Source organism: Enhydra lutris, unplaced genomic scaffold (genome assembly GCF_002288905.1).
Source record: "Enhydra lutris kenyoni isolate GAN:26980312 unplaced genomic scaffold, ASM228890v2 scaffoldscaffold4, whole genome shotgun sequence".
Classification (NCBI taxonomy): Eukaryota; Metazoa; Chordata; class Mammalia; order Carnivora; family Mustelidae; genus Enhydra; species Enhydra lutris.
In genome coordinates, this window is record NW_019154088.1 from 23,988,386 (window position 1) to 24,565,101 (window position 576,716).

A 576,716-nucleotide genomic window follows, 5' to 3' on the forward strand; every position below is an offset into this window, starting at 1 on the left:
ATACAGAACAAACCTATTAAATTATCATTTGTAGATATCTGTAATCAAAAGCAGACTTTAGGTGATTAAGTATTTGGTGACATAGAACATATTAGCGGAAATAAGGAGTATTATGGGTTTGATGGTTGCTTCTAGGTGCACTAAAGAACCTAAGAAAAATAAATGATGAGCTTTGGGCTTTCACTTCCAGCTTATGGTCTAAGTAAGGGTCCAGAAATCTTCTCTGCCATAAAAGAAACCCTTCTCTCATGTAACCTCCGGTGTAAGTTTCCTAAAAATCAAACCAATGTCTTATCCTGTGGGTGGTTTGAACATACCTTGACTGACCAAACTGGCAGGGTCTCTCAGATGAAGTTAAAGATTTTTTATTTTTTATTTATTTTTTAATTTAATTGACAGAGATGACAAGTAGGCAGATAGGCAGGCAGAGAGAGAGGAGCAAGCAGGCTCCCTGCTGAACAGAGAGCCAGATTCGGGGCTCGATCCTAGGACCCTGCGATCATGACCTGAGCCAAAGGCAGAGGCTTTAACCCACTGAGCTAGCCAGGCACCCCTCCCCCCTTAGATGAAGTAAAAGCATTAATTGAGACTCTGAAAATTGGAATGGGAATATATGTAGGTATATTCTGATGAAACTGGAATCTTGAACCCCTAAATTCCTCCAATTCCTCCTTTGTCTATAACAGCAGCCCATCTTTTCCAGTATGAGGAGGTTAGTCTTCCCTTGCTTGAAGAATCTGTAATGAGATTCCCTGAGGTAGTTACTTTGCAGCAGACTGCTGGCTGCCCCCTCACCTTTATTGCTTCTGGATTTATAGCCAGATTCAACTCCCAGTAGATACCAGATATTTGACCCATAAGGAATTGTAGTATACACCAAAACAAGATTTTTGCTAATTTATATCAAGAGAAACATGAATGGAATAGGTCTTAAAGCATTGGTGCAGGTGTTGGGCCAGGCTGACTTTGTTGATGGGATGAACTAAAAACAGATGCCAATATCGGCATATTAGATCAAGCATGTCCATGTGGCTCTAACTATTTGGCTAGTTGGTTGGATTGAAATATGGATCCAAAGGTGGCCTACACTAAGTGAAGTTGAGATGCCAGACTTCTTTGATATAGAGAAAGGTATTCTAAGCTTTGGGGAAATCAGAGGATAGAGAAAATTTATTATTGTGAGACTGGTTTACTCACCCCCTTTAAGTGTGTCCTAGGAGAGCACAGAGAACATTCTTTCCACCAAAGCTGTGAAAGATAGATTAGGGAGGGGGAGCACTGGCATTTTTAGGGAGTGCTATAGTGGCTATTTTCTATGGTGCGGAATGACTATGGGAACTCCTGCTGCTGGATCTGGATCTGAGTTCCAAGGTGGTGATGGCATTTCAGGGTGGGAGAAGCCAGGCTACCAGAGGTGTAGTGGGCTTGGTTACTCTAATGAGTATCACAGTTGAGGCAGATGTCAAATAGAGATCCGTCACTTTGGCTAGTTGATCATGGGGTCCCTGAACTGAAATAGACAGATTACAAAGATCTTAGGTGATTTGTATAAGTAGAAACATTGGGTCTGGTGAACAGAGGTCTTAAATATCACAAGGCACATCAACTATTTCCCAGCCTTGAGCCAGCTCACTGACCCAGAGCTCCTTGAATGAAAAGGGTGAAGTGCCTTTGAGGAAGGCCCTTGCTATGTAGCCAAAAATTTGTGCTATACATCTTCCTCTTTGCCTCCTTCAAAGGTACCCATGGCCATTTACTGAGTGACTATGAATTAGAGAAAAAATCTGAGACATAATCATGCCTTAGTTTGTTTTTTTATTATGAGGCCCTGGCTCTAAACTGATATGAACTCCCAAAGACCCAAAATGCCCATGTGACTCACCAGTCAAGAGGAGGGGCTTATGGACTGATCCACAAAGTTTTGGCAAGCATCCATCTCACTGACGGCCCAGTGGTTCCCAAATCAACCTTTGACCATTTCCCAAACTCCAGAATGCGGAGGTAGAATGGATATCCTAAAAAGTAGCAGAATCTCCATAATGGTTGCTTGACTCATGGCGTGAGGGCTGTTATGGTAGAGAAGACCAAGTGGAGCCACCAGAACTGCCTCTACATACAAAAATAGTAAACTAAGAGCAATGTGATATTCATAGAGACATTCAGGTATTAGTGTAGTCACCAAATTACAGAAGGATGCAGGAGTGATGATTCCTACCACATCTCCATTCAGATCACCTGTTTGGTCCATTTAGTCTTTAGTTATAGGACTTCTGGGCTCTCTGTCTTATGCCTGAAGAACTCTTGCTTTTTTTTTTTTTTTTTTAATTGTGCTGTTGCTTGAAGGTGTTAGAGGGCAAAGCGGTCAGGGAGGCAAAGGTTGAGGGGGAGGTGGATTCTAAGGTCTCAGGGGGAGAACTCCCTCTAGGGTGAGAGATGGCAGGAGAGCCTCTTGTTTTACTTTCTCACTTCTGTTGTAGGCTCACTGCAGACCTGAGAACAGTTGGCTTTGTGTTGCTTTCTGCTCTGTCTCATCTCCTTTCCATACCCTCTAAATTTATCCAGTAGTCATGCTAGGCAGTCCTTGAGCCTTCCCCTTCCTAAGGATTTAGGTAGTCCCTTAAATCTGGGATGCTTCTTTCATAAACCTTGCGATGCTGCCAGTCTATCAGCAATCAGCACTGGCCAGGCTGGCAAGAGATAGTGCTCTGCATCTTAGAATCAGATCTATCAGCTGTGATCTTTTCTTATCTGGTGGGCTGTTGGAGGAGGCCTGTTTGTACCAACTGTCCTTTTCACGTGCCTACTTGAAGTTTGTTTGATTTGTGGTTGTTGCCAAGAATGGGGTAGGGCAACTGCTCTGAGCCAGCACAGCAACCAGGGACAGAGGCATAGCCTCAAGGTATCTTTTATGCCTTCCCATCCGTGGGTTCGATTAACTGAAGGGGTGCTTCTCAGGACTCTTTTTTAAAATTTTTTTAAAAAGATTTTATTTAGTTATTTATTTGACAGAGATCACAACTAGGCAGAGAGGCAGGCAGAGAGAGAGAGAGAGAGGAGGAAGCAGGCTCCCCGCCGAGCAGAGAGCCCGATGTGGGGCTCGATCCCAGGACCCTGGGATCATGACCTGAGCCGAAGGCAGAGGCTTTAACCCACTGAGCCACCCAGGCGCCCCTCAGGACTCTTGATTTAACCTTCCAGGGTGTTTTTCTATGCAATCATTCTTCTTTTCGGTTGCTCCTTCTTGCATTTCCTTATCTCTTTACAGAACCATCCAGGAATAGCTTTGTTCCTCCCTTAGGTGCCCTCTGTGATTGATATAATTTTGAACATTTGGCTGGTATATTGATACTGTCATGGTGGGTGGACCTAAGCACCAACATCTCCGGTGAAGGACTGAGTTTTTGGTGCCCACTCAGCCAGGATTGTCATAAGGAGAAGAAAGGAGTGCATTTCCTAGGGTAAATGTCTCTCATTTAAATGCAAGATCACACTGTGAAGACCATATTTCTGCGGATTCTTGAAGTTGCTCAACTCCTTCCTGAATTGGGCAGATGTTGTGAAGGAGTACAAACTTGCAACTAAAAGATGAATAAGTTCTAGAGATCTAATGCATAGCACAGTGACTACAGTTAATAACATTATATTATATACTTCAAAATTGCTAAGACACTAAATCTTAAATGTTCTTACCATAAAAAAAGATAATTATGTGATGTGATAGAGATTTTATCCAAAGCTATAATGGTAATTGTATTCAGTATGTAAATATATCAAAACAATACCTTATACACTTTAAAGTCACACAATGTTACATGTAAATTATATCTCAGCAAAAAAAACCCCTCACAAAACCCCATAAAGTACACAAATCTTAAATATACCCCCAATAAACAGCCTGCAGAGCAAAATGCTCAAATTTTATTGTGACTACTGTGACCATACTTCACCCTTGAGTCTTCATCTGTGAGATGGACACACTGCAGTGGTAGGAAACACAAAGAGAATGTGAAAGATATTTATCATAAATGGTTGGAAAAGGGGCGCCTGGGTGGCTCAGTGGGTTAAGTCTCTGCCTTCAGCTCAGGTTATGATCTCAGGGTCCTAGGATCGAGCCCTGCATTGGGCTCTCTGCTCAGCAGGGAGACTGCTTCCCTCCCCTCCCCGGCCTACTTGTGATCTCTATCAAATAAATAAATAAAATCTTAAAAAAAAAAAAAAGAAATGGTTGGAAAAGCAGGCTCAGAGCCTGGTCGACAGAATAACCGCTCCATTTTGACAAAGAAAGATACCTCCTACTCCATTCTTTGCTCCTCCTCTTGCAGGGGCAATGATCCCACCTCCTCCTTGTCTCCCAGGTCCTCCTCGCCCTGGTATGATTGCCAGCACCCCATATGTGGGGGGCTTTCCTCCTCCTGGGACGATGCCAGCAGGAGCTGTTCCTGGAATGAGGGTGCCTGTGGAAGGCCACATGCCAGTGCTGTCTGGGTCCCCAGTGGTGATGTCTCCCGCCTGCCCCATGATGGTGCCCACTCAGCCAGGAATGACCCCACCAGACAAATAAGAAGAGAGGGGAGCTTCTTTATATCCATTTTATTTCATTTTTTTAAGATTCTATTTGTTTATTTGAGAGAGAGAGAGTGAGTGCAAGCATGGTGGGCAATCAGGGGGAGCAAAGGAGGGTTGAAGCAGACTCTGTACTGAGCGCTGAGGCTGAGGCAGGGCTCTGTCCCATGATCATAACATGATCATGACCTGAGCCAAAATCAAGAGTCACTTTCTCAGCACTCTGAGCCACCCGGGTGCCACTCTTTACGTCCATTTTATATTACTTGTAGTACTTCCCCAGGAGATCATGGGGCTGTGATGTGATTCTGGGTGTTTTCTAATAGCAGGACAAGGAAGATTTGCTTCCCCTTCCTATCAAGAATAGTTTTGGCGGGGATGTAGTGGGATGAAAAAAAATCCATTTTTATTTGTATTGTGAAATGTGAAAATAAAATGTCAACTATTTTAGTTAAAAATCCCAATTAACTGTCGTAAAGTGATGTACTCATGAACCTACAACCTAGATCCGATCCAAGTTTAGTATATGTGCTGCCAAAGCGAGCACTACAACCTAGATCTGAAAAGAGACCATTGCCAGCAGCCCAGAAGCTCGTCTCTGCTCTTCCCAGTCACTGTTTTTCTTTTCCCTAAACGTAACCTCTATCCTGACTTTCATCACCTTAGATTAATTTTGCCTATATGTTTTTAAACTTTATGTAATTAGAATCGACCAGTATGTATTCTTTTGTGTGTGGCTTCTTTTATTCAGTGTTATGTTTTTGAAGACTCATCCATATGGGTTTTTTGGAATGGTGTTCCTTCATTCTCCTGTATGATTTGTGTTCTATTATGATTATTCTACAATTTGTATATCCATTCTGCGGGATATTGGAATTTCCAGGGTTTGTGCTATTGGCAATAGATCTGCCATGAACAGTATGTATCAGTATCTTATTGCAGTTCTTAATTTATATTTCTCTGAAGATTAATACTGCTGAAAAATTTTTTTTAACATACTTATTGGCCACTTTGAGACTTTGATTTGCAAAATGTGTGATATTTTGCTCATTTAAAAAATTACATTGCTGGGATGCCTGGGTGGCTCATCGGTTAAGTGCCTTCCTTGAGCTCAGGTCACGCCCCCGGGCTCCTGGGATCAAGTCCCCCATCGGGCTCCCTGCTCAGCGGGGAGCCTGCTTCCCCCTCTGCCTGCTGCTCCCTCTGCTTGTGTTCTCTCTCTCTCTCTGTGTCTGTCTCTGTCTCTGTCAAATAAATCTTTAAAAAAAATTACATTGTCCAGGGGTGCCTGGCTGGCTGGCTGGCTCAGTAGGAGGAGTATGCAACTCATGATCTTGGGGTTGTGAGTTTGAGCCCCGTGGTGTAGAGATTACTTAAAAATAAAATCTTAAAAAAAATTACATTGCCTGTATTTATTTCAGTGATTTGTGGAAGTTATGTGTCCTTATAGGTTCTGGATACGAGTCCTTTGTCAAATATATGCATCACAAATATTTTCTTCCACTTTGTGGTTTGCCTTTTCACCCCCTCATCTTTTCATGAACAAAATTCTTTTTAAAGATCTTTTCCTTTATGATTAGTGTTTTTCATGCCTTAAGAAAATTCTTACCCACCTGGAGGTTGTGAAGGTAGTCTTCTATATTAACTTCTGAAGTTTCCTTTGGGAGACGATTTTATTTTATTTTACTTTTAAAAGATTTTATTTGTTGGGGCGCCTGGGTGGCTCAGTGGGTTAAAGCCTCTGCCTTCGGCTCAGGTCATGATCCCAGTGTCCTGGGATGGAGCCCCGCATCAGGCTCTCTGCTCAGCGGGGAGCCTGCTTCCCTTCCTCTCTCTCTGCCTGCCTCTCTGCCTGCTTGTGATCTCTGGCTGTCAAATAAATAAAATCTTTAAAAAAAATAAAAGATTTTATTTGTTTATTTGACAGTGAGAGAGAGAAAGCTAATAAGAGCACCAGAATGAGTTGAGGGGAAGGGGCTGAGGGAGAGGGAGAAGTAGACTCTTTGCTGAGCAGGGAGCCTGACGCAGGCTCCATCCCAGGACCCGGGGATCATGACCTGAGCCAAAGGCAGACGCTTAATGCCTGAGCCACCCAGGAGCCCCTATTTTCAAATTTTGGTGGGTTATGTTTTTCTAAGAATCAGTTAGTTTTCTAATCAAGATTTTCAAATTAATTGTCATGAAGTTATTATAATTAAAAATATTTTTAATGTCTGCAAAATGTGGAGTAATGTCAAACTTAGGAAGAAACTGAAATACCATTAGGGTGGGAAAGACAGGGTAAGACAGTAGAGATACAGCAAGGTTTTAGAAACCAGGCCCTGGTGCTCTAAAAGAGTGTTCAGAATCTGTTAGAGAAGGTGGACAGATGACAATATGCTAAGAAAGAGGCAGGGGTCCTATCCTTCAGGGGCCCTGAGCATACCAGGACTCAGGAAAAAGAGGTCTTCTCAACCTAAGTCAAGTTGGATGGGGGATAATTTAACTTCTTTCCTCCTTCTCCCTCTCTTTCTCTCTCTCTCTCTTTTTTGCTTTTGGGCCCTCAGCAGGAAAATGAAATGTCCTTTAAGACTTTTCTGCTGGGGAGAGTAGCCCGGGAAGAGGAGTGAGTGTGTGAGCATTTTTATTTATTGCAAAGTTTTGTGGGAATTGCTGGAAGTCCTAACCAGTGTCACGATTTGCCTTTAACAAATTGCAGGGTGGAGTGACCAGCTTTCCCCAGACTGCTTCTTTGAATTGGGGAGAATCCTGGGAGTAACAGAATGAAATGAAAGCCAGGTTAAGATGTTGGTGTTCTCAAGTTCATCACTTTCTCATCATGAGCCTCATCAAGATCATGGGAAATTCTGACTTGCATGAAGGCATTTATTTCTCTATCCTATCTACCGCTTTTCAGGAAGCCGATAAAGGAAGTCACATTTTTTTCCCCAAAGGAAACATTAAGCAGTCTTAAGATAAGGGTGATACCCTAGGCCTGTGACTCTTTCATCTACCTTTTTTTCCCAAGGTTACAGCTTATGGAAAATGGTGACTGCTTTAGGAAAATGCTCACTCAGGGGCCTGGGACTTAACTTAAGCTTCCCTCTGGGAGAGAGGATGGGCCCTTCTCCCATTGAGCTTCTTTGCTTTGCCTGTCAAGGATATCTTAGTATCCGCTGGATGGAATTCAAGAGAACTTGGTCCTGGGAACATCCCAGCCCTAGGCTTTGAGATATTTTAGAGAGAGGGTCTTGTGTGGTTAATGCAATCCTGCCATCTCTTGGGGAACAAATGAAGAACTGATGGGGTTATAGGGTGAGGGTATTTAACTCAGAACGGAGTGGACTTGCCTGGGTTGGGGTGGGGCATGTGTGTGGGGCAGGTGTCTGGAAGCATTATACGGACTGTCATATGGTATGTGTTTTGTTTGTACCTATGCTTTCATACATAGGATGGAACAGGGTAGAGTTTGAATTCCAGATACTTTCTGACCAGGTTGTTGTCTGTCTGAGTAGGCAGATGGGGGAGGCTGGGATGCAGGCTGGTGAGGAAGGAGGTGACTAGGAGAGCTAAAGCCCTCTTGCTGCTCAAAGTGGTTACATCTTGGGGAGTACTGGCCTGGCAGTTGAGACACCAAGCTTCCCATCCTGGCTCTGGTGATAAATCCCTGAATGGCCTCAGGTAGTCACTTCCCTTTCTGTGCCTCAGTTTCTTCATATTCCATAGGAGGAAGTTGTTCTACATTGGTGGGTTTCAAAAATTTTATTTTATTTTATTTTTTAAAAGATTTTATTTATTTATTTCACAGAGAGAGAGAATGAGAGAGAGAGAGAACATGAGAAGGGGGAGGGTCAGAGAGAGAAGCAGACTCTCTGCCAAGCAGGGAGCCTGATACGGGACTCGATCCCTGGACTCCAGCATCATGACCTGAGCCAAAGGCAGACACTCAACCCACTGAGCCACCCAGGAGCCCCCCAAATTTTAATTTTTTAAGGCCAGGTATATCTTTTATGAAGGAAAATTTTATACTATGTCTGTAACCAAAAGAGTTTTGGAGATATGTTCTTCTGATTAAAGTCAGGGACTGGGGACCTGAGATTGTTTCATAGATTACCTTCCTTTCCATATCCAGGGGCTTCGCAGAGCAGTTTAAAAGCCATGGAACAAGACGATAAATACACAGACAGCCTTCCATTCTAGTGTCAGTAGAATGCATTTCTAGGACCAATGAGCTAAAGAACTGAAATTGTGGGGGCGCCTGGGTGGCTCAGTGGGTTAAGCCGCTGCCTTCGGCTCAGGTCATGATCTCAGGGTCCTGGGATCGAGTCCCACATCGGGCTCTCTGCTCAGCAGGGATCCTGCTTCCCTCTCTCTCTCTCTCTCTGCCTGCCTCTCTGTCTACTTGTGATCTCTGTCAAATAAATAAATAAAATCTTAAAAAAAAAAAAAAGAACTGAAATTGTGATAATTTTGAGTCTTTCTATCCATGAACATGGAATACCTCTTCATTTGTTTAGTTTTTCTTTGCTGTCACTCATCACCTTTGTAGGTTTATTTATTTAGATCATACACATATTTTGCCAAGTTTATACTTAAGTATTTCGTTTTTCGGGTGCTAATGTAAATGATGCTGTGTTTTTAATTTCAAATTCCATTTGTTCATTGCTGGTATATAGAAAAGTGATTGATTTTTGTTTCCTAAACCTGTGGCCTGAAACCTTAGTTTCAAATGGGGCTCTTTTTGTTATTGTTCAGTCTTTTTAGATTTTCTATATAGGCAATCACATCATCTGCAAATAAACACAGATTTTTTTTTCTTTCTTCTCAAGCCATATACATTTTCCCTGCCCTTTCTTATAGCATTTCATCCCCTAGATCTTCCAGTATGATGTTGAAAAGGAGTGGTGAGACATTGTTGCCTTGTTCCTGATCTTAATTGGAAGAGTTCTAGTTTTGCACCATTAGATATGATAATAACTGTAGGTTTTTTTTAAGCTGTAGATTTTTTTGTAGATATTCTTTATCAAGTTGAGGAAGTTCCTCCTGTGTTTCTAGTTTCCTGGTGTTAGAGTTTATCAGATGCTCTTTCTACATCTATTGATAGATCGTGTGATTTTTATTTTTTAGCTTGTTGGTGTGATGGATTACATTAAGTGACTTTCAATGGTTGAACCAGCTTTGCACACCTGGGTAAATCCCACTTGGTTGGGGTGTATAATTCTTTTTAAAACATTATTGCATTTGATCTGATGATGTTTTGTTGAGGATTTTTGCATCTTTGTTCATGAGAGTTACTGGTCTGTAGTTTCTCTTCTTGTCCTGTCTTTGTCTGGTTTTGGTGTTTGGGTATAGCTGGCCCCATAGAATGAGTTAGGAAGTATTCTGCTTCTATCCTCGGAAAGAGATTGCAGAGAATTGACGTAATTTCTTCCTTAAAATGTTTAGTAGAATTTATTAGCAAACCCGTCTGGGCTTGGTGCTTGCTATTTCAGAAGATTATTTATTTATTGGTAATTTCTCTACTAGATACAGACCAATTCAGCTTATCTATTTCTTCTTGTGTTGGGTTTGGCAAATTGTGTCTTTCAAGGAGTTGGTCCATTTCATCTAGGTTGTCAAATTTGTGGGCACAGAATTACTCAAAGAATTCCTTTTTTATTTTTATTTATTTATTTATTTATTTAAAAGATTTTATTTATTTATTTGTTTATTTATTTGACAGAGAGAGAGAGAGAGAGAGAGAGAGAGAGAGAATAGACAGTGAGTGAGGGAACACAAGCAGAGGAGTGGGAGAGGGAGAAACAGGCTTCCCACTGATCAGGGAGCCCAATGCGGGGCTCTGTCCCAGGACCCTGGGATCATGACCTGAGCTGAAGGGAGTCACTTAACCAACTGAGCCACCCAGGTGCCCCAAAGAATTCCTTTTTAAAAATAAAGATTTTAGGGGCGCCTGGGTGGCTCAGTGGGTTAAGCCACTGCCTTTGGCTTAGGTCATGATCTCAAGGTCCTGGGATCAAGCCTGCATCGGGCTCTCTGCTCAGCGGGGAGCCTGCTTCTCCCTCTCTCTCTGCCTGCCTCTCTGCCTACTTGTGATCTCTGTCTGTTAAATGAATAAATAAAAAATCTAAAAAAAATATTTTATTTATTTAATTAGAGAGAGTGTGGGGAGGGGAGTAGGGGGAGGAACAAAAGGAGACAGAGAGAGAGAATCTTAAGCAGACTCCAAGTTGAGTGTGGAGCCTGCCAAGGGGCTCAGTTTTACAACCCTGAGATGAAATCAGGAGCCAGCCACTGAGTCACCCAAATGTCTCTCAAAGAATTTCTTGATTATTCTTTTAATGTCCATGAGATTTGTAGTGATGCCCCTCTTTTAATTTTGGTATTCATGACCTATGTCCTCTTTTCTTTCCCTAGTTAGCTGGATGCTTATTAATTTTATTGATATTTTCAAAGAGACAGCTTTTGGTTTAATTGACTTTTCTCTATTGATTTCCTGTTTTCAATTTCCTCTCTTTGCTCTAATTCTATTATTTCTTTTCCTCTGCTTACTTTGGATTAAATTTTTCTTCTTTTCCTAGTTTCCTAAGTTGGGAACTTAGATGATTGATTTTAGAAATAGCTTCTTTTCTAATAATACAGGCATTGACTGCTATAAACTTCCCTTTAAGCACTGCTTTTGTTGCATCTCACTAATTTTAGATAAGTCATGTTTTTATTTAGTTCAAAATATTTTAAAAATTTTCTCAAGATTTCTTCTTTGACCCATGTATTAATTAATCTCCATATATTTTATAATTTTTTCATTTACTTTGTATTATTGATTTCTAGTTGTATTCTATTGTGGTGCAACAGCAGATACTGTGTGATTCCTATTCTTCCAAATTTGCTAAGGTGTGTTTTATGCCCAGAATGTGGTTTATGTTGGTGAATGTTCCATGTGATCAGGAGAAGAATATGCATTCTGCTGCTGTTGAATGAAGGAGACTAAAGATTTTATTGTATCAAGTTGACTGATGGTGTTGCTTAGTTCAGCTGTGTCCTTACTGATTTTCTACCTCTGGATCTGTCCATTTCTGAGAGGTATTGAGGTGAACAGCTATGATGGTGGATTCACCTCTTTCTTTTTGCAATTCTATTAGTTTTTGCCTCATAAGTGTGATGCTTCCATGGACAGGCACATGCATCTTAAGGACTATTGTATCTTCGTGAAGAATTAACCCGTTTATCATTTTGTAATCCCCTTCATTATCCCTGATAACTTTCCTTGCTTTGCAGTCTGGTCTCCTGAAATTAATATAAGATTAGTATTTCTTTTGATTAGTATTACTGTAGTATATTTTCCTCCATCTGTTTACTTTTATTATTTATTTTTTAAGATTTTATTTATTTATTTGAGACAGAGAGAGAGCAAGCGAGCAAGCACACAAGCAGGGGGAGGGGCAGAGGAAGAGGGAGAAGCAGACTCCCCTCTGAGCAGGGAGCCCAAAATGCGGACTTGATCCCAGGACTCTGAGATCAAGCTCTGAGCGAAAGGCAGATGCTTAACAGACTGAGCTGCCCAGGCATCCTCACAGAGAGCAGACCTTCTTAAGAAGAACAGAGTGGGGGCGCCTGGGTGGCTCAGTGGGTTAAAGCCTCTGCCTTCGGCTCAGGTCATGATCCCAGGGTCCTGGGATCGAGCTCCACAATCGGCTCTCTGCTCGGTGGTGAGCCTGCTTCCCCTTCTCTCTCTGCCTACTTGTGATTTCTCTCTCTGTCAAATAAAGAAAGAAATTAAAAAAAAAAATCCCATCTCCTAATACCATCACATTTAGGGGTAGGGTTAAAAAAAAAAAAAAGAAAAGAGGAACAGAGTGTTCTGTTTTTTTTTTTTTTTTTAAAGATTTTATTTATTTATTTGACAGACAAAGATCACAAGTAGGCAGAGAGGCAGGCAGAAAGAGAGAGGGGGGAAGCAGGCTCCCTGCTGAGCAGAGAGCCTGATGCGGGGCTCAATCCCAGAACCCTGAGATCACGACCTGAGCCAAAGGCAGAGGATTTAACCCACTGAGCCACCCAGGCACCCCCAGAGTGTTCTGTTTTATTTCAGAATGGGTCCTTTTCCTCCTCTCTCTGCCAGAAGCATGAGGAGATTTTTCTTCAGTATTTACTGTGAAAACTTGGTTAAGCTCTAGAAAATAAATCTCACAAAAGTGTGGGGTGCCCCTATGACCAGTCTTCTGGAGTTTTAAATTCTCAGACTGTCTACACTGAGCCTCCAGCAATTTGTCAATTATAGCTCGGGTTTACCTACACCAGCACTGGTTCCCACAGTGGTTTCTGTTCTGTTCCAGGAAGTCATGACTCCCTGTATTTGTCTGTCAGTCTCCCCAGTCATGGGGTAGTGGTTTGCCCTGTGTCCCTCTGTCTCTTATGGTCCCAAGAAGAGTTGATTTTTTTAGTCTGTTCAGCTTTTTACTTGTCTTTTGGATGGTTTGTCAGCTTCCACGCTCCTTACATGCAGGACTGGCAGCTGGAAGTCCCAATATGGGGAGTTTTATAAGCTTCTCAGGTAGTTACGATGTGTCTCACTCTGGGAGGATCTTCTCAGGGACTCTTAACTTTAGGCTCGTTGTGATTAGTTCGATTAGATGTTGCCAGATCAATGCTGGTAGACCCTAGGGTTTTGTGGCCCCATATCCAAATGATCTTTATTTGACCACTTTCATATTGCCAAAACCATTTTTGTTTCCAAGATTTTATGATGTTTTTGGGTTATTTATTTCCAATTCAAGGGCTTTCTGATAATTCTGGGATAGATAACCACTTTCAGCTTTGGAGAATGGGAAGTCCAGCCCTAATTTTCAGCTTTCTCTGCCACCAGGATCCTGTGGCAGCCTTATAATAAGTCACTTTTTGGTGACAGGGTGTGCTCCATGGGAAGGAGAGGACCCATCAGGTCACTTTGGGAGCACTTTTCTGCTCTGTAATTTCTGTACTCTGTATATCCAGCAATGCATCTGGGGTTTGGCGTGTTTTGGGGGGTAGACTGAGGCAAAGAAGAATCATACAAGATAGCCTCACTGGGACGCTGTGGAAATGTCAGTGCTGGAATAAGCCAGGCCTCTGAGGATGTTTGTTACATAATATTCAGCTGAATACATTTTAAAGATCTAATTGGCTTGACTAAATGATTCATGAATCAGGCAGCATCCCATCTAGAAAACAGAGGGTCACTCTGAGGAAGTGCACAAAATGGAGGGTTTTTTTAGAAGGAGAATAGGGCAAGAAAGCAAAAGAAGAGGATTGTTTCAGGCAGTGTGGCTTTTTCTTACAGAAAGAGCAAAGGGTCTTATCATCCAGGTTACCTCGTCTTCCTTAGGGGCATGGAGAGGGCCCACGTAGCAGATTAATTGGCACTGACTAAAAAATTCCTGACTGACTATTTAAGACTACTTTTTTTTGGGTAAGTTTGAAATTACAGTTAGATTAGGTATCAAGCCCTGGTTTGGGGACTTGATCTAGGTGAAGACATTTTGAGCTTATGGTTTTCTTTTCTTTTTAAAGATTTTATTTATTTATTTGACAGACAGAGATCACAAGTAGGCAGAGAGGCAGGCAGAGAGAGAGCGGAGGAAGCGGGCTCCCGGCTGAGCAGAGAGCCGAATGTGGGGTTCAGTGTGGGGCTTGATGTGGGGCTCAATGTGGGGCTCGATCCCAGGACCCTGGGATCATGACCCAAGCTGAAGGCAGAGGCTTTAACCCACTGAGCCACCCAGGTGCCCCTATGGTTTTCTTTTTAACAGGATGGTCACTTACCTCTTAGAGGGTTACGAGAACAGGATCGGCCAACAAGAGCAGGAGCAGCAGCATCTTCTCAAAAGGCTGAGTGGCTCTGAAATGGTGTGTGTTTTCTCTTTCCAGGTTTTTCAATCCTAGAAGTGAAGTAGAAGGGGCAGGCTCAGTGATCAACGATTTCCTCCTGGTTCTATTGATTCTCTAGAGATGAACCTTTACAGAAAGGTCTTTGTGGTGAGGTTTTTGCAGGAACCACATTTTCTGTTGATAGCATGGCCACATTCACCAGGAGACTCTGAGTGGAGGAGGGGGCTTTGTTATTAGCCAGAAATGGTATCCCTTTCCCCTAAGTCAGATCCTTTAAGAGGGAGGATCAGTTTGACGTCTCATGCCTTGGATTTGTGAGTAGGTAGGTGTATACTTCCCAACATAGCATACATCTACCCAAACCTACTCTTTGTAGAACTTTATTTTTTGAAAGTTGGAGTTGTTTTTGTTTGTTTGTTTTTTGGTATAAATGCAAGAGTACCAAGCACCAGTCTCTCTCTCCTAAAACATACTAGGCAAGAGCCTAGTTGTCCATCAACTTCTGGGTAGTTTCAGGCAAAACTGCTAAGTGTTGGGGCTGGGGCTGAGGATGGGGATGAAGTGGAGATGGGGTGTTGACAAGAGTAGGGAGAAGATAAGGTAATGACAGAGAAGGAGAGTTTGAGAGGAGGGTTTTGACAGACCAGCACACCTGAGTTCTTGGTCTGGTCCCAGGTTGTCCTGATAAAGCTAACATTGTTCTCTTCCTGACATCTCAAAGATTTAAGAGAACTCACCCCAGGGCTGTGCCGGCCCCTTTCCTTTCTAGGTCTCCTATTTTAATAGAGCTGGTTAATACCTATCAGTGTACTTTGAGACTGTGACTTTCTTAAGACATGAATATTTTCCCTAAGTAAAATTTGCACCCATGCTTAGTATTCAAATGTTTAAAACCAATGAGCAGGGATGCCTGAGTGGCTGTCAGTTAAGCATCTGCCTTCAGCTCAGGTCACAATTTCACATCCTGGGATCAGCCCTGTGCGGGACTCCCTGCTCACGGGGAGTCTGCTTCTTGTTCTTCCTCTCCCTCTGCCCCCTCCCCAGCCACACTCATGTTCTCTCTCTCTCTCTCTCCCTCTCTCTCTCAAACAAATAAAATAAAATCTTAAAAAAAAATGAACACACCAATGAGTAGCTCTGATTAAGTGTTGTGGGGCAGGGCCTGGTCCCTTTCTTCTCCTCCCCTTTCATACAGGAGGGTACTTTGAACATCATGTGACATGATGGACTCTGATTGACTGGCAGGTTGTCCACCAGAGCAATCCTGCAGATGCAGTGGTTGAGCTCTATTGGGAGAACTGGAAACTCACTCCTGCAAGTCAAGTTGCCTGTTGTTGCTAAGAAGTAAACTCCTCAGGACTGCATGCTCAAGTGTGTTTGTTGAGAGGATGTTTAGGTTGATGAGACTGGGAATCAGTGTAATGTGGACTTGGTAAGAGCAGAGCTCCAAGTCAAAGTGAATATGATGTTTGAATGTAGCTCATTCTGTTCCTATCCAAAAGAGAGAAGGGTGTTCTCTAGAGGCGAGCAGATCACCTAATATCATTTTAAGAGGAAAAAAGAAATGCAACAACATTTTACTCTGTCATAAGGCAGAGATAACATGGCATTGCTATATTAATTTTATGTGGACACTGTCTACTTAAACTTCATGTATTTGATATTGTCCTTTGAAATAATAATGTACATAATGACATACAGTTTTTTGTATACTAAAACAACACAGTAAGATAGCCAACAAAATGTAACTCTCTAAAAAAAGATGAAAAAAATTGCTGTTTAAGTGGCAGAAACATAAGATAGTATACTCTTTCCATACATGTTAATTGTTTAATTAGTCTTACAGTTAGTTACTAATGACCACCGTAAATAATCTTATTGTGGGATAGTTTAAAAATAGCATACAATAAGATAAAATTAAATAATAAAGAATAAAATAAATTTTCAAAACACCTAACAGTCTTAAAGAAAAACTTAGAGGGACGCCTGGGTGGCTCAGTTGGTTGAGCAGCTGCCTTCGGCTCAGGTCGTGATCCCAGCGTCCTGGGATCGAGTCCCACATCGGGCTCCTTGCTCATCAGGGAGCCTGCTTCTCCCTCTGCCTCTGCCTGCCATTCTGTCTGCCTGTGCTCGCTCTCTCTCCCTCTCTCTCTCTGACAAATAAATAAATAAAATATTTAAAAAAAAAAAAAAAAAAAAAGAAAAACTTAGATATGTGTGATTATTTGTTACACATTATATTATCATGTTTTACCTTTTGTAATCTATTTTTGCTAAGTACCCAGGTAGCATTCTACAAATTAGTGTCCTGGTACAGGAGAAATACACTGGGGTGAATTTTGACCTTCTGAACTTGTTTGCAGGGGCAGCATAGTGTTTCTCCCAAGATTGTGTTGACAGGGATGGATGCAGAGCTCATTGTCCTGGGAGGGAAGAAGTGTAAGTGCAAATAGTGTGGTTTAGGTGGACAGAGATGGGGTGACCGTAGTGCCCACATCTTCAGTGTCCTCTCTCTCTCAGCACCCGTGCTCTTTGGACCAGCTGTCTGGAGGCGAGTTGCACTTTCTCTCCAGGCTGGGAGGTCCCAGGTTCTTTGCATTCTGATCCCGTTTCTTCAACATCCCTGTCGACTGCAGCGGTGAGAGAAGTTGCTTCTCGAAGAACCCCAGCTCTCAACATCCCTATTCTCTGTCTAACTTTCTGTACCTGTCCAACTTACTCTTGGGGCATCCTCCTTTCCCCAAATGCACTCAGACGTCATTATCAAAGTCACCAGCCCTCACCTCTGCAACTCTGCTGTAGTTAGTGTCCAGTTATAGTTAGTGAATTGCCAGGGTCTAGTTTCTCCTGACTGATGTTCTGCCTCGGGAGTGGAGGCAACAGTTCTCTGTAGGCAGCAAGTCTGCAGGAGCTATTGGTTTGGGAGAGAAGTTTCTGGTGAGGTTTCTGTATGAGCTCCTCATCATTTTATGGCTTTTTGGTTAAGTCAGGAGGGCCTGTAATACTGAGTCTGCACCTGGAGAAGGAAAATGGGAGGAACTGGGTCCTTTTGCACTAGTGAAAAATACTTTCTTACCAAAGTTCTGCTGCTGAGGTTTACTTAATAGGGAAGAGTATGGACATATGGAGGTGTGGGGGATGGGCTTGGCTTCTGGGATGATCATGGGAATTGTCTTCTGGAGGTGAACACTGTGAGGTCTGTAGAAATCTTCCCAGCAGGGCAGATGGAGGCAAAGTGAAGGGCTACCTTGGAAGTGCTGACTGGTGAAAAAGACCTGGAGGTGAGATGGGTCTGCCCTGATGTTTCCTTGGCACTGAGTCCAGAGTGGTGCTGTGGGGCTCTAAGTAAATGTCACAGAGAGGAAGGGCTGAATGGACTCTTCCATCGCTCTCCCCTCCCCCTTCTCCACCACCAAGTATTCTTCCTATTTGCCAACTCAAACACTTAATAATAAGACTGTTATCCCCAGAGCAGGCAAATAATAGGTAATTCCTATGGGTAGATGGTAGCAAGTGTAGGGAGTGCCTCAGTATTGTCAAAGACGTAACATTGATTAAAAGTTTGTTGATACACGGCTTACATGGAATATCATAGGCAAATGACTTTCTGATAAAAAAATAGCCATACAATAATGATTAAATTTACCAAAGTGTTTTTATATATAGCCAGTTAGATTTGGTAAAATATGTGTTCAGTGATTATTCCATTTAAGATTATGGAAACTGCAAAAGTTTCAGATGGTATACATCACACTATAAGAAGTAATTAGCATTTTGATGGACGTAAAAAAACCTCCCAGCTGATTCTGTACAGTTATCTTAAGAAGGTGTTTAAAGTAAATTTTGTGACTTTAGTATAATCTTTTATTTGAGTATAATATTGATATAATAGTCATGGGCTAATTTTTAGGGTACAAGTCATTTTAGTCAACATTTTGTGTGGAGTTTTATATAACTTTAGAGTCTAATCAAAAAATAAGAAAATGAGAGCAGTGGTCTGTACGCTGGTGGGGGTTGGTGTGGCTTCAGGGTTTAAGAGAAGAACACTGGCTATGGATAAGAGCTTGGCTTGCCTGCATCTCTTGGCCATTGTAAATAGTGATGCCATGAATGTGAGTGTTTGGTAGCTATTTTTAAGCAAGCAAATCTTAATTTTTTTACATGTATAGTTTCATTTTTTGTATTTATTTATTTATTTATAAAAAGATTTTATTTATTTGAGAGGGAGAGAGAGAGATGGAACAGGGGGATGGCCAGAGGGAGAGGGAGAAGCAGATTCCCCGCTGAGCAGGAACGCAGGGGTTCAGGGCCAGGGGCTCTATCCTAACACTTCGAGATCATGACCCAAGCTGAAGGCAGCCATTTAACCACCGACTGAGCCACCAAGGTGCCCATTTTTTTGAATGTAGGTATCTTATGTATTTGAGGTTTGTTTTGGCTTTTAGTGTGAGGCATAGGTCCAATTTTATCTCTAACCGCACCCCCCCCGCCCTGTAACTATCTAGTTGGTCTAATACCATCTATTAAAAGTTCGTTGTTTCCCAGCGAATCGCCACCTTTATCAAATATTAAGTTGAGATTTGTATGCAACTTCAATTCTGTCCCTTTGGTCTGCCTGTCCTGTACATAGCACCGGGATATGATTTCAGAGTCTGTTTTAATATCTAGTAGGGGACTCTTCGTTAGGGTGGAGGGTAGAGAGTTTTGCCCAGGGCAGAGAGATGTCTTTCCATCCTTCTCCAAGGCAGTGGGGGGAGGAGAAATGGGGGACTGGATGGCTTGGAGAAGGGAAGAAGCTCCTTGGGTCCCCATGATGTTGTGGAAGGGGTTAATTGGTCCTGGGGAAGAACCTCATTTTCCTGGAGCAGCTCAGACTCTGTTCTGGCATGTGTTTTTTGTGCTCTGAAGGATGCTCAATGAACACAAGAGAAATCAGTTCTTTCCACTCTAGACATGGACATTTATTAAGGCTCTGACACCCTCCCTGGAGCCGCCCCAGGGCAGAGTCACTCAAAGCGTTGGGGGCTGGTCTGAGGGGCTGGTCTGGCACGGCTGTTTGAAGCGTTTCATTGTTCTGTTAACCCAGGGCATGAAGCTTCCAATCCTGGTGAAGACAGCTGGAGGAGACCCCCTCCTATCTCCATAGGAGACAATGCCCTGGGCCACACCGTTACACACCAGGGGGCCTCCGGAGTCCCCCTGTGGGCACAGAGAGAAAGAGACCCTAAGCAGGGCCTCCCTGCCGCTCCCCCTGGCTCTCAGAGGGAGGGCAGTGGAGGTATGGAAGTATCCTCCTGGATCATTCCATGGCTGGGCTTCAGGCCTGGCTGCAGTTACTGCCTCTCACTCAGCCCATGTCAACATACCTTCCCTTCTGCAGGAAAACCCTGCACATACATATGTTGTGTACCCGGTGCTCCTCCCGTCGCCACCCCGCCCCCCACCTGATTGATGGGACAAGCCCCTGCCTCACTCTGCTCTGACCCCACCAGATGGGGCAGGGGGTGTGGGGTTAGTGGGGCTGTAGCTTGTTCCTACTGCCCAGCCTGCCCAGACCCCCGTGTCAGGCAGTGTTGGCACATGCCCATGGCCTTACCAGGAAGGCGGACTTCCTCTGCCTTGGGTTGCCCACACAAATTTGTGTTTGGCTGTCGTAGAAAGTGAAGCGATTGGAGCACCTCGAATCGCTCTGCACGGCTAGCTGCACCTCGTGAAGTCTGTTTGTTCTCATGTTCAGGCCCAGCAGGCCCCAGCCTGCCACAGTGCACCTGGCCCCGGGTCTCACCCTGGCCCTCGCACGAGGCAGAGTCACTGACCGCACAGCAGACGTCTGTCTCATTCTCTTTGCCAGCTGCGGGGAGGAGGGAAGCCGCTCAGGGACTGTCTGTGCCCCTAGGCCCACAGTCTATCCCCATCCTGGGACTCCGCCCCTGCTTCCTCCCCAGAATCCCAGGATGGCGAAGCTCCCAGCACTGGGTGCGGACTGGCTGGGCAGGAGAACCAGAGGATGGGGTGGGCGGTACCTGCAGTAACATGATGTCATTCCTGTTGGTCTGGGGATCATAGTTAGGGTGGCGGATGGCTCTGAGAGTCCTGGTGTGCTGCTGGGTCCGTTCCTGTCTCTGGATGTTGTGGGCCCCCAGGGTGACAGTGATAGTTCTGCAAAGGAGAGGTAGCCTAGAGGTAGGTGTGAGCCTCAGGAGCTCTGGACCCCAGGCTCTGCATGGCAGGTAGACCGCCCAAGGTGGTAAAACTGCAGCTGAGGGAGTTGAGTGGACGGGGATTGGGGGGGCAGTTTTCAGGGCCCCAGCCCTCTGTGCTTCTCCTCAGCCCTGAGCTTGGGGTGGTGAGAGCACCCAGTGACTGCATTTTGCTTCCCCTGGAATAAGTTGAGAAATAGCCGAAATAACTATTTTGAACCCCAGCATGTGCCTTTATCTCCTCCTGGTCTTTTTGATCATGTCCCCCTTTTCTCCCCATTCGCCCTGGCCTGTTCTCTGCCCCCAAAGTCCCACTGGTCTCTTTTTCACTCCTTCATGGCTGGAGCCCTGCTTTCCCATGGCTGGTCTGCGGCTCCCATGGGTCCATAGTCCTGGCTGTCTGCCCCCCCGGCCCCCCCGCCCCAGCCCCCAGCTGCTCACCTTCCCCAGCAGTGAGCTGCTGTCAGCACGAAGTCATTTCTCACCAGGAAACCCCCGCAAGCTTTGAACTCATCGATTTGGAGATATGCCATGTAGGGGTGGGAATGAGGCCTGGCCTCTCGGCCTCCAATGATCTCCCCTGGAAGGAAGCATTTGGCACTTACCTCTGCACTTGCGGAACCCATATTGTGGGCACCAGGGTGGTGGCTGCAGAAAGGCTGGCTGATGGGAAGGGGGAGAGATGATGCAGGGGAAGGAGGAGCTGGGGGTGAGAGCTGGGTCTCCAGGGCACCACACTTTGGAGAAGCCTCTTGCATTCTGCAGGAAGCACTGCTGGCTTCCCATCCCAGACCTTAGCGCCCTCCCAGCTCCCCAGAGAGCAGTACCACTCTCTTCCAAAGTTCCCTGAGACTTTTTTCCTCAGGAAGAGTCTCAGGTCCTTCCGAGGCCTGCTCAGGGCACCCTCATGACCAGCATGGGTCTGTTTTTCCAGAATCTAGACAAGAGCTGATGGTAGTTCCTGCGCTATTGGCTAGGCTCGGAGTGGTGGGCAGCAGGATGAATTTAGAGAGCACGTTGATTTCACATGTACTATGTGCTGGGGCAATTCCAAGAGTTTTATTTATTTATATATTTTTAAGAACTTTTTAAAAAATGATTTTATTTATTTATTTGACAGACAGATATTGCAAGTAGGCAGAGAGGCAGGCAGAGAGAGAGAGGGGGAAGCAGTATCCCCGCTGAGCAGAGAGCCAGATGTAGGACTCGATTCCAGGACCCTGAGATCATAACCTGTAGAGGCTTTAACCCACTGAGCCACCCAGGCGCCCCCAAGAGTTTTAGAAAGTATACTAACTTAAGTCTTGTAGAACTCTAGGAGGTATGCATTGGTATCATTCCTAATTTATAAATGAGGAATCTGGGCAGCTGTGAATTCAAATAACTTGCCCAACGATACAGAGTGAGGAGGTGTCTAGGCGGTCTGGCTCCAGGGTCCTAGGAAAGGGGACAGTCACTCACCTGCCCCAGCCCCGGGGGGTAGGAGAAAGGCCATCAGGAGCAGGAGTAGTGGCATCTTCTTGGGAAGGCTGCCCCAGGTAGGTGCTGTGGGTGCTCCCTCCTGCCTGACTTGTAGCCCCCAAGAGAGGAAGGAAGTCTGGGGGGCGGGAGGAGGGCTCGAGAACAGTTCCATGCTTCTGCTGGCGTGATAGGTTTCATCACCCAAGACTGCCCAGGAGGCTTGCCCACCAACTGCCAGTGATCTGGGGGGAAGAGAGTAGTCTGAGCCAATGCCGCAGTCTCCCGCACAGCAGCTGAGTCGGTGCTGGCAGCCTAAGTGGGAACCTGGGGCAATTGGGAAGGGGGCTTGTGGTGCCCAGTCCCAGAACCCTAAACCCACCAAATTCGATAATACCCCAACAATGCGTGAAAGCTGGTAGCTGCCTGTCTCCCCCATTTCCAACTTCTCCAGGGTAGAGCCTCAGTCCTTTGGAACTTCAGAGTTCCTCTAAATAAAGGCACGTTTCCTAGATTGCTTATTTAATTTATACCTTAGTGAGGTATGGACATGGGTGAATGAAAGACAGGTGTGCGGTGAGGGTGGGATGTGTTGAGGACACCAGGAATACGTCGGAGGAGGCAAAAGAGGGAGGAAGAAACCTGCCTGTCTTGACCCTCTGGCCCCTGGACCCCCTGCTGATACCTTAGCTGCTCCCAGTTCTTTCTAGAAGTTGTGAAGGCAGATTGAGTAGCTCTTCTGAGTGAGTGCAGGGCATTGCCAGGGAAGGAAAAGGGAAGAACAAGATTCTGCTGCTGATAATTACTTTCACAGGACAGTTGAGCCCCCAACAAACACTCAGTGAAAATTATGACACAGTTGAAGATTTCTATTTTCCTGCTTCTTTTTTTTTAATTTAAAAGATTTTATTTATTTATTTGACAGAGAGAGACACAGTGAGAGGGAACACAAGCAGGGGGAGTGGGAGAGGGAGAAGCAGGCTTCCCGCTGAGCGGGGAGCCCTATATGGGGCTCCATCCCGGGACCCTAGGATCATGACCTGTCTTGGGATCATGACTGGATCCGAAGGTAGGCGCTTAATGACTGAGCCACCCAGGTGGCCCTATTTTCCTGCTTGCTACTCAAGATGAGGGCTTTTGTGTCCCATAAGGTTCCCTGTGCACAGAAAAGACCGTGGCTAAAAGAAAAGCAGCTAAGATCCTTTTTATCCATGATATGAGTCCAATCCCCATTCTCTGCCCCAGGGGCTTCTGAGAAGGAAATGCACGCTTGCTGGGCTGTCTATAATCCATAAAGAACCACCTATAATACATAAAGGACATGCACACCACGTGGAGAATAAGGCATCACAGATCACTGTAGAGTAACACAGACACCCTCAGAAATACTTAGAAGACTCTGTGGGTGCACAGAAAAAACATTGTAATATGGTATAATTTTTTTCAAGAACGTCAGAATTAAAAAGTAATACAATTCTTAAACTTTTATGGCTGTGAGAGCCCCACTTGAAAATCTTATGGAAATGAAGGCCCCTCTCCTTGTATAGAGAGATACATGATTTTCACAGCTGCAAAGAACTTAATCCCTTCTCTGATACATGTTTAATGATGGCAACCTCATGAAATTTCTTTATGCGTCTGAAAGGTAATATGTAGAAAAAAGAAAATAATATAATGATTTTACTAGTGCCTTAGCATTGGGGTAATTTTAATTTATTGTTACTTAACTTTTTCAACACTTTGTTTTAAAACCATTAGTCTAACTTTTTTTTTTTAAGATTTTATTTATTTATTTGACAGAGAGAGATCACAAGTAGGCAGAGAGGCAGGCAGAGAGAGAGAGAGAGAGGGAAGCAGGCTTCCTGCTGAGCAGAGAGCCCGATGCAGGACTCGATCCCAGGACCCTGAGATCATGACCTGAGCCGAAGGCAGTGGCTTAACCCACTGAGCCACCCAGGCGCCCCCTAACTTTTTTTTTTTTTAAGATTTTATTTATTTGAGAGACAGTGTAAGTAGGGGTGGGGGGAGGGCGGGATGGAGGGGCTCAGTACAGAGTCTGCTAAAATTTTTCTCTCCCTCTCTCTGTCTCTCCCTGCAGCACCTGTATAGGCTTTCTCTCTCAAAAATAAATAAAACTTAAAAAAAAAAAAAGTCACAGTGGTAAGTTAATTCTGGGGTTGGAGGGCAGAGAGGGCATTTTTACAGGGAAGAGACACATGTGGGGTTTCTGAAATTTGGCCTTGTTGTTTAAGTTTTGAGTACTTTTCATGTGTGTCTATTTTGCAATAAAAATTTTTTAAAAGTCTGTTTGCCAGGGCTGGGGATTAGAGAGAGCACTTGGACAGTCTCTGTGGGAGATGGGAATGGAATGTGGGAGAACAAACAGGGGCACATATGTTTTTATTTCCTATTTTAATAAAAATTGTGATATTGGAACAAGGAAGACTGCGATACATTTCACAATATTCATAGCTGGTTACATCTACTTTTGACTGTTTTATTACATTTCCGTCAGTTACAATAGTCTTCTCCTCTGGGATGTTGGGACATTAAAGTAAGATGTTTCCCACCTCCTCCCAGGCCCCGTATTCCACCCAAATGCAAAACCTCTGGGCCAGCAGTTGCCCGCTGAGACCAGGCCACTTCCCTCTCCATCCCTTTGATGCCGCTCTGGTCAGAAACCAATCTGGTTGCTCTTGGCATTGTCGGAGACTATTGTATTACTGAGGCATTCTGGATGTTCTCAGGGCCCCCTTAGTATCTTGTGGAGAAGGACAGAGTGGAAGCTCCTTGGGAAGTTTCCGCTGATGAACTTGTAATTGTTTTATGGAGTGCCAGTGTGAGGGGAAGTGATGTCTGCATTGTTGTCTTCCCACGTGCACATGTCTGCTGGGAGTGAGACCCTTTCTTGCCAAGAATTGGCCTGTCCGCGCTCCAGCAGGAAAGAACAAGTGACAAAGGAAATTCTAGGTGGACATGTCCCCTGAGACTCTCTTCCCCTAATGCTCAGACCCTCCAACTCTTCAACAACAGGAGATCAGTAATGCTGATTCTGATATATTCACGGGGTGAGATGCTATCCAGACATTAAATAGCATCCTGTTTTAAAGACTGCTTGGTGGCACGGAGCACTTTACATCATCTGATATTAAGTGGAAAAAGTAGTATATGTGCTGCCGAAGTGAGCACTAAGTGGAAAAAGTAGAACGTGAAATTGTGTATACAGTTTGATACTGATTCTGTTAAAAAGGAGCAACAGCCATAGCAATCATTTTATGACTCTTATATTCCCTTTTATTTTTTAAATTTTTTATTTTCTTAAAGATTTCATTTATCCATTTGACACAGACAGAGATCACAAGTAGGCAGAGAGGCAGGCAGAGAGAGGGGGAAGCAGGCTCCCTGCTGAGCAGAGAGCCTGATGGGGGGCTTGATCCCAGGACCTCAAGACCATGACCTGAGCGGACGGCAGAGGCTTAACCCTCTGAGCCTCCCAGGAGCCCCTTATTTTCCCTTTTATATTAGCCATTTTTTTTTCTACAATGGCCTTGCATTAGTTTTATACGCAGAACAAAATTTTGGGTCTGTGATCTGTACAAACAGCAAACACTGTAAGGAATTGTGGTAGAGGCAAGCTAGCGGTTTAGCAAAAGAATTTCCTTTTCTTCCGGAGGACCTGGGAGCACACCGTTGTGAAGGCTTACTTGATGGTAGGTGTGACTATGTGACTGTTGTAGCAAACGGGATATGAGTAGAGATGTTGTGGGTACTTTCCAGACATGGCCTATCACGTGCTCCCATGTCTGACCATTCAGGTTCTTCCCCTACCTAGATTTGACGCAGATAAATGCAGGGAGCTTGGAAGCCATCTTTAGGAGCCTGAGTCTGGACTCCTCAATTATGGGCACACATTTAATTTATTGTCCCATCTGGGACACTTGAGAGTAAAAGGAGGCACTACTCACCAGGAACATCCATTTTGGACTATTTGTGAGCAAGAAATAGGTTTCTGTTGTTTGTTAGTCACTGAACTGCTAGTTTATGTGGTGGAACAGTTAAGGTTATCTTAACTAACACATGTACCAACTTGCTTAAGCCTACCTTTTCCTGACATTTGAGAGAGAGAGTATGTGAGAGAGAGAGAGCATGAGAGAAGGGAGGGTCAGAGGGAGAAGTAGACACCCCGCTGAGCAGGGAGCCCAACATGGGGCTCCATCCTGGGACTCCGGGATCATGACTTGCTTAATCGACTGAGCCACCCAGGTACCCCAAAATTATTTTATTAATTATAAAATTTAATAATTGAATACATTACAAAATAGGAAGGAAAAAAAGTCAGCTTTAATCCTACCACCCAATTGACCACTGTTTTTTAAAAATTTTTATTTATTTCTTAAATTTCTTTTCAGTGTTCCAGAATTCATTATTTATGCACCACACCAGTGCTCCATGCAATAAGTGCCCTCCATAATACCCACCACCAGGCTCACCCAGCTCCCCCCCTCCCCCAAGTTGACCACTGTTAACAGATGTAGTTCCACCTGTATTTTTTCAATATTTATGGAGGTGTGATTATAATATATTTAGTTTTGAATCCTGTAGTTTTTATCCAACATAGACATCTCCCTCTGTTAGTGAATATCTGTTAATGAATTAATTAAATATCTGTTAATGAATATTGTTTTAAAATCTCATTTGTATTTAATAAACAGGTTTTTAAGTGATTTTTAAAAAAGATTTTATTTATTTATTTGACAGAGATTACAAGTAGGTAGAGAGGCAGGCAGAGAGAGAGGAGGAAGCAGGCCTCCCGCCAAGCAGAGAGCCCGATGCAGGGCCAGATCCCAGGACCCTGGGATCATGACCTGAGCCGAAGGCCGAGGCTTTAACCCACTGAGCCACCCAGGTGCCCCTAAGTTATTTAAATAATATAAAAGTTGCAGAAAAATTAGGAAAATGGATATATAGGAAGAACAATTAAAGCCTAAAAGGAAAATATATGTGTAAGCAAAAATTTGATTTTTTTTTTTTTTTTTTTTTTGAGAATAACATATACTGCTCTTGTGCTTCTGATTTAGGTATACCTGGGAACATTCTTCCATGGGGTGAAATATAATTCTATTTCATAACTTTCAAGTTTCCATAGTGTACAGTAGTACATAATTTAAAAAAAACGAATCCCTGGGAGGGTATGGGCTATGGTGAGTGCTGTGAAATGTGTAAGCCTGATGATTCACAGACCTATACCTCTGGGGCAAGTAATACATTATATGTTAATAAAAATAATTAAAAAAATGACAAATACCCACATTAGTCCTGGACACTGGTGTTGTTTCTAAGATTTGACTTGTAATATATCTATAAGGATTGACCTTGCCCAGTTTTCTCCATGCAGTTGATGGGTAGGTCAAGGACTCCTTTGTTCTTTTTTTTTGTTTTTTTTCAAGAAACTTTGTGTATAAGGTGTGAAAATACCATCTTCTCCATGTCCATACAGAATCTCAGTTGTTGTGAATTTTTCTCATAGAAGCAAAAAATTATTCTTTTGATTTGTACTAATTAGTGAGCTTTTACTTTTTTCCAAATATTTATTATTTTTTTATAACTTGCCTATTAATGTTCTAAGCTTAGTTTGCTTTCTTTCATCTCCTTAGCCTAGTTTTCTAGAGCAGTGGATAATGTAGATGTCAACAGTTGCATAGCACATTCATGTAAATGTGCCATACTTTACCATTTCCCTCGTTTTTTATTTTATTAAAAAATTTTTTTTCTTTTTATATTTTTAAATTTTTTTAAAGATTTATTTATTTGACAGAGAGAGAGAGAGAGAGAGAGAGAAAGATCAAAAGTAGGCAGAGAGGCAGGCGGTTGGGGGGGAAGCAGGCTCCCTGCCAAGCAGAGAGCCCGATGTGGGGCTCGATCCCAGAATCCTGAGACCATGACCTGAGCTGAAGGCAGAGGCTTAACCCACTGAGACACCCAGGTGCCCCTCCTTCATTTTTTAAAGATTTTATTTATTTATTTGTCAGAGAGAGAGAGGGAGAGGCAGAGAGAGTGTAAGCAAGGGGAGCAACAGGCAGAGAGAAGCAGGCTCCCTGCTCAGCAGTGGGACTCGAGCCTGCTGTGGGACTTGATTCCAGGACCCTGGGATCACGACCTGAGCTGAAGGCAGATGCTTAACCACTGAACCACCCAGGCATCCCTCACAATTTTCCTATTTTGGCCATTCATACCGATTCCAGTCGGAGGTTTATTGTAAAGAATGGTGTGATGAATGAACACCTTTTGAATAACTTCCCTGCACACACACACACACACACACACACACACGCACACACGCACACACACTTTAAACCTTATATAGGATGAAATTCTGGAAATAAAACTCACAAAATCAAGAGACAGAAACAGGTGTGAACTGACTTGGAAATCATTTTGAGGAAATATCCACAGCAGCCCAGTCTTCATGACGCTCCTACGGTCATTGTAAGGTGGTAGTTTTTCTTCCTAGTGTGTATTATACTCCATCAAGTGCATGTATCAGGTGTGAGGCAAACACTGACTCATTAGGCTCTGTCCTTCAAGGCTACACACCTCTGCCTCTGGTGTGGATGTCCTTGGTCACTCTGCCACTGGCTTAGGCACATACCCTGGAGCTCCATGGAGCTCTTCAAGGTGCCTTTTGGAGGTCTCTACAATTCTTTGGTGTGCTGGGTTCTCCTAAGGGTGCTGTTTTTACTGCTGGGCCCGAAGTTGTCCCCTGGCTCATGCTTCCCCAACTCTTCACTTGCTCACCTCCACACGTGCATTCAGTCTTAATCTCCCCTGTGCTACTGTTGGTGCTCTGAGCTCCAGGAAAGACTTGGCAGATGGATGGACACACAGTCATGTGAGAAAAATTGGCTTTTATGTGCTTTTCACCTTATTTTTCAAGGGACTGGATTTTGCTTTTTCACATCCATGTGATTTATTTGTTATCCTTTTCAGTGAAATTCTTTCCCTTTTTGATGGTGGTCCCACTTGAATCAGTGTTTGACCGGTTGTCCAGCTATTGTGAATTTACTGTGTTCTGTCACGTCCAACTCACTACTGGTGTCGTTTGAAGGATATAGGACTCCAGGTGCCTGGGGGCCTCAGTCATTTAAGCATCTGACTCCTGATTTTGGCTCAGGTCATAATCCCAGGGTCAGGCTCTGAGCTCCACAGGGAGTCTGCTTGAGATTCTCTCCTTCTCTCTCTCTCTGTCCTCCCGGCCCCACCACTGCCCCACTCATAATTATTTAAAAAAAAAAAAGGATACAGGACCCTCAAATAAGTTTATCTGGTGACAGTTAACTATGTTGCCCCTGAAATGTGGCATTTCATGGGTTTGTGGACTGCAGTTCATATCTTCTACATGGGAAATAAAAATAAGGCTGTCCCTCCCTTCCTCACCTCAGGATGTGGCCTCTACCATGCATAGATTAGAAACTTCTTCCCATTTAAGATTGCCCTTCTGGAACCAAAGTCATGCATGTGAAAGTGTAATGTGCATTACAGATAAAATTCAGGGATTTCAGTTATTTTTAAGACTGGCTTTCTCATGGATACTTCCGTTCCCTTCTTTTCCTTGCTTTCCCTTCCTTCCCTTCCCTTCCATTCCCTCTTCTTCCCTTCCCTTTCCTCCCCTCCCCTTCCCTTCCCTTCTATTATGTTCAGTTAGCCAACATATAGTACATCTAACTAATTCTAAATACAGATCCATTTGTGCCAAAACTGAACTGCTTGGTGGAAGGAGGTGGAAGGGTAATTTAGGAGACATTTCTCACTATGTTTCCCCATGGCAGGGACAGAGCCCGTCAAGTGCCTGGCACAAACAGAGAGATCAACTTTTTATTTTATTTTATTTTTATTTATTTTTATTTTCAGCATAACAGTATTCCTTGTTTTTGCACCACACCCAGTACTCCATGCAATCCGTGCCCTCTCTAATACCCACCACCTGGTTCCCCCAACCTCCCACCCCCCGCCCCTTCAAAACCCTCAGATTGTTTTTCAGAGTCCATAGTCTCTCATGGTTCACCTCCCCTTCCAATTTCCCCCAACTCCCTTCTCCTCTCTAACTCCCCTTGTCCTCCATACTATTTGTTATGCTCCACAAATAAGTGAAACCATATGATAATTGACTCTCTCTGCTTGACTTATTTTACTTAGCATAATCTCTTCCAGTCCCGTCCATGTTGCTACAAAAGTTGGGTATTCATCCTTTCTGATGGAGGCATAATACTCCATAGTGTATATGGACCACATCTTCCTTATCCATTCGTCCGTTGAAGGGCATCTTGGTTCTTTCCACAGTTTGGCGACCGTGGCCATTGCTGCTATAAACATTGGGGTACAGATGGCCCTTCTTTTCACTACATCTGTGTCTTTGGGGTAAATACCTAGTAGTGCAATTGCAGGGTCATAGGGAAGCTCTATTTTTAATTTCTTGAGGAATCTCCACACTGTTCTCCAAAGTGGCTGCACCAACTTGCATTCCCACCAACAGTGTAAGAGGGTTCCCCTTTCTCCACATCCCCTCCAACACATGTTGTTTCCTGTCTTGCTAATTTTGGCCATTCTAACTGGTGTAAGGTGATATCTCAGTGTGGTTTTAATTTGAATTTCCCTGATGGCTAGTGATGATGAACATTTTTTTATGTGTCTGATAGCCATTTATATGTCTTCATTGAGATCAACTTTTGATCTACTGATGGTCTGCAGCCTGGAGTCCTCTGGCTCACAAAGCTGCCATAACCCAGGTTGCCAGTAGGGGGAGCTGGGGTTCTGAGACCAGGCCAGGCTGAAAGGGGCTGAGGTTGTAGAGTGACTCCATTGGCCAGAGAGGCTAAGCCCCTAGGGGATAGGATGCTGGTTTGGAAGGAGGGACTCAGCCGGTCCTACCATTTGAAAGGTGGGTACTGGTCCCTCTGATGGGCATCCAGTGGGCTGGCAACTCAGGTGCCAGGATGGAAAACAGAGGCTGTGTGGGATGGGCAACCAGGGAGGAAGGTTGACTAAATTCAGTGCTGGGCAAGGCATGGAAGGGAACCCGGGTGAGGCTGGGGGAGCTGCACCAGGAGCAGGAGAAACCTGCTTTCCTGTCCCCCATTTCCCTCCCCCACAGAGAGAGAGAGAGAGAGAGAGAGAGAGAGAGATCGAGAGAGAGCCCCTTGAAACAGGAAACAGGGTGCCCATGGCATGGCCCCCTGGCCTCCTGGGTCCCCGGAGTTACTCTCTTTCTACTGACCAAATTGTTGGGTTGGTGATGGTGGTTGGCTTAGAGAATTTAAGAAATTTCTAAGGCCCAGAGAGGATACTTTTCGGGGACAGAAATTTTTCTATAATAGAGTTTAGGCTGAACCTTCGCAGAGGGCTTAGCACCAAAGAGGTCTTATTGGGAAATTGATGAGAAACTAAGCAGCATAGGGGTTAGGGAGGGTGGGGGTTGGGGGAGAAAGGAGGCAGCAAAGCCTGGAGTTGGCAGCAGAAGATAGCCTGGGCAGTGTTGCTTTGTACCCGAAGTGGTTCAGTGAATAAGTAAGACCTCAGTCGTATTCGCTCTAGAGATCCATTTATTATGGGCCTGCCATCCCTCCTTCCCCTCTCCCCCAGTCGCAAGGGATTCTTTCCTCTGCCCCAGAAAAGATGGCCGAGCACAGAGGGGAGTCAATCTCATGCTTGCTGTTAGAGGCGCTTCATTGTTCTCTTTATCCAAGGCAGGAAGTGGGAGACCTTCATGAAGACCCCTGGAGGGGTCCCGTTGTGTTTTCCATAGGAGAAAATCCCCTGGACCATGTTGTTACACACGAGGGGTCCCCCGGAGTCCCCCTGTGGGCAGAGAGAGGAAGGACTGAGCTGGCCTCCCAGTGGTCCTGTCCTCCTTGATGCCCTGGGGATGGGGGGGTCTGTGTTAGGGGCTGCATGGGATATTGGGCCCAGGGCAGGCCTTGTCCCCTCTCTCAGTTCTTGGGCTCTAGCCTGGTACTGACTGTTCTTTCCAGGGCCAAACTTTTCTCTCTAATCCTAAGGGAACCTTGAATGTGTGTGTGTGGGGGGGGGGGGTAATTCTACTGTTGGATGATGAACCCTTCCTCCCCTCCATCCTGACCCACTTAGGGGGGAACCGAAGACTGGATTTGTGGATCCTGCTGCCCGTGCTCTCAGGCTGAGGCAGGAAGATAGGGCCACTCCCACACCCCAGTCTGCCCCAAATTCCTCTCTCCTGGGGCTTGTCTAGGTAGATGCTGGAAGCCTAACCTTGAAGGCAGTCTTCATCTCCTCCGGGTCTCCTACACAAATCTGGGTGGCCCCACTGTAATAGTGAGGGAAGAGGGATGCACATGTCGCATCCTTCTGCACTTCCAGTGACACCTCCTGCAGAGTGGTTGCTAGGGTGGTCATTGAGACCCGCCCCCAGCCGGACACACTGCACACCTGTCCAGGCCTCACCGGGTTCTTGCTCTCGGGCAGGCGGAGGGGCTTCACAGCTGCAGTCTGCTTGGCCTTTCTCTCCAGCTGATGGGAAGAGGTGAGACAGTCCAGCTTAGAAAATGGCCTTGGGGTCTGGATGCCCTGATGAGGCTGCACTGTCTTCTCTCTGCCCTGAGCCACAGGGACTGGTCAGGTGGCCAGGATAGAAGGAGGGAGGGGACAGGTCCCAGTGAGAGGAGGAACCAGTGGACCCAGGAGAGCAAGGGCAGCAGGGAGGTTTCCTTACTTTCAGTAACATGATGTCATTGGAGAAGTTCTGCTTATAGTCTGGGTGGGGGATGGCTGTTTTCACGGGGATGACCTGCTGGGTCCTCTCCTGTTTCTTGATGTTGTGGGCCCCCAGAATGACCCTCATGGAGCTGCACAGACAGCAGAGTGGGGTGTGCGGGTGTGGAGTCATAGGATACAGACCAGGGGCTGTGAAGGGCAGGTGGCATCCAGGGCAAGGCAGGGCTGGAGCCAAGGGGGAAATCGAGGTGACAAATGGGTCCTGGATCCACTTTTTTTCAACGACACTGAAGGTAGGGCTTCTTCGAGGTTTCTTTTGCCTTCAGGCAATATCATGAAATTACACTGAGTTTGCATTTTGGCTCTAATGGGTATTTCCATCCCCCACGGCTGCTTTTTTTACCTGGTGTGGTCCCTCTCTTCTCAGCTGTGCCACTTACTCTCACATTGGACCCTCTGACCCCAAAGCTTACCTGTCCTACTTCTCAGGCTTTTATCACCCCAGCCATGCTTTCAGCCGGCTCCTCTGATGAGCTCTCATGGGCTTGAGTTACCAGGAGCCCCGGTGCTTCCCTGGGCTGCAACCACTGGGGATAGGACAGGGGTCCCTGTTGGGGTCTCAGATGTGTAGGCTGGCTGCTGCCCCTCACCTTCCCCGGCAGTGAGCAGCCGTTAGAACAAAGTACTTGTGCACGAGGACACTGCCACACCTCTTCATCTTGCCATTATCCAGAAACTGAAGAAATGCCATGTAGGGCTGGGAGTGGGGCTTAACCTCATGGCCCCCGATGATCTCCTCTGATAGAAAAGGCTGAAAGATGCAGTGTCTGGGGGTGGCTGTGGTCAGGAGGGAAGGTTTAGGAAGGTAGTGATCGAGGGTGGGGTCTACAGCACCCTGTGGACCCAGGATGGGCAGTCCTCCCAGGTTCATGTAACAGGATGTTCTTTCTTGAACCTCGAGCCTCAGAACACCCCTGAAAAGGGAGCATTACTTGTTCTCCACATTCCACTTCCGACACATGTATGGAGGAGATAAGATCTATCTTCAAGGGGCACCTGGGTGGCTCAGTTGGTTAAGCGACTGCCTTCGGCTCAGGTCATGATCCTGGAGTCCCAGGATGGAGTCCGGCCTCGGGCTCCCTGCTCAGCAGGGAGTCTTTTTCTCCCTCTGACCTTCTCCCCTCTCATGCTCTCTCTCTGTCTCTCTGTCAAATAAATAAATAAAATCTTAAAAAAAATCTGTCTTCAAGATGATGGAGTCCCAAAAGATCATGGACAGGATTCCCCTGATACCTTGCTTCTCAGTGAATCTCCTGGGTCCTTCTGAGCCTCTGCTAATATCCCAGGGTGTCATTTTCTAATAAACTACCTATGAGTTTGTGGAGTTGGATTTTCTAAAATCCTCATGTCCTAGGGGCTAGCACATGGTCTCAGTAGACATTTTTAAGTTGCACAAGGGAATGGCTATCAGTGAGTTTTTGGCTGAAGTTGGGTGGAGTTAGTGCTGGTGGAACTCGAGACCACAGGAGTCAGGGAGGGCACTGCCAAAGACAGTGAAGTAGCCGAGGGCCCTGCACAGGCAGGGGGAGGTGGTGCTGACAGTGGGCTCCACAGGCCTGGGATAGAGCTTTGTGTATAGTCATCTAGCTGCTGCTGAGATCGACTGTACCCGGGCCCTTGTCCCAGGCAGGAGTGAGAGGGTGGAGAGCACTGGGAAATTTAACTGGTTCTTTAAGCTGGGTCCAGTGACACCTCCCACTACTGCAGCTGGTTTGTCTGAGCTTACATTTCCTGGCTTGGATTCAGGGCTCTTAATTGCCTATCTTTTGTAGCTTCATATCTTCTGCCAAATGCCTTTCTCTAAACAATTCACTTTCCAAGTGATAAGAAGGAGGCTAACCCCTACTAACCCTTTTAGTGAGCACCCTTCCTGCCGGCCATCTTTGTTGAGCGTCTGTCTAGCATCGGACCTGTAGGTCTGAGTTCGGGGTAGGAGCTGGGGTTCAGAAAGGCTCAAATTGAGGACAATCCCTGACTGTGCTGGGCAGAAGGGTCAAGAGTACAAGGGGTTTTGTGGGATGGGCTCAGGTCTCTGGAATGGGTATGGTCACTCACCTGTCCCAGCCCCAAGGGGCAGAAGAAGGGCCAACAAAAGCAGGAGAGGCTGCATCTTCCCTGAAGGTCTGCCCACCTCAGAGCTGTTGATCTTTCTTCCTTCCAGATACAGAGCCCTTAGGGGAGTGATAGAAGGGTGGCTCACCGATTTAGGCCTCTTCAACCTCTGTGTCTCTACGGCTGGGTGTCATCATTTAAGGTGGTTTGTCGAAGTTCTCTGGCTTGGGTTAGGTGAGAATGGTGCAGCTATCACACTTGCACTGCCACTGCTGAGTTATAAGGTGAAAGCAAGAAGAACGAACAAGAAAGTGAAGGCTGTGGCTCCTGCCAGCAGGAGGGCTGGTACCTCAGAAGCCCCTCAGTGACTGACTCAAGAATGTCTCCATTTCTCGTCTCTTGGCCCTTTTTCCATTTCTGAGGAAATCAGGAATAATTACTGAGCTAGCTAGGTCCGGGGATACCAGAGAGCTTGAGATATTGATGGTTGTTTGGAGCAGACTAAGAATCTGTGGTAAGTGTACATTTTCCCACAGTTGAAACACACTCATCAATGGCAGGCATTCAGCCAACCACTTTTTCTTTTCAGCCTGCCTTTTCTGAGGTGGATGTTTTAGAAAAATAAGATTATTTTTTCTGAATACATTCTTATGGAAGAGACTTAGAGATTGTTGAAAAATGGAAGAAAAATTACTCAATTAACTATAGGCTATAGGATACCTTTGAAACCATAAGATACCTTTTAAACACAACTTTTTATTGTAATGAACACACTCATTCACACACACACACACACACACACACACACACACACACACACAGAAAGAGCATGGGGTGGGAAGAGGCTGGATCAGACCAAGATGGAAGAGTACTTTCAATGTCGTTTGGGACTCTGGGAAGATGGGCGTCAGGACACCAGATGCTGTGCTGGACTCTGGGACCACGGCAAGGCTGTGACTGGCACTTGGGCTAGGCTTGGGAGTACCCTCCCAAAACTCTTCCAAGCTCCCAAGCTGCCACTCTGATTGGGGGAGGGAGTGCTGCATGGGGTGAGTTACAGCTTTCCAGAATCTTCCCACCCATTTCTATTAGGATGAAGTGGCCCCCTATCCCAGAACTTCTTAGGTGGTCCTTCCAGATGTGGATTCCTTTATGTTGCCATATTGGGGTAGGATGGGGTGGGGGTGTAGGTGTGGGATAAGGTAGGAAGGCAATATGGATGAGATAAGAGCATCCTCTAGGAGAGGGTCATTTTTCTTGGGGCAGTGTCTCCTTTTTCCTGATGGAGCTTACATTCAGCCTGGCAGGAGGAGGTGGTGCTGGGAGGTATATTTGGAAGGAGCTGGGTACCAAAGCAACATGACTTTTTGTTCTAGAGAAATGTGAACAGATGGTGGCTGGACACGCAGTAGGTAACTAACAAATGTTATGGTGAATAAAAGAAGAGGATCTAATTTCCACTCAAGAGATGGAAGTTTATGAAGCCTTGGCAACCTCCTCTCCACCCCCTTTCCCAGTGCAGTTCTGGCCTCTGTCCCAGAGAAGATGGACGGATTGATCCTGGGGGCATCTCAGTCTGGTCCCTGCAGGCTGAAGCATCTCATTGTTCTTTCTATCCAGTGAAAAAAGCTTGAGATCCTGGTGTAGACACGTGGAGGTTCCCCATCTGTTTTTCTAAAGGAGACAATGCCCTGGGCCATGTTACACAAGAGGGGGCCCCCAGAGTCTCCCTGCAGGGAGAGGGAGGAAGGACTGAGTTGGACTTTCTCTAGGTCCTGTCCTCCTTGCCACCCCTGGAGGTAGGTGGTTTCTGTTAGGGGACAGTGGGTGAGATCAGGGCCAGGGGAGGCCTTGTGGCCTCCCTTGGTCCTTGGGCTCCAGCCTGGCCCCGATACTCCCCTCCCTTTTCTCCCTCAGAAAGCCTCTGCTCATCAGTAGCTGTGGGACTATCTCCCACCACCTCCCTACCCCCCCAGGGAGATAGGACCAGAGACTGGATTGGATAGAAATGCTGAGGACATAGAAATAAGGCTAGTTCTCACTGTGCCTTCTCAAAACTTGGCTGTCCCAGGGCTGGGCATGAATAGTGCTGGGGATCTCACCTTAAAAGAAGACTTCTTCTTTTTCGGGTTCCCCACACACATTTGGGTTGTGCCGTTGTAGAGTTTTTATAGCATGAGATGCATTGCTTGTTCCTCTGGACTTCAAGCTCTACCTCATGCAGTTTCCAGGCCCCAGAGGTGCTGTTCATGCTGAGGCATCCCCAGCCAGCCACACTGCACACCATCCCTGGCCACACCTGTGCACTCCTCTTGGGCAGCCTGAGGGGGCTAACATGGGCAGTCAGGTGGGCCTTTTCCAGCTGAATGCAGAGGAAAGGAATTCTAATCTACCAATGGCTCACAAAGACTCCAGGGACAGTCATGGGGTAGCCCTCCTCATAGCCCCAGGACAAGTAAAAATGTCATACTAGGAATGAGGGACAGGAATGACATCACAGGGGATGCAAAATCCCCAGGAATAAAGTGTGCAAGAACCAGCGGATCAAGGGCCCTACCTGCAGTAACATGATGTTGTTGAAGACATATTTAGGATTATAGTCTGAGTGGTGGATGGCTTTTCTCACTGGAATGACCTGCTGGGTCCTCTCCTGCTCCTTGATGTTGTGGGTCCCCAGGATGACCCTGATGGAGTTGTACAGAGAGTGAGTGGGAGGTGGGGGGTCACAGGAGGTATAGCCCAAAGGCCATGGATGAAACGGGACAGCTCAGGGCAGGGCAAGACTGGGATGGAGAGGAATTCTAGGGGATGGGGTCCCAGGGCTGAGCATCTGTGAACCCCCTGCTTCTTGACAGTCTAGGCTGGGTGGCAGTCTTGGAAGAGGGATCCTTATAAGGAGTTAACAAAAGGGTGGGCTTCCAGGCGCTGCTTCTTACCTCCCCTTGCAGTGAACTGCTGTTAGCACAAAGTCCTTATGTTCTAGGAACCCCCCACAGGTTTTATTTGGATTCTGAATCTGGAGAAATGCCATGAAGGGACGAGAATGAGGTTTGGCTTCATGGCCTCTGATTATTTTCCCTGAAAGAAATCGTTTACTCTGCCCACTGTGCTCATGGAGCCAAAGGCTGGAGAAGGAGAGATGGGGATGAACTAAAACAGGTGGGAAGGAGTTGGGGTGGCAGAGAGTAGGGTCTGTAGTAGGCAACAGCAACCGAGAAGGGTTCCTCAGGCAGCATTCCTGGCTTACCAAATGACCCACAAGACTCAGATTCTCCCTCTAACAAAGAGAAGAGCAGTTCTTGTTTCTTAATTCCTACAGTGGACACATATGGTGGCAGAAGTAATTTGCATTTGGAAGAAACAGTGAAGTCCCCACAGATCCCGGAAAATCCTTTCCCTGATATCTGGGTCCACTATCCCCTTTTGTTTCCCAGACTTTACTGAGCTGTTCCTTATTTGTATTGATTGGAACATGAACTCAAAATGCTCATGTTTATGTTTTGAGTTGTGTTTGATCTTCTTGAGAGCCTGACAAATATTAGCTGCCCAGGAAGTGTCTTAGCTGCATGAAGGAATGGCTCCCAATCAACCTCTGAGGGAGTGCTGGTTGTGGTTCCAAGTACCAGTAAATATGGGGCCTGCCAAAGCCATTGTACTCACTGTGGCTGAAAAATTACCAAACCTAAGTATTAAGGGGACCAGGATGCCACCACCTCTGAGACCAGCTGGGTCCTTGGCTCCTTCCTTGGGCAGCATAAGAATGACAAAACTTGGGGAACTGGGTGGAGATTGAGGATAGATTTTAAGACATTGAGTTAGAAAGTTAGTGGGCCTACTTAAGCAAAGGACTCTTGGTTTGGACCCTTGGTTTCAGCTCAGGTCACGATCTCAGGGTGGTGACATCAAGGCCCATATGGGGCCCTGTGCTCAGTGTGGAGTCTGATTAAGTTTCTCTCTCCTCTGCCCCTCGCTCTCATGAACATGCTCTCTCTCTCAAAAACAAAACAAAACAAAACAAAACAAAAAAGAAAGTTAGTGGGCCTAGCTTTGATTACAGAAGCCAGCCCCTTTCTCCAAACTACCTATTCCTGGGGGATTAATTATTTCTCATTCCTACCTTCCAACTCTTCTAGATGCCTTTGTATAAGAACCCAATTTCCAGATGATAAGGGTAGGACCTACAGCTCCCCTGCCCCCACCCTCCGGGGAATAGACTTCTGCCCTGTCATTCATGCTGAGTGTTTATCCTGCTTCAGATTTGCCCATCTTGGAGGGAGGTTGGCAGATCTGATGTGGGATCAAAACTCAGCAAGACCAGGATGTGCCTGAGTGGAGCATCTGAGCAGGGCTGTACCACAGTTGGATGAGGCTGGGCCTCTGTTGAGGGGGGAGGGGGGCAGACAGTCACTCACCTGCCTCAACCTTGGGAGCCAGAAGAAAGGCCACAAGGAGTAGGAGCAGCTGCATTTTCCCAGGAAGGCTGCCCAGGTTGGAGCTGCAGTACTTCCTCCTAGTCCTCTAACCACTGTGTTCCTCTCTGATGTTGTAGTCTTTATCACATAAGGCTCTGTCTGAGTGCCTCCTATCGCTGTCTGATCAAGTCCAGGCCCAAGTGAAATAATTTATCAGTCACCACATCAGCACTGGCAGCTTTTGACCACACCAGCAGAGAATAGGAACCACAGACTATGGGTGGGGTGGTTAAAGATGTTGCATCTGTGAGTAGTAGGGCCCTGAGTTGCAGTAATCTGAGCCTCTTGATGATACATCCAAGAACATTTTCTATTCCTGGGCTCTCTTTAGACTATCAGGATGATCCTTCATTGAGCTGCCTTTTCTTGAGACTCGGGGATATTGGAGGTGAGATCCTTTGCTTCTGGTGGAGGAGTCAAAATCACCAGTGATCTGATAAGGATGGTGAGGGCCACAGTTAGAGGGATGGATTGAATGAATGGTGTGGGAGTAATATTGAAGAGGGCTTGCTTCACTTACTGAAGAATTGAGTGGTTTAAAACAACATCAATGATACCACCACCACCACCACCAACACCACCACCACCACCATTTATCTTTCCCACGAATCTGCAAGTTGTGGATAGCTCTCCTCTGCTCCCCTTGGTGTCAGGGAAGACTTGAAGCCTGGAGACTGGAATCACCTGAGTCTCACTCACCCATGCCCAGTGGTTGGTGCTCATCTTCTGGGCCCATCAGTTCTTCTCTGTGAGGTCCTCTCATGCAGTCCCTGCATGGGATTGTTCAATCTTCCTCATAAAATGATGGTTGGCTTCCGCAGAGTGAGTGTCTCCCCCAAATCGAGCCAGACAGAAGCTGTGTTCTTTTTATTACCTAGACTTTGAAGTCATATGGCATTGCATTCTATTATATTCCCCTGCTTGGAGCAATCAGAAACCTCCATCCAGGTTAAAAAGGAAGGGGCCTTGACCCCACTTCTGAGTGGGAGGAGTGTTTCAGTCATGTGAGAAGAGCCTGTGGGATGGGAGACATACAGTGGCAACCACAGCAGAGGACAATCTGTCATACTGCTTTAGCTGTAGGTAGAGTTGGTCAGAGGACTTGAAACCAGTGACTGGTTTAAACTGAGGTCATAGCCTGTGGATAGGGTGAGATGTGCTCTGTTATGACCAAACATGTTGAGAATGGAAGAGGTTTAACTGTCTCTCAAAAGTTACTCTCATTAATGAGCTACAGATACCATGTGAAGTGGGAATGGAGGCCAGGGAGCTAGAACAATATCCTCACACCACTGTCTGGGGAACTATATTTCTTATATCCCTGTACCATTTGCTAAATAAGTTATTCTGATAGTCTCCCCATAATGGATAAAGATGGGAGTCATGTGAAAATATCATCACTTCTGAACATCTTGATCCCCACTGTCTTAAGAAACAATGAAGCCAGTATCAACTCTGGCAGGGTGGGGAGTCACAGTGAACTGGAGGGTGGCGACGCAAACCTGTGTGAGGTGAGGAAGGTGCCCACAGCAGGCCTCCTATGTGGACACTCTCCTTATCCGACATGGGCTTGGATGCCCTGCACTGGGCAACCCAGTTTAGGATGGCAGAATAAATGTGAGGTGAGGAGGGCAGCCCAGTTCAGGAAGCAGACACCCAAGTGGTGTGAGGAGGATGTTCATATCGGGGCTGGGCTAGTAGCTGGTATTGGAGCTCAAGCAGGGAGATAGGGCCTCCACTGAGATGGAAGTCTGGTGCAATTCATCAGAGCAGGTTGAGGAGAATGAGGTAGACATTGGCACAAAAAGACTGCTTTTAAATTTAAGCAGAATTCTCCATGGGCAAGGCTTTTTTTTTTTTTTTTTTTGATTGGTGTTGCAGGATATATTTATTTTCCATTATAATTTACATCTTATCTATGTCTTTACTTACATCTTATCTATGTCTTTAAATTTAAGATGTCTCTCTTGTAAACAGCACAAAATTCAGTCTTGCATTTCTTAACTAGACTAATAATCTCTGCCCTTTAATTAGAGTGTTTAATCTGTTTACATTTAATGGAGCTGCTGATAGGATTGATTGAAGAATGTCTTATTGGGATTTGATTTGTATTAGTGTGATTTCTTCTTTGTTCCTTTGTCCTTCTTTTCCTGCCCTATTTTGTTGTGTTCCATTTTGTCTTTAAAAAAATATTTCATTTATATACTTAACAGAGACACAGTGAGACAGGGAACACAAGCAGGGGGAGTGGGAGAGGGAGAAATAGGCTTCCTGCTGAGCAGGGAGCTGGACACAGGATTTGATCCCAGGATCCTGGCATCATGACCTGAGCTGAAGGCAGACACTCAGTGACTGAACCCCCCAGGCACCCATTTTGTCTCTTTATTGGCTTTTTATTTATACCTGTATATATTATCTTAGCATTTACTCTAGGATTGCAGTATGATTCTTCACATATTGCAGTGTACTTTGAATTAATGTTATACCACTTCCCATAGGAAATTTGTCATGATGTCTTTCCATATAACTTCCCCCCCACCTTTTGAATTATTTTTGTCATACATTTCACTGTATGCCATTATTCCTAAAGCATTTTTTTGCCCTAAATAATCAGTAATCTTTGAACAAAATTTACATATAAAATTTTTTATATTTAGTCACATTTTATACATTTATTTCTCTTTTTCCCTTCCTGCTTTCAACAGGGATCATTTCTCTTTAGACTAAAGAACTGCATTTAGTATTTTTTGCAATGCAGTTCTTTTTTTTTTTTTTAAAGATTTTATTTATTTATTTGACAGAGATCACAAGTAGGCAGAGAAGCAGTCAGAGAGAGAGGAAGGGAAGCAGGCTCCCTGCTGAGCAGAGAGCCTGATGCGGGACTCGATCCCAGGACTCTGAGATCATGACCTGAGCCGAAGGCAGCGGCTTAACCCACTGAGCCACCCAGGCGCCCTGCAATGCAGTTCTGATGGCAACAATTCTCTTATCTTGGTTTTTCTGAAAATGTCTTCATTTTGCCTTCCTTTTAAACAATATTTTCACTGGATAGAGAGTTCTAGGCTGAATACCAGAAATAGGTTGCCTATTCCTGTTTTTCTTTCAACTGTTTAAAAATGTCATTTAAGGGGCACTTGGCTGGCTCAGTCAGTTAAGGGCTCAGGTCATGATCTCTGGGTCCTGGGATTGAGCACTGCATGGGGCTTTGTGCTCATCAGGGAGTCTGCTTGAAGATTCTCTCTCTCCCTCTGCTCCTCCCCTTTCTTGTGTGCTCTCTCTCTCTAAAATAAATAAACATATCTTTAAAAAAAATGAAAATGTCATTTGACTGTCTTCTGAATTTTGTTGTTTCTGGTGGGAAGCTTGTTGTTATTATTATTTTTTTAATAGTCAAACACTTTCCCCCCCATTGTTATTCTTTGTTGTTGTTGTTGTTGTTACTCTTTTTGCTGTTTCCCCTAAAGTAATGTCTCTTCTTTTCCTTCTACTTTCACCTTTTTGTCTTTATCAAATACCAGTTTGACTCTTATGTGTTTAGGTGTGGCTTTCCTTGTCCTACCCGAGGCTCACTCACTGGGGATAAGAAACGTCATCTAGCAATAAGCCTATGAAAAAAAGGAACGTAGAGCTGTACATCTTTCATGGTCAAAGCAGTGTCATGTGGGATACAGATAGGTAATAAACCCTGACAGTTCTCTAAGTCCATGAAGTTTGGTACTGGAAGGCAGAGCCATCCCAAAACATGTTCCTGAAACAAATGAGGAAGATGTGGACTTCCTTCAGGTCTATCCCCACCAGAAGCTGGCTTTGCATTTCTCTCTCCAGTCACACTGTGACCTGACTCTTCCAGTGAGTCTGTGGGGAAGGAGGTATCGTGGCAGCAGATCTTGGGAGGAGGAGAGAACCATTTCCTTGAGGTCACTACTGAACTATTTTATTTTGTTTCATTTCTTAATTTTCATGACAGAAGTTGTTAAGCAAGAGAAGAATTGTTTCCTCAAAGTTCGGCATAGGGGGATATTTCCCCAGACAATGGAGATTTGAAGAAATTGGCATGTTTGAGGTGCTCCCTATCCCCATCCAGTTGTGCCCATGAGTAGATTTCAGCTCAACAAGGAAGATATTTTGAATACTTGTCACAGAAGCACTGTCACAGGAGCCTAGAGGCTTTCCCTCCAGGGAGGTGTCTGAGCAGAAGCTCATCACAGAGTGGCGTTAGAAAATATGTAAGGATTCTTGCTGGCCTGGCTGTCAAAGAGATCTGGTCTCAGTCCAGGCTCTATCCTGACTCTGGTACCTTAAGTCAGTTTCTATGCTTTCCTGGGACTTTGTCTATCTCCCATCTCTCCAAGGAGGATAAGAGACTGTGGCGAGTGCTCTCAAACTTGTTTTAAACCACAGAACCATTTCCTTGAAGTAAAGGTTATATGTAAACTAAATATGAGTGTGGCTGGGTAACTTTATTTATTTATTTTTTTAATAATTTTTTTAAATTTATTTTCAGCATAACAGTATTCATTGTTTTTGTACCACACCCAGTGCTCCATGCAATCCGTGCCCTCTCTAATACCCACCACCTGGTTCCCCCAACCTCCCACCTCCCACCTCTTCAAACCCTTCATATTGTTTTTCAGAGTCCATAGTCTCTCATTGTTCACCTCCCCTTCCAATTTCCCCCAACTCCCTTCTCCTAACTCCCCATGTCCTCCATGCTATTTGTTATGCTCCACAAATAAGTGAAACCATATGATAATTGACTCTCTCTGCTTGACTTATTTCACTCAGCATAATCTCTTCCAGTCCCGTCCATGTTGCTACAAAAGTTGGGTATTCATCCTTTCTGATGGAGGCATAATACTCCATAGTGTATATGGACCACATCTTCCTTATCCAGCACATTAAAAAGATTATCCACCATGACCAGGTGGGATTCATTCCTGGGCTACAAGGATGGTTCAAAATTTGCAAATCAATCAGTGTGATAGAACAAATTAATAAGAAAAGAGAGAAGAACCACATGGTCCTCTCAATTGATGCAGAAAAAGCATTTGACAAAATCCAGCATCCGTTCCTGATTAAAACGCTTCAAAGTATAGGGATATAGGGAACATTCCTGAACTTCATCAAATCTATCTATGAGAAACCCACAGCAAATATCATCCTCAATGGGAAAAAGCTTGCAGCCTTCCCGTTGAGATCAGGAACACGACAAGGATGCCCACTCTCACCACTCTTGTTCAACATAGTATTAGAAGTCCTAGCAACAGCAATCAGACAACAAAGAGAGATAAAAGGTATCCAAATTGGCAATGAAGAAGTCAAACTCTCTCTCTTCGCAGATGGCATGATTCTTTATATGGGAAACCCAAAAGACTCCACCCCCAAACTACTAGAACTCATACAGCAATTCAGTAACGTGGCAGGATACAAAGTCAATGTACAGAAATCAGTGGCTTTCTTATACACTAACAATGAAAATACAGAAAGGGAAATTAGAGCATCGATTCCATTTACTATAGCACCAAGAACCATAAGATACCTGGGAATAAACCTAACCAAAGAGGTAAAGGATCTGTACTCGAGGAACTACAGAACACTCATGAAAGAAATTGAAGAAGACACAAAAAGATGGAAGACCATTCCATGCTCTTGGATCGGAAGAATAAACATTGTTAAAATGTCTATATTGCCTAGAGCAATCTATACTTTTAATGCCATTCCAATCAAAATTCCACCAGTATTCTTCAAAGAGCTGGAGCAAATAATCCAAAAATTTGTATGGAACCAGAAGAGTCCCCGAATCGCTAAGGAAATGTTGAAAAACAAAAATAAAACTGGGGGCATCACGTTACCTGATTTCAAGCTTTATTATAAAGCTGTGATCACCAAGACAGCATGGTACTAGCATAAAAACAGACACATAGACCAGTGGAACAGAGTAGAGAGCCCAGATATGGACCCTCAACTCTATGGTCAGTTAATCTTCGACAAAACAGGAAAAAATATACAGTGGAAAAAAGACAGTCTCTTCAATAAATGATGCTGGGAAAACTGGGCAGCTATATGTAGAAGAATGAAATTCGACCATTCTCTTACACTGTACACAAAGATAAACTCAAAATGGATAAAAGACCTCAACGTGAGACAGGAATCCATCAGAATCCATCAGAGGAGAACATAGGCAGTAATCCCTTTGATATCAGCCACAGCAACTTCTTTCAAGATATGTCTCCAAAGGCAAAGGAAACAAAAGCCAAAATAAACTTTTGGGACTTCATCAAAATCAAAAGCTTCTGCACAGCAAAGGAAACAGTCAAGAAAACAAAGAGGCAACCCACAGAATGGGGGAAGATATTTGCAAATGACAGTACAGACAAAAGATTGATATCCAGGATCTATAAAGAACTCCTCAAATTCAACACACACAAAACAGGTAATCATATCAAAAAATGGGCAGAAGATATGAATAGACACTTCTCCAATGAAGACATACAAATGGCTATCAGACACACGAAAAAATGTTCATCATCACTAGCCATCAGTGAGATTCAAATTAAAACCACATTGAGATATCACCTTACACCAGTTAGAATGGCCAAAATTAGCAAGACAGGAAACAACATGTGTTGGAGGGGATGTGGAGAAAGGGGAACCCTCTTACACTGTTGGTGGGAATGCAAGTTGGTGCAGCCTCTTTGGAGAACAGTGTGGAGTTTCCTCAAGAAATTAAAAATAGAACTTCCCTATGACCCTGCAATTGCACTACTGGGCATTTACCCCAAAGATACAGATGTAGTGAAAAGAAGGGCCATCTGTACCCCAATGCTTATAGCAGCAATGGCCACGGTTGCCAAACTGTGGAAAGAACCAAGATGCCCTTCAACGGATGAATGGATAAGGCTGGGTAACTTTAAAAAATAGTATTTTAAATTTTGTTTTCTGCATTTTCCTTTTTGCCTTTTTTGATCAAGAAAACTTTTAATCAAGGGAAAAAGAACTTTTTTAACTAAGGAATTTAGTATGCCTTCAATACCCAGATTTTGTTTTTTCAGCTCCAGCTCAGAAGTTAGGGGACCTCATTGCTCTTCCCTTGTAAAAGTGCCCAAGGCCTTTAAGAGATGGTGTTTCTTCAGGGTTTGCTCACAATATGTGAAGGGGCATGGCTTTGAGGGTTACATGACCGCGGAGTATTTACCCCATGTCACAGAAGGGGGTGGTGGTGTGTGTATTTGGTGCAGTGGGGCATTAGTCCAGGGCTGGAACTTAGGCTCAGCTTTCAGGCAGTGCCCACGCTAATGGCAAAACCTTGGAGGTATGGCTGCTGGAAGCATCTTGTGAGGCAAGCTCAACACAAGGAAATCCTTGTTTAGCAAGAAATCACATCTTCTATGTGTGGCCTCCAAGCCAGCAACTTCTGAATGTTGAAGAGTCTAGAAAGTCTTGGGCTTTGTGGATGCAGCAGGAACCATGGTGGCCTGAAGAGAAGAGGTGATTCTCCATTTTTCCAGACGATGTGAGCCTCTCTGGTTCTACTTTGAGTCTGCATAGGTGGGAGCTTGCAGTCATGACAGAGATTGTCTCTGGCTTGTAGAACTGGGTGTGTGTTTAGAGTCACCCATTGCATTTGGGCAATTGAATATTGTGGTTATTCATACCATTAGAATCTGTGCAATGACATTCTGATCTGCTACTTCTTAAAATATGTTCTATTTATTTATTTATTTGTTTAAAAAATTTAAAATATTAACATATAATGTATTATTTGCCCCAGAGGTGCAGTTGTGAATCATCAGGCTCACACATAGCACAGCACTCACCATAGCACATACCCTCCCCATTGTCCATAACCCAGCCACCCTATCCCTACCCCCAACCCACCAGCAACCCTCAGTTTGTTTCATGTGATTAAGAGTCTCTCATGGTTTGTCTCCCTCCTGGTCCCATTTTGTTTCATTTTTTCCCTCCCTACCTCCCATGACCCCCTACCCTGCCTCTCAAATTCCTTATATCAGAGAGATCATATGATAATTGTCTTTCTCTGATTGTCTTATTTTGCTTAGCATGATACCCTTTAGTTCCATCCATGTCATTGCAAACAGCAAGATTTTGGTTTTTTTGATGGCTGCATAGTATCCCATATATATATGCACATACATATACATATCCCATATATATATATATATATATATATACATATATATATATATAGAGAGAGAGAGAGAGAGAGACATATATATGTCTATATATCTATATCTATATGTATATCTATATATATGTCTATATATCACATCTTCTTTATCCATTCATCTGTTGATGAACATCTAGGTTCTTTCCATAGATTGGGTATTGTAGACATTGCTGCTATAAACATTGGGGTGCATGTGCCCCTTCGGATCATTAGATTTGTATCTTTAGGGTAAATACCCAGGAGTGTGACTGCTGGGTCATAGGGTAACTCTGTTTTCAACTTTTTGAGGAATCTCCATGCTGTTTTCCAGAGTGGCTGCACCTGCTTGCATTCCTACCAACAGTGTAGGAGGGTTCCTCTTTCTCCACATCCTTGCCAATATCTGTCATTTCCTGACTTGTTAATTTTAGCCATTCTGACTGGTGTGAGGTGGTATCTCACTGTGGTCTTGATTTGTATTTTCCTGATGCCGAGTGATGTTGAGCACTTTTTCCTGTGTCTGTTGGACATTTGGATGTCTTCCTTGTAGAAATATCTGTTCATGTCTTCTTCCCATTTCTTGATAGGATTGTTTTTTGTTTGGGTGTTGAGTTTGATAAGTTCTTTATAGATTTTGGGTACTAGCCTTTCATCTGGTATGTCATTTGCAAATATCTTCTCCCATTCTTGTGGGTGTCTTTTGGTTTTGTTTACTGTTTCCTTTGCTGTGCAGAAGCTTTTGATCTTGATGAAATCCCAACAGTACATTTTTGCCCTTGATTTCCTTGCTTTTGGCAATATTTGTAGGAAGAAGTTGCTGCAGCTGAGGTTGAAGAGGTTGCTGCCTGTGTTCCCCTCAAGGATTTTGATGGATTCCTGTCTCACAGTGAGGTATTTCATCCACTTTGAGTCTATTTTTATGTGTGGTGTAAGGAAATGGTCCAGTTTCATTCTTCTGCATGAGGCTGTCCAATTTTCCCAACACCATTTATTGAAGAGACTTTTACCAACTGGACATTCTTTCCTGCTTTGTCGAAGATTAGTTGACCATAGAATTGGGGGTCCATTTCCGGACTTTGTATTTTGTTCCATTTATCTACGTGTCTGTTTTTGTGCCAGTACTGCACTGTTTTGATGATTACAGCTTTGTAATAGAGCTTGAAGTCTGGAATTTTGGTGCCTCCAACTTTGTTTTTCTTTTTCAACATTCCTCTGGCTATTCAGGGTCTTTCCTGGTTCCATATAAATTTTAGGATTATTTGTTCATTTCTTTGGAAAAAATGGATGGTATTTTGATAGAGATTGTGTTAAGTGGATAGATTGCTTTAGGTAGCGTAGACATTTTCACAGTGTTTGTTCTTCCAATCCATGAGCATGGAACGTTTTTTTCCATTTCTTTGTGTCTTCCTCAATTTCTTTCATGACTACTTTGTAGTTTTCTGAGTACAGATTCTTTGCCTCTTTGGTTAGGTTTATTCCTAGGTATCTTATGGTTTTGGCTGCAATTGTAAATGGGATAAACTCCTTAATTTCTCTTTCTTCTGTCTTGCTGTTGGTGTATATAAATGCAACTGATTTCTGTGCATTGATTTTATATCCTGACCCTTTATTGAATTCCTATATGAGTTCTAGGAGTTTTGGGGTGGAGTCTTTTGGGTTTTCCACATAAAGTATCACATCATCTGCAAAGAGTCAGATTTGACTTCTTTGCTGATTCAGATGCTTTTAATTTTTTTTTGTAGTCTGATTGCTGAGGCTAGGATTTATAGTACTATGTTGAATAGCAGTGGTGACAGTGGACAGGCCTGGTGTGTTCCTGACCTTAGGGGAAAAGCTGTCAGTTTTTCCCCTTTGAGGATGATATTCGCTGTGGGCTTTTCATAGATGGCTTTGATGATATTGAGATATGTTTCCTCAATGCCTACACTGTGAAGAGTTTTGATCAAGAAAGATGCTGTGCTTTGTCAAATGCTTTTTCAGCATTCAGTATCATATGGTTCTTGTTCTTTCCTTTATTAATGTATTGTATCACATTGATTGATTTGCCAATGTTGAACCAAACTTGCAGCCCGGGAATAAATCTTTCTTGGTCGCGGTGAATAATCCTTTTAATGACTGTTGGATCCTATTGGCTAATATTTGGTGAGAATTTTTGCATCCGTGTTCATCAAGAATATTGGTCTGTAATTCTCCTTTTGATGGGGTCTTTGTCTGGTTTTGGGATCAAGGTAATGCTGGCCTCATAAAATGAGTTTGGAAGTTTTCCTTCCATTTCTATTTTTTGGAACAGTTTCAGGAGAATAGGTATTAATTCCTCTTAAATATTGGTAGAATTCCCCTGGGAAGCTGTCTAGCCCTGGGCTGTTGTTTGTTGGGAGATTCTGATGACTGCTTCAATCTCCTTACTGGTTATGGGTCTGTTCAGGTTTTGTATTTCTTCCTGGTTCAGTTGTGGTAGTTTATATGTCTCTAGGAGTGCATCCATTTCTTCCAGATTGGCAAATTTTCTGGTGTATAGTTGCTCATAATATGTTCTTATAATTGTTTGTATTTCTTTGGTGTTGATTGTTATTGCTTTTTCATTCATGATTTTATTAATTTGGGTCCTTTCTCTTTTCTTAAGTCTGGCCAGGGATTTCTCAATCTTTTAATTCTTTCAATGAACCAGCTCCCAGTTTCGTTGATTTGTTCTGCTGTTCTTTTGGTTTCTGTATCATTGATTTCTGCTCTGATCTTTATTATTTCTCTTCTCCTTCTGGGTTTAGGTTTTCTTTGCATTTTTTTCTCCAGCTCCTTTAGGTATAGGGTTGGGTTATGTACTTGTGACCTTTCTTGTTTCTTGAGAAAGGCTTTCATTGCTATATACTTTCCTCTCAGGACTGCCTTTATTATGTCCCAAAGATTTTGAACAGTTGTGTTTTCATTATCATTTGTTTCCATGAATTTTTTAAATTCTTCTTTAATTTCCTGGTTGACCCACTCATTCTTTTTTTTTTTTTTTAAAGATTTTATTTATTTATTTGACAGAGAGATCACAAGCAGGCAGAGAGGCAGGCAGAGAGAGAGGAGGAAGCAGGCTCCCCTAGAGAGCAGAGAGCCCGATGCGGGGCTCGATCCCAGGACTCCGAGATCATGACCTGAGCCGAAGGCAGTGGCCTAACCCACTGAGCCACCCAGGCGCCCTGACCCACTCATTCTTTAGTAGGATGCTCTTTAGCCTCCATGTATTTGAGTTCTTTCCAACTTTCTACTTGTGGTTGAGTTCTAGTTTTAAAGCACTGTGGTCTGAAAATATGCAGGGAATGATCCCAATCTTTTGGGACCAGTTGAGACCTGTTTTGTGACCCAGGATGTGATCTATTTTGGAGAATGTTCCACGTGCACTAGAGAAGAATGTGTATTCTGTTGTTTGGGGATGGAGTGTTCTAAATATATCTGTGATGTCCATCTGGTCCAGTATGTCATTTAAAGCCTTTATTTCCTTTTTGATCTTTTGGTTAGATGATCTGTCCATTTCATTGAGTGGGATGTTAAAGTTCCCTACTATTATTGTATTATTTTTGATGTGTTTCTTTGATTTTTTTTATTAATTGGTTTATATAATTGGCTGCTCCTGTATTAGGGGCATAGATATTTAAAATTGTTAGATCTTGTTGGATAGACCCTTTAATTCTGACACAGTGTCCTTCCTCATCTCTTATGGTCTTTTGCTTAAAATACAATTTATCTGGTATAAGGATTCCCACCATAGCTTTCTTTTGATGTCTATTAACAGGATAAATTGTTTTTCATCCCCTTACTTTGAATCTGGAGGTGTTTTTGGGTCTAAAATCAGTTTCTTGTAGACAGCATATCATTGGGTCTTGTTTTGTTGTTGTTTTTTTTTTTAATCCATTCTGATACCCTGTGTCTTTTGATTGGGGCACTTAACCCATTTACATTCAGGGTAGCTATTGAAAGATATGAATTTAGTGCCATCAGATTGCCTATAAGGTGACTATTATTGTATATTGTCTCTGTTCCTTTCTGGTCTGTTCCTTTTAGGCTCTCTCTTTTCTTAGAGGACCCCTTTTAATATTTCCTGTAGGGCTGGTTAAGTGTTTGCAATTCTTTTACTTTTTGTTTGTCTTGGAAGCTTTTTATCTCTTCTTCTATTTTCTTTTTTTTAAAGATTTTATTTATTTATTTGACAGACAGAGATCACAAGTAGGCAGAGAGGCAGGCAGAGAGAGAGGAGGAAGCAGGCTCCCTGCTGAGCAGAGAGCCCAATGCGGGGCTCGATCCTGGGACCCTGGGATCATGACCTGAGCCAAAGTCAGAGGCTTTAACCCACTGAACCTCCCAGGCCCCTCTCTCCTTCTATTTTCAATGACAGTGTAGTTGGATATAGTATTCTTGGCTGCATATTTTTCTTGTTTAGTGATCTGAGTATATCATACCAGTCCTTTCTAGCCTGCAAGGTCTCTGTGGCTATGTCTGCTGCCAGTCTAATATTTCTACTGTTGTATGTTACAGACCTCTTGTCCTGAGCTGCTTTCAGGATTTTCTCTTTGTCACTGAGACTTGTATGTTTTACTATTAGAGGATGGGGTGTGGACCTATTTTTATTGATTTTGAGAATGGGTTCTCTGTGCCTCCTGGATTTTGATGCTTGTTCCCCTTGCCAAGTTAGGGAAATTCTTGGCTATAATTTGCTCCAATATACCTTCTGCCCCCTCTCTTTCTTCTTCTTCTTCCAGGATCCCAGTTAATCTATATTGTTTTGTCTTATGCTATCACTTATCTCTCGAATTCTCCCCTTGTGGTCCAATAGTTGTTTGTTTCTCCTTTGCTCAGCTTCTTTATTCTCCATCATTTGATCTTCTATATCACTAATTTTCTCTTCTGCCTCATTTATGCTAGCAGTAAGAGCCTCCATTTTTTATTGCACCTCATTAATAGCTTTTATTTATTTCAACTTGATTAGATTTTAGTTCTTTTATTTCCCCAGAAAGGGATTTTTATTTCTCCAGAAAGTGATTCTCTAGTATCTTCCATGCATTTTTCAAGCCCAGCTAGCACCTTGATAATCATCATTCTGAACTCTAGTTCTGACATATAACTAATGTACATATTGATTGGGTCCCTAGCTATCGGTACTGCTTCTTGTTCTTCTTCTTCTTCTTTTTTTTTTTTTTGTGGTGAATTTTTCTGCCTTGTTATTTTATCCAGATAGGAATAGATGAATGAGAGAGCAAAATACTTAAAGGGTAGCAGTGACCCCAGAAAAATATACACTAACTAAATCAGAAAAGACCTGAAACCAAAGGGACAAGAAAGGGGGGAAAGAGAAAAATATATATGTATATTAGAGTGGTGTATAGAACAGAGATACACACTCGATTTTATGTATATTTTGGTGTGTTAGAAGAAACTACCTCCCAAAATTTTAAAGAAAGAAAAACTTATATGTACAAAAATAAAGGTAAACATGATGAAGGGATTGAATATGACTGTAAAGATGAAACTTAAATAAGATTCTAAAAAGGGAATTGATAAGTTGTTTGAAAAAAGAAAAGAAAAACAAAAAGGACTATGACAGTGAAAATTTAAAAAGATTTTAAAAAAGTATTGATAAGATAAAATAGTTTAAAAATGTTATAATAAGGGAGTGCCTGGGTGGCTCAGTGGGTTAAAGGCTCTGCCTTCAGCTCGGGTCATGACCCAGGGTCCTGGGATTGAGCCCCACATTGGGCTCTCTTCTCGGCAGGGTGCCTGCTTCCTCCTCTCTCTCTGACTGCCTCTCTGCCTACTGGTGATCTCTGTCTGTCAAATAAATAAAAAATCTTAAAAAAATGTTATAATAGGAAAGAGGAAAATAAAAAAATAAGAAAAAAATTAAAAAGATTTAATTTTGCAAGACTAAAGGATCATGGGGAAAAAGCCATGAATTCTATGCATTGCTTTCCCCTAGCTGTGGAGTTTCACAGTTCTCATTGATCGGTGAAGTTGGTCTTGACTTGATGTTGTTGCTGATCTCCTTGGGGAGAGGCCTGTTGCAGTGACTTTTAAATGTATTTGCCTGAGGCGGAATTGCACCACCCTTGCCAGGGGTCAGGCTAAGCAGTCTGCTTGGTTTTGTGCTCGGGAGCTTTTGTTCCCTGAATTCTTTCTGTAGAACTCTGGAGAATGGGGATGAAAATGGAAGCCTCCCAGTCTCCAGCCCAGAGGAGACAAGAACTTGGGGCCCCACTCCTTAGAGAAAAGAGGTCAATCACTCCCAGTCTCCCTGGTCTCCAGCTGTGCTCCGAGCTCACCTGGCCTGTGACCAATTGTTTCTATTTCTGGTGCACAGCCCCGTTTGGAGTCTCCAAACCTAGCAGATTCCTGCCTCGCTCCTGTGCTGCTCCTCCCTGGGGTGGAAGATGAGTCTCCCAGGTTCTTCCACTCATGGGGTCCTTGTTTGAAGAGCAGTGGCCTGGCTGTGACTTGGATCATGGTGTAAGGTAACCCGGAGCTGATAGCTCACTCCTTAGCTCTGTCTTTGCAGCCGGCTTCCCCACTCTGATACCTGGGAGCTCTGCTACTCAGACACCCCTGGTCTTTTTGTGACCCTGCAGGTCCTGAAACCACACTGTCTCCACGAGGGCTCCACATCCTGCTTAGCCTCTGGAGTGACATCCCGCAGTGGAGCAGACTTCTAAAAGTTCCAATTTTGTGCTCCACTGCTCTCTTACTTCCCTGGAGCTGGCCCCTCCCCTGTGGTCTATCTTTCTGTTGCTTTGGATTCACTTCTCTGTGCATCCCACTTTCCGGAAAGTGATCAATTTTTTGTTCCTAGAATTGCTGCTCTTCCTCTCTTCTCTTTCCTCTTTGGTTTGTAGCTGTTCAAAAATGTTTTGGTAACTATCTAGATGAGCTCCTGGGACATGATGATATTTAGGCCTCCTACTGTCCGCCATCTTGCTCCTTTCTCTATTTTATTAAAAAAAGTTTTATGTATTTATTTGTGTGTGAGAGAGTCACACTTGTGAGTGAACGGGGGTGGGGGAATAGGGGCAGAGGGAGAGGGAGAACTAGACTCCCCACTGGCTTGATCCCAGCATCTGGAGATCAAGACTTAAGCAGAAGGCAGATGCTTAACAGACTGAACCACCTAGGTGCCCCTTATACCTGTTACTTTTGAAGCAAATGAAAATAAGGCTGCCCTTATTATATATATTATTATATATCATATATATATATATATATATATATATATAATTATATATATATGTATTATTATAAATAAGGTGAAGAGCATGCCCCAGGAAACCAAGTTTAGTAACTTCACATCTAGGAACTAAATGACTAAAGTCCCATACACTGCTATTTCCAAATCCCATACATTGCTGTTCTAGAGTCATATGCGATAACATTCATGCAGCCTGTAACTAGTAATAAAAAGAACTATAAATACTTGATTCCTGTGCATTTCCCACAGAGACGTATGTCACATGGACTTGTGTGGAGGAGGGAGAAGGGTTTAGTTGGTTTAGGTGAAATTCAACAGTGTCAGGTTCACCTGGACTCAGGTGATAGAGCCTGCATTCTGTCCACTCAATACCTGGCACTTAGCAGGTGCTTAGTTAGCATTTGCTGGTTGGTTGATGGAAAAAATTTGTCCTTTTCAGTCCTACTGAACAGAGGAGCCCTTTTTCAGTCAAAGGCTGATTTAGCCCAAGGTGACCAACAGGGAGTCTCAGCCTAGAGGTTGGCAGTGACAAGAGGGACAGGTTGAGAGGGACTCAAGCTACTGAGTGACCCGACAGCTAGTGGAGCCTGACACATGGAAGGGGTTGAGCTGGCCTGGCCAGGTGATAGATGGGGCCAAGAGTTCTGTAGAGCCACCCGACCAGCCCTGTTCTCCATGGATGCTGTCTGGTGCTCTCAGGCCTTGTGACTGTAATACCCCTCTCTGTTGGATCATGAACTGGGCTGGCATCTCAGAGGTGAGATGCTCAAACTTGGATCTTGTAGGTGGAAAGGATAGGAGGTAGGTCCAGGTCAGAAGAGTGTTGTCTGGAAGACACAGGTGTTGGTGGGCACTGAACACTCTCAGTGGTAAGCAGGGATGCAGGAGACTCAAGGCCAAGTTGGTCCCTGAGCTCAGAAGAGGTCAGCAAAAGGAACTCAACTCAGTTGAGGTGAGATTCCAGAGCTACTCAAGAGACTCAGCTCCAATCCATGCCAGCTTCCTTGGACGGATGTCCAGCTTGAGAAGGTCCCTGTCACTTCCCAGTGGGGTAGGGCTACATCCTTGAGCTGTTGCCCTAGACTGGGCCAGCTTGGTGTCCAAGGCCCACAGTGTTTCCTTCCTCCTTGCCAGAGAACACAGTGAGAGGATGTAAGAAGTTCACCCTGAGCCCCAGGCACAGAGAGGTTCATGGTTTCTCCTGGTGGTACTCAGCTTTGGCCCTGGCAGAAGGGCAGGGTCTGAGAGACAGGTGTAGGTAAGCGGGAGCTGGAAAGAACTTTGCATGGGGTTGGGGGAAAGGGGTGGAGGACGAAGAAGAGGAAGCAGAAAATAGCAGAATTGTGTCATTGGCCTTGTAAGAACAGATTTGATGCTAGGGAATGAAGGCCAATGAATAAACAAGAAACCAGCCCTTCACATTCAGTTAAGAGACATTTATTTGATGGCTGACATTCAGGTAAGACACATTTATTCGATTACTGTTGCCTTCCCTGCCACCCTTTCCAGTGTGATTCTGGATCAGCTCTAGAGCAAATAGTCTGGCTTCTGTAAGTAGAGGCTTTTCATGGTTTTCTTTATCCAAGGCAGGAAAGGTGAGATTTTGGTGTAGACCCGGGGAGGTGTCCCATCATTTTGTCCATAGGACACAATGCCCTGGGCCACATTGTTACACACGAGAGGGCCTCCAGAGTCCCCCTGTGGACAGAGATAGGGAAGGAGTGAATCAGTTCTCCTGCTGCCCGCATCCTCCCCAGCCCCTCTGAGAAGACTGCCTTGTGTGACCACCATGGGAGATGGGAGGACAGGACAGGGCCGGACCTTGTCAGTGCTTCACTTCACCCCAGGTGGCAGCTCCCTCTCCTTCCCTGGGTCCCAGGTCCTGTGCTGAAGGACTGCAGGCTCCACTCCCCTGTTTAGGTACCCAGAAGTGGGTGGGCAGGGCTGACACTCAGCATAGAGGCCAAGCCCGGTAACCCAGGTGGGGACCAGCTCTGAGGTGCCACCTGGTTTTCACTCCTACATGCCCAGGGAGCAGAGATTTCTAGCATCGGTGGCCCGGCACGGGGCAGAGTGCGGCAAATTCATCCTGTAGGAGCACCTCATTTGAATACATCCTACACCCTCAGCAGGCTCGCAGAGGGTCTGGGTGCCCCCATCTCTGGCTGTTCCCCCTCCTTTCCTCACGAGAAAGATCACTGCTTGGGTCTCCAGATCCCAGGTCTTCCCCAAACACCCCTGTCCCCAGACCCATGCTAAGCAGACACCCAATCTCACCTGAAAGGAAGACTTCTTTTCCTCTGGGTTCCCCACGCACAGCTCAATGGTGCGGTTGTAATGCTTGGGATAGCGGGATTTGCACTTGCCATCGTCCTGCACTTCCAGCCTCACCTCCTGCAGAGTGTCTGGGTACCTGCTTATCTTGGCCATCTTCCCCCAGCCGGCCACAGTGCACACCTGTCTTGGCCTTACCCGGTTCTTGTCCCTGGGCAGGCGGAGGGGCTTCACAGCTGCAGTCTGCTTGGCCTCTCTCTCCAGCTGTTGGGAAGAGGCAAGAGAGTCTAGCTCAGCCAGTGGCCTCGGGGCCTGGACACCCCGATGAGGCTGCACTGTCTTCTCTCTGTCCTGAGCTTGAGCTAGGGACACTGGCCAGGAAGCCAGGATGGAAGGAGGGAGGGGACAGGTCCCAGTGGGAGGAAGAACCAGTGTGGACCCAGGAAAACAAGGGCAGCAAGGAGGTTTCCTTACCATCAGTAACATGATGTCGTTGGAGTAGTTATTGGGATCATAGTCTGGGTGAGGGATGGATGTTTTCACGGGGATGACCTGCTGGGTTGTCTCTGGTTTCATGATGTTGTGGGCCCCCAGGGTGACCTGGATGGAGCTACACAGAGGGCAGAGTGGGGTGTGGGGGTGTGGAATCATAGGATACAGCCCACGGTCTGTGAAGGGCAGGTGGCAATTGGGGTGGGCAGGGCTGGAGTTGATGGGGAAACTGAGGCAACAGGAGATTCCCAGGTTTGAGCTGTCTGTGCCTTCTGCTTCTCAGTGGCTGAGGTAGGTTTCTGGAGCCATAGGTGACTGGGGTCATTTACCCAGAGAAACATATGAATGAGATGAGATTGCATTCTGATGCCAAAGCAGGTCCCAGCTCTTCTCTTACTCCAGCAATGCACCTGGTTCCGGCCTCCCCTCTCCCCACCACCTACCTGACCTCCCTCACCCCCTTTCAGGAGTCTCCCGGCTCATGCGTTCCTCAGAGCACCCAGGGCAGAAGGCAGGGCTCTGTGCCAGGGTTTTCAGGGCGGTGTAGGCTCATGGTCACTCCTTACCTCCCATAGCAGTGAGCGGCCGTCAGCACGAACTTCTTGTGTACCAGGAACCCACCACACTTCTTGCCATTATTCTGATTCCTGATACTAAGATATGCCATGTAAGGCCGGGAGTGGGGCTTGGCCTCATGTCCCCCGATGATCTCTCCTAAGGGAAAATTCTGTTCTGTTCCTGTGTACCCACTGAATGCACTGGACAGGCACAGCCTGAATTTGGGAGGGCGTGGGAGGGGCCTCCACTCCCTCCCCTGGGAGTTGGAAAAAGACAGTGTCTCGGTCTGTGAATCTTTCTTCTACACATGACCAGAGGGGAGCATACCTGTTGTAGGGACAGAGACATCCTAGGGGATCCTGAGCAGTCCCTCTCTTGACTTTGCTTTGTTTCTAGCAAGTTTCTAAGGCCCCTATCATCCTGTGAAGTCTTCTCCAGTGTTTAGGGCCTAAGTTTAGTTATATAGGTATTGTCTCACAAGGCCTGTTTCCATGGGTCATGTAGTAAATACCTAGGTAACTATTGTTTGGCTGCGTGAGGGCAAGCCTCCCCAGGGAGCCTCCAGATGAAGGCTGATAGAGCCAGTGCTGCTAGGATTCTGGAAAGCAGAGTTTAGGTCTGCCAAGGTCCTGTTTGAAAAAGGGGAGCTGCTAACAGCCTGGGAAGAAAAACAGAGTTGGAGAGAGGGATGAGGAGCCTTGGGATAGAGCCAAGGTAACAGCAGTCTCCTGGGGACCATGGTCCATCTCCCAGTGGGGTCTGCTGAGCCTGGGCTTCTCTCCCAAGCAGATGCTGAGGGAAGCACCTGGCTCACCCCACAGGGAAGCCTGGTCTGCTCTGTCCTCTGCAGGGGGATTTATGATGTTCTCTTTTCCAGTTTCTCACCCTCTGCTATGTACTTCTAGGAAAGCTCCATTTCCAGATGTCAAAGGCAGAGCCTGGGGAGGGGACAGTACCCACTGGCTCTTCTAGGGACCAGCCTTCTGCTCTGCCATTTCTGCTGGTGGCTTACCCAGCACCCCACTTGAGAGTGGGAGGCAGATGACAACAGGGTGCAGAATGTTCCTGGTGGATAGGTGGATCAGGGGTGTGCAGAAGGGCCAGGAGGGCTGTGCCCACTGTGGGATGGGGTCGGGCCTTGGAGGGTGGGGTGGTCACTTACCTGCCTGGGCCCCGGAAGGCAGGCGAAAGGCCAGCAGAAGGAGCAGGAGTGGCTGCATCTTTCCCAGGAGGCTGCCCAGGTTGGGGCTACTGGCGCTTCGTCTGTGCTTTTAGCTCCCAGGAAAGGAAGGGGGTGCAGATGGGCTCACTGACATTGAACTCCTCTCTGGTTTGTGGTGCTTTATCCTAGAAGGCTTTCTATGAAAGCTTCCCTGCCCCCACCCCTCTGTCTGATGACGTTCTTGGGGTGGTTGTGTGAGAATTGTGCTGTGACCACATCAGAACCCACACAAGTTGACTCAGAGCAGACCACTTGTTCCAGCCCAGAACAGGACAGCGAGTGTACAAGGTGGGGACTGGAGGATGTGGTATCAGCCTGGAGGGTTTCTAGAGCCCAGAAACCTGAGTCTCCAATGATAGGGCCCCCACTGCCTCAGCTCCGTGCTGAGTCCATCAGGATGATTTCTTTAGCAGCTGTGTATTTAGGCTCCTTATCTGAATGATCCAACATACCAGAGATGTGTCTCCGTCCCTCAGAGAGCATGTCCGGTGGAGGAGACAGAAATAGCAACAACCAGGGTCCAGCATGGTCAGGGCCATGGTAGAGGGAGGCACAAGACAGTAAGAGAGCGTGACCACTATTTACTAAATCCATAGGGCAACCCCTTCATCACCCTGGCTTCTTTTCTAGGGATTTTAACATCTGTTTTTAAATTACAAATGCTCAGAGTCATAGAGTCCACGTCTTTTGTCAATGCTTTTAACAAATGCCTTGTATTTGACACTTAGCTTATGTTAATGAACCATCTTGACCCTAGACATCGAATCCACTGGTTGACTGAAGCCTAGGTCATTCCTCCTTTGGGTAGACTGGGCTCAGTCCTGTCTAAACCACCTAAAACACATGAACTATGACTGGGGAAGGGTTGGTTTCCAAAAGAAGTTTGAATTACTAGATTGTCAATACCATGTGAAGTGGGAAAGTACACTGGGCAAGCAAAGACCAAGAATTGTCCTTTTAGCATTCTCTGGCCTCTGCCCAGAGAGCCACACTTCTGAGATAGCAGGTTTGTCACATAATAGACTCAACTTTTACTAAGCAAACTGCTGTTGATCTCACTACCATTGGATGTGAGGGGCCATTGTTTCTAAACAGCTAAGCTCAGTTCTGTTTAAAGAACGACTAAGTATCTCTAAGTAGGTAGAGTCTGGTGATACAAGTTTCCATCTCTACATTTTCTGTCCTTTACAATTTTTCTATGAGGAATATTATCTATCAGAATATATAATTCTGGTGTAAATATCCTCCTTCTCAAATCAGGTATATTTATCAAACCTTTAATTTTTTGAAACTAGCTTGCCCAGTTGTGGACATTTAAAAAATAAGGTATCTTTCTGATTATAGTGGTAATATATGTCCATTGAGAAAATTTGGAAAGTAGGAAGGAAAAATGTCATTTATTTGCCTATCTCCTACAAACTGTTACCTAAGCAATGTATTTATTTTTAAAAAGATTTATTTATTTATGAGACAGAGAGAGAGAGAGAAAGGGAGAGAGAGCACCCAAGCAGGGGGAGGAGCAGATGGGGAGGGAGAAAGAATCCCAAGCAGTCTCCAAGCTGAGCATGGAGCCCATGGTGGGTCTTGATCCTAAGACCCCAAGGTTACAACTTGAGCTGAAACTAAGAGTTCAGTGCTCAGCCAACTGAGCCATCCATGAGTCCCAGCAATGCATTTTAAACGTTTTTTGTTTGTTTGTTTGTTTTTTAATTTGACAGAGAGAGATCACAAGTAGACAGAGAGGCAGGCAGAGAGAAGGGGGGAGGCAGGCTCCCTGCTGAGCAGGGAGCCCGATGTGGGGCTCGATCCCAGGACCCTGAGACCATGACCTGAGCTGAAGGTGGAGACTTAACCCACTGAGCCACCCAGGCACCTCCAGCAATGCATTTTAAATACCTGGAATCATACTGTACATACAACATAGTTTTGTTTTATCCTCACTTCATCCCATAACTGAAGTATTTTTGTCATGCCATTAATGACTATTAGTTTCTCTTTCCTAGTTATTAAAAAATTTAGCAAGCAATTATTTTCTAAAATTGTTGGGACATTCGAAAAACAATTTAAGCAAAGAGAAAATTAAAATTACCTGATTTCTCTTTTTTAAAAGATTTATTTCATTTTTATTTTAGAGAGAGAGCAGAGGGGAGGGGCAGAGGGAGAGGGAAAGAGACTCCATGCTGTGTGCGAGCTGTATGGGGCTTGATCTCACAACCCTCAGGTCACTACCTGAGCCAAAACCAAGAATCCAATGCTTAACTGACTGTGCCACCCAAGTGCCCCTACAATTATCTGATTTCTGGGGCACCTGGGTGGCTCAATTAGTTAAGGTGGCTTAATGTCAGCTAAGGTCTTGATCTCAAAGTTGTGAGTTTAAGCCCCACATTGGCCTCCACTCTGGGTGTGGAACCTACTAAAAAAAAAAATGATTTATCATCATTCATTGATAGTCATCTTTAATGACTTGAAGTGTGATCTAAAATATTTTTCTCTCACATATAACTGCATTTATTAAAATTAAAAGAGGATTATGTTAAACATAAGCCTATGACCCACATAACAATTGAGGCGAATTTCACATAACTCAAAATTCATTAAAGTGTACAGCCCAGTGGCATTTTGTACATTCCAAATGTTGTGGGACTACCCCCTCTTTCTAGTTACAAATCTTTTTCATTACACCAGGACATCCATCCATTCCATCCACAACTTAATGTGTACTTAATAACTTTCACTTCTCCATTCCCCAACCCTGCCCAGTCCACTGGCAACCAGTAATCTTATTTCTATCTCCATGGATTTGCATTCTGAATATTTTATATAAAAGGATCATGAGATATGTGACCTGTTGTGTCTGGCTTCTATACAAGGGTTCCTATTTCTGTACATCCTTGTTTTTTTTTTTTTAAGAGTTTATTTATTTATTTGACAGACAGAGATCACAAGTAGGCAGAGAAGCAGGCAGAGAGAGAGAGGGAGAAGCAGGCTCCCTGCTCAGCAGAGAGCCCGATGTGGGGCTTGATCCCAGGACCCTGAGATCATGACCTGAGCTGAAGGCAGAGACTTTAACCCACTGAGCCACCCAGGCGCCCATGCACATCCTTGTTAATACTTGTTATTTTTCATTTTTTTATTATAGCCATTCTAGTGTGTGGAGAGGTATCTTATGGTTTTGATTTATATTTCTTTAATGACTAATTATGTTTAACTTCTTTTTAAAAATTTTTTAAAGATTTTATTTATTTGACAGACAGAGATCACAAGTAGGCAGAGAGGCAGGCAGAGAGAGAGGAAGGGAAGCAGGCTCCTGGCTGAGCAAAGAGCCCAATGTGAGGCTCGATCCCAGGACCCTGGGATCATGACCTGAGCAGAAGACAGAGGCTCTAACCCACTGAGCCACCCAGGCACCCCTATGTTTAACATCTTTACTATGTTTGCTGGTCATTTGTATCTCTTCCTTGGAGGAATGTCAATTCAAGTCCTTTGCCCATTTCTTGATTGAGTTGTTTGTCTTTTTTTTTTTTTTTTTAAGATTTTATGCTTCCTACTGAGAAGGGAGCCCAATGTGGGACTTGATTACAGGACTCTGGGATCATGACCTGAGCTGAAGGCAGATGCTTAACCAACAGAGCTACCCCCGTGCCCTAGTTGTTTGTCTTTTTGTTGTTGAGTTATAAGAGTTCTTTGTCTATCCCAGATACTATACTTCTACCAGATACATAATTTACAAATACTTTCTCCCATTCTGTAGATTGTATTTTCACTTTCTTGATACTATTCTTTAGTGTATGAATTTTAAAATTTTTATGAAATCCAATTTATCTATTTTATCTTTTGTTGTTGGTGTTTTTGGTGTCAAATGTAAGAATCCAGTGTCAGATCAGAGGTCATGAAGATTTGCCATCTGTTTTCTTCTAAGAGTTTTATGGTTTAGCTCTTATATTTAGGCTGTTGATCCATTTTGTATATATATGGAATGAGGTAGGGGTTTAACTACATGCTTTTTATGTCATTATCTGGTTGTCCCAGCAACATTCATTGAAAATATCATTCTTTCTCCACCGAGTGGTCTTGGCACCCTTGTCAAAAATCAATTGGCCATGGATGGCTGGGTTTATTTCTGGGCTCTCAGTTCTATTCCATTCATCTATATGTCTGTCCTTAAGCTGGAACCACACTAGTTTTGATTGCTGTAGCTTCATAATATGTCCTGAAACCAAGAAGTCTGATCCTCCCACTTAGTTTTTCTTTTTTAATGTTGTTTTAGCTATATGGGACCCCTTGCAATTCCATGTGAATTCTAGAATTGGCTCTTCCATTTCAGCAGAAAATGTCACTGGGATTTGGACAAAGATTGCTTTGACTCTGTAGATAACTCTGGGGAGTATTGCTATCTTAACAATATAGGCCTTCCAATCCAGAAACATAGGATGTCTTTCCATTAAGTAGTTCTTCTTTAACTACTTTCAATGGCACTTTGTAGTTTTCAGTGTATAATTTGTTCACCTCCTTGGTTAAATTCAGTGTAGTCCTAGGTATTTTATTCTTTTGGATTCTATTGTAAGTGGAACTGTTTTTAGAATTTCCTTATTGAATATTCATTGCTGGTGTATAGAAACAATTTTTTCTTCTTTCTCAAGTTTTCTTAGGCTATGTCTCAATGAACATGTTGGCACTGAAGTTTAAAATACAATACCACTGGGGCACCTGAGTGGCTCAGTTGATTAAGTGTCTAACTTTTGATTTTGGCTCAGGTCATGATCTCAGGGTCCTGAGATTGAGCCCCATGCCAGGCTCTGTGTTCAGTCGGGAATCTGCTTGAGACTCCCTCTCCCTCTTCCTCTGCCTCTGTGCCCCGACTCTCTCTCTTTCTCTTAAATAAGTCAATCTTTGAAAAATATATATAATGCCACTTATAACTGCTCAAGAAAAGAGAAATACTGTGATATAAATCTCTCAAAACCTGTATGGACTTACTTTCTGTTTAAGATGAACATAACTGAATTGTTTTGGCATTCTTGAAATATCAATATTATCGTGATGGAGAACATTTTAGTGGTTGCTCTTTGTCAGGGATGTGAGGGTGAGGAGGGAGGTGGGTGTAGCTATAAAAATACAACTGGAGGAATCCTTGTGATGATAGAACTGTTCTGTGCTTTGCCTGCATTAGTGTTACATATTAGTAACCCAGTTAAGATATTGTACCATAGTTGTGCAAGATATTACCCTTGGCTTAACCAGATCAAGTGTCTATGAAATATTGCTGTATTATTTTTTCCATGTGAATTACATGTGAATCCACAATTACCTCAAAGTAAAAAGATTGTTTTTTACAAAATTTGAAAATACAAAAAAGAGACAACTGATCTTATACCCTGCAATTTGTTGAATTCATTTTATTAACTTCTATTCAGCTCAACACCCACCCCATGTTGTTACTGTCACAAATTACACCTCTATACATGTGTGCTCATTAACATAGCTGGGATCTGATTCCAAAGTCTGTGATCTTATCCAGAGTTCTATAAATGTCATCATATATGTATATGTATGGACATAAGCATTTATGTATGCTTACATTTCCCTGGTGGTCTAGTGCTTAGGATATATTTATATGTGCCTGTGTATACATTTGTGTATATATATATATATATATATATATATATATATATATAGTGTATGTTTTTGTTTCATTTTTTTCTTTCTGGGCATGATTTTGGTACATATTTGTTTCAGGAGGAAGGATCTTCAGCATTCAAACAGAAACTGTTTGAAGTCAGCTATTTTCCCCTCATTATGAAAGTGGTCAAGATCATTAAGATATTCTGTTACAGAGATCTTTGTGGGCAAGCAGATATGAAAAGACATGACTCTGAGGGTGATGGGAACCCAGAGGAGATATTTCCTCTATGTGAAAATGAGTATGGTATTAGTGGTATGTGTTATTTGGTTGAAAAATAGTCACCCACGGTTGTGACTAAAGTTAACCCCAAAGCAGCATCTCCAATTGGCATCAAGACCTGGGAAGGGATGGCTGCTGGGCATGCCTGGCTAGACTGACCCAGCACACGGTCATAAAAGAGTCTCATACCACATGTGTGGTCTCCAAGCTAAGAGCTAAATGACTTTGAAGGGTCACTGTGAGCTTGGAAACTCAGTGAGTTGCAGTGACCATGATGGTCTGAGGTTTGGAAGCTGTTCTCCATTTTTCTGGCCCCATGTGTGCCTCTCTAATCTGATTTAAAGAAGTTAAGGGAAGTGTGGTATCTCTTCCATGGCAGAGTTTATATTGAACTTTGTACCCCATAGGTACAAAGTTCAATATATGTATGTAAACCATTTATGTAAACCTTATATGTAAACCATGAAGAAATGGCTGACTTGGTTATATTTTTTCCTTCCTACATCTCTCCTTCATCTGGAAGTAGGTCTCCATTGACAACAGAATTGTAAACTTCACTTCCAGGGTCAAATGTGATAACATACACAAAACTGCAAGTTGTAAGATAAATGAATATCTTGAACAAGATGATTTTTCATTTGGATGGATTTCCCACACAGATTCAGACCAATCTGACCAATCTGAACAAGGAAGGAGACTTGGGGAAATTCTGGTGAATGTCCTATGACCTTAAGTTTCATGGGCGCCTGGACAGAGCCTGCCATGCTCACTTCTGAGCCTCCAGTGTCTGGCACATAACAGGTATTCAGTATCTGTTATTTGCTGATTGATAGCAAAAGTAGTGCTGTCCATTTCTACTGAGGAGACTCTCTCATTTGTTCAATAGGTAGGCAGCCAGGGTCTTAGACCAGAAGCCAGGTTACCATGGGTGACCAATAGACATCTGAAAGGGTCCAAAGCTGGGAGTGAATGGCCTATGAGTGAACTCTGACCCCTTGGAGGATGGGACTGGATGTGAGGGGCTCAGCCACACAAGAGGTGTGGAAAAGAGACAAGCAGGTCATAATTTGGCAAGGCTTTGCAAGGAGGTGGTACGGAGTTGAAGAGAGAAAGATGCAGGAGATGAGAGAGATGTGAGCAGAGGCTGGGCTATAGCTCCTACTCAGTGATCGTTGAATAAATAAAGGACAAATCAATCATTGCATTTGAGAAATGGATGTTTATGAAAGCCTCCATACAGGGAGGTCTGGACTCTTCCCTAGGGACAATGGTCAGTCATAGAGAGGCCTTTGTTGAGTCCCAGCTTTCAGTTGAGACTCTTTTTTTCAGCGGGGACCCAGCTGATCTCTTCTTCCAGTGCAGGAAGCTCAGGATCTTGAAGACCTGGAGATGGTCCATTTTTCATCCAAAGGAGACAATGTCCTGGGCTGCGTTGTTATATGGAGGGGCCTCTGGAGCCTCTTGTGGGCAGAGAGAGGAAGGATTGAGCTGGCTTTCTCCTAGTCCTGCCCTCCCAGCTACCCTGTGGTGGGTTGTCTCTGTTAGGGGGCTGTGTGGGGGATCAGGACCAGCCCTGGGGCCCAGCCCTGGCCTTGTATGTTCTCCCAGCTTGATCCGGGCCTAACCTCTGCCCACAGAGCTTTTTCTGTGGCAAAAACTCCAGAACAGTTGCCTAGGCTTTCGTGGGTTGTGCTCTCCCAGAGCCCGAAATTGGCTCTCCTGGCTGGGGGTTGCAAAGCCCTGGAGAAATGGCACACCAGTGTAGCCACACTAGTTACAATCCTACTAAGGTGTCTGTATCTATTTACTCCTCTCAGAGGAGCTGGCTTTTCCTGATGCATCTAGCTCAGGGCATGTGGTTTTTAAATGTACACTTCCAGATAAGGTGCTGTATTATTTTCCTATGGCACTGCAACAAATGATCACCAATTTTATGGCTTAAAACAACAGAAACATATTCTCTCACAGTTATGGAGGCCATGACCCCAGAAACATCAATTTTGTGGGGCTGATGTCAAGGTGTCAGCAGGGTTGTGTCCCCTCTGGAGGGCCCAGGGGAATCTATTTCTTCCTTCTTCCAGTTTCAAGAGTATATTCCTTTATTCATGACCCTTTTCTTCATCTTCAAAACGTGTAGAAATATAATTAAAAGAGCTATAAATAAGTCAAGTTAGGAAAAAAATACCACATGACATTCACCCCCTAGTTATAACCACCAATGATTTGGTGTATATTTTAATAGTTTTTTTCCTATGCAAATAGGTATACTTAGCAAAATGAAAAAGGGATAATGTTACACATAAGATTTCCCTCCAGTTTTATTGAGGTATAATTGACATACTGCACTATATAAGTTTAAGGTGAATAGCATAATGACTTGACTTACATATATTGTGAAATGATTACCAAAAATAAGTTTAGCTAATGTACATTATCCTTCTGATGCAATCTGTCTTGGTCTCTATAGTACAGAGAGGTGCTTTGTGTTCTAGGATTTTCTCACTGGTGTCTTGGCCATGAATAGTTATTGATTGTTCTTCTTGTGAGGGGAAGCCAAGTCAGGAACAACCTCTGTCACCATCTTGGTGACATCATTCTCCTACACATAAGATTTTGTAATCTGTTTTTGTTACTTAGTCATATGTAACTATCAGGAAATATTAGTCATCATTTTATTTTATTTTGTCATTTGTATGTGACATACGAACTTACAACAATTTACTTAATATTTTTCCTTTTGTTCTGTGGTAAGATTTCTCTCATTTTCATTTTTTCTTATTTGCTAGTATATAGAACACAGTAATGAACAACCTTTATGTACATGTCCCATTTTCCAAGGATGGATTTGCTTGTTCAAAGTTTAGTCATATTTTTAAACTTTTAAAAAAAAGATGTTATTTATTTATTTGACAGAGATCACAAGTAGGCAGAGAGGCAGGCAGGGGTGGGGGGGAAGCAGACTCCCTGCTGAATAGAGAGCCTGATGGGGGTCTCGATCCCAGGATCCTGGGATCATGACCCAAGCCGAAGGCAGAGGCTTTAACCCACTGAGCCACCCAGGTGCCTCTTTTTAACTTTTTGTACACGTTAGCAATTGCTATCTAAAAAGATTGTGCCAGTTTATTTTACTTAAAAAAAGATTTTATTTATTTATTTGAGAGAGATACAGAGAGAGAGAGAGAGAGTGGGAGTGCACAAGCAGAGGGGAAGGGGCAAAGGGAGAAGGAGAAGCAGGTTCCCCACTGAGCAGGGAGCCTGATGCAGGGCTCAATCCCAAAACCCTGAAATCATGACCTGAGCCAAAGGCAGATGCTTAACACACTGAATCATCCAGGTCCTCCAGATTGTGGTGATTTATATACTCAATATCAAGAAATCTCTATGGCAGTTCTCTAAACTTATGCCTATACTGCATATTATCATCAGTCTTCTAAATCCCTGCCAGTCAAAAAGACTAGAGTGTTATCTTGACATTTTAATGCTTTTCTTTTTGAGAGTGAGAGCATGCAAATAGCCACTCAATATTTTTAGCCTAGTTTTCTATAGGGTTCTTAAAAATCCTATTTATGTTTATATCATACTCCATTATGTGGATATACCCATAGTTAATGCTTCCCCACTTAGTTTTTTAGGCCATTTCTAATTTCTGGCAATAGTAAATAAAACTGAGATGAACATCTTTATGCTGAAAGTTTATTGTTTACTGCAGCCTGTGTGAGTGTGTGTGTGTGTGTGTGTGTGTGTGTATTTTGCGTTCTGTTTTTTAGGATATATTCCCAGTGGTAGAATGATTATGTCATAGAACATAAACATTCTAAAAAATGATACAAAAATGCTGAACAGTTTCTCTTTGTTGCTGGGAAACCTACTAAGAAAGATGACATCCAGGAACCTGGCTCGTCAAGCACTCCCTGGTTCTTTTTTTTTTTTTTTACTTTTTTAAAAAGATTTTATTTATTTTATTTATTTGACAGAGAAAGAGAGATCACAAGTAGACAGAGAGGCAGGCAGAGAGAGAGGAGGAAGCAGGCTCCCTACCGAGCAGAGAGCCAGATGCAGGGCTTGACCCCAGGACCCCGGGATCATGACCTGAGCCGAAGGCAGAGGTTTAACCCACTGAGCCACCCAGGTGCCCCAAGCACTCCCTGCTTCTTGTCTTGCCATAGTCGTTACCAGTGCAGTACAGTTTCATCATTGTGTCTCTCATTTCTAGGGTCTTAACCTTTACACAACTAAATAAGACCAGGGTACCCATTAAGTGCTTTCTATATGTTATTAGAGTACAATACAGAAAAACCCCAAACTAATCTAGTTACTAGAAACTCTTAAAGGAAAATGAACATTGTTTATGTAAAATGATAATTACAATTTCTAATAATGCTGAAAAAATAGGGTAGAATGGGGGTGCCTGGGTGACTCAGTTAGGAGTCTGCCTTGGGCTCAGGTCATGATCTCAGGATCCTGGGATTGAGTCCTGCATCAGGCTCTCTGTTCAGTGGGGGATCTGCTTCTCCCTCTCCTGCTGCTGCTCCCCCTGCTTGTGCACACACACACTCTCTCTGTCAAGTAAATAAATAAAATCCTTAAAAAAAAAGAAATAGGGTAGAATAAAAATGCAGAAATGTTGGGAGAAGGTAAATGAGATTAAAGGTCCTGAATTTCTTTTATTTTCAGGGAGGAGGGTTGACCTGATTAAGCTTGTCTTTGATAAATTAAGGAACCATGCTGTACTGTTGTGTAACCACTAAAATGATATAAACAATGTCTTTCAAATCAGTAGAAGGGAAAAAGGAAGGGTAAAAAGTAATCCATCCTAGAAAAGGTAAGAAAGACGAGGGAAAAAAAAAATCATAGAATAATTGGGGACAAATAAAAAGCATAAGTAAGAGTATATTTAAAAGCAATATATCAGTAACTATATTAAATGTAAACATATGGAATGCTTCAGTGAAGTCAAAAGAACATTGGATCAACTATGAAAATGAAACATAAATAGTATTCTGTGCAACAGACAGGTTTTAAAAGTTGAAAGGAAAAGAAAGGAAATAGATACACCATTTACAGTTAACCATAGGAAACCATTATAGGTGTATTTGTACCCGAAAAAACCGACTTTAAGTCAAAAGCATCTGTAAAAGTAAACAGGGCCATTTTATGAACAAGTTCATCAATTAAAAGGTTAAATTCATCAGAAAGATAAAATGATTTAAAATTTTAATGCACCCCATTCTATGACTAGAAAATATGTAAAACAAAAATTGAAAGAACTCCAAGGAGAAAAAAAAATCTCAAGAATTGGTACCGTAAGTAGATCCCCCCCACCAAAAAAAAAAATCAGTAAGGATGATTTAAACAAAACAATGACCAAATTGTTCACGACAGACACATTTATAGCACTGCACCCATTCAGTGCAGAATACATATATATATATTTTTTTAAATTTATTTATTTATTTTTATTTTATTTTTTATAAACATATAATATATTTTTATCCCCAAGGGTACAGGTCTGTGAATCGCCAGTATATATATATATTTTTTTTTTTTTAAAGGTATTTTTTATTTATTTGACAGACAGAAATCACAAGCAGGCAGAGGCAGGCAGAGAGAGGAGGAAGCAGACTTACCGCCGAGCAGAGAGCCCGATGCGGGGCTCGATTCCAGGACCCCAGGATCATGACCTGAGCCGAAGTCAGAGGCCCCAACCCACTGAGCTACCCAGGCACCCCCAGAATATATATATATATATATATTTTTTTTTTTTTAAGATTTTATTTATTTATTTGACAGAGAGAGAGAGATCACAAGTAGGTAGAGAGGCAGGCAGAGAGAGAGAGAGATCACAAGTAGGCAAAGAGGCAGGCAGAGAGAGAGGAAGGGAAGCAGGCTCCCTGCTGAGCAGAGAGTCCGATGTGGGGCTCCATCCCAGGACTCTGGGATCATGACCTGAGCTGAAGGCAGAGGCTTTAACCCACTGAGCCACCCAGGTGCCCCAGAATATATATTTTTATAAGTGCAGAACGCATTTGTCAAAATTGATCCTATACTGGCCACAAAGAATATCTTGAGAAATTCCCAATATATAGATCTTTGGACTGTTTACTGGCTGTAACATAATTAAGCTAAAAATCAATAAAATGGTAACTAGAAAAATCCTTACAATATTAGAAAAAAAGAAACATTCTTTGAAATAACCCACAAGTCAAAATGAAGTTTAAAAAGAAACAGAAAATATTTTGAATTGAATAACACCAGTACTGTTCTTATTATAAATGGTGGAATTCAGCTAAAGCAAGTGGAGGAAAATTTATAGTCTTAAACCTCACATATTACAAAAAACTGAAATTATATATCTCAAGAAGTTAGAAATTAATAAGTGAGTAAATTCAGTGAAGTAGGAGGAAGAAGTAGGGGTTAGCAGAAGTTAATGAAATAATAGGGAAACATATAATAGAGATGTCTAATAAAGCACAGATGGATTATTTGAAGAAGCTAATAAAATTGACAAACCTCTGGAGAAACTAGTCAAGGATAAAAGAGAGAAGGAGCAAATATTTAATATTATGAACTAAAAAGGGAGGATTTTTACAAAAGCTGCAGGCCATTAAAAGATAAGCCAAGAATATTATAGAACAAGTTGATGCTAACAAATTTTAAATTTCAAACAAAATATAACTATCACTGCCTCACCCCTATTGAAGAAGCAATTGCAAACTTAGATGATCCTGGAACAAGCAAAGAAATTGCATTAGCAATCAGCAATTTTCCACATAGAGAATGGCCTAGATGGCTTTACTATTAATTTCTATTAAAATTCAAGGAAGGAAAATTTTCATCTGCAAAGTCTTCTAGGAAAGAGATAAAGAAGGAATATTATCCATTTCACTTTATAAGGCTGACATAGCCCTGATATAAATAACTGAATAAGGAATTTTATAGGTCAATCTCATGCATGATTCATAGATGCAAAAACTCTGCACAAAGTATCAATTCTTGAAATTAGTCCAACAAATTAGGTTTACACTGAGAATGCAGATCTCACTGAATCTTAGGAAGATCAGTTGATGTAATTTGCCACACAAACAGATCTAAGAGAAAAATCATATCAGTGTCTTAATAAACAGAAAAGCAGTTAATAAAATTCAACATCCACTCGTGATAACAAAGATACCCTTTTAGCAGACCAAAGTGGGAAGAAACTTCCTTAGTCTAATAAACAGTATGTGTAAAACCCTCAGAAACCATTTAACCAACTCCTCATCTAGTAAGAAAATTCATGCTTCAGTCTTTCCCACAAGAATGCAAGAAAGCCCTTCTCTCTAGGCTGTACTGCACACAGTGTGTGATCCTGGTGTTCTCCTCCCAGCTCTTTCCCTTGGGAGGCCCGAATTTGGAAAAGAACCCAAGTGGGATCCTTACAGGGTAATCAATAGAGATTGGAGGGGGAGAATGTGAAAGTAGATCTGAGAGAGAAAACAAGGCTGGACCAGAGAAGAGGAGGGTTTGCAGCCGTATGGACTCTGTTTTTAGCTTTTCATTCCAGTTCTCTGGACCTGGTGCTCTGACGCTGATGTATGCTCCCATGTTTGGGGTCTGGGGGTTCTCTTGTTCAGGGGAGATCATCAGGGCACAGAGGCCAAGCTCCACTCCTGCCAGGCAGGGTGCACCTGCAAATCACTACTAGGTAGTAGGTCCAGGTGTGATAAGTGCCAATGAACAGGGTTGTTGTGACAGTCCATCACGGGGCTGGACAGAGAAAAAGCTTTGGCTTCTTCTCCATGTTTTGGACAACCAGAATAAATAAGTTATTGGGACAGCATAATAATATAATAATATATATTCTATATATTATAATAATATCTGGGATATTATTCCCTGTGAATAACTTCTTCTTGAACCTCTCTTCTGGAAAAGTTCGTGTCTTAGTCCTTACTGTCCAGGGCCAGACTCTCTGAGACACTCCTTGCAGTTGTTCTGGAGAAACCCCTGACACTGAGTGTCTGAGCTTGCTGAGCCACTTGCCTTAGAAACTTGGGAAATATGGCCAACTGTGGTAATATCACAGGTCACATAGCTTTGCGTCTTTCCTTGACTCCATTCTTTTTTCTCACTCTGATTGACCTAGGCTTGCACCTCCCAAATAAATCCTTACCACCATAATCCTTGCTTCAGGCTCTGTTTCCTATAGGAGTCAGGATAGGACAAAGTGGGAAAGCCCAATTTTTGGCATTTCTTCTTTATATTTCAGGTCAGAAGTTGAAGCTCAAAGGGAATCTTCTCATAAATTACAAACAAGATAATCTCTTGGAATATCCTTCCATTAACGTCTTGCCTCCTTATGGCATCTCCTCCTGGCAGACTGGATATTTCTCCCCTCTTTATACCCAAAGTTTAGGAAGGAAGGTCTTTACTTATCCCCTTTCACAATAAGTTTCTGGGGAGCAGGAATGTCACCTAAATACTTTCTCTTGGTAGAGTAAAGAGGCAGTGTTGTAGCCTTATAAAGAGCATCCCGAGAGTCTCAGCTCCACTGAAGGAAGGAAGTTTATCCTGTGCCTTCCGAAGGCAAAACATCTCATTGGGAAATGAGATGTCTGTATTGGTAAATACTTTATTAATTGAGAAAGAGCTGGGGCTCAGTCTCACAAAGTCACCAAAAACCCCTGATGGTCTCAAAATTGGTTGTATTTTCCCTTACTCTTCCAATACTTTATTCTTCCTGTTTTACAGCTGTGTGATTATCCAACCAGAGGATGAAAAAAAAAACAGCCAAAAAATAACTGAATGTGCATTATGAGGACAATGCACATGTGGATATTTATTTAATGCTGTCAGTATTGATGGGGATGATAAGAAATGATGCAAAATACAAAGCTGTGGACTTTAAGGCAGGGGATGAATGTGGAGTAATAAGGAAAAGAGTAATGAGAAATAAACTGAGAGTTGATAAATTACTTAGGAGATCATCAAAAGATTGCTGAGCAATCAGTGGTAGAAAAGAGAATGCCTTTCCTAGTGGTAGAAAAAAGAAATCCCAGGAGCTTCTTGGGATTTCCAGGAAATCAGGCAGGAAGGATCTTTTAGAACTGATAGTTGTCTTCAATTGCATTTTTGCATTTTTCTTAACCCATGAGACAAAGACTTCATCTTTTACTTTCTCTGTCTTTCTACAGATGATTTCATTTCTGTCATTTGATCTGGTCCTCTAAAATTTTGGGGTTACTTTCATGTGGGGTGACATGTAGCCCTCTTCCTGCATGCCATTACCTTCTACTATGAAGTTTCCTTTCTAGGAACATGACATTCGAAAAGTGGAGGCCAATTGTGTAACTTCGGTCTTGCCTTTTTATATGAAGAATAGATTGAAAGAATTTAAGTTTTTATTTAAATTCCAGTTAGTTTTGTACAGTGTAATACTAGTTTCAGGAGTATAATATAGTCACCATAATATAGTGATTTGACACTTCCATACAATACCTGGAGCTCATCACAACAAGGGCACTCTGTAATCCCCTTCACCTATTTCACCCATTCCCCTACCCACGTCCTCTCTGGTAACCATGTTTGTTCTGTATAGTTAAGAGTCTGTTTCTTAGTTTGGCTTTTTTCCCTTTTTGCTTATTTGTTTTGTTGCTTAAATTCCACATATGAGTGAAATCCTATGGTATTTGTCTTTCTCTGACTAACATATTTCACTTAGCTTAATACTCTCTAGCTCCATCCATGTCCTTGCAAATGGCAAGATTTCATTCTTTTTTATGGCCGAGTAATATTCCATTGTGTATATATACCACATCTTCTTTATCCATTTATCAAGTGATGGACACTTGGGCTGTTTCCATAATTTGGCCAGTGAAGGTAATGCTACTGTAAACATCAGGGTGCATGTAGCCCTTTTAATTAGTATTTTTACAATTTTTGAATAAATACCTAGTAGTGTGATTGCTGGGTCATAGGTAGTTCTATTTGTTACTTTTTGAGGAACGTCCATACTGCTTTCCACAGTGGCTGCACCAGTTTGCATTCCCACCAACAGTGCAAGAGGGTTCCTTTTTCTCTACATCCTTGCCAACACTGGTTGTTTCTTGTGTTGTTGATTTTAGCTCTTTGAGTTTTATAAGGTTTTTATATATTTTGGATACTGACCCTTTATCAGACATGCCATTTGCAAATATCTTTTCCCATTCAGTAGTTTGTCTTTTAGTTTTGTTGATTGTTTTCCTTTGCTGTGAAGAAGCTTTTTATTTTGATGTAGTCCTAATAGTTTATTTTTACTTTTGTTTCCCTTGCCCCAGGAGACATATATAGAAAAAAGTTCCTATGGCCGGTGTCAAAGAAGTTACTGCCTGTGTTCTCTTTCAGGACTTTTGTGGTTTCAGATCTCACATTTAGGTTTTTAAACCATTTTAAATTTATTTTTGTGTATGGTGTAAAAAAGTGGTCCAGTTTTCATTCTTTTGCACGGTGCTGTCCGGTTTTCCCAGCACCATTTGTTGAAGAGAGAGTCTTTTTCCCATTGGGTATTCTTCCCTGTGTTGTCAAAGTTTAATTGACCATATACCTATGGGTTTTTTCCTGTGTCTCCTATTCTGGTCTGTTTATCTATGTGTCTGTTTCTGTGCCAGTACCATACTGTTTTGGTTATGACAGGTTTGTAATATAGCTTAAAGTCTGGAATCGTGATGCCTCCAGCTCTGTTTTTCTTTTTCAAGATTGGTTTGGTTATTTGGCATATCTTGTGCTTCCATACAAATTTTAAAATTATTTGTTATAGCTCTGTGAAAAATGCTATTTTTATTCTGATAGGGATTACAATAAACATGTAAATTGCTTTGGGTAGTGTTGCTATTTTAATGATATTTGTTCTTTCAATCCATGAGTATGGAATGTCTTTTTATTTCTTTGTGTCATTGAAGAATAAATTTTCATCTTTAGGAACTCCACTGGACTCCCTCTTTCATATGTGATTTTCACCCTCCTTTTCCCTTCATTTTATAAAATGGCTGTATACCACATACTGATACACCATGTTAGTGTTTTCATCTGTCATCTTGCTTCCAACCCAAACTCTAGCCAGGATGAGGAGAGGAGAGTACAGATGATATACTCAGGAAACCTGTTACAGGCAGACAGTGGCAGCATTATGGCTGATGTCTGTATGTCATAAACCTGTGCTATGGCATCCAGATGGAAGGCAGACATTCCAAAATTGCCTAATTGCTCATAGTATAACCTTGATACTCCTTTCATTGCCCCAGACTTAATAAAAATAAAGTAATCCCTTGAAAATGTGTCATAGAAAAAGTGCTAAATGCCTTGGAGCTGAGTTAAGGCTGAGAGCTCATTTTGATTAGTCAATAACCACAAAATTGCAATTAACTGCTGTCACCACAGATCAGTCTTTTAGGGTTTACTGTGTTGCAAGAGCCGTTGAGTCTTTAAGGTCATTGTAGCCACAGTGGGAACCTCATAAAGAGATCACTGTGGGCTTTAGATCAAAGATAAAGATGCTGTAAAAAAAAAATGCTGCCTCCCGCAAATTTTGAGACTTTCTATCACTTGAGTTGATATGGGGAAGCCAAATCTCAGAACACGTGAGAAAGCAGTAAGCCTACTTCTCCCTCTCCCTCTACTGCTCCCCCTGCTTATGCTCTCGCTCTCACTGTCAAACAAATAAATAAAATCTTAAAAAAATTAATTCTTCTATTTTCTAGAAAATGCATAGAATTCAAAGACAATAGGCAGAAATTAATGAATTGGAGTCTTTGAAAACCTAAATCTTCTGTTTTAATCAAAGGTATCATGATAGTATAGAAAACAACTCTAGACTGGGCGATGATACTCAAATTATCTGTTGAAAAAGGCATCTAGAACATACAAATAAATTTTTAAAATTCTTAAGGAAAGCAACTCAAATATAAATGTGCAAAGGATATGTATGACACAATTCATAGAAGAGCTAACTGAGATGGCTAGTAAATATTTGAAAGATAATGAGGCTCACTAATAATCAGGGAAGTGTAATAAAAACTATCATGGTTTCCCATTTCACACCGAATAGAATGATAAAAATTATTAAGCTTTACAATACTAAGTATTGTTGTATTAACTGGAACAATAACTTTGTGAAGCGATTGGGCAATACTAAAGACAAGTGAAGGTACATATATTCTATGACCCAGCCAAATACACAGGGTATATCCCTGAGTGGATATACCCTGGAGAAAGTCTTGCACATGTGAATATAGATGCATCTTAATGGTGTTCACTGAGAACTTCTTATTTTTTATTTTTTATTTGACAGACAGAGATCACGATTAGGCCGAGAGAAAGGAAGGGAAGCAGGCTCCCTGTTGAGCAGAGAGACCAATGCAGGGCTCGATCCCAGAACCCTGGGATCATGACCTGAGCTGAAGGCAGATGCTTTAATCCACTGAGCCACCCAGGCACCCCTGAGAACTTTTTTTAAAGCAAAAATTGGAAGCAACCTAAATTTCCTAGGAATGCATAAATAAACTGCATTACTGTGAATCCATTGTTATGAATGGCCTATATTTACATGTATCAACATGGATAAATCCCAAAAATATATCATTGATTGTTTCTTTCAGGAAGGGATACAGGATGACTAGCAGTGAGGTGAGAGGAGTGTTTTCATTCTTTTGGAACCTAGATTTTGCGCCAGGTAAACACATTTCTTTAAAAAATACAATTAATTTTTTTTAAAGATTTACTTTTTTAAAGAGAGAGAGCATAAGCAGGAGGGGCAGAGGGAGAGGGAGAGAGAATCCCAAGCAGACTCCCTGCTGAGTGTGTATCCTGACACAGGGCTTGATCTCAAGATCTTCAGCTGGATGCCGGACTTGATCCCATGACCATGAGATTATGACCTAAGCCAAAACCAAGAGCTGGACGCTTAGCTGATTGTGCCACCAAGGTGCCCCTAAAATACAGTTAATTTTTAGGGGCACCTGGGTGGCTCATTTGATTAAGCGTCTACCTTCAGCTCAGGTCATGATCTCAGAGTCCTGTGATCGAGCCCTGAGTCGGAGGGGGTTCCTTCTTCAGCAGGGAGTCTGCTTCTCCCTCTCCCTTTGCTCCTCCCCCTGCTCATGCTCTCTCTCTCTCTCTCAAATAAATAAATAAATAAAAATATTTAAAAAATACGATTAGTTTCTTAAAAATGTTGAATAATTTTAAGGTTGCGGAGACTGGTATAGATAGGATCAACCATCTTTAAGAGGTTAAAAAACAGACAAAATGAAGAATAGCCAGCTCACTTCTGTTTCCCACATGGTTTCAACAGCTCAGACTGCTCACAGTTTAACTCAGATGAGTCCAGACTTCCCCTATGATTTCCAAACCTGAGCCACTGCATTGGCTGGGAACCAAAACTCTTGATTTTCTTCCATTATTTGCTTCTGACAGTTGGAGACACCAGGGGAAGAAAAGTATGTCAAGAACCAGTAAAATATTGGAATCTACACAAGGGAGAGGCTGGGGCCGCTGAGTGCTCATGCTCCTTCCAACTCTGAGGGCAAGCAGCTGGTATGCAGAGTGAACCCTGCCCTGGGCAGCCTTTTTGGAAAGCCCAGCTTCTCTGGATGATCATCTTGGTAGCTGTTCTCCTTCCTCTCTGAAGATTGTTTACTTCCTTCAGAAACTTATCACAATGTGCTGGCTGAGTTAGAGCAAGGCATTTTGCTGAAATCTGTTGTATACATTGTCATGATAAGTATATGAACTAGCTGATGTCTACAGTGTAGACAGATCTCTCTCTAATCAGATTCTTTTCCTTTCTTTTCCATTTTCCTTTCATTTCTATTTTCCTTCCCTTCCCTTTCCTTTCCCTTCTTTCCCCATTCCCTTTTTCCTTCCTTCCCTTCCTTCCTTCCTTCCTCTTTCTTTCTTTCTTTCTTTCTTTCTTTTTCTTTCTTTCTTTCTTTCTTTCTTTTTCTTTCTTTCTTTCTTTCTTTCTTTTTCTTTCTTTCTTTCTTTTTCTTTCTTTCTTTCTTTTTCTTCTTTCTTTCTTTTTCTTTCTTTCTTAATTCATTCCTTCCTTCTTTCCTTCCTTCCTTCCTTCCTAGACCCACTCAGATTTCTAAGTCCTGGTGTGTCTGCATTCCACTCTTGTTAGGGAGAACTGACTCTTCCCTTGGGCCCTTCCAACTAGAAGAGAAGGCCTAAGTTTTTTTTTTTTTTTTTTTTAATTAACATATAATGTATTATTAGCCCCAGGGGTACAGATCTGTGAATCATCAGGCTTACACACTTCCCAGCACTCACCATAGCACATACCCTCCCCAATGTCCCTACACCCTCTCCATACCCCCCTCCCCCTAGCAACCCTCAGTTTGTTTTGTGAGATTAAGAGTCTCTTATAGTTTGTAAGAAGGCCTAAGCTTTAATGCTTAGTTGACAGGGTCTTGGATCACTAGCTCAGCCTCTTCTTTCATTAAGTCCCTCTTCTTTGCACTGATTCTCGGTGCTTTGTACAATGTCACATGCAGAGAAGTACTTAATACATTCTCTTTGAGGGGCGCCTGGGTGGCTCAGTGGGTTAAGCCTCTGCCTTTGGCTCAGGTCATGATCTCAGGGTCCTGGGATTGAGCCCGGAATCGGGCTCTCTGCTTAGCAGGGAGCCTGCTTCCCATCCTCTCTCTCTCTGCCTGCCTCTATTCCTACTTGTGATCTCTCTCTCTCTCTCTCTCTCTGTCAGATAAATAAATAAATAAATAAAATCTTAAAAAAAAAAAAAATTCTCTTTGAGTGAAAGAATCGCCCAGACCTGGCCATTACACCTCCATCTGTATTAAATAAAAATCCTTCCTGCGGGGACCGTTTCTCTTGTGTTCTGAGATTTGGCTTCATCAGCTCAGGCAATAGAAAAGTCTCAAAATTTGCACCACTCCTAGGACTGGTGGTGAGGGGGAGGAGTCTTTTTTTTTTTTTTTTAAAGATTTTATTTATTTGTCAGAGAGGAAGAGAGAGACACACACACACACAAGCAGGCAGAGAGGCAGAAAGAGAAGCAGGCTCCCTGCTGAGCAAGGAGCCTGATGCGGGACTCGATCCCAGACCCTGGGATCAATGCCTGAGCCGAAGGCAGCAGCTTAACCCACTGAGCCACCCAGGTGTCCCGAGTGGGAGTAGTCTTAGGTGATTTTGCAGTGTTAGGAGTATCCTTGAACAACTTTCTGAGTTAAATTGGGAGAGAAAAGTCTCCAAAAGAAAGGTTTGTATTTCACCTGGACCCCCGCAGGTGGCCAGGCCAGCCTAGGAAGGAGAAGCATCAGGTGAGGGAGTAAAGGAGGAAGTGCTGAGGGTGGTGGGTCATGGAAGTCTGCTGTTGCTTGAACCTGTGTCCTGAGATGCTCGGACAGAATCCTCCTGCTGTGGTCCAAGCTCAGACAACTCTGCCTAGGTGGGTTGTCCAGGGAGACCTCTGCCCCACGCCCTTAACCGAATAAAAATAAAACCCATGCCCTTAACCGAATAAAACAAATCCTGACGGTCCCAGAGCAGGCTCCCTGTCACTGGCTGGGGAGACCCTGTAAGACCATAGATGTTCACAATGTTAAGGTGAAGTAAAAGGATGGGCTTGTGGCTTTTCCCACTAACTCTTAAGCTGCTACCACCTGAGGACTTGGTGGGGTGAGGTGGGTAGATTTCTTCCTGTGCACAAGCTCAGCTCTAGTTGCGGGAGTCTCCTCCCCGGAGACAAAGCAACACCATCAAAATAAACGTCTCTTAGAGCTCCACGTTCTAGCCGTGTCCCGTTATATACAGGGGGCAAATCTGAGGTACACGGTGTCACTACGGAGTCCACACTCGTCTGCCTTAGCTGATGAATTTTATTAAGATCTCTTCAAACAGCCCCCGACATTTCCTGGCTCACCTTTGTGAAGAAGGCTCAAAAGCCTAGTGTCCTCCTTCTTAAAATGGAGGCTGACATTGCTAGTCACTTGTCCAGGGGCTGTCTCCTCTTCTTCCTCACTAAAGAACCCCCGTTTTGCTCAGGGTGATGATGGCACTCAGTTAAATATACCCACCTTCCCAGACTCCTTTGCACACAGAGGTTTACGTGGGATACGGTTCCAGCCCACGGAAGTCACTGAGCAGGATTTCTAGGAGAGGTTTTAGATTTTATTTATTTGAGAGACAGCAAGCAAGAGAGCACTAGCAGGGAGCAGGGGAAGGGGCAGAGGGAGAAGCAGGGAGCCCTATGCAGGGGTGGATCCTGGGACCCTGGGATCATGACCTGAGCTGAAGGCAGACGCTTAACTGACTGAGCCACCCAGGTGTCCCTTCTAAGAGAGGTTTTAAAGGGGCGTCTTCTCTGTATTCCTTGTCCCCTCTTTTCATGCCTGGAGAGGGAGTATCATTTAGGTCTTAACAACGGTGAGATGGTGTGAATGAAGACTTCTCTTCCCTGCCTACCCACTTCCCTTTTACTGGTGTGCTCTCTCCTTTTCTCTCCAGCATGGTGGCTTTTTTCCAGTGTGCCTTTTCTGCCCGGGAGATAACTGCTGATGCTCCGATGAAGCATTTGCTTGGATTCACCCTCCTGTTTGGCCTTCCAGAGGGAATCCCCTCACAAGCGCGAATGCCTCAGAGAGCTGCAGGATGGGAGCTGCAGACAGAACCAGTGAGGCTGTTGTAAACCAACTACACTGATGGCACGTGACAAGAGAAGGTGTGCCCTAGCCCCTAATTATTGCAAAATAATTTTAAAAATGTGACTTCTGTTTGACACATTGCCAGAACAACCAGGAGCCACAGGTCCCTCTTTCTCAGCGTCTTGCTGTCCATACCCAGCCAAGTGTGAGCGTCCTCCCTTGCCCTTCCCAGCATGTGGGATGGGGGAATGGGTGAAGCAGGAGATGGGGAGTAAGGAGTGCACTCGATGGGGCGCCTGGGTGGCTCAGTCGGTTAAGTGTCTGCCTTCGGCTCAGGTCATGATCCCAGGGTCCTGGGATGGAGCCCCATGTTTGGCTCCCTGCTCCTTGGGAAGCCTGCTTCTCCCTCTCCCACTGCTGCTCCTGCCCCCACTCATGTGTTCTCTTGCATGCGCGCTCTCTCTCTCAAATAAATAAATAAAATCTTAAAAAAAAAGAGTGCACTTGTCATGATGAGCACAGGGTAATTGAATTTGTTCCAATTCAAACACAAGAAAAGACTTGGAAGAAAGTATAACCTTGCTTTTCCAGTCACAGTAACATGTCTCTACTTGTGACCCATCAGTGGGTTCCCCATAAGCCCACCACAAACACCTGGGACCACATGCTGCGAAGGGCTAGGGAGGGCTCTCACACTTGGCTGGGTACAGACAGAAAGAAGCTGAGAAGGAGGGGCCTGTGGTCGCTTGTTCTGGTAATGTGTCAAACAGAGGTCACATTTTAAAAATTATTTTGGCATATCAGAGAAATCCACCCCCATCAGAGCCAAGGCTTTTCTGCATGGTGAAAGTTTACATACGACCCTCCACCTTCATTAAAAGCAATGAATGAATACAAAGCCCACAGCAATGAGGAAACCTTCAAAGAACCATCCAGGGATAAGGATGGAATTTCTTCCTGGGAGCCTATACTCCACACCATTCACGCAAGGGGCCCTGAGGAGAACCCACATGTATAGATTCAACTTCTACCTCCAGCCTAGACTTCTCTCCCCAGCTTGAGACTGGTAATCCTAACTGATTTCTAGAACTTTCCTATGGACACATCAAACTGAGGGGTCCAAAACTGGACTAATTATTTCCAAGTCCTCTCCAGAATCTTTTTGAAAACCCCAGTACTCTCAGGTCTTGTCTCTTAGGTTTAACTTCACAAACTACTCCTAAATGACCCTGAAATTCCCTGTTTTTTTTTTTTGTTTTTTGTTTTTTTGTTTTTTTTTTAAATTGGGGCAAAATTCACTTAACAGTAACCATGAACTATTTTAAAGTGTACTACTTAATAGTACTTAGTACATTCACAGTGTTGTGTGACCATCACTTCTGTCTAGTTCCAAGACATTTCCATCACCCGCAAAAAGAAATACACCCATTAAGCCGTCGCTTTCCATCTCTCCTCCCCGCAGGCCTTGGAAAATACTTGTCTCCTTTTTTTCTCTCTGGATTAGCCTATTCCGTATGTTGAATGTAAATGGAGTCCTGCAGTCTGTGTCTGGCTTCTTTATTTCAACAGAACGTTTTCAGGGTTCACCCATGTTGTAGCATCAGTGCCTTTTTGTGGCTGAATAATGTTCCACTGTATGGATTGACCACATTTTGTTTATCCATTCATCAGTTGATGGGCATTTGGGTTGCTTCCAATTTTTGACTATTGTGTGTAGTGCTGCCGTGAACATTCATGTACCAGTATTTATTTGAATTCTTGTTTTCAACTTCCTGATACATACCTAGTACTGGGATTGCTGGGCCAAAGAGTCATTCTCTATGACTTGTTGAGCAACTGCAAAATGGTTTCCTGCAGGGGGCCATGCCATATTTACACTTTATCCTTTGGATTCCCATAGCAACGTACAAAGTTTTGATCTCACTATATCCTTACCGACGCTCCCCCTGCCCACCTTTTAAAAAATGGTAGCCATCTTAGTGGGTGTGAAGTAGTATCTCAGTGTGGTTTTGGTTTGAGTTTCCCTCATGACTCATGATGTGAAACATCTTTTCAGGTGCTTGCTTGCCATTTGTACATCCTCTTTGGAGACATGTTTATTCTCCTTCTCTGTTCATTTTTTATAATGTCCCTGACTTTTTACCGAGACTGGGGTTTGAATCTCAGGCTGCAAGCCTGGTGTGTGGGGCAGTCTCTCTGTTGGGTGCCCAGTAACTGGAGCAGGGGGAAGCTGTCTCTTCCATACTTGTTTTCTTCCAGTGGGGAGTTATACAGAAAACGGATCAGGGCTCTCGTGAACCTTTTGTCTTGGTTAAGGGCTCTATAATCCACACAGTCATCCAAGTTAAAACTTCGCTGTGGGGGCATGTGGGTGGCTCAGTGGGTTAAGCTTCTGCCTTCAGCTCAGGTCATGATTTCAGGGTCCTGGGATCGAGCCCTGCATCGGGATCTCTGCTCAGAGGGGAGCCTGCTTCCTCCTCTCTCTCTCTCTGCCTGCCTCTCTGCCTACTTGTGATCTCTGTCTGTCAAATAAATAAAAAAAACTTAAAAAAACAAAACAAAACAAAAAACTTCACTGTGATCCTTCCCTCCTCCCCTACCCTGGCTTCAGTGACTGTGGCTCTTCCATTATCAGCAACAGCCAAATGCACAGCTCAACTTTGGAAACAATACTGAAGTTTATGGCCACGTAGTCTTGGAAACTGACCTTAATCCTGGCTTCATTTTACACTAATACCTGTATTTCCCCTTTATTTCTAGTTCTTCATTTAAGAATTTTGTCATGTGGCACAGAATTTTGCGATCTGCCTCTCATTGGCTTTCTTGAATCCAAGGTGAAAGTAAAAGTTAAAACAAGTCTTAACGCAGTCTAACTCCTGTATTATTCTGTAAAAACAACCCAACTTTTATAATTTGCTAAGCACTCATGAAATACGTGCTTATGGAAATGTAACAATGGCTCACATCAAGCAAACATGTAAAGAGTAAAATAAAAATAGCTTATAAACTTACCAGTCTTGTTAATATTTTGTCAAGTATCTTTTCAGTTTTATCTATCTGTCTGCACTATTTGCTTTAAAAAATGGGATTATACTGTAAATCTTTTCTATAACCTATAATTTTCATCTAACAATATATCATGGCCATTTTCTTTCACAGTCAACTAGACTTCCATGGATGTAAGTTTTTAAATATTATGTGCATTATGGGTCACTGGAGTAGCCTGCTAAAATAAAGATTCCAAGTACTATTCCCAGAGATTCTGATTCTGTAATCTGGACCTGTGCCCAGAAATCTGTATTTTTAACAAGCTCCTGGCTAATTCTGATGCAGGCTGTTCCTTGACAGTTTGAGAATCACCTTCCTATACCAATGACTGTAACTCTTGCCTAATTTTCCATTGTGGGAATATACCATTAGTTATTCAACCAATTATTTATTTTGCATTTTTTTCCAGTTTTATTAACACCTGCTATAAATATCCTTATCCTTACAGTTTTGCCCTCATGCATGACTGAGTGTTTCTTGATTGTACTCAAACTGGGTGGTATAAAAGTGATGTTGCTTGATAAAAGCTCTTAGAATGGAAGACTGAAAGCATAGAGAGGGCCTCTCAAGAAGCCATACTGGGGCCCGAGAGAGACGGTTGAGGGGAGGTAGGGTCTCCTACTCAGGCAGCTGAGAGTGTGAGGGAGTGAGATTCAGCTTCCATCTACTGGAGGCTAGAAGCCAAACAGGGTCATACACCTGGGCCCAGCCAAGAAGGTGTTCTACTTCTCTAGAAACCAAAAGAGGAACGAAAGTCATCCCTCCTAGTGAATGCTTCAAGTGACCCATCAGTCTTGGGTCAAAGGAGAAGGGGTAATGCAAGGAGAGAGACGACAGGGAGACAGCACAGTGTGCCTGCCCCAGTTCACCTTGTGGAAGAGAGAGGTCAAGAGCACAGAATGAAAGCATTCTTTTCCCTAAAACTCTCGGAGAGACACTGAGGCACAGGCAGAACTGCCGTGCTGCTGGGATGTCAAATCCTAAGACTAGTACCGAGGAAAGAGAGAAGAGGCATTGGCGCCACTGAGGTGTGTGACATGGTCAGGTTGGGTGTTCTTGGAACTTCAAAGGAAACAGTGTCCTTTGGTCTCAGTGGCCTGCATTCATTCATGGGATGTTAGGTGATGGCTCAGAGGTAACCCTACGGAAGGTGCTGTGTTGTCTTGGTGTAGTTTCGTAGGCTGTGTCAGCGCCACAGGGAAGAGGAGGTCAACGCCAGGAAAGAGGACCATCGGAGTGCCGCGGATTGGCAAAGGACTTGTTTGTGAACATTTGTGACACACTTCCTTTTAGGGGCTTCCTCAGAATTATGTGGCAGGAGGGGAAGGGTGAGGATGTGAGCCAGGTACCTGGAACCTGAAAGTTCTATGTCAGAAGCCAGCCAGACACAGGTAACTCATGGGCCAGAGCTACATGGGCCGGGCCCAGCTCTGAGGCTGGGGAGTAGAGCCTGTGCGTGGAAAGGATTGCTCATCTCTGTGTGGTGTGTGTGACCACGGAAGTGGGTGGGGGAGAGGGCACCTGCCAAATCACTTATCAGAAGCCCCCATAAGTGACCAGAATATGGAAGTTATTTTTAGGAAGAGGCAGTCTCTTATCTCATTTTGAGGTGAAGGAAGCTGATTTCCCCCTTCATCACCATTCCCACTGCTCCCCACACTGGGCACACTGAAGGTGGATTCTTGCCCCTGCTTTTGAGTCAGTTCTAGTGAAGCCCACTCACTAGAGCTTCTGCTTCAGGTCAGAGTGTGAAAGTGGGGGAGTGGAGGGGAATCGGAGGCTGAGGGCAGTGCTGAGGGGGTGGGTGTCCCTGTAGTACAAAGAAATGTAAAAAGGGCTTATGAGCATATAGAGTGACTTGGGGTGGAAGGAGGGGGACAGGTGCAATGAGGAAAGCGAACAGCTTCTAAGCATCTGGGTTGGTCCCAGAAAAAGCCCAAGAGAGTCCAGAACCGGATATGGTGGCTTCCTGTTTGACATCTCACACAGCTCTGCAAAGAGCAGCTCTGTTTACCAGCCAGGTTAAGACCGCCACAAGTATCGGCTGTTCATTAATTTGTAAATCAACTGGGGGAGTACCGCCATCTTCAAACACTGGGTTCCGAGCTGCAACCTTGAGCAGTATTTTTGTGTTCAAGGAAGAGAAAACTGACTTAGAGCAGTGCAGACAGTGAAGGCTTCTGTTTCCCTGTACTGAGAGGTCTGGAGGGGAGCGGTCCAGGGCTGCTGTGGTGACTGCCCAGTGCATCTCATTAAATGAGTGTCTTTGACTTCTGTCTGTAGGCGTCGAGCTTTCAGCCTTATGCTTATTGCTTCCTTGTTACAAAACAGCTGTAGCTACTCCTGGCATCACATCTGTTTTCCTTCAGGAAGAAAGAAAATGAAGAGGGGAAAGCCAAACAAACAACTATCCCAAACACTTGTTTACCTCTTGTTGGCCAGAACTTCCTCAAAATTAGGCCTTTCTGAGATGCCAAAGTGGCTCAGTTGGTTAAGTGTCTGCTTTTGGCTCCAGTCATGATTCTGGGTTCCTGGGATGGAGCTCCACATCTGGCTCCCTGCTCCGCAGAAAGCCTGCTTTTCTCTCTCTCCCTGTGCCTGCTGCTTCTCCTGCTTGTGCTCTCTCACTCTGTGTCAAATAAATAAATGAAATAAATAATTAAATAAATACAACATTAAAAAAAAAAGAGAGAAAGAAAATTTTGCCTTTCTGCAAGAAAACTTAGCAAAACACATTTCCATCCTCTCTGCAAATTTTTTTGTTTTGTTTTGTTTTGTTTTGTTAGCAAAACAAGAAGGTGGCAAATAGATTTCATAAAGGTAACTCATAGATCTGCTACACCATCCATCAACATTATTTCTTGAATTTATTCAGTCTTCCTTTATGTTCCTCATAAACTTTTATTATGTTCATGTGCACATATTTAACATGTTAGATTTGCTCCTAGGAACCCTATACTTTTCTTGCTGTTATCACTTTAAAAATACAATTCTGATTTGCTGTATAGGAATTGATTTTTTGTGTATTGATCTTATTGAGTCTCATGAGTTATAATACTTTGTAGATTCTCTTGAGTCGTCTGTATTGACAGAGATAGTCACATCATCTGTGAGAATTGACTATTTCATCTGCTTCTCCAATCCTTATAACATTTATTCCTTTTTCCTAACTTATTGCTAGGTTAGGACTGGCAACATACATACAATGTTGATTTTAAATAGACACTGGAGAGGTAAGATTGTACCAGTAAGATATTTGCTGTTTTCTTCTTAGCTGTTGGTGCACACCAGAGGGATGCTTCATATTAGGATAGTGGCTGTAGAGAGGAACACAACTGACTAGACGATGTTTAAGAAATAGCGTCAAAAGCACCTGCCGATTGACTGCTCTTGTAGGCTGAGAAAGGGGAAGGAGCCAATTTCAAAAAGAAATATTTTATTTTGACATCATTTCAAGATTTCAGAAAAGTTGAAAGAATGATACAAAGAGGGGCACCTGGGTGGCGCAGTCGTTAAGCATCTGCCTTCAGCTCAGGTCATGATCCCTGGGACTGAGCCACACATCGGACTCCCTGCTCAGCGGGAAGCCTGCTTCTCCCTCTCCCACTCCCCCTGCTTGTGTTCCCTCTGTTGCTGTCTCTCTATCTGTCAAATAAATAAATAAAATCTTAAAAAAAAAAAGAATGATACAAAGAATTACTGAATAGCCTTCACCAAGTTTCCACATGTCAACATGTTACTGTATTTTCTTCTCTCTGCCCCTCTCATTTAAGGGAAACTTGCAGATATATTGCCTTTTTACACCTAAATGTTTCAGTGTGTTTTCCCAAAGGAAGACATTCTCTTTTAAGGACACGGTACCATTATTAAAACCAAAAGTTAATATGACTATGATGCTGTTATATAATCTACAGAACTTATTTATATTTCTTGTTTATAGCTAACCAAGATCATGTGTAGCATTTTCTCTTGTCACTCTTTTTTTTTTTAAGATTTTATTTATTTATTTGTCAGAGAGAGAGAGACAGAGTACACACAAACAGGCAGAGTGGCAGGCAGAGGCAGTGAGAGAAGCAAGCTCCCTGCCGAGCAAGGAGCCTGATGCGGGACTCGATCTCAGGACACTGGGATCATGACCTGAGCCAAAGGCAGCAGCTTAACAACTGAGCCACCCAGGCGTCCCTGTCCTGTCACTCTTTAATTCCCTTTATTTATTTATTTATTTAAGTAGGCTCCACACCCAACATGGAGCCCAATGCAGGGCTTGAACTCAGGATCCTAAGATCAAGACCTGAGCTGAGACCAAATCAGATTCTTAACCAACCGAACCACCCAGGTGCCCGCCCCTAATTTCCTTTAATCCGGAATAACTTTTGAGTCTTTCTTTATATTTCATGACCTTGACATTTTTAAGAGTATAGGCCAGTTAATTGGTATATTGTTCCCCAATTTGGGTTTGATGATTCATCATGATCGGATCCATGTGATGAACTTTGGACAGGGAGATCACAGAAGAGATGCTGATTTCTATGTCACGTCAGGAGGCACTTGCTGTCAATCAGTCCCATTACTGGTAATGTCACATTGATCTTTTGGTTAAAGTCATACCTGCCAAAATAAAATAGTAACTTTACTATTTTAATTAATAAGTAATTCTACTGTAATTAATAAGTATCTGTGGAGAGACCCTTTGAAAGTACATAATATTCTGTTCCTCCTTAAATGTTCACCTACTAGTAGGGAGAGTTCTTACCTATCAGCGTTATTGTGAGGATGAACCTAACAGGAAATACCAATGAATTGGAAGTAAAACGTGGGGAAGGGAGGGGTCAAGAGTGATTCCCAGGCTTTGGATCTGAGTGGTGGTGCTGAAGGGGGAGAGTGGAGGAAGGAACAAGTACAGCGGGGAGAAGATGAATCAAAAGTTCTGTTTTGCACACAGTCGCATGTGTTATGTCTATTGGACATATATGGAGAGTTTGGGTGGGCAGGTTGGAACACTGAGAAAGGGTCAGGGCTCAAGATGGCCATCTCCAGCTATTTGGGGCTGAAATGAGATAAGACACACGAACTTCACTTGGGGCTTTCTAAAGGGCTGTGTGTGCACAAGGGGTAAATGACTAGATGCTTCCTCTTGGTTGCTGTACCAAATATGCTTGTTAAAATTTTAGTAACTAAAACTCTCTTCCCATATTCTAATTGATCTTCTGTTCAATAAGTTGCATAATCCAAGTTTTAAGAATTTACATCCCTAAAATTGAAATTCAGTAAAACTATTATTTTAAAACAAAATTATGTCTTCTTTTTAATTGTAAAGATTTTATTTATTTATTTGACAGAGAGAGATCACAAGTAGGCAGAGAGGCAGACAGACGGAGAGGAGGAAGCTGGCTCCCCATCAGAGAGCCCCATGCGGGGCTCAATCCCAGTACTCTGGGATCATGACCTGAGCCGAAGGCAGAGGCTTTAACCCACTGAGCCACCCAGGTGCCCCCCAAATGATGTCTTCTACTAGTAATTTTATTTTCCCTGTATTGCTCCCTCCTGTGGGGGAAGAATAAAATTGCTCTGGACAGCTTTTCAGGGACATTAAGAGAACCCAGTCAGGACACCAGAGGGCGCCATACAGACAGTATGTGCCTGCAGGAAAACAAAAAGGTAACAATAGAGAGTTCCCAAATTTCCTTGCCTTTCTCTCTCCCTTAATTCATAAATCAGGGATCCTGGGATCTGATCCGCACAGTACTTCTACTCTTAATGAACTGTGCATGAACTGGAAGGGCATCTGGATGTGGGGAAGGGAGCAGGCTGTCCTGCATCTTGACAGCAAAGTATGATTGGCACTAGGGGTCAGAGCTGATGAAATGTGTTCAGAGCTGATGAAATCTGTGTGAAACTCTCCTCCCCCAGACTGCTAGCCCTCTGAGTCACCCTGTCACCCTAAGAGTGTTCGATAGAACAGGAGAGGGAGATGAAAAAGCTACATCATCACCTCTTCCTCGTAGCACTTTCCCAAGCTCTTTTAAAAATTTCAGCTTCTCTCCTTGGCTGTTCTTCCTCTCTAATGTTTTGTTTCAGAACTAGCTGGAAGACTCTTTTTTTTCCTCTTTAACTAGCATTTTGCTTATCTTATAGTTTTTTGTGCCCTGGAGAATTTATGCCCTATAAATAAATAAAAGTATTATTATTATGTAGCTCTATTCAGAGCATTAGTTGAAGGGGAGAAGTGACATTTTTCTTTATTTGCTTTGAAATGCATTACAGTCACCATAGCTCTCCTCCAGCCTTGGATTAATGGCATAATTATTCACACTGGGCAACTGAGATGGAATGAGTTTAAACTTGGCATGAATTAATATACTAAAATATGCCTCCTGTTCTCTCTCATTGCCTAATTAATTCTGAATTATGAAATTCCCTTTGAGCTTCCCAAAAAGCATGGTCACTGGATTTCAGTGCAATTATTCTTTCTTTGCAATAAAAATCAAGCGATTTGATAATTATAGGCTGTTTGAAAAGAGAATGTTCATTTGAGCATCCTGGGAAGGGAGAGTGCCAATATAAGAGGGCTTTCTGGAGGTTTTATAGTGAAGAACCTGCACATGATGCACGTGTAAGAGTCCTAAAGGAGACTGAACTTGGTGTGAGCCAGCTTTACCATGAGGGAAGATGGAAGGCTTAAGAGCATTACCCCAAGTCTTCCTGCCAGTCTTGTACCTCAGTGTCTGAAATGTCCACTCCAAAGGGCATGCCTTTTGATTAAGACACCATCTTCAGAGGTTCCCAGTTAAATATGAATGAGCTGCCCTTGGAGAAAATATGGTGATCCACTGGTGCAATGGAAGAGAACTTGCCATTCTATGACCGGCCTGCTGCACCCTTGCTAGCTGCCCCTTTAAGGGAGGAAGAGTCACTATTGTGAACTATTGGAACTGGAGACACTAACTGGAACTTAATAGGTAATCGTTGGAACATAGCAACATAAGAGGCACAAACAGAGCCCCTTCAACCCTCTCTCTCTCTCTCTTCCATTCTGTGGGGATGTGTAAGTGGATTCAAGACCACTCTCTTCAGCTGACTTTCTTCCTAAAGTTTTCTAGAGAAGTTAAGATCCTAAGAATTGGATTCAAGACTTGAAGGAGAAGCCCGAGCCCTAGAGTCTTAGTCAACCATTATTAGGACTTCAAACTGGAGCATTAAGCACTCAAACAACCATTAGTAGCATTTGATTATTTCTTACTCTTTATCTGTGGCTCCCTTAGGATCCTCAGGGAATTGGGGGGAAGAGAATAATTGGCATTGTAGGATTTTAATATTTTTCTTTGGATTCCTGGTGATAGTGCGGTTAAACAATATCAATAGAAAAACTCCGATAGAAAATCTGGCAATATGCATCACTTATCTAGCATCAGTTGGTTTATCATATTACCTTGAAATGACCTCTTTGTACTGGGGTTTTCTCATCAACATGTATGCATTCTGTATTAGCCCTCGTCTGGAAAACAGAACAGAATTTCCCACACCCCTCAACTTGCTCCATGCCTCTGCTCCCCTTTATGGAACATTTATTTAAAAGTGTCATTTCTACGTTTTGCCTCCCCACTCTCACCTAAGATACTATCTAACTTTTGCCATTTTTTGCCCACCAATTCATTGAGATCATTTTTTTCAAGGTCATCAATGTTCTCTCTCTTGGTAAGTTTGATGTCACTTCTATGTCTTACCCTCACCCCTCCCTCTTACCCCCCCACCTCCACCCTGTATTCTCAGGTGTATTTGGCATCATGGACTATGTTCTTTTTCATGGAGCACTATACAAACAAACAAACAAACTTGACTTCTAGGCTAGCTCTCTCCTGATTTTCCTCTGATATCTTTTTTTTTTTTTTAAAGATTTTATTTATTTGACAGAGAGAGATCACAAGTAGGCAGAAAGGCAGGTGGCGGGGCGGGGTGGGGGGAAGCAGGCTCCCTGCTGAGCAGAGAGCCTGATGCAGGGCTAGATCCTAGGACCCTGAGATCATGACCTGAGCCGAAGGCAGAGGCTTAACCCACTGAGCCACCCAGGCATCCCTCCTCTGATATCTTTGCCCATGGATTTTCAGTCTGTTTTCCTGGACTCTCCTCTTCCCAGTACTCTTTTTCTTTATCTATGGTTATTCCCTAAGTGATGTCATTGTGTACTATGGTCTTAAATACACTGCCTGCATACTGATGACCCTTGTACTATCAATTCCTGCTGCAGTAGCAAATTACTCCAATTTCCCAATGCCTTACAATAAACATCTGTTTCTTGTTAATGGTATATAAATGCCACGAGTCAGCTGTGGCTCTGCCTAACTTGGTGGGATTAGTGTGACTTCTCATTCTAGACTCAGTAGCCCTTTTCTTGACATGTTGTGCTCATGGCGGAGGGCAGAGCAAGAGGGCGAAACACAAAACATGAAATCCCATTTAAGGCTTTTGCTAAGCCACGCACTTGCCCTCCCATCTCATTGACCAAATCCTATCCTTATGTAAATATGTGAAATGGACACATATTTTCCCTTCAAAGGGTGCACAGATGACTCATATGACAGAAAATTAGTGAACTGTCTGGTCAACATTGCCATAGAGATATCCACTAAGCATGTCAGATTTATTATATCTCAAACAATATTCCTGGGTCTTCCAGTCACCCCAGCCTGGATGTGTTGTCCTCTCAGTAAACACCATCACTATTCTCTCAGGTGATCAGATCCTAACCTACAAGTTTGCTTTGATTCCTGCCCCCCACTCCGCATAAGATATGCAAGAGCAGGTTCTGCTGGTTCTACCTTCAATATATCCCAACTTATAATTGCCACCATCACTATCATCCCAGCAGTCTCCCAGCTGGTTTCCCTGCTTCTTCTTGCCTTCCTACAGTAAACTCCTCACACAGCCGGCAGAGAGATCTTTGAAGAATACAAATTATATCTTGTTAGTCCCCTACCCCAAACCCTCCAGGGCCCTGGTTTCTACACAGTTACCAGCTTTCTACATGGCCAAGTCAATAGTCAGCTCAGATTGATAGGAAGATCAATCTCAGATACTTAGACACATGTGTAAATTAAACAACATTTACTTATCTAAAAAAGTTACAGGAAAGCAGTCCTTACACTCAGGCTATATGGCAAAAGTATCAGCAGTATTTTCCTGGACAGGTGGCAATTGCAAGCTTTTAGACCCCAAAGTGCCTCATCAACCAGCCAACATTTGTGGCAAGCAATGTCTGAGTGAGTGGTGGTCACATCAGAGTTTTTGGAAGCTCCTCTCTTTCCAGATCTACCCTACAAGGCTGGAAGAGTATCTGCTGGTCTAGATTGTGGGCGAGCCCAACCAGGTACACTCAAGGTCATTTAGTATACAAGATCACCGCAAAGAGCAGTAAATACCATACATTCAGGCATAAATACAGTGCTCACATAGAACCACCAACCTCCCCGCAGTTAACACAGCCTGATCCAAGTGACTCCTGAACTTCATGGCCTTCAATGTGGTTCTGAGTCCTCTCCTGCAGTCCCCCATAATCCTCCAAATAAAATGCAAAGTTCTGAAAGTGGTCTCAAGACTCAACATGCTCTGGCCCTGATTAAGTGGTCTCTCCTACTCAGGTCACACTGGCTCCTTCCTGGTCCTAGAACGCTCCGAGCTCATGTCTGTCTCAGAACCTGTAGTGTATCATCCCTCTGACTGGATGCTCTTTTCCTAATTCCTCAGATACTCTCATTTCATTTGGGTACCCTTCCAAATGTCACTCCTTAGTGAGGATGTTTTAGCATCCAATCTAAAATAGCCTCTACTCCAATTCACATCATTTTATATTGCCTTTTAATATTTTTTTAGAAGTTTATTTAAGTAATCTCTATACCCAACATGGGACTTGAACTCACGACCCCAAGATAAAGAGTTGCGCTATCCCCTGACCGAGTCAGTAGAATGAATCATTTAATGCACGAGGGATTGAATGAGACACACAACAAATAAGCTATGAGAGGGATAAGGAGAGTGTCTAGATGATAATAATTATGATAATAGCACAAAGAAATATGTTATCATTTTACAGACAAGGAAACTGAGGTGTAGAGAGTTTAGGTATAGTGTCTATAGTTGATAGGGGTCAGAGTCAAGGCTCAGACTCAAAGAAGTCCATGTCAAGGCCACCCATTAAAGCCTGGTCATGTTGCCTCCAGTATACTAAAGCAGTGGTTTCTGAAATGGGGGTCTGTGTCTCCCAGGGGAGGATGAGATGAAACTTTGGGGTCTGGCAGGAACACTTAAATGCTTATTTCTGCTCTTTTATAAACTTATGTGATTTTAAGTTGTTTTGTGTTGGTTTTGTAATGTATTCAGTTATGAGGGTACCGCTGGTTCCACACATATTTTGTTACTAAATAAATATTCACAGATATGGCATGCATGCTCCAAAAATGTTTGGAAGCCTCTTAACTAAGTTGCTGTCCATTTTGGGAAGGTGCTGATCAGGATAGGGCACTGGGTGTCAGCAGTGGTGAGGAACATGGAAGGAAGGGGAAGGGCATTAGCTCTTGGCACCTGCAGCTGGAGTCTGGGGTTGGGGCTCACATGGAGAGTCAGTTTCTTCAGCTATGTGCCTGGCGAGACAGCCCCACTCGCCATCGCCACAGCAAATATGACTTTCTGAATTAGCTTCTGAACGGCATTGGACACATAACCGATGGAAACAAAAACCTCTAAGGAAGTGCTTCTCCTCCAAATTCAGGAGAGGGCCAGTCTGGGAATGACTTCCTAGTTCCTCCCTCTTACCCTTGATCGAAAGATCATGCACACTTGCACACGTGGGAGTACACACACACCCGCACAGACACACACTGCCACACTTTCAGAATGTGAGAGATTAAAGAAATGATTTAGCCTAGTTCTTCCATTCTGTAGGTTAGAGCTGGGAAACACAGCTCGTTTGTGGCAGGACGGGGACTAGGTCCTCCTGATCTGATTTCTAGCCCCTGGACTTCCCAGCCTTCCGGGGAAGCCTCACTTATGTGCCTTTTCTTATAGGACAGCTTTTACCTTGAAGGCTGGTCCCATTCTCACAATACTGGGTCTTTGGAAGGTTGGAACCCCCGAGACCCTCAGTAGGCAGGGTCCCTGTGGTTACATTGCCCACTTTCCTTCATTTCAATATGATGCGATCCTCCGATGCGTGCAGTATGTCCCGAAGTGCGAGTGGCTCTGTGGCCTTTACTTTGATACATTCTCGTCAGTTCTCCCTGCCCAGCCCTCCAGACGACAGCTCCTTGCTGCCTTCCAGAGCAGGAACCCAAGCAAGTACTAGAAGCTTAATTGATCTGGATGTTTGGAATCAAACTTCATTAGCTCAAATTACTTCAGTTTGCCTAATTTCTTTCTCTATGTGAGCTCTGATAAGCTTGGTTTAACATCTTCTAAACTGTGGTGTTTATCATCATCAATGCCTACTCAAATTACTCCTGCAGAGTAATGGACCAGGAGAAAAATGGTTTAAAAGGTGTAGCTATTTTGCATTTTTATACAAACGCAGAGAATGTGGAGTCCAAGTCACTAGATTAGCGCATTTATTTCCGTAGGACGATTCTACTTTTTAAAAATGGAACTCAGTCCGAAAAATCCCTTCAATTATTAATACTCAAGCATAACTTGTTTAAGTGTTTTAAGTCCCATAAACTTTGAGATTTTTTTTTCTATTTATAAACAGGGATATATCCACTGTTTTTGTTTTTCTTCCAATCCGTTAGAGACTTTTGACTAACCCGTGTGTGTTTATGTGTTTGGAAATATACATATTTGTGTTTGGGGACAAAATACCCATCTGGAAAGAGGTGTGTCTCCCTGTGGATGGTTATTGATCCATGTCCAGTGCCGAGAGACCTTTAGCATTATTCAAAGTCCTATTGAGTCTCCGGAAGGAACAGATAGCAGTGGTTGCTGTCAAGGCAGGGCACTGAGAGGGAGACTTCTTTCTAGAATATCCACTTACATGTGTTTAACTGCATTTATAATCTTTTCCAAAAATTAAAAACAAAAACACTTGTCAGTAACCATAATCCCAAATAACCAGTTTCCCCCAATACAGAAGCCTGTTAGATGTGCTGCGTAGAGAGCTTCTATTTTTATGTAAATCCAAACAGCTAATTCCAATGCTTTGCCACAGGAGCCACACAGGGTTTCAGACTTGGGATGACTGTCTGTCCATTGATCATTACTTTAACATGGGAATTTGATGTGAGAGAGCATGGCCAACACCGAGAATTTGGAAATCTATGTTAACATTGTCACACTTACCTCAATCATTTTGCGTCCTCCTCCTAGAATCTGAACATAGGAATGTTGTCATTTGCTGCAAATGATGAGAGAGCGATGGGCTCACAGATTGGTAAGGGGGGGGGTCTGTCTTTTAGCCTGTCCAGATACCTCTCTGCATTGATAAAAATCAGCTTGTTTCCCACATTTCTTTGCACTCCATAGGTGTAACCACTTACACTGGAAATGGCAAAGTCAGATGATAACACATATACTCCAGAGCCTCAACACCATACACACAAAGATAGGAAATTCAGATAAATCAGACAGGATTGTCTTTCTTGTTTTATAAGTTATCTGAATAGTTATATCAATTCCCAACTTTGCTTATATACCGAGTATCCTTGGACTAACTGCGCGGGTACCATGGTGTAATTATTGTCCCATCAATATGCATCTTATACTGGTAATTGTGGTCCCATCAACAAAGACAGCTCACTAGTGCCGACCAGTGGGATCTGAAACGGCTGTCTCTCTGCCCCCTTGCAAGCTTCCACCTACATCTCCTGGTTAAGGAGCCTCAGAGGGGTCACTGTTCACTTAGGAACCAGTCCAGGAGACTGCAGAGTGCTCATTCACTTCCAAGCCTCTGCCCAGAACCTCCCCCAGGCTGTCACAGGTACTGCTGGTGCTGCCCATCTGACTCGGGTAACATAGCCTGCCCGGTGCGTGGGTCCTTGCTGCTCTGTCACACGGTCAATGGAGGGGGAAAGAGCCACCCTCTTGCTTGCATTTGCCTCCCTTCCTCGGGTCCCATAGCAGAGTGGGATAGACCCAGAGCTACCACTGTGCTTTTACTTTATGGAGATATAACCCAGAGACCATATGGTTCACCCATTTAAAGTGTACGATTTTTTTTTTTTTTTGGTATGTTACATCATTAATTTTTTAAATAATAAAATATATATAACAGTTTTCACTTCAATTTTCATGTATACTATTTTTAAATTTGTGGGGTTTGTCAGTGGGCTACTTATATTCTATTTTCCCTTGATACTGTTAATAATACCTTTCTATGTTGTCACATATTCTTTTTTTTTTTTAAGATTTTATTTGATACAGAGAGAGAGATCACAAGTAGGCGGAGAGGCAGGCAGAGAGAGAGAGAGAGAGAGGAGGAAGCAGGCTCCCCACTGAGTAGAGAGCCCGATGCGGGGCTTGATCCCAGGACCCTGGGATCACGACCTGAGCTGAAGGCAGAGGCTTTAACCCACTGAGCCACCTAGGCGCCCCTGTTGTCACATATTCTTACTCATTTTTAAATAATGTAATTACCCATCTTATTAATATACTAAACCATATTTCTAATATTTGGTTATTTAGTTGGATTCCCTGGCCTGGCTACTTGAATCACCCTGTAAAGAAAATTTTCAAGTGGCCTGCTAGAAACATTCTTGCTCAAAACAGTGAATAAAAATGGGGGGAGAGAGGCAGGCACACTGAGCCTCTCCTGATACCCTGGCGGTGAAGGGGGAGAGAGAACCGTTGCATGAAGCAGGTCTGGCGATGAGGAGTCTGGCTGCCAGAGCTCTTCCTGGTGGGGACTCTGAGCAGCTGTCACTTCTGAACTCAGATGGTCAGACTGATGGAAACCGTAATAAGCAACACTTCAGATAGTTCTGTTTTGTTTTGTTTTGTTTTTGTGTTTTTTTAAATTAACGTATTTATTTGAGAGAGAGAGTGTGAGGGGCAGAGAGAGAGAGGGAGAGAGAATCTCAAGAAGTTTTTTTGCTGAACGTGGAGCCTGATGTGGGGCTTGATCTCATGACCCTGAGATCACAACCTGAACGGAAGCCAAGACTTGGGCACTTCACCACCCTTAGCACTGCAGGGACTTCTAAACAGAGAGTTGCTCTCCCCATAAACTAGTCAGAGGCTGTCTGGATCCTGCATACATTGGTGCTGGCACATTTCCTTGCAGTCACCACAGTGGCTGCTGGCTTAGTAGAGTACTGACAGGACGTTGGTGGGGGTTACCCTGGCCCATGTCTTTTGTCAACATTCCCTTTCTTCAAGTTCGATGGTTTCCTCTTTGACACTCAGCGGTTAGTTCTTGTCCACATTTACTGTCTGTAGGTTTTGGAGAATGTGACGGTTACCTAGGTAACCAACGTATAGTGCTTGTCTGGTGAATTTTCATGCTTGTTCTGTTTTCTGGACAGCCGCACATGGAGATGATGGAGGGTTCCTTACTCCTTTGGCCCAGACAGCTTTGTTGAGCCTGTTGTCAGTGCGCCTGTCTGGAGTTCCTGTCTCCTTCACGACAGATTTCCAGGTCCCTCAGAGGGCCCAAGGGGCACACTTCTTGAAACCCACTCCATGGATGCGCTTGTGAATGTCGATGGTGTGTTCTCTGGACGCTACCTCGTTGATGGCAGAACAGCCCTTCTTCCCACCACTCTTCCTTGCAGGAGCCATTCTGCTGGGCTCTGGCTGGAAATCTCACTTCAGCGATTTTAAAACATATGACTCAGTGGCACAGTTCCCCACAGGCTGCGCCATGGGACATTCCCATTAACAATGCATGAATGCCAATGTTTTAACTTTCATACAGAGAGTAAATCCCTGTTGCTCTCCCCATAAACCAGGCAAACACTGATAAGCCTGTCTGGAGAAGGCAACTTCAGATGACAGTCTCTAGTCCACAGGGGCTTGCTTGCTTCTCGGGTGGCTGCCTGGAGGAGCCCAGAGCACCATTCTAATCTGGCTTCTGTTTAGCCTTCGTGTCTGGTCTGCTGGTTGTGCCTATTTTTGCCTGACCCCCAGTCACTGATACTGTTTGAGTTCTGGTCCCAGACATCTCATAAACCTTCATGCAAATGATTGATCAACACAGACTCTTGAAAAGGAGACCCATTGCTAGCTCAGCACACAAATCTCTCCCTGGGTTCAGCTGGGAAAACCTTTTAAAAACATTTTCATGCAGATTGGCCTGATGGCTCTAACTGAATAGGCAGAACAATTCAGTGAGAAACAGTCAATCACTCCTTCAGCTAGTTAGGAGATGGTCTCTAGTGGTGTTAGTCGTGGCCCTCCAAGAAGCGGACACAGAGATGGGATGAAATGAGCATGATTTGTTAGGGGTCTGGCCGAGGGAAGGTGGGAAGGGAGCGAGGGGAGGCTGTGAGAGTCAGCGAGAGGCGCAGTTCTTGCCCCAGGGAGGGAGGGGAAAGGAAAATCGAGTAGAAGTGTTCTAGAACCCTGCGCTGTGGAAGGAGGTCTGGTAAGGCTGTTGGGAGTTCTCGGTCAAAGTTGGCTGTCAGAGGGGTCTGCATCTCCCTGGAACTGGCCTGCCTCAGCGTCCCTGCACCGTCCTTGGCCGTGGGCAGCCCGGGGCAGGTATGGCTTCAGCACAGTGAAGGGTCACGGAGCTGCAGCTGGGCTGTGGTTGGAGCTCTGAGAGGCACAGTTCCAGTGAAAGGATCGAGCGGGTTTCTGTGTGCTCACACGTAGAATGATTCCTTGGAGATTTGTGAGAAACACACTTCGCTAGGAGGGTCTATTGTCGTTTCCTGTTACAGGTCCTCTCCCCTGGACGTTCATGCTGGGGAGCACAGACTTATCATAGCTGGCTTGGCTGCTGCCCATCTTCTAAGGTGCCTGGGGTCTGGGGGCAGCTGTGTGGGAAACTTCTTGATCAGGATGGGAAGTTGCAACCACACCAGCCTTTGCAGAAGATCCCTTGCATCATTTCTACCAAGTGCCTAATATGTTGAGAGTGTTGTGAGAACTATGAAATCACTTCATTCTGATCGTGTCATTTACCCAAGTGCTCAAGGGGCAGGGTCAGACTAGAAAGCAGAGCTCCTGCCTCCCAATGCAGGTGTCATTCCGTATCTCTGGACGATATTTCATCCTCATTGTTTGGGGGTGATTTGCTCCCCTGAAGACTTCAACCTGCCTTGCGACTTCACCGCAGGACACGTGGGTGACCGATGTGGTGGGAGGACTCTGTCTACACCACATGTCATCTCATCTCGATCCCTTTTTGCTCCTTGTTAGACTCCTCACCTGTTTCTCCTTGGCCCCAGCATCCTTTCTCCATTCCAACCATGAACCTTGGCCGCATCGCTGCTTTTCTACTGGGCGGTCCTCCCTGGCTCCAGAACCCCACTGGGCAGATCAACCAGGAGCCACCCCTGGTTGGCACAGCCGGGGGCCTGCCCTTCCTTGTGCTCAGGGACCCATCCAGGAAGGTTGGGGCCTGCAGCAGGGCCATGCCTCAAGGAGAAAATCATGGATGTTCTCAGAACAGGCTTTGGGGTTCGGTGGTCCTCAGATGCTTTCCACCCTCAGAAGCCATCTACCTCTGGAACTCTATTCATAGTAGGAATATACACTGCCATGTGGCACTGAGCTAAGTCAGAGAAAATGCACTGACTCTGCACAGGGTTGGGAGTAGCTTGATTCACCAGAGCCTGGCTCACACCCCGTGGCCTACTTCACAGCTTCTCCTTAGCAGTCAGCTGGGGTGAGCTTTAAATAGTACCCAGTCCCCTGAAGGGAAACTTCAAGGTCTGTTGATTCACGAAGGGCTAATATTTTCTGCAGGGAATGAAGAGCTAGACTGTGAGCCCCCAGACCTGGGGAGCCTGTGTTTACACATGACAAGCCTAGGGAGGTTCCCGTGCCCCTGCCTTCCCTGTGTCCCACAGGGAGATGTCTTGCGCTCCCAAAGCTGTCTCTCTTTGGTGGGAATGGAGGTGAGATGGGCATGGCTTTCCTGGGGAAAATTTTTTATGTGGAAGACAAGGGGAAATCCATCTCTCCTTCAACCTTACTCTTGTTAAAAAAAAAAAAAAAATCAGGTCACTGAGATTTTTTTTGGTTAAGCAAGATAAGGCTTAAGACTGGAAAGTGTATATGGCAGTGGCTGGACTGGACACGTGCTGAGCTGAACACAAGTGAAAAGGCCTTTTGGCACTCAGTCCTTCACTTCATCGCGAATCCATCCTGAGCGGTTGGCAGGACAAATGCTGTTATCCCCATTTGATAAGAAAAACCTCATTCTCTCAGCAAACAAGTTTTGGGTACTTATTAAGTTTTTCTTCTTACCATTTACTGAGTGCTCGCTATATGCCAGGCACAGGCTACCTGCTGTCTAATTTACCTGCTGTCCAAAGCCCCCTTGTGACACAGCGGCTGTCACTAACCCTATCTGGCAGATGCCGCAGTGGAAGCCCAGAGAGGCAATGTGACTTCCCCAGGGCATTAGCGAACGGCAGAGCTAAGGTCTGAGTTATGCAGTGTGCCTCCAGAACCCAGGCCCTGGGCTGTTCAGCTGCATTGATGAGCAGTCTGTTCAGTACACGAGCAAACCATCACTCAGTCACAGTTGAGAAAGGCCATGAGGGAGAACTACCAGGGGCCACGAGAACATAAAATAGAGCTCCCGATTTGGTGTGGGGAGTAAGGAAGGCTTCCTTCCTTCCTTATGTAAGTAAGGAAGGAAGGCCCAAAGCAGGAGTAGGGGCAAGGTGGGGGTGGGGTGAGGGTGGGAGAGAGGCCAGATGAAGAGAACCTGCAGGCAAAGGCCCAGGGGAGGCCAGGACCTGCTTCTGAGGACTGGGCAGAGCCTGTTTTCTTTTTTGGAGTAAGGAGCGCGAGGCAGCGGAGAGAGATGGGGTGGAAGAGATTGGCAGAGGGAGGACTTTGTAGTCCACAGTGAGGACTGGACTTGGTCCAAGAGCACTGGGAACGAGTGGAAGTGGGGAGATGGGCTTATCAGAACAGACCGGGGCTGGGCGCGGGAGGATGGAGGGAGAACGCAGCGTGGGGACCGTGCGTCGGAGACTATTACAGTCCTGTGGGGGAAGGAGTGGAGAGGGGGAGAAATGGGTGGGCCAGGTGACCTTTAGGAGACAGAGTTTGTGCTGATGTACACTCAGACTCTCTCTGAATGTCAGCAAGAAGGACAGATTTCACTGGAACATTTATACAAAGCACTCCTTCAACAATGAATCCAGTTCTCAAGTCATTCATTTTTTATTTGAGAACAATATTAAATTATGATGGAATGAGAGTAGAATGGGGTGAGATATTGCCCATGGGATGCTCCTTTCTAGTTGCTGTCATTTATTCCAAAGGAAGGAGACAAATTCTTCCACGCTTGTCGAGGCCTTATAAATGTCCCTCCTGAGGGGCCAGGGGATCCTGTAGGTGTTTGCAGGGTGCAGCAGAAAAGTGAGAGATGTCTAACTGTGTGTTGGTGTGTGCATTTCCAAGTGTGTGTTTGAAGCCACTTTGCAAAACCGGATTGCAAAACTCGTGTGGGAGGAAGTCCCAGACAGGGTTTCTAGGATGAATAGTCCATATGAAAGGGAAAAAAAAATGTTTCCTTGAACTCAAGGGATGAGCTTTAAAAAATTTACCTGAATTTACTAGATGTGTTGCCATTGGGTGGCTAAAACCTGGTCTAAATTTTGTCCCAACCTGGCACCCACAGATGCTCTGCCCTCCAGCTGTAATTATATCCTGGCTAATGATAAAGGGGGTCATTATGTTGAATTTTCCCATGGCTTCATGTTTGTGGTGTTTTTGAGCATTTCCTTCTGAGGGGTAAAAGATGATTGGTTGTAGATCCTAGAACTCTCCCTCCCCTCTTCCTTGTCCCTGCAGCAGCAGTAACAGCTGTAGAATAAGCCCGAAGTAGTACACTCTGCTAGGAGATGCCACCATGTTCGACAAAACCCACCCAAGTTTGAGGCCTTTGATTCTGGAAAGTAACTACTTACTTGACAAACCAGAAATTGAGGCAAGTTGTTTGACTTAAAAGACAGGAACAATGGGTATCAGGGTCTTTGTCACCAACCTCTTCCCTTTTGAATGACATTGTTCCCATACCTGAGAGCAACTAACCCATGAGATAGCTGAAGGTTGCCTTGACCTTCACTGCATTATAACATCAGATAGAACCCAGTGAGGCCCAAAGATGAGCAAATACAGCGTGAAGCCTGTAGAACCCACCTGATGCCCTGAAAACACTTTTTAAGCAGGGAGGGGCAGAGAGAGAGAGAGAGAGAGAGACAGAGAATCTCAAGCAGATTCCATGCCCAGTGCAGAGACTGACACGAGGCTCTATCCCAGGACTTCGAGATCATGACCTGAGCTGAAACCAAGAGTCAAACACTTAACCAGACCGAGCCACCCAGGTGCCCCCTGAAAACACTTTTTTGAAAGAATCCTTCATTGTGAAGCTTCTTCAAGAAATTTCATCTGCTCCATTTCTTAATAAATCACCCTGTACTTTTTCAGTGGACAATGTAGACAATATTTACTTGATTTGGATAAATGACTAGCAGCATGCATAAGGAAGCTTCTCTTCAAAGTGCATCAGTTGATTAATGACTTGGGCAAGAATCACTTCACGGCTCTTTGCTGCATTATTAGTCATTTTGTAATAATGGCTTTTTGTCACTTTAAAATGCAATTTTCTTTATAACTCAGTTATGGTCATTTGTGTTTGGAAAGGTTAGCTGGTGAGTATGTGACTCACCATTTGGTGACTTTGGCTTTGCAGGAAAAATTTACAAAACTTTCTGATGGTGTGCCCTTGAAGAGCAGTACCCAGGGATAGGGAGAACTATAGAGTGGAGGGAGACCTTAGATCTTTTCCTGCCTAAGCCCCTGATGTTGTAGAGGAGGACCTGAGGTACGGAGGTGGTATTAGGGCTGCCCTTCCCAAATCAGCCCAAGTTTCTCAGACGTCTCTGCTGTGCCTTGTACTGGGCCAAGTGCTGGGGAAATATGTGGCTTTGGTTTCAGGCTTATCCTCTAGCTGCGGAGTGAAAGCTGGCAGGTGTAAACATTTAAAGATAACATATGGTAATATATCAAATGTGAGCAAGTGTGGCCCAGACTAAAGTAACAGGCTGTGCTTTACCGCCTGTAGGTCAGGTTGGAAATGGAGGAGGGGTGAGGCAGAGCAGAATGGTGAGAGCATCATCCTGGCCATACACAGCTTTAGTCTAGGTCGTATATGGCAGAACTGGTGCAGGATCTGAGGACAGGTCATCCAGCTTAGAACCATGGGGACAGTAATGTCGGGAAAGCCTGAGGCTCCTTTCGCTCAGGGCTTCCTTCCTCCTCACTCCCTCAGTGTCTTTCTGACGGGGGTGGGGGTCGCCCTGCCCTGCCACCTTGTTGTGGTATGACTTTGAGCAAATTATCTCACTTGTAAATTTCATTTCTTTATCTGTAAAATAAAAATAATAATTAGTAACTGCTTCATATAATTTTGTGAAGATCAGTTGAGATAATGCATGAAAGTAAAGCACACGGCACAGTGTCTGACATAGAGCTATGCTTATTATAAAAGCACAGTTGCCGATAGCAACGACAGAGAGAGAGAGAACGTGTGTGTGTGTGTGTTTCCATATACTGTGCTCTGCTATTTTAGCCACCAAGGAAAGAGCAGGATTATGGAATCCAGTTGGTTGTACGATGAATAGTTCTTTAAGTGGCCATACAACAAATGACTTTAATGTGGAAACACAAGAAACAACTCATTTGTAAGTGGTCCTGTAAGTCGTTAGGGGTTTCCCGGTTGTTCTCTCTAGGCACAAAGGAAGACTACATTTCCCAGACTCCCTCACAGGGAGGTCCAGATCATGTGACAGGTTTCTGGCCAATAAGATGTGGGAAGGAGGATGTACTCCACTTCCAGGCTGAACTAAAAGTTGGTTGAGTGATTCGCTTCTCTCTCCACTTTATTCTTTTTTCATGGTCACATGTTCCAGATGGCAAAACTATTAAATGGAAAGAACACGTATCCCTGAGTCACTGCTTGTAATAGAGCCAAGGAAGGGAGTTGCCTAAACTTTACTGAATGTTGCATGAGCAAGAATAAGTTTTCATTATGTTGAGTAGAGATTTGGGGAATATTGTAAAAATTAGCTTTAATTATGTTTACTTACAAACTGGTCAACTGGAACCATTTGAATGCAAAAGATGTAAAGATAACAAACATGTTCACACCCAAATCATTCAAAAGCCTTGTTTAATAACAATAAATTTTATTAACAAAATGTACAAGCCATACTTGACAAAAAATTATTATATTGCTGCGTTGTTTCTTTTTTTAAGATTTTATTTATTTATTTGAGAGAGATAGAGAGAGAGAAAGCACACAGAGGCAGAGTGAGAGGAAGGAGACTCTAAGCTGAGTGGAGAGCCCAACATGGGACTCAATCCCAGGACCCTGAGACCAGGACCCTGAGATCATGACCTGACAAAAGGCAGACACTTAACTGACTGAGCCACCCAGGCACCCCTGGGTTGTCTCTTTTAGAATTGTCTGCTATGCAAAAAGAATAAAAAAAAAAAGTGCCCCTAAAGGTGGCATTCTGACTCAGGTCTGAGAGCAAGATACACATTTAGTTTTGCCAGAGAATATGCTTCATCATATGCAGTTGAGTGGAAAAAAAATTATGTTCCCAAAGAGTACAGATTGAAAAAAATCACAGTGTCAATAGTGTTGTCTCTCATGGTCGTGGGGTTGATGGTCAAGCAATTCTTTTCCATATGCTTTATTATATTTTCTAAATCTTCTACAATAAGCATGTATAACTTGTAAACAAAAAGATAGAAACCACTTAAAAAGTATTCCTTAAAGTTTGTTTTATTCTTTTAAGCCCTTCATCCTTTTACACATCAATAACCCCTGAAATTACTAGAAAAGGAAGAACAAAACAGGAACAAAACAGATTATCCACATAATAGATTTTGGCAGCCAAACACTTGAAATACAGAGATTTGAAGGATAAGCGCTAGTGAGCTAACCATGTCGCTACTGCAAGTTTTGGGGAGAAAGCACACACATGAGCTAGTGGTGCTGGGGAAATGTTCAAAAGGATCTTAAACTGGAACAAAAGAAAAACCAGAACCTTGGCTGGAAGTGCCCATGTTTGCTTTGGAGACATGACAGTGAGAAAAGGGTCACAATAAGAAAGACACTTCTAGGACGCCTGGGTGGCTCATTTAGTTAAGCTGCTGCCTTTGGATCAGGTCTTGATCCCAGGGTCTTAGGATTGAGTCCTGCATCAGGCTCCTTGTTCAGTGGAGAGTCTGCTTCTCCCTCTCCCTCTCCCTCTGCCTGCTGCTTCCCTTCTTATGCTCTTCCTATGCCAAATAAATAAATAAAAATCTTAAAAGAAAAGAAAGACACTTCTGGGGTCATTACTCTAAGAACCCTGTGGTGGGTGTCTTTTGAAGGGTCAGCCCACTTTTCCTGTCCACCACCCCATCTCTTCACTTGGTCTGCCCCTGTGTTTGTGTTGTGGAAGATAGTCAGTGAGGTGGGGGCTCCTCCATCTTCCTTAGGTTCTGTTAAAATTAAGATGGGAGATCAGAAGGCATCAGAGACTTTATTCAGCATTCTTCAGTACTTTACCTTTCCACATTCAGTTTCATGAGTCCTTCTAATATTGCCCCCTTGGATTATAGAAATCCTAGAAGTAAGATTAGAAAGAACACCTGTAGTCAGGAAAAACCTAGATTCTCTCTCCTGCTTTTGGTGTGACTTTAGTCAAGATTTTTTTTAAAGATTTTTATTTATTTATTTGACAGATCACAAGTAGGCAGAGAGGCAGGCAGAGAGAGAGAGAGAGGAGGAAGCAGGCTCCCTGCTGAGCAGAGAGCCCGATGCAGGGCTTGATCCCAGGACCCTGGGATCGTGACCTGAGCTGAAGGCAGAGGCTTTAACCCACTGAGCCACCCAGGCCCCCCTAGTCAAGATTTTTAATCTTTCACTTAAAAAGATGACAACATCAAATTTGTCAACCAGGCATTGGTCCATGAGAATGAAGACACAGGTGTGTCTTTTATTTCAAATGGAGAAGCATGACTGACATTCACTTGGAATTTAGGCCAAACTGAAACTGAAAAGTTTGGAAACCTGGAGTCTACTTAATTTTCTTAGAGGATGGATACAACTGAAGGGTCCCTAGAGAACATTCAGTCCAACACCATCCTCCTCCTTCATCTCCAGCTGCACTGTTAGAGGTGTGGGAAATGAGGCCCAAAGAGGTAGCAGGAATGTGATGCAGGTAGGTAGGTGATGTCAGAGCCGGGCTCCATGTCCCTTCCGTGGTGTCTAGTCCCCTCCCATGTGACTAAGTCCTTGTGGGGGAACCCAAGATTCTCCTAATGTGCTGCCTTGTCCCAGAGCCAGCAAAGGTCCATTATTGCCCCATGGGGCCTCAGGGCCATATAAGCTGGCAGTAGGAGTGGACAGTCGGAAGTTGGGCAGTCAGAGCAACCCTAAGAGATTGGTGTTTCTCCAGCAGACCTGACTCTGGGCAGTGACACTAGTTCCTTAATAGCTTGACTCTCTAGACTCAGCTTAGGTTTGGCTTTCTCTCACCCCATTTTTATCTAACTGAAGTTGGGTCACACAGAGCCATCCGAAAAAGTGTGGAACTTCAGCACATGGTTGCAAAACCATCGTTGAGCATTTGCTTATGGGCTAGGTACTGGGTTAAGCCTGATGACCTAATGATGTGCTTTCTCATGTGAGCTTTATCAAAATCTCTGCAGGTCACTCACTTTCGAGAAAACTCCAGCTCAGGTGGCCCTCTAGACATTCCTTCTTAGATGAAACTTAGGATGCCATAGTCAATCCTTTCAACAGATTGGAGATTGGGGCTGTCCTCTCCCACTGACATGATTTCGGTGCTCAGGTAATAGAAGAAGTGGTGGGGGATTCTGACAGGTAAACCTCCAGCTACCCTGCCCATTGTAGATCCCTCTGTTGTTTGGTGTCCAAAGCCAATACAGACAGAGCAAAAGAAGCAGGTGTCCATATACCATCCACAAAACACGAGCTTTATCTTCTGTGACTTCCGGATGAAAGGAGAAGAGTAGAATATTCCTGGGAAGTTTCTTTCTCTGATATCTGCATTTAATATGGCTTTTCCCAAGGTACATGGTGACAGGTGCAATGTGTGATGTCATTTGTGGGAGTTTATACTTCATAGGCCAGAATATGTCTCTTGCTGTGCCTGACACTGAACATCAAATCCTCCTATAGTTCCTTCCTTGTCTTAGATATTGGAAAAAAATGCTGTTAGAATGAGTCTCATCTCCAAAACCATCTTTAAAAAAAAAAAAGATTTTATTTATTTGAGAGAGAGAGAGAGAAAGAGGAAGATTCTGAGAGAGAGCCTAAGCAGGGAGTAGGGGCAAAGGGAGAGGGAGAAGCAGACTTCCTGCTCAGCCGCAGCAGGAAGTCTGACATGGGGCTCCATCCAGGCCCCAGGATCAGGACCTGAGCTGAAGGCAGATCCTTAACCAACTGAGCCACCCAAGCACCCACCTCCGAAACCATCTTAACATTCAGTGAACTATCGCATTCCTGAAGGAACTCAATCTATTTCCTAGACTATTTATTTGCAATGAACCATGGATGATCAGCCATCCATTCTGAATATTTTTGCTAACTTTTTAACCTATTTGTGCCTGCCAATGAACATTCAAACTCTTTTCTTTTGTAGTGACCCAGAATTGTCCAAGATAGATGCTAAGTAAATATTTTTAGTGGGGTTCAATAGTGATCTTTTGTGTCTATCCATTTACTCCTTAATGCAGATTAGACCTAGGAACATTAGAATAGATGCTGAAGATAGTTTTATCTCCTCTCCCAAACCCACTCCCCAGTATTGTGTAAATGAGAAAACAGCAATAGTTGTGAGTTGCCTAGGGTAACCAAGCTCATGGGTGGGGGTGCGTTGGATGGTGACTCTTCAGTCCAGTGCTCTCTCAGCTCCAGGCCTCCAGGCATCTCATGGTGTAGTGTCCACTTTGCTTTCTGGAGGAAACCAACTTCCATAAAAGAAGTCCAACTACCCTAGGATGGCCATGGATTGAGCAGCTCAACCTTGTCATCTGGAGAGGCCACATGGAGGACAACTCAAGTCCCTGGTTGACGGTACCAGCTGAGTCCCAGCTGCCCACTGAGACCAACTTGCCAACTACATGAATAAGGCCATCTTGGGAGTGGACACTCCAGATCCAGCCAAGCTACCCCCAACTGGCTCCCCATGGAATGGAGGTGAGCTCTGCCTGTACAATCTGCTCAAATTGCAGAATCTTGAACAAAGAAATGGTAGTGCTGTCTTAGGCCATGGAGTTTTGAAGTGGCATGTTATGTGGAGATAAGTAAACAAAATAGTAGGGGAAAGGCAAAGGGCCAGCCTGTGGCTTGAAGATGTGGAGCAAGGAGGTCTAAAAGCAAGTTCCAGGGCAAAGGCTTAGGAATTCAGGGATAGAATTCAAAAGGGGGTGGCCAAGAGACACAAATCAGATCCTGAATGGAGAGTCTGCATCAGAAATTAGGCAAAGTGGGGGGCACCTAGGTGGCTCAGTTGGTTAAGCAACCGACTCTTGGGATTTCAGCTCAGGTCATGATCTCTTAGGGTCCTGAGACTGAACTCTGCTTGAGGCTCTGGACTCAGCAAGGAAGTCTGTTTTAGAATTCTCTCTCTCTCCCTCTGCCTCTCCCCCTCCCCCTCCAATAAATAAGTAAATCTTAAAAAAAAAAAAAAAAGAAAGAAATTAGACAAAATGGAAGAACAGAGGGTACCCAAGGAAAGGATGCCTGAGAATGGGGAATGAAGCAAGTCTGGGTTTTTTTTTTTTTTTAAAGACTAAGAATTTTTAAGGGCGTTTTTTTTTTTTTTTTGACCCTCTCATACAAATTGTTCAAAGAATACAACTAAAGCAAGTACAAAAGCAAACATTTCTGAAATATCTGTGATTCTACCAGAGCCTTGAAGCAAGTGTACCTCTCCAGCCTCAGTGGTGGGGGCAAGAGCAGTCTGAGCTACAACAAAGAAAGGTCAGTGTCTGTACAGCTTTGCCCATGCTGGGTAGGGTTCCCAAGAAGTCGTAATGAAAGAGGTAGAACGGATGATCAGGACACACTGTAGTGAGCTGTTTATACAGTAAATTATAAGTGGGTCAAATTTCTTGCAAGGGCCCAGATATTCTCATGCAATCTTTGTGTTCTCTTCCTAAAGATCTAACTTAAAGGCCACCTCGAGTTACTATTACATAAATACATACCCAGGAGGCACCCTGCTCAGGTGGTTTCTAATACTCAAAATTTGTAAAAAGCCAGGTAGGCTTTTTCAGAAGTTTATCTTAATTGTGTTTATTTCCAGCTGTGTGTGTTATGTGGTACATTAGCCTAGCTAATACTTAAAGCAGTTGGATTTCTTATTCTACCCACCTCTTGCTGCAATCACACAGTTATCCATGTTTAAATATCACCTGTTGGGCATTGCTGTATTCCTTAGGAATGTGGTACATTTCTAGTGTCTTGGCAAAGGCTATGCTGAGGATGTCTGCCTCATTCCTTCACAGAGCCAAGCCTGAGCTAAATGGTGGAATGTTCCAAGGGCATTTCCTGTATCTGCACCCCTTTTGATAATGTGTTGCTCCTTTCCCCAAAGGAAACAGGAACATCACAGCCCATGAGAACTAGTACCAGCCCTCCTGTGCCCAATGAGGCAAGCTCCCTCTCAGATCCTTCACGCTCCCGATGCAACCCCTTCCTCACAAACACTGACTCATCCTCATGGTGACAAGGGATGTGGGATATACATTTTTGAGGAATTTTTATTAGCATGGGGAAATGCTCACAACATCATTGACTTTAAAAAGACTACAAAACCATACAGCAGCCACAGTATTTTAAAAATGTAATAGGGGTGGACATTTCGTTATTTTAATGACTGGCCCTCATGTTTCTCTTTGGGGGACAAATTATTCTTGCTTCAGAAAATAACTTGATGTAAGCCCTTGATTTAGAAGGGAAGGCCCAAGCATAGGAGAGCAGGCAGGAGCCTGAACAAGAGCAGGAAGCGGCTTTGGTGCCCTGCATGAGGCTAGCCAGGATCAGGGAAAGAATATACCAGACCAAGGACAGCAGAGTGAATAGTGGCTGGTGGAAATCCTCTGGCTGAGGGAATGGCCAAAGGACATTGTAAGAAAGGCCTGGAAAATATCTTATTCGGACTTGCTTGCCACAGCACATATCTCCATTCCCAGTCTTCAGCTTATCATAGGCATGAATGTTTTATGGGTGTGGTGTTGTGTGTGTGCATGTGTATGTTAGGGGTAGGGGGTAGATCTGGTAAAGAGCGGACAAAGCCTTTATGGAGGTACAATCTGGAACTAAGGACTGACTCTGAACAAGTAGACTCCTCATCTGTCTGCAGAAATTTGGGGGACTTCTTCAAGTCATGGAATGGGATTTACCCCCTTTTATCTAGATCTTGAGATCTATAGTGATTTAGCTGGAAAGGAGAATCTCATGCTGGGCATAATTTTCCTCTTTAGAGTTTTCTACAATGAGCATTTATGATTTTTAAAATCAGAAAATAGTATTTTGAAAAGTGTACTCATTCTGAGCCTCCCTGGCTGTAGCCATCAAGTTGGGAAGCATATAACAAATCAATCTCTCATTGTGACTATTAATGACTAATAATGAATGAGGCGACATGTGCAGGGATGTGTGGATTTTAACACAGGGCTCCTGGAGACTCTAATTCTATAAGACAGAGGAATATAATTTCAACCAGAGTGAGAAAAACACCATTCAAACCAAGCAGCTCCATATTCTACCGACCTGAAGATAATTTTCTCTTTAGCTAAAAATGTGGATAAGCATTGGAATTGGAAGGAGGGGAGTTATATTTCATGGAGCTGTTTGAGAAAAGAAAAAGAGCTCCCTCCCCAAAGCATCCAGACACTCACCTGTAAAAATTCGGGCTCTGTTTGAGAGAAAATGGCGCTAATAATTCCTAGTGGGTCCTGAGCAATCAGGAATTGTTTTGTTTTGGAATTTTTTATTAGACATTGGCAACATTACTCTTTTTTTTGCTCTCCGGTGTGGCTAAAACCCTAAATAACTGAAGCCCAGAATTTGTGGATGTACCCTTCATGGGGGCAGGAGCCAATTTTTTGTTCCCCAGCTGCATTCCTAGAACTTTGGGCAAAGCCTGAGACTTAGAAAAAGAAATAATGACTAAGCATAGCTACTGCTATTAAGGGTTTACAATGTCACAACTCTTGTTCTAAATAGTTTGTTTTTGGGGGTGCCTGGGTGACTGAGTTGGTTGAGCATCTGACTCTTGATCTCAACTCAGGTCTTGATCTAGCGTTGTGAGTTCAAGCCCCTGGCTTGAGTGAGTTCGCCCATCGTGGAGTTCACTTAAAAAAAAAAAAAAAAAAAAAGCAAACAAACAAACAAACAAAAAACCCAAAACGAAAACCACAACAACTTTGTTTTCTTACCCTTTTTCTTTTGGGTGAGAACCTTAAGGTTCTACTGTTTTAGAAGCCACTCAGTAAATGGAAGGGAGGTATGAAACAAGAGGAGGAAAGAGGCGGAGAGGGAGGAAAACAGGGAGGTCCTGGGTGGAGTTCGGTCGGCTCTGTATTTTTTTCTCCCTTGTTAAAATGATGTAGTAGAGGTCGGTAATTCCCCTCAGAATTCGTTTGGGGACCCCTTGAACATGAACGGCAGACATTCTCCATTACGTGGAGAAGGATCTGGACTCCTGGCACCCCATTCCTACCCCGCGCATTAACCGGCTCATTTGCGGGTCTGCCTTGAGTTTAGCTTTGGCCGGGACGCTCCCCGCTGAGAGGCTGGCGGGCTGAGCGGGCTCCTGAAGACGCGGTTCCTATCCCGCGACACAAGAGGGCAGTATTTCAACAGGCCTGAGCTTTCCCGCGCCTCGCGAGGTGTGCTTGCGTTATCTCCAGCAAAAAGCCTGTTGGACTGATTATTTCAGCTCAAGAATTTGCGAGTCCAGGGGAGGATGCATTTTAATGACTCCAGGGAACGGATCAAATTAAACACATTATCCCGGATTTTCTTCCCTCGCTTGCTCTCACCCGCCTTCTGTGCGGCGTCTGTTTGCGCTGCGTGGGCCCCAGCCCCGGGCCCTAGATCAGCCCCTCTGCAGAGCAGCAGCCCTGGCTAAAAAAACCGAGGGCCAGAAAAGGCCTCCGCCGCTTGCCTTGGCACAGATCCTCCAAGGTCACCTTCCAGCAAGATCAATTTAGGACCCTCTGAAAGTTGCGAGCCCAGCCCCCCGGGTCTGCAGCTGGACGAAATATATAAGCTCAGAGTCCGCAGCTGGCACAGGTTGCCGAGGACGACTCACTGTTCTAGGAGCTTTACATAGATTATCTGTGATTCCCAACAGCCTTGCATGAGAAACTGTATTGTCATGTGGTAGATGAGGAAACAGGGAGGTTAAAAAACCTGCCCAAGGTCATGAAACTAGGAGGTGCTGAGTTGGGACTCACACCAGAATGTCTGGTCCCAAAGCCTGGAGTATGTACATAGCATCTCCCCAAAGCAAAGCCCCATTTCTTTTATCCCTGTAAGAATCTCATGACACTTGGCCAGAACATGAAGTGGACACATTAGAAGACTTCTGAGGGGTTTGGGGGGATGAGGGGAGGATAGGGGGGCAAGGAGGAGCAGAGGGTCAGGTTCCTCTGGGCACCTGGAGGGTGAACTTGAAGTTCTATTTATCCTCTATCCTGCACAGCCCCTGGAATAACCTGGCATTTAATGGGTGCTCATTGCTGCACAGGACAACTTAATTGGATTTAATTAAATTCGTGGCCCCTCGGGTTATTTGACAGATTTGACAGATTTACTCATGATTTTAAAGAAGTTTGTTTCTGTCTCACGTTTATCTAGGAGTTATTTCTGTGGAGCTTCTTGTTAAATCAATCTTAGAAACCTGCTAGTAAGTCTTGTAATTGCTTTCTCAGCTTTATTCTCACTGATAAGGTATGAGTGATTTTTTATTTTTTTAGAGGCAGCACTAACTAATCAATCAAAACAAACATCTGTAATCTGATTTTAGAGCAATCTGCATGATACGAGTTGGCCAAGGAGAAATAATTTCCTATCACAGTGGGATAACATGCAAATGAAATTTTGACTCCAGGCTCCCTCACCTCACGAATGTCAGAGAAGTAAGTACCAAGCAGAACATGTTTATGAATGGGAAAGCCAATGGTGTTATATTTTCTGTTAGGTTATTCTCAATCTCATTTTCCTAAGGAGCAAAATAGCTCTAAACATTTCTAAATATTTCACTCCATATGGCCCAAATCCCAAACTTAAAAATATCTACCAACTGCCCATAGAAAAGAATTTTAAAAGAAAAATTATCGATTTTATTGGGAAATTTCCTCGGAAAAGTTTTGCGGGGTGAAACATGGGCTGCCTGCTCCGTGATGTAGCTGACTGTTAACACAAAGGTTGGACAATTATTTTAGCCATGTCACGGAAGGTGTTGCATTTGGTGGAAAGTTGGACCAGAGGACCCCCTGGGGAAGGCTCCACAGACTCCTTACAAAATCCTTGTAAATGAAGCACACACATGGTGATTGCCTTTAATCTTAACAAAGTTCCCCATATTGTCTTGCAAAGAGCCAGGACCAGTGACCAGTGGGTGACCTCCTCCGCTGTGTCAGTGGGGGGCTCAGCAACCTTCCCCAGACCTGTTTTGCAACTCCTGCAAACCAGAACAGGCCACAGGCCGTGCATAAATACTTCAAAGAAAATAGAGAGAAAACTACAATCATCCAAAATGGGGCACTGCTGAGAGAAATGGGTTAGGACACAGTAGCTATTCCTAAAACTAGAAAGCTCTATGGCTTTTTTTACTATCTTGAAAACCAGCTGGTACATGACAGATGCCATTTTATCAGCTCAAATCCTATAATTCTTTCTTTCCACCGTGAGCCCAAATGCCATCCCTGTAGCAAGGGCATGGGGAGGATGACACACAGCGACACACTCCCCGGAGGCCTGCAGACCCCTGCCAGTTGGTGGTCGTTTCTGGATGAGGGGAGCAACTGGCCCCACATACAGCAGTATCATCACCCTCTCCTTCACCAGTTTAACTAGTCTTTCTTAAGTGTCTGCTAGGTGCCAGGCAAGGAGCTTGGGATGAATACATTAAAAAATACCAGTCATAATGGCTGTGAAGAAAATAAAACACGAAGGTGGGAAAGTGAGGTTCTGTACTTCTTTAGAATCGCTGTTGAGGGAGGCCTCCTGGCCTGAGCGATGCCAAGAAGCCAGCCAGGCACAAGTCTGGGCAAGAACGTTCCAGGCCTGGGAAATAGCAGGTTCCGAGATTGAAAGGAGAAAAGCTTGGTGTGCTTGAGAAACATGAAGAAGACTGGTGGGGCTGTTGAGTGGTGTGTGCGGAAGATTGTGGTGTGAGTCGAGGTCAGAGGGACAGTGGTTGAATCTTGACTCCTTGTGGCTTGTGTAGACCCAGCCCCAGTCCTATGGGGGAAGGGCATTTCTGGACAGCCACAGCTGCTTAACCTACTGCTTAATGTCAACCTTTCAGGGCACCGTGAGGATCCAGCCATAATTACTGTTGGCAGGAATCTCCATGTTCCCTCAGAAGGATCCCTCCCATGGTAATCTTGAATCTGAAAAGTCAGTTGGCGGGAGGGGGGTGCCGCGGGGGGGCACTCTAGTCCTTCATTAGCTTCAAAGACCCCTCAAGGATTGTAATGCAAGGCCACCACGGATTTTTCCCATTATATCTCTGAAACCCATATAAAGGTTTTTCTCAGAGTCTCATCAGAACAGCACTCTTTGCTGATCTGAACAATTTAATTTTTTTATGTTTTGAAAGATTATTTATTTATTTGACAGAGAGCAAGAGCGAGAGAGTGAGAAATGGAATACAAGTAGGGGGAGTGGGAGAGGAAGAAGAGGGCTCTCCGCTGAGCAGGGAGCCTGATGCGGGGCTTGATCCCAGGACTCTGGGATCATGACTGGAGCCGAAGGCAGACCCTTAACCACTGAGCCACCAGGCACCCCTATCTGAACAATTTTAAAGCATCATGTTATTACGTGCATAATGATATTACATGTATAACTCAAGAAGAGTGCAGAAGGGGAATGATATCGATGCGTGGGATGTTAGTACCTGGAATAGGCTCAAACTCCACCACACACAGCTACGCCCCCCGCTCCCCCCGCTCCCCCTCTCGCCCAGGAAAATTCTGAGTTTTGGGAGCTAGCTGTGAATGGAAACAATCAGAAGACATCTAAGGAGAGTCCCACTGGGGCTGGTGCTTCAAAAGAAGGGTCTCCAGACAGCAGTGGCCAGCTCACCTGTATGTGTAGCAAAATCAGCCCCAGACTACTCCTGCCCTTCCTCTCCCATCTTCCATGGTGGCAGTTTATATTTTATTTTATTTTTCTTTCTTTCTTTTTCTCTTTTTTAATGTATATTATTTGCCCCAGAGGTACAGGTCTGTGATTCATCAGTCTTACACAATTCATAGCACTCACCATAGCACATACCCTCCCCAATGTCCAACCACCCTATCCCTCCCCCCACCAACCCTCAGTTTGTTTTGTGAGATTAAGAGTCTCTTATGTTTTGTCTCCCTCCCTGGTCCCATCTTGTTTCATTTTTTCCTTCCTTACACCCTTACACCCTACCTCTCAAATTCCTCATATCAGAGAGATCATATGATAATTGTTTTTCTCTGATTGACTTATTTTGCTTAGCATAATACCCTCTAGTTCCAGCCACATCATTGCAAATGGCAAGATTTTGCTTTTTTTTTTTTTTTTTAAGATGGCTGCAGAGTATCCCATTGTATATATATATACCACATCTTTATTCACATCTTTATTCATCTGTTGATGGATGTCTAGGTTCTTTCCATAGTTTGGCTATTGTGGACATTGCTGCTATAAACATTGGGGTGCACATGCCCCTTCAGGTCACTACATTTGTATCTTTAGGGTAAACACCCAGTAGTGTGATTGCTGGGTCATAGAGTAGCTCTATTTTCAACTCTTTGAGGAATCTCCATGCTATTTTCCAGAGTGGCTGCACCAGCTTGCATTTCCATCAACAGTGTAGGAGGGTTCCCCTTTCTCTGCATCCTCGTCAGCATCTGTCATTTCGTGACTGGTTAATTTTAGCTATTCTGACTGGTGTGAGGTGGTATCTCACTGTGGTTTTGATTTGTATTTCCCTGATGGCGAGTGATGTAGTACTTTTTCATGTGTCTGTTGGCCATTTGGATGTCTTCTTTGCAGAAGTGTTTGTTCCTATCTTCTTCCCATTTCTTGATTGGATTCTTTGTTTTTTGGGTGTTGAGTTTGATAAGTTCTTTATAGATTTTGGATACTAGTCCTTTATCTGATATGCCATTTGCAAATATCTTCTCCCATTCTTTTGGGTACTTTTGGTTTTATTGACCATTTCCTCTGCTATGCAAAAGCTTTTGATCTTGATGAAGTCCCAGTAGTTCATTTTTGACCTTGCTTCCCTTGCTTTGGTGATATTGGTAGAAGAAGTTGCTGCAGCTGAGGTCGAAGAGGTTGATGCCTTTGTTCTCCTTAAGAATTTTGATGGATTCCTGTCTCATAGTGAGGTCTTTCATCCATTCTGGGTCTATTTTTATGTGTTGTGTAAGGAAATGGTCCAGTTTCATTCTTCTGCTTGGGGCTGTCCAATTTTCCCAACACCATTTGTTGAAGAGACTGTCTTTCTTCCACTGGACATTCTTTCCTTCTTTGTTGAAGATTAGTTGACCATAGAGTTGAAGGTCCATTTCTGGGCTTTCTATTCTGTTCCATTGATCTATGTGTCTGTTTTTGCTCCAGTACCATACTGTTTTGATGATTACAGCTTTGTAATAGAGCTTGAAGTCTGGAATTGTGATGCCGCCAACTTTGATTTTCTTTTTCAACATTCCTCTGGCTTTGGGGTCTTTTCTGGTTCCTTATGAATATTAGGATTATTTGTTCCATTTTTTGGGAAAAAACTGATGGTATTTTGATAGGGATTGTGTTAAATGTGTAGATTGCTTTAGGTGCATAGACATTTTCACAATATTTGTTCTTCCAATCCATGAGCATGGAACGTTTTTCCATTTCTTTGTGTCTTCCTCAATTTCTTTCTTGAGTACTTTATAGTTTTCTGAGTACAGATTTTTTGCCTCTTTGGTTAGGTTTATTCCTAGGAATCTTACAGTTTTGGGTGCAATTCTAAATGGGATCAACTCCTTAATTTCTCTTTCTCCTGTCTTGCTGTTGGTGTATAGAAACGCAACTGATTTTGGTGCATTGGTTTTATATCCTGAGCCTTTACTGAATTCCTGTATGAATTCTAGGAGTTTTGGGGTGGAGTCTTTTGGGTTTTCCACATAAAGTATTGTACCATCTGCAAAGAACCAGAGTTTGACTTCTCCTTGCTGATTCAGATGCTTTTAATTTCTTTTTGTTGTCTGATTGCTGAGGCTAGGACTTCTAGTACTATGTTGAATAGCAGTGGTGATAGTGGACAGCCCTGGTGTGTTCCTGACCTTAGGGGAAAAGCTCTCAGTTTTTCCCCTTTGAGAATGATATTCGCTGTGGGTTTTTCATAGATGGCTTTGATGATATTGAGGTATGTACCCTCTATATCAATATCAATATCAATATCAATATCAATATCAATATCAATATTGAAGAGTTTTGATCAAGAAAGGATGCTGTACTTTGTCAAATACTTTTCCAGCATCTATTGAGAGTATCATATGGTTCTTGTTCTTTCTTTTATTCATGTAGTATCACATTGATTGATGTGCAGATGTTGAACCAAACTTGGAGCCCAGGAATAAATCCCACGTGGTCATGGGGTAAATAATCCTTTTAATGTACTGTTGGATCCTATTGGCTAGTGTTTTGGTGAGAATTTTTGCATCCGTGTTCACCAAGGACATTGGTCTGTAATTCTCCTTTTTGATGGAGTCTTTGTCTGGTTTTGGGATGCAGGTAATTCTGGCCTCATAAAATGAGTTTGGAAGTTTTCCTTCCATTTCTATTTTTTGGAACAGTTTCAGGAGAATAGGTATTAATTCTTCTTTAAATGTTTGGTAGAATACCCCTGGGAAGCTGTCTGGCCCTGGGCTCTTGTTTGTTGGGAGATTTTGATGACTGCTTCAATCTCCTTACTGGTTATGGGTCTGTTCAGGTTTTATATTTCTTCCTGGTTCCATTTTGGTAGTATATATGTCTCTAGGAATGCATCCATTTCTTCCAGATTGTCAAATTTGTTGGTGTATAGTTGCTCGTAATATGTTCTTATAATTATTCATATTTCTTTGGTGTTGGTTGTGATCTCTCCTCTTTCATTCATGATTTTATTAGTTTGGGTCCTTTCTCTTTTTTTCTGGATAAGTCTGGCCAGGGGTTTATCAATCTTAATTCCTTCAAAGAACCAACTCCTAGTTTCGCTGATTTGTTCTACTGTTCTTTTGGTTTCTATTTCATTGATTTCTGCTCTGATTTTTATTATGTTTCTTCTTCTGATGGGTTTAGGCTTTCTTTGTTGTTCTTTGTCCAGATCCTTTAGGTGTAGGGTTAGGTTGTGTGCTTGAGACCTTTCCTGTTTCTTGAGAAAGGCTTGCATTGCTGTATACTTTCCTCTCAGGACCGCCTTTGCTGTGTCCCAAGGATTTTGAACAGTTGTGTTTTCATTTTCATTTGTTTCCATGAATTTTTTAAATTCTTCTTTAATTTCCTGGTTGACTCAATCATTCTTTAGTAGGATGCTCTTTAGCCTCCGTGTATTTGAGGTCTTTCCATCTATCCTCTTGTGATTGAGTTCTAGTTTCAGAGCATTTGGTCTGAAAATATGCAGGGAATAATCCCAATCTTTTGGTACCAGTTGAGACCTGATTTGTGACCCAGGATGTGATCTCTTCTGGAGAATGTTCCATGTGCACTAGAGAAGAATGTGTATTCTGTTGTTTGGAGATGGAATGTTCTAAATATATCTGTGGATGTCCATCTGGTCCAGTGTGTCACTTAAAGCCTTTATTTCCTTGTTGATCTTTTGCTTAGATGATCTATCCATTTTAGTGAGGGGGTATTAAAGACTTCTACTATTTTTGTATTATTGTTGATGTGTTTCTTTGATTTTGTTATTAATTGGTTGATATAATTGGCTGTTCCCATGTTAGGGGCATAGATATTTAAAATTATTAGATATTCTTGTTGGACAGGCCCTTTAAATATGTTGTAGTATCCTTTGTCATCTCTTATTATGGTCTTTGGCTTAAAATCTAATTTATCTGGTATAAAGATTGCCACCCCAGCTTTCTTTTGTTATCCATTAGCATGGTAAATTGTTTCCCACCCCCTCACTTTAAATCTGGAAGTGTCGCACGTGCACCTGAATGTTTATAGCAGAAATGTCCACAATAGCCAAACTATGGAAAGAACCTAGATGTCCATCAACAGATGAACGGATAAAGAAGATGTGGTAGACACACACACACACACACACACACACACACACTGGAATACTATGCAGCCATCAAAAGAAATGAAATCTTGCCATTTGTGATGATGTGGATAGAACTAGAGGGTATTATGCTTAGCAAAATAAGTCAATCAGAGAAAGACCTATGATCTCCCTGATATGAGGAAGTGGAGATGCAACGTGGGGGGCTTGGGGGGTAGGAAAAGAATAAATGAAACAAGGTGGGATCGGGAGGGAGACAAACTGTAAGAGACTCTTAATCTCACAAAACAAGTGAGGGTTGCTGGGGGGAGGGGGGTCGGGAGAGGGTGGTGGGGTTATGGACATTGGGGAGGGTATGTGCTATGGTGAGTGCTGTGAAGTGTGTAAATCTGATGATTCACAGACCTATACCCCTGGGGCTAATAATACATTATATGTTTATAAAAAAATTAAAAAAATTAAAAAAAAATCTGGAAGTGTCTGGGTCTAAAATGAGTTTCTTGTAGACATCATATCGATGGGTCTTATTTTTTTAATCCATTCGGATACCCTAGGTCTTTTGATTGGAGCATTTAAACCATTTACATTCAGGGTAACTACTGAGAGATATGAATTTAGTGCCATTGTATTGCCTGTAAGGTGACTGTTATGGTATATTGTCTCTGTTCCTTTCTGGTCTATTACTTTTAGGGTGTCTCTTTGCCTAGAAGACCCTTTTCAATATTTCCTGTAGGGCTGGTTTGGTGTTTGCAAATTCTTTTTGTTTTTGTTTGTCCTGGAAGATTTTTATCTCTCCTTCTATTTTCAATGACAGCCTAGGTGGATATAGTATTCTTGGCTGTATATTTTTCTTGTTTAGTGCTCTGACTAAATCATGCCAGTCCTTTCTGGCCTGCCAGGTCTCTGTGGATAGGTCTGTTGCCAATATAACATTTCTACCATTGTATATTATAGACCCCTTGTCCTGAAATGCTTTCAGGATTTTCTCTTTATCACTGAGACTTGTGTGTTTTACTATTAGATGACAAGGTGTGGACCTATTTTTATTGATTTTGAGGGAAGTTCTCTGCCTCCTGGATTTTGATGCTTGTTCCCTTCACCAAATTAGGGAAATTCTCTGCTATAATTTGCTCCAATAAACCTTCTGCCACCCACCTCTTTCTTCTTCTTCTGGGATCCCAATTATTCTAATATTGTTGCATCTCATGGTGTCACTTATCTCTCAAATTCTCCCCTTGTGGTCCTGTTGTTGTTTGTCTCTCTTTTGCTTCGCTTCTTTATTCTCCATCATTTGGTCTTCTATATCACTTATTCTCTCTTCTTCCTTGTTTATCCTAGCAGTAAGCCTCTGTCTTTGATTGCACCTCATTAATAGCTTTTTTGATTTCAACTTGGTTAGATTTTAGTTCTTTTATTTATCCAGAAAGGGATTTTATTTCTCCAAAAAGGGATTCTCTAGTATCTTCCATGCTTTTTTTGAGCCCAGCTAGCACCTATCATCATTCTGAACTCTAGTTCTGAGATATTACTAATATCCATGGTCCCAGCATGCTTCCACTGCACCACCCTGCTCATATTACTAATTTCCATATGTATTAGGTCCCTAGCCATTGGCACTGCCTCTTGTTCTTCTTATTTTTTTTTCCCCCCTGTGGTGAGTTTTTCTACCTTGTCATTTTATCCAGATAAGAATAGATGAATGAGAGAACAAAATACCAAAAGAGTAGCAACGACCCCAGGAAGATATACACTAAACAAATCAGAAAAGACCCAAAACCAGAGGGAGAAGAATGGAGGAAAAAAAGAAAAGAAATTATATATAGATAGATTGTTGAATAGAACAAAGCCACACACTTGATTTTGGGTGTATTTTGGTCTGTTAAAAGAAACTACCTCCCAAAATTTTAAGGAAAGAAAAACTTATATATATACAAAAATAAGGGTAAACACGATGAAGGGATGGAATATGACTGTAAAGATGAAAATTAAAAAAGATTCTAAAAAAGGAATTGATAAGATAATTTGGTTGAAAAAAGAAAAAAAAAAAGAGGAAAGAATGTGATCAGGTTGGAGACTAGAACAAAGCCATGTACTAGATTTTGATCTGTTAGAAGAAATTGTATCCCAAAATTTTAAAGAAAGAAAAACCTGTGTGTATACAAAAAATAAGGTTAAATATAATGAAGGGAGAGAACATGCCTATAACAATGAAAATTTAAAAAGATTTTTATAAAGGTATTGATAAGATAAAATAGTTAAAAATGTTAAAATAGGAAAGGAAAAATTTTAAAAATAGTATAAGAAAAAAATAAAATTAAAAAAATTTAACTTTGAAAGACTAAAGGATTATCAGAAAAATCCATGAATTCTGTGTTGCTTTCCCCTAGCTCTGGAGTTCTGCAGTTCTCAATGATAGTTGACTTGGTCTTGGATGGATGTTCTTCCTGATCTTCTGGGGGAGAGGCCTGTTCCAGTGACTGTCAAATGTCTGTGCCCAAGGTGGAATTGCACTGAACTTGCCAGGGGCCAGGGTAAGTAATCTGTGTGGTTTTGGTCTCAGGAGCTTTTCTCCCCCAAATGCTTTCCGTACAGCTTTGGAGGACAAGAATGAAGATGGCAGCCTCCCAGTCTGCAGCCTGGAGGAGCTGAGAGCTCAGGGTCCCACTCCTCAGTGCGCCCTCAGAGAAATGTGGTCAATCCCTCCCATCTCCTTGGTCTCCGGCCACACTCCATGCTCACCTGGCCTGTGACCAGGTGTTTCTATCTCTGGTGCACAACCCTTTTGGAGTCTTCAAATCCAGCAGATGCCTGCAGCGCTCCCGTGTTGCTCCTCCCAGAGGTGGAAGGTGAGTCTCCCTGGATCTGCCAGTTGTGGGGTCTGTGCTCAAAGAGCAGTGGCCCAGCTATGCCACCAATCATGGTTTAAGGTTACCCCAAGCTGAGAGCTCACTCCTTGGCCTGGTCTCTGCAGCCAGCTTCCCCACTCCAATACCTGGGAGCTCTGCCACACTCAGGCCCCCCTGGTCTTTTATGACCCTGTGGGTCCTGAGATCATACTGTCCCCATGAGGGCTCTACCCCCGCTTAGCCTCTGGAGTGATGTCCCTAGTTGAGGAGACCTCTAAAAGTTCTGATTTTGTGCTTCACTGCTGTCTCACTTGCTGGGAGCTGGCCCTTACCTCCATGGTGTATCTTCCCATTGCTTCAGATTCACTTCTCCACATGTCCTACCTTCTGGAAAGTGGTCAATTTTCTGTTCCTAGAATTGCTGCTCTTCTTCTCTTCAATCTCCTGTTGAGTTTGTAGGTTCAGGATGGTTTGATAACTAGCTGAACTCCTGGGACCTGATGATATTTAGGTCTCCACTTCTCCGCTATCTTGTTCCTCCTGCAGTTTCATTTTAGACATAAGTGTCCCCCTTGCTTTTGCCTTTGCCCTGTGTCCCCATGTTGCTCTGAGCTGGTTGCCCACCAGTCCTTCCAGGTGGCCCCCAAGGTGGTGGGGGCAGCGGGTTCAGCAGCCTGGAGTTGAGTCCCAGCCATGCTTCTGACAAGCAGTGTGTCTTGGACCTGCAGCTTAACCTCTTCCAGCCATAGGGCATTCACTTGTAAAACCTCCTGACTTAGTTAACTACCAGCACTGTCATTGGACTAGATGCAGATGGCTAATGGTCCTCCTCATGTGTGAGTGCTGTCCCGGGATTGGTGTTTGGAAGGATTGTGAGACCTCTCTTGTGCAGTGTGGGCAAACCTGGGTGCTGAACTTGAGTTCTGAATCTTAATCTCTGTGCTCTTCCTACTCCTTTATATATCTGCGCTCTTCTCCCTGGTTGTCAGAACATCCAGATGGAAAGAGAAAGAAATGGTTAATATTTGTTTTTGTTTTCTATTGTCTGATTTCCAAACTAGGTAATTAGGAATTAAAAAGGAAGACCCTGAGGGGAGCAAAACATAGTATGTGGCATCATAAAGATAAATAAGAACTGGGGTAGAAGTGGACACCATGCCTTCCTTCACAGGAATGAGTAGGAGGGTCATCTGGGGTGGGGGGATATGGGAAGCAGAAGGTGATCCTGGACACAATTGTGGAGGCAGCCAGAAGCTACATGAAAAAGAGACTGACTTGGCTGGGGGTGGGGCATGAATGAGAGTAGTGATGACAGAGGCAGAGCACCACCCCAAGAAAACCCCACTCAAAACTGAGACCAGTGTGTTTTTGGACAGTGAGGAAGAAGGAATCTTATTACATACTTTATGTAACCAGTTATGATTAACATCAGCACGGGAGGGTGATTGCATTGGAGGGAGTCCAATACAGAGCATCCTTTCCCCCAGCATTTGGAGCACAATTCAGGAACTGTGAGAGACAGAGAAGCAGTACAAATTTGGGGAGCCTAAAACATGAAGCTTTGACTGAGTGACTTCAGGGTGTTGGTGGGATAAACGCTGGTCATGTGATTTTTTTTTCTTTAACTTGGGGGATTCACAGGGCTTTGGTGCACTGCACCAAAGTTACGCAATTGTCCTCTGCTGGGTGGGGTTGGGCTGGCAGTTTTAGGCCTTCAATTTTCAGGAAGCATAGTCCAAGGGGATTTCAACCTAGCAGCTAATGGCAGCTTTATCTACTGGCAAGCAGCTGGTTTTCCACAGGCAAGGCACCAAGTTCTGCCCTTACAAACATGCAAGCATTGCATTAGGTTCAATGAACGTAAGGAGTGGAGGCAAGCTTTTGATTAGAAGGATAAGAGACTGTTTTCTTATGTCAGTTTTTAGATATGGGGAATGGAATGATTTCTTTATTGCTTGGCTGCAAATCTACAGTACAAGACTTTAGAAAGAAGAAGAAGCTCATTTCATGTGCTTTAAAGATCATTTATGCGTGAGGTTCTAGCTTTAAGATGATGTGCCAGGCATAATCAGGGAGTGTTAGATCAACCACACAACCTCAGGTCCTCTCTTACACTATTTTGACAACTCAACGAGGACCATTTCCTGGGAGAGAGAGGGACATTATACAATCATAAAGTGGCCAGTTCACCAAGAGGATGTATCTGTTCTAAATGGATAGGAACCTAACAACAGAGATTCAAAATCCATGAAGCACACACACGCAGCTAAAAGAAGATACAAATTCACAATTATAGTTGCAGATTTCAACACACTTTTTCCACTAATAGAAAAATAGACAGAAAATGAGTGAAGATGTAGAAATCTTAAACATTATCAGTCAAGTTGACCTAATTGATGTTTATAGACTACATCATTCCAAAACAGCAGAATACACTCACCCTTTTCAAAACACATGTTTTCAAACATGAAATAGTCATCAAGATTCTGAGTCATAAGTCTCCATAAATTTAAAGGCTCAGATTTACACAAGAGAAGTAAATTAGCAGATAAATTTCTAATTAGGAATTAATTAGAAATCAATGAGAGAAGGAGAAAAAAAGAAATCAACAAGAGAAATATATCTTAAAAATTCCAAGTTAAAAGCATATTTTTAAAAATAACATATGGGCTAAAGAAGATGTCACAGAAAATGAATGTTTTTGAAGCGAATGAAATTGAAAGGACAACATGTGAAAAATTTGGGGGTGAATTTAAAGCAGTATTTTGAGGGAACTTTATGGCATTAAATATAATAAACCTTTTAATATAAAAGAAGAAATATTTCAAATAAATCTAAACTTCTACCTTAAGGAACTAGAAAAAGAGAGCAAAATAAACCTGCATAAAGAAGGAAGAAACCCTAGAGAGAACACTGGAAATCTATAAAATAGGAAATGAACAAACAATAGGGGAAAACAATGAAAAAAACAATGAAATTGAATTTTGCTGCAGTAGGTTGAGTACTGGTTGTCCAAAGATGCCCATGACCTGGGAATCTGTTATTATACAGGGCAAGAGGGACTTCACAGGTGTGACTTTTTAAGGCTCTTGAACTGGAGAGATTATCTTGGAATATTGGGGTGAGCCCATTGTAATCACAAGCATCCTAAGTAGAGGGGACAGAAGGGTCAGGGTTAGACTAATGATGGTAGAAACAAGATGGTGCAACATGCAGGGAGGAGTCATGGGCCAAAGAATGCAGGCAGCTTCTGGAAACTGAAAAATCTCACAGCCTCTTTAAAAAACAGTCAGGCAGTTTCTTCAATAGTTAAATATATCCTTACAATATGGGCAAGAAATTCCACTTCTAGGTGTTTATCCAAGAGAATTAAAAAAAATGTGTTCATAGGAAGACTTATATGTGTATATTTAAAATTGTCCCAGTCTTGAAACTACTACCCAAATAGCCATTAACTACTGGTAGTTGGACAAATTTTGGTTCATTCATACAATAATATTACTGAGGTATAAAAATAAGCTGCTATGTGCCACAACCTAGATGAATCTCAAAAGCCAGACCTGCTTGTGTTCTCTCCCACTATCTCAAGTAAATGAATGAAATCTTAAAACAAAGCAAAGCAAAACACCTTTCCCTTGTGTGTCTTTGAAATCCTCTCCACCCACAGTCCACAGGACTCACGGATATGCTCTCTGTCTTCTAGAGTTGATATAAATGGATCATAGGATAGGTGGTCTTCTAGGTTCGGCCAATAAATTATTTCTGAGGTTCTGCTGTCTGGATGTTGTCACCGTGTTCCTATACGGCTCCACTGCCATGAATTCATTTGTTGAAATAGAGTCAAGGAAAAGAATATTATTCACGTTATAAGCTGGAGGCTCTCCATCAGAAATGAGTCAAGAACAAGAAGCGACAAAGATTCAGGTTAGTTCCTGACAATGTCTGTTACAACCAAATGTGCTTCCAAAAGTAGTGGCTCATATCAACGTTTGGATTCTCTATGGCAAATATATGGACTATCCTACTACCCATTCATGATCACAGATAATCAAGAGTCAGCCTCGCTTGGGAGAGATCTCAAATGGAAGGCATTTTCCCAACTTGATAGAAGCAAACATCTAGAAAGCATCTTCAACCTGATTTCTAAGTTTTGTGATTGCAAAGATGTACATCTCCCCTTCTATGACCATATTTTTGTGATTAACTACAAAATTTCTTTTCTTTTTATAGCCTTTGGGTCTCTAAGATTAAATTCTCTACATGTCAATAAATTCTTTATTCTCACTATTTCAGCCAAACCGTGCCACTTCCTGAGATTAATTGTTGGAGTTCAGATGAGGACACAGCCCTAGGGAAGAAGGTAAAATACAAGGGTAGTTAAGTGCAGGCTTTTGTGTATCATTGAATCTTTTTCCAGTGGATTGGTCCCCTAACTTTTCCCCTAACATAAGACTGGGTCAGAGTCAGGCATTATAGTCATTAGCATGGACAACCTAGAAACAGAAGTCATCTAGCAGGACTGCCCACAGGATTCTGTGTGAGCTGGCCCAGCACTGAGGCCCACATTCAAGATGGATGAAGCTAAGTAAGGAGGCCAAAAGTCATGGCAAGATTCATCAAGGTTGACACCTAGAAAGAAATCCAGATCAGAAATTTTTTACAGTCCCCCCCCAAAAAAAGAAACTTTTTACAGTCTATTGTTAATTTATAAACACGTTACACTGATAGATTTCCAAAACTTCCTTTATTCTCAGTTGTTGAGAACTTAAAAATCTTGAAAGTCATTTTTTTCTTTTTTTTAATTTGTAGATGATACAATTTTGAACCACAAATCATAATATAACAGAGAAATTATTGAAAACGAAGAGCATTCAGTGAGGTGGTTATTTTCACAAACAGATAATTAAAAATAACTTTCCTGTGGAAGAGCAATAACCACCTAGAAAAATACAATGAGAAAACTATTTACAATAGCAAAATTGTATAGAACTTACATGAGGAAAATCAGAAAAACTTACTCAGGAATAGAATACTTTAATGAATGAAAAGGCATGTTTCTGGATGAGAAACAAAATTTGTAAAGTTAACACGTTTTCCCAAGCTGTTTCCAGAATTGATCTATTTCAATCAAAATACCAATGTAAAGCTTCAGAAAACCTGAAAAGAGCAAAACTGATCAAGAATCTTTAATACAATACACCCCAGCATCAGTCCTGGGAAGGCACCGCTGGCCTTGCCTCTGGGCAGACAAGTTGGGCAAGTCTGAAAGAAGAAGCCCGGGAAAGCAAGTTTCCACTACAGTGAAGACACTGGAGTCCTGTCTCTTGGGGTGGCTGGGGGGCGTTGTGAGCTAGCCGCTGGAGACCATGTCTAAAAATAAAACAGAAAGTCATCTTATCTACAGAGATTGGGCCTCCACGTAGTCCACAGGGGCATTTAATCCATATTTTGTCTGTACGTTTACAACGAAATACTATATATATGCAATTGCAGTGGAAGTATTAGTATTGCTGCACTTGTAATTCAGCCAAACACAAGAAAGAACGAGGGGTAGAAAGGGAAAGATAAAATCCTGGACAGGATTTCTAGGCTGTTTCCAGTGTTCTAGAATTTGATGACACTGATGCCTTCAGGGTAGTTTTCTTTTCTTTACAGTTTCAAGGGAATTTTAGGTAATTGATTCTTCCCCCCCACTCCATCCAGAGAAAGTGCTTTTTAAAAGGGGGAAAATGATTCCCCAAGGTAACCAGGCTCTGGTTGAAGGAGAGAGCAGAAGGAGGGATTAGGATAAAGTGTGTGTATGTGTGTGTGTGTGTGTGTGTGTGTTGATGTGACAAATGGAGTTGTGTAGATACAAGTAACTGAGTTTGAAAGCTGGGAATTAGGGAGAGTGGCAAGGGCAAACGCCAGAAGAAATTTACAAAAGAAGAGAAAGAAAAACTGGTTGAGTGAAATAGATAATAAATGCTTTTTTCAAAAAGACTATTTATGGCGCACCTGGGTGGCTCAGTGGGTTAAAGCCTCTGCCTTCAGCTCAGGTCATGATCCTGGGGTCCTGGGATCAAGTCCCACATCAGGGTCCCTGCTTGGCAGGGAGTCTGCTTCTCCCTCTGACCTCTGTCCTCTCATGCTCTCTCTCTCATTCTCTTTCTCTTTCCCAAATAAATAAACAAAATCTTTTAAAAGGACTTATTTATTTGAGAGCAAGAGAGAGCGAGAGCGAGCAAGCACACACAAGCAGGGGGAGGGGCAGAGGGAGAGGGAGAATCAGACTCCCCGCTGAGCAGGGAGCCCGACACAGGACTTGGTCCCAGAACCCCAGGTCCATGATCCAAGCTGAAGGCAGATGCCTAACCAACTGAGCCACCCAGTTACCTCTAGATACATAATTTCTTAAATTGCCCCTAGATGGTGTTTACTTAGAACCGTGTCACTTCTTGATTAGGGGGACAACTCTAGAAGTTTCCAAGGGGCAGGGTAGAAGGTGCTTTGCAAATGCCCATTCATGCATATGACAGTCCATAAGGTGAATGTTCATAACTAAGAGGATGCAAACAAATTGATTTAGGTATCAGTTAGACCAGCTTAGTTTTAGCAATGCCATTTCTTTGTGCCCTTGGGTATTATTTGGAGGCTAATCAGAAGCTTCTAGATCCTCATGGTGCCTTGCAGCCACTACTGAAATTTTGGCCTGAATTGATTTCCCCTCTTTGTATGGGCTCAGCCAGCATCTCAGTGGCGGGGCAGTTAAAGCGCTGGGGAGAGAACTCCTGCCTTTTTACAAATTGTTCATGAACTTTCAAGTGTGCCTGTTGGCCACTGATAGTGGCAGCTTCCTTAGACCTCCTACTGGATAATACTCTTGGACATGGTTGCTGGAGAGGCAGTAAAGGAACTGAACTCCTTGTCCAGCAGTCAGATCAAAAGGAAACAGGCAGGGCTGTGCCAAGTTTAATCCACAAAATAGCCCCAAGGAAATGAATGCAAGTGTAAACCTGACTGCTCTTTGCGAGGACAGGCAGTCCCTATCTGCTCTATGACAACATCCGCTGTGGAGCAAATCGTCCTGGAGCTGAAAATCAGTTTGAGAGAAGGTGGGTATGGAGGGGTCAGCGCTCAGGTGGGAACTGTCTGTCATCACAAGGTGCCAGAGAGAACCTCAGCTGGCAAGAGACCAGAACTACCATAGGATTCATTTCTGAATTGCAAAAAGAGAAATATGAAATTCATAGAGCTTATAGGAATTCATAATTAGCAATCAAATTCCTTTTGTAAATAGAACATTACATTCCTCTTTGCAATGCTGTGCCTTTTGCTAGCCAAGTCTCACAGACTGGGTTGGTTCTGAGTCACTCAACTGAGCTTCCTGAGACTTTCAGAGGAAAGCCCCAAATCCAGCTGAAAGAGGGACAAACACATTTAAGTGGAAAATTGGATCCTCCTATCTGATAGCATCTTGCATTTCTACTTCGGCTTATTACTTGCAAATAAAACTTTCTACAAAAATCTTCTGGAAAAACTCAACAGTAAGGTTTTATATTTATTCCTGTGAATATAAGCAAAGGTGAGAGGTCTTATCCCTAAATTAATAAAGAGGAACTGTCCTGATTAATAACCTTATGTACTTAAAAAGCCCCAAGCAAGTTCAGGAAATTTTGTGATAAACACAAATGTATAATCTAGAGCAAATTTTGCTGCATTTTGGGTCCAATCTGCCCTATCAGAGTCAGAGCTTTGGGGCACTACAGTGTCATTTTTATGAAGGTAAAAATCATTAGCAGTGCCTTGGCATTCAGGGTGAGCATCCATTCTGAACTTGATCTTTTTCCTTTTCTTCTTTTCCTCTACCTTTTGTATTATTATTCTGCCTTCTTTCTCATTCTGGGGAAGCAGGCTTCCAGTCACTCTGATGATGAGCTGATGACTGATGGGGACTGTCCTTTCAAGGATTATTTTGTCTTCTTCCTTCCCACCAAGTCCCTTTAGGTTTCAAATAATAGGCCTAGGGATAATCTCCCTGCTCCTCATCCTTTCTCCCCTCTGAACATCCCTGGCATCTAGCTTTGTACAAGAACTAACACAAAATCAGCACACTTTGTGAAACTCTTTGGAAGTACCTGCAAAAGCTAGTCATACACACACCTCGTGACCCAGCAGGTCTACCACGCATGTGCGCCCAAGCGAAACGCGTGTGCGTGCACAGAGGAAACTCATGTAAGACCTCGTGTCCACTGTCTTCAGAGTAGTAAAAACCCGGAAGTAACCCGTCATAAGTAGTCAATTAAAAATGGTAGCATATTTATAAATAAAATACAGCAATGAGAATGAACAGACTGCTGCTAAGAAGGTGAATTAACTTCACAAAAATAATGTTGAGCCAAAGAATCCGCACATGAGAGGATAGCTACCATCAAAAATAGGCAAAACTAATTTATGGTGTTAGAAGTCAGGACGAGGAATGGGGGCCAGATAGGAGGAGTGGGGTCAGATGCTGACAGGAAGGAGACAGCACCAGGGCGTCTAAGACACCAAGATGGTCCATTTCTTGATCTAAGTGCTGGTTATAAAGTTGTGTTCATTTTGTATACTTTTCTATTTGTGTGTTATATTACAATAAAATACCTTTTACTTTAAAAGAAAAAATCAAACACTGAAAATCATTCCGAGATACACTCATGTTTTTTTAAAGATGCAATCTTTTCTGTACAAAATTTTGCAACAAAACAGCAAGCTCAGTTCTACCACGGAAACAGCTACCCTTGGGTAATTACCTTAGTCACTGGTGGGGCTTTCCACCTAGCTAAAAATATTTCTAGAATTGTTAAGTGTAATACCTACACAAATTCAATATATATTTGAGACCATCTTGTTGGCCAGGCATTGTGTCAGTTATGAGGGTTAAAACAATGGACAAAATCCAGCCCTGCCCTCAAAGTACCCCTTGGCTATTCTACTTCTGGACTTCTCTACTTTCCCGCCTTTCTCCACTCAGGCTGCATTCCACACACCGTGTGGAGTCCACCATGTTTCTCTATCTTCCTCTCTTTTCTCCTGTGAATATACCAGCTTTCTCTACTCATGGACTTCTATTCATCATAGTTTGATGGGGTTGAGATTGCTGGGGTACTGAGACAAGAAGCCAGCTGAGAACTGGATTTCAGATTAAGAATTCAAATTAAGAATTTCTCAGAAATATGCCTATTGTTTAGATGCTGAGGTATTCTAACTCGGTGGTTCCAAGCCTGGGGCCCTTGGATCTCCAGGTAGGAACCAGGTCTCAAGTTATTTGCAGTATGTTAACAAGCCTGCACACTCAGCCTCAATAAGGGTTACAGGTAGGTAAAAGGTGAATGCTTATGTGTGATTAGAAATAAATAACATTTGTGTCGTATACTTAGTGATTGCATATTGACTACAAGTTCTGATTGGCAGTTTCCCATGACTTTGATACATGAAACTTGGTAAACAAATTACTAATTATTAAGCAGGTGGAGTTTTCCTGAAAGATCAGCTTCAAAATTTGTGTGTGTGTAGTGGTGGGGCATCCCTGAGGTTAATAAAATAATAAAAAAACAAAATGTCTTCCTGGTAGTGAGAAATTTGGCAACTACTGATCTAGTTTAAGGTGTCTTGCCCTTCCCCAGGGCCAGCAGAGGGCGCTGGAATTAAATTAGTCCCTGGAGCCGTTCTTGCTTCAAGGGCACAAGCTAACAAAGGAGAGGAAGGCCAGGACCAGGACAGAGGAGGAGGACCTCTGCAGATGGCAGAGTGACCACCTGGGGATGGCAGGTCCATTTCATGGGAGAACTTTTCAGGCATAGGAGATGTAACACGCAAGGAGGAAAGAACAGTATTTTGGAGGCAGTTCTGTTTTTACTATGGTCTACATTTGCCCACAATTGTTAAGAAACAGACCACCCCCAGTGTCTGTCCATCTAGGGCATAGCTCAATGGATAAGCCCACCTCTGCCCTCCTGAACTGTCATTGTCTTCAAAGGGAGCAGAGGTCTGAACATGTTAAAACGGTGAAGTTGTCTTGGCATTTCTGGTCTATGTTCCTCCTCCTTCTCTCCCTATTCTTCCTCCAAGGGTGACACTGAAGGAATTATTTCAGGCACTAATAAGTAGGAAATGGAGTTTCTTTTTGGTTGGGGCTCATACATCTCCCACTACTTCCTGCCCACAACGTAGAAGGGAGGTTCCGCCTACTCTCCCATCCTGAAGGAGACTGCCGCAGAGAATAGTGTGGTCAGGGTAGTCTGGACTCCATTGTTCCATTTCCTTTACGTGACTGATTATCTCTTTCTTGAGGCACTAGAATGGGTCATCTCGTCTCACTGCTTTTTATAACTCCACATTCTACTGATTACTATTCTACATATTCACACTGAGTTTCTTCAGGGCACTTAACCTGCTTAATTATAAGAATTCTCATACTCATCATTTCTTCACATTTTAGATGTTCCTACAGTGTTCGAATTTGTTTACTCCAGCTGGGTACTTGACTTCCAAACTGATATATTTATTTGAACTTTTAAAAAGTGCAACTTTTGGGCTTGCTTTGGCAACACAGATACTAAAATTGGAATGATACAGAGATTAGCGTGGCCCCTGTGCAAGGATGATATGCAAATTTGTGAAGCATTCCATATTTTTATGAGATCCGCCGCCCCTGGGGAGGCAATGTTCTGGGTCCAAGTCAGTGACTTGCATTGCCAAGTTGGAAAAAGCAAAGGCTAAAGAACTGGTCACCAAACTGGGTTGAGTGAGCACTGTTGAAGTTTCTGCACCTAAAAGTAATAAAAAGTTCTTTTTCAGCCAGTGTCCAAAAAAATGTGACTTTTTAAAATAAGTGCTCTGTGACTGGAATAGTAACCCTAGAGTTCTGAGTCAACATAAGAACGAGAGTAGGCGAGCCCCTTGGAGGTAGTCTGTAACTCCTTCTATGGCATCCCTAACCATAGCAATCTTCCTCACATGTGAATACTTCCAATGATGGGCTGGGGGAGGGTGCTGTAACTCCCAGGAAAGAATTTCTGGTCACACAGTATTAAACAGAAATCTGCTCCTTTGAATTGTCCAACAATTCATCATAGATGCAAGTTCTGCCTCTCCATTGTCCAAATATTTGAAAACTACTATCCAGTCTTCCTTCTAATTTTCTTTTTCCTGAAGGCTCAACAGCTCAAGATTTTTAATAATGCCTCCTATGGCATGAAGTTTTTTCCCCTCCTTTATCATCATGAGTGAGTTGTTTGTCAGCAGCTTGTAAAATAAATTCTGTCCATATTCCTCTACTAGAAGAGAAAATGCCCAGTTTCTTGGGGATTCACAAACTTAGTCTGGTATGGAGGTGAGTCTGGAATGATCATGGGGCTGCAGGGTTTGCAGTCAAGAGAAAGCCCGAAGTCAGTGACCTCAGGCATGGCTGGGATCCAAGGCCAAACTATAATTCAAGCACAGCATCTGAATCTAATGTGACTGGGCCAAGAGGTAAGAAACCAGCTCAGAAGTGGGTTCAGGGCAGCCTAAGGGCTCCCTGAGGCTCTGGAACAGCCGCTGTTGCATCACCACAGGGCAAGGCAAGGGCTCTATGCATCTAGTGGTTTCATTTACTGTATCTATGGGGATGTGACCAGCCATTCTTAGCTCCAACTGAGTGCATCTTCTAAAGTAGTTGCTGATGATTCCTTAATGATCGGCAGCTGGTGATAAAGGTTTGCTTTTTATAGTGAGGTATTTGTTGAGCTCAGTAAAGATTTTGTGGCTTTTCTTCTGTCACACAGAGGGGTGTTCATGGTGGTTTTGCTGACGCCACTCCTGATACCAAATGTGTGGGGTTTTCCCATGCCAATTCTCCAGCTCTCTGACACCAGCTGGGTGTCCAACAGTTCAATCCTATTTCAACACTATCCAGAATTAGCACAGACCTCAGAGGTCTAGGGCTCAGCCCAAGACTGCCCCACTTCAGACATCAGCTCTAAGTGGGGTGTCCAGATTACCCACCCTTCTGTCTGGCTAACTACAAATTTAGGGTTGTCATAACTGCTCCCCAGTTTTGCTAATTTGCTATATTGACTCATAGAACTCAGGAACATACCTTACTTGTTGTTTGCCAGTTTATTATGGAGGATATAACTGGAGAACAGCCAAATAGAAGGGCAAAATGTGGTGGGTGGAAGGGTGCTGAGCTTCTAAGCCCTCTCTGGGCACACCTACCTCCCAGCACATTAATGTGTTTGCCAACCCTGAAGCTCTTTGAATCTCTGTTTAAGAGTTGTTATAACCCAGTCTCCATCTTCCTATCACTCCCCAGAGATTGGGGTGGGTTGGGGCTGGAACTGAAAGTTCCCGTGCTCTAATCACTCTGTTTGGGCTTTCTGGTGACCAGTCCCCATCCTGAAACTATCTGCGGGCCCCAGCCCTGAGTCACTGCATTAGTATGAACTCAGGTGTGATGAAAAGGGAGTCATTGTAAATGACAAAAGACACTCATGTATCACTCAGGAAATTCGAAGGGTTTAGGAGTACTGTATCAAGAACCAGGGACAAATACCCAATGTATGTTTTATTACACTGCAGAATGACAGCAAGGTAGCCTGCAATCTTGACGTTAAGTTTTCCTTTGAGAATGAAATTAGGAAAGCTAAGATGCAGTGAATCAGATTGGATCCCAACCTATAAGGAATAGTCTGGGAATGTATGATGGGTAGTTTCCAGGCACTTGAGCTTGAAAAATGTTAACCTGGGTTTGGTCTGTGGAATATATATCAACAATTGCTGGCCTAAAGCTGTAAACTTATCAATATATGTGACCAGATTGAAAAAAAACCAAAAAAGACCCTTGCTTAAAAAGAATGAATATAGTAATCCTATGAGACAAAAGGCATATGTGTGTGTGTGTGGGTGAGTTTGTTCAGTATAGGTACAGGAGAGAAAAAAATCTGGATCTGAAATGAACATTTGAATTACCCTAGAGGTGTTCTCCATTGTGGAGCAGGGACGACTCCTCAGACCTCTGTCTGGTTGGATGAAATCTTTCTCATGAGTCTCCATTTCTCTGTGGTCTGCTTCCATGCTTCCCAAGCAAGGCACTGATTGTGAACCATTGTTTAGATTCCTTAATTCTAAGAAAAAGACACCATGGACCAATGTGGATCATTTGGCCCCTGGAGAAGGAAAGGTCAAATTGGCGAGTTAATGTATTTTCACTCTCCTTCATATGTAGAAAAATGATGGTTTGCATGGCAGCCACACGCATGGCTTCAGTAATTATATGATATATAGTTATATATATAACTATACGGACTATACAGATATAATAATAATAATAACTATACAGACTATACAGATATAATAATATGGACTGCTGCCTCCCTAGTCTATGATGTCTGGCTAGCCCCCTCTTTTTATAGAGACAGCACAGTGCCCAATGCACCATCACTACATCACACACGCAACTTAAACTCAACCTGCCCCAGGGTGAACTTCACAAAAACGTTTCCCCACCCATCGTTAGGAATGTCTCTATTTCAGGGGATTATACCTTGTGGTCACCCAAGCCAGGAGCGTGAGAAGCACCCTATACCTCTGTCATATCTTGCTTCGCCTTTTGGAATTAACCTCCAGCTGCTGCTTATCTCATCTCATCTTCTTTTCTCTAGTCTGCCTCCTTCTTTGTGGAATCACAGCCTTACCTCTGGCCCCATTGGCCCACCTGGGATCACAGCAATAGCTCCCTGACTCAGGGTGGGGGGGTCTCTGTGCTCCATTCTGCCCCCTGCTGCCAGGATAACGTTGCTAAAGTGAGAATTAGCGAAGGTCAATGTTATGCTTAAACTTTCAATAGCTTCTAGGATTCCAGACTGTCAGTTAGCCCCAGGGTCCTCCATGATTGGATGCTTACCTCACCTCAAGACCCTCCCCAGAGGACATCCTGTGTTCATTCATTTCTATATTTCCCTGAATGCATCATGCAGTTTTGCCCATTGGGTCACCTATATGGATCATCAGGTCATCCTAATATGGATCGTTTCCTCTTCCTGCCTGGTGTTGTGTTAGTCTTATCTTCTAAGCTAGCTCCTCCCTTGGTGTGCTAACAACATAATCAATTGTCTTTCTCCAGAGAGCTTCTCTGCAGCCTCCCTTTGATCCAACTCCCTTGATTTTGAGACCCTGGTTTCCCCTTCAGTGACATTAGGGGATTATCTATGCCATATCCAGTGCCATAAGATGCTGTGATCTTGGTCACCCATCTTACAGCCAAGATTTCTTGGGGGATAGGGATCTGGCATGGTTAATTTAAATATGTAATGATTTATCCTTAGACCCCGAGGAAAGAATAAATACTGAGGAACCAAAGTTACAGGGAGACCAATTTTTGGTTATATTTAAGAATTTTGTTTTGTTTTGTTTTTGTTTTTGTTTTTAAAGATTTTATTTATTTATTTGACAAAGATGACAAGCAGGCAGAGAGGCAGGCAGAGAGGGGGTGGGAAGGAGGCTCCCTGCTGAGCAGAGAGCCCAATGCGGGGCTCGACCCCAGGACCCTGAGATCATGACCTGAGCTGAAGGCAGAGGCTTAACCCACTGAGCCACCCAGGTGCCCCAAGAATTTTTGTTTTTAACAAACAGAACTCTCTTCAAATTAAATCAGCTGTTTATGAGATAGGGTGCTTCTGGTTATGGGGGAAGTTAGGTAAAGGCTGTATTGAATCCTATGGGGCTATTACTGGGAGACTCAGCATCAGATGAGGACTGGACTGTGTGGTTGTAGTGCTGACCCCCAGTGTTCCCCCCTCTCATCAGACGCACTGATGTGTGATTGGTTTTGGCCAAAGAAGGGTGAGCAGAAGTGATGTGGGTCACCTCCAAGCCAATTCCCACTGCTTTAGTCATCATAGGAGCAATATTGAGGTGTTGCTTCTGTTAGCCTGAGGCCCTGAGTGACGCCAGGGATCAGGGTCCTCTGCAGACGTGTGTTAGGCATGTTGTGGGAGTGAGAAATTGGTTTTGTTTTGCCAGGCCACAGGGGAACACTTCAGAGAGGAAGGTGAAGACAGATTGAAGGTTCTTGCCATTGGGTCTTGGCCCAGGCCTGTGGGTTGACAAGGAAATTCTGTTACCTCAGGAAAGTTATGGTCAGATATCTCTTTATGAACTTGAGACTACAGACCATGTTCAGCAGGACACCACGTGCCAGAAAAAGGCCATCAACTAGAGATGGATAAGGGTGCAGTTTCTAGCCTGGCCCAGAGTCAGGGAGAGAGGGGTCACCTTCCGAGTATGACTTCAGAATAGTATCAAGAGTCTGGGGGTCCAAACATTCCATTCCAGCTGTGGATGCCAGGTGTGTGACTTTGGGCTAGTCCCTTAGCCTGGCTAAAGCGAGGCTTCCTCATAAATAAAGATTAGAAAATCATCCTTTCTGACTCACTTAAATTTTATGGCAATCAGGAGATAATGTGCCTGGAAGTGCTTTGTAAATTGAAAATCACTAATCAGATATTGGAGGCTATCGCTCTTATTCTTCCATTAATATTCTTGGCTTGTGTTTGCATTGCCTGCCTTTCCTTCTTTCATATGCCTGAGCTGATCTTTAGATACAAGGTAAAGAGAGCATCGGTGAGCTCTTTCATTTAACAGTAATTTCACAGTCCTATACGAAATCCCACCCTGTCTGCCCCGTTACCGATCTCCAAGGAGAAATTTCCCTCCTGGCTCAAATAACCCAAACTTCACAAAACACACGCATTTCTTAAAACATTTTCAGAGGCTTACATTTTAAACATTTATATTACACCCCCACTAAATCAGTACATCATGTTTAATAAAATGTCATGAAGGAGAAGTCTGGAGGTAACATTCCGAATGTAATTGATAGAACACCAGAATTCTGTGTATAGATATTTTGGAGTAGCCTTGTTGTCATCGAGAGGCCAGGCTACCAGCCATATAAAACCACAACTTGTCAGCAACCTTATTAATTGTTTGGTGATGGGGGGTGATGTTTTAAGCATTTTCCATTCTAATGTGAGAGTTTGTTACAATATGGGTGTTTTAGTTCTGCTTAAGGAAAACGAATGGGCATTTTGGTTTCAGATAGACTGCTAGGTTTTCCATTTAAAAATAATAAGGAAGTATTTTCTTGCAGGAAGCTAATAGATTACTGATTGTAAGCATGAGAAATCAAATAACACTGTAAGACAGTGTTACTTGATTTTGAGCCTCACCATTTGTAAGGTGGAAAAGTATAAAGCTCACAAGAGTTTAGAATTTTCCCAATAAATCCTAGCCCCTTGGGACATGTCTGTGCTTACAACTTGGTCTGCTGTCCCTCCAGACCCACCTGAGCTGGGTCTGTGTTCTCCTCTCAAGTGATACAGACGTGACATCCTGCATTGTAGTCAGCTCCAGTCTCTATAACAAAGGACCATAGACTGGCTGGCTTAAACAACAAACATCTATTTTGCACAGTTCTAGAGGCTGGAAATCCAAGGTGAGGGTGCCCACATGGTCAGTTTCTTGCTGAGTTTCTTCTTGGTTTGCAGATGTGTCTTCAAATGAGGAGACCTTTCTCTTTCTCTTCTTATAAGGACACTGGTCCCATCATGGGGACTCCATATTCATGACCTCTTTTAAACCCAGTACCTCCCTAAGGCCCTACCTCCTAATACCATCCTACTGAAAGTGAGGGTTTTAACACATGAATTCTGGTGGGGGTTGGGGATAGTGGAGTAAGACACAAACATACCATAGGTTTTTATTTGCATAGACATCAGCTAAATTCTCTTGAGTAGGATTTTCTCTGGCATTTATCCTGTGTTTAAGCCTGAATTCTCAGATTGATTAGTCATTGGGAGGTAACAGAAATTACTTGAAAATCACATTAGCCAGAAGGTTGAACTATCATATCTTAGAGAATATTTGTGGGGAAAAAACCCCAATCAACTAATTTAAACAAACAAATTAAAAAAAAAAAAACAGGAGGATTGTTGGGAAGATAAAGGGAGAGTTACAGAACCCATGGGTTGGAAGTATAGCCAGGGCTCTCAAAGGATCCAGAGCAGGACCAGCTAGCTGGCCAGTGGCTGTCATCTCTGTTCCTTTGAGCCACCTCAGCTCTCACATCTGCGTGCCTCTGGGCAAATGCTCCTTTCATCCCTTTCTTTGCTACCCGCTTTCTCCATTTCAATTGAACTCAGGCTAAGTCTGGCCCCCAGCCCTAGCTTTAAAAGTCCCCAACAGAGAGTAGTAATGGTCTTTGTGCCCCAATTCCAAATCATCAGGATGCAGGAGCTCACTGCAGATGGTCACCCAGATTTGATCAGTTACACCAAAGAAGGGATTATGGATAACCAAGGACCGCAGGGGTCCATCCCTGTCAGGAGGTAAGAATGGAAACACAGGAATAGATATTTGACTGAACAGATGATCCCCCAAACCAAAAAAAATACAAACTCATTTCAAATTATCCTCTTGGCTCTAGGGGAAAAGGGAGACTAGAGAAAGGAAAGAAAGAAAGGGGGGAGAAAAAGACAGACACAGCTTTCAGTCATACATCTGTGTATGGACAGATGCATGTATAAATGCCCACATGGACACATCTCTCTAGGCCTTCGGGATCATGTTCTTTACAGCCTATATCCTTCTCCCCACCCCCACTTGCCACCTTTCCTTATGCCAGTTTTACTGCCTCAGGTAGAAGGTTTCAGGGTACATGTCAGTTTCTGGAAGTGCCAGTGACCCGGATGAAGAGAGTGCACAGTGTCAAGCTAACGTGGAGTACAGTATAAGGTCTAAAGTACAGCATCTTGTCCTGTCCTCTGCACTGCCTCCTCAGTCCCCAGCACCCGACCTGGACCTGGCAGAGAGTGGGCACTCAGTGGTCTTTAGTGAGTGAATGAATGCAGCCTGAACAGTTCCTCCCAACAAGGAGGATGACCAGAGCTAAAATCAGAACACTGGGCCAGAGGGACCAAGGAGTGACCACAGAAGGTCCCAGGAGCAGCCCTAGCAGTCACCCATGGCCACCTATTTGTTCCCTCCACACCATATTTGAGGGGAAAGTCGGGGCAGAGTGAAGACAGATTGTGTTGACGGGGACAGGGGCAGGGCAGAAATGATGACATCCTCCATCTTATATTAAAGTTGCTCTTATACTTGTTCATCTCCTGTTTCATGTGGAAGCTTCTTTTTATTTATTTATTTATTTATTTATTTATTTATTTATTTGACAGCGTTCACAAGTAGGCAGAGCGGCAGGCAGAGGGAGAGGGGGAAGCCGACTCCTGGTGAGCAGAGAGCCCAATGTGGGGCTCAATCCCAGGACCCTGAGATCATGACCTGAGCCGAAGGCACAGGCTCAACCCACTGAGCCACCCAGGTGCCCCTCATGTGGAAGCTTCTTAAGGGTTAGAATAGTATCTACTTATTTATGTCTTCCCCCCAGCGCCAAATAACTATCTATTCGTATGTACAGCTGGCATTCAACAAATATTGGTTGAATGGATGAATACATTAAAAATTTAGGAAACCAGGAAAAAATAGTTCCCCTATTGATTTAATATAGAATTTTTGGTGCATGAAGTGGACTTTAATACACGCTTTTGTCTTCAAGACCTCAAATACTTGTGAACAGTGTAAAACTGCTGGGGGATAACTGTTAAATTCTTATCCTCTCTTCAGAAAAATTATTATTTCTATAGACAATGGTTTTTCTTGAAGTTAGATTTATAACTGATTTTTAGCACTTCATGTTGAAAGACAGCATCCTCTTAGCTTGTGGTATTTACTGTGTGTTTTGTGTACTCTACATTCAACCAAACAACACAAAGACTATCTAAATGATGTCATTTCTGTCCAAGTTTTGGTCATAGCCATTACACAAAATAAGCTGCATCTAATATTAGCTGGAGTTATTTATTTATTTATTTATTTTTTAAAAGATTATTTATTTATTTATTTGACAGAGAGATCACAAGCAGGCAGAGAGGCAGGCAGAGAGAGAGGAGGAAGCAGGCTCCCTGCTGAGCAGAGAGCGGGACGCAGGGCTCGATCCCAGGACCCTGAGATCATGACCTGAGCCGAAGGCAGCGGCTTAACCCACTGAGCCACCCAGGCGCCCCTGGAGTAATTTATTTTTTATGTAGAATTTGTGTCCTGTAACCTTGTTAGACTTATTTAGTAGTTCTAGTAGTTTTTTCATAGCTTCTATAGTATTTTCTGTAGTGATAGCGTCATCTGTGAATTAAGACAGTTTCATTTAACTGTCTGCCAGAAAAAGGCAAACACTCTTTAAAGGACAGCAGGCAATCCCGTGCTCGATGACATAAATCTTCCCAGTGTTCAGCAGCCAGTGAGAACTTATTTGCTATCCAGGAGTGCCTGGGTGGCCCAGCTGGTTAAGTGTCTGCCTTTGGCTCAGGTCCTGATCCTGGAATCCTGGGATCGAGTCCTGCGTCAGGCTCCCTGCTCAGCGAGGAGTTTGCTTCTTCTCCCTCTACCCCTCATCCTGCTGATGCTTTCTCTTTTCTTGCAAATAAGTAAATAAAATCTTTTTAAAAACAAACAAACAAACAAACAAACAAACTTATTAGCTATCCAAAGAAGCGAGGAAATGTACTGCCTAACCAGTAGAAGAATCAGTCAATTGAAACAGACCCAGAGATAATAAAGGTGATTCAGTAAGCAGACAAGGACTTAGCTATCATAGATCCTCAAGGATTTTTAAAGAAAACCTGAATATAATGAGGAGAAACAGGGAAGTTCTGGGAAAGAAAAGAAAACCAAACGACACTTTTAGAGATGAAAAATATGGCATCTCAAATGTTGAAAAAAATTACTGGATGAGATTAACACAGGTATTCTGTTGGCCTCTGTCCCTCCCAGGACCTTAGTGAGGCCACCTTCCCTCCCCTCCCCCCTTGAATTCCCTCTACCTCCTCTGAACCAAAGCAGGCTCAGGCATAACTCTCTCTCTCCTGGAATTCAGGAGGTAGGTGTGGGTCCCACAACCTGCAGTGTTGTGTGATTATTTATCATTCTGGAATATTCAAGGCCACTCCACACTCTATTTGGGAGGGGGTGGTGGCTTAGGTGATTACTTCTATAACTTGCTTTGATTTGATCCTTTTTCTTGATATAGTTTACATATAGCATTTTCCATTGTGATTGAGCAGCTGCTTCCTGGTCCTCAGACATTTCTGCCCTAGAATAGAGGTGGTAGATTTAAAGACAGGTGCTTCAGGAAGACTCCTGGTCTCTGGCTGGGGATTGCTCAGCCCCTCTTTCCCAACAGATTTTTATGTAAAATATCACCATTAGGCTTCTGCTCTTAGAACTAGGACATTCAGAGTTTTGATTATAGACACAATGGTTGAAAATGACCTTGAAACATCCCACTGTCATAGGCATATACAGAGGGGATGAAAATTAGACCATAAAATCTATTTCCCAATTTACAAAAAAGTTCTTCCAGCATCTCTGTAAAGAGCTTGTGTGACTAATAGGCTATAAATAAATATAACTTTGATGCATTATGCAGCATGTAGTCTGACTGGAACTGAGACAAATGAGGCAACTAGATGCTCTATTCAGAATCATCAGAATCTATAACGATAAAGTGCAACTAACGCACATGTGATTTTTTTCAATCCTGAGCACATGTGAATAAAGTACTTTTAGATAACCCTATGTGCTGATGTTCGAGTTCATGTATTTTTATTTCTCCCTTTTTTAAATATAAGGAAACTCGCAAATTTATAAAAATAGCTAAGAAAATTGGCGAGCATCCCCAAAACAGGGGATGGGTTGCCCTTGAGCTACCCATATTTGTCCCACTTCTTTTTTCATTATTGTTTTAATAGGTAATACATCCACATGGTAAAAATTCATATATAAATGTGTACATGTGTTTCCATGTGTGCCCATGTGTGTGTGTGTGTATGTGTGTGTGTGTATGTGTGTGTGTGTGTGTGTGTGCGCGCGCACGCATATGGTGAAATGTCTCTCTCCAACCTCCGTGCCCCATCTGCTTAGGTCTGTACCAGTAATGGCATCACTATTATTAATTGCTTATTTATCAATCCAGCCTATCTTTCTTTAGATTCAAGCTTATCCCAATATATAGTTTTATTTTTACCCAAAAGCACACACACCAAACACTGGTGGGTACCACAGGCAGGTCAAAAGCAGGGCAGTTGAGGGTCCCCCCTAGATATAACATCAATGTCAGCAATTGTCTAGGACTTAACACCCATATAAGAGTTTGGAGGAAGGAGTATTGGCCTATGCTGTTGAGAATTATTGGCACATGATTATTTAAAAAAAAAAGCAGACCAATTTCTTTCCTTTTTTTTTAAAGCGTTTCCATACCCCCTCCCTTTTTTTTTTTGTTTAAAGATTGTATATATTTATTTGACAGAGACACAGAGAAAGAGGGAACAGAAGCAGAGGGAGTGGGAGAGGAAGAAGCAGGCTTCCAGCGGAGCAGGGAGTCTGAAGTGGGGCTCGATTCCAGGACTCCGGGATCATGACCTGAACCGAAGGCAGATGCCCAATGACTGAGCGACCCAGGTGCCATTTCATTTTTTAAAGTGACATTTCATTCTCCTTCTCTTTCTGTGAACTCTCTGTGCATTTGCTTTGTTCATTTTTCTATCAGCTGCTGCTTCTGCCTTCTCCGTTTCCAGGACTTCTTTCCACATTAGGGAGATCAGCCCTATGTGCTACTTACTGCAGCTACTTATCTGCTTTATCATTTGCATTTTAATCTTGCTTATGGTGCTCTTGGTCATGTGTCTTGTGTCATCAGGTGTGTGTTTCCAGTGGTTGCACACAGTTGAATTCATCAATATTTTCATTATGACTTCTAAAGTTTGAATCCTGCCTTTCTCTTACGAACTCAGGATCCTCAGGGTAACCAAGTGGTTACTGAGGGGAGATTTTATTTGTGGAAGTATTTCATCTAATAAGTAGAAAAGGAATGATAGAATCTGAATATCATCTTCTGCAAGCCCCAGTGGTACAGTGAATCTGGGTACTGATAATCAGTGGCGGCTCACATCACAAAAGAGAGACAAACAGGCATTATTCGCCTCCTCAGTGGAAATAGATAAGGCACTGATGACGTGGTCTTTGCAAAATAATGAATGCGAATTTGATCGAGCATCCAGATCTAACTAGCAATTTATAAGAAGCAGAGATGAGAGTAAAGGATGAGCAAAAACATTCCTTCTTCTCTACGGAAAACGGGTACTTGCTTTAGTTCTGTTTCCTTGCAAACTAGCTTCTCTTCCACGGCAAATCCGAGAGGCCAGATCTTAAGCTACTTCCATCCTGGAAGGCTCAGATTAGCCAACTGTTGGGTTTTCAGAGCATTTTATTTATTCCTGGTTTATAACAAGCCCAGGCCCTATGAGTCCATAGGGAAAAGCAGTATCCATTTCCAGGGACTCGTGGGAAAACAGTGTTTAATGGAATTGCGTGAGCCCTAAAAGCTCAAGTCCTTTTCTGAAATCTTTTCCCCCCTGTGTCCATAAGGTCTGCAGAGTAAATCCTTATTAAACTGATAGCTATTATTCAAAACAGCTCACATTTCAGAGCAATTACTATTCCCCAGCCAACTAAATGCCCAATTAGTCTTTAATAAAAACAGCACCTAGGATAGTGCCCAGCAGAGAAAAGTATTTAACAAATCCTTAACGGCCCCAGTCATTTAACTTGGGTGATCTACATCATATTTATACATTTTTTTCCCCAAAATAAATACCCATGGGTTGACTATAAAGGAATTGTCTTGACTGATTCCCTTGTTCTAGAGAATGCTAATCCACAACCAGGAAGGCATAGGCCTTATTCCTTTTGTCCTCACAATATCGCTGTTAAGAACAGAAGAAGGGGTCATCATTATTCTTTTAACATAGGCCCAAATTAGGGCAAATGTCCTGTAACTCTTCTTCCCTGTCCCACCTCCTAATGGCCTTCCCTCGAGGTGTGTGGGAGTACAGAGGACATCTTTCCTGGCTTGAGCATCAGCCCAGGACCACGCTGGATTGGTAAACTCTCCCAGGATGCGTGTTCACAACACTAACTCCGTTGTGTTGGGCTTCTTAAGATATACTGATAACCCAGAGGGTTTTTCAAGAGTGAAATATTAAAACGGATAATCTTGGGGCTCGTGGGTGGCTCAGTGGGTTAAGCCACTGCCTTCAGCTTAGGTCATGATCTCAGGGTCCTGGGATTGAGCCCTACATTGGGCTCTCGGCTCAGCAGGGAGCCCCCTTCCCCCTTTCTCTCTGCCTGCTGCTCTGCCTACTTGTGATCTCTCTCTCTCTCTCTGTCAAATAAATAAATAAAATCTTAAAAAAACCCACAATGGATAATTTTTTTTTTAAAGATTTTACTTATTTATGTGACAGAGAGAGAGACAGCGAGAGCAGGAACACAAGCGGGGGTTGGGGGTGGGTGGTGGGAGAGGGAGAAGCAGGCTTCCCACTGAGCAGGGAGCCCGATGCGGGGCTTGATCCCAGGACCCTGGGATCATGGCCTGAGCTGAAGGCAGACACTTAATGACTGAGCCACCCAGGTGCCCCCCAAACCGGATAATCTTAAATGGATTTGCTGGACTCCTTAAATCAGCATTTCAACAATTTGGAGCTTAATTTTGACTACCAATTCCTCCCCGCAGAAAGCTGACGGTAGCCCTTTATCAAAAAGTGTCTGGTAAAGGGTCCCTGTCCTACCTCTCTATTGTTATGTGTTAATACATTGTCCTTTTAAAATTTACTTTGCAGGGGACTCAGAAGTTTCCTTCCTCAAAGTATTCATTGTATAACATTCTGGTTAAGGGAGATTTGTTACGCTTGCTACAAATTCTCATAAGGCTATGCCTGCCTCCCAGTCCCCCCACCCACATTGTAATACCCAAGCTGACTTTCCCTCACTTTCACTTTCTGCCTTGAACTTGTGCAGGGTGCTCTGTGTTATGCAGCTCCCCACCCTGACCCCAAGGCTGCTTTTGTGTGTGCCTTTGCAGAAGAACTGTCGCTGTAATCCTGTGGTTCATTTTGAGCTAACTCTCTGCATGGGGGCAAATGTTAACTTGTTTTCAAGAAGGAGCATGCTGCTTTGTAAGGAGCATGGAATTTGGAATTAGGGAAAGAGCCAAGTTCAAATCTCAGTTCTGTTGCTTACCTGACATGACTTTGAATAATCTGATTTATGTTTATGGCCCTTGCTTCTCAAATCTCTTAAATAGGAATATTACCAACCTTGTAGAATTTTGTGATGATTGATAATATGTGATATTGCTAATACAGAGCCCAAGGTTAATACTTTATTTCATTGATTATAAGAGATTGTGGATTATAAATCATAGCATTATGTGGGTGTCTTAGTTGGTTAAACGTCTGCTTTTGGCTCAGGTCATTATCCTGGGGTCCTTGGATAGAACCCTGCATTGGGTTCCTACTCAGCAGGGAGTTTGCTCTCCTCCCTGCCCCCACAACCCCGTTCATGTTTTCTCTTTCTCTCTCTCTGAAATAAATACATAAAATCTTTTAAAAAAACACACACACAGCATTATGGGTTGTTCATATTTTCAGGGAGCAGGATTTAACATCGAAAGAAAATGTTACAGAAGATCCTATGCACCCAAAGAAAGCCGGTGACTTGGAAAAGTAGGTAAAAACAAAAACAAGAGGATAGAGGGTTACAAGGAAAAATTTTACCGAGTTTTGCTTGGCCCAGCCGTAACTTTCAGATAAAAGAGAATTTATGATTCTTTTGAAACATGTTTTGGCTTCCTGCAATTCCTGGCTATTTGGCTACAAGTAAAAGGAAGAAAATCAAGAGCTTTCAAGGATAATTTGTAAAGTCCAAGGTGAAATTAGGTGGCCTAAGACTACTGCCCTGGTCTGGGACACCTGTGTGGGTGGTCTGCTATGGTCTCTGCCTGACACTGGGACAGAAGCTCTGTGCTCTTTCCCTCCTGCCTTTGCTCCTTGTTCGGGGCGGGAGAGGTAGGGTAAAGGGGGCTGAAATCTGGATACAGGCTTTGGGGGAGAGGAAGAGGTAGACCCTTGTACTGCTTTGTTTGGGGCCTTAAGTCTGCCTCAAATCTAGAAAAAGGAATTCTTTGGCCACAGAGGGACAGCTTGGAGGCAGCCCATGGAGCATAGCAGCCTGTATGCTGACTTTTCCCCCTTGTTCCATGTCTTTCCATTTACAACATCTGGTGCACCTGTGTGAAGGAAAAGACAGAAAGGAGTGAATCGAAGTGTCAAATTAGGAATTTCAATGGCTGAAAGGAGCAGAAATGAAGTCTTTTAATTCAGAGGCATCCAGAAAGGGAGATCAATTTGTGCTGTCCCGTTGTTGAAGACACTCTGCCCTGGCTCTCCCTCCTGGCTCCTCCTTTTCCATCACTCTAGCAACACTTCCCTTTATTCTACTTCCTTCATACATCAAAGGAAGTTTCAGGTTGCCTAAGAGAGATCTGAGACATAACTTTCTGACCTCGGTGGAACGAATCATCTTGGGAATTTACCAAGAGAGCCTTTGGGGTTGAATCTCCATCAGACCATTTATAGCCATCAAAAATGCATCAGACTCTTTCCACATCCATCAGACCATTTGCCGTGAAGCAGCCTGTAGCTTCCCTCACAAGGAGGACCTTAGTCAGGAAAATGGAAGAAGGACGAGCATCCAGGTCAAGGGCTATTTTGTCCTCCAGACAGCCGTTCACGAAGGATCGTCAGCTTCTTACCCCATGAGGAAAGATACCTAGTGGCTGCTGGGGCTGCATTCAGGAGGGATGGAAACAGGTGGGCACAGTAAATAAGAAAGACCAGAACACACAGGCTCAGGCCGGGGCAAAGGGTTTTCCATCTTAAAGGCCAGCATGACACCAGAGTGAGGTCTCTGCCTTTATGGGGCTGAGCTCAACTCACTATATCCCAAAGCTAGGGGAATCCCAATGGGCATGAGATTCTTTGGGCAGAAATAAAATGATTTCTCTACCTTTCTGCTCCAAGCTCTGGAAGCTGCCAACTTGCTCACCAAACTGCTGCATTTTGTGTTTGCTGACGCAGAGGGAGAGCACTTCCCTATAGCATACCACCAGATGGTAATTGGATTCTAACAATAGAACAAAACACAGAGAATTCCCACTGCTTGGCTGGGTTTTAACTGATATGACAGCAGAGAGCCAGCCCCCACCCCGCGTGCCCGCGTGGGGAGCTAGTGTGAAGGCTGGCCTGTTAAGCTCCTCTCTGAAACCCACGCTCGGGGATGATCCACAGTTACCGGTTGGCATGGCCATGTGGGCTCCAGCCTTCTTTTCCTGGATGGATGCTAGAGGATGATCTATTCCTTGTAGTTCCAGAAATCCCCATAGGAGGCTGGGCTTCTGTTCTTCTAAAGCCTGATCTCTCTTCTCTGCAGTCCCTCCCCTCTGGGAGGCAGTCTTCTGGAAACCATGATTCGACCTCAGGAAGGAGCCACTTTCTCTCCGCCATCCTCAGACCATATCCTAGCCTACGGTGACTCCCAGGAAGTTCCCTGCCATAAGACATAAGATGTCTTGGGTGGAATTGGGTTTTCCTGTAGGTCTTGACTCCTGTTTCTGGAGTGATGGGGACTGAGTCATTTCAGTATGGGAATAAGCCACCTTTAGCACATCTCAATTTCTCTACGCTACCTAGAGGGCATTTTCCCAGGGCAGTTCCTCAGAATGAGAGTCATAAGAAATTTAGACTGCCCTGAAAATCAGGACCAGCTGATCTGTTTTGCAGAGACCATTTCTGAAAATATGCCCATGATGGCAACCCACTAGCTGAGGGCCTTTTACTAAAGAATTAGGACTACAAAGGCACCTGAGATAATCACTGACTTCTTGATTCATCTGACAATATTATTTTATTTTTTAAAATTTATTAATTATTTTTTATTAACATATAATGTATTATTTGCCCCAGGGGTACAGGTCTGAATCATCAGGCTTACACACTTCACAGCATTCACCATAGCACATAGCACATACCCTCCCCAATGTCATCTGACAATATTAAACATCAATATTTGCTCACAGTGTTGTAGGAGAAAAAAAAGCCATCAGGACCTGAGATCCCCGACCTAGAGTTGAAGACAGCCTGAATCATAGACTGAACCTCAGAAATCATCTAGCCCAGCCTCTTCTTCATGCGGATGAGGAAAATAAGAATCAGATAAGTAAAGTGACTGGTTGACTTTGTTACAAAGTGGTGAACAAGTCAGGAGGCATCTAACATAGGACTCCTATCCGTAATTATATTCACTATGCAAATCAAAACTAGGCGTGCATGCTAGAATCAGCTGGAAAAGGAGGGGGGTTCGATGGTAGGAGGAAGGTCAGGACTCAAATGTCTCGAGCTCTAATCTCTGCAGTTTGCCTTGTGAAGGGCTGTGGACAGTCTGGAGGACCCGAATGCAGACACTCTCAGAAAAGGAGAGTGGGCCCTACACGTGTGTGGTCTTTACAACCTCTTTGCCGTGTAAGTTCAGAGAGATCGCTTTGGGCTGAGCAGGGAGGGCAGGCTTCCTGGAGGTAGAACATTCGAGCTGAACTTTGAAGGATGACTGCTGTGCAGAATTAAGAGCAAGAGTAGGAGCTGCTGGCCTGGCCAGGCCCAAAAGTTGCAGTTCTGAACAGTAGTTGGTATGAACTTTGGTGCCCTGTTCAATGTGGGTGGAGAGAGAGCTCAGGCCTGCATGATTCACGAAAAACATTAGAGGGGCTCAAAGCATCAGGGGTTAAATAATCAGGATCGACAATGAGGAAGTCAGTTATCCGAGGCGGTGATGGAAGGATTCACAAAGGTGGCCTGTTAAGAAGTTCAGTTTTGCCCTGAATCTGAGAGTTTCTAGGTAGGCAACTGTGTATTGAGATGCCTTTCTGCAGGAGACCAAGACATTTTAAAGAATGATATAATAATAGAATTCCTGTGTTGATTTTGGGGGCTGAATATGAGCTGGAAGGAAATACCTGGTAAAGAACAGAGGTTAGCACTCCCAGAGCTAGATTTTCTTTAGGACTTGGGTTAGTGAATAAATGACTTAGGAAATCACATACACAGATGTTTCCTGCCTAACATGACCTAATATGAGATGCTGGCTGCCTCCCGTGAACCAACCCCAAAGATGTCACATAAACAAGTTTGATATGTCTAATAACATGGCAAAAAAAAAAAAAAAAAAAAAGAAAGAAAGAAAAGAAAAAAGAAAAAAAAGGAGATCCTGAGGAGGCAGAATGTGACTGGGTCCTAGGAAGGTGTGGGGAATTGAGTGTGGAGAGAATTTCCACTTCTCCAGAGAGGATCTGGGGCAAACCCAGGAACAGAATACACGAGAGTTTTCTAGTTGTATCCTGCTCATTCACTGACATTGCCAGGGCAGAAATTTGCTTGCCAGGCAGAAAAACAGCCTCGCTGGCCCAGTGCCAGCTAGAAGCATCAGGATGGCATCAGGGAAACACTGGAACCCACCCGGGGCCGAGAACAGACAGTGATTTGCGGCAGAAAGCCTGGTTCCTGGCGCTCCCTCTTTTCCAGGTCTTCCCGGCCCATAGTATGAAAGTTAAGAGTGACGATTCTAAAGCCAAATAGGCCAGATTTTAATTCTGCCTCCACCCCTTACTGCTCTGTTGCTTTGCGAAAGTTATGTGCTTTGTCTCTTGGTTTTCTCATCTCTAAAATGGACATAATATTACCTGACCCTTAGGGTGGGTTAAAATGATGCAATACATGTAAAAGTACTTAAAACTGGGTGGATAGATATTAAGCACTTAAGATATGTTGATTGTTATTTTGAAAACTAGAGGAAGTTGTCTCGAGGGGCAGTGTTGCTGTTTTGGGAGTTGGGTAGTATTTATGGAATGGTATGTTCTAGGAGTGTGTGTGTGTAATTCTGTCCTGTCTAACCCACTATGAGCTTTTTCAGTCTGAGTTATTCAATACTCTATACCGGCTTTCTCTTGCTCCAAAATGGTGTTTAATAGTGGTTTAAGGCCTTCCTTTCTCAACCTGTATTCCACAGGCTGACAATTTGGGAATTGGGGCTGGGTTCTGCTGGTGGTTCCCCTGTAGTCAGCTGCTAATTGCTAAGTGGTTGAGCTTCTGGGTGCTAGCTGGAAGAAAGAGTCAAAACTGGGCCATTTGTCTTTCATCATTCATCTGGCTGGCCTGGCTGTAGCCCAGGCTTCTAAAAGCAACACGGGGTGCCTGAGTGGCTCAGCTGGTCAAGCATCTGCCTTCAGCTCAGGTCTTGAGCCTGCTTCTCCCTCTCCTTCTGCTCCTCCCTGCCCAGCTCATTTTCTCTCTCTCTCTAAGTAAATAAAATCTTTAAAAAGTAAATAAATAAAACAAAAGCAGCATAGGATGGCACTTTTTTTTTTTTAAAGATTTTATTTATTTATTTGACAGAGAGAGATCCCAAGTAGGCAGAGAAGCAGGCAGAGAGAGAGGAGGAAGCAGGCTCCCTGCTGAGCAGAAAGCCCAATGCGGGGCTCGAACCCAGGACCTGGGATCATGACCTGAGCTGAAGGCAACGGCTTAACCCACTGAGCCAGCCAGGCACCCCCAGGATGGCGCTTCTAAAGTCCCTGCTTGTATCAGTCCTTCTCTTGTCCTATTAGCAGACACAAGTCACTTGGCCGAGCCGAGAATCAACGTGGAGGGAGAAGAAACAATTTGGGGGCCATTACCATTAAATCTACCACATTCTCCTTTAATTCTGGAAAATTCCTGATTGCTTTTTTCCAAGCATTTCCTCTCCTTCACTTATTTTTGCTCTTTCCCTCTGAGATTCCTCACATACAGATGTTAACTTCTTTATTTGTCCTCCATCTCTCCTAGCTGTCACTTTTATAGTTCCAATGTTTTCATCTTTCTTGAAATCCTCCCAGAGAGTTCTTGACCTGATCTTTCATTTCATTTGTTCATCTTTGCAGCTATACCCATTCGGCTTCCAAATGACCTGCTGAGTTCTTCGTTTTATCAATTATTTTTTTCACTCCCAGCATCTTTACTCAGTTCTTCTTTGATTGTTACTAGTTCATGTTTCCAAAAGCTCCCCTTATGCTATTGAAGGTTTTTTTTCCAATGCTTTTTTAAAATCTGTCTGGTCTGTTAAGGCTGGATCCTTGGCCATACACATGTCCTTTGCCACTTTTCTTTGAGAGAACAGATACACTGTCACCTTTCCTCTGTAAATCCTTTTACCCTGGGAGTTTCAGTAGCCTTGGCTGATAGTGGACACCTGGAAGAAAGGGTGAAGCTTAGATCCTCCCTGTGCCTCTCCTGGTGAGTTCAGGGAACAGACTGTGTGTGAAAAACATACCCCTGGGGGCGCCTGGGTGGCTCAGTGGGTTAAGCCTCTGCCTTTGGCTCAGGTCATGATCTCAGGGTCCTGGGATTGAACCCTGCATCGGGCTCTCTGCTCAGCGGTGAGTCTGCTTCCACCTCTCTCTTCCTGCCTCTATGCCTACTTGTGATCTCTCTTTCTCTGTCAAATAAATAAATAAAATCTTAAAAAAAAAAAAAAACATACCCCTGGTCTCCCAAGCCCAAGCCAGCCAGCTGAATGATCGAAGGCCCAGCTCACCCACTCTTCCAGCTGGCATCCCGCTAACACCCAGAAGCTCAATGATTTAGCTGGTGAGCAGCTGACTACAGAGGAACCACCAGCAAAACCCAGCCCCAATTCCCAAATTGTCAGCCTGTGGAATACAGGTTGAGAAAGGCAGGTTTTACGCTACTACATTTTGGTGTGTTTATTACACAGCAACAGAAAGCTAATTTGGAGTGTTCAATAACTCAGACTGAAAAGCTCATAGTGGATTAGAAGGACAGATTTACACACACACACACACACACACACACACACACACACACACACACACCTAGAACAGGAACATAAAAGGCAAAGGGAAAATTCTAAAATCTTTTGGAGAGAAAAAAGCAGACCAAAGGAAAAGGAATCAGATAAGGTACCAGAATTCTCAACAATCCTGAATATAACGAAATGGATAGTATTTTTGAAGTATTAGAAAAAAAGAACTTCCCATCCAGAATTTTAGATCTACTCAGTCATTTAAATATGGTGGTTAAAATAAAGATATTCTCCACCATACTGGGCTTCAGAGATTTAACATAACAAGAACTGCCTGAGAAAATCATTAAAAGAATTCTTTCAGCAAGAAGAGAGATTAAAACCAAATGCTATGGATATAAAAGTGAGAAAATAAATCAGTAAATTTAAGTTTTGTCTGAAAGGAAGAAAGAATGGAAGGAAGGAAGGAAAGAAGGAAAGGAGAGATGGAAGAGTAGGCATATTTTTAATAATCCAGAAGTAATAGTGTGGAGGATAGCAACAGGAAAAAAACTGAATGTCATCTGGATTAAGCAGTAGGACTCTTGAGCCAGATTCTTTGGGTCTAAATCCTGCCTTGGCCATTCCAGCTCTGTGACCTTAGATGAGTTCCTTAATCTCCCTGGGCCTCGGTTGTAAACTAGGATTGATAAAACAGAACCCATATGAAAGGATTATTTTGAGAATTAAAGAACTACTTTTGAAACCCTTGGATTTGTACCTGGCTTATAGTAAGTTTTCAATAAGTGTTTGATGTTGTTGTTAATATGGGGAGGAGGCTAAAGGGAAATGGGAAACAGACAACTAAAATAAATGGACCAAATGAAGCACATTAATTAAGACAGCAATAAGCACTTTGAAGAAAATAACTTGAATGATGGGGCGCCTGGGTGGCTCAGTCGGTTAAGCCTCCGCCTTCAGCTCAGGTCATGATTCCTGAGTCCAGGGATCGAGTCTGGCATCAGGCTCCCTGCTCAGCTAGGAATCTGCTTTTCCCTCTCCCTCTGCCCTCCCCCCACACCTTACTCATGAGCTAGTTAAAAAAAAAATAACAAAAAAATAACTCAAATGATATGAGGACCACGATGCAAAGTAGCCGGGGGAGAGCTCCATTCCCACATTCCGAGGAGGGGCGGATCATCGGTGAGTACTGACTCATGTTCTCCAGGGAGGTATAGCCCCAGAAGGAGGATCCAAAGGCGCCAAGATTCCTGAGCCTGTGTGCGGTACAGTCACAGCCGAGCTTGTGATTTTCAAGGAGCCATGTATGAGCCTGAAAGAGGACAATCAGCTGTGACCCGGGGACCAGTTGCCAGAGGGGCTTTCCTGAATAGCCTGCTCTGCAGAGGAACTTCAGGACCTTCACATATCCCTGAGGGGAGCGCAGGAGGAGACCGCACCCCAAGGATGACTTAAATTGAAGTGCCCACCAGGTGAGGGCCATGGGAGCCTCAAAGTCAGCTTCATTAAAGGAAACGTGACGTGTCTCCCGCCTCTAGTCTGTGCAGCAGGATTCAGGTGTTGAATACAAAAGCAATTCTTTAGTGTCCCTGTTCCTTTGACATTCCTTTGTCTTCCTTTAACCCAACCCTGTAGTCGCCATATTTGAAGTCACCTGTGGGGATGAATACTATTTTGACTGGATTCAGGAAATGGTGTTAATTATTCAAAACATCTGTGACTGTAGCTGGACCTTTAAATCCCAGCAGCATCCTCATGGGTCCTGCTCAGCTAGTAACCCGAGGCTCAAGCTAGAAGAGATCTTTCTGAAGCTTAGCCTGGAAGTCGGATAAGAGGATATGTTAAGTCTCAATTCAGTAGAAAAGGGATGCTGATCAGAACTCAAGATCCTCTTACAGAACTTCTTGAACAGGTGACCGTCATTACCACCATCACTGACGCCATTCTTCCGGCTCTGTGTCTGATTCAAAAACCAGCTTTGATTTTTTCACAATGCCCGTCAGCACCAAATATTCTGCTGCATTCCTTATTTCACCAGTCACTAGATCTCTGATGGGTCGAAATCTGACAGTGGATTTTTAGCGTCTTGTTCAGTCACAAGGGCCATGTTATTTGGGCAATACTGACTCACTCTAATATCCCAGTGGACCTTTAAAATGTATTATCATAGAAAAATGCTACCCAGGTGGACACTTTCATAAGGACACTGTGGCTCTGAAAGTCTGGGACTCTGTATATCGTATTGTGTGATCTTGGGCAAATTCCTTAACCCCTTTAAGCCTCAGTTAGTTATCTTGTCTATAAAGTGGAGGAAATAATTGGATTGATTTTGAACGGTTATAATGAGGATTCAATGAGACAATACATGTAAAGCACCTAGCAAAGTGACTGGCTCATGGTAGGTTACAGTAAGGGCTTAATAAATTTTTGTCACACATGACGTTGGTGAAAAGGGAGTGGTTTGTGTCAGACAGGTTCAGACTGGGAAAACAGAAGTCATGCTATATGTTTTGGGAATTTTAAGTCTTAATATAAAGAATTTGGTCCTATACAACCATAAACAGTTGGTCAGAAAAGCCATCCCCCAAATCTCAACCTGAAAAACTCAAGTGGGTGCTTCTCGTGAGCTCACCAGAAATCATAGCAATTCTCAACAATCCTGGGGCATCCCCACTAATGATCTAAGTCTGATCAAAGTGTAACACATCAAGAGCTTCCCCACTAATGATCTAAGTCTGATCAAAGTGTAACACATCAAGAGCTTGCTGCCACACCACGTCTTGTTGCCTGCAGAGAGTCAGACCTCACCTTCTCTCCCACCTGCGGTCTCAGATGAGAGCCTCTCAGGGGTTGACCCCAGCCAGGAATCATAGTGGGAAGAGGATTCTGGGACATGTAGTTCCAGGGCTTTGTGTATGTCCACACCAAAGCATTAACTGGAGTTCCCCTTACATAGCAAACTGAGTGGGTTAGATTTTCTCATCTTATTTCCACTCTGCATAATGATACTAATGAGCAGAGAAAGAGTTCAGAGACAAAAACAAAACAAAATACAAAAACCTAGGTAGCAGCCAAGTAAGGAATCCTGGAATAACAGGTTTTGATGTAATCTGTCTAGACTTTTCCAGAAAGGACTCGGCTCATGACCTGGGGATAGATTTCTTGTGAAAATAATGACTGTATTTCTACAGCAGCTTTCAGGTTATGAAGAACCACCACCATCATTATTTTCATTTTAACCCTCACTACAGCCCTGCGCGGTAGATACAGTTACTCCAAGGTCACAAGTGTAAAAACTCAGGCTCAGAGACTCTCCCAGCCAAGAACTCCTAAACTTGCTCTTCAGAACCTGCCCTCTCACCATATTCCTTAATGTAAATAAAGAAATGAGTAAGTTAAATAACTAAATTGAAGAAAAAAAGCAAGCAAGAAAGCAAGCAGCTGGAGAGCCTATTTGAACCAAAGATTAAAATAATCCAAACACAAAATTTAAAAACTGTTTAAAAAATGTTTCAATGGTACAAATCATAAGTGTCTTCTGTCAAGTTACAATCAGACCCAACAGAATATTAAATGCACATAGGACTTTATAATTTAACCTCCCTACTCCAGGAAAGCCCCACCTCTGGTCTCAGGCATAGAATTGAAACTAATGGATTTGGAACTTAAATTTAAGTGCCTGGACCCACTGATACTTATGGGACCATGAACTTGGTGTATTGCAATGCTAATTTTAGCTCCTGAAATTACCCCTGAAATTTTGTATTGTTCTCTGCCCCCTGCCTGAAGGGATTATGGCTATCACAAGCCTTGATATTAGACAGTAAGTCTTTGATTAAACTTGAAGACTCAAGCGTGAAGTTTTGGCCGACAGTAACGTAATCCAGGGCAGGAAGGAAGCCTGAAATGGGTGCGAAGGCAGAGTTCCAATATGCCTCCAACATGCTGAAAACAGCTGCACCAATTAAAAGGTAATTAAATGTGTAATAAATGGAAATGCTACAAAACTGTTCTGTAGAAAAGTCTAAATGGGAATTGCCGGGCTGCACTCAGTGAGAGAGAAACGTGTGCCAAGATGAAGGTTACCCGTCTTCTAGCGGGTGTGCTGCTCTGTAATGCCAGGGAGGGAGGCATCTTTAGAAAAACAACAGCTCAAAACCAGTTCTTTTCAGAGCATGCCAGAGGGGCGCAGGGGAGAGGAAGGCAGGCAGAGCGCATGCGCTTAGATGGGGCTGGGCTAGGCTGGGCCGGGCTGATGGACGACGGCAGGACAAGTACTGAAGACTGTGGAGGACGGCGGTCTGCTGGGCCTGAACATGCCCTGGTGGGAGGAATGGGACAGAAGCAGTGGCAGATGAAGGTGATGTTTAGAGCCAGTAAAACGAGCCGGCAAGGAGCTGCGCAGACTCTAGAAGGCAATACTCTTCCTTTGGGGGAAGTGCATGCCATCTTTCCCGTCTGATTTCCTCACTCCAGGGTGGAGGATAAAGGTGCTCAGGTGATATCCTGATACATCAAATACTTCTCGCCCCGTTCTGTATTGGGGCCTCTCTTGGACACCAGGTAACAGGGCGAATCAGTCAGGGTTCAAGCGCAGAGACAGAACCACTGTCCGTCCCCAGAGAAAGGGTTTACTATGGAAAGGAGACCTAACTTACTTCCGGGAGGAGCTGAGGGAGGGAAGGTCCAGGAACGAAGCCGGAGGATCAGAGGAGTCCATATCCAGTCTGTATGAGATGCCAAGCACATCTGGCCTTGAAAACGGAGCTTTAGCAAAGGAGGAGATCATGGGAGGTCCGTGGGCAGCTGTGCCTCTGCGGGTCTGTCAGCAAGTACATGGGGAGGGACCTGGACCGATCCTTGGTTGACAGAATCCTCAGTCAGGAGGAAGAGCAGGGTGCAGAGGGCAGGAGAGCCAGTATGAGCTGGAGCCCACTGGTGCCCCATCTGATCCTGATGATCTTCAGCAGATAACAGACGGGGCTTCACTTCCATCTTTCAGATTCCATGCACATTCCTCTTGTGGCCAACTCACAACCAGAACTATCTTAAGAATGGGATTTTTAGGAGATAAAGAAGTGGAGGTGGCATAGAGTAGTGATGACTGGAACGACCTGGTTTGGAGCTGAGATTTTAGGTGAGCGTGCAAGGTGAGAGAGAGTAGGGGGAGAAGGGAGCAGGAAAGGGGGACTGAGAGCCAGGTCAAGATATGGAAGGGGAGGTCGTAGACAGGTTGGGTGATCTGAATAAGTATGTTTCCGGGAATGTAAAACTGGCTTTATTTCACCATGAGGGCTGAAGCAACGCTCATTGGAAGCACTCAGTTGTGTTGGCGTGAAGCAGGGGCATGTGGTTCCTAGTTGTTGGAAGGATTCTCACTTGCTAGGATGTCTTGTAACCTGGTCTGTATAATCAGGACTCCTCCCTGACAAAGTGTCACGACAGGGACCAGCCTACCGAATTGGCCTCTGCCACCCCGAGTCGAGTATCTCTCAATCACAGAAATTTTCTTTACCTCAGGCTTTAAAATGACAATAAGAGAAGGTGCTGTTATATTATGGATACTTTTTGCACAAGCCTGCTTAAGTAAGTAGATAGATCAAGACTCACAGATACATGAGAAAGCTCTCTACAAATAAAATTACAATGTGTTCATCGACTACCATTTCTCTCTAACCCAAGCATTCACCACAAACTCAGGTCATTATACTAACTCGGGTATGAGTATACACTTACTCCAAAACGGATACAGAAATGTTTTTGGAGGGGCTGCCTGGAGCTTGCTGGTAGTAAATTGGGATGCCAAACCCACACGAGGACAGGCTTAAGTTACAAATCTTCACAGGATGCCTTTTGTAAAATTTCTGACCAGAATCCATGTCAGGATGGGCCAGCTTCCTTATTTCCCTTTGCAGGTGAGCTGACTCCCTTTTCTGTTGTTCCTGTTCTCTAGGGGTAGGCCTTTGAGGGACCTGAATATTTATAGAGCCTCCCACTCTCTGCTTTGCGTGGGTCGATGGGGTGGACAGGGTGGTCTCCTGCCCCCAGCATAGCCATTCACACCTGAACCTCTTGGTTCCTGAAACGGGGGTCCTATTTTGGCGTCCAGCTCTGCCGGCAGCATGCTCTTGCTGCTTTCTTCTGAATTTGACCATGCATTTAAAAAATATTTGCTATATTTTATGCTGTATTTTCAGGCGTTTTGTATGATTTGTTCAGTAGTTTTAAAATAGCAGATTTCTGGAGAATGAAATTGCTGAGATGATCAGCTAGAATTCATCCCAGCCAATAGGATGCTACCCACTGCACCACCCTCTGACTGGGATTGTAAGTCCGACCTGGAATCTGAGAAGAACAGGCCTGAGTGAGTGAGGTTTCCTTGTATCTTACCCTCTAGGAGTGTGGGGGTGGAGGGGTATCCTCATCTCATCACTCTACATGCATTCTATTATTGGGGATCTCTGGAATAATGAAAGGCAACTTTTTTTCTTGTGCTTTCATTGTTTAAGTTTACGGATGGTGAGAAACCTAATCATTGCCCATGTCTTTGAAGGCAAAAGACCCAGCAGCTCTTGGTTTAGCTGTCTTAGTGCTTCATTGTGGTTTTGAAGCTCCAGGTTAATGATCTGTTGAGTAACAGAGATGAGCTCTGGGGAATTCCTGGACCTAGCAAGCCATCTGCTCTTCTCTCCGGGTGTGCTGAAGTCAACCCAAGCCCACGAGTCAATGTGCCTTTTTAGCTTAGGAACCAGTCATCACCTAGAATAAGGGAATAAGAATGAAAAATCAGGGACGCCTGGGTGGCTCAGTGGGTTAAGCCGCTGCCTTCGGCTCGGGTCATGATCCCAGCGTCCTGGGATCGAGTCCCACATCGGGCTCCTTGCTCAGCGGGGAGCCTGCTTCTCCCTCTGCCTCTGCCTGCCACTCTATCTGCTTGTGCTCACTCTCGCTCTCTCTCTCTCTGATAAGTAAATAAAATCTTTAAAAAAAAAAAAAAAAAAAAGGAAGAAAAAATAAACCCCCCCCCCCACTCCTAGCTGGGAATATTCAAATGGAGACTTTGAAGTGCTCTTTCTTTTCATTTATTTGAGTGCTCTTTCCATGAAAGTAATAAGCCATCTCTTACGTGAGGAAGAGTATGAAAGTGGAAACAAAATGTGCTCTTTCAATAACTACTTATTGTGCATCTTGTGTGTCTGTGTTAGGCATGGGAGAGAGAGGCCTTGTAAAACAGGTCAGAAGATCCAAGGAAACTGTCAGCTGAGGGGTGGCTCTGGACCTGTGGTGGCTAATTAGAGCAGACGTGGTTCAGATCAGGGACTGACGACCCCCCAGTGAATGTATTCTTGCTTGTGTGTGGCGTCAGAGTTGAAACAGGTGAATGGGGTTGGGGAGAGGGGCAGATATGATGCCCCAGCCCCGGAAGAATGTTCTGCTGAAATCCTGATGCAGCAAAGGTACCTAAAATCAGATGATGTGTGAAATAAAAATCAAGGTTCTATTTATTCTATGACAGTATAAATAAATCACATCTTCATGAAGATAGAAAAGAAATACAAGGAGAAATTATGAGAGCAATTTTGTAGTTTTAAGTTCTAAATGTAACTCATCTTCTGTTCTTTTATCATGTTCTTCTACAATCCACTTGACTGGCATGTAAGCATAGGCTTCTCAGTTTCCCTCATGCTCTGACACTGTGCATATCTCCCTACCATCTCAATGCCACCATCCCTTCTGAACTCCAGCATCTTTGCTTCCACTGGTGTTCGGCCAATGGGAAGAATTATCCCCAAGTTTCGAACATGGCCATTTCAAATCAAAGCTCTCTAGAGGGGCACCTGGGTGGCTCAGAGAGTTAAGCTTCTGCCTTCAGCTCAGGTCATGATCTTAGGATCCTGGGATCGAGCCCAGCATTGGGCTCCCTGCTCAGCGGGGAGTCTCCTTCTCTCTCCCTCTCCTCTCTACTTGTGCTCCTTCTCTCTGTCTCTCTCTCTCAAATAATAAATAATAATCTTAAACAAACCCCAACCTCTCTAGAACACTGCGTTCTCTCTCCTAATCAAGGGGTACTTGTGAATAGGGGGTACCATGAGATGAAGCAAAGTTGGGGTGATCTTCACGAAGCCTGGGCCAATCTTGATCTTATTTGGGCTGCATCTCCAAGACCGTAGTTCCTAGTGCCTGGAGAGTAGTGGCTACTTGATAAATATTTGTTAACTCAGTGACTAGACGTGCGAGTGAGAGAATAGAGAGAGGAGGAGAGCTGCAGGAGAGTCTATGGATGGGAGGTTTATGGGAGTGTCTGCCAGGAGAAATGTCTCCCCACCCCGCAAGCGGGATCTTTCAAGATAAGCAGCTTTCCTTGGGACACTTGGAGGGATGTGGATCTGCTGCCTGCTTAAGACCAATCAAGTGCTCCCAGGTCCCTGACACCTGAGACTAGTTGGAGATAATTGCAGGCCCCGGAAAAGCTGATCGTTAAGAGAGGCAGGGAACTGCATGAAGCCAGCAGGAAGTCCAGCAAGCCTGCAGAAGTGCCTCCTTCAGCCGAGTCCCCCGCACCGTCGGTGGTCGTCTTGGTGGCTGCGGCACTGTCATCAGCAGACTGGCCTCCTGGTTCCCACGCTGAGCCGTCCTGCTGACCACCAGAGAGGAAAGGTGAGTGACGCTGCAGTCTCTGGAGGGGAGAGCTCTTCCGTGATTCCGGTTCATGGGAACCACCAGCTCCCAACCAATAGCTTGTCTGCACTTCCCTTTCCCCTGGAAGACACCACCAGCCCTCCCCCTTTCCAAGATCCTCATTAAGCCACAAGTTGATTATAGACAAAATTAATAACCAACAAATCTGTATGTATGTAAGAACAGTGAATACACAAACTTGAAAATAGACACTCCTGTAAACCCATATGTTTGGATCCAGACAAACCACAGTATTTTCCAGCAGCCCGGGGAGTGGAGTAAGGGGTGATGTGGGCAGAGGGGGAATGGGCAGGAAAGAAACCCAATAGAGAAGGAGTTAGGAAACACGCCAGGGAATAAAACTTGTCCAGTCAGAAGATTTTCCTGAGCTGGGCTCTTTGAAATATCCCCATTAACCAAGATAAAGTGCCCACAGATGCTCGATTAACAGAACATTAAATGTGTTCATTGTGGAGGGAGATACTTTCTCATTCAGAAGCAATAATGAGCTTTCCCCTGGATTCCATTGGGAGGGAGGGTAGGGGACTTCCATAATTTTTTCCCTCTATGATGTTGATGCTGGAGTAAAGTGAAAAGGTGAGTGTTAATGGTAAAAGTGAAAGAGCATCCCGTCCACCTCCATTTACCCACCCTTGGCATAGCTGCGGTCATTTCTGCACCCAACTCCATGAATTCTCCCTCCTGAAAGTTCCTCATTTTACTGCAATCTGACTTAACCTTCTTCAGCCCTGTCACTAAAGGATTTTAAGATATACTAAACTATTTTAAGATCACCATGACCCTAAAATTTACAAAATACAAAACAAACACATAAACCACAGATAAACTATAAAAAAATTTTTCCCCTTACATGAATGGCAGAGATTAGTATGCTCTTAAAGAACTAAAGGACGTGGGGTTAATAGTCCCCATTTAATTTGCCAGTGTGGTCTGGGTGGAAGTCAGGCAGATCTTGATGGATGATAACTGAGCACTGCCAGCCCAACCCAGGGGAGCCTCAGTCACTACCATCATGCTAGATGTGGTACCTTTGCTATCTAAATAGCAGGTTAACACATCTTTAAATACATGTTATGTGGCCATCGGTTTGGCCAATGTGTTGTTTTCTGTTCTAATCGAGGGGAACTAGAAACTGTTCACATTCATGAGATGGACAATAGTATACATTCATGGCCCTTCAGGACCAAGGCACTCCCCCAGCTTTTAAGAGTGTTGAAGGCTGATGGCTCACAGCTGAGTCCCTCCAAGGACTTGCCCTTCCCTGAAGGGAGCTCCTGTGGAAAAGGTTATGCACTCTTCCTTGGGGTCAGGCCATTTCCAGTGACAGGTCAATGCAGTAGTACAAGGCTCATCTCATTTACTTCGATCCAGGACATCTCTGATGGGCCATCCCTGTGGGACTAGCTAGCTCTCTGCTGTACCTGTATTACAGTTCAGCTGCTCCTTTTGCCCAGTCCTGCTTCTTCCACTCCCTTAAAGACGTTGTTCCTGAGAGTGACCACTCCCCAGTGACCCATCTGTATGCATATCTCTGACTGTCTCAGGATCTGATTCCCATGAAATCCTTTCCAAGACAAACTCTGGACTACTCACATGGCACCAACTTGCCCTTCCTTCTTTCCTTCCTTCCTTCCTTCCTTCCTTCCGTCCTCAGTGTCAAAAACGCTTTCCCCCTTGTGGTGGATGCTGTGATCTTCTGCCCAGATCCAACCTGAGAAATGGAAGACTTATTTCCCCAGCACCTGGCATCGCTGCTGGGGACCAGTCCTCTTTGAAAAAAAAAAAAATACTCATCCTGAGCCACACCTTTGTTTAGGGACAGTCTGCAACACCTAGGACGGATTCACCTGATGGTGAAAATGGCCTGGCTTCCTCACTCCTACTTGGAAAAACTCTGAATGGTCCACTTTAGTTCCAGAACTCTTACAGGGTTGGCGGAGGCCTTTGTTTGGATTGTATCATGGCTCAACTCCCTCTTCCCAATCCTGTGTCTTTCCCTTCCCAAAAGCATTCTCTAACAAAAGTCTCATGTGCTAATCCCCATCTTAAAAAAATCTTTCGGGTAAACCCAATCTGCAATTTTCCTCTATTCCGAGGTAATTCTATTCATCCTTTAAGAACTCGGACCAGAGGTCCCCACACCTAGAACCTCCCCAACCATACCCATACCCCCTTCCCAAATGGGAGACTTTCCCTAGAACATCCTGCATCCTCCACTGGTAGAAACCCTCTCTCAATTGATCTGCACTGTGGTTTTCTCCAGCACTGGACCATATGCTTTTTGTGCTGCCCAACTGCTCATCCAAGGGGCAGAGAGAAGAGCACTAAACTATGCCTCAGATCTGAATTCCAGTCTCCGCTCCCTAGTTATCTTCTGTGTGCCTTTACCTCTGTGTCTCAGTTTGCATAGAGTAAAATGGAACTGGTAATCTTCATTGTTCCTCCCTTACCCAAAGGGCTTATTTTATTTTTTTTAAAGATTTTATTTATTTATATGACAGAGACAGCACAAGCAGGGGGAGTGGCAGTGGCAGGCAGAGGGAGAAGCAGGCTCCCTGCTGAGCAAGGAGGCTGCTGTGGGGCTCCATCTAGGACGCTGGGATCATGACCTGAGCTGAAGGGAGATGCTTAACTGACTGAGCCACCCAGGCACCCCTCCCCAAAGTGTTTAAAATTTATCAGTATAGCTATGGTTGGGGAAACTCCAGGCAGGAGTGCTCAGGGGTGATTAAACATACTGTCCTCTTAACAATGTCTATCTGCCCAGGCTTCCGAATTTCTGCAGGAGAGCCGGCTGTCTGCAAGGAGACAGGAGTAGAACACTAGTCTTGGTTCTCAGACCAGGGCTATGCTGATGTCCGCGTGGGCCAGGGATTTGTTGGGGTAGCCCCAGCTTAACTTTTTAATCTAGATGATTAAATATTTAAATACCATTAACCCTGGGACACCTGGGTGGCTCATTTGGTTAAGCATCTGCCTTCAACTCAGGTCATGATATCAGGGTTCTGGGGCAGAGCCCCACACTGGGCTCCCTGTTCAGTGGGAAGCCTGCTTCTCCCTCTGCCTGCTGCTCTCCCTGCTTGTACTCTCTCTCTCTGACAAATAAATAAAATTAAAAAAATATAAGTACCATTAACACTTAGCTTTTGTAGCACTTTATGTATGAACAAATTACTAACCCACAAAAAGAAATTCTTTTTTAGATCCCATGAGCTGGTTTGGGTTTGGAACAATTATTATTCTGTATATGCACTAAATCAAGGTAGTAAATTGGTATTGTGATTTATAAACTGCCCTTTCTACATTTAATTTGTGTGAATTCATTCTCTGGACTCCTGGGTGATGAAATTTACTTGCTAAGTTTTCAAGGCTGAGGCTCCGACTTCTTGGAGTGCTCAGCATTGTGAAGTCACTTCCTTAAGCCCGGCTTAAAATGATGATATATTTTTTGAGCTCCTTGTGTGTGTCAGCCTCTGTTTTGGCCATTACTTTTATCTTTGTAGTGTCCCTGCAAAGTATCTCTCCTTTTGTACAGATGATAAAACGGGGGCTTGTATTGCTTACTGGTGTGCTGGGGTCAGCTCAGACAGGCTAGCAGCCAGAGCCAACAGTGAGAATCTCTTCCTCATTTTACATTCAGTGACAACCCGTTGGTTGCTGAAAATTGGCCATGGTGGGAGTATTTATACCACAAAAATTGGTACATGTTTACAAATCAGGGCCTTATTTAAGAGTCTGTGGTTCAACATTTACCGGCATGCCACAGTTTCAGCTACTAACCAGCTGAGTCATGATTCGAACTCTGATCTGTTAGTCTCCAAACTCCTGCTCTGTTCCCCTTTGATAGAGAAGCTCCAGGCTGATGTCCGTACCTAGCACTTTCCTAAAGCTCAGAAGCTCTCTGTTCTGAAGACCACCCCTCTTCCTGTCCCCAACCAAATTTTGCTAACTCAAGATAGGAAGCAAAGTTCAGGCAGAGGCTAACCAAAGAGGTTATTTATTCTGTTTTAACTCTTGCCAGAGAGGAAAGTCACATGGTGAGACTGCTAGAGAAAAACCAAAGAGACAAAGACAGTTTGGATCCTGTTTGTTCAGTATCCGTGAATAAATGTGAAGGAGGAACTGAATAAACCATTAGTTCCCAAATGCTTTGAGGAGCCCCACTGGAGAGCTCTTTTCCTTGGCAGTGAGGAGAAGGACCCCATGGAAGCCTTAATCAACACCATCTAATTAAGGAGATGGAGTTTAATCTCTGGGCCAAGTGTCCATCTGCTTCCCATTTCTAATCATTTAGCACACATTAGAAGTGAACACAAGATACACTCAGAACAGCCTCAGCAATGCAGTCCATTTCCAAGACAGGAAAAAGACCAGAAACTAACGTCAGAAAAGATAGCACAATGGGCCAAATGTTCTGCTAAAATCTAACATGGACTGGAGTCAGATATTGAGAAAATTACCTTTAATTGATAGCTTTGTTTTTAATGACTTTGGACTCTTCCCCTGGCTGAAATGACCTACCAGTCCCTAGGCAATATTTCATAAACATGCATGTTCATTTTGCATGTATTTTTTTTTAAAGATTTTATTTATTTATTCATTTGACAGAGATCAGAAGTAAGCAGAGAGGCAGGCAGAGAGAGAGGGGGAAGCAGGCTCCCTGAGCCTGATGCGGAACTCGATCCCAGGATTCTGAGATCCTCACCTGAGCCGATGGCAGAGGCTTTAACCCACTGAGCCACCCAGGTGCCCCTTGCATGTATTTTATAATCCTTTTTTTTGGTATGTTATTGCTATCTTTGGCTTTCAGTGGTTAATTCTTTGAGCATAGGGGCCATCTCTATTAAGTCCTTCTAATAATAAATATGTTGAGTGCTTCTTGCATAATGAATTTGTTCTAAGATTGAGTTGCATATACTGGTGACTGTCTCAACCTTGCAGAGTGACCCCTTCAGGACCATCCCTCTATCCTGATGTGACAAATTCTCCATAGTCCCTCTGCTTTGCTCTCGCTTACATTTGCTTCTGAGTAAGGGAATGGGGTTGTAAGGGTGGGATTGTAAGAGCACAAGGCAATGTTCTGCTCATGCCCAACATAGAAACCCTCATATGTGAGCCCTGTGAAATCGGCTGCTTTCTCAGTCAGCAATGAATGTGTGCAATTGCCTGCTTAGGAACAATCCAGGTCAAATGTTGAGTTCTCAAAAACATCAGAGGAAGGTTCTCTTTCCAACAAAGGTAGAAGAGTCTGGTCCAGGAGACGTGCTTACCTTTTGGTAACAGTGAGCACATTAACATTAATGACCACAAACCAGGATTTAAAAAAAAATTTTTTTTTCAGTGTTCCAAAATTCATTTTTTATGTACCACACCCAGTGCTCCATGAAGCATGTGCCCTTCTTAATACCCACCACCAGGCTCACCCATTCCCCCACCACCCTCCTCTCTAAAACCCTCAGTTTGTTTCTCAGAGTCAACAGTCTCTCATGGTTCATCTCCCCATCTGATTTCCCCCAATTCGCTTTTCCTTTCCTTCTCCTAATATCCTCCATGTTATTCCTTATGCTCCACAAGTAAATAAAACCATATGATAATTGACTTTCTCTGCTTGACTTATTTCACTCAGCATAATCTCCTCAGTCTCATCCATGTTGATATGAAAGTTGGGTATTCATCCTTTCTGATGGCTGAGTAATATTCCATTGTATATATGGACCATATCTTCTTTATCCATTTGTCTGTTGAAGGGCATCTTGGCTCTTTCCACAGTTTGGCAATTGTGGACATTGCTGATATGAACATTAGGGTACATATGGCCCTTCTTTTCACTACATCAGTATCTTTGGGGTAAATACCCAGTAGTACAATTGCAGGATCAATTTAATTTTATTAAATTTAATTAAATCAATTTTATTTTAATTTTTTTCAGAAATCTCCACACTGTTTTCCAAAGTGGCTGTACCAACTTGCATTCCTACCAACCATGTAAGAGGGTCCCCCTTTCTCCACATCCTCTCCAACATTTGTTGTTTCCTGTCTTGTTAATATTCGCCATTCTAACTGGTATAAGGTGGTATCTCAATGTGGTTTTGGTTTGAATTTCCATGATGGCTAATGACGATGAACATTTTTTCATGTGTCTGCTAGCCATTTGTATGTTTTCTTTGGAGAAGTGCCTGTTCTTGTCTTCTGTCCATTTTTTGGACGTGATTATCTGTTTTTTGGCTGTTGAGTTTGAGGAGTTCTTTACAGATCTCGGACATCGGCCCTTTGTCTGAATTTGCAAATACAGTGTCATTTGCAAATATCTTCTCCCATTCCATGGGTTGCCTCTTTGTTTTGTTGACGGTTTCCTTTGCTGTGCAGAGCTTTTGATCTTGATGAAGTCCCTAAAATTCATTTTCACTTTTGTTTCCTTTGCCTCTGGAGATGTGTCTTGAAAGAAGTTGCTGTGGCCAATGTCAAAAAGGTTACTGCCTATGTTCTCTAGGATTTTGATGGATTCCTATCTTATGCTGAGGTCTTCCATCCTTTTGAGTTTATCTTTGTGTATGGTGTAAGAGAATGGTCGAATTTCATTCTTCTATATATAGCTGTCCAATTTTCCCAGCACCATTTATTGAAGAGACTGTCTTTATTCCACTGGATTTTTTTTCCTGCTTTGTTGAAGATTATTTGACCATAGAGTTGAGGGCCCATATCTGGGCTCTCTACTCTGTTCCATTGATCTATCCGTCTGCTTTTGTGCCAGTACGATGCTCTCTTGGTGATCACAGCTTTGTAGTAGAGTTTGAAATCAGGCAATGAGATGCCTCAAGCTTTTTCTTTTTCAACATTTCCTTAGCGATTCGGGATCTTTTCTAGTTCCATACAAATTTTCGGATTGTTTGTTCCAGCACTTTGAAAAATGAGGGTGGAATTTTGATCGGGATGATATTGAAAGTATAGATCACTCTGGGTAGTATAGACATTTTTAACAATGTTTGTTCTTCTGATCCATGAGCATGGAATGTTTTTCCATCTTTTTGTGTCTTCAATTTCTTTCATGAGTGTTCTGTAGTTCCTTGAGTGCAGATCCCTTACCTCTTTGATTAGGTTTATTCCAAGGTATCCTATGGTTCTTGGTGCTATAGTAAATGGAATCGATTCTCTAATTTCCCTTTCTATAGTTTCATTGTTAGTGTATAAGAAAGCAACTGATTTATGTGCATTGATTTTTTTTTTTAATCCTCCTACATTACTGAATTGCTATATGAGTTTTAGTAATCTGGGGGTGGAGTCTTTTGGGTTTTCCACATAAACTATCATGTAATCTGCAAAGAGAGAGAGTTTGACTTCTTCTTTGCCAATTTGAATATCTTTTATTTCTTTTTGTTGTCTGATTGCTGTTGTTAGGACTTCTAGTACTATGTTGAACAACAGTGGCAAGAGTGGGCATCCTTGTGTTCCTGATCTCAATGGGAAGGCTCTCAGCTTTTGCCCATTGAGAATGATATTAGCTGTGGGTTTTTCATAGATGGATTTTATGAAGTTGAGGAATGTTCCCTCTATCCCTGTACTCTGAAGAGTTTTAATCAGGAAAGGATGCTGTATTTTGTTAAATGCTTTTTCTGCAACAATTGAGAGGACCATGTGGTTCTTCTCTCTTCTCTTATTGATTTGTTCTATCACATTGATTGATTTGTGAATGTTGAACCACCCTTGCATCCCAGGGATAAATCCCATCTGGTCATTGTGGATAATCTTTTTAATGTATTGTTGGATCCTATTAGGTAGGATCTTGTTGAGAATTTAGGCATCTATATTCATCAGGGCTATTGGTCTAAAATTCTCCTTTTTGGGGGTGCCTGGGTGGTTCAATGGGTTAAGCCTCTGCCTTTGGCTCAGGTCATGATCTCGGGATCCTGGGATTGAGCCCTCCATGGGGCTCTCTGCTCAGCATGGAGCCTGCTTCCTCCTCTCTCTCTTCCTGCCTCTCTGCCTACTTGTGATCTCTCTCTGTCAAATAAATAAATAAATAAAATCTTTAAAAAAAATAAATAAATAAAATTCTCCTTTTTGATGGGGTCTTTGCCTGGTTTGGGCATTAAGGTAATGTTGGCTTCATAGAAAGCTGCTTCAATCTCATTACTAGATATTGGTCTATTCAAGTTGTCAATATCTTCCTGTTTCAGTCTTAGAAGTTTATGGATTTCCAGGAATGCCTCCATTTCTTCTAGGTTGCTTAACTTATTGGCATATAACTGTTGATAATAATTTCTGATGATTGTTTATATTTCCTTGGTGTTAGTAGTGATCTCTCCCCTTTCATTCATAATTTTATTAATTTGGGTCCTCTCTCTTTTCTTTTGGATTAGTTTGGCCAGTTGTTTAGGATCTTATTTATTCTTTTGAAGAACCAGCTTCTAGTTTCATTGATGTGTTCTACTGTATCTCTAGTTTCTAACTCCTTGATCTTTGCTCTAATCTTATTTCCCTTCTTGTGTGTGGAGCTGGCTTAATTTCTTGTTTTTCCAGTTCTTTAAGGTATAAAGAGAGTTGGTGTATCAGGGATTTTTCAATTTTTTTGAGTGAGGCTTGGATGGCTATGTATTTCCCCCTTATGACCACCCCCCCATATCCCATAGGGTTTGGACCAATGTGCCTTCATTCTCATTGGTTTCCATGAATTGTTTAAATTCTTTGATTTCCTGGCTGATACAAACATTCTTGAGCAGGATGGTCTTTAGCTTCCAAGTGTCTGAATTCCTTCCAAACTTTTTCTTGTGGTGAGTTCCAGTTTCAAAGCACTGTGGTCTGAGAATATGCAGGGAGTAATCTGTCTTTTGGTATCGGCTGAGACCTGATTTGTGACCCAGTATGTGGTCTATTCTAGAGAAAGCTCCACGTGTGCTTGAGAAGAATGAGTATTCTGTTGTTCGAGGGTAAAATGTTTTATATGTATCTATGAGGTCTGTGTGGTTCAATGTGTCATTCAAAGCTCTTGTTTCTTTGCTGATTTTCTGCTTAGATGATCTCTTTATTGCTGAGAGTGGTGTGTTAAGCAAACCAGGATTTTTAAAGAGTGTTAATCATTGAATGGAATAGAAAACTCTTTTATTCCCATGCGTACTTGCCGGGATACAGTTTATCCTTATCCCTTAGATGAAATCTGGGGCACACTCTCTGGGTTTCAGGTCATTTGCAAGGAAGGAAAAGTCCTGTGGCCTCTGAATATTACAAAATAACACTCTCTCAGTAACTAAAATTTCCAGTCTGTGTAAGAGTAAAAAATCCAATTCATTAAACAATAATATAAAACGTCTTCCTCTCCCAGCTGGGCATGGCTTCAGTGGAAAGAAACATGGGGTAGGAGAGGGTGGGTGGCTACTTTCTTCTTGATTCTGCCCTCTCCCCACCCACTTTCAGTTTGCTAGGTGTGACTTCTATTCCCCTCCAGTGCTGGAGTGGTGATGAGGGACAGGAGGTAAGGGTGGTTCTTATCTGACAGGTGCTGTCATGAACTGGTACTGTGGTCTGGGTTTGGCAGGCATTCAGCACTCTCTTGCCTTATTGCACTGATGAAAACCTCTACTAAGTACAGTATCAATCATTTCTGATCTCAGGTCTTTTTTTGTTTTGGTTTGTTTTGTTGTAGACGATCAGATTTATCATAGTATGCTAAGAGTTTTTACCATGAATGACTGCTGAATTTCATAAATTTTTTCTGTGTCCATTATGACCATCAAATGATCTTTTTTCTTCTGTTTTTGTGTGAATCACATGGACTAACTTTTCAAATGTTAACATGTGCATCTCTGGATTAAACTGCACTTAGTTATGATATATTATCCTTTCCCAAATCATTGGATTTCAATATTATGTGTAGGATTCTGCATCTATTGTTTTGAGGAACACTGACTTGCCATTTTTATTTTTTACAATGTCTCTATCAGGTTTTACTATCTTGATCATGTTGTCCTCATAAAACGACTTGAAGCACATACTTTTTCTATTCTCTGGAAGAGTTTATGTAAGATTGGTGTTATTTCTTCTTTAAATGCTTGGTAGTCTTGACCAGTGAAAACATTAACACTCGAGATTTCTTTGTGGGGTGAATTTATTTCTTTTGGATTGCACTGTGGGTTCTTTGGAGATCCCTCCATCACTGGGAACAATTCACCTATGAATCTCTACTGTAAGGGATGCACTCTGATTGGCTGCCTAAGACTCCTGAATTACTCTGCTTTGACTGCCATAACAAAACATCATAGACTGACTGGCCTAAATGACAGATAATTATGTTATCACAGTTCTGGAGTCCGGAAGTCCAAGATCAAGATGCCAGCGGGATTGGCTTCTGGTGAGGGCTCTCTTGCTTACAGACAACCACCTTCTCACTCTGTCCTCAAATGGTCTTTCCTCTGTGCATGCAAAGGGGGAAAGAGGGAGGGAGCTCTGGTCTCCTTCCCTTCTTTTTTTTTTTTTTAAAGATTTTATTTATTTATTTGACAGAGAGAGAGATCACAAGTAGGCAGAGAGGCAGGCAGAGAGAGGGGGAAGCAGTTCCCTGCTGAGCAGAGAGCTCTATGCGGGGCTTGATCCTAGGACCCTGAGATCATGACCCGAGCCGAAAGCAGAGGCTTAACCCACTGAGCCACCCAGGCGCCCCTCCTCCCCTTCTTATAAGGATACCAGTCCTATCAGATTGGGGGCCCTGTGCTATGACCTCATTGAACCGTAATTACCTTTTCAAGTCTCTATCTCCAAATATTGTTGTGTTGAGCTTCAACACATGAATTTTAGGAGACATAACACATTTGATTCTCTGTGACCACCTCTATACACAGACCCTCCCTTGTTGTTTTCCTGCTGCTTTGTCAGGTGGCCTCATGAGCAAAGCCCCTCTGAGATGGTTTGCTCTCTCCCCTTCTTTCTGCTTACCTCTGGTGCACAGAAGGTATCTTCATCTTAAATCTAGTAGAGGGAATGAAACCTCTCCCAGACTTGGGCCTCTACATTGTTGTCTCATGATGCTTCAGCTAGCCTCCAGACCCTTCAGATTTCTTGTCTCTGAGCCAAACATCCAAGACTGCTTTCTCAAGGGCTCATCTGAAGCCCTCTGCAGGCCCCCTTGATGTCTTTATCAGTAGGCTTGAGGTAAGACATGTGCCTCCTTTGTGGTTGAGGTAAAGAGGCTCCCTGACCACTTACTTCCAAGGAATATCCTCTCTCCAATTCCCATCTTTGCTTTCGTTCTCCTCAACCTCTTGATAGGCTGGAGATGAGCAATGGTCTGAGTCACAAAACTGGCTTTCATATACCTCCACTTCCAGTTTTGCTTAAGTGGTCTAGCTAGTACCTGTAGTGTGAAAGCCTCTACTGATATTGGGACAATATCCCATTTTAACCTCTTGCTGTATTAGCTAGCATGCCATACAAGTCTCTGTGTTAACAAATTGTATGGATAAGGACTCAGAGATTGAGCAACATTTTGTATGGAGACAATTTCTAAGTCATGCATGACAACTATTTTAAAATGGCACTTTCCATATGATAATTGACTCTCTCTGCTTGACTTATTTCACTCAGCATAATCTCTTCCAGTCCCATCCATGTTGCTACTTATTTGTGGAGCATAACAAATAGCATGGAGGACAAGGGGAGATGGAGAGGAGAAGGGAGCTGAGGGAAATTGGAAGAGGAGGTGAACCATGAGAGACTATGGACTCTGAAAAACAATCTGAGGGTTTTGAAGGGGCGGGGGGTGCGAGGTTGGGGGAACCAGGTGGTGGGTATTAGAGAGGGCACGGATTGCATGGAGCACTGGGTGTGGTACAAAAACAATGAATACTGTTACACTGAAAATAAATAAAAATAAATAAATAAATAAATAAATAAAATGGCACTTGCCAAAATTTAAGAGCCTGTCATCATCTTTCTTTTGGATTATTTCCTGGGCTTATCTCAGAACTTTAAAAAATGCCACCAGCACTCAAAGTAGATGCTTTTCATCTCAAGGTGTCAGACTCAGACTCCATTTTACTCTCCCTTGAGAGTGAGGACTTAGGAGACCTCATTCCTGCTGTGGCATCTCTTATTCCGATCCCAGGTCCACAGCTCCAGTATGGGAAAGAGACCTCACTTTTCCACCAGGCCCTTTATACTCCTGGCTGCCCGAGAGGCTTTGGCCTCTGTGCAGAGGAAGTAGATGGGAGCTGCAAGGAATAAAGGTATCAGAGTCTTAAAAAAAATCACAGAACAGAAGGAAGACTCTAACCTGAGTTTGGAGAGCAGGAGAAAGGCATTGCAGTATTAGGCTGTGGGAAGGGAGGGACCTCCATGGCTGGGCACAGAAGGCGATATCTGGTAGAACACTGAGGACCACTCTAAGGACTTCATTTTGATTACCGCTATAAAGGCCTATCTCTAAATCAGTTCCCCTTCTGAGTTAGTGAGAAGGAGGGTGGTGGTAGGACTTCAAAATATGTATTTTGGTGGGATGGGGTCACAATTCAACTCGTAAATAACAGATGCCATCAGTCAAGTCTGCTGGCTTATCCTTGGGGCTCCAGCCTCAGATCACATGTCTTAATCTGCTCAAAGAAGGGACAGCAGGAGAACATGGGTCAGGGCATTTGGTTCTACTCCTTGCTCTGTTCCCAAAGATCCACACGACCCTGGGCAAGTCTATTCTCCTTCAGCTTCTGCTTTGTCCTACAGAAAATCAAGGAATTGGATTAAAGTTTCTAAAGTTCCGACCTTCTGTGATTCTAAAGAAAGCTGCAGGAGAGAGCCAGCATGGTGGCAGCCGGGACCCCTGGTGATCTGAGACACTCTTGTTGGCGGGAGTGCAGAATCCCTGCTTCTGTCAAGGCAGAGACTAAAAGCCAGTTAACACTGGGTTGGGGTTAGTGTTTTTTTGAGCACTAAGTAGATTTTCAGGTGGTCCAGCTCTCCTGGAATACAATCTATTGTAAAGAAAGACTGCCCTTCTTTCTCTTATAAGCCAATGAGAGGATTAATGCAGCGAAGCTTTAGTTTGGGTCTTTGAGAGGGCAAGGGAAAGTTATTAAACATGAGAACTGGATCAATAGAACATCCTTCTGCTCAGAAGGACTTAGTATCACAGGGCATTAAAGCCGGAGCCCTCAATGTCATCTGGAGCGAGTGCCTTATTTTATACCTAGAAGTACTGAGACCTAGAGAAGTTTAGTTAGTTCATCACTGTCATTCACACTGTTAGAGGGAGCACTGGGATGGGGATCCAGCTGCTTGGGTATAATACCACACTCTCTGGCTACAAACAAGAGTATATACTTGTGTCTGCGGAAATTAAGATTTGAAAAATCATATATGCTTTTTTGGTAAACTTTGGGGAGTGTCTGCCCTGCTCAAGAATCCTTTCCCCTACTTTTCTTGAGAGCAGCAGCAGGATGGTGGCATGGGAGGTGGGGCAGCCACCGAGGCCAACCAGATCATTTCCCCTGGAGATTGGGAATCAGAATGAGCAATTCCAGTCCAGCCTGGTCTCACCTTCAAGCCTAAAGCTTTGCCCATCTCCCACCTGCTGTGTGGGCTAACTGGTACAAGAGGATGATCTTGGGGAAGAAAAGCTGCAGATGGAGAGAGTGCCCTCTCAGGTCCCCAGGGACTTCCATATCTAGTCTAGTCTTGCCAGAGGCTTGGTGGCTCTCCTGTCCCTAGGGATCTATAAAAACACCTGCATCTCAATACAAAGCACCCTCTTCCTTTTACCCCCTAAAACTTGTTTGAATTGAATTAGTGCTGTTAGTTGCCACCAACATTTTTTTTAAAGATTTTATTTATTTGAGAGAGAGACAGAGATAGTGAAAGAGTACAAGCAGGGAGGAGAGGAAGAAGCAGGCTACTTGCTGAGCAAGGAGCCTAACACGGGGCTCGATCCCAGGACCCTGGGATCATGACCCGAGCCGAAGGCAGACGCCTAACTGACTAAGCCACCCAGGTGCCCCATGCCACCAACAATTTTAACTAACACGGTTCCTTCTTATCTTAGGAAAAGTTGGACACATTTCCTTTCCATTTAGTTTAATGAATATGCTATCACAGAGGACCAGTGTACCCTCCAACTCCCTCCAGAAACCAGCAGAATAGCTGTCTCTATCTCTCCCATCCAATCAGTTGCTTAATCAGGACAGTTTTTCTTTCAGCAGGACTCTCAAATCCATTGCTCTTATCTATAAATGATGCCACTAAATTTAGGATCTTCTTTCTTCATGCTGGTCATTTTCAATAGTCTCCCAACTGGTTATCTCTACATTCATTTCTCATTTTTAATTCATTGTCCCTTCAGATGTGGCTCCTGATGCTTTCTTTATGATTCTGCCTAATGTTAAAGTGGCAGGATCTGAACAGCTGAGCAGGAGAGTGTCTGGAAGGGGCTAAAACAGTATAGTACTTTTCTATTCCTATATAACAAATTACTATACATTTAGCAGCTTAAGCAACACCTGTTTATTTTTTAAAATATTTTTTATTTATTGAGGTGGGAGAGAGCGAGAGAGCATAAGCAGTGGGGAGCAGTAGAGGGAGAGAGAGAAGCAGCCTCGTCATTGAACAAGGAGCCTGATGCAGGACTCGATCCCAGGACCCTGGGATCATGGCGTGAGCCAAAGGCAGACGCTTTATCAACTGAACCACCCAGCTGTCCCGCAATAATTGTTTATAATTTCGCTGTTCTGTAGGTAGTAAGGCCAGCTTGCCTGGGTTTTTTGCTCAGTGTCTCTGAAGCCCAAAATCAAGGTGTTGGCTAGACTAGGTTCTTATCTGGAGGCTCTGGAATGAATCTCATATGCCTTCGAGGTTGTGGGCAGACTCCAGCTCCTTGTAGTTTTAGGCCTGCATTCTCCATTTCCTTGCTGGCTGTCAGCTGGAGGTCATTCTGCTCCTAGAGGCCACCCACATCCCCTCTCACATGGCTTCTCCATCTTCCATGCATTACTGGGGCTTTTGAGTCCTTCTCATGCTTTAATCCCTCGCCCTTCTGCCACCAGCTGGAGAAAATTCTGCTTTTAGAGAGCTCAAGTGATCAGGTTAGACCTACCCTTTCTGAGGAGTAACGTTGATCATATCTGCAGGATCCCTTGTGCCCTATAACCTGGCATAATCGTGGGAATGGCATCTCCTCATATTTCCCAGGTTCCACCCACACTCAGGTGGAGAGATTATACAAGGCTGAGCTCACCATGGTCATTTTGCACATTCTGCCTACCACAGACAGGGTCATGGGTGGGATTGCTCCCCTAAGCATTTTGGGAAAGGTCAGATGTGTGAATTTGGACATAGTGCAATGGACCGAAGCGTGGTCAGTGACCTCAGTCTAAGGGAGGTCAAGGCAGCAGCAGAGCCCAAATTAGAGAGGACAGCTGGACTTTTTGTGTTGTGTGTTTGTGGGATGGGAGAGGCAGTGTGAGGAAGGGGGATAGTGGGAGTGAGCTGTGCAATGAGGGGAAGGTGCTGGAAAGTTATTTGTTATGATATAAGCCTTATGAACAGATGGCCCAATGGGTGTAGAAAGAATGTTTCTTTTCTTGGGGCAGCCAGAGCTGCAATAGTCAATCTTCTGACCAATTTTTTCAAAAGCTTCCCCATATTCCTCAGTCTGGCATTCAAAGGCTTCCCTTTACAGGCTCCCGTGTATATTCCAGCCTTATTTCTCACACATCTTCTCATGCTGACATTTCAGTAGAATTGGGATGTAGTGAAATTGGTAACATAGTGGAGGATCGATGCTGGCCAATTGTTCCCAACAGGTGGTGCTGAATTTACAGCAGTGTGTGGTCTATCTCCAGTCTTGAACACCTCGAAAGCAGACCATGCCCGGAGTAGTGCTCAAACAGGCACCAATAATATTTGGCATTTGTGTTTGCCTTGCTGTGTATACTCCTCTTTCCCCCTCCTCCACTGGCTAATCTCTGTTAAATCTGGAGTTTCCAGCCTCTCAGCTTTGGCTCAGGGAGGACTGCTTCCTGAGCCCTTGTGAATGCTTTCCCTTTCCAGCAATTGTAGAAGAACCAGCTGCCAATCCAATCAGAGGGGGCCCCATGCAAATGTGAAAATATGGGGCTCTTGTTCAGATATGATGAATTCCAACATGGCGGCTGCAGAGCATGGAAGCGAGCATGGCCACTGTGTCCTGGCACAGGTCCATGCTCACTAAGCTGCCCTCACTTGAAGGCCCTCCCATTTTTCCTCAGTCCTGCATACATCCACATGGTAGATTCTCAAAAATCGCTGTGAATGACAGCCAAGGATTTCAAATGGGCTGGCATGATATGCCATGCTCGAAAGTTCTCTTCATCTGTAGTCATTGCATTGAAGTAAGTCTTGGGCTTAATGCATGGTATAAAAATGCTAACAGACATGTTTGGTACCTTAAGCAGAAAATGGCAGCTTAGTATAGGAAACATCATCCTGACTCTGAAATATGGAATCCTAATGGGTAAGATCATGGAAGGGTCACACAGTAGGGAAGGTGAGAGACTTCTTTTTTGGAGATGCAATACTTCCTTAGGAAGTTGGGTGGAATGAAAAAGTAGAAATTTGCCACCTAGCAAATATGAGAGCTTCTAGGCTTTTCCCAAGGGTGGAAAGGCATTCTCAAAAGCACCTTGGAGTAGGGCTGGCACAGTGGGGCTGGGGTGGCATAGGACAGGGGCAGGACAGAGGTACTGGCTTTAATACAACAACTCTCTAACAAGCTTTAATAATGAGCAAGGCTGCATTCTGCCTTCCCATCCTGGGTCTGACAGGCCAGTGAGAATTATGAAATGGCCGCCGGCAGATGAATGGGGATTGCCTCCGCCATCTGTCTTCTAAATGATCCTGTAGGTACAGCTATTATTTCAGTCAGACACTGGCAGGCGGGCAATTGTTCACAGCCTCTGTGAAGAATAGCGGCTGTCAAGAGTTTGGTTAGTGTTACGACTTCCCACAGACCTGTTTTTAGCTGATGTGAGACCTTAAAACATGGAGGGGACACAGGACACAGGGGCTGTGGCTGAAGAGGAACTTCTAGTGGGCTTTATTCTCACTGGGGTCACTCTATCCCACTCCCCATATATGTCCCTCCTGCTCCTCCCTCCCTCCCTCCCCAAGCCTCCTCTCCCCACGATGTTTCTCCTCCTTTCTCCTTTTTCCTCTTCCTCTCCAAACTACACAAATATCTGGGGAGAAAAAGCTTTGTTGCCTCTGGGTGGCCCTTCCAGCATGAAGGGATGGAAGTGTTGGGGTAGAATGTGCCAGGGAGACAGGAGTGAAGTCACTGCATTTGCCCCCTGAGGCCAGCTCTGGAATCCCTGGTGACATGACCCCAGGAAAGGAGGGATGCAAAGGGGAGCTTAAAAAACACAGAGCAGAGAAGCCAACAAAAGACATACAGCATTAAATATTGTGTCAATCCTGGCTAATAAGGTGGCTGGAAGATAAGCCAGTCAGAAGACGCGAAATCTCCTCAACAATCCCCCAAAGGCAGGCGTGAACTTGAGCACACTCAATAGCTCCCTGTGATTTGATGATCTCATTTAACAGCATTTGAATTTTTACCCCGTTATGGACCAACTTGAGTGACATGATTCAGCCCATACTGGGATTGACATGACAGATGGATTCAGAGTCCCCACACACCTCGCTCACCTCCGCACTCCAAAGCACGGTCCCTCACAGAGTTGAATAGAGTCCCACTGTCCAACCCCTCCCTGGAGCCCCAGATGTCTTTGAGAGGATAGCACCTTGAGCATCAGGTTCAAGGGCAGAATCAAATGACTGCTCAGTAAGCCTGGTAAATATGGCAAAAGCAGCCCAGAATTTACTGTTTTCCCCGTTCAACCTCACTTACATTCTCCGTTCTCCTCTCCAGCTCCTCCCTCTCTCCCCTCCCTCAGCTCTCCACCCACTACTTCCATCCTGCTCACAAGCAAGGCTGAAAAACAAAACAACAAAACCCTTCTGGGCTGCTCCAGCTGCAGGAGGTGCCATACATTAAAATCGCTGTATCTCATTAGACAATGTAATCTAAGTTTCCTTACTTTGTGCCAGGAAGAGAATCTGGGAACTGTATATCAAGGATTACTGAGATGTCTGTTTTGCTCACAATCAACTGAAGGTGTTCTCTACTGGGATTTTGGTGGCATAAAAAGTTGGCGATCATTTTCTATTTTGTGTTGAGATTCAGGCTCAAAGCTGTTCGTAACATGGTGCAGCATGTCCAGTGGGTTTTCTGGCTGAAGCCCTGCCATTCAAGTGACGGTGTGGTTGTTCACAAATCTGAGTGCTCTGGAATGAGAGGAATCCCGATTTATGGTCAAAGCAGGACAGCAGATATGAACCTGGCTGTCCTGGACAAACTGGGGGTACAGTCCCCTGCCTGTCACAGAAAGGCCAAATAGGAGGGGGAAGTATTTCATTTCAAGCAAGGATGAGGACCTCTTCTGGAGTGTCTAAAGCCCTAGCTGAATTTGTCACCCATTGGGCATCTAGTGGATTCTGCCTTGAAATTTTATATCTCCTTTAATGAATCTGTCTTTGAGATTGGGGTCTGGATTCCTCTTTCCATCCCCCAGGAGAGATCCACAGGCCTCAGTAAATGCTGTTGATCAAGATCAAGTTTGGCATGAGAGGATCTATTGACTGTCCCTGGTTTCAGAGGGACACAGCCACCCCACACCTTGGGGGAGATCCCTCCTCAGAGCTTCAATGCTCACCTTGGGGGTTAAGGACTATTTTGGTTTCCTGTCGCTTCTGTAACAAATGACCACAGACTTAGCAGCTTGAACCAATACAAATTTATTATTTTACAGTTTTAGAGGTCAGAAGTCCTCAAACCAAGGTGTTGGCAAAGCTGCATTCCTTCTGGAAGCTCTAGGGCAGAATCTGTCTCCTTGCTTTTTCTAACTTCTGCGGGCCAGCTGTGTTCCTGGATTTGTGGCCCCTTCCTCTACCTTGGAGGCCAGTAGTCGAACATCTTGCTATCTCTCTGCTTTCCTCTCACCCAGCTTTTCCTGACTCTAACCCGCCTACCTCTTTCTTATAAAGACCCTTACGATTACATTGGGCTCATTGGATAATCCAGGATAATCTCCCCATCAGAATTCTGACTTTAGCAAAGTAGGAAATTAGATCCTTTGCTGGAAGTAAAGGATTTTGCCAAGAGACTTGGGGAGAGTGGCGAAGGTCTGGGAGCCGTGTGCCAAGATGCCTGAGATGATATGTCAGGCAGGGTTCAGGCAGAGGAAGAGACCATGCCAGTTATTGGAATGGGAGAAATTTAACATAGATCATTGTTAATTAGTAAGCAGGAGTGAACTGCTAAGGGATCCAGAAGCAGCGGTGCAATGGTGAGGGTCCAGCTCCAGCGTCACAAAGCAGGGGGTGGGGGGAAAGGGGGGATTTAGAACCAGGCGCAATAAATCCATAATGGCATAGATGAATAAAAGTGTGGCCCAATACGGCAGATAAAGAATTTTGTAGTTTAGAAAACAATGATCCCTTCTTTCCTTTCCAGATTCAGAATCCGTAGAGAAGGAAAGGACCGAAGAGTTCAGGAAAACACACTGCTGCCAGAGCTGGATGGGGCAGTGGGAACGCCCGCCAGTATCAAATGTAAGATAGGCAAAGAAAAGGCAGTGACTGTTTATTGCATTCGTTTGCTTGAGGGAATTTAAGTGGCCCCTGACTACTGTCTGCTGCCTTCCAGAGGCTGGAGAAACTTCCTGTAATTGAACTGCCCTAATGGGGATAGCTAGGAGGGTGTGGAGTGGGTGCTTGAGGCTGGTGGCTACAGAGAGAGGACCTAGGGGGCTCTGTGGGAGGGAAGCACAGCCATTTGAATCTTGATAGATGGGGACAATTTGCCTACAAAAATGTGGTCTCAGTTTATATGCCCATTCAATAGTATTTGCTTATTGACTGTCATCAGCTTTTGAATGCTACTTTTTACAAAATTTGCATTGCTCAAAGATTGAGGCTATCTTTTCATGTTTAGCTACTTGGATTTTTGGATCCTCCCCCCCCCACCCCGTGAGCTCCCTTTGGTGTCTTGCACAGGGATTTTAACCTGAGGAAAGAAAGGTTTACTTATGTAGTGAGAGTGTCCTGTGTGCCTAATAAATCGTGGGTCCTGGTGCAATCTGGTGAACGAAATAGCCATGGTCCAGAGATGAATGTGGGCCAGACAGTAGAGACGGAAACACAGGCCTGAGTACACATTTGGGGGTTGTCCTCTAGAGGCGGTGGTCAGGGAAGGTCTTTCTGAGGAGACATGCAAACGGAGAGTTGATAGAAATTATGCACTATGTGGAGAGCTGGCGAAGGAAGTAATCTGAACCATCAGAGCAGGTGAGGATTTTCAGGTGCACAAGGACCTGGCATGTTGGGGGAACAGGAAGATGCCTGGGCCAATGACAGCGCAGTGAGAAATGAGGTGGGTTTATTCTGGGTCCTGACTAAATTCAGGGGCAGACCTGGGCCCTACATTCAAGGCTTTCTTCTCTTAGTTATAAAGCCTACAATGAAACTTTGGGCCAATGTCTTTTGTGGCCGTGCTTGTGGAATTAGTCTTGTGTGGACTTTGAAAAGCCCTCATCTGTGGCAAAGCAGGACAACTATGGATCATTCCTCCCAACAGCGGACGGGTTTGAATAGTTTGAGCAGATACAGTGCTTTCCCCTAATTGTCCCTTCCTGTCACTCATATTTTGTAAGGGTAATATTCTTTGGAGTTAATGGCTAGCCCTCATGCTGCCACAGTAGCCTCCTTCTGCCTTTTAATTTGCCCTCACTCCACCTCAGGGAGGAGGAAGTGAATAAGGGGGAACACAGAATGGGGTCCCAGTGGGGTCGACCATTCCTCCCAGAATGAGGACCTAGTAGAAAAACAGTGGTGCACACTCCCTTCCTCCTGTGGGTCTTTGAGCTCTCTCCTCCAACATCACTGGGGACTTGTTTGTGCCTGAAGGCTGGCTTCTCTCTCTCTCTCTCTCTCTCTCTCTCTCTCTCTCTCTGTGTGTGTGTGTGTGGTGGCTCACCCACCAAGGAGAATGTGGCTGGTCCAGGGGAACACAAGCTTGAGTAGGTGGCTTAGACCAGCTGAGCATTAGGCTTGAGGAGAGTCAGGTGTGCCTTCTTCCTGGCCTTCCTCCTGCTGTTGCCCAGGAGTGGTACCCTCAGAGGGAAATACTGAGCTCGCTTCCTGGCAACCCCCAGTCAGGATAATAATGCTGCTCCCAGTGAGTGGAGCTGAGGAGTGTCAAGTCTTCCTTGTGTCTAAAAGAATGTCCTCAGTTCACATTCTTCTATCAGATCAGTGTCCTGTCTCTTGAATAACTAATTACCATTCCCTTCACATCTACTCACTGAATTCCCAAGATCTCAACTATTTCTGTGACTTTCTCCATGTTAATCTTATATTAGGACAACCAGACACAGTAGGGACCTGAATGGTTCCTGAAATTTTGTTTTGTTCATTGTCAACAAGACTTCCCAGGTGGATGGAGAACAGGTTGGTCATCAGGATGTCAGAACACTCAGGTGTTAGCTGTGGTCCTGGGGTGAGCGGTTTCCAGGCCAACCTGTCCAACACAGTGTTCTCCCTCAGCCCCTGGAATGCCCTGGGTCTTTCCCCTTGGGGGTTGCTTTGAAGCCCAGGTGTCCCTTGCCCTGAGCAGTCAGGAACTGTCTCTTACCATGGTCTTTGATTTACTTCCCATGATGGCAAGTGGCATCAAACTATCTGGGGGGGATTCCTTTTCCTGGGAGAGCAGGGAGAGGGCATGATAATACCATCTAGCATGCAGAGTCAGATCTATAGGGGAAGAGGAGGTGGTAGAGAAAGCAATCCCTTAGGTGTTGGGTGGGGACAGTTGCAGACCAGAGTGTTAACGAGTGACACATACCTCTTTAGCCTCTGTATTTCACAGAACTCCTTCACATTTCACACCTCACTTCATTCACCAGCACTGTGAGGCAGGCAGGATGTAGATTATTTTCCTTTGAAACATGAAGAACTAGATACAGAAAAATGATGTAATTTGCCTGAGGACGGAGAGCTAATGACAAAGCCAAGAGGCTCTCTGCCAGGAAGGATTCTAATTTACTTTTAAAAAAGAAATTTCTGTGGCTTGCAGTTTGTTAAAAAACAATTCCTAGTGCAGTTGTTACAGGGGTAGAGTTTGGGATTTGGTTGCGGGATTTCCTGGCTGTTGTATCCAGCCAGGTCCTTCTTGTCTGGATGGTCCTTTACCAATGGCTTAGTTCCCAATAGGGTTGGATTTACTTGGACCTCATAAGTAACAGCACTGTGACAACAGTACTCTGACATCAGTTTTTCTGGGTTCTTCTTCTTTCAGCCGAGTGCCTAAAAATGCTTCCCAAAAAGGCATGCTACACTGAGGTATGAATTACTTCCTTTTCTCTCTTAGGGCTATTTTCACTCTAGGCCCAGGTTCCATTTGTGGAGTAAATGGTTCTCTTTAAGATACTCTTAATTTAAGTCATTGAGGAATAGTTTGAGTTCTTTAAGTTTTTTTAAAAAGGAGCATGAATTACTGTTCCAAGGCCACATCCCATAATCTCTGAGGCCACAAAACAATTTCCATTCCTATAGTTGAGGGCATAGACTATAGGGCCAATTTATCTCACTCTTGTCTTTTATGAATTTAGTCTTTTTGGAAATTTTCTCCAGAAAATGGAGTTTGCATTTGGGCCATGAGCCTCAGCTGGGTATATGAAATGTCAAGGGTTCTATGTCCATGGATCATAAAATGGCCAAAGAGTCCTAGAAAATGCGGGCCTGTGTGTCCTGTCAACATAGACTTAAGGAAAACTTATCCATTCTTCTAGCCAGCAGTGCAGTCTCACAGGCATGACAAGCCTGTAAGTTTTACTACTTGATTTTGGATCCATCACAGAGAAGAAGCCTGCCGCCCAGCTGACTGGCACACATGGTGCCCTTATGGGCCAGGTATGGGGCTAAAGGCTTTACATTTGTGATTTCATTTAATCCTTGTAATAACCTGGGAAGTAGACCGTCCCTTCCATTTTAAAGCTAAGAAAACAGGTGCAGAAAGAATCAGTATCTTGCCTGAGACCACCCACGTACTAGGACTGGAGTTGGAATTTGAAACAGGGCAGGCCTTCCTGGGATCGCTTCATAACCACAATGCAATGCTGCCTCTAGGAAACCACCACAAGGGGGCGCCCTGCCCATGTCCGCACCAGTAAAAGCTGTGCTTTCTTTTTCCTCCTTGGGGTGTGGGGTGGATAGGAGTCACGTATTCTTTTCCCCCACAGTTTCTGTCCAAAAGCCGAGACCCCGCCCGATAGTGGACAGTTTCAGGCCAATGTAAATGCGGCGACCAGGACCGGCCACTGTAACTGCAGGTCTGGAACATTCCCTGAAGGTCGCCACTGCACTATGAAAAAAGCATGTTCAAAAGTAGGAACCAGGGTCGCCTGGGCGGCTCAGGGAGTTAAGCCTCTGCCTTCAGCTCAGGTTATGATCCCAGCATTCTGGGATGGAGCCCTGAATGAGGCTCTCTGCTCAGCAGGGAGACTGCTTCCCCCCTTTCTCTCTGCCTGCCTCTCTGCCTGCTTGTGATCTCTTTCTCTCTGTCAAATAAATAAAATCTTAAAAAAAAAAAAAAAAAAAGGTAGGAACCAGATTTGCCTTCCCAGGGTAGTAAAAAAAAAAGGATTAGTTTTAAGGAAAACCAACAGGAAGCTTCAGGCTTTACTCACCGAGGATGTGGTATTACAAGGACACAGAGTATTTGGTGCACATGGTCAGAGCATAGAACAGGAGCTTTCTTTAGAAATTGTGAATTGTTCAAACCATGTTTAAGATCTCTGGATAAAACTGAGAATTTATGGGCCTCATTTTTCTTCTATGTTGTCTGACAAATAATGAGTGGCAAAGCAATTGGGATACAATGTCATAGGACAAAGGCTCATATCTAATGTTGACAAGTGACACCAGGGATTTGCAGGACTGGTGATTCTTGTCCAGCCTCTGACACATCTAAATATGGATGTGTGATGGGGCCAGACTCCATTTAAGTGGCCATCTTTGGGCTGGTTGAACACACAAAGAAAGATAAGGGGAAAAAAATGTTCTTTAAAAAAAAAAATTACTTCACCTGAGAATCATTAGCAGATGAAATGTCTAAGACAACGTGAGAACAATGGTGGTACACAGCAGCCACTGACTCAGAATCCCTTAGTTCTGTCCACTGGTTCCTGTGGAACCAAGGGAGCAAGAGAGTTTTGCCTCCCTAGCCTACATCCACCAGTGCATGGTGAGATGGGCCACAAATGCACCCCCCGCCCCCAGGACCATGACTCATCAGCAAAAAGAAAAAGTATGACATAAAACTTCAGGGGTGGGAAGTGAAAACATGACTCAGGAAATCTTGAGGTTCCAGATGGGGCTCCAGGGAGAAAATATAATGGGGGTCAAGCCTGGAGGTTACATTACAACAGTTATTGAGCTGAAATGCATAGTATATTTAATTTCCTTGACAGCTTTAATTGGCTGGTTTAAACCTAGTAAGCATCTGGGGAAGGCAGATGTCCTACCATCCAGAGCTTGCTGAAGTTAACTTTTTTTCTTTGCAAAAGATAGGATGACCAGGGATACCAAGAAGTTGAGTTTGGGAGAAGAATGTGTGCATTTCTAAGAACTCCCGAATAACTATCATGCAGCCAGGAAGGAGGCTGCTGGAAGCCACTGGGAACCAGCCCTTTGTGGTCTGTAACAATGTAGGAGCCGTTAGCTGAAGCAGGCTTTAAACAGGGTTGGACAGCAAGGTGGAAGGGCACAGAGGGGAGAAAGGTTGGTGGGGAGGTAAAAATGAAGATTAATTTTGCGTCAGGCTGACTCTGGCTATGCAAAATCATTTTATATTTAAGTCCTGGATATTCAAAAAAGTAAATCGAAGAAAAATCTTCTGTACCACCTTGGTACAAGAGGGCTGTTAGTGCATTCCCATTTCTACTTTTTTGATTTGCCCTGTGGGTAGGATGTCTTCTTCTCCCATGTGTCTTAAGTCTTTACATTTCTCATACTCTGATAATGGCCCACCTGAGTCATTTTCTGGTTTTAATGACCCCTGTTAATACTGTGACCTGCCTAGCCATGTCCAGAAAGGCAAGAAGGTGTCATGAAGCGACTTCAGGGGCATCTAGGAGCACAGCTTGGCTCTCTTCCTGCTGCCAGTTGTGTGTATGCGTGTGCGCGGACGTCTGTGCGTGTGTGGACATTTGTCCAGCTGCCACCCAGGCTTACCTGTGCCAGAGGAAGAGGCACACTGAATGGGTATCAACAGAAATAACACTCAAACACTTGCATTTCTGTTTGAATTTATTTCTGGTATTTTCTCTCCACTCTTCTACCTCCCCCACTTCCACCCTCAATCTCTTTGTTTAGGCAAATGATGATTACGATGGGTCAATAGCTTTCCTAAGCACATCCTTGCTGACAGCAAGGGGGGAAGGCACGACTGATTTTTTTTTTTTTAAACACTTAGCATATTAATCCTTCCCCTCAAATTGAGAATTAGTTGTGGTATGATTGCTAACAAATTTGCTAACAAATACAAATTTTTAAGAAAAAAAAAGTCATCTCTGGAAGGCAATGGGTTTATAATTAGTTTGCAAAAACAGGTGCCTTTCCCTACATAATTAACTTCAGGCTGCTTTCTTCCTCTGGCCATCTCTCTGTCCTCTCTTCTCTGAAAACTAGAGACTGCAGTCTTGCCCTTCCACCCAGGAAACACATCAGGGTCCTGCCTGCCTTAAAAGCACATGTTCCCGCCAACCCGGGGCTGCTCTGTACTGTATCACCCAAGTCACTGCCCTTGAAAACAAACGGGCGATGCAGTAGTTACTTCCATAAAAGTAAATCGACATAATTTCATCAAGTCTTCTTTCCAACTTAACAGGGCATGAAACTAGTCTGCTGAATGAGGGCACATGGTGTCATGAGTATTTGAGTTGAGCGCATCAGCAGTATCAGCAGAAAGGGAATTGTTCATCGGCTTAGGTCCTTTACCCATGAGAAGAAGAAAAACCAAAACCAAACAACAAACAAAAAGATCCTTCTTGCTGGATAGCAGCTCATTGTCTAAATGAAGGTTAGCTCATTTGTCTTTTTTATGTTTCAAGTTTTCCCATTAGAACACATATATGGAAATGCTGTCATTAGGCCCTTCGGTCTTCCGGAGGCTCACAAGATCTTCCCACCAGCATCAAAAGCATGAGGACGCCTGCCTTTTGGGTTATGTGTTACAGACTTGACAAATAATTGCAAGAAACAAACTTTCATCACAGAGTTAAAATATTTAATGACAAAATCAGAGTTAACTGTAATCACGAATCATAAAGCAGGTATTACTTGTCTCTGAAAGAAACAAAAATTATATTTGACATCCTAGAGAAACTTCTGAAGAATTAATAACTGTACAACAGACAGCAGCAGTGTTACGATTCTAAAAATGAAAAGCAAAACCTATCTTTATTATCCCTTATTGAGGGCATTCTGTAAATATTTTTACATAAATACACAACCTTTGTTAGCCACAAAAGTAGTAGTATTAAGACAGATTTCACTGTAATTGTAAGTCTAACACAATCTTTATTTTTTCAGAGCTTAAAAAAAGTTAACTACTGATCTTGTTACATTTTACAAATACATTCTTTAATATGAAACATTAACCTGAATAACTGTATACATCCTGTATGCAGATTATCTAATACTAGGTGAGGACTACTACAGCTATGTTCCAGAAAGAAATGGTAATACTGGGAAGCTTCTTTTCTCTATGTGTTGTTGGTACAATTGAGGAAGTCCTTCACAGGGAGAGAGTATCCCAAAAACTCATAATGAAGTGCAGAAGTGAAACAAATAAATTTACTGTCTTCTAGCAGCTTCACCCAACGAATTGGTCCCAAAGAATGTGACATTTTAGCAATTTGCTCTAGGTTAGACTGTATTAATGTTTTGTATCGCAGCACCTTCTATGAAAGGATAGCAAAGAACTTCACATGTGTCATCACGGGGCAGCTCTGCAAGAGGTCAGGAGGTAGAGGAAAGGCAGGGGGGGCTTGCTGTTCTGGCCTTGCTAGGGTGTTGACCCCAGGGAGGTCAAGGGCATTGCTGGGCCCTGGAAGCGAATCAAGAGAAGGAGCTAATAGAGGTGTTCTTCTAAACCAAGCTATTTCCACTAAGACTGAAGTCTAAAAGGATAAACAGAGAGTGAAGCAAGAGGGCATGACGTAGAATGCTTACATTTCATGAAGAGTAGCTATCACAATTCTACCAGGGAGCAAGAAGCTCATATTTCACAGTATGCTTATGACCTCCTCCTCTGCTACTTTAGAAACAGCTCTGCAAACACCCTTGTTAGATAGTTGGCAACAATTTTATTTCTGAGTTTGGCTGATTGTTGGGAGGCTTAAGATTTACCCTTCCAATTATTCATACCAACTATCACTCTCTGAAGCTGGAATCCAATTTCAGAAGATGAATATATCCATGGGCATGTGTGTTTTCTGAATGGAGGTCTACAAACAAAACCCATTTCAAGTGATATTTTGGGATTTTCTTAGAAATTAGAAATGCTTCTAATGGTACTCATCAGATAGCAAGTTCCTTGCTTCTTTGACCTTTTTAGACATTGAAAGAAAAGTTCAAAATATTATAGTAAACTTACATAGTTCACCATATTAATTTCACAGAGTATTTTCTTGAACTGGACCATCTTCCTAAGAGGATTCAGAAATTTGTCTCCAGCAAACTGCATCTCCCTTTTGATAGGTACTAAGATAATTTTTTTCCCTATAGCTCAACTTTGTCTCCCAGGGAATGCTTTATCAGGAGAAATTAAGCTATCTAAATCAGCATAAATAATCCCCAAGTCATCTTGTGCTGCTCTGTAAGAGGCTACAATGCACGGACTCAGTCGGCTCAATGGGTAGGAGGATCAGAAAGCGGTCCTGAAGATTCACGAAGCTTAAAAATCAATGCACTACAGTGGGAGGCTGGGACTGTGTCTGGGATATGCGGCTTGCCTCCTTGTTTCACAAAGACAAAGCACAGCTTTTATGTTTAGCATTTAACCCTCAAAGAAAACTCCCAGACTCCGAACCTGGCATTCTCTGGAATAATGCAGAATCAGGAGGTGTGGGTACCAACTTTATTCAATCTGACTACAGTTATGTAAAGGCTTCACGGCCATGTTTCATGTCAGCCCTTGCAAGTTGCAACGGCCATGAAATATAATTTGTCAAAACACCTGCACTTTAAATTACATTAAATAAATAGACAGCAAGTAACAACATCAGAGCCTCCAAAAATCAGATACCGAGAAACTGAAGGCCATTTCCCAAGGATATGGTGAGGGTGTTTCTAAAATAGGCATGACTTTGCAAATAGAAAAGATTTTAACTGTAGTATCTTTTCACATTATCATTTACACAGACCTTTATCTGGACAAATCAATTCTTGATAAAAATCCAAGCTCTTTTCAATATTGGCTGCCATAATTTGGGGCAATGACAAAAGAAAGAGACATTCATGAATGCACAGAGGTTTTTAAATAGGCTTTTCCTTATGTCTTTGATCTCAAGTTTTTCCCCTTCCAATGATAACTGCAAATAATCAGCACAGAAACAAGTACTGGAAGTATTTAAACTGCAGCTCAGAAAGTAGATTTCTATCTGTCATTCTGATTTTTTTTTTTTTTTTTGGAATGCTGGTGATGGCTCATGCAAAAGATTATGACATAAAAAGCAAAATCTAAGACTGCTGTTTCCCCTGATAAATTCAATTGTTTGCCATAATACAGACTGGTGTTTCAAGATACGGAATCTTAACCTTCAAATTAAGAGTGGCTTGGAGACTGAGAGAAGCAATGACAAAGTGACAAAGTCACTGCTTGATTTCCAACCAGGAACAAGAACATCTGATGTCACCACATGAAAAGGTCTTCTGGCTTAATATCACATTTTTTTTTTTTTCAAAGTAAATCTCTACACCCAAAGTGGGGCTTGAACTCACGACCCCAAGATCAAGAATGGTGTCCTCTACTGACTGAGCCAGCCAGGCGCCTCTCTGGTTTAATATCAAGAAAAAAAGACAACAACATGTTGCCAGTTTAGACCCAGCTCAGCATAACATTTGGTCCAAATTCCATATCCAAACTACTGAAAAAAAAAAAATTAGAGAAGACACATACGAAGACTTATGTCTATACAGTTAAAGAAAATAAAAAAACCAAACGAAGCTGATGCCACTGCAGCATTTCTTAGCACAATCCTTAGTGAAATGTATAAACACTACGTCTTTTCTTTCGTATTAACGTCTGAAAAGGAAAAGCAAAAAAACCTAAATGTCCATATACTGGAGAAAAAAAAAAAAAAAGCAGAGGTCCGGAATTCTTGTAAAAACTGCTGAGCAAACTCTTCCATTTCTCTCGAGAGGGTCATTGCCGCGACAGGGAGTGTCTCAACACTTGTGCTTCATGGCAAGCTAAGGAGAAAGAGGGATGGCAAAGTTAAGCATTGTTAGCACTGGGGAGAACTCACCGCGCTGCTCCCCTCCCCAAATCCATGATGAGAGGCAGCACCGAGGTTTTACTCGCTGTGGCGGATTGCCATATTATTCCCAGTGGCATCTAGTGGATGTGCAACATTTTCTCCAAGAGCCCACAGAGCACTGCCTCTGTTATTCCTCCTTAACAGTGGTTTCCTTGGTGTTCCGTGTCCTGCAGGGGGAGTGCGCTATGCGGCTTTCCCGCCCTCCACTGAAGGGGCAGCCAAGGGCACAGGCAGAAGGAGGGACTGACCTAGGAACAGGTAGGAGTAGAACCCAGGTCTCTGCGCTGCTGGGTTACTAGTTATTCAGAAAGACCAACACTCCTCAAATATAAGTATTTACTGGTATCTTATTAAGTATTAAAAATCAACTGTAGAAAAACAATTGGCATTAATCCACTCATTAATCCAGCCTGGACCTCCAACCAAGTTCAAAAGCTCTTGACGATGAAGCGGTGTTACTGACGAGATGCTGAACAAGAGACCGAAACCAGACCTCCATTTACCACTCCTCCTGCTGGTATTCGAGAAATAGTTGTCTTGCTGAAATGTTTGACCTTTATGATGGGAACGCTAATACCACTGTGTCATTCAGTAACTTCCCAAGCCCAGCTAGAGCCCATGATGATATACTGAAGGCAACACAGGCAGGTATGGAACGTTAAGTTAAATCTGACTTTGCTTTTCTTAGATCCTTTCCAAGGAGCCCATACCCTGAGATGACCCTGAAGGCAGAGCTGAGCCTGAACTGTAATTCCTCACGTGTCCAGCCTCTGGCATTAGGGAGGGGATTGGGACTGGGAGTAGGAGACAGGTTCTGCCACTCAGAATGGTTTGGAGCAAATAGCCGGTGGTTCTCTATGGGCAACAGCTCTGGAGAAAGCCTTGTCTGCTTCACGACCAAGTTCTTGGTCCTTAAAGAATGCTCCAGGGAGCCCTCTGATTCCACACAGTGGCAGTGGCCATCTTCTGGGCAGTGTCAATGACCCATCTCTCCTGTATAACCCAGGGCCTTCGGGTCCACCTTCCCTTTCCTTGATGTCTTCAAGAACAAAGTCAAGGGGCGCCTGGGTGGCTCAGTGGGTTAAGCCGCTGCCTTCGGCTCAGGTCATGATCTCAGAGTTCTGGGATCGAGCCCCGCATCGGGCTCTCTGCTCAGCAGGGAGCCTGCTTCCTCCTCTCTCTCTGCCTGCCTCTCTGCCTGCTTGTGATCTCTCTGTCAAATAAATAAATAAAATCTTTAAAAAAAAAAAAAAAAAAAAAAAAGAACAAAGTCAAACCCGGCGGCTGCCACCTCAGACCACCTGCGAGAGCAGCAGACACTTCCTCTGCAGCTGCGGCACCAAGCCAGGTCAGCACGGGATGGAGGGGGACGTGTGGACCTAACCCTCGGGCTGCTAAACTCAGCTCTCCTGGAAGAGCTCCCCATGCCTCTGCCTGGGGAAGGCAGCCTCAGTGAGACCTCTGCAGACCCTCTGCGGGGCGGACACCAGGACTGTCAGCTGTCGGACGGTGTGTGTGAGCGTGCTCCCTATGCTGCCGGGCTAAGCGCTGTGTATTTTTGCTCAGAAAGGTGGAGTGGCTAAGGACTCCTGACCCCGGAGAGTTTATGGTCCACAGACATGTGGGGTGTCTGACCTGTTCCAGGGCCCTGTCCCCCGCAGTCCCTCCACTGTAGGGACTCCACTTCTTGCTCCGTCTCCAGTTTTAATACATTATTCAGCAATGTGGACCATTCCAATCAACACAGAGCTGTTAAGTGTTGTGCATAATGAATACCCAACATAAATATTTGATCAGCGCTGCTGTCCTGTTATTCACGGAGCTGTTAACCTTCAGCTAATGGGCTCATGCCAATTCACCCACAGTCATTAATTTTCAACAACAACTGTACCACTGCTCGCACCAGGCCCTGGTTACTGCTACCGTGGGTCTTGGATGGCCCTGAACGGAGCCCCTGCCAGGTGGGGCCGTGGCCAGCTCAGCATCGCAGAAATATGATGGGACTGGATCCTTAATATTTAAAGTATCTTTGCAGAAAGTGGCATCATTTCCACGCTACCTAAGGTGTTTTTGTTTTTGCTGTTGTTTTTTAAAATTCTCTGGGAGTGAGAAGTTTTGGAATATGGAAGGCAGGGTGTTGCTGCTCCTCTTCTCCAAATTTGCTGCATGACCTTGAGCCCTAAACTCAGAACTGCTCCATACCTCCATCTTGTCATGTTTATAAATATCCTCTCTAACTCAAATGCTTATGGATCAGGTTAGATGTCAGAGTTCTTACAGAAGAGGAGATAAAAATTTCCTTCGGGTGTATTTTGTTTTCTTACTATCTCATGGAAAGCTTTCTCTTTCAAAGCTGTGTAAATGACTCCCTCTAAACAGTAATAAATTGTTACTCATATGGGGGGAATTTTAAGAGGCCTGGACTCTTGAGGTCCCTTCTGGTTCAGGGACCCACAGGAAGCGGGTGACTATAGTGGGGACAGAGGCAGCCACTCCCTGCTGGTGAGAGAAATGCCACTTACTCCCCTCTCCCCCTGCAAGCACGAGCTTGTACAGAACAGGGCAGCTCAGTGCTCCTTCCTCTGAGAACTGTCATCTGAGGCTGCCTGGGTGTGGGTGCTGCCTTCGCCTGTGGGCTCACTGCCTGGGGCGGGTGTCCGAGCACGGCATACACGGCAGCGTTCAGCTTTCTGGGGCAGTGGAGAGTGAGCAGGCCCATTCTGGGGTTGCGCTGTATTCCCTAAGGGCTGAGACCGGGCCAAGCCCACAGCTCAGGAAGGAACCATGCTTCCTCAAGGAGGCCGAATAGAGCTGGGGGAGAGGGGGTGCAGGAACATTTTCTATCTGCTCTCCTGGAGATGAGCACCCAGGTATCTTGGTGGTGGGGCTGTGTGAAGGTGGTCCACTCACTGATGTACCTGGGTCATTGCAGGAGTCCTGGGAAAAGTCAGAAAGATCCTTTTGACTGCAGTGTAGGAAAGTGTGCCATAGTCAATCGGGGAACACGGAGGAGCCATCCCCTGGTTTTGCTGTGGTCTGCGAAGGGTGCTGGCACATACCCCCTGTCTCAGCCCGGAAACACAGCCCACTATGAATCAACAAAGCTGCTTGTCTGGGGCGGGGGTGGAAAGCTGGCTTCTGCCTCTGAACGCTGTCCTCACCAGCAGGTCTGGTGGAGGCTTGGCTGGGGAAATGACACCTTCACGGTCAGGCCATGCCAGTGGGTTTAGATCTGGAGTCCTATAGTCCCTGGGAAAAAGCCACACCTTAACTAAAGAGGTCACTCTCCTTGTGAGAATGCTGCCAATGCTGGTGCTTCACAAGCATACATCCCAATTTTAGAAAACCACGTCTGGCCAGGACAGTGTCTAGCTCCTGCTCCCTCACATGCACTAATAGACACCAGCAACCCCTTCACCTCCCTCTTAGAACACCCACAGGCAGGGAAGCCAAAACCAGGGCAGACTGCCCCCCTCTACCCTCCATCTCTCCTGGAAATAGGCTGCTGGCTGGCACCAATCCTTCCAGAGGTCAAGGCCAGAGGCCCCTTGCCTCTGGTGGCCTAATCAGTTTCTGCTGACAGGCCCTGTTTCAAGGGTTGTTCTGTGTTTAGAAAGTATTGAATTTAGTAGAAGCCCTGCCCACCCCACTTTGGGGGGCACAAAATCTTCATCTCCAAGCCCTCCCCATCCCTTTGTTGGGGTCCTCAATCACATTTCTCCATCCACCTACAGTGCTCGTTGTAGGATGGTATAAGGCAGGTTCAACAGAATCATTTTCATGGAAATTATTATCGCCAGTATTAATTCAGACTTGTATATGTCGGGTATTGTGATCATAGATTTATAGGTTTGAATTCATTCAATTCTCTCAATGCCCTAGGAGACGCCAACTGTTATTAATTATCCTTATTTTACTGATGAGGAAACTGGGGCTTAGAGAAATTAGGCACTTGCCCAAGGTCACTGGGATGGTAAATCAAACACAAGATGCTAACCACACCAGACTGCCTTCCCACACACCCAGCACACTTGGCCACAACATCAGGGAAACAGGGCAACTGGGGCCAAGAATCATGGCCATCTGGTCAGGTTATCCACCCCAGTGTTTGTACAACCGCCTCCGAGGGGGACGCCCACATGGGTGATCTCCAGGTATTGTCTACTCCGCCTTAGGAAGAACGATTTCACAGACTTCCTTGGTAACCCAGCTCATGATCTCAATCATTCACCTAAAGTCTGGTTTTAGCAGAATCTTATCAGTGCACTGCTGAATGCTCTATTTTGTATGGCAAGGTTCAAACTGCCTGTACTATTACCCACCCCTCCAAGACTTGAAGATAATTAAAAAATAACTCCCTTTAGCCTTCCCTTCCCCAAATCAACACTTTGACTGTTTCTCCAGACTTCCACTACCGCCCCTCTGCCAATCACAACATTTGCTGTGGTTATAAATGAAGCCAGGGTAGGAATTCTAGTGTTCCCATCTCATCCTTATTTCTGTCTCACAAAGGCTGGAGAAGGAACCTTAAATATGTACCTTATGGAAATCTTAAGTCTGAGCTCCCTCTTTCCGTGACATGTGGTGAGCAAGGGTCTGCCCTCGAGCAGGGCCAACTGCGTTTTCAGCCAGATCTGGCCAGGTCTTCTCCAGGGAAGCCCACATGGGCCCTGGAGGCAGGGGTGTGATAAGACCCCAAGAGGACAGAGAGCTGATGACACAAGGAAACAGATCTGGGTAACAGGGGCAGGACAGGAAGGCAGGAAGCATCCCCTGGGGGTTCAGATCCACAGTTTGCCCTGGGAATGAACCCCTGGGAGAGGCCAGCTAGACTCAGCTAGGGGGACCTTTCTTGTCACTTTTCAGGTGGTTCTATTCTCGCTTCTTCAGCAGAGCTGGGATTTTCTGTTGAAGTAAGTTAACTTTTTCCCCAAAGGTCACCTGAAAAGCCTATCTGGAAGGCCGGATTGTGAGTCGGAGATGCCAACAGTTATCAGCAGGGGTTGTTCCTGGAAACCTAAATTCCAATCCCTAGCCAGACAACTGCCCTCTGACCTGAAGCACAAGATCAGTCGTAAATCGTCTTTATCACCTGACTAACAGGGCTGCTCTTTCCTTTGGTTTGCAACTGCCTCAGAGAGCTGGCTGCCAATAAAAACTACCCTTTCCCCTGCTGAAAGGCACATTCTTCGGGAGCGTGTGAAAGTGCACGTGTGTGCCTGTGGTCACGTGGGAAATGCCATGACCCGGATTCAGAGCAGGTAGGAGCCCTGTGGGCAGCTCTGCACGAGTCAGGGCAGCCCTGCACGAGTCAGGGCAGCCTTCGAGATCCAAGCCCTCTTGCAGAGGGGCAAGCAGCCCTGAGGTACCCTGGGTGTGGGGGACTAGAACTTGCTTTTTATACAGCGAAGAGATAAGAACAGGATGCTGGGCTCATGACTGTGACCGGAAAAGGATGGCAAGGAAAAGTACACAACGACAGACCCAAGTCCTTTTTCAAGCATTGGCCACAGGGGGAGGGATATTCGTGGATCTGACTTCTTCCACCCCCATTCTCTTCCCTGAAACTTGAGCCCTAAAATTCTGGGCAGGAACTAAGGATGGCCAGCATTTCCCAAAGATCCAGATCCATGGTCAGAGAGAGACATTAGCAAGGAAAGAAATGAAGAAATGGGTACATGAAGAAATATTTTATGATTCTGGTACTTACTAAGCAGCAGGATGTATTGGGGGGAGGGGAGGGCTTGATTTTATATCTTCCACTATGGGAAATGCACCGAAAAAAGTTTCTTGGAGCCAAAGCTCCCTGAGCTTCCAGAGTGGAGACCTCCGCGCCCCTGTGGGACCCACCTTGTGTGCAGTCTCCGCGAACTGCTGGGCGCTGTTCTTCATGTCTTCTGTCTTCTCCTCTGCTCGGCCTAACCGCTCCCCGCGCTCGTTCAAGGCCTGGCTGGCTTTCTGTACGGCGCTGGTCACGCTGTCGGCCGCCGAATGGAGGATGCTGTTTCCTGAAGAAGCATAGCAAGAGCATGAGGGGCTGCTGGGGCTGACCTCTGGCAACAGAGCCTGTGAGGGCTGGGCACCTGCAAGGGCAAGGGGGTTCCCTCCAGGGAAGCCTCGGGTACCTAGGAATCCGTCAACATTTCTTGGGAGCTTGTTTAACTGCGCATGTGTAGGAAGAGGACCCACAGCCTGCAGGACTCGGGCAAATGCCGATGGCTCTCTCACATCCCTTTCATTAACGTAGCCCTCACGACCATTCTCCTGCCATTGTGTCTGGGGAGGGTCCAAGGGACGGGCTATTTGGATTTAGGACTGGGCTTGCAAAAGCAAATGGAAATCCTGACAAATTTATACAATTAGGCAAGTTCAATGAGATATATTTGGGTCTTACGGACATATCCTCTTCACCTGAGGTTTAAGTGAAATCCCACCAGAAAAGGGGAGCAGAACTTTTTCTGAGAGAATGCTCTGTATTTCTTTTAACTCCTCCCTTCCATTTTACCTTGTCATCCTTAGAAGCATGGCTTCTTATGAGAAGCTGTGAATCGGTCTCAGAGTTCAGAGGAGATGTGCCAGCTCACAACCTTGAATCTTGAGCCATGGCTTGGTTGGCTGGGCCCTCTTGGCTCTGATCTCCAGTTTATGAAATATGGGGCCTCAAAACTGCACTTAGCCAGGAGGTAGAAAATGGTGACAGAAACCAGCCTTAGAAGGAACTGAGCATTTCCAGATTCACGAGAATATTGAAAACCACCACATTTCAAAGGATTGTGTATCCCTGACATCCCATTTGCCAGGATGGAAATACAGAATTCAACAGTGGAGGCATAACCCACTGAGAACAAGCAACTTGCAAAATTATAACCCAAGAAAATTTATAGCTCTATTTTGTTAACATTGAGTGAAAGATAGTTAATAGCATTTTAGGTAATAGCCTTACGTCTTTGAATAAGTTTATTACATCATTTAACTTTGTACTTGAGATGGATGTATCTAGCCATAGACAGCTTTTAATAGAAATGTAATTTCCCTTGGTTTCAGCTTGTAAAGGCTTCTTAATTTCTCCTCTGTGGGAAAAGTCTGTGGTTTGTGGAACAGAATCTCAGGCAAAGAAAGTGCCTGGTGCCTACAAAGGACTTGTAAATTGTTTCCCATTTTTCTTCTTTAGGAATAGATTTTTTTTTTTTAAAGATTTTATTTATTTATCTGACAGAGAAAGATCACAAGCGGGCAGAGAGGCAGGTAGAGAGAGAGGAGGAAGCAGGCTCCCTGCTGAGCAGAGAGCCCGATGCGGGGCTCGATCCCAGGATCCTGAGATCATGACCTGAGCCGAAGGCAGCGGCTTAACCCACTGAGCCACCCAGGCGCCCCTAGGAATAGATTTTAAGGGCTTCTACTATGTGCTAAGGGGAGGAGAATGGGGGTAACTTAGTATTACTCAGTTGTATTAAGCACTGCATGAGCCAAGATAAATCAACACAGATTAATGGGAACTAACAGAGATGAGGCTCTGGAGGAAACTGGTTGAATATAAGGATTGAATGGAAGGTCTAGGTCTTTAGAACAGATGGAGGAGGAGGAGAAATCTTGGCCCCACTCTTTTTTCACATCATATTCATGACTATGATGATAGCCCATGTTAGACCATTCCCTAAGATGTGAATAGCATTTTGCAATCTTAAGCACCTTGACAAATATCTCATTTGACTGTCACACAAATTCTTCTGAGAAGACTGAGACTAGTTAAGGTTAAGTGGCTTGCACAAGATCATATCCCTAAGGAAGTGGCATGGGCAGCACTGGAACCTGATTTTCCAATGACTTTTCTTTATTCTGTAGCTTTCTCTTTGCAGGTATGGTGTAGGTTGTGGGAAGCAAGACAAGAAGACAGAATTGTGAGCAGACTAGTGGAGACAGATTTGACAGGTTGTTTCCCAAGGTAATGTCTGACTATTTCTGTCCTTAAGGTATTCCTCTTGGTCAATGAAGAGTTAGTACCCATGCCATATTGTAAGTCAAGTGGTCTTGGGAAGAAAGAGGCCAGTGGGATGGAATGGGAAGATGGAAAGGACTGGAAGGGGCAAAGGAGTGGTCGGAACACACTAAAATTTTCTCCCTTTCATGCTTCCTTTCACATACCCACAGCTTAGCCACCAGAGGCTAGGGAAAATATGGGGCAGGGAATTTGCGACTTCACAGCCAGGAATAGCTGTATTAAACGAAGGGATTTTAGAATAAGCTACCATAAAATTAGAAGGGTATGTAACTAGGACTTGTCTTTTCCCATCGAAATTAACCCTCATGTCCTCCAAGTTAGACACCTCTGTGTTTTTGGAATAAGCCATATTGTTTCTTGTCATGACTTCCTGAATCTTGTACAAGATATCAGGTAACACTGCATCCAGTTTTATATGATACTGTTTAGCCAATGGGCATTATTACTAAGAGAGAACCAAATGCTGTCTTCAGTATTCGAAGATGACACTGATTACCACAATCAATAGAAAACCCACCTCCAGTTATTTTCAGACATGAGGATGGATTTGAACAAATCCCAGGGCCTTGGTTGAAATGACCTCTCTCTCTTGGTTTCAATTCTAACCAATTTCAGGCTCAGTGAATAAAGTCTTATCACCTTTGTCAAGCTTCAGGTCAACTCCACACCCTCCTTCCCCTCAACTCTGTAAGACCTGTCTATATCCTTCGTAGGCACTTACTCAAGGACATTCATAGGCAACTTTTCTACCTCATTTCTTCACCGGTAGATGATAAATTCCCCAAGGCCACCATTTCATTATATTGGCCATTCCCTAAATCTTGAATCTTCCTCCTCTTTACTCAGGTCTCTTGCTTGCTTACTTCCTTCTCTCTGAGATCTTGCTAAAGCTGCAGTTCCGGGCTTCTATCCTTGACCCTCTTCTCTCTCTCATCTATAGACTCTCCATAGATCAATTTACTCAACTCATGGCATGACTGAATTCCATCTTTCACTAGGTTGTGCTGCTAAGGTCTGGCCCTGTATGTTTTCTTACTTGACAACTCCAGTGACCCAAGGTCACCTGGAATTCATTATGTCTAAACCTGACCCCACTGTCTTTCCCTTCATGCCTGCTTTTCCTTTGGGGTCCCCAGCTCAGTGAACAACCCACACTATCTGCCCAGTTCCTCAATTCAGAAATCTGGTGGTCCAGTCTATATCCTCCCTTTTACCCCGTAGAGCTAAAGCTCTCCTTTTACATAGCTCTCTACTTTGTTCTCTTCACCATCTTCACTGTTTCTGCATTGACCTAGTTCCTCCTACTCTCAGAGTTCTAGCAATAGCCTTTTGTCTAGCTGTCTCCATACCTTTTTTTTGGGTTCATCTTCCACACTTTCATACTAAACTTTTAAAAAGGTGAATCTGTTACCATCTCCCCACTCAAAAGATAAAACTGAGACTTTTTTTTTTTTTAAATTGAGACTTCTGCCTTGCTTTTCTCTCAGCTCATCTTTTATGCCTTGTCAAATTACCTATATTTGTACAGATGTGTCAGGTTTCTTTTACTTATATGCCTTTACATTGTTATCTCTGCCTGGAACCCTGCTTCTCATCTTAGCCTTCCTAAAGTGGCTCCATCAGTACCCTTCAAACTCCCTCTTAGGGAACCTTGTCATGTCTAGCCCACCCTATAGCCTGGCTGCTGCTAACACACACATTATCTTGTGTCTATTTCAAATGGTGCACCTACAGGGCGCCTGGGTGGCACAGTTGGTTAAGCAACTGATTCTTGATTTTGGCCTAGGTCATGAGCTCGGGGTTATGAGATTGAGTCCCTCACTGGGCTCCATGCTCCGTGGGAAATCTGCTTGAGGTCTCTCCCTCCTTCTCCTTCTGCCCCTCCCCATGCACATACACTCTAAAATAAATAAAAATCTAAAAAAAAAAAAATCTTATAATGGTGCATTGACTTCATGCATGTAATGTTGGCTATCTAGGGTAAACTTCTTGAGGGCAGGGACCATGTCTTTTTCATTTCTGTATTCCTGATCCATGGCACAAAGCAGATCATAAATGTTGGTTGAGAGGTAGGAGGTATGTATCATCCTTTCTATGATTTCTTCATGGCTTGGCAGTGGGTTGGACATATAACTGATGCTGTCACAAGATCTGACAAGTTACTAAAATTCTAAACTTGCCAAGTGACTAAGGGATCAGTTTGTGTCTAATGGAGTTAACTATCTCGTTTAGCAATTGTGCCAGGAATTCAGTGGAGTTAAATAAAAAACAAAATGTAGGGGCGCCTGGGTAGCACAGCTGGTTAAGTGACAGGCTCTTAGTTTTGGTTCAGGTCATGATCTCAGGGTTGTGAGACTGGGCCCCATGTCAGGCTCTGTGCTCTGCTTGGAGTCTGCTTCAAATTCTTTCTCCCTCTCCCTCTGCCCCTCCTGCTCGTGCTCTTTCTCTCTCTCTCTCCCTTAAGTAAATAAATAAATCTTAAAAAACAAAAACAAAACAAAAAAACCCCAAAATGTAAAAAGGGGAATGCATTTGCTATAGTAAAAGGCAAGGGGAGAAGTTGGTAAAGAATGTTGTTACTAGCCTTAAAACAAACTGTAAGTTATAAAAATAACTGACATTAAATAGCTTAATAAATAAATCCAATGTAAAAATAACAGTTTCCTGAACAGTTGCTATGTTTTAGGCACTTACTAAGCCTGCCTCTCACAACCACCTTACGTGATGGGCATTACACGGTCCCACTTCTATCAATGGGAGCACCAACATCAAGAGAGAGGCTTAGCAATGTGCCAAGGATCATGCAGTAAAGAAATAGCACAGCTAAATTTTGAACCCAGGAAGCCCACCTCCAGAGCCAGTTCTCTTCCTCATTGTGTTAAATGGGTTCTCCATAGGAATTTTCTTATATGAGATTAATGACACAATCTGTATTAACTGTGTGGAAGAAGACCTCAGGGCAGTAGTTCCTCAGTCATCCCTTAAAAATCACAATACAAAACAAAATATCCTCTCATTAGAAGTTAAAAAAACTTACTGTAGAAAATTTAGAATATACGTTACTATAAAAAAGTGATAAAATCTGCAATAGTCAATTGCTTAGAGATAAGAACAATTGATATTTATGGTACATTTTATTCTAGTAATTTTTCTGTATATGCTTTTCTAAAACATGGCGGAGACCACACCATATACATTTAGTCCACATTGTATTGTGGACACCACACCATGTCATAAAAAAAATTCTTCAAAAATACTATTGTATTCTGTAATTTATTTGACTCTTTCCCTGTGAATACTGGGTGTTTCTGAAAGTTTTGCTTTTTGAAATGAGGTGGCAGTTACCTTATTGCATTTACAGACATACACACATAAAGACACGATCTTTATCCACATCTCTGACAATTCCTAGAAATGAAATTGTTGATTCAAAAAACATACACTTTTTTGAGGCTCTCGATGCATGAGGAAAATTGCTTCCCTGAAAGATTCACTCAACTTTCAACACCATTCACAGAAGAGCACACTATGCACCAGGCACGGTTATATTGACAAAAATGGCAGAATGACTTTGAGGGAGAGATTTAACTTCTCTGATCTTCAGTTTTCTCATCGGTCAAATGAGGGTCATGCCATCCAGCTGATGTGGCTGTTGTGGAAATGAAGGCGAAGAGATATGCCAAGTCCTGTAGGTGGTCAGTGGACGTGAGCCTCTCCACCTCCCTCAGACCACATCTGCCCTCTAGGAACTTTGGAAAAATGGCACAATCCCACCCAATTCTATTGCGTGTCTCTCTCTTGTCTATCCTCTTGTGGGGCTAAGTGTCTTGAGGCTTAAAGAAGACACTTCTTAGATATCTTTGTATACCTGCGGTGCCTAGCTCAGAGTATTGCTCAGAGAGGCAGCTGAGCACAAACTCACTGTATCAAGGCATGCTTTACTCAAAAGTTGGGGCCCATCATGTTGTGTTGAGTTAAATCTGGAAATACAATAGTCTCCCAAGGCAGATAGAACAATAATTCTCTCTAAATAGACAGGAAGTGTATTAATACCCAAATGTATTCAAGTAGTCTGAGAAGAGCCTGTCAACCCCAGCAAAGAAAGTCAACCGCCTTTTGAATTATAGTCTCTGGAGAGTAGAGACCAGTCTTACTTTATTGTTGTTGCATTTACATCAGTTCCACTCGATATGTGCTTTTAAAAAATAGATATATGCTGGCATCTCTCTCTCTCTTTTTTTTATGTTGGCATCTTCTATGTGAAGTGATTGAGTAGACTTTAAAAGCTGTAACTTTGAGATAAAGCAGTAACACTGCATTCAGTCACTGTTTGAAAACATAATTAAAATGAATTTCAGTGTATAGGAAAACAAGGGGAAAAAAATAAGGTGTATTGAAAAGCAACAACAGAAGAGAAAGAGGAGGGGAAAGATTTTCAAAAGCACACAGAACACACCAACAGCTCAAATATCAACCTAATTTCCTAAAATTCATGTTGTATCTTGATAATCAAAATTCCTCATTCAATAGCTAGGAAAGCGGCAACTTCAAGAATTTTCACCAGCTACCTCCTCTACCAAATATCTATATCCATATCTATCTATACTTTATATCTGTATCTGTAAAGATGATATATATAGATATGTATATTTGAAATGTAAAATACTCATCTTATTTGGAAAAAAGCAGGAAAATCACCTAAAAAAACAAGTGATCAATAAATATATGCCAATCTATACTCAGTTCCGAGTAAACTTGTTCATCTCAAAGCACTGTTTCAAAACTGAATTGTTTTGGGGGTGCCTGGGTGGCTCAGTCAGTTGAGCGTCCAACTCTTAGTTTCAGCTCAGGTCATGATCTCAGGATCCTGGGATCAAGCCCCATGTCAGGCTCCCTACTCAGCATGGATTCTGCTTGTCTCCCTCTCTCTCTGCCCCGCCTCCCACTCTCTCTCTAAAATAAAAGTAAATAAAATCTTTTTTTTTTTTTTTTAAAGGAATAGTTTTAATAGTTTTGCTTGGACTACTTCTACTCTATAGTCAATTTACCTAGGGAGGAAGAACTGTACAATAATGCACCATGGATCCAAACTAACTTAAAGGAAAACCAATTATAGAAAAAAAAAAATAACATGGATACAATAAACTCACAAAAATTGTCAGGGAGCTCTATTATATTAAATCTGTTAATAGGCAAGGAACACTGGTTACCCTCATAGTGTCTGTCCACAGTGTTTAGTAATAATTTATTCACTGAGTAGCTTAAATAGTCCCTATTCTATTCTTGCTATGGTATAACTATTTTTTAGCAAAGCTATTTTCATGACTGGACATAAAGAACACTTAAGTCTGGTCCAGTATTAGTGACATTCAAATGAACTCTCATGGTCACAATTCTATGGGATTCACCCAAGACGACTTTTCCTTTCCTTTGTTTTGTTTCCAGTCTTCACAGCTCAGGGTCTTTACCACTAGAGGACGTATCAGCAAAAGAAAAGTCACGTGGAAACTAGGTTGCCAGGTCCCTTCTCAGATCTAAAGCCACCTTGAACTCTCAGGAGAGTCCCTTCCTGAGAGGAGGGTGCACCTCCATCCCCACTTGCAGTAATTGACCTTACCTGACCGTGATGCTTCCTAGGAGCTTCAGTTTAGGATTGTGACTGGCGCTAAACGGTTTAGAAATGAACATAATTTAAATAATAATGATGATACTAACTTCTCCAAACAGAGTAATTAAATGCAAAGGCCTACCCAGTGAAACAAGTTGGTTCTTAATTCACAGACTCCATTAATTATCTGTGAGTTCGGGTAAATTACGAAGCTCCTTCTCTTTACATTGACTAATCAATACTAACCACACTGCTGCATCTCAATGTTGGGCCACCTTCTAGGATCCCCTAATGGAGATTTTTCCAAAGGTTAAATTTCATTTGTATTTTGTGGAAACGACTAATCGACAAGTTCTGTTACAAATTCAGGCTACTTTATGTAAAACCTTGCTAAAAGGAAGAGTCCTTAACCCATGCTGGGCAAAGATGCGAGGGCCTATCAGTCACTCACAGCAACAGCTACCATTCACTGAATGTCTCCTATGTGTGGGTGCTGTGGTTAATTGTCAAGGTCCTCAACAGAATATTTTCTATTTTACAGCTCAGGGAGGTGGAGTAGCTTACCCAAGATCACCCAGATCTCGACCCCAAAACTTGAAAAAAAAATTATTTTAAAGAATTGTATATATATTTCAAGTATACAATATGACAATCTGATATACACAATGAAATGATCACTACAGTCAAGCTAATTAACATATCCATCTCAGATTTTTTTCTTCTTTTTTGGTGATTGCACCTGCAATCCACTTTTAGCAAATTTCTAGTATTCAATACAGCATTATTAACTATGGTCATCATGCTGTGCATTAGCTCTCTAGACTTATCTATCCTATAGAGCTTCACTTTTGTATCCGGGGACCAATATCTCTCTGTTTCCCTCACCTCCCGGCCTGGGCAAGCGAGACACAGAAAGAAACAAACTGCATGAGCTCGCTTATATAGGGAAGCTAAAAAAGTCAAGTACGTAGAAGCTGAGAGTTGATCCCAAAGCTTTTGATGACTATGTCAGCATTTCCCAAAGTGGTTCTGTGGTTTAAAAGAATGCACATAGAAAACTCCACTCTATGGTAAAAATGACTTTATGAAGTGCCGATCTAGCTGGTTCCTTTATTGCAGAACTTTGAAAAACCTTTAATATGCTAATGTAAATTGTGAATCAGGAGGAGGTAGGGAGGGAGCAGAAGAGATCTGCCAGCAGAATTTCTGAAAGATACTTATTCACAGGGTCCTTTTGCATAGATTATTTTAGAAGGGTGGATTTCTGCAGAATCTGCTTTGGGAAATGCAACAATAAACTATATTGACTCCTAAGTTAAAGGAGGAAAAATAAATCCAGGCTGTCTTCATCAATTCCGTAACAGATAGACAAGTCATGTAATTACGTTAAAAAGGCGTGCTTTCTAGAGAGAGCAGAACAGATATAGCACGCTGAATGGCAGTTCCAGAATTATCTTTTGTCTCAAGTTGGTGGCTAATTTCAGGGACCATGAAACTTGTTTGTTGCCTGCAGCTGGATGACAAAGAAAAATGGACTCAGTGCTCAAGAATACTTTGTAAACCCATAAACTCAAAAGCCTACCTGAAGGAGACCTTGGAGTTATCTATTACTGGCATTACTAAAGGAACAAGAATGGATCCTTTTATCAGGTGAATTTCTTCTGTTGGAGATGTAAAGGTCATTTAGTAGAACCCTGGCCTGTGCCCAAGTCACAGTCATGCCCCATAGCTAAGGACCCAGGAGAAAGCCCAATGCCCTCTCCCTGTCCTTTGGAGTGATGGCTAGAAGCTCACAGTCTCCTCCCAGTGCTTTATTCCAACATTCCCAATGGCAAGAGTCAAATACCTAGGGTTTTATTCAAGTTCCTTTTAGCCCTTAAACTCAAGATATGTAGAGAAATTCACCAGTCCTTTAAATATTCATTCAAACGTGGTCCTTATAGGGATTAAGGAGGGCACTTGCTGTGTGTTGTATGTAAGTGATGAATCACTAAATTCTAACACCTGAAACTACTCTTACACTATATGTTAACTAACCAGAATTTAAATAAAAACTTGAAACAACGACAAAATAAATTTGGTCCTTATGAACATGTCCTTATAAGAGTTATAGGGCATCAGGAGAATGATTTTAAGAACAAATTCTTTTGCTTCGGTTTTGTTCAGAGAATATCGGACTCTCAGAAAAGTGGCTGGAACGTAACTTCAAAGAGGGAATCCTTGTTCTGAGGTTAAAAAAAAACCTAAAGTGGCTCTAAATTTGATAAAATGGATTATGTTCATTCTGTCTTTGCTACCTATGGCAATAAACCAGCTAGGATCTATAGCGGACTGCTTTTGTTAGAGTTGGAAGCCAGTGTCTTTTACTTGGATAACTACAATTTCAAGTCCTGATAGACACAATCTGAAAACCCTCTATAGTGCTACTGGTGAAACTAATTCTTTTCAACATGTGGAATCTGCTGCTTACTTCCTGGGTGACCTTGAACTAATAACTTACCCTCTGTGCTTCAGTCTGTTTCCTTACCTGTCATGGGGGTTGGTCTATTATCTACCTTATAGGGTTGCTGTGAGGAATAAATGAGGTCATGTACAAAGGGGGCACTTAGAACTGTGTCTGGCATGTAGTAGACAGCGAACTTTAACCACTACTGAAGAGAGAAACTTCAGGTATCTGGCACTAAAGTGTCTCTAGCTTGCCTTTCTTCCACTATTCGTCCACCATGAACATCCTTGAAGGAACAATCTAGCCTATTGTCAGCCTTGTACTTCCCAATCACCAAGGACTTCCAGAAAAGTAGCTTCCAGCTAACTGTCCTAACACCGCTCACTTGTTCAATAGCCTACCAAGTCCATTGCCTATTTTAAGTTTCCTCCACTTGGCCACTACACCACAAGGTGACTGACTACTTCTTTTTATAAGCTGCTCTTTCTCTGGGCTTCTATACCAGACTATTTCTTAATGCCCCCCAGCCCCCACACCAATTACTCCCTGTGAGTTGTGTTCCTTGCTTGGTTAGGGGTATGAGGGAAGAAGGTACTAGCTCTGTGGCCTCAGGTAAATTACTTAGTCTCAATGGGCCTATCTTTTCTCATTGGCACAGTGGTGATACAAAGAGTGCTTATTTTTCCTAGAGACTGTTGTGAAAATTTAATATATACTTAGCATAGTGTTAGTAATGCAGTATGAGCTTAACACACACTGTTATTGGTAATATCTGATTCACTCAACATATTTAATGTTGAATAAACATGGGCCAGATACTGTCTATACATGCTGCTTCTCAAATTCTACCTTAAATCAGCCCATTCTTTGCCTTCCCACACTCCATCTGACCTTCTCCTCCTGAATTCACTGTATTAGTTCCTGGCCCTTCTGTCCACCCAGTATCCTATGCTCAATCACCTTTAAGTCCAACCTTCTGTCACATCCCACACACAAGTGTCCACGCAGCCCAGGGCGTTTACCTCAGCAAGGGCTCTCCACTCAGCTCTCCACTCTATTCCAGTCCCCACCAGGCCTTATTGGACCATGCAGTAGCCTGGGTGGTTTTGCGACCACTGGTCTGTCAGTTTTCTAACACATCATCCTCTTTGCTTGTTATTGACCTGATCACACCCACTCCTTGCTGTAATGCTTTGTGGGCTCATCCATAGTACAATACTATCAACTCAAGTTGATAGTACAAGATTGATAGTACAACTCATAGTACAATACTATCAACTCAAGAGGGGCCCTCCTGATCCTGTGCCAAGCCATTCACTTGGCATCTGCCACTCCCAGAGTCCAATTTCTATCCACTGCCTCATTGTTTCTTGACAGATTTTAGAAATACATTAAAATTTTATCAGTTTTTTACTATAGGTAAAGTAGAATATATCATAAATGAGTTTGGAAGAAAAAATCAATGTGAATAAAAAGCTTACTAAGGAACATCATGTCTAGCTCTGTCCATAAGGGTGTCCAAACACTAGCATGCAACATTTGTACTCAAATGCAAACCCAGCACTTAGATTTTCGTGTCTAACGCTGTTTTCTTGTAGAAGAAAGCCAAGTTATTTGCAATATAGTGGATTTCATGCCTTGGGGCAAAGAAAACTTGGATAGGCTTGAAGCATTGCCAGATAACAAGGATACCTTCAAAGATGGTAGGGTTAGCGCTAAAAAAAAAAAAAAAAAAAAAGTTCAGAGCAGGTCCTAAAAATATATAAATAAATAAATAAAGCAGGTCCTACTGGACAAGTTGTGACATTTGGAACATCAACAGTAATGAAACTTTTAACAATGAGGATGATATAATACTTTCATATAACTTTGTGGAAACCATAACTTATTAATATTCATATAAAATGTATAAAAATGAAGTTGAAATACAAAAAAATGTTGACTGTAGTTGGATGCTTAATTTATGGTTCTGATTCCAGGAATAGGCATAGGCCTTTGTACCCTCTGGTTACTCAACCTGTGATGCCTTTTTCCTCCCTAACCAACTAGTAATTCATACTCATCAGAGATCACTCCACCTTTCCCAGATTATCTGCTGCTTTGTTTATTCACTGAAATGTTTTCTTGCCACCTATTTTTTTTTGCAACAGGCACAGCAGCAGGCAGGGAACAGAGTAGCAGACATGTTCTGTCCCCCATGCGGCCACCTACCCGATCCTGACCCTATGCCAGGCAAAGAGCTTATCATCTAGAAACAAGAGGCAGATTATGTATAGGTTCTGTATAGGTTCAAACAATATGTATATAAGGTATCTATGTTACGTGCACACACACACAATTTAAAAATTTCTGGGCAGTTACCAAATGATGTGCTATGCTAGTGAAATCAAGGGGAGGGGGACTGACTCAGCATCAGTGGGGAGATCTGTCTAAGGAGGCAATGTTTAAGCTGGGGTGTGAAGAGACAAGCTGGGGCAAAGTCCATGTGCAAAGCCTTCTTTGGAAAGAGGAAAGAGGAAAGGAAAGAGGAAAGAGGAAAAAACTTCTGTCCCTGGGAATCAAATGTGTGACTACAGAAGGGGGAGGGTAGAGTGAGAAGAGACTAGAGGGAGAAGCAGGTGCAACCAGAAGTCACTGAAGCATCTTTTTAAAATTTTTTGACGATTTTATTTACTTATTTGAGAGAGAGCTCTCAAAGAGGAGGGGAGGAGCAGAGGGAGAGGGACAAACAGATTCCATGCTGAATATGGAGCCTAACACGGGGCTCCATCCTAAGACCCTGAGATCATGACCTGAGCCAAACCCAAGAGTTGGATGCTTCACCAACTAGCCAGCCAGATGCCCCACCACTGCAGCATTTTAAAGTAAGAGTCACCTGGACTGAGATCATTTTTGAAATTCTTACTCTGGCTATTGTTTGGGAACAGAAGCAAGAGGGAAAAGAGAATGAGCAGTTGAGAAGCTATTGCAGTAACCCAAGTAAAAGATAATGGTGGCTTTTACTAGAATGATGTCAGCAGAGATGAGAGAAGTGGAAAGATTTAAGATCTATACCGATGCCTGAATATAGGAGATGAAGGAAAAGGAAGAAGAGTGAGCTAATCCCAGGCTTTTGACTTGAGCACAAGGGCAAACAGCGGTGCAATTTACAAGACAGAGAAATCTGTCAGAAGAACAAACTTCGTTTGAGGGTGGGCAGACATGAGAATCAAGTATATCATTTTGGAGAGTGTTATGCTTAAGTGGCCTGTGAGACATCCAAGGGAAGTCAATAAGGCAAACAGGTATTTCAGCATGAAGTTCTGCAGATAAGTCTTGGATGGAGATAAAATTTCTAAGTCATTGGCATAGAAAGAGAATGGCAATGGGTAAGCTTACCTTAGAAGCAATGTTAAAGAGAGAGAGGAAAAGGGTTTGCAGATTCTACCTATAGCCTAAACTAAACATAAAGGTGCCTTACAAAGGACACTGAGGTGAGATGGCCCGAGAGCAGAAAAACCAAGGCGAATTTGGCACAGTGGAAATTAAGTCAGGCCAATACATCAGAAAGGTGGCTCCAAGGATCCCAAGATTATTCACTGGGAAAAGAAGAGTCTTCATCTATGGGGACTGGGAAAACTGGATGTCCACATGTGAAAGAATGACATTAGACCCTACCTCACACCATACAATTTAAATTCAAAATGGATCAAAAACCTAAACACAAGAGCTAAACTATAAATCTCCTAGAGAGGGGTGCCTGGGTGGCTCAGTGGGTTAAAGCCTCTGCCTTCGGCTCAGGTCCTGATCTCAGGGTCCTGGGATCGAGCCCCGCATGGGGCTCTCTGCTCAGCAGGGAGCCTGCTTCTTCCCCCTCTCTCTGCCTGCCTCTCTGCCTACTTGTGATCTCTCTCTATCAAATAAATAAATAAAATATTAAAAAAAAAATCTCCTAGAGAAAACACAGGCATAAATTACGACCTTAGATTAGGCAATGGTTTCTTAGATGTAACACTGAAATCACAAGCAACAAGAGTAGATAAGTTGGACTTCATTAAGATTCAAAAGAAGGTTGTGCTCCCTACTCCATGCTTCCCTAGCACTTTGTTCATGTCTCTATTCCTATATTAACACATTATAATTACTGACTTAACGGTCTGTTTAATCAAGAAGAATTTTAATTTCTTACATATCCTTGACTGTCTCCTCCCCATTTCTATACTTGGTGCTGAGGAGAGTACCAGACCCATATACCATATCTATTATGTGGCTAGATAGAGCTACTGTATGAAAACAAACACATTGTTATAAATAGGAAATAAGAATATAAAAGGTGGAAAATATGGAGAAAACTCATCAAGGAGAAAGAGCGCACCAAGGTTAATTTATTAACATGGGATGGAAAATTAAATGATTTTGAGTTAAGACAATAAAAGAATGTTTTGAGGCTCTAAGAGTAAAGAATGAGGTCTGAGTTTGAATATCCTTCACAGTTAGCAAAAATCAATTTATAGTGCTCTTTAAGAAAATATATATGCTACATTAGTGTGTGTCCAGCCCAAATTGGTCCTTAGAGATGTTTTACTTCTAATTCAAACTGCGTCTCAAACCTATTGTTAAGTGATTAGGCTCTTTGGGAATTTAGCATAACCTCCTCACATAAAACATGCAAATATCCCACTGCCTTATATTGGAAAACAACTTAGGGATCATCTAATTCCCTGGAAAGAAAAGTGTGGTCGGAGGGTCAAGTGAAAGGAATTGCCTAATGTTACATCCCAGTGATAGCACAGCTGGCCCTGGAAGTCACTTTTGTGGACTTGAAGCTCAGTGAGGTTTTAACTGTCTTTACCATTTAAGAAACACATGTAGAAACTAAGAATCTCATAACTGAACTCTTTAAAACAATCCACACTGTCCCCTTTGGAAAGCGTTACCCTTACATTCTGGAGAAATTCACTACAGCGAGTATGCACACATACACCAATCTGTCACTTCAGCACATGATATTTCTCAACTTTTATTAGTTCACAATAATAAAATCCAAGGGAAAAATCATAGCCTTCACAGAAAAGTGTATACATACTACCAGGGATATCTTACATGGCCAACTGATGGGGTGTAGAAAGACTAAAGGATTGTGAAGAAGACTTTCAATTACTGAATGCTCTTCTGTCTGACAGTTTCGTCTGTGAAGTGGCAATGTGACTAGCACCCAGAGAGGTGCAAGAGACTTCTTGTCTTGAGCAGGAGAAATGAGACAGATGAACTGCCACAGAAAAAGATAATATTGCTGCTAAATTCCAGGTGAAATATGCTAAATATAACAAAAATCTGTTATAGTCACCAAGGTCACTTTAGACTTGGTCATTATTGCTATAGTTAAATCCTATTATTTAGGAGATAATAAAGAGAATAAAGTCAGTGTCAGTTACACTTCAGACACAGTCATCAAAAGCAACAGAATTCAGCACACAGTTCATTGGACTACAGCTTTTCTTTCTGGTTCTGTCCCATGCTGGTACCTGCTCAGACTTGAGAGTCATGTAATTTGTCTTAATTTGGTGAATGCAAAACTGAGACTCTCACCTCACAGACAGACTGGTGATGAATGAGCAGCTATGGTAACTCATGTCAAGGGCAATTTCTGTGCAGGCTGATAGTCATAGCAGAATTTTTTACCATCTCTGTGGTATCACACATAATTCTGAAATTGACGTGTAGTCCCAATGGGTTTCCTGACTATTCATTAGTCACTCTATAATCTTAATGTATTTTGGTTGATTACTAATGAATTCCTATGACATATTTTACTTTCTAAGAAGGATAACCTGAGAAGTGCCACTTGGTCATTAAAATCCACTACAATTATCATCAACCAAATCAAATTACTACCAATTACATAGAGAGGAGTTGATACACACTGCATCTTTTTTTTTACTGAAGTATATTTGACACACAAATGTTACCGTAGTTTCAGGTATACAACACAGTGATTTGACAGTTCTATATATTACTCAACACTCACCACAATAATATGGTCCCCATCCATTACCATGCAACGATATTATGAAACACAAACATCTTCAATTCATATTAACCAGATACAAACAGAAGGAAAGAATGCTCAATCAACTGTAGGCCTGGATGTCCATTATCAAGGTTATAAATGCAACTATTATCATCAGGGGCTACAATTTGCTAAGAGCCTACTATGTGCCAGGAACTGTGCTAAATGCTTTATATCTACTCTTCTATCCATCCTAATGTATACCCTTAAGATACATACTATTATTCCTCTCCTAAAACTGATGAAATCCAGAAACTCACCTAGGATTATACTGCTAGTCTGTTACAGAATTTTAATCTGAAATTCAAGTCTAGTGGACTACAAAATCACTATTCTTTTCAGTACCATGAGAGTTTCTGAATGGTACACCTTGTGAGGTGAAGTGTACTAAGAGTGGATTTGCATTTGTCCCAGCCTCATGTTGCTACATTATACACAGGATATGGCATTCACACGCTGTTTTCTTCTACTTGATGTCTCCTCCTATCCAACAGCTTGATAACTAAGCCAGAGTTTCTCCTCCGGTAACTGGGTAATGATGCCCTGAGGCTGGATGAGGTATTCACTCTATGCTTCCCATAGCACCATTTGCATTTCTCTAATGAAGCATTTATTGTAAGGCACCAAAGTTATTTGTCTACTTATTTGTGTACCTCACTAAACTGGGAGCTTTTTGATCACAGGGGAAGTTCCTGTATTTTTCAGCATCTCCAGGCATGATAGTGGGTGTTCAATAGATGCTTGCTGAAGGAATAGTAAATTGATAAAGAATGGAAGATGTTTTTAATTTTATAAAGATGTGATGAAGTCATGATTTATGCCTAAAACCTTATTTGCACTGGCATTCATCTTGGGTTGTGCTATTCTGATCAGCACATGGAAAGGATCAACTTCTGGACATATTGAAATAAAATTTCAATTACACAGTATCTTTCTAAATTGTTGGGGATTAAAAAAAATTCTGTCAAAGACATAAACATGCCTAAAATGCAAGTTCAGGATGTTTAATTAATGTGGAAAAATATACTTTCTATAGAAATAGCAGTATTTCCAAAATTATTTTGATGATTCTGGTGGGAAAGAGATGACACATGAAGTGAGTGATAACCAAAACAGATTTTGCTTCTTCCTGTGTTTACTCTATTTAGGATATGAAGGAAGGCATGTTTTCCACACCTCCTCTGTTTAAATACCACACTTTTAAAAGGGATTAAGCATTGAAAACTCTTATAGAAGAATAAACTTTTAGTATATTTCATCCCTAGAAATGTTAACAGAATCACATATAAAATATGAAGAGTTCTGTCAGTTTAAAAATATTCTGTATTTCATTCATTGGGTTTTTTAACTAGCATTATAAGCCATATACAATCCTTGTTATGGAAGGATCCATATATATATATTTTTTTTAAATTAATTAATTTTTTCCCCTCAAAACCACATTTTATTCCCACATAGCAAATCTCAAAATAATAGATTTCTTGAGAAGGCTTTAAGAAGAGAAGTCCTTATAGTTCTATTAGGGAAGCCAAAAGTTAAAGTCTTATCAACAATATTATATTTTTAAAAGATTTTATTTATTCATTTGAGAGAGAGAGATAGAGAGAGAATGAACTGGGGGAGAGTCAGAGGGAGAGGGAGAAGGAGGCTCCCCACTGAGCCATGAGCCTGATGTGGGGCTTGATCCCAGGACCCCACGATCATGACCTGAGCTGAAGGCAGGCATTTAACCATCTGAGCCACCCAGGCACTGCAGGACCTTATTTATTAAGAAATGAATAATCCGGACACTTTTAAGGTATGTGACTCTTATGTAAGTGAGTAATACAGATGCTAATGCTCCTTGGAATTTATAGGGGGGAAGAAACAACATGGTGCTAAAGAAATGATGATGAGGTTGAGGTGGGACTGATGAAAGGAAGGTGACCAGTGATGAGACTATTGTAAATATTCCAGGAAAAGTTGACAAACATCCCAGCTGCAATGATAAAGATTGGAATAAAAAAGCTAAGGGAGCGTCTTAGCTTAGGATAAGGGAAAAGGGCCCAAGATCGCTTATTTGCAGAAAATGTACCATGGATTTCTAAAGAGAAAAAGCCGTCTTGATCAAAGATCAAGTTCAATGTACCTGGTTTGAAATTATGAAATTCAAAAAATGATTCTTGAGAGTTTTCCTCCGTGATACGAACAAAGGGTCTAGCAGAAGTAATGATAGGTGTTCACAAAACCGTGTTTCATTTTTCTTCTTCCTGGATACATAGAAAGTATCTATCTAGCCTTCCTTGCAATTAGTTTGGTAATAGGGCCAGTGGGCTGTAAGCAGAAGCAATGAGTGTCACTTCTGGGCTGAATTAATGAGAAACCCCTGGGTGGCCTTCCAGCTCTCTTTTCCCCTATGGAATTTGACTCCAGAAGGTGCCTTTTGAGATGGTGGATCAACAAAATACAAGCAAATTGGGTCCCTGAGTCACCTGTTAGAAACTGCCCTAGAGAAGCACGGAATTCACAGACTTTGCTGGAGAAATAGTGTCTTATTTGTTAAGCCACTGAGATTGAGGTATGTTTGTTTTTGCAGCAAAACTGAGTGTTGTTCTGACTAATAAAAGGGGTGATGTTCACATATGCAACCCATTCTGAGGAAAGTACCCAGATTTAGAAGTCCTTGAAAGTGTTTTATTAAACTAAAATAAATCAAATCAATGATATTATTTTTGTATATGAAGGTGGGAGGAGTGGAATTCATAAATGCATTTCATAAGCACATACTGAATGAAGTCAGCCACTTTAAGAGTTTTCAATACTGTTTTAGAAGAAAGATAAACAGAGTATTTATCTTAGTTCAGGGGGTTATGACAACAATACCATAAACTGGGTGGCTAAACAACAGAAATTGATTTCTCAGAGTTCTGGAGGTTGGGAATCCTGAATCAGGGTGTCGGTCTGGTTGGGTTCTGGTGAGAGTTTGCTCCTTGGGATGCAAATGGTCTTCTTTTGCTATGTCCTCACATGGCAGAGAGCAGAGAGAGGAAGAAAACTCTCTTCTGAGAGGGACACTACTCCCATCACAAAGTCTCTATTCTTATGATCTAATAACCTCCCAAAGTCCCCGCTTCCTCAGCTAATCCCACTGGAGTTTGAGGTTTCAGCATGAGTCATGGGGGATACCAGCATGCAGTCCATACCATTATCTAATTAAAAAACACTAACTTCTATTTTTAGAAAGTTCTTTTATTGCCAGTTCTACACTAAGAACAAAAAAGGGGATGCTATTGAAAAATAAGCATTAACAAACCTAACTTATGGTTTAAAATGTAAAAGCAAAGACTTTACAGATTAATATACTAACATAAATACTGTTATTAAAATCTCATTTTCTGCTTTGAACATGTAACTGTAGCTGCTCTCAGTAACGTTATCCCTAGTGTCATTTTCTCTCTTGTACAGCGTGGATGCAAATACCCATTTTCTACTTGCCTCCTAATTAAAAGTGTACCTGCTGTTAAGTTATAAAAAATGGCAGTTAGGTAAGAAATATTGTATTGCACAAGCGAGACCGTATATTGCAATCACCCTGATCTTTAGGGGGTCTAGAAACATGAGCAGAGAAGTGGGACACTGACTGTCACTCCTCTCTTCACTGTCACCTGAGAAAGCCCGCAGCAATGCCCTTGCATACCCTTTAGTGAGTGACATCCTTGAATATATGTACAAAGTCATATCTAGACTTTGGTCCTTAATGATCTTTAATAAGATTATTGGTAACATGTCTTTAATATTGGTACCATTCAATTCAATACAGAAAGGGGCTCTGTAAACTTGAAATATTTATTTTGTACTGAAGATGTGCTCAAAATACCAAAGATCAATAACATCTGAAAACTCACAACTCAGAAGTGAAAATCAATACCCAGTCAAAAGGGTATCTGTTGACAGACACGCTAAGGTTTCCTTATATTAGTTTCTGCAATAGGGAAGTAGGGTGGGAAGTATGGAGAAAGGTCAACAAGTGAAAAGGAAAGATGAATGGAGAAAAGTATTTTTCTTAATTCTTTAAATCTTCAGAAAAAAAAATCTAGCTTCAAGTCAAATCTTACGAGTCTAATTAAGCACTTTCACTGCAGGAAGAAGCTATAATTAAAGCTTTACCTTATATGGCTTACTGACTTGCAGCTGCAAAGCTGAATGTTTTAACATGTCATCATATTGGCATTAGTTTGACAAAATGTAGTAATCATTTCCTTTTGTGGATTAGAAGATATCAAGAACATGCATATTTTAATTCATATGTTAGCTGATATGGACATAATTATTAAAGGTTACAGGGAATATATGGCATTGCAATTTTTTTCTATCCCTTTTTAGGTAATTGAATGCTTTGCTTGCTTTGAATAAAAGTCTCTTGACACAAATGATCTAAAACAAGGAGTTGAAACAGCAGGGAAGCTGTAAAATAGGAAAAAATCCTAAAGCTCTGGAGAACATAAAAAAAAAATTGGTACTTTTTTTTTTTTAATTTTTTTGAGAGAGAGAGAGAGAGAGAGAGAGAGAGAGAGTACACGAGTGGGGCAGGGAGAGGGCAAGAAAGAATCTTAAGCAGTTCCACAGCCAGCATGGAGCCAGATGCGGAGCTCAATCCCAGGACCCTGAGATCATGACCTGAGCTGAAATCAAAAGTTGGATACTTAACCAACTGAGCTACCCAGATGGCCCCCACCATAAATTTAGTATTCCTAAAGATAAAAAGCAGCCTGAGAACTACCTAAATCTGAGAGTCACCAGACCCTTATAAATTTGAATAATTAAAAAGTTTTATGCAAAAAATTATTGAAATTTATGCTTTTCTAGGAAACTAGACTACTACCTTTCTTAGTTTAAGTTCAGGAACAGATGCATATCCATTACGTCAAGTCTGACATTTTATCACTAACTATACCTTCTAATGGCGTAATCACATGTGAATTATCTCACACATATATGTTAGTTAAAAGCAAGAAAAAGAGGCAGCCCAAGGTTATTCCGTGGCTTTGGGAGTGGTGGGCAGGAGGAGCTGTGTGAACAGATTCCAAGTGTCAGTCCCAGGACTTCGGGGCTGAGTCCAAGTAGAGTCCCTACCAGCACAGTCACCCAGAGCTCTCCACCGGGACTTGTGCTCATCTCAGGGAAGGCTAGTACAGAAATTATCTGTAAAATTAAGTACTAACAAATAAGTAGGAAACATATTGCTATTAATTGAAGAGGTCTAGGCTACTGCTCTAATGTGACCAGCTGTCCATTAGCATCTTTACCCTGGACTTCCCTACCCTCAGTAGGGTCTGCCGGAAAGACTGGGTTATCTCTAAGGAGTGCAGGTGTTAGAGATGAGCCAGTGGATTGAGAGTGTCTGGAAATAAGAACTAGGGAGGAAAAGCAACAGCTAATATCTCTTGGAGTTTGGCAACCAAAAATAATCTTTTCTTTCTTGTTAAATTCTGATCAAAGATCTGGATTCAATTTCCCAGCTGAGAGCTTCACTGGCTTTTAAATGAGGATCACACATATTTGTTGTGGTTTGTAGTCATGGAATTGAGCTGGATGTTTGCAAAACTGGTGAGTTTGGCTGCTCCAAGAAGCTGGAAATCTGCTGTGTTTCCAGACTCCTCCTTACCACCCACATGGCAAACACACCCATCGAGCCCCACAACTCCTGAAAACAGAGATCCTAATGCCCAGAGGACATCTATTCTTTTGCCATCACTCTCTGGCAAATGACAACCAAGGAGGTGCCTTTCTCAGGGAGTGTCACTAGGAACTCCATGTTGTAGTGGTCTGTCATCTTCATCCGTCTCTCTCAGTGGCTGTCCTCATGGACTCCATCCTTGGGAGAAGACTTGAGAAGATCACCCAATGCTGCTGGAGGTCAGCAGCACTGCTGCTTGGCAGTGGCCTAGTACCAACCTGTCCTGCTTGACCTTAAGTCTTTAAAAGCTGAATTTGGTGGGGTACCTGGGTGCCTCAGTTGGTTAAGTGCTGCCTTTGGGTCAAGTCATGATCTCGAGGTCCTGGGATTGAGCCCTGTGTCAGTTTCCTTGTTCAGCGGGGAGTTTTCTTCTCCCTCTCCTCCCTGTTCAGGCTCTCTCTCGCTATCTCTGTCTTTCAAATAAATAAGTAAAATCTTAAAAGAAAAAGATAAAAGCTGAATTTGCCTGACTAAACCTGTATCAAGAAAAGCTTTTGTCTTTGTGTCATCATTTTTAAAGATGTGAAGATATAAGAAGCAAAACTTATCTGTAGGATGGATTTTTAGAAAGTAAAGTTACTAAAAACTGAAGGTAAAAGAAAACGGCCAGCATCCTTGAGGGCCCCTCTATGTCTTATTATTAAGTACCTAGCATCTAATTCCTCCTAGAAGTGTACTGAGGGGGAATAAGTGAGTTTGAGCGTAAACACATGCATGAACAACTCACATGCCCTCCCTTAGTTCCTACTACTTCTTTCCCATTTTAACATTCCCAACAGATTTAAGAACTGATGCTTTCTATAGGCTGAGGTGAAAAGTCAGTCCAAAGAAGATCAAACAACAAAAAAAACTAACAAGAAAAGAAAAAGATAGTCCTGATCATCCAAGTCCAACAGGCCTCGAAAATAAAGACTGAAAACATTACAGATATCTCTCTTCTCAACTGGGCACCTGGCCAAGCAACCCCCCGGGGACTTGAGCTCTGTGATTATGAGGGAAAGTTGCATTGTCTATCCCTGTCGGCCCTCCTTCTGTTCTGTTCTCTAATTTTAGACCCCTTGGCCTAGACAGCATCCCTTCACAAAAGAATCAGCAGCAAGCCCTAAATCTGCCATTTCCTACACTAAGGGAAAGGAGTGGGATTCCTCATCATCTCATTGTAGGTTAATAGCTTTTCATATAATCACAACATTAATGCAAGATGGGCAGCAAATCATTACTCATTTCCAATTATATTACACTGTATATTTTTAAAGTACATGAAAGCCTATATTAAATGTACCTAAAAATGCTGTTTCTGATCAGTTAAAGACTTACAGGAAACTATCACTTTAGGGCAGGAGTCAGCAAACTGTTTCTGGAAAGGAGCAAATAATAAATATTTTAGGCTTTTTGAGCCATAATGTCTCTGACAAAGCTACTCAACTCTGACTTTGTAGCACAAAAGCAGCCTCAGGCAAAGTATAAAAGAATGAGAGTGGTTGTGTTTCAATAAAACTTTATTTAAAAAAATGGATACGGGGCGCCTGGGTGGCTCAGTGGGTTAAGCCGCTGCCTTTGGCTCAGGTCATGATCCCAGGTCCTGGGTTCAAGCCCCGCATCGGGCTTTCTGCTCAGCAGGGAGCCTGCTTCCTCCTCTCTCTCTGCCTGCCTCTCTGCCTGCTTGTGATTTCTCTCTGTCAAATAAATAAATAAAATCTTTAAAAAAAAAATTAAAAAATGGATATGGCCTGAGGGCTGCAGTTTGTGGACCTCTGCTCTAGGGTCATAACTAATAAGTTATCACAACTAGCTGGTACCTGCACACAACAAATTTATTCAACCATGGTGTTGGTCTACTTTAAATAATAACCATGGGCAAAAAATTTTCTTCATGATCTAAATAAGCCACAAGTTGGAATACACAATCCAGCAATAGGGTTTAAACCCTGCTCCCCACTGCCCCCCACCAAAGTCAATGTTTGATCCTATGTTTAAAGAATCCTATTTCCTGAGAAGGCGACTATTCTTAAAAACTTAAGAAGTACAACCATATCTATGGTGCGACTTGTAATTCTTGAAAAATGAAAGTGCTAATAGTTAACGCATACTGAGTATTTCCTCTGTGCCAGAATATTCAAAATGTTCTACAAGAACTAACGGATTTAATACTCATAAGAACTTTGTGAGGTAGGTACTATTATTATCCACACTTCACAGAAGGGAAACCTGAGGGCCAGATAAACAATTTGGTCAAGATCGCAAGGCTAGTAGGTGAAAGACATAGGATTTAAACCCAGGCATTCTTGCTCTTAAATCCATGATCTTAATCATCACTCTTCAGAGAGGAAGAGGAAAAGGAAGGCAAGTCAATGCTCAGCCCTGGGAATTCCACCTCCCAGATATACGCTTGGCCTGCTAGGCTCTTTACCATGTGCTGAATAGCATGGTGGCATTTTAACTGTATGGTTATTTAATTCTACCCACAGAGTTATATGGGGAAAACTATTATGTTATTTTACAAAAATGAAAACCACGGCTTAGGAAGTTTATGAATTGGGCAAGGACACATACCTAGTAAGTAAAACAATGACCTGTGCTGGTCGGTTGGGATTACCTCTTGGAAAACAAGGTGATCACTTGCTGAGCAGACATTTGCGGGAGGTTCACCTTACTGAGGAGGGAACAGGCTTATATTCCAGACTAGTGGGTGGCATGCATTCTTTTTATGACCCAGGGCTATGTGTGTGACAGAGGCCTCTTAAGCCGTTGCTTCTCCCAAACAAGATCTGTACCACAGGGTTGTGAAGAATCTGTTTCTTTCTTCCCCCATCAACAGATTGATTCCTGCAAACATGGCTTTGACTGTGTGATTCTTTGTTCAATTCTCTGCTTGTTTTTCTAGGCATCATGCCAAACTGAATCCATCAAACCCCCGGAGCTTTCTTGGCATTTGCTCATTGCTTCAAGAAGGGATTATTGGTATACATTTTGGATCATTTCATTCTGCTGGCTTCAGGCTTTGTCTGAGACTACAGCTATGAGAACTCTCTCCGGATCTACCTTGACATTTACAGTGTTTGTTAGCCCTTCCCCACATACAGGGGTTTGTTATTAGAGATAGCTACTCATCTCATCAGAGATAGTTTGTGTTCCTACATTCTGCTGTTAGATTTTGAATTATATTCACAAGAAGGGAGGAAAATCCAATTTGTATTCTATCAAATTAAAACCAGAAGTCTAACAGGTGCAACTATGATGTTTTCCCCCTAAAAAAGTTGAATTAGTTCATTCACAGAACAGACAACAGTATAACTACCCACTGAACACACAGCATGTAGTTAATTATGTCTAGAATTTTAGCTCCAATTTAAGGAAACACCCAAGGTAATCTTAATCATTAGGCAGTTAAGTGTGGCAATGTATTTTTATCCCATTTGTGATTGCTGTTGTTTCTTATAACCTACTCTTCCCCTTTGGGGTCCTTTTGCTTCATGTTGCAATGTAGCATTTGGTAGCACTTTCAGCAATGGCTGGGAGGTGGCCAATAATCTTTGTTTGAAAAAATCTCTTTTTCTCTTGCTACTGTGTTACAGTCTAGCTGGATACGGAATTCTAGATTGACCATTATTTCTGGAAATTCATTTGTTGACTTCTGGCATCTCTTGTTGCTGATGACAAGTTGTCGGTTTGTCCTTCCTTTATAGGAGACTTTACTGTTAGTATCTTTTAAGATTTTCTCTTTGTCTCCACATTTTTGCTGCTTCATCACATTTTTGTCTAGTTATAGCTTTAATTTTCAGGTACTTGGTAACCTTCTCAATCTGAGTCTTCAAGCCTTTCAGTCTATCTTCCATGTACAACTGCTCCTTTATATTCTTCCCCTCTCTGTACTGTAATATGGGTGAATTTCTCATTATCTTCCAATTCATTAATTCTGTCCTTGACTATGATCAGTCTAGAGTTTATTCTATCAACTGAATGTATTTCAAAGACACTATTTTTTCATTTCCAAAGGTATTTTTTCCCCTATTACCTCATCTTTTCATATAGTTTTGGTTTTGTCTTATAACATCTTGTCTTTTTTCTGATTCTTTCCTTTTTCTTTTGACTATCATAAATATAGTTATTTTTAAAGTCATTTTTGAATTGTTCTGTTATTTTCATTTCATTCAGAATGAATTCAACTCCCAACTACTTTGTTTTTTTGGTCTTATCATATACTGTAGAACTTTGGTGTGTATGTTCTTCTCACGTGGGAAATTTTAATTTCTTCTCATCTCACTGCCTTGGCCCCTACTCCCCACATACAGTTTTACTGCTTCCCCAAATGACCCCTGAGGCAACCAGGACTTAATACGATGGTCTGAAGCTCCTGTCCTGGGTGCTATTCTGGATATCATGGAGCCAGTCCCAAGCTAGTGGGCAGCTGGCTGCAGGTCCTGGGTGGGAGACTACCATCTGCTCTCTCTTGCCTCTCCAGGAATACAGATCCTAATACCCTCTGTTCCAGGGAGCAGTTGGTCACACCTTATTTGTAGACTTCTTGCTTGGGCAGAGAAGCCTCAGTTCCAAGCTGTGAATGTGGCTCTGATCTCCTACTTTGTGTGGGGTAGTTAGTCACAATTACAGCATCGAATCCAAACTATTTCTCTCCTGACTTGTAGCCCAGCACACCAGCAGCTTCGTTCCTGCTAACTTTGTGATTCTGTTTATTTCTGGTTTATACATATACTTATCTTCTTTTTTTTTTCTGAAAGTGGCTATTTCTTTTTAATCTCTTCTATTTTGTATGTGATGGTGCCGAAGGAGCCTCAAAATGTGAACTTAAAATGTCAAACTGTGCCAATATTCTATTTTTAAAACATTCATTTTTATCAGTGTAACAATCCAAAAATTCTACAATGTTCAGCAGGGATAATATTTATCTTTCCCTTTGTTTTCACCAGCAAGCAAAGAAAAAGCAGATTATGTTTTACTGACAGATTCTCTTATTTACCTACGCCTGGCTAATTGAAAGTAAATGGCCTCAAATGATTAGTTCCAATTTTTTTTTTTAACAGGGAAAAAAAATGAGTTGAGAAGCAGCAGCAATTCAGTGGTGCCATCTATTAGTATCTGTATTTGAACTTAAAACTTCTGCCGTTTTTAAATCTAATCTTAATCAGAGAGAAATACAGCTGTTTGTTTATACGTGCATTTCAGCTTTTAAGGGATGAAGCTAAGAAGTATGAGATATTTAAAAGAAGGGAGTCATAATTCTGGAATTATTTTCTTAATCATCATTGAAGAAAAGCTTTACCACCTACTTCCAAGTCTTTTATTTCCCAAAGAAGATTTATACATATTTTATCGTTGAAGACTGCCTTACCCAGGACTCCATCTTAATTACCCATGCAGGTTGCTGGCCTGTAAGTGTTTATCATGCAAGAGTTGAAGAACAAGTATTTGTTATGAATAAGAGTTGATTATAAGTGTGTCACACTTTATATAACATATGTATTTCTGAACACTTATGTATAACTTAAGTCTCAACAAATCATACTGCATTTTCCTTTTGAAGTATAATTTCAAAGATATATTCCTAGAGGAAAAGAAAATACAATCTGAAACACTATATACGAAAGGATAACACTGCGAGAGTGAACTTAACAGTCAAACACTTGACTGGAAAAAAACTTAACGGCGATAGAGCAACAAATACCTAATTGAAATGTTATACTGAAAATACAACATTGCCCAATGTCAAAAATTACAGTAATTGCCAAAAAGTGAAAACAGAATCTAATTTTGTTGGAGGAACACTTGGAACTTTTAGAGAAAAAAAACAAAAAACAACGCATCAGTGATAGCTGCTTTGAAGAGATTTTCTACTTTTCTCTTTCTAATGGGATATAATTTGAGAGCTAGCCTCTAGATTCAAATCTTGATTTCCCTTTGTTACATATGGGGCTTTGGGCAAGTTTCCTTGCCTCTCTGTAACCTCTCTGACATCTAGTTTCTTCATTTGTAAAACGAGGATAACAATAATTACTCTTTAGGGGTAATGTGAATGAAAAAAATTGCCTGGCATATAGTAGGAACCCAATATGGGGACTATCAATGTTATCATCATTAGCTGGCTTCCCTGCCCACCCCCAAGATAAGAAAAATGCAAATACAAAACAGAGAACTGCACCTCTACCACACCTGATATAAGGGATACTCTGTATTTTCACCCCCTTCTCGTGTCTGACTAAAATGCAGATCCCATAAGAATTTCCCTTAATAGGATGGAAGGCAGGACAACAGGAAGGTGGGATTAAAAGAAAATATTAATTATAATATATTAATATAATTGTTAATTGTAACAGCTACTGCTAAATCCCACAGTGCTCCCTATACACCACGTTAGCTATTTCGTGTGAGTTTATTTAATCTTTACAACAACCCTATGGAGTAAGCATTACTCCATAATTCTGTTTAAGAAGAGGAAGTCAAGTTTACAGTTTAAGGACTTGTCCACAGACCAGAAATTCAAACCCAGACCTGTGCAAAGTCATTTTCTGTTTAGTGTGTTTTAGTGTGTATCATACCAAGGCTGAAGAAACACCACAATAGGAAAAGAAGTATATATTCCCTAAGAAACACAGGAAAAGTGTTGAATCAACATGGTAGTTATATTTCAGGAGCTCATGTTGAATCACTCCTAAATGTATGCTGAATTAAAGAAAGAAATCCGATCAGGTAATTTGAACTTGTCTGTAATGAGTACATGTTGAATAAACCTGACCTTGACATTTTACATCAAAGCTAAAAAAAGGAACTGTCAGTCTCTTAAGAGGATGACCACAAAGTTATTTACAGGTAGGGAATTAGAATCATTTTTTTCTGAGGAGACAGGAAGGAAAACATCGAGGAAAAGGAAGATTTTAAACAAAATCAAATGACCTACAATATCTTCATCAGCAAAGGCTTTAAATAGTAAGACTTCCTAGAAACTTGTAAAGAACCCACGTAACTACTAAGGATAAACAAATTCCTTAAGTAAAGAGAAAGGGCCAAGGTATAAATATCCCAGCTGGTAAAGTGAGAAGCTTCTTGGTAATGTAGCACCTGGAAAGCCCTTACAGCCACTTATGGCCTGGGTCTTCATAAAATGTTCAGGTGTTCTAAATTTTAAATTATAAGACATTTAATGTCTCAAATCATAATAGGTTAGTACAATACAGTTGACAGGAAGTATTGAAAACTGTATCATGAAAGGAAAAAAATGAAAGATAGGAAAGTATTACATAAGAGTGTACATCAGAGCTTTTAGAATTGTTTAGGAAAACGATGTGGCAGGTAGAACAATGGCTTCTTGAAGATGTCTACATCCGAATTCCTGGGAATTGTGAATGTGTCACCTTACATAGTGAAAGAGACTTTGCAAATATGATTGAGTTAAGGATTTTTAGATGCGATGATTATCCTGGGTTATCTGGGTGGACCCAATAAAACCACCAGGGTTCTTATAAGCCTGAGGTGAGAGTGTAAGAGCTAGAGAGTGGCATGAAGATGCTATGCTGGAGGTTTTGAAGATGAGAGAAGGGCTACACACCATGGCATAGAATCACCCTCTAGAAGGGGGAGGAAGGCAAGAAAATTCTTCCCTAGGGCCTCCAGAAGGAACACAGCACTACGGACCCATTCTAGGCTTCTGACCTCCAGAATTAGAAGGTAATACACTTGTGTTGTTTTAAGTCACTAAGTTTGTGGTCATTTGCTAACAGCATCGGTGGGAAACGAATACAAATGACCAAGAGGGTAAACGCACTGCGGCTAGAAAAATTAAAATACACATGAACTCTGAGATAAACATTTGCTTTTAAATGATGTAGGCCTTTAAAAAATTATGATATATTCTATCTCATTCAAGTTTACAAGTCAAAGGCTTAGAGAAAATACACAAGATAGTATACTGACACATAAAATAATTGTAAAAGTCGTTTTTCTCCCCCTTTACCTAATGTCTAAAAAACCTTAACATTTGTAGAAACCACTAGCAGGATAAGCCCTTGGCTTTTATCACAGATGTGTGATCTACTCTGACCTTGTGAAAAACACATTTTCCCCCCCTGCCCCCCGTAAGTCTCAACCTCTTATAATGGGAACTGGGAAGATGATCAATAAAATCAACCAACAGTGAAAATAAGGTCCATAGGACAGAGTGAAACACTGATGGAGAGAATAATATATAATATATAAACAATCACAAGGAGATTAGATCTTGTGCAGTATTTATATGTGACTCACAGAATGCCCCTGACTTTCATCCATCATATTCTGTCCAGTTTAATCCTCCTTGTTACAAGAGGGTAAAGATGATCCTGGCTTTGAATGTTCTCAGTCAGGTTCAATGAGGAAGATACTGATTCCATTTGAAAGTTCTTTCCTATGGGGCAAAGCACTACAAGTAATTATGATAATTACATTTAGATTTTCTCAAAGTATTAAAAAATCAGTTTCTGCTCAGACATCTAAACTCAAAAATAGTCTAAGTCTTTCTTACTACTGCCTTTTTGGTACGGGCCACTAATTTAAATAAAAGAAAAACAAATAGTTGCTTTCCGACTGATGGTATCCATCAAATCTGAAAAGCATGTGTGCACAATGTGCATTCATGTGCATACACACACACACACAATGTGTTATCTCACAATTTAACCACTCCAAAATTTGTTAAAGGGAATAAATCCCTAAGCCAATAAAGACTTGCCCTCATTTTTCTTTTTCTTAAAACATGTATCTCTGCCCCCAAATGACATACTTATTTTCTTGCTTTACTGTCACTCATATGTTGCAACTGAAATGTTTATGCTTTATGTGCTCTCAGAGTGAGGAAATATTGAAACAGACTGTTTTCCACGTTCACAGGTATCACCCACTGAATGGTTCACTGAACCTGCAGCAGCATCACCTCTGGAGGCCATACTCCTGTAGAGCTAGAACAAAAACCAAACCAACCAACAGCTAAGCCAGGGTTACTTTGCATGCTTGTTTAACTGACAAGAGAGGGGTTGCAGATGGTCAGCAGGATGGATAAAGGTGAGGCAGAGCTTGAAGGCAAGCCACAGGGTTTGTCAAGGGATCTCAGACTGGTCATGTCCATTATTACTAAGAAAACCATAGGCCAGTCAGAGAGGAGGCCAAATCTCTGAAGTGGCAGCTTCCTGTTATACTTCCTTTTCAAAATTAAAAAAAAAAAAAAATTTATTTGAAAGAGCAAGAACAAAAGAGAAAGGGAACACATGTGAGTGACTGAGGGAAGGGGTGGAGGAGGGACAGGGAGATAGGGAGTCACAATGCCAAGAATCCCAGGCAGACTTGGAGCTGACCATAGGCTCTATCTCAGGACCCTGAATCATGACCTGAGTTGAAACCAAGAGTTGGATGCTTAACCGACTGTGCCATCCAGGCGCCCTGTTACACTTCTTTATTCTACTTCTAACTCTTGAGACAGTAGAGCTTCTCAAATCTTCCTCCATAAATGGGAGCCTTTGTTCTGTTGGGTGCCTCCAAGAGTCTATGGCAGCCTCCTTTTATTCTTGGCAGTAAACTAACTCCTCAAAACCAAGCCAAAGACATGCACACTGATGACTGAGCTTTCTTCCCTAGGCAAAATTAACCAGGAATGCATGTTCTGTGATGAGAGTGCTTTAGTGGAACTTCTATGCTTACTATAGCATTTATTCTATGAAGAATAGCCACAGTAAATCACAGATCTCTAAGTTTTTCTAACAGTCCTTCTTTAGCAGTCTGCTCAGACTTTTCTCGGTTTGTATCTTTGGATGGCTAGCCTAACATAATGCCTTTGAGAGAGATCTCTGGCTCAAACTGTCTTGAAGCTGTAAATAGTTATTTGGCCATTATCAAGTTTATGTGTTTCATAGAAATAAACGTATTCTGTTTTCCATATTTGTTATGGTGGCCAGAAACTGGGAGGGTATATACCCATGAAGGTTGCCAGATAAAATATAGGACACCATGCAATATTTGGGACATACTTTCTACTAAGAAATTATCCATTGTTTATCTGAAATTCAAACTTGACTGAGCATCTTCTATTTTTGTTTCCTAATCAGGGAATGCTAAGGTTCTTACCTGTTGCAGTGAACATCTAAGGACTCCAATCCTGGGTAGGCATATTCCAAATAGAAGAGTGAGGAATGTATGGTCTTAAATCTCTAACTTCAGCTCTACATCAGGGTCCACACTTCAAATAACTACCTTCGCTAAATCTAGTGATTTAGTTTTACCAGAAGGATCAGATACAAGGCAGAATTTTCTTAGAAGCTTAGGATACAGTGTAGGGGAAAAGAAAGCCATTTCATTTACCTCTTCACTGAAGGTTTGAGAAAGGTCACACTCCTGTGCAGTTTTCTCTCAGGTACTATGCACAAGTTCTTTACCTCCATTCCAGGAAAGGAATAGGATCCTGGCCTTCAACCCTGAAGATGACGTTCTGAGTCCTGTCCACAAGGTATGTGCTCTGAGTGGTTTCCCCAGAAGCAGGGGTAAATTTGACAAAACAAGAAACGATCATTCTTAGGGCCAGTTACTGCTCTTCAGCTTCTCTTTGCTAAAATTCCATGTTAGTTTTAGTTCTCGATATTTCTATGTTCCAGCAGGGCAACAACTTTTAAATGCCAGCTGATGGAGTTTTTATTGGTCTACATGAACTAAGATAAATAAGAACAATGTGCTAAGTTTTTCATCAAGGTAAATGTTTCCAATTTAAGGAACAGCCCTTTATTTCTGGAGATTATGTCCCTTTAGTCCTTTAGTGTTAAACTTTTTAAAAATGAAATTATGGTGATAATGGATATGAAAATTGAAAAAAAATGTCCTTACATAGAAAACTGACTGGCAAACTTATGTCTCCCAAATTCTCTTAAAACCTGGACTTGTCTGTAAATCTGAAATATGGGCATCACACAGCACATTTTTTAGGTCTGTGTCAGAAATACCACTTCATGTCTAACACTATTAAACACTTTTACTTCTGATTCATGTATCCCCATTTTTGGCAGGGGAAAGAGAACTGGACTCAAAGAAATATTTTAGGCTGAAGATCTGTTGGTGGAAAAAGAATATTTCTATTCTCTTATAAAGTTCAGAAAACACAGGTTTTTTTCTTTCCTACAAGAAGATGTCAACTACTTGCCCTGATCTCTGGCACAGCCTCACTTGCTATTTTAAATATCGTTGTTTTGGTAAGTCAGCAGTAACATACATGCTCTATAAATGTCAAACATGAAATGCAGCACGTTCAGCATTCAATAAGCCATAGCAAACAACTCAGCATTCCAGTCATTTGAAATGTCTATAATAGAGCTCAGTTCATTCCCACTTGAAACAAAGAAATTACCATTTTTTGGCAATTCTTATGGCCAACATGGATTAGGAAAGCTCGAGAAAATTTTCTTGCTTCTTTCATAAGAAAGTGCTTTTTAAAGAAAAGATTTGAGAGAGAAAGAGAGGGTGCACGCTTGTGCACATGCAAGTGGGGAGAGGGGCAGAGGGAGAGAATCTCAAGCAGACTCCTTGCTGAGCACAGAGCCCAATGTGGGGCTCGATCCCATGACCCTGAGATCATGACCTGAGCTGAAAGCAAGAGTCAGCTGCTTAACCAACTGAGCCACCCAGGTACCCCAGAAAGTTCTTTTGATAAATATGATGAGAGAAATCATGTAATATTATGAACACAAAAATTATAATTTCCAAGTTTTTTTTCAAATAGAATATTTGGACATGTACTGGCTCTTTGCAAAAAATCCCATTTGATTGAGTATATTATTCATTTACCTTTGAGAAAGAGCATGCAAGAGTGGCGGGGGTGGGGGTGGGGACAGAGGGAGAGAATCTTAAGCAGGCTCCACACTCAGCATGGAGCCCGAAGCGTGGCTGGATTCCATGACCCTGAGATCATGACCCGCAAGCCAAAATCAAGAGTCGGACGCTTAACCGACTGAGCCACCCAGGCATCCCTGACTGAATATTTTAAAATTCACTCTAATCCTCACACCATTCCGTCAAGGTCTGTGTTAATCTCTATGATACAGGAAAGCATACAGAGGCTGAATGTAAGGTAGGTAGCTTAGAGGAAGTTACAGGGCCGAGTGATGCCACCAAAGCCAGGGATAAGTGAATGGAGTCTGATCTCTATCACTGTGTCACTGGGTCAAGTTGCGCAGTTACGTCCTCTGGTTGATTCTGAAAGTAGGAATGGCTCTCATCCATTGCAGGTTATTTAACCATGGGATAGAAAAAATACATTTACGATCCTTGTCAAGCCAATAAATGATACCTTGGAAGTACCCATATGTGCCCTTGGTTTGTTTTAAGGTTTTGATGGAGATGCATGATTCAAAAGCATTGAATGCATGAAGTCACTCCTGGCTCAGGATAGCGGACCCTAGCCCACCAGCTGGTTCACTGCGTGCTTCAGTGTAGCTTACAGCCAAAGAGCAATGAAAATGAGAAAATCACATCTGTGACCTAGTTTTTCTTTAGTTACTAGTCATTTGTATCATGCACAGATTGGATGGAACCTAAAGCAGTAGTCCTTGGTTACTCCAATGTTCTCACTTAAAATAAAAGCAACTGCATTTCATTTACCTCCTGGGAACAAGATGAGGTTCAATGACCCACTTGGAAAATATGAGAAAGCACATAAACCACCCAACATAACAACTGGTAATGTTGTCCTAAATTGAAACAGTAACTACATGAGATTCAGATCCAGAAGCCTCTCGGAGCTTCTGTTAGAATGTCCTGCTCCTGATGGTAGTCGGCCAGTGTCAGACGGTTATGTCGGTAATTCCTGCAGCACCATAAGCACCAGACCTGCCTGATGCAGTAGCTACAGTGGTAGGATCCTCAGAATGAAAACAAACAGAAAACCCTAGCTGGGCTTTCCCAACTATATAAGTTAAATACTTGTACTGTTATTTTTATTGATGCATTTTTTTGTTTGTTTGTTTCTATTCTCAGTTTCTTACTCTCTCCAAGAGTTTCTATAAGCCAAGTGTTTCATGAACTATCACGCTGTCTAGGAAAATGAAGAGGCTAGAGTAATGGGAGACTGGATGATAAATCTGTGTTTGTACAGGATTGATATATAATTAACAGTCATTTATAGAGAACTTTCAAACAGTATTATAAATTTCATCCTTATGAATATCTTGTTAAATTAGTGCTATCTCCTCTTCTGCTTAGCAGAATCAATGTAGGGAAAAGATGTGCTTATTAAGTGAACTTGGAAGTCCTGGCCTTCACTGAGTGGACGGGGAGCAAGGGCCAGGCCTTGACTGCGGGGCTAGTTCCATCCCTTATTAGCTGTGGCATCTTGGGCACGCTTCCTACACATCATTATACTTGTTTGTGCCATGGTGGAAGATAATGGAAGTTTGTTCTTCTGTATTTCTTCAAGAGTGACAAGAAGAGCCACTAGAGGACCCATGACATGGATTCCACCTGATTTAAAGGACTGTAAGGAACACTTGACAGCTCTCCCACAATAGTGGGTCAGCTAAGCAGCCTGGCCGTCTCCTCTGTCCCACATCTAGGTAGGTGTGGGCATCAAGCAGCAGCCACACCTACTGGTGGTTTTAACACAAGTTAATGTGGTCCGTGAATTATAATCTCTAATACATGCGTGTATGTGTGTGCATCCCCAAATATATTACGGTTTGAGCAGTGGGGCAAAATTACACATGAATCTATTCTTGAGGAATAAGCAGTTCATTGTCATGCACCCCTGGCTGGAGCATGGGTCAGAGTGTAAGGTTCGCATCCCGCAAAGCCATTATTCACTGACAGAAAACAAGACAATACAGAGAAGAAATAAAAAATTCGGCAGATGTTGCAGATACCCTTAAAGTAGTATATTAATGTATTGGGATTAAGAACAGCCATACTGATCACCTTCCCACTCCCTCCCCCACCATTAGAACCCTGTTAGGACACACACACTTCCTCTTTTTAGAAGTTGCTACTTCACCTTACTCGTGCTCATGCCTGGAGCACTCACAAGGTGAAATATTTGCACACTTCACCCAGGGATGACCCTGAATTGCTTAGAAGAAAAGTCCAAAGCAAGGTCACGCTTCAAACCCTGAGATTCTATTCCATCCCAGGGGAATCCAGTGTAAAGCCATTAGTCTCTCCTTCAGCATACCAATCAGCAGGGGCAAAGGAGGGCCAGTCTGCTACGAAGGACACGTCGGAGACATCCGTGTCCTTGTAATTCTAACGGAGCTCAGAAGTTTGGGCTCGATACCATCACTTGAAGGGTTGTGAGTAGAATGGCAATGCTTAAAAAATTTCCTTTGGTAGTGATGAAATTATATGGCACTCCAAAATAGCCTGTTTTATGGAAAAACAATCTGCCACATTCCGAATTCTGAATATAGCTAGCACTGGAATAAAGCTGTGTGGATTAACTATGGCAATAAAGGAGCTCATTTCACCCTGCCCCTGTCTGTCTGGCCAGTGCTAACCATCCTTTACAACACAGCTTAGCAATCACCTTGGTGTTACTGAATTGCTTTATGTCTGTTTACACCTGTTGTCTCCCCAGAAAAGTAAGTCAAGTCAGCAAAGGTATCTCCTTTGTTGTTGGAGCTCTGCAGCTAGCTCAGTGTCTGACAGGTAAATGGTGCCATTGATGCTTCTGCAATCAATGAGGACATGTACACGGGTGGGCTGCAAACAGTACAGGTGGGTCCACGCAAGGAGGACCCAGATAAAACAGGTAAAAGAGCAAGACGTAATTCAACGAGTTAGCCAAGGGTGTTTGGGCTGAGTTAAAAAAAATGCTAGGACCTGCTTCACTTTGTACAGAAATTTGCCTTGAAGAAGAAATCATTTGTTTTCCTGCAAAATAATTTACAACACTTATTGAAGAAGAAAACAGGTTTGCAAAGAACCTATGCTGTGGTTCTAACACAGAAGTTGTCAGTACCATTGCTGAGTCCCATAGTCCACAGCACTGTGCTAAGAATAATGGGCCAACAGTAATCACTATGAAAAGTCAGTGTCAATAAGATAGCCGTGGACAGCCATGTGGGATTTGCTCACATTTTATGAAGAAAAACGAAGAAAGCAATGCAAAAAAGTTCCCCTTGGGGCTGTGACTTCATATGACATGCCTGTTGGCTAAACTGATGCTACTATTTGGGGGCAGACTGTGTTTCTCCAAAACGAACTGGTTGAAAGCAAGTCTCTCTTCTGGAGTCTCAAGTTCTACACATACGATTAACTCCTTGGAGGCATCTTTGAAGTGTAAATGTGTTATCACACATACAACAGTTTATCATCACCTCTGCTTACAGTAAACAGACATCTACCCTCTCAGAGATGAACCTGAGAATTCGCTTTCAGGGCTCCTGTCATTCATGATGCCATGCCACTTTTCAGTAGACAGACTGGCTCCTTGCCTCTGCCTTCAGTCTGGTTAATTCTACATTGCTCGGTACCTTACAGACCCAGCAACTAAATGGATGGCTTCGTATTTTTGAAAGGTGAATGACCTTTAATGAATTAAATGAGAGGAGGAGTGGAAGTTAGGAATGACCAAGGCAGGAGGACTTGGCTCTAGCTTCCTGGTCTTCCTACCATCCAAGGGAAAAGAAGATGGCTGCTAAGACACTGACAGAGGCTGGAGAGGAAACCATGCCTCCCCTTGCTTAGAGACTCCCAACCTCTTTCTGGTTATGAGGGCCTTTCCTTGGCCCTACAGATCGTACGTGTGTCTCCTGAATTCTGTAACCAGCATCAGAAGATCAAAGCTTCCCAGTCTGTCCTCTGGAGATAGAATACCATGTTTGCAGGAGGGAACTCAAGCGCACTAAAGAAAGAAAAGCATGGTCATGGGGGGTATATATACAGTCAATGAATACAAGGGGAGAACTGCCTGGGATTGTAGGTATTTAAATGATGATCCTGTCTGAACTGGTATTAAAGAAAGTGTGGTTCGGTGGAAGTCAGGCAGACTTGCTTCCAGGACTCAGATCTTGGTAAAGTTATTCAAAATCATTGGGCCTTAGTTTTCCTGATGACAGGGTTGGGCCCGATGCAGACATGGGAGGCCCAGGGCATGGCCAGGTCTCCATCATCTCCCCCAGCCACCAAAGTAGTTCATCTCTTTAATATGTTGAAATTCAGATGAACAAAAACAAAAACAATAAAGAGCAAGATAATTTTAAAGGTCCCTGATTACTCCATCATTCTTAGGACTACCCCTTTGCCCTGCCCAATGCTTAAGACTTACTGTCTTAACAACATACCTACAATAAGACCAGGGAAAAAAAATCAAAAGTCCCTATAGTCTCTGGCCTCCTCCCTTATTCCCCCCCCCCTTTTTTTTTTTTTGTTTGTTTTTTAAAGATTTATTTATTTGATAGACAGAGATCACAAGTAGACAGAGAAGCAGGCAGAGAGAGAGGAAGGGAAGCAGGCTCCCCGCTGAGCAGAGAGCCCGATTCTGGGCTCGATCCCAGGACCCTGGGATCATGACCTGAGTCAAAGGCAGAGGCTTTAACCCACTGAGCCACCGAGGTGCCCTATTTCCCTATTTTAAAACCTAGGGACCTGCTGGCTAGTTTTTTCCCCCAAATTTCTGCACAACCTCAGGGGGCACCATTTATAGCAAAGACATTGTCAGGCGCTCAGTGGCCCTGACGAAGATGCTTTCAGAGTGGAGGGGGCCTGTATTTGAATCTCACCTCTGCCACTTGCTAGCTGCCTGGCAAGCTATTTAATGATCTCTCCAATCCTACTTCCTTCCCTGTAAAATGGAGATAATATATTGTATTTCCAAGGGCTGAGGTAAAGGTTAAATGAAACAACATATGTAAAGAATCTGTTCTTCAGGAAGCATACCAACATGAACATTAGTTCTTTAAAACCACAAAATCTATGACATTTCTCAGTTCAGAGAAAATTCATGTCCAGGATGTGTGGCCCAGATTCTGAGGACAGACCAAAAGATACTGTGAAATGTGAAACAGCTTTCATCTGCTGAAGATGGGGTAGGTGCCCCCAAAGTTGAAGGGGTCATAATGTTGTGACCCAAGCACTACCCAATTTGAAGACTGAATTGTGGTAAGCAGCAAAAAGGAAGACCGATCAGCACGCTAATGAACTAGGGTGTGTTGGTACAACTGTTATCAAGGATCAGCAACTGTTTAAATAGACAGGCTATGCTCATTAAGGACATATGCCACCAACAAATTACAGCGTGCTTAGTTCAAACTTTTTTGCCTTTTGGAGGAGTCCGAGGCCAGCCTATATTTAATTGTGCTAAGTCTTTTAGTTGACTCTTAAATTAGGAAGTGATTCATCTACACAACTTAGGCATTAGAGATTCTCAAAATATTAAAGCTGAAGCGGATTTCAGATCTCTAAGCCAATCTCCACATGTCACACCAACGAAAAGTGAGGTCTCGGGAACACGAGAGACACGCGTGCGATCACAAAAGGTAGGGCCCATTCTGGGACTTAGTCTCATTAACTTACTCTTTTTCTTACTATAGGAAATCAGTCTTTAGCTTTGTCCAATACACATACTAGCAATTTAACATTGGGTATACGGATTCCTGTCTCTGCTCTGCATAATTTACGTACGGCACTGGAAAACCTCTAAAGGGCTGGGTCAGGGACTGAAAGCAGCAGCTGGGTGGGGCTTTGTGGGAAGGTCTGAGGACGTTCAAGAAGGGAACCAAGAGCACAGAGTAAGGCTGTTAGGAACCCAACAGTCTGGAACAAGGGTAGTGAAACCGGAGTCTATTAAGGAACCAAACACAGAATGATTCCCCACATCCAGGCCGTAGGAGGGTGATCAGCACACAGCAGGTACTTAGCACTTCTTTGTTGCATAATCAGATGATGCAGCAGGACTGAATGAATGAAGCAGGAAAAGCAGTGAGCTTCAGAGGCCAGAGAGAAGAGGGACTGCCCAGTGAGAGGAGAGAGGGAGGAATTACCAAAGCTGTCCTCAACCTTAGCAGGAAAGTCAAGACTTGCTTCTTTCTCCTTCACGAAGAGTGGAGGGAGTGAGGCTGTGGTCCTCCTGCTTCCACCTCACATTCCCCTTCTGAGGAAATGTGCCAATTCCCATGACACTGCTTCTGTTTCTGGCCACTCTGCTCTCAGGATGGCACACGCAGAAGGGGAAGGCATGAGGGGAGTCCCTCTCCAAGGGCAACAGACATTTCAAACCCATAATGTTACCTTATTTTAAGAGGAGACTCTGCTTACGTGCTCTCCGTGGAGGCTACAGACCATACGGACACCAGTGGAAAAACATTTTGGGAGGACCCTGAGATCAAGAAGCAAGTCTGATTCTAGGATAGCAGAGACAAACTTAACCTAATGAAGAATGAGGGAAAGCTGGGATTTCCTGGCCCATTTTGCAGTCACTGAAATACTCCGTCCTCTGTGGTCCTGAGCCTGGTGCGCGCTGACCTGCCAGGTCTGCTACAGCTGGGCTTCTCACGTGGGGTCCGTGTGAAGCACGCCAGGGCCACAGACAGGATAGCGAGCAGTAGCTCACTCTATTTTCTCAACAGTAGGAGGTCAGTGTTAGATGATCTCATTCCTTTCAACATCTACATCTAATAGTTTTTTTTTTTTTTAAGATTTTATTTATTTATTTGACAAAGAGAGAGAGAGATCACAAGCAGGAAGAGAGGCAGGCAGAGAGAGAGAGGGGAAAGCAGGCTTGCTGCTGAGCAGAGAGCCCGATGCGGGGCTCGATCCCAGGACCCTGGGATCACGACCTGAGCCGAAGGCAGAGGCTTTAACCCACTGAGCCACCCAGGCGCCCTCGTCTAATAGTTTTTACTTTTGTGTGCAGGATGTGGCCACTGGAACACAATATGCACTACTCATCAACATTTTTTGAGGATAAATGGAGAAGCTGTAATAAAATATTGCATTGACGCCTAAGGAAGACCTTTCTATGTTCTTAGGATGCAAGCAACCCCCTATTCAAGAGGAACACCAACACATTGGGAGATAACAACAAAGCACTGGCTAGTGTCTTCTCTAAAGACATCTAGCAGACTAGTGGCAAAATGGCACCATGTACGTCAGGGGCTAGCATGGAACAATGGGTTCCGTGCCATGTTCATACGAAAGACACGTACAGGCCAAAGAGAAGATGAAATGTCTATAATGTGACCTTCATTTGACATTTGATTAAAACCAAGTTGGTGCATAATTTTTTTTTTTCCCCTCAAACCAGGAGAATAGGTCAGTGAAAAGAGCAATCATAAAAATGCTCTTCCTCAACTCACAGAGTGATTGACAAGGCTTCTTAAAAACATTTTTAGCTCAGTTTCGATTCCCTAAAAAGAAATGCCACCTAAAAGAAATGTGTTAAGCACCCTCTAAATGTTTCTCCTTAAGTTGCCAACACTGGTCCTCACCCCTCAAGGCTGGCTTAGAGCGCTCAGCCTCACTCTGCTCTGTACGCCATCCGAGGGATAAACGGAATGCTAGCTGCTATTTGAAAGAAAGGGGACTACATCTGTAAGAGTTTGTGGGTTAATATTTGTAAAATACCTTGAGAACTCATAGGAAAAAAACAGCCTAGAAAACAGTGTTCTGCAATGAAATTACAGGAATGGTGGGTAAAGAAACCAAACTGAAAGGTTTTCCCAATAAAGGGGCAGGTTAGTTCTCCTAGTATAAGTCATCTTAGCTAAGTGGCTGATTCTTCTAAAAAGACTGGCTTTTGGTGAAGAGTGAAACACACCACTGTGTCTGGGTTTAGCACGCGAAGAGCTCCCTAGAATGGTTCTCATGCTGCCTAGCTCTGAGCATCCTGATTCTTTTTTTTGGTCTTTAATTATGCTGTAGAACACCTAAGTTTTTATGTAAAAGTGAGTCTGAGGAGACAGGCTGAGCAGAGCCCTACACGTGCCCACTCACCTCCCATGATTTTGGACTGGCAGTTAATGAACTCCGGCTTCCTGTCCGTGAGGTACCTCTGGCAGGTGTGGTGGAGGATCTGGAAGAAGGTGCACTTTTCAGAGGCTGTGCTGGCTACCCACTGGTCAAATGCATTTTCAAACAACAAGTCAAACTCTGCAGAATCCTGGAAAAGACAGAGAGATAACTACTGATCTCAATCCATAAAAACGGCTGCCTTCAGCTCACTCCTGACAAAAGACTCGTAAAGGCAAAAACACCTTTCAAAACTTGGCTCTTAATCACAAGGCTCATCTTTATTTGCACCTAGATGTGTGGGAAGAAGGTCCATCTTCCTTTCCTCTGTTTATCAAGCAAACCCCCAAATCTTAAGAGTATTTAAAGATGTCCCCAGGCTAGTATCACAAAAGCCCCCGCCGCGTACCACACATGCATCTGGCAGAATTTAGACTACATGCTGCCTTCCCAATGACCTGCAAAAGGATTCCTCCAGGTTCTCAGCCCTATCAATTGATATCGCTCCTACCCCTCGGTAAGGAAAAGATTCTCCCTTATTATTATTATTTTAGCATATAGTTACAATTTACATTTTATTTTTCCTCATTATTGAGGTTTTGTATAGTGAGTGTGTGTGAGCAAAAGGCAAAGTACTTAAATAAATAATTCTACCTTAAAGTGTTTCTCATGTTAAATCCAAATACCTAATTTGTAAGGTGCCATCTATTTGTTGTTTTGGTGAAAAAAAAAAACAAACAAACCTCATTATTGGTGTTATGAGGAGTTAAATGAAGCTTTGATGAACATGGTTTTTCATATTAATAACCATGGACGTGGTATCTGAACTCTGCCCTTTGCACTTGGCTGATAAGCATACAGCAGACAGCATTTATTTCTTCAGTATGCGTCCCCTTACGTTTCTGCATCAAACATGATGAAAAGACTTGTAGTGCCCCACGAGGACGCAGAAATCAGAAAGTCTTAGCCACATCACCGAAACAGAGAAACAGCTTTGTTAGAGATGACTCAGACAACCACCACCACTGCCACGGCCAGCGAGTCACTGTGTGAGAACACCTTCGCTCAACACGGGGCATTCACTCACCCGATTAGGATCGATGCCATTAACCTGGCGAAGCTGCTCAAGCATCCACTGGGACCTCCGCACGAACGATGTGGAGCCTTCAAACTGTTTGACCTTCGTGATGGATGCCTGGGTGGGTTTCTTGTTGGTCACTGCCAAGAAAAGACCACTCCCATTAGTGGGCGTGCAGATTGGTTTTCTCATTACACCTACGTGTACACACACACACACACACACACACAGAACATGTGTGCCTTTGATGAGGGGTGAACGCAAAAGAAATAGTGATATCCTCCACTCTCACGCAGTTACAATATAATTATAGTTGCAAAGGCTGCTTCATTTATGTCCTCACTCATTCAGACTAAACACAACTCAACCGAGGAACACCAAGCACTTTTAAAGGAGGCCACAAGGGCATGATGACCAGCTGCAGGGAAAGCAACATGCCGGGTTGGTGGGCATCCGGTAGAGGTACTGGGGAAAGCTGCATTTGAAAGGAAGCAGAGGTTACTGGCTGCCCTCGGAAACTGCAACGCGTATTTTGAAGGGGATAGGCCAGTGTAAATGTATCAGGCTTCACTGGTAAGATATGGAGTAACGCCTCACTTAAAAATGATGATTTGGCTTTAAACTATGGTCCAGTTTCCATCTAGTGTGCCTCTGTTTCTGACTGTATTTGGCATTCCCACACCGCCCCCCTCCCAAATTTCTGAGGTCCCCACACCTGCAGGGCCGAGACAGCTCCTTCTCCCAGCCTTACTCAGTTCTTCCTTTGCTGAGGATGGACACTGTCGCCTCTCAGACAGAGGCCAAGCGCCAGCCACTAGGAGAGAGTCACTCTGGATGTTTCTATGTCTGCTTACTTCGTGACTTAGAGCCTCCAGGGCGGGGCGGTAAGTGAGGGTTTTCAAAGGGCTTTCCTGAAACCTCCTGAGGCCTGGCTGTAGGAGTTGTAAAACTTCACAGAAAGGATGCTACCAAGGGAATTAGAAAAAGTGGAAAGTACTACTTGTAATGAATGTGATCCCAATGAGCTTGTGCGTCGGCGGCACATTCTTTGTTTCCAGAAACCCCGCAGGTCCTACATTTCAGATAACCATGTGATGTTCAACAGATGGCAAAAAGAATCCTTGAGGGATGAAGGACAGAAAGCATCTATCTACTCCAGTCATGGTTGCTGGTAAGAAGACTCTCCCTCACACAAAGGAGAATTTAGGGCAGTTTCAGGTCATTAGAGCAGGAACGCAGGGACCGAGAGCGGAATGAGATGTGGGTGCCTTGCCTTTGCCTCCGCTGAGAGCCCTATGCTTCCAAGACTAAAGACCTCTTTTTATGACACTTTTCTCTCTTTGCTCCAAACCAGAATTTAGCAAACATTTAAAACATAATTTCAAATAATGCTTAGGTTTATTACTTTTTATGTCAGCTATATTTGGCTAAAAGCTTCTGAACATCTCATACCAATTGCGTTTACTTTCATGGTTAAAAAGTCATCATCTCCTTAACACCCGCGATCAGTGGAAATTTTATAGTCTCCTATTCACATGCAGCCTGTCTGGCTCACGGCTCCGTGTGTAAGTCCGTTAAGTCCTCTTAGGAATAACCATTCTCCGAACTAAATTCAGGCAACAGTATCAGTCTGCACAGGGCTCTGTCTAGCCATTTAACTTAATGCATTTATTTCAGGTGTCTCTTAGAAGATCTAATAGGTTTCTCTGACACCCATGCCCTGCTCTTCTGTTTTCATGGTAGAGGAAACAACATACCTGGAATACAGGCAGGTCCTAAAATGTGCTGAAAAGATTAAAGAATTCTTTTCAATAACAGGAAAACATGGGTTCCTGTATTAGACACACACCCCTAAACACACAAAGAGGATTTCCTCCTTTGTTTATGTAAATTACATGACACTGAGGCATCCTGGGAAACATGAAGGCTTTCCTTTTAGCTTTAAAGTCGTTATGAACGCCTATTTTTACTTCTGGTCCACTTATTTCCAAGTGGTTCATAGCATTATAAAAACTCGAACTCAATGCAGGATCACTGTAATTACTGGCATGTTTAGGATTGACATTTTAGCAAAGCAAGTTCCCTGGAAGTCTGTCACTGAAACGAGAAGGGCAGGAACCTCACCCACATGCAAATGCCCCACAGAACTGCTAACAAGAACCACGCCGCAGAGCGGTCAGTGGTCATTTTCCACGAGGCACTTACAGCTCAGACATGCCTGACTCATTCTCTCTGCTTGCTTATTCTTTGCCCAGTTCTTGGAATCTCGGTAGTTTTCCTGGGCACCGAGCCCGGTTTGGTTTAATTTTTGTTTATTGTTATTATCTCCAACATCCCAGTTTCTATTTTGAAGCAGGTGCCTTAAAATTATATTATTATATACACATTATATAGAGTTAAATAAAGACTTTCCCCTTCTTGAAATCAAAACAACCACAGAAACACACCATTGCCAGACTTTCTGAGTTCTGTGCTTGAAGGAGCCCTGTTTTATCCCCTTTGTTGTTTTGGTGCTTCTGGGGTCCAAAGCTGATAAAAAAAAATATGTCACTCAAATTCTGGACCTTCAGTGAAAATCAGGAATCTTTCTTCTCCCTCCAAAGGCCAGCTGATTGATAGCATACCCTGCATCGGTAATATTGGAGTGCTCTCTGTCCAACTCCATCAATGCAAGACTCTGTAGTCACTATTTTGAATAACTTTAAAAGGCAGATAACCAGGGCATTTCTGTCATGCCTTTAATGTTCACGATGCCAAGGGAAACATACAGGCATTTAAAGGAGGCAGGGTAAGCATGGTACTCCCAGCTAAGACCACTCAGAACCAGCCTGGTTCCCTGGGTCTCCCCTCCAACCGCACACCAGAATCATCTGGGAGTTTTTACAACAAATACTCCAAACCACATGAGTCAGAATCTCTGGAGGTGTGGCCTGGCATCCACATTTTAATCTTCCCTAGGTGATTCTAGAACGCAGGGACTGCTGAAATCACTGCTAGTGTATTAACTTATTTCAAAAATATTTCCGGGACATTTATTAGATGGGAAACACGAAAGTCAGTTTTGTGGGCAATTCAAAGACTGAATAAGATATGGTTCTAAGTCAAGAACTTGGGTGGTGGGGCTGTTCAGAATGATCCAGAACAGTGCTCATGCATGGCAGGAGTCATCTGAGTGAGGTGTTGGGGAAGGAGGGGGCTTTGAGGACCAGGGCAGAGTTGGGGGAAGTCAGGCAGGCTTCATGGAGCAGCCACATTCCAGCTGACAGACCATGCGCCCTCGCCCAGACTTCTATGATATCTCCCACACTGCTTTTTCTGAGCAGCCCAGCCATTCAAAGTTAATACCGAAGACTGAACCATCTTTTATTTTTTTTTAAAATTTTTTATTTTTTAAATTTCTTTTCAGTGTACCAGAATCCATTGTTTATGCACCACACCCAGTGCTCCATGAACCATCTTTTAAAACCTTCCTAATGGCATCCCAATGCTTAGAATAAAACCCAAGGCCCTTACCATGACCTGCAAAGCCCTAGATGATCTGGCTCTTGAATACCTCCCCGTTCCCATCCCATTCCATTCTCCCTTCTGTCTACCAGGCTCCTGCCATCTTTTGCTCCAGGAAATAGCAACCCCCTTCTACCCTTTGCAAATGCTGTTCCTTTATATAAATACTCCTTCCTTTGTTTTTTTCTTTTTTTCCCTTCTTTTTTATGATTGTCTCTTATCCATCATTCAGATTTCAGTTTGCATGTCAAAACCCCATAGAAAAAAACTTGGGTGATCGTTTTTCTGCAGAAACTTCCCTCACCATGTTATTTCTTTCACTGAACTTTGCTCCTTGCAAAACAGGTTCATTTCAAACCTGGATAAAATACTCAAAATTTGCTTCTCTGGAATATTTGAAAAGAATAAAACCCAAATTGCTATCATGACTATCGAGTCCTAAAACATGTAAGAGGTAGATAAATCCCCACGTGGATCTTGCAAGCTCCCTCCTACCAGTTTGTGAGGTAGGATCCTAGAAATTGACATAATAACAAGTGACATTTTCCCCAGCAATTAAAGTTTTTTTTTTTTTTAAGATTTATTTTACAGAAAGAGAGAGAGGGAATGTGCACAAATGTGCGAGTGGGGAAAGGGACAGAAGGAGAGAGAGAGTCCCAAGCAGACTCCCCACTGAGCACAGAGTCCATCATGGAGCTTGGTCTAGATCATGACCTAAGTTGAAATCAATAGTCTGATGCTTAACCGACCCAGCCTTTTAGGTGCCCTCTGGCAATTAAATTTCTTGAAAACCTTTTAAAAATACAGTTTCTGATTTTTTTCTCTTGTACTTGACCACAGGTCTGTGACAGAGGCAGCATTACTGTTATCATCACTGTACTTACAGACAAGCAAACTGAGGCATGGAAAGCACAGACTTGCCAAAGTAATACTGTTCATAAATGAGAAAACTGCAACTTGCAAAACTGCTCTTTTCACTGCAGCTTTTTGCTGCAATGTCAAATGCCACGTTTTATTGCATGTGGGAAGCTCATTAAATAAGGGCTAACTGAATTTTTTGTTCTAATAATGATACTGCTGTTGTGATTTTGACAATATCATGAACTGTTATTCCCTTAGTATTTCCCTTTAAATAAACTTGGTTTTTCACTGAAGTTAATGAGGAACAGAGCATATTAAAGCCATAAATACATGGCTCTGCCTACATTAAAAAGGAAGTAATAGAAAATATACAATTAACACATAAATGCTATGAATTCCAAATTAGAGAGTTGTCAGCGGAAAGTCTGGCATATGAGGTCCACTTGAAGGTAAAGTAGTGATAAGCAAGTGTGGACAGGTGCTAAAGCCAATCACAATACAGATGTTCCCTAGATATAATTATAAAACTTACCTGGGAATGGCTTCTCTAAGAGCACTGTGTCATAGGCATTGGGACTCACTGAGTAAGGCATGTCTTGGAGCTATCCGAGTCTAATACCGCTTTTTCATTTATCCCGTTACCCATTGTTTTCTGTTGGTATCAGAGGAAAACAGTAGCATGGGGCCAACCAAACCCAGGTCCTTTTGCTACCAACTCTGATTAAAAAAAAAGTGTGGTTCTCATGGGGGCGCACCTCCTCATTAGCCTTAGTGTACCTCTCAGCTATAGTTAAGAAGCAGTGATAGGAATTACCATGTCTAGATTATCATTACCATCATTAGTCAGGTGGTAAAGTATCTTTCCCTCATGAACTAACGACATAAAAAAGGTCTTTTGAAAAAAAAAGAGGGACCTCCATGAAAGATTGTTCAAATACAAAATAAGAACACTTAGCTACAGTCAAAGGGTAGAGACCACCAGCCTTGCTTCTTCCCAATCAGAAAATTCTATTTAACTGGAAACCAACAAGCCAGACAACAGCAAAGCACTTTCTTAGATCCAACCTGGTCTTATGGTAAGTCCGGAACTGGTGGAGGAAGGGACAAATCCTGATAAGGAAAGAAAGACAGAAATGCAAGTTGCTTGCATATTATGCAAACCAGCAGTAGGTACCTGGCCGGCCAGTGATTAACAGGCTGATCTTCCATTTCAAGGTCTAATGGTTGAAAGACTTTTTAAGGAGTTACAGCCTTCCCCTGCAATCTCATTATTCACACAGTATCACTTGTCAGTCTTTCCAAACAGGAAAATCAATTTTGCTTAAGATAAAAAATACCTAGTTTCAGTCTTAAAATTTTATTTTAAAAGAAACAAAGAATCATCATATAAACAAAATTATTCCTCATCACCAATATCGTCTACCATTTCATTTTTCCTAGGTATTTTCGTATATTCGCTAACATTTGCACACACATTTCTTCTTTTTTAATTTTTAAAAATTTTAAAATTTAAAAAAATTAATATATAATGTATTATTAGCCCCAGGGGTACAGATCTGTGAATTGCCAGGTTTACACTTCACAGCACTCACCACAGCACATACCTTCCCCAATGCGTACACACATTTCTTATTAAAGAAATTAAATTCCAACTGAATCATCTCACATTTTTATGTGATCATTACTATTTTTAAAAAAAGGGTGCTGAAGAACAAATCGTATCTACAATATAGCTTGATATTGAGGCTAGGTAGTTAAAATGCAGAGCTTACCACAACTTGATACCAAAAATACCTTAAAACTTCATCATATTCTTACCATGACCTTATGGTTAGGTCAAAGTTGGTGTCTCGTGGTATGCTTTAGCTCTCTGCTCTGCTGGGGTCCAATGGCCAGACATGTGGATTTCAACAAAACTGTTGGTGAGAAACAATTTGAAGCAAGGAATAAAAGTGATGTCCACGCAGAATTTTATCAGGGCGGCTCTTTGTCAGAGGTGGCTGACATGAAGGAAAAAAAGAGAGAGAGAGAGAGAGAGACGGAGAAATCCTCTGAAATGTGGTTCCAGAAGTAAAAGCAAAATTGAGCACACCTCCTGGATGCTGATGTGGTAAAGAATTGGGCTCACAGACCAATGTGAGAAATGATTATCTGGAACTGGTTTCCTTAATGTTCTTCCAAAACTCTAATATATGATTGTTTTAGGTGGATTTCACAGTACCTACAGAGAAATGAGTATCAGGTCTGAGGCTGCATCTGTAGTATTATCTGGTGAGACAGCGGAATGTTTACAAAGCTGAGAAGCAAGAATATAGAGATCGTTCCCTCAAATATTTTCAGAACAAGGGAACGCCATCATTGCTATAGTTAGTGGGAAATGGAGCATGGCGCGCTCTACACAGGGTTGATCATTGACTTCCCAGAGTGTGTTCCCATTTAGGACATGGTAAATGTTCAGACTCCACAGGCTCCAATCAGACCAATTCATGAAATGGCCAAGCTGGTCTTTGGGGCCCGATTCCTCTCCTCCTTATCTAAGGTCCTGAGGGCTCTCTGGCCAGATTCCTGACAGGACCCAAACAGGCCTGAAAGAGTATTCTTGAATCCGCCTGCTTCTAGGAAGGCATTTTTCATCCAAATAAACAACCATCACAGCAAAAACAGTTACATTCAGTCTTGAGCACCAAGCCCTGGGGAAGAAGGTAGGATGGCCTTTAACAGTCCCTGCTCTACTAACCCTAAAGGGGAAGACAGGGGAGAATCAGTGCACAAGGGCTGTGAGGTTTGTTCTTAAAGGCAGACTCCCTTAGTCTACAGTAGAGAAAATCACAAAGAAAGTTTCCACACGAAGATTTTTTATTTGGTATCATCAATTCCAGGGCCTGTACCTTACATCACATTCTCCCCTCCAAACTGGAGAAGGAAAAGGAGGACCAAGAGATCAAAAGCCCATGAAATTTTTCCAGAGGGATACTGAAAAAGGGACTATTTGTATGTGAAACTTCTTGCACAGAAATTTGGAGAAATCCTTCAGGAGAAGGAGGGGAATAAGAACATCCCCCATCAAGCATTCCTTAAGAAGGCTGCTTAAAAGCCCAAGTATGAAGGTAGAGCACTATATGGAGAGTATTAACAGCTTATATATCAATAGAGCCAGCGACCACCCCCACCCAACTGCATCAACTTTGCAGAAAGTTCTACCAGGTTTCCAATGTTTGCAAATTACCAACAAGGAAACGGCATTACTTTCAGAACATGCAACTTCAATGTCACATGTCAATATGACATCTAATTGGTATTTCTAAAACGTAATCCTTTCTAATTTTAAGCGTCTTTGCCTGGTTCTTTCTTTCTTTCTTTTTTTAAATTGTAAAACATGTAGTTTTTATTTTTTACTTAATTTTTTACAGGCTATTCTACTTTTCAAGTCAATGACTATGAGGGGTTCAGGTGCACCATGGGTGGTCTTGGGCTATTATATCTTTAGCTGGGAACCAGAAAGCTTAATCACCAGAGGGTTTGTGCTCCCCACTGCAAGACCAACAGTGTCCCCATCATGTTCCACGCTGTCTTGTGTGTTATACATCTACATACAAAGTGCTGGTTTATGTCTGCATGTACACACGAAGGAGTGAACAAACGAACAGCTCCTCAACGGGAGGAAGAACAGCTCCTAAGCCCACCGGAAATCACAGATCAAACAAAAATTTATTTCAGGTTCAAGTGTTCAGTTTCACGGTCAAACCACAGTTGTAAGGGATTTGAACTATCTTCTTACTAGAAAAGAAGAGTATCCTGAGAACTAGGAAGAGCGGAGAAAATGGCAAAAACCAAGAACTTAGAGAAATATCAGGACACTAGAAGGAGATAAATTTTGGGTTAAAACTTCTTAAGAAATCTCTTTTCCTGCAATCCTTATTCTAGCAGCTTCTCTTGTAAGCAATTCTGTCTGCTTCAGCCTCCCTGAAAACACAATTTTGGGCTTGAGATTCAGCAATCCGAGATTTCCCATTGTGCATGATTTTTTAGCTTCCTGAGACTTTTCTCCACGGACTTGAGGAGAAAATCAATTTGCATGCATTTTCGGTAAAGGGTAAACATACAATGAATTATAAACCCCGGATGGCGCTAGCTACTGCAACTTCACACCTTATACAGAGAGGGTGTAACACATCTGACGGATGTGATGTAACTGCCAAATGCGCGAACAGGCCCAAGCTAAGGACACCGAGGCTTAGAGCGGTGAGAGCCATGGTGGCTACTGAGGAGATTAAATCCAGTCCCAAGCCCTGTAACATGCAGCGCAATAACCGAAGGGGTTAACTGTAGTCACAGAGTCTTATTCTGTCCTTGCTTCCTCAGTTCTGGAAACAGATGTAAACATCATTTTTGATCTATTCTTAGGGGAGATTTACAAACAGAGGATCTAAAGACAAAGGCATCAAAGCAGCAGTACCTGACTCAAGAATGAATTAAATTACTCCGCAAGAAGCTCAAAACTTGAAAAAGAGATTTTTTTAATATTATGCTTTCCTTGCTGTTTTCCATTCTATCCAGGCCAAGGAGTGACTCTTTGCAGAGAAATGTCATACTTGGTAGAAATTCACTATGTATTTTGTCTGGAAGGGTAGCTAAAGAGCCAGAGCCTTCCTGAGCTCAAATAGCCCTAACAGTGAGAAGAGAGTGAGTCATTTCTGCAGCCTCTGCTTCCTTGTCCCTCATGTGGGGGAAGGAGGCCTGGTGCAGTGCTCCCTGACACTATGCACCCACTGGTGAGCATATAATCTATGAGTAGTCAGTCTAAGAGAACCATGGGAGAGTGTTAAGAGGATGAGGATTGCCTTCGATGTGAGAAGACTACTCCCTCCAAAAGGAGAATTTTTCCTGCCTTGAAGGAGGCAGAGCAGCAGAGAATTCTCTAATGGACTGGGTAGTAAACATATAATATCACTAGGTTTCTGGAAAAATCAAAGCTGTTATTACTTAGAAAACACAGGCTGTCAGATATAATTATGACTATCAGTCAAGCAAAGACAGACCTTACCTGTCTGTTCTCTCTGGTTTCCTTCTTCTTCGCCTCCCCCACTACTTAATCCTTTCAGTAATACATGTTAGGTGAGGGTGTACATCACTGACTGAACATCTAAAAAAAGTGAATGATGTCACTAAGAACATGACACCTTCACTCATTACTGTGTTAAATGGAGGAATAAAATCTAGGGACGTGTTCTGGGTAGAATGAATGTCATTTACATGAGTGAAAAGGATCTATAATTAAAATTAACTGAATTTATTTTGGTAAACTCTAGGCAGTATCTCCTAATGCTAAATATGTGATATTCTATGGCCCAGGAATTCTACTCCTGTGTCTACACAGCAGAAATGAGTGGTGCTGTGTCCACCCTTCTGCCTGAAGCAACCCCAAATGGACAAACTATGTGGAACAATAAAGGAAAGGAACCCTTGAGACACGGGAAATGAATGAGGCAAGTCCTATGATCATTTATTTGCTGCTTTGAGAGTTTCTTCCAGGCTGTGGTGCAAGGAGGAGCCCAGGCAGAGACTGGTGTGTGAGTTGAAGGGACAGAGCAGAGAGTCTGGGGAGACCCAAGGGTCATTATCCTCACATCAGAGTCATGAAGAAGAGAAAACTACACGCAGAAAGAATGCTGGAGATCGACAGATATTCACCCGTGAACAGCTAGCTGTTCTCGCTAGCATGTTTCTCACTACAGGTGTGTGAGGAAATTACCTGAGGCCAAAGAAAGAACCACTCAAAATGAATAGAGGAAAGAGTACCCCAAGCTCAAATAGGCTTTGGGAAGAGTTTCCATCAGGCAGACTAGAAAACTGATCTTAAAGAGCAAAAACAGAGGACAAGATGGCGGGGAAGTAGGAGGAGGCGCCGTTTCAACCTGTACCCTAAAGTGAGCTGATTACCTACCAAAGAACTCCGATCACCCATGAAATCAGCCTGACATTAGAATTATACACGTCTGGATCTCTACAGGGGCAGAAGACGCCAGTGGGCAGGTAAAGCGGAGTGGGAACATCGGACTGATATCAGAAGATAAACAAAAGGGGGAGGGAGCCACCAGAAGCGACCCATTAAAGCACAAAAATGACCCTGAAGGGAAAAAGAAAACAAAGCTGTGGAAAACTTTTATTACTTATTCACAACACTTGTTATTTGACTAAACAAAACACCGTAGCACTGGTGTCAAGACGGGCACACAGGTCAGTGGAATGATCTAGAAAAAGACCTACATCTATATGGGAAGTTGGTATTCAAAGAAAGTGCAAAGGCGAGGCACTGTGGACAGGGTAGTTTTTTCGACAGATGATACTGGAACAACTGGACATCCACCTGCTAAAAAATGGAACTTCAGCTCCTACTTTGTACCATATACAAAAATTACATTAAAATGGATCAGAGACCTACATGTGAAAGCCTAAAACTATGATAACTTTTAGAAAAAAACACAGAGGAAAATCTTTGTGACCTTGGGCGAGGCAAGGCTTCTTAGATTTGGCACTAAAAGCACAATTCACAAAAGAAACTAGGTAGGACCAAAACAAAACTTCTGCCCTTCAGGAGAATGAAGAGACAACGCACAAACTGGGAGAAAAAATTTGCAAATCTCTGATAAAGGACTTCTGTTGTTATAACTTTATACTTTAAAAACTCTTGAAACTCAATAAAAAGAAAACAGCCTACTTTTAAAAAAATGTGTAGAAGATTTAAACAAATACTTCATAAAAAGATGTGGATGGGAAAAAAAGCACAGGAAAAGATGCTCAACATTATTAGTCATCGGGGAAATGGGACACTGAAACCATTATGAGGTTCTGGGATACGCCTCTTAGAATGGCTAAAATGGAAAAGACTGGCCCCACCATGTGTTTGCTCGTGCACAGTCACAGCAGCTTCATCTGTAATAGGCAAAAACTGGAAACAACCAAAGGTCCATCTCAACACAATTATGCCAAGTGAAGCACAGACCAGAAAAGAGTAAACACGCTACATATGCTTCCATTTGTATAACATTTTAGGAGATGCAAACTCATGTCTAGGATAGAAAGCAAATGCATGGTTACACACAGACATGGAGTACGGGAATGTTGGGGGCCAGAGAAAGATTTACAAAGGGGTATGAGGGAACTTTTGGGGATGATAGGTTTGTCTTTTCGACTGTGGTAATTTCATGGAGATATATAGCTCCATGAAATATATATATATATATATATATATATATATATATATATATATATATATATGTAAAAACTCACCAACTGTACCATTCAGATACGTAGTTTCCTGCATGTTAATTATACCTCAAGAAAATAAAGCTGTTAAAAATGTCACAAACTGATCTATGGCAGTTGTGGTCAAAATAGAGATTGCCTTTGATGGAGGTAGATAGGACCCTCCTGGGATGTTGGGAAAAGTTCTATATGTCGATATGGATGATGAGGACATGGGTTTTTCTATATATAAAAAACTCACTGAATCATACACTTAAGATTTCTATAACTTAGAATATATAAGTTATACCTTAACAAAATGTAAACCGGTAGCAATGATGACGACGACAACGACGACAGGGTTTAAGAATTGGTACCCATCTGAAGTCATCAGCCCTGATAGGCATGTCTCAGCACCTGCCCCAGTCAGTTCATTGCAAGGCTACTGTAGGTAACAGAATCACAGCACCCAGTATATTCTCTACACAGAAAGAATGTGCAAAGTTGGAAGTTATCTTCATCTGTTTTGGCTACTAAAATGGAGTACCACATACAGGAGGGCTTATAAATATCAGAAATTCACTTTTCATGGTTCTGGAGGTTGGGGAGTCTAAGATCAAGGTGCTGGCAGAGTTAGTGTCTGGTGAGATCCCACTTTCTGCTTCATAGCTGTCTTCTCACTGTGTCCACATGGCAGAAGGGGCAAAGGAGCTTTCTGGGGTCTTTTTTTTTTTTTTTTTTTTTTTTTTAAATATAAGAGCACTCATTCAAGAGGCTTCCACACTCATGATCTAATCATCTCTAAAAGGCTCTACCTCCTGATACTATCACACTGGGATTTAGGATTTCAACGTACGAATTTTGGGCAATCACACTTAGTCCATAATAGAAGTGAATTTATTCACTGCAATTCTGACACTGGCTTTTATAAAAATCTACCTTGGTATTTGAAAAGCATATCCTATTTATAAAATTCTCCCATTGGGTTCATGGTCCTCTCCCTGCCTGTCTTTTCTGGAAACCCTCCAGTTATCCCTCCTCTGGGATGAAGCTTTCTATCTTTATCTTTTCAGACTTCTTTCATTCTTCCCAAGAACATGCTTAACGTTTTCCTTTCCCATGAGAATTCTCTATTGACAAGGCCAGCCCTCCAGCCCTACCCATTCTTTTGAAACATGTGGCAGTGAGAGGAAAGTTATGTGTGCTCCAGAAACTGCCCCATGAACATGAAAATGCCTAATGGTAAAACTCAATGGCTTTGCCTTCTGGGCACAGAAGTTTCACTGGGCACAACAGTTAATGGCAAAACTCAAGGTGGAAAAGAGCTTGACATGTTCAAGGGAGAGAAAGAAGACCGAGGAAAGGAAAGAATGAGTGAGTTCATGGAGGACAGCAAGTGTAGGCTCACAAAGGTCCCAGTGTCCAAGGCTAGGTAACCATGAGGGAGCACTGCAGCAGGATCTTGATTACATTTGAAAAATGTTGGCCAACTGCTATGGGCAAAGAGGGAATGCAGGAGTGTGTGGGAAGGCAGGGAAATCACAAGGGAACATCTACTGCAGGAGTCCAGGAGAGGCAATGGTGGTTAGACTGATGGTGGTCAGGGACACATGGAAAAGGGGCAGTCTGTCCTACTCTCCATAGCTGTTGACTTCCCTCCCAGAGGGCATCCTCAAGGTCAGTCACCAAGGCCCAGCCAGTTAACTTCACACCCTAAGGCCTGGTGTACTGTAGGCCATTGTCCATCAAACATCACACTTTGTACATGTGTCGGAATAAAGATATTTGTATTTATCATATGTGCAATCTCAGCTACCAGATTATCAGTAATCTGAGAATAAGAGATTATGTCTACCTCAGGGCACCTGGCAGGGTGCCCTACTCAGAGTCCTACCTCAAATATGCATCACATGAAGTATCTCCATTCTCATCAGGAATGATCAAGGACTTGCCGTATGTACTGATGAGTGTGGTTAGCAATATCTCACCCACCCTACTCGCTTTTCGGCCATGTTTGTTTTTCTTTCTGTCTGGGGTCATTTAAGGCAATATGGGGGAAGGGGGAAAAAAAAAAGGAAGAGACAGGCACATCTGACTGTAGATTCTGACATGTGGTAAAGAGCCACTTGGCGTGCAGAGAGCCAGTACCTTCGTGCCTCCCGCCGCAGAGGCTGAGTGGAATGCACTGGTATGCACATCGTTAGCATTTATGGACAGCTGAGGAATCGTTTCTGAAATAAATGATGGCACTTGTGTTAAATGATTCCTTCTGAAGAAAAATCCCTGGGAATCTTTCAACAGCACCCCTTGATGAAGAGTCAGAACAAAAGGAGCAAAACACCTGACCCTGGGATGCTGAATGAGTGGAGACAGGCTTGGCTTTCTGTACCCAATTCCCCACTGGCAATTTCCCCATAAACTGGAGCATAACTGGAGGGCAAACTGTCTTTTTTTTTTTTTTTTAAGATTTTATTTATTAACAGAGATCACAAGTAGGCAGAGAGGCAGGCAGAGAGAGTTGGGGGGAAGCAGGCTCCCTGCTGAGCGGAGAGCCCAATGTGGGGCTCGATCCCAGGACCCTGGGATCATGACCTGAGCTGAAGGCAGAGGCTTAACCTACTGAGCCACCCAGGCGCCCCTGGAGGACAAACTGTCTTAAGGAGATGAGGCACAACTAACTATGGATACGTTCGCTCTTCTCAAAACTCGGCTGGCCATATCGGCAGGCCTCCACCTGCTTGCCCCACGGTATCTTGCTTCTCCTTTAGACTTGGAGCCTAGACCAGAGGCTCTTCTGAGCAGGCTAGTGTAAGTCAGAGAGCAGTCACCATACTGGTCCAAGGAGAGGAGCTGCTGCTCTCAGCCAACACTGACTGTGGTCACTAAAATCTGTTCCCGTGCAGTTCAGGGACAGAGCTGAGCGCTTACCCCACCTTCTGGTGTACACCCTAGGAGTACACTTTCTCATTTTTACTGAATGCCACTGTGTGCCCTCCACTGTGGGAGTAAAGAAGGTATTATATTTCCTTTAACAGCAAGAGCAAGCATTATAGATAGCCACGGTTTACGTTAGGCAGAGAATACATTATCGCAGAATCATGCAAGCTAGTAAGTGGACCTACTAACTGAATTCTCAAGCCCTTTGCGTGAGATTGAGCTGGTACCAAAACTTCAGAACTTCAGTCTATTCTGACTTTAATGTGGGGCAGAAATCACCAATTTTGCATTGCAAGGTAACTTAAACTAGCTTTAAAACTAAACTTAGCACTTATAACCAGGGGGGAAAAATGTAAATTCCTTAGACCAACGAATTACTAAAACTTCTAACTTCATTGGCACATTCAAAAGCAATGTTTTGCTTCAATGTGTAAGTTAAAGCTGTTTGAGATGTTATACCAGTCTGACATAACTAAAGCTCCCTTAATGGATTCTACATGTGTGGTTTGCACTTCTGCCCCTGCAGTCAGTACAGAATTGGGCAATACAGAATGACAGAGTTGGAAGATGTCTCAAGAGGTCTACTCTCCACCATGTCTTGAGCATGCTACCTTCTCAGCTACTTTATACAGATTCTTTTCCCAACCTCTTTTTAGCTCCATAATAATAACTTATAACTCACCCGAATAAAGAGCTTTGTGATGAGAAACTCCTTTGAGGTTATGATTAAAGCCATTTGCATTTCATATTCTTGCAAGTCATATTCTTGCATAATTGGTCTCCAGTTTTCACCTAGTTAAAACCTTTCCACTCCCTTCAGCCTACCCAGATGGGTCTTCTTTTTCAATGACCACCTCCACGGACCCAGCTGAGTTCTTCATGTTCCCTTTAGGACAAAGAGCTAGATCTAAATAGAACACTTTGAAAAGGAGAACACAATGCAAGAAGTTCCCATTCAGCACTGGACTATCTGGATTCCTATTTGGGCATGCCAGTATTTTTGAAGGCTGTGATGCTGCACGCTATGGTCATCTACTGTAAGTACTTAGGAAGCCACTCGCCACATTCTCGAAGAGATTAAACTTTTAATTGACATTCTAACCTTATATTTTTTCCACAAGCCACACCAATATTTTGCCTACTTATTATGTTCTTTTTTTGCCATTATTTCCATATGGCAGGTATATAAGCCCCTTTTGAGCACCTTGAATGGGAGAAGCTATTTCCTGTTCTCACTAAAGAATTGTACACCACTGGTCACCTTCTGCAGCCCCTACTCCTAATCAAGTACAGTGAAGTATCTAGCAGCATTCCTTGTATGCAGTGAGCATCAATATTATCTGTTGCATGAATGTTGTGAATATCCGGGAAGGGGGTGGTAGAAGGTGGGAGGATGCCACTGGAAAGAAGATGATACAAAATGAAAGGCTTTGCACGAAGTCTATCAAACAGCGTAGGTGTATTTGGCAGTTTGCCATAATTTGAGGAACTGCCATGGAGAGGATGAGTATGTGCTGGAGGTCTTGCTCTGTCAAGACTGTGTATCAGGAATGTGCCAGATGATGATGTGAGGGGTCCAGAGGTCTCCCGAAGCCTCACAGTGTGGCAACCAGCTGAATATTTACTACCTGCAGAAGCAAATGATAAAAGATCTCATCTTCAGTGGGTGGGCGGCTGTACTATGCAGCTGCTTTCCAGCCAAGGCTCACTGCTGGGTGAGGCCCTGCGGGTTTGTAATGAGGATGGGTCACATTTCACAAATGTTAATATTGTTAACTCCGAGATGTGGATAGCTTCCCATAACCCAAGTTCTAGTCCACTCGAATCTCACTGCCAAGGACCATGGACTCGAAAGAAGCACCTTGCCCACAGGAGGCTGTAACTTCCTAACAACCTGCATTTCTGGAACAGAGAGGTAATACAGGTCTTGTACCTGCCTCTTCCTTGTCCCACTAATGGCTAAAGGAAACCAATTTCCTGATCATCCTTAGAGAGGATTTCTTAGATCAGGTACAAATTCATACCAGTTTTTTTCCCACCAGACTCCATAGGCCAAGATCCCTGTGGCCAACAGATCCATTCCTTAATGAGACTTTGCTGAGCCTTTAGTTGACCTTAGCATCAAGGGAAGCTGGAACCTGTGTGAAGGAGGAAATCTCTCTGGGAACTAGCAATATTAAATAAACAGAGAAGCTAAACTATGCCAAGATTCCCATAAAGATTCACTTCTTCGAACTCAAATTTTAGTCTACCAACAAAACCATAGATTCCGGGAACTCTTTGCTGCTGTGATGTTTTATGTGTGGTCACTGGTCATATACGATACCGAGCACGCACATTTTGGAGTTCCAAGATACTTGTACAGCACACATCACACAAGCCGTCACAAAACTAGACTGGCAAAATGGTGCCAATTCTAAGCCGACTCTGAGGAAGTGACTAACACACATCACAAAGGCCACTTTAGAGTCTGACATTATTACAAGGACAGAATTAATGTTTCTTTCCTATGGGTTTCCTCTGCTAAGAAGGTCAATGACATCACCGAGAGTTCTACGTGAGAAGCCAGAGTCCACCCCAGATATGTCACAAAGGTTGCCCTCCTGACGCCAGGCCATCGTCTATAGATCCTCAGTTCAAAAGAAATCTGTGCAAATGGCTCTGGGTACAAGTCCCTCCCATTGCTGTCAATCATCTTGTAACATGTAGAAGAGGTTAACCTGATGGGTAGAAGCACTCAGAAGCCCTGAGAATTCAAATCTAAATTATAAACTTATTTTTAATAGAAAAATAAATGATTCCTTAAGTAATTTACAATGCAATGGATCATAAGTGTCCCTGGGTGCTGGATGCCTGGCTGGTCCCCACCTAGCCAACCTAACTTTATACCCCATCCTTCCCAGACTGACTCCACCAGACACTTGGCATCCCAAAGTACCAGGGCCTGGCACATGTCCTAGCCTGACTGGCTGCATGCCTCTGCTCCCTGATACTGTTCAGACTGGGATGCCTTCACAACTGCCTCCTGCAAATCTGAATTGTGCCCATCCTTCACAGGCCAATTCCAGACCCTTCCTCTGCCACAAGAATTTCCTTGGCTGTCTAGCCCACGTTCCCACCCTTTCCTTAAGAGGTCTATGGTATTTCTCTCTAACACTCATTTTAGCACTCTGTTACACTGACTCTAATTCAGGAACACAAAGGAAATACACTGTTTACAAGCCAATGATCACTCCTAAACTGCAAGGGTTTTTTGTGTTTGTTTAGTTTAATAGGTTAAACCTTTTTTTGTACCTATTTTAGTATTCTCTTCCATTTGCTTAGGAAAAATTTTTTCCCCACAGGAAGTGTGAAGGGAGCTTCAGCCAAACTTGTGATGAATTATCAAATATTCTAAATTCAGAACACCCTCAAATGAAAATGTATTCCCTGATAATATTATAGCAGACTCTTGTGGTTTATTAATTAATTTTTTGGCACTCCAGGCAAAATAGGACATAGTTCCTGCTTCTCAAGGGTTTTCAGGTTACACTTAGATGGGGAAAAAAAAAAAAAAAGCAAGTGAGAAATGGTAATTATATTTCAGTGCAAAGGGAGGGTTCAGCAGGCCCAAAGAGGCAGGCCAGTTTTCAGGAGAGGCAAGTTCTAAAGAGAGAGTTGAAGAAAGAGAAGAAACGGATCCCTCAGAGAGGAGGAGGACTCCATTCTGAGGACAGTCACTCTCTCAAGTACAAGAATAAAAGGTGAAAAAGCCATGTTTCCACCAGTCCCAGGTACATATTGCATGGAGCACTGGGTGTTGTACGTAAATAATGAATCTTGGAACACTGCATCAAAAACTAATGATGTATTTAATGGTGACCAACATAACACAAGAAAAAAAAAAAGAAAGATCCATGTTTTCAGAGGGGAGAGAGCATAGATGGAAACAGCCACAGTGTGACTGGTTTGAGAGTCTAACGACATGAACAAATCCTTTTGAGGACGCAAGGAAAACTGGCTGTCAAGGGGCCTGAACTGAGCAGGGTGCGCATGCCCGTTTTCCTCGCATCCTCAAAAGGAGGAGAGAAGGAGTGAGCATTTTACCAAGGACAAAGTGGGGGGTGGGTTTCCCCTCTCTTTTTTACAAATTGCCATTACTTAAGATGTAAAGTTCCCATTTGCAGTGTGTGTGTGTGTGTGTGTGTGTGTGTGTGTGTCTAGCAGGCTCCAGGCTGCATACCAATGCCAGCGGGGATGTGAGGATTAGTTATTCAGATTCTGGTGTCCAGTGATTATGATTTGTGTTATAATGGAAATCATTATACTCCTGGCTTCCATTTCTGGTTCAAAGAAAGGCAAATTCAAAAGAGGATCGTCAAAAGTCCTTGCTCTTCCACCCATAGGTACATACCACACTGTGCCACAGTCTCTATCCCATCCATGTCATCTTGGCCGCCATGCTTGAAAGGCTTTGGAGAAAAACAGCCGGAACCCAAATTATTTCCTAGTGTAAACAAGCTTTGTTCATCAAAACGTAAACCAAGCAGAAAGCTAGTAGAGTCCATGCACTGTCATGGGTGGAAGGTCATCTTAATTGAAAAAATAAAGCTAATTAAATGGCTATTTTTCTGATATGAGAAAAAAAAGTTGTTTGCTGAGACAACAAAGTAAAAGGAAGCTTATGTAAGAATACATAATGTGTTTCTTGCTGGAGCCTTAAAAAGGTCCCTTTCAAAGAATCATAGCTCAACCTGCCATTTCCTGAGAGGGAGGAAATGCTCCTTCCTGACACCTGTCAGGACATGCTCATTAAAATGGTTCTCCAGGGACGCCTGGGTGGCTCAGTTGGTTGAGCGGCTGCCTTCGGCTCAGGTCATGATACCAGTGTCCTGGGATCGAGTCCCACATCGGGCTCCTTGCTCAGTGGGGAGCCTGCTTCTCCCTCTGCCTCTGCCTGCCACTCTGTCTGCCTGTGCTCACTCTCTCTGACAAATAAATAAATAAAATCTTTAAAAAAAATAAAATAAAATAAAATGGTTCTCCAGCAGAGATTGACGTTCCTGGTATTAAATCACCCTGTAGTTCCTGACTTGCTCTATCGTGGAACACAACAGCGTCATGGACGCCTGACATGGCCTAGAAACTAAGCCATGTCCTCTGTGGAGAAAGCTGCTCTGCGTGGGGAAGGAACCTGTGTCCATTAGCCCTGGAAAGGAGCTTGCTGAATCACAGCACTGACCGAGAGGAGGAAGCTTCAGAAAGAGCGGCAGCAAGCCTGGGACTGGAGTCAGGGAGCTCTGGCTCTTGCGCCCACTCTGCCTACCTGTCTGTGTTTTCGACGCAGGACTTTTACTGTTTATTTCACCATTTCTAGGAGGAAGCTGGACCAGAAGAAAGTCACGAGTCCCAGTTTTCCCATTCTACCGTTCTGCGTGTGACATGAATGTATGCTATGCATTACGATGTCTAGATGTCTCTAATAACAAACCCACCCAGAAAACCATTATATTGATAAAAATAGTAAGGTCTGTCTTTCTAAATAAAAGATACCTATTCACTTTAAAATGTCGAACCCGGGTACCTGGGTGGATCAGTGGGTTAAAGCGTCTGCCTTTGGCTCAGGTCATGGTCTCAGGGTCCTGGGATTGAGCCCCACATCAGGCTCTCTGCTCAGCGGGCAGCCTGCTTCCCTTCCTCTCTCTCTCTGCCTGCCTCTCTGCCTACTTGTGATCTCTGTCAAATAAATAAATAAAATCTTAAAAAAATAATAAAATGTCGAACCCACAAATGCTATCTTTAACAACTTCTTCCCAGTCATTGTCCTCGACTCTTCTATGATTCTGAATCCAAGAGACTGTCACAGCCCCACTGACAGGGGACTGCAGGGCTGATGAACGGTTGGGGTGAGGAGTGGCAAGGGGAGGTCTCTTGGCAGGAAGAGAGCTTCAAGATAGAAGAAAACCATTCTTTTGGGAGTGGCAAAATGTTATGCTCATAACTTTCCTAAATTCCCCTGGAGGGAATCATAGCTGAATATGAGACGTTTATGTAAATTTTGTTTTGCTTAAGAATTTAAACTGCCAACACTTGGATCATAAAGCAGTGTGACTATTCTATTCTTCTGGAAAAATCTGAAGGCACAGATAACATCCATTCAACAAATACTTATTGCACACACAATGAAGGAAAAAATGATATACAAGGGGTGAGGGTGGAGGGAAGGGAGATGAGTTGAGGGTGGAAATAAGGACAAAGGGAGTCAAGTAGAGCCCTACTCTTCAGGAAGTTCTCATTTTAGTACAGAAACGACAAGTTCATAAGTGCTAAAATGCAAGGTAGGATATGATAAATGCCAAAACGTATGCTTCTTACCAGGAGGAGGCGTCTCATTAGGCGGCTGGAGGAGGTAAGGAACACATACTCAGTAGAGTAGGGAAGTCGGGTGCAAGGTGGGTTTTCGGGGGACTCCAGACGGCTTCCTTATGGAAAGTGCCAGCTGAGCTCTAGCTGGAAGGATGGGTAGGGCATATGAGGATCAAAGCAAGAAGCCGATCTGATTTATGCCTCAAACCATCCACTGCACTTCAGAAGAAACTAAAAAGACGAGCCCTTACTGATGGGGATGGGCCAGTTTACAAGTCCAGCAATAAGACCACCCAGAGAGCAGCTGATTTCTTTCAGATTACCTTGACCTGGGATGAATCTCAAGACAACCCATTTCCTGGCCAAGAATCTTGGATACTCCTCTATGCTCAAACTCAATGTTTAGGAAGTAATTTTGTTAAATACATATTTATATTCAAAAGCATAACTCCCAGCTTCCTGGTCTTGTTTCCTGGCCTCGACACAAGGCACTATTATTTTCTTGAAGAGGAAATTATTCCAGTGCCCCTGCCCAGGCTCCACTGACTCCTGTTTGCCCTCAATTTTCTTCCTCTTCTTGAAAGGACACCCACAGTTATAACTCACACTGGTTCGGGACAGCACGTAGGGCTTGATGGAGAAGGAGTTAAGGATGTGGGAACTGTGGGAACATGGTTTCTGAGTGAGAACACTTAAAATCTCACTTCCCTTGAGATCTGCCATCCATTAACAATTCAGCTGCAGGGCGAGGTTCATCTCATTTTAAAATGTAAGTCAAGAGCCTAAAATTGGTAATTGGCCATTTAATTGGGTATGTGAAGGCACTTACTGGATTTTGAACAACTTCAACAGGTAATGTTTAAGAACATTAAAAATTACAGCAATGATGAACCAGATGCAAATGGAAAGTGAATGAATTTTGGCACTGTAATTTAACACATCGCTGACTAGTGTTTTGAGCTGAACATGTTGAGCTTGGTTGGTTTTCTTCAATTTTCTTATATGCCAGGGATTATAAAAATATTTTACTTTTTAAGCTTGGCTTCCCCTCTCACAAAACTCCACCTTAAAAGAGTGTTTGATTCAATTCAGTACATATATATTTGGCATAATACGTAATCCATGTTGGTGGAGCCTAGAGGGAATGCCAACAAGCCTGAGCAATATGCACATGATGTAGTTAAACAGCAGAGAGCATATGAGAACCTGGCCACTCACTGGGGCATCTAGACAGTTAGCTGGATGTCTGTCAATTGAACAGAATAGCCCTTTTACAGTGATCTATAACCACAGACCTCAAAGTCATTTATAATGACTGCCCGTGCCTGCTGACTCCTCATTCTTCTCTCAATTTCATTTTACTTCTTCTATTTTCAATAGATAATAACATTCACATGATTCAAAAGTAATACAGTGAGACATCTCACTTCCACCTGTCACCTTCCTTCCCACCGGCTCTGCCCTCTTGTCTGAATCAAATTTGGTATTTGCTCTCTCCTCTGGAGGTGGCTTGAGATCTGCCTGAACAGATTTATGTGAGCCCCATAAACCGGTAAGGGAACCATCACGCCTATGCCCATTCTTCCTGAAAGGAACTGCGAGCAAGGAAGGATGACAGAAGTGCCCGTTTCCTAAACTTCTCACTATGCCCCCTTTGGTCAGAACCACCAAAGGCCTCGGCGTTTCAATGAGTAAACATGAGAAAGGCTCCTGCGAGTCCGTAAAGGAGTAAAAGAATGTGAACGCTAAAAAAAGAGAAAACGAACAATAAAAAACTAGTGGCCAAACAAATGATGCCCCGGGAGCCATCTCACTGAAGTAGGTTAGAAAATAACCTCTTTGGAAAAAAAAAAGAGGGAAATTTCCATATATTCAGTCCATCATGCCTAAGAAATAATTAGTAATAAAATATTACATGGAAAATAATATGTAAGATTGTTTTCATTAGGGCCATTGTTATCTTCTGTACGGCCTTTATGCCTAACGTGAACAGAAGTCTTTCTTCTTAGAAGGGGAGGAGAGGGACGGGAGGACGATGGTGCAGTAAGAGTGAGGTGCTCTGCATCCTAATGCTTTTCCTGTAATCCATTTTTTTTTTAAAGATTTTGTTTATTTGTCAGAGGGAGACAGCATGAGAAAGAACAAGAAGGGGGAGCAGCAGGCAGAGGGAGAAGCAGGATCCCCACTAAGCAAGGAGCCCAACGTGGGACTTGGTCCCAGGCCCCTGGGATCATGACTTGAGGCGAAGGCAGAGGCTTAAGGACTGAGCCACCCAGGCCCCTCCTTTAATCCATTTGATACTGGAATAAATACTTGGCATCAAGATATTATTGATTAGCGACAACAAAATCTCTCACCCTCTTCCGGTTCCCAACTGGCTCTCAGCTCCAGATCAATATTTCTTTTCATTTGCCTGCCGTGGGCTCATTCGGTGTACTTTTACTTACTTGTCTCTGTCCACGATAACCAACTCTCAGCGTTGGTTTGACGGCAATTCTATTACAGCCCTAAAGCAATTATTTTAAGAAGAGATGAGGAAAAAAGGAGAGGAACTGTACAAACAACTTGACAGAATCCATTTTCTTCCCCTGCTTTTAATGTTTCTTGCCTCTCCACACAGCCTTTCTTCCCCTGAGCCTCAGGCACCCTTTATACAAAACAGAAACAGGATCTTGGCCGACAGGAGCTGTGCCTGTGAACAATGAAAAGCCCAGCAGAGAGAATGATTCCCAAGCAGCCGCAGGGCAGCTCCTGAGGGGTCACTGAGGCAGCAAGCTCCCCGCTGGGGGTCCCGGCCTGCTACTGACCTGGGAGCAACACTTGCATGACTGGTTTCTTCGTCCTTTTTATCCTGTGGGGGGCATACGCTCTCTCTCTCTTCACGCACTGACTGCGGACTCTTTCTACCACGAGGCCTGACGACTATGAACTCTGAGAAGGAAGGGTCTGGCTGCCTCTGTGAGTGAGGGACCAAGAAATGACATTACTGAACTGATATTTATCTTCTCTCCTCCTCATGTTCCAAACTGTCTTGTGCTAAAGGATGCCGGGAAAACATTCAAAACCCAACCCCAAACAAAACAACACCCAGACTTACTAAGTCACTGTATTGTTTAGAGGGTTCTCTAGGGAAACTAATGGAAAGCTTCCTGAGCTAGGCTTCAACTAGGAATTTGCTTCTGACATTGAAAGGAAAAAAAAAAAAAAAAAAGCAGTGGCTAGAAACATGATCATAGAGAGAATTTCCTAAAGGATGTAAAACCAAGTCCCAACCCCCGAGGGGTATAATAACTCTTAGTTCACTTCCACACATTTGCTCTGCCAGGGGTGAGCCTGTGGTTTGTCCTGGCGAAGGCTTTGTGCTCCATGTACACAGAGAAGGAAGGAGCACTTCTGAAGGACAGTGGAACTTCTGAAGGTCCTAGCTGGGCCATGTGCAGGAAGTAAGAGGGCCACGTCCCTAATGCCGGGACCTGCGGGCTAGGTGTGTGATGCACTGCTCTCCTGTCATGTGCTGCTGGGGACTGGGGCACTGTGTGTGAAAATGAGAGGTCAAAGCAGACAGGAGAGCAAGAATCTGGAAGCGGCCCAGTTCCCATTGATAGAAGAAAGTTATTAAAAATGGCCAAACACATAGAAGTGGCTCATGTATGAATCAATGATGAGGACACGTCATGAGCCAACAGATTATGATGAACCCAGTCCTAATAAGAAAAGAGCAGGGACAGCTAGAGGGCAGAAAAAGGACGCAGTATTGTGAGAAATTCCAATTTTTGAGAGGTTAGCTGAGTCACATTTCATAAGCTTTTCCACATGTATTCACTGAAATGGTGTTTTCTCATAGCTCTGAGAATCCCCAAACTGAGGATACTGTGTAGATACTGTCCTATTGTTTTGAGATCACTATTTTCACACTTTCCCCTCTCCTATCACCTACTCGCACCCCCTACACTTTGCAGGTAAGGTAACCACCAGAGAGCAGTCCAGAGATTTGATCTTCTGGATTTTTCTGCAAATCTGAACAGAACAGAAGAGTGGGCCTTCTGCGGGGAAGGCTCAGGCTGTATTCAGGTTTGGGAGTCGCTAATTCAACAGTTAAACTCAGAGGCAGCACTCTCTATACCTTCCTTGGGGATCTATGTCTTCTAGAACCTCCTCATTTTCCTCCAGCTCTGGTGGGTGGCCAGAGCTCCCGCCAGCAGATGCAGTTTACATTGGAATACTCTTCAGTTATGCAGGAAAGCAAATCCCTGTTGAGGGAGCGGACCTCAGAAAAGAAAGCAAGTCAGGATTCGACCCTCCATTCAAAATATGGTGAGTAAAGGCATCTAAACTTTTAGCAGGAAAATGCTCGAAATAAGAACAAACGTGAAGCACTGACAAGTCAAACAACAGAGTGACATTCACAAATTGAGCACATCTGAATAGAGAAACAACTCACTACTGCTGCCCACTTACAGCTACTTATGACATGAAGGCATCTGGCTTATATGGGCGTCGACCTGAGCTCCCTGAAGGCAGTTCCTAGTACTGACATGGATAGATTTTGAAAAGCTAATAATCTGGGCTGGAGAGTTCAGACAAGGTAACTGCTATGTTAGGAGTAGGTAGAGTTCGGTCACCACCCTGGAGTTCAGCTACCAAATAAGTGGGAAAGAGGAAGGATGGTGCCTGCTGGGGCTAGCGGTCAGCTGGAGGGAATTTATTACACAGTGCAGTATCACCAGTATCTCTATTAATAGGAAAGGTTCATTCCAATTTGCCCCAAATTGGCTGCTAGTGGCCTCTAGATGGAAAGGTACAAATCAGATCCTTTCCATACCTTGGTGGTGTCTTCTCACTGTCTGATAAATCTTAACCTATCTCCAGATAGGTTCCTACCTACAGTGGTCACTGCCCACCAATGCCTATCCTTCTTCTCTCTTCTGGGTGATAAGGGGAGGAGGCTCTCATACCTATTAGACCTGGCCCCAACTTAACTAACCTTGAGCTGCCTGAACCTTGTGCCTTTGTCTCCCCCCTGGATCCAGCAGAAGATGAGTACCCACACCACAGACCTGCCCCACCTGTTTCTCGAGCTCTACTCTTGCCTACACTGACCTGCATCTATTCAGCTCTTTCATAGGCTTCAATGGGCTTGATTTAGTCATTCTCTTCCAGTTCCCTACCTCACTCACAGTTGTTTCCAGTAAAGTTTCAAAAATAAATAAAGAGAATCCTTCTGCCAGACCCTCAACTTCTGACCTAACAGTTCTTGCCCACCGCCTCTCACCATAAATTCAATCGTTCATATGCTCTCTTATACATAATCAACTCCACCTGATAGATAATTCAAATTTATGCACTGAGAAGTTATCAGCATTTTTGAAACCTGCATATTCTTTGAGACAGTAATGCCATTTCTAGAAACTGCTCTTGGGGAAATAATAGTGAATGTGAACAAAGTTTTAATTACATGGCTAAGTCATGGCATTGGTTATAATGATGAAACATGGCTAATAACTTCAATTTCCAATAAGAAGGGATGGGTTAAATATGTTATGACATATTTTCACTTATTGAATATTATGCAACAAGTATAATTCTATAACATATTTCATGACATAAAAAGATGTTCATTAGAAAAGTAAATTACGAAATTATATGGATATATCTCATACTTATAACAATGTACATATTTCACTATATATGAAAGTATATAAAAATTCAGTGTTCCTGTTAGTGTTAGAACTGCAGGCCAAAATTTTTTTCTTTCTTTGTACTTCCCTAATTTTCTATAGGCATCTATTATTTTTTAATAAAGTTTTTATTCTAGAACAGGTTTAGATTTACCAAAAAGTTGTGAGGAGAATACAGAACTCCTCTGCAGGCATACTCAGTTTCTCCTGTTGTTCACATCTTATGTAAGGGAGATACATTTGTTGAAACTAATGAATCCTCATTGATAAATTATTATTAAGCCCATTCTTTTTTTTTTTTTAAACATTTTATTTATTTATTTGACAGACAGAGATCATAAGTAGGCAGAGAGCCAGGCAGAGAGAGAGGAGGAAGCAGGCTCTCCACGGAGCAGAGAGCCCGATGCGGGGCTTGATCCCAGGACCCCGGGACCATGATCTGAGCCGAAGGCAGAGGCCTTAACCCACTGAGCCACCCAGGTGCCCCTATTAAGCCCATTCTTAACTCAGATTTCCTTAGTTTTTACCTCATGTCCTTTTTTCTTCCAGGAGAAAGGATACCACAGGTCTCAGGATACCACAAAAATTTATGTCATGGGCCATGAGGGATCTGCTTTAAGTGAACTAACTACTTAGACGTGGGAACTCCCCACTCCCTCAAGTCTTGATGGTAAGTGCTTTTAAAAGGCTGCAATTAAATATTAGATAAAAATTCCAAAACACTGAGTTTATTACAGAAAACTGACCCATCGCAATCGCTGGCCTGGAATCAGTCCACGAAATCTCCACTGTGCTGTTTTGGTTTGGGGAGTTGACTCACTGACCAGTTATTTATTCTTCCATAGCGTCTAAATGCCCCTGGGATTCTTCTGTAAAAGCTAATGGAAATGTCAGACTATCCTCCTCAAGAAGAATGCCTTTTTAAAATATTTTGAATTGGAACTTTCCCACAACACAAGCTCTTAAATAACTGGCAAATAAAAGAACAAATCAACAAGCTATGTTTTATTTTATTTTTTTAAATTTTAATTTAATTTTTAATTTTTGTTATAATGTTATGTTAGTCCCCATACAGTACATCATTAGTTTTTGATGTAGTGTTCCATGAGTCATTGTTTGCATATAACACCCAGTGCTCCATGCAATCCATGCCCCCCTAAATACCCACCACCAGTCTACTCTACTCTACCTCCCTCTACTCTACCTCTACTCTACCTCCACAAAACCCTCAGTTTGTTTTCCCAGAGTCCATAGTCTCTCATAGATGGTCTCCCCCTCCAAGTCCCCCCCTTAATTTTTCCCTTCCTTTTCCTAATGTCCTCCATGCTATTCCTTATGTTCCATAAATAAGGGAAAACATATGATAATTGACTTTCTCTGACTCATTTCACTCAGCATAATCTCCTCCAGTCCCACCCATGTTGATGCAAAAGCTGGGTATTCATCCTTTCTGATGGCTGAGTAATATTCCATTGTGTATAGCTGTGTTTTAAAGTGGGGGGGGACAATGAAAACAAAACAGAAAACCTGTCTTATTAAAGACTGTCTTCCCTTATTAAGAAATAGTCACTTTTTGGCATGTAACTGACTAGCTATCTCTGCTAAAAGGGTGTGTTGTCTACAGAAGAAAAAGAAAGGGAAGGTTTCAGTAAACCTCTGAAATCCAACGGATCCAACAGCCACTTTGATTCTGTGGAGCGAGGCTTGCTGCTGACGAATTTACTCCTTATGAAAGGTCGAGTAGATAAAACTCAACAATTGCCTCATGTCAAAAATATATATCTTCAAACCTAATTTTGAAAATTTTTGGTTAAAAAGACATGAAGGAATGCTGCAAACAGCTCATGATATCCATTTCCATTCATAATGGATTTTCAGGAACAGAACGTACAAATATCTTGATGTCTGAATCAACAAATTTTAAAATTTTCATTTTTAAATTTCAGTGACATGCTGAAGGAATCCTAGTCTGACTTGTTTCCCAAGGGACAGGGATTCTAACAGAGTTCCCCTTTCGAAAAGCAATAAAAAACTCCCCAAAGCCTAGTGGAGTGTGTCACCAAGATGGTGACATAAGTTGTTCCTGACTTGGCTCCTCCTTACAGGCACAATTAACAACTGTTCAAAACAAGAAACCACTGACAGACCACAGAGCAAGAACAAGCACCCCCTCCAGAGATTGAGACAGACTGCAGTAGAACTATAAGAGAAGTGGATGCACTTTGACCATACTGCCCACTCTCAGGCCAATGCAGCACCACACACAGAGGTCTCCCTGATCCTCTGATTCCTCCAGTGGGAAAAGAGAACACACAGGGGTAACAACCATCTCTCTTAGCACTGTGGGTTGCTTTGCTGGAGCCCCTATTCTGACCACGCAGGGCAATCTGCGGGGCTCAACCACTGGGAATCTGATCGTGATGGAAAGTGGGGAGGAGCTTGTAACAATCAGCACACAGATCTCAGCAGACTGAGTTCTTACCCACACGGCCCAAGTAATAATCCCAAACCCTGGTTTTACTCATCTGAAGAACCAACTCTGACCAGGAAACTTGGAGGAAATAATAAATCTGCCTGATTTGGATCCTCAAAAGAGGAGTTTTGCTGGCCCGAAAGCCTGGTTTGCTCATGTCCAGGCAAGGAGCTGAATCCCATCCCCATCCACTGTGAAGAGTATCTTCCAGACCAGGAGGGCTGGTGATAGCTCCTGGAAACTGTGTGTCCCAAGGGCACTGAAGCCAAGAGGTGAATGGCAAAGCCATTACTAGGTGTAGAGTGTTCCTGGGTTAGGAACAGTCAAGGGGATTAATTCACAGCCAAAGCTGAGGATAGCTCCTGGTCCCTCTCAATCTGAGAGCCTGTTTGGGAAACTGAGAGGAGCTTAGGGAGGCACCCCCCCGCCCCCCATCTAAGCAAGGGAGCTGACACAGCCCCAACAGCCGTCTCCCAGCCTGAGGGGCTGGAGATGACTCCCTGACATTGTGCAGCTCAGTGGCACTCAAGTTGACATGTGGGCAGAGCTGGCAGTTTGCAGAGCAAAGGCCATGATGGGTTGGGGAGCTTGGGGTGCAGGTTGGCCTGAGTTAAGAAAACAAAGACTTTTACCAGAATTAGAGATGCTTCTCCTGCTACACCCAGACAGGGAATCTAATTCGTAGCCCTGCTCATTGCTGAATACAACTTCAACCTGTCTGACCAGGGAACCTGACCAGAGGACCCGCGGAGCTGCAGAGCGCATTCTAAGCCCTACGTATGGTGGCACTAAACAGAAGAGCACAGCCTGGGTCTTCCCCCAGCTCTGCATACTGTCCTCACCTGACCACGTGCACATTCTGGGCTGATTAAGGTCCCCAAACAGGGCTGTGCTGGCCCTGCATCCCATCCTGCTGTCCTGCTGAGACAGGGAAGCTAACTCATAGCTCCATTTCCTACTGAATACAGTACATAGTCCCAACCGTCTAGCAAGCTCGACAAGAGAATCCAGGCAATGGGGGAGCACATGCTCCAGACTCACTCGGGTAGGGAACCAAGTCAGCAGTCCTATCCAACCGTTCTCAGCCCTTGCCACAATCCCCACCCCCATTCTCAGAGCTTGAACAGCTGTGAGGCCCCCTCCATAGACCATAATATCAGGCCCCAACTGCCCACAGACATTACCATCAGACACGCCCGAAACCCAAACTTCGGTGACTCTTAAAGAACTCTTTGCCAGAGCAAACCTGCAAAGTTTGGAAGAGGCACCTCAAATGTGCAGATAGCAATGGGCAAGGCATCGAGAATAATGAAAAATCAGGTAAATATGGCACCATTAAGGGAAACTAATAAAGTTCCAAAACTGACCTTAGAGGACGATGTCAAAAGAACTTAGGATAATCCTCTTAAGGAAGTTTAGTGAATTACTAGAAAAGGCAGTCAGACAACTAAATTAAAAAAGAATTAAAAAAGAGATGCATAAAAAAAATAAGTTCAACAAAGAAATATCCACCATCAAAACCAACCAACTAATCAACACAGAGAAATCCTAGAGTTGAAAATGTAGTAAAAAAAAATAGAATTCCAATAGAGAGTTTCAAAAGTAGACTCGACCATGTAGAAGGATCAGGGAACTGGAGGATGAGACACTGGAAATTACCCGTCAAAGGAACAAAAAGAAAAAAACAATAAAGGAGGGTGAAGAAAATCTGTGGGATTATGAGACACAATAAAAAGAAACAATATTTGCATTATGGGAATTCTAGAAAGAGAAGAGAAGAGACAAGGACAGACAGTATATTTAAAGCAATTGGGGTGCCTGGGTGGCTCAGTGGGTTAAGCCTCTGCCTTCGGCTCAGGTCATGATCTCAGGGTCCTGGGATCAAGCCCTACATTGGGCCTGCTCAACAGAGGGCCTGCTTCCCTCCCCACCACCCCCACTCTCTCTGCCTACTTGTGATCTCTGTCTGTCGAATAAATAAAATCTTAAAAAAAAAAAAAAAAAAAAAGCAATCATGGCTGAAAACTTCCTGAACCAAGGGTCAGAGAACAGACCAGTTGCCTAAGACCTGGAATTCTAGTCCAGCTCTGGTTCTCCTGGTTTTTCTACTCATTAGAGTAGTTTGACCTGTTAACCTACAAATGCATGACATTTGTTCTCTCAGATATTATCTCGAGGTTTGCCTTCTCCCTAAAAAATCCTCCCTATTCAGTTTAGTATAAAACTGATCTTTTCTAAACATCTTTGACCTTTGGAGCACCTGGCTGGCTCAGTCAGTAGAGCACATGAATGACTTTTGATCTCTAGGTTGTGAGTTTGAGTCCCATGTTATGGGTAGGTAGAGATTACTTAAAATAAAATGGTTAAAGCAGGGGCGCCTGGGTGGCTCAGTGAGTTAAAGCCTCTGCCTTCGGCTCAGGTCATGATCCTAGGGTCCTGGGATCGAGCCCCACATCAGGCCCTCTGCTCAGCGGGGAGCCTGCTTCCTCTTCTCTCTCTGCCTGCCTCTCTGACTACTTGTGATCTCTGTCTGTCAAATAAATAAATAAAATCTTAAAAAAAAAATAAAAAAAAATTTAAAATGGTTAAAGCAGCAGTAAATAAATAAATAAAATAAAAATTAAAAAAAAATCTTTGACCTTTAAGTATCTTCAGGGTGAGAGGACTCTAAGGAGCACTGAGTTCCATCTATGACATCCATGTCACTTGTGAAAAAAAATTCACTCTCTCTTGCAGACAGAGGCCTATTCACTCATTCCGTGGACAGAAATAAATGAACATTGGGCTCAAGTCCCAGAAAATAAATCCGGTTTTGTTCTATTTACTACCCCCAGGTATTTGAACTTAGTCTTCATGAATTTGCTCTTATTCAGGGTAAATATGCCTAACTTCTTGAACTGGGATGACACATTGCCTTGTCTCCTAACTTAATTGCTCCAATCTCTGACCTCTTCAGCTAAACCAGAATCTCCTATAGGTTAGGACAGTCTTAACATCTTTTGTATATCACTTGCTGAGTCTTTTACTTCTTCCAATAGCTTAAAATTCATCAAAAGGAGGAAGAGTGTTTATTTTTGTTATTTTACTCTAAAATAATCTTCAGTTGGTGCCAATTTTTGACATACAGCACCGAGGTTAAAAACACTTTGCTTTGGAGACAGATTCAGCTCCAAGACCCTGATCTGCCACCTCTTGTCTATACGACTTTGGTTGAGATACTTTACAAAATAAAAATGATAATAGACTATAAATCTGAACTGCTTTAAGATAAATAAGATAATGCATTTAATGACCTTTAGTACAGGGTCTGACATATATTAAGGACTCATTAAGATTGGTTATCATAATACTCATCTCTGGGAAATCTTTGATATCTAGAATTCATCAACCATTCAGATTAAGTATTCTTTTTTTTTTTTTTTTAAAGATTTTATTTATTTGACAGAGAGAGACACAGTGAGAGAAGAAACACAAGCAGGGGGTGTGGGAGAGGGAGAAGCAGGCTTCCCGTTGAGCAGAGAGCCTGATGCAGGGCTCGATCCCAGGATCCTGGGATCACGACCTAAGCTGAAGGCAGACACTTAATGACTGAGCCACCCAGGCGCCCCCAAGAATAGATATTCTTACTATTTTATTTTGGAATCATGGTGGTACTGTCCTGTGGAATGCCAATAATTCAGTTCACCTTTATGATTTGTCATTTAACTTTAACCTTGAAATATGGAGGCTTTGTCTAGCACTTCAAGCAGACTGAACTTACATCTGACTTTCAAAGTAACTCTATCATGACTACATCATTTTATTCCTTTCCACATGCATCTTTGCTAACTCCAAGTTAAAAAAAAAAATTACCAATAAACAACTTGCAAGGACTTGCTTCAGGTCATGCAATTAGTTAGTAGATAAATATGGATTAAAATCCAAGTTCCCTCACAGACCTGTACCCCTGGGGAAAATAATACATGATATGTTAATAAAAACAATTAATAAAAAAAATTCAAGTTCCCCAAGTCTTCGTCAAAAATGTCATGCTCTTTCTTGAATCCAAATAGGTACTGAGCTATACCCTCTGCTCCTTCCCGAAGAGGCAGCCAAACATGTACAGCAAAGACATGAAATCTCTTATGCTGGAGCTACAGAATTTCAACTAGTTTCTGCCCCACCCATGTGATGGTACGTCAGGTCTCAAAGCATGAACGAGAAGAAATACTGGCAGAAATGGGATTTTGCATCCACAAATTTACAAGCTCTTGACAGTCAAGGCCTCAGTGAAAAGCCTATTTAAACTATTAGGTTCCATATGCCCTTTTCTTGACCCTCTGGTGTGTTGTTTCATTACAGTTTCTTTTTTTTTTTTTTTAAGTGTACCTTTTGTTAAAAGGTTAAGTTATGGGACACCTGGGTGGCTTGGTTGGTTAAGTGTCTACCTTGAGCTCAGGTCATGACCCTGGGATCAAGCCCCACATCCGGCTCCGGAGCTCGCTTCTCCCTCTCCTCCCTGCTTGTGCACTCTCTCACTATCTCTGTCTCTGTCTCTCTCTCAAGTAAATAAATAAATAAAATCTTAAAAAAAACAAAAACAGAAACAGTTAACTTATGTATCCACCTGGATTTTTTCCTCAAAATCAGCAAAATGTGGAACCTGTTCATAAATTACTGCTGGAAATTAAGAAACTCCAAACCAAAACCAACCATTACACTTGGAACACCTCACCACTATTAATTTTTGCCTTCCATTGTTCAATTTTAAACTCTCTTTTCATAGCTTAAATGAAAAGGATTATGCTTTAAGAGGAATTCACTCTCCTCTTCTGAATTTAGCCCTCCTCCCTAGAACCTATATTTGGATTCAACAGTCAGTGGTCTGAAACATTAATGGGCTTTCCATTGAGCCATTACCCCTTTTCTCTTTCTGTTTTGCAAACAGGGCTTATTAAATCTTTGCTGAAGGCACCAGGAATGAAGAACAGTGAGAGTGTGCCGATGTGAAAGGTTTCACTGAACTCAAGCAAATCATTTCTGATTTGCCACAACTCTTCAGCAGTAAATGCCAAAAAAGCATGCTGTTTGGATGGCAAATATAAATTCCCATCACATAAAACATAATAAAAGAAAACCAAGCCCACTCCTCTCCCTACACTCAGGGTTTAAGGCAGAGATGCTGACTGCAGATTCTTTCCATTAAGTATATTCACATCCTTGTGAAGAACAAATGTTGGTGGTAGTGTGGCTTGAAGCAAGGCCTACCAGCAACAAAGGAAAGAAACTGGTGTATGTTTTAGGACACAGAGCATTTTTTTTCTTTTAGCAATTCTCTATTCTATTGTAAGCTTAGATACACACACACACTTAAGTTTATTAACACACTGTTTAAAGACACAATACACAACTAAGTTTAATACCAAGCAAGCGAAGATATGGAAAGCAAAATAAATATCTTTTTATTCCTCATGAGTCACAGAAAGGTTAACCAACTTCCAGACCAAAACCATGGGTCTGCACACACACTTTTACATATAATTTCTCTTTAGCCTGACTGAAATGACAGCAGGGGGATTTTGTTTTAAAAGCATAAACCCGGGGGCACCTGGATGGCTCAGATGGTTAAGCATCTGCCTTTGGCTCAGGTCATGATCCTGGAGACCTGGGATCAAGCCTCACATCGGGCTTCCTGCTCAGTGGGGAGTCTGCTTCTCCCTCTCTGTCTGCCTTTCCCCCTGCTTGTGCTCTCTGTCTCTGTATCTTTGTTAAATGAATAAATATTAAAAAATCTATAAAAGAATAAAACAGAATAAAAGCATAAACCCATAGGTTTAAGGGGAGTGGGAGGGAATATACACCAACACAACTTTGCTAGTTAGAGAGCAAGTGGATAGGTGGTTAGTGACCCAAGCAGGCCCAAGAAAGCTGAAACCTAAGGCAGCAGTAGGGAAAAAGCAGCCCAATTTACAGTACAGATTCTTCTCAAAGCTAAGGATTTCAAGGGATCAGATACCTTTGAAATTAGGGGTGAAGACAGAGTTAAAATAGAAGGAATGGTGAAAGACTAGGCAGCATTTAGAGGCCCTATCCCCTTCTCTCCTCTTACAGACTGATGCCTGACTTTTCCCAACATTCTTTGTACCAGACAGTTTAGGGTGAGGGAAATGTAGAAAAATAGTTGCTATTTCTTTTTTCTTCAAAGAGAACATTCACAGGGCACCTGGGTGGTGCAGGTGGTTAAATATCTGGCTCTTGGTTTCAGCTCAGGTCATGATCTCAGGGTCCAGGAATTGAACCCTGAATCTGGCTCCTCATTCAAAACCAGTCTTGAGACTTTCTCTCCCTCTCCCTCTGCCCCTTCTGCTTGGTGCGCTCTCTCTCTCTCTCAAATAAATAAATAAATCTTAAAAGGAAACAAAAAAGGAGAACATTTATATACTTATGCTAGGACCCTCATTCCTCTTTTCATACTTAGCATCCAGGACCCTGGCAGTCAGCCCATATTTTATAGGCAGAAGACCAGAAAATCCTTCTTTGGGGAATTGCACCTAGATAAGAAAGCAGTAAAGATGCTCATATCAGGGGTTCTCCCAACAAAACAGCACAGAGAGACAACCCTACAGGGAAGCCCACATGTAGTAATGTGCAACCACATGCTCAGGGCTTCTCATTGGCTTTTAAGGCCTGACTCTTAAATATGAGCAGACAACCAAGGATCATTGAGTCAAATCTTTAGTAAGCAAATTAGGGACCCAAACAGACAGTCAGAAGCAATTTGAAGAAAACAGAGACTATGCAGGAAGAAGAAAACTTAAAACAAAGACAAAACTATCATTAATACTCTCAGAAAGGCCAAAGAAGATGATCTTTTGATAAAACAAGAACAGGATAGGGGCGCCTGGGTGGCTCAGTGGGTTAAGCCGCTGCCTTCGGCTCGGGTCGTGGTCTCAGGGTCCTGGGATCGAGTCCCGCATCGGGCTCTCTGCTCAGCAGGGAGCCTGCTTCCCTCCCTCTCTCTCTGCCTGCCTCTCTGTCTACTTGTGATCTCTCTCTGTCAAAGAAATAAAATCTTTAAAAAAAAAAAAAAAAAAAAAAACAAGAACAGGATACTATAAAGATAGGAACATTCATAGAAGAGAAAAAAGTGTGTGTGGATAGTGTGTGTTTGTGTATGAATTAAAAAAACTCAGTTATTCAATCGTAGAGTTAAAAGCTAAAGTTAAGGAAATCCATTCCCTTCCCCTGCAAGTAAAACTGGAAGACAAGAAAGAAGTAAAAAGAAATTAGAGAAATAAATTCAGGAGTGTCATACTGATCTGGGTCCTTTGCAGAGAATAGAATCCATGTAGTTAAAGCAGAAATTATTTCTTACAATATACTGAATGACATCATCACTGGAGTGCTAAAGACACAGATTTGGAGTTGAGCTTTGGGTACAATTCCTAAACCAAACCAGAGATGTAAGCCACCGAGAGAGCTATTACCACCTGTAAGATAAGGAGACCTCCTCCCAAAGTGGCAAACTGCTACGTAGAGCTGCCAAATCCAGAAGCATGTTTATTGCTGCTCAGATCAGGGAGTCATAGCTATTGCTGTTGGCTCCAAAACCAGGCTGTGCCTGTCATAATCCACATGGAAGAAATGGATGGCAAGTATCCTTGCTTCTTGCTCTGCTCCTCACAGAGTTAGTGACCAAACACTGGAATGCCTATTAATGTTGTCCCAGGGTAAAAAGCTTCCATGCCCATGCTAGCCAACAGGATGGGAAGAAGTACGCTTGAATCTAAATCTCATTCAGAACACTACCTGTAAGAGTTGGGAAAATATAGCATTTAGCCTTCCAGCTCTGCAGTATCCAAAGGTGAACTAGAAGGAAGTTGGAATGGATGTGAGATAATGCACCATATCTATCACAATGTTCTCAACATCTGAATAACAAAATCTCAGAAAGAGATATAGACAGACAGACAGAGACAGAGAGACATGGTGCTGGGTGAAAGGGGGTCATGCAAGAAATAATTCAAGAAAATTGGAAGAAATGAATTTCAACCCTGAAGGGGCCTACTGAGACCAAGTACAACGGATGAAAAGAGGCCACACCTAGATATATTCCTGTAAAACTTCAAAACAATGAGGGTTAAAAGAACATCTTACAAGCTTCTTGAAAGGCAGAAAATAAACATCATCACTAGAAAATATCAGATATTTGAATGCTTTAGGGCTTTTTAATAGCAATAGTGGAAGCTAGAATGCAATAGAACTCTACCTTCAGAATTTCAAAGGAAAATCATCCCAAATTAGAATTTTATACCCAGCCAAGCTATCAATCAAGTAACAGGGTAGAATGACAACACTTGTAGGCAGGCAAGTTGCTTATGCCTAGTGTACTCTTGTCATACCACGCTCTAATTTGAACCTCATCCTGGGACCTCTCTTTACCTCTCTCCTGTGTTGAAACCTTCTTTCTGTATCTCATGTTTTCATCTTGCTCAATGAGTTTCCCTGTTCTACTGCAGTTTCCTTAGGGCACTCGTAATAGAGCCCACAATACCTTCTGTACACAGACACCTTTGGGCAGTGTGTTATTTAGGGGTCTGTGTAAGGCCAAAAAACAAGTCCAGAGAAGAGACTGCTTCCAAAAAAATATGCCCTATTTTTAAAAAGGATAGGACAATCAGTTGGGAGTTTGATTCCATCTCTCACAGTGCTATTGTCTCTGAAGGATAAATGGGGTCTAATTATACCTCAAATACCGTTTCTTTCCTGTTACATTTAGTCTGTGTGTCAGAAGACAAAGAAAATGTTGAGGTTAGTAAAAGATCACAACCTAATTTTACAGTGAAACTTCACCATTCATTCATTTTCCCCCCTCTCCCTGCCACTCCAATACCTGTCAATAAAGGATATTGTCAGGAGTGAGAGCTTTGGAAATTTACTTAGAATCTTTTTGAATACTGTAATCTGTATCATTTATCTAAATAGAAGAAAAATGATATTCTTTTCACCTATCACTGGTCTTAGACTTGAGGGCACCCATACCTCCTTGATAATTAAGGAAAAGTTGTCTCAAAAAATATTTAGGAATGGGGCACCAGGATAGCTCAGTGGGTTGGGGCCTCTGCCTTCGGCTCAGGTCATGATCTCAGGGTCCTGGGATCAAGCCCTGTGTCAGGCTCTCTGATCAGCAGGGAGCCTGCTTCCTCCTCTCTCTCTCTCTGCCTGCCTCTCTGCCTACTTGTGATCTCTGTCAAGTAGATGAACAGTGTCTTAAAAAAAAACTTTGATTTGTTCAATATATATATACATAAAATCTTCATACCACATTGAAAGATAACTCTCATGGAACAATGTTCCTTCTATTCTGACATTTCCATCATCAAACTTCTAATGTCTTAAATATGCAATGCTATTTCCATCTCATAATCTTTGAGTATGAATTTTCTTCCTTCTAGTATGGTCTTCTTGTCCCTTTACTTCTTTATTAACCGATTGATCCTTCTGAGGACAGCTTAAAAGTCACATGCCTTTGCACGACTCCCTAGCCAGATCAGGATCCCTTTATAAATGCTCATGACTCTTAGTACTTTTCTTTCCGGGTACCTACATTGGTGTGTAATTATGTATTTCTGAAGCTATTTGACTGTATGCCCCTCTTCTCCATACATAGGTCTTTATGCTCACCCACATATTTGCAATGTCTAACATAATGCAGCCAATGAATACTTTCATACATAAATGAGTTAATAAAAAGTAGGAAAGAGGTGTGGATAGAAAGGGAAGGAAAGCAAGAAGTGATGGAGGGAGGGAAGATGGGAGGACGGAAGGGAGGGGAAGGAAAGGAAAGTTCTAGGTACAGATCTTGAGTTTAGATAGTAGTATTTATTTTTAAATTTAACTTTCATTACTTATTTGTCTGTCTGCTCATCCATCCATCCATCTCTTTTGCTTTGAAAATTTCAGACGTTGCTGGAGGACTTGGAAAATGAGCCAGATGTGTCTATAGCCTTCTAACAGGAAAATAATTCTCAAAGGGAAGAAAACATGGAGTTGTATCCACAGAAGGCAATCTTGATTCTGGGCCAACCACACCCTTTGGACTGAGAGTGTCTCTTTCCAGAAGAGTTATGCAAAGGGCAGGGCCCCTACCTCTCTAGGTTGTCTTCTGTGAGCATCTGAAGCAGACCACCTGAGCGGGGGTCTGCCCCTGGTACTTGTGCCCAGGTGTCACACTGACAGCACTCATGTCACAATCCTCTGGGCGATGCGGCTCCCACACTGGCTCCATCTGGCCCACAGGCTGCAGGGCTGCTGAGCCATGACAAGCCACTGGGGAGAATATCAAATGTGAGGTGCGCCGCTGCCAAGATGTCATGAAACGGGCTTGGAGAGAACCAGGAGAGAGCTGAGTGGACCCTGCATGTTCTCAACTATCAATTACTGTAAATGGAAGTCCCACATTCCCAGACAGGGAGCAGAATGAGCCTCATTTTCCACACTCTGCTGCTCTGAAGAGCTCTTTGGGGAACATTCAGCAAAGAGAGCCCAAGAATGGCACTTTCAGTAGCCGAGCTGCAAGGGGGCATTGTGTGCTTAGCTCTCCCAGGTTAAGGCACAGTGCAGCATGCCCACTCAGATGTCTAGACTTTGTCCTCAGTTTATTAACAGAGGACAAAAAAATCCTGGCCTTTGATGTGATTAAATACAGTTATAACAACAGAAAAACAATAGCTAAAACACAGAGAGCTTATTATGTACCAAGTCTTGTTCTGAGTGTTTGTATATATTCATATTTAATCTTCATTGCAAATCTAAAGAATTTACCATTCTTAAATCCATTTTATGGATTGAGAAACAAAGGTGTGCAGAGTTAAGGAATGTGCCCATGGTGACACAGCTAGTAGGTGGCAGAAGTGAGATTAGAACCTAGCCATCGGGCCGTCAGAATCTGCGTTCTGACCTGCCAGCTGCCTGGCTAGATTGGGAACCCCAAGCATTTAGAGTGTCAGGTAATAATACACACACACAAACACACACACATACACACACACACATATATATTAATAACAATAACAACAATAAAACCCTGACTGTGAGAAATGTAGGGTATTAAAGAGGGATCTATGTTTTCCAATTATGACCAAAATTTTGTGGGGATTAATCTCAAGAATGAGTGGTACGAGAGATACTTGATATCATGTACTTCATTTTCCTGTGTTCAAATGGGAATAAAATATACTCCCCCCTTCCGCTAACATTTTCCAGAAATTACAGAGCTAGAAAATAGACTTCCTTGGTAACATTCAAGTTTAAGATCGCAAATCTCAAAACATTTCGGAAACAGCTAGCTTTCAATAAAATCTGAGTTTGAACTTTAGTCCAGTCATTTCTCTTTTGGACAAGTGGCATTCTACAAAAAGACCATAAAATATAAAATAATGATAAGATATAAATAGGAATAAAAAAATCACAGCCAAGTGTCATAAAAATATGCATACAGCATTAAAACAAAGAAAAGGAAAAAAAACCCGCATGCTATGTTAGGCTCTCTGGTAAAGGAGCATGGGACCAGATGAAGTCACATTAGAGAATTTAGTCTCTGTTTTAGAAATCAAGCAGGAATATTATAATTAGGTTTGCATTTGAGAAATAAAAACATCCTGGTGGAGTTGAGTATTTTCCAAATGGAAAAGGACAGAAAAGACACAGATCAATTTGGGAAAGTATGTCAGTGTTCTGTAAGAGAAGATGCAGGTCTAAAACAAACCAGTGTGCTTCGGTAACTGATTTAAATTTCAAAGGTAAGAAATTGGAAGGCCAAGTCCAATTCTAAAGTTTCAGGCTCAGGGAAAAGGTTAGAAGGTGATGTAGTTAGTCATTCAAGACAAGAAGGCCGGGAGGTGCAGTGTGGCGCCTGGATTCAGGTCAGGTGGGACTACGTAACAGGTAGCTGGGCAGGGTAGAGTGGGCAGAAGACCAGGGGAAGTCTAGCTCCCTGGAGGAGAACCAGGACAGGCACGTCTCCCAGGAACAGGGACGTTAATGCTGCTTAGAAGGGCTCTATACGGATCCCAGGTCCCCAAAGCTGCAGAAGGCACTGCGCTCTCTTCTGACTATATTCAGAATCTGAGAGTTGGCTTTGCTCATATGCTCATTTTGCTTTTCGGGGAACTTACATGGCACAACTCTGCTCCTGCCCAGTGACTCTTCCCCATAGGCAAGTGGGGCAGGGACACGCGCCCCTCTTTACCTGGACTCAGAAACTCTTGTGTTGCCCACAGCGTGGCAGTTACCAAGCAGATGAAAAGCTGAGTGGCTTCCTGTTTGTATAAGTTCTTTGAAACATTAAAGTTTTCTATTCTAATTCTTTTTATTTCTTCTTCTTTTTTTTCCTTTAATGGTCAGGAAAAATTCCCCAGCTTCTTCTATCTCCTATCCCAGTGGCTTTATGGTATTTGCCTTGAGCCTATCTGGCTGTTTTCCTCTACCTCTGGTGAATTAGTTCTGACTTCTGAAATAAGATTCTAAGTAAATAACACCGGGTCAACATCTATTCACATTTCAATCACCAATGATGGACGTGTTAAGCATTTAAATGTTTCCAGCAGACGTTTCCTCACTGAAACCAGTCTAGGTTACAGTTGGCCAAACTGATGGGTTATTTCAGCATCAACAGTGAAGGAGCACAGTACAGAATATAAGAGTCTAGGTTCTTTCATTTTGAAAAGGATCACTTGACTGACTATAGCTAGGAAACAAATTCAAAGTCACAGAAATGCCCACCTTAGGCTATTTATCCCTTTCTATTTGCTCCTCTACAGAAGAGCACTTTGACTCAGGACTGATGGAGGGATGTGGGTGGGGGGAGATGAAGTGATTTAAATGTAATGTGCTTGCATTCCATCTCAAGTGTCGCTGGTCTGCTTAGACTTGAAACCACAGGCTTTAGTTTACTGGAATGCATGCCCCGTGAAAGGAAGAAGGTTCTAGGAGTGGTACTTAATTTCTCCTAAGAGCTATGGTAGCATCAGCCACTCCCCAGCTGTGTCCTTGTGTTGAGCAAGCTGCCCATATGCCAAGTGATGCCTTGAAGAGGTCCAGATATACACAGAAATACACCCACTCACACACAACATGATCAAAGATACAATTTAAAAAAATTCTCTTAAATACCTAAGAGGTAAAAGCAGTTACGATTTTTTTTTTTAAGATTTTATTTATTTATTTGAGATAGAGCAAGCAAGAGAGACAATGAGCGGCGGGGAGGAGCTGGCACGAAGCCCTACTTGGGACTCCATCCCATGCCCCTGGGATCACACCTGAAAGGAAGGTGGATGGACGGATGGATGCCAAACTAACTGAGCCCATCCAGGTGCCCCAAAGCAGTTTCCATGTAATGTAAATGAGGATAATGAGAACTTCAAAAGTAGCAATTACTGGAGCATGAGCACTGGAGACAGTAAGCTGACTGCCAGCGCCACCTCTCCTAAGCTGTGTTACTGCAGACACAATGCCTAACCTCTCTGGGCATTTGAGTCCTCAGTTGCAAAGAAAGCAGTAAGTACACTTCCTCTTTGGGATGTCTTGAGGATGAAATGAAATAATTTAAGTGAAGTGAAGTGAAGTGATTAACGTGGTCCCTAGCACAAAGCTCCCTAAACATCAGCTACATTAATTATTATGTCCATCAACATCACTCTTACTAGAAACTAAAAGAGTGTGGGATATTTTTGGCAGGGCTGAAGTATGGGCTACAGCCACGCTCTCTCCACCCTCAAATTTCAATGCAGGAGAGGCAGCACCACTTCTGAAACGAAGGTCTTGGGCAGAGATGCCACACAAGGATTCTTCAGTCCATGACATCTACTACCCAGCATTCTCAAGATGTTCACCAACCTGTCAGGCTGCTGGCACCTGGCTAATTCTGCACTGGCCATGGCTGCTCCCCACATGTCAACATTACTAGGCACATAACGGACTCAAGTTTAGCTCTACCAAGAAACCTCCTACGAATATGGTACTGGAGACAATCCTGGAATCACTATTATCTGTTATGGATTTAATTTCTAACAGAATCATACAAAGGAGAAGAAATAAGACAAGAAAAACAAAGGTGGCCCATGAATGTGTGGATTGTTGTTGAGGCCACAATTCAGTTTTAGGTTTAAATTCTGGAGCCCTGAGGTGGCTTTTTAAAAAAAATTTTAAATTTTTTAATTTTTTAATTTCAAGAAGAGAATCTGCTGTCCAGGAAATAAAACAGAAGAGTTTAAAGAGACTTGTTGATATGCAGATACCTGGGTCCCACTCGGACCCACTAAAAAAGAATCTCCTAGGATGGAGGAAAGACCCAGAAAACTATTCTAATGAGCAGCAGCATTTCATGGATACGATGGTTCAAGCACCACTACTCTTGCGGCTCATAATTTAGTAGAGGATATGTATATACAAGCTCTTCTAAGATGAAACAGTCTCTACAGGTGCCATCATAAAGACATGGAATACAGCAGCTGAAAAATGAGTCAATCCACACAGGCAAATCTAAGAGAAGCTCCCGAGTGGCAATCTGGAAGGTAGTTGGGATTACGAGCACAAAAAAAGCTGGGCTAGGAACCAGGAACAGCAGGACTTGAGAGTTACTGGTAGAGGGAACTGGCTAAACAAAACACCAGGAGAGTAAGCAAGACTGAAATACGTTGGAGCAGATAAATATGGCTTACGTTCAAGAGAGTGGGCTTGTAGGGAGGGAGTTAGGATTTTAGGTAAAGGAAGACCAGACTGTACAGCTGGATGAGATACAGGACAAAAGACCTTTAATGCCATTTGGAGTCTAGGTGCTAGTATTTCTTTGCCATGAGTTGCTATAGAAGGGTTGTTGCAAGAGGGGTCCAGAATTATATCTAGGCTTTGACAGGATAAGTCTCTGGAAATGGTTACTCAGGCCCACAATTCCTTATATGCTTTCCCAAATCCAAAAAGCTACAGAAACAATCCCCCACCCCCACCTTTTTTTGCATCTCATTTGGTGGCACAATCTGCCATGAAATGTAGTGGGATTAATTATAGTCATGATTTGTCCAATTTATCATGAATCTTCATGTATTCTGTTGCAAAAATGTTGTGTTTGATTAGAGGTGCTGCCTCGAGCCCCACTTGGGGATGTTACAGAATTTAGTTCATGTCCTAAATAACATTTGTGAACTCAGAAAAATTCTGAATTCTAAAACACATCCGGGACTAAGGTTTTGATCAGGAACAGTGGACCTTAACAAGCAATGGGAGACACTTTATAGCCTAAATGCTTTAAGAGACCAAGGAAACCTTTTAAGAGATGACACAGAAGGATGGGTAATCAGAGCGATCTTGCCTAGTGGCCAATTTTCTAGGACCACTTCATTGCTGTGGAGGTTTGTCCAAAAGGGAAGGTGCCTTTGGACTGTGTAAGTGGTTTGGCTCTTATAATTCCTCTTCATTGTTATTATTGGTCCTGCATCCCTATATCCCCAGGCGTAAATAAGCAAAACCTATGGTGTTGCAAATTGAAAAATATACGGTGGACTGATGTAGACATGCCTGTTTCATCTTTGCACAGCTGTCTGTGCGTGTATGGGTCTCTGGACACCAGGTCCTTCAAACTGCAGAGCTTCTCAGAAATCATTTGGTTCAACTCATTCATTCTGCAGATGAGGAATCCGAGGGCAAAGGAGGGCAGTCTTTGTTAGAGAGCTCACATCGGAGGCTTGCACAGTCAACATTTACTGAGCACCCCCAAGTTCCCACCTCGGACTGTACAATCACTTACAGAACAAGGAGTTCATGTATGGTGACTAGAGGCTGACTCGTACAGGGAGCATTAACAAACACTGCTGGAGAGTGGATTTCACAAGCATAACTGCACTGCAGAGAATTACACTGAAGCCCACTAGAACAGCATGCTTTTCTAACCAAGTACTGACATGGCAAGAGATTTAGGTTTGAGTTCAGGCTATACCAATGATTCATATGAAGAAAAACTAAGGAAATAATAAAAATAAAATAAAATAATAAAAAGGTTGTTTTTCCTTTAAAGGGTTGTAAGTTTATATAAAGGCCTTAAGTTATATAGATATAAGCCTATGCATATGTGATCCCTTAGAAAAACCTGAGGAACACAGAACTGCCTACCATCCTCTCCACAGTGGAGAACTTTAAGCTTAGAAACCACAGAAGAAATGACAGTGGAAAAGATCTACAGATTTAACTGTACACTCTCATTTATTTTTGCATGATTTAAAAGATCATAACCAAAATAAGAGGCAAAGACATAAGGGGAAATATTCTTAGCAAATATTTCACATACAGGCCGTGTTCTGTTCTCTAGAAAGAACTCACACAAAGTAGTGAGAAAAACACCCAAACTCTTAAATAATCAGGTTAAGGACACAAAACAACATTTGCCAAAAGAAGAAATACCATTAGTAAGCAAATCCATGGCAAAATGTTTAGGCACCGCACAGTGCAAAATGAACAGAAACATCAGCAGTACCAGAGGTTGCCTATAAGTTGGCACAGATTAGAAAAATGACAACGATCGAAGCTGGTGGGCTAGGATGAAACGGACTCCCTGATACATTACTAGGAGCGACAGTTTTGGAAAGTTACTTGGCAAATTCAAGTTCTTCAAAATATTCATATCCCTCAACCTAGTACTTCTGCTTCTGGAAACCTCCCCTAAAGAAATGATGAGCCCTATAAACTTGAGTTTGAACATGGTTATTTACTGCATCAGTATTTATAGCACTAAAAATCATAAACAACCACCCTATTCAACAATCTGGTGAAAGAGAAATAAATCAGAAAGTAGCTGTTCAAAATAATATTATGCAACCAGTGAGGTGAAGTTTAATTAATCCTAGGTAATAAGAGGAAAATGCTTATGACTGAATTGTAATGAACAGATTAGGAATCAAAATGGTTCATACAGAATGATTATAACTTGGTATATAAATTAATCTATGAAGAGGAGGGGGGAAAAAACCAAAGGCTGATTGGGAATAAAGCAAAATGATTATATCTGAGTGATGAGCATGTAAATCATTTCATTAATTTTTTCTTCACACTAGTTTATATTTTCCAAAGTATCTTTAGATATTGTATATTATTTGATTAGGAAATTCATTTCAATGAAATTCGTTCCTCCTTTTTGTAAGACTGTCAAAAGATACTTCTCAGGAAATGATGATAAGAAAGTTCAAATTAGCACAGATATTACAGGGCTATCTTACTTAATAAATCGTTTAGAGAAACCACTCTGTGCCAGGAGGAATTTGAAGTGCTTTTCTACCTCATGGAATCACGTTAACAATCCTGTGAGGTGGGCACTATAATTACCACCATTTTATACAGGACACTAGAAAAGTGAATAACTTGTTCGGATAACATGCCCGCATCTACTAAGAATTCAAACCTCAGCTGTTTGGCTCCAAAGTGGTGTTCTCAAACACCAGGCTATGCATCTGCCTGTTCCCCTCTTGAAGTCAGAGGATCTTCAGATATCAATAATATCAACTCTCATTTAAAAAGAGAGAGAAAGAGAGAGAGAGAAACACAGAGAAGTTAAATGACTTGCTAAATGCCACACAGCAAATTATCCAATAGGTAAACAGACTATTATGTTTTACAGATCATAATTTATAAGCACTAAGATTAACATGAGTGCAAACAATCTTATGTCATCTGCTCAACTTTGTTGTTAATATACAATTTTTGTTTCCATCTTCTTAGAACCTGTATTAAAAGGAAAGGCACATTACTGTAGTCTGTAAGAAGAACTCATAGGGCTAGCACATCTGGAATTTCTTCCTCTCAGTTCTATCAGGGAGCTACATTTCAACACAGGCAGGATAACATGATCACAGAAATACTTCATATCAGGGTACCTGCTGGGTGTGGCACTATCCCAGGCTTTATAGAGCATCAGACTCCAACAGAACTCTGAGCTACAGGAGAGCAGGAGAAGAGTCAAAACAAAACATAACCATTTGCCAACAGCAAGAAAGAAGCTCAGTGTACGCTTATTTTCTAATCGATCATGAAGTCCAAAATAAACTCCAGGCTTCCTCGCTGCATCTGATGTAGATTAAGAGAGTCAGACCTCTGCTGGGAGAGTGATGTTGGGAGGGCCCTACCCCAAATAACTGGGCTAAATGACAAGAGAAAGTTTTACAAAATTGTTCCCTTGAGCTACTGTGGCTTAGTCATGCCTAAATTTTTTTCAGTGTGCTATTTTGAGGTTTCTGGACTTGTCTTCATGTGATCAAAAAAGAAAGCAATGAGGTCTATATTAGATTGTAAAAATGATAGGACCCAATGTTGTCATAAAAATCATGAGGCTGAATTATCTCCTGTCTGGTACTGAAGCATCAGCCTGTCCTATAAGGCAAGTAGGTTGTCTGTCTTCTCTAAAGGAACCAAGACTCCCAATGGCCAGCCTCTGACTAAACACCAGACAGAAATGATGACCAGCAAAATCTAAAATAAAGCAGAGGTGAAGGCAATAAAAACTGGGATGTCTGTGTAACCGAAAGGAGGAGCAGCAATTCTGCTTAAAGTAGCATAAACTGTATTATCCTGGGACAGACTGGAGTCTTGAAATTTACAACTGAAAGCAAGAAAATTCTATTTAAAAGTCAAAAATTCAAAACTAAGAATTTGATTACTAGTCTGATTATTAGTCTTTGCTAAATAAAAGAGATATTATTAATTTGGACTATATGGACAGGTTTTTGGGCATGTGTTTTGGCTTTTTTAACCTATTTTAAGAAACAGGACAAAGCATAGAGTATAGTAACATTTTTGTTCATTCTATAAAATCAAAATGTCCTCAAATCCAGCTATGTAGGGTCATTTTAGACCCACGCTTTTTTTGAGATTTTTTTTTAATGAATGAATTACAAAGACATACCAAGATGGCTGGATTTAAAAAAATTAAATAAATAAATAGACTCATAGTACCAAATGAAGTCTAGGACTTGGGACGACCAGAACACCTACACATTGCCAAGTGCAGTGTAAAATGTTACACCACTTGGAAACGTGTTGGCAGTTTCTGATAAAATTAAGCATAACATTCCTATGACCCAGTAATTCCATTCTAATCTGTGTACCCAGGAGAAATGCGTGCATAGTGTCCACGAAGAGACAAGAATGTATCAAGTCACCTTATTTATAATAACCCCAAACTGGAAGAAACCCAAATGTGTATCAACAGGAAAAAGGTTCAACAAATTGTAGCCTGTCTATACAACAGAATACTTCCCAGCAATGAAAAGACACTATTTACATATACACAAGCAACACCATGGAGGAATGTCAAAAGCATATTGTAGGACAGAAACAGACCTCGAAGAGTTAATACACCTTGTTTGATTCCACTTATATGAAGTTCAAGAGCAGGCAAAACAAAAACCAAGGTGACAAAAGTCAGAATACTGGTTCCCTCTGGGGATGGGGACCACTGACAGAGAAGGGAAACACCAGGGAGCTTTCTGAGTTGCCAGAGATGGTCTGTATCTGAATCTGGGTGACATCAGCGAGATGTTCATATATGTAGGAGGTCATCAAGTGGTACATTTAAGATGTGTGCATTTCACTGTACATATATTACACCTTAATTAAATAACAAACAGTGAAGACATTAATTTTTCTTCTTAAATTTTTTAACATTAAATATTTGATATCTGTGCATCTGAAAGACAGCTGGAAGTATGTTTATAAGTAAGAATTATTAAGAAATACCTCTCTTTTTGCTCATGAGAGGATGAGCACAACATTTTAGCTGTCAGAATGTTCGTTGTAAAATTATTTTACAAATAAAAATCAGAAAAACAAATTTAAATGTCCAACGACAGGGGGCTGGTTGTGGGCCTACTTGTGTTAGAACATCATACCTGAACTAAATAAAAATACACAGGCAGAAAAATTCACTGTTGAATATGCCATTTTAAAATGCAACATATTTTATTTTTAGAAGACATCTTTCTTTTTAGATCAGAAATCAAGACATAGTTTGCATGAGTGACTATAAAAGTGTTCTTCAAAGAAATAAATGTCTAATTTTACAGTCCGAAGCATAAAGGATTAAATATAAACAGTCCTGAGGAAAACAAGGAAGAAGTAGCAGCCGAGGCCAGGGGAGGAGACATTGCTCTGGTTGCCTCACTGTCCCTTTCTTCACTTAAAGAAGCAGACTCCTTTTTTGAACAAAATCTTAAACAGATCTCCTATGCACAAACCAGGTAAGAACAGATGTGCTCTGCTAGGAGGGAAAGGATGTATGAGTACGGGGAATTCTGCTTCACTATCCCCTGACATGGCTCCAAGACTCAAAGGACACAGTTTGAAAACCAGCATCCTAGGATTTCAAATTTCAAACTTCAAGTGTTAAAGGTTTCACATCCTACATCTAATTTGAAGGTATCTTTCCTTCCTTACCTTTGAATACGATCTAATTTTTTTTTCTTGCCAGACTGGCCTCATTACTATTCCCAAAGATGCCCTGTACATCCTGAGTCTCCCTTCATCCTGCAATGCTCCAGCACTCCTCCTTTATTGTGGTACTGCTCATTCTCGCAGGCTCGGCTAGATTTCCACATCCTCTCCGATGTCTTCCCGAGTAACACCAAGGTGGTGGACACTTTCCAGAAATACCTCTACTCTGTACTATTTACTTGGTTCATTCACTTTTAAAGATTCTCAGTTAGCTATCTTCTGCTGCTATAATAAATCACCAGTAACTTAATGTCTGAACACAACACAAATTTATTACCTTATGGCTGTCTGATAAAAATCTGACATGGGTCTCACTAGGCTAAGATCAACGTGTTTGCATTCCTTCTGGAGGATTTGTTGCCTTGCCTTCTCCAGCTTCAAGAGGTGACCCACAATCCTTGGCTCCTGTGCCCCTTTTCCTCCAGTTTCAAAGCCAGAAAAAGGCTTTTCCCTTTTAGGGAATGTAATTAGGTTGGACCCACCTGGATAATCAAGAACAATCTCCTCATCTCAAGGTCCTTAGCCTAAATCACATTTGCCAAGTCCCTTTTGCTATGTAAGGTAACACTGAGGTTCTAGGGACTAGAACATTCTGGCCATTTTTCGTGTGGGCATTAGTCTTGCTACCATAAGTGCTTCCCTAAGCATCTCAAGAGTGAGGCCTGCTTGGTTATCTCTGGGTCACCCTCCAGTGCTATACACAAGTAGCCGATAACTGATTATTAAATATTCGTTAACACAGTGTGGTGATGGATTGAGTTACATGCCCTTCTTATCGCCCCTCCCACTAGCTTTGTAGGAAGCTTGGTTGAGTTCACTGAGGCTTCTTCCAAACAAGAGAGAAAAATATGAGAAAGTTAATCAAGAAGCAGATCTCTTAAGGTGAGGGAGGGGGATGAGATGCAATATAGCAGTTTCTAGAGATTAGTACTTCATTCAGATTTTTTTTCTGTTTGTAGGTAGTTTCATGGGCTCTCAGAACTTCCCAGGTTCTGATGGGTCCGAATTCAACCTGGTGATCCATCCTAGAATGTCACCAAGAATCACACTGAATTATGCAAAATATTTTGTTATATTTATCTTTGGGTAGGATTTCACATTTACTTTGAGCTTTGGTATATCTATGAAAGATAGCCAACAACTACACTGAAAAATAGCTATGTGGGGATACACCAGTGTTCTCTTTCTGACTCTGTCTCCTGCTCATCACAACCGTATCTTGTTCTTTTTGTGGCATTAGGGCAGCTTTGCTGACAAAATGTAGATAGGTTTTGTTTTTAGATTTTTATTTATTTGACAGAGTGAGAGACAGATCACAGGTAGGCAGAGCAGCATGCAGAGAGAGAGGGGGAAGTAGGTTCCCTGCTGAGCTTACAGCCCAATGTGGAGCTTGATCCCAGGACCCTGAAATCATGACCTGAGCCGAAGGCAGAGGCTTAACCCACTGAGCCACCCAGGCGCCCCCGTAGACAGGTTTTGATATGGTCTCTATGGAGCAAGAACAATGACATTCCGCCATACAACTCAAGAGCTGGCTTCAGGGCATAGGCAATAGGATGCCAGAAGCTTAGTATCAGACGCATCACTCTTAGAACCAACTCTGAACCACACTTAGAAATAAAATATGTTCCTCAAATCCCATATCTCCAATCCAAACACAACCCCAAAGTCATTGTACTGTTTTAATGTGAATAATCTAGGAGATTACCTTTTACCGCCACATGGTTAGGTCAAATATGCTATCTAAGTTGACAAGGGCCCTGTCCTCTACTATGCTTTTTATGTGTCTAAAGCAGATCTACTTGTCTATGGCTAGTTCTTGGAAAGCTACCATCCCATTTGAATCCTGGGGGTTAAAGAGCATATTAAAAGCCTCCAGTTTGAGGCTTTGAGTTTGGCTTTGCCACTAGTAGCACTGTGGCTGTGGGTGAATCGTTCAATCTCTCTCTGGCTCAGTCACCCATTTATCAAGGTTTGTTTCTAAATAGGATATTCTGTGATTTATTTGAATCTGCCACGCTTTGTGTAAATTTTTATGGGCTATCAGAAAAGGGGCAGATGAGAAATCATCTCAAACAGGATTCAGACTTACCATCTACTCTTTTGGGCTATTTGTTTGAAACACCTATGGTGGCTTCAATATCAGGAGGCTGGAATTCAAATTTCATGCCTGCCTTTACATAAGGCAGGCTTAGCTGAAGTTATTCATGTTTTTTAAACTTTAGCTTGCTCACCAGTAAAATGGGCTGGTGATGTCTATTTATAGGAGTGTTATCTTACATTATTAGAAGCATGAGAAAGTGATCAAAAGCTCCTAGAATTGAGCTGCCAATACATGGTTCTTAAATCTGAATCTTGCTGTGGACTCCCCACCCCAAGATTCTGGTCCTTTGCTCTCCTGTCTCAATCTGATGCAGAAAACCTTGAGAACCCCTCCACAAGTACGCTGTTCCAGTCTACAAACAAGACGGAACTGATGCGTAGCTCTGGGACCCATGGAGCAAGACTGCCAAAGAAGGCAGGCAACCCATAGGGCTAGTTGTCCGGATCCAGTTCCACGTATGAACAATCCCCTCCGAGCTAGAATCACTTTTGTTTCTAGAACATTGTTTTTCATTTACTGCAACAGATGAATACTTAAGATGGTTTATGTGCCAGTTCCTAAACGAACCCTCAGAGGATACAAGTGTAGAAATGACACAGGGTCTGCCTGTAGTTAAAGCTCACTTAGCTTTTTGCACACACACACCCCGACCCTTTGTAGGATATGATGCCAAGGTGAAAGGGGAGATAAACTGGGGGCCACAGAAATTCTTTTACCCACTGTAATTAGTAGTGATAAAAACCTGATAGTAAAAACCTTAGGGAGAAAAAAGTTATGCACACATACACACGAAATACTTGTCAACTACTTCTAATGATCACTTCTTGGAAGGCAGCTATGCTCACCACTATACCACCAACACCTAATGATCACTTCTTAATCACAGAATTTCTCTAGAAGATGAATGCATCTTGATTACAGATGTATTTCCATTGTCCTAAGAAATCAGATTTTCTTTAAAAAGCCTATGGATAATTCTATCCCTTTCTTTAGAGGGTCTGAGAATGGTCTCCATTCTTCCAATCCAAGCCTTACTACTCTAAAATGAATGATACAATGCCACCTTTCAATTTGCATATAAATTGTCCCCTTTGAGTAAAAACATTCAGGGTTAGAGACATTAATGATATTCCACAATGCATGAAAATTTCAAAGTCAGGCAGGTATATGGTATACATTATACTTAGTTTTTTTTTTTCTTTTCTAATGAGACCATTTTAATGACTGTTACAATCCAAACAACAGGTCAAAAAAACAACCATTGTCTCAACTGACATTGATCATGATTTTCTGTGTGCATAAAGTATATTTAGCTTTTTAGCTTGAAGAATTCCAAATTCAGAGCCTATATATTTCAACAATACTTCCTTTTTTAAATCTGCCATCTTACTTTTTAAGTCACTGGATTTATATATTTTACAGGACTGTTTTGTTATGAAATCTAAGCAGAGAATAGAGCATTCATGACAAATTTTAGTTTAAGGGCCACAGAAAAATAAAGAATAATGCTGAATTACATATCAATGGCTCCCTCACTAGAGGGAATCTTGCTAAGTCAAATTTCTAAGTAGGCAGTTTGACTTTTAACTTTCTCTGTGCAGTAAAATTGATATAGTAGGGAAATATCAGGTCAAGGAGATGAGCTGTTTACTTCACTATTTCCCAAGAGGAAAAATGAAGAAAGCAGGCCCTGCTCAAGAAAAGCAAAGATACAGATTTGGAAGCATCTTAAAAAATAAATTAAAAAAAAAAAATACACACATAGGCATTAAAGTTCTATTTAAAAATTTATAACATGAAGAATTGCTTCCATTACAATGTTGAATAGAAAGAGCATTATTCACAGTTATCTATATCAATGCAATCTCACCTCAATTATATAAAAATATCTTGGAAGCATTAAGGATGATTAGAGAAATATACCAAAATATTAGCATTTTGAAATTGGAATTTTTGAGTCTTCGAATTAACTGATTTCTCTTCTTTTTTAAAATAATTTTTTATTCACATATAACGTATTATTTGTTTCAGGGATACAGGTCTGTGGTTCATCAGTCTTACACAATTCACAGCGCTTACCAGAGCACATAGCCTCCGCAGTGTCCATAACCCAGCCACCCCATCCCTCCCAACCTCTTCTACTCCAGTAACCCTCAGTTTGTTTCCTGAGACTGAGTCTCTTATGGTTTGTCTCCCTCTCTGGTTTCGTCTTGTTTCATTTTTTTCCTCCCTTCCCCTATAATCCTGTCTTGTTTCTCAAATTCCTCATCTAACTTATTTCCCTTCTTCTCTATACTTCTTATTTTTAATTTTGTAAGAATGAAAACGTATTCGTTTTTCATCATTACTAAACTAAAACAAGGGAGTCATCCTGAATTGTTCTTGTCCTGTAGAAATTATACTGATAGCATTCCTTCCATAAAAAAGAAACTGGTATTCCCTCTTTTAAAATAATTTATCAAATCATTTTTCCCTCTTTCTTTCAGAGTATGATTTTTTTTCTGCTCCTTCTTCTGACACTTATTCCTTCCCTGTCAAATCTCTAAATGTTGGAGCATCTCATGTCTCTCTCTTGGTTCTGTTCTCTATGTGATCTCAACCATCCAAGGTATTGTCAATGCTAAGCCATATCATTTCTGTTTACCCAGCCCTGATCTCCTCGCTGGGCTCCAGATTGCAACCCCCTCCCAACAACCCCACGAATGTGTGGATGGCTGGTCTTTCAAATGTAACATGGCCAAACCGCATCATTGATTTGCTCCTTCCTCCTTTGCTCAGGCTTTCTTTATTCCAGATCTTGAGTCTTCCATCTTTTCAGTAAATAGTGTGTTTAATTTACTTAGTTGCTTACACCAAAAAACTAGGAGTTATCCTTGATTCCATTCTTTTCCTAACCGCCTCACCCAACTCAATCCGTTACCAAGATGTGTTAGTGCCATCCGGACGTACATCCTGATTCCTGCCACTTCTGTGCCTTCCTGCCATGTACATCCAAAACTTCCTGCCACTTCTGTGCCTTCCACTCTGCCACAGTCAATTAGATCTCAACCTGACTTCAGCATCAGCCACCTAAGTGGCATAAACCACTTAGGTGGTTAAGACAAAGACCCCATTTGTCTTCGTGGTAGAAAGAATGTGAAGCATGTCATGTCTTTGCTTAAAAACTGTCTGCCATATCCCATCATTCATATGATAAAACCTATAAACTCCATGTTAGGCGGAGAGTATCTTATGGCATCTGGACCCACCTACCACCTCAGTCTCATTTCTTCCCTTTCACTGTGTTCCGGCCACAAAGACCTTCCTTTGGTCCCTGAATTGCATTGAACATTGTGTCCCTTCTGCCTAGAAAGCTCTTTCCCAGATCTGCTTCCATAAATGGTCCTTCCCCTACTACTCAGACCAAAGCTGTCTTGAAATTTGCCAACTCTTGATGTCATCATAGTCTTAGACGGTGCCAAGACCATCAGGCCAGCAGCTGCTTTTAGGAGATCCAACAGCCCTAGAAAAGACACAGGCCCTGCATCAGATTTTGCTTCAGGCAAACCCCACTCACAGTAGCTAAACTCTAGATTACACAGCTCAAGGACAAGGTAATGGGATTTGGCAGAACATAAAAGGAAACAAGAAATTACAAAGGAAAATGCAATTAAAATAGAAATAGGTGAAATACACAGTAGTAGAATTTGTGCCAGCTAAATACATCAAACCATATTTCCATTTCTGTGTTATCTTTAGGGACAAGTAGGAAAGGAAGTGCAAAGTCACTGAAGTATTTCTAAATTTGTTAGAATCTGCATTTTACTTCACTTCTATGATTCCTGAAAAATCAGAATATGGGGCATCTATAAACCAATGGTGCTACACGCTGGTTATGCAATTTTGGCCTCAAGTGAGGCAAATTTACAAACTTCAGGCTTGCGCACAAGAAGCCCCAGCCTGGGAGCCAGCCAGCTTTAGCAGCCAGTCCTGCTGGGGACCTGGCAGCTCACAGGGCATGATCTCCACTGTCCTATTTGGATCTCACAACAACCCTGAATTTTACTTCCATCATTTTACAGATGTGGAAACTGATGTCCAGGGATTTTATGCAATTTGACCAAAAATTTGTTGTAAACGTAACACTGGACCATGTCTTACCGAGGTAGGACTGGCCCTGTCAATTAGCAAGTGTGAACCTGAGTCACCGTATTTAGTCCTCAGCTTTCTCATGTGTAAAAATGGTGTAACAACTGCTTCAGTTCTCCCACAGATCTGTTTTTTTTTTTTAAAGATTTTATTTATTTATTTGACAGAGAGAGATCACAAGTAGACAGAGAGGCAGGCGGAGAGAGAGGAGGAAGCAGGCTCCCTGCTGAGCAGAGAGCCCGATGCGGGACTCAATCCCAGGACCCCGAGATCATGACCCGAGCCGAAGGCAGCGGCTTAACCCACTGAGCCACCCAGGCGCCCCCCCCACAGGTCTGTTTTGAGGAGCAAGTATGATCTCTGATTATATCTCCTATTGCTGGTCCCCAGTTCACTTGTCCACTAGCCTTGCGGCTGCCCCACACAAAGCACACGCCCACTTAAAGATCTCTCCACTTGCACGTCCCTAGAATGTGCTTCTCTTGATGCCCACAGCTTGTCCTCATTTCCTTGAGGCTACTGCTCACACGTCCCCATGAGAGAGGCTTTCATGGACTACCCAAAATAAAACAGTGACTCCCGCCCCTGACCTACACTCCTGTTTCACCTGTGCTGTTTTCTAATTCTCCACAGAACATATTTCTTCTGCATCTGACATATTTGTCTGCCTTCTCATAACTAGATTACCAACTATGTGAAAGCAGGGATTTTTGTCTATATTGTTCAGTGTCTATATCCCTGGAGTCTAGGACAGCGGCTGGCACACAATACATCCTTTAAACACTGACCTAATAAATGGGTGAAAGCATTGAATAAACTAACTGTATGAATGAATGTATTATGATTATCAACCTCTGGTCCCTTCTGGGTCTGTCTACCCTAAGACAGGCTGCACATAGCATTCTTGGTATTAAAACCTGTGTCTTTAATCAGGGTACAGTTTACAACTCATAATTTTACATTAGCTAGTAGATCACAGGACCAGAAAACACATATATAGTAGAGCCCAAGTTCAACAACACAAGTCCTAGGAAAGTCCTCAAACCTGCTTCTATCTCTATTGTGAATACCAGAGATGTTAAGAAACCATCAGCACTCAGAACTTCTAAGGCTGTAAAAAAGTCAGAAAGTCACAACAGCTTCCGAACAATTTAGTGGCCACCTCCTAGGAGGGAAAGAAGGGAAAAGAGCAGAATGGTAGTGATAAGGCATCAGCTGTATCCAGAATATTAAAAAAGAGAGACCAGACGATGGGAGGTGGGTGGGGGGTTGGGAGAAATGGGTGATGGGCATTAAGGACAGAGCCTGTCATGAAGAACATGGGGTGTCGTATGGAAATGCTGAATCACAAAATTGTATACCTGATATTAATATTACACTGTACATTAACTAACTGGAATTTAAATAAAAACTTAAAATTTAAAAAAAAAGAAAGAGATGAAACAAATATGGCAAAATATAAAATCCAGAACTTTCCTACAGCTAGTTCACAACTTAAAAAAAAAAAGAAAGAAACCAAGACACAGGATGTCTACCTTGTAGAAACCAGAATCTGTTAGCTCAGTTTCTCAAAGATGGAAAGCACCTTTGCAGCCATGGGGACCTATCTGAATCCAAAGCATGAGCACCCTTCTCTACTAGCCCAACAGTCAGCCAAGTGCCTGGCAGTGCTGCTTGGCAGTCTCTTTCTTTCACTGCTAAGGCCTTTTCCTTTTCCTAGGAGTATTCTAGACTTCTATTTTATTACCATCCTCAGTCCAGCAGCCTCTTTTGCAGGAGTAGACCGTGCATGGCCGAGAAAGACCAGAAGTGTCCTTCATTGCCTCCTTGTCTTTCTTTAAATATGTGTGTGCATGCTTGGAAACCCTTCAGGGAACTAAAATCAGCCTTTCTGTTGACTGCCATCCATTGGTGTGTTCTCCATTAATGGAGAGCTCGTCAACCTTCTTGTCCACATGGCAGCCCTCCAAATATTATAATTCAGCAAGTGTAGCCCCCTGGGTTCTGTCCATGTTAAACACTACCACCTCATTCAACTTGTGTGATGGGAAGAAAGCAGCTCACCTAGCCACCAATGGCAGGCAGAATCTGTTTGGTATGGGAGGTCCATCAGCCTGGTATTCTGCATAAGAAGTGTAATATTTCTATGTACCCAATCTTAAGAAGAAATTAATGAACCTCAAACATTGTTTTCTAGCTCCTTGAGACGAGTGAGATTAGAATTTATTATCATTATTTCCCTGCAGTCTTAAAAGCCATTTTAAATAAAATCAAAGCCGCAGATGAGCTTTTTTTAAATTAAGTAATTCAAGATTTAAAAAACTATGTTAAGATATGAAAAGTATCTAGATGGATGTTGTTGAAAATCACTAGCACCATTTGGTATTTTAACTGGGAGAAGAGTCCGGGCGAGATATATAATCGAGTGATGGCAAGGGAAGCTAAAGAAAGGTGCAATGCAGCAACTAGCATTTGCCAAGCAGTGGCTAAAAGTTTCCATAACTGCTTAACCATGTGTAGGACTTTGCAATTTAGGTGGATTTCCAATCTATTTAAAAATCACACAGGCTTGTCTGAAGTACATACTTACCCTAAAGGTTTAAACAACTGACAAAAAGAGTAAGAAGACTTGGAATGGCAATGGGTGTGAGGGCAGAAATGTGAGTACACGGGATCAGCACTCTTCCGAGTGTGGGCTCCAAACTGTGCCATCTGGCTCTGCTCTGCACTAAGAGCAGGGATGGAGATACAGCGTTCAGGAACTTATAGAACTTGGACAGAGTAATTTCATGACTATCGGATCTAATAATACTTTTTTTTTTTAAATGTGTACTTTTAAAAAAATTTTTTCTAGCATCTATTTTTATGAAAGCATCGGTCCAAGCAGACTAGTGATTAAAAAATGGGTCCTTCGACACACAGCTGCTTTTAGAAGTCAGTGCTAGATTGGAGTCTGAGCTCTTGTTCTTTTATTTAATGAATTCCTTGCAATCCTGAGTTATGTGCCCAATCTTAATGCTGTGGGCACCTACACTGCCAGGAGAGGTATGTAATGAGGGAATAATTCACAGAATTGCTCAATGGTATGGAAACTCAAACTATCAAAAGACGCTGAGCAGGAGAACTTTCCATTAAGTGGATTCCAACAAAAAGAAGTAGCTCAACTGTTACAGTCACTCATTCCTTCACCGGCCAAAGGGGAATTAGTCCCTTTTGCTGAGGGGCCACAGTCCCAGCAATGGAAGGAGAGGACCACCGAATAGGAATGGATCATCTGTGTGTGTGTCCTGGGTTAAATGACTATAACCCCATTTATAACTGGGGCTCATGGGTATGATGAGAGCAAGGGGAAGAAAGTCTTTAAGGCTGTTAATCTTCATGGGAAAATTTTAAACAGTCAATATGAAAAATAAATTGCTTTGCTGTAGTCTAGAATTTCCATGTTTAACCTTGTGTCTCATTTTTTTTTTTTAAAGATTTATTTATTTGATGGTGGGGGGTGGGAGAGGGAGAGCAAGTGCAGGCGGAGTGGCAAGGGGAGAGAGAGAAGCAGGCTCCCCCGCTGAGCAGGGAGCTTGATGCCGGACTCCATCCCAAGACCCTGGGATCATGATGACCTGGGCTAAAGGCAGAGGGTTAACCAACCGAGCTACCCAGGTACCCCTAAACTTGTGTTTTAAAGTCTTCAACTAAAACCAATGAGTGATGAAATCTTTTCAGTCTTTGGAAAAACTTCTGCCTCGGTTCTCATCTTGCCAATCTCAAAAAGCACCACCAAGGCAGTGGAAACGGAATAAAGAGGTCACCAGGACATGAAAAATTATATGGTCTCTTCTCCACAGAAGGGGTTTGAGGGTGCAGGTAGGGATTCAAGACTCTGCAGTCCCCATCGGCCATGTCTTGTTTCTCATGTCAACACGTCCCTCTGTAGCTGCTCAGGGTACGGAGCCTGAAACAAATTATGCGTCATCTTTCACTGTCACTTCGTAAGAGTCACTAAAGCTGGTATCAGAAAATATGCCACTGCGATGAATGAAATGAAGATGCCTAAAATTCACTTGTCGAGATTTTATCCTACAGGTTCCTTCATTTCTGGTGGCTGAAGTCAGTATTTTTCTTACCAATCAGCTGTCATTCCAATGCTACCTTCCAAGTTTTGGTCACAAGATAGATTTTAAAAGTTGTTCTTGAGCTCTAATATGGTAGATCAGTACCACTTCATTACATACGTGCAGGGCAGCATTTCAGAGACTCTCAATCAGGAGACTGAGTCTAGAGTTTGCATCTTAACTGGAGGGTGAAATGGTCAGCTTTTTGTTTTGCTTTGGTTTTTAATTGACCTTCAAAATATCAGCTAATGCAAGGAGGTCTTGTATTGTTCTTAATAAGTATCTGGAAGAAAAAGCTACAAACTTAGGACCATTTCACATTCTTTTTTCTTTTTAAGCTTTTATTTATTGATTTGACACAGAGAGAGAGAGATAGTGAGAGAAGGAATATAAGCAGGGGGAGTGGGAGTGGGAGAAGCAGGCCTCCCACTGAGCAGGGAGCCCTGATGGAGGGCTCCGACCCAGGATCCTGGAGATCACGACCTGAGCTAAAAGCAGAGGCTTAATGACTGAGCCACCGAGGTACCCAAATTCCAAACTATTCAAAGACAGGCTGGCTGCACTGTCCTTCCCCTTCCCAAAGATAGTATCAATCACTTTGTTTTCTCATTTGAAAGAGACTACCCTACGTGGAGGGCAGCAGCCCCTCCCAGCCCTGGCATGCACCCTGCTGGCCCTCCGCACACATCTCTTCCATAATCTTGTATCACTTGTCAGGAAGACTCTTTCCCTTTCATAGCTTTTGCATTTAAAATGCACGTTGGAAGGATGGCTTCTGTGTAACTCTCTGATGGAGAAATGCAATGACAGATCAAGATTTATGAGCTTGCTTTTGCATATTTCCACATTTGCTCTTACATTTCAGCATTTCACGCACACATTTCCAAAGGATGTGGCTCCTAACGGTTTTTGCTCATTTTCAGAAAATCATTTCCTCAACTGTTTCAAACCTAAGTAGCAGGCAGCAGAATTGCTACAAAGCAAACCATTAGTTTCCCTCAGCTCTTGCCACTATCACCAGAAGTTATTTATCACAACGCTTGGGTCAACACTGTCTTTTTCAAGGAAGAGACAGAGAGGAATCAGGGATAAAGGACCATTTGTCATGTTTCTCAGAGCTTAACAAAACTATACAATGGCGCTTCACGTCACTGTCTGTCTGCAGAGGTCGGCTTGGCACTCCCAGCATTCCTGTAAATACCTCAGCACAGAGATGAACAACAAAAATGACTGCACTGAGTTAAGAGCAGAAATGAGAAGGCTTTGTAAATTCTTTCAACTACAATTCAGATCATGCTCTGAAACAATTCCTTCAGCCAGCCGTAGAAGGTAGACGCAGCCAAGCAGGTGGTCCTGAGTTACCGGGTCATCACACACATGGCATGGGGCTCAGGTTCTTTCACGACCAAAACAGGCAACAATGATTACTGTTATCATTGTCATTACTGTTGTTATTAGGATTACCATTGCTATTATAGCTGTATTTCGTCCTAAGCTAGCCATCAGAAGTCATTGGTTTTTACTAAAAACACATTAGGGAAATCATTTAGGCTTTTTTTTTTTTTTAAGATTTTATTTACTTTTTTGAGAGAGAGACAGAGAGAACACAAGTGGTGGGGGTGGTCAGAAAGGGAGCGAGAAGCAGTTTCCCTGTTGAATCCCCAGCCTGACTTGGGGCTGTGGGGGGGCTCGATCCCAGGACCCCCGAGATGGTGACCTGAACTGAAGTTAGACACTCAATGGACTGAGCCACCCATGCCACCCCTCATTTAGACTTTTAAGTATCACTGAGTAAAGGGAAATACAAATGTTTGTTTCATCCTTCTTCTGGTGAAGAAGCTACATTATAAAGACTTCTTTTAAAAATGAAATTACCATAAATTATGAAGTCATAGTATATTTAAATAAAGTCTTCCTCTTTTTTCTCTCCCCCTTTTCAACCAATGTGCATACTCACAACCCTATTCAACTGTCCTAATCCAGCTCCAAGACAAATAATCTTTATCAGGTGAAGGTGGAATAAATAAATCAGTGAATCAACCAATTAATCTACCTCTCCTGGGCTAAGTTTTACAGAACAAAATAGATTAAAACATGAACCTAAAACTACAATGATCATAAAGAACCAAAAAATGCAGTTTATACTTTAAGAAATTCACTGATTTTTAAAACAGTTTCTTAACTGGGTTTAGCAGACAGACACATGTCTTTTTAAAATGATAGTCTTTTTAACTATGATAGTTAATGTGGTTATAACTCTGATTTTGAAGTAACTACTAGGAAAAACAGAAAGACTCTAACAGGTAGACGTAAGCCCTGACCAGAGAGTGACCAGCCTTTCACTGTAAAATTTAAGGTAAAAATCACTCCTAAGACGTAAAAAGTCCACCAGCCCTGGATTTCGGGGAGATAGCAGTTTCGTAGTAAGGGAATCAGGTGATACCTGCTTAAATTGCATGAAAGCTTATCTGAGCTTAGAGAAAAGAAAGACTGACCAGGTAAACGGGCCTAACTCTTATCCCATTTGATTCTTAAGTCACCTGAGAGAATTTGTAACTAAAACAGCCCCTTGGACACTGTTCTCAAAGTACAAACTATGTAACACCCTTATGAGGCATGATGTAGACAATACAACACAGATTCAGAAGATATCACCAGGGGCATATAAGTCCCAGCTTTGCATCCATGTAATCTGCCACAGCAAAATTTCTGCAGATTTTTTTTAAGGGCAGATTTTCATTTCTTCAAGAAGTTTAATTTCTACCTAATTGCAGTTGCTACAGTATATCTGGAATAGGTCTGTTTTGCAGTGTGTAGAGAGAGTGTTGTGTCTCATTAAAAAAAAATTTTTTTATGGGCTCGGTTGGTTAAGCGTCTGACTCTGGATCTCAGGGTTGTAAGTTCAAGCCCTGCGTTGGGCTTGAATTGCATTTTCTTCCTTCTTTCAGCATGGAGCCCACATAAAAAATAACTTAAAAAAAATTATTTTGGTCTCCAGAAAATTTTAGGGAGAACACTGGGTCTGGATCAGAATGTCTCCAAAGCTTACCAGCTCTTGAATTCCCCCTAGACTCCAAGATCCCTGGGGAGATTATTTCTCAAAGTGTGGTCCATGGACCAACACAATCAGCATCCCTGGGAAATGATCAGAAATGCAGAATCTCAGGTTGCACCCGGACATAAGAAGTTGTAATCTTCATTTCAGTAAAATCCCTCAAGTTTGAGAAGTATTGCTTTAAGAAACTAGTCCTTCCTGGAGTATGGAGTTCTCCAGCTTAGAAATCAGAGGTAAATGGCCACAAATATTGACCATTTCTAGATCATAGTTACTTCCCAGGGTCATCCTGTCATGGGTAAGCTAGGGATGGCATAGAGCGGTCCTACGATTTAGGAAGAGCTGAGAAAAATCTCTCTGCATGGCAAGCACAGTTTAAGGAAAGTTGAGAAGGAGGACGAAAATGCCATTGAGCTCCTGGTGCATGTGATAATTTCCAGGGGGCTAAGAAGTTGAGCGACTCCAAATGAGTGAGGGAAAGTAATACTAAAAGCCCTTTTCAATGTCTCTCCTGTTCATGGCAACTCATGTAATAATTTTGTAGGAAAAAAACCCCAATACTATCAGGAATGAAACAAAGACAAGAGGAAAAGGTGAAAGGATGAGGCAGTGAAAAGTGTGTTTGATGTCCTCTATTTCACACTTTTTGACAAGGGCAAACCCTCCGGGCACAGGTGGCTCAATACCCGTTCTTCACTGAGGAGCACAGTGAGGAAAGGCTGTCACCTGCCCCGCAAGTTACAGACATGGGGCACAGTATCAGCAGCAGCCTTCCCCAAGCACCAGCAGCACCGGGACACCCAAGAAAGAATCCACAGAGGGTGACACTTTGAATTAAAAATTAATTACATCTAAGTCCTGACAAAACCGGATATATACATACAAAAGAATGATGTTGGTTCCCTGCCGCACACTAAACACAAAAACAAACCCCAAATGGGTGACAGACCTAAATGTAAGAGGTAAAATTTCAAAATTCTTGGTCTCAATCTTTGTGTCCTTGGATTAGGCAATGGTTTCTTATTTGACACTGAAAGCATAAAGAAAAAAGGAAAAAAATTAATTGGACTCTACCCATCAAAATTAAAATCTTTTTCTGCTTTAAAAAAAAAAAAAAAAAAACCACAAACCTTTTTGTGCTGAAAAGGACACCACCAATAAGGTGAGAGGACAACCCACCGAACGAGAAAAAATATTTCCCTGCATATCTGAAAGGGGAGTTGTATCCAGAATGTAGAAATAACTCCACAGTAAAAAGACAACCCAATTTTTAAAATGAACAAAGGGTTTGAACAGATATCCTATAAGATGTTCTATTCCATATGAATGCTCTACTATAACACAAGTCTTAAGTAAGCGTCAGTCTGGGGCCAGGTTCTCTCCAAGAGCAGTTCACCTGTGGCTGGTACCTTTGCACCTGGACACACAGCTGACTGTTGACAGATGAACTGCGGGAGAGCCACGTCAGAATATCTCATGCTTGAGTATTAATCGGCAAATATTTGGCCTAACTATAAGATTTCAATTTTATTCCAAACAAGAGTCTGAAAGAAAGGAACTCTCCCCAAGTGCACGATGAAGTAAGGAGTTGTTTCCGATCTCAAGGCTGCCGCTAGCTCAGGTTCCTACACTGGGTTGGGGGAGGGGAGAAGCAGGTGCTTTGAATCAAAGCGTGCTCTCAAAATTGAAGTCCTGCTGTTGTCACAGGGGTCCTGTCACCCTCCCTCCTTTCCCAGGCACGCTGCGCTCCGGGTGATGTGTGTCAGAGGTGCCCCAGTTGTCTGCCTTTGACTTAGGCAACAGGCACATTGTGGGGCTCAGCACCCTCACATCAAGGGCTTTCAGGGCAATTTCTGTCTAAGATGCTTAAGAGAACCTTATTTTCAAATCTCATTCCGACAGGGGTACCTGATACAGTCCCTAGGAGATCAGATTGAAGAGAAGAAAGGAAGGTTTCTAGGAGAAGAAAAATTACCCTAGAACAAATACTCCGGTAGAAAGGTGTTGTGTTTCACTTCCGCATTCTTCACAAAAGCATTTTGGATGTTTTAGTAACTGCTGAATAGATGCAAAAGCACAACAAAACGAACAAAATCTCAAACCCAAGATTTAAGTTACCTTCAAGGTTCATCAGATTCCTTTAGAGAAGAATTATTTCTCTTTGGAAAGATTCTGTAGGATTTTTTCTTTTCAACCAAATTGCCCTCCAGGAGCTGAGTACATTAAATTCTGCTCCCACTTGGGAACTAGAATTGATTTTGTTCAATCTACGATGATTTTAACAAACCTGTGAATAAGCTTCACATCTGTGACTCCACCTCATACCCTTCATTTTCTTTGTGTAAAATAGTGATTTAGTTAATCAAATAAATGTATACTTGTTAGCAAAAAAAACAGTGGAAGGAAGTGAGGGGTACACATATAGGTGTTTCCTGAGCACACAAGTCCTTTCTTAAGGATGGGGTGGGTGGATGATAGCGAGGTTAATGTCTTATAAAATCTTCACCTGCTCCATCAAAAGAAATGAAATCTTGCCATTTGCGACGACGTGGATGGAACTAGAGGGTATCATGCTTAGCGAAATAAGTCAATCGGAGAAAGACAACTATCATATGATCTCCCTGATATGAGGGAGAGGAGATGCAACATGGGGGGTTAAGGGAGTTGGAGAAGAGTAAATGAAACAAGATGGGATTGGGAGGGAGACAAACCATAAGTGACTCTTAATCTCACAAAACAAACTGGGGGTTGATGGGGGGATGGGTTTTGAGGGGGGTGGTGGGATTATGGACATTGGGGAGGGTATGTGCTATGGTGAGTGCTGTGAAGTGTGTAAACCTGGTGATTCACAGACCTGTACCCCTGGGGATAAAAATATATTATATGTTTATAAAAAATAAAATTAAAAAAAATTTAAAAAAAAAAATCTTCACCTGCTTATAGTGCCCAAGTGAAACTTTCAAGATTTTTATTTATTTGCCAGAGAGAGAGAGAGAGAGAGAGAGCGAGCGCGAGAGAGAACACCAGCAGGGGGAGGGGCAGGCTTCCTGCTGAGCAGAGACCCTGATGCAGGGCTCCATCCCAAGACCCTGGGATATGACCCGAGCTGAAGACAGCCATTTAACTGACTGAGCTACCTAGGTGTCCTCCAAGTGAAACTTTAAAATTGCTAGTAATAAGGAGAAAAATAGCTACTCAGATGACAGGATCAAGGGGAGACAAGTTAGTTGTCAAACTGAACATCACAGAAGCTTCATTTATGTAAAGAAGGTAAAGTAAAATAAAAGGAGAGAAACTTTCAAACAAGTTCATCCTTCCAGGGATTTTGATATATAGATACTTTAAAATTTCATTGCGATTCTTTAACATAGCTTTGGCTCTTCCCAATTTAAAGGAACAGGACATGATACAGCAGGTAGGTTATCAAAAAGCAACACAAACCAATCTTGAAGCTTACCAGTGTACTTATGGTATTCAGAAAGCAAAGAAGGCCAAGAATTAGGTACTCGGTGCCCAAAACTCAGAGAGAGGTATGTGTCTCGTGTTTGTACACTAAATTATTTTTTTTTAAAGGAGGTCTGTTAAATGTGGCTGTTTTATTTTATTTTTTTTTTAAAGATTTTATTTATTTGACAGACAGAGATCACAAGTAGGCAGAGAGGCAGGCAGAGAGAGTCAAGAAGAGGCTCCCTGCTGAGCAGAGAGCCCCATGCGGGCCTCAATCCCAGGACCCTGAGACCATGACTTGAGCCAAAGGCAGAGAGGCTTTAACCCACTGAGCCACCCAGGCGCCCCGTAAATGTGGCCATTTTAAAAAATAATGAGGCTATCAAAATTCATTTGTAGTGCTTCCATTTTAACAGTTGAAAACATTTGCTCATTAAAATCACTAGCTATTTTTAATGTTTGATTAACACTACTTTACATTTTGTCTTTCTTGTTTCCAAGAGATGGGGTAATTCCTCAGGAGTTGTGGTAGCATTCCTTGCTGGTTTTTCTAGTTTGATGAGAAGGTGATTCAAGGCCCTTGAGTAAATGCACACTTCTAGCTCTTCTCGTTTTGCCCATTTTTAAGAAAACACTCACCATAGGTAATGGTTAATTTTATGTGTCAACTTGACTGGGCTCAAGGATGCTCAGATAGCTGGTAAAACATTATTTCTGGGTGTGTCTGTGAGGGCATCTTGGGAAGAGATAGCATTTGCTGGGTGCACTAATGAAGATCACCCTTACCAGTAAGGGTGGGCACCATCTAATTCAATCTGTTGAGGGCCTGACTAGGACAAAAAGGTGGAGGAGGGACGAATTTTCCAATTGCCCGAGCTGGGACAGCCATCTTTTCCTGTCCTCCCGCATCTATGGCTCCTCATTCAAGAACCAGGCCTGCAGACTTGGCTTGGGTATTACACATTGGCTCCCCCGATTCTGAGGCCGTTGGGTTTGGACTAGAATTCTATCACCAGTGTTCCTGGGCCTCTGGCTCACAGATTAACAAATCATGAAACCTCTTGTTCCATAATTGTGTGAGCCAATCCCTCACATTAAATCTCCTTCAATTTATCATACGTATCCCATAGGTTCTGTTTCTCTGGAGAACCGTGATGAACACACCATATCTTACTTGAATTGGAAAAATTCTGTTAACCCTTAAGGTCTCTGCCCCAGGGGAGTCCTCCTGTTCCCTGAGGACCATGCCAACCAAGCCTGGTCTCTGTCTTCCTCACCTGCCAATCAATCCCCAATGCCTCGCTCAATGTCAGAGCCTTTTAAGTCCCAACCACCTGAAAGCCTCTCACCAATTGTGCTAAGACATCTGACTTTTAATATAATGAAGGCTTTGCAAGCAATTCCTATTGGTAACTGGAGATTTTTTTTCCCCCAAACTGTGATCTGTTTCACTTAGTTCTGGGAAATGGGAAAACAAGCTTGATTATCAGTGGAACAGCACATGCCGTAACCATAGAGATAAAACAAACAAACACCAGATCTAGAAATCTGGCCTGTGCGATGTGTTGCCGACTGTACAACAGGCACAAGGTGCCAGAGGGTTTAGAACTTAATAAACCTGGCTTTTGAGTCAGACAGACCCAGTTTCAAACAGGCTCTACCTTTGAGTTGCTGCTACTTAGGCAAGTCGCATAATCTTTTTAAGCCTCATTTTTCTTATCTGTAAAATGGGGATGGGGGAAAGAGTCAAAGAAATATTTGGAAAGTACTCAATACATGCTGCACATGGAAGATATCCATGAAGGGAAACAATCACTACTGCTCTCATTCCATTGGATAAAGCTAGCCTGGTATGAGCTCCATAATCCCCGCCTGCATCAGGAATCCACATGATGGTCCTCCAACAGTTTAATGAAGTGACGAGCACCGACTGTGATCTATCTCTACAGAAGAATTTATAGTTAGACCAAAGAAATGTACTTTCACTAAAATTTTCCAACACTGGCAAACACATACCAAAAAGCATTCATTTAAGTTAATCTATACAATATCCTTTCTGGGGATCAAGTGGTATCTTGTCGAATGGTGAATTCTTCCTTTTTGTTTAAATACAATTTTATTGTAAGGGGGTAGGAGGCTCAGCCAATTCAAGAGTTAAAACTGAGTGGCATTAAAATAATAGGAGCCTGGTTACCCTTTTTAAAACCAGCTGAAGGCCTGTCCCTGTTACTCCACTGGGAAGATCCACGTCGCAAGGGCACTTGCAGAGTCCCCAGCAGCTCAGAAACATGAGGCAGTAAATTACAGTCATTTTCTCATAGGAAGGAGATCGCCCCCATCTGCTTATTTTAACCTATTTTATTGACTACTGCCCTTCCTATTTTTAAATAAGAACATGGCACAAAAGCCCCAACCCTTCCTTTTGCCTCTCAGCTATTTCTTGTTTCCAAGTCAAACCCACATTGCCTCTGTCTGTGGCTGGGTCCCTATACTCCTTTCTGCTGCCCCCTCTTCCATCACTCTGACTTGGAAAGACACCCCACCCAGTGGACTCCACATTCCTCCATCCTAAGCCGCTTTTCACAAAAACCAAGCATCATGTTCCAGGACTCCTCTCATCCTTCAGTCATTTACCTGGGTCTTCCTTTTCATAATCAATTTCCTAAGTTTGTTTTTCTCTTCTGCCAGCAGATTTCTCCTCAGGAGGAGTCAACCTCCAACCCTTCTGTAGGGTCTTTAGTCCCTGATTCATCTCCTGCCTTCTTCCCCTAACTCCTCCCTCGATGGGAAATTAGCAAAGAATTTCAGACCTGGGGTTGTGGGGGAAGAGGGGAGGGATCTTAGGTCTTAGAAATCATCAAAACTAATCCCTAACTTTACAAATGAAAAAAAAAAAATGAGGCTGAGAGGGACTGGGTGACCTCTGCAAAGCCACATGGTCAGTGCGAGGGGGAGCTGAGGGCAGACATCACCGTATTTGGATCATTCCCAGTCACTGTGCTTTTAGACAGACAGACAGACAGACAGACATAAAAGAAAATATGCCAACTGGAAGGATGCATTTTATCTGGGGTCCAAGCTGCTATTAGGGCCACATTCCTGTGTACTGATAGGAAATTAGAAGACTGTAGGAAAAAATGCATTCTTAGAGGAATTTTGAAAACAAGGAGACTTCCAGCCACTAAGATTTAGTAAAGGGAAGGTGAGTGTACTAAGAGAGATAAGAAGAGAAAGAGATTAGTTTTTCAGAGATGACAGCCTTGCTGGGGCAAGAGGAAAATGGTCCTTGTCTATTTTTTTTTAGAAATTTTATTTATTTAAGAGAGAGCAGAAGCAGTGGGAGTAGTAAGAGGAGAGGGAGAAGCAGGCTCCCCCCTGAGCAAGGAGCCTGACATGGGACTGGATCCCAGGACCCTGGGATCATGACCTGAGCTGAAGGCAGACACTTAACCAACTGAGGTACCCAGGAGCCCCATGGCTCTCTATTCTAAAGAAAAGGAAAAATAATGTCACTGATAGCTCAGATGGTTGAGAAGCATATTTGACTAATAAACATGTACTATAGTTAGAGAAGATTCAGGCCATTAATGAATTCTGATGAAAGAATGACAAATCCAGTTCGATGATGGACTTATGTATACCACAGATTTGAGCCACCTTGGATTCAGTATTCTAATGTTTCATTTAAATTTTGTAGGTAAGAAGTATCCCTTCCTTTTGCTTACAATTTAGTATGAAATATTTCTGACATTCAAAAAGGCAAATAACAAACCCTCAAGGATCCACAAGCCTAGTATAAGAAGTAACACAGAGGAAGGACCACTGATGTCTTTGTGTATCCATTCCTATTCACAATTCCCCGCTTGCACAAAGGTGGCCAAAAAATTGAATTAATGCTCATGCATATCATTATATATATTATTGGCCCTAGACAATATATAATACTTCTATATTTGTTAAACTTCATATAAATGGCAGGAAATACTCCCTTCTACAACTAGCTATTTTTGTTCGACATAATAGTTGTGAAATTTATTCATGTTGCTTCATAGAGCTTTAGTTATTTTCATGGCTGTGTAGTATTCCATTTTATTAAACTCGCACAATTTTTTCATCGATTTTCCTATTTATGGCTAGTTAGTTCCATTTCTCAGTATTACTAACAAGTCTGTCTTAGAATTTTTTTCCATGTTTCCTTATGGACATGCCAGTTTCTCTAGGGTGTAACTAGTTAGCCAAGCCCTAGAAGCTCATCTTACACCCCAGGGGTTGTTGCCAAATGGTTCTCTAAAGTGGTTATATGGATTTACATTTCTACTCACAATGTATTCGAGGTCTTATTGCTCCACATCTTCACCAATGCTTGTGTTACCAAATTTCAAAACCCTTTCCCAATCTGATGAATGTGAAATGGTGTTTCACTTTAATTCACATTTTCTTAATTACTACTGAGGCCGAACATCTTCCATATTTATTGGTCATTTCCTCTTCTTTGAGTTACCTGCTCCTAGCCTTTGCCCATTTTCTGCTTGGTTGTTCTTACTGATTCATAAACATTCTTACATTCTTATCCTTTGTCAGTTACACACAGATGTAAATATCTTCTCCTTGGATGTGGCGATCTTTTCACTTGGTTGATGATTTTAGTGTAGAAATGATTTTCGTATTACTGTAGTCCAAAGAACAATGTTTTCCTTTATGATTTGTCTGTATTTTCTGCTGTTGTTTAAGAAATCTCTCTTTATCCTGAGAAAGTAAGAACAGACTACTACTATTTTCCATTAAAAGCTGTAAAGCTTTGCTTTTTTACATTTCCATCTTTAGTCTACCTAAAATTGATTTTTGCATTTGGTGTGAGCTAGAAGCCTACTTTCTTCTCATTATGAATAATCAAATGTCATGGCTCTAATTACTGAGTAGTTGGGCCAATCCTTGTCCCAGTGACCTGCAATGCCACCTGTCCAATATCAAGTTTCCATCTATGCCTGGGCCATCAATTATTTTATGTCTTTGCTTTGCTACATTAACAATTTTTAATTTTTGTGGACATGGCCCAGAAAAGTTCTTCTCATTCTAGAATAAACAGAGACCAAAACTGTGCAACATGGAGATGCTGGTAGTTGATGGGTACTCACAATGAGTTAAGTGGCTCGGCTCATTTCTACCCCAGCAAAGCAATTATTCCTTAAAAAGATGACACAGACCTCTGAGTTCAGTGAGAAATATGTAAAATCTTGGGGTGCCTGGATGGTGTAGTCAGTTAAGTGTCTGACTCTGATCTCAGGGTCATGAGATTAAGCCCTGCTTTGGGCTCTGTGCAGAGTCGGCTTGGGATTCTCTCTCCCTCTCTCTCTGTTCCTCCCCCCCACCCCCCACCATGCTCTAAAATAAGTGAATAAACTTAAAAAAAAAAATAGATAACATCTTAAACTCCAAGGGAGTAATAAAAAAAATATATGTGGCAATGGTCATGACCCACTTTCAATTCTTATTCATTAACTCCATGCCCTAGTCAGGGTTTCTATATTCTCACTAACCATCTCTTCACCTGTATATTCCTTCAAAGAATATAGTTAAGTCAAGCATGTGTTTACTTCCTATGACATTCACTCACTCTCATAACGATGCTAGGGGATACCTGGATGACAAGCTACAGTCCCTAGGTCCTGGGAGCACTCACACTTGGTGGGGACCAGCCAGGAACATGGCTGAGTTTAAAATGTCAGATTATGACAAGTGATGAGGTAGTGGTACACACTGATAGGAAGAAATGATTCTGCAAAGGAAAGTTCAGGGGATTATCACAAGGAAGCTATACCTACTGAACTCCTTTGATTTTATACATTTCCCCAGAAAAGTTAGAGCTAAGAATAGCTATGATGAAAAGGGAAATATGATATTGTACTAAGATACGCTTTGGCTCATACAATTAGGAGGTTTCAGTTTTGCATTCAGGGTATTATACTCAATCTGAAAAACTATTCAGAGTCAGAAATGTTCATAACATTTCTTTATGTTTACATGACATGTAAAGACATGGAATTACACGGCAGTGAGACTTCACCTTAAAAGTGAATTCCCAGAGAACTTCATAAAATGGTAAATTCCCCTAAATGCATTTCATTTAATTATTTATAAGATGTGGTTTAGCCATCAACCTCTTCAGAGTCCTTCTGCCCATGAAAAGACACACCTGGACAAAGAACATGGCTCTTGATGTGTCAGCATCACCCGGAACACATTGCAGACCGCTGAACACAAAGATCCTACATACCCCAAAGATCAGGACGTTTCCTGCCATTACTACTGACAATAAAACTGATTCCCTTCCAGGCACGAGCAATGACAGAGGCAAAATGAGAGTAACGATGGCCAGAAATCACACCATAAGGTGATGTCACAGCTACTCTGGGATTTGTCTCCATACACGTGAAACTCCTCGAGGGAAAGGAAGCCACTGGTTTAGGCCAGGAATGGTCCTGTCCCAGAGGAGACACTAGCAGAGGAGACTTGGCATTTCTCCAGTCTGACACTTCTCAACTCCACAGGATTTTTGAGTCATTTCTCTGAAACTGCCAGTTTGAAAGATTGACAAGCACTTACATATGGATCAAACAAAACAGTAGTAATTGCTTAATTGACTTTAGAAATACTAAATAAGCTTGCACAACAGGTTTTTAAATTATCTTATAGTCTGCAAATACCTCCCAGAAATACATTTTATAATCTCCATCTGTCTCCTACATTAAAGAGGGAAAGGGAGATGAATCCAACTAAAAAAAATGTTTTAATTTGTTGGGAAGCTACCTCACAACACAAAGAAAGAAGCAGCTCACTTCCCCCATGCCAGAAGTCCCCTGAAATGTATTAGCTACGAAACTGTTAAGGGATAAGTGTTTCAGAGTGGCTTGGGTATAAAACAAAGACAGAACAGTACTGTTACAATGGAAATATTTACATAGGGAGGGCTCTGACACATTCTCAAATATTTCTAGCTGCTGCCTGTCGTTTTATTTAATTTTTGGCAAGGACCCTTTATGCTTATTTCTTTCTATTTTTCTTCTTTTTATAAACAAACAAGCAAGCATTTATTTGACTTCCCACCAATCTGCAAAGTCCTAATGAAAAGAGGAGGGAAAAATTCTTGCTAAAGGGAGCAAAACACAATGGGAATCACGAGTAGGTGGTGAAAATGAGGACAGATGTGGACTAATGGAGGGATTAAACACACTTTCTAAAATTGCTTCTCTAGGTGTCCTTGGGTTCAAAATATTTCCCTGACTAGTCACATGGATACTCTTTCCACGACGTAGGAACGCCACAGGTTAGTCTAGCTCAGGACATTTTATTTGGGGCAAGGAACAATGTAAGCTAGGTAAGTTAGAACTAAGATTTTATATGTTTTACTCACTGTGATTATGGAGAAAAACATATAGGCTAAGAACTCCTAAAATTTTGCTGTGCTCTGTAAAATTTCTTCTTCTTCTTTTTTTAAAGATTATTTATCTTAGAGAGCATGAGCAGGGTGAAACGCAGAAGGAGAGGGAGAGAGAGAATCTCAAGCAGGCTCCACACTGAGCATAGAGCCTGATGTGGGGTTCAATCTCATGACCCTGAGACCATGACCTGGGCCAAAACTGAGCCACCCAGGTGCCCCTCAGTAAGAGTTCTACCCCTAGCTGGAGAGTACATTTATAAATAAATAAATAAGCTATGACTTAATAAAAACTATTTCCAACGCAGAGCCTCATCATTTATCACTTAAAATAGGATGCCTCGGGGCGCCTGGGTGGCTCAGGGGGTTAAGCCTCTGCCTTCAGCTCAGGTCATGATCTCAGGGTCCTGGGATTGAGCCCCGCATTGGGCTCTCTGCTCAGCGGGGAGCCTGCTTCCTCCTCTCTCTCTCTCTCTACTTGCCTCTCCCCCAACTTGAGATCTCTGTCAAATAAATAAATCTTAAAAAAAAAAAAAAAAAAAAAAAAAGAGAATAGGATGCCTCATGGTTAAGGACAGACTGGGAAGCCAGGGTGCTCAGTACATGTTCTAGCTCCGAGCCAACTAGCGAGATGCATACGTTGGTCAGGTTACTTCACCTCTCCCTGCCTGGCTCCTTGTCTGTTAAAGGAAGGTAAAAATCTGAACTCTTATCACAGGGGCGTGGTGGGGATCAAAAGAGTTAACACACTCCCAGCACTCTGGAATACCAGCAGGAGAAGAGGGAATGAGTACTGTGTGTTAGTCCTTCTATCTATATCTATATCTATATCTATATTTTTTAAATAAAGTTTCCAATTGCTCATAGCTCAGGCTGGCTCCTTAGTTAAAAAATAATCGGGTAAAATTCAAAGCTTTTTAGTGGAAATAAGTAAAACCTTGTGTGTAGAGTACTGTAACTGAAAGTTGGGAATGTAAGGAATTCCTAACGGATGAGCTTCTAGGGTTCTGTTCTTGCTAAGAGTGTGATTTTCAGGTAACACATGAAAAATTACGCACTTGTGACTCATGATTAAAGAAGAATGTTTGCGAGTGCAGGACTGATGTGTTGTGAGTGATGGGGCCTTCCTCATGGGCTTCCACACTTCCACGCCTGGCCCCATTCCCTGGCCTCACCCTCCAGAGGGTCCGTCTGAACCCACCCTCCTGGCTGAATCATCCACCTTCCCTCCAATGCTCATCTTTGGTTCTCAGCGGCCGAGGCTGTTTCCTCCTTGGCCTCTGGTCTGTGTTGACATGCTTCTGAAATGAAGTCGGGTGGAACAAGCAGGAATATTTTTCGTGTTATCTGTAATTGCCAAAGGCAAAGTGTTTTATGCTCAAAATCCTTTAAAAACCCTAGGAGTGATATCATTCAAATATTGGTTTGCTGAGAGAGTTTTTGTAACTATCATACTTTGCAATAACCTTTTCTCTGAAGATATCTTCAAGGAAGAGTTTATTTCCTAAATCACTTCTGACACTGTCCTTTCCCTGTTTTTGTGTTGCGACAGACCCACAGTCCCTCTTGGTCCAAGGGATGGATTGCAGTAGTCTTCCTTCGGGTGACATTAGCAGAAATGTCAACCGATATGTTCGGTGCTTATTTTTCCTTATTATAGTTTCCCTCCCTTCAGTGGGTTGTGTTAACATTTAAAATGAAATATTCCCAAATCTTTATACTTGTGACTTTAACAAAAAGTCTTTTTTCTCTGGTTCTGGAGAGCATACAATCATTCAGGGGTTTAATTCTCATTAATCTTAGTTTACTGCACAGACAGCCTTTAAATTAAGGTGGGTTTGTTGTTAACACCTCTGCACACAGACACAATTGAGTGGAGGGAGGGATGAGAGAGCGGAAAATTGAAATCAGAGGTGCCCTGAGATGCCCTGCCTCTTGCAAAATGGTCCTCCTGAATTTCAAATAATGGATTCCCTAATTGGATGAGTCTGTCAGAGCCCTATAGACTTCTCACCTTCCTTAGGAAACCAGGCCACATCTATACAAATGCACACCATTAACAAGTAGAAAATTTCAAACTGTGTACAACCGCATAGGGGAGAAATAAGAGAATTCAGGCCCCAGCAAGCACTAGGATGGAAAGAGCTGGAAAGCTGAAAGAGAATGTTCTGGAATATAGTTCCCAATTCACTCCTCATTAACCCTGTTCCCTCTCCATGTTTCTAAACAAACTAGGCATCCTTAGATTTTATTTTGTGGGTTTTTTTTTTTCTTCCCGATTTTTGTTTTTATTCTCATCACAGCCATATGCTAAGTTGTTCATTTATAATTTTAACAGTGTCTCTAGCTCATAAGCTCATTATTTCTTCTCCAACTAGCTTATTAGTGTATTAACAACCTCACACTGTGAAAACAAATTAGAATTGGGTCTCCCACCCAGCTTCTGACACCACTTTTCAGCTCTTCAGCAATCACTTCAGATACTGATAAACCTATATATAGAAATGAGAAACGTATAGCTGAAATAATTTAGCATCTTAGTGATTATAGCAAAAACATGCAATCACCAGCTTGGAGCTTCCCAGTCAGCCTTGTAGCTGTCATATCTGATCACTGTTTATTTGGATTCATTCACTCCAAAGGTACCAGAGACCATGCACTCCCAGGTACTTAAACATTTCTAGTATTCTGGTACATGGCTATTAAGAAGAAAATACATTTGCTCCTGCTCTTTAAATTTACTGAAAAATAAAAGCACTCTGAATATGACTCCAAGTAGTTCCCTGGGGTTGGAAATTTCCATTAAAACCCAACACAGGCAATAGATTAAAAAAAAAAAAAAAGTGTGACATTCCACAAGGCCAACAGATGTGAGACGATATTAGGTAAAAGTTCAGCAGAACAACAAAGGGAAACACACCCTGCAGGTTTTCAAGCCTTGCACGGAAACACAGCAGAAGGGTATGCTCACAAAGAGGGTGAACACAGCCTCCCAAAAGATCCACTCTCCACAGATTTCCTCTTCAAGTACATACTGTTTCTCTGAGTAAAATCTCTAAGTTTGTAGAAAATGATTCTCTTTGAAAAATCCCAGGCATTTCAGAAAATGTTGCTCCAAAATCAGAGTGCTCAGAGACCTTTTGGTCTTTCAGTTCCATGAAGCCAGGTAACAGGGGCCATGGCAAATGACTGTCCCATCTCCCCTATCCCCCCCGCCCCCCACCGCCCCTACTACACACACCTGAGGCCATTCCCCCATAAATCACTTCAAGGTGTGAAACACTCTGGCAAAAGGCTGGATTTCTGACTGTCTCTGTATGCTTGGGACAACATACAGGCCAAACCATTCCCCTTCTGGAAGAGCAAATTATTTTGTCTTTTATTTGAGACTGCAGAGATTTAACGTAGTAGCTGGCAGTTCGAAGAAGCATTTGTGCCCACATCAGCGGTTTCAGGAAATTTTATTGTTGAACTTCCAAGGAAGCTAATAAACATTTGTCTGGTCTCCCATTTAGATTTTCAGGACCAGAAGAACACACAGCACAAGCGGAATTTCTTCAAATTAGCTATTAATATCTGCAACAAAATTTTATAGACTGTACCAGCTTTAAAAAGCTTCAGAGGAGAAATAATGTTCTAAAAAGGATGAGCAAATGACCTCTACTTCACGTTGGGTAGAGTTCAAGAAACTGGAATGACTACTCTCAGGAATGCAATATTCCACTTAGCTTTTCCCTTCCTCCCCTCAGATCCCAGCCCTTTGAAAAATGGAATTGGGCAGAAATGGTAGCAGGATCATACCAAACAGGCTTCTAGAGAATCGAGAAATGACACAGCTTCTTAATCACAAAGCAGCACTTGATTACTACACAAAAGGACATGGCTGTGTCTTCTAGGTGGAGGTCTGAAACTTTTATAGGCACTTGAGCTTACAGATATTCCCCAGGCCATAGGTACAGAAATATTTTGTTAGATTTCTCCAAGACCTGCTGTGTTTCTGTTAGTACAGAACGAATCTGCTCTTAGAAGCAAACCCACCTTAAGCTGCGCCATATTCCACTAAATGGCTAATCACACCATTCTAAGGGCATGACCAAGACAAATCACAGACAGAGAACGCATCCTGGGCTTCTCGCAGATTTCACTGTATCTGCATTCTCCTAAAAAAAAATGTGGAAAGTATTTTAATGTATTTTTAGTCTGTCCACTGAACTTTTAGTTTTTGAAGAAAAGCCACATTTCCTTAGAAAAATAAATCATATCCTTTATGATGAAATCTTTACCACACATTTTTGAGACTGTGGCACTGGGCAAGTTGTATCTTAAATTTTATAGACAAAATTTTACCTGCACATAGCATACCTGAAAAAAAAAAAAATTCATGGTCACCTGCTGGGGGGTTAGGGAGAGAAGTGCCTCATTCTGTATAACTAAATACATTGCTTCATTATTCTGGTGATCATACCCAGAGTGGCTTCTATCACCATAAGCCAGTAATGCTAAAGAAAACATTTCTTGAGATATCCTACTCAGATATAAAGAGTGGCTGGTTTATTAAAATTATGACTGTGTCAAACAACACGGACAAGGGCTGAAAAGTACAGTAACAGGATTAAGGATTTTGGTTCTTTCAAACAAAAAATTTTAAATGGTTATTACATTGCTATTTTAATTAAGGTAATGAAAAGAAATCACTGTGATGTGTAAAAATTAGTTTCATCTTTTCAAGTATATTATGCATCCCAAGCAAGCCATTGTTCAAGACTCCCAGGATGAAAAAGTTAAAGTGTTAAGAGTTATTTACCAGTTTTCTCCTTCATCCCTCAGTGCTGCCATAAAACTTTTCCTGGTAGAGTTAAAATGCATTCTTTGAAAAGAAAAGATACATCTTTATTTTTATTTATTTATTTTTTTGAAAAAATACATCTTTAAAGATAGACTCATTCATTTATTCATTTACTCATTATTTAGGGAGCACTGTTATATTTCAGGCATTGGAGTATGGTGAGAAGGACAAAGAGATGGATGGGAGAGGAGGATGCAAAAGGAGGGGATGGAAATCTCTCTAGTAGACTCATTTTCCTGGAGGGAAATTTTGTGCAACCTAGAGCTGTATTTTGTGAAAATTGATATTCCAATACAGCACTGAATTAAAATCATTTAGCAACTATGAAAAAGTGGAAAGGGTAAATGTAGGATGATTAGGCACCCTCCATTCATAGCAATAAACCATTTTACCATAAAGTATCCTGGAGAGCCTCTTCATTGGAGATTGATTTTGCTGGGCAACATTTATAAATTGGGGATCTCCACATCAAGGAAATAAATGAATTCTGGGCAACAGAGAAAAAGGAAGCAGATGTAGAAAAGGTAGAAAATAAAGTTGAGAATGAACTGAAGATAAAATGTCAACAAAACAAAAACAAAACAACAATGGATAACAGATAAAAAGCAAAGACCAGACAAGTAATGTGGTAACTCTTACTCACATCTACATCTATAGGAGACATTGAGTCCAAAGTTCCAAAATGGGAGAAACAGGAGAATGTGTGTAGAACCACAAAACAACATGAGGCTTCCTTAGTTTAAAAATGTAACTTTTAACTTAGTTTTTATGTCTGTAAATGATCAGCTCTGCTGGACAGAGATCTTTGTTTGCTCACCATCAAAACTGAGGGCCATTTGAGAGTCTAGTGGCTTATATTGTTCTGTTAGTCCCAGACTCTCCTCGAAAACTGGCCATCCATCTTTTCAACACTTTTGTTCTCTCTTTCTCTCTCACACACACACATATGTGGATCAAGGGCAAAAAGAACAAGGACGGATTGTTACTTAGGGCACTAAGGGAATACACCAGCACCAAAACCAGAATGGTATCCTCTTTGGATGCTACGCAGCAATGTCACCTTCAGGCAGCAGATATCATTCGTTTCTAGTAAGGTAGAGAAGTGGAAAACATACCCATGGGAAGAATATAAAGGAAAAAAAATCCACGTTCACTTCGCAAGGGTCTTGATCTTATATATTGGTTTTCATCATATCCAAGTCACTATTGATGATTAAGATGTACTATTATTAACATAACATCAATTAAATAAAGAAGCTACCAAATGAACCATGATACAATGCTTTTTGATTGCAAACTTTTATTTCATACTTACTCAAACAGCTCTTTTAGACTTAGATTTATACATCACTTTGCTCTGTTCCCATGCCTTTATATATATGCTGAACATCGTAATCCTCTGAAGGCTGATGGAGCAATTATACTCAATCTATCTTAACTGAAATGATGACAATATGAGCAGTTATGCCCACTCTGCACAGCAATCACAATTATGTCATGACTCCTGCCCGACTGATAACTAAACATATCTAAAGATGTCACAGATTCTAAGAGACATCCCAACTTCAGAGGTAGTAAAATGTGAAAAAAAACCTACATCTCAGAAATATTTGGAATAAAGTAATTTATATTACTGTTTCAGATCATAGCTGATATGTTCTCAACATGTGCACCAAAGAAACACAATAAAAGAATCTTAAGCAATTATTTTCTTGGCTGTAAGTTTTGTCTTTAAATAATACTGTTTGACAGTAAGCTTTGTTGTGTGTGTGTGTGTGTGTGTGTGTGCACGCGTGCTAATGCATGGATATGTGCACAGCATTTGGCTGAGATAAAAGAAACTTGCCTATGCACATACAGGTTTTCAGAGATTTGGGTAATCATTCTGCTCCCAGGATTCTGGACCTTATGGATCGGAGGCATTTTAGAACTGCCAAACAGAAATCACTTAATACTCTACAAATGCAGTAATGTGTTAATTAGGCACAAAATTATACACAAAAATTCTGCCTGGCTTTATGTGGGGAAGAAAACAATTTTGCTTATCATGGTGCACACATTGTATAAGACAATGGAAATTACATAAAATTTCATATAGGAAAAAGTCAGGACAAGATACTTGTATTTGGCCATTTGAACTGAAAACAGAATATGCTGGGCAATCTCAAACCCCCCCTTTCTTAACTCCCCCTGCTTTTTAAAAAAAGATTTTATTTATTTATTTGACACAGAGAGAGAAGCAGCAGGGGGAACAGCAGGCAAAGGGAGAGGGAGAAGGAGGCTCCCTGCTGAGTAAGGAGCCCCATGCGGGGCTCTCACGACCTAAGCAGAATTCAGACACTTAACTGCCTAAGCCACCCAGGCGTCCCCGTTTTTTTTTTTTTTCTTTTAAATACAAGGATAATATTAACCATAAATGTGTAAACAGGCAAGCTGTAGCATCGGGTATTATGCCTTGCCCACCTAAGCTAAGGCTTGCTTATCTCCTAGTATTCCAGTAACAGCTCCCTCAGTCATGCAAAGATTTAGGTTTTCAAAACATTCCGCTTCTCTCTTCTTTGATGTTGATTGTAATTCTTAACTACATTCTTACTTTATCCCTGCTTAAACAACACTACCGCCACCACCTCCTTTGTTTTATGTTAGATACTTACTGCTCCTCCAATCATTTCTAAGGCATGTAAAAGTCATTATCTATACCAAATCTCTTTACAGATTCCCCGTTATTCTTTCAAATTTTAATAAGAAAAGGAAAACAAAAAATATAATGGTAGCTCATTATACCCGTGTGAAACTCCATTAGAGGAAATGTCAATGAATTTTAAAATACTGTTTATTTTGTTTATACTGTTTATTCTCATGGACACAATGACTCATCCTGGCCTTCCTGGAAATAGGGCAGAAGGATCTCCGTGGTGACCCACACCCTAAGGTTTACACAAGGCCCCTAAACATCAAGTCCCACTCCCATTGGCCAGATGTTCCTAGTAGAGCAGTCACTGGCTAGTTTAAGATGTTGTCTAGCCTCGTTTCTACACAAAACACTTTGTTCAACATGTTCAAATGAGCCATGTTAGTGAAATAACAAAGGGAAATATTGATGTCCAGGTGGAAAAAGAGCACGTAAGTGGTCAGCTCTGGGCAGCTAGGAAGGGTTATAAACCCAGAATTAAAAAAAAAAAAAAAAAAGTCCGTTCAAGGGATTGAAAAGCAGAAATTAAATTATATCTCAACATTACGTGAACAGAAATTAACCATGTTGCATTTATTTGCCTTTGTCTAAAAAGGTATAACTGGTTTAGATCGAGGTAAATCTCAAGATGTTTTGCTGCATATACTTAGTAATATTTACATCCCCTTGTAGTGACCTGGTGGCGAAAGCAACAGAGATTCAGCATTAGCAGACCCTGTGGACAGATGTAATTCTGGCTGATGGTGTCTGAGTATCTTCCTGACTTCTATTCTAGTTTGGGAACTCTTGATTCCAACTCTAGATGCTCAGTTAGGCAACTGAAAGGCAATGGGTTCCTCTCGAAGCAACAAAGATAAATGAGAGATTTTAGCAAAAGGTACAATTGGAAGAGGTTACACAAGGCAAGCTTTTCTACCCTTGGAGTTACAGCTTTGTTGCGCTAATCTGAGACACGAAAATTAGTGATTTTCTGTTCTGCTGTTAGGGATGGTCATTATCTTTAAGTAAAAGCCATCAAGATATGTTCATTGAATTCTTACAACATATACTGCATGTACACTGTATCAAGAGCCTGCAACACTAGGCCGGCATTGCCCAACAGAAATAAAATGTGGACAACATTCACTTCCTAAGAGCTAGTTTAAAAAGATTAAAAAAAAAAAAACCCAGATGACATTAATGACATTTTATTTAACTCAACCTATTATAAATATAAAATGGCTGTTGAGTCATTTTACATTTCTTTATACTAAATCTTCAAAATCTGGTATATATTTTAGACTTACAACACAACTTAATTGGGACCAATTTCCATGACAAGTGTTCTAGATACATACATAGTGGTTGCTGTACTAGACAGCACATCTCTAAGCCTTCATGGAATACAGAAAACTGAGGCCCTATCCACATTCTTTAGAAAGTGGGGTTCTGTTACCTGTTTGTCCAGTATCTTAAAAAGCCTTATCATTACTGACCTCCTGCCTTCAAATCTCCAAATACCATTTTCTTTTTGATATATCTGATAAAGCCATGTTTTTATAAGGCTGAAAGAGTGATGGAAACCCTACAGCCTAACTCTGGGAGTGAACTATCTGTCTAATTGGTACCTACAGCAAAACCCCCAGCTGGGGATGACATTTACTGGGGTGGTTCCTAGTATTAGATATAATGACAGGATCTGGTGTTTAGAAGAAATGGAGAAGAATGGTTTGAACCCTAAACTCCTATTCTTCATGTAGGCACGGGTAACCCTAGTGGGAAATGTGGCTACTGAAGGGGACCAGGCAAATAAATCACAGCACAGACTTGTGGCTGTGTAAAATCAACATTCCTATGGAAGGCATTCAGCCAGAAGGTATTTCCAGGGCTGAGAGAGCCATGAAGTATAGGTACAGTCTGTGGTTAAGATGATGCTCATCTTCCCTTTATCCTGAATCTAACATCAGCTGCTTTTCATTAGTGCTCTGCTGGCTTGATGCTGGGTGCCTCTTTTTTGACCTTTTAGTCAACAGGCTGACTGCAGACTGGTAAGAACTACAGGTCTATTTTTATGCTGGTGCATGTCAGAGAGACCTGGTGACCTGCATGCAAACCTTTTCTGAAATCAATCTTCCTCTCTTTTGCCGCAGCAACTTCCCTCATTCCACTGCACCCCACCCCCACCCCCTGACCAGAACTTCAAACTAAATCATCGTACTAGGACTTGGCAAGTAGGGTCTATTATGTCAATTGGAGAGATGAAAAAAAAAATGCAGCCATCAAATCTGACAATAGAGCCAGTTTCTTTGGGTTTTATCCATTAATTCAGCGAATAGGACTGAGCAACTACATTCTGTCAGACACCATGTTAGACACCATTTATGAAGCTGAATAACATATGGCCACTGACCTCAATGTCCTGCCATCCAGTAGGGGAGAAGACAAGCAAACATAAACTGTAGGACAGCATGAGGAGAGCCATAATAAGGACGCACAAGGACACAAAGGGAATACAGAGGAAAGGCGTCTAGTTGGAGTGGGGGTCTCAAGAAAGCATCTGAGACAGAGAGCATGTGAGGGGAAGTTGAGAGGACCCATCAAATTTGGCTGGATGAAGAAAGAATGCAATCAGAAGAAGACCCAATAATATAAAAGTTTATCACATTAATCAGTATAGCTGCCATGGTCATGAAGGTTATGGGTGGGGATGGGAAAAGAAAAGAGAGGCTATATATGAGTTGGGGGGGTATTATGAATAATAAAGAAATAAGGAAAAAACATTAACGGTTCTAAGGAGACCTTTAACTTTTGTCCTAGTGCCAAGAGGGAGCAGACCCTGTATCTGTTAGATATATTAAGGTTCACTGCCATGAATACATAGCTCAGCAATCTGTTCTCCCTCTCCTCTCAGGGTTAGGCCAGATGCCCTCCACCTGGTGCACCCCCATACTCCTGGGTGTCTGCCCTTCTTTGCCTCTGTTCTTCCTCTTCCTTGGCTCCTTCTTCTGCTTGAAAGAACGCCATTGTATGTACTTAACTCAGGAACCACCAGGGTGAAAGCAACCCAGAAACTGGTACAAATTAGTGAATCAGGGGTGCTTCCACCAGCTTGTGAGCACCCATGAGGACAAGTACAAGAGCTACTGGCTGAAAGCCAACAGGTTGCCATGACATGCCTCCATACATGTTCCTCCTTGACAGCACTGACTGGCTGAAGGGTTTACTTCAACTTTCCCTGTGCTTGAGAAACTTCAGACTATAGAGTGACTAAGTGCTGAGAAGAAAAGAGAATGAAAATCTGGTGTTGGGAGCACAGTCAACGTGTAAAGAGCAGTGATTCAATAAAACTGCAGGATGGAATTTGACAGAATTCCTAAAAGGAAATGGAGGCAAAGAGAATCAAGAGAAGAAAAGCAGAAATTTCCTTTCTTTCAACTAGGTCCTGAACCAGGTTTGATCCCACCTGTGGAGGTCTTTAAAAGTAAAAAGGAGACCAATGGCATGTGTAAGTGGTACCATCCAAGCCTCATTTTTAGAGGGGAACGACAGAATCGTATTTCAAAGCAAACTGGATAACCAAATACACCTTGCCGATGCCATCCAGAGGAGGAAGAGCGGTGAGCTTGGCGACTATCTGGAAATGTTCACATGCAGGGGGTGAAGGTGGGAAGGAGGAGGTGAATGTGTGAAAGACTCCCCCATGGGTGCAGTGGCACTCACCACACGCAGTGCCATATGAATTTTTATTCAGCACGTTCTGAACACAACCACCTCTGATCTGAGAGCAGGCAGTGCTGTGAAGACCATGCACCAAAAGGACAAGTTAATTACTCACAAATGGCATGTGTCTCCACAAGAGAGAATGGGTTGACCTGTACCCTCCCGGCTTCTTCCCAATTCCACAAACCAATCCCTAAGTGCATATTAATTGTTTTCAAACTGATTGCTATGTAGCAGCAAACTCCAGAGAGCAGCACTTACTGGGAAAGATAAAAGTGACACAGCCCAGAAGGAAAATAAGTGAAAGGGGGGTCTAAGGAGAATCTTAACTCAATTACAATCAGTTCTTTAAGGTGAAAGCCCCTTCACAAAATGCGTATGTTCCTTCTTTGGGGGCTGACAAGGTTAATAGCTTACCCCGTCCCTGTGCTCTTCTTTCTAGAACCCTGATTTTGTTTAAAGGTAGCACTGTGTCTTCACCCTCTCTTACAGCTGAGTCCTGGCTAATGAAACACACCTGTAAGTCACCTGGGATTCTGGGAAATCTCACTGGAAGCTGGCCTGCTCCCTTTGCTCCTGACTTGGCCCCTCTTCCTTCGGGAAAGGCAGGTATAGCCCTATAGGAGGCCCACCCCTCTTGCAACTACAAGGCAATTGGAGCTAGGAAAGGCAGGCAAAGCTGAGAGGCAGAAAAGCAACAACATCCACATGGACCCTATGCAAAAAATATATATTCCTGACTTTTTGAAGCCATGGTTTATTAGGTTTTTCATTATGTGTAGCTGAACAGAATCCTGAAAGTGATTCAGTCTAAATATTCTAACAGAATCAAAACCTTAACTTTTTTTTTTTTTTTTTTTTTAAGTGAGGGAAAGAGATGGGGGCAAGGGGCAGAGACAGAAGGAAAGAATCTTAGGCAGGCTCCATGCCCAGTGTGGAGCCCAATGCAGGGCTTGATCTCATGACCCCAAGATCATGACCTGAGCTGAAATCAAGAGTCTTCAAGAGTCAGACACTTAACCAACTGAGCCACCTGTACCCATCAAAACCTTACATTTTCATGTCTTTCAGTTTTATGTACCTTACCATATTCAGTCATTAAATTCTACATTCTCTGTTAAAAAGGTAAACTCAAGAAAACTGCCAGGTTTAGTTCTGTAAGTAGAGAAGGACATTTGAAACTTTTTTACTCTGGATAATAAAAACTGGTTTTTCTTCAGTCCTTAGCTGAATACACATAATAAAATGTATTGCCATATAATTGGATTATTATATTCAGAAAGGGATACAAATCGGTTTCACTGGTTAGTAAAATATCTATATCTTAACTTTTCAACAACTAAATATTGTGAACAGTAGGTGTTATAGCTTTTATTCTAAAGTACCACGGATTGCAATGCACACATATTTTAAAAAATCTGTGATTTGCACATTCAAAACAGTTACTTATTGATACCCTCACGGAGTTCATTTGTTGTTTGTTTATGTTAAGCAACCTGAATTCCTTAAATGCTTCATTTTCCCTCCAAACAAATTCTAAACAGAAATTAGGGTTTTATTCCCCCCTGCCTTCCTCCATCTTTCTTTAGATAGTCAAATACAGCTTCTTCCCCAAGATGAGGCTCAGAGTGTGCAACAAAAAACCTGCCAATTCAAGCAACTACTGAGTGAAAGCAGCCTGATGATTCATGTTTACCATATTTGAAGATGATTAACAGTAAAACTGGGAGGAACCCTATGGAGTTCTGCCATCACACAGAAGGTCTCATCACTTCCTCACACTTGGCCATACTGACCACCACCGGGAGAAGCAAACAACCAACCACCTTTGACCAGGGGGGGCAAGCAGAGGTAGATAAACACAGCTGTTAGTCTTCTTGTTTTTAAAAACCTCCAAGGAAAAAGTTCTAATTAAAGTTATTTTTAAACGCATCATTATGGCATGACCATCACAGCGCCATGGGCATGTGAGGGGAGAGCTCAGAATGTGGGGGAAGGTTTCCTTGGAAGCCTATTGTTTTCCCCAGTGAACACCAAGAGTGCCTTAGATGGACAGCAATGCACTGGGCATTTCTGTCACCGTCAAAGATAAGCTGGAAATGCTGGAACTAGAAGGAGCTTTGAGATCTGGTCAAAGACTCTGAAGAGTTAAACGAGGGTATCCAGTCCGGCTCTTATCACTACACTGGGCTATGAACATTTAGTACAGGAAACATAAAGGCATACCCATTACAGTCTTATCCTCGTTTTTCCTTCCTTTACTCTCCTGTTTTTATAACTACCTCAATCTAGTTTCCCCAAACGTTCTTGTCATCAAACGTGATGGTCCTCTTCTCACAAAATCTCAATAGTCTTCTTGAGTTCTCTTTTTTCCCCTCCTTTAGATCACGCTTTGTCTCCTTTCACCTTCCTCTTCTCCTCCATCTGTTTTCCCCTGTGACAGTCCTCTCCACTGCTTTATGGAAAGCAGACTGGAAAACCTTCTGTGCTATTATGTGGGCATGGGGAGCTTGTGTGGAATGTAGAAAGGGAACAGAACTGGGAGTCAGGAAGCCTGAATCTCAGCCCTGATTCCATCACTAGCAAATAATCTGACTTTGGAGAAGGAGATTCTTCTTGCTAGGCTTCTATTTCCTATTGTTAACACAAGGGCAATGGATCCAATGTTCTTTTAGGTCTACAATTCCACAAACCACTGGAGAACTGCATGATGCTGTCTTGAAAGTTATTGTACCTCCAAGGGCTCACAATTCATTTGGGTACAAAAAGAATTCTCAAACGTGTACATGTATAAGAACAAACCAAGAAAATTTGTTTTAAAAAGCAGAGTTCTGGTTCCCACTCCTAGTTTGTCTGGTAAGTCTACTGTAGTGGAGCCTAGACATCTGCTAATTTCTGAGTACCTCACATTGTCCTGAACTGGTCAGACTCTGGATAAGACCTGAAAACACCTCCCTACAGAGGGGGAAATGCAGATCATTGTGGCCACCATGTCCATAAACAGATGAATGCATCCTTCTGTGAAGGGGTTTCCCATGTTGCAGAATAAAAAGAATTAAAAAAAAAAATAATAACGATAATAGTTGACATTTACCAAACATTGACTAGGTGCCAGGTATTGTTCTACAGGCTTTCTGTATGTTATAAACATATTCTAATTCACAGAATCCTTCTCCAAAGCAGCTTAATTAGAAACATAAGTTAATAATTTTCCCTTAGAGTTAGTAACTAGGTAATTCCTCTGGACACACAGTGGATTTGGGAACAATCAAGATGGGTGACGTCAAGAAAGTAGACCAATAAAAAGTGGGTGGGTCAAAGAAAAAGATCTTAAAATGTTTGTCCCAATATCTTATGGACTGAGATATATGCCTTCTTCGAGGAAGTCTATAGCAATTGACACTGAACAGAAAAGCAACACACTGAAAGTCCAAAACCAAAGAAAGCGAATTCAACTATTCTTTCTTTTTATAAATATTTGAGCCTATATACTTTATTCACATTTATGAGAGAAAGATGAAAAAATACATACCAGTAGCACCCTTTATGGTATATTTTCTGTATTCTAGCTAGTTTATGTGAATTCTTATTTTGTCACAAATACCCTAAAACATAAATATAATAATATTAGAAATAACAGTCCCTGAAACCTATTGATGAGAGCACCAAGAATGTAGAGAAAGAGAGAAAATATAAAAGAAGAGGCTTCCAGGACAGAGTCCAAGAGTCTCCAAATTTAAGATTTAAGGTAGAAGAGATCTGCAATAGAGACCAAAATGTAAGTAAGTAATGGGGAGGGAGGGTAGCTAAGAGAGAGTATGTTATGTTTGATGCCAAGAGAGAAATGATTTTCAGACAAAGAGTAGGTGACTATGTTGAATGCTCTTGCGAAGTAGGGTGAAGAGGAGGGAAAATATGTCCATTGGATTATGTAGCATAGGGGATCCCCATAATCTTCTCAGGACCAGAGTCAAGTGGGGTGAGTCTTGGCCAGACTGAAGTGGGCTCAAGGATAAAGGAGGGATTAGTAAGTGCCCAAAACAAGTGCAGACATCTCTCCAGGGAAGGCAAGCTAAGAGGAGAGGTTGGGAGGGGGTCTGGAGTCCTAAAAGGATTATTTTAAAATGGGATTTATGAAAGCATGTAGGTATACTTATCAGAAGAATTTCCTACAGCTGGATGGAGAGAAGATAAATGAAGAAAAAAGAAAAGTTATGATAGTCTTTGAGAAAGTAAGAGGGTATGGGATATAGAGGACATGTGAAGGGACAAGCCTCTGAAAGGAGGCAACAAGATCAAGATGAATGGGGCCAGGACTTCCAGCAGTTAGATCAAGAGATTAGAGCCTTGTAACTTATGGTAAGAAGTTACGAAATATGACTGACTGAGAAATTGCTCAGAGGTAACAACCTAAGAGAATAATACAAAAGTCATAGCAGACTGCTATCAAATTCAAGTGCTTATCAACAAATCAAAAGTGGCCCCATCTATTTAGTAAAAGTGTCCCCCAAATAATTGAGTCTTGATGAACAAGGTGAAACAGGTCTTTGGCATCGAAAATAAAAGAGAAAGTAATATTAATAATACAGAGCTCCTCCACATATAAGGGAATGCAAAAGAATTCACCATTTTCTGACTTTCTGAGACCAAACTAATTTAAACAAGAAGCTGTAGCTATGCTCAGACAGGAGTGGCAGCCATGAGGGCAGCAGCTCACAGAAGGAAACACAGACAGGTCTTTGAAGAAAATCAGGACTGAGGAGCATGGCAAAGTGAAAGAAACAGTGATGGAGAAGTAAATGAGAAAATCCAGAACAATTCCAATAGAATGCCAAGGAGCATGGTATGCACATGCCCAAGAATGACACACTAAGACCAATTACCAACAAGAGAAGTCACGGCCAACTACAGTGGGAAGAAGCCAGGAATGGGAGGAAGAATATATTTATATACCAGCTACACAAAACAGAGATGTTTCCACAAACCAAACTTCTATTCTTAGACACTAAGCATTCTTTCTACCAGGCGGGTGTGTGTGTGTGTGTGTGTGTGTGTGTGTGTGTGTTTGAAAACTGACTATGAAGACTTGGGAGTGGGCTATTGACCATAATAGTAAATAGGCAGTGACTGGATAAGAATGAGTATTATAGCTAAAGTTTAATGACCAAAGAAAGGTCCAAATGCACACATTACCTGATTAGAGGATGATATCACTACCTCCAAACAGGCTTTGTGAAATTGAATACTCTCTCTTTACATGCCACTCTCCAAGATGCACTTTTGATTTATAAGGATCCACATTCAGGATCCACATTATATAAGGATCCACATTATATAATTTGTTTTATAAACTCATGTTTGTATACAGATTCTGCCTTCCAAAAGATCACTCAGATTTTCGCTAATGACTAATAGGTTCTCAGGTCAGATCACTTTCCAATCTGAAAACAAACAGTTTCATATGAAAAATAAGTCTCTGTAGTCACTATCCTTTGCCCTAGTCTTACACAGAAGGCACAAAGCACTATAAACCTGGAAAGTGGGACTGAGAAAGAGTCAGATCTCAGAAATGTTCGAAAAGGACTCTTTGAAAAATGCCCTAATATTTGTGAAGATCCATTTTTGAACCCATGGTAGGGCAAGATAAAAAGGTAGGGCTTTGTTGAGACTCCTGAGCAATAGTGTAGTCCGACACCCATACCCGAAGAACCTCTGAGGGGAACTATCATGATTATGGCAAGCCTGGACTTCATGCCCTTTAAAAAAACTTTGCACCTACCTCTCAAAGTCTGGGGATCAGATGCTTTACACAAAGACTCTCTGGGAAGTGCCTGCAGCTCAGGCTATGAGGCAGGCACTCGGAAAGCCCTATGGCATTGAAGCGATTCACATTCAGTAACAGACTCTATGTTATTGCCCCTGAGATAGACCACTTGACGTTATTCCCACGTGGCCGATTTTTCTGAGCTTAGGGAACTCTCTTCGAACAGGAAAAAAACAAAAACAAAAACAAGTGAGAACTGTCTTCTGATCATCAGCTCTGATGAGGCACCTCTAATGATGCTTAACTACTAGTTTTTCCTCTTTGTCACCTCAGTAAGGGCTCTCCTAGGTTAACCAGAGACCAATAAGGTATGGAGTAAATCCTCAACAAGACTTTTAGAAATTAATAAAAGGTTATACAGAGAAAAAGGATGCCCTGTCTCTGAGTGTAATAAAAAAACAATGTTGTTGATTCCATCACACCTAACAATTAAGACAGAGTTAACACGATTTGGTTATTACTCAAAAATATCACACAGACTCCCAGGTCCTGAAGGAGATGGTTCTTTCCTATGCTACAGAAATGCATTCTACAGCATAAAGTAGAGAACAAAATGTAGTAAGGCATCCTAAAACTGATCCTGATTTCCTCCTGATACCTTGGTGTGTGTCTTGAGATCAAGTGTGCAGAGCTGATGACATCTTTGGGGAAGAAGAGTACACAAAGATCAACTGGAAAGATGAGGAAAGAACAAAAAGTAATCATATGGGAAAAAGCATGACTCTATTTGAATTTGGATAAATTCAAAAGGAAAGAGCATAGAGTAAGCATTAGAGGGAACATATTTTAGCTACAGGCAAAAGCTGGTTATAGCTGGACACCTTACCACACAATGCCATTTTGTGACATCTAATATCTTCTACTTAAAAATGTTCAGAGAAGTATAAAATGTATGGGCCAGAAGGTAGGGTTTTTCTCTAAGCTTAGTAGTGAGTATCTCTCCCAGGTTTAAAGTTGTCTTTAATCTTCACAGTTTCAGAGAAATGCAGAAGCCAAAGAAGATTCCACAGAAGACCAACAGACAACTAAAAAAAGATGGGAAGTGGGTACTTGGGTTAAGCACCAGTTGGCTTTGAAAAAAATAGACTGAGAGTCACCTTAATGTTACTGCTCCAGATTTCTAATAGTTCTTCCCAAGGGAATCATGGCAAACAGTTTTCTGTGTTCATCACAGTAAGAGAGATATCCACACACAGAAGATGGTTATAAATAAAGAGTTGGCTACTTTACAAATGGGAAATATTTCTCAGATGCAGAATGAATGAGAAAATTGTCTTTACTCTGGCCAAAATCCACTGCCTTAAAATTTCAGATTAATAAACAGCATTATGTTTTCTAAACTCTCTCTGTAGAAGATCTAGAAGAAATGAATTTCTTACACCCATCAATTTTCAACCACAAAAATTCATTCAGCAACATTCCCTGCCCACTAAGTAATTTACAATTAATAATGACCACATGTGTAGAGCACTTGTCACTCTTTACATTGCTGGTGAAAGTGTAAATTGGTACTACCCCTCAGATATCTGTTTGGCATTACACACTGAAGCCGAAGAGATATAGTCTCAGCAATATGTAGGTATAGTCACCAAAAGACATGTACAAAAATGTTCCTAGCAGCACTATTTGTAATAACCAAAACCCAGAAAAAGTCCAGATGTTGATCAAAAAGTATAATAATTGTAGAACAATTTTTATGACAGAATCCTATTCAGTAATGAGACTGACAAACTACAGCAACAATGTGGGTGAATCAGTCTCACAAACAATATCGAGACAAAGAATCCAAGCACTAAACAGTACATACTCTAAGATTCCATTTGTACAAACAGTACATACTCTAAGATATTATTTGTATAAACTTAAGAGTACATACTCTAAGATTCCATTTGCATAAACTTCAAAGACAGGCAAATCTAAACCATGGTGCTAGAAATCAAAATAATGGTTATCCTTGGGGCAGGGAGTATTGTGGGAAAGAAGTGGGAGCTTGTCAGGAGTTGGTTAATACTCAGTTTCTTGATCTGGTTGCTGGTTACACAGAAGTGTTCCCATTGTGAAAATTAACTGGGCTGTACACATAATCTGTATACTTTTCTGTATGTAAATACAAAGAAATAAAGAGATTAGCAATCAATTGTGTTGTCTATGGAAGCAGACCTATCTACAGAAACCTGGCAGGCCAGAAAGGAATGGCATGATATATTCAGGGCACTAAATGAGAAAAGCATGCAGTCAAGAATACTTTATTCACCCTGGGGCTAACAATACATTATATGTTAATTAAAAATATAATAAAAATTAAAAAAAATACTTTATCCAGCTAGAATGTCATTCAAAATAGAAGGAGTGATAAAAAGCTTCCAGGACAAACAGAAACAAAAAGAATTTGTGATTACCAAACCAGCCCTATAAGAAATATTAAAAGGGATCCTTTAAGTGAGGAGAGAGGCCAAAAGTAGAATAGACCAGAAAGGAACAGAGACAATATACAGAAACAGTGACTTAACAGGCAAACATAGCACTAAATTCATATTTTTTCAATAGTTACTCTGAATGTAAATGGGCTAAATGCCCCAATCAAAAGACACAGGGTACCAGGTTGGATAAAAAAGGAAGACCCATCGATATGCTGTCTGCAAGAGACTCATTTTAGATCCCTCCAGATTTAAAGTGAGGGGATGGAAAACCATTCATTATGTTAATGGACATCTAAAGAAAGCTGGGGTGGCAATCTTTGTATCAGGCAAATTGGACTTTAAACCAAAGATTGTAATAAAAGATGAAGAATGACACTATATTATAGTTAATGGGTCTATCCAACAAGATCAAACAACTGCAAATATTTATGCCCTAACATGGGAGCAGTCAGTTACAGAAATCAATTAATAACAAAATTAAAGAAACACACTGGGGGGCACCTGGGTGGCTCAGAGGGTTAGAGCCTCTGCCTTCAGCTCAGGTCGTGATCTCGGGGTCCTGGGATTGAGCCCCGCATTGGGCTCTCTGCTCAGCAGGGAGTCTGCTTTCTCCTGTCTCTCTGCCTGCCTCTCTGCCTACTTGTGGTCTCTGTCTGACAAATAAATAAATAAATAATCTTAAAAAAAAAAAAAGGTAAAGGAAAATCAGAAGCTCAAATCTATTAATTAAATTGGCAACTCAGATTTCAAAGTTAAAAAAGAAAAGAAACACATTGATAATAATACATTAATAGATTAATAGTAGGGGTCTTTAACACCCCCCTCACTGCAATGGACAGATCATCTACGCAGAAGATCAACCAGGAAACAAGGGCTTTGAATGACATGGTGGACCAGATGGACTTCACGGATATATTTAGAACATTCTACCCTAAAGCAACAGAACACACATTCTTCTTGAGTACACATGGAACATTCTCCAGAACAGATCACATCCTGGATCAAAAATCAGGTCTCAACCAGTACCAAAAGACTGGGATCATTACCTGCATATTTTCAGATCACAATGCTTTGAAACTGGAGCTCAATCATAAGAGGAAATCTGGAAAGAGCTCAAATACATGGAGTCTAAAGAACATCCTACTAAAGAATGAATGGGTCAACCAGGAAATTAAAGAAGAATTTTTAAAAATTCATGGAAACAAATGAAAATGAAAATACAACTGTTCAAAACCTTCGGGATGCAGCAAAGGTGGTCCTAAGAGGGAAGGATATAGTAATACATGCCTTTCTCAAGAAACAAGGAAAGTCTCAAGTACACAACCTAACCCTACACCTAAAGGAACGGGAGAAAGAACAGCAAATAAAGCCTACACCCAGCAGAAGAAGAGAAATAATAAAGATTAGAGCAGAAATCAATGAAATAGAAACCAAAAGAATAGTAGAACAGATGGATGAAACTAGAAGCTGGTTCTTTGAAGTTAGTAAGATTGATAAACCCGTGGCCAGACTTACCAAAAACTAAAGAGAAAGCACCCAAATAATTAAAATCATGAATGAAACAGGAGAGATCACAACCAACACCAAAGAAATACAAACAATTATAAGAACATATTATGAGCAACTATATGCCAAGAACAAATTAGGCAATCTGGAAGAAATGGGCGCATTTCTAGAGACATATAAACTATCAAAACGGAAACAGGAAGAAACCAAAAACTTGAAAAGTCCTAAAACCAGCAAAAAAATTAAAGCAGTAATCAAAAATCTCCCACCAAACAAGAGTCCAGGGCTGGATGGCTTCCCAGTGTAATTCTACCAAATATTTAAAGAAGAATTAAGTCCTATTTTTCTGAAGCGGTTTCAAAAAAATAGAAGTCAGCATTTACTTGATCCCAAAATCAAAGACCACACCAAAAAGGAGAATTATAGACCAATATCCCTGATGGAGAAGATATTTCCAAGTGACATATCAAATAAAGGGATAATATACAACAAAATCTATAAAGAACTTATCAAACTCAATACCCAAAGAACAGATGATCCAATCAAGAAATGGGCAGAAGACATGAACAGACATTTCTCCAAAGAAGACACCCAAATGGCCAACAGACACATGAAAAAATGCTCAACATCATTTGGCATCAGGGAAATACAAGTAAAAATCACAATAAGATATACCACCTCACCTCACACCAGTCAGACTGGCTAAAATTAGTAAGTCAGGAAACAACAAATGTTGGCGAAGATGTGGATAAAAGGGAACCAACCCTCTTACATGTTTGTGGGAATGCAAGCTGGTGCAGCCACTCTGGAAAACAGTATGGAGTTTCCTCAAAAAGCTGAAAATATAGGGGCGCCTGGGTGGCTCAGTGGGTTAAGGCCTCTGCTTTCGGCTCAGGTCATGATCCCAGAGTCCTGGGATCGAGCCCCGCATCGGACTCTCTGCTCGGCGGGGAGCCTGCTTCCTCCTCTCTCTCTCTCTGCCTGCCTCTCTGCCTACTTGTGATCTCTGTCAAATAAAATAAATAAAATCTTTAAAAAAAAAAAAGCTGAAAATATAGTTATCCTAGGACCCAGGATTTCACTGTGGGATTTACCCAAAGATACAAATGTAGTGATTCAAAGGGACCTGCATCCCAATGTTCATAGTAGCAATGTCCACAATAGCCAAACTATGGAAAGAGCTCAGATATCCATCAACAGATGAATGGCTAAAGAAGATGTGGTATATATGCACAATGAAATACTAGTCAGGCATCAGAAAAAAGAAATCTTTTGCAATGATGTGGATGGAACTAGAGGGTGTTACGTTAAGTGAAATAAGTCAAATCAGAGAAAATTATTAAATGATCTCATTCATGTGTGGAATCTGAGAAATAAAACAGAGCATTATAGGGGAAGAGAGGAAAAAATAAAACAAGATGAAATCAGAGAGGGAGACAAACCACAAAAGACTCTTAATCATAGGAAACAAACTGAGGGTTGCTGGAGGGGAGGTGGGTGGGTGGATGGGATAACTGGGTGATGGACATTGAGGAGGGCATGTGATGTAATAAGCATTTAGTATTATATAAGACTGATGAATCACTGACTTCTACCTCTGAAACTAATAATACATTATATGTTAACTGAAAATAAATTTAAAAAAATTTAAAAAATTATGCTGTTTAGGCATTATCTGGGTTCTAATTAGAATTGAACATAAACACAAACACATTTATATGTATGAGATGTCATGAATATTACCTTACATATATGCATATTTTACATTTTATTCAAATTTTTACACTATTTGAATTTTTACATATGAGAGATAAATATACATGGGGCAAATGGGAAAGCTGAACACTGACTTGATCTGATGATATTAAGGAATTTGTTGCTGTGATACTGGTATTTTCATTGTGCTTTTTAAAAGCGTCTATCTCGGGGCGCCTGGGTGGCTCAGTGGGTTAAGCCGCTGCCTTCGGCTCAGGTCATGATCTCAGGGTCCTGGGATCGAGCCCCGCATCGGGCTCTCTGCTCGGCAGGGAGCCTGCTTCCTCCTCTCTCTCGGCCTGCCTCTCTGCCTGCTTGTGATCTCTCTCTGTCAAATAAATAAATAAAATCTTAAAAAAATAAATAAATAAAATTAAAAAAAAATAAAAGCGTCTATCTTTTTTTTTTTTTTTTTTAAGATTTTATTTATCTATCTGACAGACAGAGATCACAAGGAGGCAGAGAGGCAGGCAGAGAGAGAGAGAGGGAGAAGCAGGCTCACTACTGAGCAGAGAGCCCGATGTGGGGCTCGATCCCAGGGCCCTGAGATCATGACCTGAGCCGAAGGCAGAGGCTTAACCCGCTGAGCCACCCAGGTGCCCCAAAACTGTCTATCTTTTAAATATATACATATGGAAATATTCAAGGATGAAATGAGAGAATTTGCATAAAAATAATTGAGTGAGAGGAAGTAGATGGGAAATAAAGGCAATATGACTATGGTGAGTTAATTATTAAAAGCAGACAATGGGTCCATGGTATTCAGTATGTAATTCTCTCTACTGTGGCATATTTGTAATTTTCCATAGTAAGATTTAAAAAACAATAAATACTTGAAAAATCCCATAAGACAAATAAACTTATCTCAAGCTTCTAGGCCAAGTGGCCTATTTAAGTAACATAATTAATATATGTCAGTATAAAAATAGTTACCATATATTATATACACCTGTTATTAGTATTGATTTTTTTCCACAAACCCTTTCTAAACTTCCATAAAGTTCATTTCTAGTATTTTGCACAACCAAATGAAAATCTGAAGGATGTTAAACCAAATGTCATTTTACATTTCTTTTTGAGTTATTCTAGACAAAACTGAATTTCCTAAGTGGCAGAATTGTGACTGTTCATGCTCTCCAAGCAGAGTTTAATGTTCTGAATCATGACAACTTAACCCCAACCCCATAATTAAAACTCTCTTTTATCACTAGGAAAAAATCCTAGGTTGAGCGATTTTAAAGTGCTGTTATTCAAGGGGAAAAAAATTACATTAGAAACCAAGTAAGTACCACTAAGCATAGGCAGAAAAAGGTATATTTTCCCTCTTGGTTTGCTTCATGCTCTCAACATATTTTTTCCAACAAGCAAAACCAGAAAAGATGTGACCATAGTGTCTTCCAGCTCAGAGGAAGAAACCCTATTATGAGGCTTCTAAGAGTTAAAAAAGACATCCTTTCAAACACACTTTATTTCTTCATGTATTTGTGAGCATACGCCAAGTATTCAATATACAAACACGCTCCTGCTTGAACTTCTATTAAATTTCTGACAGCATGAAGGTAGGAATAACGTCTTCTGTATGTCTTATAGCATTCCTTTGAGAATAAAGGAATGGGCCTTGTCTGAATCTCAAAAATCCTGAGTACCACTAACAAGGAATGTTAGAGGGAAATGGTCTGTGGCTGTCTTAACAAGTTACCACAAATGGGAGTGGGGGTGGGGGGTTAAAATGACTTAAATTTATTTTCTCACAGTTCTGGAGGCCACAGGTCTATAACCGCTATGTTTGTAGGCCATGTCCTTGCCAGAGGCTCTTGGGGAAAATCCGTTCCTTGCCTCTCCCAGCTCCTGGTGGCTGCCAACACTCCTTGACTGGTGGCCACATCACCCAATCTCTGTCTCTGTCTTCATACAGTCTTCTCCTCTGTGTGTCTGCTCTTCCTTGGCTGCTCTCATAAAGACGTGTGTGGTTATTTAAGCCCCACTGGGATAATCTAGGGTAATCTCGTCTCAAAAATGCTTCATTTAATTCCATCTGCAAAGACCCTTTTCCCAAATAAGGTAAAATTCACACATTCCCGGCATGAGGACTTCTAAGTATCTTTGGCCCACCCCGATGTCCCTCACCATCCCTTTGTTTGTTTTGCCATCGTCACACGGGTTTTCTGTTTCTCAAACTGGCATGCTCCCTTCTGCCCCAGGGAACAGTGTTTGCCTGTAGGCCCTGTTATTCCCACCCCCTTCCCAATAGCCCTAGTATACTCTTTCAAACCAGCACATCTGAGTTTCTCACTTCCTGCTGAAGACATTAAGCTCTGCTTTGTGCTCTCCTTCAGAGAAATCAGCTCAGTATTTCATAGCTGATTATTTAATTTGTGCCTCTCTCCATCTAAATGCCACAAAAGCTGTTATGTTTCTATCCATGTAAGATCTCAATAAATATTTACTGAATGGATGAGTCTAACTCGAGCTCAGTGGAGGCCATAAGGCTTAGAGTGGCTGATATAATGGCAGAGGTCAGCTACTTCTTCAAATGGATGGAGATAAGATTAGGATGTGCAGATATGGAGTAATTAAGTACTATTTGCTGTTCCTGGGCAGAGTGGTGGTGGCAGTCACAGGGGGTGGAAGAAGAGTGAGCTCCCGGGGTTAGGCTGCCAACTCACAAGAAGAAAGGGGACAGGGAGCTGGTCACCCACCATCAGAGATTAAAGTGAACAGTACTTTTCTATGGAAAACAGTCCACCTATCATCTCTGGCACGTGTGTGAGAGATTATGAAACCCAGGCCTGAAAGATTATTGCAGCTCTTTAGCTAAAGCGACAAGAGGGGACATAAAGTTATTGCATTCTAAGGAGGGCGGGTCCTAAGGGGTAGGGTTGCTTTATTCCTATTTTATCTTAAAAAGGATCTGGTTAAGCAAGACAGGAACAGTGGCTGAAGAAATCGTGAACCGCGCTGCGTGATGGAGGGGGAGAGCAGGCTCATCCGAGCAGAGCCCTACATGCTTATAAAAAAGCAAAAATTCCCCTGAGGCAGTGCAGCCAGGGCTCTGGGGAGCAGAGAATATTGCATTCTCTGCTGGTACAAATGATGCAAAGACTCCCACTCGTGTCCTCTTTGCTCTCCACCGCCTTGTGCTAAGTTAAAGAAGCACGAAGACCTGTGTGTGAGTTGCCCCCCGGTGCGACCACAGTCACAGAAATGGGTATGTACAAGATCCGGATGGCAAGAGGCCAATGACGTCTGGTTCCCACAGCAATCCACCACCAGGGAGAGCACGGACCATCTTTCCTTTACAGTGAGGTTGCTACAAGGCAGCGCAACAGCGGTACTAAACTAAATGATCAGTAATGTCCCCTTTGCTTCTGGTGACAGAGGAATATTCTCTGAGGACGGGGACAAGGCCCTACACAGAAAGAAGTGGCTTCAGGAAGCCCTTCTGTCCATGCCTGGAGGTTAAGCGTTCAGGATCTAGAGACAGAGGACTGGGCTTGAATCCCTGCACTAGGATTTACTGGCCCTGTGACATTCAGCAAGTTGGTGAAACCCCTGAACTCCTCACTTTCCTCATCTGAGGAAAGGGGTTAGCAAGCACCCATGTCTCTCTGGAAGGGTTGGCAGAAAGGGAAGAAATGAGAATGTACACGTAAGCTCTTTAGTTCGGTAATCGGGATATAATTAGTGTTCCAATAATGTTAGCTATTTGTACTGTTGTTTCCATCCAAAAGCTCCTTTAATGCTCTGCTACTGGCCTGCAGAAATTATGCTGAACGTGGCAGGCAGGGAGGGTAACATCCTTAGGGGGATACCTTGTAGACAGATGTTCAAGTGATCAACCTTCTTGTGGCCACTGTCCCACCTGACCAAGGAGTCCCAAGCCTGATGCCAAAGCTTCCACAAGCCATGCATCCAAATTCTTCTGCTCCAGCGGTCACAGCAGCTGCTGAACCTGCTATGGCTCCTGACCTTCACCACACTGGTGGAAGGAGAAGGCTTCAGGCTGATCACCTTCTTTTTGATCCGACCGACCCCTGAGGTCCCGGTTGCCTCCTTTGCTGATAAAGACGAACAGGCTGGAATGTCGGTGCCCTGGCCACTTTGGGCACAACTGCAGGGTGAACCGGTAGCACAGAATTCTCATCCCAAGGAAATGTGAGGGTCATTCAGACCCAGGTGGCCAAGTGAAACTGGAGTTCAGGCCCTCAGTGGAAGCAAGCTGGGCAGCAGGCTTCTGATGAGCATGGGGAGGGAGGGATGGTGCTCCCCGAGGCACGGCACCCCTCAACCCACAGGGGGTCTGAGGACCTTGCCCTGCCGCTCTGAGAAAGCCCTCCTCCACAGAGTTGGTGCCGGGGCTCTAAACCAACCGGGTGAGTCAGCAGGAGACGACAAGCAGAGACACAGCAGCTCCCATGCCCCAGCACCTACTCCGTGCTAGGAAACAGGCCACGTGCTTCACACGTATCATCATATTACCGCCACCCCGAACTCTCCGCTTTACCGCCGAAGAAACTGAGGCACAGAGGGAAAAACTACATAGCTGGTATCAGGGCAAGACCCACACCTGAGTCTATCTGACCCCAGAACCCGAGCGCTATTTCCCACTCTATCATGCAGCTATGGGCTGCTGACCTGCAGGCATAACCAAGAGCACAAGAGATTTTCATTTCCAGCTGGCAAATAACTGGGTAATTGAACATGAAGACACTGCCTACTAGGTATTTAGTCACGTGGGTCCTCGGAATTAAGAAAAGCAAATCACTGCACCCTAGAGAAGACTGGACTTACGCAAAAAAGACTAAGATCTCAGGAAGGCGTCCATGGCCAAGTTACAGAGGCTGGCCTACTGGCAACAGAGGGCTCTGCCACCACCTGCAGGGATGAAGCGACGGATACCTAGTGAGGGACACGGTTAAAATGCTACAGACTAAGGCCTCAGATGCAGGCTTTGGCTCTTATAGCTTTTACTTGTGGAGGAAAATCCAAAATGAATGGCATTAGTTTGCATAAAAATGAATGTGAAGAAAATAAAATGATACAGCAGAAATTGGTTTTCTAAAGTTTCTTTTTTATCCTTAAAGTGTGTTATCGGACTGCTCGGAATCCAAGCTCTTTGGGAGCTGGGCACAGACCTGTGAAAGCTGCCTGGTGCCTACTGGAAGCCAAAGCTCTCCAACCAAACAAAGACATTTTAAGAAGAAAATAAAAGTTGACAGGATATCGCTTTAAAAACAAAACAAACGCTCACACTATCCACTGGGCGAGTGTTTGTGTGCTGTGTTTTTTAGTACACTGACCGATCGGGCCTTCAAAAGAAAATGCTGGAACTTAGCTCTTAACAGGTCCAGCTGTTCATGCTGAGGTCAGGGCTGTGGCACTTTGTGTGTTACCATAAATCCGTCAGATGTGGTTCCCATTGTATTCTTTCCCTGAATGTACCGCTGCTTAAGCATTCAGAATATTCTCTGGGCTCTTAAGCAATCTGAGTATGGCACGGATAGAGCATACTCAGACCAGCTCTGTGCGTAACTGTCAGCCAGCGTTCGCTGAGGCCTATGGTATGCCAGGCTCTTTACGGGGTGACTTTATTTAATTTCCACACCGAGCCCGTGAAGTAGGAGTTGCCCCTGTTGTGTGGGTGAGGAAAGGGGTTCACGGAGGGCAGCTACCTACTGTGGCCACAGCTAGAAAGGGATATATGGCTGAGATCCAAAGAGAGCTGTGTCTGACGCCAGTCCTGCTTTTCTCCACACCCAAACCTTTTCGCATTTAATGACATTAAATACCCAGCCTTCTGTCTTTCAGCTGAAACTCCATTAGCTTGTTGCTCTTTTGCTCTTCAGAAAAGTTGGGGAATCTCTATCACTAGAAGGGATAATTTCATACACGCCAATATGGCAGCACCGAAACTTGTAATCAGGCTCCTAAGATGTGTTGAGCTCCTTGGACTGGACGTCATTTTTGGCCCCTCCAGAAAATTTTGATTCCTGTTTGAAAGTCACCAGTTGGTTTCTTGCCTTTTCCAGCTCGGTCTCTGACAGACAACTGATGACTCTCACTCCTTGTCACCAATAGAAGGAGGCTTCCAAATGTCAGAGGAGGATGAGTAATCTAGCATTTATTAAGCATTCATTATATTCTGGGGCCAAGCAAGGCTGTTTACACACATCTTCTCACACCCTCACAATAGTTCTCCAAGACAGATATTTGTAATCATCATTTCGCACAAGTGAGAAAACTGAGGCTCACAAAGGCCAAGAGATGCTCTAGCTTACACAGCTTCCACCCCTAGTCAGGAGAACCCAGACTCAAACCCACATTTTTTCTGTCTCCAAAGCCTTTGCCCTTATGCTGAGTTGCTTCTGATAGCTTTGATGCTGGAAATGGAAGATGCAGAGATGACACACACAGAACTCTCACTCGATTAGCCATTTCTGGGCCTAGGTCTTCCCGCATGTGTTACTCTATGCATGACAGAAGATAGCCACGTGTCAGAAGGGCTTCTGCAACTTCTCACCAACACGGTGTACCTGACCTCTCAGCACACATGCAGAACTCTCATCTTTTTAAGACCCATTAGATATTTAGGAAAATGATGCTCTCCAAAGCATCTCTCCTAAAAGCAAAACTGGAAAGTTCTAAGTGGGCTCATGAGATTAGGCTAAAATTAGAGTAATCCAAGTCACCAATCTAAGTAAATCATTCCAATCCAAATCTCATGTTTAAGACTGCACAGACCAAAGTATTTATGACACTAACCACATTGTATAATGCCAAGTGCTGTATCCTCAAAAGACTTCAAGTACTACCATCCTATGCTTACCTCTAGGCAAAAATTAAACTGGTCGCAGGGAAATTTAAACTCATTTCCACAAAGCTCTCTCCTTGCTTATGACCTGCAAAGTGTTTCCAGTCCAGACTCAGAGAACTCATTTTATGGGGAAGAAGCTGTCTTTCTTCTTCCAATTTCAACATTCACAGAGTTGTACTGTAACTCAAAATAAAATTAGATTTTGGAAGGAAGCGAGTTTGAAATATTATGTAGAAAAATCTTGGCAATAAGATCCCTAACATGTCACAGTCTTAAAGCCAGTGAATTTTATCTGGAAGGCTGGCTAACGGTGATTTAAGAAAATACCACAAACACACTTTTTGAAAGTGAAGGAGGCATTGATGACCCGAAGTGCCCTCGGTTAGTACGTTGATTTATGAAAATGAGTGATGCAGGTTTCCTCAGTGTCAGGTTGTATTTTTTCCTGTAACAATTTTTGTAAAAACACAAAACCAACATCAGCTAATTACATGAACCCAAAGTCCATTTAATAGGCTGACCTCTAAAATTCGAGGTAAAAACTGTCACCATACAAAAATTTCCAAGCAAGAGTCCTTAAGTATCAACGCTGAACAAATGAAGGCTTCCAACGGATACACAAGGAAATAAGGACCACAGGGTACTATAGTAATGATCAAAACAGGATACACAAATGTTTACCATTTATCACAGTATGTGTCTCAACCCTGGATCCAATGATCTGAGAAGGTGTATACTGGGTGGTAGCAGGTCCTAAAGAAATTCTCTCAGTGTTACTATCACCACCACCACTGGCTTTAGAGGGGATGCCACTTTCTGCAACTGTAAATGTCCTTAGGGAAGATATTCAAATTACGTATCAGTCTTTAAAAGTTTTCGTAAACAATATCATCTCTCTCCTAACTGATCAGTCACCCTGGAGGAACTGTGTTTTTCATTGCTTTGGTAGAAGAAGAGAAAATGATTTCAGAATGAGGGAACAGTGGCTAACCATGACGGGTCGCAAGAGACCCAAGGAGATTAGTACTTAATAGTAGTTGAACAGGACATGGGAATTGCAGAGCAATGCAGAAAGGGGTAAAGATAATCTCTGCAACACATACAGAAAATCAAGTCCAAACTCAGAGTTAGGTTATTTCTGAAAACAAGAGTGATCTTTTTTAATAGCTCCAAATTCCATGGAAAAGGGTGTATTGGGACTTCTGTTTTATCTTTATGTAAAACGTGGCCCTTTTGAATGTTTTTTTTGTAGACCTAGTACAGCATTTGAATTTAAGTTAAAAAAATTTCATTCCCAAAAAAGGTTGGCATAGCCAAGCTATAAGTAAATGGTCTATAGGACTCTGACATATGAAATATAACCCCTGACAAAGAAAAGTACTTATGTACAAAAAAAGGAAATGCACTAGCTTCAACAGAACTGCTCATAGGGGAACCAGGGACTTTGCTATGTCAGCAAAGAATTAGACTCCCCTGGATGAATCAATAAATGTCAGGTCCAGAAAGGAAATGTAAGTTTCCCTGTTTTAAACAGTACAAAAGGCCAAGAATCTTCAGAACTAAATAAACGAGACCTGACCTGATAATAGTGGACTAAAAGCAAGTCACAGATGTTTACATCCAGTCCAAATCAAATCTAGTATTAAAACTGAAACAACTATTTCAACCGGATTTCAGGTTCCAAAAGGAGAGCTCATCACTTGCAACTACCAAGTGCTAAGCACTGTGACAGGCCCCTTGGCTATTAGGACATTTAGTTCATAGCAGCTGGCTAGCTCTTGACCTTGCAGAAAGCCACAGTATCTTGAGGGGTGGGTGGGGGCAAGGAGTGTGGGCTGAGGGTCAATTCCCAAGGGCAGTTGTATGCTCCCAACTTTGGGCAACCACCTCTAAAAGCCAGAGATTGTAGAACAGATTACAGTCCATTGGTGAGAAGTTATTATTACTGTAGCAAAGGTTTCCATCCCCTAGGACTCTAGCTAGAGCTCGCCAACCATTTTTAACTATGCATCCTCTCTATAAAAAATTTATGAGTATGAACTGCCAATACACACATATTTGTAAATTAAACACTTGGACTACTGGTCTAAAATATTACGGTGATTAAAAAGCATGCATGAATATATAAATTAGAAAACAATTACATTTTCAATAAGAATTCTATTGTTTTTGTCTCTTAACCCAGTGGATCAAGGGACACAGTGTATTTAGAGACAATGGCACTTTGGCCTTTCCCCTCAAACACTCTCACTAGGCACTCTCCACTTTATGGATCTGCATGCCCACAGGAAGTAACAGAGAAGGGGCATATGAGTAAACACTTAGCCTATACAGCGGAGCCCATGCCCAGTTTCTTGGAACATTCAAACCCTAGGAGAGACATAGCCACTTGCATGATTAGCAGCCAAGCTCTTCCCAGGAGTGAGTGGTACAAATTGCTCCTACAGAGACACGTGAAAAGGAAGAGCATGGAGATCTAGCCTCAAATTCAGCTTAACCACTAATCCCATCTCTCTCATCTAACCCACTTCAATCAGAGTTGGCCCCAAGGTCAAAAACCAAATTGGCAAGAAGATTTGAACATGTTGTTTTCCTTCCTTTGCCCTACTGTAGCTGCTCTATGACATCAAGCAACCCATCCACCTGCTGTGGGCCTCATGTTTTCACGTGAACATTGGTGTTTGATTTGGGAATGACTGAAGATTCTTCTAGATATAAAATTCCAGAGTTCTAACAGGAACTTCCTTAGAAGTTAATTTCCCTCAGCCTATTTGCTCGGTAGGTCCAAATGTTGGATCTGATAAAATGCCAGATGTGAATCATTAATTAAATGCACTGACCTAGAAAAACACTATGCATATGTTTGGTTGACATTTACCACTTTCCGCATTCCTCATCTGACAACAATATAATAGAAGACATCTAACGAATCTGTAAGTGAACAGACTGAAAAGATGAAGAACTGTCTCTTTTTTGAGGAGCAGAAGGTCTGTGTCTTACACACGAGCACATCTGCAAATGCATAGGGAAATGAAATACTGCCCTAACCCTAATAGAAGCAGGCATCACATGTACCTCAAAGAGAACTTGATCTAGAATGTTGTTGAGTCGTGGGGATGGTTAACTGGCCATGAAGCACACGAAGCGCAATAGGATATTTTACTTCTAAACAGTTCTGGGTTTTGAAATAAGCTCCCACTGGTCCACGGCAGAGCCCTGCACAGAGAACATGGTGCTGAGGTTCCCCTCTCACCCACCATTCACTGGCAAGTGTGCATGTTTCCTGTAACAAGTAATCTGTATGGTTCTCAACGTTCTCACCTGTAAGATGGGTATTAACAACAACAACAAAAAGGCGGGGTGGTGGGAGACCAAGTTCACTGTGAACAATGAAAAAAAAAAAAACAACATCCAGCAACAGGTAAGTGGATAAATGCTCTATGGTACTCAAAAATCCATTAAAATTACCTTTACAAAGAGTGGATAATAAAAAATTTTGTTACTATGTTAAATGAAAAAGAGAGGACAAAACAGACGATTAGATAGGGGAAGAGTACTAAAAAACAAGAAACTGAAAAGCCAAATCAGACTTTTACATGATTTTTCCTACTGTTGTTCGTTCTTTCTGTCAGTGACACTTTCTGTGTTACTGATGACACATGTACATATACTGGGAGAAATATACTTAAACAGTCATGGGTCCCCAAACACAGTTGATTCCTACTTACCTGCAAGATGGAAAGGATTCTGACCAGAGAAACACACTTACATAACTGCTGCTTGTTCGTCTTAGCTGGAAAGCAGAGAAGACCATTCTCAACTCTATTGCTTCCTTTTACGAAAATGAGAACTCAGGTCTCAAGGCATCAAGGCTTGCCATCTCCGACCCACCTGCCAGGCGTGCTCCCCACCCAACCCTGTAGACTTCTGAGAGCCCCATAATTTGTGAAACTGAATACAGACATCAAAATGCAATTGGGCATGGGGTCTATAACCTAAGCCACGTGGGATCCACATGTGGTGGATGAAAAACAATTTGAGTTAAAAGTGTATGTGTGTGGGGAGGGCAGTATGAATATTCTCAGAGAGAGTTTCAATAAAACCAGAGTTTCCATTTTTCCCCTGAAAGCCCTTTTTAAAGAAATATAGAACTGAAATCGATTCCTATGGGGAAAGAGTATTCAGGAAAAGTTTTGATATATTCAATGCTATTAAATGGTCATTTATTCGTCCATAATATGAATTTCTTCAGGAGAAACAGTCAGGTACTTCACAAATTGAGATAACAGCTTCCCCACTGTATGTTACAACGGAAGCATTTATAAATTGCTCATTTTGGATGATCGTAAAAGCCTGAATAAATCAGGGAAATCCGTGCTTTTCTGCCTAGTAACTGGGCTGATAGGCAGAATAATAACTGCTCAGTAACCTGATGAATTCCAAGAGGAAACAAGATCACCTGGCAGCATCTTAGCATGAACAAAAGCAAGAAAAAAACAAAAAGGGCCGCACCAGCTCCCGTTGGTAGAACGCAGAGCGAATGTGTGAGCTCACAGCCTAGAGCTCCGCCCCAGAAAGTGTGTCCATGGTGCAGTCTCAGAAGAGTGGAATATTGCCTGATTCCCTCCCCGTCCCCCGCCAGGCACTTCAACCATTCCACCAGGGACAGAGAGGCGTCTACAACCCGGTTCTGACCCTCCAGGGGCTGGCAGTCTGGGGACATAAACAGCAAGCAAACTGACAAACATCCAGCAGGGCTAAGTACTATTACAAATACGACATGGGAGGCCAAGGAGAGATGTACTCAAGCTCGGAGCACGGTAACCAACTGGTCATTTATTCTTCACGGTACTGGACAACCTGGAAAACTCACTGTCCCTGGGGTTATTTATAGTTTCTTGTGGAAAATTCTGCATATGGTGCAGCATGACTGTAACTGGGATGGATTCTGGGAGATGAATATCATTCATATTTGTTCTCTCTTTAAAGAAAGGGTAACAGGAAAGACTTGGGCAAATAAGAACCTGATCTGGGCTGAAAAGCTGGGTCCACAGGCGTTTGTACCAGCCTCTCCCACTTCTGCTGTTTGCTTAAAGTGCACTTGACTGACCCCAGAGAATGTTTTGATTTATTTTGTTTCCATTTTTTCTTTTGATCCCATGAAGATGGGTGTAGGAAAATAACATCTCCCATTTCAGGGACAGGAACTCCACCAACCAAGCCAGTTCTAACTCTCCACGAAATTGGATAAAGAGGCCTAAACACAACAACTTCAGCCTTCAGTGTACCCAGTAAGGCACAAACACCCATGAAATCAGACAGGAAGTCTTCAGGCTTTCAGAATTACAAGTGTGATGTGCATCCCCCCCACCACACCCACTCCATTTCTAGTTTGACGGGGGCTGGTGCAGAATCATTTTGGAACATTGAGAATTAAGAGGAGCTTGGTTTAGAAATTGGGAGCCAGAATGACCGTGAGCTCCCTGGCCGGGATGGGACAAAGAGGGGAGGGGAAAGCAAGCTTCAAAGGGAAGGGGGAAAAAAAAAAGTATGTAAGGGGAAGGGGGAAACTGCCAAGACAAACCTGGGCTTTCCTGTGGTTCTGTCTTCTGTGTGTCACAGAAACCTCTCAAAGACGTATATTAACGTGTTTTCTAAAAAAACTGCAAATGAATTACTTTTGTATGGCAGGAACCAGTGGGTGTCCCATTTAGTGACAAGATAATAATGTTGCTCATAAAGCTGGAGACCTCTTATGTATCAGGCCTTACTTACACACAGACAGAGTTCAGTTCATCTTTAAGAAGTCCTTGGGGGGGATACAGATATTATTTCCATTTTACAGATGAGAAAACTGAGTCTCAAAGAGTTACTATAGTCAGGATTTCCCCCTAAGTCAGTCTTACCCTGAAGTCTGTGTTCTGTACAGCTGGGCTAGAAGAAACAGGGAGCAGCAGTGACCGCCGGCATCCTTGAGCGCCTCTGACTACACGACTGACAAACGGAATCCGCCAAGAGCACCAACTCCTACACATGGCAACTTAGACGACCACCACCACCGAAGAGTGCGGGTGCGTGGATTTAGACCCTGACCTCCTGGTCGGCGGCTGCTGCCAGGTACAAAGCAGCTTGCTGGCCATGTTCCAGGAGGAGAGCTGCCTCAGTCTGCGATCGCCCTACCCGATGCTTGCTCTTACCTTTGCCATCAAGTCAACGTTAATCAAAGCGAACATAAGTGAATCCGCTGTGAGATGGCTGCTCTTAACAGTGGACTGTGTGGTAGAAGAGCACACAGATGGAGTTTCCTTTTTAAATGAAATGTTTTGGCACCAGCCTCTGTCAAGAGTTTTCCCTTGTTTCCATCTGGCTTTAGTACTGGAGCGCATACATGAGAGAATGGAAAAAGAAAACTCCGTTGGCGTGCTAAACCACTAGAAAAGCTCAAGTGGTTGACAGCATATCCTCTAAACCTTCAGAGATTAAAACGCTCTGCTCAAGGAACGCTGCCACATTGTTTTTAAGGAAGGGGAGAGTTTTGTTTCTCAGACCGAGCCCTGTCCTGGAAAACAAATGAAAAAGCTGCACATTTGGGACGAAGATGGGCCCAGCCGTGCGTCCCGCCCTGTCCTGCCCTGTTGCTCTCCAGCGTCAGGGCCCCTTGCACCATCATGCACTCACCCACTTGAAGCCTTGGCTGGTTTGTCTGCAGAAGCCACATCACAAGACTGTTGTGAGGATTACATGAGATAATACCTGTTAAGGGCTTAGTTATCCATTTTTGGAATGTCCTATTCACAAGGCTTTAGGAGACATAAATATTATTACCACCGGTTTTCACAGGAAGAGCTCTAGAACCACCAAAGAGGCTCTAAAAAAAAATGTTCAGACATCCACTTTTTTTCTGTTACATAACTGAACAAAACAAGTTCACATGGCAGTGTTCCTGTCAGGAGCCTCTCCGAATTTTCTCTAAGAGTCAAACACATCCATTATCATTCTGATATGCTTTCTTAACAGTCCAGTCATTGGTGCACAGGATGGTCACCATCCAGCCGAAACCAGCCAAGGCGTAAACGTGTAGGAAGTCAGAGTAATACCAAGACATGATTCTCTCTCAAGTTGTGTAAGGAGGGACAGAAAAGAGATTTAGTTTGGGAAATTCTTGCTCATAAAATTCTTCTGTGGGAGGGGAGCACAGTGGTTAAGGGGATACAGACCTACAATCAAACTACCTGTGTTCAAATCCCTGTTTGGTAACTCATATGCTGATGATCTTGAGCAAGATAATTAATGTAGTCCTGTATGTTCAGTTTCCTCTTCTACAAAGTGAAGACAGTACTGTTATCTACCCCATAATACTGCTTTAAGGACTAAATGAGTTAATATATATAAAGCAGAAGGAACCATGCCTGATATAGGAACTCAATAAATACCATTACTATTACTAGTATTATTACTATCACTAATTTGAAGGTGGGCTCGGTGCCAACCTAACTGTATTGTGCAATGAATCCAGTGATGGGGCATGGCAGGAGCTACATTGAAGGTCATTTATGAATGACACCTGGTGACAGGATCTACTGGGCCAGAAGACATTTCAGAAAATACTCTCTCTTCTTTTACCTCCACCTAACCAAGGATTATTGTTGTTACAAATGTTTTCATCAAATGTGTCTATCCACATACACAAAAGAGCCAAATTCTCCATCTAAGTGTAACAGGATACTGCATTTTTATAAAATAAGAGAGGATCTAGAAAGAATTATAATCAAGGCAGTAGAAATAACTTTTTATTGCATCGTCTTCTAGAGTGGCTTAAAGTTTTAAGGCTGGATTTATATGCCAAATCTCTCTAATAAAGAGAGAAAAGGCTTACTCTGATGCATATTACAAACGTAGGAGAGTCTATTAGTCAATCACCTCAGAAATGGTAAGATACGGTGTAAGTCAAAACTGTTCAATGTCTTATCAGTTTTGAAGGGTTAGGGAGGAATCTACTTGTTAAAACACGGCCCTCTCTATACCACACCCCCTTCATGACTTAAGTCAGAAGAAATGAGGCACTGTGGTAGTGCGAGCATGGCCAGTCGGGTAATAAGGACTGGCTGAATTTCCCAGTTTGTCATTCCCAAAATGGCGACTCTGGGATGTCATGACCTTTGATGAGCACTGGCCCCTTCACCTGTGAAATGAAAACCATACCACCTCACAGATAGGAATGTTGCAAGGATTAACTGGAATTATAACAAATAATATAAAGAAAGGATTTTTATTTTTTTCTACATAATTTCCTGAAAGATTCATAGTTCCAGTAATATGGACAACTTCTATAAATAAAGAAAAATAAATACATATCATTATTATAGTTGTTTTATATTTCTTCTTTCCCTGTGAATACATTTGTATACCTCTGAGTTTGGTGTGGATTTTTTCATCTTCCTGGATAAGAACTTTTGGAAAGTTAATTCACCGTTCCTAAATAAACCATTCCTATCAACATCAAATTTCATTTGTCTTGTATTCTTATCTTCTCTTGCTTTTCTAATATTTAGAGACCTTGCAAAAGGTCCAGTCAGAATTAGAAAGTGGATAAAAAAGAATTTCTTTCTAGGAGCCCCTGGGTGATTCAGTTGGGTAAACATCAGACTCTTGATTTCAGCTCAGGTCATGATCTCAGGGTTGCGAGACTGAGCCCTGTGTCAGGCTCTGCACTCAGTGTGAAGTCTGCTTGAGATTCTCTCTCTCTCTCTCCCCCTCCCACCACTCACTCTTAAATAAACAAACAAACAAACAAATAAATAAATATTAAAAAAAAAAAAGAAAACTTCTTTCTATGCCAGATCGCTGACTATTAACTTTGCTTACCCCGATTCCAGTAACAGCCTACAAGGAATGCTCTCAACCCCTCATAAATGCTTTAAGTGTCCATTTCCTATTACTTAACAGCCTGAACTTCTCCCCCCATGACATGTGTGGAATAAGAATAAGATCTGACATAAAACTTCCAAGAAGTTCAGAATCCTCAAACTCAGAACCCAAAGAAACCGTTGAACTTGTCAGCTGAATAAAGTGAAGCCCAGAAAAATTCAGAGCTTGGACCATGGCCAGTCAACACAAAAGAGACCAACAAGTATTTTTTGAATAGAATGTCGTACTGAGAATGTATCGTTATGTCAGACGGACCAAGAAGACACCCCAGAGTGTTAACTCCCCAACATAGTGAAGCTTTTCAACCTCAGCTTCAGAATCTTCAGCATAATAACTTTTCAAACACAGTAAGTTTTACCACTCCCCCTGGGGCTGCAGTAGTAGCACACCTAGATCCGGATTTTGGAAAGTTCTCAGGGTGATTCTAAGGAATACCTAGGATTGGCAGCCACGGAGATAAAGAGCAGTACTGCCAGGTTCTAGGCTCCCATCCCACATCATTACCTTCAGCGGGGATTCATTTATATAAATTATTTCATCAAAGACCATTCAGAACTTTTTTTTAAATAAAAAAATTTTGCTCTCTAACCTTCTAAAATCATTTTCCAAAAGATTAAGATTTTGTTTCAACAAAACATGTAAAAGAATGTATTAATCACAAAAATTAAAATTTCTTAATGCTTCTTTTTATGGGGACAACGAAGAAAAGCCAAGGAAAGATTTTCATCCTCTCATGAATGTGAAGGCTAGCATCAGACACTTCATATACTGAATTAAAACAGGATCAGGAAAATACGTAGTATAAAATTATGGAATGTTCAGTAGATAACTGGCCTCTAATAATAAACTGATTTTTAACTTCTGAGCACATTTCCAGTTTAGTTTTATAGAGCCAAATATCATGGAGGGAGCAGCCAACTGTAGAAATTATTGTAGGTGGGGCTCGCTTTATACTTTGAGTGAACAGTCCTAAATTTCAAAGTCTAAAGTATATAATCAGATAAGTAGTAAGCTACAAATTTAAATAGCATCTTCTGTTTAAGCACAGTGGATAGTGTATCTGTACTTGGCAATGTGCCAGGTGCCATAAGGCCCTTAGGAGGCACTGACATTTAGATCCAATCGATGCATACACAGGTTTACATGATACCTACCTGCTTCTGTCTGAGGGCTCAAAAAGGCCACCTGGGAGAACTTCTCATTTGTATAAAGGTGAGGGTTAGCTTCTATCTTCCTCACAGAGCAGATGAGAGATAAGGTCAATAAACTCTTACAATCATCCAACTAGTGACTCTGCAAGAGGTTTTCTTTTCTTTTTTTAATCGATTTTGTGGATATATTTGCATATAATAAAATGTACCCGTTTATAGTGTGCAGTTTGAGAAGCTGTGAAAAACGTATCCACCCAAGTAACCACCGCCACAAGCAACATCTAGAATACTTCCACCACTGCAAAAAACTCCCTCTTGCTCCTTAGAGTCAGTCCCCGACCCTAAGCCTATCAACCACCAATGGGCTTTCTGTCACTACTGCTTAAGTTCTGTCCATTCTAGAATTTCATTTAAATAGAATCATACAGCATGCAGTCTTCTCTTTCTGTTTTTTTTCATACAGCATAAGGCTTTTGAGTAATCCACATTGCTGCGTACACTGATAATTCACTCCTTAGGGAACATTCCACAGCAGAGATAGAATATAATTTGTTTATTCAGTCACATGTCGATGGACATTTGAATTCCTTTTACTGACTATTATAAGTAAGACTGTTATCAACCTCTGTGGACATGTCATTATGTGGACATGATTGTTGGTTTTTTTTTTTTTTAAGATTTTTAAAATTTATTTGACGGAGAGAGATCACAGGTTGGCAGAGAGGCAGGAAGAGAGAGAGGAGGAAGCAGGCTCCATGCTGAGTGGAGAGCACAATGCGAGGCTCGATCCCAGGACCCTGAGATCATGACCTGAGCCGAAGGCAGAGGCTTGACCCACTGAGCCACCCAGGCACCCCTGTGGACATGTTTTTTATCTCTCTTGGGTAAATGCCTAGGAATAGAGTCTCTGAGTCAAAAGTGCATGTCTGAATTTACAAAGAACTACCAAATGGTTGACCAAAGCGGTTATAGCATTTTTACACTCCCACCAGCAAAGGGTGAGAACGCAAATTGCTCCACGTGCTTGCTAACACTTGGTATTGTCAGTCTTTCTAATGTTAGCCACTGCCTAAAAGAAAAGCAGAAACCAGGCTTTAAGAATGCAAATCAACCGAAGCACGTCAGTACATAAGCATCTGCACACTATTCAAGATGCCATCTGGGAAGTCCAGTGAGAAACACTAAAATTCTGTCCTGTGAATGAACTGGAGAGATTATTTCTCTCCTAACACAATCACAGCTAAATAACCCAAGAAAGATCATCTTATTTCCCCTGCTCTATCATCCTTCTGGATTCCTCCAGAGGATATGCAATTCTCTCCAAAAATAATAACTCTTGGGATCACAGGCCTCAACCTTACAGATTTTAAATTCTGCCAGACACTGGGGGGGTGGGGGGTGGGTAGAGTTCACACATACAAAAATCAGTAAGACATGGGATATAGAAAACACCCATGCTTATATGCATATGTTGGCAAGCTTTGAAAGCTGCGATAGTCTTCCCTTAAAAAAATGTAACTCTTGGGACGCCTGGGTGGCTCAGTTGGTTGGACGACTGCCTTCGGCTCAGGTTATGATCCCGGAGTCCCGGGATCGAGTCCCACATCGGGCTCCCAGCTCCATGGGGAGTCTGCTTCTCCCTCTGACCTTCTCCTCGCTCATGCTCTCTCTCACTGCCTCTCTCTCAAATAAATAAATAAAGTCTTAAAAAAAAAATGTAACTCTTTCTGCTGTTTGAAAAGTGGTTAAATACTATTTGCAGACGTTGCCCTAATTTGAGCACATTCTGCCCGTTCAGAATGGAGAGCTGGTTTTCATCAGGCAAACTGCAAGAGCGGAAGAGCCTGACCTCCCAGAAAGCTTGGTGGTTCACACTAATAGCAGGAAGGATGCTCCCATTCCAGGGCTCTGCTTCCACTTTGCACCCACCTACGTGAGTGGATCTACAAAGAAGTCATCCTTAGACCGAGAAGGAGAAAAGGAGCAACCCAAAATCCAGCATAGTCTTTTAATGAGGCTGCCCTTCCCTCTGCTGGGAATGTTTGTGGCACATACACCATCTCTTTTCAGAACCAGGGAGACTCTACTTTTCTCGCAGCTCTGGCTTCTTTGAGCTGGGCCAAATTCTCCTCACATATGCATTCCCATTACTGCATTTTTTTTCCCTTTTTAGCCTTTTTGCAGTTAATAATCATATTTATTTTAGTGACTAGTTGATTAATGCCTGCTGCTCCATTCCCCTCAAACAAAGTCAGCTTCGTGGGTTTTTCTCCTAACCGTATATACGCCCGTGCCTAGAGCACTCGGCACATAAAAAGTACTTAATAAATATCTGAGTAATTAATTACTTGTTGATTAAAACATCACCTCATCAGAGATGTGAGCGATACGCCTCTAAGCTTCACGTAAGTGAGAAGATAAAGAAGACTGTTCCCTTCTCAATGAGAAGAAAAATCAAACTGCAAAAAACTTGGGAGTCAAAGTTGGCCTGGTCTTCTCCTGACGCAGCTTCCATTAAACCATCTGCTTAAACGTGAGCTCTACTTTACCAACTATCATCTCCCAATTCAGATCCATGAAGAGGAGAAAGGCTATCAGGATAAACTATTTTCCTCTGTCAGAATTGAATTCTGAAAAAGCAAGTCTCATAGCTTCGAATTTAAATGTAAAGTCTGGGTAATCAGCAAGGGAAATGCCGTTACTGGAGGAGTCCAAGTCAGGATCTCCCGTGGCAGGGGGATATGGTTCTGCTGTTTCTTGAGACAAGCAGGCAGAGTCTCCGTTTCCCTCTTGCAGACTTCATAATCAGAAATAGGCTGACAGCAGCATATGCCTCACATGCAAACAGACCGCCGGCTTTTCCAGTTAGAGAGGTACATACCAGGCAACACTCTAGGGACTCTTAGATCATCCATCTTTTCTTCAACTACCCATCTTCAAGAAATCTCCATGAAACACAGACCAAATAGAAATTAAAAAAATTACAATCACTATGGGTCCCTACTCAGCTCATGTTCGGCTCAGCCCAAACATACACATGAATTTACTGTAATGCATCTATTCATTATCAGTGCAAGCAAAACTCTAGAATTGAAATTTAAGACTACGAAGATGTTTTGAAGACCTGAATCTCATTAACAAAATACTAGGAAGGTAATCAGGAAAGGCTACTTCTTTCTTTCACTTAGTCGGTAGATATTAACCGAGGGCCTATTATATGCCAAGCACTGCCCAGCATGCTAAGGAAATGCAAACGCCGTCCAATTATAACCCAATTTTACTAATCTAATCCTTATTTGGAATTCAGAAAGGAAGACCAATATTGGAAGGTCAATTCTCTCACACTCATTTAAATGAAAGCTTTTTCCTAACCACTGAAGACACATTCTTACCAAAAGGTTATGTTGTCATTTTATTATAAACTGAGATACAGGGGCACCTGGGTGGCTCAGTTGGTTAAGTGTATGCCTTCGGCTCAGGTCATGATCCCAGGACCCTGGGATCAAACCCCCTGTCAGGCCCCCTGCTCATCGAGGAGCCTGCTTCTCCCCCTCCCTCTGCTGCTCCCCTTGCTTGTGCTCTCTTCCTCTGTCAAATAAAGAAATAAATCTTAAAAAGGAGATAAACTAAAATACAGTCTTATCATTATCTCTATATAGTCTTCTTTTTTTTTTTTTAATCTTTACATATTCTTTCTGGAGCAAACCTATCTACACACTGAATTCTGATAAAGATCAGATGCTTTTTTTTTTAATTTAAAAATGGGTGAAAAAAATTAAGTTTTATTCCCAAGCCACAACTGAAGGAAGGAAAGATGAATTAAGGTAAGCTTAATTCTTCCATTGGCCAGTTACAAGACATATTATTCGATTTGTTACAAATGCCCCAGGTAAGTATTCAGATTAGTATCACCACAACTCCATGGAAAACTTCTCCAAATTTTATCTCAAAAACTTGGTATGAATCCACAGTAAATCCCACACATCTATAATCACAAGCAGAAAGAGAAAAAATAATCCAACAAAATTCTAAGCTTAATAGAACAGATGCCTCTTCCTGACAAGGAACAGCTGTCAGGCAAAGCAATGATTTGGGAGCTGAGTCTACTTTCTCACATTCCATAAGGTGTCAATATTTATCTTGAGACAAACTATTACTGAGTACTAGCAACTGTTAAGAAAAAGAAAGCCAATGAAACTCAGGCTGCTAGTAATGACAATTACCCAAATACAAGGAATTATTCTAAGACAAGAAATCCTAGAGGAGAACCCACTTTCTGTCAATGTCTTCCTGAAGGAAAGTCTGGACGAACAAATGTGTCTGTCAAACCCTTAGCAATGAACTGGAAAATACATTTAAAGTTGAACTTCATTAACCTTTCCCATACAAAGCAACCTCAAAATAGAGGTGCCACTAGTAAATAAGGACCAGAGAAGAAAACAGAGAAACCGGAAACAGGAGTTGGGAGAGCAGATGTATACAAAAGCTGGGTATATGACCCTCTTGGACACCTGAGAATTAAATGTTTTAAAATGAAGCTGTTTTAATAATATCAATGTCTGGCTTTCATTACCTGACAGGCAGATATATGTTAAATATTCTCCTTGACCCCCGGTTGCCAAGAAAGGAATCTTCTTCTTTGTCCTCCTCTTGACTTGGACAGCTCCCAGCATTCTTTCATCAAGAGGTGCAAAAATTTCCTTGCTGATGGCAGACTTGGCACTCATTGTAGAACAACTGAGGAGGGCACACAGTGAGTTTTCTAAAGAAGAAAAAAGAAAAGACAAGTTGAATTGACAATATGGTGAGGCTCCTATCAGAGTAAGCGGCAAGTTGATTTGCAGGTGAAGTAATGTCCAATTTGTTGTTTAAACTCGTTCCCTTGCTTGAAATGCACTGCAGAATCTTGAAAAGTAAGGTCTTCCCATTTGTGCTGTGAAAAATATAAAAAAAGAAAGGAATGCTGATGTACTCACTGAAAATGCCAAATACTACGGAGATAAACAGCTCAAAATGTTTTACCTAGCACGTTGGTCAATCTCTATCCCATTTGTACCTAACTGTAACTGGCGAGCAGTACCCACCCTCTGCCCCATTCCTATGCCTCCTATGCCATAAGAAACATGGTTTCACATTTCCAGTTGAGAAGTCTTTCCACTACCCAACAATCCTTAAAGTCACGAAGTTCTTTACGCTCCTTCAAAATCTCTGTTAACTCTAATGTAAATCCATTTCCCTAATTCTATTCACAGTGGAAATAATTATATCATCTTCTACATAATAACCCTACATGCAACAGAAGACCATTAATTTAATCACCCGTTAGCTGCTCTGGATCATGCTAAATAATTAATCCTTATTTATTAGCCTTTTTTCAATAGGTCCTATTTTCCAATGCTCCTCCGCATATAGCTGCCATGCTCCGGACCATTGACAAATTCTCCACATTTTTCTTCAGCCAGAGTGGACACAGAATTCTAAAAAAAAATATCTGACTAAGGCTAAGTATTTTGGAAATGTTTCCCAGCAGTTCCCACATGTCATGCTCTTGTGGATAACTGGCAACGTGTGCCCAATAATTAAGAAGATAAAGCAGTATGTTTCTGACTCACAATGAGTCCCTTCTCTCCCCACTACCAAACTCACATACATCCAGTCCCCATGTTATATTTAGTTTTTCAGAAGTTATACCTCCCTAATGGTCTTAATTCTGCTTCTTCGTGTCTATTATATTCAAGATCAGTCTGAATTTTAACCTTCTCATTCAAAAACCTCAGCAGCGACTCAAGTAAACGTTTTCTGTCCCATCATCCTGGTCACAGTCTGTGCCTTAATCGGTAACCAACATTTGTTTAACTAACAAATCAGAACTAGAGGGGCAGACAGGTGCTTGGGTTGGCCATGCGGATCATACCGAATATTCAGAAAGCCCGCAAATGGATCAGTAGCACAGCGCTACATGGTAACAGCAGCTCAAAGAGTTGGGCAGCCTGCTGCAAAATTGAGCCACTGGCAAACACCTACTACCTGCCATTTCTAGGCTCAGTATTAGAGATACAAGAATTATTTAGGACACGGTCCCTGTTCTCCAGGAGTTGATTGCTGACTACATCTAAGTTTTTTTTTTTTTTTAAGATTTTATTTATTTATTTGACAGACAGAGATCACAAGTAGGCAGAGAGGCAGGCAGAGAGAGAGGAGGAAGCAGGCTCCCCGCGGAGCAGAGAGCCCGATGTGGGGCTCGATCCCAGGACCCCGGGATCACAACTTGAGCTGGAGGCAGAGGCTTAAGCCACTACATCAATGGTTTTGCTTTAGGGGGGAAAACCAGAAGATCATCCCTCCTAATGCAAGATTCACAAATGATCCCAACATGGCTACCCATTAGGAACTTTGTCGTAGGAAAGATATATATTTAAAAAGAGCATTCCTCTGGCTAAAAATAAATAAATAAGTAAATAAAAATAAAAAAATTTCTCTTAGTTTCAATTCTGTAACAGAACAGGTTTTCTTAGTGGCACCAAGAATAAAGAATACAAAGTGCTGCTTTTTATTATATCTGCCAATATCTCCACTGCATATTATAGAGGTCTACAGCCAGATGTATTTGTGCTCTGATCGTGACATTTTATCAACACTACCAGGTTCTCCATACTGGCTGAGAACATTATGACAACACTGTAGGGGGCCCGGCTTTCAGTGTGCTCACCACTAACTGATACCCTGTGATTTTCCAGAAGTTAGCAAACAGAACTCTCCCCACTATGATTTATCCGGTGACTTTCCTAGGCAGGGTGAGGGTGTTATAATTTATAGGGACATTTTTAAAAGGAGAGCAAAGCGGGACGCCTGGGTGGCTCAGTTGGTTAAGCAGCTGCCTTTGGCTCAGGTCATGATCCCAGCGTCCTGGGATCGAGTCCCACATCGGGCTCCTTGCTTGGCGGGGAGCCTGCTTCTCCCTCTGCCTCTGCCTGCCATTCTGTCTGCCTGTGCTCGCTCTCTCTCCCTCTCTCTCTGACAAATAAATAAAAAAAAAAAAAAAAAAAAAAAAAAAAAAAAAAAAAAAAAAAAAAAAAAAAAAAAAAAAAAAAAGGAGAGCAAAGCAAGGCCTCTCTCACACTTCTTACCCTTTGGGGACATGTGAGAAAGAAAGCCAGCGGGAGCACAGCGGTTTCCAACACTCTATAAGCAATGCAGACAACACGTCATATCCCCAAACTCACCAGGCATTCTCTGACCAGTGCCTTTCTAACTGTGGTATGGCTTTTGCTTTCCTATCCTAGATTCACATTTTTCTAAAATTGTGGTTAAAGAAAAAGCTGTCATTTGATTGCGATTGTGTCAAATTTGCCAGGGGGAAAAAAAGAAGGAGCACGCATGTTTTACCAAACTCTTAGAAAATTCTCTTCTTCTTTTGAGAAACTGTTAAGAAATGGAAATGACCTTTTACTATTTTTTGTTTTTAAGATTTACTTATTTATTTTAGAGAGAGAGTGCACACACGTTCACATGTGCGAGTGCATTGGGAGAGAGGCAGTGAGAGAAGGAGAGAGAATCTCAGGTAAATTCTGCAGGAAGCGTGGAGCCTGACAGGGGGCTCAATCTCAGGACCCTGAGACCACAACCTGAGCCAAAATCAAAAGTTGGATGCTTAACCGACTGTGACACCCAGGTGCCCCCCCACCCATATACTGATATTTAATAGCCAAGCACAAAAATAACAAACAAAGCACGACGAAAAAACAGGAAAAATAAAACCAGTAACTTCACTGAGCACAGGTTTTGGAATCAAAACAAACCCGGATTCAAATTCCAGCTCCAATACTGAAGAGCTACATGAGACTGCGTAAAATCTCTTAAAATTCCAGACCCTTGGTTTACTAACTGCAACTAGAGATCTTCACCTACCTCATGGAACTATTGAAAGAATTAAATGGAATAGTGTATGCAAATCTCTTATTCTAGTGCATGAATCATAATAAACTCTTAAAAATGGAAAATTTTAATTAATTCTACTATAGTATGAAAAATAAAAGACCCTCTGAGCTTGCAGAAACTGAGTAAATGTAGCCATCCATACCAGCAGGGATTTGTAAAAGAGAAACTCAACTTTACCAAAGCTTCTTCCTCATTCATGGTATGAAACTCTCTAAATATGGATACATGGTCTATTTTATGAAAAGCTCTGTATTGTTTTCAGGATGAGGAATTTATAGACTTCACCCTCAGGAAACTCACTAGTAGGAGATTACTAAATGCATTCTATGGGAAATTGTCAAAAGTTTTTGTCCAGGACAATAATATTAGCAGCCCTATGCGACTGCACACGTGTGTATGTTTTTAACACCACCCTGGGAACGGGACTGTACTGTGGAATTTGTGTTTTTTTTTTAATTTTTATTTATTTTTTAAATTTCTTTTCACTATTCCAGAATTCATTGTTTATACAACACACCCAGTGCTCCATTCATAATACCCACCACCAGGCTCACCCAACCTCCCAGGAATTTGTGTGTATGTGGTTTTTTTTTTTTTTTTTTAAGATTTTATTTATTCATCTGACAGAAATCACAAGTAGGCAGAGAGGCAGGAAGAGAGAGAGGAAGGGAAGCAGGCTCCCTGCTGAGCAGAGAGCCCGATGCAGGGCTTGATCCCAGAACCCTGAGATTATGACCTGATCCGAAGGCAGACTCTTTAACCTACTGAGCCACCCAGGCGCCCCAAATTTGTGTTTTAAACAATTCTCTAACTGGTTCTCATGCAGCCACCCTGACACCTAATTTGAAGCCAACCACCTAATGAGGAGCTAGGGGATAGAAAGGAATGTATTCTTGGGAAAGAATACAGGAAGAGATGTACAGGATTTTCTCTCTTGATTCAAGCAAGCGGCTTTATCAGAACCTACCTCTTGTTGGTAAATCAATGTCCAGCCCAAGGCTGGGAACCCCACTATAAGGAGACAAGATGAATACAGCATCAGTGGTATGCCACTGACCAAAGGTACTCTAATCTACATCGTGCTGAAGGTAGCAGGATGTGCCACCCCAATATAGGCCACCCCAAAATAATGCCACTTCAGTATTTTAATAATTTTGAACTGAAGGCATCTGGAAAAAGTGAATGTGAGCAGAGACTTTGTCTGAACTCCCCTCATCTACCTGAAGACAGATCCTCTAAAAGGAACTCAGTAAATTCCCTACCCAAGAGTTTCATCAACCAGAGAAGATGGTCGCTTGTCACAGGAGAGGAGACTAGAAGAGGACACCACACCCAGGACAGATTTTCTCACAGACTATCACATTCCCCATTTGTTCTTCTAAGGGTGCCCTCAATCTTTCCTAAAAATCATTTACTCTAGTCCCCTAAGAGTCCTATATCCCTGTTCCCCTTTCCCTATTGGGATGGTCTTTAACCCTGAATTCCAAGGATTTTCAGAGAGTTACTCGTTCTTTCCTGGTATCCATTAGGATATGTGCTCTTCCCAGGTATCCATGAGGCATATGTGCTAATAAACTTTTATTTTTCTCTTATTATTGTCTTTTATTATAGGGGTCTCAGCTAAGAACTCAGAAGGGTAGAAAGAATATTAGTTTTCCTTCCCCACAACCCCATGGAGGTTTTTTCTCTTCCTGGTCTACAGCTTCTATAGGCTATAATTACAAAGCTTTTCCATCCAAGAAACCAACCTACAATATGATTTGCAAGTCAAAGCATCTGGCTGCCTTAAGTGGTAATTGTAGAAACTAATCTCAGTTAGTTTAATATTTCCCAGGGCGTTTCTATCTATCTTCTTCTTGCTGTAAGCCACCTAATCCATATCCACTTTTGTTAGTATGTGGCTACTGTGATGGGGGCCCTCCACCCCCACAAGTAACCAGGAAATGGGATTAACTTTCAAAGAAGGAACTTTAAAATCCTATGATCTCAGGATTCAGCAGATGAAGTACATAAGTAAAGGGTACAGATGGAAGATGTTCTTTCCTTCCAGGAGAGGAATGGGCACTTGTCCTCTGTGGTCAGGAGATAAGGATGGGTGTGAGGGGCTCCAGCAAGTAAAAACTGCAGATGCCCTTAATCATAGTTGCTCTTTGCAGCTATCATGCAGGCTGGGGGTATAGCCCACAGGCTTCAAATATTTCTCACCTGAGTTGCAAGAGCCCCTTTGGTGAAATACAGTCATCTGTTTAGCTTAATATGATCAAGGCAAACTGACCGCTCTAAGCTCAGGAATGTCCCTGTCTGGGTGCCATGTGCAGCATGCAATCTTCCGATCACATTTTTGGCGCTGGCTGTGCCGATATAGAAGTATTCTGCACTGGACAGTTGTGTTCCCAATGCCAACGAGTAACCAGAATCCCTGGTTTTAGACATCACCTTATTTAACCAGTGAATATGACTTGACTCTAAGGTGGATGCACTCAAAGCAAGCTGATAGTAAGTTTCAGGATTCTCCAATGAAAGCGATGCCTGCCTAGGAGACTTTGGGAGAGAATCAGCTGGTTTTCTCTAGTACATAGGAACTCTGGTGAGGTGACTTCCAATAACTTAGAAACTGGGGCACCTGGGTGGTGCCTTCGGCTTCGGCTCAGGTCATGATCTCAGGGTCCTGGGATCGAGCCTGCATCAGGCTCTCTGCTCTGCAGGGAGCCTGCTTCCTCCCTCTCTCTCTGCCTGGCTCTCTGCTTACTTGTGGTCTCTCTCTCTGTCAAATAAATAAATAAAATATTAAAAAAAAGAAAGAAAAAAAGAAATGCGAGAACTAAGGTTCTCCTCCTCACCGCCACTTCATGTTTGAAATGCTACACACGCAACTTCAATCTGATGACAGTAATCATGCATCCAGCTCCCTCTGCCTTCCTGGCTTTGAATCATTTACCTAGCTGCCAATGGAGCATTTCCACTGAGAGTTAACCTAGACTCTGCATTTTCCTTCAAACCCTCCAATCACAATCTCCCACTCCCCGCCATAATAAGTAACCGAACACCAAGTCCCGTGGATTTGATGTAATCTTTCTGGACTCCCCCAGTTCCCTCTCATTCTCACATCCTCTGGTTAGGAGTCTCATCATCACTAGCCAGAATGATCCTGATGCCTCCTAAAAGAGCCCCAGCACTGCTCCCATCTTACTCACAAATGTCCCTCAACACTACCTAGTATAAGATTCTAAAGGAAAAATATGATTCACATTTAACTGTATTTGTTTCTTCTCTATGCTTTGGGTCTTGACAGAAAAACACAATTACCTCAATAAGAAATGGGTCAACGTTGTAAGTACTGAAACCAAAGTGGAGAAATGTTAAATTGCTTTCTGTAAACTCCACAGTATACGAACTCTAAGTGTTACAAGTCAGATGTTATTATGCAATCATTAAACCTAAAAATAATCTAAAAATGTTCATTTTGTTCCCAAATCCAAAAACTTCACCTGGTAGTTAGAAAACACACAATGTGTTATGCAGTGAAAAATCTATTTTTTTATGGTTTCATATATTAAAGCCAATGAGATAACTGGAGGTCAAGTTAGTTCCTTTATAAAAGTTTACTCAGGTAAGAGTTACTGATTCTAAATATGCAAAATTTCTACTTAGACAATGTCACTCCTTGATAAGATAGTTCAAGATGGAAATTTTGCTCTTTCGCTTGTAAACATGCAGAAAATTTAAACAAGTTGGACAAAATTTCAGTCCATCAGGCAATTTTTCCATGTAGTTCAATTACTACTCTAAACTAAAATTTGTATTAGTGGAATCTAAAGATGGAGTCTGATATACCACTAAAAGAGTTAACTTTAACTGGTATAAGGTGGTATCTCAATGTGGTTTTAATTTGAATCTCCCCTGCAATTGCACTACTGGGTATTTACCCCAAAATACATATGTAGTGAAAAGAAGGGCCATCTGTACCCCAACGTTTATAGCAGCAATGGCCACGGTCGCCAAACTGTGGAAAGAACCAAGATGCCCTTCAACGGACGAGTGGATAAGGAAGATGTGGTCCATATGCACTATGGAGTATTATGCCTCCATCAAAAAGGATGAATACCCAACTTTAGTAGCAACATGGACGGGACTGGAAGAGATTGTGCTGAGTGAAATAAGTCAAGCAGAGAGAGTCAATTATCATATGGTTTCACTTATTTGTGGAGCATAACAAATAACATGGAGGACATGGGGAGATGGAGAGGAGAAGGGAGTTGGGGGAAATTGGAAGGGTAGGTGAACCATGAGAGACTATGGACTCTGAAAAACAACCTGAGGGTTTTGAAGGGGTGGGGGTGGGATGTTGGGGGAACCAGGTGGTGGGTATTAGGGAGGGCATGTATTGCATGGAGCACTGGGTGTGGTGCAAAAACAATGAATACTGTTACACTGAAAAGAAATTAAAAAAAAAAAGAGTTAACTTTAATTTTGTGATAACATTCAAAGTGGGAAATTGCAATCACTGTAAGTCTATCACTCTTTATCTTTCAAGACAGAAACAAGGTCTGTGGAATGGGCTGTGTGGTGTGAAACCATATGGGAATGGAAGACCAAGAAACAACATCTTATGAACTCTGACAAAGATCAGAACTAAATCAATAAGTCATACCAACCCCCCCAAAACAACAACAACAACAACAACAACAAAAACCAAAACCCCACAGAAACAAAAAACCCCCCCAAAACATAAAATCCCCTAAAAGTATCTTGGAAGGAGCTAGAAATTCCAAATAGGAAAATAAAAATGATAGGAATAAACGTTAAAAATATCCTCTATTCTGGGGTACCTGGGTGGTTCAGTGGGTTAAAGCCTCTGCCTTCAGCTCAGGTCATGATCCCAGGGTCCTGGGATGGAGCCCCGCATCGGGCTCTCTGCTCAGCAAGGAGCCTGCTTCCTTGCCCCCCCCCCCCGCCCCCCGCCTGCCTGCCTCTCTGCCTACTTGTGAACTCTGTCTGTCAAATAAATAAATAATCTTTTTAAAAAATCCTCTATTCTGTTAGAAAAATACTTGTAGATAGACACAGAAATACCACAAAGGACAAATTCTGAACAAAGACTGTACATCAATGTCATCTGAAGTGCCCAGGACCCGCTCACAGAAGGCTCTAGGGGGCAAGGGCCTGGACTTGTTTTCTTGATGATCTCCTTATTTATTCTGCTATACCACGAGTTCAGAACCAATGTCTTTGGGGTTTTCCCTCTGTATTTAATGAATTATTTATAAAATAAGACTCCATAAACACTTTTTGAGAGTACATGGCAGATACTCTCTGAAGCCCTGGTAATGAGTCACTGAGGTTTGCGTGGCATTACATGATTTACAAAACATTTCCTCACTCAATTCCAAGTGTGGGATCAAGATAGCCACTAAATGTATCTCCCAAAGTTTGCTGTAAGATTGTAAATTAGGACTTTTAGGCATGTGTTTTTATGAATGGTAAACTATGCTATTTTTTTAACCCACTCCTATTGGTCCAGGGATACAATTTTTTGTATACAAATTTTTTCTCACAGAAATTAATATTTGAATTCAACTCCTTGAGCCAGCAACTCTACTACTAGGGAAAATGACAAAAGCATGTATATCTGTGTGTATTATAAATGCATGCTCACTTCAGATTCATTTTTAAGAGCAAAACATTATAAAACAACCTAAATATCCATTAATAGCCAATCTTCATTGGTTAAATATAGTATAGCCACCACTGAACAGAATATTACACAGTTCTCAAAATTCATGGCATAGATCTGAGAAAAATGACCAGAACAGAATGAAAACAAAGAAGTTACAAAACAAGAATGAGCTCATGAATTATAGGCGTATATTTATATGCATAAAGAAATGTCTAGAAAAAAGCTTGCCAAAATGTTAATATGAATATCTCTGGATTTCAAAACCAGAAAATAGGTCAGAAATTAATTCTACATGGGAGTTTTCTTATTCCACCATAATCTGACTAGAGTGTTCCTTTAAACATTTTGTTTTTGAGGTAATGCTTTCTCCTCAAATTGGAAGACATACCAAAATATATTTTATTGAGACCTAATTATTGGTCTGACTTTCTTTTTGGCTCTAGTCCAGACATGGTGCTGGGAATCCCAAAGGTGAGACTGGGTAAATTCCCACTTCCAAAGAGCTGTGAGGAAAAGGAGCAAATGCTGTGAAGGTTGACAAGGCCCAGAAGGCATTTTTGTGAGAAGAAAATGGCCCTTTTCCTCTGAGACAGTGCAGCTCCATGCTAGGGCCCGTGGCCTGGTGAACGGAATACCAGCCACATGTCAGCTTGCGTTTGCTCCTCTGCACACACATCTTTGGAGCAGTGCACAAAACAGCACAACCATACACAGAAGCCTCGGTCATGGCTTCCTTACACTTTTCAAGTGTACAAAACCTTTAAAAACCCTAAAATACAGTTTAACGCCTTAAGAAAAGGGAAGAGGGAGATTTTTTTTTTCCCCCCACCATTAGCCTACCAAATACTATAAGACCTGGTTGGCTTTCTTTTCCTGTATATACTAACCCTTCTTGTGTAGGAGACATCATGTTCACAGGCTCCTCCAAAGCCAGTGACTCACGTCTGCTTCAGTTATAAATCTAGACTAGATTCATCTCCTCTTTCCGTGTTTATATGTTCAGTGAGCGCATTATTCTTGCTGGTTTAATATTCAGAAAACAAACCCTGCTCTACACCCAGACACCAAGACCTGTTTACACAAGTTTATTTAGGTTGTGGGTGGACTTGTTAACCTTCTTGTCAATCACTATATCCCAACTTTAACAAATAATAAAGCCAAAACCACCACCAACAACAACCACCCTGCCAGAAACATGCCATTTGGAGGATTTTTCAAGGTGTTGTGAAGAGTTCACGAGTATCACCCACTCCGAGGGATTCAGTCTATATTAGAACCACAACATTCACAAATTTAAACCCCAAGGGCTAGTTTAAATTGGTTCTTCAGTCCCTATATGCCGACGCCACAGTAACGGGTAGAAATAAAGCACCAGGGAAGGGTGGGCTGGTGTGCACTCACTGGATTATGACAGGACTGTCAATCCACAACGAATTTAATCGTATCAAAGAAGAACAAAGGGCTGGGAAAGAAAACAAGCAAAAGGAGCTCAAATTGTCGGCATGTCTCAGTTTTTGAGCACTCATTCCCGTGGTGTCCAACAGCTAGTTGGCAAGCTAAGAAAACAATATACTGGCCTGGAGAGCATTGTTTATAGCAGACCACACTGGCAATTGACAAATCTATTCCATCCAAATAGGGACAAAGCCGCATGAGGATAGACAACGTGAAAATAAACATTTTAATCATGTGCTATGTTCTGCACTGCTTGCTAAATTAGTAGGTTTCTTTTACTTGCACTGAACATAGAAGACCAAGGCAAACACTAAGCCCATACATGATAGAGAGTGAAAGATTTTAAAAGGGACAGCAGCCCTCCCCAACAGAGTCACTTGTGCTAAACCCCCACTTCAGGAAACCAAGAGTTAGTATCTAACCTTAATTGCTGTCTCAATCCCCCAGGAATGTAACCTTAACAAGGCAACCAGGAATTACCTGGTCAGCACCCCTGGCTCTTCACGGGGACTATCTGCCTGAAACAACACATTCTTTTTCTTTTCTTTTTTCTTTTTTTTTTTTAAGATTTTATTTGACAGAGAGAGAGAGATCACAAGTAGGCAGAGAGGCAGGCAGAGAGGAGGGGGGAAGCAGGCTCCCCGCTGAGCAGAGAGTCTGATGCAGGGCTGGATCCCAGGACCCCGAGATCATGACCTGAGCTGAAGGCAGAGGATTAACCCACTGAGCCACCCAGGAGCCCCGAAACAATGCATTCTTTGCTAATGATTTCCTCTTTTAGCCTTCTTTCTGCTTGACAGCCTGATGGGACTACTTTCTTTCTTTTTTAAATACCTTATTTATTTGAGAGAGAGAGAGAGAGAGAGTGAGTCAATGTGAGTAGGGGGAGTGCTAGAGGGGCAAAGGGAGACAATCCTGAAACAAACTCCCCACTGAGCGTGAGCCCAACTAGGGAGCTCAATACTAGGACCATGAGCTCACGACCTGAGCCGAAATCAAGAGCTGGCCACTCAGCTAACCGAGCCACCCAGGCGTGTGGATGGATCTTTCTATAGCTAGATGGGATGCTGGCTAATTCATGATCACTGAATCAAGCCAACTGGATCTTTAGATTCATTCAGCTGAAATTCTGTCATTTAACAATGACTTAGGTCATAGTTCAAGTGCTTTCCTTTCACAGGAGGGGCTTGATTCACACTGAAGTTTATACAGAAGTTATATGGATTAAGATAAAAAAAAAAAAAAAAAAAAAAAAAAGACCAAACAGATCAACCATCCAAAACAAAGAAACAAATGAATACACTCTCCAGTAAATACAAGTTGAGCCTTTTCTATCAGATATTTGTTGACTCAAATCTCAGGTAAATTATAAATTCTTTTGATTCAGCTACTTCTATTTTAGAACAGACCTGGAATAAAACACTAAAAAGATAACAAGCCTTTTAAAAAGACCCTCCATTTTTTAAGTGACCTATAAAAACCTAAAATATGGCTGAAATAAGTTTACATAATATTTGCTAAAACTCTGAGGAAATCTCCTCAAAAATACTCTCCATATCCAACATTAATTTTAAAACAGTATTTCCTACTGAAATCCCTGATTTGAAGAAAATCATCACTTCAGAATTTCTTAAGAGTGTCCATAAGCTTTCTGTAATTGCTGTTTTATCAGTGTTTCACTCTGACATGAAGTCCTTCACAGTAACAGAGAACAGAAGAAATGCAGCCCATCTGTACCCATTGTACATATTTATCATGTCAATTTAAAAGGTAAGGCATTCTGTCCTGAATTCAATGTCTCAGTTTCACATAGAAGATTTTCAAGAAGGTCATCAAACTCTTTCAGCTCACGAGGATCCGCCAAGGACTGTAATTTTAACTTTTTTTTTTTTTTTAAAGATTTTATTTATTTATTTGACAGACAAAGATCACAAGTAGGCAGAGAGAGGCAGGCAGAGAGAGAGGAGGAAGCAGGCTCCCTGCCAAGCAGAGAGCCCAATGTGGGGCTCGATCCCGGGATCATGACCTGAGCCGAAGGCAGAGGCCTTAACCCGCTGAGCCACCCAGGCGCCCCTGTAATTTTAACTTTAATCGGTCTCCCCGATGGCCCACCTCATTATATGCCTGTGCAGTATAATGTGACCAGTGCTGGAAACATTCCCACTGAACCGCCAAAAATTTTCCCTATCAGCTGCCTCCAATTCTGAAGTGAGATACCAACACTTAGATATGGGACTTTGGAATTTGAAAATCCTCACTAACATGTTTGTACTGGGGTGGAGGGCAAGATTCCATTTTACAGAAAAGGAAACTAAGGCTCAGAGTAAGTAGTTAAGTAAGTTGCTCTAATTCACGCAGCTTTAAAAGGGCAGAGCAGGGATCTGAACTCAGGAAGCACTGATTCCAGGAGTCTTGGCTCTTCCTCACTATCTCATTGAAGAAATGAGAAGGGTCGGGAAAAGTGAGGCAGAATGCATTCTAGGTAAATCAAAATAAATTCATCTCCTTCACAGTTTAACCTCTGATCAGCCCTGCTTTCTAGTGGACAAAACACTGTTATCATCTCTGCCCAGCCCCTACGAAGATAATGTATCAGGCTGTAGTCTAAAGTCATTCTTTCTGGATATCTGTTCATCTCGGCTATGCATGTCATACTGTGTAGCTGGCAGAGAGGATCACGTAATCTAGTTAGAATAGAGCTTGTTTTGATTCCACAAATAAAAACCTGGGGAGCTGGTAAAACGGCAGCAGAGAGTCTACAATAGGTCTGTCTCTGTAAACAGGACAATGTCCACTGAAGTCTCGTCACAGTTGCTCACTCCCCTCCTTGGGAGACCAGCAATGTACAATAGGAGTCCACTCCTGGGAGGGTCTTGGATGGCTGCCATAAGGCAGTTTTATGAACCTTGTAGGCTATTTCCCAAACCGGAAAAGGCTTAAATATGAAAGGCACGTATTTCAAAGGTTTCTGCTGGTTTTCAAGGGAAACCTCTTTCCACTTCCTCTGCTGTATTACCCTCCTCTGGTATCTTAGAAGCACAAGTTGGACTCTCCTTGCTGCCTCCTTCCTCATACTCTCTCTGTGCCTTCTATCTATTATGACCAGTGCTTCAAGGAACCTGAGTGGCTTCCCTAGCAGCAATGCCATGGCCTTCACCAAACTGACAGGCTGGCAAAGGAGAATTCCATCCACTTGACTTTACTGAGAAAGATCTCAGCAAGACCTTCCAGATGAGTCACTGCTGAAGTTGATGGTGGTCTAGCACACCAGTTCTCTCACTTGAATCATAAGAAAGCTGAAGTCCAAAGGGAAATTCCCAAATCACAGCAAGGCCAAAACTAGGGCTGGCCACTGCTTTCCGTTTGGCTACAGTGCTCTTCCCAGCAAAGTTATTGGAGCCGTCCCAAGTTTGTGGAAGGTGAGAGCACTTGGAATGTCACAACGGAGGTGGAGAGAGAGAGAGAAAAAACCTGATATATCGCAGTGAGGATTCTTCTCAGATTCATTCTTTTTCTTATGAATTGGCAAGAAATTAAGGATTGGACTAGAATAGCTCTCTACCCATTGATTTCAGAACCTCAACTTCTGGCTATCACCTTTTATTCTCTTGACTTTTCACAGTTTATGCTTTCTCATTTGGCTGCCAAGGCCAAAAGCAATGATGGCCAGCCCAAGTGAAGCAGCTTGAGACAGTCCAAGAAGCAGAATAGTTTTGGCCAAGACCCAACCTGCAGGGCTCTGTGCTGACCCTGACTCACAGGAGCCCCTTCTCCAGTCTCAGCGCTTTGAGCCACTGGAAGGAGAACACCGCCTGGGCAAAGTCACATGTCCACTGTCAGCCTGGGAATTAATGCTCTAGTTGTGGTGGTCTCCTGAAAATACATGCTAACCATGCCAAGAGCCTAGATCAACTGCTGTTAAGAGTTTCTTAGTACCTGTTCTAGGCTCTGGGAGACAACAGAATAAGAAAACAGGAATCTGTCAAGCCCAGTTCCGGTCTGTGGAACTGCACCCTTCAGCCTCAGTACAAAAACACCACCAGGTGCCTGCAATCTGTAATCAGTGCTCTATTAAAATGCTCTCAGAAATGCCAGAATTATCCTGATTTCCACATGCAGCTGCACAAGGTCCTGTTGGGTAACTGAAGAGTCTTTACAGGTTCACTCGAGACTCCCTGGAAGCAGTAACATAGATCTCCTTGGTGGGGATCCAGCACCCAATCAATGGTGGGAGGAATGGGTAGGCAAACCTCATGTGGGAGGAATGGGTAGGCAGGCAGGCGTCCTGCTCTGGACACCCGGATGCCAGAGGAGAGCCTGCAAATCTCAGGCAGACTCAATGTCCATACGCAAATGTAGGCTCTACCCCATTCAATCAGCTCTTCTGTCAGTGTTAACCCCTTTTTGAATCAGCATGTTCCAAATAATAACTAACTTCTGACCTAACTAGTTGTGCTGTGTTTGACAGGGAAGAAAAATCAACCAATTTAATATGACTCTAATACTAACTTGCGTTAACACTAGTACAAATTTATGGTGTCACACATTATCAAATTACAGAGATATTCAAAACACGTGATCAGGCTCACCATCCACGACTGGGGCCAAGTTTTAATGGCCATTTCACCCATGCTCTGACCTTACAGATGCTGGATGGTGAAAAGAAGGCTAGATTTGGGGCGCCTGGGTAGCTCAGTGGGTTAAAGCCTCTGCCTTCAGCTCAGGTCATGATCCCAGGGTTCTGGGATCGAGCCCCACATCGGGCTCTCTGCTCAGCGGGGAGCCTGCTTCCTCCTCTCTTTCTCTGCCTGCCTCTCTGCCTGCTTGTGATCTCTGTCAAATAAATAAATAAAGTCTTAAAAAAAAGGCTATATTTGTCATCAGATGATCTATGTCTAAGCTCTGCCTTTGCCTTTACTTTGTGAATAATTAGGAGTAAAATTCTGTATCTCTAAGAATTGTTATCTTCATCTTTTTTTTAAAGATTTACTTATTTTATTTTATTTATTTATTTTAGAGAGAGAGAGAGAGAGAGAGAACATGAGCAGAGGGAGAGGGAGAGAATCTCAAGCAGATTCCATGTTGAGTGTGGAGCCCCATATGGGGTTTGATATCAGGACCCTGAGATCACCACCTGAGCTGAAACTAAGAGTCGGATGCTTCCACGACAGAGACCCGAGTGCCCTTGTTATCTTCATCTTTAAAATGGGATAGCATCACCCACTTCGCAAGACTGTTGTGTTGAAGGAGGAGGTTAGAAAGTCAATTCTCTGTGTCAGCCTGCTCCCACCCAGGGTGTCCTGGTCCTTGAAAGGCAGACAAGCATGTAAGCATGTCAGTTTAGATCTGTAAAAGCATATGCATGTCACAGTGCATCCTACAAAGCTCCCCTCAAATGATACCTTCCCACCTTGTGAGGGAAGCAGAGAGGTCCTGTCTCTCTTCGACAGGTAAAGCGAATAAGGCTCAGAGATGGGACCTACCTTGATGACTCTGCTGGACTTGGCCAGGAAGGAGAGGAGTTTTCCTCCTGCAATCCTGTCCTGGGTCCACAGTGCCCCTCCTGCCATATGGAAATGCCTAACAGCTTATGCAAGAAACTAATGACAGAGCCAATTTATGCCCCAATATGGACGGGAGTATTGTGACTTGGGAGAGATGAGGAACTCTGTAGACATAAAAAGAAAAGAGCAAGAAAAGACACAAAGAGCAGAGCTGGGATAAGTACAGGATTCCTCACTCACTCAATTTGCAGTACTGTCCCAGACACCAAGGGGAGCATGGTCAACACAATCCTTCCCCTCATGGAGCTTCCATTCTAGTGGGTAAGGACAATCCACAAGCAAACGGACCAATGTGACAGTTGAATAGAAAATCAATTTAGACAGGTCCTGGGGGTTCAGCAACTAAACCAAGGGATAAAGAAGAGCAGTCACTATCATTCACCATCAGCTATCAGACAAGGAGATCAAACACTGTGGAGCCAAAGCTCTTCAAACCTTCTAAGCAGATGTTTATCTGATTCTGATAAATATTTCTGTTCTGGCACATATTGTCCTGTGTCATCACAGGTGACAAAGAAACTCTACCTAGGGACAGTCCCTGCCTTCCTTCATTCAACACACATTCAGTGAGTAATTACTATGACCTGGGATCCACACAAGACATGGAGATTACAGGCAAATGAAATATATTCGCAGTAAAAAGAGTCAAGAAGAGAGACAAGGAACACAGGCAGGCAGCGGACTACATGGGAATGTAAAACCTCCATTCCACAGCCCCAGGAGGGGGAGGTACTTTAATCCTTCAGAGGCTGGTGATCAGGAGATACTTAACTCTGTTAAGCTTACCCTCAAAATGTAATTAAAGAATTTAATTAGGTCTGCCTGCATGGATTACACAGGGCGATCCGCTGCCACAGAAAGCCACAGAAGCTGCTGGCTCTGAGCGAATGACCTAGCACATATGCCTCAGCTTCCACCTGTGATCTGCACGAGGGCTATGGCCTGGACTGCTGCAGCTAGGAGACACACACACCTGCCCTGAGGTGAGTGTGGAGGATGCCGCAGGGACACATTTCTGAACAGACCCTATATCTTCGCTGAACAGCGAGAGGAAACTCTGGGTACGAGCATGGGGTATGAGCATGGGAAAAAAGAACTGGTCATAGGAAAGCTGCCACAGGAAAAAGGTGTCCAAAACAATATAAACTCAACTGTCCATGGTTGGCGGGGGATGGGGAGGTGCAGGGTAAGGGGGTGGGGTGGGAGATGAAAGAAAAACTACTTTTAAAATGTTCAACCCCTCACCTGTTAACAGAAGAAGGAGGTCTGGATAGACCCTGAGGTTATAAATGGGTAGTTTGCAAAAGTGAGTTTTCCTGGCCCATGCACATTTAACAAATATGTATTTGAGGTAAAACAAACTTCCAGTTTCTCTTAAAAACTGGATCTGGCAACACTCAGCCTGCACACCCCCCATCCCAAGCTATCACCATCTCTACAATCCCCAAATTTATCAGTCCACTCTACTCCCATTTTTTTTTTTTTTGTCCAAACTAAGACTTAATAATGTCAATTGATCTTCATCTAAAATGCCCTTGTTTTTTCTTATATCTGGCCTTTTCATTAATTTATTCCTCTCTGGTTATTGACTATAAAGAATCTGGTGTAGATTTATTAGCATGCTTGGGAAAGTTGTAAAAATGTGTAAGGAAGGAAGAGCACAGTTTAAAAAAAAAAAAAGGTCCTGTTCAAAGGGAGAGTGAAACAGAGATCGAGAAAGCATCACATGAATTTTGAGGAATTAAACCAAGGGCATCAAAATAAACAAAAATAAGCCAAATATTCTTATCACATAGTCATCTCAGAAGTTTTAATAAACATTTTATATTCTCACACATACACCTCGACCCCTGCCAAGCCAACTGCTCCGAGGAAGTGCCACGGAACAGGCTCTACAGGCACAAGTACAAAGTAAGGTAAGCTGGGGAGGGTGGGGACTCGACCAGTCTCCTACACAGCCAACTGGAACAGCCTTCTGGAGGCCACTCCAGTTAAACTTACCGAAGTTCTGAAAATAGGCACAAAAGCAATTCTACTCCTAAGAACTTATCCTAAGAAAATGGAACACAAGGGCAAAGACACATATTCATCTACTCTTTTGGTGTTCTTCTTTTTTTTTTTTTTAAGATTTTATTTATTTATTTGAGAGAGAGAGCAAGCGCAAGCAGGGGTAGTGGCAGAGGGAGAAGCAGACTCTCTGCTGAGCAGGAAGCCCAAATGCAGGGCTCAATCCCAGGACCTTGAGATCACGATCTGAGTCAAAGGCAGATGCTCAACCAACTGAGCCACCCAGGCGCCCCTTCTTTTGGTATTCTTAGAACAGCAGCTTAGTAGTTTTCTTTCCTTGATGTCCTATTTAATCTCTACATATAAGCTTCAAGAATCAGTGTTCCACAGAAACATGAGAACTGAAATATCACCTATTCATGTTTTCATCCTTTCAATCAGGCATTTCAATGACTATCTACCATGTTCCACGTCTGCACTGGAACTCAAGATAATCATTGCACATGGAGCTATGGCAGGGCGGGCATGGTCAGGAGACCGTGCTAGAAGCAGTGCTGGACCACTACGTGGCCCAGTGACTACTGCTCTCCTAAGCACCCCTAGTTCTGGACAGTTGTGTCAATGTGATGGCTAATGGAATGGTTTCTCATTGGGTAAGCTCAACCAATCCAGCAAAGGCTGGGATACCCTAAAGAGAAAGAGGGCAGAGTTGGGAATTAGGAACTTTTCCTAGCTAAATTAAGACTAAACAAATAACCTATGTTAAAAACAAACAAACAAAAAAACAACCAACACTTCAATGCTTTAGTTTGAAGTTAGATGGTATTGGTTGATGTCTACAGCACTCCTTGATGCTTATTTACGAAATGACTATGCTGATTTCCTGTATTCTAATTCTACTCCTAATTTATCTTATAGTTCTCAGTGGTATGTAAATATAAAGACAGCTCACTGTACTCACGGAGATAGAAGAAGTGCAAATGATTAAATGCAAATGCTAAAGTCATGTCAATACAGTGCAGAAAACTAAATTTTAGGGTTTTTTTTTTCCCTATGCAATTAACTTAGAAACCACATGGAAATTAGCCAAGAAAGCAAGCTCAGAAATAAACAAGCTTGATTACAGAATCCAAGCCCTATAGATACCTACTCTATTACAAAATTAGAGTGCTCTAAATTCTTAACAAGGGTAGAAGGGAAAAAAATTTGAAAAAATTCTGGTTTGAGATGTATCCACTGAGCTGATATTTCTGTTCTATGTCACATGATTAACTACTGAAGGACTCATTAAAAACAACAACAACAACAATAAAAAACCCAACAAAAACAAAACCCCCTCCAAACCAGATTTTAACAAGGAAAGGCACAGGAAGAAAACAGAAGCTACACCCAACAGACAACTTGAGAGTAGTTGTTGAAGATCAAGGAACTCATTTCATGGTAAAAGAGTAGAGGAGACAAGCAAAGGATTTAGGAGTCAGGGCTCCTCTAAGAAACCTTCCTAGTTCCAAGCATGTTGCCAGCAAGGAGGCGTCCCATCACCAGATTTGGGCTCTATTCTACTAGACAGAGTGTAGGCTGAGCCAGTGACACCCATGTATGATGTGGCTTTCTTACGGTTAGATTAAGAGGTGGCAATTTTTTCCCCCTTTTAAAAACATGACATTAGAAGTGTTCACTACTGCACACAGGCTATGTCGGTGTTGTATGTAATATGTAATCCACAGATTGGGGAAAGGCTAGACTGATGGTGAGAGGACTCAAATTGAAATGGACATCACTGAGAATTGTGGATTCAGACTGGATGATGCTTCTTAAGTGGCCTCTTGACTGCTCCTCAGTGTAGCAGCTGTGGTCTGGGATGCTTCCTGTTGGGGAAAGAGTAAGTGAATGTGTGCTTTTACGTATGAGAAACAGATTGCATTAGAAGAGAGAATCTTTGGTACTGCGTATAGGAAATGAGTTATGGGCCAGGCACAGAAGGGATATACTGGATAGGTCCCAATACAGGATTCCTCGTTTCTCACTTTATACTTCGGAGGGGAGCTGGCCAGTCTCCAGCTTTTATGAACTATATGGGTACACATCCCTAGTCCAAGCTGGGTAGAACAGGGGAGGGCCCTTGACCAGATTGTGAAAGGAAACTGAGCTCATGCCCCAAACAGCAGTGGGAGCTGAAGCTTTAAGGGTCAATGATGATGTAAAGAGAGGCTGAGAGGAGAAGACAGATCACACAGAAGCAAAAGTTACAGACAAAATGGATCTGTAGATTGAGTAAAGGATGGTGCAGATAGAGCACTCGCATGAGAGGGAGATAGAGAGAGAGAGAGAGAGAGGGAAGGAAGCATCCTGAGGTGACTGGGTTTACCTGTTTCCAATTTCTACACAGGGTTATGAAAAACTATTTTCTTTACATGAAATGAATTGTTGTAATTTGTTAACAAAAAACTGAAAGCAATGAACACTGGCAAACAATTAAGATCTGCAAGTATGTGTCTTGCTTTCTTTATTCAGATATTAGGCCTAATACCTGCCCAAATCTGTTCCCCCAGGTCACCGGGAGAGCACCGTCAGATCAACGTCAATATGTAATTCATTGTTTCTGAGGGGCGTGGATAGTAAAATGACAGCAAGTTCAGAGTTTTAAATAAATAGAGAACTTGCCTTGCCTGCGCTAGACGCTCCCCTCACTGAGCTTTTATTGCCCCTAAAGGCAAGACAAATCCAGTCAAAAGACATATTAATGCAAAATGACTTCTGTACTTTATGTAAGGGGAAAATCAGCCAATTCAAGGTTATGATTCCCATAAAATCAAACCACACTAAATATGTCATCTAAAAAAAAAAAAAGAAGAAGAATGCCTAGAAGACAAACCTTGGTAACAGACAAGTAGATCTCTCAGAAGTGCCTTTTCTCCATGACTGCACAGCCTCAAGGGCCCTCCTCCTCACACAGGGCTTCTGGCTGGGGAGCTGGCAGACCACCCCCACCTCACCACATGACCTCTACATCCACTCCCAGCTCCCAAGTGGCACAGTGGTGCCCAAGGCACCTGGCGGCTTCCTCCCAATATGGTTCCTCTTTCACCACCACTGCTTCTCTCCAAGCTGTGTTAGGTTTCCCCTTTTATACCACGTGTGCACAGCTTTGTCACCGGGCTTAGCACTTCAAAGGGAATCATGATGCACTCTGGCTTTCTTCCAGCTTCTCCCAGCAGCTTTCAGTCTCCTTCACAAACTTCTCCACTACTTTTGTTCTTTCCTGAAAGGTGGCTATTTATTCCTCTGGGTTCTACCCAATGTGCTCCTCTCTCTGAATTCTATAGTCTCCCTTGCTAGCCTCATTCATTCTTAAACCTCAAGAACCACCAATAGGCTGAAGACATACCGTGTCTACATCTTCTGACCATATATTTGCAGTGAATTTCCACCTGGATGAGCCACAGGCACCTTGAACTCAATAAGCCCCAAACTGAGTGGATCATCTTCCCCTAAATGGTTTCAGTTCTATGTTACTATCTTGGTAAATGGCACCACCAACCACCTGCGCCAGAGATGCAAGCTTCTCCCTTAATTCTTCCCCCTCCTGATTCCCTCTGACCCATCCCCTCTTCCCTCCCCAAATTCTAATTCTAGGCTCTGAATCTCTCCACATCTACCCATTTCTCTTTCTCTCTTGTTCTGGCCCTAAGGAAGGCTGCCATCACCTCGTCTGGATGGCAATCTCTGAACTGATCACCTGGTACCCAGGACTGCCCCCTGCAATCCACTTCCTACAGTGAAGCTAGAGCTCCTTTCCTGAAATGCCTAGGGCAGATAACCTATCAGTGGCCTCCCGGCCCAAAGCCACCCCTTTGTATTCTGCTCTGTGATGCTGGAGCTAGATCGGCCAACCACACGTCCCAGACTCCCTTGCAACTGGCTTCTTGTTAAATTCTGCTAATGGGAGCCACTGTCAGGAGACTGGAAGACAGAGGTGGGGAGAACTCCCTTCCAGCTCCTTTTGGACTCAGCAGCAGCCTACAGCTCTAGTTTCCCCTTGCTTTTAGCATTCTGGGTACTAACCACGAACCCTTCTTGATGACTAACACCAGCCATAAGGCTATGCCTCCCCAGGGGCCCAAGCACCTCCCCAGCAGTTCTATGGTGGTCTCCACTTGGAGCTTCTGAGTTTAGTTAATTAGCCACACTCATTGCCTTTTGTTCTCCCAAGCCCTAGGGATGGCAGCTGCTTCCTGAAGTCACTAATCTCTAGGTTACCTCTGCTTCCGCTACTCACTCAGCCCTCTAAAACCCTATGTGTCCAATCTGAAATACTAGCATCGTGTCTATTTTCTGACTGCACCCTGATGGAGACAGAACTTGCTACCCAGGAGATAAACCCTAGAAATGGTATTCTGGGATTGGGTCACTTACCCCTTTGACCTTGGATGACGATGACCTCATGCCTCCCTCTGGTACATTCTGTATATAATAACTACTGTGATTTTTATAGAACATCTGCCATCACCTCAATGGCTCACTCCTGCCATCAGGAAAGTGGGTTTGATGAGGGTCTCAGGATTCTAGAGCTACTATTTCTCTCGCCAGGTTCCCTTCTGACCATTACTTCCTCCCCACTTCATGCTCCAAGCCCCACCCCTTCGGAGCTCCTTTCCATTGAGAACCACTGTGCCTCTTTCACTCCCTTCAGGAGGCTCTTTCTCCAGTTTTGTATATCGTGTCCCTAATCTTCTCAGTTCACCTAGTTAACTACTGCTTAGCTTCGAAAGCATTTTCTCTAAAAAGTCTTCCCAGATCTGCATGCACCCAGTGTAGCAGTAATGATGCTGCTTATTAACTCTGAGTATTTACTGTGTATTCCCCACAAAACCATGATTTCTGGGAAGACGAGCACTACGTTTAACTTGTTCACAGTTTTAGTCTCACATAGTGTTTAGTAATTGTTTGTTGAATGAATGCATGAATCATGAATGAGAAAGTATACATTAATTCCCATTATGGAGATCTGGAAATGCTTCTTTAAAAAGACAGAATTTTGTACTGGGCCATTAGACCCAATTTCTGGCACTTAGAAATTTTATAGAAAATATTTTCCTGAACTTCCATGGACTCCCTAACAAAACAGATAAAAAGATTTATTTTTCTTTTAGGGATATCCACATTCTCAAGTAGCTCTTGGAAAATAAGCTTCTTGGGAATAAAACTTCTATCTTTGGGATTTATCCATAAGCCAACCGCCTAGATAAAGCTAACTTAGAAATATAGCAACTAAACTCGCTTGGATGTTTATCAGCTCATATTCTCCCCTTTTAAAAGGCCTAGCCTGCTTCCAACATCTGTTCTAAAATAAAATGTATACTGAGACCCCAGTAAACTTACTATATTGCTTTCCTTTCAAAAATCTCACACACACCAGATTTTAGAAACTGCTTTAAACCAAGTAAGTTATAAACCTGAACATTACTTTCAGAACACAGTAAGTAGAAAGGAAAGTGCTTCGATGAGATAAAAATCTTTATATTGATCTCTATATAGATTTACTCTATAAATTAGAGATGTGTTTCCATATTTGGAACCCATTCTCCCTCTCCAAATAGAGAAAGAGCTAACTAAGTTTTCCTACAGTTTTTTAACTTCATGGGTCACAGTACCATATCTATATGAATTTTAATTCTCAAAACATATCTTCAATACTTGAAATGTATTTATAATGAAATACATCAAACATCAGCCAAAAACTTCCAGGTTAATGTTTTTTAATGCTTCCTGGCCAGCGACCAGACTTGTTTCTGCTAAGTAAATATAGCGATATTCTGCAGTTCAAAGGTTTTAGTCCTTAGAAATTTGTTAATCATTTACTATTTTTTCCTCTTGATCTCTTGGTGAAAAAATATACTTAGCACAAGTCAATGATGGCACAGATTTCTCCTTATTTATTTTCAGGTGATTATATTAGGACTACCCTGGCATGAGGTTAAAGCACCACAGCAACACAAAAGAAGAAATCGTTTTTTGCTTTTTTTTTTTTAAAGATTTTATTTATTTATTTGACAGAGATCACAAGTAGGTAGAGAGGCAGGTAGAGAGAGAGAGGAGGAAGCAGGTTCCCCGCTGAGCAGAGAGCCCCATGCAGGGCTTGATCCCAGGACCTGAGCCAAAGGCAGAGGCTTAACCCACTGAGCCACCCAGGTGCCCTAAGAAGAAATCATTCTTTAAAGTGGTTTAGCTTTACAGGGTAGAAAAGTAACGATTAAAAAAAAAAAAAAAGGGGGACTATTCAGGGCGCCTGGGTGGCTCAGTCGTTAAGTTGTCTGCCTTCGGCTCAGGTCATGATCCCGGGGTGCTGGGATCGAGCCCCAAATTGGGCTCCCTGCTTGGCGGGGAGCCTACTTCTCCCTCTCCCACTCCCCCTGCTAGTGTTCCATCTCTCCCTGTGTCTCTCTTGGTCAAATATATAAAATCTTCAAAAAAATGGGAATATTCTCTTGATTTTGACAGTAGATCAAATACCTGGCGCTGCCCCTTTTCTCCCTGCCTTCCTGACTCCCACCAAATTCCTTGGTAAACATGCAATTGTCAGCCTCAGTGGGCTTGTGCTACCTGAATCTCTCAGCTGAGTTTCCCTGGTCACATCCCAAGAAATCCATTTAAAACAAGTCCCCAAATCCCTTCTGTTCTGAGTTTCAGTTAAATCTCAACTGTCTCGTTCTTGGCATCACATAGAGCTAGCTCCTTGTTTCTCTCTTTTCAAAAAAGGGGAGGGAAGGGATGGGGAGAGAAAGGGAGCAGAGACAGCCCCAGCACACACACAGACATCGGAACGAATGGGAATACATCCTTTCAGAGAACAGACAGCTAAAGATGTCAAAGTACAAAGTAAAAAAGTTTAGGCCATAATTCAGTGGTAGTGCTCTGAAGCCAGCTTGCCTGTGGTGTGAGTCACAGTTCTGACTACTATTTCTCTTTGACCTTATCATGTGATTTGCCTCCTTGTGCCTGCCTTGATCTCCTCATCTGTAAAATAATATAATGATATATATACACATATATTCATATAAAATATAAATTTAATGTTTAAATTTATCTAAATATTAAAAATATTTAAAATAAATATTAATAAAATGTTAAAATCTATTTAATAAATATTTATTTAAAATATTAGATATATTTAAAATATAAAAATTTATACTTTATATAACATATAAAATAATAAAATAATATTGATATTAATACCTCCTCATAATTACTGCTGGTCATGAGGAGCAAATGACATTAATTTATGCAAAATGTTTAGAACAGTACCCACAGTGGATGATTCAGTAAGTGTTACCTATTATCATTTCCACTGTGTCCTGAAAACGTTAGCCTGTTCACACAAGTTAAAGAAAATTGGGGAAAAAAAAAAAAAAGCAATAAGGAATCAGGGCTATGAAAGAAGAAAAATGGCAAGAAGATGGGCATGAAGGAGAGAAGCACTTAGGTCTGATGAGAAAGGACACTAAACACAGATGTGCAGACGAACCAGGGGTAAGAAGAAATTAGGCCAAGATGGAAACAAATTTAAGGGGGAAGGAAGCAGGGACTTCAAAAGAGCTTAATGATGCAATCATAGAGTCTTCACACCTGAAAGGGCTCTAGTGTCCTGCTTGGCCAGGGTCTTCCACTAGCGCTCCTCCTGGCCCCCCACGGAAGCTGTTCTGAAGATGCACAGAGGGAAGCCTCATCACTGCTTCCCACCTGCCAGCTACAATAGCTCACAGCTCCACTTTTATCTGATCTATTTGCTCTTAATGTAAAATATGATTTCTTCAACTAAAATGTTCTATTTCTAAAGAAAAAGAGGAAAAAATAAAAGGACAGGAGGTCACTGATCTAGTCCAACACTCTCAATGAACAGATTAGGAATCTGAGGCCCAGAGAGCAGAAGAGACTTTGTCTGAACTCGCATAGCATCTCTGGGACAGAAGCCGGAAGGAGCAACTTCCTGACTCACAGGCCAGAATCCTTTCCCCTCTTGCCCATGTGCATGATTCTCACCCTCCCCCCGGCCCCGGGCAATAACACCACTCTCCTCTCCAGGTGCTCACCGGCTGCAGCCAGTACACCTCCTGGTACTTCCCAAATGCATATCTGACACGGTCACCCACATCTTTACTCTCCCTTGTTCCCTCTGCCATCTACTCACCTCTCAAATTCCAGATTAAACAGCCAATCTTTCACAATTCAACTCAAACCCCCTCTATGGACACTTTCTTCCTTCTATACCCAATTCTTCCTTCTCCATCCAATCAAACTAACCCTTAATCCTACTAAATATTTTGCAGCTCCTATCAGAGTACCCACAAGATGTTATGGGATGTATTTGTTTTCCTATGTTCACTGACTAGACCATAAACTCCTTGAGATGAGTATCAAATCTCATTATGATACATCTTTGTATCCCCAATCCAGAATGGAATGTACCATGCCTAAGAAGCATTACACATATATTTTTAAATAGTTATAATTCTTTTAATTACAAAAGCAACATAAAAATGCACAGAGTTGAAAATAAAAGGTTCCTATAAACCCACCCTTGGGAGATAACTATTAATCATATGTTGTACATTCTAGACTTCTTCCTATGAATATATAATTCACACAAAGAAAAAAATAATTTCAATTATATTGAGTTGTTATAAGTACTGCACTTCTAATGTAATGTTATTTCTTTACACAAATATGTCATATTTGACCACCATCCTATTAATGGATATTCACACTCTTTCCAACTTTTCAATGGTTAAAAAAAAACAACAGACATCCATTGTGCATCAGCACAAATACTTATGAAGAAATTCCTAGAAACTAATACATATTTAGGATGTTGATAGGTACATGCAATACCCCTCCATAGTATTACTGGTAATTAATCCTCCACCCTGAGTGTATGAGATTACCTTTTCCCTGTCCAATATTGGGTATTATCAGTCTTAATAGTCTTTGCCAATCTGATAAGTGAAAATGGCATGTTATTAAAATGTGCATTTCATAGGTTACTAATGAGGCTTATAATCTTGTATAAGGTTGTCAAGGAAGTGGGGGAGGCTCTTTTAAGCAAAACTGAATTTCTTTCAATAATGTCAAAATAATATGTTCTTATGCAGGAGTTGGAGATGAGAAGTAAGCCCTTAAGTGTTTTTTTTAGTGGTTGACTTAAAAATTGCAGGAATATTGGGAATAAAGGGGAAATTGCTTCTTGATAGCTGTAAAAAATCTCTCAGCTCCAACTAACCTAAGAAAAACAGAAGCTCTTTCAATCAAGTTGGATGTTAGTGAAGAATAACTACTACTGGGGTAGAGACCGTGACCGCTTTTTTTTTTTTTTTTAAAGATTTTATTTATTTATTTGACAGAAATCACAAGTAGACAGAGAAGCAGGCAGAGAGAGGGGGAAGCAGACTCCCCGTTGAACAGAGAGCCCGATGCGGGGCTCGATCCCAGAACCCTGGGATCATGACCTGAGCCGAAGGCAGAGGCTTTAACCCACCGAGCCACCCAGGCGCCCCGAGACTGTGACCTCTTGATAAAACTCTACGTATAGACAAAGCTTAGCTACTCTGGGGTGTCAGGACTTACAAAATTATGCTGAACAACTCAAATTTAATAAATATCTATTCCAGGCACAGCAGATACTAAGGATGTAAATATTGCTAAGGCCCTGACCTCGAAGAGTTGCCTCTTTATGGTTTGTGGTAATATTATGTTATCTTAGCTAAAAATTCAAAGAATGATCCTTGAAATGATGGCCTTCAATATTCAAGAGATAAGAAGCTCATCTTTGGTCACTTCTAAAAATTGGCAAAAACATTACTGCCTATGGGAGAAACCAAAAATGTTATACACCTGGTTCTGCATGCTCCTTGTTCTTACACTATGAATACATACCCCTTTAAGTCACATAATATATGAAAGGTAGCTTGGTTCTCTTCATAATTAGTAACTCTTAAAATCATACAATCATAATATCCTTTATGAATGGATCATTATTATTATTCATCTCCTATGTTATTTTGAGACAGGGACCTTAAGTCTCCTGGCATTCTATCCAGGCCATTAATCACTGAAGTCCTTGGTGGGAAGAATCTAATCCACACAGGCAGATGTAGAGAGACAGACATTCAAATAGTCTGTTGTTACAGGACAGAACAAGAGCCTCTGACTCTGGATTCACATCCTTACCAAATCACAGGCCACAAACTGCCAGGGCCTAACCTATCTGAATGTTTAAAAAAAAAAATTGTTAAGTATATTCTACAAACTTTAAAGCAATTCTATCAGGGTTATATGGTGACATCCCCAAACATTAATAAGCAGGAAAAACAACTGTAAGTTGTACCTAAAACAGGCTAACATATTAGCATGTTTGTCCTAACACCTAAGTCACTGTTATCTACACAGATCCAATCACAGAACAGGGTTCTCTCTGCTAGAAGTTGGGCTGTGTTTACGATTTGTTCTAGCTGTACCAGCTGTACCAGAGGCTTCAAATTCCTCTAGTGTACTGTTTTTGTCTCCCCTCAGCTTCGAGCTCTCCTAGGTACTACTCCTAGGAGACTGTCTGTGTCTTGCAAGTCTTTTAGCAACAATCTGCTGTTACTAAACTAGAGTCTTGTTGGGTAGTGGTAGGGTGTGGACAAAGAAGGAATTCTGTCTAATCTAAAAATGTCACCTCTTGGGCACCTGGGAGGTGCAGCTGGTTGAGCTTCTGACTCTTGGTTTTTGGCTTGCATCATGATCTCTTTGCTCAGTGTGGAGTCTGCTTGAGATTCTTTCTCCTCCTTTATGCCCCTCCCACTTGTACGCTTGCTCTCTCTCTCTCAATAAATAAATCTTTAAAAAAATTTTTCTTTTACATATCCCGTCCTTTGAGCAGTCTACCCATCAGTCCTATCTAAACCCTTTGGATTCCTATAACACTTTATTCTTATCTACTACATACTGTATCTTGTACATCCCATTAGTTTCTTTCTTAGCCCACTTGTGAGCTCCTCTGGGGAAGTATTCAAGTTTTAGTCCTTTTTATATCCCAGAAGAAAGCACAGATACTCAATAAATATTGTTGGTTATAATGAAAAAGTTCTTTTCTTTCAATAAATTAAGGATTCCATGCCCTTCTCTTCTTGCTTGCATGGTTTCTGATGAACAAGCCGCAGTAATTATTTTACTTGTTCCTCTATAGTTAAGGTATTCTTTTTCTCTTCTGACTTCCCTCAAGATTTTCTTCTTTGGTTTTCTGCAGTATGAATAAGTTATGCCTAATTGTGTTTGGGGGGGTGGGGAGGAGTACTGTGGTAAAATGGGAAATATATATTTCATCTTTGTCCTGGTTCTTAGCACAGAACTCCAAAAATCCTTGGAATTTCCTGAGTGATAGGAGTGTCTTGTAATTCATAACAAGCCCCTTTCAACAATACCTGACTTATGCTAATGAGGTGACTCTTGTGGTTCCCTAGAGAGGTCCAGGTTGGTTGCCAGAAAGACCAAGGCATGATCAGATCAGCACTCCACCCCCTCACCTCCAGGGACGAGAAAGGTTAGAAACTAAGTTGAATCACCAGTGGCCAGTGATTTAGCCAATCATGGCTATGTAATGAAACCTCCATAAAAACTCCTAAACAATGGATTAGTGAGCGGGTGGAGGTGCCAGGAAGGTGGCACTCGTGGAAAGGGCATGGAAGCTTTGTGGTAGGTGCCCCTGTCTGCCCTGTACATCTCTTCATTTTGCTGATCCTGAGTTGTATCCTTTATAATAAACTGGAAATTATAAGTACTTTATTTCCCAAGTTCTTTTAAATTATTCCAGAAAATTATACAACTTAGGGGGAGGGGTCATGGGAACCTCCAAATATATAGTTGACTGGGCAGAAATGTGGATGGCCTGAGTACCCTATTTGTGGCCACCATCTGAAGTGGGGATAGTCTTGTGGGATTGAGCTCTTAACCTGTGAGGTTTAAGCTAACACCAGGAACTGGTGTCAGAATTGAATTTAATTACTGGCTACCCAGTTGGTATCAGAGAACTAGAGAATTGGTATGGGGTGGGGGGATGGGAGTGGAATCACATATTTGGCATCAGGGGAAAAACCCTCAAGTATTTATCTCTATGCCTCCTGGATCTGTGGTTCAGTGTCTGTCATTAGTTTTGCAACATTTTCAACCATTATTACTTCAAATATTTCTTTTCCTTTCTTTCTTCCTCTTCTGGCATTCCAACTACACATATGCTACAACTTAGTACACTGTCCTACAAACTCTGGATGTTCTGTCTGTTTATTATTATTTTTTTCTCTTTGCATTTCAGTTTGGAAAGTTTCTAATGATTGATTTTCAAGTTCACTGATTCCTTCTTTGGCAGTGTCAAGTCTATTTATGAGTCCATCAAAGGCATCCTTCATTTCCCTTACTATGTTTTTGATTTCTAGCATTTTATTTTGATTCTTAAGAGTTTTCATCTGTTAACTTGCCCATCTGTTCTTGCAGGTTTTACACTTTTTCCACTAGAGCCCTTAACATAGTTCTTTTAAATTCCTTGTCTGATAATTTTAAAATCTCTGTTATATCAGAATATGGTTTTTGCTTGTTACTTTGTTTCTCTAGACTGTGCTTTTTCTTGCCTTTTGACATACCTGGTAATTTTTTGTCAATGTGAGAGATGCTTTATCAGTTGACAGGAAGTGAGGGAAGTAGGCCTTTAGAATAATGATTTATGTTCTTTTTCCACCATAGTGACTATAACATAGGCAGAAGGTAGTATTATCTTTCATAATAAAGCATATTCTTGAACTTATTCATCATTAGACCCTATTTGAAGATCCACCTTCCTGAGTCTAAAACAAACATGTAGAGTCACTCAGTTGTTTTCCCAGGCTACCACTTGCAACAGTATCATTAAAGCTACCATGAAAGGTGGGCTCACACCACCAAAGTTACAGAGAGCAGTTAACTATTCAAATTACAGACTAGCTGCTTTTCTTGTAACCCAAAATACTGTTACTTGGTGAGGATATTCTCCAAAACTATATCCTGTAAGCAGATGAAACTGGGCCAATACTTTTGGGCCACTATAATGTAATTTAGTCCAGTGAAGTGAAATGCAGAAAAACTTAACACCTTCACTATAAATCATCACAGCCTATTTTGGGAGAAGATAATCAGCTCCATATTTCCAACATAAAAACTTAAAAATTTTTAAATTTTATTCATGACAAGGAAATCTCTACAGTTGAGTTCTTCCAGTTTTCTAAGCCCTGTTAAAGAAATAACAGTTCTTCACAGAGGCAGTCAAAGTTAAGTAACAAGTCAGCACCAAAATGTTCATATAGATTCTTAAGTGTAAAGGACAATCAAAGTGTGAAGATGATCCTCTATTTCACTGACTTTTGGCAAAAGATTTATAAACTGACAAGAAGTGAGAAGATCAAGCTCAGAGAAAAGTTCTGGCCAGTTTTTTCAAAGTCACCTCTCAGATGGCAGAAGGAAAGACCAGTTGTTAACTTTAAAAATGAAGGAAAACACTGATATAATCCTACTGTTGCTCAAAGGAATATATATGTCCACAATCACAAAGAAGAGTGGAGCACTCTTCCTGTAAAATATCTTCTTCCTTAGCCTTCAGTGTTCTAAATCCTGTTAAGTCACCTGTCTATTCTGTTACCACTATTAACATGTGCTTTTATGAGGGAATATAACAAATCTCCAAGGGAAAGATTTCAGCCCTAATTTTGTTAGGAGAAATAAGCCTAATTATGGATATATATGAGTCTCTTTTCTTTCTTTCTTTTTTTAAGATTTTATTTATTTATTTGAGAGAGAGAGACTGTGAGAGAGAACATGAGAAGGGAGAAGGTCAGAAGGAGAAGCAGACTCAATCCCAGGACTCCGGGATCATGACCTGAGCCAAAGGCAGTCACTTAACCAACTGAGCCACCCAGGTGCCCTGAGTCTCTTTTCAAAGAATTTTCCAGAGCCTTCAGTGAGTCAAATAAGACCTCAGATACAAATCTAGCTATCAGGCAGAAAAAGATTAATCTCTTGTTCTTTTGTTAAGTTGAGCCATACACTACATATCACAGGAGATGACAGTTGTCAAGAAACCATAGGCATGTGGTTCAGTATCATTGACCAGATATAAGCACTATAAGTACTTTTTGGACCAGGTCAAGACACACCCTGCTACACTCACACAACAAGCATTTACCATGCCAGCACTTTCCCTCTTCAGCCTCATGCTGGGTGACTTCTGTTACTGGCCAAAGCCAGGCCAGTGTCACAAAGTTAAACAAGATGAAACATCACAAGAATTAAGAGCAACATAATGGCAGCAGGAAGTGATGTTAGCCATGGAAAGAGCTATTCACCAAGCATGAAACTAGTTCAAGAAGCTCTTCCAGTGTAAGAAATTTAAGGAATTAATTGATCAAACATTTATTGAGACATACATAACATATAAAGCACTGTGCTATGCTCTTGGGTAAGGGACTTGGGGAAAGAATACAAAGATAACTGACGTGTGGTACCTACCTCTAAGGAGTACAACATCTCAGAAGACAGTAACAAGGACAAGCCAGCAGTAACAAGGACAAATGGGAAAAATAGAGAAAATTGAAGAGGGAGATTGGTAATGAGCTAAAGACGAACACAGCTGATCTTCCAATTCCAACTTGAAATGTAGTGATCGGCCAAATGAAGTGAGCCATGTAATCTGTTGAAACTAAAATACAGTGAACAAGATTTTCTCAGGTTACACACACTAATTCCCTCTTTTCACTATCTACCATTCGCAATACTCGGTAAAGTAACTACTTTGACAACTCTTCCACTGTGGGCCTGGCTCAATGGAATTCAAGGGGAAAAGGGCATCCATTCAACTTGCTCTGGACAATCAGCAATACCTGCTAAACGTTCCATGTTAGAATTACAGACATGAGGAGAAGGAAGCCAATACTAGGTAGGACTGCATGCTGGACTTTTGTGGCTGACAACCTAAAATAAATTTAAGGGGTAAATCCTACTGGATTAAGAATCATAGAGAAACAATAATTAAAGCCTGTGTTCTTCTCAGCTCTTGAAAAAATCACTTATTGTTTAAGCAAGTTGACTTACATTTTTTGTTACCTCCAGCTGACAGTCCCATTTGTTTTTGTTGTTGTTTTAAACAACAATTCGTATTTTTTTTGAAGATTTTATTTGTTTTGAGAGAGAGTGAGAGAGCACAAGCAGGGGAGCAGCAGACAAAGGGAGAGGGAGAAGCAGGCTCCCCGCAGAGTAGGGAGCCCCATATGAGGCTCGATCCTGACCCTGGAGCCATGACCTGAGCTGAAGGCAGATGCTTAACCCAGGTGCCCTGGTAGTCCCATTTGAAACAGTCTGGTCACCTAGACTTGTTAGCTCTTTGAGGTTACAGTTCATGTTTCTTTCCTTTCTAGGTATGCCTTGTAACACCTAGCACAAGGCAGGCACTAAAATATCTGAGGAGAAGAAGGAAGAAAAACCAGGGATCAGCTAGCACTCCTTGGACTCTGCCCTCAGCCGTTGGGGGTACAGAAAAGGCACAGACATCTGTAAGCAATGCACTGTGGGTGCAGTAATAAACTCACAGCAGGAACCTACAAGCACAATAACCACCATCATCCAGGAGTGTGGATTCTGCCATTCAGGTGGAAACAACTGGGTCCGATATCCCCAGTGAAACAGAACTAAGGCACTGAAACTGTCGTCCTTGTGTCTCTCATTTACCACACATAGTGCTGGTATTAGTTAGGGAAGACAACTCACTGCTCAAATAGACCCAAAAACGTATAATGGCTCAAACACCTCAGAACTGGGGGAAAGGCTGAGGTGTTCCTCTTCCTCCTGCTGAAACAGGGATTGAGGCTGACGGGCTCAGCCATCTTCATCAAGGTCATACTGTGGGCTAGAACTCTGTCATAAGGCTATACCTAAGTGCAAGGGAGGCTGGAAGATATATCCTTGTTGTGGGCTCAGGAAGGAGAAATCGTGGATTCTGGTGGGTAGCCAACAGCCTCTGCCATTGTATTATGTGGCTTTTCCTTCCTCTTCTAAGCTCTCCCTCGCTATACATATGTAATATATTATATATATATATACGTGTATATATATATAATATACACACACACACGGAATTAAATGTGTTTCTATATAGTATTTTATACATATATATTTATAACATATATATATATATATATATATATATATATATATATATATAGTATATATACTTTTACATGGTAAACTTTGGTGCCATCTAAATAATAAATGCCTAGTATCTTCACACAAAGATGACTGAAACCTCATATTAAGGCCCAGATGATGCAGCTCTTGAAGAAGCTTTGCTTAGCTTCCTCTAAGACAGTCGCCTCCAGACGAAGGAGATAAGTCCTCCTGGGTCCACACTGCCCTTAGGGCCCTTATCAGGATTCACCCAAATACTGCCCTCATACTGGGTTCATGTCCAAGCTGACAAATGCTAGTACAGCATATGAATTCCCATATGAAGGTTGGAAAATGCTAAGTATTTCCTTGAGACCCTAACTGATTCCATTTCTGGTTAAGAAGCATGATGTCATACTCTGCACTTTTATCACACCAGCACCTGAAACTGGCTTCCTTCGGAGATCATTCCTTCCCAAAGAAAGCATATTTCACTTTGACGGCATTTTACACATTAAGCAATGCATAGAAACTACGCTCTGCTGGAATGTGGACACTGTGCACTTGGCTAACACACTCTCTGGTTAGCACAGCACACCTGCCTCCCACAGACCTGACTAAAAACCACACCTCGGCAAAGTGACAAACCAGTGGACCTTTCAGAGTTCACTTCAAATGTTAAATCACCGACGTGCAAATGACCTACCACACACAAGAACGTGAGGTCATATGCTCTTCTGGAAAGGTATTTGTGATTTACCTTGCTGTCCTCCACAATGCCTTGGATACACAATCATTCCATAAACATTTGCTGAATGCATACAGTCATTTTATGTTTTCATTAGTCATTAATAAGTCCTCCACATGTGTCCACCTAAGGACACCCAGCTGTCTGACTCATGCCATACACACCCTTGCTAACAGGTGTGGTAAATGCAATGTGGCTGAGATAGCGACAGTGCTGGTGGTGCTTCTGGCAGCACAATCAGCCACAATGTGTAAAGCACTGTGCTATTTCATGCCGGTGGGTCCCATCAGTTCACCATAAGGAGTACAAGACCCTTGGTCCTCATACGGGTCCCTTACCCCTTGGGACTCTTCCTACCTCCCATCCCTGTTTGGATTTCCTTCACAGTTCATATCTCCACCTGATGTGTTTAGCTTATTTGTGGAAGCTCTGTGAGGGTATGCTGTCCCCCACCCCCAACACGCCTGCTACATTAGAGGTGCTCGGTAGATACCTGTGGAGGGAATGGATGAAATAAAGAAGATACTTGGATTCATTCCTTTAAATATGAAGATTTTAGCCACAAAATAAATTATCCCTGCAGTGCTTCAGAATATTCACATTCTTTTTAGTAGTGAGACCATCTCAAAAAGAGGTCTCCTTGATAAGTTACTTTTTATGTCATAGAGCAGGATTTCAGAAACTCAAGTAGTAGTCATGCCATCTTAAGTCCCCAAATAAAGAAAGGAATCTTCAGGACTGGACTCCCTTTTGGCAGCTATTCACCAAACAAGAACCATTCCAGAGTCTTGCCCATGGAGCTAGCATTTGCACCCAAGGTATGAAGCCAGACAGGGGGATGGGAAATTCCTTCTGTTTCAGAAAGAAATTTGCCTGAGTGCCACAGGAACAAAATGATCAGACCCTGGACACAGCTCTACTCATGGGAAATAGCCACAATTCATTTAAAAATTTAAAAAAAAAAAGTGTTCAAGTTAAAATACTCAATTTTTTGATAAATTACTTTAGGTTGTTAAGAAACCACTGACTGTTATGGAAAACAATATGGGAGTTCCTCCAAAAATTAAAAATAGAACTCCGATATGATCCAGCAATTCTACTTCTGGGTATTTATTCTGAAGAAAATGGAAACACTAATCCAAAAAGATATCTGCAACTTCCACCCCCTGTTTACAATAGCAAAAATTCTTTACAACAGCCCAAAATATGGAAACAACCTAAGTGTCCATCAATGAATAAATTAATAAAGAAAATGTGGTAATATATACAATGGTATACTATTAAGCCATAAAAAGAAAGAAATCTTTCCACTTGTGACAATGTGAATGGACCTTGAGGGCATTATGCTAAGTAAAACAAGCAGACAGAGAAAGACAAATACCATATGATCTCACTTATATGTGGAATCTAAAAAAAAAGAAAAACAACAACAAAAAAAAACAAACAAAAAAACTAAGCTCATAGAGAGAGCAGACTGGTGCTTGCTTGGGGGAGGGTGGGGAATAGGGTTGAGGGGGGTAAAATGAGTGAAGGGGGTCAAAGGGTACAACTTCCGGTTAGAAAATAAGTAAGTTATGGGAGCTGTAATATACAGCATGGTGACAACAGTTAATAATACTGTATTGCATATTTGTTTTATTTTTTTAAGATTTTATTTGTTTGCCACAGAGAGAGACAGTACAAGTAGGCAGAGTAGCAGGCAGAGGGAGAGGAAGAAACAGACTCCCCACTGAGCAAGAAGCCTGACATGGGGTTCCATCCTGGGACCCTGGGATCAGGACCTGAGCCAAAGGTGGATGGTTAACCGACTGAGCCACCCCGGTGCCCCTCTATATTGCATATTTCTTATATGTCAATTATTCCTCCATAATAATGAAATAATATAACATATAATCTTTTTTAAAAATTTTATTTACTTATTGGACAGAGATCACAAGTAGGCAGAGAGGCAGGCAGAGAGAGAGGAGGAATCAGGCTCCCTGCTGAGCAGAGAGCCCGATGCAGGGCTTGATCCCAGGACTCGGGAATCATGACCTGAGCTGAAGGCAGAGGCTTTAACCCACTGAGCCACCCAGGTGCCCCAACATATAATCCTTTGAAACAGAATATCTCAAAAAGAGATCTCACAAGCCACTTGTATTAACTATATAATAATTATATAGTGTATGAGTATATATTATATATAAGTACATATGTAGTTAATATAACAAAGAGCTCTTCAAAATTCTATTGAAAGATGTTAATCCAAGTAAATGGAAAGCCAAAAGAAATCACTGAAACGTTATTAATTTGCTAAGCTACTGCTTGATGAAACTTTAAAATCCATGTTCTATTTAATTTTTGGCTTTTGGAGAATAGTCTCTAAATGGCAATACTGATCCTACTCATTCATTCTTCTGTTGACTCTCAAACAGTAATTAAATAACACTCCTAAAGTAATGGTAAAAGATACTCCCAGCCTTGAGAATGTGTAACAAAAGATATTTTACACATCAAAAGTTTTTATACATACAGAACATTTTACACATAAATTTTTAGAATAGGGGCGCCTGGGTGGCTGGGTCCTTAAGCGTCTGTCTTCAGCTCAGATTGGGATCGATGTACCTGGCATCAGGCTCCCTGCTTGGCAGGAAGCCCACTTCTCCCTCTCCCACACCCCCTGCTTGTGTTCCCTCTCTCACTGTCTGTCAAATAAATAAAATCTTAAAAAAAAAAAAAAAAGTAGTAGACATTAGGTTTTAACCACCCACGGAAGAATAGCAAAGTTTTTAAATCACAAAAAGAAGAGCTGTTCTCACACTTTCCACCATACTTTTCTATCTTTCCCTGAAGACTTTCTGCAAATTTACTCTGGCCAAAAGGTTTGCTTCAAGGTTTTTTGTTTATTTTTATTAAGTATTACCCCAGTCAGTGCACGAGCTAGCCAGTATGTATTATACATTAAAGCCAATGCTGGGCATGGAAAATTCTGAGACTTAGAACTTTCATGGCAAGTTACTGGATTCAGCAGCAATGTACTAAGGATGGACAGGATGACAGTTAAGATCCTTTCTAGTTAACTTGTTTTGATTTCAGAATAACCCCACACAACTGTAAAATTTTACAACACATCAAGTTAAGGCAAGCAGCAATGAAAAAATAAAATTTCAAAGTTGTTCGATAAGTAGAGAACTCTTGATCCCTGAGTTTCAATATTTGAAGTTCTAAAACTGCAACTTACATCTTCAGATCTTATTTGATTTCCTAGAGGTTTTTCTCTTAATCTCATTTGCAGATCACCTGCGTTCTTCGCTTTTCCATTTTCCTACTTGCCTCTCAAAGTAAAAAAAGAATCATAAAAATTACACAAAACTATATAATAAATGATCAAAACACATTTCTTTCCCAGACCTAAGTCCCTGAATGTCAGATTCCACAGAATCATGTAGCATAATCAGATGTGGAGAAAAGCTCTCTTCCCTTGGAGGAGCAGAAACCCAACAAGTCCGCTCCCATCAACTGAGGAACAGGGCATGGCACAGCCTCACTTACTCTTTGAGAACTCACTCCTACTTGGGTCTGACCCTCAGCTAAGCAGTGCCCATCTTCCAGTTCCACTGGTTTGTTTCTGGGCTCCAAAGCACCTGTATGTAGCCTCCTTAGCCAAAATGACACCACGTGCGCGCGCGTGCGCGCGCGCGCACACACACACACACACACACACACACACACACACGCATTAAGAACCAAAGTAAAATACCAGAAATTTGTACATGACACAGTCCTAAATTTAGCAACAGTGAGTGCTACCGTTTGAGCTGCAAATCATGCAATGCCATTATTTATCTTTTCTAGAAAGAGTGGCACTCTCCAAAGAGAAATGCTATTCTGACAGGCTATTCCTAATCTCCAGATCAGCCTAACTGCAGCTAGGTATGAATTCTAAGGGATCTGATAGGTACAAAACACAACAACTCCTAGCAGTGGCTCACTGATATCTGGCAAAGCTGGGAGGAGGTCTTCAGAGTTTCTGAGATATTCTGAAATAGGCTCATATCGTTTTGGGAATCATCTGTATAATTGATTCCACCTCCAAATGTATTCCTGGAATTGTGGGTTCTCACCATAGAGATTTTTATCCAAGGCAATTGTCACAAAGAGTTAAGTCATGGCTCACTTCATGACAGATACCCTTAGTTAGACTTTTAAGAGACTGACGGACTACTCCAAAATTGCCTATTAGTAGATACAGAGGAAGGACAAAAATAATCTAGCCCTCATTTTCACTTCAATAGAACTTTTTCTCTAGTAAACTCATTCAATTAAAATCAATTCCAATGTCTACTTCCCAAGCCTTTATATTCTTTGCCCTGAAGAGAAAGAAGGCAATTATATGGACAAAACCTAAATTTTAAATCAGAATTCAAATTGCCTGGGGCTACTTCATATCTAAGTAAATAAGTAAGTGAGACATAAACTTATAAATAGTTCATACATATGTAAAACATGTTTTATAAAGCATTCACCTACCTTTAACCCAGGCTTTTAGTTAGAACTGTACTTCATGAAAAATTCCGCATGCAAAGCACCTTTCCTCCTAGTATTTCAGGGCCCTTATGAACAGCAGAATTTTCTAAACAGGAAACCAAGGCACACAGAGGCAGGGTCATTTTCCTTAGTGACACCAGAACCCCAAGTTCCTGGCATTCCCCAGTCATAAGTTTGAGGCCCACATCATTAAACACCACATGCTTTCCACATGGACAGCGGTCTGTTTAATGAACTTAATGAGAACCAAAAGAAAAAAAATTTTTTTTTTTCTGCAATTTGGTCAGTGACAAATACAAAAGAAAATAAAATTTTGCCATGACCAATTGTAATGCCATTCCCATGAAAGACTACCTTTCCACCTCATACTGACTTCCACGTATTCGAAAACTATCCTCAGCAGTCAAGATGACTTGCTAGAAAAGCCCAGGCATCTGAGTTTCCAAGTACTTAAATCTAAATGCAACAGGTCACCTAAAGCAGGTATTGAAATCAGTTCACTGTGACATATTTAATGTTGAGAAAAATAACAAACAAGGCTCTAGTGAAAAAGGAATTTGCTCATAAACACAAAAGTTTATATAGTATTTAATGCTACGCCAACAAAGAAATCTGTATTTTCCTAGGACCTCTGAAACCCTTGACACATATTCTTTGCCTCATTCCCACATTGAACCACAAGGTAATCAGGAAGCACCTGAATGGTGATGTGGGCTCAGATCTAAGCTTCCTATATGATGACACTTTTCCAGATGGCACCTGAGGCTGTCAGATGCCTCTTAGATGTGTAAATACTCATGTCCATTATGTAAAGCTGCTGACTTCAGAAAGCCAAGGCCAGCTGAAAGCTTTTTCAGGTTTGAAAGCACACGTCCTTTTCTTATGATGGAAACTCTTCCCTGTGCCCAGGAAATGCGTTAATGGTGTTCATCAACGAAGAGAAGCTACACCTATCGGCAATGGTAAACAAAAGACCAGTTACCAAGTTCAGCTCAACAGAGTGAAACAAAATAAAGATTTCCCTGAGGACCGAGAACCGTGAAATCCAGTGGTTTTAACTAGCCATCTTTTAGATATTTGTATACTATTCAGTGTGGAGAAAATAAGAGTCCCAGGCTTAAGGCACTGTTACTCAGCTTTGAAAAACTGCAGGAGCCTTTGTTGCAGGATTTGGTTCAACTAACTACAAGATGAAAAAAACAACTCTATTCTACATGGTCAAGCAGTCATCTGGATCTTGGGTTCAGAAAGAAGTGAGAAATGCATGAGCTACAGAACTCCACACGCCATGCTGGCTTTTCTCCGGATGGCTGAAATCTTCAAAAGTTAACACTCTAATGAGTTACTGCTGCGTCTTGAATTTCCCTACTGTGACCAGAAAAACAACATATTCAGTGCATTGTTTTTCATTATACCATGGAGCTATAGCAACCACTCATCCAGCCTCTACATCTGCTGTTCCCTTTCAGAGCGCCATTCCATTTGAAGAAAAGAACTGCTAATTTTACTTGGTGGCCCCTAAAATGTACATGTCTAGCATAGCAGGCAGTGTTTACAGCTTCTAAAGCTTTCATTAATCATAAATTTTGGACATAGGGATTCTATTTTATGGGGGAAAAATACTGCACAAACGTCTAGATCCAGATTCTGGCCTTTTACTTATTAGCTGTGAGACTGGAAGCAGACCACTCCCACATAAAAATAAAACTGGGGGAAGGGGGGAGGCAGCTAATTTATAGGATCACCAGTGACTACACACATACACACACACACACACACACACACACACACACACGGTAAAAAATGTAAAAGATAATCCTAGGACAGCAGTTCTCAAGTTTTCTGGTCTTAGAACTCCTTTACATTCTTATAATTACTGAAGACTCCAGGGGCGCCAGGGTGGCTGAGTCGGTGGCAGCTGATTCTTGATTTCAGCTCGGGTCGTGATTTCAGGGTCAGGGATGGAGTCCCACATCGGGCTCCCTGTTCCAAGTCTGCTGGTCCCTCTTCCTGCCCTCCACCCCCACTCATGTGCTCTCACTCTTGCTCTCTTTCTCTCCCTTTCTCAAATAAATGGTTAAAATCTTAAACAAAAAATTATTGAAAACTTCAAAGAATTTATCTTAGAAAATTCTAGAAAACACAAAATACACATATTCCCATGTGGAAACATGTGGTCTCCAGAAAATTCTACTATACACATGTGAGAAAATGAGAGTAAAAGAGGTAAATAATACTTTGTACTATAATGAAAATTGTTTTTGGCTTCACAGACCCTTAATAGGGTCTCAGAAATGCCCAGGCAGCCTCAGATCACACTTTAAGACTTGCTAGCCTAGAATACTTTAACATACAGAAATCAGGAAGCTGTCAAAGAAGCTGAGTCATATTAAAAAAAAAAAAAATTCAGGAGTCAGCACAGAGGGGCTCCCGCTGGCCAAAGATGAGACAATTTTAGTATCAGTAGGAATAAATGCAATAGATGAAACACTGATATTTTTGAATTCATGAATTCTTAAGGAATCACATACTCTCCTTCCTTCCTCACCCACAATCTCTGGGTCTCTGTCTATCTCTGTCTCTCTCAATGCTTACCTTTAGAGAATATTACTCATTAGCGGGCTAACGGAGCCAGCTGTACCTTGGGATAACCAAAGAGCTGACTAGTAGGAGTTTCTCTTTATAGAAGTATTCTAGGTGATAAATGAAGAAATGACTGAAATAAAATAAGACTTTGAAACCCATAATGAATTGGTGGATTTAGGCAGAAACAATCGCCACCAACTTTGAACATATCAATGTATCACACGCACACACACATGCACACACACAAACAAGGAACTTACGTTAATTTAAGTGCCACCTGATGGGAAGGACACAACACACTCATTATAGTATTCTTGACAAAATATGGGAACAGAATTTGATCCAGCCTCTAGATATATCTACCAGTTCACAAGAAATACGGTGTCGAGGGTAATATGTTAAATAAAGGAACATTTAACATTTAACTCCATGGGATGTAATCAGCCAAATCCAGGCTGTGGTAAACTTCACAGAATAAATGGTCTGGTTTGGCAAAAAATAAATTGCGAGGAAAGACCGTGGAAGGTAAACCCACAGATTAAAAGGGATTGAAGAGGCATGTCAACCAACTGCAATGTATGGCCCTTACTTGAATCCTGATACAAACAAATTGAGAAGAAAAATAATAAGGAAAACAGATAAATTTGACCACTGACTAGATATTAAATATTCAATTATATCGGGGCACCTGGGTGGCTCAGTGGGTTAAGCCGCTGCCTTCGGCTCAGGTCATGATCTCAGGGTCCTGGGATCGAGTCCCGCATCGGGCTCTCTGCTCAGCAGGGAGCCTGCTTCCCTCTCTCTCTCTCTCTCTGCCTGCCTCTCTACTTGTGATCTCTCTCTGTCAAATAAATAAATAAAATCTTTAAAAAATATATTCAATTATATCAAAGTTCTTTAAAGCATGATGATATTACAGTATTAAAAGAAAAAAAAGAGTCTACCTCAGAGAGGTGTACAGAAATACTTACTATGAAATTACAGAATGTCAGGGATTTGCTTCAAGATAATCCAGGGTTGGGGGTTGGAAGTGGGGGTCTAGGTGAAGCAAGACCACAAACAGATGATTACTGATGTTAGGAGGAAGGCATATGGGGTCCATTATAATATTCTTTCTACTTCTGTATATGTTTTAAGTTTTCCATACCAAAATAATAAAACAAAAGTAGCCACTAAAATGTTTTCTTCTTCAGCAATTTTGTGAGATGCCCAGAGGCAGGACTTGGGCACTCTGCCTCCCAGCGCCCAGTGTCACAGAACAGGAAGTATGTACTATTCAGGGAGCATGCCAAAGATCTGCAAAGCTGACCTGGGACAGGGCAGAGTCGGCAAAGAAGTCCTGAGCCAGGTGTCTCTGAACTGGAGACATCTTTCCAAAAGAGCAGGAACCAAAATTGTGTTTTCAATATGATCATAACCAAGAAATACAAACAAAAGCTTGACACAGAAGAAGAAAATACATGAAAATAGTAAGGTTTTCTTGAGTACAGGAACAATGGGAGTTAGCTTTTCTTTGCTTCTACTCTCTGAATTCTCCAAATTTTCTGTGGTTATTTTAAATGTGGGAGGAAACCAAATAAACTTTATTTTTAAAATCACTTATAATATCAAGGCTCTATAGATAGCTATTTTTTAATTTGTTTTTTAAAATTTTATTTATTTATTCGACAGAGACAGACAGAGAGGAGCAGCGGGGGAGCAGCAGGCAGAGGGAGAGGGAGAAGCAGGTTCCCTGTTGAGTAGGGAGTCTGATGTGGGGCTCGATCCCAGGACCCTGGGATCATGACCTAAGCTGAAGGCAGAGGCTTAACCCACTGAGCCACCCATGCACCCTAGATAGCTATTTATAATTAACAGTATTTTATTTATTATATTTCTATGACCCTTTCTGTGGCTGGGGTAAGAAAGAATATTATAATAATGAAGAAAATATTAAAAATGATCAGTGAGGAATTTTTAAATTGAATTATGAAAGCAATAGAAGAATACCCTTTCTATATTTGGAAAGGGGGAGATATTCTTCCTTATATTTTTCCTCTACAAAATAAAGGAGAACTCGTATTTTATAAAAAAAATTACCAGTGGAAAACCCAGCTCAAGGAGATCTCTTCAGTTCCTTCTAAAAACCTCAACTTCCGGAAGGTGGGGCAAACAGGATGTCTGGCACCCAAGAGGCTTTGTCCAGAGGCTCTGCCTACCATCTTGATCTATGTCCTTTAGCAGCTCATGGAAGGAGAAGGGGAGTTCAGTTTAACCCCAAGATCCTATGTCTGCTAACACCATATTCTCCAAAGATGTGTCCCACAAACAAAAGAATGGATTTTCCTTTTCAGAGAAAATGTTCCACTTAGGTAAAGATTCTTCAGAAGTAGACAACAGCTTAGAACCCTATGCTAGCTCTAGTTATTTCACTTACAAAACAAGTGGAAGAATATGTACACCAGTGACTGTTAAAAATTGAACATGATAAAAAGAAAAATGTCAGAAATTTGGCATGGATAATTGTTATGTTTTCCACACGGGTCTAATTAAACTTGATTTAGACTGCATACTGCCGTTTTTTGTTTTTTGTTTTTTAACCTTGCTATTAAACAAACAAATGCCAAGGGAAAAAAGCTGAAACTGCCACTTTTCCTGTGCTTTATATATATTGTGGGAGGCTAAACTCACAGTCAAAGTCAAAATGACTCAATGTATGGCAGTGTAACCTTGTAGCTAGGAGTATGAGCCTTGGACTATATTACCAAGGTTAAAAATCACTGATCTGCCATTTATTAGCTGTGTGACCTTGGACAAGCTGTCTAGCCTCTCTGAGTGTCAGGGGTTCTCACCTCCAAAATAAAGATGAGAGTGGGAATGTCATAGGGCTGTTATAGTAACTAAGATAAAAAATGGAAAATGTTGAGTATGATATCTACCACATACATGCTCTACAAATGTTACCTACTATGTTACCTACTATTTTTATAATCTAACATACTTTTGTTCTACTCTTTCCCCTTTTTCCCACCAAGACACAAAGATTTCACAAACTTCTACTTCTTCAGTCTCATCAGTGAATACTGTAATCTATGAAATCTTGACTTTTCTATTTTCCCCAGAACAGAAATTAACTTTTTTCTCTAGGAAAAGAAAAACAAGGATGGAATTAGATTACCCTTCACTTTGTGCCAATAATGAATGGTAGCAGAGTCCTAACTCCTAGAACCTACAAAGAATCCCACTTGCTACAGTCCTAGTCAATTCTCAGAATTAGAGGGAATAACTTTCTGATCCTACCAAAATTTGTACTGGGGACTGAGTTTCCAATGACACCAAATCTCTCATGGCTCTTTTGAGAAGGAAAAAAACCCAAACATTCAGATAATCCATGCCAATAAGAGTGATTGGGAGGGGTGCTTGGATGGCTCAGTCAGATAAGCGTCTGCCTTTGGCTCAGGTCATGATCCCAAGGTCCTCAGATTGAGAGTGACAATGGGCTCCCTGCTCAGGAGGGCGTGTGCTCCTCCCACTTGCTTGTGCTCTCCCTCACTATCGTGCTCTCTTTCTCCCTCAAATAAATAAATAAAATATTAAAAAAAAAAAGAGTGGGGAAAATTCACAATTTTTCACAATTTTGTGAATTCACAAAATTCACAATTGGAAAAATTCCTTTCTAGAGAAAGGAACACAAGTCTTAAAACAACTTCTACTCAAAAGAAAATGGGAGGGAGGAGCAAGATGGTGAGACCAAAATATCATCAGGTCTCAGGAGTTCAGCTAGATAGTTATCAAACCATTCTGAACACCTACAAACTCAACAGGAAAAGAGAAGAAGAGCAGCAATTCTAGGAACAGAAAATCGACCACTTTCCAAAGGTAAGACATGCGCAGAAGTGAATCCAAAGATAGACCGCAGGGGGAGGGGCTGGCTCCCGGCAAGTGAGAAAGCAGTGGAACACAAAATCGGAACTTTTTAAAAGTCTGCTCCACTGAGGAATGTTGCTCCAGAGGCTAAGTGAGGGGTGGAGTGCGGGGAGTGTGGTTTCAGGAAGACCGGGGGGTGCCTGAGGGCAGCACAGCTCCCAGGTTATCAAGCAGAGAAGATCGCTACAGAGACAGAGTCGAGCACTGGGCTCTCAGCTCAGGGTTACCTTAAACCATGATCTGAGGCACAGTGGAACCACTGCTCTTCAAGTAGGGACCACACAAGCAGCAGATCCAGGGAGACACCTTCCTCCTCCAAAAGGAGGGGCATGGGTGTGTTGTAGGAATCTCCTGGGTTTGAAGACTCCAAACGGGGCCGAGTGCCTGAGATAGAAATGCATGATCACAGTCCAGGTGAGCTCAGGGTGTGGCTGGAGACCAGGGAGACGGGAGGGATTAACAGCATTTCTCTGAGGCCGCACCAAGGAGTGGGGCTCTTGGTTACTCCAGGATCAGAGATTGGGAGGCCACCATTTTCATTCCTGTCCTCTATAACTATATGGAAAGCATTCAGGAAACAAAAGCTATGGAGAGCAAACCCAAGCAGATTACTTAGTCTGGCTCTTGGCAAGGGCCTTGGGCAGTTCTGCCTTGGGCAAAGACATTTGAGAGTCACTGCAACAGGCCCCTCTCCCAGAAGATCAGCAAGAACATCCAGCCAAGACCAAGTTCATCTGTCAGTGAGAAATGCAGAACTCGAGAGCTAGGGGAAAGCAACACATAGATCCATGGCTTTTTCCCCATGATCCTTTAGTCTTTCAAAGTTAAATTCTTAAAATTTTTTTCTTACTCTATTTAAAACAAAATTTCCTCTTTCCTATTTTTCTGTTTTTTAACTATTTTGTCTTATCAACACCTTTTAAAAAATATTTTTAATTTTCATTGTTAAAGTCATATTTCATCCCTTCATTGTATTTAACCTTATTTTTTGTATACGTATAGGTTTTTTTCTTTAAAATTCTGGAATACAATTTCTTCTAATAGATCATAATATACCCTAAATCTAGCACATGGCTTTGTTCTAGTCTCCAGCCTGATCACATTCTTTCCTCTTTTTCTTTTCCTTTTCTTTTTTCAAACAACTTCTTATAAATTCTCTTTTCAGAATCTTTTTAAATTTTCATCTTTACACTCATATGTGTGTATGTATGTTTTTATATGCATGTATACATATAAAATTTTTTGTATGTATGTAAGTTTTTTTGTATGTATGTAAGTTTTTTGTATGTATGTATGTATGTATGTATGTAAGTTTTTCTTTTTTTTTAAATATTGGGAGGTAGTTTCTTCTAACAGACCAAAATACACCCAAAATCAAGTGTGTGGCTCTGTTCTATTCACCAGTCTAATAAATACACATACATATACATACATATATATTTTTTTTTCTTCTTTTTTTCTTCTTTTTCCCTCTTTCTTCTCCCCCTGGTTTCAGGTCTCTTCTGATTTGGTTAGTGTATATTTTTCTGGGGTCATTGCTACCCTTTTAGTATTTTGTTCTCTCATTCATCTGTTCTTATCTGGATAAAATGCCAAGGCAAAAAAACTCACCACAAAAAAAAAGAACAAGAGGCAGTACCGATGGCTAGAGACATAATCAATATGGACATTAGTAATACATCAGAACTAGAGTTCAGAATGACGATTATCGAGGCGCAAGCTAGGCTTGAAAAAAGCATGCGATATATTAAAGAATCCCTTTCTGGAGAAATGAAAGAACTAAAATCTAACGAAGTTGAAATCAAAAAAGCTATTAATGAGGTGCAACAAAAATGGAGGCTCTTACTGCTAGCATAAATGAGGCAGAAGAGAGAATTAGTGATATAGAAGACCAAATAATGGAGAATAAAGAAGCTGAGCAAAAGAGAAAGAACAACTACTGTACCATGAGAGGAGAATCTGAGAGATAAGCGATACCATAAGACGAAACAATATCAGAATAATTGGAATCCCAGAAGAAGGAGGAGGAGGAGGAGGAGGAGGAAAAAGGGAGAGAAAGGGCCGAAAATATATTGGAGCAATTTACAGCAGAGAATATCCCTAATTTGGTGAAGGGAACAAACATCAAAATCCAGGAGACACAGAGCACCCCCTCAAAATCAATAAAAATAGGTCTACACCCCATCATCTAATAGTAAAACATACAAGTCTCAGTGACAAAGAAAAAATCCTGAAAGCAGCTCGGGACATGAGGTCTGTAACATACAAGAGTAGAAATATTAGATTGGCAGCAGAACTATCTGCAGAGACCCCACAGGCCCGAAAAGACTGGCATGATATACGCAGAGCACTAAAGAAGAAAAATATGCAGCCAGGAATACTACATCCAGCTCGGCTGTCATTGAAAATAGAAGGAGAGATAAAAAGCTTCCAGGACAAACAAAAATTAAAAGAACTTGCAAACACCAAACCAGCCCTATAGGAAATATCAAAGGGGTCCTCTAAGCAAAGAGAGAGCCAAAAAGTAGTAGACCGGAGAGGAACGGAGACAATACACAGTAAAGTGTAAGTCACCTTACAGGCAATACGATAGCACTAAATTCATATCTTTCAATAGTTACTCTGAATGTAAATGGGCCAAATGTCCCATTTAAAAGACACAGGGTATCCGAATGGATAAAAAAAAAAAAAGACCCACCGAAATGCTGTCTGCAAGAAACTTATTTTGGACCCAAAGACACCTCCAGATTTAAAATGAGGGGGTGGAACACAATTTGCCATGCTAATGGACATCAAAAGAAAGCTGGGGTGGCAATCCTTATATCAGATCAGATTTTAAGCCAAAGATCATAAGACATGAGGAAGGACACTGTATCAGACTTAAAGGGTCTATCCAACAAGAAGATCTAACAAATTTAAATATCTATGCCCCTAACATGGGAGCAGCAAATTATGTAAACCAATTAATAAAATCAAAGAAACGCTTCAAAAGTAATACAAAAATAGCAGAGGACTTTTACATCCCACTCACTGAAATGGACAGATTATCTAAGCAAAAGATCAACAAGGAAATAAAGGCTTTAAATGACACTGTGGACCTGATCGACATCACAGATGTATTTAGAACATTCCATCCCAAAGCAACAGAATACACATTCTTTTCTAGTGCACGTGGGACATTCTCCAGAATAGATCACATCCAGGGTCACAAATCAGGTCTCAACCGGTACCAAAAGACTGGGATCATTCCCTGCATATTTTCAGACCACAATGCTTTGAAACTAGAACTCAACCACAAGAGGAAAGTTGGAAAGAACCCAAATACATGCAGGCTAAAGAGCATCCTACTAAAGAATGGATGGGTGAACCAGGCAATTAAAGAAGAATTTTAAATATTCATGGAAACAAATGAAAATAAAAATACAACTGTTCAAAATCTTTGGGACATAGGAAAGGCGGTCCTAAGAGGAAAAGTATATAGCCATACAAGCCTTTCTCAAGAAACAAGAAGGGTCTCAAGTACACAACCTAACCCTATACCTAAAGGAGCTGGAGAAAGAACAGCAAAGAAAGCCTAAACAGAGCAGAAGAGAAATAAAGATCAGAGCAGAAATCAATGAAATAGAAACCAAAAGAACAGTAGAACAAATCAGTGAAACTAGGAGCTGGTTCTTTGAAACAATTAATAAGATTGATAAAGCCCTGGCCAGACTTATCCGAAAGAAAAGAGAAAGGACCCAAACTAATAAAATCATGAATGAAAGAGGACAGATCACAGCCAACACCAAAGAAAACAAACAATTATAAAAACATATTATGAGCAACTATACACCAGAAAATTTGACATTCTGGAAGAAATGGATGCATTCCTAGAGACATATAAACTACCAAAATGAGGGGGGGGGGGCGTCTGGGTGGCTCAGTGGGTTAAAGCCTCTGCCTTTGGCTCAGGTAATGATCTCAGGGTCCTGGGATCAAGCCCCGCATCGGGCTCTCTGCTTGGTGGGGAGCCTGCTTCCCACCCTCCACCCCCTCTCTGCCTACCTGTGATCTCTGTCAAATAAATAAATAAAATCTTTTAAAAAAACAAACAAACAAACAAACAAAAACTACCAAAATGGAAGCAGGAAGAAACAGAAAACCTGAACAGACCCATAAACAGTAAAAAAATTGAAGCAGTCATCAAAATCTCCCAAACAAGAGTCCAGGGCCACATGGTTTCCCAGGGGATTTCTACCAAACATTTAATGAAGAATTAATATCTACTCTCCTAAAACTGTTCCAAAAAATAGAAATGGACAGAAAACTTCCAAACTCATTTTATGAGGCCAGCATTACCTGCATCCCAAAATCAGACAGAGACCCCATCATAAAGGAGAATTACAGACCAATATCCTTGATGAACACAGATGCAAAAATTCTCACCAAAATACCAGCCAATGGGATCCAACAGTACATTGAAAGGATTATTCATGATGACCAAGTGGGATTTACCCATGGGTTGCAAGGTTGGTTCAACATCTGCACATCAATCAACATGATATAATACATGAATAAAAGAAAGAACAAGAACCATATGATACTCTCAATAGATGCTGAAAAAGCATTTGACAAAGTACAGCATCCTTTCTTGATCAAAACTTTTTACAGTGTAGGCATAAACGGTACACACCTCAACATCATCAAAACCATCTATGAAAAACCCACAGTGAATATCATTCTCAAAGGAGAAAAACTGAGAGCTTTTCCCCTAAGGTCAGGAACACGACAGGGCTGTCTGCTATCACCACTGGTACTCAACATAGTACTATAAGTCCTAGCCTCAGCAATCAGAAAACAAAAAGAAATAAAAGGCATCTGAATTGGCAAAGAAGTCAAATCCCCACCCTTTACAGATGATATGATACTTTATGTGGAAAATCCAAAAGACCCCACTCCAGAACTGCTAGAACTCATTCAGGAATTCAGTGAAGGGTCAGAATATAAAATCAATGTACAGAAATCAGTTGCATTTCTATACACCAACAGCAAGACAGAGGAAAGAGAAATTAAGGAGTTGATCCCATTTACAATTTCAGCCAAAACCATAAGACACCTAGAAATAAACAGAACCAAAGAGGCAAAGAATCTGTACTCAGAAAACTATAAATACTCATGAAAGAAATTGAGCAAGACACCAAGAAATGGAAAAACGTTCCATGCTCATGGATTGGAAGAATATTGTGAAAATGTCTATGCCACCTAAAGCAATCTACACATTTAACACATTCCCTATCAAAATACTACCTTTTTTTTTTTTTTCAAAAAAAATGGAATAATCCTAAAATTTATATGGAAGCAGGAAAGACCCTGAGTAGCCAAAGGAAGGTTGAAAAAGAAAACAATAGTTGGTGGCATCACAATTCCAGACTTCAACCTCTATTACAAAGCTATAATCATCAAGACGGTATGGTACTGGCAGAAAAACAGACACGTAGATCAATGGAACAGAATAGAGAGCCCAGAAATGGACCCTCAACTCTATGGTCAACTTAGCTTTGACAAAGCAGGAAAGAATGTCCGATGGAAAAAAGACAGTCTCTTCAACAAATGGTGTTGGGAAAATTGGACAGTCACATGCACAAGAATGAACCTGGACCATTTCCTAACACCACACATAAAAATAGACTCAAAATGGATGAAAGACCTCAATATGAGACAGGAATCCATCAAAATCCTTGAGGAGAACACAGGTAGCAACCTCTTCGACCTCAGCCCCAGCAACTTCTTCCTACAAATATTGCCAAAAGCAAGGGAAGCAAGGGCAAAAATGAACTATTGGGACTTCATCACGATCAAAAGATTTTGCACAGCAAAGGAAACAGTCAACAAGACAAAAACACAACTGACAGAATGGGAGAAGATATTTGCAAATGACATACCAGATGAAGGGCTAGTACCCAAAGTCTATAAAGAACTTATCAAACTCAACACCCAAGGAACAAATAATCCAATCAAGAAATGGGCAGAAGACATGAACAGACATTTCTGCAAAAAAGACATCCAAATGGCCAAAAGACACATGAAAAAGTGCTCAACATCACTTGCCATCAGGGAAATACAAATCAAAACCACAATGAGATATGGTTTTGAGCCACAATCAGAATGGCTAAAAGTAACAAGTCAGGAAACGACAGATGTTGGCAAGGATGCAGAGAAAGGGGAACTGTCCTACACTGTTAGTGGGAATGCAAGCTGGTGCAGCCACTCCAAAACAGTATGGGGGTTCCTCAAAATGTTGAAAATAGAGCTATCCTACGACCCAGCAATCGCACTTTGGGGTATTTACCCCAAAGATACAAATGTAGGGATATGAAGGGGTACGTGCACCCCAGTATTTATAGAAGCAATGTCCACAATAGCCAAACTATGGAAAGAATCTAAATGTCCATCAACAAATGAATGGATAAAGATGATGTGGTACATATATACAATGGAATACTATGCAGCCATCAAAAAACACAAAATCTTGCCATTTGCAATGACATGGATGGAACTAGAGGGTAATATGCTAAATGAAATAAGTCAGTCAGAGAAAGACAATTATCATATGATCTCTCTGATATGAGGAATTTGAGAGGCAGGGTGGGGGGTTGTGGGTGTAGAGAGGAAAAAAAATGAAACAAGATGGGATCAGGAAGGAGACAAACCATAAGAATCTCTTATCTCAGAAAACAAACAGAGGATTGCTCGGGGGAGGGGGGTGTGGAGAGTGTGTTTGGGTTATGGGCATTGGGGAAGGTATGTGCTATGGTGAGTGCTGTGAAATGTGTAAGCCTGATGATTCCCAGACTTGTACCCCTGGGGCAAATAATACATTATATATGTTAATTTTTAAAAAATGGTAGATGTTTGTACTATCAAGGGGATCCCTGGGTTCTGAACTTAACTAAGAGGACATGAAAAGGACTGATGAAATCATAAAATAATCCTAGGAAGCCACAAAATTGAAATCCCCCCTAAATCAATATATTCCAGGGTACAAGGAGTAAGAAAGGAGAGAGAGAATGGATTTCACACATGCTTCAGGCTCTAAAAACATGGTAATTGGGGTAAGAGGTAAAAGCAAAGTTCTAAGTCTTACAGTGAAGAAATGAGTTTGGCAGATGAAGGAGATAAAAAGAAATTTGAAGTGCACGCTGTCTAGATGTACAATGTACAGAGCCGAGTCAACAGAAAAATATTTATTAGGAATACCAATACTCCAGCAATTGCATAATTAGTGGTGTAGTCAGTTGGACGTTAGGTATAAAGCAGTATCTCTGATTTTGTATATTTGCACCCAAGCTGAAGTACATGTAACTGACTCACTGAACTTCTTGGAAAATAACCATTATTTATGTGGCTGGTTGTTAGGGCATTAAGTGAGGAGTTCCTGTCCCACCACTGCCCCAGAATGGGTAGAACTTTGATATCCGAGTGAGAAAGAAGAGGAAGTAGTGGGGACAGAACCAATAAAGCTGGTGGAAGATCTGGTGGGTCGAGCTGTGACTCTTCAAGTCTTCACTAACACCTACCTGATGGGACGAGATGGGTCCTAGAAGCTCGGGTGGATAGAAGAGGTGCGTTCACAGTCCTCTTTAAGGACTCAGAGGCTCAGAAGCAGGGGGAGCCATGAGGAGGGAAGGCACAGGGACACGTAGGATCACCAGGAGGCTTTGAGTTGAGCACAGTTTAACTAGAAAATCTCCGGAGGGCAGGGAAAGCCCATGGATTCTTAGCTACCAAGATAAAAAGTTGCTGCAAAAGAGAAGTTTGCAAAAGTCTTTGAACATCGGAATTCTAGGAAAACCTAGATATCATGGTCATTTGACTAAGGGTGGCCCTAGGCCATAATGCATCCCAATGATTCACTGGGCTCTATGGAATCTCTGAGGGACACCCACCAGAGAACAGGACTTCCTGGTTGAGGGTGGAGCCTTCCAAGGGCTGAGATTACAGCAGGCAGCTCAGCAGCGACAGAGGGCACAGTGTTGAGATCTCCAACTGGGAAGCTCAAGCGCCTGGCTTTGATCCTCAGCTTGCTATCTGCAACCTCCAATTCAGTACTTGTTCTGTCTGCTCAATCATCCATCTCTCAATTTTCCCTCTGCCCAAATGTTTTTGGTGGCAGGTCACTAACAGGCCTTCTCCTCAAGGGAGGAACTATAGGCCTCCCTGCACCATACAGCACAATTATACACTGTGCCCCATCTCAGCAAACTCAGAAAACCCATTGTGAGCCTAATCTTTGTAAGTATGCCTTTCTGTTCTATCATCAGGGCCCGGTACAACTTCTTTATTTTCCCATCTTTTCTGTGGTATACACAAACGGGACTCCCAGACATTCTGGATATATCTCACACCTCTGCCAATGCCAGTGTTTTCTCACTGGCATGAAGCTTGTGCCTTACACAACTATGAACTGAGTGCCTAACCCAGGCCCAGGCAGCAATGCACCAGAACCACAGACTTCCCGTGAGGCCTAGGGGCCTCTCTGAGCCCAGGCTCTTCTTCCCTCTTACTCTTTGCCAGATGCATTCTCAAAGCAGTGACCTTTAATACCAGGGGAGGCTATCACTATTCCTAGCACCCCTAGCTCTCCTGGTTTTTCAAAGTACTGACCCAGAATTTAATTTAAAAAGAACAGATGTAGAAGCCAGCCATCAGTGATTTGATAAAACATCAGGGGGTCAAACCTCTTTATTTTATGTTCTTCTTTGACATTAATGGCCAGCATCAGGGCACCCTCTGGACACTATCCCTGTCCTCCTATCTTTCCACACTCCTTTTTCAAGAGTGACTTTTCAGAGTCGCACACTCTATGGCAGGAAAATCCCAGTTCTAGAGCCCAGAGAGTTACATTCTGGTCCAATCTGCCAATATAAACAATGTGGCCTGAGGATGGTCACCCAATGCCTCTAAGCCTTGGCTTCCCTCTATATCATGTTTTGGATGCTGAGCTCTGTTTCCTGCCAGCTGGAACACGCTGAGTCTCAGGTCCCCATTTTTATTTTTGGCTGGCCTAAGTGTAGGCAACTACTGAGATATGAAAATGCTGAAGTTCAGTTGATGCAGGAGATAAGTTCTCAATTTATAAACTTGTTCAGGCTGGGATCTTTCTGACCAGCTGCCCAGGCCCCATAAGAATAGCTACCATTGCTGGCCTACTACATGCCAGGCACTGTTCTTAGCAGTTCACAAATGCAATGGAGACTTCCTCAAGAATCTTTTGGAGGCTAGGGCTCCTTGGCTGCAATTTAACTCAGCCCACTTCTGCTCTGTCAAGCCTGAGAGCAATGCTTGGTGGACCTACACCTTATCTTCCACTTCATAAGCCTTACAAAACCTCCTAAAGATGTACACAAAAGCACAGGAGAAATGTATCAGTTACAAGGAGACTCATCTGTAGAATGAACTAAGGCTTTCAAAAAAAATTGCTAAGAACAAAGCAGGTGGTTTAGTTATTTTGAGACCAAGAAAAAATGATCAAGGCAGGGCCAAAACTATTGCTTGGGTACAACAGTATAAAACAGCAGATGTCAAGGACATGCAACACTCATCAGCAACTCTGTTCCCTTTATGGGAGAAAAATGATGCAATCCTTAAAGGCCCAGATAAGAGAACACAAGTCTTGAGTCTTGAATGCTCCAGGGCCTGAAGGAACTTGTGTTGGGTAAAGTAATTCTTGCTTTGGGACTAGTTTGAGCAGGGGGAAAAAAAAATCCAAGGTTTCTTACAACCTGAATCACCTATAAACCCATCACAGAGCTAACTTACCAAATTCCACAAACAATAAACACAAAGGAGTCAGAGGCAGGGAAGATCTAGCATCATCCTGGACTTGGTTTTGACCTCATTGGGCAGAGAAAAATGAAGGAGATAGGGAGAGAGGGGTGGGGCAGAGTAGGGGTGAATAATTAGGTCCTTGGGGAAGAACACGGAGACTGACCTACACAGAGCACAGTGAGTGGCTGGCTGGCAGCAGAGCCCTCCAGGCTGCAAAACATTTCATTCTGTGGCTGGTATTTTGAGCACCGAGGGACTTCTCTCATTATCGCTCCTCATCGTGCTCAGCCTGAAGACATGGACACTGGCCTGTCGTTTACCTAATCTTTCCAAATCAGTAATAAATAGATGCAAAATCTGAAAGGCTGCATGCTCGAATTCTCTCTCTCTCTCTCTCTTTTAAGAGAGTTTAAGCTTGTGCATCTTGATTACTTGGTGAGGATTTTTATCACGAACTTTGGATGTTTTGAGATTATCTGATTTAGCATCTTATTATAAAATCCAAATGCTGTTTTTCTCTTGGTGAGCCTTTCAAACTCTTTTTCCCTCACCAGGATAAGGAATGCTGGCTCTGATACCTTACCATTCAGAGAAGTATTTTTTGGGCTCTCGGATTACTGCTTCTAAGCTACAGACTGGTGGGCCTGCTCGGCTTTAGTTCCTGCCAAAGCACGACACACATTACCAACGGCAACAGATGCCTCTAACATTGCTCCCGACTTACCCTCCCTTCCAAGCTCATCACAGTGGGAGCCACAGGGGACTCAGTCGAACCTGGCCTCCTCTGGAAGGTCTGGATTGCTCTGTCAGTCACCTTCAGAAGCAACATGACCATGTAAGGCAAAGGAGCACCAAATCATTCCAGCAACTAAAGATGCTACGAACTCAAGAGCTTTAAGTGATTTATGTTCTCTGTAGGAACACAAAGTGATAGAAGACACATTTTTTCCTGATAAATTCATGACTGTCAGGACATACTACCAAAAGGGAGGTGGGCCCCGTGTCATTTAAATATTCTCTCCCAGCTGCATGTCCACTGAAACCAAAGGTGAGGAGGTTTAGAGGAAATGGCTAAACTGTTAAGAAACAGTCAAGCCCATTACCTCATCTGAACCCCGACGAAAGCCTCTCTCCTCCCTTAATCCTGCAGCCAGCATGGGTGGCCTGAATATCCAAACCCATAGACACCTTGTCTCTGTTCTCTCCACTGCCTCACCTCCAATGACCCTTTCCTCCACGCCACACGTAAATCACCCACGGCCCAGTCGAACATCCCGCCCTTTGACGAAAATAGCCTCTGCTTTGGTTTCCTTATTAAAATCCCATTCACTGGGATTGACCATTAGGGCCCCCTCAAAAGTGTCATTTCATATCCCCTTCTTACTCAGCTGCCTTTCTTTTTTTTTTTTTTTAAAGATTTTATTTATTTATTTGTCAGAGAGAGAGAGAGAGAGAGAGCGAGAGTGAGCACAGGCAGATAGAGTGGCAGGCAGAGGCAGGGGGAGAAGCAGGCTCCCTGCCGAGCAAGGAGCCCGATGTGGGACTCGATCCCAGGACTCTGGGATCATGACCTGAGCCGAAGGCAGCCGCTTAACCAACTGAGCCACCCAGGCGTCCCACTCAGCTGCCTTTCTAAGTCCATCATTCCCATAACACACTCTCCATAACAGCCTTGCCAAATGCTCTAAGCTTACCTTGCTCAGCCTTCTGCCAAACCCCAGCTTCAGAAGACACCCAGCGTAGCTGTGTCTGTGCCCACCACTGAGCACCTGGGCACAGGAGAAAAAGTGCACACGGCCAGATGGTGTCTCGCTATATGAACACCAACTACAAATGAGTCCTCTGCGATGCTCCACGATCCCACCACATATCTCCCCCAGACTCACTCTTTCCCTCTCATCACTTTCAAACTCTGTTTCTAAATACCCACACTCTTCCTCCCCGATTCTCAGATGACCTGGCCTCCTAACAGAGAAATGGAACCCATCACTCAGCAACTTCCTGATATCAGACCAACCTTCATCTCCACCAGCCTTCAGCTTCTTCCCTCCTGTTGCTTCTTATTCCCTCCTTTCATCCAAGGTCAACCACTCCACTTGGGCTTAGATCCCACCCCACTCTACCTGCTCAGCCTCATATACTCACTTACCTCTGTTCTCTCCTATTTATTCAGTCAACTTCTTCCTTTCAACAAGATCCTTCCCATCAACATTTCAACATCTCAGGTCCTACCTTTTAAAACACTCTACCTCAACCTCCCTGTCTCTAGGCTAGTGTCTTATTGCTTTAATTCCTTCACGGAAAAATAAAAACTGCCCTCCTTGAGGGCATCTCCCCTTCATTTTTCAACCCATTCCAATGTGGCTCTAGCTCTAGCTCTCCCTGAAAAAGCTCCAGTCTAGGTCAATAATGACCTCTGTTGCCAAATTCAAGTAAGAATCTTTTCATGCATCTTATTTGACATCTTGACAGTGTTTGGCAATGTTCATTACTCTCTCCTTGAAATATTCCTTACCTTGGCCTTCACAACCAATGCTTTCCTTCCCATTGCTCTCACTCGTTTCTCTTCACCAGCTCACCCTACTTTACCTGTTCTTTAGGGTTGAAACTCCCCAAAGCTTGAACCTGGGGTCTCCTTTTCTCTTCACTCTACATTAGTGATCAAAAGCCCAAATACCCATGAGGGTAAGCAAGTGAAACAATGAAGTGAAGGCAAGTTGACTTTCATTTCCTTCTCAACTCTACTTTGAGATACTGTAGAACAAGCAGGATACCTGGCAACAGACCCCAGGCTTCAGGGCAAGATAACAATAGGGAGAGGTACAGACTACGAAAAAGGGAGAGGAGATGTTCCTACCAGAACAACAATTAGCCGGAAGTGTTGAGTTCTATAGGAGAACTCTTGTTCTTTAAATCTTGGCAGCTGCATTAATTAAGATTTCACTTCTTTAGTATCCCTGTTCTCAGAGAAGCTCTCCCTGATGATAGTACAGCAGTTGTTAGACCTCCAGACCTCCGGACTATATCCTGCCAGGTTTAAGCAGAATGTAAGAATAACTCTCTTCTTGGATCTCGCCCAGTCTCAACGTTCCCTATGATTGCGCCAACTTAGATGACAAGAACATTCTTGGACCAACCATGGGGTCAGGCTACTTCAGGAGTGATTGGCCAGCCCTGGGTCACACACTTCATTGGGAGTCAGGGGTGGAACTCGATCTAAAGCACAAGGTCTGAGATCGGAGGATACGACATTTCTTTTCTTTCTTTTTTTTTTTTTTAAGATTTTATTTATTTATTTGACAGGGACAGATCACAAGTAGGCAGAGAGGCAGGCAGAGAGAGAGAGAGAGAGGGAAGCAGGCTCCCCACTGAGCAGAGCGCCCGATGCGGGACTCAATCCCAGGACCCTGAGATCATGACCTGAGCCGAAGGCAGCGGCTTAACCCACTGAGCCACCCAGGTGCCCCAGGATACGACATTTCTTACAGGGAAATTAGGGCCTGCCATCAAAAGAGAAAAATATATTCTAGGCAGCCAAAAAACCATAAACATGCAACAGCAACTTGTTCAAATATTTTAAAAACACTACACAGGCCAAATAAAGCAGGTTTGCTGGCTGAAGGTGGCTTGTCAACCTCCAGTTCCAATTCTCCTTTCTCCATTTGTTTCCTAGGTGATCTCATCCAAGATTGAGCCTTCATTTACCATCTCTATACCAAAAATGCCACATTTTCATCTCTGACTCATAAATTCAACTGCCTACTCACCATCTTCACTTGGATGCCTCAAACTCATCTCCAATTCAATTTGTCCAAAACGAAATTAATGACCTTCTGACCCTCTACACCCTCCCACCCAAAACAGGAGTTCTTATTGCAGGGGCGGGGGTGGGTAAGGGGAGACAAGACCAACGTGACTGAGGTATTGTTAAAAGAAAAAACAATCAGGAAGTCAAATGTAAGACTCCATTGAAATTCTTTTGTTACTTCAAATATTCAAGAAAGGCATTTGATATCTTAATTCATCTAAATTTGCAATTTCCATTTTCCACCTCTTCCCAATTTAAAGACACTTTAGAAATAGAGTTTCATACCAAAGGGAGAAAGATTGTCAAGATCATCCAAAGGTGCTTTTGCTTGCTTGTTTGTTAGCACAACTGTAATGTTCTAGCAAACGTATTATTAGAGTTGATCCTTAACAACCCAGGAGGTTGGTAAGGCATATTTCCACATTTCATCAATCTAAGCAATCACTTATTTTAAGATGCAACATTATTTTATGTACCACTATATTAGAAGAACACCACAAATTAAATTAAAACCTATCATGCATAGTGAAACATATCATGTTTTCAGATATATTAAAATGTAAAATAAACAAAAATGTATGTCTTAGAATCTCTGGAAAAACATTATCATAAGCCTCACTTTTCAGATAAGGAACTAGAGGCTCTGAGACTTGCTCAAAGTGATAATTGGTAAGTTGAAGAATGGACTTGCACCTATGGGAAGCAGTTTCCTCTTTCCCCCATGCCAGTCCAGTCTCTAGTCTGAATGATCTCTAGAGTTTCTTCTGGAGCCCCAAAGGTTTTCCGATACAAAGCAGGTGAAGGAAAATCAGAACAGAGTCAACTCAATACATGCTTTTAAAATTGACATGGATTCTAAGACTGCGGATAACTGAGAACTTTTCTCTTGCTCCTAGACTGCCTGGGAAATACTGCTAGCATAAATAGCAGTATGTGCCAGGTGTGTAAGAAAAAGGATTACAGGGACACCTGGGTGGCTCAGTTGGTTGGACGACTGCCTTCGGCTCAGGTCATGATCCCGGAGTCCCGGGATCGAGTTCCGCATCGGGCTCCCAGCTCCATGGGGAGTCTGCTTCTCCCTCTGACCTTCTCCTTGCTCATGCTCTCTCTGTCTCTCTCTCAAATAAATAAATAAAATCTTCAAAAAAAATAAAAGAAGAAAGAAAGAAAGAAAGAAAGTAAAAGGATTACATCATCAATTTCACCGTTAATTCAGTAGGACTGGCACAGAAACTTATGGTTGACTATAAATTTTAAGTATAATTCACAAGGCAATTTTCACTTGTGAAGGGATATTACTGGGCACCTGGTCAAGCAAAACTTTCATTCCTTGTAATGAAATATGCCCATTTAATGATTTTGTTTCTTTGTTTCAAAAAATACCCATTTGGAAAGGGGCCATGTTTTAGCTAATTACTGCATACACTATTGCAAAGCAAATGAGTAAGCCTAAGAGTTTTAATCAGTCTGTACAAAAAGCCTTTAGAACATCCGACATTCATTTAAAAAAATAAAAAACAAAAAACAAACAAACAAAAAAAACCCCACAAAACAAAACAACAACAACAAAAACTGTTGGAAACAACTGTTGCAAAAACCAAGGGATATGGTGTGTGGGATCTAGGTAAGATAGAAAAGGCTGAATTGATGACCAAGTTTATTGAAATGTAATTGTTTTTACATTTTGTATTCCCCACAGCACCTAGAACAGTGTCTTTTTTTTTTTTTAAGATTTTTTAAAATTTTTTTTAATTTGACACTCAGATCACAAGTAGGCAGAGAGGCAGGCAGAGAGAGACAGGAGGAGGCAGGCTCCCTGCTGAGCAGAGAGCCCGACGCGGGACTCGATCCCAGGACCCTGAGATCATGACCTGAGCCGAAGGCAGAGGCTTTAACCACTGAGCCACCCAGGCGCCCCTAGAACAGGGTCTTAAACACGAACTGCCTACTAAGTACACATGAGAAAATAAGCAGTAAGAAAAAGGAGATATGTTCCTTCTTCCTAGGTCTGTTCTGGCTCTGGCAGAGAAACAGTCTAGTGAATTCTTGGAGGTGCCTACTATGAGCTTATCTTTGTACAAAAGGCACATCAAATTTAATACTGCAAGTCCTCAAGGAGCTGACAGTCTAGTGAGTACAAACATAAGAGATATGCAGGTAGCAGATTATCTTTGGGTATGCTTGTAACTGAGCAATATACTCAAATGTTCTAATATCATGTCCAACCCACAATGGATGTAGAATTAGGAGAGCAGCAGCTAGTTAGGAGCAACACCAGCTCATTGCTAGACATAACCTTGAAAGGGTCAGTTCTCTGAATCTGTTTCCTTAGTTATTACCTACTCATCCCTCAGGGCTGATGCAAAATAAATTAAGGTAGGAGAAAGGCTTTTGCAAATTCTAAAGCATGATACAAAGTAAAGCATTATTAGGGGTAGTAGTAAAATGTCCTATTGCCCAAAAATATTGCAGGGTTTTCTTTTTGAGGTCCCTTCAAAGACGAAGGCAGAGGGCTTTTTCAAAAATGCAAACCTGATCATTCATGTCCTGGTTTAAAGATGCCTTGTGGTCAAAGGATAGATTCTCAACTCTTTGGCTTGGTAGATAAAGATCTTCAAAAACTGGCTCCTTGGCAAGCCCATCCCTGGTTTTACCTCTCAAAGACCGCAACGAGCAACAATGGCTGACTGATCACATTCTCTTACACACTTCTTTGCCTTTGCAATTTTGGTGAAGTTCTTGGATGTGATTATCTTATCACATCCAGGACTCCACAGACTGCTATTACAGTACTTTCCACATTATCATGAGGTTCTGACATTGTCCAGGGCAAGAAAGGGGGTGAGGGGTGGGGCAACGCCTTCTCCTTCCCCATACCTTGTACAAAACCCAACTTACAGCAGCTTAGTAAATATTCCTTCAGTGACAGCAAGGGAGATCCTTATTTGCATACCACAAAAAATGGTGCCAAGGAGAGAATCTCAAGGGAAGGTTGTCAACTGAAAAAAGGCTTAGAGGCCCTATAAAACCCCTACAGGTCCACATCGCTTATCCAAATGCCCTAAGGCCACATGTGTTTTGGAATTCAAAATTTTTGATGTTTTAGGGAGGTAAAAAATGTACCTTCTGTTCTCAGTGGAGTGTAGGTCAGCACTCCATACGCAAACACAGTAATATTTCTGCAGGGGAACTTACAAATAACCATGCTAAAGGAGATAAATTAATACACAGGCTCATTCGTTCAAGTCAGATCTCACCACCAAATGGGTCAGAGCCTTTTGGATTTTGGAATTAGAGAGAAGGGACAGTGGATCCATACCACCTGATTTGTATACATAGCTCTTTCAAATTCATTTCCTTGTTTGCTCAGACATACACTACAGCAGGACTGACCTATGTTCAGGCAACAAGTAAAAATGGCCATACACCCAAACATCAACAGGCAGGCCATAAAATATTCTCAAAGGGGTTCAGAGGCACCCACACATGGTCATCATCACTGACAACGACAGCAAAACAGAAACAAAAACAACTACAAAAATTGCTAAATCCAGCACTGGAGGACCAGGTAGAAAAAGTGGTAGTCCACAGAGCAGGAAATGAAGGTATGAATGATTTTGTAAGCAAATAAATAATATTGTTAGGAAGTCCTATCACTGATTTCTAAAGGGCTCTCCAACCGTGAGCACAGAGATGTGCTCACACAAACAGTGGCATTCGTAAGCCAAAACTGAGCTGTTCCAGACCAACCTGACTTGTTTCCATGTGAAAACAGAAACAGCAGTGCATGCCACCTGCTCTCTAGGGCTGCAGAAAGGAACGGAATAACACCTTTTGCAAATAAATATATACAGATAAATACATATATTCTTCTAAACAACCAGAAAGATCCCCATGTAATGCCTCATATGAAAAACTTCTTTTAGAACCAAATGCTAACAGGAATAATAAAACTTTTTCTAAGAAACAGGGAAGTGCTTTCCTTTCTAAAAAGAAGTACAAAATAACAAGAAAGAGGAAGGAGAATACATAATCCCACTTCCAATGAATTCTAACACCGGAACACCCATTTGTGGTTACCTATGAATCTAAAAGGTTTCATTTCAGGGAGAAGGAGAATGCTGCCTCAACATTTCTAACACGTACCTCTGGATTCCATCGCATACCAGAGGCCAATACTAACAGCAGTAGCCACCGTGTACCCTACTGATCCTCCACTACATACGAGGTACGGTGCTGAGTTTTTGAAGGTTTCCATTAATCCTCATGTTAATAATAGATCCTATCTTATAGGGTTATCAACCCATTTTACACATAAGAAACTAAATCCTTCAGGAAAAATCCCAGAACTCTTAAGAAGGAAAACCAAATGATGATGATGTTATCTCTTGCCAATTACTTGGTTTCTACTCTGATAAAAGTGGCATAGCTCATTTGCAGTAGCTCACACTTCATCCCCTCCTAGACACCATTTCAGTAAGCATGTAGCAGAAATAACTCTCTTGTCCACACCTAAACCCTTTCCCGTGCATCTCAGATGAAAATGTGTTCCCTCCCTTCTTCCCTCCCTCCACCTCTCCCTCTGTCTCTCTCTCTTGCCCCATTTTTCAGAAGTTCTCCTTGACTGTGCCCCATCTGTCCAGCCATCCATCCCTCCATCCATCCATTCCCTTTTGGGTACCTATCATATACCAAGCAATGAAGGTACAAAATGTTTAAGTCACGGTCCTCTTCCTCATGCAAGCAAATAATCATACCTTAGCATAAGTTACCTATGGCACAGGAGCAGCACTGATCATTTCTGGCTCAGGGTGCAAGTTCAATGGTCACAGAAGTCTTCAAAGAGGTGGTAACCTTTGACTGGCTCTGAAGAATGATTGCAAAGATGCAAAACAGACAAGGAAGAGAAGGGCATTTTAGGCCAAAAGAGTGATGAATGATACTATCTGAGTGCTCCATGTCCTTCAAGACAGTGAAAAATGACAATGGGGAGATGAAGCTGGGAAAGAGGGATGGACCACAGGCCACTGGATCTTGTTGACACAAAGGTCAACAAGATCCAGTCCCCAAAGTTTAGTCTTCTGTGTCTGTTGGACCACAGCACCTAAGACAGTACCCTGTCCTAAGGGAAGGGGAAAAGGGAGGACATGGGGCTGCTGATTGCCCAAAGGAAGCCAAGGTTCTCATCAACTCACCAAGAGAGCCTGGACACCTCTTCCCAACACCTCTCCCAGCATCCTTGCTCTTACCATAGCCCTGTGGTTTCTAAGAGCTAGTCTCTTGCCCTTTTTGAGGCCAATATCTGCCAATTAATTGTGACTCTAATACATTGGGGACAAGACACTCTACATCCTGAGGGGCAGCTCTGAGGGCAGCACAGAAGAAAAAAAGTTCACTGAATTGGGCAGGGAGCAGGAGAACTGATTTTAAATAGATAGCTTTTAAAGGGAAATAGCGAGATCATAGACCACCAGTTAGAGAGAGCTTCAACATCCACCTAAACACCAGCGCACCATAAAGACTGACTGAGCTGCTGGGTCTTTATCAGCATCTCCTGGGCCTTTAAAGCAATAATCCCCATGCTTTCTGAAATTGCTATAGCTTGTCTCAGTCATCTGATTCATAGATTTTCATTGCCTCTTCAAAAGAAAGAACAAAATCCTGTTGCTGTAAAACTTGTTGTTTTTAACTAAGGTGGATTTAAACGAACTGTTATGAGAGTTTCCTGACACCCTACAGGATAATTAGACACATACTGATTTCCTGCACAAACTCAGAATAAAGAAAATCACGAATCCAGAAATTCAGCCTTCATAAAGAGCAAGATGATAGGGAAAGGGCAATATGCTTGAACAAAAAAGGCAAGTGGAAATTTGGCCAAACCAGACATAAAATACTGATACACTTCAAGATTATTTTTTCATACAAATAATATTGCAAATGCAGTGAATACTATTTATAGAGCTATACATTTTTATATTAATTTCAGAACAAGACAAAATCACTATTTGAGTCTCCCCTTGTACTGAAGCAATTTAAGTTTTAGGTATCACAAGGAAATAACTTCTAAGAAACAATGACCTTAAACAAAGTTAGATTTAAAAATGAAGAATCATAGAAATATTCTCAAGTTCTAGAGAATCACAATGAGCTGAGGAATCCAAAGACCAGAATTAAGAGTCCTAGGTTTGCTCCTCTTACACTGTTGGTGAGAATGCAAACTGGTGCAGCCACTCTGAAAAACAATACGGACGCTCCTCAAGAAGTTAAAAATAGAGCTATCCTACGATCCAGCAACTGCACTACTAGGGATTTACCCCAAAGAAACAAATGTAGGGATCCGAAGGGGGCACCTGCACCCCAATATTTATAGCAGCAATGTTCACTATAGCTAAACTATAGAAAGAGACCAGATGTCCATCAACAGATGAATGGATAAAGATGTGGTGTGTGTGTGTGTGTGTGTGTGTGTGTGTGTGTGTGTATATATATATATATATATACACGTATATGTATATATATAATAGAATACTACTCAACCATCAAAAAAAATGAAATCTTGCCATTTGCAACAATGTGGATGGTACTAGAGGGTATTAGGCTGAGCAAAATCAAGTCAATCAGAGAAAGACAAACATCATATGATTTCACTCATATGTGGAATTTAAGAAACAAAACAGATGAACATAGGGGAAGGGAAGAAAAAATAAGACAAAAACAGGGAGACAAACCCTAAGAGATTCTTAATCATAGGAAACAAACTGAGGGCTGCTGGAGAAGGGGTGCATGGGGGATGGGGTAAATGGGTGATGAGCATTAAGGAGGGCACTTGATGGAATGAGCACTGGGTGTTAGGTGCAACTGATGAATCATGTAATTCTACCTCTGAAACTAATAATATGCTATATGTTAGTTAAATTGGATTTAAAATAACAACAACAAAAAAAGAAGAGTCCTGGGTTTCCTACTGATTCATGGTGGGTTGGTACAGCCTCAGTTTCCTTGTCTGTAAAATGGAGTACACAGAGAGATGAGAGTGTGGAAGAGAAGACAATGGGTTAATTAGATATCTGAGACCTTTTCCTGATTTAAAAAAGCTCAATGAATTTTGTATTATACACAAAATAGATCCTTTCTAGAAAGAGAATTCCATTTCAACTAAAAGATAAAAGCTTTAGAATCAAGGAAAATAAAAATGGAAGACAAAGAAAGTGCATCAATCAATTCAGCACAAAAGTAAACTTCCATTTTTATGCAAATATCAGCTTATAAAATAAAAATGACTAAGTGGTTTTGAAAGATGCCTATATGGATTTTCCAATTTTTTGCTTAGTTTTGTATGTCCTAATGCACAGGACAAAAAATGACAATTTGGCATATACTATTATTTCCCATCCTCACTAGTTATTTTAAGAGAGTAACATGTTTATCAGTAGCACATGTAGGACAACACACCAGCAGAATACAGCAGATATATTGCCAGGTTATTCTTGGACCCTAAATAAAGAGCTCAAGATATGCCCTGCTTCCAAATAAAGGATGAGAAGGATGATGATACCACTGAAATCCATGAGAAAGTGAAGAGTAGAAACTACAAAATAAATACAGTGGTAAAGACAAAAAGAAAGAAACTAGTGTTCCAGAATGTCTGGCATGACGAGAAATGACAGAGATAAGAAACCTAGAGAGGCTTGAAATATAAAACCAAAACCTGTAAGACAATAGAGACAAATAAGAGCAAAATAGACCAACTACTGGCAAATCACTTTGAACAAGATCACCAACATAATGGAAGCATTCTATTTTGTGTGGAAAGCCCTGTGGGAGCATTGCTCCCAAGGACAACCACCACTCCAGAATTTCTTCTCTCAAGCATTCAAGAAAGTTGGTGGTGAGAACCAGCATCTTACACATACGCACACTGAGGATGGAGATTAAGAAATCATGTGTCCACAGAACTCTCCGCATCCTGGGGCTGTGGCTTGCTTTGAGCATCCTAGAACCTGAAATCTAAAACAATCTCAATAAAAAAAGAAACTACATCTATCCTTCCCTCATCCCTCCCTCAGTCTACAGACAAGTCAACAGAGTCACATCTACTAAAACCCACCCATCGACTCACCATTTTACAGAAGCATTGGGTGAAAAAAGAAACACAGCCATTTACCTGTGCAAGAGCGGCCACCCAAAGAGATAACCCACCTACCAAGAGTCAACAGTCTTCACAGTGGCCAGTGCACTCTAAGCAACAGCTCCCACTAGTGGTGGGGAGGAACACAAGGGGAAAGGAGGTACACGTTGACAGACTCCTTCAATTAATGTAAAACCCTATGCATTTCACAAAGTTATTATCACCCTCACAGCCACCCCCAGAAGGCTGGTGTTCCTGAAAATTGAAGACATATCTCTATATGGCTAAATGCTTCTGGAGTTCTACTCCAACTATGGAACTTTTCTCTTGCCTCAACCATACAAATTTGTACTAACTATAGCTTCTCCTAATGCACACGTGCCATAGTTCTAAACAACTCTTTCCTACTCACATAATACAGTAAACAGAAGCTGAGTATGTACCATAGAGTAACACTGTGAGGATTCAAAATTAAATTAGAAAAAGATCCTGCTATCAAACAGCGCAGAGTCTACTTGAGGAGTCATTGCAGGGTCTATGGAATGGCACCACCATTACCCAAACATGCAAGCTAAAAACCAAGAAGTAGTTTCAGATGCTTCCCTTTTTCTCACCCTATACTTCCAACCCATCACCATATCTAGTCCTATCACCTCTATTTCTCTAAACATTCACCCAGTTCTGTCCATCTTTACCTCCCTGGTCAGGTGATCATCATTTCTTCTTAAATGGCTACAAAAACTTCAAACTGTCTAACCATATCTCCTTTTGGACTCCTATGGTCCTTTCATCCATCCTCTTCCCTGCAACCAAAGTGATACCTTGTCAATCAGATCACTTCAAACCCATACTTAGAAATGCTTGTGACTCTTAGGAAAAGTCTCTGACTCATACTCCTCATTGTCCATTCCCAGCCACAGGGGCTTTCTGGTGTCCATCGCTCAATCGAAGGTCCCTTCCACTGCAGGGACTGCACACATCCGGTCACCTCTCTAATGCCATCTCCTGCCTCTTTGACCCTGAGTCACCCTTCAGATCACAGCTCTGCACAACCTTCTGAGGAAAGATACTCCGACTTCCTTGACTATGCCAGGTCCCCTCAAACACATACCTCTCCTGTAGAACCCTTGGGATAGCTGTCATTTAACATTTTATGCAATTATTTTTGTACATAGTTTCTTTTAAAAATTGTTATAAAAGCAGAAACTGTGGCTGGGTTCCGTAGGTATTTTGTTGAGTGAAAAGACAGAGATAAGACCAATATGAACCAAAATGGAAAAGGTGCCCAGAGAAAGATGCAAATGACTCCTGCTGGGTTTAAACCAGACTTCTTGCCTTTCACAAGCCATCCTTTCTGGGAATTTCTCAAGGTCTCTTCATCCTGACATGGCACTGTGACATGGTGTCCACATGAGGAAGGGAAGAGAAGGGAACTATCTTTTGCTGTCCCTTCCTCTCCCAAGTCCAGAGATCAAAGAAGCAAGGGAAGAAGTAGGGCTCCCATATAGAAGGAGAGTGGCCCTGTCTATATTTGCCTTTAATAAAAGTAGGGCAAGGAGGTAACACCCCCAAACCTACTGAAACAGTTGTTCTGGGTGAAACTGCTCCTAAGAACCCCTGACAAATCCATCATCTCTCTGGAAGCCTTTCCAGGGTGTAGGTCAGCCACCTTACACGGACTGAGTACCACTGTCCCTCCTTGAAATGATGACAGAATTCTTTCTCCTTCCTCAACAATCTATTTCTTCTTGAAAATCTGCTGCAATTAATTTCTCCATCACCCATCTAAACTAAACATATTTAAAATGCAGGAGCGGCCCACATTGATACACCTCTTATTAAGAAATGTTTGCTTGTCCCTCTTCTAATACCCAATGTCTCAGGAGTGGCCCTTGGCTCTGCCTGGCCCCTCCAGTTGCTCACTGCCTCAGGACAACACAGAATGGTGGTCAAGAGCCTGACTCAGGGTCACAATGCTGGGCTGTGGACCCCAGGCCCAAGGAACTGTGGCCCTGCTTTCCGTAAAATGGGGTGAATGACAGCACCTCACTAACAGAGTTGTCAGAATCCACGAAACACCTTTTGGAAGATCTAACTGGCTTTATTAAATGATTCATGAACTGGGCAGTACACTCTCTCACAAGAAGGGAGGCACTCCTCCACCAAACACTCCTAGCACAGTGCCTGACACACTACGTGTGTGATGATTAACTATTAGTATGATTAATATATTAAGGAAGCCTCAGGTATTCACTGAAATGAGCTCCTTATCCCCAAACCAAGAGGATTATTTTAAAAAATCTGTGTAGAAAAATTCTCAGGGTAGAAAAACTCTAGACACTTGTACTTGTAAGATATCACAGTGACCTATAGGGAGACAGTGTTTGCTGTAGCTCTGCCAAATGACAGTGGAACCATGACCTACATCCTAGTTACATATCCAGGAACTGGTCATTAGTCACACCCACTCAAAAAATAAGGATGTGGGTGGTTCTCCCCCCCCCATCACAATGTATATCTTGTGTTTACTCAGTGTACTGTAAACTCAGAATACAAAGTACTATTTATAAACTTCTTTTTTTTAGCAGGAGGTAAGTTCAGACATCCACCTGCCAAGTCCAAATCTGAGATGTACAAGTTACACATGTATATAGGATAATGTAATCTGCTAAGAAAACAAGGAAGGCAGCCCCAGCAGGTAGATCTTCACAGCCACTGGGGACAACTGCTCCTTAGTAACACCTGGCTCTTCACACCTGCCCTGAAATTCTCTACAGGAATTAAATGTGCAAGGAAAATGAATATTTCACCAGGAAGGTTTTCATTAAAAGAGCCGCACATTTTCCCCCCTCACGCACCTCATTTTATCCAGGAAAATTGTGTGAAGAGAAATAAAATAAATTTTTAATCTGCACAGGAAATGATTTGGTTATCTGGTTACCCATCACCCAGAGCTGTGCCCTGAAAACTGAGGCTGTGTAGGATATAGGTGCTAAGTATAAAGAAAGCCACCAAACAAAGAAACCACTCTACTGTGCCATTGTAAGAGAAGTCCAGAGGCTTCTTTGCCCCTGCTTTGAGCCAGAATAATTGGTGTAGCTTCTGCTTTCTATGTACTCAGGTTTTTTTTTTTAAAGATGTATTTACTTATTTTAGAGAGAGAGTGCACACGTGTGAGTGTGCAAGTGGGGGGAGGGGCAGAGGTAGAGGATCTCAAGCAGATCCTGTGATGAGTCTGGAGCCGACCTGGGGCTCGATCTCACAACCCTGAGACATGACCTGAGCCAAAGCAAAGAGTCAGATGCTCAGCTGACCGTGCCACCCAGGTGCCCCCCCTATGTACTCAGCTTTTAGATAACATTTCCTGATCTTTTTTTTTTAAAGATTTTTATTTATTTGACAGATCACAAGTAGGCAGAGAGGCAGGCAGAGAGAGAGAGGAGGAGGAGGCAGGCTCCCTGCTGAGCAGAGAGCCCGACGTGAGGCTCGATCCCAGGACTCTGGGATCATGACCTGAGCCGAAAGCAGAGGCTTTAACCACTGAGCCACCCAGGCACCCAACATTTCCTGATCTTGATGGAAGAAGGCCAGCTTGTTGAGGTCCATGAGCCAAAAAGGGTGAGAATAAGCCTCTGGGATGGTTTAGTGTATTTATTCCACAGCTCTCCTAGGACTCCCACATCTCAGAGGCAGCTGGATGCCCCAGGATCTATCAGAAAACAGTCTACCCAGGGTATTCTTTTCAGGGATTATTTTGGAAAATCTGTACCACATGCCAAAGGCATTAACCCACTCAGTTTCAGACAAAACTAATAGATGACTTTAAGATTAGGAACAAATGACTATTAAAGAGCTCAGCAGTATTTTGCCTCTGTTGGTCAGAGGTCATATTTTATATAAGCTCATATAAGCATATATATATATATATATATATATATATATATATATATATATACACACACACACACACACACATATATATATACACATTTATATCTTATATAAGTACCCATCTCGAGAAAGATTACATTCTCTGCAGAATATAGCTTCCAATAGTGACAATATTCATCAACACGTCTTGTCTTTATAAGAGGGTTTCCTGGGTGGCTGCTTGCCAGCCAGGAAGAAGAGCAGGCAGGGTAAGGCCTACAGGTCAGACTAGTCCAGTCAGGACGTTGTAAAGCCTGAAGCTGCTCTCTTGAATAGCAGGGCCTCAGGGACTGTGTTTGGGAAGGACAAGTGCCCTGAAGCCTGACTGACTTCTGTCCCCTGGGGCAGTTTCTGGGGGTCTATAACAGGACAGGAGACAACTAGATCTTCCCAGTCCAAAGTTCCTTCAGCACTTTGTCAGAAGGGAGGTAAGGTAGGGAAAAGCAAAGCTAGTGGCCCTCAGATAAGGCAGAGCCAGTTTTGACTCCTAATCATGCTCTCTGTTTCCTTCTAAATCTCTGACTTTCCATCTCTAATCTGGGACCCTCAAGAGCAGTAACAGCTCCTAGGTTACCGTAAGGATAAGAGATTGTGAAAGTGAGGCAGGCACTCAGAACCATGCTGTCTCCTGCTAAATCTACCCTCTTTACCCCTGCAGGGAAGTTCCTCCCTTATAGATGTAGCCTCAAAAATAAGGTTTTGTTTTTAAGTTTTAATGAAACACCCTCCCAATTCACTGACTGGGTTCTTGGAGGTCTTCTGCTATTTCCCAAAATCAAATACAGGCTCGAAGGGCATTTTGGAAACAAGCTAAAAATAGACAAAACAATGTACTCAAATTCCAAAATGTTTTCAGCAACACTTTTGGAGCTGGATGTACAATCATCCAGACTGCCATAAAAGGCAAATTCACTTATAGGCTAGGTACTTTGAAGCTTTCAGGTGACCTCACAATTTATAATTGCGATGAGTCACATACCCTGGGACTCCCCAAATTTTCAGCAAGTTCCCCACTAAGGGCTTTATGCCTCTTCATATCCCCATCCCACCTCATCGAGCTGTGACTCCCACAGTGGGGACTCTCCAGAAATTACGTTTGAGAAAACAGACACCACTGACAGGTGACCCCCATTACTATAAGTTTCAAGGACTTCTCATAGATGTTTCCATGGAACTCTCAATTTCTTTTAAAAAGTAAAACAGGTGCCTGGGTGGCTCAGTTGGTTAAGTGTCTGCCTTCAGCTCAGTTCATGATCACAGGGTCCTGGGATCAAGTCCCACATGGGGCTCCTTGCTCAGCGGGGAGCCTGCTTCTCTCTCTCCTTTGCCCCCTGCTTATGTTCTCTCTTTCTCTCTCTCACTCTGTCAAATAAATAAATAAAATTTAAAAAAATAAATGGGGCACCTGGGTGGCTCAGTGGGTTAAAGCCTCTGCCTTCGGCTCAGGTCATGATCCCAGGGTCTGGGATCGAGCCCCACATCCAGCTTTCTGCTCTGCGGGGAGCCTGCTTCCTCCTCCCTCTCTGCCTGCCTATCTGCCTACTTGTGATTTGTCAAATAAATAAATAAAATATTAAAAATAAATAAAAAGTAAAACAAATCACACAATTGAAAACCAGGCAAGAGACCTCACAAAAGAGGATACCTAAATGCCAACATACACATGCAAGACACTAAGCTTCACGTGGTAATAAGGGAAATATGAACTAAAAACCATAAGAAGAGACCTCTACACAAACATCTGAAATAGCTAAAATGAAAATGACTTCTCTAAGTATTGGCAAGAACGTGGAAAAAGGGAACTCTCGTTCGCACCAGATGGGGCTATAAATTTGAGTGACATACTGGAAAACTGCTTGGCTCTATCTACTAGAGCTAAATGCATTCACGTCACAAGATCCAGCAAGAATGGCCACACACACACACACACACACACACACACACACACCAGTGACGCATACTCGTATGTCCCAAAAGACCTATGTTCATGAATGCTCACTGCAGCTTTATAACAGCCCCTAACTGGAAACAGCTCAAACGTCTGTAATTAAGAATTGTGGTATATTGAGACAACAGAATACAGTCAAGATTCTGCTCCATGAGCAATAGCGATGAATCTCACAATACTAAAAGGAGTCAGACATGAAAGAATACAAAAGGACTGTACTCAGATGAAACTCAAAAACTGGCAAAAGCGATCCCCAGTGTTAGAAGTCAGGACAGTGGCTACCACGGAGAAGGAGGTTACCAGCCAGCCCAAGGAGAGATTCTGGGGTGCTAGTGGCTCTCTTTCTTCATGTGTGTTAAGACTAAATGGATGTGCTCATGGAGTGGAAATTCCCTACACTGGACCCGTGTAACCTGTCCTTGTTTCTGTGTTTATGTTAAGTTTAAAAAAAATTTTTTTTTTTAAAGCAAACCCATCTAAATGCCTCCTCCTGTGCAATGCCAAACAGGGCAAACCCATTCAACTTCCCTTAGGGTAAATGTATGTCAGCACTCGAGCCTAGTGAGAACAGCAAGAGGCACTGGGTCCTGCTCCCACCTGTGCCTGCTCCCTGCCCTGACCAGGGGGAGCCCAGAACTCAGAGGGAGTTTGACACCCTGGGCCTCAATGCTCTCAGAGAAACCAGCTAGGTAATGATGAGTCTCAGATAAAATCTAGTGAGGACACTCTGCAAACCACAAACTGGCAGGACATCACCACGTCCTACAGCGGACGCCATTGAGAAGCAGGAGAACCTGAGGAGAATCAGGGAAATTTTGAGGAGCTCTGGGTGGCGGGGCTTCCTTTCAAGAGTTTTAGGCTGGTAGCATAGGTTCTTTATTTATGAAATTACCTTTCAATGCCAACTTGAGTTAGTAGACTTTCCGTTTGCACAGCTGTATCATGAACTGCTCTTAATAAGCTTTCCATCATAAACAGTGCTTTTCAGCTCACATCGGAAATGCTACAAACCCTCCAACTGGAAAGGGGAAGTACCCAGCACTACCTGCGTCTGAGGGTGGGTCATGCAGACAAGAGGAATCAGTATTTGTGAAGTGCTTAGAACTGTGTTCTATGTTAGCACATCACAATCTCCAGGGAAATGTTAAATACGAAAAATAAGAGACAGAAAAACTAATGGACGGCACAGTGGAAGGAAATCCCAGAAGAAAGCAGCTGCCCAGCTCAGTCTATTTTTATTGATTCTCCTCTATATGTCAGACATGCTAGGCCTCGGGGACACAAAAATGAAGATCCCAGCCTTGGGAGGCGTTCACAGCCCAGTGGGGCTGGAGAACAAGGGCTATTCCAAAACCAGGTGCCTAAATTCAGGACTCGCTGTCCCATTTTTAAAAATCAGTGGTTGTGTGGTTGGCAATGTGGATGAACTTGGAAGTATGTCCATTTTATGACCACTGAGCTCTTCTGATAAGCACCAAATTTTTACCTGCAGGGCCAGATGTTTTTTGTTTTTAACTACTGTTATAGTTGCACAAGGATTTAATTTGAAAAGGCCTTCCTTCAGGAACCCCCAGCTTTATATACCTCGTTCCTCCTCAGCAGCAGGACCGCTTCCTTATTGTGACTTAATGATAGGGTAGATTAATCACTTCAAGAATAATATTAACTTCTCAACCACTAGATACCGCTGGCTTTCACCTGACCCTGTGTGAGGCGACATTTTTCCCGGGAGTCTCAAAATAAAGAGCTGGGTGAGGCAGACCCTCTCTGGCCAAGCTTCTTTATGCACAGTGGTCATGAGCGGCAAGGAAATTAAAGTACACACGCTCACTCGCCTCTGAAATCGGATCTTTCCCACTTCTGAGCAACACTCCTCCTCCACCTTCTGGAGGAAGTGCCAGTGAGGCCTAGTGTGTTGGGCTTCAGCCGGAATCTTATCTTTGATTGCTTGACGTTGGCGCAACATCAGGTTAAATGCCCAGCCCCAGCACCATAACTAAGTGAATAATTTCATTCTCTTCAAAATCGGGCATGAAAGAGCCACATGGGCCAATCCACCAAACAGTCAAACAAGAGGGTGAAACTGGGCCTCACAGGGTGACATCGCCGTCCTTAGGAAAGCAAGTAATTTCGGGCTGTGAAGGCTTGGAAACTAGTTTGACTTACTGCACTTAGGGATTTGTTAAAACCTTAGGAACTACTCCTGTCTATTTTTTGTCCCCAGCAGAAAGTGAAAAGGATCTGTCCACTTCACTGAAGTGTAAACACAATCTCTTATTTCCTCTCCCTTCAAATGAAGATAAAGGAGATAGAGACAAAAGTTAACAAACGTTGACTCACCTTGTGTAACCCCACACAGATGCCGCTACCTCAGCCAGCCCTGGGAAGTGCTGGTGCGCCCTCTTAGAGCCCAGACCACTCTCACAGGGGCCATTCACGCCAGCCTCAAAACCAGCCCCACGAGCCAGGCTGGCAGGGAAATGAAGACACAGTGGGCAAACAGCACAGGCTCCAGGTTGGAAAATTACAGCCAGTGCCAAGATTTAGTTCCCACTTCTTCCTCATCCCTTTTTCCCCATTAACCTAATTCAATCCAACCTTCCCAGAGTTAATAGATTCATGGAAAGCAAATTAACAAAACGCCCAGATTTTCTAAAGTCGATAATGACACAAATACTTTCACCCTCATCCCCAGAAACTTTCATCCATGCTGTTCATGAAGTCCAGCGGTTTGCATTTTAGCTTCCTTTATTTCCTGTCTGGGAAAGAGATAAAGGTCACTAAGGGAGGGAGTAGGCAGCTAGGCAGGGATGGGCAGAGACCACCAACTGAACAGCTCAGAGATGACCTTCTGGTCAAAAAGAAACCAACTCTGGGATCCCTGGGTGGCTCAGTTGGTTAAGCATCTGCCTTCGGCTCAGGTCATGATCTCAGGGTCCTGGGATCAAGCCCTGTGTTGGGCTCCCTGCTTAGCTCCCTCTGCCACTTCCCCTACTTGTGCTCACTCTCCCAAATAAATAAAATCTTTAAAAAAATAAAATACTTGTGCACTCTCTCTCAAAGAAAGAAAATCTCTAAAAAAAAAAAAAAAAAAAAAGGAAAAATCAACCCATCAAAGCCAAGTAAAGACCCGACACCTAAAAGTTATCCGGACTCAGCTGAGACTAGCACAGTGACTTTACCAAAGCTATGGTAATTCTGAAAATCAATCAGGTTTCAAATCGTGAGGACCAGGTTTCATGCTTCATCTACTACATCCTCTCCTCACCCTAACCCCATCCATGCAAATCAAAACCCCTGTGAAGCCCTTGGCTTTCTTCCACATGTTTCTTTCCCTTAGTCCTGACCGTGGAATTCTTAGCCCTTTACAGAAGAAGGAGGCAGAGGCAGCATTCCAAGCCCACTAGGTTAGGCACTTTTCTGTGAGTTAGGTCTTACTCTGATGTTACAGAGAAGAAAGTTGTAGCTCAGATGTGACCTACCTCGCCCAAGTTCCCCAAGTAAATTAGCGGCAGAGCCACTACTCAGAGCTACTCAGCTCTGCTTTGGTCCTAGGCCATCTGCTCCACACTGCACTGGCTTCTACTCAGAGTGATCGCGGACCAGCAGCAAGCATGTTGTGGGAGCTTGTTCTAATGGCAGGATCTCAGGCCCCAAGCCCCGGCCTACTGAATCAAACTCAGCACTTTAACAAGATCCCCAGGGTGTTTCTGCCCATGAGTTTAAGAAGCCCAGCTATGCTACAGCGCTGAAGAGAGAAGAAGCATCTCTCCTAGGGGGATGGTAGCTTCAGCTCCAGTGGAGTTAAAAACTCCTGTAGTATCATGACTCTTGGGTCCAAACACACTGATGCTTGTGTAATGCCAAATGGCACCTGAACTGCTGCCAGTCAGAAGAGCCTATTGCCCTTTGGTGGGTCACAGCAAGGAAGCCCGCATATGGAATTTGTCTCTGGAGGGAAGTCCAGAAACATACTCTGATCTGGTGATCCCAAGGCTCATGCCACAAAACCTATCTCACTGACTCGGGAGTCACTTGGAGCAAAGAGCCTTTAATTCAGGAGAAGGATCTGGATCATAAAGTAACAGGAAAACCCTAGAAGACCCAAAGACAGCAAGGACAAAGGAATCATCTAGATATTTTCTTTTCCCCAAAAAGAAAATCTGGCCTGAAATGAATACACTAGAGTTCTACAGCTCTCTGACCATTTTTCTTTCTTACTATTTTTGTTCCAGCCTTCTTGCCTTTTTATCCTGATAGAATTCATACCTCATAAAATTCACTGTTTCAGAGACTCCAATTCAATAGTTTGTATTCACAAAGTTATGTAATCATCACCACTGATTCCAGAACATTTTTCATCACCCCAAAAAGAAACCTGTACCCATCAATAATCACTCCCCATTCTCCCCATCTCCCTAGCCCCTGGCGACCACTAATGCACCTTCTGTCACTACGGATTTGCCTATTCTGGACATTTCATACAAATGGAATCATACACCATAGGGCCGTTTGGGTCTGGCTTCTTTCACATAGCATGTTTTCAAGGTTCATCCCTGTAGCCCGAATCAAACTGCATTTCTTTGTATAGCTGAACCATATTCCATCATATGGATACCCCACACTTTGTTTATCCATTCATCAGCTGGTGGGCATTTGGGCTGTTTCCGCTTTTTGGCTGTTATGAATAATGCTGTTGTGAACATTTCTGTCCAGGTGTTTATGTGAACATGTTTTCTGTTCTCTTGGGTATATGACCAGGAATGAAACTGGTGCTTGGGCACCTCTGTGTACTGGGTTGAGGAACTGCCTGTTTTCCAAAGTGGCTACACTATTCTACATTCCCAGCACCAATGGAAAGTACAAGGGTGCCCATTTCTCCACATCCTCACCAACAATTGGTCTTCTACATCCTTTTAATAACAGCTATCCTGATGGGTGTGAGATATTACATGGTTTCGATTTGTATTTCCCTAACGACTAATGGTTTTGAGCATCTTTTCATTCACTTATTGCCATTTGTGTATCTTCTTTAAAGAAATGTCTATTTAAGGGATGCCTGGGTGGCTCAGATGGTTAAGCATCTGCTTTCAGCTCAGGTCATGATCTGTAGGTCCTGGGATTGAGCCCCATGTTGGGCTCCTAACTCAGTGGGGAGTCTCCTTCTCCCTCTCCCTCTGCCCCTCCCCCTGCTTGTGCTCTCTCTCGCCATCTCTGTCTCTGTATCTCTGTCAAATGAATAAATAAAATCTTTAAAAAATGTCTATTTTAATGTTTATTTAAAATTGGGTTGCCTTTTTATCGCTGAGTGGTAAGACTTCTTCCTTCATGCTATTTTTTGAAACTCTGGGCACACCCTCTCTTCCTGGAAAGCTCTTCTTCCAAATACCCAAGACTCTTCAGCTGGACTTCCCTCTGTACTTGGACCCACTTTCCTCTAAAGACCTAGAAACACTGATTCTCTTTGTGTCTCATGTGCCCTTCCTTGTTTTTAACCTGAGTGTTGGGCCCCCCTCCTCTTTCTCCACAAGTAGCTCTTCTGTGGTCACCAGAACTCATGGCTACTTCAGTGAATTCAAAGAATCGAGAAAGAACAGCAGGTTCTTTGACCACCAACACAGACTCACTCAGTCTTACCCTGTGCGAGGCATGATCCTTTTCCTGTGTGCTCTGAAAATTACTGACATGCAGGCACAAGTACAATCCTTCATACTCCTGCTCCATTATGCCACCAACCTAAAACGCCCCTTCTCTTCTCTAAAGAAGTACAACCACCCATCATTTACATTTTCACAGTTTATCCCCACCATGGAAACTAGGTGAAACCAGCCCACCCATAGCTGATGTTAATTAGCATATTAGAATTGTTGGGATGTACTAATGTGGTAATGGAGTATTAGAAGATCCACACATAACCTCAAAAACATTGCATTTTGGGAAATGTTTAATTGAATAAATACAACCAAGATGTTGTTGAGGCTGTTAACTCTGGTACTTTTCAGAGACTTTGATATGATGATGCACATGTTGAGAATCTCTAAGAGGGAAAAATAACAGGCAGCACTTCCAAATTGATCTGCCCTTTTCAAGAACATACCTATTAATGGCCACCCCAATAGGATTTTTCTGATGTACTCCAGAAACTGCTGAGCTAATTCAATTGCTGCTTAATTCTATCATCTGGACAGAAACCATATTTTCTACCCGTGTAAGGAACCAAATTTGCTTTGTTTTATAATATTGTCAATTGGAAGTCCCTCTATTTCCATGTAGGTTTACAGAAAAAGAAAAAAACATACATTAAAAGTGTTCATAGTTTTGAAGACCCATCCAGATTTTTGAAATTGAAAAATGATATAATGTATGGGGGGGTGTATTTTAGAATTGAGCTAGTATCAGGCAACCCGGGTTTTCGTTTAAGCACACTCTAGGAGGGTTGCGGAGAACAGTGTTCCAGGAATGGGCTGTGACTCTCTACAACCCAGAACAGTCCAAAGACCAAAGAGAACTAAGGTCTCATAACAACAGTCTCACAACAGACTTATCCAAGGGAGGAAGATACAAAGTGGTCACGTGCTAAGAAAAACTAACGACAGAGATAAGGAAAGAAGCCTCCCCCACACTGGAAAAAAAACATCCTAGCAGTGAAAAGTAGGGGTAACACCCAAAATATAAACATCAAGTTATGGGAAAGAATTTTAAAATAGAAATGTTCCCTACTCATGTTAAGTAGGAGAAACCATTTAAATTAGCTAGTGAATCTGAAGAATTACAACCGGAAGGTGTTTCTTCACTGTGTGCTGATTACCATCAAGAAGACAGGCATGGGCCTTGTGCAGTTTTATCTACTAAAACACTAAATGGTACACTTGAGTTTTTGAATAGGTTTCTGATTTTACTGATAGGTCTCTCTAGTGCTAATCATCTTAAAATGAAAACAAAGCACAAATGGAAGGCTAAGATAAAGCCTGTGGTCAGCTGGGATTCCATTTGGCAAGGCAACACAAGAACTTATTAAAGTTCTGATCTCCTCTTACAACTAGTCATTTGGGTGCTACATAAACCTTATTCTTTCTTTAGGATGTCATCTTAGGGGCCCGCCCAACTCCAGCAGGCACCCTCCCAAGGCCTCTCTGATACAAAGCAGTTAAGTTCAAGGCCGCAACTAGTCATGGTGGGTTCTCAGCCCAGCACCCTAGCTTGGGGGGCAAGAAGAGCTTAAGATTGGGTTGTGCGCAAACAGTCCTTGATTATTAGCAAAATGATACAGAGAGGCTGATATACTGCACGGCTGCCCCCGGATGTCAGCCTTCCTTCCCCTCAGAGAGAGAGAGGATCTCATTCACCTCCAACACTGCCATTGACAGAGGAATGGAAGGCCTTTGCCAGGTCTGACCACCACAAAACATCTGTCACAAAGTATACTTCACCTTCTCACCCCACCCCCCAGTTCTGGGTAAGCTGTCCATTCAGAGAAGGCAGCACATTGCCAGGGTTTTTTTGTTTTGTTTTGTTTTAAACACTTGCTTATAGCTATTTGACCTGGTTTCCAATCTTAAGGTTCAAGCTGCCATAACTTTATGCACCCCACCCCCTGCACAAATGTCCGAGATCCCCAAAGAAAGGACTTATCAATAGCAGAAGTCACCAATCTCAGTCCACTCAGGGGTCACCTAGAAACCAGAGGCTGAGTATTTTACAGTGTGAAAGAGACAGGGGAATCCTATCTTCCTATGTGGGTAAGATTCATTCATTTGAAGACCATCGTAAGTGACACAGGTACTGGAAATACAAAATGCTTTAGGTAAGTTCCTAAAACACCCTAGCTCTGTATGTGAAGTATTAAAATAATCGCATTTCAGAACAAACCTCACCTCTCTCTTTTTCTCTCACGCACACACACCTCCCTGCCATAAGTCAGTGATTCTGTTGGCATGGTCCTTGGACTAGCAGCACTGGCATCATCTGGAACTAGTCGGAGATACAAATTCTTGGGCCCCCTTTCCTCCACCCTAGACCTAGAGAATCAGAGACTCTGGCAGTGCAGCCCAGCACTTTGTTTTAACAAGCCCTCCAGCTGACTCTGATGCTCAGGATTGAGAACCCCTGCTCTAGGATTAGGGAAGATGCAGCACCTGGGAGGCCCAGGAGCTGGATTAAACCCTTATTAGCCCAGTGAGAGGAAATCCCACCCTTTCTTGTTTTTGGTGACTACTGGCTCTTAATCTCAGACTGATGAGGGGTTAAATCCTTAGTTCAAGGTCACTGTTGGAGGCCAAGTCAGAGCTCCAGCCCAGGGTCTGCTGACTCATCAACCTTAATTGTCTTCATAGGGGTCTAGCGGATATGCCAATTTTGGGGCCCAGGACTCTGAACATTGATAAGGCAACCCTGGAGATCTCCTAATCTACACCAGGCTCCTTTCCTCAGATAAATATGAGGGCTCAACCTCAACCCTTAAAATCAAGAGAGGTAGATTTTAGGAAAAGAAAAAAAAAAAAAAAGGATAAACAGCTATTTCCAAAGACCTGAGCAACTAAGCATCTCAGTGAGGAGTGGGTAGAGGGGAGAAGGCTTAGATGTCTTATTATAATTAAAAGTATTCATTAATTCAGAAAAAACTGAGTAAAGAGCATAGGCACAGTAAGATCTGAATGGTGCTTTCAAGTTTTCTTAGAACTTTCATTTCTATTATCTCACCCAAGTCTCACAACAATCCTGCAATGAAAGGAGAGAAGGCCCCTAGCGTCCCCATTTGATAGAAGAGGAAACTGAAGGTCAGAGTGGCTACTTGTCTATCAGCACAGTCATCAGCTGTCAAGCCAAAACTTGACCTCAGGTCGGACTCTAGAACCTGTATACCCATGCCATGTGAGTCCCACAGCTGGAAATCCACCCCAAAGCAGATTAACCCCAGGGAAAAAGCAAAAAGAAAAACATGCAGCAGAAACGATGAGCCCCTAAAGCACAGCACCCGAGCAGTGTGTGGGTGCCCCTTTAAGAACCTAACACACAAATCCAACAGCCAAGGTGTTCAGCCAAAAAAGAAAAAAAAGGAGGGAGAGAGAGAGAGAGAGAGAGAGGCATATTTCTAGCCCGCAGAATCATTTCTGGACCAATTCCCACTAGCAGCCTCTGAGGCGAAAATCGTCTCACTGCCTGGCTGAAGCTCCTCCACCACCACTCCCCTCTCCCCACCCCACCCCCCACCCCGGGGGTTATGACAGCACAGCTCTGACTCCAAAACTCAAAACAAGAAGTGAAAAAAGTGGAGCTAGAAGAAACCGGCAGCATCCTCCACACCCTGGCAACCTGCACAATGCCAGTTCCAGGGTCTTGGGATGGCCTGCAACGCGATGTTAGGAGCCTGTGGAATGAGGCGGACATTCTGGTGGACCCACTGGCCCTGTTCTTTCCCACCCAGTCCCCAAGGAAGAATAATTAAAGGGAGGATTCGTTATGAAGTCCTGGGGCCAGAGCCCAAGGCAGATAAATCCAGGCACCCTCTCCTAAGGATCAGAATGTCAACTCAAACCCTCCATCTGGTCCTTCCCTTTAAGTCCTGTCCTCTGCGAAGATGAGCAGGGTGGGGTTGGCGGGGTGCTGTAAACCTGAGGAAAGGCTGGAGGAAAAACTGTACCATCCGCCTACCCCAGCCATATCGCCCCATGTGTGTAGGGCTCGATTCTGTCCCATGCTACCCGCGCTAACTCGGAACCGGGCGCCCCTGACCACGTCGGAGGTTGGGGAGGGGGCAGCCCAGCTACACGATCTGGAGGTAGGGAGCAGTGCCGCCCGGACAGGCTATCTCACTTTTGGCAGGAATGATTTTCCTAGAATACCCCACGGAAGAGATCTGGTGAATCGCAGATTTCAGCCAGGGGTGAAGGAACTCAGGCCAGGGGCGCAGCGACCCACTCGGCTCCTCCACACCAGGGTCTCGGGGCGGCACCCTCGGGACTCATCCTACCGCGGGGACAGCGCGGAAAGAAGGGCTCCATCCTCAACTTTCTCGGAGGAAACTGCTCCGCTCCGCGGCTTGCCTAATCCTCCCCGCACACTGGGTCCCAGGTCTGGGGAGAACCAGGGACCGAGTCCCTCACTGCGCGCACAAAGCAGCTGCGCCTGGGCGCGCAGCCCCCTCTCCCGCCGCCCGCCAAGTTGAACGCATCTCTCTGGGCGCCTCCCTACTCCCAGGGCCCCGCAGTGGGGTCCCTGCCCCGGCCGACCGCATCGGACCGAGCTCGGGGTGCCCCGACCGCCGCGGCTACTGCAGCCGCATCCCCCCCCCCCCTCAAACCCGGCCTGGCCTCTGCCTCTCCCGCCCAGTCCCCCACGCCCCGGCCCTACCGTGCAGCCCGGCTAGTGCCGGGGCAGTGCCAGTGTGCGGCACGCGTCCCAGCCGGCGAGGCTTCTCCCCGGGGGCTGCCCCGCACGGGGCTCCGGGCTCCGGACAAGGCTCGGCCGGCCCAGGCGCTGGCTCGCCGCCGCTCGCGGCTCCCGCGCCGGCTCCCGCTGCCTCGCGCCAAGAGGGAGGGGTTGAGGGGGGGAAACTCCCGGCAACTCCAACTCCGGGCGCTGGAGCTCCAGCTGCAGCCGCGCGCCCGCCCGCCACCGAGTGCGAGCGCCTGCGAAGCAAACCTGCCCCCGCGGCCGCCTCTGAGCATGCCCAGTGCCGCCGTGGGCGAGCCCGAGCGCCCTGGCCCGGGGCAGAGAGCTGCTGCCGGGGGCCGGAGACGCGCCCCGGGCTCGGGACTGCAGAAGTGGGGCTAGGGTAGGGAGGGAAGAGCAAGTGCCGCGGAGGGGGCCCTAGAGCAAAGGGCCAAGGGGGTATAAAAAAAAACGGTGTGCGGAAGGTAATGCCAAATTTCACGGGTTGTGAGAAGTTTGTGGGCTGGAGAAGGTAAGCTGCTTCTGTGAGTCTCTCTGCAAGACTCTGAAAGGACAAGGAAGTATTTATTCTAACAGTAGAGTGGGCCCAGCACATGGGTTTTATCCAGTGCACTCAAGCCTGGGGTCGCTAACCCAAAGGGCTAACGACTGGGCCTGGCAGGTAATGCAAATTAGTGAGCCGCCTAGGACGCGAAGCAGTGGAGAGGGCTCTAAAGGCGCACCCTGATACAAACGCCCAGTGCGGTAATGGAAGAATTCAGGCCCACCTTTGCTAAATTTTCCGATTCTTTAAGAAATGGCAGAGAATTCGATTTTTTCTCATGGAAAACATCCTGATTTTTACATCTTGATAATAAGTGCAGTTTTTTGTTTGTTTTTAACACTGGACCAAACAAAATATATCTGGGTCCCTTCCCTGTTTGGCCCCACAGAAAACTAATGTGAGGATTGTGATTTCTGCTTTTTTTTTTTTTTTTTTTTTTTTAAGCAAAGAGGTGTCGAGTGCCGACTGTGGTTTAGAAGGCACTGGAAGGGATCCAAGATGATTCAGATGGCTATCAAAGTCCTACCAGTTACTAAGGGAAATGGGTTTTCAAAACAGAAGAGGGCTACAGATAAATGCTGGGGCATTGAAGAATAGAAGTTACTGGTGTGGAAAGGGGTAATGAGAACTAACTTTTGGGAAACATCATTAATAAAAGTAGCCAAGGGAGAAGTCACTGCAAGATCAGTTAACAGTGCACAGCAGAGGCATTTTGGAGTCTGAAGGAAAAGGAAAAATCAGTAATGCTGACCCTGTCTTTGAAATTTTGATATTTTTCATCATGCATTGTTTGCATTAATTTTAAAAATATTGCATCAAAATATTTGTATTGGTTTCTGAGTTCTTGCCATCCCCTTGAGTTTTGCGGCACACCTCACCCTAGCCTGTGCCCTGCTGGGGTGCTGCGTGGTGGTACACTGGTCTGCTTAGTTGGAGTGTAAGGGGCAATAAATAGCATACTGAAATGGGAAAGGGGGTTGGCGCAATGGGGCAGAGCATTTGACTGCCAGTTTGTGGAGCCTGAACTTCAGCCAGTTGTTAGCAAAGATACTGGGGGAAGACAGTGACGTAATCCAGACCCAACTCTGGGAAGATGGGCTGCTACAGATCCAGGAAGGTTGTTTGGAGGGGAAAAATAGGAGAAATGGGGTAGTTGGGGCACATTCATGGTTGTGGTCTTATGAAAATCCGACCCATTTCCCTAACAAAGTCACTTGTAGCTTGCTTATAATTGGAGAGGCATGTGGTGGGGCTAGCTGAGTGCCTGAGGGTAGGACTCCCAGGTCCTGGTTTAAACCTCAGCCATTTCCTACCAGGTTTCCATGGGCAAGAGGTTCCAGTTCTAAGCTGCCTTTTCCTTGTGTATTAAATTGTTGGGCGATTCTTAGAACGTTTTTGTGAGGATTCAGAGAAATAAAGTATGCCTAAGAGCTTTGAAAACTAATAGTTTAAGTAAATATAAGGCGTTGTTCTTACCTATATATATGAAATAGAATTTAAATGAAGAAGTTCTGTGGCTTTACAAAAGTTGTCTTAAGCAGGAAGCTTCTTTGATTTAACAAGCTCTTTTTGTGTGTGTGGGATTCTGTTGACAGAAATTTGGAATCAGCTTTTGGGTAATTCGACAATTTTGTGAATTAAGGTGTCTCTGTACTCATCTCTACAGCAAGTCACTCAAAATGACCCCCACCCTTTGTATGGCTACCCTCTCTCTCACCTGCAGGTCATCAATGCAGTCTTTGCCTTAATGAGACACCTGGGACTTACCTCTCTGCCCTGGATCACTGTCACAGCAGGTGAGTTCCTTGGTTGCTGCATTCATGGAGAACAAACGACCACTAGTCTACGGGAAAGCATTTTAAGCATACAGAAATCTCAAAGAAAAAAAAAATGCTTGGGTGTTTACACAAGAAGCCTTCCAGAAGTTATGGAAAGGTGGAAATACCTAGCCCTGACCTATGACATAACAGGTAGTTACAAATATTTGCAGAATATATAGCAATTTATATCATCCGAATCTTCTGTTCTACCACCCACAGATCCTAAGAATTATTTCTAAAAAGTCACACTAATGATAAAATCATAAAGAAGAACAAGAACAGCACATAAACATTTCTTAAGGATATAAACAGGATAGAAACATGTTCTTTTCTGAGTAAAATGCTTTGTCTAGGGCGCCTGGGTGGCTCAGTGGGTTAGGCCACTGCCTTCGGCTCAGGTCATGATCTCAGGGTCCTGGGATCGAGTCCCGCATCGGGCTCTCTGCTCGGCAGGGAACCTGCTTCCCTCTCTCTCTATCTCTCTCTCTGCCTGCCTCTCTGTCTACTTGTGATCTCCCTCTGTCAAATAAATAAATAAAATCTTAAAAAAAAAAATAAAATAAAATAAAATGCTTTGTCTACTTATATTTTAAATTGTTTTTAAAGTAATTTTTATTATTGGTAGTAAATAATACATAATATTATAAGGAAACTCAGTCCAAAAGTCTCAGTAAAGAGAAAGTTTCCCTTTCCAAGAAGCATTGTTATCAGTGTTTTTTGCATCTGGTTACAAAAATATACCACTCCCATGAGAGCAAGAATTTTTTTTTCTTCTTGATGTCTAATCAAGAAACCATAAAACTGAAAAATGCCAAATTACAGACTTTTAAATTACAGTTATGTTCTGCAATTGAAAAGGGAAACATGAAAGCAGTTTTCTCTTGTGGCACAAGTATACTCATGGTCATAGGGACAGGAGGTCACATGGCAAAACCCTGGTTCTGACCATTAGGTCATGTGAGAAAAAAACTGAGTTCGCCTAGAGTTCTCCTGAAACCTATAATGCCTCGTATCAACATCAACTTAAAACACCTACAGCTTTAGATGCTCTAGGTTGCTCAGGAGTGTAGAAGGAAAGGCTGTCTAAATAACAAATGGAATGAACTGATATGGACAAAGACAGCTTGATCTAGGAAATTGTGCATTGTAACTATTTTTAAAGCATCACTTTTAGCATCATCAATCAATGTCTTCCAGACTAATAAGGTCTGTATTTTTTTTTCTAAATCCTACTACACAATGTAGCTAACATCTTTTCCAGTTCTTTGTTCTGATAATGTGTTTTCAGATAAGAAATTGAAGAAGTCTCAACTTTTAGGTTGATTCATAGGAAACTGCCATTTTTCTTGGCCACAGTCCCTGGAATATTGGCAGTATTAGTTTGTGATTCCCAGTGGTTCCCCTGGCAATAACAGAATCACCCTTGGGCTAGAGATAAGTCTGTGGCTGTTGCATGTATGTATCAATTGGGAATGAAACCGGTCACTTCTAGTGACATGATACGTGAGTCTGGGAGACCCACAGCACTGAAATGGGCTTTGAGTGCTTATGCTAGGGACTCTATTCTGTTTTGCACACAATTAGTATTGGTGTAGGGTTTTACTTTTCCAGGTTTCTGGCTGGTTTATAAATGGAGTCCACCTTTTTTCACTGAGTTGCCATGGTATACATTCTGACCCTAATTTACTAATTAATATATGTTTGCCATGTGTTTCCAATCAGATTGTTAGTTCCTTGTGGGCAGGGAACGAGTCTTAAAAATCTTCAATTTCCCTCATCCAATGCTAGCTCCGAAGCAGGAGCCCATCAACAAATGAGAATTACCAGCTGTCACCGTTCAGGTGCATCATCAGGGACAGGAGACTAATAATTGACCTCTAAAAAAAAAGGAATCTATTCTGAACACATGCATAAGTATCAAATTGGATCTGTGATAACTTGCACAATCAAAGGTATGGGCTATTAAAAGTATATAATAGAAGTAGTGGGGAGAAGAACAGGAACCAGAGGCTGGGTTGAGTCTGAAAAGAGCTGGATCCAGACAGCGGCTCCAGAACAGCTCAAACTGGAAGATGGAGGAACCAACCAGTGGACAGTGGGCAGTCGCTGCCTTGTTTATATCAACAGTCCCAAGTCTGTCAGCCTGTGCGACTCCCTGGCCAAAGTCCCCAAATAGGCCAGTACGGTCCATTCTTTGATTGATGGATATGCACTGCATAAGCTGCTCAAAGCAGCCTCCGTGGATGAGATGACCACCTGCCATGCTAATGCCTGGCTGCGACATCTCCAGAAGTTCAGCCAGGACGGAGATGATGTTCATCCACACTCCATAGAATATGGGCTAAGTTACGACTGCCCAGACACAGAAAGGATATTTGACAATGCAGCAGCTATAGGAGATGCTCAGTGATGACTGCCCAACGCCTGGTTGATGAAATACGCAAAGTAGCAATTAGTTGATCTGGAGTGTGATATCATACAAGGAATATCTTCACTGGGAGTAGATCCCATCTCAAGAAACCACTTTTTCTTGCTCATCCAGAAGAAGCAGCTCCTCATCCGTTAAAGTTTTATCATGAGATTGTAGCAATTCAGTCACATCGTCAGGTTCCACTTCGAATTCTAGTTTTCTTGCTATTTTCCCAAACCTTCAATTTGTAAAAACTACATTACCTGTGGAGCACAATAAAGTGCAATAAAAAAGAAAAAGAAATAGTGGGCAAAGGAAAGGAAGACTTTGTTGAAGAAATAATGTCCAAACTGAGGTCTGCAGGAGAAACCTGAAGTAATTAATTGGCCAAAAAAAAAAAAAAAAGGAAAAGGAAAAGAGAATTTCAGGCAGAATTTTAAAAACTGCACATGCAAAGGCACGGTGGTAAGAGCGATCTTAGAGGTCTTTAACCAGTCACTAACCCCATGGACTTTTGATAGAACTCAACATTTAGAAAGAACAGCTTCCATGAGGAAGCAAACTGCCCTCAGCGAGAAACGTAAAACAATATGGTGTTTAGCAGCATGCCATGGTAGAAAGGGCAAGGGTTTGATTTTAGACAGATTTGGGTTTGAACCTCTGTTTCATCACATTCTTGCTCTATAACTTCGGGCCAAGTGTACAGCTTCTCTAGATACCAGATTTCTTGTCTCGTATTACCATCTATGGTATTCACTGAAAGATGAAAAGGGTACACGTGTAATGTACACAGCACAGTACCTGACCCACAGCGAGTGCTGCTGAAAGACTACTTTCATCTCCTGACCACCCATCTTGGTAACTGCCAGAAAAATGGGAGGGGGAAACCCAGAATGTGTTTTGAGTTTCCAGTCAGCTGTTTCTTAGAAGCAGGGCCTCTGCTACAAGGATTCATATTTTATCTCCCCAGATCCAGTATAGCATTCCTGTCTTCACCCCCCCCGAAAAAAAAAAAAGATTTAATATACATAGAAAATGTTTTAAAATTGTTTTACCTTCTCCTGTCTAGATATCCTAGTGTTTCCACCTATTACTATATTTCCAAAGAAAAGGTGGTGAGGGAGGGATAGATTAATACTTTAAAGATTTTAGCATTTGTATTTATGAAGTTAGGACTTGAGATTTACTAAGCCATTACATAGACACATTTAAACAGAGACTAGTTCTGAATTTCTATCACAAATAGCCAAATATGACTCTTCTCTTTTCTCTTGACTTGCATGAATTAAAAGTCTTGAAGAGTAGTCTTCAGCAGAAAAAAAAAATACACATTTATATGTATACACACACACACACACACACACACACACACACACAAAGATTGTTTTGATCACACTCTGCTGCAACAGGGACTCCCCCTTAACTCAAACTTGGTTTGTTGTACTAAGTCTGGAGTTTGTCAGACTGAACATCCTCCTTCCTTTATTTCAGCGATGTTTTTGAAAGACCTGTTTTTGGTTTAAAGTGACTGTCTCCACCAAGATCCAGAAAAGCAGCTAGGCTCAGAGCTAACAGAGAGTCCTTTATTCTGCCAGAACATAAGCAAGCCAGTGACCACGCAGAGTTGCTATCTCTTTCTCAGCTTCTGTGCTGCTAGCTTAGAGGAGAGAATGTTGCACTCCATCCCTCTCTCTGATGGAAGGGGTTCCTCTGTGACACATGCTCCTCCTCCTGTTCCGTATGTTCTGGTCCCCTGGCCCTCCCAAGACAGTCACACGGAAAGAAGCTCCTTCTGCTCTGTCCCCAGAGGCTCTTCAGGCCCAAAGGACCTGCCCAGACCCTTCTGCTGTTGCTGCCTCATCGTAGAAACATGGGCCCAGAGCTTTACTACTTAATGCTGCGTTTCCCAGGGCACCTGCATGGTGCAGTCCATTGGATGTCAGACTCTTGGTTTCTGCCCAGGCCCTGATCTCAGGGTCATGAGGCTGAGCCCCACGTGGAGCTCTGCCCTCACCGTGGGGTGCTTGAGATTCTCTCTCCCTTTCCTTCTGCCCCTCCTGCTCCTGCGCGCTCTCTCTCTCTCTCTAATAAGTAAATCTTAAACAAACAAACAAACACACCTGCCCTTCTCAGCCCAGCAGCCTCAACATTACTGGGGAGCTTATAGAAATGCAGATTCCTGCTCACCCCAGACCCTGAGAATCAGAATCTGCCTTTTAACAAGACTGCCAGGTAATTCATTTGTACATTAAAGTTTCAGAAGCACTGTTGGTCCCAGGCCACCCAGCCAAGAAAGGGGAAAAAACAAAAAGCATTTTAAATAAAGGTGAAGTGCATTTCCTTTGCCCTGGATGCCCTTTCTTCCTCCAGTCTCCAGGCTTCATCTCTGTGTACCTAAATCCTACCCTGTCTTTCTTTCTTGAGCTGTCCCCAGTGCCTTCTCTGGAAAGCTCCACCGACTGCCAGAGGTGTCTTCCACTCACTAACCTGTATCTTACCACAGTATGTTCCTACCGTGCAAGTATCTTTGCACAGGTCTAATCCATCCTGTTCAAGGCTTGGGACTTGCCTGAATCTTTATTATCCTCTAGAGTCTAGCATGGAGGGCCCTGGGGGTAAAAGCCTATTTATTTATTGAAACAAGGGAAGGGAAAGAAAAAAGAAACAGCTACATTTATGAAATAATTGTCCCTGAAAAACTGAGTGCAGCCCCAGGGATGCACTTGAGCCTGTTTGAAACAGGAACCTGGGAACCATGTTACATTCATCTTTAAAGAGCCCCAATACACCGGACATGGAAATGTCCCAGTTTTCCAGAAGTTAACTGGATCAGATCAGATTCAGACACACCCCATCACAGCACTCCTCATTTAGACCTGGTCCAAAGCAGAGCTCTTTCTAGAATAAAATCGCAACTCTGTTTGCTAGAGCCTTGGTCCCTGGCTTTAACTATGCTCTGGGTTCTGAACAGACTACTTCTTTGCCCACTTTTTTGTCCTGTGTGTATTCCCACTTGATAGTTAATACATTAATTTTTTCTAAAGAAAAAATGTATTTTCAAAAATCTTTCAGATTCATTTTTTTCTTTAGAAAGAAATCTTACAGAAAAAATTTAGTGTTTTTAATTCAAGTTTTCCTAATGCATCCTTGAACAAAGGCAATGAGTTTCTGGCTGCAAGTTACAAATGAAAAGAACAAGTCATTTTATTACTCTTAATTGATAGCTGAGTCAATTAAAAACCTTGACTCTAGATGAGATTTATGATGTCATATTCAGAATAAATATGTCTTCCTGAGAGACATCTTGGTGACATTATAATCTTACCACACATAAAATACAATGGGAAATGCTCCTAGGTCTTATAAGAAATTAGACTTTATTAGTGTCAATACTGCTGTGACTAATAAAATGAGTATATGACCTGCACGGGAGACTTTGTTGTAGGACTGGAGTTTACACAGAGTAGGTATGTTTTCTTTGATAAGCATTAAAAAGTATGACTACATTATTCAAGATCAATCATTTTGGGGGTACTGCCCTATGTTATAATGTTTTCCAAGAAAAATTGATGTTCCTGTGGGGGGGATATTCAGAAACAATAGCCCTGTGGTTTCTGCCTCTGTGAATTTCTTTTAAGGAAACAGCTATGCTAGTTAGCAGTATTACTTGTACTAGCAAAAATTGGTAATATTTCTCAGGAAAAAGGAACTAATTTTGTCATATTTGATAATAATTTGGTCAGAATTTAATAATTACATTGGTCATATTAATCACATTGATTTGGTCATATTTAATAATTGGTCATATTTGATGAAATATTGTGTACCTTTTATAAACAATAAATGGGATAACTCTCTGGAGACTGTTTATGAAATCAGCTTGGTTTTTAAAAAAATTTAATACATGAAATTGTCTAAATTTTATTGAAACTAATCACTTGCCCAGGTACTGTACTAGATACTGGGGATGCATCAGTGAAAATGACAAATATGATTCCTGATATAGTGATCTCAGAGTCTGATGCAGGAAAAGATACTAACAAGTTGACATATAGTTACAAATTGTGACTCATGCCATCAAGTAAGAGGTTAGTATACAATACAGGAACCTAAGCTGGTTTGGGGAAAAGGTTGTATTTGTCATGGAAACTCTGGGGAAGTTAAGGAAGAAGAGTTTGTGAGGAAAGACTGGGGAGAGTGTTCTAGGTAGAATAGAAGGAATAGAGGAGCAGAAACCCAAATGTGGGAAAGGGTTTGATGCCATTACTGTAGTGGAAGAAGGACCAGACTGATTGGACCATACTTCTTGAGAAGCAAGTGGTGTGCCCTGAGGAACAGGTTCATGCAATGCCTTCAGGATTTGTCTTATTAATCCCATTATATTTCCTCAAGTGGAAGGGGGTCAGGGACCTGTTTCTATTTTAAGACCACTTTGCACTATGTGGGAAATGGGTGGAAATGAATCAAGAGTAGAAGGAAGGAAAGCACTCTGAAGGCTATCGTAGCAGTCTGAGTGAGAGAGATGAAAGTGGCTTTGATAAGATTTAAAACTGGGAAGATGAGGAAAAGGGGACAGATTAAACTATATTCTGGAGAAAAATGTTACTAATGGATTGGGAGTAGGGATGGAAACTAACTACAGTCTTCATTTGCTTTTTTAAACTACTGGGTAAATGGAAATGTCAGTCACATATTTCATATAGTTGGAAATTTAGGAAAGAAAACTAAAAAATCCATTTTGTTCTTTTTTTCTTTTTTAAAGATTTATTTATTTATTTGACAGACAGAGATCACAAGTAGGCAGAGAGGCAGGCACAGAGAGAGGGGGAAGCAGGCTCCGTGCTGAGCAGAGAGCCCGATGTGGGGCTCGATCCCAGGACCCTGAGCCACTGAGCCACCCAGGCGCCCCTAAAAAATCCATTTTGGACATGAGATTGAGATCTTGTCAGAGAACCAAGTGGAATAGTCAAATAGGTACAGGTTTGAAAAAATAGATCAGAAAATAGATCTGGTTGGAAATTAGGTATTTGGGAGCCATTGGCGTTCAGATGGTATTTGACACTGGTATACAGAAAGAGCGTAGAATGTCTGGGGGGAAAACCCACTTTTACTCCCAAGGCACTACAGCATTAAGAGGTCTTGTTGAGGAGGAAGAGTTATCACAGGTGACTTCCAGGCTGGGGATTTGTTGGGTAATTCTGGAACAAAGAAAATAGTATTTCAAGAAGGAAGGTGTGGGCACCTGGGTGGCTCAGTGGGTTAAAGAAGGAAGGTGTGATCAGCTGTGTTGAATACTGCTGAGAGGTCATGCAGGATGGTGTGCTCCCATGGATAAAAAAGAGTTGTCTTATTCAGGTGGTGGTTTTAGAAGTATATCTCTTGTTATAATGTTTAAGCTTTATTTCACAATGAAAGCCTAGTTAACAATGGATCATTTTGTTGACTTAATTTCAGCAGGATAGTACCTATGATGATCCCCAGCTCTTTGTTAATCGTCTTCTGTTTTTGCATCTATTTATTGTCATCTTAAATATTAACCTGATAACTCTCATATCTCCAGTCTAAGATTAAAACTTCAGAAGTTTTAAAACCTGATTAGCCCTCCCCACTAACAGCACAACTGCTAAATGAACAAAGACCCTGCCTTACAAACATTACATCGAATGTATTGTTTGCTTCATATGAGTTTTACATGGCCTATAACAAATTATCTATTTCTTCCTTTAAGTTTATTTATAGAATTTTGCCCACAGTATCCCTTTCCTAAAAAATAAAACAAAAAACCCCAAAACCACCTTACTCAGGTAAGTTCTGGTCTTAATTTGGCAGCTATGCAATGAGGCAAAGATGACAGAAAGTATCCGAACAAGATGGTCCTTTTTTTTTTTTTTTTTTTTGCTTTTTTTCCCTCTTTACATTATGGTATTATATTCAGGAACTAAAGAAAGGAAGTGAGATGATTTGGACAGGAACTAGTATCTTTCCAGTTTGGGGCCCAGAGGGGTTGGATGGGGACAAACCCCCACCCTCCACTTAAATACCTTGACTATTCATTTTCTTCACAGTGACTCGAGAGTCATCACCCTGTGGTGCTCATGCATAGGAAAACAGAAAGAGGAAGGAGTCTCTAAAAAAGACAGGTCTCAGCAAAATTGGCAGGACTCCATTCACTTCCCCCAACGTTCCACCTAAAGGCTCTAATTACACTGTTAGATAGTAGTCTCACCTCAAGCACAGATTCTTCTTGGCAAGACATCACATTCATGCACATTACCTTCTGTAACCCTCTACAACTCTGTTATGCTTGCCAGAATTAGTCCAAGGTCACTTCCATGCTGCATGTCTCATGAGACAGGATAGGTCTCCATGTTACTCACTTGTATTCTGACTTGTCCACCTCTTATCTATATCATCAGGCATATTCAGATAAGTCTCAAGAAAATATGTCATCCTTTCTATCTGTGTTATGGATGACACAATATAATCTGTGCAGCATTGGGGATTAAAGAGGTATACGGGATGGTTGGAGAACTCTGGAGGCTGTATGGGAGAATGTAAATGAGCGTGTATTTAAGGCTTTTATAATGGCAGGTGCTATGGTGTCCGAGACAAGAGCTCTTAGGGAAGGATAATTGGATTTTTCTAGTAACATCCTTGACTCTTAATTTTTGCTCAAAGAGACTTAAATACAGCATGTGTAACTTGCATTTCTCCTTTTATCTACTAGAGGAACCCCCCATATCAAAGAGGGAAAGCATACCTTTCTATGACTTGCTTCTCTTTTATTGTAAACCAGCTTCCCTTTTTGGAGAATGTTTCAACTGGTTTTGGTTGTTCTTGGGGATAGACTTGCTATGAAGTTGACCAATTAAATGAACAGATATTTTTAATACTATGGAATGCTCTATTGTAATTTTGGTTGATTTTCATGCTCCAGTGATCTGCCACGAGAAGAGCATGCCCCAGGTAGCTGCTACTACTTTATCCTGAACCTCAAAACAAGCACCAATGGACGAGACCTGAACCCAATCCAAAGCCTAGAGCCAAGTCCAGCCATCTTGCTTTCCTAGCCAAACTAGACTTGATTAGCTAAGCCATAGTCACATGTAGATCCATGAGCATTTAATGTGTGTTCTTGTAGCAATCAAGTTTTAGGGTAGTTTGTTATGCAGCAGTATTGTGGCAATAGCTGACTAATACATATACTTAGAGGAATTATGACATAAACATGAGTGCAGAAAAGCTACTTATCTAGCTTAATCATCTTCTAGTCTAACCCTTGGAAAGGGCAGCATCAAAATCACTCATGTCATTGAGTTTGAAATGAATTGGCATCATCGTACATTTCTTTATAAAATGGAACTTATATAAAATACATTGAATTTGAAAATAAAGCCATTCAAAATTAAAAAGCCATTTTATTTTCAAATATTTTTTAGCAGGAGAACTTTCCAGCACAAATGTTCTTGAATAAAGTGGTTTTGTGTGAGCAATATCAGAGCTGAAACAACGCTCATATATGATCATATATGATCAGTTCTCCATCCATCCACCCACCCATCCATCCACCTATCCATCTTCATTATTTTTTGAAGTTTATATAGTCATTCAGGAACAATGCAGTAGGTTTTAGGTAATTCATATTAGAATTTAGAATCAGAAAAATTTCTTATATTTTCTGCATTCAAATTATGTAAGAAATGCATGATTATTGTAGCAAAACTCAAAAGTGCATATAAACAAACAAGAAAAAAAAACCCTACATAAATGCACCACCTAGAGATAACCTTTATTAAAATTGCATTGTTTATTTTTACAAAACTTCTTTTCTATGTGTGCCTGTGTGTATTTTTATATATATTTAATTACAGTGGATTCATACTGTGCATACTGTTCTGTCAACTGCTTTTATCATCATTATGTTGTAACTTCTCTCCATGAAGATAATATAGAACTACATAATCATTTGTAATGACTGGCTGGTAGTTAATAAAATACACGCTCTATAACTTATCAACTAGTCCCCTATCTTTGGATGTTTATTTTGTTTGCGAGTTAGTTTTCTTTAAAATATCCATTATAAATAACAATTGCATGAACTTTCTTGTTCATATATTTTTCTCACTTTTCAAATTATTTCTCTAGGATCGATTCCTAGAAGGGATATTGCTAATGCAAAGGAAATGTAAATGTTTAAAACCCTTGTCAAGACAAGTCCCAGAAAGGCAGTACCCATTTACATTCCCTCCAGCTAAAAGACTTCTGCTGTATCTTCCAATCGACACTCAGTACTGCTTTTTGAAAGATGTTTCTCCCTCCTCTGTTTTCTTTTATGTGTCTCCTCTTTACTCTATTTCCACTTCGGGTAATTTGAGAAATTCCTTCTTTCCCTTTTCTCCCTGTGACATATAAGGAATAAAACATGACTTAAAAAAAGTCCTGAATGCATAACTAAGAACAATCATCACAGCAAAGTAGTCTTGTTTTACAGGAAAAAAAAAATTACTCTTAATTATGGCCTCAAGATTCTTTGGAATAATATCTAACTAAATCATAACCTTTACAATTTCATGATATTTAATAGGGCTTGTTGGAAATGAGTCATTTTGTACACATTGGGAGTTTTATCATGAGTTTAATGTCACTGAATTTAATTAACTTAAATTGTCATTTGCACATCATTATACTGTGGCAAACCCTCCTCAGTCAGTGAGCTTTTAGCACTGAACAACACCACCACCAAAAGCGCACAGTTCCTCTCAGAAGTTATAAGATCTATGTGACTAATTTATTAGGTGAAGAAACCAAGTCATAAAGCAGTGGATTCTCCAGCAGCAGGAGTATGAAAGTATCATAAAATTATAAAGATAAGCCTGCTACTAAGAACAAAGAGAAATATTAAGATAAAGGAAAATTTTCATGGGCCAAACTCAGTCTATTGTAATCACTAATAGATGAGATTACAAACTAATGCCAGAATTTTCAGTAGGGTTATTGCTTGGAGGTGACAGATGGCCTGGGACCTCACCCATGCTTCCTTCAACTCCCAGAAGTCACACAAACACATCAAAAAGAAATCCTTCAAAAATGGTTTTAAGAAGGCAAAATAAAAAAATAATATTTTGAATATTACAGAAAAAGCCATTGCAGTGAAGAACTTATGGAAAACCCAAAATCTCTTAAAGACCAACTCCTAAGGGCACCTGGGTGGCTCAGTCGGCTAATTGTCTGCCTTTTGCTCATGATCTCAGTGTCCTGGGACTGAGTCCATGTCCAACTCCCTGCTCAGCAGGGAGTCTGCTTCTCTCTCTCCCTCTGCCCCTCCTCCCTGCTCCTGCTCTCTCTCTCTCTCAAATAAATCAATAGAAATCTTTGAAAAAGACCAGCTCCTAAGATGTCTTTTTGTCATCTTAATCATTCCTGTGTATTTTGGAGGGAGTTAGGAAGTTCCCATCACAAAATTAGACTTTGAAAGACCTTCTTCCAAAATACTTTCATACAACTAATGTCTGGTATGTTTTTCTAGCACATTAAATGTTTTGTTTTTGTTTTTTGGGTTTTTTTTTAAAAACATTAACACAGAACACTATATTTCAAAGCGCTTGTTGGATAAAATCATTAACATTATTCTACAGAATGTTATATTCAGAGATAGCATCCTATAGAGATAATTTATATTTTCAAAAATAAATCTTCCCTGCTGTTTATTTCTCTGGTAGGATATATATTTTCTGGGTGTGCCTTTTTATTCAAATTAAGTTCACAAGTATTTACTGAATAACCACTTAGTACAAGACTGTGTCAGAACTTCGAAGAACTAAGGATAGAGACAGCAGATTAGTGAGTGTCAGGGGCTGGGGGGACGGGGAGAGGACTCTTTAATGGGTATGGAGTTTATGGATGATGAAAAATTCTGGAATTTTTGTGGTGATGGTTGTACAATACTGTGAATGTACTAAATGCTCCTGTACACTTTTAAATGGGTACAGTGGTGAATGCCATATATTTTACCATGCCTTAAAAAAAAAAATCAGGCAGGAAAAAAAAAGAACTAGTGAATGAAAGAGAGGCACAAATACTCCACTACAGAAGTAATGTTTGATAAGAAAGTGTGTTTAAATTATCCTCCCAATATCGCTATTGATTTCACGCCGTTACTGTGCCAGTCCGATTTAATAAGCATGTATTATGAGGGCAATGATAGGCAGTCATACTTAAAACTGAACAGGAGTGGGGAAATAAGTAGTAGATGGTCCTTGTCTTCAAGAAGCTTTCGATTTTATAGGGAATTAATGTAACTATAAAAAATGTCTCATGCAAGACAGAATGCCAAGCCATACGAGAGCTGAACACAGTGCGAAGGAAACAAAGGGGATAATTAGATTAAGTCTTGGGGAAAGCATCAGGGATGTGGTAGCTTTATACTTGGTCTTCAAGGGCGGGTCTGATTTTGCCAGTCACAGTCGATGCTAACAGCTGGCCTGGGTGAAGGGAAGAAGATAGGGAAAAGCACGGAGCCAAGAAATGCAAGGTACTGGGGAATGCCAGTAGCTGGCTTGGCTGGAGGGCATAGTTTAACAGGCCAAACAATGGTAGTGAAGTTTGGGGAAGACTCAAGGACACATAGGAAAGGACTGAAGACATTTAGAGTTTGAAGATGATTTAAAGAAATACTTCTTATCCCCAACTTTTCACCTGCTAAATGGATCTTATTGTTTGTTTGTTTGAAGATTTCATTTATTTGAGGGAGAGAATAAGAGAGTATAAGCAGGAGGAGGGGCAGAGGGAGAAGCCAACTCTGCTGAACGAGGAGTCCTAGAGGGGGCTCTATCTGAGGACTCTGGGGTCATGACCTGAGCTGAAAGCAGACGCTTAACCAGCTGAGCCACCCAGGTGCCCCTGCCCACAATTTCTATCTATTTATTTTAGTTCTGCCTTTGAAACCACAATAAATAAATTTTTTTTTCCATATCATATCTTCAGTATTCAAGTCAGGATATATGTTCTTTTATCTTCTCCTTTCCGGGCCCTTTAATTGTTCAAATATTTCTCTTATGACATACTTTCTAAGACTCCACAGTTCTTCTTGCCATTCATGTAAGCATGGCTTTGATGTTGGTATTCAAGGCTAAATAAAATATTTTAGAGGAAATTGTAGATGATATAATTTTAAACAAACAGCTATAATTTCCCTTTCAGGCAGACTTTGAATTAGTCATTAATTGGTCATCTCTAGAAACAGTCATTGAACTAATTATGAATTCAGCTAATTTTATTTTTATTTTCATTGACCAAGATTTTATTATTTTGTTCATGGATTTTATTAGGAGGCATACTTTTAACTGCATTGCTAAAATGAACATAGTGACTAGGAACTCAGGCCCTGGAGTTAAGATTTTGTGACTGGTCTCCAATACAACCAACTACCACCTGTGACCTTGGACAAATTACTTAATTTCTCTGTGCTTTGGGTTTCCTGATCTATAAAATGTGTGTAAAAATACTGCCTACATTATTTTATTAAGTAAGTTATTATCTAGCAATAGTAAAAATAAGAAAAAAAATTAATTATTACTATTATGGTGTTTTTGAAATGTATCCACAAATTCTTTAATATTCCTCCCTTCAAGGGGTGGAGCCTAATTTCTTTTTTCTTGAGTGTGGGTGGGATTTAGTGACTTCTCACAAATAGATTACATAGTTTTTTTGGGGGGGGGGTTTTTTTTTTGTTTTGTTTTTTTTAACAAAAAAAGCATCATGGCTACCTAATTTCTTGGTTTGCTTACTCTGGGGAATATAAGCTGCCATGTTGGTTTTCTACTCTGTAACAAGCCACTGAAAATGTAGCAACTTAAAATAGCACATTTATTAGCTCAGGTTTTCAACACAGCATGGCTAGGTCTATAAAGTGTATTTGAACAAGGACATTATATATCAGAGTATGCTTGCAGAAGGCAAAAAAATACAAACAAAAGGAATTCAGAGAAGAAAACTGGAAGTAGGGAGAGTATTTGGGTTGCTGTCTAACAGCTCCCGATAGAAATAAAGTTTGCTCCCAAATTTCTGAGGTGACAATGGGACTAGACAGAGAGATTGGAAGGGAAAATCATTGAGGAACTAGAATCTACTGAATTTAGTAGGTTGAATTACTATCAGGCTTTGATGGAGTCCTGGGACTTGAGTGGTCAAGACATACAAATGGGAACGAAGAAATATATATTGTGGGGCTTATTCAATGGTGGTAATTGTTCAAGTTGTGTGTGGGTGACACGCCGTGGGAGGGTGTAAAAAAAATAGAGCTGAAAGAATAATGTTAGGGGATACTTAAATTTAGAAGTGTGGCACGTAGAAAGTCAGAGAGAGAAAGACAGAAATGGAGCATTTTAAAAGGTAGGAGGAGAATGAGAAGCATTAAGTGGGAGATGAGAATTTCAAGAAGGAAGGAGGTAAGTAATATCAATGAATGCCCTTTCTTAAGGTTAGGGAAGATGAAGACCAAGAAGTTAAATGACAATGAATTTAAAAGTGCGTTGTAAGAAAGAAGAGGATGCAGCCAGTGCCTTTCTAAGTGCAGCAATCTAGGGAAGCTGACAGAAAATAAATATGTTTCTCTTCAAGATGAAGAGAGTGACCTGGTCCCTGAAAAACTATCCCAATTCTAATGTTCTTCCTCTTGGAGCTAGAGAATCCTGGGAGATTTCAAGGAATGATTAGTTAAGTACTTCTCTCAGTGGAGGTTACTCATTTAATTCATTGCCAAAAAGAACAATGTTGCATCTTAAGTGCTTCCTGAATTAAAAACTCTGGACTCATAATTTGGGTGTTGCCCATTCACTGCTCTTAAAGCCACCTTGAGGCTGTTCTTGCAGAAATCAGGAAATATCTGATTTCCATCCATCATGATACCTGATGTCCATCCTTCCCACTCACTACCAACCATTAACCAAATTGCCCTGGGCCAGCCTGAGCTTCTGGCAACTTTTGGGGAAGGAGAGTCAACATCATCAAAAATACTAAACAAGATTATAATATAGAACTGCAACGCGCCTCTTTAACAGAACCACAGGGACTAGGTTTGAATAAGCACTTGCCCTGCTCCTATCTTTTCTCCATCCCATGCCCCAGCCAATTTTAATGAAGGCAATGTTTTTTCACAGGTATACAGATGTTACTGGTAAGCTCATAATCAATTCTGATAAAAATAAGAGAACACAAGAGGGCACCTGGGTGGCTCAGTGGGTTAAGCATCTGCCTTGGGCTCCTGTCATCATCCTGAGTTTCTGGGTTGGAGCCCCACCTCAGGCTCCCTGCTCAGCAGGAAACCTGCTTGTGTCACCCTCTGCCCCTCTCCCAGCTTGTGCTTTCTCATGCTCTCTCTTAAATAAATAAATAGATTCTTTAAAAAAAAAATTTAAAAAGGGGCACCTGGGTGGCTCAATGTTTAAGCGTCTGCCTTCGGCTCAGGTCATGATCCCAGGGTCCTGGGACGGAGCCCCACATCAGTCTTCCCGTTCAGTGGGGAGCCTGCTTCTCCCTCTGCCTGCTACTCCCTCTGCGTGCTACTCCCCATGCTAGTACTCTGCCTCTCTGACAAATAAATAAATAAATAATCTTTAAAAAAAAAGAGAACACTAATTATTCACCTCTATCAATAAAATTAAATTTATATACTTGAAGTTAAACTAAGTGTTGTGAAGAATTGGTATTAATTTCTGAAGTCTATGAAAGTGGGGAACTGTTCCTTTGAAAACATGCACAAAATCTCCTTATGTAGTATTACAGTCCTTTAGAACATATTTTTTTTAAATGGCAATATTCTGATTCTGTATGTGTGTGTGTGTCTAATTGCTGACATTGTAGAAGTTTGGTTTTATTTTTCATTGCTAGTGTCTAGTAATTTAAATCTATTATGAGCAAATAGGATTCTGTATAGTCCAGAAATTCAGCCACTATCTTGAATCCTGTTTCTAGAAGAAAATGCTTTCTACATTCCCAGCAAGTCTGTATTTCCAACTTTAGAGCAAAAGCCATTCGAAATTTGAACACTGCTTGTACATAAGTAATCAAAATATGGTTAAATATCTTTTCTTGGGGTGCCTGGGTGGCTGAGAGGGTTAAACCTCTGCCTTCGGCTCAGGTCATGGTCTCAGGGTCCTGGGATCAAGCCCCGCATCAGGCTCTCAGCTCAGCAGGGAGTCTGCTTCCCTTCTCTTTCTGCCTGCCTCTCTGCCTACCTGTGATCTCTCTCTCTCTCAGTGTCAAATAAATAAATAAAATCTTAAAAAAAAAAAAAACTTTTCTTTAAGTTAACCAATCTGAATTTTCTGCAATTATTCTTCTCAAGTTATTTTGCTGTGCAAAATATCACTGTAATCCCTCTGCTCTGTATTTAGGAAGATGGCAATGCAGCATGGCCATCATTATGCCCTTGGAGCCAGATCAAACTGCCTTCCAGTCCTGATTCAATCACTTGCATGATCTATGGCTCTGAGGAAATTATTTAATGTTTACTTTTAGGTTCCTATACTGTAGAATAGGAATGATATATATACCTATCTCTTAGAGTTATTGTGAGGATTAAGATCAATCAATACAAATTTTTGTCACAATAACCATTTCCAGAGAATGAAATGGTAGTCTTTTTTCTTTATCATGCACCCATATCAGTAGAAATATTTTCATCCTATAGCCTTTATTTTTAAATTACATACATGTGCTTCCTAATATAACAGCATAAAATGAACATAAAAGTAAAATTTGAAAAGAATGTGACAAAGATGAAGTAAGTACAACCTAAAAATGAATAAAAATATAAAGTACAAATAGGACATTCATTGCATTTATAATTTTTCAAACAATTCCCAATTGCAATGCAACTCTAGATTTTTTTAAAAGGAGTTAGAAAATTCTGTTTCTGAGGGTTTTTTGTGTGAAGAGATAAAAATGTTAATGGATGACATATCGTTTTCACACAGTCACACAATGATACAAACATTTCTAAACACCCATTTTCAGAATTTTTTTTTTTTTAAGATTTTTATTTATTTATTTGACAGAGATCACAGGTAGGCAGAGAGGCAGAGAGAGAGGAAGGGAAGCAGGCTCCCCACTGAGCAGAGAGCCCGATGTGGGGCTCAATCCCAGGACCCTGAGATCATGACCTGAGCCAAAGGCAGAGGCTTTAACCCACTGAGCCACCCAGGTGCCCCTCAGAAGTGTTTTTGTAGCACTAAGAAAGAAATAGTTGGTTTCTTACTCAATGCTAAAATACCACCTTTATCTTGATGGGGCATATCAGTTTTTGGGTGGTGTGTTTTCTTTTAATATCTGTGTGAGGCTTACTATTGATAGATACTTGACATTGCAGAAAAGATCAGAAAATTTAGATTATATATTTTCTGTTAAAAAAAATTATGAAATTCTTCTTTAAGTTTGACGAGAATTTGAAGTGGTTTTTTTTTTTTCTTAAGACTTTATTTATTTATTTGACAGAGAGATCACAAGTAGGTAGAGGGAGAAGGGGAAGCAGCTCCCTGCTGAGCAGAGAGAGCTGAAGGCAGAGGCTTTAACCCACCGAGCCACCCAAGTGCCCCAGCGAACTTGAAGTGTTTTGCCGTAAGATAACCAGTGAACCTCTCTGCAGTACAGAATATTTTCATGAACTCTCCTCATCTTCTGAGCACATATTTATCTAACAGAGATTCATATGGTGCTTACCATTTACATGAACTGTTTTAAGCCCTTTGCAAATATTACCTCAGTTCATCTCATATCAGCATTCAGAGTTAGGTTTCATTCCCATTTTACAGATAACTATGGCAGAGACAAGTTGAAAAAATGTTTAAAGGCAGGATTTGAAACTAGCCATTTTGGCTTTAGAGGCTGCTTTTTACGAATAGACTCTGGTGCTTTAGAGTCTACTAATGAATAGACCACCTAATGTATAGGGCATGCAAGGGCTCTAGTGTGGACAATATTAGTACCCTTAAACTATTTCTTATTTTTCATAAATATATAAGCACATGTTCTGATATCTTGTTCCCAAATTCCATTGAATTTCTGCAGAGTCTTCAGGCATATATGCGCCTCTTGTTGGAGATTACTGGTAGAATCTGAATGTAGATGGGAAAGGAACTCAAAAGATTTGCTTGTGTCTACTTCCAAAGCTGGAAGGTATGTTACATGTGAATGTATAAGGAGTGGTCCCTCTGGACATGTGGATATCCATATTTTTGTATATAGATATCGTGTTAGGTTACAATCTACTTATATAAATGTTTTTGTACTATATGAACAGCATATCTTAGAATCTGTCAGGAATGTGTCACCAAAAATTTTCTGAGGATTTTCACAAAGATAATGTGATGCATTAAAATTAATTTATTGGTTTACTCTTCTCTATTTCCAAGCACTGGAAAGACTTGCTGGGGGAATGCCTATAAGTAGTCCATATTGTTAACTAGGAGAAGTTAGATTTCTGCCTTTCAGTTATGTAACTCATCTGCTTGTTTACCCATTTAAATTCAGGAGATCATGGCCCAAATGGGGGAACATGGTGTCAGAGAACAAAGACTGTAAATTCAGTGATGTTCCTCTTTAGGGCAGGGATCCTCAAAGTGTGAGAGTCCTTTGAGCTGTGGGCTAATCTAAAGCAAAACATGCCCTTCCTTTTTTCTGAGTGAATGATGAACAGTTTATGCGGATGGTATATTTGTATTCAATTTGACTGTCCTCTCAAATGAGTTCTAATGCTTTATAATTTTATCTCTTAAATTTTTAAAGATTTATTTATTTATTTGAGAGAGAGAGAGAGAGAGAGCATGAGTTGAGGGAAAGGCAGAGGGAGAGAATCTCCAAGCACACTCCCCACTGAGGCCAGAGCCTGATGCTGGTCTTGATCTAGCATGATCTCTATGAGATCATGACCTGAACTGAAACCAAGAGTTGGACACTCAATGGGTTGAGCCCCCCAGGTGCCCCCAAATTTTGTTATTTTAAATGAAATAATATCTGTGTTCTGTTAAGAAGTCAGGTTGCTGTTCATTGTTTGGCAATATAGCAGGTTCCTGCTGAGTGTGTGTGTGAGTGAGAGTTACTTTGTAGGACAGTTGTTTCAATACTGATGAGGTGTTGACTTGCACTGGTGTGGATTTCAATTTTCTTTTATTATTATTTTTTTTAATTTTATTTATTTATTTGAGAGAGAGACAATGAGAGAGAGCATGAGCCAGGAGAAGGTCAGAGGGAGAAGCAGACTCCCCGTGGAGCTGGGAGCCCGATGCGGGAGTCGATCCCAGGACTCCAGGATCATGACCTGAGCTGAAGGCAGTCGCTTAACCAACTGAGTGACACAGGCGCCCCTCAATTTTCTTTTAAACATATATTATTATTAGTTTGATTTAATTTTATCCATTTATTTTCATTAAGATCTCTTGGCTAATCCTACAGTTGCTACATATTTGCAGTAATAGCATTGTGTCCATTTTGCCTGTAACTAGACTTTGAAGACACATGTGTAATTTATACGTATTATATGTCTTTCTATTTTTATAACAAATAAATATATATATATACATGTATATATATATATGTAATTTAGGAAAGGATATATATATGTCCATTCCTAAAATTTGCTTGTTTAATCACACCTCACTGTTAATCACTAAATTCTTTTTCTGGTGGAGACTGGGATTGATCAGGGAGGCTTTTACCCAGTTGTCTAGATCATCCTGATTTTATATACTTGGATTGTGTCCAATTCTGAAGACTCCAATAAAGAAGACAGTTATGTAAGTCTGTGTCAAGACGGTCAATGACATTTTTAAAAAAGGAAAATGACCCAAGCCCCAATAGGAGGAATAGTGATACTTTGCAAAAGGAGAAGTAAAGGAAAGAATGTTGGGGATGGAAGAAACTAGGATCATTTTTGAATATTTAAAGTCATTTTTTGAACATTTGAGATTTATGCCTATGCTGTCCAATTTGCTAGCCACTAGTCATATGTGGCTATTCAAATTTCAATTTAGAGGAATTAAAATGAAATAAAATGAAAATTCCAGTCCGACAGTGGTACTAGCCCCATTTCAGGGGCTCCGGAGTCTCCTGTGGTTAGTGGCTTCTGTTTAGACAACACTGATACAGACCATTTCGATCTTCACAGAGGGCTCTACTAGAAGCACTCCTTTAGACTATAAAACATCTGAGCAAATTTTATTCAAAAACTAGCAGCGGTAGCTGACAGAATGATACACAGCACTCCCAAATGGTTCAATTTGAAGAAGGCAGAAGAAAACAAACGATTATCCAATCCAAGATAAAAGTGGAACCCACTAAATGGAAGCAATTGTCAGCCTGCTTGGTGAGCCTGGAAAAGGAGAATGTATTTTGCAGAAGGGCCTGCCTCGCCTTTTATTTAAAGCGGTATCACATAGCAGTTGCAACCAACACTTGTGAGGCTGCCTTTGTTTGTTGGCTGAAAAGAGTCCCGCCCTCTTTCAGAGGCTCTCAGCTTCTGAAATGTGTGTTTCAAGACAGGGACTGTTGCTTTTTCACTTTGGACAGTCCGCTTGGTGCCTTTCCTAAACAGGGATCTGAATTAATTCTTTTTCTTTCTTTCTTTCTTTTAAATTTTATTTGTTTATTTGACACAGAGAGAGATCACAAGTAGGCAGAGAAGTAGGCAGAGGGGGAGGGGGAGAAGCAGGCCCCCTGCTGAGCAGAGAGCATGATGTGGGCCTCCATCCCAGGACCCTAAGATCATGACCTGAGGCAAAGGCTTAACCCACTGAGCCACCCAGGCGCCCCATGAATTAATTCTTTTTCTTAAATCTATTTCTGAGAGAGAGAAAGAAAGCAAGCAAGAGGAGGGGGAAGGGCAGAGGGACAAGCAGACTTCCCATGGAGCGGGGAGCCCTACAAAGTGGGGCTCGATCCCCGGACCCTAAAGTCATGACCTGAGCCAAAGGCAGATGCTTAACCAACTGAGCCAACCTGGCACCCCTAAATTAATTCTTAAGTAAAATCACAAGGTAAGTGAAACTATGCGCGTCGTGGGGATGGCTGCCCTTTATAGCTTGACTACTTTGTATGTTTGAGGAATTTTCCACATTAAAAGCCCCATTTTTCTAGCATAGAGATTCTGACTTTGAAGGTGAACCCCCGAATCCACAGTCTCTCTTACAGCCACAACTCATGTGAGTGACCCAGGCTCCCCCAGTGGGCTCCACCTTCTGGAGACTTGATGCCAGCAGTGAGCAGCTAGGGAAACAGGCTCCATGTGGGTGGTGCCCACTTTTCACGGTGGCAGTGGCAGCAGTGTTGGCAAGGCCACTTGCCTGATACACGGCCCTGGTGCTGGCTGCGAGAGCCATTCTGGTCAAGATTTGTCGCTTAACACTTAGCACTGGACGCGGCAGCCGCCATGTGTTCCTCAGACTAGTTCTGTGACTTGGTCTTGAACATTCTTCCTGGAAACTTAGCCTCTCCCTTTCTCTAGCTCTCCCATTTGTTTGTTTGTTTGTTTGTTTGTTTTTGGTGAGCTATGTAATACTGTTTAATAAATCCTTTTTCTGCTTAAATTAGCCAGAATGGATTTTGTGGTCGAAGCTAAGAATGCTGATAAGACAGGCAGTGATGCCAGTTCGTGTTCTGGAATTACAGATATTAATTAGTTTACTCAGGATGCATTTATTGTATGCTTAGCTGGCTCTGCGTGAGGATCTGGCTGAGCTTTCCAGCTAGAGCACTTTTGTGAACGGTGATGTCAGAGAGAGGTGAAGTACTGAAGTATGACAGGTGTTGGACTCATTGAGATCGAGATTACTCCTTTCTTCCCTCCAATATCCAGTCTGTCGTCACATTCCCACAACTGTGTCTCTTAAACATCTTCCCCATACCTCCTTTCTCCACTTCATAGACCTTCATTCATCTGCCAAACATTTAGCTCAGGTATTTATTATTTCTCACTTAAATTACTGAAGTAGCCAATTACAGCAATAAGACCATGTAGTTTCTCCCGCACCATGTTGTTATACTTGTTAATGTGTCTTTGCTTACACTGTTTTGAGAGCCTAGAAAACCCTTTCTTCCCCTTATTTGTGTGGTTTGGATACCTCCTAGTTATACCTTAAGATGTCAATTTTTACCTTTCCCATTTCCTCCTACACCGTATGGTAATTATGTGGTTATATGTTCAACTTATCCAACTGGACTGTAAGCTCCTTAGGGCACAGGCCATGTTTTATGGACTGTTATGTCTCTCCAGCCCTTGTCCCAGTGCCTGGTATACAATAGGCACACAATCAGTGCTGCTGAAAAAACAGATGATTTGTAATTATTTATTACATGTTTATCTCCCTGTCTACTCTATGAGTTTCTTCAAACAAAACAGAGTCTGGCTTATAATAGGAACTCAGATTTATGGTACACATGAATGAGGTTCATATGGGGGCTCAGTTGAAAGTAATTAGTGGCAATCAAATTATTATTCTAATGATTTAATAATAAATTCAATAATGAAATAAATATAATATAAAAATCATATTTATATCATCTATTATATAATATATATTATATGATATAGATTATATATAATAAACTATATAAAATATAATAAAATAAATATAATAAAAATAATAAAATTCAAAAAAAATCAATAATAACTTTGAATAGAAGCTAGGACTGGTTATTAGGGCTTGGGAATTGAGAGGTGGTGGAGGAAAGTCACTGTAGGTGGCATAATTGGCCAATGGCTCCAGGTGCCATACATGAAATCCTTCTGGTATTTGCATGGTGGCCAGTACTCCCATGGGCCACGACCCGATCATGTCACTGTGCAGAGGGAGATGGGGGTCTCCTCTGATAAGTGATTTTGGTTTGAGGACTCTCTGGTGACTTTCACAAATACTCTTTACAATCACACAGCAGCCTAAGACTTACTCTCCTTTGGTCTCTCACTTAGAGTCAGAATGGTGTGGTAGTCTTGTGGTTCTCCCAGCCCCTACCAGCTCCTTTCTCACTTTGTCTCTAGTCTTGGCTTCTGCTTCTCAGACTAACACATGGTTGAAGCCATGGGAGTCAATTAGTTATTTGAGGAGAGCCAAAGAATGAGAACAGGTAACACCAAAGAGAGATGAGTACAGAGCATAAATATTTAGGGAGTGGGAAAGAGAGTGGGTAGGGGTGGAGGTGGGGAAGAAAGCTAAAAAGAGTGATCAGATAAGCAGCCAGACAACCAAGGACAATGGTGTTCCAGAATGGGCCATCACTGATTGTTTCATTCCAGAACTTTTTTCTAGGCACCATGAAAGTAAAAATTTACCAGGAAGAAATAAGAAGTCTCCTGAAACTAGATGAATAAAAAGAGAGCAACTGAGGTCATGTACTATTTATTTGGCTTAAAAGAATTCAATATTTAAAGAGAAACAGACAATTAAAGTAGTACTATCACAGTAGGTACATATATCAAATCTTTACTTTGTACACCTTAAACTTAGATAATGCTATATATCAAGTATATTTCGATGAAGCTGGAGGGGAAAATGTAAAAGAACACTATATGTACAACACAGCATGTTTGCTTTAAGTGATTAAAAAATAATAAAGTAGAAGCAATAGAATATGTTTTCATGTGTTCAGATTCATAGAAATAAATGTTGTTAAAAACTGATTTATAGCTTATGAAAACCACTTCTGCTTTCATCCTTATATTATTGCATTTTCTATCTAGCCTTTCCCTTATTAGATAATATAAATATAAATATTATTGTTATTATATTATTTGGCAAATATACCAGATAGAAGTAGTATGGGAGGTATGGGAACTGATGTAGAAATAATTAAGCTAAAAAAAGAATAAATCCATGTGACACGGACAAGAAAAAAGTTATTAAAAATTACTTTGAAGAGAAGAAAGGGCTGCTAGACCATCTAAGAAAAGAGTATGTCAAAGAAAGGAAGTCAGAATAGAGTCAGTGCAAGAAGAAAGTAACAGAGTCCAGTTCTAGTGTTCATTCAAGGAACAACTAGCAGAGAGGGAATTGGGCTGGTGAAGCTTACGTGGCCCTTTCAAGGGTACAGGGTATCAAATAGTTGGTCAAACCTCATTCTAGGTGTGTCCAGGAGGGTGTTTTTGGATGAGATTAACATTTAAATTGGGACAGGGTCAAGCAGATTGTCACCTCTAACGTGGGTAGACCTCATGCGGTGGAAGGCATGAGCAGAACAAAACAACACCCTTCCTTGGGTAAAAGGCAATTTCTCCCATCTGACTTGTTGAGCTGAGCATCAGTATTTTCCTGCCTTTTGACTCAAACTGGAATATTAGGTCTCCTGGGTCTTCAGCCTGCCTGCTCTGAGACTGGAACTTAGACCATCTGGCTCTCCAGTTCTCAGGACTTTGGACTTAGACTAGAACTTACACTATTGGTTCTCTGGGTCTCCAGCTTGCTGACTACAGATCTTGGGACTTTTCAGACTCCATAATCACATGACTGTATGAGCCAACTCCCTATAATCTCTCTTTCTCTCTCTGTATCTTGTATATGCATATCTTCTACACACACAAGGCACACATCCTGTCAGTTCTGTCTCTTTGGACGAAACAAGGTCTTTACCAAAGAACCAGAAAGTAAGCACCATATGGACATAACGGTCTATTAAAAGACTGCCTCTTAACTTACTGACTGTGCCTCTCAAATATCCCTTAAACATGTTCCTTCCTCCCCATTTACAATGCCATTACTTCAAAGCCTATAATTTTTTACTTTTACCATTTAAATGATTTCTCTGCCAGTTTCTTCCTCCAGTGCACCAGAATGATCTTTAAAAATGCAAGTCTGATACTATGTTTCCACTGCTTAAAATCTTTCCATGGGTTCTGGGGTGTGTTTTCTTTCTCACTCTAGGTGTTGTCTACACAGGTGTGTTTGCTTTGTGAAAATTCATTGAACTGTAAACATAAGAGTCATGCACCTTTCTGTATCTATGATTGAATTAAAAGGTTATACTTAAAAATCTCTCCATGGCTTCCCATTGTCTCCAGGATTGAGTCAAAATCCTTAGCTTGATATTTACAACCTTTTGTGATTCCTGTCTTTCCAAATTCCTGTCACTACCCCAGTCTACCCATACCTAGTTGCCTGTGACCTACCAATAAATTATATGTTTTCTTAAGTATTTACTTAAGTATTTACCTTTACTCTGCCTGGAGTGCCCTTTCATCATTGTCCACCTTCTTAACTGTTAGTCTTCCTTTAAGAATAAATGTGTGTGGCATTATCTGAAACAATTTTTAATCCTATAAGGCATTTCTTTCTTGGGTGCGCAAAGTATACTGCACACACATCTAACATAACACTCATCACATTGCTGTACTTACTTATTCTATTTCTGACTCTCCCATTAGATGGCAAATACCTCTATGGCTGGGAACACATCATATTTATCTTTCCCCAGTATCTAATTGTATTTGGTATATAGTACATACCCCATGAATATATCTTGAATACATGAATAAGGGAGACAGATTGAGAAAATGTAATAAATGAGCCATGCTTTTGAAATAAATTCTAATATAATTGAGTAAATGAAATAAATGCATGAAAAGTTAAATGAATATATGATGCAGAACTAAATGAATTGCAAATTATAAGTTATTAAATGTTCAATCAAAGGAATGGACCATCATAAGTGATGCAGGAGTCAAAGGAGGGGGTGGTCAGGCTGTGGTACAGTAGGGAATTGACACTTAGGTCTGAGAAGTTGCACAGCATTTGGATGGCTGGAAAGAAAGAAGAAAAGAAAGAGAGAGAGAGAGAAAGAAAGAAAGAAAGAAAGAAAGAAAGAAAGAAAGAAAGAAGAAAAGATAGTTCCATAGTGAGAATCACTTAAAATATCAAGAAAGAAAGGGTTGGGTAAATAGAACAATCTCACTATTTTTTTTTTTTTTTTTTTTTTTTTTTTTTTAGTATGGAAGAAAACTGATAAGACAGGAAATCCAGGCAAAGAAAGGAAATTTGTAGGGAAGATGGTATGCTACATTTTGGCTGTGTTGAGTTTGAGATGCCTGCAAAAAACCAAGTAGAGCTGTCAGGGAAGTGGTTAGAAATCTGGCTTATTTCAAGAGAGAAGATACACAAGTTTGCTAGCCAGTCCATGTGAGCCAATAAATTGACCTGAAAAAGAATAGGGACAGAGAAGGGAAGGGATTAACAATGGGACCTTGGGGAGAAAAAAAATCTATATTTAAGGGACAGAAAGAGGAAGACATGCCAAAAAGGAAAACCTGATAGATGTCAAGAAAATAGGAAGACTGGAGAGTGACAGGTCAGGGGAAGAGAAAATTTTGAGAATTGGGGTTTTGGGCAATGGCAAATTTATCCAAGAAGCCAAGAAGGCCAAGAACAATAATAAGATTATTGAGTTTTGTTTTTAGGAGTTACATGATTATCTTCAAGATAGGAACTTCACTAGTATGCCAAAGACTAAAACTAGTACTGTGGAATCAGGGGGAAGGTATGAGGTAAAGGCTGATGGGAGGGCAGGGGAGACTTGGTCTGGTAGTTTGGGAGATTAGCAGAGCTAAAGAAGGCTTTTTGTTTGTTTGTTTGTTTTCTCAGATGAAGTACTTGAAAATGTTGGAGCTAGAAGTGAAGATTTTTTTTCTTTTTTTTTCTCACAGAAAGAGGTAGAGCCTGCCAGAAAGCAATAAGAAATAATCAATTGATGGGCCAAGATCCAAGAACAGGCATAAAGACCAAAAATCAAGGCCAATGGCAGAACATGAAGGAGGAATATTTGTGGACTCTGGGGAATTTTGAGGGTTTTAAGAGAATGAAAGTGGGGGAGAACACACACTGGAAGCCTTCAATCTTCTTAGTCAAGTGGGAAGTGAGGTTCTCTGCTTCAGATGGGCCAGAGAGAAGTGGGAGGTTAAGGACAGGTGAGATGAGCTGAGGAATTATGTAAAGATTAATACAGAGCTTAGCAACAAGATAAAGAGGCAGGTACAAGATACAGAGAGGCAAATGTATTGTCTACATGTGTGTTAGAGATTCAGTATGTGTGTGTTTCAATGATTCATATATATACATGTATTGATCATGAAATTCCCTCTCCCAGAGATAAAGGTTGTTAGATAGTATTACAGCGAGAGAATCTTGGCGGGGTTGGGGGGGTGCATCTAACTGCATATGAGGTATAAGTGTGAGAAGATCATTTGCCTGGGGTTGGGAGTCTGAGTGATTAGAAGGGTACATGTGCCTTTGCCAGAACCACAACAGTCAGGAGAGATTTTAGGAAAACAAGATGATTTATATGATTTTAGGCATTAGATTTGATGTGGAAAATTATAAAATTAAAGAGAGTGATTCCTGTAATTGTATATTAGCGAGGCCTTGAGATGAGTTAATGATTAGAGGAGGTTAATAGGCAACACAGAGATGAGGGAACTAAGACATGATTGGAAAGAAAGGAAAAGAACAAGGCAAGTTCTATGACCAGAGGCTAAGGAAGCAAAGATTTTCAATTGTATTTAGTGGTACAAAGAACAAGGAATACATCAACTCCATGATTAGCTAGTTGGGAAACTCTCCATTGATTTTCTTTAAATTATGGTCTTGCTTTCACAATTAGCTTTTGAATGGATTATCCTACAGTACCACAAATTATTGCTCAGATTTTACATAGAAGGTTTCATTCCAAGAGGAAACATTCCTACCTCCCCTCCCCCTGCTTTGATGAGTAGGGTCTGTGCAGGACTCAAAATTTTTCAAAGGAGGGGTGCCTGGGTGGCTCAGTGGGTTAAGCCGCTGCCTTCGGCTCAGGTCATGATCACAGGGTCCTGGGATCAAGTCCCGCATCGGGCTCTCTGTTCAGCAGGGAGCCTGCTTCCCCGCCCCCGCCCCCCCCTGCCCTCTCTCTCTGCCTGCCTCTCTGTCTACTTGTGATCTCTCTCTGTCAAATAAATAAATAAAATCTTTAAAAAAAATTTTTTTTTCAAAGGAAAACTTCAAATTTATTTCTAAAGCCTTTGTAAAACGTGTCTTTACTTTCATTGTTTTGGTTTGCCACATTGGATTTACTTCATTATTTTTCACTGGACAATTTCTGCAAGCTTCTGGGACAAGATGATTTTCCTTCTCAGACAATGCTTTTTGCCAATATATATAGAAGCAATATTTCTGAGTGTAATATTCTCTGAAACAATCTTGGCATTTTTGCTGAGAGACAGATTAAACTGGAGAGAGGATGACCAACGATAGCCCAAGAGAACAATATCCTTGAATGTTATATCTAAGTCTTGGTTTTTTATTTTGAAGCACTATATTTTTAATGGAGACCCTTAATTTTCTTGCCATCAATGTGTGAAAAAAACCACCAACAGAAATAATTATATCAACTTTTGTGATTAAATTAAGTGTTTTATGGTCATTATTAGAATGTATTTACAAAGAACTCTTCTCCTGGGCTCTATCTATGATTGAGGAATAGATTAGGAACAGCAGCATACTGAAATACTCTTATTCAATTTGTATTTATAGAATAATGCAGGTACATAGATGAGAATTCTTTAGATGCAACCAAAATATGTATTAATCAGAACTGTTATGGGTGATTAGCAATACACCGTAAAGTATGAGAGTGAGATTTTAGTATTTTGTTTCATATATTAATGCTGCTAAAATTAAATTCTCTATCAGTCCTATCCCAGATTATTCTTAATATAACCCCTTAGAGATAGCTTTCTCTCTCTGAAATATTTTTCTTGCCTCTCAGTCATGCATAACAGAAAATTATTCTGCATCTCATCCAAGCTCAAAAAAAAAAAAAAATCCCAGTTTTAAGTGCATGCTATAATGGTGCCAAGAGAGAACTCAAAATAGAAGCCTCAGGACAGAGAGAGATGATTTTGTTCAGTAAGTTTAAATGTAGTATTAGAGGTTAAAATACACCAAATTGATTACCCAGCTTATTGTTCAAAATTCCAAGTGGAAACTTTCAGGAGATAAATACAAAGGAAGGAGCCAACAAAACCTACAGGAAGTTTCCTGGGGCAATGCCCGCCGAAGACCTCCGAATATGTATTGTAACATGGAGCACACCGTGTTGCTAGGCAGTGTTGATTCAATTTTTTTTTTTTAATTTGTACTTGTTTTGGGCTGCCTCCATCAAACAAGAAATGATTATTGAGCTACTACTATGTGCTTGGCATTGTGGTTAAGAGTAGCTGGAAGCTAAGATGGTGAGATCCAAACTCCCATTCCATGAGATGCCAGGAATGGAATCTGTGAATGATGACGGGGCTGGGGGAGGGGTGGCTCATGGGAGAGGTAGGCTTCGTGACCACATGGTTGAGGAGATCATGCCAGAATTGTCTCATGCAAGTGCAGCCTGTTGTATGCAGATGCTCTCACCACTGAGGAACCCTGATATAAGCTCCTTTTGTTTGAACAGAACAGTTATCAGAGAGGTGCTGCTTAGCAGTCTTCTGAGTCCACCAGCCATATGCCTTTACAGCCATGGTTAATGTGGCCAGTCCCTATCTCAGTATCCCTGACACATGCTTTGAATCTGTTAGTTTCCAAACTAAACCCCCGATCTCTGCTAGGATGAACTGAATAAGTGTGCTTATCAAGTAGTCATTTCCATATATGAAAATAATCTTAAACAGGAAATTCAAGCTAAGCCTACCCCTTTAGTTCTGTTCTTATGGCAAACTAAGTAAATATTCTTTAAACTTGAGAGTCTATTGGCTGTAGATTAACGGTGCATCTCTAAGTTGAAGATAGTTTGACGTTGAATAACTTTATTCTCACATTGTTGAAACTCACCTCTTTGGAGGATATTTTTCTTATTCTCTTTCTCATTCCATTATTATTAGTAAATAATAATTTAGAAATAATAATAAATAATAGTTTCTGCATCATGATTAAGAAAAGAAAACCCTCTGGAATCACAGTTAAAAGTAACTCATCCTAAGCATCTATCCAAAGCATTTCCCATTTGGTAGAGAGTGAAAAAGATTTTCCAGTTCAGCTTTCTGTGTGCATGTACCTCATAGGTCCGCTTTTTCATTTTGCTTACGTGGGATAGTTGCCTCCTGGCTGTCTTCACTGGATGTCTCAAAGTTACCTGCACTTCAGCTCTGGAACTGGACTCATTATACCTTCCCTCCAAATACGTTCTTCCCACTGCAGTAAATTATCTTAGATAATGGTTCACTCTCCTTGGCAAACTCCTGCTTATCCTTCAGGACTGTCCTAATGTCATGGCCTCTCTTGTGCCTTTCCAGCTCTCCCATGTGAAGTCAGTTGTTTCTGTTTCTATTTTCTCATGAAACTTTTTCATACTTTGCTCCTTTATTTATATACTGTGTCATGACTGTGATCACAGGAGGGACTCTACCATGTTTTCTGTAACCTTCTTTGCTACAGAAATGCATGGCAGAGCTTACACAGTGGAGATGTTTGTCAAATCCGTTTATATATACCTGCTACGATGTCTGTCCTTTGTCTTAATGCATATATTTATCAAGGGCAAGACAGTTTGATTGGCTGAGTACTGAATGTCTTTTACAAGCTGTTTAATTGGTTAAGCCTCTTAACTTATTGGGTTCAGTTGCCTCATGTATAAAACATAGGAGAGATGTGATTTCCTACCTTCAATGGTAATAGTCATATTAATGATAACAGTATATACATATATCTTTCAAGTTTTTTCTTCCTTTTCACAGGCTCTTTTTAGAGGCCTGGCTCAAAAGGATAGTTGAAGACAGTAAAAGATTTCTTATGAAGAAAAAGGTCTTGGGGAAGAAGAACAGTCTTCAACTCTAAAAAGAGCTTTCATGTGGAAGAAGGACAAGTGAGACTCCATGGCAGCAGAATTTAGAAGAAGGGCTAGTGGGTGAAAGTTAGTAAGAGGCATTCAAACATCAGACAGAGTTTGGTATATGTTGCCTAGATCTTAAAATCCAGATTTAAGGATTTCAAGATCAGTAACATCCCATGTCACTCCCCAGATTTGAGACTCATGTTGGGTTTTCAACGTTTCATTTTGCCAAATAAAAAAACAAAAACAAAAACGCAGAGGGGCTCCTGGGTGGCTCAGTTGACTGAGTGTCTGATTCTTGATTTCAGCTCAGGTCATGTTCTCAGGGTTATGGGATCCAGCCCTCCCTCAGTCTCCATGCTCAGTGGGGAATCTGCTGGAGAGTCTCCCTCTCCTTCTGTCCCTTCCCTGCTTGCATGCATGTGTGCTCTCTCTCTCTCTAAAATAAATAAATCAATCTTAAAAAAAAAAAAACCCAGACAAACCAAGCAACAACGAAAGAGCAAAGCAACTTTCTATTGTGATCATCATTTCATTTAAAAAAGGATAATTTTAGGGGTGCCTGGGTGGCTGTGTGGGTTAAAGCCTCTGCCTTCGGCTTGGGCCATGATTCCAGGGTCCTGGGATCAAGCCCCACATGGGGCTCTCTGCTTAGCAGGGAGTCTGCTTCCTCCTCTCTCTCTCTGCCTGCCTCTCTGCCTACTTGTGATCTCTGTCTGTCAAATAAATAAAATCTTTTTTAAAAAAAGGATAATTTTACAAAAAAAAAAAAAGGTAGGAAGGACATAGAAAAAGAATAGATCTTTTTGGGTAAGGCCAGTAGTAATCTTATAATAATACACACACACACACACACACACACACACACACACACACACACACATTAAATTTTTTCCTCACCTTTTGCTCAGATCTTGCAAATACCAATAGTGATGTAATAGGCATGTAGTTCAGCATTTAAGCTTCAGTGTGCTAAGACCTCTTTTAAACCTGCTATTCAATGATAAGAGGTCAAGATATACATATACATCCCTATTTACGTGTATACTTACACATTTAATTTGGAGACTTGCATAGGTCCAGGAAGGTAGTCTCCTACAAATATTTAAAATGTTGGAATCTGATATGTAGTCATACTGCTTTGACTTACTTTCTGAGTCAGAACATTATAGATAGATAGATAGATAGATACCTGACTATCTATCTCTATATATAGATAGATACCTGACTATCTATCTATCTCTATATATATTTAAAAGACTTTATTTATTTATTTGACAGAGAAAGTGAGAGAACACAAGCAGGGAGCAGCAGAGGGAGAAGGAGAAGCAGGCTCCCTGCTGAGCAGGGAGCCCAGTGTGAGGCTTGATCCCAGGACCCTGAGATGATGACCTGAGCCGAAGGCAGATACTTAACAACTGAATCATGCAGGTGCCCCCAGAACATTATATTTTTGAAAAAGATCCTTGATTTTGACCTATCTTTCTGCATCATGTTTTTCCTTGACTCTCTAAAACAAATCAGTGTTGTTGGTCTGGAATTCTGGGCATAATTACAATACTGGGTTCTTAGTATGCTTCAAGTTATATCTTTAAGAAAACCTTACTGAGCAAGATCAGGGTACTGTAGGCTAGGGGACCAAATTTTTTTCTCTTGCTGCTATAGTTTCCTGTGTAATATTGTGTTGCTCTTACTCTGAATCAGGATCCAGGAAGTACCCAGAGGGATTGTGGTTCTGCTGAAGGCAGGAGCGGTGGATGTAGGGTTAGTTACCTGGGGTGGCCTGAGATAGCAGGTGAAAGGGGAGTCTTTCTCTCAGGACAAGGGTATAGCCACTGCTTGGATGTAAGAGTAGAACATTGAGGGAAAAGGGGGAGCCCTTACCTGGCCTCAGGTTTGGGGTAAGACTTACACAGCAAGTTATAAGCTAGTTTGGATTCCCAACTTTATGGCACTTGGTGGTGAATGTGACAGCTTCTAGGAGCAATGGAAAGTGACACTCAGAGCCCAAGTCTTATAAAGTAGTAGCACAAGTAGGTAAGTAGGTATGAAGTTTGTATTGCCACATTTGTTCAGTCAATTTCTCCTGAACATAAGATACTTTAACAGAAGGTGCGTCTAGAAGCAGCAATTTTTTTTTTCACTAGGCAACTAGGTTATACTCAGGAAGTTACATATAACGTCTTGTAGTCATAAATATAGAATGCTGGCTGTCTTCCACTCAAGGCTACTGTAAAGATGAAACATAAATAAAAGGTTTTGAATTAAAATTCTCAATAGCTATTATGCATTATTAAAATGACCTACTTTACAAAGACGAGGAAGTTGTCAAGCTAAATGGCATACCCGAGTTATAGAAACAATTGAATATGGGATTCCAGATACATGTAACAAATGTCTTTGAAAAATTAGGAATGTAGATTCATTTCTGCACATAGGGAGCGAATTACCTACTGTTTCCCCTTTAAATAATATTAAATTGAATGTGCAAAACTGGTGCATCATTCTCTCATCCTATCTGTTGGTTTGAGAAGGACTTTCAGAAACTCTTTCCAGAAATTAAACTAATGACCACAATAAAACCCCCAAAGCTTATCTAAGCCCGAGGCATTGCAATTTATTGCAATCTTGATGTATGTCTCCTGGCAGCACAGCCACAGGACAAAATTATAATGCTTTGCAAGAGTCACCCAGCAATCCCCGAGGTTCGGTCTGTCACCCTAGAGAGATGCCTTGAAGAGACACTTTCTGGAAGACTCTGAATCTTAACCCCATAGCTAAACTCCAGATTGTCCTTATGGTCTTCTGAAGTCTTCAGGTTCCATTGGTGAACATTTCATAATTTGTCTTCCTTAGAAATTAAATTCAAAGGGAAAGAAGTGGGTATATGTCTAGCCACCTCATTCCCTAAGGAGGAAAATACTGTCTTTATTGACGTTATCACTGCACATGTGAAATTGAGATTTTTTTAAAAAAGATTTTATTTATTTTAGAGAGAGAATGAGCAGGAAGAGGGGCAGAGGGAGAGAGAGAGAGAGCATCTCAAGCAGACTCCATCCAATGTAGGGCTCAGTCTCATAACCCAGGGCTTCTGACCTGATCTAAAGTCAAGAATCGGATGCTTAACCAACGGAGCCACCCAGGGGCCCCAGTGAAATTGAGATTTTTAAGGGAACTGTCTTGTAATTCAGGCAGCCAAAAATTCCCTTTTATCTGAAATACTCAGATTAGTGAGATAAGTGTTGGTAATGGTGTGTGTGTGCATTGTTTTCCTTGTGGGATGGGGGTGTGGATTTTGCAGTAATTGTTTGACTAATTGCCTTCATTCTCTGCCTCTCTGTGCAAAGAGCCTATGCTCCCTGGCTATCTTAACAGTGTGTGCTTGTCTCACTTCCCAAGAATTATAAATTATTTGAACTCTCTTTTAATATTTGCCCTCAATACTCCCTTTGGATGAGGCAGAGAGTAGCCCATCAATCCCATTTTGAAGATAGGGGAATTGACCGTGGGGTGAAGATTGTGGCTGGTGGGGGCGGGGCCAGACCTGGGTCTTGTGACTCATAGTCAGGCGCTCTCCCGCCTACAAGGCATTGTGGAATGTGTTCCTTGTTGCCTAAAATTACGGCTGAAACTACCCAAAGCTCGCAGGACCAGTTCTTGTAAAAGCATTCATTCTCACTGATGGAGTTCTAAGAAACCCAAGATAAAAATTGGGCCAATTTCAAAGCCAACTACTGAAAGGTCTCAAAGGGGGTAGAAGGGGAGGTCTGCCTATTTTATGAACACTTAGAGATAGTCACCTCTACCGACAATTTTATCTGTACCTATTTTTTTTTCTTTTTTTAAAAGCACGTCTTTTTTTCCCCTGGTATCTCAGAGTCAATCGTTGGTGAAGAACTTCCAACAATTTTACCTGCCTCTCCAACCAGATGCCCAGACTGGCTGAACTGTATTAATCAGAGGCTGCCCTGGCCACTGATTATTAAGCGACTAGCCTGGTGTGAGAAGAACATTTGTTGGCTTCTCTGTAGTGCACCTAGAAGGAGGCCTTGGCCTGGCAGATAATCTATACTTATTAGGGCAGAAATCGATGTGCCCAATCAGGTAACGTCCTGATTGGATTTCCTCCACAGCAGAGCACAGGTTGCCTGGAGGCATGGCAGTCTGTTGGTTTCCTCCTCCAAATGTGGAGGCGTGGCTGACAGGACAACCTCTTGACCCCCTGATCCCTGGGGAGCAGCTGGCATAGGTTCTTCTGTTCTTGTTGCCCGCACTGTGTTGGATTTAGATTTTTTTTTTTTAAAGATTTTATTTATTTATTTGACAGAGAGAGATCACAAGCAGGCAGAGAGGCAGGCAGAGAGAGAGGAGGAAGCAGGCTCCCTGCTGAGCAGATAGCCCGATGCGGGGCTCGATCCCAGGACCCTGAGATCATGACCTGAACCGAAGGCAGCGGCTTAACCCACTGAGCCACCCAGGTGCCCCGGATTTAGATTTTGAAACACATCTGCCAGTGTTCTCAGTTTTCACTTTCATTATGTTTGTATGTCATCCTGAAATCAGATATAAAATGGGATGTAGGATGGCACATCAGTTAGAAAAAAGAAGGAGGGCACCCCTCTGTGTACTACAGCTTTATTTATGATAGGCAAATATGGAAGCAAGTCAGGTGGCAATCAAGACATGAATGGACAAAGTAGTGGGGTATTCGCACAATAGAAGATTACTGAGCCATCCAAAAGAATGAAATCCTGCCATTTGCAGCAGCAAGGATGGACTTCAAGAGTAGGATGCTAAATAAAATGAGTCGGACTATTAGAGATGATTTTTATATATCTATGTCCAAAAGGAACGCCTAGGAGTTTATCTTACTGGTAAAACAAAAATGATTCATGATTTAACATACATCATTACTTAATATAAGTAGTGAATATTTTTAAGATTCTTTTTTGTTGTCAATAGTTTAATCTCACCAAATGATTTTGTATTCAAATGTATATTTCTCAGTTAAGCTTGTTAATCATTAACATAGTAGTAGATTAGAGGTTTATTTAATTTACTATTTGTATTTGAGGTATTTTAAAAATTGAGCACTCTCCCATTAAAATCCTATAGTTATTTAAAAAAAAAAAAATGAGTCGGACTGAGAAAGACACAATACCACATGATTTCACTTACATGTGGAATCTAAAAAACAAAACAAAACAAAACAAACAAAAACCAGACTTTTAAATACAGAGAACAAATTGATGGTTGCCAGAGGGGAAGTAGGGATGGGGGGAGTTGGGTGGAATAGGTGATGTGGATAAAGGGGGACAAACTTACAGCTACGAAATAAGTCAGTCATGGAGATGAAAGGGAATATAGTAAAATTTTAATTATGATGTATGGCAACTACATTTATCATGGTGAGCACTGAGTAGTTAATAGTAATAGAATAAACTTTGTACACATAGAATAGACCACTGTGTCAACTATAGCCCCATAATAAACATAAAAAAAATAAAAGTCAGCACTGTTGCAGAAAAGGGGGCACTCACACACAGCTAGCTGGAATTACCTTCCTGAAAGGGAATTTGGCAGATGTTTTAAAAATATGAAAACTCTGATGTATCAATTTATAGAAATTTCCTTTAAGAACAGAATCACGGACGCATACAAAAATCCGTCCACAGTGACATTACATTGGTGAAACTTACAAATGGACTCAATGTCACGTAAGAGAATGGTTTAGGTGATTTATAATCGGTCCTTAAAATATTCTACAGTCATTAACATTACCTGGAGAAATAATCCCAATTCTCCTACGTTAGAACATTGGAGGGGGAAAAAACATATTTCAGAACATACACAGTATGATCTGAGTTACTTGTGATACCACCAAAGAGCTAAGTGTAGAGGACCATTTCTAGAAGTCAGGATTATGAGAACTATTTAATCTCTTTTTATTATTTCCTGTTTTTCTAGAAAAAGAAGGAGGAATGCACAGTATAATTTTGGGACATTAGTGGTGGCATTTATAATACTGAATTAACTGAGTTATATTAAGCCTGTGTAGACTTCACCTGAGATCATCTGTACGTGCATTGGTCATCACAATTGTTGGTGAAAAATTTGGTAAAGATCAATTTGTCATATACTGAATACGAAGCACCAAACTGAATTCTGAATGCAGTTGTTTTATTCCTGAAGTTTTTCACTTCATGTACATTTTGGGGGGGGTTAGTAAACACTTACTAAAGAATAATGCTTTGGCTTTGATTTTATTGAGTTGGATTCATTTTGCACTTTAGGATTCTCTTTTGATTTTGACTGTGATTTATGCTGAGTATTATGCTATAAATCATATTAGGAAACAATATATAGTGTTGGTAGGTTAGCCAGGTTTTCACCTGCAGTTTTTTTCTCCATGTAACAAATATCTCTCATTTAAATAAGTAAGAGTGAGGGGAGATGTTTCCTGTCTTTTCAAAAGAAATACAATTTATCAGTAGTAGAATAAAAAACATGGGAGAGATTTAAACATCTTGCTGTGGCTCATGGATACAGCTGAGGATAACTCCAAGAACTGGCAAGTGTAGGTAGTGACTGCTGACTCCAGACTTGAGCCCATTGGCACCTTTGCTGTCTCTTGAGAATTTACTACCACTCTGTCTGGTTTTACAATCTCCAGACTGAGAGTAATTTGAGAGGTCAGGCAAGGATTACTTTGTCATGGAGGTTAGGCAAACCACATTAATTCCCTTAACTGCGGATCCTAGGGCGGGTGGGAAAAAAATGTATGACCCACTCCTTTTCCCCCTCTGCAATGATGAATATTCTTCTCTGAGAGCAACCTTGTGGTTCAAAGTATTTTCTGTGTTTGAACATGACTCAGGTTACTAGAAATTTTTCTTAAAAATATTAAATATGTTTTCCCCTCAGAAGAAGAGGGTCTGCATCTGAACAGAATAAAAAATCCCAGATTCTGACCTTCTAACATACTTTGGCAGTTTACCCATATATCTCTTGCTTTGGTGTAAGCATCTCTGTTGGAAGACTGAGCCCTGACCTTTTGTGATTAGATGGGATTAGAATCTCACATTTCAGATGAGGATAAGATCACTTTCAAAGGCCTTAGCAGACAGGTGTCAGTGCTGGGGATCAATATGCCCTACTGAGGGACGGACCAGGGGCTGGAGACATTATCTCTGAGCAGTCAACTCACAGGACATCCCACATTCTGAGGAGAAGGGCAGTGGGGGGAGGTTCACAAACATCTTGTGAGCTTTGAAATGGAAGGAAATTTCTAATTTTTCCCACTAGGAAACATAACAGAGTGATATTAGACTATAATATCAACTTAGAAAATACAATAATGGTAATCATTACCATAAGGAAAACTGAAACTACTTGTGGTACTATAAGGGACAACTAACCAATCATTAACCAAGGAAGCAGATAAAAATTTACCAAGAAATTCATTAAATCAGGAAGGAAAAACATAAACTGCATTTTTGCATTATTTTGCAGATTTCTTTTTAAAGTAAATTCGGGGCTCTTTCCTCGAATGAATTTGCAACTCTCATACCAGGAGACTTTTAACTTCTTTTCTGCTGACTACATGCAAGGTAGCATCATATTCAAGAGAGTTTGAGTCTTCTCCGGGATTGAATAAGGTTACATGCTTTACTACAGCATTGATCGAATCATCCCAACCATGTTATGAGATGAGTCATAGTCTAGGCCCCATTCTATAGTGAAATTCTACTGCTCATCTTGCTTGCCTGTCATTGCCTCTCTTCCCCAGTCCTGCTAATTTAGCACTGCATTCTTGCTGAGGGATGTCTGATGCAGCCTAAAAGAGTGTAAGGTGCCCAGCTCCACTATTGGGGTACAGGGTCTTAAGGTGAGCTGATGGAGCCTGTGTGCCCATTGGTCAACAGTTTTTCCCCACCGTCCCCCACCTTGTCTGCCTAATGGCGCACATGCCCTCATGTCCTGGTTTCTCCTGCTCGGACTGCAGCCTTACCACCAACTCTAGTGCTCTCGATTGGGTCCCCGACACCCTGCTTTGCCTGACCATTCTACCCATGTCAGCTCCTATTGGCCTCTGCTCTGACTGGGGGATCTTCACAGCAAGCTACAATTACTCAGGCAGTTCTCTGAATCCTCACTTTGTCTGCTTGTGATTAGACTTCTGGATCCCAGACCCCACACATGAACTATCCTAACTGCCTTTGTTCCTCCTGGTAGACTGACACCTTAGACTCCCCTTCCGACGTTTTGGGTCTCCGCACAATTTTTGAGTTTCCTTGCTTCTTCAGTACCAGCATTCTCCTCCCTAGGAGGAGATCTAGGCTCTGAGAGCCCATAGTTTATTCAATTTGGGGACGTTTCCTAGTATAACACAAAAGTATCGAAATTAACACGTACAAATAAAAATACTTGTTAAAAATTCTATAAATTACATAAATATTTAGAGTGGGGAAAAAAAAGTCAGGACATGGCTCCTTAGAGATTCATATTCCTGGTTTCAGAGGGCAATTTATCAGAAATGGTTCTATGAAATGCTTTCTGTTGCAGTCTGACTTCCTTGTACCTCTCAGAAGCCTTGACAACTCCCTGTGCTCATGGAGACCAGTGCATGTGAGGACCCTGAGGCTTCAGTATCACTAAGTATCAACAGATTCAGAGTAAGGTCACTCTGATCCCTTCCCTGTGACTCTGGGTGAGAGCTCTGTGCTCTGGCCTTCAGTTCGAGAGAACTGCAATCCTAAGAAAAAGAGATAGAGAGAAAAACAGAAAAAGAAACAGAGAGAGACAGAGAGGGTATGTATGTGTGTGTGAGATAGTGCAACTGTATTTGTGTATGTGAAAGAGAGAGAGGCAGAGTGTGTGTGTGTGTGTGCGTGCATGCGTGTGTGTGTGTGTGTGTGTGTGTGTGTGTGTGTGTGTGTGTGTAGGAGTGAGATTGATTCAGACTATTCCCTCTGGCCTGCCAGTCCTCTGACATGGAACCCTTTTCCTTTCTGGCATTTTATATCCACTGTTACTTATTGACAAACTTTGCTGCAGGAAAACTGAATGCATTTATGGCACTTCCTGTTATATCTTAGGGTGTGGCCAGGCATAAGCTGATTAACAACCTTGGGCTGGGGCACACATGGGGAGCTAAAGGCCTATCTATGGCACACCCAGGCAGGGCTATGAGGCCCCAGGACAGGGCATGATATCCAGAGGGCAGAGAGATGGACAACTGGAGTCAACAGGTAACTGAAGCTAGGAGCATAGGGTGGTCACTACTGGAATAAGAGGGATCCTGATGGGCCAGTGGGACCCTCTCCCTCTTTTTTTTTTTTTTTTAAATTTCTTTTCAGTGTAATGTATTCATTGTTTTTGCACCACACCCAGTGCTCCATGCAATCCGTGCCCTCTCTAATACCCACCACCTGGTTCCCCCAACCTCCCACCCCCCGCCCCTTCAAAACCCTCAGATTGTTTTTCAGAGTCCATAGTCTCTCATGGTTCACCACAATCATATAAAAAAATGGGCAGAAGATATGAACAGACACTTCTGCAATGAAGACATACAAATGGCTATCAGACACATGAAAAAATGTTCATCATCACTAGCCATCAGGGAGATTCAAATTAAAACCACATTGAGATACCACCTTACACCAGTTAGAATGGCCAAAATTAGCAAGACAGGAAACAACATGTGTTGGAGAGGATGTGGAGAAAGGGAAACCCTCTTACACTGTTGGTGGGAATGCAGGTTGGTGTAGCCACTTTGGAAAACAGTGTGGAGATTCCTCAAGAAATTAAAAATAGAGCTTCCCTATGACCCTGCAATTGCACTACTGGGTATTTACCCCAAAGATAGAGATGTAGTGAAAAGAAGGGCCATCTGTACCCCAATGTTTATAGCAGCAATGGCCACGGTCGCCAAACTGTGGAAAGAGCCAAGATGCCCTTCAACAGACGAATGGATAAGGAAGATGTGGTCCATATACACTATGGAGTATTATGCCTCTCCCTCTTGAACAAAGAGTACAGCTGACGTGGAGGGCCCCACAGCCAGCAAGCACAACCACAAGTGGCAAAGCGCCACCTGGAGCTTAGGAGAAGAATTTCAGTCCCTGGAAAAGCTCCCCTTACTTGAGTGTGGGAGTTCAGAGATAAGGGTAAGGGTTATTGGAAAAGGAATCAGGCAAGACAGTCGACAGGTTGATTGAACTGCTAGACACAGGATCAAAGTGGGAGATCAGATCTTGGAAAAGACTCAGGCAGTAGACTGAGGGTAGACGTGTTTGTTTTGGGGGCAGAGACTTCTATTACTTATTTACATCTGCATAACCTTCAACAAATTGTTTAATTTCTAAGTGTGTCCCTGGTCTCTCTTTATTCTGTTTAAAATAATAACAGAATCACAGAGTTACTTTAATGACTAAATGAGGTAACATCTAGATTCGTGATATTGACTATAAACTATTTGAGGGCAGGAACCAGATCTTACTCTGACTTTTCCCCTAGTGTTTAATGTAGAAGCTGGCACGTAGTAGGCCCTTTATAAATGTTTGTTAAACTGTGCCAAGTCACCTATCAGGTGACTGGCATCAGATGTATTTATATAGATAGCTAAATTGATCTCTATAGATATTGATACATAGATCTATGCATAATTGTATAATTGTATAAACTTATCTCTACATTTATCTAACCATTTATCTATTGTCTCTTAGTTTTTGAAACTGAGTACAAGATCAGGGCCAGAGTAGCATACATAAGTGGTGACAGTCCTCAGTCAGAGAATGTGAGGCCGGGGCTCTTCAAACCCTCTTGGGGGGAGGCCCTGACATATGAGAGAAAGAGAGAGAGAAAGAGAGAGAGAAGATTCAGAGACAGATGAGTACTCATCAGACTGACTTGCTTGTCCTAAGTTACCATCTCCACTTAAATGTTGTGAAAACCAAAGTTTAGAGTGATTTTCCTAAAGCATGTATCACTATTTGTTTTCATGCTTCTCACTAACTGTTTAAAAAAAATAAATGAGACTCAGCTGATGTCTTACTGGGAAGACTCCAGCTAAGTATGCTATGAGCATCACATTTTCCTGTTTGCCCGGAAGGCACCTTTTGCAAGGGATAATGAAGGGTCTCACTGATTTTCTAGACTGTGATGTACTTAAATAAAATTTTTGGTGTTGCCTTTGATCCAGTGAAGCCTAGAGCTGCTGTCTGCTCTATGGAGAAAGTGGGATTTGAGATCAGCCTTGAGTGACAGACGGCTCTGTCAACAGCAAAGAGCATACAAAGGCTTTGGCCACAGAGGAACCTGGGTCAGAGTCATGGCTCTGTCATCTACTACATGTGGTTTTCTGCACACTACTTCTCTACTTTAAAGCCTCAATTTACTCGTTGATGAAAGGGTTAAAACGATAGTACCTACCTAATAGAGTTATCATAGCTGATGAAAGAATGAATACCAATAAAATACTCAATACCATGCTTAGCACAGTGTATGTGCTCAATGCAGTTTAGTCGTTTATATAAGGAAGGAGTAAGGGATGGACATACGGGTGAGAACAACAATCTAGATGCTGGTGAGGATGAGGAAGGAGCCCAGTGCCCCTCTAGGTGGGCTGGTATGGAGTGCAGGGCTTAGACAAGCCAAGAGAAATGTGGATGGCACAGAGGGTGTGATTCATTAATGAAGAACTTTAAAAGGGAAGTTAGCCAGATACAGAAAGTCTTGGTGGGTTTTTGAACATGTCATCTTGCAAAATAGTGCAACAGAAGTTTAGGATTTCCTTTTAGAAACTGCAAAATTCCTTTAAGACCATACTGATGTATTTTATCCTTTCCAAATTTTGTGGAGTAAGAATGGTTTCACCCATTTTAAAGATGATGTTGTGGCCCAGGGAGATAAAGATTGACCCATGGTCACTTTTTAAGTGTACCTCACTATCAGGTCTGGGTTAAGTCTGTGTGTATGAGGAAAATGCAAGGGAAATGAGCCAGCCTGTGAAAAATACTTTCTAGAGGGAAGGCATTTGACAAGTACTAACTCCCTTTGCTCCTGGCTTAGTTCTAGAGACTGGGATTCTACTCAATTCTCATTACCAAACCTCAGAGTTGCCCACCTCTGGGTACCTCTTTGTATATGTGCTGCTGAAGCGAGCACCTCTGGATACCTCTTTGGTCCTTCTGTGCCTATATCCCTGCATGGATAATGTCCTTGGGGCTTGACAACTTTCTGGACTGAGGATCTTTCTTTGAACCCAGCTGTGGCTGTGACCGCTCCTTCTTTCAGACTTTTAGATGGAACTGCTGGCCTCTGCTGACCTGTCTACATGTCACCACGCCCAAGCCTCTCCCTGGGACACCCTGTGTGTGACTTCCTCACTGGCAACTCCACCACTGCCCCTTGGTGTGACTTCCTCACTGGCAACTCCACCACTGCCCACCAAGTACCTGCGTCCAGTGTCGGTGAGCGAGATCCCTAGGTTCTGAGCTCTGTCAGTCTGATCTGTCCCTCTCTTTCCAAGCTGCTTTTCCAGCAGTGGAGCTCATTTAAAATAGAGATGCTTGGGCTTCATTCTAGACCAACTGAGTCAGAAGCCCATGGAATCAGAAACCTCCATGGTGTGGCCCAGGAATCTATATATTTAAAAATGTCTTCCCTGGTTAGTCTTGATAGAGCTCTTTCACAGGCTGGCTTTTGGAAAACACTGATATAGGTTCTTTGACTACATGGCCTCTAAGGCCTGTTAGAGTGCATCTGTGGTTTGCTCACAGTTAGGTCAGTATTATGAATGAAATTCAGGTCAGTATACGTCCTTTCCTAGGGGTTTCTAAAACTGCTTCTTCAAGAGAAAAAAATCATTTAATCTCCCCTCCGTATCTCCTCTGGAGGAACCCGTCTTATCGATCTCTATGTAGGTACTACAAGTCCTGCAGGATAACTTGGAAGCGCCCTTGCTTCTGCAGCCGGCTTAACATTTCCAACTTGTTCTCATTCTAAGGCACCTCTGAGGCAGGCTCCTTGCCACGTTTGAAGCCTGACCTTGCTTACAGGCTCCTTGCCGTCACTGCCTCAACCTAGTTTCAAGTTTCCTCTTAGCAATGGCAGTCTGCTCACATTCAAAGCTGTCTTTATCAAAGCCATTTCTTTGAACTCTTCTGAAGAATAATCTGGGAACATCTAAGATTTAATGTCTTTTAAAATACTGTGGAAAATACAAAAGAGAGTTCTGTCTATATTGAATCTTCCACATTCATTAGTTACCAGGTTGGGTCTTACCGAGGTACGGAAACTTCTGTGGATGCACTAAGGCTTTCTAAAAATTGGTTTTTATAAACTGAGGACTTTGGAAACTGTTAAACATCTTCCCATAGAGGTTCTTTAGCACTTTGTGTATTTGTATGTCATTTTCTTTCACTTTTACGTATGCCGCGGGTGCTGGGTATCAATGTTTATGGTTTTATTCCTTTCAAGCAACTGTATCTGTGTACCATTGGGGTACTGTGGTAATAAAGAATGGTTTTGTTAGGGACCAAGTCAGCATGCTCCCTGAACAAGTTAGGTTTTATAAGTTCTAATTTCTATAAGCTCCTAATGTTTTCCTAGCCAAGAATATCCTGGCATGAAGTATGAGCTCATCAGTCTGTGAAGAACGTGAAGGAGTTAAGGTTAGGAACGTCATGGAGGTAGAATGAGAGGCAAGCCCTCAGACAGGAACAGGACAAGAGGACTTGGAGAGAGCCACAGTTTCTCATCATATCCCTGACCGTGGTTATTTTGGTTAGCTTGCCAAGTCAGTACCTTTTTATCATCGTGAATCTCTCTCCCCACCTCGTTATTTTCAGCTGCGATATTCCTGTTCCCCAGATGTTGAGCCCAGGCTGCATCTGGAGGCGACTGAAGGAGCTTCACTTCCAGGCGTGCTGATGTCAGCCACAACAGACAGCCCCCTCGAGCAGATGTTTAGGACGGGGTACTGTGACGGGATGCAGGAGGGGATTTGGTTATCTGGCTCATTCTCATGCTCTTACCAGTGAATCCCCAAACCAGGGAAAATGTAGCTCGTGTAACTCTAAAGTAACACACAGGTGTTTTCATGCATCAGTAGAGTCTTTTAAAGGCCACAGGAGAAAGAGAGCATTTCCCCCTTGTTTCCAGATAGGAAGATCTGGGCTTGAGGGTGGTCAGGATATAATTCTGAAGTAGGTTTACTGCAGTGGACTTGCAGTCAATTCACAAAGGATGCTGATGGGATGCAGGAAGAGTCAGAGGTTAAGAGAGGCTAAGCGATTGGAGAGCTGGGGCTATGCTTTCCCTGAGAAATACAGCTCCTATTGTCATTAGAGAACATTCAGTCCAAGTTCTAGATATAGTTTATATGTCCTCCCTGCTTTTTAATTTGCCAAATAAATTCTGAAATTTAATTACTTAATTATTTGGTCTCAAAAATGGTTACTCTTGTAACCATAGACCATAATAGTATGTTAATTAAAGTGAAATTAATTCTAAAATATTAGAATATATTTGAAGCCACTCATATTAATTCTGAGACAACAAAAGTAAAATAGGATAAGATGTCCCCCAAAATGTCCAATACCTGTCTTTTACTTCATGTGAAAGAAAATGAATTTAAAATTTGACATTAGCTATATTTTCGGTTTAATATGGAGATAGAGGCATGCTAGAGGTACATTATCTGTCCTCCCCCAACATTCCATGAAAGTCCCTTTGAAAATGTACAAATACGTTAAAAAAAATTGTACAGCAGTGCCTGGGTGACTCAGTCAGTTAAGCATCTGCCTTCAGCTCAGGTCATCATCTTGGGGTCCTGGGTTCAAGCCCTGCATCAGGCTCCCTGTTCATCAGGGAGTCTGCTTCTCCCTCTCCCTCTGCCCCTCCACCCCACTTGTCTTCTCTCTCTCTCAAAGAAATAGATAAAATCTTTAAACAAATTAAAAAATTATATATTCCTTATGAGTAGGGTACAGGAAAACAATATGCAGGATTCTGGGAGGATTTTCACAAACCACCATGTCAGTGGTGTTGGATTGAGAACCACAGCTGTGGACTCTATTTGCTCCAACCTCTGCCTTGGAAAAGTGCACATCAGCTGGCGGAAGATAGCAAAAAGCTCTCTGTTACCCTACAGCTCAGACATTCCAACCAGAAAGTCAGGCAACCACATTTCTTTCTGCCTGAGGACAGTATTTTTTAGGCGGCCTGATCAGGGCTCTCCCCCTCTTTTCTTCCTTTCCTCTTCGTTCTTGATTAGAGACTAGAGGTCTTGGTAGAAACTGTGCCAGATGTGTCAGCACAGTGACATGTTAGGGTGTGATCGGTGGTGGTGCACTCTGCTGGGATCGTAAACACGACAGACTGAGGCAGATGGAAGAGCTGGAAGCATGACAGTGTGTATGAAGGCAGGAGGGGGCAGGCAGGGGCTCTATGACTTATTTGTCTTTGGAAAAGAGTTTATTATAAACTGTGCCTAAGTATTGAACATAGTCAAAGACCCTGGCAGTGAGACAAGAAGGTTCATTAACCAGCGAGGATTTATTATCTACTCTATATGCCGGATGCTGTTTTGGTGGTAGAGAAATACCAGTGAGAAAGAGAAACTAGGGTCTGGTTTTACTAGGGAAGCTTGGGGAGTAAGTGGAGGGAGAAGGACAAGAATAAGCAAACTTGGGGTGCCTGGGTGGCTCAGCGGGTTAAGCCTCTGCCTTCGGCTCAGGTCATGATCTCAGGGTCCTGGGATCGAGCCCCACATTGGGCTCTTTGCTCAGCGGGGAGCCTGGTCCCCCCCCCCTCTCTCCCTGCCTCTCTGCCTACTTGTGATCTCTCTCTCTGTCAAATAGATAAATAAAATTTTAAAAAAAAGAATAAGCAAACTACTGAAAAGTGTCATTTTTTTATAATCATCAGTGCTGTGAACAAAATAAGATGGGGTGGTGAGGCAGAATGCATGGGACTCCTCAGACCAATCCACTGTGACCCCAACATAGACTGGGCCCAGTGCCGCAGGATTTGTCTGGAAGAAACAAGAAGAGGTGGGGTAGGAGAAACAGAGTTTGATCCTTACCACACTCTGTTATGCAGATATTATCATCTTGTTTTACAGTTAAAAAAATAACCTGAGACAATATATGAGCAAAGAAAAATTCTTATGAGAAGACATACAAGCAGTTGATAGACATTTGGAGCTTGTTAAAATTCACAGGTAATGAAATAAACACACTAATAATAAAATGAAATTTAAAATCGCAATTACATACCATTTTCAATCAATCAAATTTGCAAAGATTAAAAAAGGCCAAATTATTGCTAGTGATAGTGGCATAAATTTGGCCCTTCTCATTTGCTGCTGAGGAAATAGTTAATTGGTATATCTTCTAAGTAAAACAATCCTACCTGTAGGACTAAGTCCCAAGGAAATTACCAGAAAAGCAAATAAAGATTAATATACTAGATGTTAATTTCAGTAGTATTTCTTACAATTACATTTCCCCTTTTCCCTTGGCAAGGTGTGGCCACAGAAGCAAGCTCTGGCCTGGCATGTGAGCAAAAATGATGTATGCCACTTTCAGATTATGTTCCTAAAAGAAAGCGGTTTGCCCTCCATGTCCTCTTTCCTCCTTTCCAAAGGCTAGTGTCTGGATACAGCAGTGGGTGAACTGGTTTTGACCATGAGGACAAGAACAAAACTCTAAGTAATAACAGAACAATAAGATCGAAGGAGCCTTGGTCCCAGGATGACCTTGTGGAGTACAGCTTCTCCCTGCTGCACCTATCAGATGGAACTTTAACTGGAGATAGAACCTTCTGTCTTGTCTTCAGCCATCATGATTTGGCCTCCTTTGCAACAGCTGAACTAATATACTAACCCATACAGACAGCAATTGTGTAAAATATATAAAAATTTTCATTCCTTATTTTTACAGGTATCTAATACACATACTGATGGTCTTAATGATAAAACTAAGTAGCAAATCTCCACAGAAGATTTGTATAAAAACTGAATGCTTAACATCAACTCTCTGTGAGTTTGGCAATCAGATGTTTGTGTTTCACAAAAATACTTAGGTATAACTTGAAAAAAAAAAAAAAAAAAGCAGGATCAGGGTCCCCTGGGTGGCTCAGTTGGTTAAGCATCTACCTTCAGCTCAGGTCATGATCCCAGGGTTCTGAGATCAAGTCCTGCATGGGGCTCCCTGTTGAACGGGGAATCTGCTTCTCTCTCTCCCCACTTGTGCTATTGTTCTCATTTTCTCTCTCTTAAATAAATAAATTAATTTAAACAATTGGGACCGGATGCAATTATAAAAAAGGTGAGAGCTTTGATTAGTTCTTTAAGGTTTTAACTTGATCCCAAACCTGTGAAGTGTTGGTGGCAATTGTTTTGTTTTCCACTCCCGTGCATTGTTTCCAGAATGGGATATTGTGCGCCATGTTATCGAGTTGGCTTTGTCAGAGAATTTTCTGTAGAGATTGATCAATTGTCCTAGTTTGGGGAGAAGGCAGAGCTTCTTGCACCATGAGGGGCTGTATAAAAGTCTGTTGGTGGGAAAGAGAAATAGGAATGAGAGTCATGACCTTCTCTTGGGGCAAATTTATTTCCTTCTCTTCTATAGCATCATTTGCTAGAACCTGGATAAGCCATCAGCACGGACTCCTGGGGGCCTGTTCAACTGCGGTGGGATGTGTTTTTGCTCTAGCAAAGGAAAACTTTGGTAGGGTGGAAGCAAGAGCTGAGATCGGAGGGTGGGGACACAGACATGTGAGTGGAAACTGAATTATGAGGGGGAGAGGGTGCATAATAGAAGGTCAAGTCCACATCCAAGCTTGGGAGAGGCAATTCTGTTCTAGTTTCACACAGGCTTTGAAATCCAGAGGAAGGGGATGTGTCTATTAAACTCTAGGGATGTGATGATGGAACTATGAAGAATAGCAGTGTTTTTAAAGAAAAAACCTCTTGAAATATTAGGAAGAAGAGCAAGGATAAAACCCAGCCTTCAGAGGCATCAGCTGGCCAGACAGAGACTAAGAAGCAAGCATCGGTCCGTGACCGAAGCAGAGGGCAAGATTGCTAGCTGGCTTTGGGTGCCCTGTGAGAAGAGAGACCCCAGGCATTCAAGAGGCCTAGACAGAGGAGATGAGAACAGGTAAGGGATTCTCACATTGGCTGAGCATTTAATATTCCATATACTTTTTTTAATTTTTGAAGCAAACCTGGGAGTACTCTTTGCAGAAGTTTTAATGATTTGATCCAAGATCATTAATTTAAGTAGAGGATGTAGTTCTGACTCTCTAAAATCCGTATGATTTCTTTCCTACCATTTTGGGGGCTTTTCAGGGATTGTTGCCCATTATACTTCCATTAGGCGAGCGTGAGAAGTCTATGACCCAACCTTGAGGGCTTGCAGGATGAGAATGATTGATGTGTTCTGCATAGGCCTCTTGTTAATTCACAGAGAGAGGAGGAAGCCTGGGGGTAGATAGGACGCTGCCTAATTAGGAGTCTGAAGGTTGTCCTGTCCCATATTCCCAGGAACTTAGCATGCTACGTTCTGGGTTAATTCCTGGCAGCCTTGAGCTTTCTCTTGTGCCCATAGCCATTTTCCAAAGAGTCCTCAGGACCCTAATAGGACCCTTAAAGGAAATGTTATGGTAAAATATGAAAAGATGCTTAATCTTGTAACTGATCAGGTAAAAGCAAATCAAATGAACCTTTAGATGCTATTTTCATGCCATCAGATAAAGATAAATTAGAAATATTTTAATATCCAGTGTCTTTGAAAGTATAGACAAAATGGAACTCCAGTTCGCTGTTGGTAAGCATGGAAGCTAGCAGCCTTTTTTAAAATTGACCCAGAAATTTCACCTTATAGAAATAACCATGTAAGTATGCAAGGATATGTGTACAATGGCATTTGTTCCAGAACTGTTTAAAAATTAAAAACTGAGGGGTGCCTGGGTGTCTCAGTCAGTTAAGTGTCTGCCTTTGGCTCAGGTCATGATCTTGGGGTCCTGGGATCGAGCCTGAGCATCAGGCTGTCTGCTCAGTGAGGAGTCTGCTTCTCTCTCTCTCTCTCTCTCCCTCTGCCCTTCCTCACCACTTGTTCTCTCATTCTCTCTCACACAAATAAATAAATACTATCTTAAAAAAATTAAAAACTGAAACCAAGTAAATATCCATCCATAAAAAAAGTTAAATTACAGCAGATTTGCTCCTAATGAGTACGATGAAGCCAATTAAAAACGTGGTTGAACGGTCTATGCTTACGTGGAAGGGTATCCAGGATATAAGGAATGCAAAAGCAAACTAATAAAACAACAAAAAAGGATATACTCCAGTGAGTGAAGAAAGATCAGCAAGGATCCATATACCCCACAGTGGTTATTTTAAAGGAGAGAAAGGTAGAAGGGGGCAGGGACGGTTGAGGTGACCCTCACTCTTCACATGTTTCTTCGTGGTTTGAATTTGAGATGATCTATTAAACATTTATTGCTGTTATAATTTAAAATAAATTCATAAAATAAAAGTAAGGAACAGTCAATGGTAGGCAATTATCTTTCTAAACCGGAGGCCGAGGACAGCAACTTGAGGTCATGCGTGATTCTGTACCAGCGCCTACCACAGAAATACAGACACAGGCTAAAATCTGCTCCACTTAGGGAAGCCAAAAAAACCGCTCCAGGCAGGGCTGCAGCTGGCAGAGCAGGCGTCTAATTTCTCCCACCTACCAGTTATTCTAGCCCAAGCTCCTGGTAGCGTTATTTCCTATTCCCCAGCAATTCCTTTGAATCTGAACTTCAGAATGACCTCCTGTTTCTCCCCCTGAAGCTATTTTTTTAATATTTTCTCTTCCTCTCAATTTACATTTTAATGCTTAGTGGGTTCACGACACTGTAAGATTCTCTATAATAGGTGCTGAAATACGTGCAAAACTTCCGTGAGGTTTTTCCTTGATGAATGCCACCGGAGGAGTTGTCATTGGCATGTAGTATATGGATGAAATTAAACTCAGAAAATAATGACAGGGAGGTTAATTTTCTTCCCATTGTATGTATAGTTGATTTCCTTTCATTTAGCTTTGAAAAAAAGGTAAGGGTTAAAAGGAAGATGGAGGAAATCGAATTTGAGGTGATTGGGTACAACAGTAACAGGACGCTAGTACACCCTGGCTGCTTTACTTGAGGTGTCCTTCCTGGTGGGACCCAAGGCCCTTAGAATCTTGTAGCTTCATGTGGTCCCACTGAGCACCAAAAGGTGGTTCTGAATGTAGCCAGAAAGAGGACTGTCCAGGCAGTTGAGACCATTTGACCGACTCATTGGTTCCCCCTTCAACTCCCTCTTCTTTTCAACAACAGTTCCTTCTCAGCTCCATCTCAAGAGCAGGAAAGAGAACGGCTGTGGTGACACGTAAGACAAGACATGTGCTTGAGACATGATTGGTTTTAGGGCAGCCTCAGAACTGGCCGCATGACACCTTATGAGTTTGATTGGTGGTTTACAGCCATTGGAAGCTGGATGGCTTGTTCTATCCTCATAGCCAACTAGAATGTATTATGCTAGGCTTAGGCTAATAGATCACTGTGTAAATGACAACAGGGACTCGCTCTCCACTCTCTAAATGTGAAAGAAGTAATGAGCAGACAAATTAGATGAATAAATACTCCCTATATAAGCTCCCTGTCCTAGCAGATTAGTCACTCACAAACTTGAGAATACATAAAAGCCACCTGGGGATCTTGTTAAAAATTGCAGATTTCCAGCTCTGTTCCTGGTAATTCTGATGGAATAGAGCGGGGATATATTTTTGACATGTGCCCCAAGTGATTCTTCTGCAGGCAGTCCATGGAGCCCACTCTAATGGAAGAGCCTAGAAGCTACTGGGGTCAGAGAGAGACACCACTCATATGTTCTGGTGTTTTGACATGGAGGGTTAGCTGTAACTTCCAAACATTTTTTTCTACATTTCACATTTATATATTCTTTCACTGCTACCTCACTACATAGGAACTTGAAAGTTATATGGGGAGGGGCTGGGAGAGTACGGGGTCCTAGGGTGGCGGTGTAGGGGCTCACTTACCAGAGTCTCCACATGGGCATGTGGGGCACTCTTCCGGATTTTGATATTTCCTCTATTCCCCACTCCACTGACCAGCAGGTGATTCTTAGCTTGGAGAGAAACAAGTGTCTCTTAGTGGGGAGTCTCTAGGTATGAGGAAACTTGCTAACATTCAGGGTACCGTGCTTCTTGCACTTTGGGCAACTAGCAAACGTGACTTTTGCTAGTTGGGAGGTTTCCTTCCTGTTGAAGCTAGTGAAAGATGACCTAGTCCCTTCTCCATGAGGCATTGCTCTCCAAAGTCTAGTCTTCCATTCATCTGGGCTGGGGCTAGAAGGTCGGGGCTCTGCCTGTGGCTGTGCAGTTTGTGCGTTTGTTCCGAAAGGGCAAGTGTGACTGGAATCCAGGGCAGGTCCAGCACTGCCCAGCTGGATGGTGGGGCAAGGATAACGGCTGTGCCTGGCCTGAGGAAATGTGACCTTTTAAAAATCCATACAAGCTCGTGCACCTGGGAGGCTCAGTCGGCTAGGCATCAGGTTATGATCCTAGGGTCCTGGGTTCAAGTCCCACTTCAGGCTCTCTGCTCAGTGGGGAGTCTACTTCTCCCTCTCACTCTTCTTCTGTACTCTCTCTCTTTCAAATAAATAAATAAAATCTTAAAAAAAAATGCACACAAGCTCTCTGCTAGTTGTGACCCTGCCAGATGGCACCCCTAAGCTTCTCTCAGTCTTAATGCCCTTTTTGATGTCCCTGAACTGGGTATTAGGTTGACAGGAAGAGAAAACAGAATGAAATTTAGGAAGACCTCTGTTTACTGCTGCATCTTCCAAGAGCAGGAAATCTCTGCTTTCCTGATGATATTTAAGCCTCAAGAAGAGCCCACCCATCTGACCTCCTCTAGGCTATGTCCATGTACCCACTGGAAAAACAAATTCCTGAGTGAGTGACACATTATCCCCTTGGGTCTTGTCAATTCTCTCATTTGCCAGTATCTAGCTTATCAGCTAGACTTGTTTAATGCCTGAGGCCAAGGTACTGCAGTGTCTCTTAATTAACTAGTTGTGCACAGCTAATTACTTACCGAGGTATCTCATCAGTATACAATGTATATTGACTCCAAGTCAGCTCAAAGGCATTACAAAATTTCTGTTGGAACCCATGCCTTCTTAAATACCAGCCATCCAAGAGCTCCAAAGGAGGATAAGGGAGAAGCTAGGAGGAAACCTTTTGGAAAAAGGGGTTGCCCTTTTCACTGTAACCCCTCTCCCTGCCATATTTCCTATCCAAAATGATCTCTCATGAGATTTTGTAGAAGTATTTGCCTTCTCAAAATCTACGCCACTCTCCTGGTGATAACATAATCCTTAAAAGGCTGCACCTCACCCTTTCTGAGTGGGTTCATGTCCTGAATACTTTGGCTATAGCAAGATGCCCATTGCTCATCCTCACAGGCCATGGAAGCTTCAGAAAACCTTTCTGATTCACTGTTTCGGTACCTGGCTTTCCGGCCCCTGCCCACCAGCCTCCCCTCTGCAGTGTCCGTGGCTTCCCTTGCAAAGCTGGACACGTTCTTCTTAAAGGGAGATTAGCAGGTGCTTAAGAGGGTGGTACAGGACATTAGCTACCTAACATCAACGTTCCTAACTGGGGAGTTCTCCAGGGTAGATGATTTATTGTGCTTTCACTATAGGGCTGGGCAGGGTGTATCGTATGGAACCCAACTCAGTGTTCACACTCTATCAGCTAAGGACCAGCCTCGATTTTTCAGTTGAAAAACTTGAGGGGATTGGAAATAATTTGTCTAAAGTCCCACATCTTTTTTATTTTATTTTAATTTTAACTTTTAAAAAAAAGATTTTATTTATTTATTTGACAGAGAGAGAGCACAAGTTGGCAGAGCAGCAGGCAGAGAGGGGGGAAGCAGGCTCTCCACTGAGCAGGGAGCCCAATGTAGGGCTCCATCCCAGGACCTTGGGACCATGACCTGAGCTGATGGCAGATCCTTAACTGACTGAGCCACTCAGGGGCCCCAAATGTCACACATCTTATTAAAACAAAACTAAACCAAAAAAGGTAGAGGAGAAAAAGTGCTTTAAAGGGAAAAGAGACAGTGGCGAGGTACCTTCTCTTGAGAACAAATACTCATTTGGGAAGTGTTTTCCTACTGCTGGGTCAGCTGATCAGGGCTGCAGTGGCAGTGCAGGGTTTAGAAATGATTTTATTTTGTTGGTCTCATTTTATTCTTCCACCCTTTACAATCTGAGGCCCGTCTTAACCAAAATGCAGCTTTCAGACATGAAGGTATCTCCACATTCTCTCCTCTTCTGTCTGTTTAAGAAATATTATAGTGAGCACTCTCTTTCCTTCTGGAAGCACAGACTTTGTAAATGAGTTGTGGGCAAGACAAAATGCCCTTGGGTTGGCCAACGTCAGCATCTCTGGATCAATGGCTCGCAACCTTGGATGCTCAGGAGAATCCCAGCATGGGGCGGCCCAAGCCCAACCTGCTACATCAGCATCTCTGGGCATGGATGGGGCTTCAGGGTGTTTGAGAGTGGCAGGCTGCTTTCCAGGGCACGTGGCCCCTTGAGAACTGCTGCTCCAGCCAAGGTTCTCCAACTTCACAATCTTAGAAAGCGCCTGAGCTCTTGTTAGAACGCAGACTCTGATGCTGTAAGATTGTGTTGGTGCTGAAAGTCTCATTTCTAGCAGCTTCCACTGCTCTCCGCATTTTGGGGAGCAAGGCTCTAGATCAGTGGTTCTCACTGTGTGGTCTCTGGATCTGCAGTATCAAGGAGTTTTCAGGCATGCAAATTCTTGGGCCCAATCCCTGTCCTGTAGATCAGTAACTCAGAGGGTGGATACCAGCTATCGGGTTTAACAAGCCCTCCAGGTGGTCCGGATGGAACTGAAGTTTGAGAACCACTGCTAGGTAACAGTTTCACTCTCACTTCGGTGTTCGGCTTTGGAGAGGCAAGATCCCCCAGCTTATATCTAAGGCAACAGAGGGCTGGTTACAAGGATATTGGGGTAAATAAGAGAGCAGGCTTCATAGGAACCCAGGAAAAGGGGCCCAGCGGGATGGTTGAGATTAGCTGCTGGGTCACCGCAAGGCATCCCAGGACCTGGGGTGGTAGTCTAGAGCATGGTGTGGAATTCAGGATCTGCAGTGACTGCCCATGCTGACTCTTTGTTTGCCCAGCTGCAGAAATTCCTGGTTTCTTCCACCAGTGCCGTACTATCAACCTGACTCTGATCTCTTCCTCTGCCTGTGGCAAGTGGCTTAGCTGGAGTTCTGGAAGAAGGCTGCTGGAGTTAGCATTCTGCCTCATTATCTGTATGACCTAGGTTGCTTTGTCTCACTTCTATTGGCCTCAGTGTTCTTGTCTGAAAGGTAGGAATACTAATTGTATCTACCCTATAGATTTATAACTGCTCACACACCAAAGCCGGGGTTATTGCCTTGGTGTGCCCTCCTGCTTCTAGATGCATCTACCACAACTGACTCTCAGTCTACACCCTGAGTTCATGTATTTGAGAAAGATACCCAGATTGCTGCGGTGAGTCACTGTGGTGTTCCTGGGCCAAGCTCTCCCACCAAGTATCTGTGGGCATCCTGTATATTTGCTCTTTGGGGCTTAGATGCTCTCCTCTGGTCCATGATACCTCACTCACTCAGAAGATCCCTTCACGCTATAACCAAAGAGAGGAAGAGAGTGTGCATGGAATTGTACTGTTGCAAGATTTCTATTCCTTCGGTGCCTGCAGTTCTTGGTCACACTGCTTCAAAGAATGAAGAGGTAGACCAGACAAAGAGTGGTGGGCTGCAGAGCAAAGTCTATTAAGTGATAGTACTAAGCTCTCAAAGACGGAGGGGACCCAAGAGGGTTGCCGATTTGGCTTTTAGATCTAGGAGTTTTTATGGGGTTTTTGGTGGGCTGTTTTGATCGATGAACCCTCCATGCACCTGTCACCCCATCAGGTTTTTGTCTTTTCTCTATCACGTGGGAAAGGATAGAGGGCTCCTTCCAGGGTGGTGTAAAATCCTTTTAAGGGTGGTATCCTCTTAGGATGGGCGCCGCTCATCCCTGCCTGCCTTTCTTCCAACTGAAGTTTCTTCCAACTTCATGAGTACCAGCAGGACACTCGGGTAGTCCCAGACCCTGGGAACCTCCAGGGGACGAATTCTCTTAGGTTGGCCCCAACCGCCTAACCATCTACTGATGGCATTTTGTGTCTGAGTCAATTAGAAACCCATTTTTGCAAACAATTTGGAAACCTATTTTTACATGAATGGATCACATTTGAATATAGCGAGTGGGTTACAGAAGTGGAGACAATGCCACATGATGACTGTCCCTTCTGGCCCCTCCGTCTAGAGCTGTAGGATCTCTGAAGCAGGGAAGGTCAGCAGGAGGAAGACATGCTGTTCACTGACAGAGGCAGAGAGTGCCAACCTCTGACTAAACATTACTCGTTTAAAAAGTCATTTCCTCCCCATCCTCCCTGGAACTTTTAAAATAAATGCCTTTGTGATTGTTTAGGCTTGGAGAAAAAGGAGCTGATATGGGTCACTTAGAAGCACTGTGGGGCTAGTTTCCGGCAACAGAGTTGCTATGTTAATGTGCTCAGATGTGTGGATTCTGCGGTTCCCAGATAGTAAAGGGAGTTTTGTGATGAATGCTCCACAGACAAAACCGTGCTTATTGGACTAAGCGGTAACTACTAGCTCCTTCCCTATTTACTGATTTTGGAGTGATGAGATCCAGCCGTGCCAAGTGTGAGATGCTTCCCTTTATAGTTTTTGAATTTGCATGTTAGCATTCCATTTTTGATCATCTAGAATCTCTGCTTCTTTTCTTTCTCCGCGTAGGAAAGCAGAGAGAAAAGCCATAGAGTAATTATAATGAGAAGTCTTCTAATGATCTGAGGTTCCCCCCACCACGGTTCCTCTCCCTCCCACCTGCACCCTGCAGTTATCAGCGTTCTGATCAGAAGGTTTTTGGACCCGGAAGAGCTGTCTGGTTCAATGTCTGACTTGAGTATTTCAGGGCATATACAGAATCCTTTGAAAGGAAATGCATTCTTGCAGATTTCCAGCAATACCTCTTAGCACTTTTTATTATAAAATTCCTTAGATAGGTAAAAAAATATAAAACTAGTATGCAAATATGTGTGTTATACAGTCATGAACTCCCCCTCCCCCTCATTCCTTACAAATTAAATAGAGACAAAAGTACAGCTGATAATTTCAAATAAATAACTTTGAAGAGCAGATACTGGTTGAACTTAAATTGCCAAAGCTGGATGTATTAATGCAAAAAGTGTTGTCATAATTGTTTTATTTATGACTGTTTTCTGTTTAATCATTGCCAGACATTATATAAATTGTAGTCATTTTCATTATTATTATTTTGCTACTTTGACAATAAAGTCATGTTAAACTGTGAAAGGTTGGCTCACTTAGAAAATACACTCTCCACACTGAAGAAAACAGTATTCTTTAACAAAAGAAGGCTAATTGTTTATTTATTGGTGACATAAACAGAGCACTTGACTGCCACAGCCAAGGAATTTGGATGCCTTTCTTTCCAACAGTCCTGTGCCATGTAATGATTCAGTCTCCCATCACTGTTCAAGTAGCTATGAAATTCTTGCACAATGTGTGGTAACACCCTTTGTCCTTGGCTTGGCATACCCTCAATTTTAAACGTGAGCACAGAGGCATTCATTGGAAACTCATATTCATCCAGATGACACGGACTATTTTACATTAATATTTATCTTTAGATTACCATCAAAATGAAAACACACAATTACATTCTCATAAGCATTTTGGATTTGGGGAAAATCTGAGAACCTTCAGAGGCCCTAAGTTTTTCTCCAAGTTGAGAAACAGCGGTTGAGTCACCACCTAATTAGGTTTTACCTCATTTCATTCTCACAAAAACCCTACGAGGTAGAAGCTAGCATCAACCTGACTTCACAGACGAGGCTCTGGGCTGTGACAGGGTTCAGGAATTTGCCCAGCACAAATATAGGCAGTGAGAGAGGAACCAGGATCCCATTCCAATCCATCTGTCTCCAAAGTCTCTCTCCTTGAGATCTCTTGGGACCCTCACCCCTATAAGTCAAATAAATAATAAATAAAGTCTTTTAAAAAATGAGAATATTGGTAATTCACAGGCGTGTTATGAGAGGTCCATGAGGCCCTGTGTACAACAGCGTTATACTGTGAGCCATTTTCAACAGCAGACCAGGTCGGTATTCATTATGTGCCCCCAGCCACCCCCAACACTTACAGAGTTCCTAGTAAGTGTCAAGACGTGTGCTGGCACTGGAAATATGAAAATTAGACATGGTCCCTGATCTTAATGAATTCAGAGTCTAGTGAGGGAGGCTGGCATTTAAAAAAACATCCTGCTGTACTTCGTTGTGCAAAGTCGTAGAAATCTGTGATATGCAAGAGAGGCAGTAGTCGAAGTACCTTAAGAGATGGTTTAAGTTTTGCAGAGCAGAGACAGGGGCTTATCCTTTGACTATCCATAAAAATTGTAAAAACACAAGGCAGCATGGTGTGCTTGGGAATTAGGTCAGTGAAGTGGAGCCCACATGAGGTCAGTATCACTGGGGCCCAGAGAGCCCAGGCTCCAGCCTCCTCTGCTTTTGTCATATCCTGATTAGATACCGTTATAATGCCCACCCATGCCATTTCCTTACTCCCCAGAATGGCAGAAAGTAATTACTTTGTGCCAGTTTAGAATGTACTCTGAGGATGAAAAACATCAAACACAATCTCCATTTAATTGGCTTTTCCTGCTGTTTTTGCACTCGGGCTGCATGACCAGCTCCGAGAGCTCCAGGGGCACCTTGACACTTGCTCTCCTGGAGAGGGCTCCTTTACCTTTGGCAGGCCTTTGATTTCCTCTGCATAGATTATTTGGCCTCTGCCTTGTTGCTCTTTCGATGGCCCACTTAGGCCCCCAGGGCTAGAGTACCCTTGGCCACACTGGGCATAAAGGATAGATGTGACCCCTACCGTTCTTCAGGAGTTGGGTACCATTATGTTCCCCCCACTGAGGTCAATGCCTGTGGACCAGGTGCATTAACCTGTCTGTTTGCCTCATCGAACTGGACAGAATATTTGGTGTCTTTCATCCCCAACTCCTGTTGTTATTGCCTCGTGACTTTTGTGGAAAACACAGTTCCTATTATGTTATTCTATGAATTCCATCAGACTGTGACTCAGGCGGTGTTCATAGCTGCTGAATGACATTTTCTTTTTTTTTTTTTTTTTTTAAGTTTTTTTTTTTTTTTTTGACAGAGAGAGATCACAAGTAGACAGAGAGGCAGGCAGAGAGAGAGAGAGAGAGAGGGAAGCAGGCTCCCTGCCGAGCAGAGAGCCCGATGCGGGACTCGATCCCAGGACCCTGAGATCATGACCTGAGCCGAAGGCAGCGGCTTAACCCACTGAGCCACCCAGGCGCCCCTGCTGAATGACATTTTCAACAAATGTTCCTAACTGTGTGGATGGCCCAGCACCATCCTTGGGGCTGGCATGGTGCTGTTGTGTTATTCTCAGGCCACTGCCTGGAACCTTGAGGAAAAATTAAATACCTGTATCCGAGACGATGAGAAGAGGATTCCAGCCATGAATTCTATGGGCCCTTTGATCTTCTTTTTTTTTTTTTAAGATTTTATTTATTTATTTGACAGAGAGAGATCACAAGTAGGCAGAGAGGCAGGCAGAGAGAGGGGGGAAGCAGGCTCCCTGCTGAGCAGAGAGCCCAACGTGGGGCTCCATCCCAGGACCCTGAGACCATGACCTGAGCCGAAGGCAGAGGCTTTAACCCACTGAGCCACCCAGGCGCCCCATTTATCTATGGGCCCCTTGGAGTGAGTGTGATTTTACAGCCTACTTCATAGTCAGGGGCCCTTCTTACAAATTACTTTGCCAGTCTGAATTTGAATATATGTGGGTAGTTTTTCCAAAGTGTGGTCCAGATCAGAGTTCTCCCTTGGAGAGTGAGCATAACTACAAGACAATGCATTGGCACACTGGAAAAAGATATTAGAACCTAGATATTTGAGGCGTCTGGGTAGCCCAGTTGGTTAAGTGTCTGCCTTCAGCTCAGGTCATGATCCCAGGGTCCTGGGATTGAGTCTTACCTTGGGCTCCTTGCTCAGTAGGGACCTTGCTTTACCCTCTCCCTCTGCCCCTTTCCCCTGCTTCTGCTCTCTCTCTGTCCAATAAATAAATAAAATCTTAAAAAAAAGAATCAGATATTTACTTGATATATTGAAATGAATGAGTTGGAGATCTACTCCAGGCAATAAAGAAATTAGGAGTGACTTTAACTGGTCTAGCTATCAGCTGGTAAGGGTATCATGAGGGAAGGGTACTGGTCGCCTAGCGTGGGTACCATTCATTAGTTTTTTTTCCAGCATCTTGTGATAACTTTCAGTTTCTGTGGGCTTGATTAAGTGAACAAGTGTCTTAAAAGATTTATGTTGTAAAACCTTGTAATAAAGGTAGTATTAGGCAATAATTCAAGGCCAATCACAGAGCAGATCCCTCTGACATGAAGTTGATCTATAACTTCAAAATTATGAACAAAACTACTTGAAATATGGTTTTTGCTATGGGCTGATTGTGACTTCAGCATCTTCCCCCATCTCCCAGTTCATTTGGTTGACCTCCTAACCCCCAATACCTCACAACATAACCTTAGCTGGAGATAAGATCTTTACAGAGTTAATTAAGTTAAAATGGGGTCATTGGGGTGGGCTCTATTCAGTATGACTGGTGTTCTTATAAAAAGAGGAAATTTGGATACAGAAATATGCATAGAGGGAGGACCACGTGAAGACACAGGAAGAATATGGCCCCTTACCAGCCAAGGAGAGAGGCCCAGAAAAGATTCTTCCTTCACAGCTCTGAGAGGGAGCCAATCCTGCCAACACCTTCATCAATCTCGGACTTCCAGCCTCCAGAACTGTGAGAAAATAAATTCCTGTGGTTGAAGGCTCCCAGTCTGTGGTACTTCATTGTGGCAGCCTGAGCTGACTAACAGATTCACATCCAGTTTCAGTTAGCAGTGGGCCTCTGTCATTAGGAATGATGCCTTGAGGTGTGAGTTAATGACACTGAGAAGGTATTAACACTAGAAAGACCTTTGAAACTGAGCATCAGCACAGGAATACAACCCAAAAGTTCACCAACAATGAAATGTGTTCAGTCATGGCTATCACCAACAATACTACTATGAGATTCTAGGAGGGGCAGAAAGGTTTTTTGTACCCTTAATAAGTAAAATAAATCATGATGTTTATTTCATTCTCTAACTATTTTGGAGATTAACTCATATCTCTATTTTATTATATAGTTAATATGATAGTCTTACAGTAGTATATATGTACATAATTTATAAATAAATAAATATACATAAATATGCATGAGTGTTCAGATATATTTTTGATGGGGTATGTAATTAAAAATGTTTAGGGAACCATTGGCCATGATAATGTGGCTTCGATTCCTTCCTTCTAAACCTGAATACTTGAGGTCCTTCAGATTCAAAACATGATAAAACAATTTTTCAAGACTATAGAGGTCCTTCAGTAACCAAAGTTTCATTCAGAGAGGAAAATGCTTATGCCTTGTAAGACTCATACTTTCCTATGAAGATTTATGGGCCCAGCACGCTTCCGCTGCGCCACTCTGCTTCCTATGAAGATTTAAATAAAAAGAATTTCTTGATGGGTTTCAGGTTTTTTTTTTAAAAATTAACATATAATGTATTATTTGCCCCAGGGGTACAGGTCTGAATCATCAGGCTTACACATTTCACAGCACTCACCATAGCACATACCCTCCCCAATGTCCATAACCTAACCACCCTCTCCACAACCCTCTCCCCCCAGCAACCCTCAGTTTGTTTCCTGAGATTAAGAGTCTCTTATGGTTTGTCTCCCCCTCGATCCCATCTTGTTTCATTTTTTTCCCTCCCTACCTCCCACGACCCCCTGCCCTGCTTCTCAAATTCCTCATATCAGAGAGATCATACAATAATTGCCTTTTTCTGATTGTCTTATTTCACTTAGCATAATACCCTCTAGTTCCATCTACATCATTGCAAATGGCAAGATTTTGTTTCTTTTGATGACTACGGAGTATTTCATTGTATATATATACCACATCTTCTTTATCCATTTATCTGCTGATGGACATCTAGGTTCTTTCCATAGTTTGGCTATTGTGGACATTGCTGCTATAAACATTGGGGTGCACTTGCCCCTTTGGATCCCTACATTTGTATCTTTGGGGTAAATACCCAGTAGTGCAATTGCTGGATCATAGGGTAGCTCTATTTTCAACATTTTGAGGAACCTCCATACTGTTTTCCAGAGTGGCTGCAGCAGCTTGCATTCCCACCAACAGTGTAAGAGAGTTTTACTTTCTCCACATCCTTGCCAACATCTGTCATTTCCTGACTTGTTACCTTCAGCCATTCTGACTGTGGCTCAAAACCATATCTCACTGTAGTTTTGATTTGTATTTCCCTGATGGTGAGTGGTGTTGAGCACTTTTTCATGTGTCTGTTGGCCATTTGGATGTCTTCTTTGCAGAAGTATCTGTTCATGTCTTCTGTCCATTTCTTGATTGGATTATTTGTTCTTTAGGTGTTGAGTTTGATAAGTTCTTTATAGATTTTGGGTACTAGCCCTTTATCTGATGTGTCATTTGCAAATATCTTCTCCCATTCTGTCAGTTGTCTTTTGGTTTTGTTAACTGTTTCCTTTGCTGTGCAAAAGCTTTTGATCATGATGAAGTCCCAATAGCTCATTTTTGCCCCTCCTTCCCTTTTGACAATATTTGTAAGAAGAAGTTGGTGGGGCTGAGATTGAAGAGGTTGCTACCTGTGTTCTCCTCAAGGATTTTGATGGATTCCTGCCTCACATTAAGGTCTTTCATCCATTTTGAGTTTATTTTTGTGTGCAGTGTAAGGAAATGGTCCAGGTTCATTCTTGTGCATGTGACTGTCCAATTTTCCCAGCACCATTTGTGGAAGAGACTGTCTTTTTTTCCATCGGACATTCTTTCCTGCTTTGTCAAAGCTAAGTTGACCATAGAGTTGAGGGTCCATTTCTGGGCTTTCTATTCTGTTCCATTGATCTACGTGTCTGTTTTTGTGCCAGTATCATACTCGCTTGATGATTATAGCTTTGTAATAGAGATTGAAGTCAGGAATTGTGATGCTGCCAACTTTGGTTTTCTTTTTCAACATTTCTCTAGCTATTCAGGGTCTTTTCTGGTTCCGTATAAATTTTAGGATTATTTATTCCATATTTTTTTTTTAAAAACATTGATGGTATTTTGATAAGGATTGCATTAAATGTGTAGATTGCTTTAGGTAGCATAGACATTTTCACAATATTTGTTCTTCCAATCAATGAGTATGGAACATTTTTCCATTTCTTGGTGTCTTGCTCAGTTTCTTTCATGAGTACTTTATAGTTTTCTGAGTACAGATTCTTTGCCTCTTTGGTTAGGTTTATTCCTAGGTATCTTACAATTTTGGCTGCAATTATAAATGGGATCAACTCCTTAATTTTTCTTTCTTCTGTCTTGCTGTTGGTGTATAGAAATGCAACTGATTTCTGTACATTGATTTTATATCCTGACTCTTTACTGAATTCCTGTATAAGTTCTAGCAGATTTGGAGTGGAGTCTTTTGGGTTTTCCACATAAAGTATCATATCATCTGTAAAGAGTGAGAGTTTGACTTCTTCTTTGCCGATTTGGATGCCTTTAATTTCTTTTTGTTGTCTGACTGCTGAGGCTAGGACTTCTAGTAATATGTTGAATAGCATTGGTGATGGTGGACAGCCCTGTCGTGTTCCTGACCTTAGGGGAAAAGCTCTCAGTTTTTCCCCATTGAGAATGATATTCGCTGTGGGTTTTTCATAGATGGTTTTGATGATATTGAGGTATGTATCCTCTATCCCTACACTTTGAAGAGTTTTGATCAAGAAAGGATGCTGTACTTTGTCAAATGCCTTTTCAGCATCTATTGAGAGTATCATATGTTTCTTGTTCTTTCTTTTATTCATATATTGTATCATGTAAATTGATGTGCAGATGTTGAACCAACCTTGCAGCCCATGGATAAATCCCACTTGGTCGTGGTGAATAATCCTTTTAATGCACTGTTGGATCTTATTGGTTAGTATTTTGGTGAGAATTTTTGCATCTGTGTTCATCAAGGATATTGGTCTGTAATTCTCCTTTTTGATGGGGTCTCTGTCTGGTTTTGGAATACAGGTAATGCTGGCCTCTTAAAATGAGTTTGGAAGTTTTCCTTCCATTTCTATTTTTTGGAACAGTTTCAGGAGAATAGGTATTAGTTCTTCATTAAATGTTTGGTAGAATTCCCCTGGGAAGCTGTCTGGCCCTGGGCTCTTGTTTGTTGGAAGATTTTTGATGACTGCTTCAATCTCCTTACTGGTTATGAGTCTGTTCAGGTTTTCTATTTCCTCCTGGTTCCATTTTGGTAGTTTATATGTCTCTAGGAATACGTCCATTTCTTCCAGAATGTCAAATTTTCTGGTGTATAGTTGCTCATAATATGTTCTTATAATTGTTTGTATTTCTTTGGTGTTGGTTGTGATCTCTCCTCTTTCATTCAGGATTTTATTAATTTGGATCCTTTCTCTTTTCTTTTGGATAAGTCTGTCCAGGGGCTTATCAATCTCATTAATTGTTTCAAAGAACCAGCTCATGGTTTTGCTGATTTGTTCTACTGTTCTTTTGGTTTCTATTTCATTGATTTCTGCTCTGATCTTTATTATTTCTCTTCTCCCAGGGGGTTTAGGTTTTCTTTGCTGTTCTTTCTCTGGCTCTTTTAGGTGTAGGGTTAGGTTGTGTACTTGGCACCTTTCTTGTTTCTTAAAAAAGTCTTGTATTTTTACATACTTTCCTCTCAGGACCACCTTTGTTGTGTCCCAAGGATTTTGAGCAGTTTTGTTTCCACGAATTTTTTAAATTCTTCTTTAACTTCCTGGTTGGCCCATTCATTCTTTAGTAGGATGCTCTTTAGCCTCCATGTATTTGAGGTCTTTCCAACTTTCCTCTTGTGATTGAGTTCTATTTTCAGAGCATTTTGGTCTGAAAATATGCAGGGAATGATCCCAGTCGTTTGGTACCAGTTGAGACCCGATTTGTGACCCAGGATGTGATCTATTCTGGAGAATGTTCCATGTGCACTAGACAAGAATGCGTATTCTGTTGCTTTGATATGGAATGTTCTAAATATATCTGTGATGTCCATCTGGTACAGTGTGTCATTTAAAGCCTTTATTTACATGTTGATCTTTTGCTTAGATGATCTGTCCATTTCAGTGAAGGGGTGTTAAAATCCCCTGCTATTATTGTATTATTTTTGATTATCTTGATTTTGTTATTAATTGGTGGATATAATTGGCTGCTCCCACATTAGGGGCATTTACATTTACAGTTGTTAGATCTTCTTCTTGGACAGACCCTTTAAGTATGATGTAGTGTCCTTCCTCATCTCTTATTATGGTCTTTGGCTTAAAATCTAATTTATCTGATATAAGGACTGCCACCCTGGCTTTCTTTTGATGTCCATTAGCATGGTAAATTGTGTTCCACTCCCTCACTTTGAATCTGGAGGTGTCTTTGGGTCTAAAATGAGTTTCTTGTAGACAGCATACCTATAGGTCTTATTTTTTATCCATTCAGATACCCTGTGTCTTTTTTTTTCTTTTTAAAGATTTTATTTATTCATTTGACAGACAGAGATCACAAGTAGGCAGAGAGGCAGGCAGAGAGAGAGGAAGGGAAGATGGCTCCCTGCTGAGCAGAGAGCCTGACGTGGGACTCGATCCCAGGACCCTGAGATCATGACCTGAGCCGAAGGCAGCGGCTTAACCCACTGAGCCACCCAGGCGCCCTACACTGTGTCTTTTGACTGGGGCATTTAACTCATTTACATTCAGGGTAAGTACTGAAAGATATGAATTTAGTGCCATTATTGCCTGTAAGGTGACTATTACTGTATATTGTCTCTGTTCCTTTCTGGTCTGTTCCTTTTAGGCTCTCTCTTTGCTTAGAGGACCCCTTTCAATATTTCCTGTAGGGCTGGTTTGGTGTTTGCAAATTCTTTTAGTTTTTGTCCTGGAAGCTTTTTGATCTCTCCTTCTATTTTCAATGACAGTGTAGCTGGGTGTAGTATTCTTGTCTGCATATTTTTCTCAATTAGTGGTCTGAATATATTCTGTCAGTCCTTTCTGGCCTGCCAGGTCTCTGTGGATAAGTCTGCTGCCAATCTAGTATTTCTACCATTGTATGTTACAGACCTCTTGTTCCAAGCTGCTTTCGGGATTTTCTCTTTGTCACTGAGACTTGTAAGTTTTACTATTAGATGATGGGGTGCGGACCTATTTTATTGATTTCGAGGGGAGTTCTCTGTGCCTCCTGGTTTTTGATGCTTGTTCCCTTTGCCAGATTAGGGAAATTCTCTGCTATAATTTGCTCCAGTATACTTCCTCCCCCCCTTTCTTCTTCTTCTGGGACCTCAATTATTCTAATATTGTTTTGTCTTATGGTATCACTTATCTCTCAAATTCTCCCCTCGTGGTCCAGTAGTTGTTTGTCTCTCTTTTGCTCAGCTTCTTTATTCCCATCATTTGGTCTTCTATATAACTGAATCTCTCTTCTGCCTCATTTATCCTAGCCTTAAGAACCTCTATCTTTGATTGCACCTCATTAACAGCTTTTTTAATTTCAACTTGGTTAGGTTTTAGTTCTTTTTTTCTCCAGAAAGGGATTTTATTTCTCCAGAAAGAAATTATATAATATCTTCCATGCTTTTTTTGAGCCCAGCTAGCACCTTGATAACCATCATTCTGAACTCTAGTTCTGATGTATTACTAATGTCCATACTGATTAGGTCCCTAGCCATTGGTACTGCCTCTAGTTCTCTCTCTCTCTCTCTCTTTTTTTTCTTTTTTTTGTGGTGAGTTTTTCTGCCTTGGGCATTTTATCCAGGTAAGAATAGATGAATGAGAGAATAAAATACTGAAATGGTAGCAGTGACCCCGGAAAAATATACACCAAACAAATCAGGAGAGACCCAGAACTGGGGGGGGGGGAGGAGAAAAAAAAATATATATATTAGGCTGGTGAATAAAATAGAGCCACACACTTGATTTTGGGTGTATTTTGGTGTATTAGATGAAACTACCTCCCAAAATTTTAAAGAAAGAAAACCACATATATATGTATATATATATGTAAACACGATGAAGGGATGGAATACGCCTGTAAAGGTGAAAATTAAAAAAGATTCTAAAAAGGGAATTGATAATATAAGAAGTTGGTTGAAAAAAGAAAAAAAAAAAAGACTGTGATCGGGCTGGAGACTAGAACAGAGCCATGCACTAGATTTAGGGTGTATTTTGATCTTTTAGAAGAAATTGTATTCCAAAATTTTAAAGAAAAACCTATATGTGTACAAAAAATAAGGTTAAATACAATGAAGTGATAAAATATGACTATAACAATGAAAATTTAAAAAGATTTTTAAAGAGGCATTGATAAGATAAAATAGTTAAAAATGTTAAAATAGGAAAGAGGAAAATAAAAAATAGAATAAAAAATAAAATTAAAGAAATTTAACTTTGGAAGACTAAAGAATCATGGGAAAAAAGTCATGAATTCTATGTGTTGCTTTCCCCTAGCTCTGGATTTATGCTGTTCTCCTTGATTGGGGAGCTTGGTCAGCTTGGTCTTGGCTGGATGTTCTTGCTGATCTTCTGGGAGAGGTGCCTGTTGTGGTGACTCTCAAATGTCTTTGCCCCAGGCAGAATTGCACTGCCCTTGGCAGGGGCCAGGCTGAGAAATCTGCTTGGGTTCCACTCTCAGGAGCTTTTGTTCCCTGAACGCTTTCCATACAGCTCTGGAGGACGGGAATGAGAATGGCGGCCTCCCAATCTCCAGCCCAGAGGAGCTGAGAGCTCAGGGCCCTACTCCTCAGTGCACCCTCAGAGAAAAAGCAGTCAATCCTTCCTGTCTCCCTGGTCTCTGGCTGCACTCTAAGCTCACCTGACCTGTGACCGGCAGTTTCTATCTCTGGCACACAGCCCTGTTTGAGTCTCTAAGCCTAGTAGATTCCTACAATGTGCTCCCATGCTGCTCTTCCCAGAGGAGGAAGGAGGGGGTCTTTCTGGATCTGCCACTTATGGGGTCCCTGCTTGAAGAGCAGTGGCCCAACTGTGCCTTGGATCATCGTTTAAGGTAACCCTGAGCTGAGAGCTCATGCGTTGGCTCTCTCTCTGAAGCCAGCTTCCCTGCTCTGATACCTGGGACCTCTGCCACACTCAGATACCCCCTGGTCTTTTTGTGTCCCCGCAGGTCCTAAGACTACAGTGTCCCTGTGAGGGCTCCACCCCCCTTCTTAGCCTCTGGAGCGACGTCACTCAGTGGAGCAGACTTCTAAAAGTTCTGATTTTGTGTTCTGCTGCTCTCTCACTTGCCAGGAGCCGGCCCTTCCCTCCATGGTCTATCTTCCCATTGCTTCAGATTTGCTTCGCTGCATGTCCTACCTTTTGGAAATTGGTCGATTTTCTGTTCCTAGACTTGCTGCTCTTCTTCTGTTTGATATCCTGTTGAGTTTGTAGGTGTTTAGAATAGTTTGATAACTATCTAGCCGAACTCCTGGGACCTGATGATATTTTGGTCTCTACTCCTCTGCCATCTTGCTCCTTCTGGGTTTCAGGTTTTAAAGACAGTTTCTAAAATGACTTAAATATGCTTCTATATAGAAACTAATTTTTGTTGTTGGTTTTTCCCTCAACATTTGTCTTCTATTCAGTAGCATTTAAAAAATTCTCACAATGACCAGAAAATCCACTCACAGACCTAAAAATTGGGAAAGGTCCTCACCAACCTATGTATTCACAGGCTTTTTGGGTACATTGCATAGAAGAAAGTTAGCTGATTTAGTAGCTACCCCTGGAGAATGCAGTTGAATGCAGACAAAGACTCAGGGGATGAACTGGGTAAGGAGAGAGCTTCATACACATCACGTATGTACACATTCACACACATACATACAGGCACAAACACCCTCACACACACACACACTCAAACACACATGCATACCAGCATTTATGTATCCTAGGGGAAACTTTCCTGGCTTTTTACCAGAGACCTAGCCACTCCTTCCACAGTAGAAGAATACACAGCCATCAATGGTCTATGTGTTTTGAGTGGCAGGGTTCAAATTTGCGGTGGTACAATAAATGAGTACTAAGGGTAATTGCATTTTTGAATCTCTTCATGTTCAAAAGGGGCCCAAAGGACAAAACATTTAGGCTGTGTAAGCAAACAGTGACTTGCCTTGTGAGGTCTAAGCCTAAGAGTTTTCTGATTACCATCAAGAAAAGCAGAAAGAGAGACATTGGTTCAGGGTGGTTGGATTTTTTTTTAAAATACCACTCAAGCAAGCATGTGCTTGATTTTATCTACCAGTCTTGCAAATTATCACATGTCCCAGGAGGCACCTAAATACAAAGTTCTGGTTCTATCCACTCACGGCTGTTTGTTACTCACAGTCTGCAAGTCACTGCCAATGTTAAAAGCTGAAAATATGTTATGATGGAAGAATGGCATTGCCAGTCCCTGTCTCCCCCACCGCCCTCATTAGTCAGTTCCAGTGGATTGTAAATTGCTCAAGTGGCAAAAGTCAGCCTCCAAGGGAGAAGGTGTATAAAGAGAATAATAGAAGAGGTGAGACCAAGTCCTGGGGCTCAGGCACTAGGATATTTAGGGTGGAGGGCTGGGATCAGTGAGATATCAGGAGAGCAAAGTGAGCATGGCATCATGGTACCCAAGGGAGAGAGTGTGACCAGCTCTATGCAATGACATCCCTATTCTCAGCTTCCACATTTGCCCACTTGTCCTTCTCAGTTATGGGAATGGATGACTTTCCTCTATGCTGTGAGGTCACTGAACATGTGTGTCAGCAGAAGTTCCTAGTCCTTGCACCATTTGGAAATTTGCAAGCTATAAAAAATGCCCTCAGTATTATCCTGTACTTCCTGTTTTGTATTTCCTTTTTTTATAGTGAATATTCCTGAGAATTGACACTGCATGGGAACAAGTTCATGTTGGAGGGAGAATTTTACTAAAAATTTAGGGATGCTTTTGGGAATGAAATTCCATTCAACATGAATTTATTAAATGCTTACAAATATAAGAGGCCATTCTACATGCTGCAAGAAAAAAATGAAAGAGATACATTTAGATGTCCTGCAATGTCTGCTATGTAGGAATGGAATTACTAAAGGAAAATACACATAAGATGCTCTGGGGGTGCAAATGAAGAGATCACATTTGGTGGGAAGGATTTTAAAGGACTCAAAGAAGGGGTTAATGTGTGGGTTGGCTCTTAAAGAATGGTCGCAGTTTCAAAAGGCAGAGCTGAACTAAAAAGCAATTCAGGAAAATGGAAACATGAGCAAAGGCATAGAGATGGGAAAGTATAGCTCACTTGGGAGAAAAGGTAGTAAATTTGGCCGGAGCATAAAGATATGCATGTCAAAAAAATTTAGGAGACTAAGGAGAAGCATGATGGCCAGTGTCAGAGAGCCCTGGGTGGGGAGGCAGGGAAGCCATGTGGTGAGAAAAGAACATGGCTCTGAGTTAGAGACAGTCTCTCCCAGATACTACTCCGTGATACAAGTTAAGTCAAATGAAACTCTGCAAACCTCTAATTTTCGTATTGTAAAAGGCACTTGTATACTCACCTAAAAAAAAAAAAAACAACTAACCCAAGTCAAACCAAATCATGATGTTTATGATGGTGGCCTTGAGACATGAATACGGAGTTAAATCTCATTCAGTATATCTTGTCTAAGAAGTCAGGGAAGTGAATAAGAGACTTTGATTCCCTAAGAAAGGTTCGTGTAGATTGTGCAAGAGAGAGGGGGTGGAATAAGACCTTTTGTCTTGTGAGAACTTAAATGGTAACTGTACATCCCTCTTTGCGGGGGAGAGGAAAGGATTCTGGATTTGCAAGGTAGTGGATGTTGGAATTTGTCCCTGTAACAGCATCCCTGGGCTCTGGCTAGCATCCTGGGAAGTGGGTGTGTGTCATGAGAAAGAGCAAGGAGCAAAGAGCTGCGACTATGTGGCTGAGCTTAGCACCAGGAGCTGGAGAGCTCCTTCCTTAGGGAACCACGGAAATCTTTATAGGGGTCTCTGCCAGCAAAGGCTCTTTGCAGCAGTGGACAGGCTCACTGGGTGGAATCCGTCTTCAACAGTGCCACCATGTGGCAGAGAGGAGTAATGGCAGTTATAGTCTGATCAGACTCCAGTCTTGTGTGAGCCGAGAAAGCTGAGTGGCAAGATCTCTCCAGACTTGGAAGCCCTAACATTTGGGGACGGTGTGTATGTGGAGAGGCTTAAAGAGGCTGATGCCCTGCATCCTGGTAGGAGACAATACAAGAATTTGAGAAATTGAAAAGTAATGAGAAGTAACTATCTGTAATTCAAATTTGTAAAGCAGTTCTAAGTGGTTATGAACACTTAGAATAAAAAAGTAGGTAATTCTTAAAAGTCGATTTTGTCTCTCTAGAAAACTCAGTTGTCTAGAAACTCCCATTCCCTACATTTCTGGATTGGGGAGATTTTGTTTCTGTTTTTATTCATCAGGGAATGAAGTGAAATGATTGCATTTCTGCTTGAGATTTAATTTTTTTAAAAGATTTTAATTATTTATTTATTTGACAGACAGAGATCACAAGTAGGCAGAGAAACAAGCAGAGAGAGAAGAGGAAGCAGGCTCCCCGCTGAGCAGAGAGCCCGATGTGGGGCTTGATCCCATGACCTGGGATTATGACCTGAGCTGAAGGCAGAGGCTTTAACCCACTGAGCCACCCAGGCGCCCCTTGAAATTTAATTCTGTTTCCAGGAATCTCTGGAGGAGAGAGTCCCTAATGATTCTAGATGTCCTGTCTATACCTTTTAACATCTCTGCATTTACTCCTGGAGTTTCTTGTGTGTGAAGATGGATATTGGAAAGGAGGCATTGCAAAGAGCAGCAGTCATGTTACTGCGGACTGAATCACAGCTGTTCCTGGTCAGTTGTCATTAGGCAAAGCTTGAACCTTCTGACAGGGTCTGGCCTCATTGTGCTCTGGGTCTGAGAAGGAGTCGCTGAAAAGTGAGCAGGGAGTAAGGTCAGAGTGAGGCACTTCTTTGTTAACTCTTTTATCCTTCCTCATCAGTTTGGTATTTATCAGGTTTTGGAAGGTAAGTCAGTACTGACACCTGGAAGGTTCTGGAGTGGTCACTTGCTTCCATCTTTCACCCCGGACAGAACTTTCTGCAAAATCCCTGACTTTTGTGACAGGAGACCAATCAGTGCAGGGTCTGCTGAAACAAACCTGGAGATGGGAAACACTACTGCGTGGTACAGGCCCTCCACTTAATATTCAGAGCGCAGTCTTGGGAGCAGCAGTAGGGTGTGGGCTGTAAGTTAGCTAGAAATGCCAGATGGGGACCTGGGTGACACCTTCAGGGGAGCATCCAGCTCTTGGTTTCTGGTCAGGTCATGATCTTAGAGTTGTGAGATGGAGCCCCACCCGGAGCTCTGTGCACAGCTGGGAACCTGCTGGAGAGTCTCTCCTTCTGCCCCTCCCCCCACTTGCGTGCACACGCCTTCCAAAATAAATAAATAAATCTGAGGCCTCACACCAGACTTGCTGAATGAGAACCTTCATTTGACAAAATCTGGAGGTAATCATAACCAGTTGATGTTTGAGAAGCCCTGGGCTTTTCCATTATTGGATGGTCGTGGGTGTCTGAAAATAACATGGGACAAAACTCTGCTGCTCTGGTGTGGACTGTGGGCCAGCCTGCCTGTCCCTAGCCCTGGGCTGCTCACTCCAGCAATCTCTGACCTCCCCAGAGTGAGGCCTGGCCGGTGGCGCAGCCTCTCTCACACTTCCTGTGTCAAAGCTGCAGCTGCTCTAGGGCCCTGAACACATCTCACCGCACTCTTGGGGAGTCTAACTCTCTGGTGTCCCTTGAGGGGGCAGAGGATGATAACTAAGAGGTGTAGGGGCATTTATACCATGTGGGGAGAGACAAGAGCCAGGAAAGATCCAGAAGCTACATTGCTAGCTCTTCCTGCTGTACTAAGCTCCATAGTACCTTGCCTTCTCCTGCCACCTCACCAGAAACGTCCTGTGCGACCAGCTGTGTCTGGGGGGAAGTTGTGTGCAGCTTAGTAACAGACTACTTGTGTTTGTTCTCCCTCATGCATCTTTTCCTTTACTCTTTTCCCCCTCTGAGATTGCACCCCTAAATCAGCAATACCTAAGCTTTTCCTTAAAGTCTGCTCTGTAAGGAACCCAGACGAAGACATCTGCCTTATATGAGCTTTACTCATGGCTTCTTAATCCTGCCATCTGGTTGGCTTTAGAATGGTTGATTTCATTCATATAACTCCTTCCTTCAAATTGTACAAGACAGCTACCATGGCTTCTCCCTTCTTGGCTAAACACCCTCAGTTCCTTCACGATTCCTCAACATGAAGCTGCTGGGTATTTCACATTCCTCACATCTCACTGTAACGTGTCTTCCTAAAATTGTGGTTCCTCTGGTGCCCTTCCAGGCGAGGCTGGTGTGGGGCTGAGCTCATGGGGTTCTCATTTGTTTGACCTTGGGCGTTACCGCACCACGAACACGGCTGTCCGGATCTGGGCCTGCTCCTGTGAGGAGAAGCTGACTGGGTTGTGGTGGTCTGACCAGTTAAGATGAACTTAGTGAAGTTAGATGGAGTGAACCAGGTACAACAGCTCTGGTTTTCTGTGTCAGCTTCTGAGGGAAGGCCAGGCCCTCTGTGGGACCCGGAGTTCCTCAGGTTGTCTGTATCTCTATCCACCCCAGGCAGGGCTTGGTGGGATAAGGGATTCAAATGACTTCTCAGGTGCTGTACCCTCCTTGGGGATGGAGGCTTCATTATCTCTCATCCAGACAAATCCAGAGCCAGAGTCTGGCCAAGGGGTTCCTGACAAATATTAATGATTACACCACACTTAGGTTTTCGACCTCAGAATACAAATGTATAAGGATGATCTAATAAACATGTAAAGTGTTCTTGTTTTTCTGGAGCTCCCTCCATCCTTTTTTTTTTTTTTTAAGAATCTACCCTCCTATCTGCCCTGCCTCCCCTCAATTTGAGGAGTTTTATGATCTGTCAAGCACTGCACGGGTCTTTTGGGAAACAGAGATAAGTGTAAGAGGTGATTCCTGCCCTCCAGGATCTTGCAAAGGCAGGGCCTCCCACATAACATGGTTCAGGATACCTAATATCATAGGGAGCGTATGAAGGCTGAATGAGCTCAGAGAAGGCGAAGTCTTAGAACAGCCAAAGGGAGAGCACTTCATTTCCGTGAAGGAGAGACTTTTGGATTTGTGGTAGAACCCTTTCCTTTAAACTTCATGGCAGAAAATTACACAGAGATCCAATGCTTTAGGTCGCTAGAAACTGCGCTGGTATTTCCCTTGTTCCTTCAGGCAAAAGATGTGTCCTCTTTTCTGATATGTATAGGATGTTGTAAACACATATGGTAAAATATTTACCTGGGTCAGAGAAATGACATTTCTGTCTTTAGTTTCAAAGACTGAAAAAAAAAATACATAAAAGACCGGTGGGGAATCTGTTCAAAAATAAGCCACAAAACTCTCTCTGTTCAGAAGTTAATACTTTTGGCTTCCTATCAGGCTCCCATCCCCTGGAGATGGAGGCAAGCAGACTCAATTATTGTTGGCATGTTTGCTCACCTATTTTTAGCTCTAGAGAAGTGCCACAGTAAAGGGCCAGACAGGGAAAGTCAACCCGAGGGGAATGTGGAGGCACGCATTCCATCCCTTGCCAGCCTGTACCAGTTCATTCTGAAGGGTTCCTGGTAAGGAAACAGCACTTCCTTGGCTTCTTTCAGCTCCCGGGACTTGTTCTGGGCTCAGAATACAAATGTACCAGGATGATCTAATAATCATGTAAACTGTGCCGAGGTCTAGACTATCTTGTCCCCAGCCCTCCTCTTTTTTTATGAGTATGTAGATGCACAGAGAAAGCGGATTAGTTATAGTATTGAAGGGTTCTCTTTCCCATGGCTCCTGGGGTCCCTGTGTCTTCTGAGGGGATGGGAGTGGGGACAAGAGGAACAGTAAGAACAAGAGTGGGTTACAGAAGCTGTGGTAAATGGTTGGAGGCTCCCCAACATTGCTTCTGGAAGAAAGCAACAGCTGGGGAGGGTGACCTGGCCTACACTGTGGTTTTCAACCTGGGGGTTCTACAGAGACCCTGAAAACACATGTGAAACGTGTGGACTCTGCTGTTTCAAGACACTTTCTGCTCTCTTTGCCCGCCATCTTCCTTTGTCAAATCACCCGGCAACAACTGCTGTTCTTGCTCCTTGAACATCTGATTCCAGGCCTGGTGAACCTCCTTTTGTGCTTTTTTATCTGTGTACTTTCACTCTTGTTCCTCCAATTCATTCTCCTCTCAGTGGTTAATGAACTTCAGAGAAACTCTTGATCTAGATGCATCAGTGGGAGGAGGGGTAGCCAAACGAAACCCCCAAACCTAAAAGCAAACCTTTTTGAGGGTCTCGCCTTTGCACTTTGAACACAAATTCAGAGTTCTACACTGAAGTCTAACCTAGTGCCCCCCCCTCCCCTAATTATGAGGTCCCTTCAGTTCTGGAATACTCTTGCCTGATTCTTTCCCTCACGGCCTGCGATGCTCTCTGCTCTCCTTTCTGGGCTAACTTCAACCCATTCTGCAAGCTTAGCTTTAAGTGCATACTCCCAAAGAGAAATCACTGGATTCTTCGATCTCAACTTAATTCTCCCATTCTGTTTGTATGCACAGCATCTTTTTTCTACAGAATGTCTTATATCTTAAGACCATGTATTTATCTTTGTATTTATTCATATGCTTCTTTCCCCCTCCACAGACTCAAGTTGCCATGAGGACGGTTTTTCCCACTATCATATCCCCTGTGCCTGGTTGGGTTCCTGCCTGCCTGAAATATCATAGATTCTCAGTAACTATGCATTGAATAAATGAATGAACATCACTGGCATTTAAATTAAGGAACTAAAGTAATTTTGTGATAAAAACTATAAATGTTTGAATAGAATGTAGCCATTAGAAATTATTTAGGTATATATTTATTGGTATGGAAAGATGCCTGGGTATTTTTTATTGAAAAAAAATTAAAAAGTGCTTTGTATTGTTTTCACATACTATTTTTTTTTAAGATTTTATTTATTTATTTATTTGTCAGAGAGAGAGAGAGAGAGAGAATGCAAGCAGGTGGAGCGGCAGCAGAGGCAGAGAGAGAAGCAGGCTCCCTGCTGAGCAAGGAGCCCGATGCAGGACTCAATCCCAGGACCCTGGGATCATGACCTAAGCTGAAGGCAGTGACTTAACCAACTGAGTGACCCAGGCATCCCTTCATATACTATTTTAAAAGAAAGATGAATATATTGGTATATAAATACCTATCAAGATGGAATAGAGGTGGTTTCCATTTGTTTTTACTTATTTGTGTTTTCCTACATTTTATTTTTTTGTTTTAAAGTTATAGAATCCATTAATTCATTAATTAGTTGTTAATCCATTCATCAACTATTTATTGAGTATCTTTGTTCTATCAAGCATTGTTCTAAAAATAAGGATTATGATTATAAAATTCAAACACAAATCCTCTTACATATACCCTCTTTTTAACATTCCTTTCCAGTTAACCACTTCAATAATTTAGATGGGTCTTTCTGGATCTTTTCTCTATTCATTTGATAATATTTATATAAGTTCAATTTTCTTACACATATTTATAGATTTTTGAAATTTGTGATCATATTCTGCCTTTATTTGACTTCCTATACTACTCTTATTATAATTTATATTTTATATATTATGTTACATTTACATATATGTGTATGTAATATAATACACAATACACCATATTACACATTACATTATTACAGTATTTTATATAATATATAATTTATTACATAAGTTATTATTGTAACTTTAATATACCTAGAAAAAATTTTCCTGCCATTGTTTAAATGTATCTCATTAAAATAAGAAAGAAGAGCTGCATGTTTCCGTAATTGTGTCATCAACTCTTTTATTAATGAGCACTTAGATTATTTTAAATTTATTCTGAGTTTTTTTAATAAATACAACTAGAACAATGTGTTATTTATGTAATTAATAGTATTAAGGTTGGAATTTAAAAACGGGGGGAGGGGCCCCTGGGTAGCTCAGTTGGTTAAGCGTCTTTCTTTGGCTCAGGGCATGATCCCAGCAATCCTGGGATGGAGCCTGGGACGGGTTTCATGCTCATCGGAGGCCCTGCATCTCCACTGCCAAACCCCCCCAGCCATACATAACAAAAAACAAATGTTGCACCACTGGACCCAGGAGAAGTTTACTCTTGATATCTGCGGGCTAGATTTAAGAAAGTAGCCATCCAGTTTGGGCCACATTTCAACTTGAAATTGACTATGTGGGGTCTAAAAATTCTTAAATTGGGTCAGTCTGAACATATGACCCCACGCTTTCTGAGATAGGCAGTATTTTATGAGCAAGTTAAATTACATTATTGATGCCATTTAGATAATTTTCAGGTTGATGAAAAATGTTAAAATTGACTTTTTTTCCTCAAGAGAATACTTTCTTTCATTGAATTATTTTATGTAGCTGATGATTGTTGGGAACCAAAATTGGGTGAGACCAAAAAAAAAAAAAAAATCCTTTAACATCTTTTGTAGCATATTTAAGTTTTTAAGGTTTTTTTGTTACCGGGGTTTGAGATCATAAAGGAAGGAATTATGGCTAAGTAACAGGGTATAAAGAGAAAGCAAATACTACTTGGAAGAGGGGTGTGGAATGCTTCAGTTCCTGATTGCCCTTAGGGCTGTAGTTCATTGATTGTTTATTCCTCTACATCTTTATTTCCTTGTTTGCTTGGTTTTATTGGTTTTATTTAATTATTTTTTTCTTTTTAGAAGGTTGACATTTTTTTGGTCACCCCATCTGGGGGTAAACTAAGGTGGGGCCTGAAGCTTATAAAATTTGGCGGCCTGCTTTAAAATATCTAAATTTTGGGGGCGCCTGGGTGGCTCAGTGGGTTAAAGCCGCTGCCTTCGGCTCAGGTCATGATCCCAGGGTCCTGGGATCGAGCCCCGCATCGGGCTCTCTGCTCAGCAGGGGAGTCTGCTTCCTCCTCTCTCTCTCTGCCTGCCTCTCTGCCTACTTGTGATCTCTGTCTGTCAAATAAATAAATAAACAAAATCTTAAAAAAAAAATCTAAATTTTAAAAAATGCATGTTTATTTAAAATGAGAAAAGAAATAAGACGTTCCAATTTTTAAAATGTAGACAAATACCACAAACTTCACAAAGTCCAATTTGATTAGTTAATAGCCTGAAAAAAAACCTTTCTTCTACATTTTCTTGGCTGTATATTTCTTGGCTGTATATCATCTCTTTATAGGATAACTTTGTAATTCTCATAAGAATAAGAATTATTTCCTAAATAAGAAATAAGACTTTCTTCTACCTGGATGATTTAAAAGTTAAAACTTATTATTGATAGTTAGAATGCACAAAATATGAACTTCACATGCAAATACATTCAATATTTTAACGCTTTTATAGCTTTGCATTTTACAAATACACAAATTCAAATAAATAACAGGTCAAGTGATTTCCATCAGAAAGAACAAAATTGTATAAGTCATATAATTGTATACGCTGCATTATCAAATACATTCCCAACAAGAAAGGCTTCTGTTTTGACTAGTTGTTGGTAACAGTTCTTTTATTGCCGGATTTGTATGTATGAGGATTGAAAGAATTTTCATAGACCAGCCTCCACTTTGGCGTATTTCACTCTTTTCTACTATTCACTAGTGTTGGCTGCCTCAGAACGCATTCATACTGCACTATGACCTTTGCGCCTAAATCTCTGATTTCAGAGCAAACTGGCAAGGTGAGTAGTAGACATGCTCCAGGAAGTCGTTCCTATATGAGATGGTTGGCAACTAATTATACAAAGAAGTGACTGTAAACAACATAAATATATATGTTGTTGGGTCCATGGTCAAAGGAGCGAGACTGATACAAAGCGAAGGTCAAGCAAAGCTTTATTTTGCGCCAAGCATTGAGAATCAAACTGACCGACCTGGGCCGTCTCTTGCAAAGAGGCGACCTCTTTCTGCTTTACAGACTAGCCTTTAAGGGCAAAGGCCATGTGGTTGGGCCTGGCCACACACAGGTGACCAATGAGATTGTAACACACAGAGAAAGCTGCACAGTCATACTAGGTCACACATAAGTGACCAATTGAATTACAATTTACCCTAGTAGATGTTTGAACTAGCCTATCACCTTGGTCAGAATTGGTGCCCAAAAGGCACCCAAAGGGCGGTACCCATACTCCTTGGTTGCTAGGGAGACAGTATGTGCCCCCACTGATTGAATACCTCCACCTGGCCTGACCCACCCTTGTATTTGGGCTTTGTTACCTGGGACTGGTTTCTGGGACTTGTTTTTAAGTAAGTCCCCTGGGGGGAAGGGGGTGCAGGGACAGTTTAAGTTTTACTGTATAAACAACAAAGTCATTATTTAACCGGATGGGATTGCTCTGGCTAAATAGGTCCTTACAATGTCACACAAAATCCTAATTTAATATATTCCCAACTCCTATATATATATATATTCCCAACTCAAATGAATCCCCAGGATGTCAGCAGCCACTCCCACAAACTTGATATAGAGGGATATGTGACCCAGGGAAAAGGCAAAATGGAAAGAGACAGGTTTTAACCCATTATGATTAATTTTTTAATTTTCATAAAATTTTACAAAGACATGCGACTATGGACACACATTGTAAGGGCTCCTTCCTGAGCTTTATGGGAGCATGAGCAATGAGGTACAGGTTTCATTAATTTTAGAATAAATTTGCTTCTGAAGACTCAAAGTAAGAGAGAGGGAGGAAGGGGGGAAAAGACAGAAGGAAGGGAGGGAGGGAGGGTTGGGAGGTCAAACCTGAATTACATACACAGATTTCATTTGAAATCTATGCCTTCCTCATATGTTTGAAAATGCTCACGCTTCTAACATTAATGTTTAGTAGGTCAAGATATGTGTCATATCATGTTAAAATATATGTAAAATAAACATGATCATTTTTGTGCTTGCCTTCTAAAAGCTTATAGACTATGATTTTCAAGGTTATTCTATGGATTTCAGGTTTGAAAATTGGAGACTAATTTTTTCTTTTATTTATTCTTGAAAATTTTAAGTAAAATTTCCATAAAGTAGAATGTACATTAAGGGTGCTGATCAATGAGCTTTGACAAATGTATCAGCCTCTGTAACTTTGACCCCAATCAAGACCTATTTCTATCACTCCCCCAATTCCCTCCTGTCTCTCTCTCTTTTTTTTTTTATTATGTTCCGTTAGCCAACATATAGTACATCATTAGTTTTTTGATGTATTGTTCAACGATTCATTAGCAACATATAACACCCAGTGCTCATCACAACATGTGCCCTCCTTCATACTCATTGCCAGGCTACCCCTTCCTCCCGGTCCCCTCCCTTTTGTAACCCTCAGTTTGTTTCCTGGAGTCCAGAGTCTCTCATGGGTTGTCTCCCTCTCTGATTTCTTCCTCCTGCCTCTTTCTAGTCAACATACTTCTGCTCCAAGGCACCATTCTTCTGATTTCTATCATCATAGATTAGTCTTAACTGTTTTTAGATCTCCCTTCCCTCCCTGCCTTCCTTCCTTAGTCTTGACTGTTCTTAGATTTATAAACGAGATCACAAATACCCTTTTGTGTCTTGTCTCTTTTGTTTAACATAATGTTTTTTGGGATTTATCCATGTTTTTCTGCATACATTAGTTCATTATATAGATATGCCTCAATTTATTTATCTATTATCCTGTTAGTAGACACTTGGGTTGTTGCCAGATTTTGGCTGTTATGAATAGGCTGCTGTGAACATTTTATAAGCCTTTTCATAAACACGAACTTTTGTTTCTCTTGGGTAAATATGTAAGATGGGATTGCTGGGGGCCAACGGCAGGTGCATACTAGACTTTATGGGACATTGGCTGCTTCATTCTTTCTTTAGTGTAACATAGTATCATTTCCTTAGTTTTTCTGAAGCACTTGAGGGATCCTCACAAGAATGTCTATTAAGCAAAAATGATTATTAATTAAAGTTTATGACAAATAAGGTATGCAATTTTTATGTCAGAAACTCCACCCCTGCAGAGTTGCCTTAATTACCTAAAATTAAATTTAATAATTACCAAGACATCCAAAAAACCTTGAAGGTCAATACACTTCACACAAAATCTCAAAGCATTTCTTAAAAAGGAAATTATAGCAGTCAGCGTCCAGTCAAGAGATAGAAATCATACCGTTATCGTAACAGAGAGAGCCTAATATAAATAATTGTTAACTAGAAGTAAAATTATTAACTAGAGGTGCACCCGGGTGACTCAGTCAGTTAAATGTCTGCCTTCAGCTCACATCATGATCCTGGAGTCCTGGGATGGAGCCTCAATCTCCATCCTCAGCAGGGATCTGCTTCTCCCTCTCCCTCTGCCTGCCGCTCCTCTTACTTGTGTTCTCTCTCTCTCTCAAATAAATAAATACAATCTTAAAAAAATTATTAAAAAATTATTTAAAAAATTATCTAGTTAGATAACTGAAGAGGGAAAGGAGAAGAGCAAGGTATCGTGCCAACAATTACAGAAAACAGCTACCCTCCCTTAAGAGCGGAGGAGAAAGGAATGAGGTTGGAGTTAATTAAAATTTAGTAGTGTGTGGGGTGCCTGGGTGGCCCAGTCGTTAAGCGTCTGCCTTCCGCTCAGGTCATGATCCCAGAGTTCTGGGATCGAGCCCCGCATCGGGCTCCCTGCTCGACGGGAAGCCTGCCTCTCTCTCCCCATTTCCCCTGTTTGTATTCCCTCTCTCGCTGTGTCTCTCTCTCTCTCTGAAATAAATAAATAAAAATCCTTAAAAAAAAAATTTAGTAGTGTGGAGCTGAAACATACCCATAGAGGGTACTGCTTGGCTGGCGCTGAGATCTGGGGGGTGAGGAAGACTCCATGACAGAGGTCTGCCAACTATAGCTCATAGGCCAAATTCAGCCCACAGTCTGTTTTTTGTATGGCTCTCGAGTTAAGAATGGTTCGTACATGTTTAAATGGTTGAAAAAAAATAAAAATGGAAAGAATAATTGTACTGTTTTCCCAAGGCCACCGTAATAAAGTGTCACAAACTAGGTGGCTTAAAACCATAGAAATGTATGCTTATGCAGTTCTGGAGCCCAGAAATCCAAAATCAAGTTGTCAGCAGGTCTGTGCTCCCTCTGAGAGTCTGGTTGGGATGGTTCTCTCTTCTTTCTAGCCTCCCACGGTGCCCAACAACCCTTGGCCTCCTTGGCTGGTGGTTATGTAACATACTATTCTTTCTCTGTGTCTGCATCTTTACAAGATGTTTGCCTCTTTTTAGAAGAATGACAGTCCTGTTAGATTAAAGCCCAAACTCGTGACTTTACCTTAACTTGATCACATCTGCAAAGACCTTACTTCCGGATAAGATCACATGCACAGGTACAGGAGTGGGGGTGGGGTGGTTAGGACTTCTGCCTATCTTTATGGGTACACAATTCAACTCAGAACAGTGATACTATTTCGTGACCCATGAAAATGATGTGGTATTTCAGTGTCCACGAGTAAAGCGACACTTGCCACACTCATTCGTTTATGTATTGTCTGTAGTTAGTGTCATGCAACAATGGCCAAGTTGGATAGTGGCTACAGAGACTGCGCGCCCAGCAAAATGTCAAATATTCACTGTCTGACAAGACTTAAAATCAAATGTTTGCTGACATTTGTTCTGTGCCACTGGTTTGCAAGTGTGGAAAAAGGCAATTAGATTCAAGTGCTGGAAGGACTTCTCCACTCAGGGGAGGAAGACATGTTCTTGCATGATGCTTGGAGGGACATGACAGGGGGAGGAAGCCCACAGGAAGCACATGGGAAGGAACACATCTCTTCCTTCTACAGCGTTTGTTCTCCTTGTGTTGTCTCCTTTTGGTGCCTTCAGAGGGAAGAAGCTAAAAAAGCAGAAATGTGGTCTGTAGATTCCCAGTCCTGAAAACGCAAAGCAGAGAGAGTATAAATTTTGAAATTATAGATAATAGCTGAATAATTCATCCATAACCTGTAAGGAAAAAATATACATAGCTGCTAAAGTCCTTATTTCTGTAATGGTATTTCTGTAATGGCCATAGTTTGTATGTGTGTATGTAAACACACACACATAGATGTATACATATTTATTTATTAATCTGAATTTACCATTTTGAGATTATTGTAGGTTCACATACAGGTGCAAGAAATAAGGCAGCAAATCCTATATACCTTTTATCCATTTGCTCTCAATGGTAACTAACTCACAACAATTGCAGAACTGTGGTACCATGTGACAACCAGGATATTGACATCGATATAGTCAAGGTAGGGAAGGTTCTCATCACCACAGGATTCTTGTGTTGCCCTTTTATGGACAGGCTTGCTTTCTTCCCCCACCATCCCTACCCTATTCTATGTATGTAACCTTTGGGACTGGCTTTTTTTGTCTGGGCACAATTCTCTGAAGGTGCATCCAAACTGTTACATTTATCTATCTATCTATCTATCTATCTATCTATTTATTTATTTATTTCTGTAACATTCCTTTTTATTACTGAGTGGTATTGCATGAGATAAATGTACCAGAGTTTGTAGAACAATCCATTAAATGAAGGATGTCTGGGCTGTGCTTAGTTTTAGGCTATTACAAATAAAGTAGCTAAGAACATTCTTGTACAGGCTTTTGTGTGAATATAAGTTTTCTTTACTTTGGGCTAACAGCCTGAGAGTACAATTTTTGGACTGTATGGTAATTGTGTGTTTGTTTTAAGAAACGGCCAAACTGTTCTCCAGAGTGGTTTTCGCATTTTACATTCTCACCGGCAATGTCTGAGTGATCTGATCCCTCCACATTCTTGTCTGCATTTGGTGTTGTCACAATTTTTTGTTTCAGCCTTTCTGATGGGTGAGTAATAGTATCTTATCGAGGTTTTAATTTGCATTTCCGTAATGGGTGGTGATGTGAAATATCTTCTTGTGTGCTTATTTGCCATTCATGTAGCCTCTTCAGTAACATGACTGCTCATGTCTACACCTGCTGTCTGATCGGGTTGTTTTCTTGTTTAGTTTTGAGAGTTGTTTATTTATTGTAGACACTAGTCCTTTGTCAAATACATGGTTTGCGAGTATTTTCTCTCACTCTGTAGCTTGTCTCTTAATCCTTTTAAAAGTGTCTTCCACGAGGCGATCATTTGAATTTTGATGAAGTCCAATATCAGTGCTTTTATTTTATGGATTGAGCTTTTGGTATTGACCTTAAGAACTCTTTGCTTAGTCCTAGATCCCGAAGAGTTTCTCTTTTTTTTTTTTTTTTTTTTCTAGAAGTTTTGGGTTTTATATATTCGTTTAAGCCATTTATACATTTTGAACTCCTTTTTGTTTAATGTGTTCGGGTTAAGGTTCATCTTTTTGGTCTATGAGAGTCCAGTTGTTCAGCATTGTTTTTTTGAAAAGGTGATCTTTCCTCTACTGATTTGCTTTTGTACCTTTGTCAGAAATAAATTGGAAATATTTGTGTGATCCTATTTCTGGGTTCCCCATTCTATTCCAGTGACTGGTGTGTCTGTTTCTACATCATACCGTATACTCTTAATCACTGTAGTTATATAGAAGTTGAAATCAATTAGACTGATTTCTCCTACATTCTTCTTTATATTCAAAATTGCTTTAGCTATTGTAGTTCCTTTGCCTTTCCATATAAATTTTAGAATAATCTTGTCTATATTTGTAAGTTATCTTGCTGGAATTTTGATTGGAATTGCATTAAACCTGTATATTAAAAAGTCTGGGATTCAGGGTTTAGCTCTTTGTTTAACTCATTTGTGACCCTCTCCATTGTTTATTTGTGTAGGTTAATATACATTAAAACTTTGCTAAGAAATGTGTGTGTGTAAGTGTGTGCTGTGTAAAGAAAGAAGGGAAATGGAATGTTACTTGTCCTGATTCAGAGCCTCCCTGGAGAGACAAGGTAAGGGACAAATAGCTCAGTGAGGGTTCGGGACCCAGGTGACACAACTGCCGGACAGAACCTTTGGACACAGCCATTTCGACGTGGCCAATTTAATGCAGCCCCTTTAGAACACAATATCATTCTTTTATTGCCAACTTATGTTGCCAACTTATAATATCAGTCTTTTTTTTTTTAGATTTATTTATTTATTTGACAGACAGATCACAAGTAGGCAGAGAGGCAGGCAGAGAGAGAGGAGGAAGCAGGTTCCCTGCTGAGCAAAGAGCCCGATGTGGGGCTCGATCCCAGGACCCTGGGATCATGACCCAAGCCAAAGGCAGAGGCTTTAACCCACTGAGCCACCCAGGCGCCCCTTATAATATCATTCTTAATCTCCATTCAAATCATGGGGGATTTTAACTTTCAGTTATGTTTGTTTTTATATTGACACACATTTTTGTCCTATCCATGAAGTTCTTAAATTAAAAAATGTTAACAGATGATATATTCACATGGGTAAAGATACAACAACATATGAAGAAATGTACCTTATATTCTTATAGCACCCCCCCATAGCCATCCAGTTCTACCACACTCCAACAGTTTGTACTTTTTAATTGTCTGATCTGCATAGATTTTCCCATACACACTGTTACCCCTTACTTTAGGATACTGTCACTCAAAATGTAAGTGAAGTGGAATTTGACTTTTTGTTTCTTACGTTAACTCCGACAATGAATATGATCTAGAAATCTCAGTTTGTTCTATGTTTTTAATGATGACAATGGATAGTAATCTATCTTGACAGTTAACACCTTCCATTTTTAGACTTTGGTACGTTTCCCTCTTACTTTCTTATCTTCTGTTTGGCAATATGGTTAATAATCTGTTTAATTTAGGGCTTGAACCTTCCCTATAAGTCATGCACTCTTACTTCTCTATTCTGAAGATGCCTTAGTGAGACCAAGGGAAGATGAGTTGCTTGCTCAAGACAGAGGGCCAGGCGGTGGCAGAGCTGAGACTGAGCAGGGGCCCAGTCGGGCCTCTGCCCATCTCTCTGAGTGCGTTCACTGCTGTAGGATGACTCAGATTTATTATTGTCATGGATGAAATCTATTAGAAAAATGTTTCTCCCATCCGTCTCAATCCTCTGCTAATCATGCCGTTCATCCTTTAAAAATGAGGATTTCTTCTTTTTTTCTGACAGTTTAATAATTTCAGTTGTTTCTGCTCTCGTAGCATTTGCCCGGTTCAATGATTAATCCCCCAATCTGAGCCCACTTAGACCGGAGCAATATCTTGCCAACCAGAATGAGCAAGTTGAATAAGTGAAATTTTTATTAAGGATGAAACTTCTTTAATATATTATATTTATTATATATGATAGTTTCAACTTTCCGAATCTTTCTTGTCAAGTGTATTCTTTCTCATTATCTTCTTTATGTAATGTTTAATTTAAACGGCCAGTCTTCTGTCCTTGTGCAGGAAAATAAGTTGGGATAGCTCTCAACCAATTATTACCACTTTTCAAGTTGGGATTGGTTTGTATTAATGTAGTAGTCTGACCCCTAGTGGGTGTAAGACGCATCTGCACCCGGATGGTAGCCACAAATTTTGATCAGATTTTCTGAGAAGTGAACATGAGGCAGTGAAGTCCTCCTTGCAAATAAGTAAAATAAAAATGAAAGATAAATTATGAATTCATAGAAGATTAACAACAAAAGCAAAATTCAGTCAAAATTGTGTTTTTTTGTACAAAAATTTTCCAAATCTGTATTTTTACTGGTTTTTGATCACGTGTGATCTGGCTTCACTTATAAACACACTTATGTTTCAGGAATCCATTTTATGTTATTTATTGGAAACCGAAACTTGTTTTGCCTCTGAAATTAAAGTCTTATCATCCCAGCATAGCCCTTTCTAGTTTTTGCTATCGAATTGGAATCAAGCCTAGAGCTGAAAGAGATATTTTTTTGTGATAATCTGCTGAAGATCAGAGACCCAGAAAAGGTTGGTGACTTTTCCAAAGCCATAAAATGAATTGTCAACAAATGGAAGTATACTCTATCATTCATGAGACCCTCAGATCTAGGAAGGCCTGATCACAGCAAGGGAGAGAGTTCCAGACTGATTTTTGGGAGGTAGGGGAGGCAATATCACGCTCCAGGTGGGGAAGGAACAAACTATAAAAATCCAAAAGAAGGGCATTAAGTGAAAAGCAAAAACTCCTCTTTCTTTACCAGATTGGGTTCTTTCAAAGCTACATCTTACAGGTATCTACTTTGATGTGCAAATATCAAACTTTTTTTTGCACAGACACACACAAAGAATACTATTTTCACATGTGTTCATACTATATATATTATTCTGTACCTTGATATAATCATTTAATAAAATATCTTGGATATTTAATAAAATATCTTGGATAAAAGATAATACATTCCTTTTTTTAAAAGATTTTATTTATTTAAGAGAAAGAGAGAAAGAGAGAGAGAGTGTATGTGCACATGGCCAGGGGGAGGGACAGAGGAAGAGGGAGAATCTCAAGCAGACTCCCAGCTGAGTGTGGAGCCAGATGTGGGTCTCAATCTCAGGACCCTGAGATTATGACCTGAGCCAAAACCAAGAGTGGGACGCTTAACTGACTGAGCGACTCAGGCATCCCTGACTACTTAGTAATTTGATATAAGAGGTGGCCTAATTTATTAACTGCCTTCAATTAATTGCTGTAAACAATGCTGTAATGAACACCCTTGTACATGTAACTACAGACTTATGCAAGTGTATCCTGTGGGGCAAATTCCATGAAAGTGAAATTTTAGGCCAAAGCTTATGTCTGAGTATAAAAACACTTTTGAAACTGGCATTGCCCCTCCTCTTTTTCTTCACATTTCCCTTGTTCCCAGCTTTCCCTTCCCAGGCCCCTGGCTTTGTATTTCTCTTCCACTTAGTCAGCCCTACACTGTGTCTTTTCTGCTCACTTAACCTTTTCTTTTCTGGAAAGAATGACTCCTTCTGCTACACATTGTCTCACTTTTCTTTCTCCCTGCAAACTTCCCTGATACATTTTACCCTTCCCCTCTCCTCATGTGTCTCAGGCAGCTGAGGAAGGAGTATCTTTCCTCCTACATCTGTTCACTCTTGTCCTGTCCCTTCTGAGAATTTCTGGGACCTTCTCCCATCACGTATCCATTATCTAATGCTTCCTTAATCTCTCCTTTTTAAACTATTTTCTTTGTCTTATAAAATTGTCTCCCCTTTTCTTAAACTATATTTTCCAAATTCTATCTACCTAACACTCTTTTTAGAGGGTACATAGGTGGAAATGAATCATTCTGTCAAATAATTTTGCACTATGGGAGACACTGGGGTTTACTCAGTCTGCCCTCAAATAACCTCCATACAGTGTTATAAATGTGGGGAGAACACAATCTTCCTTCTAAATATGGACATTCTCTAGGTCTCTAAGCTTAGTTTCCACTTCCCTTCCCTTCCCTTTATTCCTCTTGGTTCTCTCTCTGGTTACTTAATCCATTTACTTAGGCTTCAACTACCCTCTGTGTATAGGTGCCAACTCCTCACCCCCGATTACTTTTCTCCCAAACTCCAGGCTCACATTTTCAAACACCTGCCCGATAACCCATTACAAGTATCTGTGCCAGTATCCATGCCAGAAAACCCATTAGAAGTCAACAGTTTCAAGATAAAAATTCTCTCCACATTTCACTCCAGTTGCCTAAAATTATGTTCCTCCTGACCTAGCTGTCCTTGTTTACCGCACTGCTGGGCCAGTCATCATCACCAAAGTCAAAGTCAGCGGCTCCCCCCTTTCTGTTTCCTGTGCATTCTTTCAGCTGCCAGAGCTGAAGATTCTGTCTCTTCATTGTCTGGTCTCAGCTCCTCACTCCCCTCTCTGGTTTGTCACTCTCTCCTCCTAACTGGACTTTCTGAACTTCATTTCCTCCATCCATTGTTTATGTCAATTCCAAATCAATATTTTTTGGGCATAACTAACATGATGTCTCTCATCATCAGCATATTAATGCCTTCTCTCTCTCTTTTTCTCTCACTCTTTGCATTCATTAAATATTACTTCCACAGTCTCATGTCCAACGGTCTTCATCATGCCTCTCCCTCCTCAGCTTACATCTCTGTTGTACCACCACCTTGATGATCTTCCCACTTCCTGCAGTTGTGCTCCTGATTTCCTCATTCAGCTTTGCTCTCTGTCCTCTGAAGCCCCTCTAGCAGCTCTCCTCTTATGTCTTGTTCTAGAGTAATTAGTGTATTCACACTGGCTCTACTTCTAGATGGTCTCACTCTTCCTTCTATCTCTAGAAGGATCTGGCCTCAATACCATTCCCCCCCCCATTACATTTAGTAGGAAGTTAGAGCAAATGGGACATTTGAGTCCATCTGATCTGATCTGATCTAATCTAATCCAGCCTCTTATTTCTATTCTATTCCTTTCTTCATCATTACTTTCAGGTGGTAATTCGCCTTCTTGGGATACTATGAATGATTGGAAGTTCACTGCTCTTCACACCTGACTGTCAGAGGCCTGAAGAATAAGAAATCAATGGCCACCGTTTGTCCCCTCAGTGTCCTGACTGGAGAAGAGGTCACCTCTGTGTTGGGAGAGTCACCGTATGTGCACAGACTTGATCTGAAATGCTGGTTGGATACAATGGTGAGGGAGTATTTTGAGAGAACCCCTCAAAGTTCCAGCAGAATCTAAAGGGAAAACCTGGATCCTTGGTGAATTTGCTGAGTTGTTGGACCAAACTTAAGGCCACTTAATTTTTGATTTCTTAAGGAAAAAAGTATCTTCTGCTACTGAGGTTTGTGGTTTAATGAGAAGCGAACATTTCTAATGGAAATACATAGCTCTTGAAACTTCTTAAACTCCTGTCCTTGCTTCTGAAACAAGAACACTGCACAACTGAGAATTCTCCCCCAGCAGCAGCATCAGGGTCAGAGTTCAGGAAGTCAGCAGGTGGAGGGGAGCTCCAGCAGCAAGGAAAAGGCGAAAAAGAAGGGCAAACAGGGGGAAGTGTTGATTTCTTTGCAAGCTGAGGATTGTCTACAAAGTTCTCCTAGAAAGAAGATGCAGAAATCATGCACTAGTCCCAGAGGGTTTCATCTGACTGGTAAGTGAGGCAAAATACCCAGACTCTGCATGGACTAGCAGCAGTGGGTACTCACTCAAATATTTATTTATTTTTCAGTGTCTTTTATTTTCAAGCATTTTTCACAGCTGGTTTTTGGAGGAACAATTGGATTGCATGCTCACAGCTACTGGGTTTTATTCTTAGAATAACTCACCCTAGTTTTGAGTAGCCACCTTCATTCACTAGTTCTCCCAGACTCCTGCCTTCCTAAAAAAGTCTCTGACACTCCCATGTTTGTTCTAATGAATGTTTCTATCACAACCTATGGGAACGGAGGTCAGAATACAATGAATTTTGACTACTTCTTTATGAGAGTGAGGTCTTAAGGCCAGATGGTGTCAGTTATCAGATGTCAGAGGTAGCATGATAAAGATGGGATCTGGAACATGGTGTTGAAGGTCAGAGAGTCCCTGTCAAAGGTGGAAACTGAGCAGAAGCAGAAAAGGAAGTCTTTGCAGAACTCCTTGGCCAGCTGTGGACATGCCATACCCGGAATCACAGTCAGTAGAAGTGGCCCAGGACCAGTCTCTCAGGAGCAAGGTGAGCTGCTCGTCCTTTCCTGGCTTTCTGCTTGACCCCAGAGAATGCCTTATTATGCATCTCCTTGGATAAGATTAAAATAGGGTTGTTTTTTGGGAAATTTTTGGTGATTTCAAAAATTCCTTTGAGAATTCTTAAAAATTAAAAATTCCTTAAAATTTTTCTAGATTTTTTTTGAAGTGCCTACCTATATCATTAGTTGTACTAGTTATATTCCCGGTAGATATGCCTGGAACATGGTGCTGACTTAAAATGGGCAAGTATCTTCCTCTTCATTTTTTAAAATGTATTTATTTAGTTGAGAGAGAGGGAGAGAGCATAAGGAGGAGAGGCAGAGGGAGAGGGAGAGAGAGAATCCCAAGCAGAGTTTATGCTGAGCACAGAGCACAATGCAGGCCTCGATCCCATGACCTGGAGATCAGGACCTGAGCTGAAACCAAGAGTCAGATGCCTAACCGACTATGACACCCAGGCATCCCTCTTCCTCTTCATTATATACCCACCAAGAGGTTAAGTGAGGGCACCCTTTAGTGGCAGAGTTGGGAAATCTGGTAGGTTCCTGGAATATACAGGTTGGGTTTCCGGCACTAGAAAATAATGGTTGAACAGCCCTGCTCCCTAGTTCTGTGTGTGTGGGAAATTACTTCCTACAAAGGAAAAGTGGAACTGTGCTAGGGGAGAAGGTATAGAAACCCATTTTCTCTTTTCTCCTCAGCCCTTCCACCTTCCCTATAATGGTTGCATGTTCTTGAAACTGAGCTATATAAAAATCAATCCTATTACCTGACTGCCTGGTGGTACGGGACATCCAGCATTAAGAAAAATGTCATGAAAGAGAATAGTGGCCTTTAAAAGGCTTTTTATTGGTTTTCAGTGGGCTTAACTGTTATCCCCAGGCTTTTAGACAACATTATCTCTTCGTATTGAAAATAGATTGCACTTTTTGTTTTAAGCTGAAATTGCCTAGTGCGTGGAAACTACCAGAGTCAGTCTTGGTGTATCAACTTGGAGATATTACTGTGAGATTCATACTTTGGGGCACTTTGGATGCCCTCAAGGACCAAAGGAAGCCAGGGAACCAGAAGGGGAAGAAAATGGGAACTGAGACAAGTAATGACAAATAGAACAATGAATGGCTCATTAACATATTAAAAAAAAGGAGTCGCCCTGGCTGGGACCCCATGAGGCCACCACCTCCCCTCCTGCTACCACCCATGTTCTCTAGGTGCTCAAGGAAGAGTAACTTAACTGTGCAATGCTTATCAGCTCTAGGAAAGAAAAACAACTATTGTCTGGCTTCAAAACAGCTCTACTCCGGGATAATCTTTGAAGAAGCAAAGAAGAAAGGGAAAGAATTTCTCAGCTAACTGGAGAGAATGATAAACCACAGACATCTGGGGGCTGATGGTCCTGAATGAGCACCTCAGAAGGGCCAGGACACCATCTTAGCAGGGGGAGTCCTGAGATTTGAGGAATGTCTCTAAGGTGTCTGACGGCCCCCTCCACCCTCCGAGACTGACAAAGTGATTTCCTCTGTTAGGTCCGTGATCAAAGGAGCGAGACTGATACAAAGCGAAGGTCAAGCAAAGCTTTATTTTGAGCCAAGCATCGAGAATCAAACCCACTGTTTGGGGCCTCCTCTTACAGAGAGAGCGAGCGACTCCCAGCCTCACAGACTAACTTTTATAGAGCAAAGGCCATGTGGTTGAGCCTGGCCACACACAGGTGGCCAATGAGATTGCAACACACAGAGAAAGCTGCACAGTCATGCTAGGTCACACACGGGTGGCCAATTGAATTACAATTCACCCCATAGTAGCTATTTGAACTAGCCTATCACCTTGGTCAGATTTGGCGCCCAAAAGGTGGGGCCCACAATCCTCGGTAGCTAGGGAGACAGTATGTGCCCCCACTCATTGGATGTCTCCTCCTGGCCCAACTCATCCCTGCATTCTGGCTCTGTTATCTCCACCAGACCTGCCCTGCCCTTGTATTTCGGCTCTGTTATCAGGGACTGGTCGACCATATTTTACTGGTTTCCAGACTTGCTTTTAAATAAGTTCCCCTGGGGGAGGGGGGTCAGTTTAAGTTTTACTGCATAAACAACAAAATCACTGTTTAACTGGATGGAATCGCTCTGGCTAAACAGGCCCTTACACCTCAAGGGCCCAATCCTGGTGAAGCTTAGGAGCCATTTCAATGACACATGTGAGCACTTCTGGAAATTCCTAGACTATTTAGGGAGAGGAGGTTCCATATAAAAAAGCCAAGATCTGCTCATCACATAGGTGAGGAGTTGGAGCGTTGAGATTGGGGTTATTTTTGTACACGGTTATTTTTGTAAACTCCCTGTTTATGCAGCCCGAATCTCAAGACCCATTAGCCCTTCTGGTCACCACTGTTCCTTTGTTTTTCCATGCAAGGAAACTCCTAAACATTTAAACTATATTAGACCTTCTATAAAAAATATTAAAGTGAGATATTTATCTACTACTCCACCTTCCACCCCCAGATCCTTTTTCTTACACTTAAGAACTGAGAAGATGAGGTCATACATTCTGTTCTGTACCACTGAAGTAGCCCCCAAACTATGATCCTACCTTCTTAACCTGTTGAACCTCTTTACCTACCTGTACCATTGTCACTTTAAATTAGATCTGTCCAAAATGGACCACATTCACTGCCCTGCCTTTTTTTCCCCCCATTTTTTAAAGAAAGCCTTTATTATTATTATTATTATTATTTTTAGAGCAGCTCTAGCGTCATAAGAAAATTAAAGGGAAGGTACATAGATTTCTCTTATAACCCCTGTCCTCACACATGTCCAGCCTCCCTCATTTCTTCTCGAACCGGCTTCTGTTGCCAGGTCCCCACCACTGTTCATGATCTGATTATTCTATTGGTCTCCAGTCTCAGAAACTCTGTATCAGCATGCAATTGTTGAGTATCTAATATGTATAGATCACCAGGTTAAAATGTGTGGAGGTTACAGGGATGTACAGACACACTGGATTTCAGAATTTTGATGAAATTGGACAGACACATCTAAGTATCATGAACAACTCCAAAACAATTTACAGCGAGGGTGTGGATGAAAAGGATGCTTTGTACGCCAGCCGCCAGCGGGGTCCACCTTCAGGAACAAGCCGTTCCTTCTCCCAGACACCTGGTATGTTGGCTGTGGGTGGCTCTCACCCGAGCCCCTCTCTGAGCCTCAGCCTCTGCCGGCAGGAGGGAGCTGCCTTGCCCAATGGCACACAGCCCACCCCAGTAACTGGTCAGTTATAAGGTCCAAACAGATGGCTCCCCTTGGCTCACTTTGAACAACTCTGCAGGGCCACCCTAGCTCCCAAATTTCCATGGGATTCATATCCCTGTTCACCTTCCTCCCCTGCCCACTTTGGCTGCTCTCCTTCAGTCCTACACTGGTGGTATTCCTGGAAGACTCTGCAGTGAAACAGCTATGCTCTGTGATTTTTGTTTCTCCAGGGAAATCAGCCTAAGGCAGTGGTCATGTCTCATCCTCCCCTCAGTCGCCAATCCTGTGTTAAAACTGGTTAAAATAATTATTGTTTAAACTGATTAAAACTGCCTTAAGCTGAGACGCCTGGGTGGCTCAGTCAATTAAGTGTCTGCCTTCGGCTCAGGTCATGATCCCAGGCTCCTGGGATCAAGTCCCTGTTCCCTGCTCAGCAGGAGAGCCTACTTGTGCTTGTGCTCTCTCTTTCTCTGACAGATAAATAAGTAAAATCTTTAAAAAATAGTAAACAGAAAGAAAAAGCTGCCTTAAGCCTTCCCAGTAGATCGCAGGGTGGACATTATTGCTCTCTTGCCCCTTTTTCCTGGATTGAGAACACAGAGGGGTATCTTGAGTCTACAGAGAGTTCCATTTTCAAGTGTGGAATCCTCCCCCACACCCCGGGTTGCTGTTGCTTGCTACCGCTCTTGTGCTGTTGGGTATCTCTTCTCTGTCTCTCCAGGGGGCTCAGCCCCAGACAGTGGAATCTATGGTGAAGGAGGTCCAGGGCTGGCTGGGGTGGGCATGGTCCACGGGTGACTCTGCTCTCTCAGCCAGAGTTTCCCTGGGTCCCCTAGGTTGGAGCTCTCTGTGCCAAAGCCATTCTGTCATACCCAGAGGCGTTCCCCTCTGAAGCCCCCCAACCAGAGGTTCTGGACCTGCCAAGCTGTGACCTGCTCCTACCTCAGGCCAATCAAAATGGACGTTTTTCTTTTTCTTTGACCCTATTTTAAATTTAGAAGTTATTTACTTTTATTTATATTAATTTAAGAAGGTTGATATATTTATGACGAAATATCCATGAACATGGAATAAATGTCTCTTTAACATTCTCTCCAATGAGTTATATTGGACAATTGTCAGTTGATTTTTAATTTTTCATTATTCACCATATTTTACTGAACTTCACAGACCCCATCAATCCATATGGACTTATCCTGCTTTTGGGATTCCCCTGTCTCCAAACCATTAGTGTTCAAAATTGTGTTCTCAATTTTCTCCTTTTTCTTACACATTTATAATGATCAACTGAGTTAGTTTGCACTTATCAGAAGATGTTTTCACTTCATATACAGAGGCATCAAACCTTTATTTCAGTGTTAAGATTATTCAAAATTAGTTAACTTTATTATTTTTATAATGAATTGACACTGAAGTTGACATTGAGAATCTTTACCTAAAAGGAAATAGCTAGTGTAATAAAGTACCTTTTAATATTTGTGAAGATCCTAAAAATCCATTTAAAGTATGTACTATTCTATTCTCTTTCTATTCCTTTAGTAGCCAATTTATTCTCTTCAGATAGTTTATTATTTAATATATTTTCCACAAAAGTCACTGTTAGAAAGTTCGTCTACTTCATTGGTAAATAAAAATGTTAAAAGGTCTGAACCAAGAAATTAATATTTTCATTGAGAACTAAAGTGACTAATGGCTCCAATTATGATCACTGGAAGCTGGTGTAAATTACTCAGGTGACTCACTGAATTCAAGATCAGCCTTTCAAGGAAAGGATAAGCGTTTCTCCAAGTGTGACCCATGAATCAGAATTTCTTGATGTGAGACCTAAGAAATATGCAAATATATACTGCAGTTGATTCTACTCTGCACTAAATTGTTGGAATCACTGAACTGTGGTTGGTCAAACCCCAGCTGATAATCACTGAGCATTGCTTTCTCAACTGTTACTGGTGAAAAACCTACCCACTTCCATTCACTGAAGCAGGGATGTTTAGAATACTGGGACCCTAGAGATCATCGAGTCCAATATTGTATGGGCAATGCCATCAAGGTTCACAGAGCTCAATGACCTTGTCCAAGGTCACATGTTACAGTGGCAGACAGAGAAATAGGTTTAACAGGGAGTAATTAGGCATCTTCAGTGCATAAGAGCAGTAATTAGTTATGGTTCTGCCACCAAATGGATTCCAGACCACTGATTTGACATTATTTTGTCCTACCTCTCTCTTGGCCACACTTCCTTAACACCGAATTGAGCAACCAAGTGAATATTCTGTCATATACTAGTGACTAACGATGTGTATCACAGGCTCAGGCTTTAATTATTTCTCCATCCTGGTAATCCATTAACTTAGTCACTTTCCCTTAGGGATACTAGCAAGATATGTTATGTATAGAGAAATAGTGTGGAATTTGGAGGCGGGGGACCTGAGTTTAAGTTCTGGTGAGTAGTCATTGACTATAAAAAGCTGCTGCTGCTGTTGCTTTTGTTTGTTATTGTTAATAATAACTGAATGCATGACCTTGGGAGTCATGTCTCTAGATTTTATTCCTCATCCATTAAAAAAAAATTCTCCTGCTGGATTTGAAGGATTCTATCAGAATCCTTCAAAAAACAAAGAATGGAATGCTTAGAAAAGTTGAAATCATTATATTAATTATGCTAGCATTATTATTATAATTATTCCTAAAAGTAATAGATATGCGATTGCCACTGTTTTTTTTCACAATAAATCATTGATTTTATGTTTTTCCCCCCCAAAAAGAATCTGCGGTGGCTTCAAAGAGCATAATAAAATAGAAGTAGAGAAATATCAGGGCCAAAGAAAAAAGGAGAATCTAAAGGTTGGCAGAGTGTCGCTTTGTTCATAGAATAGCACATATAGACTTATAAAGGCATTATTTCCATTATACCCTTCAATGTTCCATCAAACAGCTGCTGCTTGAGGGGATGTCTGTCCTCCAGCACTTTTAAAAACTGCTTTTCAGATGCTTAAATGAGGGCACTTGATCATAGCTGGGGAGAACTGTGCTAGACACCCAGATCAGGGGTCTCCTGGCTTTGTTTTGTCCTGCATGCCCTTTTGCATCTCTAGGTGGAGATACATTGTTAGATGACATTCTAACGAACCTGCAACCCAAATCCCATTTTCAGAAGTCTTTCAGAGATAAGGAAAATACATGAGGAATATCTGTTTGAAAAATCTGCTAAGGGATGCACAGTGGGGAGCATATCAACACAACCTTGTGAACATTTACATAAATTAGAGGTTGGTGAAAGGAAACGAGGGGTGGAGGCGGTTGGTTCATGATGAGCTCACTTCTTCAAACATGACGTTCTGTCACGCAGTGACAGCCAATTAAAAACGGATGGAGCAAGACTACCTTGTCTTTACTGCAAGATAGATGGAATCTCTAGGATATATCCTACAGCTCATCAAAGCTCAGCCTTCCCTCTCCTCGCTGAAGGAAATGAAAATAGATAGTGTGAGGTTTAGGCAGGAGCAAAGATAATAATTTGAGATGGAAATGAGGTAAGGTTGATGGTAAGAGCTACTTTGAAAAAAAAAGTGAGAGCAGATTGACGACTGGGTAAAGAGAAAGAGGGGAGTGCTATGGGCTGAGTGTTTCTGTCTCCCCAAATTCATATGTTGAAATCCTAACCTGCAAGTTGGTAGTATTGAGAGGTGGGGGCTTTGGGAGATTGATTGGGTCATGAAGGCAGGAGACTTCCTGAATTGGATTAGTGCCCTTATAAAAGAGACTCTGGAGAGCTCTCTTGCTCCTTCTGCCACGTGAAGACACAGTGAGGAGATGGTTGTCTATGAACCAGGAATCTGGCTCTCACCAGACACTGAATCTCCCAGTACCTTGATCTTGAACTTCCCAGCTTCTAGAGCTGTAAGAAATAAATTTTTGTTGTTTAAGCCATCCAGTCCCAAACCCTGGACCTTTCCTCTCATTTCCCATTCTTTCCCTGTCATAATCCACTTGGGCCGCAATAGCAAAGATACTTTGTCTTGTTGGAGGTGAGCACAGACATGGACTGGGACCTTTCCTGTTTCCTACGTGGGTCTGACAGTCTGTGGTTGAATACTTGGCAGGGTGGGTTATGCATTAGGTTATGCATTTCTGATCTATGGGCAGAAAGTTTCCCATGAGCCTTGGTGTGAGTCGGTGATTGTCTTGATAGTTAATGCGACCACGTCATGGATACCACCAGAAGATTTAACATTAATAGAAGAGAAGGGAAGAAAATGGAGAGTGGGAGAAAGTGGGGCAAAGAGAAAACTTGAGAATGAGAGGAGAGAGAGCACTCACCTAATATGCCCTAGTACTGGAGGGCAGTGTTCTTAAACTTCTAGTGTTTTCAATTTGTCTGCAGAGACTGTAGAATTTGCATTTCTAACAAGTTTCCAGATGATGTTGATGCAGCAGCTCTGAGGACCACACTTTGATATTCACTGCTATCAGGGGTTTAAATTTACCCTGTTTTTGGGAAAAAAGACAGTTACAGCTTTCTGGTGTAGGCTCCAACTTTTCTCAGTTTGTTGACTCCACTGAAAATGATTTTTAGACCATTATCTAAGGCTTTAAACTACAAGTTGAGAATCTCAAAGACAAACAGAGAGGATTAGTGGTTGTTATACATTACTCTGAGACTCTGAGCGATCATTAGAATGGATAACTGGGCTGCTAGATTTCAGGGCTGTGCATAGTAATAAGTAAGATTGTGGGCAGCATTGTACCAGTGACTTCTAATATGGTGCCTAATAGAATGGTATGTGTGAGAAGCAAAAAAAACCTGTGACATGAATTCCACATGGACTTTATACATTCTTCTGTGTGAAGTGTTGGAGCCTCTTGTCAAAACTGTAGGCATCATCTTCTCACTCTGGCATGGCAATGGAATTAGTTATGAGTGCCTTCAGCTACAACAAATAGAAATCCTGACCAATGGTGGCTTAATAAAAAGACATCTATTTTTGTCTCAGAACAAGAAGTCTGGAAGTAGGTGGCTGCTGGGGTGGGTTCAGTGGCTCAATGATGTCAGAGTTGCTTTCTTTACAATATTCCAGACCTTTTTTGTGTGGGAACACCCCCTTTCAATGGAGAAGGGAGCGGTGGGTGGTACCAGCCATGGTTGATTCTTTAATTAAGAAAAAAACCCCTTTCTATATTCCAGAAGGCTTTCCTTTACACTTGGCTATCTAGAACAGAGCCAGGGTGAAGCCTTTAGCTCCTGGAGCCTTTAACAGGGAGGTGGGCAAAGTACAATGACAATGAAGATTATGTTGGTTACCATAGGGTATCTTCCAGAGAAACAGACTCGAATCTCCTTTTCACACTGAGAAATTTACCCTCCTTCTAGCTCATCCATCAGAGATAGCCTTATCTGACTGTCTATCCAGGAAAGACTTTTCCTTATCCATTCAAGCTCTTGCCCCGTGAATTGGCAGATGACTCTAGAAGCCATTCCTTTCTGCAGGACACCCAGATGGGAGTTGACAGTGTCCTGGAAAAACATGGCAATTCAGGTTGGTCCTCTACACTGTATTGCCGTCTCCCAGGCACCTTGAGGACCTAATGGCCATGGCTTACTGGGTATTGCCTTGAAGCAACTATTGCCGAAGGCAACATGAAATCTTTATCTGTGTCCAAATGTCCTTTCTTTCTTTTCTTTTCTTTTCTTTTTTTTTTTTTTTATCCTACAGAGGGACTAATTTGACATGTGAGCAAATCTCATCTAATTCCTTTGACTTGCTTACTTACAAGTTAGTTTCACCCTTAGGATGACACATGTGGCAGTCATGATTTCCTCCTGCAGCTGTTTGAAAGTGTTCATGGATGACTCCATCAGTGGCTGCAAGAAGAGGTCATTACAACCTTTGCATTGACCATGCATTGCTAAATGGGCCCTGAGCAAAAAGCCCAGGGGTTGTCCAGTGCTTCTTGCTGATATCTCTGTCCCATGAGTCAGGTAAACTGATTTCACAAAAGCCAGGGCTCCACCGACAATGCAGGATGGTAGTAGAAGAACAAGGCTCTACTGACAAGTGCACAATTTCATGCTAAGTCATAGGGGCATGTCCTCCCTTTGCATTAGAAAATCAGTACCCGTGCGATCTCAAGACTCTTCCACATAGGGTTTCCATCATGTGGCCTCTGTTTTTTAGAGAGAGAGTGAGTGGGTGGGTGTATTTAGAGAAGATTCCTGAGTTTGGGGAGGTTGGTAGCTTTGTATATTACTCTTCTATGTTATGGCAGAAGAGCCAGAACAGTAGCAGAATTCTCCCAACAGTGAGTCCCTGGTCTTAGGTAAGTTCTCTGGAAGTAATTCTGTTCAGAAAATATTTATTTTGAAACTTCTTTTCCTCTTACACTGGTCTAGAACATATGAGTTGTAGTGGAAAAAAAAAAGCCATTTTCTCAAGGAACTTATCATTTAGATGGGGAGGTAGGACATATATCCTGAAGTTGTATTGACAATGAATGAACTACATTATGATACTAGAAAACAAATCAAATAATATCATAAGGCAGCATGTAATTAATTGACCCTGCTACTATGTGCCATGATTTTGGAGGGGAGAGAAATCCGTTTGGTCCAGGAAATGAGAGCAAGTTATCACAAGAAGATGGAACTTGGAGGATGATTGGCTTAGGAGGGTATTCTATATGGAAGGAGTAGCATGAGCAATGGTTTATCAGTGTGGAGATACGAGAACTGAAATCCTCATCTTGTTCCTGGTCATAGAGAGAAAGCATCCAGTCTTTCACCATTAAGTATTATGTTAGCTATGGGGTTTTGTCAATGGCCATTATCACTTTGAGGAAATTTGTCTTATTCCTTTCTATTCCTAGTTTATTGAGTGGTGGTGTTTTAGTTGTTTTTGTTAGGATAGGGTGTTGGATTTGGGCAGCTGCTCTTTCTCTATTGAGATGACCATATGGTTTGTGTCCTTTATCCTATTAATGTGGCGCTTCACTGTGATTGATTTTCGTATGTTGCAACAACCTTGCATTCCTTGGATAAATCCTACTTAGTTATGGTATACAGGCCTTTTTATGTTGTTGGATTCAGTTTGATTGTATTTTGTTGAGGTTTTTGGCATCTGTGTTCGAAAGAGATGTTGGTCTGTCATTTCTTTTCTTGGGATGTCTTTGTTTGGTTTCTGTATCAGTAATATTGACCTCATAGAGTGAATTGGAAAGTGTTCCCTTGCCTTCTGTTTTTGGAAGAATTGGTGATAATTCTTCTTTAAACACCTGGTAGAATCCACCAGCGAAGTCATCTGAGCCTGGTATTATCTTTGTGGGAGATTTGAAAATTACTATTGCAATCTCTTTAGTTGTTATACATCTATTCAGATGGCTATTCCTTGAGCTAATTTTGGTAGTTAGTGTTTTCTAGAAATCTACTCATTTCATCTAAATTATCTAATATATTGTCACACATTATTCACATTAATTTCTTATAACCTTTCTTGTTTGCTTTTTTAAGATTGGTAGCAATGGCCTGTCTTTCATTCCTGATTTTATAATTTGAGTCTTCTCTCTTTTTTTGTCAGTCTGTCTAACCAAAGATTTGTTGACCATTTCAAAGAATCAGTGGTTGCTTTCATCTTTTTCTGTATTGTTTTTCTATTTCCTTCCTATGTTTATTATTTACTTTAATAATTGCTCATTATCATTATTATTTCTTTCCCCAGTTTGCTTATAGTTCAGTTTGCTCTATTTTTACCAGTTTCCTTAAGGTGGAGGTTAGGTTATTGATTTGTACTATTTCTTCTTTTTTAATATAAGCATCAGTAGCTCTAAAGTTCTTTCTAAGCATTGCTTTAATTGTATCCCATAAGTTTTGCCCTGTGGTGTTTTTGTTTTTATTTGCCTCAAAGTATTTTTTTTTTTTCCATTTCTCTTGTGGCCTTTTTTGACCCATTGGTAATTTCACAGTGTGTTTAATTTCCATGTTTTTGTAGATTTTCCAAATTTCCTTCTGTTATTGAGTTCTAAGTTTATTCTGCTGTAATTAGAGAATATATTTTGTATAATTTCAATCTTTTAAATTTACTGAGGCATGCTTATGGCCTCGCATATGGGCGCTCCTGGAGAATGTTCCACATTCAGTAGAGAGGAATATTACTTTGCTTTTATTGGGTAAGTGTTCTATACTTGTATCTGTCAGTTCTATCCATCCTTGATCGGAAGCTAGGTAGAGAATGGTCCTGGTTTTCTTGATTGCACATGTCTACAGTAGAGCTACCATCACACTGCTCTGGAGGCCAGAGATGGTGGACATGTGAATAAGTCATGACTCACATGCCACAGGTTCTTGATGTGCTTACTGAGATTGAGTAGATTTTCTTGAGTAGATGTTTTCCATTTGCTGTGTGCCTTTAGGACAATTTCCCGAGTTTAAATTTTTAGCAGCCAAACGTATATATCACTGAAGAGAGGGGTCCACACTCCTCATACTATCACTTTAAAAAAGAAGTCGATCTCCTTTGTAATTACTATCTTTCTAGTCTTTTACGCTGATGAAGTAAATGAGAGCTGTATCAGTGAAATCATGGCTAGTGGGTTCATTATCTCAGGGTTGGTGAGAAAAATCAGCTTCCAAAGACATTGTTTGAACAAAAAAAGTAAATTAAGTTCTTTTAACAAGTATAGTTTCTGATAACAAACGTTCTTAAGGTTGTAAGACAACAGTTCCTGTAGCTGCTAAAGGAAATATTTCAATTTTTTTCCCTTTAGTAAATAGATGTAGTCAAAATCAATTTTATGGTTACAAGATACTGAATAAGCATGACTTTCACTTAAATTTTATAGCAATTAATATGCACACACCACTAATACTCCCCTTTATTTTTCATTTTCTACAAAAGTAATTTGTAATCCACTTCTTTACATTCTTAAAAACACTTCTTTTAACAGTTCTTTGCTTAAATTTTCCATTAGTTGCTATTGAAACATATGGCCTATGAATAAAAAATGTAAAGTTCGATAATTTCTTTTGAGCTGGTTTTAGAGCAGGTGAATGACACAAATGAAAGTAATATATTTGAATATAGCACTTGGAGCAATTTCATATTCAAAGATCAGTTTCATTAACTATAATGACACACTGAATCTTCCACACATCCCTGCTGCAGGAGAGTTCCCAAAGAGAATTCAGTTGCAACCAATAGACGTGTTGCAGCCAACACCCTAGCAGTGTTTGGATCAACTGGGACATGACAATGACTGGTCCTCATAATCTGGCGGTTGTACTGTTGTAATTTAATGTGTCATCACTGTGAACTAATGTGGGCTTGATGGATGACTATGATTGGGGAGTGAGATGAATGTGCTCAGCTTTTATTGTTTGGAGAGAGCTCGCAGGGTTGTTGCCAAGTAGTATACCGCACGATGCCAAGTTTGTGTCCTTTATTATATCTGTGCTCTAGACTGATGCCCATCCCTTAATACTCCTGTTCCCGGGAGACTCTTCCCGTTCACTGGGCCCACCAAACTTGAGAGAGCTAGATTGTAAGGTCATAGACGACTTTTCAGTCCCTGCAAAAAGATGGAGCAGGGTCAGACTTGAGGTTACATCTTAACAGCACAGCTGTGTCGCAGTTGCTCTCTGATGAGCAGTCTCTAATGAAGCAGAATTGGGGATTTGAAACAATAGAGTATCCTCGGGTTAAGGTCTGGAAACTCCATTTCATTCTTGACAGACTCACATCTAGCTGGTGTATTCAGAGTTGCAAAAGTAAGCCTACCTTCTCTGAATTTCTCAGCATTGTTTGCCTAAGTATCTGATGACTATTAATAGACATAGTCTTAAAGTCTAATTTGCCTTCGCTGAGAAAAGTGCCACCACTCTCTGCACCCTGGTGCCCTCCATCCACAGTTCTGACATTTCTGTGGCTGGTGACTTTGGGTTTGTTTCAGGTCATTTGCATCCCCGCTTCTCCTTTCTGGCATCTAGAAGGTCATTAGCATTTCTACCTCTTTCGTTAAAGTCATAAACCCATTGACGGGGATATTTGATTTTCAGTGTAGGAGGTCTGGGGGGTGGTGGAGCCATTGTGTCTTAGAGTCAAGCAGCCCGTGCACTTTGACCCTCCTGCTCAGAATATACCCTCTTCTCACCTGGCACTTTCCCAGAATGTGGGCATCAGGTGGGCTCATCTTTACTTCCCCCCTTTTCAGGAGCATGAATCCTTGCACTTGTCATTACTAAAGCCTCGACTGCCATGACTGCCAGTAGGTGTAGCAGGTGTTCATGCAAATAGAACGACTGGAACTCTATCTGTCCCTCTTGGAGACCGGGCTCTCTACCCCAGATTTCTGTTCATTTAAAACAAAAGAACATGCTACATATATCATAATAAGGGTGATTACTGGTTTTGGAGATTCAGAGGTTACTTTTCATGGGACGAGTGAGGCCAAGCTTCATAGAGCAACATTGAATTTGTACCTTGAGTGAATAGTAGGATTGTGATGTCATGAGATGCAGCAAAATAGAATTTTAGAGGCAAGAATAGTACCAAAATCAAGGACTAGAGAAAGCATGGAGTTGGGGAGTGACAGTGGACTGTTTTGTTCAGCTAAGAGGGATTGAGTTCAGGATGCTAAGGAACTGGTATTAATCATGAGGAGTAATTAGAGGATTTGAGGGAGAGAATACGATGAATAGTGTTTTTTTTTCTAATACTGCACAGATTCTGTTCCTCGGGCCACATGTACATATACACATTTCTCATATTCTTTAGTCTTGCCTGCTTTAAGCTTTCATTGAAATCATAATCCATGTACTCTTCTGAGATCTGCATCTTTCGCTCAAATGTTTTATTTTTGAGGTTCCTTCATTGTCTGGTTATTGTTGTGTTTGTTTTCACTGCTTTATAATTTTCCTTTGTTTGTACCACAGTTTATCCTTTCTACTATTTCTACTTAGGACTTTAAAAAATGCTGAAATTCATATTTATGAGTGAGTCTTTTGACACACATGCCTAAGAGGTGCTTTAAGGTCTATTTCCAGGAGTGTAGTTGCAGGATGCGCATGCCATTTTTTAAAAAAGATTTTTATTATAAGTAATATCTACACCCAGTATGGGGCTCGAACTCATGACCCTGAGATTAAGAGTGGAAGGCCCCTCTGACTGAGCCAGCCAGGTGCCTCTGCTATATTTTTTTTTGCAAGTTGTTGTCAGTGGATGAGAGTTCCTCTTGCTCCATGTCCTAGAGCCCAGTATTTTAATCTCTGCCAAACTGGTGGGGGTGAAATTATATCTCGCTATATAACTTTACCCGGTATTTCCCCAATTACCAGTTAACTTGAGAATCTTTTGTTTAGGGGCTGTTCTTATTTATCTTCTAATCAGCAAGAAAGATGTATTAAAATATTCCCTTATGATGGAGAAATTTTCTATTTCTCCTTGTGTTGTCAATTTTTGCCTTATAAATTTTGAGGTCATTTTATTAGATGCATACAAATATAAGATTGTTGTAAATCCTGGTGATTTAAAACTTTTGTCAATATATCTCTAGTAATTTAAAATGTTCTTATTTTGCTTGATATTGCCAATAGCTTCTTTTCCCCTGCTGTTCCTCTTTTTTATCTTTTAACATACAGAATTTTTCTGTATGCTTATATTTTTGATTAAACATATACATGTACATATACACACACATATAATTTTAATGCCCATTTTAAAAATAATTTTTGTCTTTTAACTGTACAATTTAGTCTATTGACATTTAATGTAATAATTAGTATATTTGGATTAAATTTATTATCTTATTTTGTACTATATATTGTCCAACTTGTCCTAGATTTTTCAATGTTCGTATATTTTAATAGAGTATGCATATTTAACTTATATATGTATTTATTTATTTATATATATTTCCCTCTAAATGTGTTTTCTGGGCCATATGGTTTCTTTTTCCCTCTCTTTTTGGGGGCATTGATTATCTTTTTTACTAGCTTACTGTCCTTCCCCACTAGCTTAGAATTTATGTAACCTGTTTATTCATCTTACTGATTTCCATACAAATTACAACAGGAATCCACAATTAATAAAATTTTATTGCTAATCAAAGCCTTCACCCTCTCCAGGACAATACAAGGTCCATAAAATGCTCTAAACCAATTTATTCCCCTCTTAATTATATATGTTTAAATTCTATATTAAAAGGCTCCTAGAAGGCTTTGTCACTTGTGCTTTGTACGATGTTCATCTAGATTTGCCTTCAGATTCAGCACTGTCTTTGTTCTTCATTACTTCTTGCATCTTATACATTTGATATGAGATAGCTTTCTGTTTAAAGTATACATCCTTTAAAATTTTCTTCAGTGAAGGTCTACAGAAGAAAATTCAGTTTTTAATTCCTCTTGAAATGTATTTATTTTGCCTTCAGTATTGAAGGGTTTTATCATTGCTTATGGAAGTCTTGATTGCTGGTCTGTTGCTGGTTTTATTTTCTAGCATGTTGAACCTATTTGGTTTCTAGCTTCCACTGTGGTGAAAAAGTCAGTGATCTATTTCATATCCTTGACTGATTTTAAGATCTTTTAATTATTGGTGTCTGGTAAAATGATATATCCGATTGTGGAGATATATATATTTATTTATAGCAATATACATTTTCTTTATCATACTTGCTATTTGTTGGACTCCTAAATCTGGTATTTGGAAACTTTAAAAAGTTCTAGAAAATTCTTATCCAGTATCTGCTTTGATATTCTAAATTCTCCCTTCTATTTTATTTTTCTGGAAATTTCATTAGATACATGTTAGATTTTTAAAATCTTGGGACACCTCAGTGACTCAGTCAGTTAAGTGTCCGCCTTCTGCTCAGGTCATGGTCCAGGGGTCCTGAAATCGAGTCCAGCATCGGGCTCCTTGTTCAGCAGGGAGCCTGCATCTCACTTTCCCTCTGCCTGCTGCTCCCCCTGCTTGTTCTCTCTCTCTCTCTGACAAAATAAAATATTCAAAAAACAAATATAATCTTTTCTCTCTTTCCTTAATTTCTTTTTTAGAAGAATGTTTATTTTTTTCCCTACCCTTTTAAAGGTAGTATGTTATTACCACATACGGAGGTACTGTAATATATTTAAGAAATAAACTACAAGTAATTTCTAATTTCTTGTTTTGTAAGCCACAGCAGCAAATATATATACATATATATAAATTTTTTTTTGTATATATAGTTGTTCAGTGATTTCCCTTAAGGTTGGTAAATCCCTCAGTGTGGTGTTGCTATGTGAAAAGTTAAAATGTTGATACATACTCCCAAATTGATCCCTGAAGGGCAGTACAAATTCCACTCTACCCCAAAATGCACCTGAGTGCCCCTTTGTCTATATCCTCCTTGAGATCTTGTTTTCATTTTTGCTGGTTGATGGGTAGAGAATAACACTGTGCGGCTGTTTCATTTGATTTCATATAGTTCAGGTGAGGATGAAACCCGACACCTTTTCTTTTTTTTTTTTTTTAAAGATTTTATTTATTTGACAGAGAGAGAGATCACAAGTAGAGAGAGAGAGAGGAGGAAGCAGGCTCCCCACCTAGCAGAGAGCCCGATGTGGGACTCCATCCGAGGACCCTGAGATCATGACCTGAGCTGAAGGCAGAGGCTTAACCCACTGAGCCACCCAGGCAGCCCCCTGACACCTTTTCTTATATGTCTTGGCTCTTTGTACTTTTCCTTTGTTGAGTGACCTTTGTGTGCCCTTTGCCCATCTCTCTAAGTGGGTGTTTATCTTTTTCTAAATAAATTGCATGATTTCTTTATGTGTTAGGGATTTTAACACATGTGTATGTCTTCAGTTCATCTTTTAACCTTGTGTGTAATGACTTAATATACAGAAGTTTGTAGTTTTTTTCTTTTTTTAATCGAGAAATAGTTGACATAGTGTCTTAGTTTTGAGTGTAGAACAATGATTCGGTGAATGTTCATTTCTTTGTCTTTCATGCCATGTTCCGAATAATTTGTTTGGATTCATCCTTCAGTTCATTATTTCTCTCTCTAGTTGTACCTTGGGTGCTGTTTAATTTACCCACTGGGTTTTTAATTGTAATTATTTTGATTTCTAGGAATTCTATTGTCATTTTCATAAATACTTTGCTATTCCCTATAATTTCTTGGCTCAGCTTTCCCTTTTATTTCTGTGTGTATTTTGTGATAGTTACTTAATATTCTGTGCAGACTATTGGGATAATTTCAAAATCTCAGATTCTTTGTAGATCTGCTTCTAAAATTTGTTATTTTTTTGTATTTGCCTGTAGTGTTGTTTCCTTGTATGTTTTGTGATTTTTTATTCACTCTGCTTATATTCCTTTGAATTATATCTGTAGGAAAATTTTTGAAGTCTCCAGAGATAATTGTGTTTGCTGCTGCCAGTTCCCTTAGGCAACTACTGATGCAGAAGGAGTTTGAATTCTCAATTTGGGTTTTATAGATCACACAGGGTGCATGGTTTGGGTTTGCAAACTTGTATAAAGTGAGGATTGTGGTTGTAATTTCTCAGGGGAACTTTCCCCCCCTGTTTTTCAGTGCCATTGTACTTTTATGCCTGGGCTATTTCTTTTTCATCTTTACACTGGTGATAAAACTCACTGGACTTTCAGTTTTATGAAGGAGGATCTCTTATAAGATTCCTTGCCTTGCACTTGCTCTAGGCTTTGCCTTTATCTCCTGAAACTTATGCAGACTGCAAAGTAGGAGAACACAGCCTCCGGTGTTCAGCAGAAACTCTCTTGCAAAGCCAGTTTAGATCACTTACCTCTCTGCTTTCTTACTTTATTTTAGTCTTCTGCATATTCCTTTTTTGTTGTTGTTGCTACTGTTAATTTATTTTTGGCAACAAAATAAAACAAAACAAAGTAGCATGTGGCTTCTATCTGAAAACTGGCCCCATCTGTCTTTCAGATGGCACTAAATCAAACCCAAAGCTGGAGTTATTTTGGACTTAAATTTGAATTCCTAAATAATTTGGCTTAATGGGACATTTCCTATAGATAAAATACTGAAATCCAAACATTTGATTCTTCTTCCCCATCCGCTTAGAGAGAAAATCACTCCAAAAAGCAATGTAATACTTCTTTTGTCTTCTTGACCTGTGGCCTGAAAATTCCTTATAAATAATCCCTGAGGTTTGTTAGATTCATTCATAAAATTAACTGAGAAAATTCTTAACACATATAGGAGGAATAAGAGATGATTTAAATAGGCTATTAAAAATACTTCCTTGGAATTAAATCCAATATGTTCTTCTAATACCTAATTTTGAAGGGTAATTATAGACTAAGCATTCAGTAAGGTTGGGGGTTGGTTTTCTGACACTGGGAATACAGCATCTTTCTACAACTGACATTTATGTAAGTATCTCTTGGAAATACCCCATCTACACTAAATCTTACTATGCCTTCCATTCGTACAGTTGGAAGAAGCAGAAAGTAAATGAAAAATTTCAGATAAATTGAGTGACCCTGAAGAAAAGCTGCATTATTTAAGAGGAAATATCTCTTACCATCACCTATTGCCACCCAGTATTTTGTTTGTGAACCTCTTTCTATTCCTTACTTCTACCTATTAACTACTCCTTAAAATTTTTCTCTTTGCCTTTGAGCAAAGGCAAACTTTCACTGTGTTTTAAGAATCATTCAAATTATATGTTTGAGATGATATTTTCATTGACACTTGAAGAAAGCAGTTCACTGTGTGTTTCCATCTGAGTAGGTGGCAATTATGAAAATAATCTTCAGCTTCCCACTTTCACATTAATGACCCCAGTGACTCAGGATTACATTGTAGGAAGGCAGCACTTGTTCTATACTAATGCTATGAATTTCTTATTGATGAATGACAGCAAGACATAGCCATGCTGGCACCAAATAAACACACAATTCTTTATTTAGGAACAGGTGGAATGAAGCAAGATTCTGCTTTTGGTCCTGTCTTTGTACTACCAGCACTGCAAGCTGGTTGGGATGCAGTTAGGGATGTGCATTGATTTAATAAATTTTGAGAACAGAGATCCTTTTCATTTTTTTTAACGATTATTTATTTATTTATTTGACAGAGTAGGCAAGCACAACTAGGCAGAGCAGCAGACAGAGGGAGAGGGAGAAGCAGACCCCAGCTGAGCAGGGAGCCCGACGTGGGGCTGGAATCCAATGTGGGGCTCGATCCTAGGACCTCGGGATCATGACCTGAGTGGAAGGCAGACACTTAACTGACTGAGCCACTCAGGCATCCCATGATGCTTTTCAATTTTAAAAATAAATCCTTTGGGGGCACCTGGGTGGCTCAGTGGGTTAAAGCCTCTGCCTTCGGTTCAGGTCATGATCCCAGGGTCCTGGGATCGAGCCCCACATTGGGCTCTCTACTCAGTGGGGAGCCTGCTTCCTCCTCTCTCTCTCTCTGCCTGCCTTTCTGCCTACTTCTGTCAAATAAATAAAAATCTTTAAAAAAAAACCTTTGTTAGTAAAAACTGTTATATATTTAATTTAAAAAATGTTCAATTTCCTAAATATGATTATTAAAATGAGACAACTTGGCAACTGTGTTTGAGCTCAGTATTATGGTTCATTCCATATTCCATGAAACAAACATGGCCCATAGACCCCTCTTTCGTTTTTCAGATATGCTGTAACTATGTAACTATGCTATCACTCACTTTCAGGACTGACCAAGAGAGCCTTACCATTCAATTTTGCTTGATGAAACTTTAGACAGACTTCTTCCTGACCCCAGACCTCCCTTTGGAAAACTTGTCATTATAAATTCTTCCTCTGCCCCTTAAAAGAAGACTTCTTGCCAGCTTTACAACCCAGAAAAGTGGATATATTCAAGTCAGCTAAGATAAAGGCTTCCATGGTCTTCTAACTTGGTCTCAATCCATGTTGGCAACTTTATTTTTCAAGTATCTTCTAGATTTTATAAACAGAGTTCTCCACTTTTTTTTGCTAAGCTTACATACTTACGTTTTCCCTCCGTTTTAACTTCTTCTTCCTTGTATTCAAGTCTATCAAAACTCTACCCATGCTCAGGACCCAGATTCATGCCATAACCACTTTTCTAAATACCCACATGGAATGTGATTTTCTGTCTTTGCTTTTTAGTACACACATTGTGCTTATTATAATCTAATTTGCATTGTGTTTATTCTGGTGCATGTCATAGACTGTCTATTAACTTATAAGATCCTTGAAGGTGGGTTTGTTCCTACTATGTATTGGTACCTTCCCATTACTTATTATTGATTTTACATATAATAGAAAATGTTTTTAAAAATATGTGTTAGGTAGGTGAACTAAAAACAGCTCAGTGAATTCACAGTGGTGCTCTCAGCCCCTTCCCATCCCAGGCAAAGTTGCATCATAGGCTGTGCCTTAAATTCATGCCCCAGAAACCTCTCTTCAATTTTACGTTTGAGTTCTCAGGGAGATTGAACTGCTGATTCTCATTCTTGCTAACCAGAGTTATAGACACAATGATTGAATCACATTCCTAGTTCAGGAAAACATGACTAAAGCTGGCACACCGCAGGAAGTGTCTTGGTTGAAAATAAATGACACCGGGACCTCGCCCTCTGTTATTCTATCTGAGGACAAACTTGCGTCTGACTCAAACAAGAAACTAGTGTTTTAATTTGTCTGAGGTAGTGTGCAGCCCCACCCACCAGACTCTAAGCATAGGGTGGGTGATGGACTGGTGAGGCCAAAGAAAAGACTCAAAGACAGCAATCAAGACAGATTTGTTGGGATGGCTTACATACAGGGAGTCCAGGAACGGCTGAGCGAACAGAGAACCTACTGCTGGGATCTACATGCAGCAAGTTTTCTATTATAGCAATTATAGCCAGTGTTTCCAAGGAGATCAAGCCCTGCCACCTGGACACCCTTCCTTACAATGGAGACATTCTGGGTTGGCCACTCCCAGAGCCCTTGACCTTGAACACAGAACGACACATTCTGCTGCACATTCTGCTTGATGGGAATATTGAGGGAGGGCAGGATCTCTCCATTTTCAAGATAGTGTTTAACAAGGGCATTCAAAGTGTGCTTGCACAAACTAGCTATCCAGTGTGTGCCCTAGAGGTAGCAAATCTGAAATCTTCAACTCTTTCAATACATGGACATTAAAGAAAGTGAAGGTATTTGTTTTCATTGGTTGGACTCCCGATTTAAAGGCCTCAGTGGAGGCAGAGAAAAGAACCAGGGTACTGGAGGTCCCCTCTAAAGCTCTGGATGACTGGCACATCTAGGTGAGGCAGACTCTCATAGGTGCCTACCTGGTACTCATCCTCCCTTCCCCCTTCGTTACAGAAGCCTGCTTATTCAGTATGGCAATGGAGCTAGCTCAGCGCTCATTATACCAATCTCCCTTGTTAGGAAATACAGTTCTGGCCAATGAAAAATAGGCAGAAATCTTCTGGGTAAGCTTTCCAGGAAAGCTTTTTTTTTTTTTTCTTCCTAGACCAAAAGGAGACAGCTGAAACATGATTTTAGCCCTTTCTCCTCCTTCCTGCCTGGAATTGAGTATAATACTCTTATCCCTAGAAGTGTTGCACCATTTGGGAGCATAAGGAAGAAAGGTTCATACTAAGGGTGGTAGAGGGAAAAGACAGAAGGATCCTAGGTCCTAGGTGGGATCTTTGTATAGTTGTACTAATGCTAAGCTGTCTTGTTTGGATTTTGTATTTGTGTGTATAAAAATGAATTTGTTAGTGCTAGTGCAGTTGGGTTTCTGTAATGTGTAGACAAATGTAAACTTGACAAATACACTGGACATGCCTAGAAAACATGTGAAGGAATCAACTCTCTGGGCAGATCTGGCCCCTTTTATAGTCTGCCAGTTCACTTGTCAGTGAGTTGAATGCAGAGAATTCAAAGAGGATGTCAGGGAAACACCAAAGGATGCTAGAAACATAAGACAAAAGAAGCAAGAATCTCTGAAACACAGAAAAGGTCAGCTGTCAGACATACCTGATCATGAGCCAGCCATGGACTTTTATTGTGTTCAATCACTGAGATTTGGGGGTTGTTCATTAGGATAACTAGCATTAATAACTCCAACCAAAACACCACTCATCAGAAGATCTGAGATATTGTCTATACCAATTAGAATGTTTTAGACTACATGCAACAGAAAACTCCAAGTCTAATACCTTTAAACAAAAATATTAAGTATCTCACAAGCCAGGGATAAGGCAGTGCCAGCATTGGCTAATTTAATGCATAAATTACATCATTAGACTCCATGTTCTGTCTTTCTGCTCTGCAATTGTCAGCGTTTTGGATTTGTCCTTAGGCATTTTTCCCTCCTAATGCGAGAAGGCTGCAACACTTTCAAGGGTCCTAACCAGATATGATCATCTGGAAGAACTTCTTTTCTCATGTGTGTCTTCTTCTTCTTCTTCTTTTTTTTTTTTAGGTTTATTTATTAATTTGGGGTGGGAAGAGAGAGCATGCGCACACGTACACGTGCGGTTGAGGGGATGGGCAGGAGAGGGAGGAAGCAGACTCTCCGCTGACCACCGAGCCTGAAGGGGCTCCATCCCACAACCCAAGAGATCATGACCTGAGCTGAAACCAAGAGTTGGTGGCTCAACTGACCAAGCCACCCAGGTGCCTCTCATGTGTGTCTTAAGAGTGAAGAAGTCTTTCCCAGAAGCCGGATAGCAGATACCTTCTCCTGTTTCATCAAACTCAAGTGCCTCATATACTCCTGCCTAAACCAATCATCAGCAAGGAGAATGGGACCTCTGTGATTGGCTTACATCAATCAGCATTTGCCCCCTGGGGATACACCTGGTATTAGCCTTCCCTAAAGCACTTGGATGCTCAGAGAAGGGTGGCTCTCTGCACAAAGTGGGAAAGTCCTTTTATGTAAAATGGGCTGGGAGTCAGTGTGGGGAGGCACCCAGCAGCATCTGCTGTATTTCGCATGAGAGACCTCATCTTGAAAAGTAGGACCTGGGCACAGTGAGATTAAGACAGTGACAAAGATTTGGTCATTGCGAGAGATTCAAGATTGCAAGTATAAAGAAAGGACTGTGTTCTTGGCCCCTCTCCTGGAGGGATTATTTGCTTCTCAAAGAGAGCGTGGGAACTTTATGTAAAAAGTGAGCACTCAGTCCCACCCTCCCTTTTTTCCTCAGCAGCTTTCACCTGTAAGTGCCCCATAGAAGATCTCTTTCAGCTGTTTTTCTCTTCCCCAGTCACTGTGGTTGCCATGTCGTGCTGCCAGTGTTCCTTGGAGTTGTTTTCTCAGTGTTTCTACCCGGCCCCCCAGACTTCTCATGGCCCCATGCCCCTGTGCCTCAGTTGGGCTCTCTCCCTCCCTCAGCTATAGATGCTGCTGCTACCTACTTCCTAAATGCTAGAGTGCCTTGGAGAAGTTTCCCTTAGCTCTTCCGCACTTCCCTTTTCCTCCTAGCCAGGAGGCAGCCTGGGACCTAGAATCAGAATATGTCTAATGGAGAGCAAGGGAGAGGAGGAGCAAGACACCATAAGTAGGGGTCAGAAGAAATCATAGTCTAATCTTGCTCACCAGAGGTACCTATTAGGATCTGGGGCCACATTTCATGTAAGAAAGAGAATTTGTTTGCTGGACATTGTGGTCTATGAATGTATTTCCCTTCGGGACCTCCAAAAGGAATTACGTGGAATGAAGAGCAGAATTTTGGTAAAGCAGTCCCACCTTTCAGGTGGTTTCACTTTCTGGGGTTTCAGATACCTGCAGTCAAGCACCATCTGGAAGCAGACGGTCCTTTTCTGACATGTTGCTGAAGGTCAATAGTAGCTGAACGCTAGGTCACAATGACTGTGCCGTTCACCTCACCATGGAGGCATTTTATCATCTCACTTCATCACAGGATGAAGGGTGAGTACAGTACAATAAGATACTTCGAGAGAGAGATCACATTCATACAACTTTTTTTAAACATACATTGTTTTAATTATTGTATTTCATTATTCGTTATTATCTCTTACGGTGTCTAATTTGTAAATTAAACTTTGTCATAGGTCTGTCTATATAGGAAAAACATAGGATATATAATATAGGGTTCGGTACTATCCTCAGTTTTAGGCACTGGAGGTCTTGGAACGTATCCTCCACAGATAAGGGGGATATCCCTATATACTGGAGTTTTTGGCCACTGTTAACGAATTGAAAGTATAGCTTTCCAAACATTTTTATGAATATATATGTGTGTTTTCTTTAATTGAGAACATATTGCACAGACTCTGTGGTATTCTATATTTATACTTCAGAATGTTATCGGTCAGAACTCCTCAGCGCTAGCTCTGTAGCCTCTCCATGGATCTCCCTCCAGCTCGATGGTCCTGGGGTCTGTGTTCTCTTAGCACTGCTTCTTCCCTTCATCCCTCATGTCTAGCAGTGAAGCATTTTCCTACTCTTGGTAATTTCTAGGTTGCCTCACCATCCTGTTTGGCTTCTAAATGCTTGCATCATTTGTGTAATAAATCCTCTTTATTTTACCCTCATTTGAAACATATATGGTGGTTTCTATTTGCTGATGATTCCTTTGGTCTTCTGGTTAAACCCTCTGGGCTGGCGAAGTGTAGTTGCCTGTGCAATGCAACAGGGAGAAGAAGAGCGGGAAGTGGGTCTGAGAGCCAACAGGAGGGTGGCTTTTATGGGGTCTCTTTTTTGTTACCCAGTGTCCTTTCCCCCTTCTCCCCATGTTTAATGTCCATGAAACAACTTCACGTATCTGCCTAGCAGGGGGCAGCTGTCATTTAGACAGAGAAACATTTTCCTCCTTTCCTCCCCAAATGGAGGCATGAAGTAACTGTGTTAGTCAAGCTAGTCTCTCTAGGTGATATGCTGCCCCTCCATTAGTTCCGGGTTCTCCTTGTTGCAGTTAGGGTTTCTGAGGACTAAATGACAAAGCTGGGACTCACCCATGCCCCCCTCAAACAAAATAGTACAGGAAGGGGAAAGATAAAACTAGGTATTTTTTTTTTTTAACATATATGGGCACATGTGTGAGGAGAATGTGCAGAGGTGCTACAGCCCTCATTTTTCTGGATGGTCATGAGGTCATATCATGGACACATCATTTTTTTTTTTAACTGTCCACTCTGTGTTCTCTTACACTGAGGCACACCGTACCTGGGTTCTGTTCTTGGTGGAGTGATCTGAATCTTTCTTCCTGAAGCACATGGGTCATTAGGGGTCCTGCCTTGGTTGAGTTGTTGTAATCTTCTAGAGACTTTTACTGTGGACATGAAAGTCCTGCAATGTGCCACGGGGCATCTTCTGGGTTCTGACGTAGTCAGTTTTCTGCCCCTGTTGTGTAGCCTCCATTTGTTTTCCTTTGATAGATTGTATATATCATCACAGTTAGTATAGTAATTCCTCTGCATGTTAAATCAATGGTATGAGAAGCCTAAAGTGACCACATAACAGTTGTAACTTATTACTTAATGGGATGATTATAGAACCTTCCTTCCTTGGGAACGAAGATCCATAAGCCATCTGAACTCAGGGCTGCAAGGTTGCAATGATGGAATATTATGTCTAATGGTGAAAAGGGCTTCCTCTACTTCCATCTCTTAATGTCCAGCCTATGTATAGTGACAGTGGGGGATACAGCACCTTATATTGGTCTCTAGCTTGAACAGGCACCGCCATCTTGGAACAGCACATCAACTTCAGTGAATCTTCAGCAAACCATTCTTCCTGTTGGCCTAGCTGCTTCTTGGTGTTGGGCTGCATGAGATGAGGCAGTGGGAGACAATGGAGGCCCAAGATGTTTGGGCGACTCAAGATTGTCCAGTTTTATCTGAAATGTCCAAATACCTCCCATCCCAAATCTCACAGTCCCACTCTTCTGAATAATGTCCCAACCTTCACATAAGAGACTTGAGTGTGCTTGTATTGGTCAAGCAGGTGGAAGTTAGCTGGCAGGACCTGGAGCCATGGAGGAGGTACATCTCCTGCCAGGGGTAGCACAGGAGCAGAGGGAGAGGGAGTTCTCCTAGCACAAGGATTTGTGTGTAAGGAATTACTGCAGAAGTGCTCCTAAGGGAGACCTAGGGAGGAGTGGAGAGGCAGGATCAGAGAGGAGTGAAAGCCAGGCAGAGCTCCTCAGAGGGCGGCTGTAGCTGACTCCTACAGTGTAAGCTGCACCTGTGTTCTTTGATCCGGAAGCAAAGGAGCTGGTTTTTTTGGTCATTGTTGTTGTTTTCTTTTTTTAATTCCCACCCATCTCCAGCATTTGTGATGGGACCCTCTCCTCCAAAGTACCCAGGCATTTCCAGGTCTTTGCTAAGCAAAGCGAGCTCTAGTAACCTGAAAACAGTTCTCCAAAAAATAATTGCAGGGGCTCCCTTGAAATGAAACCACTTGGAAGCCTGGGGGGAGTTGGGTGAGGGACACATAGAAACCATAAATAAACGGGTTCTAGGTGACCCGCATGCGTTGTGACATTGTTGGCTACACCCACACTTTAGTGTTCTGCTGGTGCTTTCCATTGTCTTGAACTACTGGATGCCACAAGGTAATAAAATAGTTCCCTAAGAGATGGGACAGAGCAGAGAATGATGGAGGTTGATTTGAGAATGAACAGGTTAATTGACTCCATCCCAGTATATCATAGAAAAATTTTCCTGACATTAAATGTTTTCCTATAACCATTTTAATGATTGCATAATATGCCACTATAAAGACGTGCATGTTCATTTAAGCAGTCTCCTTTTCATTAGAAATGAGCTCTTCCCTATTATAAATATTATTATGGAACAACTCTGCAACTGGGGTTTAGTTTATGTCCTTAATTTTCCCCCTAGGACAGACAGTGTTGGTACTTTAATTGGATGAAGAGGAAAATAGGTGTAGCATTACTCAAATGCTCTAAGTAAGTGGACACAACACGTGAAATTCCTGATATGAATGTATGTGAGTAGGGAATGTTTTACACGTGGTTTGATTTCCATAGTCAGTTGTTTATAATTCAGTGTTTGGAAATCAGTACTTATTTTTGTACTGAAGTGATGTTCTAATTGGTATTTAGGTTCCCAATATATGTCATGAGACTTCATTTAGCTCATGAGATATATTGGGAACCTAAATACCAATTAGAACATCACTTCAGTATATATGAAATCTATATAAATACAAATCGAGCTGAACTGATGAGTTAGCATATGAATAGTACATTTCTCTCCCCTTCTCTCTCTTTCTTAACTCAATCCATTTCTTTGTAAAGGCCATTGCCAACCCATGGAGCCAAAACAACCCTTGCTAGTCGTTTAGACTTGAGTAGAAATTTTGGTTCATTATGAATTAGGAAGAATTTGTAATTAAATCTTTGTGATGGTGAACTATCTTACACCCTTGAAAAGGACTTTCAGGCATTGAGTACAGGAGGATTTTTTTTTTTTTTTTGAGAATGTCACTTTTTATCCTGAATTCTTACCTCATTAGCCCTGCATACTTTGTTTTTGCTATTGGCTGAGGTCAGTGCCTTGTATTTACCAGGAGGAGTAAAATGGTGCCTTCTGTTCTGAAAGCATTTGCTAGAGGAATTGACATTTAGAAGATGCAATTCAGAAGTGACACGCAAGCTCTTGTAAGCATAAGTGCATTCTTCTTTGGTTTGTTAATGTGTAAGTCTTCATCTTGTTTTTGGATGCTGTGTAGTTCTGTTAAAATATAACTATGTTATGGGGCACCTGTTTGGCACCTGTTTGGCTCTGTCAGTTAAGCTTCTGCTTTCGGCTCAGGTCATAATCCCAGGGCCCTGAGATCAAGCCCCATGTCAGGCTTCCTGCTCAGCGGGAAGCCTGCTTCTCCCTCTCCCTCTGCCTGCCACTTCCCCTGCTTGTGCTTACACTCTCTCTTTCCCTGTCAAATCAATCAATCAATCAATCAATCAATCTTTAAACAAAAACCTTAAAAAACTATAACTATGTTATAATTAGCCTACATGGATATAATCAGATAATCACTACTGACTTAGCATCAGACCTGGCTTCTGAATTTGTAGCTTTAATTTGTTTTTCAGAAAATAATTTATTGACTCATTAAAAAACTTTAAAAGAGGGGCACCTGGGTGGCTCAGTGGGTTAAAGCCTCTGCCTTCGGCTCAGGTCGTGATCCTGGGGTCCTAGGATCGAGCCCTGCTTCGGTCTTTCTGCTCAGCAGGGAGCCTGCTTCCCGTCCTTTCTCTCTGCCTGCTTGTGATCTCTGTCTGTCAAATAAATGAATAAAATCTTTAAAAAAAAACTTTAAATGCCAATTTTGTATTTTAAAATAGATTTAAATTTACAGGAAAATTGTGAAGATAGTAGAGTCCTTATATACCCTACTCTTAGTTTTGCCTGTTATTGACATCTTATAGTATGGTACATTTGTCATAACATATGAATTAATATTGATACATTATTATCAACTAAAGGTCATATTTTATTCAGGTTTCCTTGGTATCCACGTGGGATCTCATCCAGGATCCTATCCAGGATATCACATTATATTTACTCATCATGTCTCAAGGCTCCTTTGGGCTATGACAGTTTCTCAGACTCTCCTTTGTTTTATTTTTTATTTTTTATTTTTTTTGGTCTTTCAAGAGTACAGTTTAATTTACCCATTCACATGCAAATCAGAGCACCTCTAATGATCATTCTGTGAACACTATATGATAACAATTGCTATCCACTAGACAATATAACTCATTTTGCTTTCACTTTTAATATAAAGGATAAGAAAAATGGGAAACTTCTTTTTTAAAAAAATTATCTCTTCTTTTGATAAGAACACTGAAATTCTACTCCCTTAGCAAATTTCAAATATACAGTATAGTGTTATCAACTATAGCACCATGTTATACATTAGACCTCAGAACTTATTTATCTTAGAACTCAAAGTTTATATCCTTTTACCAGCCTCTAAATTTCTTTGCTTTTGATGACTTGGACGGTTCTGAGGAGTTCTGGTCAGGTACTTTGTAGATGTCCCTCAACTGGGATTTGTCTGATGTTTTCTTTCTGATTAGACTTGGGTTGGAAGTTTTGGGGAGGAGAACTACAGAGGTAAATGTGCCATTCTCATCATATTGTATCAAGAAAGCATGAGTTGTCACTGGTGATGTAATCCTTGAACTCTTCACTGAGGTCATGTTTGTCAGTTTTTTCCATTTTAGTTTGTCCCTCGATCCCTCCATCCTCTGCTTTTTTGAAGGAAGTCACTAGGCCCGCACATTAGAAGTGGGGAGTTATGCTCTACTCTCTTGAGGGCAGAGTATCTACATAAATCATTTGGGCTTTAACTAGTTTTCATTTTAAATTGTGTGGGTACATGTACATATATACGTATTTAAAAATTATATGTTTGGCTCTCAAACATATAATTCAAAAATGAAGAAAAGAATAATCCCCTACAAGCATTTTTAAAAAGTTAAATGGAGGGCTGCCTGGGTGGCTCAGTGGGTTAAGCCTCTACCTTTGGCTCAGGTCATGATCTCAGGGTCCTGGGATCAAGCCCCACATCAGGCTCTCTGCTCGGCAAGGGAGCCTGCTTCCCCTTACCTCTCTCTGCCTGCCTCTCGGTCTACTTGTGATCTCTGTCAAATAAAAAAAAAAAAAAAAAAAAAAAAAGTTAAATGGAAACTTTTTGTCATAGCACCAAACCTTAGGTCGCATTGAAAGACATCTTAATATCTGAAAGAAATTGATTTGAAAAGAGAAAGGTTTACACAGTAAATTTATATATACCGTGAAGGCTGATCATTTTTTCTATGTTAATCTAGTGAATATTCAATAATACAAGCTGATACAGCCACTCTGGAAAACAGTATGGATGTTCCTCAAGAAGTTAAAAATAAAGCTACCCTATGACCCAGCAATTGCTCTACTAGGGATTTAACCAAAAGATACAAATGTAGTGGTCTGAAGGGGCATCTGCACCCCAGGGTTCATAGCAGAATGTCCACAATAGCCAAACTGTGCAAAGAGCCAAGATGTCCACTGATGGATGAATAGATAAAGAAGATGTGGTATGTGTATACAGTGGAATATTAGCCGCCAGGAAGGATGAAATCTTACCATTTACATTGTTGTGGATGGAACTAGAGGCTATTAAGCTGAGTGAAATAAGTCAATCAGAGAAAGACAATTATACGGTTTCTCTTGGATGTCGAACATAAGAAACAGGGTAGAGGACCTTTGGGAAAAGGAGGGAAAACCAAATGGGAAATTATCAGAGAGGTAGAAAAAACATGAGAGACTCCTAACTATAGGAAACAAACTGAGGGTTGCTGGAGGAAAGGTGGGTGGAGGGATGGGGTAACTGGGTGATGGGCGTTAAGGAGGGCACATGATATGATGAACACTGGGTGTTAATGCAAATGTCACTATGTCTGAAACTAATGATGTACTATAAGTTGGCTAATTGAATTTGAATAAAAAATAATCCAATGGATTATGTAGTTATCACAGACAATTTCCAATTAGGTTATATGAGGAGAAAATCTTCTCACAGAAAAAATTCTTTTCCTTTTCTCTGGCAGAGTTGTGTGTTCTATATCTTCATTACTTCCACTGGGAGGAGATTACCTTTTCACTGTTGATATATTCTAAGTTTTGTATGGAACAGAACTCTCAGGTAGAAAAGTGACTTTATTCTCCGATTTGCAGAGTTTTTGATATCCATCATAATTCCTGTCATATCCTGTGGATATTACTTTGACCACTGCAGCCAAAAATCCTGATGTAATCAGTTCAGTCTTCAGGGAGTTCTTTGAATCAAAATCATTAAGAGACTCTAAATGAGCCCCGCTAGCAGCTCTTGCTGGGCTGTGCTCACAGGTGAGTTTCCATCAGTAATTAGATCTTTCATTCATGGCATTTGAGCAAGCAGTGCTTTTCATATAGGACACTGCAAGGTTTAGAGCTTATTTGTGAAATAAAGGGAAGCAGAAAATTCAGACCTTGCTGTACCAATAAAGACTACTAAATGCTCAGCTTCTTTATTTACTAGAAATGTCATTTAGTTTTGCATGTATAGATTTAAAGAGAAGACTATCAGTTCAGTTTCTGTTAAAGGAAAAACTTAATAAATTCTTTTTTATCTGCCTAAGATACTTGCCCTATTCCAAATGGAGAGGTTTTAGTATATTTGGTTTATCTTGTTTGTAGGATATGCTACCTCTCATTATCTGTTATCATCATCTACCATCTATTCATTATCCATAAAATATATATAAGATGGTGATGTATTGAACTGAAGAACATAGGTGGGATTATTAGAAACAGGAAGGGTGGGATGAGATTACAGTGTGGGCATAGCTATAACTCTTAAGATCCTGGGGTTGAACAATATGTATGTATTTGTCTGAGGGAGGATGTTAGCTTTTGGTTTCTAGGATGTATGAGGAAAAATATTAATGGATCAGTGCAAACCTGCTTTTTCAATTATAAAAATAATTTTGCAAGTATAGTTTTAATTTAATAGACTCGGGATAGGGTACAGGAGTTGAGCATTTCCGTTGCAAGTGCTCCAAGAATCACACTTTTATTAATACCATATTATAATATATTAATGACATTTATGAAAGCTGAGGCCAAAAGTTAACATATTTTTGAGTCACCACAAAATTACCTTTTGAAGAAGATTCCAGATTCGTAGCCAATTGAAATATTGTCTTTCGTAGATTTCCCAATTTTCACAAAAGGCTCTCAACATTTACCCCCCACCCCCAGCTCTGCCAATTGTTAAAGCCCATGGTGTCAAGAACTGTGAAGAGTCTAAGATTTTATCCTATTTGTAAGCTATCAAATTAGCCTGCCATAGTTTCATAGATGCTGGCAGAAGACATGAGACTCTTGGATCAGAGACAAAAAACTTTTTTACTCACAGTACAGAAAATAACATGAGCTTCATGTTTATATTGGTTCGCTTGGCTTGCTAAGTCCCACAGAGGCAATGGAGAACAGCCCAACAGGATGCTGTGAACACAGTAGGTTTTTGTCATAGAAACCCTGAATTTAAGAAACCCTCAGTTGTGTAAGAGGGCTGCTAGCAGTCTTCTCAAATCATTGCTTCAGAGGAGACATTAGTTTTGTGGTCAGGAAACAAATAGGCCCTCTGCTTTGGAGAGAGCTATCACCTCTGTCTTCCAAGGTTGTTTGCTGTGTAGACATTCTTGCAAAGATAATCCAGAACAAAGCCATCAATGCCTTTTTCTTGGAAGACAAGCAGAAACCAAGAGACCTGTGGAGGATGTCTGCCAACACATGGCTCTACATATCACATAAAATTGTTTATCTATCTGGAAAAATAGGATGGCTAGACTCTAACATTCACTTTTTACCCATTTAATCATCTAATTATTCATTCAAGTATTTCACTTTACTGTGTCTGGTACTCTGGGATATAAGAAATACAACAGTGAGCTAGAAAGATGAATTTCCTTACCTTGTGAGGTTTACATGTGTGGGGTAGAGAGATTTTAATAACGTGATTATCCCAGTAAACAACTGGTTACAATGTGACAAATGCAAATAAGGCACTTCATAAGTGAATACTTGGAAACTTCAAGGTTCTAATGGAAGAAAGTCTAAAGGATGTACTGGACCTGCCCACAGACCTGTGTGAAGAGAATGAGGAGAGTGACTGTGGAAAAGGTTGGAGACAATCAGGGACCAGACAATGCAGTACCTGTTCTGCTGTGTTAAGGACATGGAATTTAACTCAGAAGGCGCCAGAGAAATCCTGAAAGGCCTTAAGCAGAGGAGGGATATCATCAGAGTTGTGTTTGGAAGGGTCACGTAGTCTCTGTGGGGATCATGACTGGCAGGGTCACAAAAGTCAATGCAGAGAATTGTTATAGATGAAATGATGAAGGGATGGTATAGAAATTCAGGATTGAAGTAAATGTTTGGTTGTGAGATATTTAGGAGGCAAAATTAATAAAAATTGCTGACTGAATGAGAGAGAGGGGAAGATGTTGAGGAATGTTCTTGGATCTCTCTGGAGCACTGAGTGGATGAGTGGAAGGCCCATGGTGAGCAAGGAGACAGCGAGAATGGGGCAGGTTAAGTATTGACGAGTCACTGCCTCTCAATATCTGTCACAATTGTGTTTGAGGCAAATATTGCTTATTGACCCTTGCCTCAAGGTGTGCAGTCCTTAAGTCCTCCCTAGTCTCTAGATTCTATCTCAGTATTGAGCCATATGCCTGAAACATCTTAGTCCTCCAAAGAGTCAGTGCTCTTTGGGTGATGTCATCATTTTATTCTTCTCTGTGAAGACCGGGGCCTTCTCTATGAGAATGTATGGGAGAAATGATTCTGTGATCTGGCGCAGGATTGGCAACTTTCTGAGCAACTCGTTCTTAATTTTATAGCCTCCAAACTATGAAACAGATTGAGGTCCTTTCTTTACGTGGCTGGCTGTTATAAAACTTGGAACCAGTTTTATTGCCCACTTCTAACTGTTACATATGGTGTTATGATGTACAAATCTCTTACCTGCTCATCCCTCTTTAATCTTATTTAATTACTTATTTCCTCTTGCTGAACTGAATGTAGTTTTGGTTAGCTTAAAAATTTTCTGAAACAAGTTGGAGTGTAAATAAATAAATACAAGTTTAAGACTATGCCACTAATGTCTTTAGACAGATGAATCTACTAGGCTTTGGTACTTCATCTGCAAAATGAGAGGTTTGAATGAGATACAGTCAAGATTTTTCTAAAGCTCGCACAGTTCCTCTTTTTAAAAAAAAATTAAAAATGTTTTCAACTTTGAGTTATCACAGACAACATTTCAAGTATCTAAAACTGACTAACCATCAGCCACCATCTCTTTGCTCATGGAATTTTTGATTATCTAGAACATCCCTATTACTGAGAATGGCCTATGAACTGCTCTTGTCAAATATACTCTTCATTACAATACGGTATACAGGATTGTATTATAGTAAAAGCGAGGGCATTTATCTCACTCTCTTTTCTTGCTCTTACTGAAGTCCAGCTCATTTGCAACAATTTCAAAAGATACTTGCCTTTGCTTTATTACTACACATGTGTCTCATGGTCAGGACTCATTTCTAAGAGCTACTCATTGGTAAGTGGGTCTCAAATGTATCAGTGCCCAAGCTCCAAAGAAGAAGCTCTTCCACTGAGGGATGATCCAGGATTCATGGTTCCATGGGAATGAAACCAGAGGATTGTACCCTCAAGGGAGGCCTGGGCTTAGTTTGAATTGGTCTGCCTGAAAGAAAGGGAGATCCTCCAATGCCACTCCTCATAGGCATTAGGATTCCTTATTGTGAGCTCAGTTTACTAGTTGGCATCACCGTCTTGCATTACTCAAAGACCAAAATGACTTTTCTTTCTACCATCAGTTCAGGTGGCTGTCCATTTGATACCTAAATAGTACCATTATATCAGTGGTAAAGCATCTTTTTTCATGTTTTCTGTATACAAGGTTTCCCTATGTCATATTGTATATGCAAATGAATGTTTTAGGTGCAATTATTTATTTATCCTATTTATTTATTTATTTATTTGAGTGTGAGCAGGGTGAGGAGCAGGGGGAGAGAGAGAATCTCAAGCAGACTCCATGCTGAGTATGGAGCTGGACATGGGGCTTGATCCTGCAACCCTGAGATCATAACCTGTGCTGAAATCAAGAGCCAGTTGCCTAAACAACTGAGCCACCCAGGAGCCCCTAGGTGCAATTATTTAAACAAATGTGTATTGCTTACATTTTACTGGTCATGTTCTATGCTGTATTAGTTTATGGGAAAAAATGAGCCAGCCCTGCTTAGCATCTGCTTGATGTCTGTGTAGGAAGAAGATAGGTGAGCAGGTTTAAGAGAATAAAATGCTCATCGAGCTGTATGTAAAGAAGAACAGGGTAAAGAAGGATAAGGTGTTATTAGTGTCTTGGGTCAGAAATATAGAAGGATTATTTGGAAATTAGTTCGTGGAAGACTTCCTTACAGATTATATAATCTTATCTATTATAACAAAAATCCGCTGCAATAGAAAGATAGGACTGATCATGGAATTTTTTTCTGGGACCAAAGATTGCCTGTATTTGTGAATCTTTGCTACATCAATGGCTGTTTCAGTGGAGAGTGGAAGGAGGACAAATCTAGAGGAAAAATGAAGCTCCCAGTCTACTTGACCAGACAGCAGAGCACACATAATGGCTTTGAGAGGCTGACTTTGATTGCTCTGGGTCAGAAGCTCTAAAAAGATACAGAGCAGAGTATAGTTAGATGCCATCTCCCATGTTACAAAAGTCAAAATAGAAAAAAAAAAAAAAAAGTAAATTCCCAAGTAGAGAGGTAGGCAAAATTTCAGAGATCATTTTCTGCAAAGGCAGCAAGGATATAGAAGGTCTAAAGGTCCCCATTCTCTCATCCAAAGCCCCAGACACAAGGATCCTATCCTGCATTGTTAGTGATTTATTTAGCTGTCCACCAAGGTCTAGGTACAATGCTGAACATAAACCTTGATATCTGAAACTTAAAATTCTCATGCTGGTGAGTCTCAGGATGGGGAAAAATTAGAATACATTTGAGGGATGTTGGACTTCCTTCTCACTGGGGCACAGGTGACTCCCTGGTAGTGAGTGGAATGCTCAGACATTCTAAGGGAGTGATGCTCAGAGAAGTGAACCACTTGACTCAGGAACAGACAGATGTCAGAGACCTTTCAATCAGAACATACCATGGAACAAGGAAGTCTTCTTTGGGATGACGAACAGTCATGAGACCTTTCTGGGGAGTAGCAGTCGCTACTATCTCAGTGTGCTTTCTGAATAGCAGGCACAATGCTAGATGATAATGTTTCATTTGATACTCACTTTATGAATATACTTTATGATGTGGAAACCAAGACTCTCAGCTCCTAAATGCTTTTCCATTGAGGAAAAGCATCAGAAAATCAATGTGATCTAGTCACTATTACAGTTTTGAATACAGAAGAGAGAAAGTAATAGTTTATTTATCACTTACCATTTGGAGGGATCAAAAAATTATTGGGAGGTAGAGATAATTGTTTCCACTTAGGACAGGGTGAAATTGATACTCAGGGAAGGTAATGACTTGTCAAATATTGCACGACTATTAAATGGTGGAGCTGGAATTCAAAGCCAGGTCTTAGGCCAAAGTACATATTTTGTCTGGCATGATGAATTTAGGTAGAATTTGAGGACGTTGGATTTTGAGTTGATCATCTTCTTCCTCATCCCTTCCCTTCCACTCTGGGCCTCTGTATAACCCAGAGCCTAATTTGCCCGTGCTTGCTCTCTGCTCTCAGATTGTAAACTAGTCTCTGTCAAGTATCAGGTGACAATTTAATATGATGAAAAATGATAGTTAATGTGATGACCAGGTATGTATGAAATTTAGAAGGAACTCTTTCTGATTTCTACTGATAAGGAGAGACTTGCTGTGTGGGTATTAAAGAAAGAGGTTGGAGAAGACTAGATGACTAATCTATTTCTGGAGAGAGTCCTGAATTCTACTGGGCAGGCCCTTAGGAAAGTAGGTGACTTTGGGTCTAACAAAGAATGAGATAAATTTGTCTTTCACTCTTGAAAGCTGGTTACTCTGAATGACAATTTTCTTCTTTTTGATTGTTTAAGGCTTTCTCAACCTTAATACTTTGACATATGGGCTGGATCATTTTTTGTAGTGGGGGCTTTCCTGTGCATTTTGTGATGTTTAATAGTATCCTTGGCCTTGACCCATTAGATGCCAGTATGAGCTCCTGCTATGATAACGAAAAATGGGTCTTGGGGGTCAAAATCACCATTATTGAGAATCACTGATTTAGAGCTCCTGAGTTTTTCTAGCAACCACTTTTACAAAGTCTGTTTTATTAAAGCATTGTTCTGCAGATCGTTGTGGATGAAGTGAGAACGAAACTCTAGAAATCTTCCTGTGCCCCGGTAATTAGACTTGTTCTACTCTCCTACTTGGCAGAAAAATGTAAAAAGAACTTCCTCTTTGAAAGAGATAAGCCAAAAAGCTGAAAATACAGACAGGTAGAAAAATAGTCCTTTAATGAAAATCCAGCTGCCAAGAAAGAATATATAAATGATTCCTTTTGGGGTTATTCTTTAGCTCCCCTGGATGGTATGCGTAAAATGGTAGGGAATATTATTGGCTGCTTTTTTTCCCACTTAGCAATTGTGTTAAAGTCCAAATATAAATTTCACTTTATTTAGTGCCTGCCTTAGTATTTGGAATTTTATTCCGAGGCCCCAGAAGAGCTACAGTTGTTACCCACCACAGTCTGGACCTGCCAGCCACATGGAATCTCCTTTAATTAACTGTCACTTTCTGTATTCTTCCACCCTCCTTAGCCAGGGAGTGTGAGGATGGTTCCGAATTGTCCTTGGTCACATCTTTTAGACAAAAAACCCTGGGAGAAGCACAAAGAGAGGACAATTCCTTGTAAAAGTTCAGTGAGTAATCAAGTTGAACAGTCCTCCTCAGAATTGTGACAGCTGTTTTAAATATTGGGAATTCTCTTTTGTATTAGTGCCTCTTTCAGACAGCTTAGGGTTTAAAAAGTTGAATATTTTGCTTCTATTATGGAAGAATTTTATGCTCTTTGTGGGAGATGCAAAAAAAAATGTGTTATAAAAAAGTAATAGTTGTCCATAATCACATCATTAAGAGACATTCACCATTAAAATTTTAGGTCATTTTCTTCTAGGGTTTTACTATGCATTTCACATTGATGGGATCATGCTCTAAAATAAAATTAGTATTTTTCTAGTTAAAACTTTAAAACTTAGCTTTATATCATGGGCTTATTTTTTGACATTTACAATCCTTAAAACTTCGTTTTTAGGAAGCAGTGTTGAATTAATCATCATAGAAATCCTTCTGCTGGAGGTAGAGAAATTCAGCATAATTCCTTTTGTACAGAAGGAAAGTGAAAGCACATTGGTGAAGTGATTTTCTTGTATCTTATACCCATAGTTAATTATTGATGCTAAGGGAAGAATTTGAATCTAAGATATTGATGTGATTACCTTTGTGTTTCAGGAAGCTCACTCTGGCCGTGATAAAGGCAAATGCCAGGCTGGACAGGCAGATCCATGAAGAAGTTGGTGTAATAACCCAGGCGGGAAATGATGAAGACCTAAAAAAACCAACATAGTGAGAAAGGAAGGGAGATGACGGATAAAGAGATATCAAAGGGTTACTGGTATCCTTAGCATTTGGTTGGTGGTTTCTGCGGGAAGTAAGGAAAAAG

General features: G+C 41.9%; 5 protein-coding genes and 2 pseudogenes across 11 annotated transcripts; 1 reads left to right on the forward strand and 6 right to left on the reverse strand.

Annotated features, from left to right (window-relative positions):
- Nucleotides 1-3,907: 3,907 nt before the first annotated feature.
- Nucleotides 3,908-4,561, forward strand: LOC111140698 (annotated as a pseudogene).
- A 14,787-nt stretch (nucleotides 4,562-19,348) lies between these two features.
- Nucleotides 19,349-22,146, reverse strand: LOC111162031 (cathepsin G-like). Its single transcript, XM_022526203.1, has 5 exons — nucleotides 22,068-22,146; nucleotides 21,048-21,186; nucleotides 20,430-20,565; nucleotides 20,003-20,257; nucleotides 19,349-19,605 (listed from the first exon to the last, which is right to left on the reverse strand). Exons 1-5 carry the CDS (start codon nucleotides 22,120-22,122, stop codon nucleotides 19,417-19,419), a joined length of 774 nt encoding a protein of 257 aa, XP_022381911.1. The 5' UTR covers nucleotides 22,123-22,146; the 3' UTR covers nucleotides 19,349-19,416.
- A 9,496-nt stretch (nucleotides 22,147-31,642) lies between these two features.
- LOC111160760 (granzyme H-like) lies at nucleotides 31,643-35,187 on the reverse strand. Of its 5 annotated transcripts, none has more exons than XM_022524119.1 (5): nucleotides 35,068-35,187; nucleotides 33,458-33,605; nucleotides 32,806-32,938; nucleotides 32,346-32,603; nucleotides 31,643-31,916 (listed from the first exon to the last, which is right to left on the reverse strand). In XM_022524119.1, exons 2-5 carry the CDS (start codon nucleotides 33,556-33,558, stop codon nucleotides 31,773-31,775), a joined length of 636 nt encoding a protein of 211 aa, XP_022379827.1. In that variant the 5' UTR covers nucleotides 33,559-33,605; nucleotides 35,068-35,187; the 3' UTR covers nucleotides 31,643-31,772. The 5 variants fall into 5 exon arrangements, with proteins under 5 accessions (XP_022379827.1, XP_022379819.1, XP_022379810.1 ...); XM_022524111.1 differs by having other exon boundaries at nucleotides 34,923-35,187; XM_022524127.1 differs by having other exon boundaries at nucleotides 31,655-31,916; nucleotides 32,538-32,603; nucleotides 34,923-35,187.
- Nucleotides 35,188-36,490: 1,303 nt separating this feature from the next.
- LOC111139675 (mast cell protease 1A-like) lies at nucleotides 36,491-39,386 on the reverse strand. The gene is given in 6 exon segments (XM_022492021.1): nucleotides 36,491-36,649; nucleotides 37,022-37,087; nucleotides 37,090-37,281; nucleotides 37,477-37,612; nucleotides 37,856-37,997; nucleotides 39,332-39,386. Coding segments are annotated over 6 exon segments (750 nt in total).
- A 16,806-nt stretch (nucleotides 39,387-56,192) lies between these two features.
- On the reverse strand, nucleotides 56,193-59,429 carry LOC111161254 (granzyme B-like). Of its 3 annotated transcripts, none has more exons than XM_022524843.1 (5): nucleotides 59,258-59,429; nucleotides 58,104-58,251; nucleotides 57,520-57,655; nucleotides 57,049-57,309; nucleotides 56,193-56,469 (listed from the first exon to the last, which is right to left on the reverse strand). In XM_022524843.1, exons 1-5 carry the CDS (start codon nucleotides 59,313-59,315, stop codon nucleotides 56,299-56,301), a joined length of 774 nt encoding a protein of 257 aa, XP_022380551.1. In that variant the 5' UTR covers nucleotides 59,316-59,429; the 3' UTR covers nucleotides 56,193-56,298. The 3 variants fall into 3 exon arrangements, with proteins under 3 accessions (XP_022380551.1, XP_022380554.1, XP_022380561.1); XM_022524846.1 differs by having other exon boundaries at nucleotides 56,272-56,469; nucleotides 57,244-57,309; nucleotides 59,258-59,315; XM_022524853.1 differs by lacking the exon at nucleotides 57,049-57,309 and having other exon boundaries at nucleotides 56,272-56,469; nucleotides 59,258-59,315.
- A 39,842-nt stretch (nucleotides 59,430-99,271) lies between these two features.
- LOC111140701 lies at nucleotides 99,272-99,643 on the reverse strand (annotated as a pseudogene).
- Nucleotides 99,644-193,371: 93,728 nt separating this feature from the next.
- LOC111140633 (syntaxin binding protein 6) lies at nucleotides 193,372-444,518 on the reverse strand. Its single transcript, XM_022492830.1, has 6 exons — nucleotides 444,475-444,518; nucleotides 360,451-360,639; nucleotides 242,423-242,553; nucleotides 241,321-241,486; nucleotides 199,412-199,569; nucleotides 193,372-193,493 (listed from the first exon to the last, which is right to left on the reverse strand). Exons 2-6 carry the CDS (start codon nucleotides 360,602-360,604, stop codon nucleotides 193,470-193,472), a joined length of 633 nt encoding a protein of 210 aa, XP_022348538.1. The 5' UTR covers nucleotides 360,605-360,639; nucleotides 444,475-444,518; the 3' UTR covers nucleotides 193,372-193,469.
- Between the last annotated feature and the right edge of the window lie 132,198 nt (nucleotides 444,519-576,716).

What these genes read in the sequence shown, in the direction of transcription:
- LOC111162031 (XM_022526203.1), bottom strand. Translation starts at nt 22,122, where the DNA reads ATGCCACTACTCCTGCTCCTGATGGCCTTTCTCCTACCCCCCGGGGCT. An exon ending in ACCCCCCGGGGCTGGGGCAG is followed by an intron (nt 21,187 to 22,067) that starts GTGAGTGACTGT and finishes GCTTCCTTCCAG; the next exon opens with GGGAGATCATTGGAGGCCGA. An exon ending in GCAGCTCACTGCTGGGGAAG is followed by an intron (nt 20,566 to 21,047) that starts GTGAGCAGCTGG and finishes TCTCCTTTGCAG; the next exon opens with AACTATCACTGTCACCCTGG.
- LOC111160760 (XM_022524102.1), bottom strand. Translation starts at nt 33,738, where the DNA reads ATGAACCTGGGAGGACTGCCCATCCTGGGTCCACAGGGTGCTGTAGAC. An exon ending in ATGACATCATGTTACTGAAA is followed by an intron (nt 32,604 to 32,805) that starts GTAAGGAAACCT and finishes TCTTCCCATCAG; the next exon opens with CTGGAGAGAAAGGCCAAGCA. An exon ending in AGATGAAGACTGCCTTCAAG is followed by an intron (nt 31,917 to 32,345) that starts GTTAGGCTTCCA and finishes CTCTGCCCACAG; the next exon opens with GGGGACTCCGGGGGACCCCT.
- LOC111161254 (XM_022524843.1), bottom strand. Translation starts at nt 59,315, where the DNA reads ATGCAGCCACTCCTGCTCCTTCTGCTGGCCTTTCGCCTGCCTTCCGGG. An exon ending in ACGACATCATGTTACTGATG is followed by an intron (nt 57,310 to 57,519) that starts GTAAGGAAACCT and finishes TCTTCCCAACAG; the next exon opens with CTGGAGAGAGAGGCCAAGCA. An exon ending in AAAAGAAGTCTTCCTTTCAG is followed by an intron (nt 56,470 to 57,048) that starts GTGAGATTGGGT and finishes CTCTGTCCACAG; the next exon opens with GGGGACTCTGGAGGCCCTCT.
- LOC111140633 (XM_022492830.1), bottom strand. Translation starts at nt 360,604, where the DNA reads ATGAGTGCCAAGTCTGCCATCAGCAAGGAAATTTTTGCACCTCTTGAT. An exon ending in ATGGCATCGATCCTAATCGG is followed by an intron (nt 241,487 to 242,422) that starts GTGAGTGAATGC and finishes TGTCTTTTCCAG; the next exon opens with GATTCTGCAGAGTTTGACTT. An exon ending in CCAGTCCAAAATCATGGGAG is followed by an intron (nt 199,570 to 241,320) that starts GTGAGTGGGCAC and finishes ATGCTTCTTCAG; the next exon opens with GAAACAGCATCCTCCATTCG.